Source organism: Amblyomma maculatum, chromosome 2 (assembly GCF_055883805.1).
Source record: "Amblyomma maculatum isolate TAMU_Amacu chromosome 2, ASM5588380v1, whole genome shotgun sequence".
Classification (NCBI taxonomy): Eukaryota; Metazoa; Arthropoda; class Arachnida; order Ixodida; family Ixodidae; genus Amblyomma; species Amblyomma maculatum.
In genome coordinates, this window is record NC_139345.1 from 18,807,937 (window position 1) to 19,384,652 (window position 576,716).

The following is a 576,716-nucleotide window of genomic DNA, read 5'->3' on the forward strand; positions in this document are numbered from 1 at the left end:
TTGCATGTCTACCACTTCTTATTGCCACTTCTGCTCCCGACAGCACTTCTATATGAACCAGCTACATCGATTAGCCACACGGTGGGCCAACCTTTAAGAAGGTCGACGTTCCTCAGATATCGAAATGGTGCGCCCAGTCTACCTCGCAGACGTGTCGCTGGACCCAAGCATCCACCGTTCCTCTGCCGTTATCAAGAACATTGAATTGTCTCCGGTGGTCTACAGTCGGATACCACTTGTTACGCTGTTGTTTGCACCGGTATGCAGAAGACAGACTGGTTTGTACACATTGGTAGAAATAGTATCTATGGGTGACTACATATAACCACAGTTTCTTGCCGCTTCCACGAACCACATTATTTGTTTGTGCAGTGGAATGAGGGCGATAAATGACGATGTATTCTCCCTTCCTCCCGCTCCCTTATTCCTACAGCGGTCGGCATTACAATCACTGTGGACCATAAAGCGTGCCATACGGAGTATGATGACTTTCTCGCTTGTTCCACATTTACGCACTGCTATGCTCAGTGCGGTATTGTGCATTTCTCTGAAAGCAGCATGACTTATTTCGGGGGATATCGGAAACGCTTCAGCTTTAGCTTTCTATTACTTAGCGCTCCGATGTTTTGAGAAACATTCAGTGTGCAATTAGATGATCCATTATTTTTAAATAGTACTTGAATTCTAATCCCCCCCCCCCTCCCACGAAAAAAAATAAAATACAACAAAAGAAAGAAAGCCCTCTGACATTCTTAATATTTGATCTCCATTTCTAAGAAGCATTCATTGCACGTAGAGAACAATTTATACTTCGCTGAGAACCTCTTCACAAGCTTACATCTAAACTTGTGCCACATGAACTCAATTATTGCGATATAGGTTCACGTAGAGCAGGTGCACGAACGATCGAGATCGGCTCAGTTTCAGATTCAGACAAAGCGACGAAGAAAAGAACTCAACGGACACCGCGCCATCCTGCAGGTGAAGTCCAGTCTACTTTCTTAACCGGCGAACCTTTTGATGATCTCTGCAATGGCGAAGCTGACTGCGAGCAGAACGGCACTAAAGGCGAAACGGACGACAAGCCGCGGAGGGCGCTCCTTAATCGGGGCGGCAAGCTGCTGGCGCGTCCTGGATTTCCGCATCCACACCGAGGTCGCCGAAGAGTTCTTCATGGTCGATCGTTGATGGCAGCTCAAGGAGAAATCGTTCCACAAGGCGCGAACGAAACAGCAACAAGACATAGCATTATTCTTCGTTCTCATTCGTGATGCGACCGGCCATATAGCGTTGTCTTTCCATACCTCAGGTAAATAGAAAAACAGATCGTAGAAAGCTCCCCATTGTCTTCTTTTGAGGACTATTTTATAAAAAAGAATAACTGAGTTTACCTAAGCGCACTTCAAATCTAAGCGGTTGGATGCTTAATATACAGGGTGTCCCAGCTAACATGGACCGAGATTTTTTTTTTTTTTTTAATGAAGAGCCTAAGCGTTCCTCCCAAGTGAAATTAAATCGGTGTAGTTAGGAGTCATAAGAAGTGTATAGTGGTATTTTTTCCCCACCTTTTGGAATAACTAGGCGACATTATCCAAACACATATTAAATATCGCTCTAAACGCTCATGTGTGGATTGAAAAGCTGTCGGGCGCCAAGAACATAGTACAACCCACGTGTTTTCGATGAGACAGCCTTAGTGCAAAATGTTTAAAATGGAATAGTTTTCGATATTTTATTTTCGAAATTTAATATGTGTAGCCTTCTCTCGGCAAAAATGAAAGCCCTCGCAGTTTAAAAAATACCACGCGACAGCGCGCTCTGCGCACTCTTATACGCTGCAATTACAGCGCTCCCATACGCGACTGCCAGATTTGCGCCTTCTGTGATGGCCAAAACAGAGCTCTGCGTTGCCATTTGTTCCGAGATTAGCGCCAGAGGAACAAGCCAACGCGCCGGAAAAGCGTGCTGTCAAAATGTCTTGACACTTATCTCGCAACCAGAGGCAAACTGGTTCATCGCTGCCCTCCTAACTTTATCAGAGACATTAATTACAAAAGTTCAAGGCCTGCCCTCTATTCGTTCCGGCCTCCGCTGTTCACGTCGACAATGCCACCGATCGGCATCTCGTTCGACGACGACCATGACGCCGGCCTTACCCCGCATCACCCACATCACCTCAGGATGGAAGCGCCAATGGCATCCGTGTGAGTTTTTTTTTTTTTTTTTTTTTTTTTTTGTGCTGTTTCATTTTCCCGACTGCAGACAGACAGAATCATGGCTAAGCTCACTTTCGCCGAAGTCTTTTCCAACCAATTTGCATGGCTGGCGAATGGTTGAAGACCCAAAGCTAGCGACGTGGCAGCAAGGACCAAGGGCAATCAGCGTATGGTGGTGCTCTTGTTAGTGATAAACTCGTCGCAAGCCCGACACAGCACGATGGTCGAGGGTGATAAAGAAGAAGCCGCTGCGCTCGGGTTTTCTTTTTTTTTTTTTAATCGATATTTATTGCCTTAGGGCATCAGTAGGGTATGAGATGAAGGATGAATAAATGATTAAATGAATGGAAAAAAGTTGGCTGATTTTATGAAGTCCAGGAGTGAGCGATGATGAGGTCCCTGCGTCCAAGCGATATATGAGGCAGGATTGGTTGCTGAAAGGCCAGCTATCGTCAGGTGCCGGATTCGTGTTGGTTTCAGTGCTGGGCGGTCCCACAACAAGTGGTGATTGTCGGCTTCAACATTTTTGGTTTTACAGATCGGGCACCCTGGGCGGGGATATAGGTGTCGGTAGTGAGACCACGTCCTAGTGACAGCTGGCGTGAGGGCAACACCGTCCCGGATCCTCCTAAGTGCAACCTCCTCTGCACGGGTGAGACCGCGGGGAAGGGATACCGCACACGGAGGGATAAGTGCACGTGTGCGGCGCCAGAGGTGTTCCTTTCTTGATAAAATGAGAGTAGCGTCGTCCACTTCAAGGAGCCGTGGCATTGATGCGTCTTGGTTCAAGACGCTAAATCTGCTTGACTTTGGGAAGGCAGTAGGTCCCGTGGGACCCACTCAATGCGTACTGACTGCGGGATGCGCGCCGCAAGCTGGTGGATTTCTTGGCATATTTTAGGGCAGCGGCTGACACGTCGGAGCAAACGTACTGCTTGGAGTGCATCAGTGCGGATGACAACGTGGGCTGCAGGGAGCATGGTTACGGAAGCCACGGAGCAGAGTGCCTCCTGAACTGCCACGAGCTCAGCGCAGAAAGATGTAAGTGGTTCTGAAAGCTGAAACGTAGAGGTCTGATTCAGGCTAGGTCTGCATGGACAGTAGATTGCTGCATGGGCAGTAGATTGGCTTCACAGCCTTAATGCAGGAGTATTACTACCCACATTTTTGGACTTCGCCGAGGTGGCTGTGAAGCCTCGAAACCGTTCGAGCAACCGTTCGAAAAAAGAAAAATTAGCCGCCAGAGGATCGCGAGCCCATGCCGAGGCAGAGCGGCCAACTTTGTTAAAGGTACTATGTAGGCTATACAGTAACTCAAAACTTCGTTAGACCACGACGCCATCTCGGTAAAAAGGAATAACATCAGTAACCGGTTTCTTCCCGTGCACGCGTGCTAAGCTGCCAGTCTTCCGCACTGCCCTTCGGATGTTATCGTTTCCATTTCTTCTGAAAATGTTGTGAGGGGAGTAAAAGAAGTTGAAAGAAGCAAAATTTCGCTAAACGTCGCAAGACGTGGCATAGTAAAACTAACCAATGTAAAACATGGCTAGACGAGTGCTAAACGTTGCTTCTGCATATAACAGTGTTTAATTAAATTAAACAGCCGCCTAATTTTTTTTTTCATTAAGGCGGAAACTGGGCGAGTTGAAAAGCATTCAAAATCAAATTTCCTAGCTTTCTTCCTTGTGTCTAAATAAGCGCGAGTAAATACGATTTCGTAATTTTGTCTCCTTCCAGTACACCTGTCGGTGGCAGCGTCCCTTCGTTTTCTACCCCTACTTCTTCCTTTTTTTTTCTATTATGGTCGCTCATGTCCCCACCCTTTTCTTACATGGCTGCGTCGATTACTGGCCTTGAACAGACTTCATTGACGCAACGGCTCAGGATGGACTTCGTATAGCGGCTCATGCCGCGAAATTCGACCGGTGATTTAGTATGGTTAGGCCAAATACGAATTGCTTAACATTTCCGTTTCCGCTCGGTTTTAGGTTACGGGTTGCACACACAGTCTAGCACATTATGTGCAAGATCACCCGAATATACGCATAAAGCCCCACTTTGACCAACCAGTGGATGGGGGAGCTTGTTCGGAATATCACGGTGGGTGCTCGACGACAGCAGGGAGGCCCGGATTCGATTCCAGCCGCTACGCCCGCATTACGATCGGGCGAGACGCAAGCTGTCTGTGAGATATAGGATTTCAGTGCACGTTAAATAATCATATGTCCACGAAATTATTCGGAGCCGTATACTGCGACGTCCCCCATAGCCTGAACAGCTTTGGGGTGTTAAACTCCACAAAAACCTGAAAAGCAATAAGAATTACTCTCTAGTCTTTCGTCGAGGCACCCTGCTGTGGTTTTCAAACAAAAAAAAAAAAAAACTAAACATTAACAGGTTAATACAACCACAAAGGCCGAATCACCTCTAACGACTTTTTAACTAATGCAGTTATATACCCGTAGTAAGGCAGGAGCTCCACAAGACAGTGCCGCTCTGCATCAAATAAAAATAAAAGCAGCCACAGTTGGAAACTGCCTATAGAAGACTTCAACTTAGCCCATACGTTTTCAATTAGCCTTTTCCCCGATATCCAGCATGGTAATACGAAAACGCATACACGCCGATACGCGTGTAGTGCGACCTGTCGTATCACTGAGTGGTGCCTATATAGCTCTCCCATCTGTCCCTTTGACCCTTCTATTTGGTTCTTTCCTCAAACTTTACTCGAGTGCGCAGTCTTTAGGAATTGGGCCATATTTTAAGGCGCTGGTGTTAAGGACCTCGTTCTGCAGAAAATCCGGCGTCGGGCATTGTGAGCAAACACTCACGTGCATGCCACTGGCAGGTGTTGTCGTCGGCAGATGACATATCTGGGCGCGCTCTACTCAGTGGTTTGTGTGACGTCACAAAATCACATGACATGGTCGAGTTGAAACTCCTGCTCACTCGGGCAGCTCCTTTGGTGTGGGTGGGTGATACGGAAATTGAACACGGGTCCCTTGGACGCTACTCAAGGGACGCTACTCACAGGCCATACACGCACGTTCGTACGTTTTGTTGGCTTGCTTAAAGTGGTACTTTATATCAGCTGGTCCTTCACGTAATGTGATAGCTTACGACTGCATGTTAGTGAGTATGCGCGATATAATAGCGGCGAAAATTAAGGGATTAGTAATTAAGCGATTAGCAAAGTGCTTGTATGCGGACAAGGATCAGCAGACGAGAGTCATCAACGATGCCGCATTGTACCCACCCCGCCTCCCGCCTGTAAAGGGTGCTTTACCGTTAACGCGCTTGTATTGCGGCAAAGCTAGCAGGAAAAGCCAGCGATATGGACAGTGACGAGAAATGCTATCATATGCACAACAGCAACTTGAAGCCGAATAGATCCGCCTCCAGAATTGCCACTAATGTATTAATAAAATAACGTGTCAGTGAGCGGAGATAGAGATGAGAAAGGGAAGGCACTGCTACTAGCCGGTACCAGGTGCCTGTAAGCTCGTCTTTTTCTTCGCCACTGCTCTTATGAGAGGAAGGTGTGCCCGTTTTTCGGGTTCAGGTGCAGGACCCTCTTCGTATTAAGCATGAAATGCTTTCAGCTACCATTCTAGGCGACCTTGAGGTGACCTCCAAACAACACCGAAAGCGAACATCCGGGCACCGATTTCACTCCATCCTAGCACGGGAACGTAGACATCTAGATACCGAACGAGATTTCGGAACGAGAAATCGGAGTCCTCCGATTTCTAATGCTTCCGCACCCTCCCCAAGGCTGACGCCACCGATGCCACATTTTGATCGCTGTTTGGGTTCTTTGAGGCAAAACAGTCTGAGGACCCCTTCAATACATTACCAGTGCTTAACTGAAAAATTAATTCACATCGCCAGAATACGTACACCGGACCCAAGCTCAAAATCTTTTTAGCAGCTTTATACGTTAAAAACTGCCTGGAAAGTTATGTTTGCGTGGGATCGAACTGCTAACTTTCGCGGTGTGGGAGGTGAAACTATGCAACTTGTTGGTATGTGCCTCGTGTCAGTCGTTATTGCAGGCGAAAAGATTCGGGCAAAGTCGTCGTATTACTCCACGCATCCCACGTTGTCATATTAGGTATTTGGGGCTACACGTGACCGCGGTGCTGGCGAAATTCCTCTTCGCCGCAATATGCTTGCTGCCTTTGTGGACGATTCAACCGACCACCACGGCGGAGCATTCAGTGTCACCCAGGATGTGCTGTTACCAGCCAGAGCCGCAATGTTTGCTCCTGTTCGCTCTTCAGGCAATCACGTGAGCACTTCCTATTTGCTGGTTGAGCCAGACTTCCAAAACGCCGCAAAGAAGAATGTTCTGGTGCCAAGGGCTCTTGTTCCAGCAGCTGAGGGAACGGCACACGTGTGGACAGTAAACGCATTAAATGAACCTGTTTTACTCCCACTTGAAACTTGCTCGCTTTGATGCGTATGACGCTCTAACATCCGGTCCCTATCCACGGGCACGCCTGCCCAGGCAGCCACTCACTTCTCGGCCTATATCGACGGCATGATCAACAAACCGCTACCGTCATCCGAGCGTCTTGCATTGTAGCATATAGATCTCGCCCAGCATGTGTCGGTGTTTGACTTCGTTCATCCAGCCACTTCCCCTTCACTGCCAGTTTCTCGTCTGAAACATCAGATTAACACAGGCACTACACCGCCCATTCGACAGAAACCTTACGATGTGATCCCAGCAGAGCATAATCACCGAACAGGTGCGCGACATTCGGGAGTCATCAAGTCCGTGGGCTGCCCCTGTTATATTGGTGCGCAAGAAGGATAATTCGCGGCGTTTTTACGTCAGTTACCATCGACTAAATGCCGTCACGAAGATGTCTACCCTCTTCCACGTATAAACGACGCCGTGGATTGTCTTCAGTCTGCGTCGTAGTTCTCGTCAGTTCACCCACGGTCAGGGTATTGGCAAATACCCATGCACCCGTCGGACTGGGAGAAGACAGCATTTGATACACCGGACAGGCTGAACGAATTTAATGGGATGCCTTTTGGGTTATACAATGCCCCAGCTACATATGAGCGGTTCATGGACACTATCTTGCGTGGCCTTAAGTGGGAGCTTGACGACGTCATCATTTGAGGCAAGACATTTCATAAGCATAAAGAACAATTGAGTGTTTCGCTCGCCTGCATTGCACGAGCTTGGCGGTATTGAACTCCAAGAAATGTCATTTTGGTGAACGGCAAACCCTTCTTCCCGGATTTCTCGTCGATCAAGACGGCATACGGCCCGGTCGACTCACAGAAGATAGCTGCCGTGCGTGAGTTCCCACAACCCCGTACTCTGAAACACCTGCGAAGCTTTTTGGGCCTGTGTTCTTACTTCCGTAGGTTCGTTAAAGGATTCCCTCAGTTCGCCCATCCCTTGACTTCTCTGCTTCACAAGGACACTCCATTTATATGGTCGTCTGCGTGTGAGTCTGCCTTCCAGCAGCTGAAGTATTTGTTAACATCTAGGCCTGTTCTGCGCCACTTTGACCCAGCGGCGCCTGCTGAAGTTCATACGGATGCCATCGGCGTCGACGTCGCTGCGGTCCTTGTCCAACTTCCGAACGGCCTCCAGCAAGTTCCTGCGTATGTAAGCCGTACTTTGACCAGAGCGGAAGGGAACTACACAGTAACGGAGTTGAAGTGCCTGGCGGTCTTCTCTGTGGTCCAGAAGTTTCGGCCATATCTGGATGGGCGTCATTTCATTATCGTCCCTGATCGCCACTCTGTGTTGGCTTGTTGACCTGCGCGATCCATCCAGTCGACTTGCTCGCTGGGCCTCGCGCCTCCAGGAATATGACTTTATTATCTCATATAAAAGTGGACGCCGCCACGCTTACGCGGACTGTTTGTCACGCTTCCCTCTACTAGATGCAGCAAGAAGCGACGACGATCTCGATGACTGCTTATTTCCACTCTCCGTGGAGTTTCCCAGTATGGATACAATTGAGCAAGAGAAGCGGAGAGACCCTGCTCTTCAACGATTCTTCGACCAAGCCCGCACTCTGAACCTGGGAATTCGTTCGTCATACACGAAGGCTTGCTTTTTAAGAACTCTTCAGTTGAGGGTGTCCGCCTGCTTCTGCTTGTCCTTGCAAGCCTTCATGGCGCTGTCCTCCACGCCATGCACGACGATATTGCATCCGGCCGTTTGGGCTTTGCCCGTACATACTACCGAACACGGCAAAGATTCCACTGGCTCGAATTGCACAAGGCAGCGCAGCAATACGTTGCAAGCTGCGTCCAGTGCCAACAGTTCAAGCATTGCAATACTCCACCCGTTGGACTGATGCAACCGATCAGCCCGCCGCATACCCCATTTGAGAAAATTGACATCGACTTGCTTGGTCCGCTCCCCAAGCCAGCAACCGCCCCCCGCTGGATTATTGTATGCGTCAACTACTGCACACGATATGTAGAGACCGCTGCTCTCATTTCTGCCAGAGCAGGAGACGTTTCCACCTTTTTGCTGCACTCCGTCATTCTTCGCCACGGCGCCCCTCGAGATATCATGGTCGTCAAAATTAACTGCTGATGTCGTCGAAGAGTTGCTCCGCTATGTCACTGTGATTATCGACACTCTACACCTTATCTACAGAAGAATGGCCTAACAGAGCGCACAAATTGAACCTTGACGAACATGTTAACGATGTATACGTTGACACTAACCATAAGAGCTGGGACACAGTGCTGCCTTTTATCACCTACGCGTACAGCACTGCATGCCCAGCACGAGGCCACCGGGTACGCTATTCACCGTTCTTTTTACTTCCATCCATCTTGATATATGTTTCGGAGACTCTATGCTATGCAGAGAAAACGTGCCGACTTGCTCGCTGAGAACTCAGCCTACAAGATCGCACTAAGGCACGCTATGATGACGGTCGCATCGCAGTCACGTATGCTCCCGGTGACTACGTTTGGTTCTGGACCCCTCTGGGCCGGCGAGGCCACTACCACAAATGTGCACGCATCCCGTTCCCTTCGTCATTTTCGAGCGCCTCAGTGACGTCAATTACGTTATTGCTAAACTTACTTCGTCATCGCCGGTGCCGTAAGACACAGGTCAACCACATCGCCCGCCTAAAACCTGCAGTCGGCGTGCTGATTAACGTATTTGCTCGAGGACGAGCTTTGATAAACGGGGGGAAGTGATACGTGGCGCTCACAAGCAGTGGGATGAAGATGAAGAGGTGGAAGAGCGGAGGCATGCGGGCTGAGAGGCTGACCGTTCCGCGACGTCTCATACCCTGTAAATAAATTAGTTTTGCCAACCACTACTTCGTAACAATATCATAAAGACTGTCATGCAATGAATAATGCTTTTATTCAATTATTTATACCAGCAATATAATTCCATGCTCATATAGATTTTACTGCACAAAATAAGTCTGGGTACTTTCTCACCTGAACGCCCATTTTGCGCGTAAAAAGCAGCCCTTTACCACATGGTATGGGCTTGCTAAGAAAACCAAACCATACCTCGCAAAGAAAACCCAACGTGGGCGGATTGGGAGGTGGCCCTGTACAGCTCCGACCTTGCGGCACAATGGACCTTGCTAGTGAGAGCTCGAGCAGCGGTACCAGCCAGCGGAGTCCCGGACTGAGGACCCGACCAACCCCGCCCTTAACCCTTAACTCATGTAACCTAAATAAATGTTTTATACTACTACTACTACTACTATTGGAGATCTAAGCAGGCCAGGCCTAAAGAATGGATTCGATTCTAAAGTCCGATGAGGCGAAAGCATCTGTTACGCGATGGTCCGAAGCCCGACACCTCTTTCTCCTTTTTGTTACGGCTTGGTTAAGGTGTCCGCGAAGAATTGTGACAGATACTGCGCCTTTCTTTCCTGTAAACCAATTTTAAACGCCGCTGATGCTTGCTGTACAGCGTCTGCTTCGTCTTGAATAATAAACCAGCCAGAGGACGAGGACGAAGAAAGACGAGGCACACACGGCAGCTAGTCTTTCTTCGTCCTCTGGCCAATATATTATTATTCAAGACAGTGTACCAACTGACCAACGTTTCAACTCTCCTGCAATGCTTTTCTTCTTCTCTGGGTAACTTTTTAAGTCTGCTTCGTGTGGTGCGGCGTTCGAGGAAGCGCCACATGAACCAACCTGAACAGAACACGCCGATAATGCAAAGGCCGTCCCGACATACTCGTAGCTGTCGATTTACACAAGGCATCCGACACCATCACTCATCAAGCCATTGCCGACGCGCTCATCCACATTGGAGTTGGAGTCCGCGACATCAACTCTGTGAAATCCTTCCTGAATAACCGAACCTATGAAATTCAAATCGATACCAATCACACGGCGCAACATTTCACAAACCGCAAGGGTGTGTCTCAAGACTCAAGTCATTTCCTCCACCTTATTTAACATCGTCATGGCGAAAATCACATGGCAACTAGACAAAATCAATGGCATATTGTTCACAATATACGCGGACGACATCACGCTTTGGACCACGTATTAGAGCACTGCACGGGCCGTTATCGGCCCGAACCCGGCCCGAGCCCTGTTGCCTTTTACGTAACCCGCCCGAGACCGGCCCGTCCTTCTCCGATATAAACCGAGGTCCGGTCCGAGCCCGTGGAAACTATGACCTACCCAGACCGGCCCGGCACGTGAGCAGGCCCAGTCAAGGCCCGAAAAAGGAATTTATGCGCTAAACGAGGTTCGGATGCAGATATTCTTGTTATTTCCTATTTCCATAAAAAAGATGCCCTCGTCTATATAAGCGTGGCGTGAGACTCTTAGTTCTGGTGGCATTGGTTATGATGTTTCTGTGTCCGAAGAAAGCACAGAACTATCTAAAGCAATTAACTTTAAATTTGCAGCGACTTATACGAGAAATTCATTAACTGTTGAATCAATTGCACAGTGCGCGTCAGGTCGGTGTGGCTTGGATTCCATGGATGCGAATTTACCGAACTTAATGACATCATAAGATGGTTTTAGTTCTGGTACTGCTAGGTACAAATTTTAAAAGGATATGCAAAACAACTGAGTTCAAAATCGGTTCGCTGCTAGATGTCACGCGATCACGTGATCAAAGTAGCCTGCGAAGCCGGTCCTCAGTCAAACGTCTGCACGGTGGATTTTAGTGAGCATATTTGGGGGAAGGGGGCGGGGCTCTGCTAGAAGTCCTCGTTTACTTACTGAAAAACAAAGACATTACTAAGGGCAAAAGCGCACCGAGTGCATCCAACATTCCAGTCACAGCCTTAGTTGGGGTTTGGTAAAAATTCTAACAATATAATGTATTCCTCACTTCTACGTGCCTATATATAGTCGCTGCGTATAAGTCCTCTGTTATTGTGATGTGGGCTTCAATTAGTCTGTGAGTCAGCAACAATTATCAAAAATCGCAACCTCGCTGATTTCAGCTGTAAATACGGTCTCCAGCTGCGAAAATATTAAATATGAAGCAGCGCAGTGTCACGCGATGAGCGTGAACACGTACCAATTCTCATAAAATTTATTTACATATCTCCGCATGATCAACAACTAAGGAGCAGCACCTAAGAATACTCTGTTCAAAGGGCAGTTATTCAACTGTGGTAACTTGAAGTGTAGAGGTTTTGTGCTCTGCGCATTCTTATGACGCAGTTCTTTAAAGCCTCCTGTACACGTATATTCCTAAGAAGATTTGTGTCTGTCACGGTGTCGTCTTCGCAGGTGATATTTGTTGCGCTCAGAAAATTTGATAGCCTATCAGATATTCAATTGTCGATTAATGCAGATTTTTCTTCAAATCGCTTGCGGATGAACCGCTGAATGTCGTGCAGTCTCTTGCAGAGCTATATTGAACTGGCACTGCCTTCACCTGTTAACCACGCAAAAGAAAATCAGTGGGCATTCGGTTAAACTAGCCGGTCATTGGCAGGCCCGAGCCCGGACCAGGCCCATCATTTCACAGGCCCGCGCCCGGCTCGGGCCCGCGGCTGCAAAGCCCGTGCCTGGCCCAGGCCCACCAATAAAGTGATCTACCCGGCCCGGCCCGGCCCGGGCCGAGCTGGACCGGGCTTTCGGAAGCCCGAGCCCGTGCAGTGCTCTACCACGTATACCGTAAAGGGCGCCAACCATACATGGAGCGAACTTTCTCTGCGAACTTCATGCGGCGCGGTGGAACGCGCCGACGCACCGTCGCCGTGCCGAACCACATACAGCGAAAAACTGGCGGCGTCGGCAGCGTTGGCGCCCGGGTGAAAAAAACCTGGTTCTCTTTCAACAACTCCCTTTTCACACTAAATGACATTTCAAGAGCAGCACTTAAAATAGGCAGCGTCTCAAATTGCTCCCGACAGCCTTCGAGTATACGTCCGACGCGCCGCAGCAACAGCGTACTGCAGGCGCGTTGTTCTGAAGCAAGGTTTGAGCCAGTGTTGAGCGGAACGTAGAAAAAGGTCCCGCTTCAGCTGTATCATCAGGGTAGGCAAAATCGCAACGCTTACAGCACCTTATGGCGTGACCTTACCAAAGCACGGCAGGTCTCGAGGGATAGCGCGCGAAGCCCTCGAGACCAGCCGTGACCAAAGCGGTGCCGCCCGCTGGAACGGCGGAAGACAGTGCTCTGCCATGCGCTACTCCCTAGTCGTCGCTAGGCCTATTTTGTTTCGCATCAATGGTACATGAAACGACGCTATGAAATTCCTTCGTGCTATAGTAAATGGTCTACTCATTGAACTGCCTAACTCTCAACCCCATTCTCTAACAATAACATCGAAATATGATTAATTTCGGCTCGAACCTTGCTTGCATCGCAGCTGTCGCTTCTATATCGGCCACTCGGAACGGCTCAGCGATCCTCAAGAAGGATTCAGTATTGACATTTAGCTTATTATTTACGGGAGCAACAAACTTTAGCAGCACTTTTCTGAAGTTTTTCGTATCGTCGGCGCGCACGACTCGGAGCTAAAGTGAGCTAGAATTGGGTAGTGGGCTCACTCCTCAGCCGGCACCATACATTGCGATGACGCCGCCTATGTAAGCAGATTCTGGTTCTGGGCGCCTCCGCAGGGGGCCGCCACCGCCGCCTTCAATGTAGCAGCGCGCGGCACCGCGCGCTGCGCGCCGTTTGCCTTTGTCTGCCTTCCCCTTCGCTGCTGTATTCTCGCCATTGCGGAGGTTTTGTTTTGCAGTGGGCAATGTGACCCAACGAATTGTGACTTCTGATACGAAGATGCCACCCCGATGACAAAACCATTGTGCTAGGCTGCCGGACACAATTATGGGAAAGACGCCACGCACGAATCGAAAGATATGTGGCTCTTGGGAAAATAATGGGAGCAAATATAAATCCTCCCTAACGGATATAAATACACGATGACCTGATCACATCAATTATACGTATACCAGCCTAGTTTTTCAGTTGTATTTTATTCTATGGCCTTGTGGAAACAATAAGCCAGGGGAATTCGTGCAAGCGGGGCCAACTAGCCGGATTGTCGACATGCTGCATCAAGGATAAGCACAAAGCCAAATACGAATGTGAACAAAAAGGAGGACCAGTAGTTAGGAAATAACTTTATTCAACGCATTACTAAGCGTCAAGAATGCGCTGGTATATTTGTTGACCACAGCCAGCATATTATAGCTGAAGTGATTAGAGGTTAATATTTCACAGTACTGGGTATGTTGCTAAATAGAGTCTAATGAAATTGAACTGAGAAGCTGGTACAAGCCTGCTAACACGGCGTCGCCGGGAACAGCTTACTCGGCACAAACTTCCGCGACAATGGGAACTCAACTATCGTCAGTTCAGCTTTACTGCTTCTTGAGCAAACTCGAAAATATGACGGCCTGTGGGGCGATCATTCATGACTTGAAAACCACTGTACACGGCGCAAAAATGACAACACAAGAAAACAAAAAATGGACACGACACATGTGTCCTTTTCTTTTTTGTGTTCGTAATGCAGTTCATGTCACGAAAGAAAAACACTACGTGAACATATTTTCGAGAAACACTGTATACGGCGCAAAAAGACAACACAAGAAATAAAAGGATACCATGTGAGCCTGTGCTGTCCTTTTCTTTCTTGTGTCGTCTTAAATTTGCGTGGTTCTCGAAAATAAATGTTCACTGAGGTTTTTTTTTCGTGCCATGAACTGTATTCGGGCAGCAAATAATCTGATGCACTCGGAGTAGTAAAAGACACGCTCCAGCGAGAAATCGGATGCTTAAAACGTATATACTCCTCGCCTCTCTCAGTTAAGATTAACACGGGTGCATTTTTTGTCAATGAAGCAGGGGAGCCGCCGTTCATCAACCCGAGATGCCTATTAAATGCTTGTTTTCACACTCCGAGAGCTCCTGTCAGGTCCTTCTCTATCGATCAGAACACTGACTACACGAATACAGCTAATTCGCAATCGTGCAGTTATCTGAAAATTTTCAGATATTAAACTGCTGATAATGGACTGAGGATGCGCAACTGCAAGCTTTTAAGATGTGTTCAATAATGACTTGTGGCAATTTTTATGCACCTTTCTTCCATAAACAGCGTCGACAGTAAATTCACGATCCAGAAGGCATGCGCGACAAAAAGATGCTGACAGTTGCGGCCTATTAGGAATGCGAATACAGCTTTACACGTTACCCGCGCAAACCAATGTATCTCTGTACTCTTTATTATCGCGGCCGTGAATCACAAACCTCAGAAAATGGGGCTATCGAGCGCCGCAGTCATTTTCATACAAGCGCCTTAATTCACTTTTCGCCAAGGACGCCGGAGAGAAATCGGACATGCGTTTGCAGTTAGAAACCTCTTAGCTGATCGTATAGCACCAGTAGTAGCACAACTTGCTAATATATCCAACCTATGCACAGCTTCCACATGCAAATCTAAAAAGTGTGGATGAAGACGGTGCATTTTTCTAAAGCGAGAAGGCCGCGGTCACAAGAACGCAACCCCTCAACCAGCAGAGCGCTACATTGAAGTCTCCGGTGGCGCCACCTAGTGCATGTGACACATACTGCGTCAGGGAAGGAGCCCCAGTGAGCCCACTACCCCATTCTAGCTCACTTTATCGGAGCTGCAGCCGGCACGGAGCGGCGGCAAGTGCCGCCATCTCACAGTGGTCACGCCAAGGAGCGGCCGTTCGTCCGGCCGCCGGCGAAAATATCTGGCCCGGTTTGATAGCCAGCGAACAGCCGCCGGCAGCCGCGAACGGCCGCCGGGCCGGGCGGCAGTTCGCAAGGTTTGACGCGGGAAAATCGCTCCACGTGGGTCGACCTTAATACGGCTCGAGAACGGAGACACTGCAACTGGCGCTAGATACAATCGACAACGAGCTTCATTCTACAGGCATGTGTCCATCCCATGAAAAAAAAAAAAAAAAAAAAAAAACAACAGTCGTACATGCACCGCCTGACGGCGTGGACGTCAATCTTCACTTCGACGGTCAAAGCATCCCAGAAAGTCATCTCTGCATACTTGGCGTTCCCATCAATCAACATGGTACTGCTAATTGGGATTGGATCCAACAGCTAAAATCTCAATGGAAGCCAACGCTCCAGTAAGAAAAGTGCCAGTAACAAGAGTGGCGGCGCAGGGACGGAGGCTGTGCTACGCCTTACTGTCGCTATTCTGCTTGCTAAGCACCGCTACGGTGCCCCTTACTTTGACTTGACCGCAGCCAATTACAAGACACTTGGCATACTTTATAACTCGGCCTTGAGGGTTATAACCGGTCTAACCGTACACACGCGCACCACAGACCTTCAGATTCGTCCAGCTCCCACCAGTGAATGCACTTCTTGCTACGCATCGACCCAATCATGAAACTCGCCTGCGACACACATCCAACGGGCACCGCCTCCTTAGTTGAATCTTTGACAAAGCAAATCTGCATTTGCCCATATTAGACCACCTTACAGCACCATGAACAGAAACATTGGTAACGGATCTAAAACCCTTTCCAGCCAACACCAAAGGGACAGGAAGATATCACTGGCAACGCCAGGTAATTGATATACAAGACCAGCACACCGGTCTCCGCATATACCGACACCACCCTATACCTTGATAATGGCACCGGCATCCCGTTTGCAACTACCGCCTAATACCAGGAGGGTTTCACAACTGCACGTCAATAGCCACAGTGGTCGCAGGTACTGGTCTGCAAATGAACTCGAGTTAACAGCCATCGACGAGGCCCTTCAACACTGCACCAAAGAAGCAGATCGTATCATCCACATCTACACCGACGGTCCAGAGGCTACAAATACTGAAAGCCCATTCTTACTAGACCTCAGTGCAACACCGCATCAAGCAGCACTGCCGCTACCTGCAAGAGACCTCACAAGTGTCCGTACGGGTTCACTGGATACCTGGAAATCACACACACGGAATCGGGAACAGAACTGCTCACGAGGCCGCTGGCGTGCAGTTAGAGGAAAACCGCTGGCATAGCCTTGATGTGAGCCCGTCCAACTCGGACCACCCTTACTGTTCTCCAATCTCCCTCATCATACTGGACTCTGTCATCACAAGGCTTAAACATGAGCGGAGGGGTTTGTTGCGAGACCTTGTCCTCGACATTACTACTCCGATTCCTTCCGGCCTTTCTCGCCCTGCCCAAGTTCTCTCACAAGGCGCGAGCTGGTGTAGCGTACACACAGGACATACTGAGTCGATGGTGCCGAACCAAGATCAGCTGCCCCAACTGCCCTACTGACTGATTCATTGACCTGCAGCACTTGGTCTGGACCTGTCCTGGCACAGTGAGACTCCGCACCCGCTACACATCTGTTCACCACATTCAGACTTGCGAAGAGTGGACAGCCCCTAATACCGACACCAAGCGCAAGTTTAATGCCCTGCTAGACTTCATGTCTAGTCTGGCGCCCTCCATCTCACCTAATTAACCCCCTTCCCCTCCAGGCCTCAGGTCATCCTTATAGGTTTATGAATGAACGCCTGGAGCGTGAATTGCCTGGTGACGTCATCACTAGTTGTGGCGTTATGATCGAAGAGTATGTCATTATGATGTCACTTCGTTATTAAACCGGATGTGAAGCAATGATGACTTCAATCACTCATTTCAAGGCACGATATACTGCACCACTGACGACGTCATCATTTATTTCAAGGTACGACATACTACACTATAGATGGCATCATCATTCATTTGACGGTACGACATACATCACTGATGGCATCGTCATTAATTTCAAGATACGACATACTACACCACTGATGATGTCATTAATTTCACTATACGACTTACGCCATTGATGAGGTCATCAAATTAGTGTTACAGACGGACGGATACGATCGTGGCCGCGAGCACGAGCCATTAAAGGCTTTTGCCTTAAAACCCCCATGTTGCATAAGGCACACCTCACCAGCATGTAGTGCGGCATCGGCGTAGGCCGTCCGACGACATGAGCCATTATATGGATCCCAGCCATCACGATAAAAGATCTGCCCAAGGCCACTGACCGGTGCAGTCAGGAAAAAGGAGAATGAAAATAAAATGGAGAATTGGGGCTAGTTGGTGCAACATTTCTTAAACGCAGCGCAATGGATGAAGGACAAGCGAGTAGACAGAAACAGTGCTATCAACTGCTTGATTTATTGAAGCAAAACGTATACTATGTGCAAAAATGCTCAGACGACCAAGTGCATGTTCGCATATAAAAACAATTCACCTCAACCAGTTTCATCAAGATATGTATGAGATTTCGCGGGGATGAACGATAACCGATAGGATGCTTCCGCACGTGTCAGAATTCTTGAAAATGAGGTAGGCCTCTTGTAATTCTCTTGTTTAAGTGCTTGTACAACACTTGTTTCTTTGAACAGGGGAGTGCACGGAGGGTGCAAGGGGGGTTTCCGACTACACTCCTTGTGATGTAGTGCCAGATTCAATGATGAGGCTTTGTCTTGGGAGTTTTCATGTTCTCATAGCCTTACGGTGAGGCAAACTTCCTGATTGACCAATGTAATTTTGCCGCATGTAAAAGGTACCCTGTACACCGCTCCTTCTGTGCACAGAAGAAAAGCTATACCATGTTTTACCTGGCATCCACCACAGCCTGCACGTCGTTTCATCATTTATTATTTGGTCTACTTTAGCGCAAATATAGACCCCCACGAAATCTCATATCTTGACGAAACTGGTTGAAGTAAATTTTTATCTGCGAACATGTGCAGTTGGTTGTCTGAGTATTTTTGTACATATACGAGTTACGTCAATAAATCAAACAGTTGATAGCCAGTGCTGTTCCCAATTACTCGCTTGTCCTTCGTCTGTTGCACTGTGTTTAAGAAATGAAAATAAGCGGTGATTAGAGAAAGGAAAGCAGGGGAGAGAATGGAAAGGCGTAGAAAATAAAACTGGTGGAGCTACTTACCCTCTCATGACTTCGCTGTCGATGTTGCGTGGGTCTCTAATGATATTGCCGACACGAGTGACACCAGATGTTTATTGCCTCCACGATTCTCAACCTCGCTCATGTGTGCTTTACGGTTGTAGCTCGGAAGCGAAAGTTCCCAGGGGGAGGGAGGAATCTTGGCTGAGCACCCTGTATGGAAGTGTCGGTATGTGCAATCTTTTGCAAGGCTGTAAACAACAAACAGAAAAATACAAGACAAGGAACCATTTGTGTGAGTTTGGAGAAAGGGTTCAAGTCGCTGGAAGTAGCAGTAATAGGAGAGGGAGAGAAATTAATACACCATTGGCTCTCATTTTAAATAAGGTTAAAAAATGGAGCACTATAGCACCCTCTCACCCTTTATTAAACAACAATCAGCATCCTCTTGGCCATCCAAGCGATATTCCTGTGTCAGCGTGCAAGACACCTTCAAAACCTGTCACAAACATTTATCCATCCCCTCCACTAACCACATTTCAGTGTAGCTTATATTCATACAAATGCACATAAGTGGGACTGTGTGCATTGATTCCCAAGCTGTGCATTGCAGAAGTGGTTTATCGGAACTAGCCTTTTTGCATAAACAGCCAATATGGTTTCATGCGGAAGATAGCGTTGATGCCAGACTTGCCAGTTTTGTGTAAGGTTTCTGCAACACACGCAAAATACTGGATGGTCACAGTTAAATACTGGAAGTTTCCTTTGGGTTCTACCCGTCTTCAAGGTCTGCATGAGTTGCCTCAGGAGTACTAGAAATGAAAAAAGTTTGATTGCCTTAATTCCTCCAGTCAGTCCACCTGAAAGCTATATAGTAGGTGAAGCTTCCTTGTATATGATAGGAATAGGATCAGACTACAGAGTTTTTTACTGAAGCCACGGGGCTAAATGCAAGCTTCGTTTCCCCATTTTTTTTATGACCGGAAGAAAAATGATCTTAATTATTTTCTTCCACGACGTGCTCTCCTCTTGAAAACACTGTTTGGATGTACAGAGAGAATAATATTCATTAAAGGGATCTCACTTCTACAAAGATTTTGGTATTTAGCGAAATCCCGGACACCTGAGTACTTTGCTACGTCTTCAAGCACAGAACTAGCCTTTTTGAAGACAATTAGACAATTATACATATACCTACATACAGAAACGCATGATCAAGCTGCCCAAGTGCACTGTAATGCACAACCCAACTTTCAGCTGTCATTTTCTCGGTATGACAAAAACGATGGTGCGAAAACAAAAAATGAAGCATGCGGTTTCTGAACATGCAACCACGACAGGACATGTCAATATTTCAAGGGAGTGTCCGAGCAAAACAGAAGCAGGCAAACAGTTCTGGCCAATTATGCTTTTGTTCAGAAGACTCAAAAAAGGAGGATAGGTCTGAGTGGGTACGAAGATGCACGCTAACCCTTACACATACGCGTGCTTTTAAAGCACAGACGGCGACTATGACCTAGTGGTTTCAGCTCGATTTCATGCCTGATGCTTCCGCCAACTCCAAGAACATGGATGCGCACGGACATTAGTTTATTAGTTCCTATTTTGTTCATGTGCATCTCTTCCTGCATTTACCACATACTGTGTTCTCATGCCTTATATCTTCATCCTCGTATCCTTCCACTCCTTCGACGGGGATGAGTGACAGTATCATGGATGCGCACAGACATTGGTTTATTAGTTCCTATTTTGTTCATGTGCATCTCTTCCTGCGTTTACCACATACTGTGTTCTCATGCCTTATACCTTCATCCTAGTATCCTTGCGCTCCTTCGACGGGAATAAGTGACAGCATGGGCCATAGGAACGCAAAGCACTGCGGTGTAACCATGTAATCGAAGTGCATAGCCAAGAAACCACAGAAACTCGAGTGAAGCACACGCATGAAACACGCAAGCATGGAAACTAGAGAGTCACCGGCCCAATGTGTCTCACTGCCAAGAAGCGCGCCACCTTTCAGTGTCATGAAAAGGTGGGACACCGCTGTGAATGGCGCAGCCCAGTCAATTTGCACACCTCCCGTCTGTAGCCACCATTGCGATAGCTCTGGCTGTTGAGGATTGCTGACAATGTACTCACAGTCACGCACAAGTCCTTTGCCACACGACACTCTTTGATTGGTCATCGAAAATAGTCTGGCAGTTTCATTTTCACTGCTGTGACTAGCCCTGGCTTTAGAAAACTGGCGAAAAATTGATAGCATCAAACACATCCAATGGATTGCCAAACCGTCAAACCATGCAACACCACGAAAATGGGTATTGCAGAAGGCACCCTAGAAGCACAGGCGCTCGCAGCGGGCAGTATGCAGCAAGGAGGTTAGAACACATGGGCTTTTATGATCTTGGCAACTCTCGAGGTGCTTAATAGTGCAGCAGGCCATGTGTAAAGCTCTGCACGACACCGTTCAGTGGGCCACCTGCATATTTTGTTGAAGGTGCTTGCGCTGACATCAAAACTTTGTTGCATGGAAGCCAACTAATTACGAAGAAACATCATGCATGTCCCGCTACAGGCAGGAAGGTTCGACTGATGGTTTGGCCACACCTCACTCAAGGCACATCACATAGCTCATGCTCAATTCCTTTGTCACAACGACTACAGTTGAATTAAAAGTTACACTTCTACGACTGCTTGGTATGCATCAAAAAAGCTAAGTATCTCTTTAGACATTCGCTACTTTGCAGCACTAGAAGAAAAAAAGATCGGACAGGTTGCAGTATGAATAACAAAGTTTATTTGGCGCCATCAGTTCTTATCTCCCCCATGAGCTGGGAGAGCAAGAAAAACAAAGAAGATGATAGCAAATGTTGGATGCAAATATGTCTACATTCTACGCTCAAGTTTCCTCTTTGGCCACATAAAACAGCCACAGTGCTAAAGAAGATAAATACAACACATGATGAGATGTCCAGATAATGTATGAAAAATTGCATCAAAAAAATTTTTTTTCCCGTCATCTGCAACAGCCACCATCTGTGAGCTAAACAAGGCTGACGACTTCTACAGAGCTGCTTTCATGCACAAGGGCAAAGAGTGCAGGCAAGCAAATGCATCGAGCCACTCATTGCTAACGAACACTTTGCATTGTCAGTCTGTTTGCTAGTTTGATGCCGCAAATGAGTGCTCCACCATTTCTTCGTGCAAGCGCCAGGTAGTGATCTTCTGCACATGGTGCTTTTGTTGCAGAAGCATCCCGCAATACTGAAAATCAAGAAATTGCATTTTAAAGCCATGAACACAATAGGCTGTGTTTTTTTCTTTTCACTTTCGGCAATGCCGAGTTGAAAATTGCTGATGATTGTGTAATTTACCACCCAATTTCTAACAAAATTGGCACCCTCATCCTACAAAATGATGTCATAAAAATTGGTTAATATCGCTTAATATTACTAAAACATGTTTGATGACTTCTTATCACAAACATTTCCACATCCCTCATCAATATGTTATTTTTTATAGCACTGAGTCTTCAGTCTCTATCTGTAGGTATATTTAGATGTTACCCTTACTCATGCCCTAACATGGTCATCACATATAACGAACATCGCTAATCACGCTAATCGCACCCTTGGCTTCTTCGCCAAAATCTTCATTTTGCTACCCCTTCTTTTCATTTGTTAGCACACTTCACTTTTGTCCAACCTAAGTTCGAATTCGCTTCAGCTGCGTGGGGCCCTCATCTGTCAAACTTTTCTCTAATCTTAGAAAAATTTAAGAATTGCACTGCACGCTTTATTTATTCTAGTGTGACTGTCCTAAAATCATGAGCATCCTTAACTTATCTTGAATCATGACAGAAAGTGCTACACCTCTTAAAAATTTTATAATTTGTTTTTAAGAGCATCAACCATGTCACCAGCCCATCGTCTTTCTAGCAGGATTGATCACCAGAAGACCATCTGCCCACCCTTGCTAGAAACTCTGCCCATCTCTGATCATTTTTTGTCGAATCACCTAGGGACTGAAACGATCTTTCGCCAAAAGCTGTGCATCTTATGAACCTCATCCAATTCATGAAAAAGATCAAAACCATCATTTTCTAACTGCCGTGCCCATCCCTCAAATAATGCGCCCTACCAGTGACCTTTGAGGTAAAATAAAATCACAGCTGTGCAAAGAAAACCAACGACAATTATGAAATTTCACTAGTACGCTTATAAGAGGAACAATAAAAAAAAAACAGGTGTGAATATTCGAAAATTTGAATACAAATAGAATATGTTGGTTATAGGCTTATAGGTCATTCCATGCGAAATGTCCCAGGCCCCAAAAGCGACCACTGCCAATTGTTATGAAGAAAACATAATTGGGCATGTTGGCAAATGTGCAGAAGTTCTTTGGTCAAAGTAGTTTTGTCGAGAAAAATGTTTTGCTGACGTAAGCGCTATTTGAATTTTCCGTGAAGAAGCAAAAGCTGGTCTAAGGAAACGATTTTTAAATCACTGGTAAATCAAAATACGATGACATATAATTTTAAAGTATTTCGCTTGCATTATTCTTTCATGTGAGTTCATGAAGGATTATAACGATTTTTCGCATTTTCTTGGGTCACTAAAGGTACAAGAAATGCAGTGCTACAAGAAAATTTTTACTCACTTTTGTGATAGGGCTTCATAAAATTAAATGACAAAAAAATAACTCCTTGAACCGTTGCTATTATGAGAACCATAAGCTGTCTGTGGCAACCAGAGCAAGCTTGTAAAGGTACTATCGTGACAGGAGTAAATCATAAGAGGGTGTAGTTTCCTAAGCCAGAATAACACAGAAATAAAGACATCTTGCTGTCAAGCTCAGAAGGAGAAGTACAAAAGAGACTGCCTTCAAAATTCAGCTTGGTAATTACAGTCATAGTTCATCACTGTTCATTCATTTTGGACAGGCTACGATTTCAACACTTCATGCTGAAATCTTATAGTACTCAAACACTCAGGAAATTGAAGTACAGAAATGGACATGATAACTTAGGTGACCTTACAGGCACGGCCATAATAATACTGCCACGTGTAAAGAGCACACCTCGGCGATAAAATATTGTCTCGCGCGTAACCTAGCAAATATAAAGAAGTACCTCACAGATACATAAGCACATGCCACTGGTACACTCGCGTAAAGATCTAAGTACCCATCGTATCTTCCCTACGGAAGGCGTGAGAATTTTTCGAATATCAGAAGCATGCTCCATAATATTATGCCCGCACCTGTTACTTTGTCTGACATTAACAATTCAAGCATTGAAAATTTGAATATAGTATGTTAACTGGAAAATGGAAAGCGAAAGAGATATGTGTAATAAAAATCTAAGTTCGCAGGCAGTAAATTGATTACCGCCTGTTGTGAGGGACCGTAAAACCTTTATTACACCCTTTTAGTCATGAAACGACGGGCTATAGCTTTTCCTTCAGTGCGCCCATCCACCACACTACACCCTCGACAACATCCTGCCGTTTTCAGTAAGTGATAATCCCTGCATCGCCAAGACCCTGTGTCTTGCAGAAGCTCAGCGAATGACAAACCTGCGGACCACTGCTTCGCAAGAGTGCTTCAATGAACGTTACGAACGCTGTCTAGCATGTTATATAAGCTGCGGGTGACGTTGTCGGGCTTTGATGATTGCTACGATAACATGGCTTTCACCAGAAACTGTTGGCTCGCTATGATGAATCTTACATTATTATTAACCGCATAAGGGATGTGACCTATGAGATTGCACACCTCAAAGACAGAACTATCCCATGTTGCGTGCTTGAACCCTGCCACTCTCGTGAGACCACGTAACTCACCCTGCGGGCTGTGGCTACGCACGGGAAATGTAACGGCTGCAAAGACGATGAGGCGTTATGCGCGCGCACAGAGCCAGCGATGACTGACTGCTGACACGGTGCCTCTGATATCTCGGTTTTCACTAAGGCCTTCGGAGTACCAATATTATTTCTGCTGTGAAAAGGGAGGTAAACTGATCAGCCTCCACATCAGACAGAATTATAGAAAGGTGGCCACTGACTGCCACTGCAAAATGCTTCCCCTGATGCTGTTTGAGCCGACTTCAGTGTGAGTGCACCGAGCATTCAAAATAAGATGTGGTCATTCGCGATGTACTATTTACATGGATTTGAAGCAACATTAAACGATTGTTTCGTAAGGAGCACGAGTGCATACACAAACCATGTTATTAATATTATTAGGCGGTGACACTCTGCTCTGTTCTGCTCTGATGTCAGTCTGGCAGTGCCAGCCGCTATTGCTCATTACAGACTTCAAAAATAATTTCTCCCCTCAAACAAAATTTATTTGCATAATATTTTTTAGATTAAAACCCAAAATATGAATGTGTATAATGAGTCATTGAGTGTTTTTACCTCAATGGCCTTGATTATCAATATACAGGCCCAAATTATATAAATAAAAAAAAAAAGATCACTTTTTTCAATGTTGCATCAAACTACTTAAAAAATTGTTGTATTCAAAATGTTCCAATTATTAACACTAGCATTAACTGCAGCAACCAGGGAAAGCCTGTAAAAAATTGTTTCGGCTTATACTATGTAAGGTTAATGTAAAAAATTTGCTAATACGCAATATTCTTTTACATCTTTAATGACCCAAGAAAATATGAAAAATTCTTATATTGCTCCATTCATGAACTTGAAAGAACAATGCAAGTGAAATATAAAGTACATCTGTTGTACCTTGTTCGCCAAATGGTTACAACATTTCTGACTTAGACCAGCTTTTGCTTCCTCGCAAAAAATTGAAATTGTGCTTACATCACCAAAAAATTTAAGAAAAATACTTTAATAAAAGCCCTTTCGCACAACTGTCAACAAGCACAATTTTTTTCAGAATTGGCACAGGTCGCTTTTGGGACATGGGACATTTTGCCTGGGATGACCCTTATATTAGAATTGAGAGCTCCTGAATATTTGATAGCTTCAGAATACCATTCCCAATTCATAAATATAACCAAGGCAAAACCACGATGTATAGGCACATTATCCAGAGATGAAGTTTAAAGTGTAAGGAAAATAGTACACACATTTGTAGCTACTATGTTTGACCATATGCAAAATTTTACGCGCAGGCTTTCCCACATATCGCACATAAGAACAAGCTGGCCAATCACCAACTTTGAAGAAGCACTAAGTGGAAGCAGTTTGATCAAACTGTATTAATAGTTGAAAATTAGAATCCCTGAGTCAGAAAAAACTATCCAATGACCGGTGTTCTCAGAAGCCTTCAAGAACTACCTGCCATGATAGGCAGGCGGAAAAGTAGAGACGCAGAGGGAGAGGCTTGGGTTGTGGCCGCCACAGGAAGAATTCAGAGGGTGACTACCACAGATGGAGGAGGTTCTGACACGGGCAGAGGAATGCACAACTCAAGGGTGGTACACATGTGAGCAACCTCACGTAAAAATGCCACTTACTGCAAAGTGCACTGCAATCCATGCACCTGTGACTGCTGCATGACTATGCTAAGAGGGCCCATATATAACTAGGCCCCACATACCAAGGCCGCATAGTTTCGGTTTCTGTTCTTCATCGCCAGCCCATGGAGATGGCAGCTATCAATGGCACAGCTTTCGTCACCAATTGGAACGGTGTCAGTCATTATCTTAGCTTTTTAGAAGTAGTGCCATCGCTCTGACAGCAATGTGACGTTCATTCACGTCTGCTTTGGTCTTCCAGCATGCCTGAACTGTGTGCTGGTCACAGGCTTTTGCTGTTTATGCCATGAAGCCTCCTCACAAGGCTTAACCGCATTATTAGCTTTTTTTCTTTCTTCCAGGAGGTAGAGAAGGGGGGGATGAGTTGTTTTATGTTGCTGTTGTAGTGGCTATTTTATTATATATATAAAAAAGGAAGGAAAAGATGTTTGCCAGCCCCAGTATCTGCTATCTGAAGCTCCTGAACTGGGGCGGCAGTAATTTTATGAACAATCACAGATTTCAGTAGCGCAAAGGCAGCTAAGCCAAAGAGCACGATGCATGGTATTTTTCCTCTCCACATAAGACCAAAGACCCATTTCCCAAGCTTCCCATTCCAATGATGCTGACCACCAGGCAAAGGAAAAGCTTGCGCCCATTTTGTCAGGTGTGAGTAAACGGCTGCATAAGGAATCGAACTTTGCAGCTTCCCCGTACAGGGCAGATGCTCGAACTAATAATCCACCGCTGTGTTATGGGCATTATATGCCTTGACCATTTGATACAATCTGAGGATTTCTTCTGCTCCCTTAAGGGGGGACACGGGTCTTTGGGACCAAAAAATGACCAAAAAAACGATTTTCTGAAAATGGCATTTTTGGAATCTGTGGCTATTAATCTACAAGTTCACCAATTTTCTTCTTCCAGAAGTCGGTATTTTCAGCATAATAACGAATTGAAATCATCGCACGGGCTGAATTTGCGCAGCAGCAGACGATAAAACGGCACATTTTTCGTTGCGCGCAACTGCCGTTCCGCCGGACCGATCTCGGCCATGTTAGGCTCGTTTGAAAGAGCGCTTTCTGGGTTTCAATTTCCCGCCGCTAGCGCTTGTCTGCCCTCAATGGCCACTGAGAAAAATAACCACAAAGAAAAACGAAAACGCGGCGTCTGATTCGCTGCTGAGCGCACGTGACTGCAACTGAGCCATCCGATTGGCTGATTCTATCGCACGTCGTCTGCATGCGGCGGGCCAGCAGCCGTTGAAAGCGTCCGAGACGCCATTTTGTTCTGAGTCGAGACCGAGGCGAGACGATGCCCCTCAGTAAATTCCGCTCGCGCCACAAATTCGGCAAAAAGAAGAAGAGTGCGCGCGGCGACAACTTTCGGAACCGTCTTGCGGCACCCGAAAGCTCCGAGGATGTGCAGGAGCCAGCGGCAAGTCAAGAAGTCCCCGCGGACGAAATAGGCCTAGCGAGCTCGGCGGCGCCTACGCCCAGCGGACACGTCCGCCACGACACGACGATGCTGCAGCCTTCGGACTTGATTGAAAAGAAAAGAAAAGCCGAAGGAATGCTGCAGGAGCTGGGTTCAACCGCAGCGACGAAGAGGAAAGCGGATTTCATCGCCACTTCTGACGCCAGTCTTCTTGACGCGACCGGCGGTTGCCGTGCGGACGATACGACGTTCACTGTTGTGAGTTTGGAGTCGCTGAACGAACTGTTGTCTGCTGTGAAATGCAAAGTGTGTGGCGGGGATGTCCATATTTCAAAAGGAAATCGTGAATATGGTCTAGCCGTTAAACTCTCTCTCGCGTGCGTGATTTGCGGGGACATTTCATTGGCATGGAGTTCGCCGTGCGTGCAAGGCAGCCAGAAGATAAATCCGTTTGCCGTGAATATCCTTGCTGCACGCGCGATGCAAAGTACCGGACATAGGCAAACGGCGCTGAATGATGTGTTTGCGGCGATGAACATATCTCATCGTGGCCTGCACACGAAAACGTGGCAGGACTAAGTAAAGAGTAAGCTGACGCCCGCAGCAACACGCGCAGCCGAAGGAGTGTTGAAAGACAGCGCCCGTTCTGTTCGGCAACTCTATAACGAGTTGAACCTTGACAACCCCGGGAACATTTCTGTCTCTTTCAATGGTTCATGGATGACCCGGGGTCATTCATCCCACATTGGTGTCGGCGCCGTAGTAGAACTTTTTACTGGACTGGTACTTGACTATGTAGTTTTCAGTAACTTTTGTGCTGGGTGTGAGCGTGGGCCCAAAGAAGGTAACCCGTCCTATGAGGCGTGGAAAGAAAGCCACTTGTGCCAAAAGAACACGGACAAAAAGTCCGGTGAAATGGAAGTTCAGGCCGGACTTGTTTTGTTTGAAAGGTCACTGGAGAAACATGGCCTTAGGTACACGACCATGCTCTCAGACGGCGACAGCCGCACATTTCTTGCATTGCAAGAATCAGCTGTGTACGGCTACATCGAAATCAGCAAAGAAGATTGCACAAACCATGTGCAGAAGCGGATGGGAACGGCCCTACGCAATGCAATTGCCAAGCATAAAGGTGATGCAAAAGAGAGCTTGAGTGGCAAAGGAAAGCTGACAGGCGACCTTGTCACCAAGTTGACATCGTATTACAGCTGGGCCCTGAAGTCCCATGCTGGAGATGTTGGGGCAATGCATAAGGCAGTGATGGCTACCTATCATCACGTAACCTCCAATGATACCGTGTCAAATCACACCCTCTGCCCGACAGGCGCAAACTCGTGGTGCCGCCAGAATGCTGCTGCAGCCAAGGGAGAGCCTGCTCCCAAGCACAGATACAGTTTGCCACCACATGTGTGCAAAGCACTTTTGCCTATTTATGAGCGTTTGGCAGACCCAAAGCTGCTGGAGCGGTGCCAGCAGGGAAAAACCCAGAACAGTAATGAAAGCTTGCACTCCCTAATATGGTTACTCGCACCAAAGGAGCGCCATGCGTCACTGTTCTCCGTTCAAGCAGCTGTTGCGGAGGCTGTTGTCCGCTTCAATGCAGGAAACCTACAAGCATGCTCAAAAATACTGAGTGAGCTAAATATGAACCCTGGCGTCCAGAATATCAGGAGGATGGCTGAGAAGGACAGGCGCCGAACAGCCGAATCAGTATGCAAGCGTGCCTCTGCGGAAAACATGCATCGGGCACTGAAAAAGCGGCATTCTAGTCAGCCCAAGCAGTCAGATTACATGCCTGGTGCATATTAGCTGTCTGCAAGTGTAAATATGTATATATCTTTTTGAAATTTTGAATAAATTGTGCCTAGTTTGTTTTTTCTCATTTTCTCAAAACTCAAATTTTGGACACTTGGCTGGTTTAGTTCGTCGATATCTCTGCATCTAGGACAGATAGAGATGTAATTCCTTTTTCTAAATAAAGCTGAAGGTGCAGTGAATGCAATGATCGAAGCAGAATTCTTTATTCAAGCTTCAAAAATTTTTTATTTTGCCAAGTTAATTGAAGCATGATAGGCACGTCTTGAAGGACAACTTTCAAAGTGCAGCAAAATTGCTAATAAGGGTAAAATGGAAAAACTGCTTTGATCATTGCACTCTTTGGTCATTGTACTGTACTGCCATGCATTAAAAATGATGTTTTATAGAGGCGTTTTTTTTGCGCGGAAGTACTAATTAAATGAATAATTAATACTATTATCTCGGGAATTAACTGACATAGAGAAAAACAAGTTACATTTTTGAAATCAGCATAAAAATCTGAACAAGAGGGTATAATTTTATCAGGATTGGCTTTAAAATAATGAAAATAACTCAAAGACCAGTGTCCCCCCTTAAGAAAGAATAGACAAGGTTTTATTACCCATCATGTTATTTCAAGCTACCAGTCATGTGCCAGGTAAATTTCACTTTGTCACTCATCTTGCATGACCACATTAAAGGCTACATACTGTTATGATAATATGATGTCTAACTGAGAAGCATACATTTCTGTACCCATCATAACTTCATTTTTCCTATCATACTAATTCAGTACAACTTTATTTCAGTTGCAAGGACCCTATAGTACTTTAAAAAAGAGGGGACAACATTTCCACATCTATTTTTTGTCACAGAACAGGTGTTCATATTCAAGGGCATTTTCCCTTTATATATATATATTCATATTCATTTGCACATGATTACCATAAGGAAATTTCAGCATTAATACAGCACTAAGTAAAGGCTTTGAATTGTCTGTAACTGCAACACCAAGCTAAATCTTACCTAAAGTTGTCAAACAGCAATTCGAAACAATATAAAGTTTTTGAGTGGTTCATAGTTCTCAGATCCTCACCCTTACCTCATGCTCAAAAGTAAAACTGCTGTAATTTTTGTACTGCAATGATAACGATAGCAAGGCTAATCGGTTACTAAGTTATGCACAAGAGACAATCTTAGCACCAGGAAGCCTACAGTAAGTCGAACTAAGGAAAGCATATGGAATTTTCTCCATTTTTTTATTTGTGGTGTTGCTGAGTGGTAAATTTGCAGTGTAATATTTTTCTTTCTTATACTTTCTGATCAATTATCTTTTGGACACAAAATGATTGCACAATTAATTTCCCATTCAACACCATACAAAAGAAAAAACATTCACCTCTGGTTTCCTTAGTTTTATCGACTGTTGGCTTCCTTAATCTGCATGTCATAATGAGCTCCTCATTTTCTAACCTGGTCAGCTCAATAAAACATCGCTGTGCAAAAAATGTACCATTCCACAGCTTACAAAATGAAGCTTGCTTCAATGGTCTGGTTCTGCATCTTCGAACTGTCCCATGTCCATTGGCTCATCAGCATCTCCAGCCTCCCATTCGTTGTCACCATTACCTAGCAAGGTGCAACAGATGCTTTTGTAGCCTGGATACTGCATGCACTGGTAAAGCTGCCTCTAACAAGAATGTCACAGATAATACCATTTTACAAAATGCTTAAATACAATGAGGAACACTTAGAAAAATTCTGATACAGGGATTTGTGCCCAAAAGCCATGTACTTCATGATATTTCTATGATCCATGATATTTCAACACCCTAAAGATCCAGGTAGAACGAAAGGAAGATGGTTTGCACGGTATGAAAAAGAAATGAACAAGGGTAAATGGGGTGCGCCTCAGTTCGCAGTTGAGCCAACGTTTCGACAAGTGGACTTGTCTTCGTCTAGGCTCTGGGGTGAGCCATGTTTGGAGGCCACAAAAAAGGATTTCATCACTATGGTGCACAGAAAGTGTGTCACCTACAATGTGTGTTCTCTCTTTATAGTGTTCTCTCTTTGTGCTGCCTTTGTTGACATGCTGTTCTTGGGTATCATGCACAATCTAGCCCCCAACTCTGTTATTCTGTGTTCTCAAATATGTGTTGTAACCAGTATGTACACAATTTCTACCCTGGGATCAAATCCACTGAACTGACCAGACAGATGTACATCTCATAACTTTTAAAATGAAATCAGTAAATTAAAAAAAAAATTATAATAATTAAATATCGCCCAGTATATACCGTACCACAACACAGTCAATTCCTAGGTATATCGAACTCTAAGGGGATCGCAAATTACAACATGTTGGAAATCTGACACATAAACCATGGCAATGAATAAGATAACCTGTAATCCACAAGTAAAAGTATGGTGCACCAACGCTAGGGACACGTCGTCTGCAGTGATATGCCACCTGTTGGCCTCAATGGCAGCGCGCCACTAGCATGGCTACTGCTACGTCTAGTCTGCCTCGGATCAAAGCCACCGCAGACTGTGTGCTTTGCAACCAGCCACCACCTAGCATAAAAGGTCTAAACACATTTTCGTCTCATTGTGAGCACAACAATCTTTCATAAGCATTACGGTACAGTTGGTTTTTGCAATGCTCACAGCAATAAGGTGAGCAAAGCAAGCCTAGTGAGAGCCACCAGTAGCCTTTGATCATTTAGATTAGCTTCATAGCATGGTCAAAATTGCACTGAATGCTGGACTCCCCACAAGAAAGCAGAATGAAGGCTGCTACCAATCCTGTCTCACATTCCTCACAACCCGCAGCTTCATGGTATTTTCACGAGGGCTAGCACAGCCAGTAGGTGCCCAAATACTACAGCCAACACTGCTTAAGTGCAAACAGTGATCATGTACTAGAAGTGCCTCCACTGCACTAGTTTCATTAATGGGAGTTCGATAAACCTGTTAAGTAGTGCTACACATTTGCACTGGAGTTACAAGGGGATTTTTTGTTTGATATAACTAGTAATTTGATATATCTGTGATCAACTGCACAACAGTTCAATTCAGTCGTTCAGTCGTGTCCGACTATTCGTGACCCTATGGACCATGTCAAGCCACGCTTTCCGGTCTCTCACTATCTTCCTAACATCACATAACTTCATCTGCAGTGCCTCGAGGATGCCATCTAACCATCGCGTTCGCTGCCTACCCCTTCTCCGGCGACCCTCAACCTTTTCCAACATCAAATCTTTCTCCAGCGACTCCTCTCTTCTCATCAGATGACCAACGTAGCTGAGCTTTAACTTTAGAATTTGACCTTCCAATGAGCAGTCAGGGCTTACGGTCGACAATATCGACTGATCTGATCATCTGGCAGTCCAAGAACTCTCAAGAGTCTCCGCCAGCACCACAATTCGAACACGTGGCGGTCAGCCTTCTTCACAGTCCAACTCTCGCATCCATACATCACAACTGGAAAGACCATAACACGAGTTATACGGATCTTGGTTGGCAGACTAATGTCTCTGCTCTTTACTAGGCGGTCAAGGCTAACCATGGCTCTCTTTCCCAGAAGCAGGCGTCTCCTAATTTTATGGCTGCAGTCTCCTTCCGGGGTAATCTTGGAGCCCAAGAAGAGAAAACCTGTCACAGCTTCCACTTCTTGTCCCTTGATGCTCCAGGACTTGATAGGGCAAAATGCCATGATCTTTGTCTTTTTAATTCAGTTTAAGCCCAAACTTCTCACTCTCTTCTCGTACGCGCATCAGAAGTCTCTCGAGTTCCACTTCACTTTCTGCCATTAAAGTGATATCATCCGCATATCTAAGGTTGTTGATACGTTTTCCAGCAATCTTCCCTCCAGCTTAAGACTTGTCCAGACCGGCCTTCCTCACGATGCACTCTGCATATAAGTTAAATAGGCAGGGCGACAGTATGCAGCCTTGTCTCACTACTTTCTCATTTGGAAACCAATCAGTAAGACTATGCCCAGTTATGACTGTGGCCTCTTGCCCTTCATACAGGTTCCTGAGGAGACAGATGAGATGAATTGGAACTCCCATCTCTTGGAGAGCTTGCCACAATCTGCTGTGATCTACGCAGTCAAACGCTTTCGCATAATCAATAAAGCAGAAGTAGATGGGTTTCTGGAACTCCCTTGCTTTTTCCATGATCTAGCGAAGGTTGGCAATTTGGTCTCTAGTTCCTCTGCCCTTGCAAAACCCAGCTTGCACGTCCGGAAGCTCCCGATCCACTTACTGCTGCAGCCTACCTTGGAGGATTTTCAACATCACCTTGCTAGCATGCGAAATAAGCGCGATCGTGTGGTAGTTCCCCTCCGCCACGACAAGGCAATGATCCATGAAGGGGAACTGCACAACAACAGAGATTAAATGTTCTTGAGCCCCTGCACGACAAACATGCATATGAACCCTGTGCTGGTTTCTAATCCACTGCTGTAAGACTACGCTGCTTTGGCAAATAAATTTAAACAACAGCACCAACACAGGTCACTGAAAATAACTACAGTACACAGAATAGGTGGCTTCGATTGTGTTTTTTGATATAGTAGAGGGCTAGAGGATACAAAAATATTTAATGCTATTTCTTTGCCTTATTTGTTTTTGTTGTTTTTTCTGCTCGCCAGATTGCAAGTTTACCAGCTAGTAAGACTGCATATTTTCTCACACAAGTTTGATATAAGTTGAGTAAAAATCTCATCCAATTTAAAGCCACTGCAAGTGTGGTTTTTATAGGCTTAGTCAAAGAAGAATGGCTTGAATAAACACATAATGTTCCACTATGCTGCTTGTGAAAATGAAAATGCAACCTGTCAGAGATCAGCACGAGTTAGTATTTATAGAATGCTTGTTTCAAAAGAAGCACTTTCAGGAAGACTGAAGATGATTAGTTATTGCCGCTGCACTTCAGCCACAGGTTCCAGTCCTTATTATTAACCGCTTAAGGCCCCTATTAATAAACATATTTTCTAAAATTGCCATTTTTTTTATGGTGCATGATGCTTTGCTAACATGTTTAAAATAAAAAAATAATTACAAAAAGTTTCATGTTGAATAATAATATATAATTGGTCATTCCTTACTACCTTGTGTAAAACCCCATACATGGCTCCTGTTAACTGCAGTATAAAAAAAATAATAATAAACACCCACACTGCAGTAAAAAAGAACAATGTATTCTTTGAAAAGCTAGTTGAGATAGTTGAGTTCTTAGCTGGAAATGCCATCTGGGTGACAGTGCTCAAAGCATGGCACTGCACTGAAGGTGTTGCCACACCCTCTACATGGATGCTGGTTTCCTTCCAGACATTTCTGCCATTTGTCTCTTGCTCCACGTAACAGACCACGCAGCGGAGTATAGAAACAATTTTTGGAAACTGAGAATGCTTGTCCAACTGAATCGAATTCAACAACTGAGAGGTGTACCAGTTGCTCTCTACTCGATATCTTCCAGTAGTTCATCATGGAAGTAAGCCTCAAAGGGCTGTATCATTTGTGGGGAGGGTGTGGGGGATGGGGTGGTAGCTTGGTGTGTGTGTCAGTCCTGGAGCAGCCTTGAACTCAGAGTAGTAGTAAAAATGTCTATCTGACACCCTTCGTGGGAACTGGCCCTTGTCTCCTCTTTGCTCCCTTCCACTTCAGACAGTAAAAACATCACTATGTTCTTCACTTGAAGAATAGAACAATGGTATACGTTGTAGCCTACGCTGTCATCATCTGGCAGATAATGTTCTCTCGCTCCGGAATGCTGCACAGATGATGCCAAGTTTGTTTGAAAGTGCAGGAAAATGTAGGAAACACAAACTATGCCTCCTGCCATCTTGGTGCACAAACTTTAATAAAAGCATAATTTGTGAAGCATGAGCTAAAATCTACGTTTTAGATAAGAAAGCCTTATTTTACCAGTTGGACTCGTCAAAAGTTGCCTGTAACTTTGCAGAGCTTTGACAGGCTCACCTCATCATGGGTGATCGCTTTTTTGCTAAAGGTTAATGCTGCTGGCTATGTGCCATGTGCTGAGGATTTGCACGTGTTTGCAAGCAGAACAAGGTAGAGGAAGACGAAGATTTGGGACTGGGGCATGAAAGAAACTGAGTATCATATTGACAACCGGGGATTGGGCATTAAACGCAGTTAGAGGCGGCCTGGTGTCTGCCCACACAAGCACAATGGATTAAAATAGACGTAGCATTCAAACACAGTGAAAAAAAAACTGCTGTATAGTGTTGATAATAATGCGGCTTCTTTTTTTCCCTGAGAAATCACTTTCCGAAACTAGGGGTTAACGTAATCACAGGCAACCTATGTGCAAAGCCATAAAGTCAATCTATATGCAAGGTCAAAAGTAGCTTCAGCCGAATGTAGGTAATATCAAGCATGCTCTTGCATAATTTCACAATAGTCAGATGTGGCATGAAAGCAGGCTGCTTAAAAAATCTGGAATTGCTCTAAATATACGCACAAAATTTTTGTTTTTGTATGACAGAAAGCTTTTACTGACTAGCCAAGGGCATTTTATGTAAAAACTGGCAATGTGGCACCTCAGATTCAATCAAATTCAATCCCGAACTATGTGAACAGTCACACGCTCTCGCACATTCTTTTCATTCCTACTTGCCATTTTAGCATTTTGCTTCGTTGGCATCGGATTGGTGCAAGTTTTTTGTTTGCCTGACGAACACTAACATGACACCGCAACCCCAGCACCAGTACAGCGTGGCTCGTTGTTGCCGTGGCCACATCACAACCGAGTAAAGAAAGCGGTAGTGGGTGTTACATGCGACTTGGTCATAATTTTAGGCAGACTGACACTTATCCTTCAACCACGAGGTGTAGCACTGAACAAGCTATTCAAAGAACGCATCGGCGTGCTCTACAATGAATGGCTCCAGGAGGAAAACCTGGCGGAAGCGTGCTTCTTTAGATGAAATGGCACAATGGGTCAGCACTGCCTGGCACAGACTGCCAATCGACACGGTATTTAGGGCAGCTTCCATGTGTGGCATCCTGGCACCGCTTCCAATGGCTAGCAGCAGCAGTGACTCACAAGAAGTTGATGACCGAGACAGCGTCCTTCTCACGAGTGACAACAAATCACAAGTGTGTTGTATACGAACAAATGTCTTCCTGGATGACTCTGACATAGAAAAACTTGATGGTGAGCTTAGCCACAGTGCAAGTCTGTCGACCTACTTTTGGGGTCAAACTTCTCCTTTTTCTTTTTGCAAAAGCAGTTTCAACAGGTAGGGAGGGGCAACTTATAATTGAAGTAGACTTACAACTCAAAGCAGAATTACGTTAATAAACTAAAAAAGGTACCTTCATTAGCTTCAAGCCTGTGGCAGCCACGCTGCTGCTCAGCTGCTCGAACATCATATTCAGCACCTTCATCTTCCTCATCGGCATCATCATAGCAGCCGTCATCTGTGGAAAAAATGGCAGCTCAGCATAGTGAACTGGCAGCTGAAAATGAGGACTCACCGTCAGAGTCGCCTGCTTGTGCAGGGTCAGGGTGCAGGGCTTGGCACTCAGTCATTGCCTGGTACATGGCCTCTACTGCAGTGAACAACAAAGAAGAACCTTAGTGCTGCTTCATCACCTACAGAATGGCTGCCCTGTTTATTTACACAAGTTTTGTGATGCCCCCCCCCCCCCCCCCCCCTGCAATAAACATGCCAACAGCGGAGTGTGTTCAGTGAACAGAGCTTGTTTTTAGCAAACGCAGGTTTAACACAAAATGTCACAGCTAAGCAATCAAAGGACAACAGACAAAGACAACAATCGTAGATGGAATACTATGGCATAGTGAAAAGGACTTGTCACGGCCGCAATAGTGACACTTAAATTAAATTTATGGGGGATACTTGAGCTCTGCTTTTGAGGGTACAATGCAATAGCATAGGTTACGAGCTCACCAAGGAAGCGTATCAGGTCCCCTCGTTGTTGAATACATATAAAAACAATATTGTAAAAATAGATTCTTCTGTTCGTTTTGGTTATAATATGCAGACGATAGTACACTGCTCATGTCTGGTTCAAATATAGATCAGCTATTGGTGAAATGTAATGAAGTACTGCAGACGCTGTCATCTCGGTCAAAAATAAACCGCATAAAAATAAATTCTGCGAAGACAAAAGCAATGCTATTCAGAGCTGGAAATAAAGAAATGCAAATGACTGGTACTCTGAGCTTGGGATGCGACCAGATACAAATCGTTATTAAAGATAAGATACTTGGGGTGTACTTTTCTTCTCACTCAAATTGGGACACTCCCGTTCATTACCTGTGTAAAAAGCTTTCATCAGTAATTGGCACTTTCTCCTGGTGCAGGTGTTTTTTACCCAAGAAAGCGAAATAGTAAATTTATGTTGCATTGTAGATTTCTCAATTAACACATTGCAACCTAGTCTGGGCAACTACCACAAAGCACAACATACACAGCATTCTTGACTTGCAGAAGATAATTGTACGATATATTGCTAATCTTGAACACATGTCAACAACAAGGAAGTGTTTGTGTCTTATGGTATCATTCGAGCTGAGCGTCTTTACGAGTTTCGTCTATAGCATACATTATATTTTCCATGCCCTGAAATACGTAGATTTTTAAAATCTCTTGCGCCAATGGAACAGCCCAGTAGCAATGTGCAGACACAAAACACCAATATTTGGCCAATAATACGCTTTTGCACAAACTACAAGCTACAGTCTTTAACCCATAATGTCCCCGCCACTTTGAATAAATATAAAAGCACTGTCGGTTATAATTCAAAAGAATGTGCAATCATTTTGTGAAGTTACGACCTTCCTATGGCCTGCATTTCAACCTGCTGCTTTAACAATGTTTTCTTCGTATCTTTAATATGTACGTCTTGTATTTTAATGCGTGATTTCATTACATGCTTGTATGCTCATAGATATATGTTCTGTACATTCTTTTTATCACGTCATGTCTACTCTGTTCTATTGTTTTTGCCACATGCTTTGCCAGTTTCTGCCTGCTGCCATGTAAATGGTGCCATGTGGCTCCTGGGCCTTTGTCAAGCCATATCTCTGGCTTGTAGCCCAGGAATCCATCCAGTGTGTGACTACTAGAAAATAAAACCTGATTCTGATATAAAGCCCCGCTTTAACCAAGCCGCATGAATGTGCCTGTGTGGCCAAGACGTAATGTGATTGCCAAGGTCCTAGCACGCTGATTCTCATGTCACCCTCCCTTGTGAAAGGAGAGGCCAGAGTTGGCTGCTCCTGCCAGATGTAATGTCAGGCAATCCTACATTCAGTCCAGGTAGTGCTCAGCCATGTCAGCTGTCAGCTACTGCCTGCCACTGCCAGCCCCATGCTCTTGATTTTTTCCCTCACAATGCCAATGCCGACGGACAACAGCTAATGCTGGATTTTTGGTCAACAGGGCCTTTAACACTATCGAATAAAAAGCACTGTGGCAGCAGGAATATGACAATGACCAATTCCATATAACAACACAGTCATGCCTGGATGAGCATCTTTGCTATTAGCAAGCAAACTATGACACATTATTTAAATGCCATCAGCTATTTATACTTAAGAAAACACAGCCCTTGTTATTATAAGTCAGAATGTACTACAATTAATTGAAAGCACGTCAAACCTCCAGTTAGGATCTCATGAGGAACAGTGTGAACATAGAAACAAATATACAAAATGCCACAAGCCTCTGTTGAACTACACTGCCTTTTGGAGGGGCTTAAAGGATTAGCAACATATGCTTTCAGAACAATCTCCTCTTAAAGAATTATTTCAAAATGATACTTTCTCCTTGATGCAGATAACAATAAAAATATGCATGGATGCTGTGAAGGGAATACAAAAATAGCGTGTGTAAGGGCAATGCAACTGAACAGTTTATTCTGGACATACACGACACTGGTTATAAATTGGCAGATCGAATTAACCCCCACAATGATGCTGCAGCTAACTACACCATTCTCCAAGTTTCAAAAAGACTCATCAACAAATGCTCCATTACTGGCCCCAACTCACCATATTTCAACGTATGTGAGTGGTTTAAATATGACGAATACCTGACACCAAATTAAATAAAATATGTTCAATACTAGGTATTTCCACCCCAAAGAATGCCATGCATGTGGTGCTAAGATAACACTACAAAGCTCATGGCTAAAATAAAATAAAACAGAAAAGGTGCTTTCATCATCTGTAACAAAAAACAGGAACTCCCTCCAGCTGCACTGGTAAAATAATAGAGAGATTCGCCTTGTCGGAGACGTACAAACGTAGCCAGATACTAATTTACCCGACCTCTCCTACACAGGCACAGTGGCTATGAAGAACCCACCGTCAATGCACATGCGCAGCAGGGGTCCAGGAAACAGGTATACGTCTATGCTAGCACAACTCTGTTCTGTTAAATCTCTCTATAGGCTGTCACATATCTCAAAACTATAGAATAGCCCCTAATTCCATTGCCAGCCACAGTCCTGAGTTCAGGCTCGACCTGTATTAAAACACCGAGTTAATAAATATCCCTCCAGTTTAAAAATAGTACCAACACTTGATTTCCTTACGTGCATGTGTATGCATCTGCTTACAAGATTGCTACAATGACCTCACTCACAAGGCAGACTACTACTTATGGGTATATGGGGCCTCAGATATACAGTTAGGGCAGCAAGAATATTTCGAACAGAATGCTCCTCTTTTGAGAATATTAAATCGTCAGAAATGCATTGTGTAGCTTAGAACCTGTCATCCACTGACAGCACATGGCGCTCACAAGAGAGCTCCCTCCATCAGCCTCTCAGCGTGTTTTAGGGTCCATATTAGCCCAGGATGGTTAGTATATTCAGCATGGCCAGCCCCTGAAGTGCCAGCATGAGTAGAGTGTTCCATGCTACCAACCAGGTGCCACCTCTTTCTTCATGTGTTGTGTTTTGTGTTGTCAAAGGCGTCATAAAGCTTTTACAAAGAAAAACTGAGAGCAAAATGACAAACTTTTTGGAACAAACGAAATAAACAACAAACTAAACCTTGTGAAACCAATCATCAAAGAATCAGTTGACTAAGAACGCTTCATCAAAGTAGTGCTATGTTGCACTAGCATCGGACACACACATCTAACAAATCCTCCCTTTTTTTTTTCTTTCTTAACTCAATTTTCCCAACAACATCATTAAAAAAAGGACAATACTCCTAAGCAAGCTAGGATATCCTAATGTTTTAATCCTCCAGCAAGAAAACACAATACACCTTGTGCTTGACACATGATTGACTAAGTTGCTTATGCGCCATAAAACCCAACAAAACATGAAAAACATGTTACCCACTTGTGTTTCATTTTTTTAATAATGAGAAACTTTCCCCTACAGCTTAATTATTTTGGTCTCTGCACACTTCAGATGCACGCACTTTGCACTAGGTTGCACGACCAAGGCCCACTTACAATGTGACTTGTCCTCTGGCACAAAGCGTATCTCTGAGGCTGGCTGCTCATCGTCCTCTCCATTTTCGTTGGGCTCTGGACAGCAGTGGGAAGGGTAAGCGGCAGCCCCAGGCACAGGAGGGTGAGGCTCACCTTCTTCACCGAGGTCGCCATCGATCATCAGGTAGAGGCACTCCTCCGGAAACGCACGCAGGTCCCGGGAAAGAGCATGCAGTGCCACTGAAGGGTACTCCAGAGAGAACCCTGCACTGTCTTGGCCAACCCACGAGACACGGCTGCACGCACGTAATTAGTGCAACAAAATATAGATACACAACATTTATTCCACAAATATACAATAGGCTGACCTGAATGAACCAACGTATGGAGAATGAGGCTTTCTTTAGCTCACAATAAGGCAAATAACCAGGCCAGCCCAACACGTCGCTTTAATGTAAAATGTGGTCACTGGGGATTTCGTTCTGTTTGGCGTGGGGAAAAGATGCTGCTTGTGATAATGAGGCCTCCTTAGGTATCCACGGTATCCACAGTCTGTAGCCACAGCCTCTAAATCTATGATAATCCTGATACCACAACATTTAATGCTTGCAGCTGCTTATCAGCACTAACTTGAGGCCAATGGTGTCAATATGCAGTTGTGATCCTCAGCAGTAGGTATGGGACAGAAAACGTTATTGGCTGCTACTGCCTTAGTGATTAATGTTATTCATCCCATTTCCACTTTGTTCATGTAGACTCAACAAACCCAAATAATCAATGCCTGTTGGTTTCATTTGTAACCCATATAAAAAAAAACATATAACCCATATATGGGAGAGGCCTTCGCCCTGCAGTGGGTATAATCAGGCTGATGATGATGATGATAAAAAAAAAAGGAAGACAAAATTAAGGAGATGAAGGGGAAAGAAAAAGCTCTCCAACAATATGTGTACCTAAGGAATGATGGTGACTCAGCATGCGAGTGTCTGGATGATGTCATGAAAAACCATGGCGGTGGCAAGGCTGCATGCTGAACTGGTAAAGGATATCATTTATTGTTTTAAAACTGCACATGCAGTTTTTAGCTTCTAAGAGACTAGCTTTCTACATACATTGTGTGACAAAACTCAATAAAGTATGCAACTTTGAAATAACAAAAATTGGCCGAAAATATTTTTTTCTTAAATTTATTGCATTCCCTTGTATGCCTTGTTTCCAATGCTGTTTCGACTGCTGAAATGCACAGGAAAACACTAAAAAAATTGCCTGATGAGTAGCAATGGCTCTGCATATGAAGGAAATGATTTAGCAATCAGTTTATTTCTACATTCTGGTCTTCTGTTTTCATGCTCATCTTGTGGGATTGTTTTGTTTCTTTTTTATACATTTTGCTTTATTGCACTCCTACAATCATACCGCAAGTGAAGACATTATTTTACACGGTGGTGATCAACAAATTCAATCTATCAAATTATTGATATCAAAAGTTCAAAACTGAAAATTATGCCTTGACCTTTAACACATCTTGTAAATTCTGCAGGCGTTTCACAAAACGGGAGAAATAAATCGTAGAAAAAATTCGACATACATGATTCAAAATTTTGTGAGGATATCTATATCACGTCTAATATGGTCAAAACACTTGGCATAGCCCTAATGAGAAAACTGCGGAAGGCCGCGTCCACACTTATGGGTTGAGCCACACACCTTTCGGCGATGTAGAGGGTTCCCTTTCCCAGGCCTCTGCTTTGGATGAAAGCGGCCGTCGCCTCCTCACGGTGACGAATGCCTTCGTCTGGTGGCGGGAAGCTGGTCAAGATTACCATGTTGAAGCACGCAGGGCTGCGAAAACAAAACAACACGCGCTCTACAATTCTCCATGAAGAGACCACTCGACCGCGCCCGAGTCGATGAGTGACGGCCCGGGCCTATTTTCACGTCCTTCTAATAAAGGACACCTCACTATTTACGTCAATAAGTTGGTTAGTAGCTGATACTTACGCCGATTATACCGCGCAAAAACACACTACTCCAAGGCAGTTGCGCGAAACAGCGAGCAAGGCCTTCCGCGGTTGTATTAGACAACTAAGCTGTCACGCAGCATCACACCACCAAAACACAGACAATGCTGTCACGCACGTAGTACCGCTACGGCTGTTACGTACACGCCGCAGCAGAAACTCGAACGCGTCTGCGGAGTCAGGTGCACGAAGAAAGCGCTCGCTTCTCTGAAACGTCCAGAATCGTGCGATCGTGCCGCGTGCGTGCAGCCTTTCGCGGTTTCCAGTGTTGCTAGTTGAAGCGCACGCGTTCACGGCGTTTGACGAAAGGACGAAAGAAGCGACTGGACGGTTACCTGACGGCGCGCCGTTAAAGCGCCGTCAAACTAAATATATATTCGATTGGGCGCGGGAAGGGTAGAGGTATGGTGGCTTGTCACCGTGCTTGCTAACATGAGCAAGTCTCAACGCCTGCTTCACACCGCGCGAGAGCAACAAGAGAAGAGACAACTTTAAAAAAAACTTCGCATGCGCTTGTCTGTTGGTATTAGCGTTATGGCACGCGCAAACCGCGTTTAGCCAGTTTAAAATTGCCTAGATCGTGAGTTAAATATCATAGAAGCGTTTGGTAGATACAAAATGTATGTGAAAATGTCCTAATTGGGTTTGATCCCAGTCCGAATAGTTCACTGGCTCAATTTTTATATGTAATGCATCAATACCATTTTATAGAACACCATATACTTTCGTTATTTTTTTTTTTTCTTATATATCCGAGTTCTCTCTGATCTACCTCATAAACACAAAGGGAGAGACGACACCTTAACATTGTGTGCGTTATGGCTTTTCCTTTTTTTTTTTTTTTTTCATCTACTTCACAAAGGAGGCGATGGCTTCACCTTTTCGTTTCTTTTCCTCTAACCCTCTAAACACTTATTTCTTTTGAGACATGTAGTACATGCATCTTAAACCTTTTCTGTTGCCTATCAGTTGGCCGACCTTCTTATGTGCCATGTGCTACTTGGTAAACAACAATTTGCCACGCGAGCTTTTCGCCTGCAGCAATGATCAGCGAAGGCGGATCTGAATTCGCGCGTCGCCTCGATCGGGTTCAAAATTCATTCGCGACCCCTTACTTCAGGCAAGACGTTTTTCGCTATCGCACCAAAATGAAATGGTGGATACTCAAGCTGCTAAATACGAATCACTTGATGGCTACCTTTTAGTGAAAGGTGTACAAGTAAGCAATACAAAATTGAAGCAATAAAAGCTCATAAGCAAGCACGTACGTTAAAATCCATGTAGATGGATTTTGATGTCACCTTGAAGGGTGGAGGCATTCTTTGAAATGGTCCGCTTCAGTGCTTCAGTCAGCTGCACGTGCGGCGTCGAGTTTCGAGTCGACTTCAATTTTTCTCGGCCGCAAGATAAGGAAGACATGACGGAGCGTTGCGTGTCTGCGTGCACTAATCACTCCCGAAATGGGTGCACAGTGTTCGCGTTTTCTAGAGATAGAAAAAGGAGGCGCTTTTGTGGACTATAAATGTGAAACAATGCAAGTGGCAACCGGCTAACGATTACGCTGTGTAAGGTACTATATATAATATTCCCTATTTAATTTCCTTTCGGTCTGTACGTTACTATTTTGTATGCGTTTATTTTCATTTCACACATGATACGGCCGGGGTACTATCGTTTATCGTAGTTTGTTGCGCTGGAAATGCTTTCCTAAAGGTACACTTCAGGACGCATATAGATATGGGCATATATGGGAGCATAAATCGCATATATTAAGCGATACCTACAACTGGTTCAGTCGAAAAGGCGATAGTAGTCTATTATTATTATTATTATTATTATTATTATTATTATTATTATTATTATTATTATTATTATTATTATTATTATTATTATTATTATTATTATTATTATTATTATTATTATTACGCAAGCTTGCTTTAAGGCATATTATAAAAACCCATGTAAATTATTTTTCGTAAGGAACCGGAGAAGGCTCCTGCTCTTATCGTTGTCGGTGCGCCATTTTTCCCTTGCTGCGGTTAGTCTCACTACCTGCAGAACCTGTGTCCTTGTTGCCGTTGTCCATGCACAAGTCCACAGCAGGTGGCGAACACTCACTTCTGCAGCTGCCAGCTGGTGTGGAACACTTCGGGCACGTGGTGGGTACGATGTCTTCTTGAGATATTCCATTCGGCATGTTACCGACGGGGTAAGGGCCGCCCCAGCTCTTATCCTTCTAAGGGAAACCTCCTCCAATCTCGTTCAGTTATTAGGGAGGGAAAATTACACAGGGGAATGGGGGCAGACGTACTTTTCCTTAAAGAGGATGCTAAGATGGGATCAGCGGAGCGGGCATCAAAAGGGGAAAAAATACCGGAAGCATACAAAAGGAACTTACACAGCATTTAAAAACGAAGCTTCCTTTTTCAAAAGAACAACCGACATTTCACTTACGCACTTATCAGTTCCTATAATCTATGGATAAATGACACCTCAAGAAACTCTCTTGCTAATTGCACTTTAGACCGACCAAGAACTTTTGTTTTCCCGAAGAGTGGACGGCATTTAATTGCAACTTAAACAATGTCTAGGCAGGTTGTTAGATTGGGACGATTTAAATGATGCAGCATGTTTAAGCGTTCATTAAGACATCGGCCAGTCTGCCTAATATAAACATTTTCAAAATTGGCCAAAGGGCGCTGCCATATTGGGGACTGGGCTGTGCTCATAGCACAGGAAAAAGCTGTGGATTCTCCCCCCGCCTGCTTCACAGCCCAGTCAAACCGGTTTCTCCCAGGGTCGTGAAAAAGTCTATACACGCGGCCACATCTCAGAGGGACTTTATACACACCTACTGTGGCCGCGTCTATATTGGTCAGACTGGCCGATGTCCTAATGAACGCTTAAGGGAACATGCTGCATCGTTTAAATCGTCGCAATCTAACAATCTGCCTAGACATTGTTTAAGTCGCAAATTCCGTCCACTGTTCGGGAAATTCTGTGGAATACTGCGCTACTTCATATACAGAGACAAATGGAAGACGACACACGAATGAAGCGCAGTTGGTTGATCATTCCACAGAATGATCAACCAACTGGCCCCCGTGTTTGCATTATTGTTCGGGAAAACAAAAGTTCTTGGTCGGTATAAAGTGCAATTAGCAAGAAAGCTTCTTGAGGCGTCATTTATCCATAGATTATGAACCGATAAGTGCGTAAGTGAAATGTCGGTTGTTCTTTTGAAAAAGGAAGCTTCGTTTTTAAATGCTGTGCAAGTTTCTTCCTATGCTTCCGGTATTTTTTCTTTATTTTTTTTGTTTTATCTGCCCTTGGGTGGCCCTAGATTATCGTGGTTCAGTTTGGATTATCTTTCCAGTCATGAAAATTAAGCGCTTTATAGAGCATGCGCACAAAGTTTTCCTCAAGTTAGTACATTATCCCCTTCCAATTTCAGTTGTAAGTTAGCGCTCGTCCTGTGTGCCTCTCTTGTCCTCGTCTGTTCCGCGCTAAGCCTCCAAGTAATCATGCCAACTAGCCCAGAACTTTACTTTGCCCTGGATGCGTATATTTGATTTTTTTTTTTTCCTTTTCTTATTGAGTGCGTGGATTTCCTGGCTTACACATAGTGTCTTTGTCACTTTATTCAGTTGTTTTATGACGGTTAAGGAGTCTGTATAGATGAGGGCTTCTGTTATGGAATCCATTTTATTTATGGCCTCCATAGCATCGCGGATTGCAGAGAGTTCCATCACAGGCGGGTGCGGATATTCTGAAACATATTCATTATGTATCTTTAGTTCACTGTGTGTTGGGCTATAGTAGTTGCTGTTCTACCGCCATTTTCTATAATTGATGAGTAGTAGTAGTCGGCACCGCATGTCGTAAATAATCGGGGGCTGCGTAATTAAAAGAATCGTATTATGGCAACTGTAGTGACTGATGATTGATTGGTGTGTGATAGGCCATGAAGAGTTAATGAAATCATCGTAATTAATAGATTAATTGATGAAATAAATAAACACAAAACGAATTTGGGGTTCAAAGTTGGCAAAATGCTCAGAACGAAAAGCGAGTGCTTTATGATGCTAATTAAAAAATAGTGCGCCAATTTATTGATAAAAAAAAGTGCCAAACTGCTCAGAATGGAAAGCCGATATTTCTTCAGTGATGCGTATCTGTGTACAAAAAAAAAAAAAAAAATTAAAGAAATATAAAAAAGTGAAAAAAAAAAATCGCGTATGAGATGCTATCGCGCCATTAAAAGCAGCGCCTATGTGTACCCCTGTTTCTTTAATGCGAATAGGTTTAAGTTGAACGACCTTGCTCTGAACAGAATACATGAAATACAAGCGTGCGTTGCAGTGCGCCGGGACCTTTATGCTCTAGCTCACTTGTAATATGTACCTATAAAGCAACAAATGTATCTGTTAATGAATAAATTGAATACGAAACCGAATCCTCATGGATCGTTATTACTCTGAAACATTTAGCCAAGTTCTAGAAAATAGGTTAGCGCCAAAGCTGCTCGACAAATTAATCAAGTTTAAGAATGCATTGGTTGGACACCAATATATGGCAGCGAAATACTTCGGCTGCTGAATTTCACTGCTGCTGGGGAAGAGGGGGGGGGGGGGGGGGGAGGATTTGTAGTTTTATGATTAGAGTGGCGGAATATGCAGTAGGTCGTGTTTTATACTGCTCGCAAAATTCCGGAGGCCAGAGCGCCTTACTACACCTTTACAGCAAATGCCCCTCCAGTTGGGTGCAGCTCTTAATGCTAATATTTCAAGCCTCATACTTTGCTCGCACGTGGCGAACAATTTGGCATGGCTGCTTCCCACTCTCCCTCAACAAAAGCCCTGACTTGGTCGAAATGCATCAATTACTTTATCGCGGCAAGGGGAAGACAGGAGACGTGACAATGTTCAGGCCGTATGTACCTCTTCTGTAGCTCCCTATTCTTGACCCTACAATCAGTCTGGCGGCCGTCGGGAAAGGTTTCAGCTATGCAAAGGAGCTAATTGGCAAATGTCCACGTTTGGAGTGCCACGTATGAGAGTAATTTCAAGACTCCATAAAACTCCGACTTTACATGAAAGAGCTTCGCAGAATAGGGTATAGTATTGAATATCATAAATATATTCGACATACCTCACTCTAGCGTCATTTGCGTGCGTGCTCTCAAAGAATAAACGCGATAGAATTCAGCCAGAGGCCCTTGGCTTCACAAAAATATATTTTGTAATTTGCATCATCTGCACTTAATTTATATTTATACGTGGCACTCCGTGTGCAATGCAGCTTAGTTTCGAGGAAGCGCGTGCAGCATCAGTAGTCTCAGTTCGGACTCCCTAAGCGCAATGAGAAAAGCGGGCAAAAATATTGGAGGCGCCCGTAGCAGACGACGCGGTTGTGTTTAGAGGGCGCGCGCATCTAGGCACCCTACAGCGGGTGATGCTACATTCACACCAAATCGGTCTAGGGGCGGGGCCTCTGCTTTTCACGTGACCAAAAACGTCATGGAGTCGTCAAAAAAAACACACACACACAAAAAAAAAGCTTTGCTCCGGCGCGGCGGCTGCGTGGAAAGCGTCGCCCGCCTGCTTCAACTTTTGAGCCATGACGGCCGCTTGTGTACCCTGCACTCGTTGTGGCAAGCCAGCAGCGGGCTAAAATTCCTTATGCTAGCATAAGCAGTCTTTCCAGCTATTTATTCACTTTTTTTTTTGCAAATCTTCGCCTAAAGAGCGCACGAATCTCGTTGAGTTTCACACTATAATATAGCTGCGGCAACAGGAATGTGAGTGATGATTAAACAAACTTACTATGTGCACTCGATGTGAGCTTAGAGATATTGTTCTTGAACGATACCTTTAATTGTGATCATTCGAACCGTGCATTTGCGGAGCTACGTCGATCATCAAAATTATAGGCTTATCGATCTATACGTACATATTACGCAACTTAATTATATGCTGCTAATAAAATGGCACATCCATTTTACTCTCGGGATCTTAATTTATTTCATTTTATACATATGTATATACGGTCCTATACCTAATACCCCTTGTCCGTTCTTATGCTGTGCTCATCATATTTTCTTCTAGCTGCAGCTCAGGTGTTTCATGCAGTCTTCAATACCATATCCTGGGGCGAGAAAAATGTTTTGCTTCCACTTAATTAACAATAATAATTAAACCGGTAAGAAAAAGAAATAAAGAAAATAAGCTAATTATAACAGTAATGTTTCCATGTCTCTCACAGCAGCATTCATGAAAGCTGCATTTTTATTATGCCTGCTCTCATTCGATCATACCGTTGTAATTTTAAAAAATTCAATTTTTTTAACTGGACAAAAATCTTTAACAGCTAGTTAAGCTCTTGAGGCTATTCTAGACCTAACTGGCTCTAGCTGGAACCAGCTGACTATTTTTCCATAAACTATACCCTAAATGGTGAAGATTTCTGCTTGATATAGTTAAAAAAAAAAAATCTCAGAACTGAAAGCATAACCCCATGCCCTTCATAAATTTAGCAGAACATACAGTACCTGTAGCTTTCACACCATGCATCAACTTTTATATGCAAGTAAAAGCAATCGATACATTCATTTTCTCGAAGACGGCATGATATGCAGGGAAGACTTCGAAGTGATTGAAAATTCAATTAAGTTTATTTATTATGCACATTATTTACATTGGAATGAACGCAATTTCATTACAAAGAAGAACAAAAAAACGAAGCCATGTGCAGGAATTAAAAGACAAACAGAGATGCACTATGCATGCAATAAAAAATACATGAGAAACATGCTTTTATTTCCAGATATATAGTCTGCACTGTCTGTACAAACCAGCTAAAGAAAGGATAATCTGCACACGACATACAGTGGGTGTGACTCAGATGTATGCATAGCAATAATGGCATAACATGGTAAACACTCTTTTTTTTTTTTTGAATTATTATGAGTGCTTTTCAATGCACACCATTGCCATCAGGTTGACCGTACCCACGGCAGGGCAAAGGCCTCTGCCATATACATCAGCTAATTAACCGTGTCTTGAGCCAGCTGCACCCGCCTAGTCCTCACAAACTTCCTGATCTCATTCACCCACCTTTCTGCCTCCCTCTGTGACGTTTGCCTGCTCTTGAAATGCAGTCAATTACCCTATAGCAACCATCGGCTAGCTTGCCTGAATATTAAATGCCCTGCCATGTCCATTTCTTCTTGGTTTCAACTAGAATATTAATAACTCACGTTTATTCCTGACCACTCTCTCTGCTCACTTACTGTCTCTTAGTGTTAAATGTATCGTTTTCTGTCTGCATTGTCTAAAAGTTATGTTGAAACCATTTTATTAGCCTTCTCATTGCTGCCCAATAGGCAGTACCAAAAAGATATAGCTGTCGGATATACTATTTACTTTTTGAGATATACTACTGGGCAGCTGCCATTCATGATCTGAGAGCTAGTACCTGCCAAATGTACTCCCAGTCAATTTTATTCTTCTAGTTATTTGACTGCCATCGAAGAGACAGGCTGTTGCTATACCTGTATTTATGACATATTTCCTAACCACTTCGAGGTCCTTGCTACCTATCGTAAACTCCTATTTGCTATCCTAGCCTGTTAAGTGTTACTTTCGTTTTCTCCATATAAAATTTTAGTCCTATTGCTCTTCCTTACCTGTCTAAATTCGTCCCCTGAGTTACTTTGCACCATTATCAATGAATCGCAGGTTACTGAGGCATCGTCCTATATCCGTCATTAAAAATTAAACAAAAATACCTGCTGAATTATTTGGTGCATGCGTCTCGTCCTCCCCTTTTGTCCGTGTGTAGATTGCGCTGTTCCCCCTTGCAATGAACCAACTAGCCCGCAACGTCTTGTTCAAGTTTATTTGGTGAAATGAGAAATAGGGCAAAACTTTGCCTTTCTAAGCCAATGATTGTAATGGTGTCATTTGTCGTGCAGGTGCCTTCGTTTAGGGAGAGGCTTCAGAGATTAACATTCCTTTACTGGTGAACTTTGTAAATGCAAGCCAGAACTCTCTGGCACAGAACTGGCTAGCCTTCTGAAAGCATAGTAAAAAAATAATTCATTTCGGAGTTAACTTCTTCGTCATGACAATGATAAAGAATTGAACTGCACTTTTCCTAACCTTCCACAATTTTTCTATGCATTTCTGAAGGCCCTGTAGGAACTGCTGGCTCAGACACTGCAACCTCAGAGGTTTCTGTTTATTCTTTCTTAACTGTTTATGGTCATGGAATGTTGACGCGGTCGATGCCCTCGCATCAAGCTCTGTTCGTTGTACTAACGGGGACGAAACTTTTCAGGGCGCGTCATGGAATCGAAGACGAATGTATATAACTGGTGTCAAACACATAAAAGTTGGACCCGCAAATATGTCACAACATATATGCGGCACTTTACAGAAAACAAAATATTTTCTAGTGTCCTGCAAATTTTTGCCGCCGATGAATATATGCATAACACCGCTTTTACAACATATATATTGTAACAAAATTCAATTAACATCATTAAGCTGCCGTCAACACCATTTTTAATATTTTCTCCGCGCGCGCTTCAACAAAGAAATACCGAGTACTTCCGAACTACCGCGAAATACCGAGTGTATATGCACGCGCGCGCGCACACACACACACACACACACACACACACACACACACACACACACACACACACACACACACACACACACACACACACACACACACACACACACACACACACACACACACACACACACACACACACACACATATATATATATATATATATATATATATATATATATATATATATATATATATATATATATATATATATATATATATATATATATATATATATAGGGCCCCTGATATCATTCTTGAATCTATATATATGCATGTGCATGCAGATTAGTATATGTAGTTAGTTACAGGCGGTTACAGTTGAAAGGCTAAATTCCTAACGCTAGTTGAATGGAAAAAAAAAAAGAAAATCAGCTAGGTATAACCATCATCAATTTCAGTGTGTTGCACATACCGCGTTGTCACTCTTCCAGTATTCTTCGCCGAGGATGCAGATTTTTACAACTTCTTTCTCTACCCGGAAAGGCACGTCCATAAGGATTTTTCGGTCATATGATGAATTATGGAGAACATATGTAAAGAGGCACTCATTTATCAGGACTCCCGCGCGCGCATACAAACAAACACACACGCGCGCACACACTCTCTCTCTCTCTCTCTTTCGCGCGCACGCAAATAAATTTTGCGCAATCCTTGCTACAAACGAAAACTGAAATTATTGCTCTTAGTTACTGTATAATGTTCACATTACAGCATTGCACAGTTCTCCTTATAATGCTGCCGTGCTGCAGCTAAATGGCACAAGAAAAATCGAGTGATGCTTGCATGCGTATACACATACATATATTACTGGCTACAAGCGCCGACACTGTGAAAGGAACTTACCTTTGGGTGACGCATCGAACTCTCATGAAATCCGCACAGCTACTTCACGTTGTCAGCCGAGATCTCTCCAACTTTTTACAATCTTCTTCGCATTTCAAGAATCAATCTCAGTAGCCTCCTTCCTCATGTATGTTGCTGAGGTAGCGTCGCAAAATGAGCTTGTGACGTTCAGGAGCGTCACTCATGGTCGCTAGGAAACAGTGGAATGGATAGAGATCTAGAAGCGCGCGCGCGGATCGACGGCCGAAAAGAACACGGGGAGCGCGCTTTTTTATTGTATGTATTTTTTGCCAATGCCATGACGTCATTGATCACGTGAAAAGCGGAGGCCCCGCTCCTAGACCGATTTGGTGTGAATGTAGCATCACCCCCCTACAGCGGAGTAGATTAAGTGACTCTACCAGAGTTACTAGTGAAAATCTGCTAAGGCCACTTGCAGCGCTGTTTCAGTTAATCTGATTAATAACGAGAAGAGGAACAGTATTCGCCCCTTCAACACCAAACCAACCAAACTCCGTGCAATGAAGACTCTACTGCAGAGTAGGGCAACATTAAAACGTTGAGTAGGGTGCCTCGATGCGCGCCCGCTCAGCCACTCAGCGGAGAGCGGGCGCGCATCGAGGCACCCTATTGCGGAGTGTTAAACAGCGCCGCCTGGCCTTGTGCAGTTTAGGTAATGCGTTTAAAAATTAACTTCGAATCATACGCACCAGAGAAAACCTGACCTGGTAAAGAAATCGCAAGCAATTTAAATAGCTTCAGTCGCTTCTCGTCGACTGAACCAGCGCCCTCTCAATACTTTTTTTATACAAAGGTCCATCATCATCATCACTTCAATTCTCCTCCAACGTGTATTCGACTCGCACTCGACGGCACCTTTCACCCGTTTGGTTTTAAATTGATTTATTGCGCCTCCTCAAGCCGACCGATGTCAGGAGATGTTCATCAGGATCGAGTCATCATCAGCGTGCGTGTTATACGTTCATTCGAGCACAGAAACATATGGCACATAGTGATGCGAGACGTGTGCTCCGCTACAACAGTTGGAGAGTTCAAGAAGTCGGTGCTGTCAGCGATAAGTGCCAGCACTAGCATGCCAACTACAGTGAAGACCTATCCGTATGATACAGTGAAGATCGAGCACTTGCCTCACAAAGCCAAGTCCAGTGACCCCGTAATAAACACTGCCGATGACGGTAAACTGATATTGCCCGACAACACGACGTTGTCAGACGGGGGTGTGGTGAACGAAACTGTACTGTCGTTCTTCAAGATGGACGATTACTTACAATACAAATCTACCAAGTTGCTGTTATAGCAACTGTCACGTGCGAATAAAGAGCAGCACGCTTTGCCTTTTTACCATAAGCGTCTTTTCCTTCAAGTATATACACGCATCTGCAGCCAAATAAGTGGCCAATGCTATTGCAGTCGGAAGTGAATTAAAAACCGCGACAGTTACACGCATAACTTATTTACGTACACATTTCACAAAAATGGATGTATATACAATCTACGGAGTAGTCATTATTCACTGTGTCAACCTGCACAACCAATGCCAGCAGCTATGATTGCCGCTCCGCGTGTACAATGTCCAGATGCATGACGACGCTCATGTTGGTGGCAGCCAGGAAATACGGATGCATGCAGTTTGACGGCACCTGCAAATTATGCTGCGTTGTTAGAACGCGAGGCTGCTTAGCAGGCTTTGGACACCTATAAATAAAGCTATAGGCTCACTTCCCGAGTCCTACGATCGCTTCGTCCATTAGCTCGTCGTCAATGACGCACGGTGACGGTCTCGAAAGCGAGCTCGACACCGAGTGGTTGGAGGGCGGACTACCCGCTTGCGGAGACTTGAGTGACGGGGACGGCACGAAATACGGCGACTTGGCACTGAGACTGAGCGCCGGGGACGCCCTGGCCGGGAGATCGGGAACCACCGGCTCGGGGGGAGGCCGTGGGGAGCTATGACACATGGGCGCGGCCTTCTTACTGCTGTCCAGTGCAAAATCGATGACCAGGCCGTCCTCAGGACTGCTGTCGACATCGTCAGCGGTGGGCGGGGGTACTGCTGCCTTCGTCAAGGCAACTGGTTGGGCTGCTGCACTGGTCCCCTTGTCCTCCGGAACTCGCAGTTCGGCGGAAGACGAAGAGGCGCGCGGTACCGTTAAGGCCACTGGTCCTATTTCCGGCCCATTTTCGACCTTAGACGTGAGGTCCTCGCCGCTGGTTTCACTCTTCAGCGCGCGCCAATGGTCGTCGTCTCCTTCCCCTGGACCCAGCAGCATTCGCAAGGCGGCCTCGTCAGCGGGTGACGGTACTCCGGCTTCGACGCTCTTAGGTGTAGTCCTTGACTGGGGCGGTGGTGGCATCAGACTGGCTTCCTTCTCGGAGACAGGTTTAGGCTCGCTGACCTTCTTTTCGGGCCGCACGCCGGATTTGCTAGGCGCTGTAAGTTTGGACGCGTTCTTTAGCGAACTAGCGTTGTTGTGGGCGACCCGCGGAGCGAGCGACGGGAGCGCACTCGGCGCGTTGTCGCACAGGAAGCCCTGGCTTGGGCTGAGCTTCGCGGAGGGCACCTTGTGGGGAATTTTCTTGGCCGATGCCGCTGCGGCCAGGTTGCTGGGTTTCTGAGAGCTTTTGACCTTTGCTCCACTTGAGAGTGCTCCCTTGGACGACGACGTGCCGATTTTAGCCTTTCCAGAGGAGCATTTGTAAATGCCTGACGTTTTCGTGACAGTGAGCTTGATGCCGGCACCCTCCTTTAATGTGCCACCTTCTGTCGCCGATGTTCTTCCTTCTTTCGCTTCCTTGCCCAGCGTAGGACTCTCCCTCTTCTCACCCGATTTTAGTGCCACGTCTGGCCTGGTGCCCGGGAGATCCGGTGCTGCTGGCCCGACCAACGGCGATGCCATTGTGTTGGTCAGCTTGGCAATCACTGCATTTAGACAACCTTTGCGTGACTTTGGGGGCTTGTTCAGATTGTTGGAACCACCAGCTACTGAGGTAGTGGGCACTATAGTGATGCTTGGAGCTGCTGTTGATGTCGGTGATGGCAAGGAAGGCTTGGCCACCACTGGCGTGATTGTGGTGGATGAAGGCAAATTGAGGTGTTTCAGCTTCAGTGTCCCAGTAGGAGATGATGGAGGTTGCTTAGTTACAGGACTGCTACTGGGAGTGTAAGCACCACCTGTGACAGATGAAACTGGTTTGCTGGGGCTGCTCTTTTGGGGGGACTTGGCAGCAGGTCGGCTGTCAGCCTCTACACTGCACTTGGTGCCACTCGAAGATGCTGGCTGCTGTGGCCTTGCAAGTTTTTTTCCGTTGCTAACCAATGAACTGGCTGACTTTTTTACTTGAGGACGGGTTGCCGAAGGGCTTGCGGACCCATGTGGTTTTGTGCTCAGGTTGAATGCTTGCTGAGACAGTTCACTCGGCTCTGGGGAAGCAGCCACGGCAGGTTCATGGCAGCCCGAGTCTACACTCTCAGCTCTTTTTCTCTTGCGTTCTTTTTTGTTGTCCAGCTTCTTACGCAGCTCTGATGAATCACGCGGTTTGGATCCTGACTTGCTTTCAGTCTTGGAAATCTTTAAACTGTCCCCTGATTTTTCAATTTTGAAGCTGACCGGTGGTGACGCCGAGCGGGACAGCTTATCGGAGTCCCCACCGGGAAACAAGTTTTTTGGACCGCTGTCCTGGGATCGAGAGCCTTCTCTCTCAAGCTTGATGTCCTCCCTAGCCTCCTCGCTACGTACGCGCTTGACTTTGCGGCCAGGGGGAGGTCGATTCACCTCCCCTGGGTCGGTGCCTTCGTCGGGAAAGAGTGCGGCTCCTCCCCTCAGGAAGCTGGCCGTGTCATCGGAGGCTGATTCCGTGGTGGCGCCAGCCGGCTCAGCGGGGTTCAGAAGCGCCGCCTTGTTCTGCCCCGCTTCAGACTCTAAAAAAGGCTCCTCCTCTGGGTCGGTGCCACCGCCATCATCATCTCTGCGTTTCGGGCTTCGGCCATCAGATGAGGTTGTCGCTTTTCTCTTGCGTTTGTTCCGAGGCTTGGCCTGGCCTAAAAAAGGAAACCCCGGAGCAGCAGGAGAGTTGCTTGCTGAGGGCACGTCACTCAGCATACTCATCAACATCATATTCGGGCTCTGTGACGGCAGCGGTCCACCCAGAATTGAGCCCAATGTGCCAGGCTCCTCTTCAGCCTCTCTGTAGCTGTCAGCCTTTCCAGCTGGTGTGAAGTCTCCAAAGGAACCGGTGGCTGGGCCAGGACCGTAGCCGGGCAGGCCTGTCAGGTACGCATTTCCTCCACTATTGAGGGCATTGCTATATGAGTCCTCTTGGCTGGACATGCGTGCTCGCTGACCTTGCGCCTTTCTTATCACTGCTCGCATGGTAACTGGTATGGACAAGCACCTGCACAAAGCACAGAAAATCCTTAATTCACCTAGGTTTGGCCCAGAAACGCACAGTGTGGGGCTATGTCTGTCTACATATTGCACATTAACTTCCACCAAACTTCATTACAGTCACAGCACCAAGTGCTCCCAAGGAGTGCTCCAAGTCTACCATCTTCCCTTTTAGTTCAGCTTGCCATGTGGAAAATACAGATACAAATGGTAGGGATTCTTCATTTATGAAGAATCTGAAGTGTTGCTTCTTCACTTAATGTGGGACAGTTTTCACTATACATTGCATAATGTTTTTTTTTTTTTTTTTTTTTACTGGTCAATGGTCAACAATCTATGAGGGTAATCCTAAAATTAAGGTTTCCGAAGTACAAGAGCTGCAAGGAAACTTTGCGCAACCTTCAGCCATGCTATTCTGTTCACTGCTTCCTCTTCTTCCAAAAAATACATTGCTCAGCCCACTGGGCCAGTCAATCATGGCTTGGTAGCCATTTGTAACTGAGCTCCTGCTTTTCGCTACCGCCAAGCGTGAAGTTTTCACAGTTGTTAGATCTTTGAATGCAAGAGGCCCATAATCTATCGAAATTCATCAACTGACAGGAGTTTATGGAGCTGTGCACGGATGCCAAAAATATTTGCAAGTGGTGTAGAATGCTAACAGCTGCTCGCACTCAAATTCATGATGATGAAATAATTTGGGGTCACTTAAGTTTCCTTATGTGAAATGAATAAAGCCTGTTTCCGATTTATTTTGCGTCTTTTCCCGTTAAGCAAGCCCAACGTGGAACTTTCTCGCTGCGCTTCTGGCACTCTGTTTTCAAGTGAACACTGCATGCAGGTGAAACAAGCACCACCCTTCCCCTCACATAATAGTGGTAACCACTTTGTATTGATATGGCCATTCTCTGATATTATCAGTTCTTAGAACACTTCTTATTCTCCGCATGGCATCATCGCAATTTTGATGACTAAGCTGTAACATTAACGTTCATCAGTGCACGTTGCCAGCAGCTTGAGGCCGCTCATTCACCAATTGCTAACCAGATGTCACTACATAGTGCTGTACTACCGAAGGGCTGTTTGCTGTGGCTTCGGCATGCTCAGGTCACATCAGACATCACAAATCACTGGTCTGGTTCTAGTTACTATTCATTTGATTACATAAGGGGCATTTTTAAAAAAAGATTTTGGTCATTTTATTCACTAAATATTAATCAGGCATAACAAGTTACTTCAATGATGTCTACAAGTCAAGTGCTATCCATTTCATTACATTTAGTGAATTTTCTGCTGTTTTATTCACCAAATATGCTGCACTAATTAGGGGTCACTAACAGTTCCTACTTACCCCATTAATACCTTCAGTTTGAATACCTTTGATTTCACTATGTTTAATGTATTTTCCCCCACTTTTATTCACTAACTGCATCTCACTAATTAAGGTGACTAATTATTACTCAACTAATTCCTCATGCATTCACTGCCCATGCATTGATAATCATTATTTCTCTTATGCTTCCCTCCCATGCATCACATCCCCATACCTTCTCATGGTAGCACTACACTCAACAAATGTCATCGGATGTTTGCTACCGGTGTTCCACTCAAAGGTCCATACAATGCTCTCACATTAAAAGAAGCGGGAGACCTTCAGTTTCCAACGTGACAGTTGTGAAGTATGAAGAAATGATGCGACAAGATCGGAGGATTCCTCTAGATGATCCCTGAATTTTAGTTCCTGAGGTGTCTCGAAGTGCCACTCATAACAGGAAGGATTTTGTCGGAAAAATTTAAATACTGGAAAGTGTGCACAAGATGGGTACGGAAAATTCTCACACCGAACTACCAACAGCAATACACTGACTCTTTACATAAATTTATTTGGTGCAATGCAGACAAAAAGGACAACCGTTTGAACTCCAATATTACAGTTAGCAAAAATCGGATATTCAATTTCTCAGCTGAGAAATAACAGCAATCATGCGTGCCATGACGTTCAATTTCGACTAAGCCACAGAAATTCAAGTGAACAGTCTGTTGGCAAAATCATGAAAACTGCGTTTTGGGACCAAAAGGCTGTATTACTAGCCAGCTTCACAGTTCCTGGGACCCCAATAAATGTTTAGAGGTACTGCGAAACATTGAAACAACTCAGATGGTTGATCCGGAATTACAGAAGAGGACTGCTGAGCAAGGACATGAGGTTTCTCCACGACAACATTCGCGCCCATGCGTCCTTTCAAACCGTTGCTCTCCTGCATCAGTTTGATGGGATGTCATCAACCACCCACCCTATAGTCTAGATTTTACAACCAATGACTACCACTTGTTTCCAAAGTTAAAGTATGGATCAAAGGAGCCTCTAGCGATGACAAGTAGGAGTTCAGGTCCAACTGTTCTTCAACTACATGGTGGCGAACTTATATACGGGTTATATGAAAACCATTCCAATGCTTGCAAAAGTGCGTCGACTGAAGTGGTGGTTATATGGAGACACAGAAGAGTGCTCGAACCTTCAAACAATGCCTCACTTGTTGAAAATATATGCTTCTTTTCATTTTTAAAAGATTTACAGACTTTACTTTTGGGATGACCCTCGCATGTAAGAGTTTAGCCCTAAAGACAGGGCTAATGTGTTCTTATTCAACACACTGACATGCACTACACCAAATGGCAATGTATTAACTTTGAATGCTAGCATGTCAACCAATTTTAAAATAAAATTAAAAGATATAAAGTAAAAGAAAAAAAGAATGGCATACTGAAATGGTAAAATTAGATATGTCCCAAGACATGCTTTCCCCAGTCCCCCAAAGTGCTATCAATACTCACCGCTGCATCACCTTGCTAGCATATTCATCAGTGCAGATGCTAATGTCGCTGTTGAGTGTGTAGATACGGCACTTAACGCTGGTTATTTCACTAAGGTTCAGGTCAACTGTGTGAAGAAGAAAAAAGGCAAATTAGTCACATGCAAAGATGGTGGTGACACCATAGCAGCGACTCATACCTGTTGCCAGAGATTCATCCAGGGGATGCTCAAAGGAGATGCTGATGTTCGATATGGATGAGGTGTTCACTTCAAACATGTGTGACATCTCAGCATCTGCAGAGGTAAAGAGGTCAGAGGCAGAAAGGTCTAGCTGTAAGTGGCTTATTCATACAGAACAAAATAAACTTTCTGGATGTCAGCACTGAACTGTCCAATGTGTTTTCTGCGTGGCTGAATTTCTTTTGGGCGGCTATTACTTTATTGTGCACCACCATAAGGTTAGTAGCTCCTTTGGTAAACATCTGCTCACAAATAAGTTGTATCTCACACTAACTTTGTTTTTCTGAACAACAGTGTTACAAATGTCACATCCTTTTTAGTTGGTTATATTGAGTATTACGGTGCAAAAGCGACTAAGGATATGATGTGCCAAACACTGAACTGTCCAATACCTACAGTTTCTTTAGAATACCAGCTTCTTTGAGAAACTTAAAAATGTGCAAATCAATCAATGCTTGTGCACCTAAAAGCAACATAGGGTGTAAAGGGACGAGTTCAAAATTATGTAAAATAATTTTGTTCTTAGTTAGTGTTGATTCTTTTTGTTTGTTTGTTTCATCTTTGCGTGTGTGTGTGTGTGTGTGTGTGTGCGCGCGCGCGCGCTCATTACGGCTGCCTGATCAAGTTTATTCTGTACTGGACCGTCTACTAGCCCCACGGCTATCGGTCCAAATATTCTATGTATTTTGTTGCATACAAATAAAGATCCTTTGGTTTGTCATGTTTTTTTTTTTTTTTTTCAGTAAGAAGTTATGTGTAAGGTGGGCGGGTGACATAAAATTACTTCAGTAAAATGTTCCTCATGTTTATACGTTTCTCATTCTCCTATGATGGATTTTACAGAATGCAATTTGTGGTTTACCTGGTACAATCATGTGGCCTGCCATTTATTTTTCAGTTTAGCGTGTATTAACTTACTTAGCAGAGTTCTCAAGCACTCTTTTTGACTGACCTTAATGTTTAAGGAATATAGACACCAAATTTTAGTTGCATGTTTTCTCCTCAATAATGATGCGTAAGAGATTATTGTACATGAATTCCTCCACAGCGATTGCCTACGACTGCTAAATAATTTATAATTTAATTTTTTGCTCCGAGCGCTCTCGTATGATTGTGAGGTCAAGCTGCATATAGACCACATGAGGGATGAAAAAACAAAACTGCAATATAATGCTCCTTCGTCATTTTGGCTCCTTGCAATGTTCAAGCTAGCCTGCCCCAAGAACCGGAATTAAAAGTGAAGAAGCAGCAATTATGTCGCTGCTATATGAAACTTATGTGAAACTTTGATGTCATAGCTATCACTCTGCTGTTGAAACCAAAACCGAAACAGGTATGAGGTGAAATTCAATCAGGCTGTAAATTATTTAGTGGTCACAGGCAAATACCATGTGGTAATCTGTGTACAGCAATGCATTACACATCATTACAAAGATCAAAACATTCACCAAGAGCAGCCCAGCACTGCTCTGTCTCACAGATGAGCTCATGTCAAGCCTGCCTGAGTTAGGTGGGAAACTCACAGGAAGAATGTGGAGTGGAGCAAGATGTCAACAATGCTGCCTGTCCTTACTCTCCCTTTTTCCCTGCCCCAAGACGAAGATACGTGCCGTAATTGTGAGCAAGAAAGAAAAAAGATTTCATTGTGTCTCGTCCAAACCACGGGAAGCAATATGACCCCGTGTCAGAGTGAATTTGTTATAAGTCATAACCCAAGCTGCAAGGCCAGCACGAATTTCTTCGAAGTGAAATGAAATGTTACATTGCAGAAAAAGCTGTCTTCCAAACCTACTCAACTGCACGGCTGCTAGCTTGCAGTTGAACAGGCAAGACTGATCCCGCCAAGCAGCTGTTTCCGCCGTCAGCCACTCTGGCTGCGAGATTTTCTATGTCCCTGCGAATGTTTTTGATCCAGAAAATTCACGAGCACTGTGTGGAACGTTCCGATTGTGTTGCCCATGTATTCGTGCGCTGCAATGACATTAGCTTTTCTTCCAAGCTGTTGCTTGTCATTAGACCATGTTTTGGCAGGTGTGATGTTTCCACACACAAAATTCAGTGTATAAACTGTGAAAAAAATATTGGTACCATAATTAAAAGCAGATATCAGTTGCTTAACTCATGCTAGGCCTAACTGATTGGCACGTTGGAATTATGGTGACGAAAAGTAGATTCTACGAACTAGCAAAAGTCCGTTGACTGCAGTTCTATATCGATGCATGTGCCATTCGTAAGGCTCTCTCACCACGGGAGAGACGGGCAACAACTCAAAAACACGTGCCAACACCTTGCCGGACTAACAGTGAATCACCATATGGCATAAAAAGTGCACACTGGAAATCTGCGTCTTGACATTCGTTTTCATTAGCCCATTTACGAAAACCTTCAGGGTTTGTTTGTCACAAGTAAGCTCCAACAGACACATGCATTTCATATCAGTGACAAACGCTCCCTGCCCAAACAGCCAACACATGGTGCCACCTATTTTCAGAACAGTTAATATGGAGCAATTTGGCACAATTTTCAAAATTAATTAAAACCCATCTACAATGAATTCACTCAGACTGGCAAAAACCTTTACTATATCAGCTGGTGATGACATGGCTCTCAAGTTGCTGTTTTGTAATTAAATGAACACTTACTAAACCTGTCTTGTTGGTTAGAAGGAAGAGGAGGAGGAGAAGAAGAAGAAAAACACTCGGTCACCAGCAGCTAATGCTTTCGCTCTACATTTAGTTCAGCAGCATTGAACACTTCTCATTCAGTAGCCTACACTCTCACGTCATACTCTTAAAGGATGAGCTTAAGTGTCCCCAGTAATGTAGCACCTTACACTGATAGAGCGTGATGGAATAATGTAGCAGGCAAAAGAAGCTTCCGTCGTCACTATCGCAATTCAACTAGGGTTAACCAGAGTTAAACCACAACTAATTTTTTTTTGTTTCTCCTACACATGACATGCTTTGCTTCAAAGCTCCAAGGCTGCCATAAAGCTGGCTTTTCCTCAAGTCCGGTGAGCCTGATGGTAAAGCTTATTCATATATATATATATATATATATATATATATATATATATATATATATATATATATATATATATATACATATATATATATATAAAAAAATATTTCATTGCTTCCTTAATTTCTTTTCCTAAAAAAAAAAAAAGAAAAAAAAAACACACATTTGACTTGCGATCTTAGGTTGCGCACATGCAACGATGTCACTGCGTGGCAAGTATGCCGCCGTAGCCAGGCACTTTTTATTATGATCGGTTTTTATTCAAGATACCTTTACTATACGAAAAAAAAAAAGAAATGTACAGTCATCTATGGAAGATTAACTCTGGCTTCAGCCTCACTTTGCTCTATCTGAATTTTCACTATATCCAATACTATAGCAGGGTTCTGCTGTATTATCAGGACAGCACACTTGTCTGGCTCAACAAATGTTAGCCCATTTGTGCAAGGGTAGTGTCACTGTACTATGCAGCGTACCATATGTGATGAACTACATAGTTTTGCCCCATGGCTTTAGAATGACGCTGAGAACAACTCTATCCTTTCACTGTTTTCTGCAAAAACTGGTTTGCTGGCTCTCTAAAGGTTTGTTAACATTAGTCTGGCAGCAAAAGAAATGATTTATGGCTAGAAAACTTAATTTCAAAAATTTTCCCATGAAAATTTTCAATTCGAGCTCATGAGATCCGCATCTAGAAGACCTGGTTGCAGCCATTTCAAAGTGAATTGTGGAGCAGCACAGCCTCCAAGATCCGCACTAAAGGTTTAGTGTCAATGTCCGCCAGTTTACTTGTGGGAATTGGATGGTGATGGCAGCATCTGCATCTTGTTTTTTGGTCTTTGCTAGCTTAAAAAAGCCCTGTTTTGTTTGACAGTAGTCATTCTCCCACTGGGAGGCCATAGTGTACTGACACAGGCCAACCTAAATCTGTACTTGGCATATCAAAGTTTGTACTGTATCTAGTTTTCAATGACTCCGGCTTCATGCCCCAATGTCTCGTGTCAGGCTGCTTATCACTGTATTAAAGCAGGGGTTATGCAGGTTGCTTGCCCACTTCACCAGGTTTCTTTTGTTTCTTTATTTTCATGTTCAGAAAGGAATGAAACCAGGAGTAAGTGAGGTGTTGCAAACAGAATGAGAGAAAAGGAAGCTCACTCTGTCGGCTGGATGGCCGGACGCAGCTGGCGACTAAGGTGTTGAAGAGCAGCTGTTGCCTGAGAAACACCAGGATCTGTGGCACGTGAGTCGGGTGTGTGAAGGGCACGCCCGAGACCAGCACTCCTGTCAGCTCGGGGCTCCCAGACAGCAGGTAGTAGCAGTGCTGCTGATCTGGCAGGGTCTGCACAATGGGGCAGTGTGGCCACAGCACAGCGCTCATTGTGCTTGGTTGAGACCAGATGACATGCATCAAGCATGACATTAAGAGCAAAAAAACTGAGAAGTGGTACAGAGTGCCAGTACACAACACGCCAAGGAGGGCAGTAAGCTTTTTAGTGTGCAAGACCAGCGGTATGTCTCAAAGGCTTCCACCTCACACCAATAAAAAAAAATGTAGGCATTTTGCTACATTGTGCTGTACGCAAACTGTAGGAGCCAGTAAAAAGAAGAACACACACACACACACGCACACACACACACACACACACGCACATATCGAAAAGAGCACAGAGTACAAAAAAAAAAAATGATCAGTAATGTTGGCCATTTAGCAGCATGCTCCAATTTCAGAATGCAACATGACAAAATGATAGTAAAGAACTGGCCACAGCACTCAGTTTGGCAAGAATTACACAAGTGCATTAAGTGGGTATTGCAGAGATGCCCATCTCACCACATTCAGGCCCCGGTCACTGGACGGTGTAAGCTTCCCTTCGGATGCTTGGCTGATGATCAGGGACAGCAGAGGCTGTGCAGTGCTGGTGTCAGCACATTCGATTGCTGAAAAGTGAAAAGTAACTCATATCTTGTCTTTAATTCTAGATAAATTGGCTGATCAGTGAGGAATTGAAAAGAGTGCTGAAACCACTACTTAATACCATCATAAAAAAATGAAGAAAGAAGTAACACCATTTCCACAGAGTATTTTTGAGAAAATAGAACAGACAGTCTATGAAGCTACCTTGTATTTAATAAACTGACATACACGTCTCCTTACTGATTAGCCAATTTCTCTAGAATTAAAGACAAAGTGAAAAGTAACTCATATTTTGTCTTTAATTCTAGAGAAATTGGCTGATCAGTAAGGAGCCGTGTATGTCAGTTTATTAAACACAAGATAGCTTGATAGATTGTGTGTTCTATTCTCTCAAAAATACTCTGTGGGAATGGTGTTATTTCTTTCTTCATTTTTTTTATAGTGTTACTAATTTGTGGCTTCAGCACTCTTTTTAATTCATGTACTATCTTCTTTTTCAACTATTTCTTTTATCAATGCCGTTTTGTATATGCAGTGACTTGGTACTGCCCAGCTCCATTCACAAGCATGTATGTGTAAACAGACTGGTTACTATGTTGCATATTTTCTGCAAATAAATTGTTGTTGTTGTTATTATTATTATTATTATTGCCACCATCAAACAGAAGCTTATTAGGTGCAGCTGTTTTCTCTGCCTAGTGGCTTGCAGACCCCTAGCAAGTAAGTGAACAAATGCAGTCTTGAGTAGGGATTTGGAAACAGTAGAACCCCGTATAGTAAACTCTGATACAGTAAAGTGAAACTGAAGTTCCAGTTCATCTTCCGTAGACAACTGTACATTTTCCCCCCTTTATAGTAAAGACAATTCCGATAAAAATTGGCTATAGTAAACTGTGCCTCGCCGCCCGCACACTACCTAGAATCGCAAGGAAAAGAGTTTTTGTATTTGAAAACCGAAAAATAACATCGAGTGTCCTTTTCAGTGGCTTTACCACCAGGTTTAGCAGCATTCAGGAGAAGCCTACTTTACGGAAGCCTTGGAGCAGTGAGGGAAAGCACCAGCGCGTAGGGGGAAAAAAAAAGTAAAACTGTCTATAAACATGAAAAGTAGGCGGCGCGGTTCGTTCAGAAAGTAAGGGAGAGTAAAAGTGCAGCAAGAAATAGAGAAATGGAAGAAACGGGAGAACATTCACAGCACTGTGCAGCACGAAGCATGAGGCGGCCGAGGCAAGAAGTGGAGGTGCAGCGTGTGCGGTTTTGCAGAACTTGACTGCCATGTGAATTTATCATTTATTGCCTTTTATAAAAGACGGAAATGGCAAAAAGTAAAACTGTGTTCATGTAAGGCTTTGGTTTTCACATGAAATCAAACTTGGTTGTAATTGTAGCCATTGTCCTCATGCTTAAGAGGTACTTCCACAAGATGTAAAAAATTTTTATGACTGAAAAACATTGCAGAAAGAGATGACAAGAGAGAGATAGAAGGTATTTCAAAGTTCTTTTTTTTTATTAAACAACAAGGCATGTTCAGTAAGTAAGCATTTAATTACCAGACAGCATCTTCAGGACCATGTCATCACCAACAACTGATATAGTGAAGATACCTGATATAGTAAAGATTTTTGCTGGTCCCAATGACTTCACTATAAAGGGGTTCTACAGTAGATGCCAATTGTGATGCCTGGCCTAATTCACTGCTAAACAGCATCCCCGTTTCCACAGATTACAGTAGCTCAGTAGCAAACGAATTTCGTCATGCCGTGACCACTGTATGCAATGCATTTTCATGATAAATATCCAGCACAGTCACAACACAGAACAGGAGGGTAAAGTTTTCGGTTTCGCTGCTCTACCACAGTATGGCCATACACTGCACTAGGAGGGATGAGAACTTTATATCAACGCATATTAAAGACTTAGTACGTCATCAGCTGTGTCACCAAAGCTAACTGGTCCAAGATTAGCCAGGCCCGCCGCACTGGTGGAGAAGGGTTTTGAAAAGAAAAAGATGAGGGGACTGACTGGCAGCGGGGTAGGAGAAAAAACAATGCAGTTGGATGCTGCTGTCATATGCATGTGGTTCATCAGTGATTTGGGAAGCTGATATAGCAGCACCGCGCTGCTTCTGTTAACTGTTATAGGTTTCTAAAATTGCATAATGTTAACTGCTCAGTCATGCGAGATGTATTACTCTCGATAGAAGTTTTGGTCATTTCTTCAGGCGCTGCGTGCACTGGCTAGCTTGGTATGGTTGATGAGGTGTTGAAAGAGACAAAATGGGCATACAAGAACACAGAACCAGCCACATAGCCGCATCTACCTTATCGGCCCAGGTATGTCAAAAATTAGCTTCACCAGCTACTTGCCAGTGGGTCCACCAGGTGACCCAGCTGGCACAAAAGCAACGAACATTGCTAAACACTTTTTGGGAAAGTGGATCAGCCACAAGCAATCTCAGTGAGCAAGTCGTGCAGCAAAAGCAAAAGCCTTGACAGGACTTACATGTAACGTTACGTATTTGGCGCACCAGTGCCAATGCCATAGGAATGGGCTTGGGCAGCTTCAGCACAAAACTTGCTGGCAGCATCGTGCTGTTCAAGTTGCTCAGGGCAGCAAATGATGGCAGGCTGCATGTTGGAAGTAGTGTCAAACAAGGAAACACTCATCTTCTCCAAGAGAAACTGCTTACTTCTTGCCCTCGGGTGTGTTGGTTACGCTGATGAGTGAAGTTGTCTGCAGCTTGTGTGATCCTGAACTCTCGATGCACACAGACACCGAGTGACCCAGACCCTTCTCCAGAATAGCTGCACAGTAGGAATGCAGCAACCCGATGAGGGAAATAAAATAAGATTCAAAAAATTAAAAAAAGGCACAACATGCACTCGCACTTTTTTCAGTGTGTCGTTGTAACCACTCAGAAAATAGACAACTGCTATTTATTTGTTTAGAAAGCCTTTTAATTTTTAATACCTCTTAGAGAAACACAAATTACTTGCAGAAATGAAACCGGGATGGAAGCCATTAATCAGAGAAAGAAGTAAGCACAAATGCCAATTAAGTTAGCATTATTGTGATGCTTCAATCTCAAAGTAAGCGACAGATGTTTCAAAGTGTATCCAATGCATCACTACATTGAAGCTGACCATCATGCAGAATAGGGTTATGAAAAAGAAAAAGCACTTGCCTTCGACAGTGAGTGGGATAGATGACTTGCTCTCTACATCAAGTAAGTCATAAGGTGAAATGAAGAATGTTAGCTTCATCGGGTGGCCTGAAATAAAGAAGCACAAATAAAAAAAATATTCCCAATGGCATAGGTTTTGACATGGTGCCACTTAGCTGTGGCACCATGTAAAACTGTCTAAAAAATGCAGTAGTGGCAGAAATTATAATTAGCAAGGCCACAGAATGTTTCCAATCAGTGCTCTTATGTGATGAGGTCTCAGTGTACAATGCAGCCCATTGTTATAAATGCACTTTTCTGCTTTCAAGTGTAAGCCTTGCTTATAAGGCCTCAGTTTCACTGATACTTTGACACCACTTCTTTTGTGTCACAATGTACGCATTACCACCAGGCTTGGCACGCTTGTGTGAAACATCACTCTCACATTTTGCTGCTTATGCATATATAGAGCAGCCAGCTAAACACAAATATTGAACAATTATACTAAGGTAGCTGGTTCACTTTTGGAAATAATGTGTTCAACAGCAGGTTTTTTGATGCATCTTGACTCGTGTTGAGATCATTCTTACCTCCCTTGCGTGGCTGCAAGATGCCAACGGGAGACTTGTGCACAAGGTTGCTAGGCTCATTCATGAAACTGAAAAATAAAACAGAAGGCATTTAGTACAGCTGCACCACTGGTGTAAGAGTGCCAAAAAATCTAATACATAAAAAAAAAAGATAATAAAAACAATGCAGAATTTGGATGTTATCGAAATTAGTTGGAGAGGGAGTTGTCATGAGTAAAACATTCACACACCTCTGCAGTTGAGAAAGGATACTCAAGTCAGTCTCGAGGGCTTGCAGAGCCAGGTAAGCCTTGGTCTTCTGCTTTCTGCAGTAGAAAATGATTTAGTAGAGGTCAACCAGTAACACCATCACACCATTTTCATGCGAGAACAGCTGTTTTGTGAGCTTGGTTCCTGCTCAGTAGGAACAATCTGTAGCCTTCACAACACTATACATATGGCTCATTATGACTAGGCTAGCCACATGTCACAAGACCGGAACGTCTTGTTTTCGCCATCATGCTTTTTTGTACCTTTTGGTCAATTATATTCACATCTCATTCTGAAGGTAAACAAGTGCATAAAACCAAAAGTAATGTGTGTTTAGCAGTCCCGAAATTCTGTAATGCACTACCACTAAAAGACCCCAATCCTTAATTTCACCTATCCCTGCCTGAAGCATAACCTTGAACCAAAAGGCAAAGTGAAATGCGACATGTTAGCATGCATGCTTCGCATTTAGCCAACTTGAATAAATCAGCTGCATATTTTCTTAAGCGAAAAATCCCGCTTCTAGTTGCAACACAATGATATTAGAATGCTTCAAGAATTTCAAGATAAAAAATAGCTTGCGATCCCAGTATTGCACAAGCACAACTTTATGAGCAGAATCCCCTGTCATAATACTATACGCTCACAAGCACACCAAGCCAAAGAAAACACCTAAAACTCCAAAGCAAACCCATATGCTTACTTGTCAGCATTCAGCTGATAGATGGATGCCAGCCCTTCAAGGTGCTTGGTGAACTCGGCGAAGTCTCCCCTCCTGTGTTCAATATATAAGAACTTGTATCAAAAGAATAGATGGGGAAAAAAAAAAAAATGGACAAAGGTGACTTCACTCACAAGAGAACCTGCGTCAGCTCGGGACAACTCTGTAAACAAAAAAGAAGGGAGGGAAGACAACATTCCTTCAGTCAGTCACCGCTGAAAGCTATAGGAATATGTCACTAGTACACAAATCATAAAATCACTGCCTGGTGTACTGTTTGCTGCGGCAGCAATTTGCATAGTCTGCTTTTATTTCAGCATTAACCTACTTTTCCTATAAACTTGGCTACAGGCGATGTCTCAGCAGATGCCACCACATTTTGTACAGAGGAAATAGGCTGTTATTTATTACCTTTTGTTATTATTTATTACAGCAAGACCCAATGTTTCAGTTTGGAAAACAATTTTGTGTTATGCCAACCTGAAACTGCTAAACCCAACTTACTCAAATTACCTTGTCAAAACTGGTAAGGCATCAACAAATACATTATGTTTACATGTAACACTTTATTTATTTGAAATACCTTACAGGCCCATTAGGCATTGTGTAAGGGGGACGGAAAAATCTATACAGTGATATATATATATATATATATATATATATATATATATATATATATATATATATATATATATATATATATATATATATATAAAATGTAAGGAAAGTTAGAAACAGGCAAAAATACAAAGCACGGTAATTAATATATGAAAGAACAAAATAGCCCAGAAGAGCACATATAACGATGCGGAAATAATTATATCACTAAGAAAAAGAAATATGCGACACTGATTAAAGCACAACAGTACACACACGCGAGGCACACAGTGCCCCGTATAGCGCTTAAAAAAAAAAAAAAAAAAGAATGGTAAGGGGGAAAATAAACGGAAAGAGTACATAGGCAAACACAAGTAAATAAAACCCATCAGGACACTTAACAGCTGTAACAAATTTAATAAAAATGTATATATAAGGGCAAATAATGCATACTGCATATAGTACTAGATCAGCATCTTGGCATGCCGGAGTGAAATATTTCAAATGACATTCCCATAAGTAACACGCACTGCCAAGCACTCAGCAGATGGAAGTTAACAGACAAAAGTGTTTTTTTTTTTCTTTTTTAGGAAAAGAAAGCATACTTTTAATCTGAGCAAATTTTGAACTCACTGGTGATTGCTGCACCAAATCTCTTGAAAGGGATTGGTGCTGAGCTTTGAGAGGCACTGGTGCAGCACTTCTTAATTGTGGGAATACCTTAGAGGAAACCTGAGTTCAATGCTAAATCTGCTCTTGCAAAAACATTAAATGTGTATGATGTACCTACTGATCACTTTCCTACTCTGCACCTTTCCTTAGTTTAACCTCTAATCAAGCTTCTCCCTAGCAATGCTCAAGATTTGAGTAATAAAGCACTTATTCATGTTCACAATGGGTGTTCCGGTTTGTGTGTTCCGGCTAGTGTACACAAAAAATTCAGACTTGCACTCCTTGATAGTGGGGGTACGAATACAGAACTTCATTCTTGCTCACTGCTCCCCTAGCTTGCACAGCTTAGGTAGGCTAGTGATTGCACATAGGTGCATGCCTTCCCCCCTCCCCCTCACTCTCTCTCTAAAGCTAAAAAAAAAAAATCTAATACCGTTTTTTTTTTTTTCTCTTGGGGTATGGATGGAGGAATGATGACAAGGAATAGTAGACTAGTATGCTAGAAAGAAGAATGCCAGGCAAATAGAGTCATAAATGAATATTAGTGTATGGCAAGGCAATGCCCAACCTGGATAGCACGAGGATTTCACAGGCGATGCCTAACAGCACCTAACTAAAATGAGCGTTTGTCTACCATGCCACATAGTGCCCGGTGAGACTGCAGATTCCACTCAGGAGCTGTGGTGAGCTCATTCTCTGCTGTTGTCGGTTCCTGCAAAGGACCTGACTTTGCTTCTATTGCACATCCGAATGCTTCAGACAGCTGCACACTGATGCGAGAGAACACTCTTTCCACATGTGGTGCCACACATCACCAACTGGAGTGGGAGGTGAAGCAGCAGCGCAAGGGGCCGACTGTTCACACGTGGAACATTTGGCTGCAGCTATGTCATAGTGGTCTGAAGCACCGGCCAGCAGAACAAATCGGTTTGCATTAGCATGGATTCCTCCTAGTTGTAAAGTTTTTCATTGTTTCTTCCGCTGGGTGTGCAAGGTGGATGAGCTTTTTATCCTACTGCATATGAAGCTCAATAACAACATTCTGGCAACTGGACCTAACGCTTCAGCACATGCAGTGAGGAAACAGTGGTATTCACCAAAGGGTCTCCATGGTGAGATATCTTGACATCGCTAACAGTTCCACTTGGCTCCAGCAGTACCTCCACATAGAACATGTCTGAGCTGATGAAGCACTCCTGGCCTCCAGGACCCGTGGTGAACATCAGGCTGAAAACATGATGCGACAAATTCAGAGACTGCCTGGTTATAAGAGGCACAACCTACCCTTGCTGCCGTGTGATGGTGTCCAGCCTTTCTATCATCGACTGCATTGATGTCACTGGAAACCAAGCAAAAAATAAATAAAGCCAGCACACCGCTGACATTCTATCTGGAATGTGCATCAGCCTCTGCCCAATGATAGAAATGAATATGTCCACCTTGCTACATAGGTGACAGACACATCACAATGTTTTATACTGCAATTTGCATTTCACTGCTTTTGAGTGCAAGTGGATTTGTGTCACAGGCTGGAAATATGTGATGCAACCAGTCAAAAAAGGGACCGATTCACAACATAATAACAGAGGCTGTTGAAACGGCTAAACTAGGAACCACTTGTGTAAGCATGCCATGAACAGCGTTTTCGAGAAAGGAAGCTGTGTTCCTCGACCTAGGGACATTTACCTGTCAGTAAGGTAGTGTGAACACCTGTTCAGCTTTTCAATTTTCTTTTTCAGACACAAGATGCAACTGGTTATACGTTATTTTGCTTTTGTAATGCAAACATTTATAATGCCAGAGCAGTCTAGGAACTGCAGTTGCAAGCTCAAGGCTGCATTTGTATTATTGTATCTTAGCTTGCAGTTATTTCCCGCGACAATATAAATGCATGCATCTGAGCATTCTTTACGAACTGCATTTTTTTTTTTTTCATGTGTAGAGCTCACGTGATTACCTGCAGAAATTATTGTAAGTCGCAGGCCTAATGCAAAAGAGTAAGATTTCCCACTGGAATAAAAACCCAGCATGGCTGTAAAGGTGGCATCCAACTTTAATGCCACAAGTCACTGATGAATAACCAATCATTAACTAACTGCAATTAAATACATAAATGTATAATAGTGATAGTCAGTGATAGTGAGTGCAATAACAAATAATTTTGCAATACCAGTGCGTAAGTCCTTTAAGTATCCCTAGTATTGTTTTCAATTTTGTTTCATTAAACATCGTTCCTCAACTACAACATCTGATTTTTGAGTTGTGATAATTGCAAAGTGCACCTAAAGTAGCATTCTAAGAGCCTAATGCATCAAAACAAATGCCCATTAATGCCCAAATTCAAATGCAAATCATGCATGCCTTTTGTCATGTCTGTATATCTCAGCATGCATTCCACACACTTGACCACAAATGCATGCAAAATGCTCAAGCCACCTTTGTGGTATCATGGCCTACCTCTGATGGATTTCTGTATCATGTCAAGGCACTTCTGCAGTTGGCTACGATCGGCGCTATCCACCAAATGGTGTTTTTCCTGCGAGAAAAAGAAATTAGGTACCGAACAGCACCCCTGCACACTCACTTTAAGTTATATAGTATGTGTATCTATTGCACATCAACTTAACAATATATTTACCAAATACACAACACCATGTTTCTGGAACTGATCACCTTTCAGGTCTATGCCTTCAGTCCAAGGGTTGAATATAACAAACCAAAGAAATGTTAACTGCGAGGGTGGTTTATGGGGTTTAATGTCCCAAAGTGACTCAAACTGTGAGAGACGGCGTAGTGGAGGGCTCTGGAAATTTTGATCACCTGGGGTTCTTTAACGTGCACAGACATCGCACAGCACATGGGCGGGCGCCTGGCTTTTCGCTTCTATGGTGTTTCACCTGTCCCCACTAGCCATGTGACAGTTTTTTAGAACAGGTACTGCAGCAGCCAAATCGTTACTTTGTTCAGTCCTTTCTTAATTAAATCACACATGGCTACGTGTATCACTAGCCATCGGTTTTTATACAAGAAGCTAATTAATGACCAATTCATTTTTACAGAAAAGGATATATTTCAATACAGGCCGATGCCATAATTGATCACGATGCCCCAACAAAAACTTATTGCATCTTACAAGTGAAAGATATAAAGCACTACTGTGCAGTCACTATGACTACGATCTGTGAGGAAACAACACTGTGCTAACTTTTACAACCGAAATAGCCCCAGCTTTGGCAGGAACCTCCATTTCTTGCTCCACAGTGCTATAAAGTGTGCCTATAGCAACATATGATGAAATGAGTTGCTAGTGTGAGTAATATAGACCTCTTAGTTTAGGCGATGATGCCACACTGGCACAGCAGCATTGTTATAAGCATAGCACTCACAAGACGCTGCTTACTCAAAGATGACATTTACTTTAATTAACAATCTGTAGACAAAAGTGGCGCCACGTTTACAACAAAACTAAATGCCTTTACTAACTGCTGTGCTAATTCTTTTTAATGACAGCAGTAATACTGATGCACCAGCTAGTAATGTTACAGCTGTTATGAAAAAGCAATGAATGTGGAAAGCCAGGTCGATGTGCATTTTATGAGCTTGCAGTGACAAATGAAACCGAAACGCGTTCGCGCATGAGTCGCGGTGTTAGGCAACCAACACTATTGTGTGCTTGCATACAGGGGACGGAACACTTTACATGCATCGCACACAAGTCAAGGGTTCGCAGGCAGCTGTCAATGACCGGAATGAAGCGCATGCGCTTTTGCACGCGCTGTCATATTTCGACCCACGTGTGAACGATTTGTTTTGTTTACATACACATCAACATGTAACATTTGACATCAGGAGGCAGTTCTTGTAACCTCCGTCTATGCTAAAATATGTACAACAGATACCGAACGCAAACTGACCATAATAGCCATGCGAAGCGCTTTGGCCATGTCTCCCCAGGGCTTGTACTGTTTGGCCTTGGCACGGAGCTTCTCCAGGAGGTTCTCCCTGGGGTTTTCGTTCGAGTTTTCTTTCCCATTCTGCGAAGCTGTTCCAGAAGCAATCCACAATCGGCGACACAGTGCACCAACAAAACATCACAGCATCACGATCGAAACCATAAACGCAGGACCCCCATGCACTGCGGACGATGCACTGGCACCTGTCACCAAGGGGTGCTTCACTCGGGACCTGAGGATCAGCGACCTCGAAAACCTAATTTTCTGCACTTGAGCTCACGGATCGCCGCCGGCACACCGGACGATAGCGAGAAACAGAAACAAAAAAGCAACTGAAATCATAAAGCTGGTTTGCAGCGACGCTTATGCGAGATGCTGCTTGTTTAGGACCATTGAGTAAGAAGGAACATCGGAGCGAATAAGTGCCACTACGAGCTGTGCGAAGAAACAAAACTTTATATAACTTACAGCCAACCTACTAAGCTGAACTTACTCTCTATAACGTCTTTTGTGCCAATTTGTGAGCTTGGAGCAACCACTGCTGGCTTTTCAACAGCCGCCATGCTTGAAAAGCATCGTATTCAGCTGTTTGTTGGTACTTGCTTCTTTTGATATAGCAAGTTGTTTCAGTGAGCATCTATGAAAGAGAAAAACAAACAAAAACATAATTTATTACCAATTGTTTTAAGATCTGAGTTCTATAACTGTGAGAATATAATTAGTAACACTTAATTTTTGTTGTTGGCGCTGCAGATGAGAGATGTTTAGGCATAGCTATGTGCGGAAAGTATAAAAAAAAAGGGCACCATTTATCGTACATGCATTAAGTCAATTAAGCCAAGATTAAGCCCTGTAGCACATGAAAAAGTACAACGTAATAGATGTGCTGGTTGCCTTGATTTTGCAATTTTACTGTGCTCTTCACGCACTTTTTGTCATAACGCTCGTAAGCTTTCGGTTTCGATTTCTTGCAGATGCTTTCACCACGCTTTCACTGCTGTCTCTGGCGCTTCTTTTGACATAGAAAGGCAACTGTGTTGAACTTGTTCCAAGTCTGGACTTGTTGATCCACTTGCTCCGTTTGTTCAGAAACTGATCGGCGAAACATGGCTCTTTCGGTGGCCACGAAGGTGCTATTAAACAATGGAGCCCATCTACCTGCTTTCGGATGTAAGTTCACATAGACATAGGCTTTGAAAATCAAATCAGTCACGCGCGATATTTGCTTCGTTGTGTTCGAGCGTGATGCATCGACTCAAAACCGAAACCGTTGACTACAGTGCACAAGCTTGTTTGTGGTGTTTACACTGTTTACACGTCAATATCGACAGCGTGGAAATCTTGATAGCTGCTGCATCTTTGTGCACGTGCGTCTTGGGTACTCGCCAGTATAAAGACTGCGCGTACAGTATGAGACAGTGGTAGCGTATTTCGAGTTCATGTGTGTACAGCTTGCAGATGCGATTACGATCGAGGCCGCCTTTGCGCATTTCGCATAGTCTGTCAGCTTTGAGCAGGCGGCTTGGTGCCTCCGCTTTATGCGTGTGCAGTGCGGTGGCTCCTTTTCACTTCTTATAATGAAAAGCCGCAGTGAGAGCTGCAGCGTGTTCTTAGCGTTTAGAGGTCATACTGCGTGTCCTCGAGAATAGCTCATCATTATGAAAAAAAAAAAAAAAAAAAAAAAATTGCTTTAGATCTTGCAAATATTTTAGCCTAACGTATTGAAGTAAATGTAAGATCTGAAACGGGGTTCAATATTTACTGTTTTAGAGAGTGTGTAACGATCTGAATGGCTGTTTTGATTCACTAGCTGTGGTGTTGATGGAGGGGGTACATACGTATTTTTCTTTTTCCTGTGCACATACGTATACATATGACCCATACAGTACCCACATTTGTTTTACAATATTTTTTCGGGGCAACCCTGTGATATGTGCAAGCTAAAGAAACTTTTCTATTTTAAGAACCGTAAAGTCACAATCATGTAGTACATCCGATATAGACGAATTAAAATGGCAAATTACACATGCTAAAATATGCGTATGAGGAATTAAGCCATTATATCCTGGGACGCCGGGACCTGGAAGGTCAGAGGCCCCCATTCCCCTAAATCATTTTTATGTGGCTCACTCCCTTCCTCCATCTAATTCATTGCTTCAGTTCAGTTCAGTTCAGGCGTTCAGTCGTGTCCGACTCTTCGTGACCCTATGGACCATGTCACGCCACGCTTTCCGGTCTCTCACTATCTTCTTAACATCACATAGCTTCATCTGCAATGCCTCGAGAATGCCATCTAACCATCGCGTTCGCTGCCTACCCCTTCTCCGGCGACCCTCAACCTTTCCCAACATCAAATCTTTCTCCAGCGACTCCTCTCTTCTCATCAGATGACCAAAGTAGCTGAGCTTTAACTTTAGAATTTGACCCTCCAATGAGCAGTCAGGGTTTATGGTCGACAATATCGACTGATTTGATCTTCTGGCAGTCCAAGGAACTCTTAAGAGTCTTTGCCAGCACCACAATTCAAACGCGTCGATTCTTCGGCGGTCAGCCTTTTTCACAGTCCAACTCTCGCATCCATACATCACAACTGGAAAGACCATAGCACGGGTTATACGGATCTTGGTTGGCAGACTAATGTCTCTGCTCTTTACTAGGCGGTCAAGGCTAACCATTGCTCTCTTTCCCAGAAGCAGGCGTCTCCTAATTTCATGGCTGCAGTCTCCTTCCGAGGTAATCTTGGCGCCCAAGAACAGAAAATCTGTCACAGCTTCCACTTCTTGTCCATTGATGCTCCAGGACTTGATAGGGCAAGACGCCATGATCTTCGTCTTTTTAATGTTCAGTTTAAGCCCAAACTTCTCACTCTCTTCTTGTACGCGCATCAGAAGTCTCTTGAGATCCACTTCACTTTCTGCCATTAAAGTGGTATCATCCGCATATCTAAGGTTGTTGATGCGTTTTCCAGCGATCTTCACTCCAGCTGAAGACTCGTCCAGACCGGCCTTCCTCATGATGCACTCTGCATATAGGTTAAATAGGCAGGGCGACAGTATGCAGCCTTGCCTCACCCCTTTCTCAATCGGAAACCAATCAGTAAGACCATGCCCAGTTCTGACTGTGGCCTCTTGCCCTTCATAAAGGTTCCTGAGGAGACAGATGAGGTGAATTGGAACTCCCATCTCTTGGAGAGCTTGCCACAATCTGCTGTGATCTACGCAGTCAAACGCTTTCGCATAATCAATAAAGCAGAAGTAAATGGGTTTCTGGAACTCTCTTGCTTTTTCCATGATCCAGCGAAGGTTGGCAATTTGGTCTCTAGTTCCTCTGCTTTTGCGAAACCCAGCTTGCACGTCCGGAAGCTCCCGATCCACATACTGCTGCAGCTTACCTTGCAGGATTTTTAACATCACCTTGCTAGCATGTGAAATAAGCGCGATCGTGCGGTAGTTGGAACAATCTTTGGCACTGCCTTTCTTTGGAATGGGGATGTAAACTGACCTCCTCCAATCCTGTGGCCACTGCAGGGTTGTCCAAATCTTTTGACATAATGTATGCAGTGTGTTAACAGCGTCGTGGTTGAGGTTTTGAAGCAACTCAGCTGGAATACCATCAATTCCGCTAGCTTTGTTCTTAGCAAGGCTGGCTAAGGCCCATTCAACTTCACTCTTCAGGATGCCCGGCTCGAGATCAGTAATCACAACCGTCCTATGTTGGGTTTGCACATCCGGGTCCTTCTTGTACAGTTCTTCTGTGTATTCCTGCCACCTCTTCTTTATCTCTGAGGCTTCAGTGAGGTCCTTGCCTCGTTTGTCCTTTAATTCATTGCTTACATTTTTATTTTTTTTGCTGTAGTCCGGACCTCTGTGTTTTCATAAAATTTTACGTTATTGGCCCTCACAAAGTACTAAAATAGGCAAGGATTAGAGAAACTATAGGCATCATTTTGTGCCTTGGGTAAAACAGCGATTTTAAAGATACTAACAGGCTGGCGTAGGTGCCAAGCTGAGTGAACCTCACTGGCTGGTTTCGCTCTGCGCACAAATGGGAGGAAACGCATAGAATGGCCGATATAGTGAACTAGAATAGTGGCCGAGGGGGGATATCGTGCTAGAAAAAATGGCCACCTGGCATACGCAGTGCCTGGTGTCATCGACGATACCAGAACCATGAAAGAGCGCAAACATTATCCTTATTCATAAGAAAGCGGATGCCAAGGACCTTAAAAATTACATACCAATCAGCTTACTGTCTATTACGTATAAGGTATTTACTAAGATAATGGCTAATAGAATCGGGACAACCTTAGACTGCAATCAAGCAAATGATCAAACAGGTTTTCGGAAACGGTGCTCTACTATCGATCATATCCATACCATCAGCCAGGTGACAGAAAAATGCTCGGAATATAACCAGCCCTTATACATAGCAATTATTGATTACGAAAAAGCATTTGACTCAGTAGAAACCTTGGCGGTGATGCAGGCATTGCGAAATCAGGTGGTAGACGAGCCGTACGTGAAAGTGCTGGAAGATATATATAGTGGCTGCACAGCAACCATAGTTCTGCGTAAGGGAAGTAACAAATTTCCCATAAAGAAAGGTGTTCGGCAAGGAGACACGATTTCCCCAGTACTATTCACAGCTTGCTTAGAGGAAGTATTCAGAGACCTGAAATGGGAGCAGTTAGGGATAAGGGTGGATGGAGAATACCTCAGTAATCTGCGATTTGCTGATGACATTGCCTTGCTAAGTAACTCGGGGCATGAACTGCAAAGAATGATTGGTGACCTAGACAGGAAAAATAGAAAAGTAGGGTTGAAAATCAATATGCAGAAGACTAAGGTAATGTTCAACAGCCTCGGGAAGGAACAGCAGTTTACGTTAGGTAGCAAAGCACTGGAAGTAGTAAGCGAATATGTCTACTTAGGAAAGGTAGTAACCGCAAATCCGGACCATAAAAAAGAAATAACAAGAAGAATAAGATTGGGATGGTGCGCATTTGGCAAGCTCTCGCAGATTATGACTAGCAGCTTACCGGTATCGCTCAAGAGGAAAGTATACAACAGTTGCATCTTACATGTACTCACTCACCTATGGGGCTGAAACGTGGAAGCTAACAAAGAGGGTTCTACTTAAGTTGAGGACAACGTAGAGGGCTATGGAACGAAAAATGGTAGGGGTAACTTTAAGAGATAGGAAGCGTGCAGAGTGGCTCAGAGAAATAACTCAAGTTACTGAAATTCTAGTGGAAATCAAGAAGAAGAAATGGGCATGGGCAGGACATGTAGTGCAAAGAGAGGATAACGATGGTCGCTTGGGGTAAAAAACTGGATTCCTAGGGAAGGAAAGCGTAGCAGGGGGCGGCAGAAAGTTAGGTGGGCAGATGAGGTTAAGAAGTTCACAGGGGTCAAGTGGATGCAGCTAGCACAGAACCGGGTTAATTGGAGAAACATGGGAGAGGCCTTGGCCTTCAGTGGGTATAGTCAGGCTGATGATTAGGATGATGATGATGACTTTTGAACTATTTCAACAATATAAAAAACAAATACAAGCAAAATTTTGTCCAGCCCTCTCCCAATTGAATATATACTTCCTGCATCACTGACTGATTATTTTATTGCTTCCTTCAAGTGTCGTAAAAAACAGAGCTCAGACATAGTTTGGGCTATGTCCCTCACATAGCTGAACAATATATACATCGTTTACGACATCCATTTGCTCGAGTGTCTGTCCGTGGTTGCAAAAGTTTTTTTAGTGTTAAGGGTGCCATTCGGCAAGAAACTCGCCAATGGCGTAACTGGAAAATCATTATTGGTCAAAACATTTATAAGGCAACAATATAAAGTTGTAATGCAGTCATCAAAGTCTGATATCAATAGGATATTGGTTCATGTTCCAGAGCAGAGTTTAGACGTTGCACTTGAAATGAGGAAATAATTGTGTTGAAGGGCTGAAAAGCAGTTAGATTGCAAAGTCACCTTAATGATCTTTGCTGCATTTCCTCTTTGACTACAATGTTGTGCTATTGAATACAAAATAACAGGTTTTATGCTGGCCATGATAGATGCATTTTGATGGTGGTGATATAGAAAAGAAATATGTCCATGTGTAAAGGGCCCCAGGCAGCTGAAATAGATGTGAAGCTCATCAGGACAGTGTTTCATGGGAGCATAGCAATTTAGTATAGATTAGTCACCTTTTTAATTGAGAAAATCTTGTATGTGAGCCTCGAATGCAGCTAGAATTTGGTCGAAGTGAAACTATGCAGTGTTCTTTGTGCCCGGCAACTCAGCGGAATGTGTGTGGCTGTTATGAAAGTGTAGTCTTCTTTTCATATATAAGACGAATTTTATGATCTGCCTTGTTGTTGGACCCAGTTGGAACATATCGTATCTCGGAAGCTGCACTGAAGTCCCTTCTGCCAACGGTGCTGCAGAAAGGTTACCGCCTGATCGGTATGTGGCAGCCCTGCCCTGCTGGATTGCTGACAGTTTCTTACGTCAGGAAAAGCTTACCTGAACAGTTTTTTCCAGTAGACCAGTGTAACCATAAACGAGTACGTAGTTTAGCTATAATCATGAAATGTTGGACAAAGCATTGCATGGAGAGAGTATGACTGTTCACTTTTGGACTGTTTGCTTCAGCTTTTCATTATACAGTACCAGATTTTTTTTTTATTGTTGTAATTGCTTTCTTCACTCTATGACACAAATCTTGCTCATTTTGTTTCATTTTTTTACTTGGCTAGTCTGGAATTTATTGTCTTCTGAAGGTAAAATGTAAACATAAGGAAATAAGGAGTAGACTAGACACTGCTACTTGTGGCACATAGAAAGTTTATGAACACGAAGAAGGAAGGAAGAGAAAGAAAGATGAAGCAAAGCGATGGAAACTTGCTGCTCACTGTGCACTATGGCTTTCAAGTTGTGAAAACTCAGAACTAAACGGGAAAGAAATTCTGATGTATTTTGTCCTCTCTCAAGTTGAAGAAGCGACAGCATGGCTGTGCCATCTTGCATTGAGCACCCTCAAAGGGATGCAAAAGCTTTGAGGTTGTGTCTCGGTCATGAACAAAAAGAGCAGAACTATCAGCATGCTTGTTTTCATCATTAGCAGTCTGCTGCATTCATGGCTGATAGGTGTTATTTTATTAAACAGACCTTACAAGCAGTTATGCGTGGGTTGTAACACGTAATGAATACAATGGAGATATAATAGTCAGAAATCTAAACTAAATGTACAGCAATTAAAAAAAAAGTGAGCCTAAGAGAGTATTATACCATATACCAACTGAAAAAAAAAAAGAAAAAGAAAAAAGAAAAAAAAAACGCCGAAGATAATGGCAATGCACGCTGTGATTCATCACTGTCTTGAAAAATGCAAAACTGTGCCACCAGTTTTGTTAACAGTATTTACCATTTTCTCAGTTGTGTCATGACGGTGACACATGACTTATGCTGGGGGAGGATTGGAAAAACAATATATATTGAACAAAAGTTTTCTTATATTTATTATGTCGGAACTTAGATATAAGAGCCTGTATCTACAACTGCAGCATTAGCTTGCCATAACCATGGAGTGAATGTGCAAGAAATTTGATGGCTTACCAGTGTCTTCAAAAGCCTTTCTTTCTTCTTGTTATTTTGTTATGAAACATACTTCTGCAAACAGTTGGGGAATGTAAACCAGAGCGGTGTTCTTAGTTTTTCCTCTAGGTTTATGTAACATTTTGTTATAGATATGCACATTCCTTGGTGCAAGATATGTTTTACCTCCATTTTTCTTCCCTCTTTGTATTTACTGTGATCTGTACAAGTCCATGCACATGCCCCATAAGTGGTTTCAATGGCTGCATGCACAAGTATTCAGTACCGTCAGAAGGAAAACATCAGGTGTACAGGTACAAAAGCAGTGGGTACACATGAAATTGCACTTCATGAATAATTGTAACTATACTAGCTGTTGATAGCTGATTTATTTTGGATTACGTTTTCTAGATTTTTGTTGAATGCCTTATGTGCTCTAAAGGCTTTGTGTTTAAGTGAAAAAGCATTTGAGCTTTTCGTGTGTTTCTGAATTAGATAATTGTTGATGTATATTCATCCCTCATTGTGGACTTCCTTGTGCATAACATTGCCCTGTTAGAAGTGAAGCTCATCAGCAGCTTGCTTGTAATCTTGAAAAAAAAAAAAACTGAGATAAAGCAGATTTCCAAGCGGTGTTGTCCTGACCAACTTTGGCGCCAGACTCGGCGCCCTTGTACAGGAATGAAGCAGCAGTCGTTGCCATACTGCAGTCACTGCCGCAGTATGGACTGCAGAGGTCCGACATCTGGGTGGCTAGCAAGATTCCACCTGTGGCCCAAGGCACCGAGAAGTGCCGTGAATCAGTTCTCGGAACACTTCAGAGACTCGGTGGAAGGCTGGACCTGATGCTGTTGCACTGGCCTGGTGTGCATGGCCGCAAACCTGCAGACCCCGAGCAAGCTGCTCTGCGCAAGGAAAGCTGGCTCGAACTGGAGAACCTCTACAACCAAGGTGTGACCAGCAGAGGAAAATGCTTCTCTGCTAATTGCCTGCAAATTTTTCATGTCGCAGCCATAATGAATGTTTGTTTTGTGTTTGAAGTGCTGTGTACTCGTCCGTTCTGTGACTAGAGCCGTGTGCATTAATGGACAGACCCTGGCACCCCTGTCCGCGCCCAGTGGGAAGCAAGTCCCATCTGTGGACGTGCGTTCCCTCCGTTCTTCGACCAGCCAGTTCGACTTTCACCTTGGCCGACACTGGTCGCATCCTCTTGTCTGATTAATAAACAAAGTTAACAGTACCGCATACGTCTTTTCTACATTGACGATGTGCGAACATGACAGTTTGCAATCTAGCTTCTTTCTTCTTGTTTTGCTGTGAGAAATGCTGAATCTTCTGCAACTAAACTACTGGACTTGTATGGCCCCATTTAATATAATAGCATTAAGGGGGATGGGGTATCAGAGTCTATATCAGCGTCGGAGTTGTGAGCAAAAAATCACAGGCATGGCACTGGCAGCTGACATGGCAGAGCACTGATTCTTCGATGGTTTATGTTTCTCAACAAGATCACATGACATAAGGAAGTTGGGAAGAGCTGCCAATGGCTTGCTCATTTGAGATGGGAAGGTGAAATAAGAATTAACCTTCCAGTGCTCCTGGATGCAGAGTCAGGCACACTACTCCTAGGCCATGCAGGCACGTTCATACAGCTTTTCCTTGCATTCACATGAGTTTACTCCTCCTGTAGAGTTGTCAAAATGTTTATTTTTATTGCGAAAGCAATACTATATGACAGCCAAAGCGAGAGCTCGGGTGGCCGCAGCTACGTCGTGAAGAGGCGTAGCTATGGTCTCCTCATAACAGGCGTAGCATGGTCTCCTCCTCATGGTCTCCTCCTCAGCTATGACATTTGAATTCACGTTGCCCTTGTGCCATGGGCAGGAGCTGCCAACTCGGGTTGCTCCTTTCATATGAGAGGGTGATATCAGAATTAGCCTGCCAGAACAGCTTGCATTCTTGTTACACCTATGACACGCAGGCACGTCCATATGGCTTGGATAAAGCATGACTTTATATGTGGGCTGGTAGCTTACACTCTCTTGTCATACCCTTAAAGGATGAGCTTAAGTGTCCCCAATAATGTAGCACCTTACACTGATAGGGCGTGATAGGGAAATAATGTACCAGGCAAAAGAAGCTTCTGCCATTGCTTTCACAATTAAACTAGGGTTAACCAGAGCTAAACCACAACTAATTTTTCCTTAAACCCTAACTATTAATACAGAGTCAGATAAGGCAGTATATTTTGTTTATTTCTATAGTATCGATATTTGTTTTCTACGTTTTCTTTTCCCTATCATAGTGTATAAATACATAATGTGAAGCTTGAGTGTTGCATACTTGGACTGTGGAATCTTTGCAGCTCCTCAGAATCTTTTCAGCCTTGAGTTTGATAGATGAGCACTAACTGAAAATTCAGCTGTGCAGCATTACGCTGCGATGTTTGTGTCAGTTGCATCTCAAATTGACTAAAGGACTCGTTAAAGGTGCCAGAAAAGTTCTAACCAAATGAGAGAAAATAAGAAAGAGTTAACTGTGGTTTACTTCATTCCTCCAGTTCAGTATAATTAGTAATTGAAAATGAAATGTTAAAGCGCACATGGTCCAATACTTCATTGTATTTTCTACCAGGAAAGTTATTGTCAATTTCAGTGTGCAGCTAATGCATTCTTTTTCAACTCATCGCAGGGCATTTGTATTTTACTGTGATATTCTCTTTATGGACTTGAAAATGGATCTCCAGAGGTTTTAATAAGTACTCCCATTCATAGACACTGGTTACAGCAGAGGTACTACCTGCAGTCCTGTCAGTACACTGCTTCAATATTGAGCTTTTCATAGTAAAGGTTCTGTGTTACACTAGGCTGTCGCATAAATGGTAAGGTTGAATTGTTGGGTCAGAAACCCAAATAGTCAGTATCCAGTGCACCGCATTTGATCTTTCGAGACTTTCATTGTCGGATGACGTCATATAGGACATCTTTGCATGCAGGAAAAGTAGGCACCATTGGTGTCTCCAACTACACTGTCAGGCACCTGCAGGAACTGCTCACATACTGCAGTGTGCCGCCTGCTGTAAACCAGGTGAGCGTTCGTTGTCCAGGGGCTGGCGAGACGTGGGCGAGATATAGCTTTCTTTTGCAGGTGGAGTTTCATCCACACCTGGTGCAGACTGACCTACTGCAATTTTGCAAGGAGCACCAGATTGTTCTGCAGGCCTACTCGTCTCTCGGTGCAGCGGACGGAGTTAAAGCTGTGAGCACTTTCTACACTGCCATTTTCGCAAAATTATTATGCTTAGCATACAGTAAAGTTTCAAATGAGAGGGAACACACAAATTCATTACTATCACTGTGAGTAGCATGATCTCTTATCTTCATGAAGCTGACGGCAGAAAACACATTGAGATATTGGCTCTTGTGCTTCTCTACTTGCAGAGTATACTTCTCAACCTTGTTTGTTCATATTAAAGGCATATGCCCTAGCGAAGCCCTACATGTATTTTTGTGCACAAATATGTGAAGTACTTGAATTCAGCCTGTAGATAAGGTTGTTGAGTGCGTAATAGAACACAGTGTACATACAAAGATGAAGGTCTTGCACACTTGCTTATTCATTGCCCCCTGTACACACACTTTCTAGTTCAATGATGTTGTGAACTGCTGTGTAAAAAAAAAGAAAAATAAAGATAAGAAAGAAAGAATGCTAAATACAGACACAGCACCCATATAATATAGGTTTGCTTTAGGAATAAGTGAAAAGATTTTTGCTCCTAAGTGCTGTGTACTGAATAAAGTTATAATTTCTTTGACTGCAATAGAGGAAAATCTTGCATAGAAACAAAAACTATGCATCTAGGCTGACATTTTGCAGTCACAGCGCATGCCTGTCCTGGTGGTTTTGTTTCTTCGGCAGTTAGTAGTTAGGCTTACCCATTTCCCTAATTAGACCGACGTAACACAGAATCACTTGCTTTACAGGCAGGAAAACTCTGCTGTGGTGAAGCAGCCAGAGAGTGTCATTTTTAAACGTTGTGAAAAAACGGTGATTTGTAACACACGATGGAGTGAGCATTTGTAACCTGAAAAACAAGGCGATAACCACCTGTTCTTCACTGTCTTCAATTATGCAACACTTCAGCCGGAAGCCTTTCTAACATGAAAATAGCTAGCAAGAGACAAAAACACCTTTTTAGTGGGGCAGTTTGGCCGATAGTGGGCTGCTCAAGACACAAGTTAACTCATGCTCTTTGCCAATAATGCGCAGAACTTTCAAATCCTGTGTTCAATCCATCTTTGGTTCGCTTTTTTGTTTTGTGCCTCCACCAATCCTTTCTCCAAGTCAATTTGGCATTGGACAGAAAAATTGGCACAATACGCTCCCCCAATGTGCAAAAACAGTTACACTGCAACAAGAAGGCCCTAAGCAAGCAGTATGCGGTGCCCTGATGCTGCTCAAATGCTTTTACTGGGTGCCTCATTACTCCGTTCATGAGCCGTGTAAGCTGGTACAAAGGCAAAGTCACACTCTGAACTATTAGAGCCACACGTGTGGCTGATAACATTCCTTGCTGAGCTTTTTTCAACGTAGCCTACTCAGCTGTTGATTCTGAGACACCCCAAATGCTCTTGCTGATAAGTGAACGCAGATGACGTGGAAAAGCACTGTGGGTGACCAAAAAAACTCCTTGCTATTCTCGCTGGGCTGTGAGATCCAGGGCGTGGTGATCAGCAAAGCAAACTTTACTGCAGGTTGCCTTATATCGTCAGTGTAGCACAAATGGCGGTCAATAATTGCCAACGTATATATTGACACATTCAGTCAGGTTATCTGTCTCCAATAGCAGTCTCAAAACTGTTGAAAATTGCCTCCAAAACCCAGTAAGAATATGTGTGTGCCAAACTCAAGATGTAAGTTTAAAAACAGTGTCTCCGCATTACAGCTTCTGCGGTGGCCCAAGCACAGGTAAAACAACGAAAAATATCAAATATTCCTTTTATTGCGAAAGCAATACTGCTCGCAGTTTGAGCCTTCAATGTGGAACAGCGGTGACCACCATTGACCTTTGACCTTTAGACGACCCCCGTAGACGACCCCAAGCTAGCAGGAGCTGCCAACTTGGGTCTCACGTTTCACATGGGATGGTTATGTCAGAATCAGCTTGCCAGGACCCTGGCATTCACGTTACTCCTAGAGCCCAATAAGGCACGGTCATACGGCTTGGTTAAAGAGGGGCTTTATATGTGGGCTGGCAGGAGCTGCCAACTTGGGTCTCTCGTTTCACATGGGACGCATATGTTAGAATCAGCCTGCCAGGACCTTAGCATTTCGTTATCCCTCTAGGCCACTAAGGCACATTAATACAGCTTGGTTAAAGCGGGGCTTTATGTGTGGGCTGGGGAAGAAGAAGAAGAATTAGAAGAATGCTCGGTCACCCGCAGCTATTGCTTTCGCTCAATATTCGGTTCAGCAGCGTTGAACTCTTCTAATTTTTTCACTGTCCTCAGCTACATGATGCTGCTTAAGAAACTCTTTTTGAAATGCAGAGCAAAGGGTAACAGAAAAGAAAAACAACTTGTTTAATAATTTTGGCTGGCTGAAGGCTGCTAAGAATAAGTGCATACTTATGCTCTTTGCTGTTAGTGCTTAGGACATGCTTTTCCTTATGCTTTGTGGTGAATCCTTTGTTTAGTTCGTTTTTGTTTTGTTCCACCTCTGTTCCATTACCCATAATGTGCACCAAGTGAAGAAACTCACGTAGAGCTCCCCTGATACTCAAGAATGGTTGCGCTGCCACAAGCGACCAGCTAACAGTATTAGGTTGTTTCCTCACTTTGGAAGCCTTCCCAACACATACAACAAGAAGTAAAAAACGAAAACGCTTTCTTTGTTGATAATTGGCCATTTACAGGCTGCTAAGGGTAGTGGTTTTCTTAGGTTGTTCACCTATTACAGTTAAAATAGGCTTTTTTTTAACTCTGTTGTAAATCTTTCAATGGTTGTTTTGTTCAACCCTCTTTCACCCCTACTTATATTTTGCAGCTAGTGCAAAAACTCGCCCACTACTCCCCTGATGTGCAAGAATGGTTCTGTTGTCTCAAGTGCAAGTTGGCATTATCGTCAGTTACTGTGCAGGCAGCATCGCAAATCGGAATGAGCTTTAATAACGTGTTCACAAGGACAATATGTTTTTCCAGTAGTTGTCTCACACCTGCTGCAAGGCGTCCCCCAGTGCACAAATATAATTTGGTTACTCCAAACGCTAGTTTCAGTTCAGCACAGCATTGCACCTTAACATCACGAGCAGCATCTTGCAGGCCAATAAAAGCTGTGAACTTGTTGGAAGAGAACCTCACAATTTGAAAAGATTTGGTGGAAGAAGTAGTAGAGGAACAAAATAGAGAATAAAATTAAGATTGGATTAAACACAAACATTGAATAAGAAAGATCGAACTCCGCACATTATTTAAAGAGTGTGAGCTAACATGTCTTGTCAGCAGCCTGAAATTGGCCAAATTATCAAGATAACATAAATGTATTTGACGCTTAGTTCATCTTTTACCGTTAGAAAGGCTTCCTTTGGAAGAGTTCTGTAGGTGAAAACAGTGTGGGAACCAATCTTTAACACCTTGTTTTTGTTTACCTTTTTCCCCGCTATGAAATACAAATGACCATCTTTTTGCAGTGTTTGAGAATGACGCACCTCGGGATGTAATTTACCACACAACAGTGTTGGTGTCAACACAGCTCAATTTTGCTGCCTGTAAAGTTGTCTTTTTGCATTATGGCTGTGTAATTAGGAGAATTGGTAAGCCTAACTACCACTTCTTGCATTACAGTAAACCACGTGTTGATGTAATTGTGCTTCTGGAATACAGTTAGCTGTTCTTTTTCAGGAGCATGAGTTCTCAGTTTCATTATGTGCTGAAAACTCGGGATAACTTGAGAACACTGAATTCTGCAAGATATTGACGGTCATATCTTCTGCTCTACAGCTGGCCTCAAACAACATAGCTAGTGTGTCTGCATCTTAGCCAGCTGCTTGGAAAGCTAACAGCCAACCAACTCAGTATAAAGGTTATGTTTAGGGTCGCCACAATACACAGTTCTGGTCACTGGTTTGGCACATTTCTATAGGGAAGCATGTGGACAACTCAGGCTTTGGTAAGGTGAACTTGCAAGCTAGAGCAGTGCAGCTTGAGAATATTGAGGTGTGTGTGGCTCGAGAATTGTTGTTGTTTAGATGTGTATAATGAAAACTGTTGTCATAAGGGACAATAGAGGTAAGAGGAATAGACATTCAGAGTAAAACATGAGTGGAGCTGGGGTGAAAGAAAGGAGAGAAAAAAGTTGCCCTAGTTCAGGTCTCAGGATTAATTTTAGCCACGAGTAGTTCTTAGACATATTCTGACATTGCACGGCATGCGGGTATGCCGTCCTGGTCAAAACATGGTCTCCCAGCCAGCCATGTGCCGAGCAACTTAACACCACACACCATACATGGAAAGCTTCCAGTGCGTCCTTTAATGGACTTGCACTATCATGAAAGGAAGCACACTAGTTATATATTTAAAGTTTCATTTGTGTACGCACACAAATGGCTTGCCATTTGCAAAAACTCAAGTGCAGCTGTATTTTTGTTAAAGCTTGTGTTTCTGTGTGGTGGTAATGGCATTTATTTTTGCACTTCAAAGCAAGCACATTTGAGACAGAACAGACTGCAGTGGTCATATTTCAGTAAGAGCAATGTCCTGGACCGCTTCTGTGTCAAGATTGTGAAAGCTGTTCAGGCTATTTATTCTATTGCTATTCCATAATATCACCTACTGCATTGATAGAGATGTTGCATTGTATCTTGAAAGGCTACATTTCACTTTTTTATAAAGTAGTTCACAAAAGAACTTTATGCACATAAGAGCTTTCCAGAAGTTTTTTTTTTTTGAACATATGAATATCCTAGTAAAAATATTCTCATAATTTGTTCCCATTGGTATGAAGCTGTAATGTTATTGAATGCCAACTTGCCATCATATAACTTGAAAACAGGTCAGTTCTGCCACTTTTTTTTTTTGTCACTGTGAGAACAAACAGGATCACTCGCATAGTGAAATATTTCCTCTATAATTCGCTTGGCACTTACTTTTGCCGTCATACAAACTGCACTTGTGTGTTGTGACAGTAGTTGCAATGCATGTGAGTGCAATGCGAAGAGTATTTGGACTGGGAAAGCTACTGAAGTCATCGTTAAGCTCTCAGATGTTTTTGAGGAAATAAGTTAGGGCAGTCCAGCCTTGCGTTGAGCTCCTACACTGTCGCCTCTCCACAGGTACTTCAAGAGCCAACTATTGTGGAAATTGCTGGCCGGCACCAAAAAACGCCAGCACAGGTCGTTCTACGGTGGGCCCTTCAACTTGGCATAGGTACAGTAGCATGGCATTGACTGGCAGTTAGCGCTCCTCCACTAAACACAAATTCAGAAAACAGCACTGTGGAATAAAGCTTGGTTGCTGCTTCTCATGATTTCCTCTTCTTTTCAGCCATCATTCCAAAGTCGAGTAACGCACAGCGAATTGAGGAGAATGCGCAGATCTTTGACTTCTCACTCACTCAAGATGATATTGCTGCAATCAGCAGCCTGAACAAGAACAAGCATTACTGCTGGGACCCTACACACATTGCCTGAAGAGGGTGAGAAGTGGCGTGAAATGTACTTACAATGTACGAAAATAAAGTCTACTTAGTCTTAGCAATGCTTATGTGAAAGCGTTTTTCTTAACTGCAAAAAGCGAAGTGCCAGCTTATGGAACCACATAAGTGTTTCATTCGTAATGCTAGAACAAGAAAGCTGCTATTAACTGCCATTTGTGCAACAATTATTTGGAAGCACATTGATAAGTTCCATTGCATTCTCCAGCTTCCTAGGCTGATTTAAGGGGAAGCACTCCAGTCTGAACAAATCAACTGCAGTAGCTTGTATCTGCTGGCATGCTTGGTTTTTGGTGTCATCACGTGTGGATGTAGTGCTATTAAACTGCTATTAACTGCCATTTGTGCAACAATTATTTGGAAGCACATTGATAAGTTCCATTGCATTCTCCAGCTTCCTAGGCTGATTTAAGGGGAAGCACTCCAGTCTGAACAAATCAACTGCAGTAGCTTGTATCTGCTGGCATGCTTGGTTTTTGGTGTCATCACGTGTGGATGTAGTCCAGAGATTTGCTTTCTGGATGAAGACACCCTGAGCAAACATTGGGAGAGATGCATGCTATATGCCTCCAAGTATTACTTGCGCGAATCATCTAGGACTGTTCCAATTAACATGCTGAATGCATATGACTTGAAGAATTATACAACCTTTTCACATTTGTAATGCATTTGAAAAATCAACATGCATAATTTATTCATGCAAAGCAACATACTTAGAATTAGCCCTTGGCAAGGAATGCAGTGAAGCAGTCGGTAAACACAGTAGAATTATGAGCATTTATGTGTGGATATTGCATAGATTGGTACAAGCTCATGTCTTTTCTCTATTGCTTAACAGTATTTAGTTTCCAGTGACTCAGCAGGTGACAGGTCACCATCACTGCCTTTCTCATCAGGACCAGTTGCAACAACATATTGACCATCCCTCACACTTCAACTTCTTCAAGATACGTTTTTCAGTAACCCATCAGCCTTGTTTTATCAACATGAGATAATGGTATGGCCTCTTTGCATATCAGATCTGTGGACCAATTTTATATACTATTTGTCCTCAGTTCCTAGTGGGCTCTTCACTGCTGTCATGACTGAGCATAAATGTAGGAGGTGAGAACCTCGTTTTTACATCAGCCATATCCGAGTGTGTATTCATAGGGGCGTAGGTTAAGTAGCCTGCACGATGATATCGATGGCACTGGTGTATACATTTGCTATGTCACAATATTGCAGTCATGGAAGAGTGGCTGCCATACTGTTAGGCACACCTTTGAATAATACGCATTTGAATCAGGAATTGATGCAGATGAGGCTCTCCCAGAGTGAGAAAAGCATTAAGCTAGTTACACTCCGTACTCCCCTATGAAAATTTTGCAGCGTACCACTTCATTTCAGAATCTCGCCGCCTTGACGACCTGAGCAATGACATTATAACTAAAAACCAGATTTTGCAAAAAGCAAGTAAACATGTAGGCTTGGCAGCTCTTTGAGCTGTGCTCACTGCTTGCTTGCTCGCGCTGATCTAGTATATATATGTACATATGGTCGCACAATATGAATAGAGCGATCAGTTCGCTCGAAAAGATGATTCATTCTTTTTTTTTCCGTATTAAAGTCGAAAACTAGTTTTGTACATTATGCATCTAAAGAAATTCTACTCAGCAAACAGAAAAAACGATCTTTGGTACATGCTGAGCAACCATTTATCGAATGCTAAAACTTTCTTCTTTATCATGTTGAGTGGCTCTGCGCACGTTAAAGTTAACTGGTCCACATTTGTGCAATGTTAAACAGGGCAAGATAGCAGATGAGCTAGAGAAAAATGTGTGTAGTAGCAACAGGTAAGAATTAAGGTGGTGAAATGAAAACAAAAGACGGAACATATAGAAATCAGACTGAAAGTTGGCATATTTGAGTATTTTAGCGCAGAGAATCTGAATGTCAAGTAGGCATATGATGCCTCTAGTTGTAGCACTGCTTCTTGTGAAGGTAAATTAAATATGAGAAGCGGATTATGGTGGTGAGAGTTGCACAGTCTCTCTTACCAGCAAGAGAGTATTTCAGCATGCGCACAGCACCACCTAACCCCCTTCCCCAGTAAACATACAAAAAGGCGAAGAAATACATTTGAACAACAAATGCAGAGCCTTCGCGTACGCTTCCTCTGTGTATGCCGGGCACTTCTGTTTCACTGCCCATTTACATCATCCCACCGTCAGAGAAATGGAGAAAAGGTTTAAAAATAAAACCCGCACAGAAGGCGTGGAGGACCAGGATGATTCTATATATATATGTAGCCGCCAGTCGTGGGCAGTATTGAAGATACATGTATCTTCGATACTATCTTTAGATACATTTTGTGTATCGGTATTAGGTATCGTGTGCTGAGAAGGAAAGTATCGGAGTATTGGTATTGAAAATACATTTTTAAAGTATCATGTATTTTGAAGATACTCAATACTAAAGAAAACTTTAAATATTGAAACCTCTGTCAGACTTTGAATTGATGGCGCTCGCTCAGGCGGTAGTACAGGCCCTGAGACAGCTCGGCTTGTAGTATCGCCTGAGTTCCCTACAAATGCCCCGGCCCCTCAGCGTCAACCACATTTCCAGATTCCCTTTCTTTAAAACTGAAGGAGGCAATGGTAAGCAGGTGCTCACGAGGTGCTTTACTTTTGAGCACCGAGTGCGTACCACAAAGCTGCTAAGCCTTTAACAGACACACAGAGAGATATGAACAAAGCGAAACGCAAGGCGAACACGCAGTAGGAATTTCACACATTGCTGTACCTGCTCTTCCCATCCTTTGCCATCTGTCCCCCCTCTCTGCGGCGTTTGATTCTCGCCAAGCAGTGTTCTCAGTGTGCTGTCAGACGCAGTAACTTGTGCACAGCCCAAAACCCCTAGGCTCCGTGTGCCGGCTCTGCTTGGCGGAAAGATTACAAGCTTCTAAGGCCTCAGTCCACCACGATGCAGTCGGCTAACCACGTTCTTGTAGTTACGACGTTTGATGGAAAACAAATTCATCCTCTGTAACAGCACAGGAAACAGGCTTCCACTAGACTTTATTTCTGGAAAAACTATTACGTTCAAAATTTTATGAAATGCACGACATAAAAGTTATGAATGCTATTTTCCAGGTCAGTTCGAATAACAAATTATGCATTGTCAAACCATTTCTTTTGCGAAAAACATTTGAGCAAACCTTCAATGAAACTTGTAAAGATACCTGTATCTTAAAAAAGAAACAAAAACTTTAATTTTTGAAATATGCAAATTGATTGACACCATATTAGCCACTTTCTATTAAAAAAAGAGATACTTCTTTTATCTACAACCAGTTGTAGTTCTCCAGGGATGCTAGTGAACCTCAAGTTTCCTAACTACCTCCAGGATGTTTGAGTCAACGCGGCTATTGTTCATTCTTACACGCTGATAAAAGGCATCTTCATCTAATACAACACTGCAGTGTGCTCGTGTACGTATGTAGAGAAGCTCTTCTCATTTGCGTCACTTTTAGCACGCCTACATCACACTCTTTCCAGACTAAATACCGTTGAGCCATTTTATTTTGTTTTCCTTTGAGCTTTTAACAATATGCAGAGCTTCAAAAATTTGTTATTGCACTAATGGCAATATAAATTCAGTTCTCCAAACGCACGCAGGTTGCACCTTTGTATTTGTATGTATAGCTAGGTGCTCACAGGTCGGTTCGCATGAAGAGTGTTAGTTTAAAGAAATATTTCACTAGGCTGCTTGTGGAAGCAATCGCTTAGCTGTAATTCAATGTGAAGTTCTAATAAGGACAGCTGCCCAAACAATAACTCCCTGCTGGCGTATTCGTTAAGCTCATTCAGAAAAACTATGCTATAGGAAGGCTCTAATGATTCCAGAAAGCATGGTAAAATTTCCTAATTCTGCTAATCGTATTACCACCTTTATTATGTTAGGATTTCAGTGATGTATCGAGGTATTGACAATACAGTACCGAGTATCTGTATCGAAACTCAATTTCGATCCTGTATCTTGTATCAGCATCGGAAATACAATTTTTCAGGGTATCGAGTATTAATATCGAAGATACTTTTTTGAAGTATCTTGCCCAACACTGGTAGCCACGACGTCGGTTCTACATCGTCATTTTTGTCACGTGATTCTATGTGCTTGATATGCAAAAAGCGAGTCCCACGCTTGGATATCTAGATTTAACGTGGATAAACCTCCGCAGTGTTTTGAAAGTGTCTGCTGAAACATCCTATAAGGCGAGGTTACACGCCCAATACACAATAAGTGAGTCCCATGCTTGGATAACTAGATATAACCGGGATAAATGAAAAAGTGTGCTGAAACCCCATATAAACCCTGTATTCTAGAGATATGTTGTTGTTGCGACTGTAGGAAGAAGGAAAAGAAAATGCACAGGCCTGCTACTGGCTCTGTAGCTGAGCCATCTCCACTGCCTCGTACGGACAGAGCAGAAAACAAAGAAAGCAGAAGAGAGAAAGACGCGCGTCGCAACTGCCGTCGTGTGCGGTGACCGCCTACAACGGGTGCAGCTGCTGGTGGCAGGTGGGCCCTAGCCGCAAACAGCGGAGGCCTACCGTCCCCAGTCCCGTAGGGCCAGAAGCAGCCACCCCCTCTCCCCCATTTATAGATATACTCTTTGGGTTTATATATACTCCATTTACGAGACCTCAATGCCGGAGCCAGTGGTGCTTGCCCATTAAGCTTAGTTATTCAGGGTGGTGCAGTGGTAAAACGCCCGACTACTGTGCCGGAGTACCCGGGTTCGAACCTGGCCTCGGCAGCTGCGTTTCGATGGAGGCGAAACGGAGTGGCGTTCGTGTGCTGTACGATGTCAGTGCACGTTAAAGAACCCCAGGTGGTCGAAATTTCCGGAGTCCTCCACTACGGCGTCTCTCATAGCCTTAGTCGCTTTGGGACGTTAAACCCCACAAACCAAACCAAACCAAACCAAACCATCATTTTGACAGGACTGATCGTGCAAGTGGTGACTATGCAGTTTAACTGGTCAGCCTACTGACATCATTTATTTATTTATTTTTTTGACAGTAGACAAATACAATGCCTGATGCAGGAATAGAAGCTGACAGCAATTGGTGCATGACCAGGCCTCTGTCCCTATGCAGTTCAGACTGATATGCTGCAACATATATTTAAATAAAAATCTTTTCCCTAACAAGACCAGATATATAATGCGACGCTGTTCTGCAATTACAAAAACTTTTCACACGTACAATAGCAAAAAACAACACACCACAGCTTAATTTCAATCAACACATGACAAATGCAACTGTTGTGTAATAGCACAAACTAAGACACATTGAATTTTTAGATTGTGAAAAAATTTACACAATGTAAACACAAAAACAAGGTCACAACAAAATTCATAGTAAAATTTCTGTATTACTCAAGGATTATTTTAGAAAAGGAAGGAAGTTAATTTCTGTGTCTATTTTTTACCAGAAGGCAACAATGCATCAATAACATGGCGTTTAGACACACATGCTGTACATTCAAAGTTTAACATTCCTTGAAATTTATTTAGGGTGGCAGGTATTTGATAGGCCATTGTTTGCTTTCCATAATTTGTCCTTGCTTTTGGTGTGCAGAGTTTTCGGTTCTTCAAAAAATATTAAAAATTTTCGGTCTATTTTCGTGAAATTTCTTCTGGTGTATTATTTGCAATAGTTGTAAATAATATAATTGATCGGCCCTTAGCATGCTGTGTTTTTTGAACAGAGCAGCTGTTGTTAATTCCTGTACACTTCCATGAAAAGATTCAAAGCATTGCAATACTTTCTTTTGTAATGTAGTGGGTTTAGTATAATTGTATTGTGCAGTGCTTCACCAAACAGTCAGACCATATGTTAATCTGGAGTAGAAAAGGGCAAAATAAATATTCTTCTTTAGCCAGAGAGGCATCAAATGAAATATTTTGTTTCGACATGCAACTGTACAGGCTAATTCCGTACTTAAGTTTTTTATGTGAGTAGACCAGCTCAGATCTTTATGAAACCAAGCCCCGACAAATGTTTGCTCCTGTACTTGATCCGTGTGCTGAGCAATGTCAGCGCTACTGTTGTTGCAATTGTAGGGAGGAAGAAAAGAAAATGCATGGGCCTGCCATGTTGTTCTTGCGACTGTAGGAAGAAAGAAAAGAAACTGCACGGGCCTGCTACTGGCTCTAGCTGAGCCACCTCCGCTGCCTCGTGCAGACAAAAAAGAAAAAGAGAATAAAGAAAGAAAAACACTCGCGTCGCAACAGCCGTCGTCCGCCACCGAAGCGGTGGCGGCGGAAATGGCGGCCTACACAGGTAAAATAGCCGGTGGCAGGCGAGGCCCCGCCGCAAACAGCGGGGGCCTACATTCCTAGCCCCTTAGGGCCAGGAGCAGCCACCACCCCCTGGGCCTCCCACCTGGCTCTAGTTGAGCCATCACCGCTGCCTTCCCAGTCAAAAAAAGACCATTGGAACCAATTGGAAATTTCCAATTGGAACCATTTGGCTTTCCAACTGGAACCAATTGTGTTTTCGGACACTTAGCCCATTGCAGCCAATGGATGAGACCAAGTGCATATAATTGGATCTAATGGGTCACACCAACTGTGTGCAATGGTTCCAACAGGATATACCAATGGGATCCAATGGGCCTAACCCATTGCATACAATGGGTCTAATTGGACATACCAATTGGGACAGAAGGAAGACTGACTGACGGTTTGCATGCTTACTAGGCATGTGGAAAATGAAACTGATAATTATATGCTTGATGGAAATGAAGGAGTACAGGCAAGCAAGCATCCCACACAAGAACAATATACAGTGACACAGTAACATATATATATAACATGAGATCACTACATACACCCAGAAAACACACTTCTACACTCATCCTACTCTCATGCTGGGGCCAGAGACTCTTGTCATTTGAGTGCAGTTATTTTATTTAATTTTGTTTGTAGCAATAGCACAGATGATGAATTTAGTTTAACAGGTTAAGCTGCTCATAGTTGTTATTATGAATAGAATATTGTGTTTATTTTCGTTGTGAAATATGCGAATGTTCCCATGGATGCACTCAGTGCACTTGGACAGAACAATTGGACTCAATTGGTAATACCCATTGGATGCAATTTGTTTGACCAATTGGGGCTATGCAGTTGTCAAAGAATCGTCGAACTGAGTTTTCAATTGGAACTTGAACTTATAATACTATAGTTAAGTACAAATGGCACCCTATAGAGTTTGCACAAGTAGCAGATCCTATTGGCATATCCAACTGCAACCAATGGAGTGCTAGAATTCCAAATGGAACCAACTAAACTATCCATTTGGAATGTGACTGCCAAATGAATTTTTTAATGGGTTCCAGATGGAATGGTAATTCCAACTGGAACCTATTGGAGAGTCCAATTGGACTGCCCATTTGGAAAGGAAATTCCAACAGGAGCCCACCGAGTCCAATTGATACCCATTGAGATTCCAGTTGGTTCCAATAGTTTTTTTTTCTTTTTTTTTTTACTGTGTTGTGCGGACAGAGAATTGAAATGATACAAGGGATGAAACACGCGCATCGCAACAGCCGTAATACGCCACCGAAGCGGTGGCAAGTGCAATGACAACGTGCACAACAGATACACCGCTGGCAAGGAGCCTCCACCGCAGAGGGCAAAGACCCCTATGTTCCCAGCCCCGGACGGCCGGGAGCAGCACCCCGCTCACCGACACCCTCAGTACTGCATGTTAAAGATCCCCAGGTGGTCGAAATTCTTTCAGAGCCTTTCACTACGGCATCTCTTTTCTTTCAATCCCACCTTCCTCCCTTCCCTTACAGTGCGGTTCAGACGTGTCCACTGAGATGTGGGACAATTGTGCTTTTCCTTTTCTGTGAACCAGTAAAATAATATATATAACCAGTTGGAATCGTATTCCATTCGAATGGTTTTGAAACCAATTTTGGAAGACCATTTCTACATGACGGCAGCATCATTCTGTTTATACCAGCTCCTCGCTCTGATAGTTGTAAATAGTTTTGAAGCGAAAGTTTCACTACGCCAGGTTTTCAAGCTGTCAACATGGAAGCAAAAAACATTTGCCATGCAGTGCCGGCTCAGGTGTCCACAGAACTTAAAAATAGTACATGTAACAAGGACACAGATAGAAAAAGACAGGATGAGCATGTTCTGTCTTTTTCTATGTGTCCTTGTTACATGCGCTAGTCTTTTTAACTAATGATGACACACTAACTAGCCCAGCTTTCTGCCTTGAGTCCACAGAACAAGTGTGACAAATACTACCTTTCCTTTCATGTGAACCAATTATAAGAAAAGGTCAAAAACCAGTTCCCATGCAGTGCCGGTTAAGGTGTCCACAGAACAAGTGTGACATATATACTGCGCTTTTCCTGTTCACCAGTTATAAGAAAAATTATGAAAAGACCGCATATTGAAAAGGTAGTTTACAGAGGCTACGCTGCAACACTCGCAGCTTTTGCCCTATCGCTTAAACCCTCACAGTTTTGAAGTGATAGCTTCACTAATTGAAATAGTGTACTTCCGATGACCTTCAAACATCTAGGTCAAGTTGCAACTTAAGCCACAAACACTTTTGGTAGTTATGTTCTCGCCAAAGGTCAAGGTCAACTGATGTGGGAAGTAGCAATTGATGCGTGAGCAGCTGCAAGGCGAGACATGATCGCTGACATCAATATGGAGTGCGCAGCCATGCTACGGACTCAGAGTGCGCCAAGTTCAAACCAAGACGAACTTCTTTACGGATCACCGGAGTTTCTTCCTAGCCATAGCCAAAGGAAAACCTTCTGCTGAATACAGTTTACCAGAGCTTTCGCTTCACACTAGGTTTAACCGAAGCTAAACCACAGTCATATTTCTTCAAGAGCGATTAATGCGTGGATTTCCTTTCCAGACACTGCTGTAAAATGCGTCTGTAGAAGAATTTCATCGCAAGCATCACAGATCAACGGTCGTGTTTTTTTCACCCAATTAGGTTCTTTCATTTGCAATTATCGAGCTTTGTATATATGCCTCCTATATCCCAACTTGCTCCCTTTCCTTACAACGCAGTTCAGGTGTCCATGCAGGTGGGACAGATACTGTGTCTTTCTTTTTCTATAAACCAAATAAAGATAACCAATTGGAATCATATTCCATTGGGATCATTTTCAAAACAGTTGGAAGATTATTTCTTCGACGAAGTTCAACTGGTCTAAGCATTTGAAATCGCAGTTCCAATTGGAACCAATGGAACTAGTTGTGCACAATTTGAATCCAACTGGAATCTGTTGGAAAGCCAATTCATTGTTTTTCGATTGGGTTGCAACCGTCGAATTCAGACCAACAAAGCTTCGGAAGCACAGCTTCTTTGCAACAATGCTGCTGTGGTCTGCATGCAGGCGCGCGCAGAGTGCTTGTGGAAGAAGGACCTTCTGATTATGCAGCCACGCCGCGTACGTATATCGATGGCTCTCCTGTGATAGGCTTTGAGGTTATTGCCCTTCAAATTACTTACGCTGCCGTCGGCCACGGCAGCTGGCTTACTTGGCTGGGCGACCAAGGGTTGTGTACGCGAGCTGTGTTCATGCACGGGTAGACAAGAGGCTAGAGTACGCGTGCCCTATCCCGCAACCGGACAAGGAACCGACCCGGCATATGGAATGCGCTCACCTCATCTCCGTTCCACTGAGAGCGCCGTTTCCTCTTTGTTCTTTCCTGCCTCCGCCGCTGACCCCTATCGAAAGGGGGGATGTTCCTTTAGATATTACCGTCCAGCGGCAGCAAATTTATGTTATGTCGTCGAGTGGCGTTTTTTGTGTGTCCGCAAGCGCTTTATTGTAGGGCGTATCATTACTAGCCACAATCACGGATTTCACCAATGTCTGTCTGTAGCCGCTCTCTCTCCGTGAATAGGGTGGCTTCGTGAACTTGAAGTGCGACTTAGCCAATGAGGAGGCATAGCGGCCGCACAGCTGCAGCCAGTGTGAGTGTGGCATGTCCGGGCATTGTTGTACACGCGTGTTACAGGAGGTGTTGGTGTTACTTGGATTCAGATTATACAGCACGGGCTTATTGCGGGCTCGGGTCGGGATTGGACCCGTAAAAAAAAAAAAAAGGTTGATGCCCGGCTTTTGAATCACTATTGCAGAGCGAAGTACACTTGAGGCGATACGGCAGCGACAAGGATGATATCTATCACGTCGTGCGCCGGGAAAAAAGTTAAGATTTGTTTAGTTATTTATTTACTTGTTACTCAGTCTTGGTGGCTCAGCGCTTTTTCTTCATTTTTATTTTCTTCGAGCGTTACTCCAATCTCGCTTCTAATTGTCGGCCAGTCCTGTGTTCGGGTAATAAGAGTGTGCTTGATCACGTGAGCCATTATTTTATGCATTAATGTGAGAATGGGCCCGGGCCGAGCTCAGTAGAGCGGAGGTTTAGCGAGCCCAGGCTGGGTCCGGGCTTGAAGCCTGGGCCGGGCTCGGGCCTCAGAAACAAGCCCGTGTAGTGCTCTGAGCTTCGAACTGAACAGTCGCGTGTCGCTCGCGGCCCTAAATTTCGGCTCTCTCCCCCTCGCATCAGTGACCCCTCAGCCGTCACGGACAGACAAGTCGTGCAGTGCTCCCTAGACCTCGGCTCCGCACCGCGTCATGAAACATCTTGTGCTCGCCTTCAAGAGTACATACTTGCTCTTCTGTTACCTTCGTTCGCCACTTTGTCACTTTTCTATATGCGGTGATACCGAAACTCCAGAGCACGTGCTTCGGCTGTTATTTTTTTAAAGCCAATCATGGACATAAAAAGTGCCGACGAGGAAGGAGATTAGAGCCCAGCGCGTTAAGATACTCGACCACGAGCTCGCGCTTCCCGGACGGATACTAGAATTCAAGGGTTTTTCCTGGGCTCCTTGGTTCTGATGCCTTCAATTCTACCGAGAGAGCCCACTTGCTCTCGCTGTGCGGAAAGAAAACGTACGACACCACCTGCGCCCTGGTCCAGCCAAGCACACCAGCCGCCGTAGCGGCCTACAATGAGATCGTAGCTGCACTGCAAAACTTATTCTGGGTAATCTGTGGAAGTCCGCCATTTTCCTGCACAGTGCAGCAATCGCTCGTAGAGCGGGCCGCGCAAATAGTGTCAAAGCGATGGTTTACTGTGCGGTCGTGGGCTGTAACAGTCGAACGCAGACTTAAGCGCAAAAGGTGAAGTCCGGACAAGATGACTGCGGGTTTTTCAGGATACCTATGCTTGCACGAATGTGACAAGAGGAACGACCGGAACATTGCAGACGAGAGGGGCTTGCAGCATCAACAGACGTGGCATTCACAGCAGTCCGGACAAAAACCAAGGGCGTGCACGTCATTTCGTGTCAGGCACGTAAACGATTACCGATGTGCACAGCAGCCCGTATATCGGACTGATCAATTTATTTACTTTTTCGCCGCTGCGCGTCTTGCGGTTGAAGTCGGGAGCGGCTCCGCGGTTGCTTTGCTTTTATTGTGCACCTCGAATGTTGTACATATGAGGCACGAATTACTTCAGGAGCCCACCATTCTAGCTTCACGTGTTCATTTTGCAGGCCGGCCTTCTAAACTGTTCGATGGCTGCAATCCTGATTGGGCCGCATCGTTGCACCTCTGGTGCACGCATACAAACAAAGCAACCGCGAGGCAGCTACCGACTTAAACCGCAAGACGTACGGCTGCGAAAAAGTAAATTGATCAGTCCGATTTACGGGCCGCTGTATATTGATAATCGTTTACGTATCTGACACGAAATGACGTGCGCACACTTGGTTTTTACCCGGACTGCTGTGAATGCCACGTCTGTTGATACGTGCAAGCCACTCTCGTCTGTGACGTTCCGATCGCTCCTGGTCTGGCCACTAAGTTTCAAGCGTTCAATAAGTTGCCAATACGTTTCAAGCGTTAAATGTTTCTAGGTTCAGTTTCCAATGGCGGCCTGTCCGGAACTTCAGATTCTCAGCCCCATTTGCTGTCTCAAAGGTTTGACCGCCTCTTCGGTTAATTGCCCACCATCCTCTGCGGACTACATGCTGAGGGTGATTCAGTGTATCTATACTGATATTGCCTTGAGCATGGAGACATGAGAAGATGACGTGTGGTGCTGGCGTGTGGTCGACGAGGAAGACAAAAAGCTGTTCGAATGCTGGACACGTTACCATCTCGTACAGTTCACCGCCTATGTCTTGGTCATTCTCCCATAGCCAAGGGCGTTGCTGGCGGCTTCGACAACGGGGTCCTGGAATAAGGACTCCGGGTTTCGGATTGAAATGGTAACCAGCCGTATATCTGTCGCCAAGTGGAAAAGTAGCAAGTCTGATCACTACACGCTGACTACAGAAGGCGGAGAGTACGAACAGAAATAGTACATGACGACTTTTAGCCATGTCTATTGTTAAACTGAGAAATATAATGACCTCAGTGCATCATAAAACCGGGCGCGAGACGCGCGCCTTTACTCACTTCCAAATTGTCTTTTCGCAGCTAAATATATCCGAGAGTTTTAGAATAGGGGGACCCTATCGGTTAAGGGAATAGGGTAATATAGGGGCGCGAGTGCGCATACCCAAAGTGATTACCACACCCCTCCCCTGTTCATGGCAGCACTCTGCGCGAGCGCATTGTGGCCCCGCTATTACCCTATCCCCCTAACTGGTTGGGTCCCCCTATTCTAAATCTCCCCATTATCTTGATATGGCAACTTTTCAGTCTGGGTGCCAATAAAGCTTCCACCATGTCGGTGGAATGGCCATGTCCGAAGAATAATGTAGAGGATGCAAATAAAAAGATTTCACCTGTGTGTGTCTGTTACAGTTTGTTGCTGGGGAAAGGCTCTGCAGGGAACTAATAGATTGATTGAAAGCATCTGAACGGGCTATGGGACTGAGTCGACTGAAGGGGTGTTTCCCTCTGAGATCCCATTATGAGACCGCGCTTACCACACACAGTATATGTCTGGCTCACTCGCACGGAGGTGCCAAGCTTTGCATAGAGGAGCTGTCTCTGGATCACACATATAGAAAGAGCACTTATGGTTCTTGAAATATGCCGGGAGCGAGAAAGTTAGGTTCTCTTCGAACGTATGACTCAGCACACGTAAGGGGTATGTTGCATGCATAATTACCTACAGAAGTTATCACTGAGAGGGCAAAAAATAACGTCAGAACTTCTGCAGGCGCGCTCGCGTAACGCCAGACGAACTCAAGAGGCCTAAATTTAGCTCGACTAGAATTGTACTGTCTTGTGGCGATATAATACCTAGGAATTCACAATAAATATTGTCGTGTAGTCCATGGGCCAGATCTCCTCCCTACCATTTTGACTAGTCTTTATTTTAATCTGCTCCCCCTAAGCTCACTTCGACTTTACGGTTGACCAATTCTGTGGCATACATGGCCACGACAAACGAAATATCATGCACGCTTAAAAATATGCTATTTATAACTCAGCAAGCGTTCTTGTTACCAATGTGAGTTGCAAGGCATGGCAGATCCCTCGCGCAAGCCCAAGAAAGTAAGTCTGTCCAAAAAAGACTTACACAAATACACGAAACTTAGTCAAGAGCCTGGCGAAGCAGAGCTGAACCATTTCACCGTCTCAATATATCCGATACTCGGGAACTTAATGACTTGCACAGACAACCCCAGGTCTTATTTGAGACTATGCGGCGTTCTCTCGACCAGATTTCGGTATTGGACACTCGAGAATCGTACTGTCGGATAATTTGGTTTGGGAGCCTGAGCCTCAAAGGTATCCGAGACCACTGAAATTTGCGCACACCGAGCCGCACGCAACACACAATCGCGTTATCATCACGGTGAAGCGCGAGCACTTCGTGGAAGACGTGGCGCAGTGATTGCATACTTGCATCGTAGTAGAACGCAGTTCCGCGAATTGCTGCTCCCAGTGCAACGCAAGATCATCCTAAGATCGCAGGGATCCTCAACGGAAAGCGTCAGCTCCATAAAATGACGAGGTAAGGCGAAGAGCGGGGCCTTGATTGTAGAGCGAGAATTATCTCGGAGAGGCTGGGCGGAAAAGAATATGGACAGAAAAAATTAGTGACAGGTTCAAATATTAACGAATTTCCGTAGCTCGCAATGATTGAATAGGGAACATGAATGCGTTACGCCTTTTCCTGCGTTTTTTTTTACGCATAATTCTTGTTCTCTAGGACAGGAAGGTAAACATTTTGAATTAATATTATTGATGGGGGCTCAGTCATACTGCAGTGGGAGGAGAGCATAAGCCGAAATTGTGAAGTGTGGCTTAGCAGCGGAAAGCAAGAGGCAAAATGGAAGGCAATCGAAAAAAAAAAAAAAAAAAAAACGGGCTGAAGTTATAATTCATTATGTGAAAACTTTCTTGAGGCACTTAAGACTCCTTAAGATAGATAAGCGAAAGCCTTTAGGTCTAGTTCTACTGTAGTGTTTATTTGACGGACCCCGTTGATCGCACAGTACAGGACAGCGACTTCTTCCGTGCCGTACTCGAGGTGAATGAGTAACTCCACTCGGAGGTGATGGCGCGCGCTCGTTGAGGAGCTTGGTCTTCATCGCTAGCGGCAGATGGCGCGCGCCAGGCTCCCTCCTAGAAACCGGGGTGAAGGCGTCGTCGTCGCGCCCCTTACGTTATGAGACGACAGGAATTCCAGACAAGACGAACTAAGGTATTGTAGCGGAGGAAATTGTTTTAATGCAGGTGAAAGTTTGACGAATGAAGGCTAGTCGCAAACGGCTCAAAGCCCAGAGTATGCGCGCATCTCTCCCTTTTTCTAACTCCTCAGTAAGCCGCTCCGCGCCGTAACAATTCGTCCCAGGCAGGCGATTCTTGTCCTCGAGAAAATTAGGCAGATGGACGATGGTAGTGATTCAGGCGAACCATATGAACAACTTGTGTCTTACGGGATCGGCGGTTATCCGTGGTCACTTTGGCGACGACGTAATTCACGTCACTCAGTCGGTCAAACAAGACGAAGGAAATGAGAAGATGGTGTCGAGAAAAACGTGGGGAGTTCTGGAGCAAATAGAACGAAGAATACCTGATAACCTCATGGTTTGCAGTGTTATAAGCGTACATCACGTACAGTAGCACCGCGTCCCAGTTGCGATGGCCAGACGAGACGTATATGGACAGCATGGTTGTCAAGGTGCGGCTGGCCGCGCTTGACATTTCTTTGACGACATCAGCAGCAAATTGCCGACTACGATCAGTTATTATAGCACGGGGTGCGCCATAGCGAAGAATAACGGAGTGTAGAAGAAACGACGAAACATGAGCAGTCTTTGCGGTAACGAGAGCAGCGGTCTCCGCTTGTCTGGTAAGATAGTCAACGCAGCTGCAATAACCCAGCGGCGGCCCTCTAAAGTCTCTGGAGGTCAATTCCAGTCTTTTCAAAATGTGAGGTATAGGTGGCTTGACGGGCTGCAAACGACCAGTCAGTGTGGTGGTGCGTGCCTTAAGTCGTTGGCATTGTTCACATGTCGCAACGTATTGCTTGGTCGTCTTATAAACTTGCGGGCAATAAAAACGCTGGCGAATTCGGTGCAGGGCACCACAGAAGCCTAGATGTGCAGAGGTAATATCATCATGCATGCCATGCAAAACGTGTGCTCGGAGACTTTTCGGGACGACCAAAAGCAAGGCAGCACCGTCGAGTGAGTAGTTCTTCTTGAACAATATACCATCTTTGATAGTAAATGGCTTTTCCTTCGGCCTCTTCTATAAGCGGTTGCAGTGACCGGTCGTTGCGTTGCTCTCGCCTAAGGTCGCTGTACTAGAAAACGTCGGCACGAGCGAGGCTAAACACCCTTCGAAACCGTCTTCACAGTCGACTGTCTTCACAGTCGATTGAAGTCGGCAATGCGTGGCGTGAAAAGCAGTCTGCATCACTATGATGCCGCCCACTTTTGTGCGCGATACCAAAGTTATAGATTCTCGGATGATTCCTTTCTGTAGCATTTTGTAAACGTTTTCTTGAATTAACTTGCGCTCTGCCGGGGAGACTAACATTTTTTGGCGAATAGGGAGTGTGTTTCCTGCGTTAATTTTGTGCTGTAGTCGAGAGGCTGGGAAATGGCTACCCTATTCGTTGGAGGCAAAGTCGCACACTTGAGCATGAATGGTCAAAATGTCTTGTAGAGTACGACGGCCACTAAACGGAAGCGATTTGTTGACCATGCGCTCAAGCTTAGCACAATATTCAGACTTTCCTTTCGCGGCTCCTCTGCAATCGGAAATAGTTCCAACGGTGCGAGTCACATAGCTCTCAAATCTCGCGAATGCCAAACCAGAATGAAGACGAACAGGCTTTTCTGACACGTTCACAGTCCAGAGGTATGCGCGACCATCACCGCTCCGTTCGAAACATCTGGCTCGACGATTATATTGAGTGTTTGGCCATGAAATGTTCAGATGATTTTACGGGGAGAAACGTTGCTGACATCGCAGGTAGCAGCACATCTTCCTTCAGGACGAGAACTCTTTCACGATCCTGGGACATGTTATCTACTAGTGCGGGGATAATGTTCGGCTTCAAAGAAATTTCACCGGCATTGAAGTCTAGATTCGCAATACATGCACAAAACGTCAACACCCAAGATCACGTCATGCGTGGCACGTCTCAATACAACGAATCCTGTCATGCGTGGCACGTCTCAATACAACGAATTCTGTTCCGGCCAACCGGAACTGAAGTTTCACCCCCAACTCCACAAAACGTGCTGTTTTTGTCCCACACAAACGTAACTTTCTGTCTAATGCTGTTGTTAAATAAAATGCTCATAACTGACACAGCAGCACCAGTGTCAACCAAAACATCCGTTTTAACATTGTCTACACACACTGACACTTTGTTCTTTAGCATAACGATAGGCAGATATATGCGTGAAATTGGCCGTCCGGCGACCTTACCTCCATCGGTCGCACCACATAGTTTCCCAACGGTGGAGAAACGAAGCGGCGATGTGGGGATGGCGAACGGCCTTGTCGCCATCGATATGTCGCCACCGATATATAGTGATCACCGGTACAAGCACTGCAGCCGCTGGTTTTCGAAGCCAGACCTCTACGAATTCGAGCTCGGCAAGTTACGGTTATCGTGTTTTTTTTTTTCTTAGCATGGTATTTATAACTTATAACACGCGTGTATGTATGTACTAGAACCACCTATATGCAGTGATTATTCACAAACCAGTGAGCCATGTGGCTGAGCAGCAGAAACTTATGAATAAAACAGTAAACACAAACACACAACACGACACATCTAAAAGCGCGAAAATTCCGCGGAAAGTCAATGTCATTCTGGATCATCACCCGTCCGAAATGTGCTTTGGGGACACAGCAGGCTCAGCATTCCGATTCGACATCGCGTTTTCCAGGTTGTGCAGAGCAAGTAGAAAAATAATTTTGTAGGGTTCGTGGTCATGTTGAGTGGATATAATGCGCCGTACGTTGTAGGAATTCAAAAAAAGTATTCGTTCGCTGTAAACTCCCAAAAATGAAATCGCATCTTTGCGGCCACCGCAGCAATGTTCTGTAGTTTCCCGTGCATCACACAGACGACAATTGCTGTAAGCGCGAAAACGTTTTTCTTACGAAGGCAGATTAATTTAATAGAGTTGCAGCGGGCATTTTAAAGATGGGCGTTTTAGTGACGGCGGAATTCTGTGCATTTGCATTAGACCACTTGCCCCTTAAAACCAAAGTAGACGGAGCGATAAAGTGGCCTACACAGGGATCGAGAGGCAGATTCTGCATCCACTTCACGCACTTCGGAACTCCTCACGTGGAAGTTTCATGGCGCATCTGAGGGCTGGACAGTGCTGAGCGCACTCAGCTATATCCATTACGCCACACGCTACTACGCCAGCCCACGTGGCGCGCGACACGGCACTGAGATTCGGCCACCCGATACTTGAATGTAAAACTTCAGAGAGACAAAAATTCAATGAGGAAAAAAAAAAAAAAAAAGCCAGGTCCTTGCTGCATTCCAGGTCAAATTACAACCCTGGCAGCGCGAGATAAAGGAGAACAAGCTCGACCATTTTTCAACTTTCGAGTCACTAGGGCATGTTGCTCAAGGTTCTTGCGCTGTTTTGGCAGATTCACTGTGCAATCTCGAGTAGGAATTTGAAATGCGATTTCAAAACATTCGCATCCTTTCCAAATAGTCCGTAACTTTCTCTTTACCCTTTTCTGTGCGGGTCAACGATGTCGAGCCCGAAGTTACAAGTGGAGCTTATTGAAACTTGAAAAAAAAAAAAAAAAAAAAAAGCAGCACTTTACGACATAAGTTTGAGGATGAAGGTGGCCCGAAGATTTATAGTTTTTTTTTTTTTTATTAGACAATTTTTCAACTCTGGGGCAGTAAGCCTCAGAGTAAAAAATAGAACTGCGTCGAATAACTTCCGGCCACTGCAACGTAAGTGATATGGAGTTCAAAGGCGTTGTACTAAGGTAACATACATTCTCTTTCCCAGAGCAAACAACATAAAGATCTATAATCGCTACCTACGGCAATGCATTGAAAAAGAGGCCCGAGGTTGGTGCGTATGCGCTAAGAAACGCGACGGTAGAAAGGAACACGGACACGTGCGCTGCACTCCACTGCCCCGTTCGGTGCACTCTCCTCTGTCTGCCGTCGTATTAGGTCGTATGAAGCACACCGAAAGCATGAGTGGTAACGCGACAACGTTAAATGTCCCGTTCCCCAGAAAATGCGACATCGCCGATTTCGTGGGCGAAAAATCACGAGCATAGCTCTGACAATGGCAGGGAATTGCCACGCACTGATTGGTTGGCAGGTTGTGCGACGTCATACGACCACATGACATGGCCGAGCTGGCAAGAGCTGACAACTCGCTGAGGTGGGAGGGTAAGATAGGAACTGAGACCTCTGGGGTCCTTGTCAGACCCGCTGGTCCTGAGCCGCCAGGCTCAGATGTTAAGGGTTGGTTAAATCAAGGTTTCATTTCTATGTCGTGTTGTCTTCACATAATGTGGTAGCTTACAACGGTGTGCTAATGAGTATGTGTGAGATAGTTGATGAAAAAAATTGAGGAATAGTGACTAAGCGATAGCAAAGTGCATGCACGCGAAACAGGACCCGCAAGGGAGCCGGCAAACGAGAGAGAGAGAGAGAAAAAAAAAGTGTCGCGTCATAGCATTGCAGGCGGAGCTTAGGCTCAATACTTTCTTAAAATAGAGAGGCTTAGGCGTGTACCAAAATTTTATTTCTTACGCACGAAGGACGTACAGGCATGGACAAAAGTTTGCGAGGTGCGGTTTCACAACGTTTTTTCTGCGTCGCTTCACTTGCAATCGAGTCATCCGTTCTTTGTTGTTATTGCAGGGCAAGGATGTCTCCTTATTATTCTACGTTGTTTTACTAATCTGCTTTGACCGACTACATAGAAACAATATCACTTTTTTTTTCTCGCTCTCTCAGACCGCATCCCGCAGTATTTCGACCTCTTCAGACCACCCTTCGTGTTGGATCATACCCATAAATTTTGGACATTTTTTTTTTGTAAGGGTTTCTCACATAGTTTTTCACATATTATGTAATTGCAGGATAACAATAAATATATCCGCAGGTCCTCTTTCCGCAAGCTCGTAGTTTATTGGCATTTATTTTCAACAATAAATCTAATCACGGTTTACTATGGCAGTCTTAAGTGGTCGTTGTGAGCGAAAGGCAGATCAACGAAGCAACATTTTGATATGCATCGGAAGCTAAGACCAGTTCTATTAATATGCGTATAAGGTATCTTGCAATACTTCACAGCTGCCTCAGGATTATATAATAACGCACCGCATTGATTTTCTATGGAAAGCTAATTACCCATTGTGAGCATAGGGCATAGGGCAACCGTACGGTTCAAAATATATTCATAAGAAGTAACTTTAGCAATTTATAAATATTGGAAGCATGACGCGATAGCGGCCTATGGCTGTCTAGTGAAACGTTAGTCTGGTGGGCTTCCGCATTTAGAAACCGGAGTATACACGCGCACTTTACACCATGCTTTACACTCAGGAAGCCGCACTCAGGAACAGAGAATGCGGAGGCGCCACCTGTCTTGACAACGACGCATTAGGTCTCAATCAGTTCCAGTGGCCGCTGCAGGCCAGCGCCAATTTTTCTGACATGATTCCGAGTTGTCCTTGAAACTTTCCTCTCAAACAATATGGTTCGGCGACGGCTTTTCGGCCGAACTATAGCCCTGTATACGATATCTCGTAGTATTGTACGACTGCGTCACAAATTTTTTCAAAAACAGTCTAGTGGTTTTCTATGGAAGTTCTAAATACTCGTTGCCAACACTGGAAAATGTTTAAAAGCAAATTTTCACCAATAATCGGAAACGTAGACCAACTCCATCAACATGTGCATAACAGCATCTTACAATATCCCACTTACAGTGCCTCAAAATTAAAATGTGTCTAAAAATCCTGGACCTGAACGGTAAAAAGCCCGGTGGTGCCAGGCCCAGACGAAAGAGTAATGGGTGTCCTAATTCATGACCCTGACACATTTTAGATCACATAACAATTACGCCCCGGGATGCAGGCAACATTCAAAGGAGAAAAAAAAAAGGGTAGTTTCTCTTCAGTTCAGTTCAGTTCAGTCGTTCAGTCGTGTCCGACTCTTCGTGACCCTATTGACCATGTCACGCCACGCTTTCCGGTCTCTCACTATCTTCCTAACATCACATAATTTCATCTGCAGTGCCTCGAGGATGCCATCTAACCATCGCGTTCGCTGCCTACCCCGGCCTTCTCCGGCGACCCTCAACCTTTCCCAACATCAAATCTTTCTCCAGCGACTCCTCTCTTCTCATCAGATGACCAAAGTAGCTGAGCATTAACTTTAGAATTTGACCCTCCAATGAGCAGTCAGGGTATATGGTCGACAATATTGACTGATTTGATCTTCTGGCAGTCCAAGGAACTCTCAAGAGTCTTCGCCAGCACCACAATTCAAACGCGTCAATTCTTCGGCGGTCAGCCTTTTTCACAGTCCAACTCTCGCATCCATACATCACAACTGGAAAGACCATAGCACGAGTTATACGGATCTTGGTTGGCAGACTAATGTCTCTGCTCTTTACTAGGCGGTCAAGGCTAACCATTGCTCTCTTTCCCAGAAGCAGGCGTCTCCTAATTTCATGGCTGCAGTCTCCTTCCGAGGTAATCTTGGAGCCCAAGAAGAGAAAATCTGTCACAGCTTCCACTTATTGTCCCTTGATGCTCCAGGACTTGATAGGGCAAGACGCCATGATCTTTGTCTTTTTAATGTTCAGTTTAAGCCCAAACTTCTCACTCTCTTCTTGTACGCGCATCAGAAGTCTCTTGAGTTCCGCTTCACTTTCTGCCATTAAAGTGGTATCATCCGCATATCTAAGGTTGTTGATACGTTTTCCAGCAATCTTCACTCCAGCTGAAGACTCGTCCAGACCAGCCTTCCTCATGATGCACTCTGCATATAGGTTAAATAGGCAGGGCGACAGTATGCAGCCTTGCCTCACTCCTTTCTCAATCGGAAACCAATCAGTAAGACCATGCCCAGTTCTGACTGTGGCCTCTTGCCCTTCATATCATTAAAATTACTGAGCACATTTCTAAGCTGCAGGTGTGACCTATTGATTTGAGCACCCGCCTCGTGTGCAGGACGTGCTAGTATCGATTCCTACAGCACCTATCAGTTTTCCAATCAGTACAAGCTTTCACTCTGCTGATCCAATGCTCAACTTACTCTGATGTGAATGCTTGGGATAGGGTTTTAAGGCGAAAGCCTGTCTAGGCTCATGGAGCGAAAATCTGTGCGCGGGAGCTGTGTGCTCTTGTGTCCTTCGCAAATAGCGAATGTGTGAGGAGGGAGATTAAGAATTGAAAACAATTGATGGTGGTAAGTAGTGGATAAAAGTTTTATACAGACATCGTAGAGTTCATGACTAATGCTAATAACTAATAATGATTGCTTTTGGTTATAGGCGGTTTCACGTCCCAAAGCAACTCAGGCTATGAGAGACGCCGCAGTGGAGGGCTCTGGAAAATTGGACTACCAGGGATTCTTTAACGTGCACCGACATCGCACAGCACACGGGCGCGTTACGTTTCGCCTCCATCGAAAATCGGCCGCCTTGGCCGGGATGCTGTGGCATTAAGCAATATTTTGCACGCCTTTTTTTTCATACACTGAGATCAATAAGAAGCAAACGTTTCAATTGAAAGCTGCACTCAAAACATTAAAAAGCCCCTGCCAGCCTCCCTATCCAAACATCTGCCTCCCTTCTGTATTGAACATGCCATTTAGTGTCACGAAATTTCTTCCAAAGCACAGAGATAGGAAAACCGTGTGTCTGCCAAGCTAAAAAAAATCAAAAATCCAGGTGAGGCATTTAGGACTGCCTACGTGTATGAAAGCAAAAGCTAGCTAGCGAACTATGCTTTTGCGACACACACACACACACACACACACACACACACACACACACACACACACACACACACACACACACACACACACACACACACACACACACACACACACACACACACACACACACACACACACACACACACACACACACACACACACACACACACACACACACACACACACACACACACACACACACACACACACACACACACACACACACACACACACACACACACGCACACACGCACACACGCACGCACGCACGCACGCACGCACGCACGCACGCACGCACGCACACACACACACACACACACACACACACACACACACACACACACACACACACACACACACACACACACACACACACACACACACACACACACACAGAAGAGAGAGAGAGAGAGGGGGTTCCCGCGCTTCATCCTGCGACGCGCGCTACCAAACGACTCGTAGCCTCCGCTGGCCATCGAGGCACCCTATTTCTGCTTTTCTGACAGCGCCAGCTCCTTCCCTTCCTCTGACGGAGCCCACTCTCCTCCCCTGATAACACCCGCTGCGCTAGTTGACGTGGTGAAGTGACGTGATTAAGGCATGCATGCACAATTGAAGGCACATATACCAAGGTTCTAATACATATCGCAGAATAGAGCAGCGGATGCATACCAGTTAGGCAGCGAAATGGTATGACACCACCTGCAACGCTGAAAGAAGGGCGGCTGCGTCACAATTTTTATAAGCAAGGGAAGGGAAGAGCGCTGCCACGGGGGTATATTATTCCGTCATCTCACTCGCCGCTTCGTTGGATCAATGGCTAGCAACTGGGATGCAAACAACTCGCGACGGAAGTTTTCGGCCTCTTGCTGCGGACACGCCTTGTCAACACTACTCATGAGGCAAGCAAGACTTTCGCCTTAAAATAGGGCTGATGGGCACCCAACAAACCGGAAACACTTGCATGGACTTACCTTCTATTTCAGGTGACCTTTACACAAATACAGATTTTCGCATAGCCCCCTATCACGTAACGTATGGCGTATCAGACGTGAGGACTGACGCTAAGAAGCTTCTCATCAGCCCTCTCAGAACAGCCGCTCGCACCATGGGTGCCCGCAGCTAATACAATCGTAACTCCTTTCCAAACCATCCTCTCACAAATGTTTTCTCGCCCGTCAACCTCCACTCCATCAATACTCCCAAATATATCGAGAGCACTCCACGATCTGCCCCTGTGTGGGGCACCTAAAGCTGAGTTTGAACACATCATGATCAAATGCTCGGAAGTCCACCCTCCAGTGCACTTGGCAACTCTCCGACCTCGAGCGATGGGAGGCTGCGGTGTCCAGCTCTGACCCGGCCGTTCAAAAGCGGCTGACGGACTGTGCTTTGGGTGTCGCTGGGAAGCACCAGCTTCCGGCCACAACACGCAGCGAAGAGCCGACCTGTCATTAGGATGTAATCACTTAAAACTCCCAACATTGCATAAAGTTTTTCACCACCACCACGATGTGCAGTGGAGAAATTCGAAAGCCGGAGCGTTGCTGCTGCGCACGGTACATCGCGCGCCCCTTGTCTTGAACGCATCAAAGTTCACCGGCATTCTATAGTTGGTTTACAGGGGAGGAAAATCGCAATATCTGTCACTCGCGGAATCCCGATACTATCATCCTCACGGCAGACAGGAAAATGATGATGTACGTTTCACGATCCCGGGCGTGGCACAGTTGGTTAAAGCGCTCGGCTGGGGATCCGATGAATGGAGGTTCGATTAGAGGTGAGAGAGGATATTTATTTTTCTGATGACGTCATCAAGATGACTGAAAAGTGGAATTTCGCGGTATCTCGCGGAATCTTGAGAAGAAGGGGGACACTTCTCGCGGGCGCACGGACGGACACGCTGGCGAGTCATGAGCTAATAAATGTTTTCGCCTTCATAGTCGCTGGTCTGCATGTTGCCATGAAGCTATCGAAAACACGTGGATGCACCGTGTACTCTGATTCTCAAGCAGCTGTCAGAGCCATTCAAGCACGTTACCTTCTCTGTCACTTTCGCGCAGAACTATGAACGGTGACTGAACAGTCCCTCATTCCTGTTTGGATTAGATGGACTCTTTTGGTCATGCTACGACTGCAAGTAACAAGCCAACAGTTGAGGTCTAGGCACTGTAACTTTACAGCCTTTGCCATACGCGAGGTCCGGACTGGTGGCCTTTCGGTATCGAAAGCGAATAGACGCACTTTCACAACTTCGAGAAAATAAACGGATCATTCGGTCGCCCCTTTGCGAACTTTCCATGTAATCCATTCGCCTCCTTCAAAAAATTCAGCTTAACATTATATGCCCCAGTGTTTCAGGTACATTTAAAAATGTTAATTTTAAAGATATGCTTTTTGATGTGATGGGATGACCTTGGTGGCATAATAATGCCAGTAATAAAAAAACAGGCGATAAAGGTTAACTAGGCAGCTAATAAATTCAAATAGTTAAACTTCATCCATTATTTGCACTGGTCTATATTAATAGTCATATAAATCCTATGTATAGAATTCCGAAGGCGCACATTCTCTTCGCACAGCGGCTCAGCCAGTTTGGGCGCGCCCTGCGTGCGAAAGAAGTGTGCTATAGCCGCTTCCTTGAGGCGTTTAGACAAGAGGTCTCTGTCGGAGGAACTGCTGCTGGGCACTTGGCAGGACAAGGGGAGGGGTGTCAAGGTAGTGCATGCTGTTTGCCGCTTTTTGTGCGCCAGCGGACTTGATTAGCGCTCGTAAAGCAAGATACTGTACCTGTATATGTATTTCATATGCCTTCTTCCACATCGTCACCCATCATGATCTTTCTTCTCTCCTTCCTCTTCCCCAGTGCAGAGTAGCAGGCCAGATTTGAATGATTCCGGCCAACCTCTCTGCCTTTTCCTTTCAATAAATCCATCTATCTGTTGGGCGCGCCCGACCAAGTAGCCTGTTGACGGTCGTCGCCGCTCGTGACTTTGCAACTTGGTCTGAAATGACTCGAATTGAATGAGCCGCAGTACGAAGGGTAACTGCGTTTTAGAAATTCTGAAAACTGATATGGCTATTATTATTTATCAGCTGCCAGCTCTGTTTGCAAACCACGCTAGTATCTTTATTAGTTAGACAGTTAAATATAAGATTTTTTTTTATAGCTAGCTGCCTAGTTAAAATTATTCGTCTTTTTTTCATGTCCGCCAGCACTCTTACTGCAATACCGCAAATGTCGTCTAATTACATAAATAATGCATTTTAAGAAAATTAATGGGAGACTTCTCTGAAGCCCATATGTACCGTCATCGGCTCGTAACCTTTATGTCCCAGCTGAGTGATTCAGTTACACCCAGTTTACCTCCTAGACCAATGACTGCTTGGCTCATCTCGGACTGCATGCAGGACCAGCTGGCCCTCGTGCGGTAAACCTGTTACCAACATGATTATAAGTGTATTCTCTCTCCCTTCGAGTCAGCAGCTGTTATTTCTTCTCGAGCGTGGAAGCAAGGAAATTAAATATTGCAAAGTTTACCTCTCGCCATTTCCTTGAGCCCTCCTATGCAATAATCCGACTAGCACCTTGAGCAGCATCGCGCCTCTATCGCCCGTTGCAGCCCGGTTCCACCACTCACTATGATTTGCCTCCCCTCCTCCCCCCTATCTATCTTCCGGCATGGGTTAGCGCGAGCACTGGCCTCTTCAATACTGCCCCATTACACATATCCCTCTTTGTAAAGGGTGGGTCGGCGCTCTAAAAGAAAAGCGGCTTAGTCCTTTTCTGTCCAGTACCCTTCTTTGCGGAGCGTCGTGTCGCACTCGGACGATGGGCAGTTTCTGCCTCAAATTTTGCGTTAGCTATATTTAGATCAATCGCAAGTAAGCGGTCCTGCTGAGCACACGTACACATTAGCGATTCTGACTTGGAAAAATTCTCACGTGTTTGCAAACGTACATTTCGGTGATATATTTTTGTGTTCTTTTAACAGACGTGGCCCTTAGGAGGCCTTGAAATGCTATCAAACGTTTGAGACTCATGGGATCTACGCACGTTGGGAGTGCGGCCATTGCAGACCTAGACATCGGGTATTTTGATTCAAAAAGTCATTCCCCAAAGTGATTGCCGAGTCCCACGAAGCATGGGCTCGGTGGCGTGAGCGAAGAAAGACGTACGCGCTAGCTCCGTGTTTGCCTGAGCGATTTCTTATCCACAGACATTTTTACTTTTTGTAGTTTAATTTACATTCGGCCTAACAAACACAAGATGTTATGTTGCTAGCATACAGAAGTTGAGTTTGAGGGGAAAATTATACGATTCCGTCTGAGAATGCGTCTAATCATGCTGCTGGCATGCATGCCCTTGGAAGCCGTGTAGTGAGAGTGCCAACTTCTTGAGCAGGGGCTGCAGGACTGGAATAAACTAAATGCCGAACAAGAAATCTTTGGAGCACTTACAGAAATCGCATGCTATCAGGGTCTTGAGCTCACGATCATTGAGCATTCCAGTACTATTCTTTGGAAGGACAATAAAGCAAACTTTGTCCATCTGCGCGTACACCCAAAAAGTACGTGAATTATGAATATATGCATAAAACTCTACTGACGGTCAAATACAATACCAGGTCCATGCCAGCATGTCTGTCGATTTGTTCTTGGCACGCCTGAAAAACACATTTTGCGGTGCTTTCGGAGCGGAAGAAGCACGTGATGTTGGTCTTTTTCGATCGATTACGAAGCAACAACTCGGTGGCATTGAGAAAAAATTCCCGCATCTCCCATTATAAAGAGTAGATGTAAGCATGAAATGATTACGGGCTGGATATGAATGAATCAGCGGACTTCTTTCTTTCACGGAGGAATTTAGTGTGGATGTTACTGCAGTCTTGAGGTGTATACTATAGGGTCCTTACCCACCCTTCTCCTCGATGTCGATTTTTCTTTCTCTCTGAAGCCTTTGTTAACTTGGGCAGCACTTTTGGGATGAGAGCCGAATCCACCCAGACAGCTCGCATTTGAAACAATTTCGTCGATGCCTGCCTGCTATTCTTGCCAGTCATCACAACTAGCGCACAACTCCTGGTTACGACGCGGCTAAATCCAAGATTTAGCCGCGACCGTCACACATTAAGCTGCGAGTAACAAGGAGTTATCTGTCTGCAGGCAACAGAACTGGACATTGCTACCACCGAGCGCACCTGGCAGATGTTGCCATAAGCCACGCAGCGCGATGTCGACGACGTCGCAATGTTACCCTGCCCTACTCTGGTGTGGCACCAGCGGCTTGCAACTGGCTTCTCCGGTCTCCTCTCCGCCGTAACTGCTAGCTGGGCAAGGGTGTGGAGAGCAGGCCGTAATGGGGCCATCTCCTCTCGCCGAGCAGACCGGGCCGGTGTTGCGTGCCGGGGACCCCCACGGCAGTAGAGAGAGGGACCAGCCCCTCCGCAGCCAAGTCAGTCGGGAACTGTCGAGCGGACTACCCTACACGGGCCCTCTTTCGCGGGCGTGATGGTTTCGGCGTGCGTGCACCGACCGGCACGAGTCGACCGCCGGATCTTTTGCTGAAGCTCTCTGATCTGTCGCGCCAGGGCGTCGGTGTTCACGCGTCCGAGTCTCGTTAAGGGCGACCTTTGGACCTGTTCGTGTCGTTGGCTGGCCGCCGCAGATCGGCCCCCACGGCTGAGTTCGTCGCTCCGAAAGAGAGGGGTCGGCGTGCCCGCCTGGACCGACAACGCCGCCACGATATACACCTTGGATCAAGGATAGGATAAATTCGGAGGCCGGTGAGGAGCTCGTGCCTTCGAAGGAAAAAACAAGTGCTGTGCGCAACGTTAACGGTTGCTTGGTTCTTTGGTCCACTGCACCTGGTTCCGGTAGCCCGCTGCCTATTTCGGAATACAACACACTTCGACGAGTCAAGGGTGAGTGCATGTTCCGCCTCTTTTAGGTGTGCAAACCGCTGCTCTGTCATAGTGAAGATCTGTGGCGGCGGCAGAGTAACCTGTGCGGAATCAACTTATCTGCCTTTTTTCAACTGACTGAACATGCAGTTTTTAATTAGAGCTGATAAAAATTTGCTGTCGCTTCGCGAGGACATTTGAAATGATCTACAATATTTCAGTACCCAGATTGGATGCAAACACGCCACACAGAAGTATGAACCCAGAAATACCCTTCAACTGCGTGTGCTATCATAAAAATGTCTCTGTCTAACTATTTCAACCCTTGCTAATATTTACATTCTTGCTGTGCGATTAGTTCAGGACGTTGACTGATACTGTATGGAATTATTTTGTCATCAGTGTACAATAAGTGCTTTTAATTATATCGAAGCCAAGTTTCTGAGTCAACCCCCAGCCTTATTTCAGTCCAAAGAACTGCAATTCTCTTACTACCCAAAACGTTAGATTGGTGGTGAAGCACCCACAAGTGGATATATTTTATGACTACCGTCCTCGCAGAGTCGTGCGCGCAGCCTCGCGGAGTCCCTTGTTGATGGTTAGGCTTCCAAGGCGCGCGCTTTCGTCCGATGCGCTTGAGCTGCGCGGAAACAAGCCAGCGTGAGCGCGCTTCGAATTCTCAGCCCTGTTTTTGCAGAATGGGAGGAACCACATACCGAGCCGAAAACGACCCGCGGATGAGCGCGCACTGGCTTGTTAGTTAATTTCCGCCGGGCAGTGACTGCCCTCTCGAGGATTCTCGTGGAAGTGCTTCTTTCGGGAAGTGGATCTTTTGCACTTGCGATGTCTATACCGCTTGACCTGCATATGTCATGGTCCCGTATCGCGCGCCAGTTATATGTGAAGGGATAGGCATGTACAGATGCGCTGTCTTTTCTGGCGCAATAGAGGAATTTCTGTTCCATCCTGATATACCTACTCATCCCGAGCCAAAATTTTCACATAACACTTGTCATTGCTTAATTAGCTTACAATTTTTTTCGCTCATTTGACAGACATAGACAGCACGAATGTACATCGTATATGGGAAAACCACGTTTTATTGCGACCAATAGGGCATCAAGGTTGTTCGCTTTTATTTGAAACAGTGCTCAAAAGGATAGTGAAAGCATGTGAATCTAAAGCTCTTTTTGCGTTATTCATCAAATAATTTCGCTCGCTGTTGAGATGACGTTGCCTAAAGACAAACAGAGCCTGGTAATTGCCCAGTGATGATGTTGGCTCTTTTTTGCTTAGTCCTCCCTGTCCTGTCCTTTCGAACTTCCAACATAACGAAGCTCGTCATCGTGTACGACCAACGCAGGTTACATAAAGCCGTTCACTTCTTTAGTGCGCCGTGGAGATATTCCTCAAAAGCTTTTCTTCAAGAGAAGGCTGCCAATATGAAGCTCTCGGGATACTTGTTTGTTCAGTGTTACAGCGCTTGCTGATATATGTTCTTGAGCAGCGTGAACTCGTGAGCGTAGCCTCACTGAATCGCGGTCAAAAGAAAGGGTCTAAATGCTTGCACGCAAGCAAAAAATAGGAAACATCAGCCGCTCATTAACTCTATCGTTAAGTCGGAAGATGTTCCACACACCGAACCTTTACAACTCTAACGACCCAAAACATGCACGCGCTTCGTCTTTTTGTATCGAGTACTATGTACTATGGCCGTATATATACAATTAAAAAAAAAAAAAGGCACGTGCCCGTTAAATAAAGCTCTTCATTTAGTGGCGTCGACAGATTATCATGACGTTGTCGATATCCCCGTATACCTGATAACGTGACAATGCATGGTGTGGCATATGAAAGCGGGTTCAGCACGGCATGAACCGCGACGTCATGAAAATTGGCTGCAGAGGGATCCTTTTAGGAGCAAGAACTGCTTCCTTATTAAGCTGTATGCGAATGTAGCTCTGTAAAATTTTACAAATTTTCTGAACGGCACTACTAGGCTGCTAGACAAAAGAACGCCATCAAGGTGACCGATTAGGACCAGATCAAAGGTATGTGGACGATATGAGCAGATGACTGGAGTAGAACAGAAGCAGAGTTCATAATTAGGGAGACCTGCTGGGATGGCACAGAGGTTAGAGTGCTCTGCTACTGCAGCAGAAGTGACCGAGTTCGAACCCGGCCGCGGCGGCCGTTTCGATGCAGGCGAAATGTAAGACTCCATTGTGCTGTACGATGTCGGCGCACATTAAACATCCGCAGGTGGTCAAAATTATTGTTGCTGTTGTGCCCTTAGTTTATTCCGGAACCCTTCACTACATCTACTTCTTCCTTGTCTCCCATTTTCTTCCCTTCACTTACGGCACGGTTCAGGTGCGCACCGAGATGCGAGAGGGTTTCTTTCATTCCCTAAAAAATTACCAATTTTGAAGTGTGAGCTGCATCTCTTAGGCTTTGACTCCTGGAGAAATCAGCGAAACACTGAGGCTCTGAAGCGCCCATAACGTTCACCGGCGCACGATCTCTTATTCTACGCATGCGCGACGTTATAGTGCAACAAGCTATACTACTCGCCTCCACGATTTTCTGCAGTTCTGGCTCGAAACGATTTGTTGAACGAAACCTGAAACGGGGCTACAGAAACGGAGTCTTTTTTTTTTTTTTTTCGCCGTGCTCTTATCCATTCACACAAATATTCTTGTATTTTCGCTCACGCGTAGACCGAAAAATCGCGTGGCGGCGAATATATGGTATGAGCCCTTCAGGCACTGATGTTACTCTGCCATCGTAACAGTGTAGAGGCACGCACCAAGTGATGGTTCGAGTTGCCGTTATTCTTTCTAAAAGAATGGAAGCCAAGGCAATAGACGGCAAGCCTGACTGAACCTTGACTCCCAAAGACAGATAACAGCATAATAAATAAATAAATAAATAAATAAATAAATAAATAAATAAATAAATAAATAAATAAATAAATAAATAAATAAATAAATAAATAAATAAATAAATAAATAAATAAATAAATAAATAAATCAGGATACAGAAAAATAAAAACCGGCTAGAACAGGATTCGACCCCATGGCGGAGCACGCTGGTTAGAATCCTTGGCTGCAGCATTAGACATATAGACCATCGACGGAATTCTTGTTTATTGCCGGTCAACAAACACATACGTGCATAAAAATCGCTGGCCTACCTTTGGCTGAAACGATATATTAAAACGTTTTCAAGTTGATCAATCCGTCGACCACATACATCCACCGAAGTTGCTCAGGCCGACTACGGAGACCATCTCTGAGAAATGTTACGCTGGATCTGCCGTCTACACCCCCGGCCTGGATCCGCAGCATTCTACTAATAGATGCATTTCGGTGGCAAACGCCAATCAGCTCACGCACCTGATTGATGCGCTAAGCCGCTAATCTTATCTCTACCACTTTATATATATATATATATATATATATATATATATATATATATATATATATATATATATATATATATATATATATATATATATATATATATATATATATATATATATATATATATATATATATATATATATATATATATATATATTTTTTTTTTTTTTTTTTTTTTTTTTTGAGCGCAGATATCGATCCAGGCGCTCGCAAAAACATATAGTCTATTTTTTCAGTTACGAAGAAGTGCAGCTGACAGATACGGGTAGTCTTGCGTAAGAATGGGAGGAAGATGCATTCCCAGCTAGTGTCCAAAATGAACTCAGAGAGGGTGGATCGCGCCATTTAACAGTATCGTATATTTAAAGGTCTCAGGTTAGCGAAAGGTTCGGCGGCTGACTTGAAGGATACAGACCTCAGACGTCTAGACCCTTCCTCCAAGTAGCGACAATTATTGCCGCGCCGGCGGGCGTTGCTGTGAAAGGCGAAGAGCAAACGCCTCGGCGCAACGCGGCTCGTTTGATATTGTGTGTCACTGGAACGCAGCGACTCCGCGCAGGCAAGCGAATGGATTGCCCTCGTTGCGTGCATCAATCGCTTTCGCGTTCAATTGTCCGCAAGGTGCTTGCCAGTATTCGTGGTGAAAGAAGGCGCAGTTTCGCCAGTCCAGTTCACACATACTTCGGACCAGGAAGGGGAGCCACCTGACTTTCGATCCTACTCAGTATCTACGAATGCTTCAGCAAAGTTCATCATCATTTTGTAAACAAGAAAATATGACGTAACCTCATTTTTAAAGTCATTCCGACAGTTCTAAACGATGACAAGCGTACGCTAATCAATCTTGGCGTGGCCTAGTTTTCCTCTCATGGTTCGCATATTTGTCAAGATTCCCAGGGCGATAAAGCGTACCTGCATTGTAGCCCGCGGTAAAGCAAAGGCATAATGAAAGGCTGCACGCAAGTTCGTTCCCAGGCTGTGCATTCTATATATTCACCATGTTCTCCCGAGAGCAACCACATTCAGCGATGAAGCACGTGGAGGACGTTTCTGCTCCCGATGTCTATAGGCTACTTTTTTACGAGTAAATGTACACTTGCGCCTATTTATACTTGCCCGGATGTGTGACGGAAAATATGTGCTTCTGAAGTTAGCGTATATTACTAGCTAGGAGCACGGACTGCGAAATGGGCGATAAGTAGTGCAGGGCACAGGGGGTGCGCCAACGCTGTGAGGTAAGAAAGGTCTTCCATTTCCCAGAACAAAACACCCAAGCCCGAACTATCAACCGACCCTAACAGTGAGAGGTTAGACGACCATAAGGCGGACACGTAACAACGGCCGTGCCAGTCGTGCCAGCGTGCTTCGCACGGTCTACCGCTTGGTTCTCGGACACTCGACCATGCTGTCCAAACGTTAATGGTCGTTCCGCCATCATTTAGCGGGGTCGTTGGCGTTTTGTCTTTCCGTCGCGAATCGCAATCTGTCTCCGTTTGCTTATGTCGCCTGGACACGGTCGTTCCGTGCCTCTCCGGGGCTCTCGTGAAAATGGCTGCACGGTTCGATGACTACCTTCTTTTCCGGTTTCTCAGCATCTTTTGTACTTATTTCGACTCCCCTCCCCCTGTATTTTCTCTTCGTATAGATATAAACGATCTCTGCTTTCACTGCCTTGTTTGTTCTGGCAGTTTCGGGTTGAAAAATGAAACGGGGCGGGCGAAATCCTTTTGACAGTATCGATGATGTGAGTTGGGGAAAAGAAAAACACACAATAAATAAGCGCGAAATTCGCCCCGCTATAGTATAGCAGAAAAGCAGGAGATATATGCAGAGTTTCCGCGAGTCCAGCTCTATGTTATGCGCCTAGACCGGAGCCTGAAAACGTAGGCGCCTCAACACAACAGGACGTCATATTCATGCTCATCCGCCATTATTATAAAAGCGGCGTCCACATAAAGCCAGGAAATGTATTTCAGGCTCTCACCTCGACCTTATTTCCTTACGCTTCCAATTGCGGCTGTCATGCACCGTGCACATGTCATCCGTTGGTCGCAATTGTTCCGCCTAACACTGTATGTGACTTTCTTTTGTGCGTGTAATGGCTTGATTTCAGCTCCGCTTTCGTGTTTGCTAGTACATGCAGTCACATCTACACTTCTCGTTAGTCAGCTAGCCATAACAACCGTTATTACGCAGTTCATGCGAAGCACGTGGGCGATTAAAGAAGTCTGGAGTACCCGTATTTCTAGAGTATCTGCAACAATGGGAAGTATATATAAAAAGAAAAAATAAACGAGATAAAACCGTCCAAGGAAAAGTTTTAAATAATAAGCCCCGTAGTCCCCGCACAAGAGGACTCAGCTGGGAGCGCTGCTCCTTTTGTAGGCAAATGAGCAGCCGGCACGCCCCTCCGCGAACAGCGGATCGACGGCGAGCAGAGATAGCAAAGCGTGCGTCTTGCGGACGAGCTGAGCAGCTCCTCGCCTGCTCTCGCTCAGGCAACAAGCAGCGGGGTGTTTTGTTTGAACAATGGTTCCCAGTGACGGAGTTCAAAATATAGCGGCAGTATGCGCGCCACGGTATCGAGAACCTGGCGCAGAGTTACACGATGCCAGCGCAGCACGCTAAGAAGCTTTCCGGTTCGCGCAATTAGAAACTGAGCTGAATGCGCACGCACCTGCTTGGCGCCAGTGGCTACGATCACTACGCCCCAGACCGCCATCTTCGGTGTCTCTGTTGAGCGAGAGGCGCGATACGACGAATAAAGCTATGTCTCTTCTACTCATTTTTGTTCAAGTTTTGTCTTTCGACGATTCTTGTTGCGCGAAGCATCACTTTCTTTCAGAAAGAAAGAATGAAGGAAGGAGGGGAGGAAAGAAAGAACGAAAAATAAAGAAAGGAGCCTGGTAACTAATGCGTAGGCAGGACCGCCGTAATCAGGGGAGCAAAATTTGGCCCAGTGTATTATACGAGTAAGTCATTCAATGATAAACGATATCACTGCCGAATAAATTTGTGTCTACTATATCGCGCTGCACACATGAATTTATATTTATTTCCTTGTCATGCCGCGGTGGCTCAGTGGTTAGGGCACTCGAATGCTGACCTCCAGGGAAGCGGGATCGAATTCCGGCCGCGGCGGCTGCTTTTCGACAGAGGCGAAAGCAAGGCGCCCGTGTACTGTGCGATGTCAATGCACGCTAAGGAATCCCAGGTGGTCGATATTTCTGGAGCCCTGCATACGGCGTCTCAGCCAGAGTCACTTGGGACGTTGAACCTCACAAACCAAACGAAAGCAATCATTTTTCAGTCCTAATTCGAAACTGCTAGCACGATGAGAATGACTGAAGTCTATACAGCAAAATGTACTGTATAAAGTATTATAGTTTACCTGAATTGAGATTTTGTGCCTCGGACGCTATAAACTGTGTAAGTTGTTCATTATCTTTCACGCGCAGTACTTCAGTCAGTGCAAGTGGCACGTGTGCTGGAAAAAACGACCCGGCTTAAGGTACAATTAACTACTACTACTACTACTACTGCTACTACTACTACTACTACTACTACTACTACTACGTCCACTACCTGATGCACACAAGCTCGGATTCACTAAGTGCCTGGACGATGCCATTCGGTCGCAAGGCCTGTCCGGCGTCGTATATATTTCACCACCAACGACACTCGCGAGGCGAAGGCTGTGCAGGAAGACTAAACAAAAGCGCGCACGTAATGAGCAGAGCAGTCGAGCAAGGAGGGCGAGGCAAGGCGCACTCTCCCACGTGGCGCAGAGGCCACGGCTGCGACTCGCGTATGATGCCTCGGCATGCACGGCCAAGCGTGAAGATTGACAACTCGCTGCGCGCGGCCTACCTCTACTCTCTCGCGTTGCCCCCGGGCCCATTCGTTTCTTTGTTTCTCACTAGCGAGAATGCGGCGCGGCCCCAGCACTGCGATTTTGGAAAAAAAAAAAAAAAGTAAAATGGAACGCAGGGAGAAAGAAAGCGGCAAACGACCTTCTCCGCGTGCCCTTCGCTTGTCAGGAGTGTTTCATGGCTTCGGCACGGAGTGTCGTGCGTCACGCCAGTAGATCTCCCGTCGCACCATAAAGGGGTTGCGGGATCCAAACGCGCGAGGTGTTTCCAGCAGTACTTGAAGCACTTCTTTTACTCCTCCTTTTTTTCTAATTTCAAACTGCTATTGTTGTCTCGCTCGCTTCTATCACTTTCCAGTTGTTCCTGGAGAGAGCATGTGTCGCGTTCACAACTCGCGAGCCGTGTGCCCTGCGCTCGATCGGCGTACTACACTGCCCTGCTTTCAGTTTTTCTCCGCACGCGTCCTCGAGACGTTCCTCGGCTTCACTTTCGTCTCGTCTCTTCCTGCTAGCCCGTGTGCTGCCATTGTGATGCGCGTCCTAGCGCGCCTGGCCTTTGTGTCAGCTGCCCGAAAACGGGGCACAGCCGCGTCCTGGGTGGCCTGCCCGGTGATACGTCTTTACACGTCGCGCCACGGGGCAACCTGTTCGCCCTGAAGCGCCGAACTCAGGCGGCCGCGCGCGACCAGCAAGATTCCCGGCGTGCAATGAATAGAAGTAAAAATGAATGTCGCAGAGCCTGGGTCAGATGTGGAGATGATTGCGTGGAGTTGGCCGGTCCAGATGTCATAAATTCATCTTGCTATTCTGCATATGATGAGGATTTATTTTAATTGGTTCACGGAAAAGGAAAGGCGCAGTATCTGCCACTTTTTCCCGTGGACACCTGAACCACGCCGTAAGAGAAGGGAGGAAGCTGGGACTGAAAGCGGAAAGAGAGAAAGATGTGACGGTAGTGGAGGGCTGCGTGGTAATTTCGACCACCTGGGGATCTTTAACGTGCACTGATTCAGCAATGAAATTGTCTGGGTACCAGCACACTCTGGGAATCCTGGGAACGAGACGGCTCACATGAATGCTCGAGGTTTCGTCAGCCGAGTAGGTGAGCCGGACGTTCCGGGAAGGTCCACGAGAGATGGGCTGGTATCCTTTCATGACATTAATAATCATTTCAAACTTGAGCGGAGGATTTACCCACCCCCGGACAAGCAATTGGTGAAGGCGCAGGAATGCGTGTGGCGACGATTGCAGACTAGATGTTTCTTCAACCCATACGTGTTGAGCAAAATATACCCGGACATTCAGCCGGAGTGCAAATGGTGTCAGGAATTGGCAACCTATGACCACATATTATGGAGCTGTAGCATAGCACCGTCACCGGCGGATATTATGCGTGATCCTTCCCTCGAGCAGTGGGAGGCCGTGTTGGCCAGCTCAGACCCGGTCGTCCAGACCAGGGCCGTGGTGTGGGCCACCCAGGTCGCCGTCAGCCATGGGTTGATGGCCATCTAACACGGAATCGTCCACACATGCTCTCTGACGAAAATAAAGTTTTTCCATCCATCCATCCATTAACGTGCACTGAAATCGCACAACGCACGGACGCCTTTTCGGTTCGCCTCCATCGAAAGGCATGCCGCCGGTGGTCGGGATCGAGCCCGGGTGCTCCGGCGCAGTAGTCGGGCATCTTAACCACTGTACCACCGCGATGGCCCGGCCGTAACTATTAGTGGTGTATTTTTTTCCTGGTGCATACGCGTGTATGATAGAATAGCCATTGGATCTTGCTAGTTTTAAAACATGTCAGGTAAACGCGTACGATCACTTCCCGGAAATGAAATTACTTCCAGTGCGTAGAAACCAGAGGGGTATTGAAATAGCCTATGGGGAGTTGTGCCCCGAGGTTTCAAATAGACGGGCAACAGCTGGTCATATACTTCTCCACGTGTTGAGCGCATTACACATCCGCCAGAGTCTCCGCCTCCTGCTGCAAAAACGATGGCGTACTGTCAGAGAGGGAGGCACAATATAAGCGAACCGCAGTGGTGCGAAAAACCTCATTTTACTTGAAGTAGGATCATCCAGTCCGGGCTTGTTACATGCACTGTCCGCTTTCCTGAACGGCTGATCGTGGTGCACGTGTGAGTTTCACTTCCCTTTTCTGCCCTACGCCGAGCAGATAGCTGAACATTTGCTGCCGTTAACATCACCATGACTTCAATGGTTAAACGTCCTAGTCACGGCTTAGAGCACTCGCATAGAGCAGTTAATTACTGTCCGAATAAGCGAAATATTCACTTATTCATGTGCTGGCGGCCTCCGACTTTATTTTCTTGGCAAGCTCCTCGAACCTTCTCTGAAGAAGCCCGCGGCTCTTTTCTAAATATGCTCGACAGAGAAGCGACCAATAAAGGCGTTTGGCGGTGGTACGTAGAACTGGCTCAAGACGTATACGGTAAGCGTACACCGAAAAGGGGCGGAGGCTGGACTAGACTTCGAAATAGGGGTAAGAAGAAGGTGAGATAAGAGGCCGAATGTTACGCTGCGTGGATACCTATGGCGTTGCTTGCGCACTTTCTGGGAACGGTAAGAAAGACGGCCGGTTTCGCGACATGACTGGCGAACCGCGTGAGCTCCTTTCGGTCTGTACTACGCCGCATGGTGCTTCGAAAACAGCAGGCTTGTGTGATCGATTGAAATAAACCGCTCGAAATCAGAGTTCTTTCGTTTGACCTCGTTATGGCAGAATCACTGCCGCGACTTAAACAGCAGAATTTACATTCTCTGAGTGTGCCCGAGGTTGTAAGAGACGATAAGTAAATGTGTACCGCGTTCGCACTTAATGATAACGTGCCAAGCACGGCACAAAACAAAAGTAGAGAGGAAAAGAGCTCAAACTAAGGCATACTATAATGTACGAAGCGTGTGAAGGTGATTAATGCCAAGGACATGCCATGCTTGCGCAACAAGCGAATTCATATATATTTTTGCTATGTGTCAAAGGAACACGGTGGGCTACGAGGAAGACAGTAGGGCAAGGGCTTGGATTAATTTATATCACTAGGTAATCCGTAGCGCGCGCCCCGTGGAAACATCCAGTTGCGTATATTCTCAAATTGGTGCTCACCTCGTTTCTGGTTTGAGAAGTATACCTCAGACAGAGCATATATACTTCTTGCTTTTCATCGAAAGAGTTGAGCTGCTGAAAACTTCAATTAAGTTGTCTTTATGTGCCTCCGCGAGCCCTAAGAACGAAACACGCAGGAGCAGCTTAACGCAGTTTTGCCGGGCATGGGACTCAACAAGCGCTGACCAACTAGCCACGCTGCCAGGGGCTCACGGTGTGATGAAACAGATATAGACAGAAAGAAAGAAAGAAAGAAAGAAAGAAAGAAAGAAAGAAAGAAAGAAAGAAAGAAAGAAAGAAAGAAAGAAAGAAAGAAAGAAAGAAAAGCGGAAACCATTTTTTCCCACGCTATCACCCCCCCCCCCACACACACACACACACTTTTTTCTATATGCTTTTGCTGGCACTGATATGCAAATCATTATACTGCTATCTTTCTTTTTCAAAAGGTGAGCCAATGCTCGCAGTTAACATGTGTTGCGCGTAGCCAAGAGCAAGCCTGTTCGCTTAACCTTGCTCGGAGTTCTACTCTCGCGCCTTTGTTCAGCTCTTTCCCGCAATGCGAATTATCACACATCCTTTTACCGCACACGTCTTATCTGAGCAACCTGCTTTCGTTCACGCTGCATGAAGAAATTGCTTCGGGAAAGCACGAGGTGCAGTAAATTATGCAAGATTCCTCTTGAAAGCGAAGAAGAAATAAGCTGTATACAGGTAGTACATATCTTGCTGAGTGTGCGTGCGTGACGTGAGTAAAAATAAAAAATAAAAGGCATGTGCCATTAGCCGTACTGTGCGTTAAGTGTCTTGAAGTCATTTATTCGGCTTTATATAAATAATTTTGATCGCATTGGTAGGCTTACTTTAGCGGCTGCATTGACATTTAGTACAATGAGGCTTGCAATCCAACAGACAGATAATGTTAAAGCTCTTATAAGTTGCACACTGAGATGGAGTCAAAGAAGACCGGACAAAAGTTGAGCGCGAGCCTTAGTTCGCACGCCGGGGTTTGTATTACCCCGCCTGGGACGACCGCGCTGCCCAGACAAAGACAATTCCGAAACGTTGGCTTGCGTACTCAGGCTCCCCATCAACCTTTGTTCAGTTTTCTCTGATTGCTTGCAGACACTTTTATCACCCTGTTCTAACTTGAATTTTCAATGAAACTGACAGTTATACTTGTCCCCAAGTAGAGGTGCGGACATAAATAGACGGAGCACAATTTTCCGTTAAAATTTAAATCACACGTTCTGTATAGGAGATAAGAAAATGTTATTTGTCCTAGTGAAAGCGCACTGATGTCTACCATCGGTATCCGCACGCAATAACTGTCAGTTTCAAATAGAGAAAGTGCGAAAAATTTTAGAAGAAAATAGCGTGCTCCGTTTACTTTCGTCTGCACCGGTGCAGACTATAGCACGTACCGGTCGGTACGTGCTATAGACAAATGCAGTATAGCTCAGCGTAAGTTGTTATGTCATATAAAGTACAGTCTTTTTAAAAAATATGTAGTCCAAGGGGTTTGCTTCTAAGCCATGTGACGTTCTCGTGGAAGCACTCCTGCAAAAACTAAGCTCGAGAGGGGCGATTACGAGATTTGTCGTCACCTACGCAAAGGGCACGTTACAGGCTTAGTAGCAAACCCACTGGGAAGTACATTTTTGACAAAGAATGCACATGACTTCATAAAATTACATATATGGTCACTGTATAAGTTGTCGCGCACTGCGAGGGAATTCCTTCAATCCTTGTGCTATTCCACCAATTATACGAAATGTACATCCATGAGGCCAGAAACTTTTTTGTTACGGATTTTATCGTTCCGAAACGACTCAGGATATAAAGGGCGCCGTAATGGGGGGCTAGAAATAACGTTGACCACCTGGGGTTCCAACAGTCGAGCGGCCTAACCACTGAGACACAGCGGCGAGGCTGAAACCTTAATAATTCACAGCGCAAACTCAAAAAATCTGATCGGCTGACCTGAAAGGAGCTTTCACTCGAAAGAGGTCGTAAATTAGTATGACAGGTTATGCTGCCTTCGAAAGCCAGAAGAGAATTTTACTGTGTGTCCAATTTCAAGAATTAACCACAGAAAAACCTCACCTCACAGCTTCCCAAACAACTTTTTAAACTCTTAAACATCTCCATATAAAATTAAAATGCATGACGCACCCAGGTAACGTTAAGTAAAAGAAAAAAGATCCGTAGCGGAATAGGTTAAATTGATGTTCTACATGCCCAAAGCTATATGTAATTTACCACCACGTCGACGCGAAAGTTTGCTTCTGATGGCATTAATATCCTCATATTCGAGCTAGCAGCCACTGCTTTCCGCGTTGATGCTTGTCACCTGGGATCACATGGATGGGATCAGTGATGATAGCTGCTATTCTGATGAAAAAATGAGTATTCTTAGGGGTTCATGACGTCTTGTTTGGTCGCTGCCCTCAGCTAAGAGCACCGTCGGCGTCCCCTTGCTATCGCCTTTTGTATTAGCCAAAGCTTTTTCTTCGTGTCCACGCTGGTCACCGCGGCCTCCCAATTGGCCTGGGTTGGGTTGTGGCCCGGCCACAGTGGGAACTTCTCATGCTGTGGGCTTGAGTTTTTACAGTTAAGACGTGCGTCCAAAGGAGTATATATTGCACAACACGTAACATATACTGTACATAAATGCAATAATAGTCTGTACACCAATATAAAATATGCTTGTGGCGTAATTTGTGAAATGCATGAGGTTGGTGCTGTCGATGCCGACTTGCGCATCAGTTTGGGCGGGAAATGGGTGTGGGTGTAGGTACAGCATTATGTTTCCTACATATTGCTCTATCTCAGTGTAGGTGTGGCTCTCCCTAGGTATATTGCAGTTATTTGGGGGTGGCAAGTTCGCTAAGTCCCTTGGAAAACTGACGTTCCGGAATATCATAGCAAACTCCTGCTGTGATGGGGTATTTTAATTCATGTAGAGAGTCCGCGGATCCGCGACATATTAATGCCCTACAATCATCACAGAGGCAACAAACATTCAAGCTGCAGGCGACGGTAACTTCTGACACTAGAAGCAATATCCTTTTGACGGAGCACTCCTTTGAAGAGAATGTCACTGGCCTCGAGCTACACAATAAGCTATGTCAAATACCCGCATCATACGAAGCATCCGCACCGCGCGGAAACAAACGAAGCATTGCACACGTATGGTGCAGCTGGTCGCCACTCGTACGGCCCCCGATAGATGGCCCCAAGAGCTCTAAGAGTAAACAAACGGTGCATCAGCACCAGTCGCCAGGTCTGGCCAACCTCTCCACTGTACTGTGGATATTTCTGGCCGGCCAGGCCCATTCGCCATCCTTGATAGCTCATTGTTAGACAGGGCCCTTCTCTCTGGCGTCTCCTTTACGTCATTTCAAAAACGTGCCCTCGAAGCACGCGTCTAGGCAAGAAATGCGTCTGCGTAACGCCGTACGAAGGCGGGTCCGGAGGCAGTCCGTACCAGAAGCAGGAACTTGCCGCGGGGTGTGTTCTCAAGGTCATATAGAAGCCACCAAGCAGCGGACCTCCAACGACATTCCAAGCTGTGTCCACGACGCCGTCTCGAAGAACGCACGAACGCGGGACAACAAGAGAGGATAACAAGAACAAGCGATGAAGAGAAACAGAGGAGGAGGATCTTCGTGTGGCGAGGGACGAGCTGCGGCGGTCGTTTATTAAAGCGATGAACCGTGAAGACGAAGTAGCCGAACGGGCGCAGAAGCGGCGACGAGATCGCCAAGGCGCGCTCGTAGGGCGCCTTTTTATCCGCGCGCGCCGACAATGCGAATTCCACGTCTGCATTCTCATCCGAATACTTGTCGTTCCTTCTTTGCTGGGTGGCTCTCCCCTTCGTCCCTCCGTTGGCGCGGGTCCGATCGCGACTGCTTCATTCTTCGAATCGAGTTTACCAAGTCATTACGTCCGTTGTATTATTATTAGCTGCCTCGGGCGGCTTCGGAGGAGGAGGGAGGCAGCGATCGGTGGCTGACCGCGGCCTTCACGCGCTGTCGCTCCGGAGAGGACCTGCCTGCACTCTCCCTCCGCCTCACCCTCCTTCCCACCTAAGCCCACTACTTCGCAGCCGGCGACCTCCACGTGTTCCGACAAAGAATGCCGTTCCACTTTCTTCGCCATCGTGCGAAGAAACGAATAAAGAGACCAAGGAAAGAAAATTAAGGAAGAAACGTGTGCCCGGAGCGTGGTTGAACTGACTCGAAATGGGAAATTCGCAGCAGAAACAGAATTCAGCGGCCAGTACCGCAGTAAACACTCTTTGTAAGAATGACTGAAAGTGACGAGTGAGGAAAGACAGGAGAATGGGGGGATTAAAGAAGCCTTTGCTGTTCTCTGTGCGCTTGTTGACGCTGAAAAGGATCAAAGAGAAACCGATGAAAACGAATGCGGAGCGCACAGAGAGCTCAACGCGTCTTGAGCGCGGCGTGCTTCTCGCTTGTTTGGCCGCGAGCGCACCTTTTGTGGCTTCGGTGAGCGGCGGCGTGGAGGAGGGCAGGTTTGGAGGGACAGGTTTGTCCGAGCGGCGAGCATCTTATGGGGCCCAGAGCGGCCGCGCGTGCGCTCATTTTCGCACGGACGCTCCACTTTTGGATATTGAGTGGCGCCTCTGAACCTGAACTGGGCTTTGGAAAGAATACATGCTGCGGTGTTACCCTCCAACCGCAGACTTTCTCCCTTTGGCGGTCGTCTAGGAAGCAACAAAAATAGGTGACAATGCCAGGAAAGAAACGATAGCTCGAAGCAGACGAGCGAGATTGCGCAGTGACATAAAGAAAGAGGGCGGAGGAGTTTCGCTATGGGCAGAAGCAGAGATTGGATGAACTGACTAACAGTAACACTGCAATAGCGTGAAGAGTGCTCGAGGCTGGAATGAAAGTCAGCGAGGCACGGTGCATGAATGAGTGCCGCCTGGACTTACGTGACGTGGAGATATCCAAACCAAAATCGAAGAAAAAACGATTCACTAGCTGCGTTATATAACGGCATGGCCATTTCTCTAGCTGACCAGATACGAGTCTATGAACGTAAACCCTTCGCAGTGTTCTACGTGCTTACCGGGACAGGACACCAAAAATGGGCGGCTAACACTTTTGTATGTGCAAGGTATTTTATGGCGTAGAACGGTTGCAGCGCGTATCGAGAGACATAGACGAAGAGAATTCACAGATAGACACAGTTTACTCCGAGCAGGCAAAATGATTTTACTCATCAGCCTCAAAGAAAAAAAAAAAAAAAAGAGGAGCGTCTTTTGTGTGACCGAGCAAGAGCGCGTGATCGCAAACACGCCAAAACGTGTTGAAGAACTCAACAAGGCATTAGAAAGCGGCCCTGCACGAGAGGCATTTGTAAGAGTTGCGAAACGAGGAGACGAAAGGCGAGCAGTAAGTAAGGAAGAAAAGACCGGACACTGCGACACGGCACAGTCGCGTCGTCTCTGACAGCCCGCCACGCTCCAGCCGCCGCGTATTACAAGACGCACGCAGCGAAATCGTGGCCTGGCGTGCGCGCGTCTCTTGCGGTCTCGTCTCTTGCGCCTCGAAGCACTTCGTGAGTCTTCCACGAGTCACGCGCGTTGTTTTCCGAGAGATCGGTCGCGCTCGGGACAGGCTGCTGCGATAAGTAGTGCGTGACGGCCGACTGGCTCTCATTGAGTTCTTACGGGGCTAACTGCCCTTACGTCAGTCAGTCGCCCTCATCTGCTTCGGTCGTGCCTCCTATTTCAGCATGGCCCTGTCTTTTACGGTCCACCAGAAACGGCCGCTGGTGCCGTTAGTGAGTCAGCTGTGCGGTTCCGCGCAGGGATATGGCACGAGCTGTGAAAGACTGTCGGCGAAGGTCTCGCTGCTAAAAAAGAGAGGCGCAGCCACACTCTTAAGCGGGTTTCTCAACAAGGACCAGCAAGTGAAGCGTTTTGGAGGTTTGCTGGAGCGAGTCGGCCTTGTTACCCGGACTGAAACGCTTGGCAGATCGGGCGTCAAGTCGTTTCCAGGACCAAAGGTCGTGAGCCATAACACACAGAGGAAGCGAGAAAAAAAAATAGAGAAAAGAAGCAAGGAACGGAAGAAGCCGTTGCCCAGCCTGCCATTCCATATGGGACAAATTTCTCAGTAAGGTTGCGAGGTTTGCAAAATAAACTTGAGATAGCGGTTCTATTCCTTCATATTTTCTTCAGGAATGGAACTCTAAAATGCAAGGCACACAAGTGTGCGACTCCGCTATTTACGCCATAATTACGCGGGCGAGTTCATAATTACATGCTGTGACCTGAAACTTGCATGCAGTCCACTACATAATTTGTTCACATATTATTAGGCTGATCCCATCTTAATTTATTTCACGGCTGATTCATCGCCACACCCTTAAGTCGCAAGAAGCTACAACTCAGAGGCATATGCTCAGTCAATAAGTTATGACCCACAGTATAAGTGAAGAAACAACTTTCAAGACGGAAGGAAGTGGCAAAACATAAACGCTGAATTTAATAATTTTCTCTGCGTCGACTGCAAGGAATGCCATATGAGGTCAACGATATAAAGTTGGGCAGGGCAAACAATGGCGGGACAGGAGGTTCTTCATTCGTGCCATCCATGTTTGCGGAGTCCAACCATGAGTACTGAGTACGTCTACGCGCCAAGCATTCCTCCTCGAAATATCACGCGACAACGGTGGATCGCGTATATGGACCCACAAATAAGTAGTAATTCAATCTTTTTTTTTTCTTTTTGCGCAGAACACCACCTGCAGATGGTGCAGAGAAAACAGCGCCTCTCAGAAAGGCGGTCATTAAGTGCTTACATATATTCCCAATATGTGCACAGAAATTTCAGTTCATCACTTCCTCCCTTATTTCTTTCAACGGTCCTGCAGCAAGTGCACATTGCGACTATAACGCATTGCAATCACAGTGCAAGTTCGCACAGTAGATACATCGGCTACATTGAATTCTTCGCTCATCCATTTGTCTTCACATTACCTGCCGAGAGGACCGGAAACGACGAGTGCCGACTGCCAGCATTTCCTCGCTGAAATGTACACACAGTCCAACTGGCACTGTATCACGTTGTTGTCGCAACGCGTGCTGCATCCATTATTGCCAAAAGGGCAAACGCCGAACGCTCGAACTCGGTTTCATTCGGAGTGTTTCGACCTCATCCATTATTGAAGTCCGTATTTTTCTGTGGTATGCGGCCCGCGAGCGAGAGGGCATGAGCACGGCAACCTGTTTGATTTCCAGGAAGGAAGTGCGTCCCGCGTTATCTATGTAAATAGTCGGACGTATGCTTTGCAAATTGCACCGGACAGGTATGCGGTCCGGCCAAACAGGTGCGAGAGAAGAAAAAATGATGAAGTAAGCCAGGCGCCGCGAGCGCGACGCTGGATTCAAATTACCCGAGACCTCGTAGATGGCGAGATAGTGTATACATCTCGTGAACGTGAGGAGGCTGGCAGCTACGTAGTGAACGCATTCATTCACCGCCTGCTTAGGCGGTGAAAGAGGTTTAAGTCATGCAGGACTAAACGTGTTACCTCCTATCGTTTATCTCTACTTTTTTCCTTCTCTTGTGAGCGTGTTCTCTTGAATGAGCTATGTTTACATAATTTTGAAGCATAACAGCAGAAAAATGCACGCAAGCCTTTGAGTAAACAATTTTCCGCAGTTGTGCGCAACAATATTGCTTAAAGCGCACGAAGTAGCGAAGGGCGGATGGGAACTTTATTGGCAAGCGGAAAAAAAAAAATGCAAACGATCCTGAGATTTGTGCGGAATGTACGCGAGACCGTTATTTTCCAACATCATGCTGTACGTTATTATTTAATGCTTGCTATGTAAAGAAATTACATAGACATTAATACTCGTTTCTGAATCATTTATTTTGCAGTGGCGATTTCCTTTTAGATGATCTTGTCATAGATGGGACACTCTGTTGCCATCGTTGTTTCTTCCGTATGAAAGTTTCGAGCTCAGTGGTATGATATCATAGCTGCCCTTATGCTCAGAGAAGTGGACATTCCCACTTCACCTGCCACAGACATGCTGGTGACTTCTAGAGGCTGCAAGGCTTCATACGGGGATGAAAAGGTCCTGTGCGGTCGAATACCATCTCATCCTTCCACATGGAAGGAGCTGTCCAAGATTGCATCTCCTTCCAACTCGACCATTCCATCTGGTCTCGTGACGTCACACAACCGGCTGACCAATCACATTTTCGGCAACTTCCATGAGTGACATAAAAGAGATCGCCGGCTCGCCACTGTACTCATCACTGTACCCACACATCAGGGCCTGTCGCCTGCAAGACGCATGCCGTAACTTTTCGAGGCTGTGAGGCTTCAAATATTTTTTTTTTCGACACGGAAGTACTAACGCTCTTGCGTTAAAAAGGAAATCTGGTATAAAACACGAATGTAGCTGAATTGGAAGATCAACTGCTGATGATCCCACTGGTAATGGACGAAGACACGCCCACCAAGATTTTGACTAGTGAACCATTCAACTCGTATATGCTCCCGCGGGCATCAAGGCTGCTCTGTCCGGGTGCCTTGCCTTAGCCATCCGCACTGTAAGTGCGTGCAACGATGCGTAAAAAATTTATGCCGACAGTGGTTTCTGATCTTTAAGGGAGTCATCGCACTCTGGGAAAATGCCTTCGTGCGACAAAAAAAGAACAATTTATGAGCGCTCTACAGGGGAATCCAGTGCGGTGTTAGGGTTTTATTCCTTTTCACACACACACACACACACACACACACACACACACACACACACACACACACACACACACACACACACACACACACACACACACACACACACACACACACACACACACACGCACGCACGCACGCACGCACGCACGCGCACGCACACACACACACACACACACACACACACACACACACACACACACACACACACACACACACACACACACACACACACACACACACACATATATATATATATATATATATATATTAAATTCCACCTTTAGGCTTGTTAATTGATGCTAGCATGTGACCGCGACGCCTGAGTTCAAACATAAAAGACAGAAAGCAAGAGAGAGAGAGATGGTATCGTTGCTGCTGATGTTCTCGTTTTACGTTTATGTATTGTAATTCGCTCTCTCACTCCCACCATGATTCCATAACGTTAGCAATCATACGGTATTGCATTTCTTGCGTGCGCTTACTTTCTGAGACGAGTTTAACGCTTGCTTCGGTTTTCTACAGATGGTTGATCTTTATGACGCCTGATCAACTTTTTGGTAAGTCCCCCATCGGTAGGTCTTACCAGTCTGTCTCTTCGCTCCATTGTTTTCTCGGTCATCTATGTTTCATGACAGCTATACTGACAAAAATGAAAATACAATTAATAATTACCGATTCCGACATGGGATGTGGTTGAAGTGTTCTTAAGTAAAGAGCAACGGATTTCGCTGTACACTTATACTTGGACATTAGTACTATACTTAAGGCCAGGGTCATGAGTGGTACTGGGGCTTGGTGTGGTTAAAACGGTAAAGCAACACGGAGGTACGTACAAGGATTACCCACTTGCTTTGCAGTGTTTCAGTGCTATACAATCATGCCATTGGAGAGAATTAATCGCACTGGTCAAATATTTAATAAAGAAATTTTACTTGATAAATTTTAGCAAAAAATGAAAGAGAAAGAAGGGCGGTCAGCTGGACGAACTTCGCGTAGTCCCTGCCAGCGCTTAGTGGGACGAGTGCCACGTCTATGCGAGGTCGCCGGTGGTGGGCCGCATTCACGTGCTGAGCGCAAACAGAGCCGAAAGTTGGTTTTCGCTTTTCACGAGATTTTCTACGCCCTGACCCGCCACGTAGAAGCACACGCAACGTAGGGGAGGGACACAAAGGGCGACCCCGCCGCACGACTGTCTCACCGTTGCCGAGTATAAAGAAAACAACGCGAGGGAAAAGTAGGGAAATCGGGGTCACACACGTCGCGCCCTCGTCTCGTCGCGTGTTTCCCTGCCACTCGCGCTCGCGCGTTTAACAAGCAACTGCGCGTGCTGCTGCAGCAACTGCTCTGACGCGGAGAAGCACTTAGACGCCGACGGGGAGGCGCCATTGTCTTACGGGCGTCGCGGAGCGCGGAGACAATGCAATTTCTCCGTTACGCTGTCAGGTCAGGAGCAGGGGTGTAACCAAATGAGAGGGACAACTGCTCATTCGCAATTACGCAACCTCGGAACTCGACCCCGCCACACAGCGTTCGCTTCAGCGCCACTCGATACCCAGGCTTGACAGCGCAGGACAAACGAAATCATTGGGGCCGCGAGTGTGTACTCAAGAGTCGCCAGAGGGCACATTTTCGCTCCCGGCGTTAGGGCTTGGGTGCCGCTGCTAATGTGCACGGCTTCCCAGCCAGGAGAGCGCCCTATCACGCGCGTCCGCTCAGGTGTGGCCATGGCTTGATTGCAGACAACGACAGCCTCTCTATAAGGACGGCGCACGGCTGACAAGTGCCGCTCGAACTCGTTGTGAAGGACGCGTCCTACAAAAAGGAAAGAGCTGCCCTTCTTGCTTTCTCCTTATTTGCATGTATCCGTGCTCGAGCGCCGAGGATACCCGTTGTTGCCTGCCGGCGTTGGTATGCGAACGGCGTTCTTGTGGTGGGAGCCGCCGAAGAGTAAGGCTTGCTATCCAAGCACAGTGTATACTGTCAAGAACCTCTTATCGAGTCAAAGCTCTTGCAACCTACTTTATTTTACCTCGAGGTTATCTGTTTCACGAAGACCAAAGTGTCGTCTTTGGCGGCAGTATCAAACTGGGTTTTGCATTGCAAATCAGGGATTGCGACTTTCTTGCATTTCTCGCCCTTTCCTACTGTTATGTGGCTTGCTGTAGCCGCAACCTAGAGATATCATTGTGGCAGAGCACCCGCTTAGTGAGCGAGAAGTCCTGGATTCGAACTCCAGTAGTGATCGAGACCCACAAATGTTATGCGGTGAATACAAATGCCACCCACTTAGGTGCCCGCGGACTCCTCTGGGATGTTATTCTTTCATCCATTCGCTGAAATTAGCTCGCGCACTTGAAATATATACAACTCCATAACATGAAACGCGGTGTAATAATGCGCCGCTCACTGCCTCAGCAGTTGGAGAGTGTGGTACTTTTTTGAAGCCTTCAGTATTTAGCAAGGCGACCACCTGGCCAGAAAATCCCAACAGGAAAGCCACGGGACGCCGCCTGGCTGGAACTCGAACTTAATGCATCTCGTTCCCGATGCGGAATCCGTACTTTTTGATCTAAGAGCACTTTGAACTACTGGTTCTTCTGCAGATGCTGCGCCGCTGAATTCTCCACGTACCCTTCAGTGCGGCACTTCCACTCGACATTTTCGTTAACGAGCTCAGATTTTCAAATTTCTCTTTTCGATAAGAATCAAGAGAACAGCACGGCATGAATAGGCATCCCATGCCTAGCACCCAGAAAGAGTAGCAAACTGGCACTGTTTCTTGATTCCGTCATAGTGATCATGCATGACTTGTTAACCGTATTGCTCTGCGCCTACCGCGGATATTTCGTTGGGTTTGCCTTCGCCGTTGCTAAATCCGAGTCTTCCGCCTAAGATGCTACCAAGATGGCGAAAGGCTTGAGTGACTTAGCAGCCGATTGATAAAATACGATAAACATCCTAAAACGCGTATGTAATGTTAGCGTACTGGATATGTATAGAATAGGATATGAATAGAATAGAAAAGAAAAGTTCTTCGGTCGAATGAACAAATTACGGGGGTATTGAGTATACAGCCAGTATATACTCAATCCCAACGCCCCTGAATCTATGCCAAAATGCTGTCCTTACAGCGCCGTAACATCTTGGTTCGGCATGGCTTCCAGCAACATTGAATTGCATGGACGCGCATTTCCGGTCGCTGCTGCTCACTGCACGTAACGAGGCTGTATCCAGTGCATATTATCTCCATTTCGCGTCGAATGATTGTACCCTATACTTAACAGGCCCTTGCACATCACGGCAAGCAAGTTTCAGTTGATGCCAGGTGTGCCTACTGGATACAAGTGACTTTTGCTGCTTACTGCCTCCAAAATGCTTGCTTTAAATGCCGCGCTTATCAGCGTATACGCTGCAAGTCGGGCAAAAACATTTAATAACATCGGTACAGGAACGATGATAAGGAGTGACTTCCACAATTTGTTATACTTAACTGGGCGGACAGTAGGAACATTGGCTTGAGTCCTGTACTGCTGCAGAAGCAATAAAGTTTTTACCACAGACGTTAGCCAGCCCTCAATCTCTCGTAGAGGACTGTAGGCACTCGTAATACCAGCTGAATATTGTCCATATTCCGTAATTGGTAATTGGATCCCATGCAGAGCTGAGAAAATTACAATGAGGTGAGTTGTTTTTTTCAAGCAGTATAGTGTGCGTTTATGCGTTTAAAAAAAGGAAAAAAAAGGAAGAAAGTTTAACTTGGGTTGATCTGTATTTATTGTGCACTGCTGGTTATCCACAGTTTATCTTCTTTCACATTCACTTTATTAGTTTGAGCCGTCGTGGTTCGTTTCATCGAGCCCAGCACTCCTCATCGGCAAGCTCAGTGGGACTCGCCTCGTCCATGGCGCATGGCCGAAGAACCGCAACACAACTTTTTCTGACACTTTGCTAAACCATTTTCACTGTGAGCGGAGTTCACTCTAGCACTTCCCGGTGTGGCGGGTCAAAACCAGCTGAACAGCCTCCCTTTGGCTGTTGCTGGACCTACGGGGCTGGGACTGGTAGGCCATCGTCGCTTGCGGCGGGGGCTAGCCCTCCACCGATTTTGCATCTGCATGTTGTAGGCCGTCACTGCACCCGCCACCGCTTCGGTGGTGGACGACGGCTGTTGCGGCGCGCGTCTTTCTCTGCCTCTTCTTTTTCTTTCTTCTCTACTTTCTCTCCTTTGTCCGCACGAGGCAGTGGAGGTGGCTCAGCTACAGAACCAGTAGCAGGCCCGTCCATTTTCTTTTCCTTCTTCCTACAGCCACGACAACAACGGCGAACTTCCAAGAGTAGTTCTGCGAAGCATGTATTCAACAAATAAATTTCTAAGCTCCGCCACCTTGTGAAATTTCATCAGAAAAGATGTTCCGGCCAAGAAAATGATGATAATAAGAACAAAACAAAAACAAAATCTGAGCGGTTGCGAACCTCTCAAACGCTCGTGGCCATGCGTCGCTCATGATCGATCGTTCATGCGTAATGGAGCGAACTTCGAGCAGATAGGATCAGTATACGAGAAGCCCAATCTCGCAAATGAGTCGGTTAAATAAGAAAACAATAACGGCTACAGGTATCATCGAGTGCTGCTACTGCAGTCGCTTTAAAACTGAGGAAGGGTGCGGAAGTATAAGCTGCGATTTTTTTTATGTATATTGAACGTTTACGTCTAATCGCACCCGCCTGCTTCACCAGATATGAATAAACCCTAATGGCAGCTTAAGTGGGTGATGTCAATCTTTACACTTCACGTGATAAATCATTTAGTCCATCAGTATGAAACAGGAATGAGTAGAACGCACTACTTTACTCCTTTCAACGAATGATGGAACAAAATGGTAGATTTGTCCCTTTATAACTCATCCTGAAATCGTTTTTTAGTCTCCGCCCCAAAGAAATCCCAAATAGAGTAATTCAAACTCTATTTTTCTTATTTTTTCTCCGCCGGCACTGCCAGCTAACCTTTCGTTTGTCGCTGCTGAGTAGAATACTGAAGTCGCTTACCATTGTTGCTCTCTCATCGAATGCTCGCCGCTCATCTCCAGTGCTCCACGGGCACCTGCCATGATGCAATAGTTTGATCTGTGACCGTTACACGAAATAATAAGCTATATTTTACCACAGCTATATAAACGCGATAGTTAAAGGTCCCATTCTCCAGAAATACCGACGTCGCCGATGTCACCATTGTCGGCGTTTTTAGAGAAAAAAAAAAAATCATGGGTAGGCCATAGAAAGGTGATAGTTGGCAGTTGATATGCCTGGCACTGATCGGTATTCTGGTGTGTGACGTCATAAGAGCACGTTACATGTCCCAGTTTGCAGAAGCTGCCAAATCAGGTAGCTTCTTTTGAGATGGAAAAGGGAGACGAGAGGCGAGCCTTACGGAACCCTTGGTCCTCGAGCCAGACACGCTACACCTGTAGGACACGCAGGTACAGGGGTAGTCAAAAGTTCCCAGACCATAGGGTCTGCTTCTGAGAAGCATAGCAGACAGTTACAATGCCCCCAAATCTCAAAATATCTGCGAAGGATAGAAGAGGCATTATTCTAATCCCAGAGATAATTAATAGCTTTAACAGGATCTCAAATGTCATAATATGCTAACCAGAAGTAGAATCTGCGGCCTGGGAATATTCGTACGGCTTGGTTAAAGCAGCACCTAATATATATGGTATGGTATGGTTTACAGGGTTTAACGTCCCAAAGTGAGTCAGGCTATTAGGGACGCCGAAATGGAGGGCTCCAGAAATTTAGACCACCTGGGGTTCTTTAACGTTCACTGACATCGCGCAGCATACGGACGCCTTGCTTTTCGCCTCCATCGAAAAGCGGACGCCGCGGCCGGGATTCGATCCCGCCTCCTGAGGCACAGAAGTCGAGCACTCTAACCACTTTTCAATATAATATAGTAGCTTAATACTGCGTGCTAAAGAGTGTGCGCGAGATAACAAAGTCACAGATTAAGAGATCAGTGAATAAGCGAGTACAGAATAAAATAATACCGCTATTTTTGTTAATCAATAATTTTGCTTTATAATGCATTCGGTTCGAGTTTCCTTCCAAATTCAAGCTGTTCCTTTGTGGAATTGTTTATTGTAAGAAGTAGGCAATGTCTTGAATTTGTTGTCATGTTTTTATATGCATTTATACTTTTTCACGAACTAGCCTGGTTTCTTTCATTTATCTTGATGTATGCTAAATCTATTTTTTTTATAGATATTCTTTATGAGCAATCGCTTACTGCCTTGTTTGTGGTCTTTCAGTCACTGCATAGCTATCGGGAATGACTTCTTTTCTTGATAACAGGCACAAATAAATCTGGTAAACATATGTATTGAAATGAATTGAATCCTCTGTGCATTCTGCTTGTGCATTGCCAGCTCGTTTGGCTGCCTATTACCGTCAATGACGCAACAAGGCATTACAAGCTCAATTGAGTATTCGTAGCTGAAATTGAATTTATATGCAGTTTTCCCACGCTGCTTTTGACTTAATAACATTCCAGAACAAACTGGGACAGACATCGTCACTACACGTAATGCGCCATAGCAGAGTTCGTCAGTGTGTTCAAATACTGCTGTTTTCAAATGCAAATCGAATACAAATAATCTAGCTTTAGTATTGTGTCGAGTAACAAAATTGGTGGGTAGTATAGGCCTCTTCCTTTGAGGATATGACGCGTCAACGGTAATGGTTCTCGTCTGCGGCCCCCGTGCGGATTCTAGTTTACGCATATGCAGTGCCTGAAAAACCACCAACAAGGCAGTAGGCGACTGTTCATGAAGAATAGCAATAAAAAAATAGATTTAGCATACATCAAAATAAATGAAAGAAACCAGGCTAGTTCATGACAAAGTATACATGTGTGCAAAAACATGACAATAAATTCAAGACATCGCATGCTTCTTACAATAAACAATTCCACAAAGAAACAATTGGAATTTAAAAGGAAACTCAAACTGAATGCATTAAAAAGCAAAATATCATGACATATCAGAAAACAATAAAAACAATAATAGGCATTGTGTAAATTATTGATCAACAAATATAGCGGCAATTTTTTTAAAAAGAAACGGCAATATTGAGCGCAGAACGTCTCAAAACCTAGTGATAGCTACACTGCTGCAGACGAGAAGTCGCTCTTAAACAGAGCTGTGGCTATATGGAGAAGAGCATCTCAAATAATTACTTCGATGCAGACTCCGATTTAAGGAGGATTGTGAAGTTGCGCTGAAGTGATTTTAATTTATAGTTAGTTTGGAAACGAGCTATGCAACCATGTATCAGCGTTGCACGTCCAGATAGTATGGCTGCGTTTTAAAGAAGCGAACGACGTAAAGAATTGCCGGAAAGGTACGATGACCGCAGGTCACGGAACAGGGCCCGAAAGCGCATCTTATATTGATTATACCGTGGCAATAAAAGACAATTTGCTACTGAAGAGAAATAATCTATAATAGCGACGCTGGAAATGTTTTTTTTTTTTTTTCATCATTATGTATATCCTCTGCATGTTTCTGTGTGATGCGAATGGTATAGTGCACGAGATGAACAACGTTTATTGTGTTTTAGTTCGGTTTTTGACGGTGCAAACTAGCGGCAGCGCGACAGTCACCTTGTAATTGCCGAGTATTTTTCTTTTCCTTTTCTTTTCAGAGATTCTCTACGTAAGAGTAGCACGTAAGATCGCATGTAAATATTACGCCAATTGTTTTTAGTCATCAGCGATCTCAATTGCTGGTCATAATGGATGGCGCCCCGTTTAAAAGCAATTGATTTATACTTGGATAGAAAATTGAATAGCTTTGGTTCTGCGGTGTTGATTCTGAGCATATTTGATTGAACTCAAAATACCAACTTATTAAGCATATAGAATTTTTATACGAGTTCGTTTATGTCCTTCCCTGATTGCAGAATGATACCGTCACTCGCATAAATGAATAAATAAATAAAACATTGGCGGGCACGTTAATGTTGGCAATATAATTTATATTATAATAAATAGTAACAGGTTCAGAATGCTGCCCTGTGGTGCACCAGTAAATATAGGCTCAGCAGTTTCCGTTTTTTCTACAGCTTCCTGAGGTCAGCAAATTTAGCCGTGTTGTTAAGATATGAACGAACTGCCATGATATGAAAGCGTACGTATAAAAATGACATGATAAAGTTAACGGAGAGTTAAAGAAGAATATAAGTGTAACCGATATTTAGTCAATATTTGGCAACACGCGTTCTTTAAGATGTAATACCGCAAATTTGGCCACATAATCTAAGCCCTAGCAATTTTTCCAAAAAATTACTCAGCAGAATACATATTTTTTCCTGCGCCTTTTAAAAACAAGTATTGCATATATTGGCACATAGTTCCTCGCATCATTCTTCTTAACTATTTTATTTATAACGAACACTCTATAGATCTCCATTGTACATGCAATATGCTTTTTTTATTACAAAGTTTATTAAGTACATGAATACTGGGACAACGTACATAGAGCGCGTATTTTACATGCTCAATCCATATGTTGTGTATATCCAGGGCTTTTTCTTTAGATTCATAAGTATTGGTAGGCACGTAGAAGTGAAAGGCCTAAAACTGGAGGCCTCGCTCGTACCACTAAGCTATCACGGCTGGGAAGGAAGCCAATAGTAAATAAAACAATACGGCATAGCGCTGGAGAGAGACTTACAGAGGAAAAGAAAAGAAAGCTGAAAGGGGATAGATGTTCGTAGCTGAAATGTAAAGATCATGTTCGGGGTGAAGCTTTTTTCAGGACAATGGATTGAGGCATAACAGCTGGACGGCGCCTGCGTTTTGCAACAGCGTCAGCAAATACTTCATTGAAGTGATCAGCTAGTCTTGACCAACAAGTTCAAGGTTATTATGTATTATGCGCGATTTTCCTGGAAGTTCGTTCTCATGTCATAAAATATTATCTATCGCTTTCCACGGCGCTCTTGGTTATTTGGCGCGACGTAAAGAAGCAGGGGTCAATAAAACGCATTTGTTGTCCGCTTTAGTTCTCCGTTCAGCTTATTTCTTTAGGACGAATTATTTTAATGCTTCTTTTTTCTTCAAGAGGATCTGCTGCTACTTGTTCTCCAATCTAATAATTAAAACGCTAAAATAATCAGCGCTTATTAAAGAACGAATTTTGGAGTCCGGAAGAGTACTGGGACTATATATAGGCAGCTCTACTTTCAAAAGCGTTCAGTCGATTGCAATGGGGTATAGATACACAAGGATTTTTAAAAAGCTTGGAGCATTTAGCTGGGCATATAAATGATCAATCTGCGCGCTATCATGTTGAAAGGAAATCAGCTGTTTTATGGATTTAACTGTAAATACATCTCGTTTGTAGGGTATGTCCATGCAGGCTGGTTACAGAGAACGTAAAGATTAGGCAACGTGTGCTAATACCTAACGCGATTGCTCCGGCATGAGAAATAGTGGTGTCGATCTGTTTTATGGATTTAACTGTAAATACATCTCGTTTGTAAGGTATGCCCATGCAGGCCGGTTACAGAGAACGTAAAGATTAGGCAACGTGTGCTAATACCTACGCGATTGCTCCGGCATGAGAAATAGTGGTGTCAATATTGCTGATGAAGACGCGATATTTTTGACAGTCGGAGCTGTTACTCGTGAGGATGACGTAATTATATGCTAATAAAGTAGCTCAATAAACAGTCTTGTTAAGGTCTTTTTGCGATCGAGTTGTCAGCGCAAATACTGCGTTGAAATGGCCGCTGCCGTCGCGTTTGCTGAGGGCAAAAGAGAGCCATGTGATGCAGTGTCACATAAAAGAAAGGCAGTCGCCAAAGCTGGTCCGTCGGTTCCCCGCGCTGCTTCATGTCCGTTCCCGTTAACAAAAAACCACGGGAATTATCCAAGAACGAAAAGAAGGTGCCATATTCTTGCTCCATTTCCGTGGGGAGGAAGACATCGACTACCTTGAACTCTTAAACGTAAACACATTTTTGTTATTTTTTTTAAGTAGTAAACGAGGCACTCCATACATAAGTTATAAGTTTATACAGACCACCACAAGGGCGTGCGGTGGAGTACAAGTTATTTACTCCCACTTGGACTTGTTTTTACGAACACGGCAGTATATTTCGACAAATTAAGTTACGTCACCATCGGAATCAGTAAACCAATAGCCCAGACCGTAGATGGCAGGGCTTCTGCACGTGTTCAGCATGATTTCACGCATGTGAGTCGCACATCTGTTCGCATGCTCACCTCCTTCCATTTCTTTCCGCGACTAACAGGGCTCCCCAGCTCGGCGCCTGTGGCGGCGCGACGACCGTCATGTCCGATCTGGAAAAGATCAAGAAGAGTCTGCTAAAGTGCACTAACGGCGAGGGACCAGCGCTATTCGAGGACCCGGATTTCCCGGCCAGCCAGAGCTCCGTCTTCTACCACCAGACTCCGCCCTTCAAGTTCACCTGGCTCAGGCCTAAGGCAAGCCGGCTTCTCCTTTACACTCGCTCTAATTGTTTGACCACATTCGTTCAGGTGAACCCTTTTTATGCGTGTGTTGTTTTATACTCATGCTTGTTGTAGCCATGCACTTATCAGCATACGAATACATTAGTAGCAGTGTAAATTTCATATTTATTTGTTTATCTTTTCATCCTTTTTCTCCTTCATTGTACTATTGGTCTCATAGCACTGTAGTTTTCGGGCATAATGGGATATTTGCAAGCCAATTTTTTTTTTTCTTCGGTCAGTAAACAACGACAAATTCTGCATGAAGCAGGTTTGCATCTTTCGGTGTGCGTCGTTTTCGCCATCGTGTGGTAAGTTCCTCAAATATTAAAAATTTGATGCCCGCTAGTAGGCTGTCATCATACGGAAAGTATGAAATGAACATTTGTTGGTGAGGTTCCATCTAAAGTTGTTTTTCTTTTGTATAAAGCACGTTCTGTTCTGTAATTTCGTTATCAATGTATGCTTTACAACAGCACGTGACCAGACGTCAGGCAAACGTCTCGTGCAGGCTACGGGTCTGTTAGTTATTTTAAATTGGTAGCCATCAGTTGGAACAATGATTACTTAGATTAAAATACGAACTACATGCGTCACAATGCATAATAACCCCTTATTTACATGAATGTAAAGTAAACAATACGTCTAGACATTGCACTGGAGTATTAATTGTTGTGTTCATGTCCTTTCAATAGACTTTAAGGCTACAATGTATCGATATGCCTTAAATCCCAAGCAGTATTCGATATCTGCCCTCTGCAACCGCCTAGTGCTGAGCTAGTGGTGACTTGCACGAAAATAAACGGAATTCTGCATTTCATAGCGGATCAAACAGAACGTTTTGAACTTGGCCGTATTTTGAAATATCTATTTTTGTGAAACCAGCACCACCTACACAGGAAGGAGCAGAAGTAGGGATACAACATGACTACATACGGGCAGAACGGCATCGTGTTGTGTTCCTGTTTCTGGTCCGTCGTACGTAGGTGCTGTTTTCACAAGAAAAGATTATGAACCGACCAACCCTTTCTGTTTACACACTCAGAAACATGTGATTTACGTTGATAGTCTCTGCAACGTCTGGCTGGCATTTTATTGTTTCAAATAGCTCCTAAAGGGGGTTTTGTGCTGGGTAATTACGATGAAGCCCTGTCTTCACTTCGAATTATACTTTGGTCTCTTGCAGTTTGTTGCTGAGATACATGATTATCTTCGTATGTACAAAAACGTTTGAATTGATTTCGATTACTCGACCAGGAGACCCGGTTTCTATCCCAGCCCTTGCAGCCGCATTTCGATGGAGGCGAATTGCAAAGCGCCGTGTGTATCACAGCGCGACACCAGTGCACGTTAAAGAACTTCAGGGGATCGAAATTATCCAAGGCGGCGGAGCCCTCTACTTCGGCTTCCCTAACAGCCTGAGTCGTTTTAGGATATTAAATATAATAAAACAATCAACCAATCATTTGCATTTATAGCTATATATTTTATGAATACATATCTCTCGAAGTCACATGTGTGGTTTCTATGGAGAGCGAAACCAATGGCTTGTGTCTGATGTTTTCTTAACATAGCATTTACTGGAGAGAAAAAATTTGCATATAGAAAAATATCTCGAAAGTGCTGTCATCATGACCATGGGCGTCCTTCTACCACATTTCTGCAGGAAATTTGCTCTAGTCCGCAGTTTATCTCCGAGGGCCCATCGCAGTTCGACATCACTGCCGGCAAACTAGGTGAGCTGCCATGTTTATTTTTTCTCGGGAACTAATAAACTTGCTTTTCTGACGAGTCTGCGCCCAAATTGTACTTTATGCTGATCGAGGATTTCGCTTATTGTGTTCAGCAGCGCAGTGCCACAATGTCTGAACCACTCTGTTGCGTTGTGTGTGTGTGATCCCCACTCTGTCTTCTTAATTTCCTTTCGTTAGCCTTCCTCTTTTTTTTCACTAGAACTGATCGCTTCTGACGTCATAGCTGATAACCTCGGGAAGCAGGAGTCGCTTGCCGGTTCTCTTATCAAAGCCGTCCCTCAAGAGTGGCAAGAAAACTCAATAAAAGAAAGAAAATGGAAAAGAAAGCTCGCAAAATATCGCCCCCGTTGTCATGAAATGCAGGGTTATGCCACCGTGCAGGTCAACGGGCATGCCAAAGAAGGAAAGTTCTGTTACCCAGTCTTCCCGCTCTCTGTACCTTGACTAGGAGGCAGCGAAAAAAAAAAAAAATTCTCTCCGGGTTAATCTTCGCGCTGTCCTATTTTCCTTTCCTTTTCGTTTAGTCTGCTTTGACGTGCATGAGATTGCGATGCCGCAAAAACAAACGCCGATATCTGTGCGCGATCATCGTTCCTGGGCGTCGTTTTCTCATTTCGGTTTCTTCCTCCGCGCGACGCTGGCGACGCCGAGCATCTTATCCACGATGCCGCATCTCGGAGAACTTTCTCGTTGCCGAGATCGCGCGATCGGGTCATGAGCCTACACGACGCCGATAAAGCCGCTCGCACGTGCCTCCGTGCACGCAAAAATGCCGGCTGCCTGTCGTAACATCGCATTTTTTATTTTATTTTCTTAATTTCACCTTGTTTGCTTTCCTTGTGCAGCACGCGCATAAGAATTGACATTTCTAGGTCTGCAAGAAAAGCTGCGCCGTTCGATTCGAGGAAGTGGCGTTGGGAAATATGCTGCGAGACGGTAGACGGCAATAAGCGCTGCGCAGAAGCACAAGCTGGGCGGCAAAAGAAGCCGCAGCGGAGCCGAACGAGAACGAAGCCAGAAAAGCGAAGGATCGTGGGTTCGATCTCGCTGCTGACTGTGCGCCGAGTCTCTGCTAAGTGGAGGGCATAGACACGTGGGATCGCCGCAGGCCGAGCTGTCCACGAAGTGGGCGAAGCTTAAGACGAGCTCGCGCTGCGCTGAACTCTACTGCGCGTTGGAGTGGCGGCGAGATGAGAGAAGAGAGTTGCTATCTCGTAAGGGAGACTTTCTGGATCCCACTCGTGCGATCGTTAACGGCGACTCTCAGAGCGGTCGCGTGTTAGTGAATCTGCCAGATAGGGGAGAACGATGAAAGCAAAACAAACGCAGAAACCGTAACGGTTGAAGCGAGCTGCTTGAGCGGCTATGAGAGTCAGTACGGCCCTTCCCGGAGCCGCATGCGGTGGTCAGCGCTGGCATTTTTCCACTGGTCAATACTTCCGCGTAGCGCTGTGTGAAAATCACACGCAGTGGCAAGACTTCCGCGTATCTACTTCCCGATATATATATTTTTTTCTACCTCTTCCTTCACACGTTTCCTCTCCGTATGTTTTGTATTCTAATGAAGCAAGACAGAACCCTTTCAGAGGTATATCATCTTCGTTTGGTGCACTCGTTTAGCGCTCTAGTGACCACCTCTTGGTGTTCGTTGACTCCATTTTGTGCTTCACCGACATCCGCATTCTCTTCCTCCCATTTCGCAGTGAAGATAGGAATGGATGGAAAACTTTTATTTCAGTGCTTTTTGCGGCTTCAGATGGAGCCTTCCATCTTCTCTTCAGGGTCGGTTCCTCTAGTCCAGGGCTCCGCTGAGGGTAGCTGCCCTGCGTGCACGCCTTACTAGTCCTTGTTGGACTTTCAGGATGTCGCTGGATAGCATCCTCTCCTACTGTTCCACACTCGGGCTTCCTATTATGGCCAGCTCGTCTATTTTCTGGCAAGCCCATGTGGTATGGTACAGAGTTGGCTTGTCTCCACACCACGGGCACTCGCTCTCGAACTGCGTGGGGTAGGCAAGAAGAACCGTCCTGTCCCCGAGGAAGAAAACCTGAGGCTAAAAGTCCAACTCGAGGGGCAATTAATCCCGAAAAAAAAAAAAAACACTCATCAGGAATCTAGGAATGTGGTTACAATCGAACCAAAGATGCACCCACACCCTAACAATACTTGAAACAGCAACCAACCAAGTGACCCGCATGATAACAAGGGTCTCGAGGAAAAGACACAGCATGAAAGAGGCAGACTCGCTAAAACTGGCCAGAAGCCTGGTGGTCAGCAGAGTAACTACAGCCTCCTATACTACCACTGCACAAAATGCAAAACGCAACAAGCGGACGCAATCCTTTTGAAAGCCCTCAAGACGGCGCTTCACCTACCACAATCAACATCAACCGACAGACTATTGGTGGCTCTGGGGCTACATAACAGTCTCTAAGAACTCCAAGAAGCGCAAATAATAGCGCAAATCCAAAGACTAGAACTATCGGTAACGGACAGAAGACCCCTGAGCAGAGATATATACGGCGATGAAGCTACTATAAAGGAGACACAAAGCACAGAGACAATACCGTATACGAATACAGAAACACCATCCAAGTAGCACCGATACCCAGGAGAACGGACCCAGATCTACACATGGTGAGAAGAGAAGCAAGAGCAGAGTATGTACAAAGAACACTGGCAACTAGAAACGACACAGTGTACATATACGCCGCTACATACACCGATGACAGAAACCACAAGAAAAGCAAACTCGGATCTAAAAGAAATCACCAGCGCGTCAATCCGGAACTGTACGGTAGTCGAGGCCGAAGAGGCAGCCGTGACTCTAGCGGCAGCGGAGGACTACCGATCCAACAGGTCCTTAACCATACTCACAGACTCATAAGCTGCATGTCGCAACTACCTAAACGGGAGAATCAGCCACAGCGCGCCCCGCATCCTCCGCTCAAGTGGCAAAACCGAAAACAACCAGGCCAAACACACGACAGTTTTGGTGCCGGGACATACCGGCATTACGGGAAATCAGGAGGCGGTTAGGATAGCTCGAGGGTACGCAACGAACCGACCATTCAACAATCCCGATTCCGCTAATGAAGATACGGAGAAGTGTGCCCAGGAATGGATAGCGTAAAAGGCGGGACACAAACGCAGGCGAAAGAGAGAAGTGTAGTGTTTAATTCTTTCGGGTCCAATCACTTGAACTGTCTATTCTGTACTCTCAGTGAAAAAACAACTTATCCAAAGACAAGTTTTGCTGGCACATTTACTGTACGCGGGAGGTCACTTCGCTAACTATAGCATAAGTATATAAGTGCTATTCACCACCACCTGATAATCAACACTTTTTTTTTTTTTGCTCTTGTATTGGGTTAATTTAGCTTTCTCTGCTTCTTACAAAGACTAATTTTTGAAAATTATACAACAAATGTGATTATTTCATTAGTAACTTGGATTAATATTACACACCTCTGTTTTGATACCTATGCATGCTATACGGTAATACGGCCATGTTTTACCAGTTCAAAGGAGCCACTATAAACTGAACTTCTTTAAAGTGAGAAGGCGCCGGCCATCGTAAAATACTTTAAAACCGACGCTATGTATGGTGCAAGTGTTCAGCTAGTGCTTTGCACACGAACTTCGTTGTACCAAATACCGTCGATCGTGCGCACCTGTTCTCTTATCTTTTTCCCCCCGCTCGCTACAGACCCAAAGAAAAGCAGGAGATAACCACAAAGAGTCGCCTTATTTCCAGTTTTACAGTGTTGAAAACGCATGTCGAATTAATATATCTTCAATGATTTCCTCGAGCTTGTGCCCCACGGGCTTCATCAGTCTGCAACGCTACGGTGGAACTACAATGGGCGTATCGCACGACGCTTTGGGTCACATTCGCTTTCACCGTGGGGTGCGAGAGCTGGAAGCCGAGTAAATGCGGCAGCGACAGGAATACTCTTCTGACAGGCCCCGAAGCTTCTTCCGACTTCCATTCGGGGAGCCGTGCAAGCGGGCCACGTCCCTTGAGTGATGCTGACAGAGGTCGAGTTCCGCTCATCACAACGGAAAAAGCAGAAAATGGAAAGGGGGGGTCTGCCTGGCAACATCGTGCCACCGACGCAGACTTATCATCGTCTCTACAGTCTAACCGCCCACAAACCTGTCATTCATCGGCGTGTGGCTTCTGTACGCACCTTTTCTAGCGCGCGAAACGCCGGAATACTGGTTTTTGATGCTGTTTATAGCCTGCACTGCGGGCTAGCGTTCAGACATTTGCAAGCGACACTACCGCTACTGCCGGGAGATATTTCGAAAGGCGACCCGACGAGCGTCGTCTGCCGAGCGGGGCATGAAGATAACACGGCGACCCCGAAATCCCGTTTCTGTATATACGGCGGTTCTTCCTCCGCCGACAAACGCCCGAAAGCCGCCTCGCTCGAACTCGGCGAGAACGCGGAAGGAGCCGTAAGAGCAAAGTCAAAGCAACGCAAAAACATAGACGCAAAATACCCCCCCCCCCCCCCCCCCCCCCCCCCCCCCCCCCCCTGTCCCCTAGTGAACTGCCGTCGTGCAAACATTGGCTGTTGATTTCGCCTGCGGGTCCATGCAGATACCACAAGATTCGCGTCGGTCTTCGAAACCTGCGCAAAACGAATGCGCTCCTCGGCAGAGAACACGTCGCATGGGCCGAACTTGAACGCGAGGAGTCTCTTCTAAATGCCGACGATCAGTATCGTTTGAGGAAGTCATTAATATTATTACCCGCTCCTGAAAGCGCACACGTAGAACGCTTCTTACGGCGGCCCGTGGCTTGTCGAACAGCGCTGAAACACTCTTTACGTTCAGAGTTCTGAAGAGGAACCGTTACAAACAGTGTTCTGACAGGCTCAATTATCTGAGCGTTTTGTGCGCATGAAGCACGGAAAGGAGACGAAATTGCGCCCAAAGTGCCCAGAATTTTGTTTGTTGTGCCCAACTCTAATCCAAGCACGATATGAAAGAAAAATGCGTTCGACAAGGAAGGATTACTTCTGCACTTCTTTCCTTTCAATTATTCCGCTCGAAAGTGCTGCGCATGTGTTTACGTATTTCGATAGCGGTGATCAAGATGGCGCAAACTCGGAAAAAAATTACAATTGAAAACTACTGCTACGAAATTGTACTTCCTCATCCTTCTCCAGCAACTAAACTAACGCAGATGTATAAAGCATTCGACCTCAGTAAATCGGCTGTACAGTTAAAACAAAATCCTCCATTGCACGTCCTCCTTGTCCTCTCCTCATGTTTCCGTGGGGCCAGCGCAAGAAAAGAGCAACCCAACCGCTTCCGAAGGTGTGCATATCGTATAAAATATAGAAACAAGGGAGGCTCGCGCGCACGCGTACAAAAGTAGGAAATAACTTCGAATACGCTGGGAGGCGCCGCAGGCCGTCTTGTGTTCCGGATCGGCTGACGCGAAGTTCTGTAATGAGTACTCAACACTTGTATGGCGGGAATGCGACACGGGACTTGGCTCCAGGCCGGGAAAGTTTCTGATCTGCAGAGCATCAGACACAGGAGACGGCAGTGGTAGACTTGGCTGTCGCGTAGAGCTTTAATTGGGCTCGAGCAGAAGGAAATGAGACCGCAAACAAGCGCGACGTTGCTCGAGAGACGCGGAGAGCCTTCGGGACAAAGCGTTTTCCCCAAGTGTGTGCAACAAGCCTGACTAGCCAGGCCTCGCGAACCGACCCATTTAGCGAAGTGCCGGCCTGCGCGAGAGGCAGGTCGAACGAGCTTCCGCGGATTCCAGCCCGAGAGAGCCAGGGCGTTCATTATAGACGTCTTCGGGTGCGCACGCGCCGACGTTGCTCACGCACGCATGATCGAGGCACGCAGGTAGCCAGGGCGTGTCCTGAGAAATCGATTTCTTAAAAGCAGCCCAAGGAATGGCGCGAGTGCATCGAGCACTATATGCGCTTAGCCGACAGATCGGGATCTGATACTCGGATGCCAGCGCTGTGAGATTCGAGACCGGCTGTACGCAAGCGGCAGCCACGCCGCAGGGTGGGGCTCCCCGACTCTACTACCCGGAGGGCATGCGGCGACATTGCTGACGAAGAGGAAAAATAAAATGAAGTGAGAAAACGAAAGGGACCGCTGCCAAAAGGGGCCCGCCGCTGCGCTAATTCCCGAGGCACGAACGAGCGCCTGTTCCAAGCGAAGGCTGCGCGGAGAAGGGTGTGATCCAGAACGTCGCGCTGGCCGTTCTGGATCACGCCCTTCGTGGGTAGCCACTGCTGCTGCTGCTTGTAGTTACTCCGGACAGCTTCCATTATTTTCGACGTAAAAAAAGAAGAAAAAAGAAGACTTGAAGGGCTTCACGGCAAGTGACTGCGCAAAGTGCGCAGACTCGGCATCCGTGCACGTCCGCAAGCCCTCAGTGAAATACACGCATTTGCAACTTGTCTTTGCATATGCATACAATATCTAATATTAAATCGCAGAACCAGTGGACGATGGTTTGACATCTGTAGCGACGAGCAGTAAAACCAAGCAGGGCTATCACGCAGAAATTCTGGGATGCCGTTTTGATAGATTTTTTTGGTTAAGGATGCAGGAAGCAAACATAATGCTGGCTTGGTGATAAACTGGAAACTGCGTTCGTTACGATGAGCGTTTTCCAATAAGATTTCACGTCTTTCTTTACTGTGTTATATCGCAAGTATCGCCAGGATAAAGGATCTCGCTGTTGCAAACAAGTGGCTGTGAGGGGTCAGATTTATTTGTAAATTTACTCTGTTCCAAGCGCAACCTTGTAATCAAACGGCGGGCTCATCTGTGCTATCAAATCTCTGCAGGATATAGGTACAGCCTTTGACAAATAAGGTGAGAACACGAGAATAAACTAGTTGAATTTCCTCTATTTGGGCTGACAGCAACGAAGCGAGATTGCCGTACTCAAGCATAAACGATTTCACACGTCGCTCAGGCACGCTCAGGGTCTCATATACAATCATGTCTGGTCAGTACCCCCCCCCCCCCTCACACACACACACACACACACACACCCACACGCCTCCCTGTTTATATAAAAAGCTAGAATTATGGGTAATTTTTCTGGGGACCAAATTTTTTCCAGCGTTCTTGCTCCTCGTTAACATAAAGACTCGCTGTTCGGACAGTAGACGTGAGGAAAATGCTGGGGGCCATTAAGACCTATATGTAATATTGTCGCGCTGATATGGACCGTGATCTCTAGTGCCGCAACCAGATCATCTTCCTCATTTTGGAACATCAGAGGGATGCATTGGAAAAAAGCCAATAGCAGATTCACGGTTGATTTCTTTAGTGGTTTCAAGCTTAGCAGCTCACAGCTCCCCAGCTCTATAGCCCCTGAGTACCATTTACGGTATTGCCTTTTCCAGGGCAGACGCAGCGGGCAGGCTTCGCGCATTTACGGGATTACCTTTTCTAGGGCAGACGCAGCGGGCAGGCTTCGCGCACTTGCGCGGGAACACACACTCTTCTTGTGGAATTCTGGCCAGTTTGCGAACTGCCGCTTAAAGTCCCTAGACCCTGACCTGAAGCTCCGGCTTCCACCTGGCCTACCCCGACGCGAAGAAACTTTGCTGTGCCGCCTGTGGGTTGGTGTTGCATTCACAAACTTGTATTCTTTTATGATAGGCATGGCAAACAGCCCTGCATGTACAAACTGTGGATGCTACGAGTCTATAGGCCACATTCTTTGTGAGTGCCCTATATACAGTGAGGAAAGACAGTGTCTGTGCCGTACGCTGGAGCATCTAGATGGACGCCCATTGACTGAAATTAAGATTTTAGGTCCCTAGCCACGGCGATCATCTGCGGTGAAAGCCTCCCAGGCACTGCTCCGCTTTATGAAAAGCACAGGCCTAATCGAAAGACTATGAGTTAGCTTTTATGTTAAGTGATATGACTGTGACGTGATGCGATGTGGCATGTCTGTGATGTGACTTTACTAACTTCAACCATCCCTCTCTCGCAACTTTTATATCCACTCACCCCCTTCCCTCTGTGCAGAGTAGCAAACCAGTTGCTGTTACGGGTTAACCTCCCTGCCTTTCCTCCTCCTCCTCCTCCTCCTCCTCCTCCTCCTCCTCCTCCTCCTCCTCCTCCTCCTCCTCCTCCTCCTCCTCCTCCTCCTCCTCCTCCTCCTCCTCCTCCTCCACTGAACAGAAACCTCCCTCTGCAGCCGGTGTCGCGTGAAAAAGCCGAATTCAACAGATAACTGAGCGCTAATATCTAGTACAGGCTCGTCAGAAGGTAACACTGGCAGTAGTAGTTAAGCTATGAAGCGCCATCAAGCTGCACCACGTTTTTTTTTGTTTTTCCTTTTGTTTTTCAAGTATAACGCAGAGCTGGATAATGCGCTTGTAGCCCCAGAAATTATGTCTAATTTCAACTTCACTTCTACCATGTACAGAAGCAGACCTTAACCATAGCGCCTTTCTTTATTATTATTTTTTTTTCGCGAATCTTTGTTATGGACGACTTGCATTATGGACGTTTTTGCTCTGGTACCAGAGGGCCCATATAAATGAGGCACTGATGAACACTCAAGAGCAACCCAACAACTAACTAATACCTTTAATATTCCTCATTCATGGGCCCTACAAGTAAGGATAAGCTTCGGTTCTTCCGCCCGCTGCACCGCCGTTCATAGGTTTATTTAAGCAACTCAACCCTTGTGTTCTTCGATTGCGCTCATTATATTGTGCCCAACCAGTGTGTTTATGAAGTTACGCACCCAGAATATTTCGTCATCAGATGCCATTCTTTTCCGGTAACCATTAGACATGTCAGATGCTGGCGATACTTACAGCACGCCAGTATGTGGCCCCGAATAAGACGTCGTTGGTCACGACATCCAGAGGAAACATGCTTGAAGAGGGGCTCTCGTTGTCATGGGTCGCTGACATTGAAAGCTCAGTCCAGATGTTATCGTCCACTCTCACGGAAAAGAAAAAAGAAGCAGAGAAGCGGGGTTTCTTCTTTGAACGTAACGGGTACATATATAAGTTAGCTTTTCAGATGTAACATGATCAGCGTTCTCGTAAATTTTGATTCTTGGAACACATCATACAGAAGTCACTACGCACCGTCAATTCTGTGTCCACAAATGTCGAATATACTGCATTCGCTTGACTTCATTTGAAATAATTACTAAAACATTTGCCCAGTTCGTCCACATCAAAACACGTACTGCAGTACAGCTCTTAAACTTTGTAACACCAGACTTTTCGAGCAGCTCATCCTTTGAAAACTTCGCCTACATCCGTTTTTCGCGAGCTGTAACCGGAGTTCTTGGAAACAACTGAGGGAAAACTCGACGCATCGAGGATTGACCAAAGAAAGCATCCGGGGATAACGTTAGCAAGACCAATCTTATCAGCAGTGAGAGAACTGTGACCTCGCATCATTTCAGTAGTTAAGTTCCCCGAAATGCTGAGTTGCTCGCACCACAATTGATCCCACGCAGCTTAAAGGCTATATGGAAGGCACGTAAATACATCTTAGAGGAAGAACACTGCACGAGGTTCTCACGGGAAATTGAAGGCTTGACCATCAATCTATTCTGGCAGTGCACTCAGTCCTAGCACCCCGATCGACTTCGGTAGACTCTTTTCGTTGCGGAGAACAAAACAAAAACGAAGACCACCTATGCGGTCACGCGTCCGCACATTTTTCAAGAGCACGTTGCGAGATACGGACTAACCGAGCGATACGTGGCCCTGCGCCGACCGTCACGTACGGGGGCCGCCAAGCAACGTGCCAAACGAGTGGGCCAGATAGCGGCGCGGAGCTTCGCCGAACCGTTCGCGCTCGATCCGGGCAAATGGAAGATGCCGGCCCGAACTGGGACGGCAGCTCGTTGAGGGCCAGCCGCCTCCCTGGCGGTGCGGTGCGAGTGTCGACCGGCCCTGTGTACACAGCGCAGAGTGGCACCTCTTCCTGCATGGCAGCACGCAGCGTGCCAGTCCGCGCTGCGACACGTGCAGGCGCGCGGCGACACGGGCGGTGATGGAGCGGTGGAGCGAAGCTGTGGCAACGATTACTGGCGCGATCTCTGCACTGCTGTGAGAGGGAAAGTCGGGTCGGCTATGGAGACCTTGTTTCTGCCTGTCAAAACGAAATTGCCTCCGGTAATGCGGAATACGCGATGCACGCAAACACTTGGACGTTATAGCGTCTTAAAATCGTACGATCGACACCAAGAACTGTGCTTGCCTGGAGCCCAGTCACAAAATTCAGAAGTGCGATTATCAGTTTGAATAGCTTTGCGCGCTTTCTTTCTGCTAACCGTAGCGCTATAGAGTACACAAGGCTGCAGAGCATGGACACTTCAACGCGATATCGTTAAGGGCTCCGATCAGCCACGGCCGGTCTCGAGGGAACCCCTCGATCAGCAGAGAACCATGGCGCCGTTGGCTTGTCGAGAAAATCCGGATTGGTCGAGGGGGACATGACGTCACACTGAATTGAAAGTGATGAAAACATCGTATAAATTGGCATAATATGCCGCAACATGACCCAAACATATTTACGGCATGTTAAAATGTAAATTGATTGCGAAGAAAAGAGAACTGGGATAATTAATTAGGTGGGGCACGAACATATGTGGTCCTTGGGCCGCGAATCATACACGCTGCGCTTAAACCACCGATTAAGTTCTTTCGACTTGGTTGCAGACTGACCTAGTGTGTCTCGGGGTAAATAAAAATGAAATTAAATAAACAAATAAAAAAAGAAACAGTGCCAAAGAGTGATATGCAAGGAGGACACCAGGACACTGAAGGGATAATGCAGTTAACACTATCTTGACATTAGCTTCGAGTAGCACTAGCTTAAGTGTCCCCCGAAGTTTCATGCTCAAAGGATGCAAACTGGCCTTTGTGGAAAAGGAATGCTTCTCACTGAAGAATGTTTCTACTTCTTGTGAGCTATCCTGATTGAAAAAGTGTGTCGCGGAGAAAAGCTCTTCACAAGTGGAGGGCAGGACATAGCCACAGTTCCAAGTTCTTCGTACTTAGTTTTCAGTAGAAATGCAGTTTCCTGCACAGCAGCAACGTATAATATGGAAACCTTATCCTCCTGAGGCTGAAATACGTTTTTACTCCTGGTTGATAAGCTTCTTTCGCAGGAGTAAGAGTTCGACCTCGTTGAGGAAGAGCAACTCTACAATGAGATCGGCTAATAGTGAGCTTCTGGCTACGTGCTGCAGTGTGTGCAAAGCCACAGCGCCGAGCCACACGTGTTATGTCGGACACAACTCAATGACTGCCACACCGTCTTCTAAAACGTGGGACGAGATAAGGCGTGAGCCAAGAACCGCTCAGATAACCCAGTCATTTTCACGCGATGGCCTGCAACGGCAGCTCGTGAGAACTTCCTTGAAAAACTGAATACGTTTGTTCTCAACCCGTTAGCCAGAACGAAACCGAAGCTGGAGAAACAGAAGACAATGCTTAGTATCTGGTGGGAAAAAACAGCGCGTTATCTATGCTGATATAAAAAAAAAATTATCCGAGATTTAACCTGGTTAGACCGATATACCGTGTGAAAGCATTGTTTCAATTACCCGCGCCAGCACACGTGGACTGTGACGTCACGATATGGAGGGCCAATCAGGAGTCAGGTACAAGGAAGTTTGTTGTTCTGCTGTCACGATTGTATGAATGCTTTCCCACTAGAACTTCCAGCCAATAACTGCACATCAGAATCCAAGGTGATTTAAACTGATGTTAGTTCGCCATTCTCCCTAATTCGATGTGAACGCAGACATGCAGAATCTCGAATCGTAGAGAATTAACTTGAATGAAGTAATAAAATGCTGCTATAAGTTACGAAGCTCGTACACCATGAAAATGTTTATCGGCGATAGGTTGGATCTCTAAGGCAAAAATTACCTAGTTTTATGCGAGTTTCGAGTCAGAAGGCCAATAAGACGGCGGTATCTGGCGAAGATGTACCACTGATGTTTGTACATTCGATGACGTGTTGGCCTGAAACGTTAACAACTAACTACAGTTGGGAATGCTTACAGGCGCGGATGCTAAGTACGATGATAGTCTATAGACAAGAAAAACATTTTTTTTTCGTTCTACCTCAAGGCAAGTGGATTTCAGTGTAGTTCCGATCGTCTTGTCCCATCGGATAGACTATAGGTTCGTCTGGCTGCCGCCAAAACGTCATCAGCCAGCGCACTTCCATTTTTTTTTTTTCGCAAGAAGATAACCGTGCGTAGTCTGCAGTGGCAATGTTTTTTTTCTTCTTTCAATAAAAAGGATTGGGCGTGTAGCCATATACTTTCCTGGTGGCGGTCAAAAGAACGCTCGCAGGCCTCGCAAGGAGGCAAAAACCCGACGAAAGGAACAAAAAAGGGAGCCCGTTGAGGGGTATCGAGGCCGCATACAGCAGTAGAGGAGCATGCTGCAGCAGCCCCATAATCATTGCGGTTGCGAAACGTTTGGGGGCGGCGGAGTTGTAAGGGCGGGGAATGGTGGATTACCAGCCTCTATTTTCTCATCACTTTGTTGTTGTTTTTTCTCCGTTCGTAGACCAGCAATCCGTGCGAGCGCCTTTCGCCGGGCTCGATGCTTTCAGATGCTGCTTCTGTACGGTTCCTAGTTCTCGCTTTTTTTTTTTCCTTTTTTTTTTTTTCCTTTCCACTGAAAGACGGCACACTTAAGCCAAATGCAGAGAGCGTGGATTCTCGTTGTGCGCTACGCCCATGAATCGAGTCAGTGAGGCACGGGAGCGAGGAGCTGCGGGCGGTATCCGTGGTTCGCCGTGTTGCGTATGCTATTTGTTTGACCCCCACAAGTCTATTCGCCATTACTACTAAAGAACCCATTCGTTAGTTGCACAGCTTACTACTTCAAATTACGTATTTATAAAGCTCTTCTTCTTCTTTTTTTTTTTTAAAGAAACAATGAAGCACTGAACGCGCTTGCGAAAATATACAGTTGCATGCGATGCCATCACTGTATTCACATTGATTCTTTTCATGTGACAACGCACAACAGTTCTGCATGTATTGCGTCGACACGTGGATATACAGGGAAGCTTAGTTTAATATTTTCAAACTGGAAATAAAGCGCCTACTTGAACTATATGGCAGTCAACGTGATCGCTCATTTTGTCTCTCTCTCTTTTAAGTCGTAACCTAGGCGGAGGTCTGTGGAGGTCCATGAAATATAAATAAATATGTTGCTTTGTCACGAGTGGCTCGCCATGCAGTTTACGCGCAATGTCGACCTTAGTCGTCTTTGGCGGTTAGCACTTACTTCGAGATGTGTCCGCAAGCGCCGTCAAGAAGTGCATTAGTCGGTATAAGGCAACGATAATTTCAGTTGCTAACGAAGAGACAAAACACGATTTATTATCAGACATCTAATGTAACAATTTTCCTAAAGCACTTGAATTTACCTTCGATGATTACTTTGGTATTTTACTCTAAGCCGAGTCTCCGCACTCGCGACATAACTTTTCCGGAGGGTGAAGATGAGCGGAGGTACTGGGTGGCGCTTCGGAAGGGGGGATGTGGGACTATGGTGTCAGCCCCCTGTAGTTAACAAGGTGGAGTGGGGAGACGGCTGGTAGTTGCTGCTTTTGGAGGGCAATTGGCTTTCTCATTGAGTCTTTGAATTAGATTTCGCCGTCGCTTGTTCGTTGCGATGCTGCATGGGCATCTAGTGGGTGTAGGAGACCTTGTGGAGGGTGGAAGTAGGTGGATTGGTGTTGGGCGGCTCTTACGGGAGGTAGAGCTATAGGGTGCATAGGTGGCGAATGGCTCCTCTGAAAGGCGAAGGTGGGCGGGGGTTGGGTCGGGGTTGAGATGACTGGTGACTGGTGAGTAGCATTTCTGAATGGTGGAAGTTTCACTCACCGAGGCTATAGGCAGGCAGATGGCGCCATCTGACACTGACATTGTACGACTGCTTGCAAAGTAAAACGAATTGGCCCACTAAATGCGCTCAGAATATCTACTGGTCTGGCTCAATCGGAGGGGGGTCTCTAGTGATCAGAGCACAGGTGGAAAATAAAATAAATAAATAGACATACAGAGAGAGAGAGAGAGAGAGAGAGAGAGAGAGAGAGAGAGAGAGTGAAAGCGTTTGGCAGCCCGCTTCACACATCATTTTGTACAAAGGGGAGAAATTATTGTTCTCTGTTTTGGGTTTCAGAGCTAATGGCTTTGATAATTAAAAAACTCACTGCGAAATTGTGGAAACAAGAAGAAATAATCTGAAAACCACTGAGAAAAATTAAAAAAATGGCTGCCTGCTTCGTATTCCTGCAGTCTTTATACATTTCAGTGTGGGGGGTCTCAGACGCGTGATTCCGTTCCCTCAACGGTAGGGTCCTCTGAGCAGCGTCACCTGGCGACAGATAGCGTAAATATTGTAAAAAGAAATATTAGCGGGTTTAAAGCGTGCCGTACACGTTGCTTCTGTTGCGCAATTCATTCACACTACTTACCTCAGCAATTAGCGATTAAAACATCGGTTCGAATCCTGTAATATGAACTTTTTATTTTTTTTTTAACACAACATTACACTAAGCTACCAAGCTTATTCCTCGGAAGTGTTCCAATTTAGGTTACAATATGTACTGTTTTTATTTCTTAATAGCCGCAAAACCAGCCTTGAACAGAGCCACGAGGGGATGGCATGACAATGAACACTAATCAATTACCTTCACTGCAATCATTTCCTGCCTTCAGTGAGTGTATGTTACCTTAAGGCTGCGTTCAGAGACCCCTTTCGGTAACTATCGCCGTTTAACCCGCTGAGAGGTAACCAGTGAGGAGAAAGAAGTTGCGGGACCCAACCGTTGAGGAGAGGGAATTACGCGTCTCAGACCCCTCTTAAATACTGGTGGTGGGTTTCAGACCCCCCGAGACCCCTCTGATTTTATGCCTTGGGTGTATGTATGACTTGAGCTCACATGACCCGCAAACAGCCGAAAAACATCCAGCGCACAGGCACAGGCAAGCACAGCTATCCGCTGCTACTGTTTCAGCTAAAGCTCCGTTGCGGCAAGGTAGACCGTGTCGATGAGGGATAAACGACACACTTTCTCGCACGCGAAACAAAGAGCGTGCTGTGCGTCGCTCCATTCGCGCTGCGAGAGATTAGACATTGCAATGCGGGGCGCGTGTAAACAAAGAGGAGGATGTTCTATCTTAGGTTAGCTTCCGCAGTTTTGAAGTCGGCCTGACGAGGATATAGCCGGGGATCGTAGCACCACGCTGAGCTCAGGCGACCGTATCAACTCCCCACGCAGTACAGGAACACGGAAGGGACTCGTTACGGCAAGATTCAAGGCTTCAACCAGCCATGCGTGTAAACGTTCACCAAGTGCGGCTCGGCGGCAGCGTGCCAGAAAGAGGAATCAGTCCATCCAGGTCAGGATCTGAGGCGTGCGCGCGTCCCACTCTTGAGGTGCGTTGCCCAGAGGGAGGCAGTGCTCCCAAATTAGGCTTCAATTACCGCCGGCCCGAATGACGCGGCCAACAGATCTTCGAGGCAGTTGAGTCAATTAAGGGACGCGGCCGCACCTTGCTGCGCCGGCAGCCGCCGCTCCGCCTGCTGTGCGCTGCACCAGCAGTTCGGTGCAGCGCAGAGCGGGTGACCGACCTTCCAAAGGGGATGGCGGGATCTGCATACGCGCAGGAATTTATTTCGCTATATAGGCGAACATTCTCCCACGTGTTCATGGTGGAGGCTGAGGTTCGCGCAATGCGAAGAGTAGGAAACTTGGTTAAGAGGTTTGTCCTTCAACGCCATACATGTAGCTAGGATAAGATTTCGCTACAACTGAGAAAAAAAAAAAAAAAAAAAAGAAACAAAAGAAGAAGACATAGTTGAACAGGAGAAATGGAAGATCACTAAACTAACGAAGCTGCAGTAATTTCAAGACATGCACTCCGAGTTTCGTTTTGTGGCAGACGAAGTAGTTTCCGTTCAAACAAATGCAGGTGCACGTAACAGTGACTGCCTTTCCCAACGTCTTCTCGTTACTGAAACCGCGAAAACAGATCACGCTTCCGCGTCCTATTTCGGTTTTGTTTAGGCCTTTATTTCTTAAATTCGGTCAAAATTTCACTATGAACTGAAGTTTTATGCCGCAGGGTAGTGGCGTTTGAACTTGAGATCATTGGCAACTTACTTCATTGCGAGGTTTCCTGCAAGGATAGGTGGAAGTAGAAATAAAAAGTTGAATCAAACACCCCACGACTTCACGTTAGATGCTTGTTCGTTGTTTGTTTTTGAATACCATTACTCCACGATGCACCTTACAATGAATTTAATGGCCGTATTTTATCTCCCCCTTCATTTATTTTAATCTCCTCACAATTCTTTTTCAATATTTTCCTCCTCAATTCCCTTTCCTACGCAGAGTAGCATGTCAATGAAATTTAAACGCCGGCTAAAATCTCCGTTCTTAATTAAAGGATCTCTCTCTCTCTCTCTCATGTTCATTTTCTTCAAAAACAAAAAAAAAATGCTGTCGGTTTTAATAAAATTATTGCACCTGCACTTACAGCTCACGCATGTCTGGACCATATCACATTTCGCGAGAACTCACAGGAGCTTGAACTCCAATCACAGTTAATGTAATCCAAGGTTTGACGGTGCGCCGTCTGGTCAGGTAGTAGCATGGTTGAAAATATCTAGGGTCACTGACCACTTGTCAAAAATAGTTGACGTTTCGGAGCCCCTACGGGTTACACCTACGGGTTGTGAACAAGGAACCCGAAGAGGTTCCGAAACGTCAACTATTTTTTGAAAAGTGGTCAGTGACCCTATATTTTTTCAAACACAATTAAATAACAGAAAAGGGAGTTAACACGTAAGTATGGCATTAGTGAGCTCAGCAAACCGACTTCCTTATCTTTGTCTCCTCGCCATCGTGGCCAGTGACACACATTCCTCGCACACGACCTATTCTGTCTGCGCTTCCCAGCGTTGCACACAAACTCGCCGAGACAGTGGACGGACGAGCGCGGCCAGACAGGCTGTGTTGCCGCGGCCGCCACGGCCGCCGCAGCTACCGCGCTGCCCGAGACTGAGCCGACCTCCCGCTCCGATCGGCCGAGAGTGGCTTACCGAGAAGCCGATCTAGGTTGGCCCCTCCCTGATAGACGAGCCGGGCAGCCGACAGAAGAGCGGCGTGATAGCGGTCGCCGATAAGCGTTTCTCTCCACCAGATGAGCCCGATATTGTGCGCGCTCGAATACGGAGACGGCGGGTACGCGGAGCCTCTGACACCGGGGTTCTGCACCCCTTGCACCTGCGCGTGACGAAGCTGTCGGATCGCGGAATCCGCAAACGTTTATATTCGCCTACCCAAGTGAACCCCACTTGTTCATATGTACACCCTTTGATCGTGTACATGGTGCATCACTCATCGTAGCATACGAGACGTCCATCCATTTCCCACGTTGTGTATACTCTCAGCCGTCAAACAGCAGAACAATGAATCATTGAAGGGAGCCTCTGGTAAAAACGCTGTCTCGCTATTTTTGTATTTACAGATGGCGAGTCTAGTTACGCGGGCGTCGTTCTATATGCTTCCACTAAACAAAGACGGATGAAAAGCTAAACGTTGGGAAGAACGTGACGCGGATGCGTGTCTTCGCGAAGAAAGTACGCGGTTGAAAAGCCATTATTTGGTTAACAACGCTGCATCGCCAGTGCAGTGTGGAGCGCACGCCTCGCGCGAAGTCTTTTAGATCGCGTTTTTGATGGGGCAGTCTAGGAGGTGGTATCCAAAGAAGGCAGAGCTGTGGTGCATAGTACTTCAGTTTCTTTGTTGCCTGTTCAATGCTTCGTCTTTTGTCAGTTGTGCCGGGAATAACTAAAGTACGCGTATCCAAAGAGTTACAGACGTTCCGGATGGCCCTGCGGATGTTTTTATGGAAGTTGTGCACATTCCCCCAGGAGATAAATGCCTTCAAATATAATCAGGTCTAGTTTTGTCCGTCCACACGCCCACTGCTCTCGCTCATTAGGGTATACAGTGAGGACTGTAAACACTTGCAGAACCATTGAGCACATTTCGCAGCACAAACCCGTCTACCAGCGCTGACGCCACACATAGGCTGAACAAAATCTATTTTTAATATTTAGAGAAGTATTAAGTTGTTTGTATTCGCCTCCTTCAAACAATTCACTGCCTGTAAGGTGTGAGAAATTTGTTGTGCTGTAGTTGATTACCTACATTTTATTCACAATATTGTGCTTCTAAAGTGATACTTTGACCTCCGCAGCGAACGCCGCTACAACGCGCCGCTTAAGATAAGTGCCCTCGGGTCCCCCAAGCAGGAAGTTGTATATTGAAGTGGCAGTCTACAAGACAGTGGCGTTTAAAAGAAAAGTGCGTTCTGGCCTTCTTACATTGCTTCACGGATTCAAGACGGGGCCATCAACGTTCTGCACTTTCCCCGGAAGTCATTTTGTCGAACGCTTGCTTCCTTGAGGAAAATACTGTAACAGTCGTTTAAGAACTTGCTCCCCTGATGACTCGGGCTTTCGCCGAAAGAACGTTCTTTCTTTTATCGATTCTTCCTCCCTTTAAGTAAAGTCAACGGAACAAAAAGGCTTTGGGATTACATAATAGCTCTTTGGCTCTTTTCATTCCAGAGAAATTTGTAGGCATTCCGAGTATAGTGCCTTCCTTGATTTTGCGCTTTCTTTTCTCACCTCCGTGCCTATATAGCGCGTATTTTTCCCTTTGATACTCAGTAGGGTAGTGTGTGCGTGTGTGTACAGTTTTTCTCGCCAGTGAATAACCACCCACTGAATTTCGTGATGCCGGTGCGCAGGTGACCGCTGGTTCGTGTCTTGTCTCGGGGTGCTGGCCACATGCCGCGGCCTCTTCTACCGCGTGGTTCCGGCCGACCAGGGCTTTAGCGATGCGGACGAGTACGCGGGCTTGTTCCGCTTCCGGCTCTGGTGGTGCGGCGATTGGAAGGAGGTAATCATCGACGACCGGCTACCCACTGTCAACGGCAAACTCGTCTTCGTCCAGTCTAGCCACGGTTCCCTCTTCTGGGCGGCACTACTCGAGAAGGCGTACGCCAAGTGAGTTGTCCCCTTTTACTCGCCAACCCTAGCTACGGCATTCACCTTGTAGGCGTGTGTGTGTATACCAGCGCCACATGCTGCCACACAGAATCAGCCCACGGGTAACTGAATACAGCCTCGCATTTGATAAGTTGCTCAACAAAATCCTTGGACGGCTTAGGATTTAATTATTTTGGTGTCCAACTGCAAGGACGGGACACATTAATTATTCCCATAAGGCTCGAAAACTAATATTTGCATCGCCATTGTAACGGTGAAGTTTCTGCTTTCAAATTCCGATTAATCGCTCAAACGTACTTCTAACTTCTCGTAGATCAACAATAGCCACCTCGACAAATGAATTCCACTGGACCTAGAGATTCTGTAAGTTCTCAGTTATACGAACGCTTAATGGGCCTCGGGCTAGTAAATTTTCCGACTTCATTCAGTGCTGCGGTAGACATGCCGCGTGCCTAGATCAGGGTATAGGGATGGGGCACAACCCTAGAAACGGTGACACCTTCGAGGTTAGCGATTAGCTCCTTTTCGTGATTTAGTTGTATTCATTATGAGGAAACGCTCACCTCTCGTACACGTTATTAAACATTCGGCTATAGCGTCAGAATAGCCATGCCGCGAGGGCGAGCGAATGTGCTATACGCTTCAAAGAGACGTATCTATACCGTTGTTGACGCCCCCCTGATTTCAATCTGGCAACCAGGGTCACGCAACTTTCTCTTCAAAGTAGCGCTGCAATGGGTGAAAGTCCTCGTGATAGAAGCTTACATTGTGGAAGCTTGCGATCAGCCGGGCAACGATGGAGCAGAGCACTGAGATGGCAGGGACCTCAGTAATTGGTAGGCAAACTCGTATAGAGGTTGAGATAGCGGCTTCTTTCGCTGCCCTCTTAGTGGACCCGCCAAGAGCAGGGTTAGTACATTTAAGCCACTGCGATGAGTAAACGATTTACTTGGTTGAAAGCGTGTAGAATTTTGATTGAGAGCGGCTTGTTCGGTCGAAAAGCCGTCTCCTTATAGCAGTCGGCACCGCGTGTCGGAAATAAGCGGGGGCGGCGCAAATAATATCGTATCATGATTATTTGGGGTTCTAGTGATTGACTGGATTGTGATATGTGATGACGAATTAATGAAATTGTTGTAATTAATTCATTAAATAATTAATTAAGAAATGAAAACTGAACATAAAAAAGGAGGTTGAAAGGTGCCAGAAGGCTCAGAATAAGAAGTCATTGCTTTGTGATGCTAATTATGAAAATGTAAACGGTGTAATTAATAGGTCAATTAATTAATATAAATAATTAAAAAAGAATGAAAACATATGTTCAAGGGTGTGAAACTGCTCAAAACAGAAGACCAGTGTTTGCTGATGCTAAGTACCGGTGTATATAGTTGTCCTATTTAAAAAGTCGTGTAAAATATCAGTACATGACGAGTCAAAGAACCTAATTAAAGAGTATCATCAGCTGCAGTATAAGCGCCAATCGGCGTACACTATCGCGTCATAGCGCAGCATAGGAGTCCTCCAACGTTTTTCGCTGCTCTCTGTGGGCACCTCATATAATATTCGCGGGATGGAAAACCTTAGGCGAGTGGTTGCGGCTACCGGCACAACGACCGAACGTGCGCTTTGTCCACGGCAGGTTGTCATGCTCGACAACTGCACATGAAAAGTTGCCACGGTTACAAGCAGCAGCAGTGAAACAAAACAAAAAATATATAGCTTAGAAGTATGAACAGTGCGGCTGCGTAGCCTGGCATAGACGACATCAGCTTAAAACACTCGCTTTTACACCGGACATTGCCGGAAAAGTGACCGCACACCGTGCTGTGCTAACACAAGCCTGCACATTGCATAAGCTTTTATAACCGGAAATGTAACGCTCCCGCATCCGCAGCCTAAAAATACTCCTCAACTTTCCTTGGCGATGCCACTACACGAGAAGACGTGCTCAACGAAACGAGCACGGGGACTGAACCTCTTGTTTCCTGAAAGACGCTGCCGCGTTGGCGCAGTACAATTTCCGAGCCTGACGAGGGAGGCCCAAAGAAAGCGGACGGCCAGGAAGCAAGGGTGCGCGCAGCCGAGCGTGCACACAAAGCAGGGTCCGCAGAGGCGCTCGTCAAAGGACTGCTGCCGGGCACGCGACGTGCGCAGCCCCGCCACGCCCACGCACGCATTCTGCTCGCGCAGCAAAAGAGAAAGCACTACGTTGTATTATACGAAGTGCATGCGAAGCGTGAACGCTCGCCCAGCGAAAGTCGACGCGCGCGACTTGATGCGAGGGCGCGTCCGCGAGGCGTGCGCGCTTGTTCAAAGAAGGCCTCGGCGGCGTCATTCCGGCCGCCACCCCGGCTGCGACGCTCGAGTACAGATGCTCGCCTCGACTCGTCACAAGAAAATCTCTGCACGGAGAAGGAGACCTCGTCCGCGCGGTACGACAAGGAGGGCTGAGTGTCACATCACAGAGAGCCCACGCGCTTCTCCAGCTGCGAGGGGAGCGACCAGGTTGTCCGTATCTAGTGCACAAGGACGCCGGTGCTCGATGCGCGACGATACGCACTGAACAAAGGGCCGAATAGGACGGCTTCCGTAATTTGACAACGGCTTAGGCACGGGATCGCTTTGTAGAAATCTGGAGGTCAACTACCCTGCACGAAAACTCCTCCACTCGGCCTGTTTTAGTAGCAAAAATTAGGTCCAGTGCAGGAGACCTCTGGAGTCCAAGGAGTGTTCTCGCTATTCTCCTGCGCGTTCCGGCTACGTCTCAGGATAAAGGTAGTAATGTCTGTCAAGACACTGCTTGGTAATTTTCCGAAACACTTGCCGCGCGTGACAGTGGTGATGAGAAGTGAAGCGTAGTTGTGTCAAGATCTTGCTTGCCGTGCACGTTGATGAGGGCATAAAGCTTGGAATAGGAGTCTGGAATAGGAGTTGGAATAGGAGTACGATGAGCCGAGGGCCGTGGTGGGGGAGTGTTTGCCGAGATACCTCACTTCGAGATTTTTGCAAGCCATGAAGCGCTGATGCTTTAACGCGAGTCACCAAAACGAAAACTCGAACTGCTTTGACCGATTAAAAGAAACTGCGACACTTCTCCATTGAATCCTCACTGTTAGCAGCGCGGGCCATGAACGCATTGTCCCTCTATATATAGTTCTTCGGCGAATACGCGTTCAACTGGGGCGTATCCTACAGTGCGCTAGCAGTAAGTGTTGTGCACACCATTTTTATTGCGATGAAGCAGCGGTATTTGAACCTGAACTTAAATTATTACAATACATTAGGCTGAATGTGTGTTGCCGATCTTTGTGGATGGTTAAATCACGTGGTCAGATGCGTGCATTGGTCGCACGCATCTCTCCATGGCCATTGTTCAACCCTCGCCGAAGAAAAGAGAACCTGAACGACGATGGTTCGAAATAGGAGGAAAACCTATTTCGAAAGAGGCATGGACGAATTTTACCGTGATAATCACTGAACACGCACTGTACGTATTATACCTACGCGCTCAAAAGTGTTTATTTTATGCAAAATATTCTCACTTCTGTTGTACTTTCTGTATCGGTTGTAGCAACTGCTTTATCTTTTTGGAAGCTATTCTTTCGGTATATTTCCGCTCCCGCTAGGTAGTGAGAGACCGACAGAAGACAGTATTTTCTCTACGAAGTCTCCTTCTGCGTAGTCATCCGGATTTATTGTATTGACATGCCGGCAATAGAACGAACTGGTCTGCACGTTGAAATTTCGAACACACGGCCAGCGGCGAACCGAGACCTTGCAGCCACGACACGTCCCTACAGCGCAAGCTTGTGTGACCGGAGCTGGGCATCGAGCAGCTTCGAAAGCGAAGCCCGAGGGTGGACGACGCCTTCAGGCGTCATTGCACTGCGGTTGTTAGCCGGCCGTGAAGAGGCGGACGCCGCATGCGTGTCGTCGCCTCCGCTCCCTGATGAAGAGGAAGCGGAGGACCTGGCGCCCGCCGAGGGTACCAAAGCGCGCTCGACCGTGCACCGCCGTCGCCGTCGCAGCCTGCCCGCCGCCCCGGAACGCGGCCGAGGAAGCGCGCCTTCGGTGCGATCCGTCTGGAAGGCGTCTCTGGCACGCGCGGCTTCGGCTGGTGTACCGCCACTATAACGACCGCAGTGCGGCGGTCCGGCTGTAACTTCGGGAGTTGGACAACACAATTAAGGCGAGAGCCTTTATTGCCTCATCGTTGTCATCATCAAAAGTGTTACGCTTTTGCGGCGGCTCTGATTGGTCGATTCGGGATGACGTCATGCATGGAGGTCTCGACCAATCACAGAGCACCACCACAGTATGCGCGAATGCGTGGCTTTATAGTCATATGCCAATCAATAATCAATTACTAATTAATGATCGATTAACTAATTATGTAATTACTAACTAATGAATGAATAAATAATAGTTACTAATCAGTGCAGTTACGTAATTAATTATTGATTAATAATAATGTCGCCTTATTTGGTCATATGCCAATCAATCCTCAATGAAAACTAATCACAAATTATATAATAATGACTATTTAGATAATTACTAAATAATGTCTAATTACTTAATAATTACTGATTAGTGACAGTTGCGTCGCGCACTCGGTAAAATCGCGTAGCAGAATGCCGCATTCGGGCTTTCGCCTTTCATATTTTAACCGCCAAAATGTCCGCAAATTTTTTTTAGTTTATATGGGAAGTCTTGAACCACTACATGGGCTATTAGTGGAGGGCTCCAGACTGGTTTCGATCAACTGAGGATCTTGAACTTGCACTTTGTTGCACAGGCCATGGTTTCAGTCGAAATGCGGCCACTGAGGCAGGGATTCAACGTCGCGACGTTGAGTTGAGCAGCCGATCGTAGCGGCCTCTGAGCTACCGCGGCGGGCTTTTCTCGTAATTATGTAATCTGAAATTACAGGGACCCTCGGCGGCTACAGCTGAGCGCATTCACTTTTTCCTTTTGCAAACTACCTGCTCTTCCTAGGTACTCTGCACCAAACTTATTCTTTCCGATGCAATTAATAAATAACTCGAACAATGAGCTTATATGTATAGCCGCGTTATTATACCATCCAATGTGAAAACGTCGAAGCAGTTCACTCGATCACTACTCATCGACTATGCTTTCTTTGCTTGCTCAAGAGCTACTTCCTCCTCGCCTTAGGCCCAACCTAGTAGTTTACTGCATCATTTAAAATACCGCACTGCTTTTGCTTTCACAAATTCAATGGGATATCTGTGCTGATTTTAAGTTCTAAAGCACCACTTCACGAGGTCTAACCAGCTCACCATTCCCTCAGTCGTCGAACTGTCAGGCGTTGCCAATTCGAGCTTCGCCATTGACAAGGGAGGGTCATAGCGTAAACCAACCTTCCAGAACATCTGGATTTCGAGTTAGACACGATATCCATAGGCCACGCAGGCACGTTCGTCGTACGGGGCTTTATATATCTATGTCGCTCCTGGCAACTTGGGCAGCGTGCCTGATTGCGAGAAGAGAGCGACAAAGTCATTCGCATCTACCATCTATCAGGATAAACTACGTCAAGCTATAGTGATTTCGCTCGTTATACAGGTCTCGCCGCGTCACGCTTCTGCATTCTTTTTTTACCTGATTTCCTATCAGCAGTACACCCTTTCCGTGCCCGATTCCCACGAACGGGCAACTCCCTTTTGAAGTCTGTTCTTTCTTGCTGCGAGACTGGTCTTTTCTATCCCCCCCTTCTTTCCAATTAATGCCTTGTAATTAAATTTTCTTGGTGCAGTCCCATTGATGCTTTCGTGTGGTGTTTTAGCCAATGCATGATTCCCTCCTTTCTCAGTGACATCGTGCGATGCTGATGTAGGTTCCCAGGTCGTCTTAAATTCTGGAGCACTCCGCTACGGCGTCTCTCATAGTCTGAATAGTTTTGGGACGTTGAACCCTATACAGCCAACCAAATTATTCCCAGGCGCAAGGAAGCCTGCATGGTCAGTGCTTCATCGCAACCAGAATCACCCGCGTTCACTAGCTATATATTTCTCAATGACCATATGACACAGGCAGACATTGAGGTGGGCGCATATGTTAAGCTCGCACATGTTTAGGTTTGGCTTCATGCTGGTTAGGTTAGAGGGCTTAGCCACTGTAGTCTGTGTGGGACCTGGGCTATGTTCGAACGAAACTCGATTTAACAAAGTTGTGGCGATCCGTGAATTATTTCATTAAATCGGGAATTTCGTTAAATCGAGTGAGGTACTTTTCGGTCCTATAAATTGGTACATTCGATTATAAGGTGCGGCGACACCCAAAAAGCTACTACGGCATCATACTTGCGAAGCCTTAATGCTCCCAAAATGAAATGCGGCCAGAAAAAAATGACCGACACCATTAGAGCGCAAAAACAAAAATTGTTACTCATCAAGGAGAGCCCGAGAGGAGTACAAATTTATTTTCCACCAATGAAGTCAATGACCTTTTCCTGTGCGCGCTTTGTGAGCAGTGACCGCACCAATTTCTCATAGGTCTGAAGTGCTACGTATAGCACTGTATAGGCCTAACAATTAAGCTGATCTTGAGAGAAGAATGCACTCAAAGGCACGGGGAAATATCCGCAGAAGCACAATAGTGAACGAACCACACGAAGCACGCCACACACACACACACACACACACACACACACACACACACACACACACACACACACACACACACACACACACACACACACACACACACACACACACACACACACACACACACACACACACACACACACACACACACACACACACACACACACACACACACACACACACACACACACACACACACACACACACACACACACACACACACACACACACACACACACACACACACACACACACACACACACACACACACACACACACACACACACACACACACACACACACACACACACACACACACACACACACACACACACACACACACACACACACACACACACACACACACACACACACACACACACACACACACACACACACACACACACACACACACACACACACACACACACACACACACACACACACACACACACACACACACACACACACACACACACACACACACACACACACACACACACACACACACACACACACACACACACACACACACACACACACACACACACACACACACACACACACACACACACACACACACACACACACACACACACACACACACACACACACACACACACACACACACACACACACACACACACACACACACACACACACACACACACACACACACACACACACACACACACACACACACACACACACACACACACACACACACACACACACACACACACACACACACACACACACACACACACACACACACACACACACACACACACACACACACACACACACACACACACACACACACACACACACACACACACACACACACACACACACACACACACACACACACACACACACACACACACACACACACACACACACACACACACACACACACACACACACACACACACACACACACACACACACACACACACACACACACACACACACACACACACACACACACACACACACACACACACACACACACACACACACACACACACACACACACACACACACACACACACACACACACACACACACACACACACACACACACACACACACACACACACACACACACACACACACACACACACACACACACACACACACACACACACACACACACACACACACACACACACACACACACACACACACACACACACACACACACACACACACACACACACACACACACACACACACACACACACACACACACACACACACACACACACACACACACACACACACGCACGCACGCACGCACGCACGCACGCACACACACACACACACACACACACACACACACACACACACACGCACGCACGCACGCACGCACGCACGCAAGAGAAAATAAAATAAAAAGCACGAAACAGCAATACTGTCCCTTGAAATGCGACACGAGACTTATTTACCGCTGTCGACACACCATCTGCTGACTGAACTGAACACTACACCTCTTATTTTGCGCTGCGCAGTTTGAAAAAAAAGAAAAAAAAAGGCAGGACGAAGGTGCCCCGAGCTGTTACCGTGGGCTCGCTATCAATAAATTTAGAAAGTGCTCTCTTCAAAATAGACCGGAAATAGCTCTTTCCACCTTCATTTTTCGAAGAAAAAAAAAAGGGGGGGGGGGGGGGGGGTCGTTAAATCGAGACAGATGACGGAATTGATTGCGTTATTTCGAGTTGTTCAAAGCATTGGATCCTATGGGCGTCTGAGGAGGAATTACAATATTTTCGTTAAATCGAGTTTTTACTGTATTCAAATGGGCGATTTCAGTAGGTGGAAAGGGGGATGAAGACGGTGTCACTTTGACGTTTACATCCCGGACGATGGTCGAAAAATTCCACTTGTTCTAAAGACAGTCGTCACACGCATGCACAGCTCAGAGTCATTAGTAAAAAGGGCCGCGAAGTACCGCCGGTATGGCATGCGGTCCTATCACCTTAGTGACCTCCTCACACCTCTCCCGACTAATGGCCATCAGCACCGCCACTTCTCCTTTCCTGGGTTTTAAATTTAACACCTGTGCGGCCCTCACGCCGCTTCCGAAGCGACTTCCTGTCTTTTGTTTTGTCGCCCCGACCACCTGGGAGACTGCTATCTTTTCCGCTGAACGCTCTGCAGTGTGACCACGCTCCACACCTGTGACCCTCGCACTGACTGCACAGTCTAGTTTGCCACTCGTCTTCCATTTCACCGAGTGACAGCGTCTTTGGCATACAAGTCCGCTAGCAGCTCGGTTCTTAACGCGAGGCGTCGCAATGCTGAGCAAGACAACGCGAAGAAAGTTGTAATCCCTCGGCACAATGTGCGACGACACGCGACCGCCTTTTCAACGCGGCTCCGCGACTCAACAAAACCATGTCACCATGTGCTGTATGCCTGCGTTAGGTTTTGCACGCCGTCAAAATGCGTCATGACGATGAGAGGTTTAGGGAACGGAACTATGTGTAAGCATATTGCCGCGAAACTTTGAAAACTGTATTTGTTGTTTTTTAACAGCCGCCGGCTTGCGGACTTATTACTCGGATTCTGGATCGCGTATCAGTTCTGTATTCTTTGTTAATGCTCGATGTCGCGAGACGCACCTTTATCAGTTTCATTGTAGCGCAACATTCACCGAGATCTGTCTCGAAGATTCTGGCCACTCGTGTGTCTTTCTACAATGTTCCAGCTTGTGCTGGTAGCAGTTGCGACGTTATCTAGATTGTTCTGAGCAGCCTTTAAATTGAGCGTTGACGAGAGCGACGGGCATTCTTTGTTAGACGATCGGCGAGCACATTCGGTGCTATCGCCGCCGCCGAGTTGCTTAGTTCTTTTGCGGGCGCAGGTCAGCCCAATAAAGAGTTTCAGTACCATCAGTTTTTGTTTGTTTTTCTTTTTTTGACTGACTGTGTACTACTATCAGCGTTATTATATTGAATGCATACCGCTGTGACTGCCGTTGCCCGCCCACAAGCGCTTGCGCTTCTGCGGGCACCCGCTATTTTTTTGCATGTATATTTCTCGCAATAAAGTTCATGTATGTATGTATGTATGTATGTATGTATGTATGTATGTATGTATGTATGTATGTATGTATGTATGTATGTATGTATGTATGTATGTATGTATGTATGTATGTATGTATGTATGTATGTATGTATGTATGTATGTATGTATGTATGTATGTATGTATGTATGTATGTATGTATGTATGTATGTATGTATGTATGTATGTATGTATGTATGTATGTATGTATGTATGTATGTATGTATGTATGTATGTATGTATGTATGTATGTATGTATGTATGTATGTATGTATGTATGTATGTATGTATGTATGTATGTATGTATGTATGTATGTATGTATCAAGCCCTTTTGGTGTCTACGGCCTTGTCACCACTACGTGACAATATGGAGTGTGTAAGCTCGCAATGTCCAGTGAGAGCTTGCCTGTTCAAAGGATAATGAACCTTACACGTAGTGAAAGCAATGTATGTCTAGTTCAACCTTTGAACAAGTCACGCTGTTTTCCTCTTTTTTTTTTCTCCATTGTTTCGTCATATAAGACTGCAAGGAACTGAACTAAGGCACAAGTTTCGAGCCTGGCATAGCCATGCCTTTTCCGCTGTTCCACTGAGAAACATTAAGGTGCGATAAAATGGTTCGATAAGAAGGAACCGCGGTTTACTTTTTTTTTTCTTTTTTCACTCTGAAATCGGTTACTATGCAAGCTTTATTCTAATTGCGATTTTCTCCCACTCAGCAATCTATTCCAAATCTGATCATATTAAAATTTCAATTAAATCACATTGCTCTCTATTCGAGCTTGTATTTTATTCCTGATGTCATTTATAAATCATTTATTTTACTCATTTTGCTGAGTCATTCACTTTCATTTTTATTTCTGCGGAGTCATGCCTATTTTGAGCTCTGCTTCCCCTCCTTCCACAAGTGGAAAGAAGATTGGTGAAAGGGTTGCCAGACGGAGAGAGCAATATTTCTCTAAACGATACTTGCCGCTGCTGCGGGTGAAGGATTCAAGCAGACGCCCATGCCGCACACTTTTTGTCTTTACGGCATTCATAACTCTGTCGCAGTAATATAAATTAAGGGAAGTCCAAGCAAGTAGCGGAAGCAAGAAATGTATCTAGACGCGCACGAAATTTTAATTCTGAAATGCGATCCCTGTTTATTTTCGTTCGCTGTGGCTCTTTCCTTTTTTTTTTTTTTCTTCTGGGGTGAAACCGATGTCTAACTTCTGTCAGCTCTTTTCTGGAATTCAGAGCGCTCTTTGTCTTAATTATAGCGTTGACTACATTTCGTGTAGCTATCAATGTTAACAAGATTCCGTATTGTTCGCTTTAATGTGGTTGCGTTAGGATTTCATGAATTCGAAAACTCATTTCGAGTGCTGTGAATTCGAAACCCCACCTGCTAACAACGGCAGGTGGAAAGACGGCAATACCACTCTTCACTTGAAAGCGAGAAAAGAGAGACGCCGGGCTAGGAACGACTTAGCAAAACGAACGAAAGAAGCGAATACTAGCAGAAGAGTAATTTGAAGTCTCAGTCGATATTGTCGACCATAAACCCTTACTGCTCATTGGAGGGTCAAATTTTAAAGATAAAGCTCAGCTACTTTGGTCATCTGATGAGAAGAGAGGAGTCGCTGGAGAAAGATTTGATGTTGGGAAAGGTTGAGGGTCGCCGGAGAAGGGGTAGGCAGCGAACGCGATGGTTAGATGGCATCCTCGAGGCACTGCAGATGAAGTTATGTGATGTTAAGAAGATAGTGAGAGACCGGAAAGCGTGGCGTGACATGGTCCATAGGGTCACGAAGAGTCGGACACGACTGAACGCCTGAACTGAACTGAATTTGAAGTCACAAATGATATATATTGGCGAGTAAAAAAAAAAAAGAAAAACAAAACCGTCTATCGCATATTTTCCGTATCTGTCCGACTGACCATCCCAAATTTTGTAGAAAAAAAAAAATAATAGCGTGCTTGATAAACACTATTTTATAACTCGTATTTCGTGCAGAATATAATGAAAAGATTACATATGATTAACATGGTTACACCGGCAAATCGAGCAAAAGCACAGTCCACTAAGCACATTTATGTTGGTCAATTTTCAGGTTACCTTGTCCAGATTAGGGAGCGGCCATCGAACTGGACGTGGCCTATGATATTTAGCTATCAGTTATAGTCAAATTTGGCCGAGGTCAATTTTCGCGTGTTCCGGGCTAAATTTTGGTGGTGGCTTGGACTAAAATCGTATTAGTCATGCCCACCTATTTTTTGGTAGAAACAGTGCTAAAACACAATAGACAGACATGAGGACTGTAAGGGCGCTTTCCCATGCAGGGTTATCAATGGCAATCAGCAAACCGACACGGAGATCGACTTTTGCATCAGCAGAGTTGTCGCTCTAAAAACATAATTCTCAGCGTATTCTGTACGTAAGCGCCACCGCTTGGCATTGTTATTGTTGCGCACCGATTGTGCCTGCAATGTGTCTTTGTACCCCAAGTGCCGAAATGTGTTTTATGCATGCCATCAGCTATACATTACGATTGATTCCACTCATAATGCTGCTGAAGACACTAGCACGTACAGTCCTTGTCAAAAGTGTAGAGCCCAGGGGCTCTGCTTCTGAGCCACTTCTTGCGATTTGCAATGTATTTCCAGTATTCCAAATCTCTTGATGGCAAGGAGATTTTTTGTCCTACCCTCTCCAATGGGAAGGACCTCTATGGATGGATGGATGGATGGAATATAGGAGCGTCCTCTTTGAAACGGGGTGGTCCACTTTTGCTAAATCAGCGCCACTACACGGCTGAGAAGCAGACCCCTTGGGCTGTACAGTTTTGACAAAGGCTATACCTTCGTTGCAATTTGAAGCGATACGAATGACAATAAACTGGAATAAAGATAAGGTTCAATGTATAACACTTCAGTTCCCGGTGGATATTGGAACGGAATGGGAATTTCCGAGACAGCTGCGCGGTGACGGCACGACATTTCTCGGAGCTGTCAAGGCTGCACGAAACCGCGAACTATCTTCGCGGCAGCACTGCGCACCCCTTTGTCCACAGGGAGCCGTGCACGGTCAGACCACGCGCGGGAACGATGCATGCAGCGAAGAAGGGGTCCCGTTTCAAGAATCAGGGTCAGCTCGTTGGCCGCGCGGCGTTTTATAGTGGAGCACCCTCGCCGCGTGGAGCCATAGATCTATATGAGCACGCCCGAAGCGTCGGAGGAGCTTCGCGGCTGACCTCGTTCGGTCTGCGAGGAAAAGCCGCGATATACGAGCGCGCGCACCTGCTGCTGCCTCTCCGGCGAACTGCTCTTTCCGAAGCGCCCGAGTTCGTGGGAAGGGCCGGGCACGCTAGCCACCTCGTCCTTGTTTTGCTACGCCTTCCCTGCGCCGTCTTCGCCTCACCTTGACCTTCGAGCACGCGCGATCTTCGGCTGCTTCTAATTAGATCCGATCTCTCGGCTTTTTTTTTTCTCCCTTCGAACGCGCTCGCTTCTCTTCGGGTGCGTGGAAATCGTTCTAACGGTGGTGCAGCCGCTGTTTGTTACATTCCGCCCTATTTCACTCGATGCGAGGGCCTTCTTCTGGCGGTCGAAAGTTCGAACAGCCAGCGGCGCGGAGTGCCGCCGAGATGGGGTCAAAAGGGAAAACGTCTCCGGATAAGCACAACGCAGAACGCTGGCCAACGTGTTTGCCGACGAAACGGCGACACACCTTCCCAGGCGCCCTCAGCGGCCCAACTTCCATTTTCCTTCTTCTGTAGCGACCATGTCGTTCTTCTTATTTCTTCGTACCATCTTGGAACGATTGTGTCCAGAAGACCCGTTGTTGGATGAAGGAGTTTTGCATTCGCGTGCCCGCTGTTCCACGAAGCGAAGATGCCTGTGCGAGAAAAAGTAAAAAATAAAGAGGGAACGGAACGTGATCCTTTCGCGCAGTAAACACCAGCTTCGAGCTACACGTTCGCAGTCGGCGGGCGTGTGAATGCGTGGTAGAGCAGCGCAGCACGCGCTCTTATCGCTTGCTTGGCATTCAATCTCACCATCAGCGGTACGGCTTCCACTTTTGGCGCAAGTATCGGCTTGCCGTCGCCGAGAACAACGACCTTTCGCGCATTTGGCAGAGACGCAGTTGTTGGACTGCTTTCTGTAGTTTCTTGAATGGCAGCACTGGGTAAAAGTTACGTGTTGTCTCGAATTTTATCTCCTCTTGCGCTTTCTCTCTTCACGCGAGCAAATGCATTAGCCGACTGGGAACAGTGCCGTACGGTTTAACCCCAGATGTCTTACGTTGAAGGCAAGCCGCTTGGCCATACTTGAGGTAGTGCGTGTTGCGACATTTACCGACTCTCTCGTGAATACTAAGAAGTCTAAAGATAAAGCAGCATGGTGGAGCGTGTCTCTTCTCGCAAGTACGAGGTCTAGAAAAAACTGTACCGTTTCTTACACTATAAAAAGTTAGCGACCAAGGGCGGTAATGCCTCAGGATCCTTTCAAAGCAATCGCGTTTATCTGTGTTCTAACACACGTTTTACCCAGTGCTCTTCACTCTTTTCGGGGCCATAGTCAGAAGGCCATCTGAAAGATGGCCTACAGCTGCTGTATACTGTTTACAACGTTTTTTTTTCTCCTTTCAAGTAAGGCTTAAGCTTTATGAATGGTTAGAAGCCAGGCGGATAAATATCCGGGCCGCAGAAATCTTGCACATCTGGCGGTAGTGAATCGTCGGCAAGACATCTTGCACGAGACGCGACAATGCGCGTTCCTGGCTACCCTGCTAGCCTCCGCACTTCTTTAACCTCAGTCATTTTCACTGTTGTGAGGCACTGAAGAAGCACAGCATCTTATAAAGGTTGTTTGGCCCGAGAAAGTGCATATATAACGAATAACGCGTTCCCGTACGGAAGAAGATCCACGCGTACAACTAATTACCGTATGTTTACTGAAATATTTACTACAGGTTTTGTGTTATTATTTCATGTTTATGTTTGCGGACCTTTTTTTCGTGCTCCGTGTCATCTAGCTGGCGGTCAGATGTTTCCCCGAAGGTATTTAAACATCGCGACATGGACAGTCTTGTGGCGTCACTTCCCCCACGCCAATAGGATTTATTCATCCTTGACGTTACTTCCCTCTAGCAAATCGCAAAATTTTAAGATCGCTGAGAAATTCTTTTCCCGATATCAGGCTTTTGATATGATATCGCAGTAAATAAAAATCCGCTCACTTCACTTCACCGTCATGTTCCCACTCACGGTTCCTTTCTCTCAGGTAAAGACATAACGTCTCTTACGGCAGGCCTCCGCTTTTATATCTGAACCGTAGCCACAAAGCTAGGTCTTATCTCCAACAGGCTTCCTGTGGGAGATATAGCTCAATATTGACAGCATTCAGCAAGCCATGAGCGATTTGAATTTAAAATTCTCCCGGTCTAAATAATGTGCTCGCTTAGGAATTATTTTCGTTTCAAAATTTCAGAATCTTTACTGAATTGAATGAATTTTTCTCGGCTGTTCCACCATTCCGGAAGGTCTAAAGGTATAATGCCCTCTACAACTCGCATCGCTTTCCTCACCTCTTCACCTGCAGCAGAAGGGCCCGAACATTACTGGATTTTCAGTCATCGGATCTTCCCTGAAGCTGTATTCATATAACTTGAACTGTTTCCTAGAACAAGATCAAAATAGAGTTTGCACAAAGGCATGCACTAATAAATAAGACACTTAGCAGTTCAGACATTTTCAGTGCGACACTTACACGTTGTGGCATCCAGCTTAAGGGTTCGAATTACCGACTAAGTAGACGGGAGGCTGCGGATGGTGGCTCAGCAATGCTAGATGTGGTCTTTTCTGCTAGCCTCCCGAATGACGTTCAGTCCGAGCTTCAGATTTTAGAGATATGTTCGATGCAACAAACTGAAAATTTTGATGCAACTTTACTTCGTAGGATAATTTTTATGTGCTCAGAGGACCACAGAGGAGAGTATTTTATTACATTATTTATTTATTTATTTATTTATTTATTTATTTATTTATTTATTTATTTATTTATTTATTTATTTATTTATTTATTTATTTATTTATTTATTTATTTATTTATTTATTTATTTATTTATTTATTTATTTATTTATTTATACTGCAATCCCAGTGCTGGGATTTTAGCAGGGTGGGAATACTAACCAAGCAGTTTAATAAAACAGGCAACAATTACAGTGCAAGTTGAAGCTCTTCCGCACAATTATGAATAAAACCAAACATATACAACACAGCAGTGAAATAACAAATGCAATAAAAAGAAACTAGGTGATATGTTTCGAGAACAACGTCAGTGATGGCTACTTCATTGTTAGTGAGGTTATTTCAATCGGAAATAGTTCGCGGAAGGAACGAGTATTTAAAGCAGTTATTTCGAACGCGAAAAGGAGTTAAAGTTAGCTGGTGTCGTTGTCGGGTTGCGTATCCGGACAAAAAAACAAGCAAATCGGTGAGTTCTGATCTGTAGTGTCTTTTAATTAATTTGTACAGAAATTTAAGTCGTGCACAATTATTTCGCTCAGTTATTGTCGGAAGGCCAGCTTGAATTAAAAGGTGTGTTACTGATGTACGCCGGTAATTGTCATATATGTATCGTGCGGCCCTCTTTTGAACTTTCTCTAATTTATTCATGATAGTTTGCGTTAACGGATCCAAATACATGGCGTGTAATGATAGCATCAACATTGTTGCTGTCATTTACGATGATGACGACCAATATAAATAAAAACTTTCTTTTCCTCGTCGTAGAATGTCTATTACTGAATTAAACTGAATTAATAGCTTTGCAGTAGAGTTGTAGAGACGATGCTTACAAAACATGACAGAAAAACTACATGTAGAGCTCGACAGAAAAACAAAAATCAATAATAGGCATTCGCAGTAGCCAAAAGAAAAATTTTCTAGACTGCTGCTTACGGCTACCTAAAATACGAGCTCACGCGCACTCCGAGCCCGCGAAGATCGTGTGCACGCGTGCTGCGTCAACTGCCAGCTAGCTTGAGAAACGCAACGTTTCAACGGCATTACCGGGCCTCATTCGTGGGCAGGAGCGAAGGCAGCGCATCGGATGCAACCGACCCGAGTCGTGGTGCGTCCGCCTCGCAGCAACTACTATTGCTCATGGGTGCACTGCCTGTCCTGCTTGTGCGGCTTCGTCGTCTTCGTGGCGCTTATTGTGGTAGCGGCGCAGTTCATTTACGTGTACCCTTCGTGCGAGGACCCTTCGTGCTGGGACTTCACAGCCAGCCTGTACAGGTCGCTCAATTACACTGCGAGTCCGTGTGACAACTTCTACAACTTCGTCTGCGACGGCTGGAAGTCCGACCACGGCCCTAACGAGTTCGTTTTCTCTGAGTTGCAAGCCATGGTAGCTCATGCTGCTGTCAACAGCTTGCTACGCGTGGGTCACGCGCCATTGCTGCGGCAGACAGCCGTGCAGAAGGCCGCGGTCATGTTCAAGACCTGCGTCCAAGTATTCATGAACCGCGCGGATAATACGGAGAGCCTTAAGAGCTTCCTTCGGTCACTCGACCTTCTCGAGCCCAGGCCGGAGACAGTGGACGTGTTCGACGTCATCGTGGGCCTCGCGCTTGACTGGAACGTTCCCGTCTTCCTCCAGATGTCGGTCGAGCACGACTCCAGCGTGGACGGGAAGCAAACGTTGCAGTTCGCCAGGAGTCGCCACCTCATGGAATGGTTTCTCCGCAGGAGCCGCATGGATGGCTGGGCCTTGTACAAGTACATAGTTTCATGCTCGCAAGTCTTTGGATATCATTTAGAACCAGAACAGCTCATCTTTTACGAGAACTACATCATGACGTCACTGGGAGCGCTGACAGACACCACGAACGTCATTCACACGGTCAAGATCATGGACATGGAGAACCACACCCCGGGAATCCTTTCCTCCGACTGGTTGGAAGTCATCAACAGGCACCTACCCGAAGCCGCCTTACTTAAGAATTCGGACACGATTCGCGTATCAGACATCAGCTATCTGCGAAGCGTCAGTGAGGTCATCCTAGATGATCGACGCCGACGCAATGGACACCTATTGGCCTACACGGCCTGGTTCACAATACAGTTTCTAGGACCTTTTGTTTCTTTGTCACTGGTTGCGCCGACTTTCGCGACTGTCAAAGACGCAAAAAACTATATTCTCTTCCGCTGCTTCGAGGAGCTCAACCTGTTGATGCCGTACGCCTTTGGGGCTCCCTTTGCAGTGGAGAGTGTACCCGTTAAAGCTCGTGACGACGTGCTCAACATGGTGATGCTGGTCAAGAACGCGCTCAGTGACTCCTTCGTCAAGAGCAAGTGGATGGACAACGAGACACGAAAGATCGCACTCCTCAAGCTACATACCATGCGAACCATCGTTGCTTACCCTGACATGGTTGTCAGCTCTCTCGACGACTACTATGCTTACACGCCTGACGCGAGCGCTGTGTTTCTCGACTCGCGCATGCGCGCCTGGTATGTGACCATGCGGACCCGGAAAGACAAGCTGTGGAAGCCGCGTGCGTTCGACTACGATTTTCGACTTACTGACGTGAACGCCTTCTACCAGCCGTTAACCAACACAATGATCATTCCAGCGGGCATTATCAACAGTCCCTTTTACAGCTCCAAGTACCCAGTGAGCGTCAACTTCGGCGGCCTGGGTCATGTGATTGCGCACGAGATTGTTCACGGCTTCGACGACGACAGCATGCGGCAGCCAAAGGATGGCGAGTCGCGAGACTGGTGGACCATGGACACCCGCGCGCAGTACGAGCAGCGAGTCAGATGCCTCAAGCGCATGTACATTCCGTTCGGGCTCAGCTCGTACGACCGTAACGCCATTATGTCAGAAGACATCGCGGATTCCGTGGGCCTGGCGCAGGCCCAAAAGGCGTACCGTTCGGTGCGCCAGAGGACGAACGGCGTCGTCGCCCGTAGCGCACCCCTCATGAGCCGCTTCACGCAAGACCAAGCCTTCTACGTGATGAGCTGCTACAAGTGGTGTTCCAACCGCAGGGACACGGGCCGTGGCTACTCGGCCGACGAATTGCGCTGTAATGTGCCCCTGAAGAACATCCCGGACTTTGCTAGGGCGTTCAGCTGCCGCCGCAATGACCCCATGAACCCGGCGCACAAGTGCAAGTTCTGGTGATGTCTGCCATGGCAGGCTTCGCCTCGTAATGTTAGCTATGGACTAAAAACTTGGGCCTTCGCATTTGAACGCATTACGGATCGCATAGATTCTATATCCCATCTTAGATATTAACGTACAGAGTTGTCCGTGAGAACAAGCAACTCATTGGCAAGTGGGCTGAACTAAAATCCCCAATTTTATTCCTACACCAAATTTTTGCATATGAACTATTTATTCTTATTACGCCCATATCTAAATATATGAGCCCATAACTATTGCACAGGCGACAGAATTCATCTCAAAGCACATACATACATAAAACAAAGCTTTAATTTGCTGCTGTCAATAGCCAACCCTTGGCTTGATTAAAAGGCAGCTGTGCAGCCTCTGTGCCACGACTGCAGCTGAGTGCTTGAGCGTGAGTTGTGGCGTAAGGTCTCCGCATTGGCTGCACGGTCCGCGGTTACGCTTAATTACTGACGTCCCTGTCATGGACATGAAGAGTCTGCCACTGGCTGTGCCTTTACGCCCTTTGTGACCGTGGTAAGACCCGTGTAATACACCGGAAGAATGTCTTATCTTTAAGACATTGCTTGAAGTACTGTTTTTCAATGCTCTTGTTGATGATGTTTCTTATTAAATATAGCATTTCGTAGCGCGATGTTTTTTCTTTTTTTTGGGCGTGTGTGTGTGTGGATGGCATACTTTATTATTTTCACCGTGGGAAATGTTATCTGATTCACTCACTTGGGGTGAAGTCAAGCCACTGCCTCGATGACACGATTAGGTAAATTAAAGGTTTAATACTGTCGCACATTACAGAACAAACGAACGCACAATGTTCCGCAATCATCTCCTACCACACTCGCACGCTACATCACACCACACGCACTCTGACTCAACCGTCGCTTTGTCCTTTGCACACACGCACATGATCCATGATGATGATAGTTCTCTTGACGCGCCACCACACAGAATCTGTACCCTCTAACGCTGGAGAGGGACGGGAGGTCACTCGTACGGAAGTAAATAAAAAAATAGTTAACAGAAAAATTTCTAGATCACCGAAGAATCTGCACTGGAGAAATGCGTAAGCCCGAGCTACTCTTACGCCGTGGCCCGAGCATTTTGTCCGCGAGATGCATCAGCGGGATTCCGCGAGTGATAGATACTGCGCCTTTCCTTTCATATAAACCAATTATAGAACGCCACTTAACTTTGACGAGTTCAATGGAACACTGGTTGCGTTCGACAAGGGGCGCGCAATGCACCGTGTGCAGCAGCAACGCTCAGGATTTCGCATTTCTGCACTGCAGATTCTGCAGTGCTCTCAGAGTTTTTTCAGATTGCAATTGGTTGATTACCTCTCTCTACATACTTTCTAACCATTCCCACCCGTTTGTGCACGCAAATTACGCCATTTCCAGCTCGTTCACGTTTAAACATTTCAAATTTCCCGCCACCGGAAGTTACGTCTACGTCCTTTAGACGTCGATATCACTCCTCCCGGCTATTTCGACGTCTGATTAACTTAATTGACTCTAATTAGTTAAATAAATGACTCACATAGACATCCCTATTTTCATACGAGATTTTTTGATGCTCTATCTGATGCAATTATTATTTTTCTTATAAACTCATTCGTTCGATTGCAATCGTGCAGACAAGCTTGTGATGCCACGAAACCGCATACATGCAATGCTTACGCATTAATAAAGCGTGGACAAGTTTTTGCGTCTCTATTTATGTAGAATGGTAAAAATTAGTCCGAATTAAGCCTTCCTCTCCACACTGTCTTAATGCCCAGAGGTTTTCTTTGGCATTTGAATGTTAGCGTAAAAGTGCGTTTAGTTGAAATAGGTTGCGATGTAATTTCTGTGTGGAGCACAACAGGTAACCGCAGCTGTGCAGCAAAACTAGCACTGAACACTGTTGACAAATTAGCCATCCGTCATTTGTTCTCAGGTCAACCGTTCGAAGGGAATCGGGTAATATTAGCGCACTCAGGAAAGTAGCGTTTCGCTCCGAATGATGACGCTCCGAACGAAACGAATCAACGTGTATGCACTAATAACCCCTGTTTTAGAACCCTGTCTAGACCTAACTCGAAAAAATAAATAGCCAGTAAAACAAAGGACTATAGCGTCGACGATGCTCATTATCGTGGACAGTGCAGGGTGCGTGTAATCAGTCTGGACACTTGCCTGTTGCTAGTGGGTAAAAGCAACGCGGCCAAATAAAATTTCATGGGCTTTCTTTTTTGAGGTATGCTTCCATAGCATGAAGATGATCACGGTCATTGCCTAGCTCTAGCAAGCCCAACTTTGACCTGAACACAGGCCAATCTGTGCTATTTGTGGGGCTGCGAAATGTCATCTCTCAAGCGTCTACATGGGGTTTGTGTAGTTTTGTGCGGTCAGGGTTTGTGGCGCCGTTAGTGCTTGAACGGCGAGCGCAACTACTGTTCATCAAGTGACGGTCATGGCGTTACGGTTTGTGGCTCTCCGGCGCAGGCTGTATGGATCATACGAGGCACTCAAGTACGGCTCCAGCCTTGACGGGTTGGCAGACCTGACTGGCGGTGTCACAGAGACGCTCAACATTCGTGAGGACCCAAGTGGCTGCGCACGGACGCTGGCCGGCTCGTTACTCGGCCGCACTACTCTCGTGACCGCAGTCGTTCAGCAGCAGCACACGCAGGTGAGTGCTTTACAGATGCCGGTATGCGCCAGGTCGCCACGGTTATATCCAATTAACGCTCAACGAAGAACACGGTACTGCGGCTTGACGGCCGCAAACGCTATAGTATTTGTTACCAACTCATATACCTGCATTACATCAGCTGCCTTTCGGACCCTTCACCTCCATAAGTTTCAAGCAGTATACTCACAACTGTAAGCTTGTGCTACACCCACTGCAGGAATCTATGCTGTAGATTTCAACTGTAGATACCGAGAAAATCGTGAAAATCATAAATCCGCACTATCCTTGACTACGCGTCGTCTATATGGAACCCCTACAAAATAACCGATATAGATAAAATTGAAGCCATCCAAAATAAATAAATTCGTTTCGTATGTCATAAATATGGTCGCGGCTTTTCACCCACTTCTGTCCTTGAATCATTGCAACTAATCCACTCGCCACCCGCAGTCATTTCGAATCAACGAAATTTGTGCACTCCGTCGTCCATTCGCGTTATCGTGTCTCAAGCGACTGCTACCCATCATGCATGCCAAACCAACGCTAACAAGAAGCTATCACGACCTTAATCTCGCACCTTATTTTGCTCGCACCGGTACCTTAAAAAAGTTTATTTCCACGTACCATTGAACATTGGAATTCATTGCCTGGCTCAGTTCGTTCGTTACCAGTAGATAAATTTATGCTTGCTACTGACAACACTTCTTAGCTGTTGTTGCATACCCTAACATGATTTCGATTTATATGCTTTAACGTGTACTGCTATGCCTTTCATTTTTTTTTTGTATTTTCGTTTTCTTTATGTACCACTCCTGCAATAGCCCTTCGTAGGGCTGCAGTATGAATAAATAAAATAAATAAATAAATAGATAAATAAATAAATAAAATGGCGGGCGACCTATGAACCCCATCACTGTTATACTGCAGCAGGCCTGGAAAAAGAACAAAAAAAAAAAAACAAAAAAAATTAATATTTTTTTTTTTTTTGCCGTTCTGTTGGAAATGTCGCCGTGTGGATGGCTAATATGATAGCTTCGACAGGGTGTCAACATCGCCAAGCAGATGTACTGAGAGGCTAATTTATATGTCCCAATAACTTTCCACTGCCGCTGTCCAGCGTTAAACACAGGCCAATAATATTACCGCGAAGTTATTAGCTTCATTGCATTACGCCGTTCTATACCATGTGACACGTTCAATGCTTTAGCATCCCCCCCCCCCCCTCCCCCTTCTCGTAACTGCAATAGGCAACTATGTGTTCAGCACACAGCAAAAAGTTTACAAGAATATAAAGTATTTGCTAAAAAGTAACTTCGCTGCATGGTGGTTCTCAGTAGTGCCATTTTCATCATCATCAGCCGGACTATAGCCACTGTAGGGCGAAGGCATTTCCCATATTCTTCCGATTAACCCGGTCCCGTAGCTGCATCAACTTGACCCCTCATTCGCTTAGTGGAGGGCTTATAGTGGACTTTACTTACAGTGGAGCACTTAAATGCATGTATGGTAAAGAGGACCCTTGTTCTTACCTTTAAGACCTTTTGATCTCCAGGGAAACTGCAACTATACAATTAGGAATCTAACCATGCAGCCTAATTACTTTCGGCAAAGACGCTACCTTATTTTGTGAAGCATAAAAATTATTAGCCCAACTGACCGCGCGCGGTGACCAGAGCGGCGGAATCGCGCCACTTGGCTTGGCTCTGCAGTTCGTGAAAAGGCGCATAGGTAGGGTGCCGGATCGCACCCATGGGGAAGGCCTGCAGGAAACACCCGATGTGCCGCTGTGCTGACTAAGAATATGACCGGCTGTGCGTGTGCTGACCTCATCTGAAAGTAGGAGCTGCCTGGCTGGCTTGTTATCTCCATATTCGATAACCGCAGCGCCTCATGTGGGCCTTATACGCCTCTGCGATGATTGATCGTTTGTGTTAATTTACTCACCACTGTACAACCACAAGAAAATAAAGGCTGGCACTTCCTCCAATGTTACACAATGCGCAGCTCGAGCGCTTGCCTTTCTTTCTTCGCAGCAACCTGAAACTGTTTCGCTCCGTTTCGTGCATCGGCTGATGCTGAGAGTAAGTTAAGATACGCACTTGCGTTCTCGACACGCACGCGCGCGCAACCACGCAGTAGATAGAAAACATGCTGTGCACCGTCATGGTGGCTGTAACACCCGAATGGATTGTACGCAGGTAGAGTGCACGCATATTGAAGGACAGGTTTTGCAACGCGTATCAAAATTTGACGTTACTTCTGCTAGCGTGGACTGCGTGTCACGGACGTCGCTTAGAGCTTAACTTCCGCGAACATCAATCTTCCTCACTTCACCACCGTTCACCTAGTTTCGACTCTGTCGTGGCTTTCAGCACTCACAGTCGAGCACAAGCTGTAAGCCTCCCAAACGGAATCACGATTGGAATGCGCGCGCTAATCCATTCAGGACGCACAGCCAGCGGGTCCGGACGCGAGATTCCGCGGGGCGGAACGTCTCACCTTACATAACCCTGCCGCGAAGAAGATTTAGAGGGAGAGGGCTAGAAAAGAAAGAGGTCCGCCGTCCGGTCTGACGAACACAAGTTGTCTCACCTGCTGGCGGCTGCATTCGGAGCACGCTCCCTTCGCGCGCACGAGGAAGCGGCCGATCAGCCGCACTCGGGAAGGAAGGGGTCGGCACGTGAGGTGCACCGGCCAACATGGCGGATCGAGTGGTTTCACGTACTGGCTGGCCCGTGCCTCCAGGTCGCATGTTTTAATCATGATTCCGCGAACGGAAGCAATCCGAGGCTGAGGCGCACGCGCGTCAGTGCACACAGCGTCACAGGCACGCAGAAAAGAGGGTACCGAAGAAAGCTTGGCGCCAAAGAAGTAATTTGCGGGGGCGTGCGGCTCTCTCTACGTCTCCTATCAGAGTGCGAAACTTGTTTCTTTCTCCCGCTCGATAAATTCCTATCAGCACGACTTGCATTTGTGTATTTTTATGGATCACAACAGGCGCTTCATCTGAAGCACTGTCAACGCTTCGAAACATGATTTTGGAAGGGGGGAAGTATGTACAATATGGCGTTTGTTTGTGAATTGGATAACATTACATTTGAAAATATTCAATGTCATATTCCCCGTTCTACATCAGAGTATAGTATAGAATCAAGGTCACTTTGTAACCGAACACTGTCATGCATTTCATTAGTATCACGGTAAAGACAACAGTCTGCAGCATACAATCTGAGGGGACTTGATACCTGGTCATATAGGTCCTTAATGAATATCAAAAGGAAAAGGGGTCCCATGACAGGCATCTGGGGACACCAAACATCACTCTTCCATGCAATGAGCTCACTCTGTTAAGCACTTTCGTCACAAAGATAAGCCTCAATCCACAACAAAAGAACATCGGGAATATTGAGTGTAGACATTTTGCTACTAGCAAGTTATATGCTATGGATCAAATGCCTTCTGGAAATCTAAAAAGATGTAATCAGCTTTTTTACAGTTATTAACTGACGTAATTATATCATGATTGAATTCAGCTAATTGGATGTCACAGGAAAACACATTTCAGAAGCCATGCCGTATTGGGCAGAAAAAAATGTTTTCTTGAAAATGAGCAATCAAACTGGAACATATTCCAGTGGCTTACATGAAGAACTGGTATCTGTAGTTTTTAGTTTTGTCGCCACTTTTGAAAACAGATATTGCATTAGCAGTTTTCTAGTCCCCGGGTAAGGCGACGACGTCGAATGATTTCTGAAACCGGATCATCAGAAAGGGGGCGATGGACACGGCACAGTTTCTTAGTATATAATTAGAGATGTAATCGAGACCAGGAGCCAAATTTACCTTCAATTCTTGGAGTAGAGCTGCTATTCCGTGCTGTGATAATGATATTTTATTAATTTGTAAAAAATTATTCACCGCCCGTATGCCATTAGCCTGAGGGTTGGACTGCGAGAATACAGATACGAAGTAGTTATTGAAATGTTCAGCTTTCCCTTCCAGGGCCTCGCCATAATTAATGTCATTGAGAACTTGTGTAATAGTATCTTTTATGCTCTGCTTGCTTCGGACGTACTTCCATACTTCTTTTGGATTAGGTTTTCATTTTTATACCAGAACACCCAGATAGGCACGTTTTGAATTGCGTATTCGTTTTGCTATCTCGTTGATAATTGCTTTCATCTTGCAACGCAGCTCAGGTTTCGGTGATGTACAGTACTGGCGATCAAAATGGTGTCTTCTATTGATCAATGCACTCAGTGTTTTGCTGATTGCACGGCTTATCGGTTCGACGCTTGGAAGACAGGACACGGGAACGAACGTAAGGCTGCGCTAGTGATAAACGTTTGGTTTTCAGTAGATGACATGCAGAAGCCACGTCAAGGGCAGGGGTATACTGTCTGAAGTCAGAAAACAACGCGGCAATCTCGCGTGAAATTGAAGCGTAATTAGTATACTACGTTATGTGGTGGTGGATTGGTGCGACGTGTTGCAGTGAGCGGTATTTGGGCAAACTCAATACGCAAATCAACGGAAGAAATGCGCGTGCGCTCAGAACAGAACGATAAACCTAACACATTTGCGCTATTGGGAGTGATTCTAGTGGGGCTGTCTACAAACTGAAAAGGGAATGTTCATTTATCATTTCGCAAAGGGCAGAGTAAATGAGTGGCGAAGTATCGACTTTAGGCAGAAGACCAATCCAGTTTACGTTTGGTAGATTAAAGTCTAGGTCGGTTACTCTTTGTTCGATTGCCCGCTGGTCAGACCGAAGTGACAGAATTTCTTCAAGAATGTCTGACTCTGTTTTCACCAGTGATGGTATCCGCACGATAGCCTGGCTAAAACATTTTTCATTTCATTTATTCCACCTTAAGGGCCAGAAGGCATTACATAAAAAAAAAAAGGGGGGGGGGGGGGCGGATCCATATTTTAACGTTTCATGAACATTATATAAAAAAAAGAAGAGATAAAGCAAAATACAACGCATACAAATACAAGTACAAGAAAAACAGAACAAGCAGGGGAAAACAATAAGAAAATATAAAAGGCTGAAAATGAGGCAGAGCGTCGTTCGTTCAGCTGGAATGGCGTATTAGCTTATGTGGATTTTTAGTTTATCGCGTAACTGTGTTCTATCTGTGCAGGTGACTATGTTTTCGGGCAGGGAATTCCATAAAACTATTACGTGGGGGAAGAACGAGCTATTCATTGCTAGGGTGTGGGTAAGAATGTGTATTAAAGACTGGCAGTGGTTTAGACGGGAATATCTGTTCTGCGGACAGAGGCCCGGGATCTTCCTATCACCAGAGCAAAGCATTAGCGTTTGGCAACGACAGCTGAGCACTCAAAACAATAGCAAATACAGGTGGTTAAGTCGTAAACAAACATATTCAGCCAGTGAGTGGGATCATGATCTTGCGCATCTTTTCCTTAGCTTGCTTCCTTAAGGCTCTCTGTTGTCTTCTTTTCCAGACAAGAACATCTCCGGAAAAAATGGCGAACGGGATTTGGCTTGGAAACAACTACAGGATACTCTCTTTCCAGAAGGTAAGCAGTACAAGCCCGAAACGTTCGTGATGTTCACCTCAGTGCACATAATGCTTGGCATATTTGATACTGTCCTCACTTGTAACGACCCCTGGTTTATTGCAAAACAGCTGTGCTTGCATATGAATCGCGGTTGTCAGGTTTTGAAGGATGCGCATATAGTGCGCTTCTCTTCATTCAGTGAGTGACTGGGTGTGTATAATTGTTTTTCTGCGAAGGTGACCACGGCTGGAGGTGAACAAGTGCAGCTTCTAAAGCTGAGGAATCCCGTTGGATTAGGAACAGACTACATCGGCAGCTGGTCATTCGAGTGAGTCAATAGATGACCTGTTACATGAGATACAATGAACAACTCTCCTGTGCAGAAGTTTCTGGCGTGAGATTTCATGTGCATAAGGCCTTCACGCAGCAATGTTTCAGTCCCTTTGTTCAATTTTGCTTTGTTGGCTCGAAGGAAGAAAAAGAGAGATCCGAGATGCGACGCCGGTAATTTGCCTGGCGTTTCTTAGAAACGGATTTGCTCACTGTACTGCAAAGATTTTACCTTATATAATCTGCTTTACGGTCGAATACAAATAACGTGCCGAAATAATTAAAGGGTTAATTGAGTTGAGGGTCAAGAAGGAATACATTGGCGAAGCTGAAACCTAAAGTGAACGGTCATCAGAGGTCTGGTACTCTGGAGATGGGTTTGCTAGTTACATACTTCAGCCACGGTCGTCGCCTTTTGATGCGGGGAATAACTATTAGAGGGAAAGGTCAGTCTTCAAAAAGGTATGACGCAGAGCATTAATGGCTCTCGTCCGTGACTGCCCTCGCTGATTCACGTTCGCGCATATATGCATTTTGCTGCTCGCTTAATCACTAATTCCTTAGTATACCGCTTTTATTGCGGCAGTAGGCGAGCTCCTAAGACCATATTTGTTCCTTGACGCCGTGCACATGAAGGTGCTTTCTTGTTATGTTGCACAAGGTCAAAAAGGACTCGACTCATCAGAGCGACAGGGTTTAGGCAACAAAGAGAGGGGTATTAGTATTTGAAATTAATTGATAAATGATATACTGATATCAGACACCACAGGCCGTTTGAAATCAGCACTTTGTCATGTTTTATTTATTTATTAAATTTTTTTTCCGTCTGACCAGCTCTCTGGAATGGGACAAGGTTCCGCCAGAAGAGCAAGAAAGGCTGAACTACAAGAGCACAACGGAAGGAGAATTTTGGTAAGCCGAGAGACAAACGCCGTAACAGTGTACTTGACGGCTGACTGGAGTGATACTGGACAGATTTGGATGTAGCAGAGCACGCATAAGCGTCTTGCCAGCTAGAGGCCTTGCTTAGGCGGAGCGATCTACGCCGGACACGCTCGCTGCCTCTGTGTTACAATGTGAAGCCGCTTATGATAGGCTGACATCTGTGGGCCTTGTAACTTGCACTACGATGTTTTAAGATTATGCTATAACGTTTGAAGGATAAACTCAAATTCTGCAAATACAACATGCCCCCTTAAGTAAAAATCAAATAACGCATTATAGTTAATTACCAAACTAATTGAAGCATTCTGCTTCTTACATGATGTCCGCTGTAGCCGGCCATACAACACCAGGGAGAAAATAAATCTGAAGCAAGTACTTTTACTAGAAAAAATTTTGGCCATCTAAAGAAAAACACCCTTTATATCAGATGAGGACAAATTTAGTAATTTTTTTCGGAGGCCCTGTAATCACGATCGTGTAATCACGACCAATCATGTGATGTCATATATATGTCGTGAGGTACAAAAATAAAGGTAGAAAATGGTTTTTACAGCGTGATGTGAGTTATATGTAACTTCATACTAATCAACATGAGGTTCCATAGCGCATAACACAGAACGCACACAACACGAGTGCTATGCTGTGCGCTCGTGTTTACCACTAGCCCGAATCCTCACCCTTCTAATTCATACTAATCACGTGACATCGTAAATAAGTCACGATAAGAACTACCACGCGATTCAGGATGTCAAAGGAGTGTCACGTGATTCAGTACGCTTTGCAAAAAAGTTACGCGCTCACTCCTAGCCATGTACAAGCAAGTACACCGTGATTCAGCATTCCTCGCAAAAAGGGATACCATCACACCGGGGTCATGTGACAAAGAAGTGTCACATAATTCAGAATGGCTTGTGCAAATAATGATGACCTCCTAACGGAGCGACGTGACAGAGAAGTGTCCCATGATTCAGGATGATTTGCAAAAAGTGATAACTTCACACCGGATCCACGTGATAAGGAAGTGTCATCAGTATAACAAATTGGCCCGTCATTCAGGATCATCAGTAGCAACAAACGCTAATGCTTTCGCATTTCTACGCTAAAGCATGCAGACTTCAGTGCCTTCGAAATTTTCCGTTCATGACCGTGTTGCTGTCGCACCGGCAGGATGTCGTACCAGGACTTCATGAAGACATTTACGTCACTCGAGGTGGTGCACCTGGACAGCGAGACAAGCCGCGACGAGCTCAGCCTGCGAGACAAAACACCCTGGCAGATGAAGGTCTGGAAGGGCCACTGGCAGAAGGGCGTCACCGCGGGTGGTTGCCGTAACCACACTGGTGAGCCGAGTCGCCCCTACGGCAGATGTTGCTAAAATGACTTGGCTTTTCTTTGCTCCTGAATGCGGATCGTCGCGGCCACATTGAATCTTAACGACGTTTTAGCCGCTCTATAAAATACAGCTCTATATGTCGCCGTATTCTTTCGTCGAATGTACCTGCGCCCACTTGCTATAGCGATATGGAAAGCTTATAGAGCAAGAACAGCGCCTTGTGACTACAGCAAAAAAGGATAAGCCAGAGCATGTCAACGTTCTCTCTTTAGGCTTCCTTCGTAGGGGCGAACGCACACGCACACGCACACGCACACGCACACGCACACGCACACACACACACACACAAAGCACGCACGCACGCACACACACACACACACACACACACACACACACACACACACACACACACACACACACACACACACACACACACACACACACACACACACACACACACACACACACACACACACACACACACACACACACACACACACACACACACACACACACACACACACACACACACACACACACACACACACACACACACACACACACACACACACACACACACACACACACACACACACACACACACACACACACACACACACACACACACACACACACACACACACACACACACACACACACACACACACACACACACACACACACACACACACACACACACACACACACACACACACACACACACACACACACACACACACACGCGCGCGCGCGCGCGCGCGCGCGCACACACACACACACACGCACGCAAAAGCGCAATCGTGAGCAAACATAGTATACAACACGCAACCGGTGGTGGAGCAGGGGAAAACTGCATCTGAACGGCATAAAAGAAGCAGATGAGAAAATAAAGCTATCTCAATAACAGTCATCAACGTACCAACAAGTACACAGTGAAAACAAACGGAAGAAGCTAACAATAATGAATAGTTGAAAATACTAATTTATAAGTTTGAATAATTGAATGCTGTATTCGTTTACTTTTATTTGTTCCCGGTCTGGTGGCTGCAGCCTTTTTTCGAGTACTTACATATGCAGTAAAAGATGCGGGCATCAAATGGTGCGAGCTGCTTGCCATTTGAGGCCTGTAATCCAACGGAGAAAAGCGGCAGCAGCGTTCTTTTTGTTGGGGTGCATTACGTTGCATGCCGGCATCCGGCCTGCCAGTGTTTGTCATTGATGTTGCCATTGTCACCTCTGGCGTGCTATTCGCTCGTACGGCATCCCTAATGGACCTTCACGTGGCGCCAGTTTTACCTCCTTTCATATCGAAATTGCGAATCAATCGTTCCTCATGCAGCATTATATGTCATACCACTTCACTTCCTAATTGGTGTGCATCTAGTAGTCTAGTCTTTTCTAGGGATTCTAACCGATGACGTATGTACCTCCAATTTTATGTCCTAATCATCCCACTACATCAAGTGATCTAGCGCAGCGGGCGTTGCCAAAAGAGGAGGAGTGTAGAAGGCTGCGTAAGAGAAGCAGAAAGCGTACAGAGGACATCGCGCTACCAGTCACGTGGAGGCTGGCGCCACGTGAGGAAGCGTGGAAATCGGGTATCGCGCGAAGGGGGCTTTCGCCTTCATACACGTAGGCAGTCTTTAGTGCCACTGCTGAAGTTTTTAAACAAAAAAGAAAGCGCCCGCAAATTAAAACATTTAGAGATATCAGCCGATTAATTGTGTAACATCTGTGCTTTATGTTTTTCAAACTGGGCCTTTGTTAGGGCTTTTTTTTTTCTATCAACATATCGGCCATTTTGCTTTGATCGAAGACTTATCTACGTCGTTCTTTTTCGTTTTCGGCGTTTGTTCAGACACCTTCCACATCAATCCTCAGTTCCAGTTGATCCTGTCGGAATCGGAAGAAGTAGTCATATCCTTAAGTCAAGACGCTGTCATTGAGCCCAAAGTCATGGGCTTCACCCTCTACCAGGTTTGTACGCACCACTCCCATACTGTTATGAAAGGTTTGCCTTTTGCTTGCTTATTTTTTTTTTTCGCGCAAGCAGCCTTTCGCATACAGGCAATGTTTTGTGAGCGCATGATAGCTACACGGTTATGCACACCCGGAATGCTAAAAGAAAGCTGCTAACGGAAGGGACTTTGCCTTGAAGCTTTTCGACAGAGGCCAGAAAGCCGCGGAAATTTTAACAGCTGTCATGTTAAAGGAAACTTCTATAGCTGTGAATGCAAATAAACCTTTAAAATCACAGTTTCAAGTAAGCAATGGTTCCAAACAATTTGTGTTCATTTTTATAAACAAGAAAAACTTAATATTATTTAAGTATCGGTGGTTTTGAAAGAGATATATTCTTTGTCTGAAGACAAAAGGAGCAGGCAATAATTTTCTTTTTATTATAATCGAAATACGCATACTTCTAACTTTTTCTTTTTTCTTTTTTTTCATTGCTTTGCTCTTCATTCTGCAATACTCGTAGTATTTGCTGGCGTGCCTGTAACACATAGCGCCTGCATTTCAACGACCATTTTGCCACTGTTCGGCATTTTGGGGATCTGCACTGACAAAGCTGTAAAGAAATTATTCGTACACAATGTGCAGACAAAATTGTTCTCGATTATTTCAGCATATAATGCGGTACTTTTCATGCTTCTTGCGAAAATCACTTTTTTTATTTCTCCGCAAAGACCCCGAAGCCACCCAATGAGGCCCTGGACAAAGCCTTCTTCAAGAAGAATAAGTCACTGCTCAGTTCCCAGTACAGTAATTGTAAGCAGGTGAGTTGGTTCCATCATCACTTCACTTCATGTCTTCTTCAGATATTAGCTGGTCATAAGCGTTTCTCCAATAGTATACCCCTAGCATCTGCAAAGGGAAGGACGAGATATATATATATATATATATATATATATATATATATATATATATATATATATATATATATATATATATATATATATATATATATATATATATATATATATATATATATATATATATATATATATATATATATATATATATATATATATATATATATATATATATATATATATATATTTTGCACAAATTATGTATTGAACACTTAACTAGGCAGACTTATCTGCTGCTGGTGTTGCAATAGCTAACAGCTTTAAATGTCGGTAGACAAATAGATGCAATGAGTTCAGGTCGTTTGCTAGTTAATAATATTTATGTTCTTAAATTGCATTCTTGCATAAGATATTATATTATGCTAATAATAATGGACATAAGGTTGCATTAAGTAACCTGAGCTCATTTAACACAAAGCACTTTTTTTTTTTTTTTGTGCATGATTTCACAAAAATGTGATGAACTACTCATTGAGCCAATAACTGGTTGAATGCTTGACTCATTCTGCAAATACCGTAACTGCTACACGGAGAATATGGCCCCTGCTGTGAGCACAGTGGAAGTACTGACTATTCCACGCGCGTGACGCGACTGTAATTATTCGGACCTGACGCAGGTGTCCGTAAGGGGCGTCCTGGAACAAGGAGGCTACGTTTTGCTCCCCACCACTTTCGAGCTTGGCCAGGAGGCATCTTTCACGCTACGGGTCTTCTCGGGAAAGCCGACGAAGCTGAAGTAAGTGCATGCGGCAGTTCTGAATTCACTGGTCAGCACGAATCACTGGCCTTTACTGAATTTTTCATTGAGCGCTGCGCAAGGAGTGGGAAATAAAGGAGATCTAGGCGCAGTACTTGGTTTTGTTCATATTCGCTGCATATGCCGCTCTTTTCGAAACATCTTTTAACTTCCGCTTGTTGCATCTCGCAGGCTTATCGACAGTCAACCGAGCACAGTGAAGCCGGCGATAATGAAGGTGAGGAGCCCCATCACATCCGGCTTGGTCGGACGTTGTGTGGTGACAACCCTGTGTATTTGCGGTGTTACAGGCGCCGCCCTCATTCGACAGCAAAATCAGTTCGTATGAGGCCGTCTTCCTTCAAGTGGCAGACGAGCACTCCTCGGTGAACTGCTTCGAGCTTCAGGAGCTCCTCGAAGCTTGCCTACCGAATGGTATGCCCGTCAACTTAACCTACGCAATGAAAGGATTTTAATGCGGAATCATTTCTTGCCTCTTGAGTGGCGTGTAGAGGACCTGTGGACGAAGAGTGCCGCCACCAGCTCTCAATAATTAATAAACCGTGTCCACGCCAAGACTCGAGCCACTATTCTTTCGTGTCGCAGCCGAGCACGCCAACCGCTACCATAAACGCCAACCTCCTGCGAATGTGTCCATAATTCTCCTTGTATAGCGTAAGGACGCTGGAGGCCGTTGAGGGAAATAAATAAAAAATCACTGAAAATAAAACTAAAGTGAGTACATATGTAAAATAAATAAAAAGAAAAAAGAACAAAATACACACTAACTAAAAATAAATAACGAAAAATAAAAATAATCAAAAAGAAAAAAAACTGAACAAAAAGAATTAAAAACGCTGATAGAAGACGAAAATAAGCAAAGCAAACGTAAAGTTGTAAACGTCGGAAAAGCAGCGAAACGCAGATAGTGTTCATAACGAAACTAGCTGTCCCGGAAGTCGCAATGATTTCGCATCTCTGCACGCAATGAGACTTGAACGCACCCATGTGATTTTTATTTTCATATCTTACTTCCACTGAGACCTCGCTGACGACGCACAGATATCTTTCTCCAATCTCCTTTCTTTATACCTTTAGGTCAGTCAGAGCGACCTTTGGGGGAAATTTTATTGGATGTGTCAATCTCTATTTAGCTAACCAACCCTTGCACTTGCATACTTGCACTTTTAAAACGCGTCAGTTTAATTCTGCCAGCACTATCAAAGAAGAACATGACAAATAACATGATTTCATTGAACCCAACACCGTTGGTCGCTATGCTTCTGGAGACTGTAAAAACACGGTTTTGTACTGTGTTCTTTATTACCAATATTGTAAGCAGTATTAAAACAATACTTCGCGATACATTTAAGCCATTCATTCAGCGGAAAATCCGAAGTGGTCGCGTCGGCGTCAGGCACGATGTTGCTAATATCTTGATTGGTTGGCAGTTCAGGACATCACAGACGCATGGCCTCGCGCGGCAATTTCAAACACCTTACAAATCTCACAAACGTGACGTCATGCGTGAAAAGAAAGTGATTAAAGTAAAGGTAAAGAGAATTAAAAGTCACCGCACTTATCATTAAAATAATCTACCTTTATAAAGAACTTTATTCATTGCAAGGTAAATTTCGAGTTTATTTCTGGACCGACGGGTTTCGAACCAGCGACTGTGTGGCTTCGAACCAGACACTAGGCTCGCGCATACGGCTCAAGAGCAAGCTGGGATTGATATATATATATATATGTATTGTGGTCTTTATAACGTAAAGTGATATCTTGCTGATGTATGCTAATGATTATGCGTGTAATTATCGCGTCGTACCTTTAAGAAGGAGCTTAAGTCTCTCCGTAAGTTTTAATTCTGGTGACTTTTCTCTGCAACCGTTAACGATCAAGCCCTACATGACCGAAAGCAAGGAGTATATTTAGGTGTGCGTATCTTTTCTGCATCCCCGTCTCTCTCTTCAATTACCCTCTTTATATTTGTTAATTTTAATTATTTTTCTTCTAGATTACGTTAAAAGCTGCGCAACGCTGGAAGTTTGCCGGCAAGTCGTCATGGCGCTGGATGTATCCTTTGCGATTTTGTTTGTATTTATGCCGCTAAAGCTGTCAGTGATGCGTCATTGTCTCCTCAATGTATGCCATGTTGCATAAGCAGGAAACTGTATAGATAAGCAAATAAAACTGTAATTGTTTACAAGCACGCGCGAGAAAACATAGAATAGGTTATTTGTAACGAGGGGTAATACTGCTTGCGACTTAGTCCAGAAAGCCACCTGTGTGTAAATTTTGGGGTTTAAGTAAAACGTTATGCGTAATGATAGAAACATCGGGCCTTAAACTGACAGCAATAACAAATGCTAGTAACTAGAAATCTACATATCAAATCCGAGAAATTTCTCCGAGGATTTGACCTTTCTGCACCCAGAACCGGCCGCACGTTAGCGTTCTGCGAGGTGCATGCAATTAAGTCGGCGTAATGACCAGCAGTACAAGATTTCTCTCTGTGGGACGTATGGAAGTATTATAATATTTCTGTGGCTTTTAAATGACATCAAACTTCTATTTTTCACAGAAAATTGAATACAGGTATGTTAGTATATAGACGAGGGTCCCAAAGGCACAGACTGCATAGGGTTTTTGGTCCTTCGATTGGCACACCACCTTAATCGCTCAGTGTAACCCTTGGCCGCTTTGTGAACCCGCGTGGTTGTGCAACGAACCAGCCCCGCAAAGTATGACTATATAGAAGTAATATGGCACAAACCAGAGAATTGGAATCCTAAAAAGTCCGTGATGTCGCGCAGTTGTCCTTGACGTTTCTTGTGTCCAACCAGCCGACGGGTCTAGGCCGACTGCGGTACCAGGAATACAAGAACTTCATGTGCAGCCTCAAGTACTGGCAGAGCACCTTCAAGAAACACACGCGCGGCACGGCGGGCATCCTGAGGGCCGAGAAGCTTCGCGATGCCATTCTCGACGTCGGTCAGTGTTGCTGCTTTTTTCTCGCTGCTTTGCGCTGCCCTTTGCCCCTGCACGTGTGTGTGTGTGTGCGTGTGTGTGTGTGTGTGTGTGTGTGTGTGTGTGTGTGTGTGTGTGTGTGTGTGTGTGTGCGTGTGTGTGTGTGTGTGTGTGTGTGTGTGCGTGCGTGTGTGTGTGTGTGTGTGTGTGCGTGTGTGTGTGTGTGTGTGTGTGTGTGTGTGTGTGTGTGTGTGTGTGTGTGTGTGTGTGTGTGTGTGTGTGTGTGTGTGTGTGTGTGTGTGTGTGTGTGTGTGTGTGTGTGTGTGTGTGTGTGTGTGTGTGCGTGTGCGTGCGCGCGCGCGTGGGCGCGCGTGGGCGCGTGCTTGCGGGGGGGGGGGTGGGGGTGTCGATAAATTTATTTACTTACCACCATTACTCCTCAAGCCTCAGTTTCTAGCAGGTCTATTTAATACTTCGTTAATGATGCCGTGTACTGCGAACGAATGCAGTCTTTCATTCAGAATACTTCTCCCATGATCTCAAATTTGACCGCATATCGAGAGAAAGCTGAGAACTCTGGTCTTTCGTGGTAAGTTGCAGGCATCTATGTAGGTGTGGATTCACGCACTTGCAATGCAAAGAGGAGAAGACGAACCACGGCGCGCACGTTGTAGAGCCTTCGCAGCATCATTCAATAAATATATCAGAGCATCGACAGCCGAATCACGTAACTTAAACAAAGTCGATATTTATTGTGTTGAATATTTTTAACGCCGAGTAATTTGCAAAGTGATGCTTTTTCTTCGGACTGTGCTGAAGGCCTGTCAGTATATGTGCAGTTCTTGATATTGCATTTGTTTTTAACTTACGTCACAGAAAAAAATAACGCTGGTATTTGACGACAACAAGCTATTCACTTCCCTTGACTGTATTGTTGCATTTGTGTACAGCAGAAATGCTGCATGCCTTTACCGTGCCCTGTTTTATGTGCACATTGTTCCAGCAGTGTCTGATAACTAAGCAAGTGTAGGCAGTTCCGTATGTGCTTGCCACCCGTACGCTAGTTGGCGTTTACGGGCAGTCACTGGTTTTAATGCCTCTTGGTCTGTCTTTGAATACTTTCTTTGAAAGACAGTGCTTAAGAGGTCTAACAAGATATGCTTTTCGTGCAGGTTTTCAGCTCAACACAGATATTTTGGCGATGCTGATGCTGAGGTACATGAGGAAAGACGGTACGCTGCGATTCGGGGACTTCGTCTCGTGCATCCTCCACCTCTCTGTGGCTTTTGGTAAGTAAAGAGGACACATCGACGCCTGTTGAATATAATTAAGCCCGGCCCTGCGCCCCCAGGCGGCGGTCAAACCCGTGATGCAGCGGAGAGTGCTAAGAATTACTGTATGCGGACAGGCCGCCATTTGAAAACTAACCTGGCAATGTTTAACGCAAGAATCTTAGCAAGTAGTGAGGCAAGCCTATATGTTGTTCGTGGAGCCATTGGGCACAAAATGGGACGCCATAGGGCTTAATGAGAGTAAGAGCACAAATCAAGCATATGTGCAGTGTACGTATTATGCTGTCCTGATTCACCTGGGAGGCAAGTTCTAGGTGTAAATTCTAGGTGTAGGGTTAGAATCAGTATAGTGATGCAGCCATTGACGAATTTATAACATTAACTGGAGTGGCTGTTATCATAATTAAGCCCATCAGGAAATGCGAGTTGAAGAAGGGATGGGCTAAGCAACTACATGAAGGGCGTCTTTTTATGTCATTTGGAGAACATAGTATATAAAATTTTGCAATGCAAAGCGGGGCAGCAAGTCGTCGGCCATTTTTTGCGCACACCTATTGTGTCATCAGACTAATATCTTCCTTCTCTATGCAGTTTCAAGAGTATTGTGCGCATTCTACGATCCATGATCCTTTGAGTGTTTTTTTTAGCAATCCGTGTCATTTCGATGTTACTATTTGCATGCATCAATTATGACACTTTGCAAGACCTTTTGCACATCGGTGAAAACATTTAACCACTTTTATTTAGTGCCGGAAACCTGACAAACTGTCTGTTCTAAAATATGAATACACTAATTAGACGGCAAAATATTTATTTCGACAGAAACAAATTGTCCTGTCACAGGGTTATTAGCACAAGTATACTTATTTCTATACTGTCAACTCTCTCGCAGCAACGTTCGAGAAGAAGGATCCTCTTCAAAACGGCTTTATCAAGATGACACTGGCCGAGGTAAGTGTGTGCAGACCTGTGTGATAGACCTGATATACAGACCTGATACCTGAGAAGCATGGAACAGTAACTTCCGATTCCTCCGTCTTGCTAGCAGAAATATACCTTAAAAAAAAAAAAAAAGATTACAACTGAGAAGCTTCCTGAACTTTGAAGTTCTAAGAAAAATTGATCTCAAGAGTAGTCCATTTAATGGTCTCACAGGGACGCTATTGCATTTGAATGAGAAAGTATGCGATGCCATAAACATCATAAAATAAACAGGATCCAGATGTTATTTTAAGTCACACACACTGTCAAGGTAAAAGTACCTAAAAAGGGCCATATGTAGCCGAGGCGTATGGAGGCTTCTGGCTTCAACATTTTCATTTGAAGCGCGTGCAGTATGCAGCGGGATACATATGAGACCGTCCAACCTAATATGCGGCGGCGTTGTTGTGCTCTGTTTGAAAGGATAACTCACGCGGGATAACGCGAAGTGCACTGACGATCAGCTGTTGCCAAAACGCCCACAACGCCTACCTGCTCCGAAATAGAGAGGGAGATATAATATATGTAAGAAAAAAAAAAAGGGCATCCCACCGCAACGGCGCTCTCAGCACGAAACACACACGAAAACAAGGCACTCTCGTAATAGCAAACTGAACCAATATGGGCACTAATAGAAAGAACAGAACATGACTTTAGGGTGAAAAGACCTAAAGTAATGAAAATAACAAAAAAAAAAAAACCACATGCGGCATAGTTGTACTGTCTTCAGAAGAAACGGTGCGCTAATGAAAAACAAGACCAAAAAAATTAACAGTAATGGCATTCTCAACAGTGTAGAGCACGTAATGTGATAAATGCAAGAGCGCGTACTTGGTATAAGGCACACGTCCATGAGAAAAAGGGTGTTTTCTAGGCTCTAGCACGACGCACGACAAGTAAGGCTGTTGGTACTTTGAATAAAACAGTCTGTTGCATCCCAAAATGCGACACCGTTCGAAATGAGTTAAGCAGGCGCATAAAAAGATCCCTCTGCAGGAGGAGGTAGTCCTGGTGGTATTTGCTTGCGGGCTAGTTCACACTTTGCAAGTGATGGAGTTTAGCTTGGTATAAGATGACACCTGAACGCGAGAAGCTGCAGGACAGCCATTGACCCCCTTCCGTCCGCTCATCTTTCGTTGTGGGCAAAAAGTCAGTCCAAGAACAAAACAATTCTATGTTGTGTGATTACCCTTATCGCGAAAGCGTTAAAGGTCCTGTTCCTCAGAAAAGCCAGCATCGACATCGGCACTGTGAGCGAAAGATGACGTGTATGGCGCTGGCAGGTGGCAGGATCAGCCTGCTAGGACCCTAGCATTCACGTTACCCCTATAGGCCACTAAGGCACGTTCATACGGCGTGGTTAAAGTGGGGCTTTAACGAAAAAGAGAAGAAGAACACTGGGTCACCCGCAGCTAATGCTTTCACTCAATATTTGGTTCAGCAGCGTTGAACCCTTGTAATTTTATTTTTCTTTTCTCAGTGGCTCAAGACGTCTTTGCAGTGCTGATCAAGAAAGGCTATCTACTTCTTCAAAAGACGCCGCTCAAGTTCGAAGTGAGCAAAGAGCCCAAGGAGTCAGCAACGAGGTCAATATTGCATCTGGATTGAATCCTCAATGTCCGGCTCCAGCACATAAAATACGACGTACCGCATCTGAGGCTGAGTGCGCAATATACCGGTGCGGTTACATGACGCTACATCGAAGACGGACTTACCAATCGCGCTCTCCAATGTTATGTTTTTTTTTTCTAATCTGAGAAACCTTTTAATATAGGTTGCTAATTTTTGTCCCATGCTGGCCTGGATTATCGAACGTGACAAGTTTCAAACATCCAGTTCCTCGATCTAATGGTTCCAGCCAGCTTAGGTGGCTCCAAGTTTTTCAGAAGGATTTTTACGCATGAGGATGCAAGCTTTCTTAATAGACTTCCAAATGCTGCAAAATATTTTAGTATGCACTGCTTAAGATTTCTGAGTGTCATTTGAGCGTTCATGGTTGCTGGATGCTTTGTTCTGTAAACATTATCTGACTTTCTTTTTGGACTCTGTACATAACTGTTCAACTCGATACTGCTGCAATTTTGTTAATAACGGTTAGTGTTTGAACCAAGAGTGAACTGTCTAACAAATCAACGTCTTTTGTTTTGCAGAATTTGTTTCTAATAGATTCAAGCCGTTAGACATGCTTCATTTGCGCAACATATTATACAAAGAAAAATATGTTTTGTTGATTATTTCTTTTTTTGCGTTGGTAGAGACGGTGACCACTAAGAAAGGTGAAAGAAAATTGATATTACCGCACTGAAATGGAATCTTTATTTTGTGAGGATGAGTCCGGTCCACAACTCTCGTGACTCCTTAACTTCCGTTTTAAATAAGAAGGGGCTAGAATTATTTTGTGTTGTTTTTGGCAATTATTTGTTGTCTGGATAGCGCTACCTGGAAGCTGCGAACTTTAACACTTGAAACATACAGCTTGCACAAATCGAGGAATGACATTATTGTCCCTTGTCACGCCCTGGTTCCTGCATCTTAGTCATTTAAACTCCAGGCAACTTTGAAGTCACACAGCGTACAATCACCTCAGACGCACCGAAAAAAAAAAAAAAAGCTTAATCAAGAGGACCTGTGCCGATGCATTATCTTAAATTACGTTTTTAAATGAGAAATGAATAGCAGAGCGGTTTTTTCTAAGGACTTTTGCACAAATGTTTCACAGGGTGTTTGCACTTTTATTTCTTGTCCTGTGTAATGTGTAAGATTAAAAAATGGCTGCTTCGTTCACTGAATGTTACTGCGATAAATAAAGGGCGTTTGTGCCACAATTCGCGGCAGGCCGGAACACACTTGAGTCAACATTGTCTTCAGTGCTGAAGGGTGGCTACAGCTTTTAACTGCGGTTCAGTCGCTGCCGAGGAAGCATTTTCTCAGTGCAGGACTTCTTATGATTTTGGTAGATAGATATATGTGCATGTTAAATTGCGCTCTGAATCTTCCGCAGAATGTTTTTGAAGGACGTTTCAGTTAAGGTGCTGCTGTCATACTTTGTCGAATTGGCGCCTCTAATGGACATAAGTTGGAAATGTGTACAGGATGTCATGTAGGATTGGAAGTTGACAGTGCCTCCTCTGCACTTATCATGTGCCCTTACGTCTGCGAACTATCTGGCAGCATGTGCGCAGTATGTGCGCAGTGTTTCCACGTATTGTAAGGCAACTCCGCAAGGACGGCCTGCGCACAACTGTTTTCATGTACAAAATAGGTGGAACGAATCGTTATATTGTGTAAAATGTAGAGTACGTTTCCTCGTCTTGAAGTGTACATGAAAACTGCAGGTGAAAAGAAACTACCTTCATCTATGTACAATAAACCACAGTCATTACTAATCATGTTTTGTTGTGACCTTTCTTTTTCAAATGCGCCTTACTTTAGCGCTGTGTAGCACCAACACGATTCAAGGGCGCATGAACGTCATGCTATATATAGTAAAAAATAAAATTCATGCCGAGTCGCTGTACGCATTATTTAGCTAAGCGAGGTTGGTGACCTGTAGAGTCGGAACAAAACAATCGTCATAAAAGAAGTGCATTGCGGAATGTTTGCGACTGGAATGCATAAGGACTAATCCGAAATACAGACATCACTCTCCCGGCTTGGCTTTTCGTATTACTTTGTCCTATATCTGCGTGCACTAGTGTCACACCGTGAGGCTCGAATGGTAGTGTGTGTTCTTTTGTTTATTTAATTAACGAAAAGATTTCTGACAAAAGTTTTGCACATTCTATATTTCATTTCAATTTTTGCTTCATCATCGAAGGCACTGTGGTAGACGCGAACAAAAATATTCGACAGACACATGTATATGAACGCGAAAACATTATAGTCCCGCGGAGGAAATGTTTTGGACTGGTGTTTTCGGCATGCAGCAAAGTTCTTTCGGCTAGCATTTTATTCTGAGTGCGTGCGACGCGCACTCGGCCGCGCATTCCTTCGCATAGATCTTCGGACTGCTATCACGTGAGCGCTGAGCCGTGCGGCTGATGACCTGATGTGGACGCCTGTTTCCTCCCACGCTCCAACCATTCACGGAGCAAGGGGTGAAGCGTCAGAGCTTGCCAGTAACTTTCAGTTCTGCTTGAAGTTAAGTAGGCCGCTCCCAATCGCGTTGGCCAATGACCCCAACAACCCCTAACTTTGACCTAGGACCTCGATCTTGGCTTTCATTGCACTGACCAATTACCCCAACGACCTTACATTTGACATTTGACACTGAGCATATATGAAGCTGCGAGCTCGCTCTGTATCAACTTAGAAGAATTATACCTCCATAATGTTTTGCAGGGAAAAGGGCAAGTTTGTGTTCATCGTCTCCATTAACATAAGGCGAAATCGCAAACTACCGCCTACTTAGTCGCATGAAATACGCAGCTCCCACATAGACTTCACTCGTCAGGAACCCACTATGACGAAACATGCAAGCCTATGCACTACCAAACCTAGCTCGACACAATAAGATTTGGCCCGCACAATACCCCACAAATACATGTCCAGCCTAAGGAGAGACTTCCGACATCCTCCCCAAGGTTTGAAACCACCCCGAACAACACAGTTACAGGAACTTAGTCATGACCAGTAGGAGGCGAAGCCGGCTCGTACAGAGCTCCTTCATCAGCTCCACCTAATCGGTCAGGCTTGGATGGCAATATTTTAAAATAGTTTCCCGGATTTGGGTGAACAACCCCACACAATTACTTTATATAACTAAAGTTTTTCTCTCCCTCTCATCATCTGTGACACATTTCCAGGCTGTATGCTGTCATCGCTGCATTAAATTCGTGACCCAAAGATGCAAGCGAACCAGACCGTGTCTTCTTTCTAGAGGCAGGTCAGCGCGAAAAGAACATGCGTGTTTACGTGGGCTTAGAAGATGCCAACACTGCGCCCAATAAATCATCCTGTAGTTTGTCACGTGTTTTCGCAATCAAATACCTGTCGTAAAGACAGATGCAGCGGCTTCGCTTTACAAAAGCCGAGGAAGCAAAGCAGTTGTTGAAAAAGAAACACATCCTGAATGACAATTTCCTTCCTAAAGTACCATCTTCCGGCCACAATACTTCACGAAGCACCCAATGCAAGTGGCGTTAAACTTGCCTGTCTGACACTGTGTCACTTTCTGCTGGAAAAGGCAGCGGCGCGATAAACAGTGAAGAGGTGAATATAATACACAGCTACCATTACCTAATACACAGCAATAAACATATTAGGCCCGCGAGCGTTATGCACGTCCGACGCATGCATGCAAAACCTCGAAAGCTATAATCACAAAAGAGGGTCTGTATGGTTGCCTTTCCGCCCGTTTTTCTCGTTTTCCTTCAATCGGATACCAAGCCAGCACACCCTCACCGATCCCTCCTGCACCCTTAGCAACCACCCCACAGTCACCCTCGCCCACATCCTTTTCCAATGCCCGTCGGATTCTCCCCGCCGGTGTCTGGAGCACCTCCTCACATGGGAGGACTGGGAGACCCAGCTACATTATGAGGACCCGGTCCTGCAGAAGTTCGCCATCGACGTCATGAACCGCGGGACATGAACGTTTGAGTGTAGTGGAACATGCTTGCTCCAAACTCCACGGTTCTAATTAAGTTTCTACTACTGCTATACTTAAATCGGGGCTACTATATATATATATATATATATATATATATATATATATATATATATTGGCAAACGCTACGTGGAAGTAGCCCCGATTTAAGTATAGCAGTGGACACGTTTCTTCGGCAGAAATCCTGCCGTAAACCTGGAAGCGAACTGCTGCCACATGCGTTTCTGCTGGCGATGCACAGTAGCGGAGCGATGGCATAGCCAGTCGATCTGACGGCGAATACAAGAGGCGAAATGCAAAAGGCATCCGTGTACTGTGCGATTTGAGTGCACGTTAGAAATCCCTATGTAGTCAAAATTATTCCGCAGCCCCCTACTACTGACACATCTTTCTCTCTCTTGTCTTTAACCCGCACCCAGAGACAGCGTCCAACGAGGAGTGAGGCAGACACTGGGCCTTTTCTTTCCTGAAAAACCAATCCAATTCACATATTTAATAGACTACAGCTACCTCGTATCTACAACCTTAGATATGCGGATGATACCACTTTAATGGCAGAAAGTGAAGCGGAACTCAAGAGACTTCTGATGCGCGTACAAGAAGAGAGTGAGAAGTTTGGGCTTAAACTGAACATTAAAAAGACAAAGATCATGGCGTCTTGCCTTATCAAGTCCTGGAGCATCAAGGGACAAGAAGTGGAAGCTGTGACAGATTTTCTCTTCTTGGGCTCCAAGATTACCTCGGAAGGAGACTGCAGCCATGAAATTAGGAGACGCCTGCTTCTGGGAAAGAGAGCAATGGTTAGCCTTGGCCGCCTAGTAAAGAGCAGAGACATTAGTCTGCCAACCAAGATCCGTATAACTCGTGCTATGGTCTTTCCAGTTGTGATGTATGGATGCGAGAGTTGGACTGTGAAAAAGGCTGACCGCCGAAGAATTGACGCGTTTGAATTGTGGTGCTGGTGAAGACTCCTGAGAGTTCCTTGGACTGCCAGAAGATCAAATCAGTCAATATTGTCGACCATAAACCCTGACTGCTCATTGGAGGGTCAAATTCTAAAGTTAAAGCTCAGCTACTTTTGTCATCTGATGAGAAGAGAGGAGTCGCTGGAGAAAGATTTGATGTTGGGAAAGGTTGAGGGTCGCCGGAGAAGGGGTAGGCAGCGAACGCGATGGTTAGATGGCATCCTCGAGGCACTGCAGATGAAATTATGTGATGTTAGGAAGATAGTGAGAGACCGGAAAGCGTGGCGTGACATGGTCAATAGGGTCACGCAGAGTCGGACACGACTGAACGACTAAACTGAACTGAACTGAACCCCGTAATAGTCCCGATGACGTCAAGTCGAGTTTTAGGGGCCACTAAATGTAGAACACCTGGTCCTGGCACTAATGAAACCGGTAAGACTTCCGCCTTAAGAAACATCGAAAAGCAACTAAATTATGCAACGCGGCAAAACACTAGTCTACCGTTTTTTGCCAAAATGTCCAAAAACGTGTCGAAATCGTCGTTTCTGGTTGCCGGTGTGATCGATTAGGGCATTGAGGAGGAGGAGGAGGAAACAACTTTATTTAACGCATTGCATTAAGCGTTAAGAATGTCTTGGGCCAGGGTCACCAAGGCCAACTGATCTTGCAGCTGGTCAGAGGCTAACCAAGCCCGCCACGTTGGAGGAGGAGGGTGTGGAAAGTGAGGAGATTGGAGGGCGACAGGGCATGAAAAGATGCAATGCTCCAAGTTTGCATAGTGTTCTGGGCAATTTGGGCATGCAGGGGAATGTATGATTCTGTATAGAAAAGATCGGGCAGGAGTAAGCAGTGTATTTAGTTGTATGCGTCTAAGAATGCGGATTTGCGTGGTAGTGAGAGATTTATCAGGAAGAGGAAGTGTACGGAGTGTTTCTCTAATGTTGTCGTAGTGAACGTTGATTTCTTTTTTGTAGTGAAGAGTAGTGTCCCACGTTGGTGGATAAGGCCAGGGAATTCCAGGCGCCCGGTCTTGAAGTTCGCGGGCGAGGCGATGCACTACCTCATTGCCTGGGATTCCAGCGTGACCTGGAATCCACCTCAGTGTCACAGTGTGGGGACGTAGTTTGGTAAGAGCTCTGTGTAAATCATCGTGTAGTTCTTCAGGAATGCGACCCGTGTGAATGGCGCGTATAGCTTGTATTGAATCAGTGTATATGGTATATCCTGAAGGGTTAGGGGGTGCTTGTGCGAGGTCTTGAATACTGGTAACTATTGGTAGGGTCTCGAGAGTCGCTGTAGGAGGAGGATCTATATAAGGACCGAGGGTATGCGTCACTACATCGCTACAGCTCTGAATTGAGTAAGCAGCCGCTCCGACGTTAGTTCGTGATGCATCTGTGTAGATGATCGTGGAATCTGTCGGGTGAACATGGTTGGAAACGCGAGCGGAACGTCTGCCTGTGTTAGTGTCGGGTGCAACGTTTTTTGGAATGGGAATTATTCTGAGGTTATCCGGAAGCGAGGAAGGAAGGGTAATTATAGGGAGGTCTATAGGTTTGAGTGCAACCTGCTGTAATATCCAATGTCCTTGTTTGGTGCTAGAAAGACGTGCCATTTGCCGGTAGCGATGTTGTATGAGGTCTCCCAGGGGCAAGAACAGCCCCGTAGAGTATAGGCGCTCCGTGGACGTATGTACAGGGACGTTAAGGGCGGCCTTGTACAATATGTGAAGCGCAACCTCAATCTGATGTCTTTGGCGACAAGTTAGTGTAAGGTAAGGAATCGTATATAAAATTTTGCTAAGTGCTAATGCATGGACAAGCTGCCTGACTTGACCCTCTCGTAGCCCGGCGTGCTTATTGACTATGCGGCGAACTAGATGCGTAAGCTGATTGCAAACTTTAACGGTTGTAGATACATTGGCCTGATTGGTTGACTCATGGATATGAAGTCCGAGGATCCGGCAGGATGATACACGAGGGATGGGGTGACCTGCCATTGTGAGATTGATCAGCTGGTTGGCGTTGATAGCGAGTTTTTGAAATCAGCAGCAATTCGGATTTTTCAGGTGCGGGAGATAGCCCTACTTTATCAAGGTAACTAACGACTGCATCGATACCTTGCTGTAGGGTCTCCTCTACTGCTCCAGGAGACCCAGAAGTGCACCAAAGAGTAAGGTCGTCTGCATAGAATGTGTGTTTTAGGTTTGGGATAGACGCTAAAGTACGAGATAGGGGAGCAAAATGGAGCCCTAGCTCACCTTGAAAGCGGGGCACCTTGATCCCTTGATTTAAAAGCAGAATTCACAACGGAGGACATCAATACATCGTCCGATACTACTGCATCGGTGGGACGCATTAATAGCTGTGACGTATCGGCATTGTAAGCTGCCTCTAGAAGTCAGAGAAGCAACTATGGCGCGGGAAGATTCAGCTGAAAAAACAAGCGTTCAATTCAAGATGAGCTTCATGCTCCCAGATACTGTGGCGATAATCAGATGTTTTATAGGTGTTCATATCAGTGCAATTGAGAATCGCGGAGTACCTGTCGCTGCAGTGCTATAGGAAAGCAAGCCGGACAAAGAGCGCGACACCTTTACTTCTCCCTCTGGTATCATCAGGAAGAGATCTCGTTAAGAACGCAAGCTACGCTTGCATCGGCGTTATCACGGTGCAAGAATATACTCTTACACCGTGGCGTTAGTTGCGTTCAATCTAGGCATGATGGACGCCTCGTTGTCGTAGGTCGGCAGTCCTCCAACCTCAGTGAAGATGGCCCTCACCAATGGATTCGTGAGCCCGCAGCGTCCCGAGTAGTCGTCATTTCCCACGTCCCATATGATGACTCCTCCCAGGAGCATATGGCCCACGAGCGAAGTTGTCTTGCGCACACTGACCTCATCTTCGTACCCTATCCAAAGGTTGTTTCGCCGGGCTTGGGGCTTCTCGCTCTTGCGGTCCAAGGACAAGGCCCAGTCCGCTTGTTGCATCAGGTGGCATGCTTCTCCGTAGGACACCGCGTGAACTACCCGCGCATCCTTCCAGGTGGGAACCTCGTTCTTCTCGGGAAGACTTGATACGGTGCACAAGTAGCCTGACAGAGAGACGACGACCAGCAGTCTGCTACGGGGCACGCCGCTAGAGATGGCGCGCTCGATGACATCCTCGACGCTTTTGCCGCGTTTGAGGCCACGCTGACGATATAAAGGCACGAGGATGCGGTCGGAAGAATTCTTTACGCGGCGCATACCATGTGTCACGACGCCTACGTAGTCCAGGAATTTGCTTAGTCGGCCAAGCGTGGCGCCTGAGTTAAATATACCGTCGTCCGACGTCGCAGTCACGACAAAGAGGAGACCGTGCTTGTGCATGACTTTTTTGAGGTGCGACAGGAAGGCCATCGTACGCCATCTGTAGTCGCTCCCGGCGAAGAACTTGCGGCTGAGCACGAGACCATGGACGCGGATCTGCAGTAGCCATCGGATCATTTCTGCCAGGAATGTTTTGAGCACCGTCGAGTTAGGCGCCTCGTGAAAGCCCAGTCGGCCTCCGTCGTAATCGTCGCCTGCGCCGACCAGGTACCTCAAGTACGGGAAGCTTTTGCTCACCTCATCGCACAACGCAATCAAGCGCGACTGCACCAGGCTGAAGGTGCTATATGACTTTTTACTTCCGCTGCTGATGAAACCGTGGAGGGGAAGCACCAGGTGCGAGCAGTAATTACCTGGAAGGTGGGTAACCTTATAGGGAACGTCACGATCGTTCAACCTGCCTACGTTCACGTGGCACAGGATGGGCACGGGTCTACGCATCTGGGAGAGGAAGTTAACTGGAAGGACGGCTGCAGTACTGCTGTCCTTGCGGAAGTTGAAGACGGCTGCCAAGATGAATGCGCCAACGAGCAGCATTGTGAAGCTGCAGCACGCGGTGCCAAAATACGCGATGCATGTCTTTGTAAAGGGGTCCCGACGCGAGCACTGGCATCGTTTTTGCAGCTTTGAAAGTAGCATCTCGTCGTCTCAGACGCACTGCGGCATCTTCAACCCCACTCAAGAATTCTTCCTCTTCTTCTAGCCTCAGAGGACATCTGTCAGTATCTGTCACACTTGCTATGTGGACACCTGAACCGCGCCGTAAGGCAAGGGATGAAGGTGGGAGAGAAGTGGAAAGGGAGAAAGGGGAGCCGTAGTGGAGGGCTACGGAGTAATTTCGACCCCCTGAGGATCTTTAACATGCGCTGACATCTCACAGCACACGGACGCCACTTCGTTTAGCTTCCATCGAAACGCAGCCGCCGTAGTCGGGTTCGAAACCGGGAACTCCGGACAGTAGTCGGGTGTCTTACCAGTACCACTGCCCCACCCCTGCGGGGCGAACGCACAGGACGCAAGTGACTAAATTTGTGCCAGACACGCTCTGCGAGCCTGGCCGCTCTGTGTAATAATAATGATAATTGGTTCACAGGAAGGGAAAGGCGCAGTATCTGTCACACATGCTCCGTGGACACCTGAACCGCGCCGTAAGGGAAGGGAGGAAGGTGGGAATGAAAGTGGAAAGCGAGAAAGAGGAGCCGTAGTGGAGGGCTGCGGAGTAATTTCGACCACCTGGGGATCTTTAACGTGCGCTGACATCGCACAGCACACGGACGCCACTTTGTTTCGATGGAGGCGAAACGAAGTGAATGGAGAAGGCCGCTCTCTTTTGTTCTGAAATGAGGGCGACTCTGTGTACATTTTGTCTATGATCCAAGGTTATCGCGTGGTCGCTCCTATATATATATATATATATATATATATATATATATATATATATATATATATATATATATATATATATATATATATAATATGCTCAATAGTTACAAATTATTCCTTCATTGCACAAAATTGTGCCCATTGAAATTTAGTAAAAAAAATTAGAGCACTGCAGAATCTACATTGGAGTAATGCGAAAGCACGGATGCTGCTGTTGGTTGCTTCTAGTAGCTTAATTCACTTCTTGTTTGTCCATTTAAATGGGCCTTATACGCCTTATACGCATCATCCGACATGCCGTAAGGCCGCGCTCCGACTATTGCGAGGAGCCGAAACACAGCCCCATTTATGATGATGATGATAACTTTATTTTTCCACCAGATAAGGGGGCCTTCAATTCCCGCCCCCGGCACGCAGGCCTAAGGGACAGGAGCAGAGACCTCCGCGATCAGAAGCAGGCAAAGAGGTCTTGGCTCTTCGCGGCTTCTTCCGCCAGGTGGATGGCTTGCAGCTGTGGAGCAGGGACCTAGCTCCGCAGCAGGGCTTCCCAGGCTTCTCTACAATTTATATTTGTTTTAGCCCCTGGGGAGCTAGTACATTCCCAGATTATATGGTCGAGGGTCCCTCTCTCCCCACAATGCTTGCATTTATCGTTTCTCGATCCTATCGTCCATTTGGACATAATATGCCCAGACCGGGTTTACGAAGTTCCCAGCTTGCAGGCGCTGCCATATGCGACTGCCTCCCTATTGTTTAGACTTTTATCCTGTGGTGGCACCAGTCTTCTGCTTAACCTGTAATTTTGAAGAATCTCCGTATAATTTTGCAGACGCTCGTCCATGTTCCGGCAATCGGGCGGCTCCATAGTTACCCGGAAGTAGAGAGCTCGGGCTAGCTCGTGGGCCGCTTCGTTGCCAGGAACGGACGTGTGCAGGGTGTGTGCAGGGGACGGTGTGTGCAGGGGTCCAAATTAGGCGAATTTTACTGTTTAGTCGTCTACAGGCCAGAATCCTTGCCGCTTCCGGCGAGACCCTACCCTTCCCAAAATTCCAAATAGCCGTTTTGCTATCGCTGATTATGAAATTGGCTTGCGTTCTGACGAAAGCGAGCGCTATTGCAACTTCTTCAGCCGTTTCGGCATTGCGGCTTCTAATGGTGGCGGCTGATACCGGGGCACCTCGGACATGCATATATGTGCATGTCTTCAAACACGAAATGAACGCGACCGCAAGCTATATAGTGCATCCTACAGGCATATACAGCGCCCGCGCCGTCGGCGCGTCCGCCATGCACCCATGCTTATGACAATTAGAGCTCATTCGTCGAGTACTATGGCTTCCGTACTAATTGCTTCGAAACGAACTTCAGCGGCTAAGGCTTTCGCGAATGCTGCCGTCAGAATCGAACTAGACTTGCTTCAATAACGCATGCGTTTATTTAAACAACACAGTATGTCTGCTCACGCTCAGCCTGTACAGAGCCCGCGACCGGCACGGGGTGGCATCCACCATTTGCTGTGTCCGGCATGATGTAGCATTCCATTTTTGCCAGTGCTTGATGCGCATCGCCGCGCCGTGCAAATGATGAGCATGCACGTACGTGATGGGATGCAACCTGCCTTGCATATGGCCGAGTTTACTTCAGGTTTCTAAAAAAATAGCCCTGCTGTGTTTTCCTTTCTCCATACTCAGGACCAAAAATGAAGCCAAACGCGGCAAAAGCGTGCCATAATCTATTGCAAGCAACGTCAACTTAAATGGTTTGCTCAAAAGGACACCTACAATAGTTGTAAATACTAGAACTAGAGTAAAAAGAAATCAAAATAACATGGTTATGCATAACTTAGGAGGGCGTATATGTAGGCCAGTTGGCGACATATTTGGAAACTGCCCTGTGTTTTTGCCTCTGTCTGCTGCAGTTTTAGTTCCCAAATGGTTATGCACTTAAATGAGGTCGTTTTTCTTCATGAAGAGAGGGTGTGGCATGCAATAATTTGATGACAGAAGACATGGTGTTTGGCAATGTCTTTATTTACAAACTGCCGTAAAGGATTTTTTTCGTGGTTCGTATTTATACATTACACTGCGCGCATATATGTATATGTAATATATACATATAAGCGATTTCCTCGCAAGAGCCTCCATTATGAAAACGCTTTGTTCAAGAAAAAAAAGAGCAAAGCACATTTCCTGACAAAGCACGCTCAGAACTTGTGTGCAAGCTAGGAGCATACGCCCTCATCCACACACATTTCGATTAGCTTCAGCACTTGCCTGTATGTATATATTTATATATGCATGTATACCTGCCTTTTTCGTTTCATCGAAAGAGAGGATAGAGTAGAAAACCTCAAATGTTGCACATTTTACAAGAGGGTAGGGAAGGGAGAGTCTCTTAGTAGCTCAAACACTGCCAGGGAAAAGAAAACCGTAGAGAAAGAGCGCCAGAGCTAAAGATAGAATGAGAGAGAGAGAGCAATAGAGCTTTGAGAGACTCAGTTCTGGCGTACATGTATGTACAAATCACCCACACAGTCGTGCCGCACGCAGACGACACACAACTCCCATTGTAACTGGGAAAAGAAAAGATAATGACAAAGGCTAAAAGAAATGCAAGCACAATGCTTCTACTATTCATGGAAGATGGGGACGCCGTAGAGCATACATAAACGCTGCACTCAGAAAGGAGGGCGACTATAATAAAGCTACATATGCGATGTAACTTACATCACAACCATCTTTTTTTTTCTCACTTTAAAAAATTGACAGGAATGGGAAAGAGCCCCCATTACACTTGCCAGGAACAAAATTACACCACAGTATTCACTTCTCATTCATTCTAATTACGGCAATCTCTGTCAACAGCGGCGCAGGTGCATACACCCATCTTCAGCTGCAGTCACAGAGACCACATACCATTATGGCTACTCAGCACGACAAAAACCACTGGCTCTGTAGTTTCATGATCGACCCTACTCACCTGGAAAAGAGAGGAAATGCTCCCTTTTCAACACTTGGAAACTTAGCAATTAGTTTTCAGATTAAAAGAACTGAGCATTTCTGCCACGTAATTCATGCTCCTTATGGTGGCGCTGTGCATATGTCATGCCTGTCTGGTCACACGAAGTGCCTCTCATATCAGCATGTCACTATATGTCTGTGATGACGGCCACGTGTACAGATGCACAACACCGACCATGAGGCATAACTGGATGAATGAGCAGAGTGGCAATGTACCAAATTAGGCTACAATGCGCCATCAATACCATGAGCGACAACACATATCTGTCTTCTCTCATGAACCATTCGTGTAAGTGCAAGTGATGCACACGATACAAGCAGGCACTCGAGCCATCTCAATCCACACATTGCACTCAGCATATTCAATTCAAAACACACTAATGAACAAGCGCAGAAATTAGCAATGAATAAGAAGAAAAGGACTAATTTGCACACAAGAAAACACGCAAAGCGACGCACTGAAGGGTTAAGCCTAACGCACACACACACACACACTAACTGACCCACACCTGCCATAGTGACAGCCACTACCGCACTTAACAAGGAAGGGGAGAGCATAGGAGACAAAAACATTCGAGGCTGGTTGTTCGATGAACGGTCAGGGTCCCACTGCCGCAAAGGGCCACCGCGTGTGTACAGATAGAGTCCCCAGGAGAAGAAGAAAGTCACTGAGGTCAGCAGGTACAGTTCTAGCAGCTAGCTCAGCATGAGTGCATACCGGAGATGACCACGGTGGTCAGTGCTTGCATTTGCTAGCGTGCCTGGGTGAGAGGGAAGAGTGGGAGAGTACATGAAAAAGCAAGAGGCTTGCACTTGCTTTCCAGTGCAGTGTATGAAGCAAGTCAAGCTCCAAATGAAGATAAAAAAGAAAATAAGAAAAACAAATGTAAAACATGTTGACATGCATCCTTGCATCTATATATGGTGTACTCTGTGAGAATGCAAACAAAATGCCACGTATAAACATTAGTCAAAGACAATGGAAGGACTCTACTGGTATGCTAAAGGCTGTTATAGTCATGTATGCACTACACGGTGTAGGTCGATGTTTCATTCATGCCACATCTCTGCATCCTTAGAAAAGCTTTTTAACAGGGTAAGAAAATTTTGGTTGTGCTCATGATACTAGAAGAGAGTGATTGGTTATGCTAGAACTTTGCCCCTGTCGTTTACTCATTAGCACTCACACTGCTACACTTATGTCTGAAGCACTTGCTTTAGACAACAACTGCTTGTTTAAGCAGGCATGATAATGTCATAAGTGTAATTAAAAATTAAAAAGTTAGAAAGTGGCTCTGCCAATATCACAATAAAATTAGTTACCACACAAAGCAAACAAACTGCACCAGGATAAGAGAAGCAAGGATAATGTGTCAAGGCATCCTATTACTTTATGCATTGTGTTCACCTTTGTAGCAAAGACAAGATGCACTAGAATGTGGACTTGCCAAATGGTATGAACACACAAAGAGGCAACTCATTTGGGGCATGTGGCATGTACACCAATCACCACTGATTAAGAACAAAAGCAATAAAGGTGCATTTCTGCATCAACACTCTGACCACATCAAAATGATGCAAAGACATTTGGTGCATGCAGTACCTGGTACGTACGCAAGTGCTGCTATGTTTGCCAGTATAAAGGAGTCGAGATCAGGTCAAGTTACCAATCTGCATTTTCCAATACATTTTTAACCATGTGTACAAAACTCTGGGTAGGAATATCAACCAACTTAGAACTACAGACATTCCTTCAAAGATCTGCTGAACACTTTGCTAATGGCAAGCCCCTGCATGCTACAAATTTTCATTCTTAAACTGCAGGCCTTAATATATAAATGTAATATCCGGTAGCTTAAAAAAAGAAATAACCTGCCAACCTGAAATAGTGAATGTCTGATACTAGAAAAAATATGATGCATAAGAGGAAATAAAGGTCACAACATGTAGGCATGAAAAATATTTTCAAAATGAATTTCATTTCATGACTCAGACAGGGCACCATAACCTATAGTCCTGTTGACCTCTAAATTTTTGTCCCTAAGTGGAGTTGGCTTCATGACTTAGTCATACACATAATCTTCATCAGTTCCCCACCCCATTAAATTGTGTCAAATATAACCAAAGCCATGGGGCCACAGTATTATGTTTCATTCAATCTCAAGGCATATCTGTCATTTAAAAGATATCAAGATAACATGCAGGATGCTAGCCAAACTTTCAGAAGAAAAAATACTGGCATGCCATGCATCTCGTGGGAACTTCCTCCAAGGTAAGTATTAATGTTACCAGCTAGATCTCTGCAACATTTCACAGCTTTTCTTCCAAACTCCTTCAGAGAAGTTTCTCTGCTACAATTGTCTACAGCATGACAAGTGTTTCACTTTACTTGGAGAGCAAAAATGAAGGCTTAGTGGGCGGAGCTAAAACCTTGTTAAGCAGGTGTGCAGACACTGTGACCATCCTGCAATGAGTTCCAATAATGGGGTGCAGAGGCAAGGATAGCAGAGCCCTTTTTATCAAAAAAGACATCACACTGCTCTCAGTTTGGCTCTCCTTGCGCCCAACTCACATGAGCATTCAGTTACCGTCACAAGAGTCTCCGTTGTAAGGCAGCTTCAATGGAGAGAGAGAGAGAGTAGCCATAGGGCAACCCTGGTCACGTCTCTCCAGCTACAGTTGGTAATATACATATTTATATATATGGTGCACTAATTTCATGAACGCACTGGGTGTCTATCTGTGTGTGTGTCCCAGGAAGTGGTACATCTGTGTGTGTGTCTGTGTGCAAAACTATGGTCAGTAGCAATAATGTTTGCATTGTGCATGCATATGTGGCTGCACCAACACTGACTAAGCACCCCTGCTTACAGAAAAACTGAGGAATTTTCACACACCACTCTCCAAATTAGGTCATGACTCATTGTACCACTGCAATGAAACAAAAGCTCCCAAAGTGCAGCACTTAAAAATGATTAAGAAAAAAATTGTGTCGGCAATGTGTCCCATCTAAAGGATCATTAGGTCACTAAGGTCATCCAGCATACTAACATGACTGTGAAAATACGGAATTCTGACAACTCAGAATAAATACTAATGAACAAGCAGGAGAAAAAAATAATGGTCTCAGAGATATAAACTGACCTTCCCTTAGCTTGTAGGGTGATGACTAAATGGTAGTCAGAAAGGAACAAAGTATCCCTTTTCCCTGCAAACCAATGGCTCACTCATGAGAGCATTAAGGATTGAGTGCTAACCCAAATTAGCTCCAAACGTATGCGCACACTTTGCAGAAAACGTGAAAAACTAGCTTTGCAGTTTATCCCTGCATGCAGAATGCCACTGCCAAGCTTGTCATCATTCATCAAGAACCGCTGTTCTCCCTACGACTAGGCATTTGCCAAAATGACTTGCATGACTCCAACCAGTGCGAAAAGACTAAGTTAAGGAGCTAGCTGTAGTATGTTTCTCACTCTGTAGTTTCTAAAACAAGAAGCTTATGGCCACAATATTTCTCCTGTCATTTCCATAAGAACGTAAATCGAGCCAGTTCATGGCCATGAAAATGACTAGACGCACGTAAACACCTGAACATCTGATGCGTATAATACTTCCTTCGGCCAGAAAATCTAATGAACTCGCTATATTATCTTAGTTCTTTGAATCTGATTGAAACACTAATTCAAGAAACTTAAGTTCAAGGCTATATTGAAAAAAGTCTAGCCTTTTTGTTGCAGAAACAGCACTGACTGGCAATCCAGACTACAGGTGTGGATGCCAGATACTACAACATATACTAAACAATAGCCAAGAAAAAGCAGCATTTGCACGATCAAAACCTCCCTTGATATCATAAATCAGCATGCATAATGTTATGACAATAACATTAGCAGAATTCCAAACAAGGCAGTTGCACAGGGAAGTGGAACTGAGACTTTATAGCTGCCGTGATGCTGCTAGAAAAGTAAAATGAATAAAAGGCTAAACCTAATGTATAAATACAGTCACCGAATATACACTGAAAAGAACAGTGCTAAATTTAAAAAAAAAGAGCAGAGGGATATGTACCTAACACACAAATAAGGTCTAGTGAAAAAGTACTCATGACATTATATGGATTTCAAGTTCAAGCAATCACTGCTGAATGAACTTACCCCTAGCTGATCAAGTAGAGATAAAAGTTGATCTGATACGTAAAACAACTAAGGTGACCTGAAAAAAACTAGCTACTGTCTACGAAAATCTTTTTGTAACAAACCTAAGCTGACTAGCAAATAAAAAATGCAGCAAGAAGTGCCTTTCGGCAAAAAGTGTACACAAATTACAACAAAAACAAAAACTCCCTGAAGGCTTAGGAATTACTTGGAATCTACAAGGTCACTGAGCTCAAGTACTGACAGCAGAAGCTGAAGTCCCAAGGAATAGAAGTCAACATAAAACTAAAAAATATATGTATACAAAAGCTTCAAGTATGGCAATAGCCAGACACAGCGATTTCCAACATATATATATTCACTGCTTCCACGGCGGGGTACTACAGGAATCTAGAAAACGGAAAGGTGCAAAAACCCAAGCTAAGCTGAAAGTCTACATCCTTCTCAATAGTAAGAACTGTCCGCCCTCAGGCATGGAACTAGTGCCATTCGTGGCCAGTGAAAAATTGCACAACAGCTTCAAAAGCACACGCAAGGAACGTCCTAGTATCCTGAAGGTGCACACGACAATCCTTGCAGTGGACAGTGTCGCTGCAAGACGCTTGAAAAACGCATTTTGCATTGAGCAGCAGACTGGTGGTTGTGGACGCGTAAGGCGAGCTTGCTGAAAAGTGTTGCACAGAAGAGCATCCCTCTCCATTTTTTGATTACAAATGCAGGGGTGTCGTGTACATGTCGGATGGGAGGGGGAAAGGAGCCCAAGGAGAGGGTAATAGAAGGACCACGCTGTGGTCCTGTGGCACAACCACGCGGTTTCTTTTTGCTCAAGAAAGACGTCAACCGCTTACTGTCGAAGGCAGGATGTTGGGGGAAGTGGGGCCTCAGATAGGCTGCACAGGTGCATAGGCTGCACAGGTGCATAAGCTGCTACCCCGAGGAAGAACCATCGAGGCAATGGCAGCCAAGCCCGCGACCTGCCATTGGGGCTAGCCTTCTCAGAGAATGCGACCGTCGGCCACAGACTGTGCTTTAGAGAGGAGACACAGCGAGCAAGAAAGGTGTCAGCCCTGCCAGTGGCTGCCAAGCCACAGCAGGTGCCCAGACGCCCGTCTGGAAACAATGCAACACCCCCAAGAGAGAAACACCACTGCAGTGGCAAGCGAGTCTCTGCTAGAGCACATTGACGGGGTACTTCTGTCCTCTGTGGAGATCCCCACTTCCGCCACCCCGGTAGTTGCGGTCATCGTCACACTCGTCGTGGTCGTACTCGGACGGGCGGCGGCCCTGATGCCGCCGCCGCTGTGTTGCTGTCGTGTGTGGGTGATGGTGGTGGTGGCGAACGTGAGAAGGCGGTGGTGACAGGTCACCAAACTTGTCTTCAAGGTATGGGTCTGGAGCGTCGTCCCAGTCATCAAAGTTGCTGCCCCCGGCCCCACGGTAGGAGGTGGCCATGACGGGCGGCGGCGGATGCACTCGTGCATCGCCATAGTAGTCAGGATCGTCTTCATCATCGTGCACCTGGTACATGTCGTCCCCACGACAGCTCGCCGCAAACAGGTCCCCTTCCGGAGAAGAAACCTGCAGCACAAAGCAACAAGAAAGTTGAAAGCTGGCTGCAACGCTTCCTCAGGCATGCTGGCAAAATACTACAAGCAAACAAAGTGGAATTTCTTCGATGAGGTTAATATTGAGTGCCTGTCTATATTTAGTACTTCTATACAACCATGTTTGAAGAAAAATGGCTATGATATGAAACAGTATAAAAAGTGCAAACGGTTCCACAAGTACATGTTGCTTGTGGCATGCTTTTCCTTTCCAAGCCACATTCTACAGTCACTAAATGTTCCCATACATTTACAAATGACAATAGTACTTGAATTTACAACCAATTTACAGCACCACAGCAGCTGTATAAATTAATATGAAGCTAACGATAACTGCAATAAGTGGGCATCACTCAAGATTGTTTTTAGTGGCAATATCATCATAAATAATCCTGCCGAAGCTGTCTTGCCATTATCAGCAAAACCTTAAAAAAAAAAAAAAAAAAAAAACAAAAACAAAACACACACACAAGGTGCATGCATGCACCCAGGAGAGGAAAAATGTAGCAAGTGTGGATTATAGTGTGTGAAAAAACATTACATAGTGTGCACAGGTGCAGGTCAAAAAGGAGGTTCATTACTTGTACGTGTATGTGTGCCATCGTCATAGCTCCCAGAATCCCTGAAAAGCAGGCAGGGGGAAAAGAAACACAGACAAGAACACTCGCGATAAGAAAATGAACATGAGCCAGCCTGCACACCACTGTTTATTTCTTACTGCACATCACACAATGAAGAGAACACACACAGACGGCACCACTGCCGATCACACAAGGCACAGAAGGCAACATGCGTCTTGATTATTGGTATATATTATTTGCACATCAGGAAACAAACTACCTGGAATGGCAGCCCAAAAATTTCTGCGTTGGCACGTATAGAAAGTAACGTCCATATATGTATCATCAAAATTGAACATGTACATCATAAATATTGAATCAAAGATGATGTAGCGATCCTCATCCTTGCCGATTAAAAACATAATGGCATGACAAAGCATAGAGTCAATGCTCCTTTTAATATTGATGCTCAAGCCAACAATGTGATCGTGTAGCATGATTCAGTTTCTTTCTCTTTTTTATCTTTTTTTTTCTAAACAAACAATTCATAGCTCGCAAATGCTTTACCATATTCACTGGGTGTATGTTACCTGACAGATCGAATTCTGGGATGCTTTTGATTCGAAACAGCCATTAAGAATGCGAGACAAGCCACGAGGTGATGCCAAATACGTTGAAATATTGTACCAATGAGAGAAGTAATAGCATTAAAAAAAGAATTTATTTTCCCTGGGTGTATGCTATGTTTTAGGAGCCATTTAAAGAAACTTTTGAGCCAAGATCACCCTTTACAATGCTATCATATATTGACACTTCAGGTACCATACCCTTGAGAGATCAGAATTACACGAAAATGTGCCATCTGATCAGGCAGAATAACTATTCACTAACTTAGCCACAGGACAGAAAAGTGGCATTTCATGTGAGCAAAGGAGCTGTACAACACCCTGACATGTTTTTCTATTTACAACTTAGTGAACTATAGTGCTCATTACTGGCCAGAAAGAAGAGAATAAAGTTAGTGCAATATCAAGCGAAGTTTGTTCTTGTTATTAAATACATCACCAACAGCCTTAAGTGCATAGAGTTACTGGCTATGTTATAGCCAGTAACTGCAATACAAGTGTGCACACAACATATTAGTGCTTCAGGCATTATGGGAAGTAAACTGCAATCGGGCATGAAGTTAAGGGAAAATGGCGAGTAAAATACCTGAAATAACAGCAAATGCACATAAAGCACTATGAAAAATTCTCTTCCATTTCATCAAGCTAAATGTCACTGAGTTCAAGGCTGCTGCGAAATATAGTACCGAGTGTTAGTATTATATATTAGTATTATATATTGTGCCTCACCCTGATGATTTTAAATACCACTGTAGAGGTGAGTGCTACTAGGCAGGTAGAGTGGTGCAGCAGTGGCATAAGCAAGTGAACACTTGGCACGCTATAAAATTACCAAAAAGTTCTGCACGAACATTCTCTTGCAAAGTTTGGTGCTGAAGTGAGCCCTAGAAAGGCTGGCACGTTGCACACCTGTACAATAAATGAGGTGCAGTGGTGTGGCAGTATGTGTGGAAGTATAGCTGAGACAGACCTGGAAGTGTACTTGTTTCGGCTTAGGTCTCAACACTCTCTGAAAAAGGTGGCATGAAAAATGGGAAAAAGATGATGCACCAGTTGCAAAGTATGCAAGCACTAGGACAAAAAAGGCGCAATGTGAAGCTAGCAAAAAAAGAAGAAAAAACAATGGGTTGCTGACCTATTCCCGCAACCAGAGAAGAAAGCTTCAGAAATGCAAGAGAACTATGAGTCAGCCAAGGTTCTTGTTGCGTTGCGACTGCAGAATACACCAGACTGCCTAGTCCTGAGCGTATGTCATTTTTCAGGCTGTACTTGATATATGAGACGGGATAGAGAAACTTGGAGCACAGATAATCCTCTACTGATATTATAAAGGGTTGCGAGAAAACACCATCCTGATCAAATGTGAAGCAGGACTAAAATATAGTAGTTAAATACAAGAATATTAATCGAGGTATTCATTTATGCATATTATGAAAGCAATGAATTGAACAAATAGTAGGCATGATAGTCATAGATAGTAATGCTGCCAGATAGAAAAAAATTGACAAGCATGACAAAATGCATCACAAACCATTTCATCAGCTTGGCAGGCCATATCTTAGGTTACATATACTATTTAAAACAAATTTGTGACAGGAGCTTAGATATACCATGTCGTGATGTGCAAAGATGATAATAGTGTTTGAGGTTAACTGCAAAAATATTACAGTAAAGCTTACAAATAATTTTAATGGTACAAACATGAAGCAAAAAAAGAGCAATGGCCTCAATGGCTTGATTTGGTTTGTGGGGTTTAACGACCCAAAGCAACTCAGGCTATGAGAGACACCGGAGTGGAGAGCTCCGGAAATTTCGATCACCTGAAGTTCTTTAACGTGCACTGACATCACACAGCACACGGGTGCCTTGCTTTTCACCTTGACCTCAATGGTAATTCCCTTTAATCTCTGTAGGCATACAGCAGGTTAAGAGGGGAAAGAGATCTTGGGAAGTTTTCTTATATTCAAAGTCACAACTGTTAAATTTTCAGGGAAGATCGGCTTTTGCGTGCTGATTCCAAATATGCCATTTAATGTTGTGTAACACATGTCCTTGTAGCTTCTTCACAGTAGTTCTTTAATGGTAATGTAAACTTATACCCCTGTCAAGCACACAGGTTAGGTTGCACTTATGAGGAATGTCACAAATTATAAGTGCACTCTGTCAATGCTAAGTGCTGCAAATGGACTGCACTGTGGTTAATAAAATGCAGCCATAGAAAACATTTCAGTGGCCCAAGTCTTGCCAGCATTGACTTCAAAGGCACAAAACGTAGTGAATATAAAAGTGCTTCAAAGTTTATTTTACTTGTTATAATACTACACTAAAGATCCTTTGTTAAAACAAAGATCAAGACAACACAAAACAGATATGAAATTAAATTTGCAGTTTCTTTCTATGCCGTATCATGTTGATTGTCATTGAAATTCTAGGAAGGCTAAGAACTCACCTTCACTGATAGTAGCTTGCAATATAAATAATGCGAAAACTTTTATTTTTCATAGAATTAAGAGAATATGAAGTTCTTTTCATTTGTGGTACTAGAGAAGAAAATTAACTCTTTCTGCTCTCTCACCTACTTTCAAAATCTGCCGTGTTGTCTGCCATCACTTTTTCTTACTCCTTAGCAGTACAGTGACCTAAACATTACTCAAAATCTACAAGTGCACTTAAATTTCAAGCCTGACAGGTGAATTACGCTGTTTTGCACAATGTTTTGTGGGGCTTAAACGACATCGTTGTTTGTGCTGATCCAATTTTGCCATGCATCTTCACTGCACAGCAAGATTACCACTAATACTACGAACCAGCAAATAAAACCCAAAACATAACTATGCAAAACTATCCTTCACTGCTCTGACAGGAGCAGAAAATCATGCTAATGTTTAGTTTCGAGCTGTCTCCAGAGATGTCCAGGTTACTTTTCCTATGCAGTGCTATCCACTGTGCTATCAACCCTAAGTTGGATGAAATTAATTATAATAAAGTATCAAGAAAACCTGCAAAAATAATTTTACTAGATGTTTCCCCAAAGGCACTCACCAAACACGAACCTAAGTGAAAATATTAATAAGTTAGAATGGTTTTTACTAATACCCTAAGTCTGTCACAATTGAAATGGAACAGAAAGTACTGCCATAAGCCACTAGGAAACAGTTGGTTCCAAAGAGAATGTGCTCTAGTACTGTCATGGTGCATGTCTTATATAAAAATCCGCCCTTCAGCAGTATATGAATGTGATGACAGGCTGCTTAATTAAAACGCTATCGGAAGGCCATTCTTCCTAATTGTTGCTGGTGCGCTCCTAGGATATGTAAATGGTGCCGCCTTAATGTGGAATTAAATTTCAAACCTTAAAGAAAACAAAGAAAACCAAAGAAGAGAAGAACGAGCATCGAGGATTAGATAGAGCGCTGTGGTTCATCCTTCCTGCTCGTTGTTCTCTTCTTTAGCTGTGTGTTACGTTATGTTCTCAAATCTACAGCATCAACTAGCCCAACAATTAACTCTTCTAAAATGACCGAGTCCTTGGTGCAAATAAAGTTAAAATAGACAATTTCTCGCTTTTTCTAGCACAATGCCAAGAGGAAATATATGGTTTAGATTGTTTTATGGGATATACTAGTGAAGCAAAATAATGCTGCAAAATACATGGAACCAGCATAATGCACACCTCATAATGATAGCATGGCCCAGATGATTTCTTGCAGATCAAGGTAGTCTTGTCTATCCTGCAGTATCACAATAATCTAAACAAAGCTTTCTCACATTCCATCATTGGGATCGGTGACCAACATGTTCACTGCGGCTTTGTGTAACAGACTTCTCACAAACAGCAAATTTGAGGGTACTAATATTGCAACACAAGAGTGCACTCATGTGAAAATTTTAGAAATGCTGCTTTATTTTAGGCCCTAAAAAAAGACCTACACTAATGTACATTAAAGAAGGCATTGAAATTAGCTTTTCTGAGAAAAGACTTGCCTTTTTTTTTATTGAAAACTTTGCATTAGACGTCACAATAGAAAGTTATCCAAATTAGCTTTGTTAATTAGCAAATCAGGCAAGTTTAAAAATATGCTGACCTAGTCAAGTCAGCTGCTTGAAACTAGGGGAAACAAGGCACTAGTTAAATACAGCATGCATATCATTCATAAAGTTTGGCACGCATTCATAAACTTAGCTGAAACACCTTGCACCTAGCATTGAGAAGTTTATGGGATGCAAGTGTACGAAAAAGAACTTGTCATGATGAAGTCACCCCCATAATCTGTCACCTGAAATGTCACAAGGTACGAGGGGACATATATCCTCAGCTTGATACCCCATGACTGGGTCATGCAGCAAAACTGCACAGTAAACCTTTTTTTTTCACATAATATGCACCTTGTTAACTTTCACTGCTGACAGTACATAGGGGTTTTCGAAGTTATATCAGCAGAATGAAGCAGCGGTCCTGTAGTGGCATAGCACCTATTCCAAATCTTCTATAGTAGATAGCAGTGTAGGCTGTCACCATCTTTGCATGTCCAATTTTAATTCCCCCAGAGTAAACATCAGAGAGAGTGCAGAAAGACTACACACACAGCTTGCACTGCTGCAAGATTTTCAGACCAAAATGGTGCTGGCATAAAGTTTATTCTTCAGTGCCACAAAAGCAAGAAGTTTATTCAAGACAATAGTAGCAAGAAAATATACTTTACTGCAGTCTTTCTGTATACCCTGGAATCAGTATAAGCAGCCCAGCCAATTGTAACAGTGCAAATTATATGATGCACTTTTAAATCTAAAGTAATGCACTTTGGATGTGAAGGAAGCTTATTTTTGACAGAGCCACCTCCATAGGCTTATACTTTTGATAGCTGTTGTGCTTTGATAGCTGTTGTGCTTTGATAGCTGTTGTGCTGTTGTGCTAACACCGGCAGAGCACGAGGTTTGATTTATTATACCTAAGTTCGTAATCACTTCCTTTGAAAGTTGGCATGCAACAACGATAATGTTATGGAACGAGGGCTTTGATGACTGCCATAAGTTTGCCCTGCTACATGTTCTTGATGAAGGGCTTCACCATGTTTGCAATGCTGGAATTAAGTGGAACACAGCGACACTGAAAAGCTGATTAGAAATGAAACTGCCACCACACTGCAGCGATGCCCACCTCGCCTGGCTGTCTCGGTAGTCGTCTCTCGGAGTAAGACATGTGGTGGTGTGACCGCGGTCTTGAATGCAACTGCGCTGTTGTGGACACGGGTGCAGCTGTCGCACCCGCTGGATGGCGGTTCGATGCGCCCCCTAGTGAGGAACTACTGTGCGGCATGGCCTCGTGGTGCCCCGCTGACTGCTGCTGCTGTGGGTAGTGGTGGCCATGGTGGTGCGACAGTGACTCCAGCTCTTCGTCCGTCTCACGACCATGCTCCTTAGAAACCTGCGAGGTACACAGTAATCAAGGCACTGCACAAAACAGCCTCAGTGTAAACCTGGACATATATATAGAGGCACAATTCATCAATCAAGGAGAGAAACTGACCGCTCTTCTCTAGAAGAATCAATACTGCCCATCTGATGTGTCACGAAATCAAAAGACAAGATCACATTAATAATTCCTGCTACCTTGCTGAACAACAGCTACCACAACTACAGATGTGCAGGATCCACTGGCAAAAAAACCAGCTAAATTAAAAAGTCCATCAAAAGCAGATTGAGAGGTACCCCTTTGTTTACTACTTTATTACTTAATGCTTATGCAATACCCCAAAAGGGGCCTTTAAGGTTAATAAATAAAATGTAATGCTATCACTGTGATTCTTCTTGCCCAGTTGAAGTTGCCCTATAAGCACATGGTGCTTGCTTAATTAGCATGGCCCTGACCTCCGTACGTCATGAATTATCCCACTGCTACAAACACCCAGCCGCGCTCCTGCCTCCAGAGACTTAGAGCTAAAAGGTGCACAGTAATTGCACAGCTGCCACAAGATCTCCCCGGACTGCTTTTTGTCACTGACAGGTGACACGACAAGTTTATCACGCAGCAAAACAACTTCATTACAGATGTTTTAAAGAACAATGCCAACAAATATAATTACACTACTTATATCAGATTTGAAAGAGACATAGAATAGACGAGATCCTCAATACATTACCACTATGACGACATTTTTACTATGGGAAAGAAACAGATGCAAACAGCAGCATATCAATGATGCCCACTGGACATAACCTGTGAAATTGCATGCAGACCTTGACACTTTCTGTAAGGCTGCCTGCTGACAATCGCTATATACTACTCTCACTCTTGCGTCCTCACCGGTCGATATACCAGTTAGCACAGGAGCTTCTGCAGATTGCAACATAAATCTTCAAAAAGTCCTTGCATTTTTGTTTTGGTAGAATTCCATCAACCAAGGAAAGACTTTTCGCCTTTTTAAACCAAAATACCACGAATTCACACATTTCTCAATTGAATATATTATAAAGACATCTATTTCCCAGCTTCTCAGCCATGAAACTAAATCAGACCACTTAACATTCTTGTGTGTTCTTGTAACAGTCATATAACCGATGATTCTAAGCAAAGTGCTTTGAGCAGTGGTTTCCTTTGTTTTTGTTTGTTGACCACATAGTTCAGCCTCACATGGCATTTGTGTCTGCTAGCTTGTCAACAGTGTCAGAGGCTAAGCAAAGTTCCACAAGAAGTGTATGAAAAATCGACAATCCAGTATGAAATATAACACACAAAAAGAAAGCTGTTTGAATCTGTGTGTTCAGCCATGTGATTTACGAGGTTTAATCAAAAATGACTCCATCTTTACATCAAGCTTTGAGCCACGGATACATAGCTCTTACTACACTTTACGTTCAAAAGTGGTGACAGTTTCCATGATGCACAAAAGGCAGGCAGGAGTTCGGACAAAAAAGCGGCATTGCAAACACTTTTGCCTTGTTACTCAATAAAGAGCTTAATTCAAAGTTAGCCAATTCTCCCATGCTTTCTAAAATTATGTCTGAATTAAGCAATACACACTTTGCTTGTTTTCTTATTATTCTGTGTTATAGCAGAATTTCATTATGCAAGTTAAGGACCAACTAGTCATTTTTGTCCAAATTCAGCTTGTTGCTGAAGCAGTTTCCACAGTCTAGCTACCTTGATTGCTAAAATCAAAGCATGCGTGTAAGGAGCAGGGTAACTGCCTTATATTTTTCCCATAGACGGTGTCTCTAGCAGATACGTACTGCATTGCATTTGTAAACACCTGTATAATTTGGCTCAGCCTATTTGATGGCGACTCAGACATGAACCTGCATTATAACCTGATGATCAATGCAAGATATGATCTATGGTGGTCTCAATAATCTAGAAATAGCAATAATGGCATTATCACAGTTTCATCAGAGTAAACTACGAACATACTAAAACATGCTAGTGTTAAACAGGCATAAGCTCAAGTGCAAGTTCTTAATTACTAGAATTTCAAGTTAATGAACGACAGCTGCACAAAAGAACTTTCAAATCAAGTGGTGTATACAGGCCACAAATTTCAATTTTCAGATTTGAGAGCAATGAGCCTTAGCACTTTAGTAAAGAGCAAGACCAAGGGTACTACTACTGTCAGATGATACGTGTCGAAACTATTTTAGGCCAAACCCACGCAACACAACGTATAATAAACCTCTGTAAACCAAATCAAAAGTTTAAAAACAGCTAGCTCTGGATGAAAAACGTCTCACAGACATTGGAAAAAAGGGGTTTCCTCAACAACTTTTTAAAACATCTCTAGTATGACGCTTCTTCAGAAACGTTTGAAAAGGGTTTAATCAGAAATGTCTGAAGAGCATTTGATAAGAAGCTTCTCAAAGAAGTTTCATTAGAAGTTTTTCAAGAAACCTCTTCATGTCTCTTTGAAAATGACCCATCTTCACACTTTGCTGTTTGAAATGTCGAATCACAGCAAGCGTTTTTGACCACATAGTTGATTCCAGTCACCAGTACAGACAACAGGTATGGCTTATAAATAGTTACAGTTCTCCATTACTCCGATGTTCGCATTTAAACATTTAATCAGCAGAGCGCAGGTGCAAAATTCACTCAAACTCTGAAAGCGCTGCCCCTAAATCACAGCAATCACGGTCCATATCGAGACCAGCTAACCTACCGTTCGTAAGACAGCACATGCACCAGATGCTGGTCCTGACGGACAAGGGCAGTTACGTGCATGATGACATTTTTATGGTGCGAACGTTGTTCTTGCTTGCCCAGGTGACTTCGGTGCCGACACGCTGATGCTGAGAATGTTGCAGCGCCAAGATAACATTTACCCTAGTTGGCCCAGTTTGCTCGCATGTGCTTGCTTCGCAGTTCGCGATTTGCCCCTGCTTACTGCGTGATATTGCATGGTTCGGAGGCGATACAGTGTACAGTTCATGTTAACATTTTCAGCAGTTTCATAAAAGAACGAAGCCTTCTTATATGCTGTAAAAGATTAATTTAAACAGCTATAAAAACTGTAGGTTGCTATGTGTTTTATTTATTTTCATTTTTAAACTTTTGTACAGTTGCATGATGATACTTCTATCGTTAGCGATTTCTTGTTACGTGCTCCCACAAAGTTCCAACTAACCTTCTAGACTCGTTTTGTTTCAACAGTTCAGCGCCACATTCTTTCGACCTGAGCTCCTCGCCGTAGCATGCCGCTGCAGCGCTATCACGAGTGCGATCATTTACAGCCGCTGCTGTGCGAACCTCAGTTTCAGCAAAAGTAAGTCACTTCTGGGTTCTTTTGTTTCTTGAAAGCAACATCCTGCGAATGAGCAGTAAATGTACCGGACTGAACCGTAAGCATTTGGTAAGCACTCTTTGTAGCTGAGGCTTACTCATTTCATGATTTCTATACAGGTGCAGGCTGTTAGCTAATATGTATTTCACAAGGTTCGTTGTTTGTTTGACCTTCAGGACTACTACTGTTGACCAAGGAAGCAAGGACTTCATGACAGCACCTTTTGTGGGCTTGCTTAGAGAGCAATGAGAATGCCATCTTAGCAGCCTGGCCTTCTTGTGCCCTTGTCTGGTTGTCAAGGTAAGTTACAACTAATCTGCCTCTAGTAAGTGTTGAAGTGATGCAAGTATTACCAAGACAGGAGCTCGTGTAGAATGTATCTAGCTGTGACTTCACAGGAAATCAGCCATCGTGCAGTATGCATATAGTGCAGGTAAATAAAGTGTACAAAACACAGCTAAGGAAGCACTGTGAGTACACATTCTTCATTGGTTCAATTTAACTGAAGACTCTTGATGGAGGAAAATGTCTTTTTTGAAGGTAAGCCACAAAAGGTAAATGTCAACTTCCGTTTATAATACAGCTGTCAACACTGCTGGCATTAACTGCATAGCTCCGTGTCGATGCTGGCTGTTTCATTTGCTTTTGTTGAGGATTTCCTCTTTTAGGTGGCTGCTAGAGTTTTGGATGAGTGAGTGCATTGTGCACAAATGATGCTGACAATGGCATTCCATGCATCTGTTTTTGGTTCCCTAATTTTTTGCCTGTACACGCATGTCAAGCACGGCCTCGTCTTGCTTCCAACTCCTGATAAGCTATTCAGGTAAAATTTTGATTTTTCTGACTTTATTTTTCACTGAACCAAATGGTCAACTGAGTTTTCGCTCCTCGTGTTACCTCCTGGTCGGCGCCTTCCTTGCGAAGGTGATTTGGGGCCGTAGTGGCTGTACTGATTTCCTTGCTCCTGTTTTTGTTTATGGCAATTGGAATCAATAACCAGTAGCAGTTTTTCATCCCTGTATTTTATGCTCATTGTCCTTGCTGCATGCATATAGGTATTTTTAAAATATTCGGTAAAGGCAACCACTTGGTTTTTGTTAGGTATACAGGGCACAGCACAAAAGCCGGGAATTTGCCTCGAATACAATCTGCATATAAGTGCCTAGCTTTAAAAATGCGTGCCCTTAACCTAATGCAGTACACTATGGTTGATTCCATAGGATTCTAAAGTATGCAATTAAACTTCTTTCAAAGCATGAAATTAATACCAGGTGTGATTTCTAAGAAATAAGAAAACGTCTAAAACTGTTCTTAAAAAGCTCTCGCCAAGAAGTATTTTACACCTGTTTTGAAAGAGAATTAGCAGGCATATAGGCAAGCGTCATGTTTGTAAACAAAGGTGGCGCTGCGATCGGCAGCGACAGGGGTGTAGGCAAAAACGCAGCGTGCCTACACTGTGCCAAGCGACGCCGCCTTCGAAACCAGTTCGCGCGTGCGAATATTCTAAAGCGTAAGCTTTGCTTGTGCGTAGTTTGGTCTATGCTTGGAGAGTAGTTCAGCACTTTACTAGCCGATTAATGATGGAATTACTTGGAGAAGAGTGCTGCATTGGCTTCCTTCTCCGTGGCATCTACAGCGCGCGGCTACGGTGGGCGATTGTAGCAACGATGGACTGTAGTGGCTGATTAAATTAAATGAAAACGAGCAATCGCAATGTATAAAAGAAACTAATACATAGTCAACACTGTCCAACTTCCGAGCCTATTGTTAGCGCATGCAAGGACGATAATATGTATGATTGGAAGTGCGTTTTTCATATGACGACTAATTTGATGGGTACCTTTTCTGCTGCTCCGAGCACCTTCACTCTAAAGAACAATATTCCCGGCAACTATACTGAACTAAAAATCATATTTTTAGCTCACTGTACCAGCAACTTAAGTCATATAATTTCACTGAATAAGAACTCTTCTAGTTCCTTGTAACATTCGCCTAGTGGGCGCGCTGCCAACTTGTTTTATCCTGCTCGATAAAAAGACGTTCGACGTCTGTTTAATCGCACAGACGCAGTCAGGGGCATTCACAGGTTAATATATAAATAAAAAGCTCGTAATAATGCTGCTCGTTTTTTTTTTCTATGAGCGCAAATGCAATGTTCTCCACGATGTCCACGATCACTTGCAGCGCAATTTGCGCGATCTGCTGAGCACTTTTAATATATTTGGAAAATTTTTATTCAAATGCGCGTCATATCATTCTGCTAATTTTTCATCTCCCATAGCCAATTCTACTTAGGGACAATAAACGTAATGTACCGTATATACCACAATTCAATATCTTGCTCAGAGCTGGTTGTATGGTTAATTCGTTCATTATAATCTTAATGACCTTCAAAAATAAAATTTAATACTTTGAGAAATAGCGCTGCTTGACTTTGTCCGGATCCTAAAGATGTTTACTCGATTTCTAGGACCGTTGATGAAGAGTGCGTCACTCGTTGAAATTCGGGAAAGTGAAAACAGAGAAAAACTACTTCACTATTCTCTTGGCCTGTTTCGGCAATGATAGCGCTGAAGTGACCGCTAATTGCAGTTTCCTTTGCAGCAGCTTTTGTGTACCTTTCTGTACGAAAATGTGCACGGGTAGTACCGCAGATGAATGGAACTCAGAGCGCAGTTTCCTAGCTGCGTTCGATTAAAATCATATGCGCACGGAATATCAAGCCTAAACTTCTTATGGCCTGGTAGTATATACACCAAAACGTGAACGAGCTGCAGGCGTTTGTTATTGCGCTATTCGTCGTGTGGCCGAAAAACAATCACGGCAATTAAGAGTTTCAAACGAACTGGTCAAGTTTCAGTGCAGAAGTGCAACGCACGTTAGCTGCCAAGGCAATCCGTCGCTGAAGGGTCTACAATTGTCGCGCTCAATGCCTCTGTCATTCGCTCTTATCTTCATCCGACCACGAGAAACAAGTGAAAACAGGTACCACTTTCTTTTTTGTGCCTTGTGGCGCAACCAACCGCACCACACATTGCAGGAATATCGGGAATAATGCTCGAAAACGCAGCAAGCGCCGCGCATCCATTGCAGACGGCCTATGCTTTTGCCTACACCACGAAAGTCACTGCTGTCGCCAGCGCCGCCGCATCTCCACTGACGTCACGGGCTGACGCTTGTCTATAGCACCCCTTTTTGCCTCATTGTCTACAAAACACTTGAAAATAGACTTCTTGTAGACTTTAGCATATACCTGTGTAGAAGTTTGTTAGACGTTGCATAGCCCTTTTTGTGTTTCGTGGGAAATGCACCAAGACAGTTCAGTCACAAAAATCATCTTTGATTAGGGATGTACAAATAATTAAATTTTCCCATATGAATCAAATACGAATACAGTTAAAACTCGATTTAACGAAGTTGAGGGGAGCCGTGAATTATTTCGTTAAATCGAGAACTTCGTTAAATTGAATGAGGCATTTCTTGGGCACATAATTCAGTACATTCGATTACAGTAAAACCTCGTTAAAACGTACCCGCTTAAACAGTACTTTAGTTTTAAAAGTGTTAAAGTCAAGTCCGTGACTGAGCACCCATTGAACATAACGCATTTTGCATCCGCATAAACCGTACCAGCTTATCGCGGTCGTATCGGTTAGCACGTACCATTTTCACTTTTCGTCGCACTTGCGCGTGACGAATTCACGCCGGTAGCACCGACCCAAAGGACGGTTCGGCTAGGGGCGCAACAATATTCCCTAAATACCGCCGACGGGACGGCAAGCCACACAGCTAATGACAAATTGGCACCAAAGTTGGTAATCATACAACTAGCGCAATCTTTGGGGGTCCGTATGGTCATCGTCATGACCCCCCGCGCTACTTTCGAGTGGGTAGCGCCAACACCACGACCGGCGCCGCTAGCGCGTATGAAAAGAAACAACAAAAATTCTTACTCGACAAGAAAGGCCCGAGGGGACTACAAATTTATTTTCTGCCAAAGTCGGTGAACTTTGTAAATTTTGGGGTGCTGTCTACAAAATAGACCAAAAATTAACACTTTTTCACCTTTATTTCTCGAAAAAAGGTTCGTTAAATCGGGACAGATCACGGAATCGGTTTCGTTATTTCGGGTTAGTCAAAGCATTGAACCCTATGGGCGTCTGAGGGGGAATTAGGATACCTTCGTTAAATCGAGATTTTCGTTAAATCGGGTTTCGTTAAATCGAGTTTTGACTGTATGGGAAAAAGATGCCCCCAAATATCGAATATCTGACCAGTGAAGAAAAAAATAAAAAATTCAGAAAAGCAAACATTGTTCATAATGTTTATTTAAGAATTAACATGGTATTTACAAATAAAGTTGAACTAGAATTGCACAGAACTGTACACCCTACTATAAAATCCAGACAAATATTATACATGATTCTGTATTCCGGTTTTCTGCAAGAAACTGAATGGAGCTATCATATAGCTGCTGAATACAGTAAACTGTCTTCAATTGGGCCTTCAAATGGCCAGAAAAAAAATGTTCGACCTATCCAAAACCCAGAATTATTAAAAGAATCCGAAGAAACTGCCCGAAACCATTTGCATCAGAGTAATTTTATCTCATGAACACATGTGCGCTGGATGTCTGCATTTGTGATGAAACCGAAGTGAGAACGACCTTTTTTCTGGTTTCGTTACACGCTTTGCTTTGTGCCTTGTCGGGAATGCCCTCTTAGCAAAAGGCAGGGTCCGTCTTTACAAAACGGCCTCGTTGCGTTTTGAGGATGCTTCAATGCACAGATGACAATCAAAAATTGTGGTGAAGCATGCAGTGCGGGGGGGAGAATGCGGCAAATTCGAAAATTTTCAGTGTATTCGATTGTATTCAAATATTCGAAAATTCCAAATATCAATTTTTTGAATACGAATACAAACCAAATAACAAACATATTTGATTTGTGTCGAAATTTTTATTATTTGCACACCCCTACTTTTGACACTAGCCTTCAGTGTTCTGTCATGTTTTCGTCTAAAAGAGCTAATATATATATATATATATATATACACATACATATATATACAACACCATTTTAAAGGTGCATATTTCCGAAATTGTGCCAGTGTTAGAGCTACTGACAAGAATTCAACAAGGGATGCAAGTTGTTGATAAATCCAATCTTGCAAATAATGTAAACTTAGCGCTCCAATTTTTCTTGTATTTCCTTAAAATGCTCCAGCAGTGCAAGGTTCCAATTTGAAAGTATAACCAGAGGCTCCCCTTAGAATGCTACCGTAGATACAGAAGAAGCAGTTCTTTAGACACAGCACAAAGTAAACAAGCATAATAATAAAAAGCAAGAATTGCCTGTCTTGGCTGGCATTCAAAGAGAACTATTATGTGGGCCAATACAGTAAGGTATTTTGATGCAGTGAATACAAGGGACGGCTGAGGTACAGCATTACTCTTTTCACTTTATCACTGCTTTCAGTTCCAAGAAACCACCACAACCCAGGAGTCCAAATAAGCATGCTGCAAACTGTGAAGTGCACCTTCTCTGCTTCGATGGCCTTTGGATGGGTGCGGTGGCTGGCGAGCGACTCCTGGTTGAGGTCTGGCAGCATGCCCGCACACGGGGTGTTGAGGATGAGCTGGGCATAGTTCTCGGGCAGGTTGTCATGGGCAGCCCGCCAGTAGGTCTCCAGAAACTCGGCCAGATGCTCACACGCCTCCTCCAGCTGGTTTTCATCCAGAATCACATCAAACATTTCCTGCGTGGGCACAGAGACCACTGAGGGTGTCAGCACCCCTCCCCTTCCCAGCCACTTCCTGTATTATTGCTCCACCATGGGCAGAACATATATGCCACATACTGGGAAGCAAAAAAACTGCAACTATGTGTAACTATTTCAACATTACATTCAAGGTGTATGTCAAGCTGACCTTTCCAAATTTCCCCAGTTTTCCTGGTTTTCCAGAACTTTTTAAAAATTCCCTGAGGGACACAGAAGTTCGTTCTATGTTTTTTTTTTCCAGCACAATATACCAAACTACCTTGTATACAGAAAACTTCTTAAAGAGACATTGAGAACAAATTCGATAGCAGTGCCAATGCAATTTTGAAGACAAGGGCCATAGAAAGAATAAAATCACTGCATTCTTTTTGTGATCCCAGTCATTGCACTCTTTTCAACTTTTCATAGCTGCAAACTGATTGCTGATTAGCCCTACCAGCCAAGCTTGTCACTAATTCAAGTTGTTCTGGAGATTATTGTTTTATAGTAACAATGACACTACGTTCACTGATAATGAATCCTTTACAAACTAGAACAAGCGATGAAATGAAACACACCACTAGGTACCAGCCGTTCTCACGAGCAAACTGCACAGCACCAACACAGTTTTCTTTATGTGCATCTTTGAGGCTATGCTGCTGCTCCCTTTCTATCAACTCAATGTTGCGGGTAGCATGAACAAATATGAGGTGTCGGCTGCACGCACAAGCCTGTTTCACATGCAGCTGGCACACTCTATTCCTTTGCACTACACTGATTATGACAGTGTCCACATAGGTATTGGACACAACACTTCCAAGTAGTGATTACGAAGTTGTCAGTGGTCTTGAGATCACAAGTTTGAATCAAACAGTGGGAAGATTTTTAAATGCAATTTGGACGGCAATAGAAGAGTTTTGGAGAAAAAACAAACACCAACATAGCCAGAAACTATTTTTACAAAGACTAAAAGTTAGATGCAGTTACGCTAAATGGCCCTTTAAGAAAGAGCCAGGCCAAGCACTATTTGTATATTGCTGCTATATTTGACGAAGGCAATGTTAAAGACATGTGGAGTAAGGCTATGAACAAACTTTCTTCACTGTCTACATTGGCCTGCTACTTCACTGAAACTTTTGTTCTGTTTTTTTTTTTTTTTTAATACTGTTATTTGATTGCCAGAAAAGCTAATAGCTCCCAAAGCTCTTATCATCAAGAGGTATACCTACAGAGATGACCGGCCTGCACAATGATACAACCACGGTGTTGAGCAAACATGAAAGGCAGATAAAAGCACTGGGCAGCAAAATTAACTGCAACTCGCAAGCAATAACCGCTGCTAATAAAAGAAGGAAGAACCTCACCGGTGGACACTGTGCCAATTTTTCTGCGGCCACCATCTGCACGTTGAGATTCCGACTCTGAGATTTACCCCTAGATTTGATGAGACGTTGAAGAACCTGCACAAGAGAGATACAATCAGGACACGAACACTTACAATTACCTAGTGTGTTCAGCTAATTTGTTACCCTCACACTGCTTAGTTAAAACAATTTAGTTAATGCGGCAACAAAAAACCACTAATAGCCCTTGCAGTGAAGCAAAACCTTTGCAAATTTTTTTCATGCGAGGCTGTCAAAATTCCAAACCCAAGTTAATAATACAAAACATCATTAGGTAACCATCATCAAGTGCGTACTAAAAAGAAATGAGGATCCACTTTATTTGCTAGGCAGGAAGAAAAAGTGTTTGGTGACTGACCTTTGGTGAGGATATTTTGACATACACAATGATGGGTGCTAGTGACGTTTTGGCCAACTGGGAGGGGTGGTTGATGGTATCACAATCAAGGACAACCAGTTGCAGGGTCCGTGCCAGCTCGAATATTCGTTCGATCTCTTGTTGCACCTCCGCTAAAGAGGATCACGCAAGGGTTACAAATTATCACCTGAAAAGCCACTGCAAATGCATGCTTACTTATGTGACACGAAAACCGTTAATATTGTATCCCTTCCAGCCCTAATATACAGACAGGCCATTGTTAAGAAAACAAATTGCACTGTGCCTCAGAATATAGTCAGGCACTTATAATATCTCTCTGCAGAGCCAGACCAACTCAGCATGGCAACTAACACTAGAGTACAATTTAAAAGAACCCTGAAGACAAACACCACAACTGTATCTCTGCATTATATCGTGTATAGTCCATCTCGAAGTAGGATAAAAAACCAAAAGCTCACCTAGGCAGCTTGTTCGGCTGTTTGAGCGTTCCATAAGTGCGCGCTTGCCGGCGTTGTTGACAGCAGAGCGCTTTGCCAGTGATATGTCAGCAGTCACTCGAGTTATAATAATTCTGCAGGAGAGAAATGTGAACCTTTGCTGTTACTGCACAACACAATGGTAGCCTCAAACAAAAGATTCACACCATGCCTATACATAACCTGAAAGTAAAATTGCATGACCGATCTTTCACTATAGCACTAATTGCCCTGCAACACTGTTGCGAGTATGGGGAACACTTTTACTTTCCAGAGAGGGTGTGCTAACCTGCCGTAAAATGAGCTGCAATACTGTGCCTATTTTTAACCAGACTTTTTACATACTGTACACGACTAGATAGCACAGCGTAACTGCCAATCAGTGCAACGGTGCTTTTATACTATGCAGTTTTATCATTTCAGAGCTGTATGGCAAGAAATGATGCACTATAAATGCGAAGATGCCTTACACATAGTTGTCACAGCAAAATACAGAAATGACTGCACAATGGTTCCCACTGAAGTTGACTGGCATTAATCGAAAAAACACAATGAAAACAGAAAAGGTGTTTGACTGACCTGCCTTCAAAGCGGTGCTTAAGAAAATCGAACAATGCCTTCTGCATCATATCTGTCACCTCGTAGCCCTTGAGAGAGGGCCCAACCAGAACCACTGGTCGCACTGAAGGCACTACATCATACGGACTCAGGCTTTCCGTCTGGAAGAAGGAAAATAATGTTAGTCACCGACTTTTTCTTTCCTGTATGTATGCTATTTCAGGATCACATGATGCAGAAAGCAGTGGCGTATCAATTGACAGTACGAACATGAAATATGCTACAGGATACTGAATTCCCACACAGCCATGAACGAGCCGCGTTTTCTCCTTCACTGTGGTGCCTGCGTTCCCACTAACACTTTGTTAAACCAAACTGTCCAGGAAGCAAGTCTTTCTGGGCCATCGCATGAAATATAAATTACATTGTTAATGGACAAATGAGAACATCATTGTATGCTTGAGTGCAAACTATTCTGTAGGTATACACACCTTTCTACAGTGACACACGGACACTTGAGGTATCTTGCACTACTAGAATTTGTGTCCACTTCACTTGTATATCAAAGAAGAGAATTTGCAGACACATGACAGTTATTTACACTGCCTTACAATACCTTGTAACAGTTCAGCAATTGCAAAGTCTATATATGGCGTTGTAAAAGCTATCCCACAGGAAAACCTTCATTCAAATTGCATTTTAACTTAAACCACATTTCATATTTTGTGCAAATTGCAGCCATCACCCTATAATACATGACATTATATATCAGCAAATTGGTAGTAGTAGTAATAAGTGGTTCTTTATTATAATAGAATAAAATAAAAATAATAAAGGAAGGAAAAGATTTTTGCCTGCCTTGGTATCTGCCATCGAAATAAGCTGAAGCACCTGAACTGGGGCGGCGGAAATAAAGGGATAGTAAGGAGAAAGGTAGGAAAAATCAAAGAGGTGAGCAACAGGGAGAAAGGACTGTTTAGGTTAAAAAAATAAAAGAATATAATACAATATTGTACATTCCACAGAAAATTAAAACAAAAACACTTCTTTGATAGCACACAAAAAAACAAAATCTAAAAGAACTCAAACTGATGTCACTGATTTAATAACTGTCGTAACAGTAAAGTACAGTGTTATGATGAGATAAAATGCACACTTATTTGATAGGGCATTTGCGCTAACTGCTTAGTTAACATTATCTTTTAAAAATAAGCTAAAACAAGCTCAGGAATGGACACAGAACTGGTGCAGTGCTAAGTGAGGCTTTTGCATAACCCACAACAGCGTGGAAAACAGTATGATAAGTGGTATGTTACGTTTGGTTTGATGTCCCAATGTGACTCAGGCTATGAGGAATGCCGTATAGTGTAGTGTTCAAGATTACTTTTCGACCACCTGGGACCTTTACTGTGTGCTGACATACTGCATGTGGGTGGGTGCCTTTTAACATTTCGCTTCCATCGAAATGCAACCAAACACTCTGACGAGACCACTTGTCCAAATTAAATGATACTAGACAGGAATGAGGCACCTGTTCAGCAGGTTACCTATTCTCACCCAACCCTGAAATGTGTGGAGACATCATACAGTACAACAAAACGGCCGTTACGTGGCAGCAAGTTAGCTTTCATCATGCTTGACGAACCCTAGTATAACTCTTGCCTTGCTTTTGGACTACAGGAGCAAACGTTTTGTCACAGCTTAGTCTGCTCGAGGCATGCACAGCAGCCCACTACCTGGAATCGGACAATTGCAGCGGTACTCCGTTTTATCGACATGCATGTGTCACTATCCTTGTCGCTCGATCGCATTTAGATGCAATTTTCCCGAGCTCTGTCACAGCTGCGTGTTGTATACCTTTTGCTCATGACTGTCATAGCTGCAACTTAGATTTGATCTTCAAACATACTTCATGGCATACTGGATTCTCTGTAAAGACAGTGCTCAATATTGTAATAGTAGCAGTGAATTTATAGATATAAAGACTTTCTGTAAGATGTTTAAAGTAATAATATATTGCAGTAGTATAGTAGTAATAACAAGTATAGTAACTGATAATACAGGAATGTGGCAAAGTGAAAACTTCGCCATGACTGCATTAGGCACCTTGACTGCATTAGTGGCAAGGTGCTTATATGCTATGTAAATGGATGTGTGCTGCCTTGTGGTTATGTGATGGTGCAGTGAGTGTTCTAGCCCAATCTGCACCAAACTTATTCAAGCCACAAATGCATACTATGTCAATGTGCAAATGTGTTAGTGAAAAAAGAAAAACAATGTCTAACAAGCTGGCACATTGTTTCATCCAACACAGCTAAAAACAGACATTGTGAAAATAAAGCCCGCAGAATTGAAGGGCAAAGTACAGTGCCTTCTGCTAAATGACAGGACTGCAGCTTAATGTTTAAGTAAAGAAAAATCAATGTGCAGACTTCTTGAAGGAATGATACGGAGAAAATTTTCACCAAAGCCATTAATAGAGTGTATCCTGTGTTCTTGTTCATAAACATTTTGCAGCATGTTAAAATGCAAACATGTATCTTGAACAGCAATAACGCCGAAACTGCACAGCTGTGTGTTTAAGTGCTGTAAAAGTGAAAGTGAGATTCCACAGCTCTACAGTTTGATTTAAAAAAAGAAAATTTCAGTACTGAGTCATTTCACATAAACATATGAAGATGCTCGTGTTCAGATATTTCGATTCTGTCCCATACTGTCATATAATGTCCTTCTTTTGAAAAGGACAATGAATGGAGAAACAGCTCACCTTTTTAAAGAATGGTTTTCGCTTCTCCTTGGCAGGAAGGGTGGTAATAACACCCCGACCAAGCTTCGTGTTGCCAGGGCTGTCACTCTCTTCAACATTGCTCTCCAAACCATTCTGGTCTGCAAGAGCATAACAGGGCTTCAGCACAGTACACAACAGCAATATGAGATGTAATAGCATAACCGTTATCATTACTTCATTTTCTGCAAGTGCACGTGTACAATACAAACAACTTATCACACTGACAGAGCGACATTATCAGACCTATACTCCAACTATTGCAAGTGTCAGAGAAACAAAGGGCTGAATGTTAATCCTTTGCTTTTCAAAATACTAAAACAAATTCAGATACATCATGATACTCATTTCATATTAAAGAATGTGGTAAGAGCTTTAAGTTTGAAGTGCAGTTGACTTTCATTGACCCAGTCTAGTCGACACATGCAAGATATTTATATTGCCCAAAAATCGAACTGAAGGGTGAAATACTATAAATTTCCAGCAAACTAAATCTACATTTTCTATGTATAGTCTATGATCTGCAATTGCCTCTTTCTGCACAAGGCTGCAATATCAAAATGTGCTGCTGTAATTGACCCTGTCATCAGAATCAGATGTGTGAAACCATTTTTCAATAAGCTGCAGTTAACACTAAAAATGACTAAAACATTTCCAAAGTTTTAGAGCTTGTAACAGTGTCAGCCAATTAGTCACTTCACAAACATTTCTTTATGCAAAAAGCTTTCATGGCTGGTCAGGATCAGTGTGTTGGTAAATAAGATGGCACATAAACCTTCAATCAATGATAAATTATTCATAAATGTCAGCATGTGTGCAAATTAAACTGCTGGTTACCGAACATGTGGCATGGCTTAGATGTTGTTCATAGTTTTAGTGAGACAGTATAATATGGGCATGCTCGTAAATCCAGTTGGTTTTAACATTTACATTCCAAAGTGACTAAGGCTGACTTAGACCTAAGCTGTTTGAAAATTCAGTGTAAAGAAGACAGGAACGATTCAACATTAAACACTTGAGCACTAGTCTTAATTTTTTTTATCCCCCCAACCCTTTTTTTTTTATGCAGTAAATTCTTAAAAATGCATCCATTCCAACTCACCACATTCAGCATCCTAGAATATTATGTGCATTTTTGACCATGGGGCAAAAGCCTCATAAGGTCAGCAGGATTATTCTAATAGCACCTTTCACATGACCAGTAGGACTTCACTTTACCAATATTCTGTCTGCTTTGAATTAATATTCAGCATCACTGCTTGTAATAACAAGGTTATTGCTTTGAAGAAAGGCATTGGAGCTGTCGGAACCTTTCAATGCAGGTGAATTACTTAAGTAAAAAGTTAATTAGCCAAAGCACTGTAAACTAAATATTTATGCTTCCACCAACCTATTTTACTTTTCTCATATAGAGCATTATTTTGTTCATGTTCAATTTTTACATAGAGGCATTTTATGATCTGCCTTCTTTAATATTACTATACTAAATTCATGTCAAACATTATTTGCCATTAGTAGGTACAAAAAATGGCATTAATCCAATAGCATCGATACCATTAAGCGCTGGTGCTTTCCTGGTTCATGCAGTAAATGCAGGACACCATTACCGTTCACAGTGGCAATCCTAAAACAAGCCTCACTACAAAGCAACCGCACAAAAAAATTGGCTCGACAAAAGTGAGAGCTAAATCTCTTTCCATGTGCCTGTTTTTATTAAAGCTGCATGAAATACTCTCGATTTCAATTAGGGCAAAACTTTCCAGAAGCCCTGGCATGGTAGATCTGTGGTGATGCTTCTCTAGTGAGCCTCTACGTTGCAGAAGGTGAAACCAATCCTCCCAAATCCTGAAGCTCTTTTTTACAAGCAAGCTCGCAGTAACTATGTTTTTATTTCCTAATGCATGTACTAGGCAAGCATAAAAAAAATACCAAGTGCCAGCAGAACCAAAAAGGGAATGCTATGCAAAATCCGAGCATAAACCAGAAGCCTAAAAGAAAAAAAAATATGAATAAAGGATTCACTGTACTCAGAAAAGTAATCTGAGGCAGAACAAGTGATGGGACTGCAAACCATTAAATAAGATGCGTAAGCCAATGCAGCAGCCATTGGCATTGCCCAGAATTTGATCCTCTCTTATACTGTACCTTATGTATTTTAATGTGTTGCTTATTTCTGTACTTCTGCTAACATCAGCTTTTGTCATGACGTTCAAGTCATTCCTTCTACTGTTCCTCCAGTTAGGACCATAAAACAGTGTGCAGTATATTTGCAAATAAATAAACCACTTTAAAAATGAGCTATCACAAACTCGACAAGAAACAAACACTAAATACTTTTCCAAACTCACCAGGAGTAGGCGGTGTAGAGCCCCTGTAATTTCAAGAGAGGAAAAAGGACAATGAAAACATTTTCTTTAGCACAGCGTTGTACTAAAAGAACAGAAAATAAAAACTTGTGCAAAAATGGCAGCACCATTATAAAAAACTACTCTGAACTTGCATCAACAAGGTGGTGCAAATGGTAACCAAAGTCATTGTGCAACAATAGGAGCAGAGAAAAATAGTGCCTACCTTGAATGCAATTTACTGCTGCGTGTCTGAGTCTGCTGCAAGATTAGGTTTTCCAATTTGGCTGGACTAGGAATGAAGCCCATGTCACAGCCTTCTTTCATGAGGCGGCCCACCCACCAATCATTGTTGAACTTCTGCACATTCAAAATGAGCAAACAACCACGTCACCATATAACACAGCATCAGTTTCAAAGGTGTCAAATGCAGTGCTGCTAAGTTTGCTGTTTTCATGCTAAATTTAGCAGCTGCTAGATTACCGCTAAGAACCAGCCGTACGAGTGGACACTAGCCCGCAAAGTGCTCGGCAAACTAAGATGAAGCAGATGATATCGTTTTGCGATTGAAATTGCTGGAAGGCACCATTCTGTAGCCAGGAAAAAAAGACGCACTTTTGCATTTTGAATCTAAGCCTAAAAAAAGCAGGTGGGATATTCCTTAGAACTGAGTATTCAATGCCTGAAGTTTCAAGTCACAACATAAAAGTTCTTTGTAATATATCTGAAACATTCATTCATTCATGACAGGCTAAATAACAAAATAATATGTACAGAAATTAGAATTTTGATGCAAATATTGAATTTAGAAGTTTTAGTGGGTTTCGGGGCTGCCTGTTGTGGTATTTGCATATTTTAACTGACACTGATTATATTTAGTGGTAGACACCAGCATTTCACTGCTTCTTTACATACGAGTCGAGAGAAATATTAATTTTATTCAAACTCATGTCGTCCAAAACCAACAAGCACCATATGCGGGAGCGAAATGCGGGATTCGCCTCCAGTGCTCAAGGGTGAGATCACCGCTTGAGCTTTTGTGACACCCATTGCGACATGGGTAGCGTTTGTAACATCCAAAAGTTTGTGCATTGTACATAATGGGTACAATGCACTCTGGTCAGGGAACCCTAAAAATTTGTATCATTCAGAAAATCATATAGATCATGATCTTATCACCAACATTGTTCAGGGTGTGATCAAGATCAATGTTACCTGAAATACCACACAACTTTTAATTATTGTACATTTACACTAACTGGTACTCCCTGCTAATAGAAAGCAACAACAAAAGCACACAAAGAAATTTTTCTAGAATGCCTGTCATAGTGAAAAAGCTGAAGGTGTCAGGTTCACAGTCAACCGCTTGGGTTGTCTAAATGTGCGTGTCTAGAGGTAAATGCTGCTTCTTTTCTTGGCCTTGTGGGATTTCCCTTCCTATGCACTCGCATTTGATTTCCTATGCTATATTATATATATATATATATATATATATATATATATATATTATGCAGTAGGTTTTGTTAACTTCCGTATTACATAGTAGAGGAGAGTAGACATTTTTTAGAGGCACATTTATTGTCGATGTTTTACTTTTAAGACCTTTATCAGCCTTGATAAATGTGTCTCAAGAATTCAGTGTGTCTCAAAGAATATATATATATATATGCAGATCTCCTGGTCTGGATGGAGTGTCTGTTGAGTTGCTCTGCAGAAACTTTGGTTTCTTAAAGGGTGTTCTGTTATGTATTATAAATACTACGATTACTACCCAAGTTGTCCGTAAAGGATTGAGAGCAGCACTTGTTATTTCGTTGTATAAAAACAGTGTTAAAAACAATGTGGAAAACTATCGAGGTATATCCATCCTTCCAACTGTTATTCTTATTCTAGAAAAACATGTTTATAATTTAGTGTATACTTTCTTTGAGACCAACAACATTTTCTCTAGGCGTCAGTTCGGCTTTATTAGAGGCAGAGGAACTCAGCTTGCTCTCGATAAAGTCTACGATGCTCTTTACTCCGCATTCAAAAACAATGAATTTGCATACTCTGTTTTTAGATGTCTCTAAAGCATTTGACAATGTTAACCATAGCATATTACACCAGAAGCTTTAGATTGTATTCTTGGTCCATTCCTGTCTCTTTTATTGAATTGCCTCACAAACTGTACACATATATAAGCAGTAGGAGAAATTCGAAGTGAGTCAATAACCATTACAAAAGAAGTTTTGCAGTTATGTAAATGGTCTTAGCACTACCACACACCACAGTAGAATTTTTCAATATGCAGATGACACCTTCCTAATTACTCACCATCATAAACATGAACACAACATGTCGAATCTCCAACACGACATACATCAAATCATGAAATGGATTTATGATAATTTAATTAATGTTTAAAGCACGAAAACTAAGCTTGCATGTTTTCATAGTCCTTATAAGCAAAGCATTGTTGTTAAACCTGTTTTTGTACACTTACCAAACTGTGATAATTACACTTATTCCCCTATGGAATGTGTGTAATCTATTAATACCTCGGGATTCATCTGGATGCTGATATGTCTTGGAATACACATTTAGCACGTGTATGCACCAAGCTACATAAGGTAGCATGATTGATATATTCTATAAAATTTCTTTGCCCTCTACAAATTCGTAAAAATGTCAATTACTAGCTTACAGTGTATTGCGATATAGTACAACCTGTTTCCACCACTGTGCAAATATCTGGCATGATAAAATTAACAGTATTTTGAAAAGTTTGTTGAAATCTGTCTGTTACAATATGTCTTTGCCTTTGAATACGAATTTGTTCACACACCTGCACATCCCTGATTTTGACCAACTGTACAAACAGTTGTACTAAAACGCTTGGAATAGAGAATTCTGAAATGTGTACATACCAATAAGAGAACTTCCTCCAAGGGAATGATTTAGCTTTGCTTCGCGTGCGGTCGAATACGGAGAATGTGTGCGGCCATATTATGTACCTCGCATATTAAATAGCTTGCCTGATGAGGCTTTTTTTTTAGCAAGCCAGAAACTCATCAAACAATGTTTTTTGGGGGCAACTGCCTTCCGTTTCTGCCTATTCCCCCTTTTTTTGTTGCTAGTTTTTTTGCTTTTTCGAAGCTTCTGTGCTTTCTTATTTTTCTCTCTTACTGCACTTTTCTTATTCGGGACTGTGCATTTTTTCTTTCTTTCTGGAAAGTGTGGTGACTTTCGACAACTGCCAGGAACTGCCCTTCAAGCTTTTTTTGGCTTTGGCAGGCCTGAATGTGTATCTTGTTTTGCATCGAAAAAATAAAGATCACAAACCTGTTGAAGGGTTAACTCTACAACTCAGCAGCTTGTGGCCGCCACACATGCAGCTGCAGCCTGTGAGAAACCTGTAATAAGCTGCTTCAAAATGTACTCACAGAGAAGTGTCAGGCAAATGTTATGCCAACAATTTGAGCATTAAAATTGCATGGGATCATGGTAACACTGTGGGCTCTTGAAAACTGCCCTCTTTTGTTAGGTATTGAAATGAACAAACATGGATTTAAAAAGGCACATAAAAAAGGAACTGGTGAATGGTCTCACCTCCAGAATCTGAAGATAGTCCTTGACTCCAAATGAGATAGCATAACCGTGCACAGGAGAATCGTCGTCCAAGCTTCCATCATATGCCATGTTAGTACGCACCGTAAATGCTACCACTTTCTCCTGCAAATAGAGCCAGCAGTAAAGGCAACTCTGTGAGCAGTCAGATTTGAAAACTGTCCCTACACAAGCCTGCCAACATGCAGTCCCCTAGAATTGAGCCGATACGAGGATTTTTTTTGTTTGGCACATGCAGAGATGACAACCACGAAGGCTGGATGGCATGAAAAGAACCTGTTTGTCTAAGTTTAGCAAAATGCACTATTCAGCCGATAATGTACCCTAAGACTGCTTTACTGAGAAGCTATAGGTATGCACAGGTTTCTCCATTTGGGAAGGGGGTTAGTTCATGGTATCTGCCTGTCCATGTCTCCTGGGCAGAAGAAAAAAATTTTGGAGAAAATGTGCACCACTACCACCTACCATATGCCAGCTAAGGGGGAGGGGGGGCATTGTATCTAATTTCTCCCAATGCATGCTTACCTGCATGCATTTTCAGACTTTATAGCCTTTTTTTTTTTTTTTGCATGCACTACAAGATAAATTCCCCTTCTTGTGTTAAACAAGTCCTATACAATCCCCCATAGTGTGATAGCTAAAATTTGTCACTAATAACGTCTTTGAATATGATTAATAGGTATTTACAAACAATATGTGGTCCCGACAGAGGCAACAAAATTTGCATAGTATATGCACATTTTATTAGCAGACTTTCAACTGGAAAGCGCAAACAAAGGCTTTATTTCTGTCAGCAAACGCAGCCCATGAACAAAAGGAAGGAAACAAGCAATGTGAAGCAATCCTAACAACCCCGCTTCCCCAGATAGCCTGCCATCGGCTCACACGTAAGTACCCCCTCTTTTTCGAAAGCAGAAGAGGAAAGGCATGGCAGCACGAAGAAAACAAACACGGGCACGGCACGCGCACTGCTGAGCAACCGCACAGACGTTCTCGGGCCACACTCCCAACCCCTAAGCTTGCTCACAGCTATGGACGCGCACAGAATTCTAGGCTCGCTAAGAATTTGGCCTTGGGCGAGCTGGCGATCGTCATTACTCCTCCGGTTCTTTGTTTTCCTACATGGTTTTCTCTCGTCGCCACGCGAGTACTCGGCGCGCGACGACCCGCTTCCCAAATGGGGAAGGCGCGCCAGTGAGTCGGAATCGTACCACTTTTGCGATGCAATAGCTGCGCTATCGGGGGGGAAAAAAAAAAGAGGAGATTAAAAACAAAGTGTTACGGATTCTGCTAAGCATGCAGTGCTACGAGTCGAACTGAATGCGCGTAGTCGCGTGACATCCGCTCACTAATTTGGTGACGGTGCCGATGGCTGCAGGTGACTTTAAGCTGGCAAAATAACAGGTGTCACTCGGGAATAGTCGAAAACGAAACAATAACTACATTACTTTTCTCTTCACCGATCAGGTTTCTTTCCTCCGTTAAAAATTGCAGGGGTGTGTGTGTGTGAGGGGGGCACTCAAACTTTGAATTAAGGGTATGGTTTGATAGCTGCCTGTGATCCTCTGGAATGCCTCCGTACTGATAAATCGAATGAAGACGCACAGTTCACACTGCGAATTACGTCTCCAAGCCACAGAAGCCGAAGCCACAAAGGAACGGCTACCCAGATTCAGTCTCCGCAGAGTTTCCACAGAGTAAAATTTTCTTTAAGCAAAATCAATAACTTTAATCAAGTGAAATCATTTGAGACACGCGACGACTTTTAATACGCATCCGCATTACCATGCTTTAATCACTTTCATTCCGCGCGTGACATCAGGCTTCAAGTGAGCATAATGGGGTGTTTGAAATTCCCGCGCGAGGGTTGTAGCTGTGACGTCACGACCCTTTCGACCAATCAGGATTTTCGCGACACGGTAGCGACGTTCACCACGACGCCGACGCCGGGTTTTCTGTGACACGGGACCAGAACGCTATCGCGTAAAACTTAACGGAGCAAAAAATACTTTATCGAGGGCTGTAATGCTGCCAACAAGGCTGCGCTTCAACCACATTGCGTGTGTCGCGATATCAATGAAGGCCCCAGATAAACTATACACCGCTCTGCACCGCGTTTGCATGCGCGTCATAAAACGCAGTCCATACAGGGAGATAAATGAAGAGCAAATGAGGGTACTCGATATAATACACGAAGGAAAGAAGCCAACAGTCGGCGAGGCCAAGGAAAGCATTGGGGATTGTAGTTTTTTTTTTTTCTTTTTTTAAACTTCGGTAATCACATAAACTAGTAATGTAATCTGTTTAGGGGAAAGATAAACACAAAGTAGAAGGAAAACCAAACGTGCCGATGGTGGGAACCGAACCCACGACCTGGTGTTTCTCATAACGGTATCCCGGATTTATAAATAAAACGAGAACCACAGCTGGCTGAAATTAACGGCACGTGCCTGTCGTCAAGTGGAGTTCTCAGAGTATCTTTTATTTTTTATTGTTTGCAATATATTACATAACCTTAGAAGAGCCCTAACAGGACGGACAATAACAGTATTTCCAAACAGTTATAATGCTGGAAAAGATGAACTATACGTGGGAGACACGTAGGCAGAAAAATGAACTGATTGCTTACCTTAACCCCGTCTACTACTTAATGAAGCTCACTAGACGCTAAACTGAATTATTAAAAATATTTCATAATTAATCTTAGTAATTAATTAAGCGGGACGCACTCAATTATCCCAAGAGTCCGACACGGTGGGAAACAATATGCCGTTGGTTTCATCCAGCACCCCGATAATTTTAATTATCGAAAGCCAATGTCGGGACCACCACCCTTTTTCTAAACAGGTGTCATCCATGAAGAAGCAAACACGTGCAACTCACCCTTGCCGCCCGGAGCTGTGCCAATGCCTTGTTCTCTCTGTCAGCACGTTGCTTTTCGCGAGTTTCGTCGAGCGAAAGGTCGGACGACGGCTGGCTGTAGTTGGAGTCGGCAGATCCCTGAGTAGCAAAGCATACGTCGTCAGCGGGTGAACCGACATCAGTCAAAAGAACAAGCAAACAAAACAACTTATCGCCCGAAAACGGGGTTACAACTGTGGCGATCTGCCTGATACGTTAGCGAATCATATCTACATCGAAAATAAACAGCACTAAAATGAAAACGCGTGCACTTCGTTCGAACTAAGATTATTTTCTTCGCGTTTAGAAATATAAAAATAAGATTCGCTTTGATAGGGGTAAACTATTCTTTAAAGATACGTACACTGCCTCTGAAGAAACCAGAAAAGTCTATTTTGTTGCTAGTCGCAGGCTTTTGAAATCAAGTTTAGGTGTACAAAGTAAACTATTAGTTTCGCAATGCTTCTACAAGAGCGATATGACGCGGCCTACGGAGAAAAGATGCGAGACAAGCGGCGAACAATTAAGCCTGTTTTGCAGCGGCATGTATGCGACCAGGATACGCCGCTACTACGCATGTAGTCCGCAACTTCCAGCAAGAAGCCCACCGTCAAGCACGTGGAGCGGATACGGCGAGAGCAAGCTTGCGCCCTACAGGACGCTACCGGTTCTATTGCCTACCGGTAAAACTACAAAAGCGCTACACATCTACCTACGCTGTGCTACACTATGCGACTACAGAGCACGCCATTGCCCAGAAAGGAACCAAGCTGCACACGGAAGCTCAGAAGCCTCCGTACAACTGTCCAGAATGCAGTCAAAACTATTAGCAACGCCATATGCAAATACACACACCTAGAACGACAAAATGCACGCCTTGTTCAACCTCTGAAGGTATACATTAAGTTTGTTTAACCAATTAAGGGGCGACAATTGTCTGCCGTTTGCAACAAAGGTAATCTTGTTACATTGCTGTTCCTGAAGGAATAATCCGCAATCGTATCCCACAAGGCAAACTCACAATAACGATAGACTAAACTCACGCAGTTGCGAGTAGTAATTACTGCACGTGCATTATGAACAGTTGCATCGAGTACACCTCTACAAAATAAACCAAAGTTAGCATAAACTCGCACCAGTCACATTCAGCAGGCAGAGACACAACCAGACACTAGAGAAACTGCGTTGAACAGCACTCGGTTTTCTTGAACGTCGCTAGCACGCCGCGCACCACACTGTTTCGAATGTATACTCTACCCATTTGTACGGCAGACGACCCTTGCTTTTGCAATGACCGCCGATCAGGGCGAATAAGTTAGGCCGAATATATAGCTAAGCTTCACCTTCCCGGGTGTTGCACCCCTACCGCCAATGTAAATCTGGAAATCCACGCGCTGCGAGTTCTCTACTTTCTACTCACCCCGGACAAAACGTCGCCGCCGTGTTTTAACCACGGGGCACACGTGCTGTGCACAACGCAGTTCGCAAAGGAGAGCTGCGCCGGTACACAGCGAAGCTATCCCGCAGAGGAGGCCTGTAGCGCTCCTCCTAATCGCCTTTGAAGCCTGAGGAAAGGTTCGACTACAAACAACACGTGCTTTGTTTCCTGTATACTCGACAACAGCAGTCAACACGTCGCTTTATAATAACCTACAGAGCACCTGCACGGCCGTGCAGGAATGGCTACCGCAGCACGCGTCAATACACACACACATACACACGCACACATACGCACCGAGACACAAACCGACACGTCACACAAGTGCACAGTACAGATATATCGGTCACACGAGGAGCAATGCGCCAGAGCTCGTGCGGCACACCCAGTGCCACAGTGTTCATTATACATGCCAGTACGTGACGACGCTGGAAGCGTGCGTGCAGACTCCGAGGCATGCGAAGCGAGTCAAAGCGGGCAAACTAAAAGACCGGGCATGCGCCATGCTCACGCAGAACACCACGCCGCACATAGCGATGCTTCAGTGGGAGCAAGATGTGCCGGGGTATGCGGACTTCCGGGAAGCACCTTTGGCGACGGAATAGCTATAACGCTCCAATGGTTACACGACTGCAAAAGGCGCATACTGTGCCGTGGACTAGACACATGAACGTCTGGAAAAGTAAAAGCTGCGTATTTGTAACTAAAAAAAAAAAAAAAAAAACTGACAAAGGCACTATACTGTTCGGTTACGATGCGGTTACGATACCGCTCATGCTTCCCAAGCACTAAACCACAAGAACGAAAGAGAAACGCGCCAAGTTTTTCACTGGTGCCTTGATTATGTATGCACGCAAACATTCTCCACACGCAGAAAAAGAAAAAAGAAGAAACACCAAATCCCCATACATTGCGCAGTGGGCAAAACACGAAGGACAAAAAAGGCTCCTGCCTCACAGAAGGCTAGATGCGGCTATCGACAGGCACAAAGAGAACACTACATGACGGAACCGGGTCAAAAAAAAAGGTTGGTCCATGAAAATGGGAGACTGAAATTAGCCATCAGAATTTATCTTGCACAACAGCAGAATGTAAGCTAAAAGTGTAAGAGCAGGAAAACTATCGCTATCTAAATAGCGCACGGAGCTGATTCACAGTGCCTTCGAAACATTCAGCTCCGCTTCTCTTGAGTACCCGCTTGGTGTAGCTTAGCACAAGCTTCATCCTCATTGAGATCTTTGCATATTAAGACAATCACTAAAGTTTAAAAAATATACATAAAAGGGACAGCGCAAGAGCGCTTAACACACAGTATATTGCCATGGGTGGTTCCCGTGAGCCAGACAAAATTGTCACTATCATCGCGACCGGCCTCACCCTTGCCAGCTGCGAGGGTCCCACCGCTGTTCAACAACCCCCAAATGCACGTGGGCTGCAACGCTGACCCTACCCAACGTGAACGCTTCCAGAAAGCTTCAATTCGCCTTGTTGATGCGGCGGGGTGCGAAGAAACAGCCCTGCCGTGGCCAGCTTTTTATTTATTTTTTTTTGCCTGTCATTAGGCAGCTGATTCCATTGTCAGTTTGTACTGCACTGCACAGAAGTGTTCCGCTGGCGTGAATACGAACCATCTCAAGCACAGCCAGTTAAAAACCGACCTGCAAACATCTTGTTTATAGCACTGCAAAGTGTAGGTGCGCGATTTGTGAGTTGCAGCGCAGACTTAGCTTCCCCCGCACCCCCCCCCCCCCCCCCCGATAACTCTGGCAAAGTTTCGTGCAGTGACATCGAAGGTTTACTTCCTCGAAATAATCACATATTCCACGTGTGTTGGGGAGTGTGTGCATCTGAGGAAGGCAGGCCAGCTATAATGGCGAGGCGCTACACGGAATCCTAGGGACGCCCAAACTGCGAGCTGCGAAGCCACAGCGGCAGTGCTTGAAATGCCTCGCTAAACACATCCTCGCAGCTGGCAAACAGGCTGGGCTCCTCCTGCATAAGGGGGAGGCAGACCGATGAGGTAACAGGGAAAAAAGGAAGCAGAGCAGGGATCCGTGGTGACTCGATGATGACGATGACGGCTTACCAGAGGCGTATACTTGGGCATTACAGAACGGCTGCGCCAACCAACGTGAAGGCATGCAAAGAAAAGTTTTGGGAGGCCCCGAGTCAAGAAACGATGATTGAGGTCAAATAGGGATAACAGGGAAGAGTTGGGAAATGGGACGGTAGAGAAATAAAAAAAAAAGAGAAAAATAATCGTTCAAGCAATCGCCGCGCATGCCGCAGTGGTGAGATGCGTTCAAGTGGTCCTGTTAAGGTAAACAAAAACAAAAAGGAAAGGGTAGATTAGGTTAACAGAGCAGAGAGGGGAAGGAATTATGTGACATCCTCTGCCCCCCAAGCATGTGCTTACAGAGAGAAAGGCAAAAGCCTAGCGCCTTTTTTAACACCTGCAAGCGAGAGGAGTGTGGTTTAGCACTGAAATCAAAACGAAGTAACAACTGTTTTTCTCTTCAGGGGGGAAAGTAAATTTAGCGGCGCCACAAGCAAAGCATACTAAAATAAATTTGACGCATAAAAGTTCAATTTAGTCTGTATTACAGCGAGCACTGATTCCGTTTCTCAATTAGCCATTTTAACGACATGAAATGCGAAATGGTTCTTGGAGTTGCCTCAACAGGCATGTCTTCTGGAGGCATTTCGGTTGTTTAGACAAAGAAAGGAAAAGAGCCGAAAAATAAGAAGGCGGCTCTCCTTAAAGTGAAAAAGTTTGCAAGAAAAACATCTTCGTGACCTAATTTAAAAAAAAAAAAAAAAAAAAACTGCCCTTACAGGGGTATGCGCTCAAACGGTGCACAGGAAAGAATCCGCTCAGGCAGAGGCAACTCCAAGACTCGAACACACGCTTGTAGGTGAAGAACAAACAAAAACTGCAGTCAGGTACTGGGACGTTCTGAAGGTGTAAAACTTATACCAATCCTTTCCATTATGACTGCGGGACATACAGAGCGGCCCCTCTTTCTGACATGGATTTGCAAGAATTACCTGATTACAGTTTCCATTTGCTCCAGCCCGTTGATGACAGTGCGAGAAAATAAGGTCAGGGAAAACAGTGCAAAAGAGCAGAGGCTATGCAGAAACATAAAACGCCAACATGCACAATGTTGACCGGCACAGCGCATTACCACGCACACAGCTGTCAGTGCAAAGGTACAACCACTGCTTGTCAGACGCGCACACTCAAAGCAGTACAAAATTTTTAAGATTGGAAAAAAAAAAATTATACATGTAACGAAAAAAAATTAACCCGCTCTTCACGTTGTTCCAAGTTTCTCCATGCAAGAAATTTGACAGAGATGTGGACAAACCAGGCACTCCAAAGCATGCATAAAATAAAATGCATAAAACAAGGTGATACCGAGAACTTCAGCAGATACAAAGCGTGAAAATGCAAATAAAAGTATGGAAAGAACCGTACGCTATGCAACATCCTCTGATGCACTGCTAACACAAAATCGTATTCTTCATACTATGTACATAGTACTACGATTACTTTCAGTACGTAATCCACTCCAGTTTCGGTGCTTAAGAATACCGCGCGGTATTCTTCGTGGGCGGAGTTCTGAGCAGGCAGGCCGTGTTTGCACCATAAAAGAAAGATTCTGCGCGCTAAGCTGACGTCATTTCCTTGCGTGATTTTACTGGGGAAAGTGCATGAAAGTACGCCGACGGCGGCGTGTGCCACATGACGGGCAGGCAATTAATGTCTCAACGTTCTACCGATATCGAGAAATTTCACGCTGACTCTACGAAAAAAAAAAAAAAAAAAAGAACACTTAATATTCAATAGCCTTGCGCGTGCCATATGTGAAGCAAAACTATTTTCTGCCTGTACAATCTGTCAGCGCGTGCACTTTTATTGCCTGATTGGTTGGTCGCTTTATGGGGTTTAACGTCCCAAAGCGACTCAGGTTTTGAGAGACGCCGTAGTGGAGGTCTCCGGAAATTTCGACCACCTGGGGTCCTTCAACGTGCACTGACATCGCACAGCACACGGGCGCCTTGCTTTCCGTCTCCATCAAAAAGCGGCCACTGCGGCCGGGATTCCAGCCCGCATACTTAGACACAGTTTTCCAGCGCACTAGCACTGTACCACGGCGGCGCACGACTTTTATGGTCTGGTTAATATATTCGATGATGATATGACGATAACTTAGCTTTCTTCTACGGATTGCAGTAAGGAGTAAGCGCACAAAAAATGTATGACAAAGACGATTGACTCTATGGATACAGAATACTGAGCGGTAAGCAAAACAAACAGGGCAATAATACTCCTGACAGGCGTTTTCCTGCAGCTAAACGTCCGATAGCTGTGTTAAGCATCTCATCATCATCATCATCCTCCACAGCCTGACTATACCCACTGCAGGGCGAAGGCCTGTCCCATATTCCTCCAATTAACTCGGTCCTGTGCGAGCTGCATCACTTGACCCATGCGAACTTAACCTCATCCGCCCACCTAATTTTCTGCCACTCCCTGCTACGCTTTCCTTCCCTTGGAATCCAGTTTGTTCCAAGGGAAGGAAGGTGCATGCAAAAGCCTACATCCTGAAAATTTCCGAATTATATCCGACAATTCGTTTCAGTTTCTGCAATTGCACTTCACTGGTTCACCGACAGCAAAGCAGGCACGCCACTAAGTGACCTTCCCCTCAGTACACAACTGCATCTCAGGCAAAGCACGCTTCTCAGGGGATGGTACAATGATTCTAGCTTATGCTACCAACAAACCTTGCAAAAGCGTACATCCTGAAAATTTCCGAATTATATAATTCGTTTCAGTTTCTGGAATTGCACTTCACTGGTTCATCGACAGCAAAGCAGGCACGCCACAAAGTGACCTTCCCCTCAGTACACAACTGCATCTCAGGCAAAGCACGCTTCTCAGGGGATGATACAATGGTTCTAGCTTATGCTACCAACAAACCTCTCTGGTCTTTATGTATAACTGCACGAACATTTGTGATGGTTGCTTGTTCGTGCTCAGAGCCAACAGAACGCGGCTTTATCATTTTGTTTGCGATGCAAGTTGCAACCAGATTTATATCGAAGGATCTAGGCCACGCGCAGCTGTTTTGAAGCGAAAAGTTCACTACGTGGTGCAGTGGTAAGACGCCCGACCACTGTGCCGGAGTTCCCGGGATCGAATCCCGGCCTCGGCGGCTGCGTTTCGATGGAGGCGAAACGAAGTGGCGTCCGTGTGCTGTGCGATGTCAGCGCACGTTAAAGATCCCCAGGTGGTCGAAATTACTCTGTAGCCCTCCACTACGGCCCCCTTTCTCTCTATCCACTTTCACTCCCACCTTCATCCCTTCCCTTACGGCGCGGTTCAGGTGTCCACAGAGCAAGTGTGACAGATACTGCGCCTTTCCCTTCCTATGAACCAACCAACCATCACTACGAGAGTCGGAGCCGAGCTTCGCGTATGCCGTATGCCATGACGTTACAGCCAAGGCCAGCTGCGCAGCCCCATCGCCAAGCTCTGCCGGCATTGCCTAGCAACGCCTAAGAGGTGTGCGACTCCTTCTCATAAAAAAAAATAAATAGTCTCCATCCGGGAATCGAACCTCCATCCCTTGGGTCCCCAGCCGAGCCGGATCGTGAAACGCTCTTAATTTTTTCTTTTTTAATTGGTTCACAGGAAGGGAAAGGCGCCGTAACTGTCACACTTGCTCTGTGGACACCCGAACCGCGCCGTAAAGGAAGGGAGGAAGGTGGGAATGAAAGTGGAATGAGAGAAAGAGGAGCCGTAGTGGAGGGCTACGGAGTAATTTCGACCACCTGGGGATCTTTAACGTGTGCTGACATCGTATTGCTCTTAATTCCTCTTGTTTACCGTGAGCAAATAGCAGGATTCCGCGAGTGGCAGATACTGCGATTGGCGCGCATTTTGAAAGTACCAAAGACTAAAATGGTTAATTCACTCAATTAGGGTGACGTCATGGATTTGACGTCACCCATCTGCCGTCAGCTATGAGGACCAAGCGGGAACGAGTACGCTCCAATGCCGCCGGCCGACGCTTCTTGCCTTCTGCAAGCGACAGATGCTGCGCCTTTCCTTTCCTGTAAACGAATTATAGAACGCCGGTGAACTTACACGCGCTCGACATGGAAGCCAAGGAAAGTTTAGCTGCTGGCGAACGGCGCAGAAGACTGGAGAAATTAACTTCTCATCCCGAGGTAGTCACTGCTTTTCGCTACGTATATTCAGGCATAGCAGAGCTAAGCCAGCTTTCATTTTTCCTTTGTTTGAGATTGATGTGATTATTGCTATTCATGAGCTTTAAACTGACCGCGGCACAGAGCGACAAGCATTTTGTTCCCAGAAGACATCCAATCAGTTCAGCTCTTTTCGGGCGCAAATCAGTCCAATGAAGAGTTTATTTAGTTTGGAAGCATTCCGCTGCATTCCGTCACCACGCGGTGAGGATATCATCACGACCTTTTTCACGTAACTAACGGTATTTGGATCCCCTTATGGAGTCACCTAGAACACAGACGCGCAACAGAAGCTAAACCTAGTTCATGAACGGGTTGCTGTTTACTGTTACAATTATGCTCATGCTGGGCATATAAAAATTAAAAGGCACAGTATTGATGAAAACACATTCCAAGAACGAAATGGTTTACATTCCGCTCACCATCCCACACACGAAGCATCAAATGTATACACATGTGTACCCCGTTAGGCGCAACGCGATTTCTTACAATTTCCGACCACTTAACCGAAAACGATAAAGCTCCCCTGGGCAAGGTTGCAATAAGAGCCCTATAGGTCTACAGCAATATGCTTAAAGGAGGAGCCATTATTTACCCGCTAGTCCAGTCACAGATCCAGTAATTGCGGACATCAGCGGTGCTATGCCGGCAACGTTAATGTCAGCGCACACTACGAGCTCGGGGCATGTCATGGGTCACAAACCTACACTCTTTGCCAAACGCTTAGCGGCGATGGGTTTTGCACCTGAACCACACCGTGTGGCTCGTAGTCTTCCACATATGCTGCGGTCAGGAGTTTTGGTCCTGCCATCTTCAACAGAATGACTTCTACGCATTCTAAAAGCGCTCCACCAGACGACTTTGGAGTTAGCCCCTTGGATTCAAAACTATTGACAAAAGGTTATACAGCCTTCCGGACATTTAACAATATTGCGCGGGCGTCAATGCCTCGGTGCAGCGGTGCCAAAGCGAAGCAGAGAGTAAATTGGAAGAGGGAACGAGCACGCGCATTGGCGATGTTGCCGAAAAGAGCGCAGAGTGTTCCGACCTGTGCGAAGCTATTTCCACGAAGCAAGTGTCATCATAGAGTTCTGGCAGCGGTGCCTTTGTGATCTATCTTCCGAATATCTACGGCTCTCGATTGTTGTCTAAGGCGTAACGCTGCAAGCACGACGATAGACTCCGGTTGCGTTCGCGGGCAGAGCTACCAGAGCGCATGTCCGGTGACGTCACGGTCACATAACTCTGGCGTCACAGCACTGACTGGTCATGCACAGTTACGCGATTTACTACACCAACGATAGCGCCCCTCACACCACAAGTAAGCCTTTAGCAGCTTCGAGTTATAAGCATCACGACGGACAAATATTACGCGGACGATAGCACAGAGAGAGAGATGGAAACGAATTCCCACGTTTTCCCACGTTTTCGGAAACTGCGGAGGACATCAGCATCTTCACGAAAGTACTTCGTCGAAATGAATGCAAGCTTTGTCATGAAGTGCGACCGCAAAAATTGGGCTCTGCTCATAAGCGTTACGATGCGACGCAGCGGCAACTTCGAAAAAAAAAAAAGGAATAAAAGAAAAAACAGCAGCGTAGACACCAACTCCAATAAAAACAAAACAGAAAGGACTTCAATGTCTGGCAAGAAGGGACAATGCGGCGGGAGAGGCATGCCAGCGGGTCGAAAGGGAATCGCCAAGCCACGACAGAGCAGTTGTCTCGTAAGAGGGCAAGGAGGTGCGGGTAAAGGGAGAAAAAGCGCAGAAAGGGCCGGCAATGAAGCACTGAAGAACCCAGCCGGCGGGAAGAGGGGGGCGAGCATCATAAAAGGGCTCGGCTTGTTTCTTCTCCCCGCGCGTGCATTGAACAGCACGTTCACCGGAAACGCGCCGACGAGAGCAGGAGCCGTGCCCGTTAGACGAAAACCATCGCAGACGCTGCGGGATGGGGGCACTCATGGGACACTGCTGCTACACGCTGCACGAAAAACGATTCCGCGTTTAAACGGGCCCGACGGAACCGATCGTCAATAAACAGGGTCGCCCACGCTGCCCTCACGCCATGGTCGCTTTGCGGCGCTGTTACTCGCGATCACGAAACCGTCTCGACGAGGAGAGAGCGAAGATAAATGAGAAAAAAAAAAAAAAAGAAAGAGAAAAGCTGACATCAGGAATTCGCAAAAAGGAGGCCAGAATGCGGAAGCTAGAAGAGTCTCCCGACGAGACAGGGCAATCGTAGCGGCGGAGGCGAAATAGAGTGAAGAAGAAAAAGAACTTCGCATTTTAGAATTGACTTTGGGAGGCGCGCCACAATCGATCTGCCCTCGCTTGCGGCGCTGAATGCACAGTGATTGCAACTAACGACTTAAGAGAATCTCTTGAGATATGCGGTCAACCTTTATACGCAGCCATCTTATTGATCGAATTCAAATGGTCAAGTCGGCCGACATTTTTTCACAGTCTATGGCCGTCAACCATGGTGCACCACTAAGTTTCACCTTGGGTACCCTTATTGTCTTACTATATATTGATATAGCTGCCTAACCGTGCCTAGTTGTATTTTTTACGCGCTAATGATCCTACAGTATGCGCTAGTTACACAAACATTACTGGCTCAGACATGTTTGTAATAAATGCGAACTGGCGCGACGAAGCGCGGACGAAACGCACAAGACTAGGCTGGCGCCAGTTCTCGCACCCGTTCGCATTTACAACCAGAGTAGCTCAAACTAAAGTATTAAATGCTTAACACTTAAGCCATACGTATATGGCGTTAAAGGAACCACCTTTGAATCAATAAGAAAAAGATCGCTTTTTAAGACTCATCCCAGACAAGCTATACTAATACCACAACACTTTATTTGGACAACCATACCATACCCACTTTCTAAACGTGCTAGGTTTCTTGGCATAATACTAACGAACCTTTAAAATCTAATACGCACACTGAATCCCTTTGCAAAAAGTGCTATTCAACATCCGAACACTTCTTAGCCCATGCAATTAATTAACTGTTCTCTACAATCGAACTTTGTTTCACTTTATTTTGCATTCATTCAAGACAACAAATGCTGCCTATCTTCGTCAAGAATATTCTGTTGTTTAAAGACTTCGTGTGGCAATACCTATCGTACTGATATCTCACAGCATCAGCCATCTACAAAATCGTGAAGTCCAAACGGTTACATTTTCCCACTCCCAAGCTCAGCTCTGCGAACTTGTGCCGAAAAAGGAAAGTCTTTCCTAGGTTATGTTTACCCCAGTTAATATTAGCTTCGCTCGTTTTCAGTGCTTGTAATGAAGACAAATGCTTCCCTATCTTGCCTCAAGAACAGTAACCCGACTGGGGTTCCGGAGAATGATAACTTTCTGCTCAAAAATGAAAACACTAAAGGCAAGCGAACAGTTCCGTTCCCGGCAATGTAATTATGGGACGACAGTATTCCATGCGTTAAAACAACTATATCACCCGAACTTAGCAATTTGTTAAAAATTTTATAACTGCACTGTTTTACTATGATTTTTCATTTCTGAAGAACAAGTTTTATTCGCTGTGTCAAATGCTATTTGCTGTTTATGAATTGTGACATAGTAACGTCGTATTTCTGCCAACTGTTTATACTTTTATTACTGATTTTTTTAACGGGGTTCTCCTGATACCCTTACTTTCGGACCCCTTAGTCTAAAATTAACTAAAACTAATTTTGTGTAACAAATTCCTCTTAACAAAACCTAAAAGAAACAAGTGATCCCGAGAGCTTTCTCGAGGACATGAGTTCGGATGCTGAGACGAAGGTAAGGAGTTCGATCCAAGCCACTGCATTTCGGTACAGACAAAACGAAAAACGTCCATATACCGAGGCTTCCCTGTCTGTTAAAGATGTATGCAGCATGGTATCGCCCATAAAGCTATCGATGACAGTAATACCTTTTGCTACGAACTGCATCAGCTGAAAGTTGTTAGGCACGTTAAGAAACCATCAAACGAACATCAAGTTCATTAGTATCCAGTTGCCACAATAATTCCAGAATGTTTAGCCAAGTAACCTCCTACAGCAACAAAAACTGCTTCGGAGACGCGGCAGTGTCTCGTAAAATATTTTTTTTTTCCCTCATTAAACAGAATAAAAACCAGCAGGTTCCAATGAAGAACTTGGCCAAGTGATGTATCGGGCTGGGCTTCACCGTTGGTGACCTTTAGATGCGATATTATAAAGCAGTACAAATGAAATAAAACTGAGAAAAGCAAGAAACTGGAGTGGTCAACCCCTGACGAAAAAGCCGGTTATATTAAAGTTCAATAGACCTGTTTGAAGGCACAATGACAAAGCTTCCAACCTGGCGTAGGCACCATCTCTAAGCATGCAGATCTAACAGCGGGTAAGAGAGGGGAAAACAATATTGAACGAAAAGTTGCAGGATATCTAAAATGTCAAAGCAGGACGCTAGAGTAAGTTTAGTTCCTGCAAAAGTGGCATAGTCGCCCTTCACACATCACGATAGTGAAATGCCCAGTAGTAGCACACGTGGTGTCAAGCACACGCTGCCAAAAATTGTCAGTTTAGCGAAGGACCGACAAGGCCAGTCAGTCATACTGTCAGGCATCGTGATCTGTATCCGGCAAGGCCTCCCGCTTTTTCATTAAAGCATCTGAAGCGTATAGCAGTTCGAAATGACTATGTCAGCATTAAAGCACGAGCGCTGCACTCCAATCTGCAAGTCGAATCAAGGTTCAGAGTAGTGTTACATACAGTTAAGAATATCGTAGCTGAGTGGCACAGACACGCAAGAAAATTGTATTGAGGAAGCAAATGAAAAAAACAAAATCGAAAGGGCTTCGATCTATACCTTCGTACGTCGCGACGCCTGCTTTCGTCAACATTACAGGCACTAACTAAAGTAAATAGGGTGACCGTTAGTTTTTGTATCAGCGGTGGCGTTAATACTAAACGGGGCATTAGCTCGAAAAATGCAGCTGAGCGACGGCTGCAAAGGTACGGTATTTTCAGCGAAATAGAACGGCAGCCTAGTCGTTTCTGCAGGACATTTAGATCAACACCACCGCGACTAGCCCTGAAGACGAGGGATCAGACTTGTCTGACTCGTGGAATGATATACAAGTCGCCCGCATGGTTTACACAACTTCTGAGGTTTCATGGTCCGAATCTCAAGCAAATGGCGAATGCGCTGACCAGGCCGGTCCCCCCTTCGCCATGACGAACGCTATGCTGACAGTGCGCGTAAATGGCATGGATTTGCGGTATGAGCGGTTAGGGGCACATTAAAGCTCGTCAGATAAATTCAATTTGGATGTCGCGTTCGCGTATAAACCTCGATAAGAATGCCGCGTTCGATTCTCGCAACATGGTGAACTGAACAAGATCGCGCTTCTCCTTCGCACGCAATAGTAGTGTATGTCCCCCTACCTTAGCCGTGCATAGGGAGCAGCTCTGAAAACCCGCGCACCGAAACGCTCTACGGTGAGCGTCTGCGTCCACCACATCTACTGCATGCGATGCTCGGAGCCTACAAGATTCACCCTGCCTACAACGAAAAGAAGAGAAACTTGCGTTGCTGCGCGTGACGCGCAACTCGGCGGCTTGCTAACATCGCAATGGCGACGACCAGCGTGTGAGCCGAACGACGCTGCAATAAAGATCGAGCGCTCTGCGCGCAGGTGACAGACAAGGGGAGAAGAAAGAAGTAAAGATGACGACCATTCCCCGACTCCCCCAAGTCCCACACCGCGACAAAGGGACTTGAAAGTTCGACGTGCGCACGGTGAAAAGAGCGCTCCGCTGTGCACCCACTTGCTTCTTTCTTTTTCAATCTGTCTAAGGGTGCAGGCGAGCGCATTTGGACCGCCAGACACCTGAAGCAGCTAAATGCAGCCCAAGGCAAGAACAACTAAATCGCTGACGAATAAAGTTTTTTTTTTCTCTCCATCTCTCTCGGCAACACGGCTCAAACAAAATACAACGTACAGTGAAAGCACGCGTAACAATCTAGAACAACGCACACGCGGTCTGCACAGATGTCCAAATGGTTGGTTGGTTGGTTTGTGGGGTTTAACGTCCCAAAGCAACTCAGGCTATGAGAGACGCCGTAGTGGAGGACTCCGGAAATTTCGACCACCTGGGGTTCTTTAACGTGCACTGACATCGTACAGCACACCGGCGCCTTGCTTTTCGCCTCCATCGAAAAGCGGCCGCCAAGGCCGGGATTCGATCCCGCGTCTTTGGGAACAGTAGTCGAGCGCCGTAACCACTGCGCCACACCGGCGGGGTACAGATATCCAAATGAGTAGCAAACCGAGTACGGTGGGCAGTCAGCGAAGTGTAATACCGCGTGCTCAAGTAGCTGGATTCATGCATGCACTGCAGGTGCCTACGAAGAAAACATCGTTATGCGTCTGCGACATATAATTCCTTTCAGAGAGTCCTTACATCTTTTAGGCTTCTTTCTAATGCCATGTTTCCAGGAAGTGGGTTCACTAACAATGCATCTAGTCCGACGCCGTTTTCCGCTGGATACCATGACGACTTCGATTTGTAGCTTGAAGCTTTTATGATTTGCAAGCACTGCAGCCAGAAGTCAGATAGAGGAATAAAACGCGTCGTTACTATTTCGCGTAAAGTTTGGGAAAGGGCAAAGTAGGGAGCACGCTGACATCGCCGCAAAAGCGACCCAGTCATCATGGCATCCACAGAAGCGGCCAGGCTAACGAAGGTGGAACACCTGACGAAATAGAAAATGCGGACATGGACGTCGAGATCTTTCAGTGAGGCACAAGCGTCACAAAATAATTTCTGCGAATGTCAGAAGCGAGCCCGATGTCGTGTGTTGGAGGAAGTGTCACTTCGCTCGGGCCATAGGCAAGGCAAAGACGAAAAACGAAAAGAAACTCACTGACGATTGCCATACTCGATAATGGAAATTAGAGCGTATCTCTCCTGGCATTTCAGTTTTGCGATATGCTGAAGAAACGAATTCGAGGGAGACACGTACGTGCAGTTAGACCGACTTGATTTAAGGTACTAAGGCGAAAGCCTTTAATGGCTTATACTGTCGTGGACAAAAAGTGTCCCGCTTTTACGGCGGCTGTCACGTGGCGTTCCTTGAAGCGCGTTCAAGTGTGGGATTGCAGATGGCAGGGACGCTAGACAAGATGAGACTTCTCAGGCTTTCGCCTTTCGCTACTTTAGTCGCTTATAAGTCCCTCGTAATTTTTTTTTTAACGTTTCTACCAAGGACGCCGTCGGGGAGGGCTCCAGATATTTCAACACTTGGACTTATTGGAGGATACCTGAACTGACAACGCACAGAGCCTTGCTTTTCGCCACCATCGAAAAGCGGGCGACGTGGCCGGGACAAAGCCCTCGTCGTTCAGCAGTCGAGCTTCCTAACCACTGAGCCATCGCAGCGGGGCAAACCTACACTATATTTTTTTCATATAACCAGATTTCGGCTAGCGCCCAATTCCTTCGCAGTTCTTGATTGTGTAAAGGAGGCGCCGGAATTGCACCAGCTGGCGCCGCCGCCGTGTTCCGTCAACCTCGCCTCGAGCGGTGCGTGGGCGCGCCTGATTTCTTCTGCGCGAACATGATCCACCGCAGGCAATTTGAATACCCAATGACTTAACAGGTATGCCACGGCCGCGTTGAAGGCTCCCATTCAAGGATTCCCTTTCAGGTCATGCTCATTGCTGCTCGATTAATCAGTACTGCCTTAGCGCCGCCGGGATACGGCGCTGCGGTTACGGCGCTCGACTGCTGCTCCCAAGGAGGCGGGATCGAATCCCGGCCTCGGCGGCCGCTTTTCGATGGAGGCGAAAAACAAGGTGCCCGTGTGCTGTGCAATGTCAGTGCATGTTAAAGAACCCCAGGTGGTCGAAATTTCCGGAGGCCTCCACTACGGCGTCTCGCATAGCCTGAGTCGCTTTGGGACGTTAAACCCCACAAACCAACCAATCAGTACTAGCTTAAATGTGTCTCTATTACCTGGCAGATACTCATCTCAAGCATACATATCGTATATGCATAGGATGACAACATAACATGCATAACATTTAAGCTGCCACAGTATGTGAGAGATTATAGATATAAAACCGTCCGCGTGCTCCTGCGTTGTCCAAGGGCTGCAAGACTGACTCCGAATCCAAGGGTCCGGGGTTCGATTCCCGTCTTACCACCGCATTTGGCAGCTGTCAACTTGGGTATCATTGCCCGCAATCCATGCGCACGTCATCTGCCAGCGACAAAGCCGCGTGCTCGTGATTTTTGTTCACAACGCCCACCGCCGTGTCCTCCTCCACTTCCCTTATTTTGCTGCTGCTGCCATCCTCCCACTCTAGACTAATCCCTATCCTTTCATTCTCGCCCTCCTGTGCATTCCAGCGCTCTCACCATATCCATCTGCTTGTAGCTTCAACCTAAGGTTGCGCACTCGCCAGACTGCGCATCCATGCATTCAGCGCGATTCACGATTGAGGCACTCGGCCCGCAGCACAACGTACACCCTTTGTCAAAAGTTTAGAGCCCAGGAGGTCTACTTCTCAGCCATATTATGTGGCTCCTAATGCATTCCCGGGTTTCCAAACTTGCTGAAGGCAAGAATATTTTTCATCCTATCCTCTCCAATGGCTAGGAATTCCACAGTTGTCAAAGAAGTCATAATATACGACTTAAAAGCAAACCTTCTTGACTCTAAACTTTTAGCGAAGGCTGTACATGTCCCGAAAAAAACAAGAACCTCGCAAGAGTCCGCTGCGTACGTCCTTTGCGGATCCATTTGTATTTGCCCCTGCCCGGATTACTACCACGCGGTACGTCTCACAACTTGTTCCCATCTGCAAACCCGAGCAGCTAGGTCATGCGACACCTGTGAAAGCATCCAAGTCGCCATTTCTACGCAACTGGGACACGCACGGAGTCAAAACATTAACGCAGAACATTCGATGAAATGAATTACGACAGTAGAATGTTCACTTTTGTGCTCGAGTTTTTAAAGTATAGCCCAATAAAGATGACACAGTTTTTTTAGGTGGACATCCGCAAAAATAGAACGACGCCAAACTGCAGCCGGCTCACTTAGCAACGGGAGCCACAAACCGTCACGCGCAGCATGCCGACCGCATACCCTGCAGCACTGCTGGAAAAACTGCAGCTTCCGAGGAACGGCGACAACCTTGGTTGAAGATAGCAGACGCAGAGCTGTGTTTCTCATGTGAAACACAGCTCGTAGAATTCACCATGACATTGCCGTTTCCTTAAACTCTGCGGGCCAGGTAGATTGTATATTTTTAGATTTTCGAAAAGCGTTCGATTTAGTTGCCCATAACCTGATTACTACTGAAGCTTTCGAAATTAAATATTCCTTCTACAAACTTCTGTTCTGGATTGGAGCATATGTTACGGATAGGAAACAGTGTGTGGTTATCGATAATATCTGCTCAGAAAGTGTGAATGTGACATCAGGTGTTTCCCAGGGGCCAATTTGGGCCATTTACTTTTTCTAATTTTTATAAATTATCTTACTAGCAGAATTTCAAGTATAATCAGACTTTATGCTGATGACTGCTGTATTTACCGCAACATTTCTTCTGAAGCAGATGCTATTGCACTACAGCATGACCTTAACTGTGTAATCTCTTGGTGCGAAAACTGGAACACGATGCTAAATATCGCAAAATGTAATCTGGTCCGGTTTAAAAAAAGAAAAAAACTCTTACAAACAGATTATTTCCTTGGTAGCACTGAATTATCTGCAGTTTCAACTTATAAGTACTTGGGAGTCTTTTTCTATATGGACTTTCATGGAATAAACATGTAAACTATATATCTGCTAAAGCCAGCCGCGCATTAAACTTCTTCAGACGCGACTTTAAGGATGCCCCCCTTATACTGAAAGAGACGTTATACGTGTCCAGTGTACGTCCGATACTTGAGCATGCTTCGCAGCTTGGGACCCGCACACAAAACTGAATGTTGAGGATCTGGAGCGTGTGTCCAGAAACGGGTTGCTAGATTTGTGTCTGCCGACAAAATTTCCAAAAAAGCTCTCCAGGTTTGCGCGAGAAGTTGGGATGGCCGTTACTTGAAGACAGGCGCAATTTTTTGAGACTATTCATTTTATAATACACTTAATAACAAAGAAACAACAACAAACAAACAAACTACATTAATGAATCCAGCTACATTTCCGCCCGCACTGACCACCCACTCAAGGTACGCGAGTACAACTGCCGCATAAACGTATTCAAATATAGTTTTTTTTTTTTTTTCCTCACGAATCGTGCATGAATAGAACTGACTCCCTGCGCGGGTCGCTACCGTTCCTCCTACGTTCTTTCTGACCGCTTTGCAAAACCACATGTCGATATGAGCGCAATAATTGTTGTATTAGTTTTTTTTTTCTTGTAGTTATATTGAAATTTTCCCTAAGTTAATTATTCTCAAAGCTTTATTGTTAAAGCAGGGCTGTACGTAAAATGTTCTTATTTTGTATGTGTGTTTTGGCCATGTTTATCTGCCTAAAATGGTTGTTTTCATTTTTGTTTTTTTCTTCTGTTTGCCATAGTGCATGGGTCTTTTCGGTTTTGTGTGTATATTGTAAATCGCATCATTTACCTAACTTATTCTGTACTTTATGACTGTTTCTATTTATGTTGTTTCCCCTCTACAATAATGCACCAGTGAGGGCGCTGTATGTAAGCTGTATAAATAAATAAAAAAAAAAACTCCCCTTTCCTTCCCCGAGACACAAGCTCCGTTATTCAGAGCGCGTTCGAACGGTCTGTTGCGACTATCGATTGCTGGCCTATACTGTCACGTGAATCGCTACAAGACAAAGAACTTGGTTTTACTTTTACGAAACTGCTTGGGGCGTCACTTACACAACCCTGTAGAAGGTCAGTCATGGTTGACTACTTATCAGCTTAAGTCTAGGAAACCGCGTTTAGCGAGAAAAAAAAAAAAAAAAAAGTACCATTCCGACACCTACTTCGCGAAAATCTACACAATTCCACTTCCCAGCCCGACTTGGGAAATGCTCGTGGGCAGCATATAGGGCTACGCTGAATGATAGATAACGAAGCCGAAAAGTGTTCCGCTGTGTAATCGGGCTCTTCTTTTCCGAACGTCGTGACTCACATAAGATCAAATCGACGTTGCCTGGAAAATTCCGAACAGAAGCTGGCCTTTATTCTACGAATCCATTTCGCGCAAAGGTATGAGGAATATGGGACGGGACAGTAATATTGCACTGAAGCTAAACTCATAATTCTGCGTCGAACTTTGAAAACTGTAAAGATAATTCATTCATAAGCAGCATAAAGAAACAAAAAGTTAAAAGTACGCGTCTCGTTCATGCTTGAAGAGTAATGGTGAGCTTGAAATTTGAATTCAGCAATTTCACACTCTATTTTAATACCCCTGCACCTTTACAATAGTTGCACCGGGCGGCAAAATGCTCGCAGATGCAGGGCTGAATACGGACACCAAAACATCTACTGTAAAGACAAGCGATTCCGTTCTTTTAAAGATGTATCGGGACTACACTGAAATAATTACCGAAATATTCATAGTGAACCCAAACTGCCCTGGATCGAAATCATACGACTGCACACACTGTCTAGCTAGCACGGCAGCCGTTACGTTCACATCTTTAGAATGCATAGGAAATGCCGACCATAACTGCCCGTGACGTTTCAGAATAAGGCACAAGCGTCAATGGATAAAGCTTCGTCAGTGGGAGTACCTGCAGCCACTCACCCACGACGGCTACTACGAGTATAGACCTCATCGCGACGGAGGACGAGTTACCTGCAGTCCTGGCCGGGCGCGTCTTCGTTTGAAGAGACCCTTGAGCATGTCTGGGAAGAAGACCGCAGTCGATCCGGGCACACATCGCACACGGCGGCGGCCACTGGCGAAGAAGAGAGCTGCTCGGCAGCGTTGGAAAGGCGCGACGCGGTCTGCACCTGATCGTCTTGAAAAGCCGAGGCGCGACCGAACAATGCGCTCTCAGTCGTACAAGTCAACTCGCTATACGACGACGACTCGTCGTAAGCTGCGCAAATCACAATGAACCGACGCAAGGCCTTGGTCTAACATGGTTTCATCACATGAGGTGAGCGTCCTCCAGGTCCTTTGATGAGGTAAACGCTCCGAATCACTGTAGCATAGCGCGTATAGTTCGCATGTAGTCGTTACACGTGGTACCCTCGAAACCAGGGAACGCCAGAACAATGGCATGCAGTTCAGGTAAAGCAGAAACCATCGAAGGAGCCATGACCAGCGCCGGGTATCCAGCTTCGGAGAAACCGAGCGTTAGCTGTAGTCTTTCGTGTCGACGTAGTCACTCCATTATGACCAAGCACCGCTTTTCGGAAGACGTCAGAAGGCACACCGCACTTGCTTTTCTTTTTCCCTTTCCCCTTCTCTCCCTCTTCACAGGCACAACCAATACGCGTCACCACGTTGGATAAGAACAGGCGCTGCACCACACTCCAAAGCAAACACGGCGAGCATTAAAATGTGGCCGACGGAGAAAGCGCACGCGCATTAGCGATAGTCCCCAAATTCCACACAACAGCGACAGAAGCGCTCTCCACTGTGCCTTACCGGGCGACAATCCTCCGTGGCTGCGCAGGCACTAAGACGAACGAAGGAAAGCGACGAAACGGGCGCAGCGACAAATCCTTTGGGCTAGACGCATCGCGGGCGGCGAGCAATCACGCACGAGCACCACACGTATCGCCGCTGAGCGCACAGAGTGAAACGGCAGCACGCGCCCCGGTGAGGCCTCAGGAACGCGGCCGCAGCGCGCCGTCGTCAATGGCGAGCCTCGACGCGGCGGCGATGGCACGGCGGCGCGTAGCAGTCCGAGGTAGCAGCGGCGGCCTGCGGCCCGGCCGTTGCGGGCAGCGCCGCAGTCTCGGCGGTCGCATGGCGCTCGCTACCGCGCCGTGGTTCGGCGGAGGCCTCGCCACTGCGGGACTTCGAAAGGACGGAGAAGACCGGGCACCTCGTTGTCGTCGTCGTCCGAGGGCTCTCTAGCGACCGCGTGTCGCGCCAGCGGCCCGCTGACGCCTACGAATCGATTACCGTTCAGCGGCAGAGGGCCGCGCGCTCGCCCTCGCGGAGGATGGAAGAGCGCGCCTCCTCCTATGCGCGCCGGAGGAAGTGGCAAGCGGAGGTGCCGCCAAGGCGGAGAGCGGCCGAAAAAGCACGACATACGAATGGTGACGAAGGGGGAGGGCGAACTTCGACGAGGCAACTTGGCACCCACTATCTATCGCCCGCGCACTATTTTGAACAGCCGGACAGAACCAGAAACGACGCTCTACGACAAGCGAGAACACAAGAAAATAACGGTGTGAGCTGCGCTCTTGCGAGGCTCGGAAGTTCCTTCTTTTTCTGGCGCACGAAAAAAAGAAAACAAACAAACAAAACTCGTTAAAATGCGTCTCTGGCGTTAACCCACACACCAAGAATTAAGCAATTACACTAGATATAATTACTGCAAGCTTTTTAGATGGGTATCATTGGTGAGTGGTGGCACTATGCGCCCCACGAAGGCCTTGTGCGTGCAGCGAAGAAACTCCGAGCGAGCCTATATTAGCACTCACATCCACTAACCTGAAACGACGTGGCGCATTAAAAAAGTCGTCGTGAACAGCTCAGCCCGTACTTCGACAGAGATTCGTTGAAAGTTCCGATTCTGGCAACGGCCACGATGCCACGGCGTTTCAATGCAGCGAAGCACCAGGAAAATATAGAGCATGTAATGAAGAACGTGATGCCGAGGTATACGCTGCGAAGCACTGGCCGTATAGCGCTGAAACAAGGAACGGTGAAAGCGCGAAAGCTAACGAGAGCACCACGAAGTAGGGAAGGTACGGCCGCAGGCAAACGTCCGAGAACTGAGCTCAGCGCCTGGCGTTCCTTCAGTCGTCTTTCACTCGCGGAACCGGACAAAAAAAAAAAAATTAAAAAAAAAGGTGGCGGAAGCATTTGGTTGCGTTCCTGTCGGGCTCTATACAAGCTGTGAACACTGGAGCTTAAAGTGAGAGGAGGACCGACAAAAAAGGAAATAATAAAAAAATAAAAAAGGGGGGGGGGGGTGTCAAAAATGTGAGTTGAGTGATGACTTCCACGTTTCGCACACACTGCTCAAACAGAGTGGGTAATACTAATAGCAGTGTCTTCGTGGCAGTGTCCCAATAGAAGACACAACCTTCCTCACAGGGAATAAGGGCGACAGACAAACAAGCAACTGTCATAGTAATTATGCGGAGCGCGATGTTACGCCACTAAAAGCACAGTGTTAGAGCCCAAATCGGGGAAAGAACAGACAACACGAGGAATTCTATATTCCGCGCCACTCTTGTCGCTTTCCAGCACCCTATTTATGCGCGCTTATCTGGTGATCGCAGCCACATAAGCGGCCGCCGGTGGACCGGTTGCTACTGCACGCTCTGCGCAGGCAGCCTCAACGTAGCGCTAGCACACACGTTCGCGCGCGCTATGCACCGAAGCGCGGCGCACAGCTATCGACGACACGCAGACAGCACGCACAGTTGACGCAGCGCAACCTCTATGGCAGAACCGCCGACGTGTGCCACTCAAAAAAAAAAAAAAAGCGGGGGGGGGGGGGGGGGGGGGACGCGATCACGGCGATGGCGTAGCGGCGGCGGCTGCAGCAACGTCTTTGCTTCGATTGACACGCGGGCCACCTTTCTCCTCCTCCCGCGTCGCTGGCGCAGCAGCCGGCAGAGATGCCTATGCTTCCAAGCGCACGCCAGCGGCCGAGGGCGGAGAACATTGTAGCAGCGCAACCGCCAACCAGGCCACGCGCAGGCCGCAGCGGCAGTTCGCTTCGACATGAATAAACAAACGGGCGGTGGCCCGCGGACTAAGTGCGCGCGAGACGTGCCTCGGCCAGAAAACGTCGACGAACAGCACTGTCCAATGAGAAAATGTACAAACGGGGAGCCGTGTCCAAACAGACATGGGCCCGATTCACATCGATGGGAGAGAGAAAGAGAATGGGAGAACGTAGAAAGGCAGAATTGGAGACGAGAAAGTGAACAGAGAAAGCGATCCCCAAAAGCACGACGGCGGACCGAAACTGCGCTGCATTCGTAGACTGCGCTGTTCCGTTTCGAGATGCTCGGAAGCGATAAGCGACCTGCAGAAGGTTATAAAACGCTGTCATCGCTATGCACGACGAAGGTCGTGATCCGCGGTTCCTCTCAGTTGTAGTTTCCTACTCGGTGCACCAACCACACCGGCCGGCCGCCATCACACGCACACTGGGTCACTGCGACTGTACACTCAACCACCGGAGGAAGGAGAGCCGAAAAAAAAAAAAAAAGCAGGACCTCTTTTTTTCGTAAAGGAGAGGGGGATTCTCGAATCCTCATACAGTGCAACCCCTGTATTATGTCATTATGTCAAAAGATTTGGACAACCCTGCAGTGGCCACAGGATTGGAGGAGGTCAGTTTACATCCCCATTCCAAAGAAAGGCAGTGCCAAAGATTGTTCCAACTACCGCACGATCGCGCTTATTTCGCATGCTAGCAAGGTGATGTTAAAAATCCTGCAAGGTAGGCTGCAGCAGTATGTGGATCGGGAGCTTCCGGACGTGCAAGCTGGGTTTCGCAAGGGCAGAGGAACTAGAGACCAAATTGCCAACCTTCGCTGGATCATGGAAAAAGCAAGAGAGTTCCAGAAACCCATTTACTTCTGCTTTATTGATTATGCGAAAGCGTTTGACTGCGTAGATCACAGCAGATTGTGGCAAGCTCTCCAAGAGATGGGAGTTCCAATTCACCTCATCTGTCTCCTCAGGAACCTTTATGAAGGGCAAGAGGCCACAGTCAGAACTGGGCATGGTCTTACTGATTGGTTTCCGATTGAGAAAGGGGTGAGGCAAGGCTGCATACTGTCGCCCTGCCTATTTAACCTATATGCAGAGTGCATCATGAGGAAGGCCGGTCTGGACGAGTCTTCAGCTGGAGTGAAGATCGCTGGAAAACGCATCAACTGCCTTAGATATGCGGATGATACCACTTTAATGGCAGAAAGTGAATTGGATCTCAAGAGACTTCTGATGCGCGTACAAGAAGAGAGTGAGAAGTTTGGGCTTAAACTGAACATTAAAAAGACGAAGATCATGGCGTCTTGCCCTATCAAGTCCTGGAGCATCAATGGACAAGAAGTGGAAGCTGTGACAGATTTTCTGTTCTTGGGTGCCAAGATTACCTCGGAAGGAGACTGCAGCCATGAAATTAGGAGACGCCTGCTTCTGGGAAAGAGAGCAATGGTTAGCCTTGACCGCCTAGTAAAGAGCAGAGACATTAGTCTGCCAACCAAGATCCGTATAACCCGTGCTATGGTCTTTCCAGTTGTGATGTATGGATGCGAGAGTTGGACTGTGAAAAAGGCTGACCGCCGAAGAATTGACGCGTTTGAATTGTGGTGCTGGCGAAGACTCTTAAGAGTTCCTTGGACTGCCAGATCAAATCAGTCGATATTGTCGACCATAAACCCTGACTGCTCATTGGAGGGTCAAATTCTAAAGTTAAAGCTCAGCTACTTTGGTCATCTGATGAGAAGAGAGGAGTCGCTGGAGAAAGATTTGATGTTGGGAAAAGTTGAGGGTCGCCGGAGAAGGGGTAGGCAGCGAACGCGATGGTTAGATGGCATTCTCGAGGCATTGCAGATGAAGCTATGTGATGTTAAGAAGATAGTGAGAGACCGGAAAGCGTGGCGTGACATGGTCCATAGGGTCACGAAGAGTCGGACACGACTGAACGCCTGAACTGAACTGAACTGATTTACCCATTAGCGTATGTCGTGAGGCGCAACGAACTTTTACGGGCAATGATGGCGGAAGCCATGAACGACAACGTACCAACGGAGAGAGAATACTAGATCTTTTTTTTTTTTTTTTTCAGAACAGGCGGTACGGCACTGTATGGCACTGTACGGTATACGGTACATTGTGGTGTGGTGTGGTAAGCTATGTTACGTTATGATCTGGCCTGGTTTGGCTCACCAGGTTTAAAGTTTCAAAACGACTCTGATTATGAGGGACGCCGAAGTGCAGGGCTCCGGATAACGTCGCCCACTCGTCTTTAACGCGCCCTAACAATGCACAATACGTGGTGCCTTGCGTGTTGCCTCCACGGAAAACTAAACTTACTTCAGTGAATATCACAAGCCATTGATTCGGTCTCAGTCTTAGACGTATCTGAGTAAGTTCACATCTCAATTTCGTGTAATGAGGGAAAGCCTCGCGATATACAGCACAACGCCACGGAGAGCTGCAATAACCTGCACAAAGGATGAATGACAGAATTACAGACGCATTTTTTTTTTTTCGTATTCAGCGCTGCAGGTAAGCGAGACTTGGTGACTGTGATGCGACGCGTATGACCATCTAGAAACGTTTTTACTGCCGCGCGAGCTTCAAGATTTAAAGCCGCCCCCGTTTTGAACTTTAATTGTTTGTGTGTGTGCGCTCGTAAATTTTAATCATGACGTGCTGCTTTAGTTACCGATATGGATTCGTGGGCATTATTCTCTCGAAGCAAACCCGCCTTGCGCTCCCTGTTTGTTCGCATCAGTGCATGGAAAACATGAATGTGAGGCTTCTGTGGTACAATCTCAATCAATCAACACAAGTTTTATTTTCACTGAAGAAGGAACACATAACGAAAAAAAGGGGACGAGAAAAAGCAGCAAAACGGCAGCTTGACAGCGCTCCGGCCACCCAGGCAACAGTGACACGGTGTACGTTTATTCTTTCTAAGGTGCACATTACACTTCGATCTGCAAAATGTATAGTATAGATATGACTTAATTGTACTGAAAATGCACATTACACATCATACAATGAGTAAGATAACTATTACACGCTGGTTCGCATTAAAAGAAACAGCAACAAAAGACAGGATAGGAACACTATGTTGCAATCTTAAAGGCAAGCTGTTTACAGAGATACTTCTAAGGTGTCCTTTTTGCTTAGTTTCATTACAGTTATGCATCGTTTTGTAAAGTCATTTAATGTGCCCGGGGGTGCGCCATCAATTCGTTGACGGCCGCAGAGCGCGAGAAAGGAATTTTCCATGGTGCTTGATGCTGATGAGGGCTGACATAGTCCTGTTTGTACAGATTAGCGAGCGCGAGAAAAGGATCTATAGCTTCCCGTGTACCGCTCCAGAGCCATTTTTTATGAGTTTGTACTTGCACATTTTATTTTCACGAAAAAGAATCTTGGAGAGTTCTTAAAACGGCACATTTTCTATTGCTTGAACTGTTTGCTTTTGCAGCAATATCAGTCTGTTCAAATTTTGTGGAGTTGTCCTCCCCATACCAGGGTGCAGATGCGGAAGCTAAGTTGGAAGTGAAACAAGGCTTTATACAAGAGATTTTTTTTCTTTTTTGCTGGAAATAAATTACAAGTTCTATTTAGGATACCTAGCAGTTTTGTATATTGGAACAAATGTAGTCAACGTGTGCATTCTAAAGCATGTTTTCGGAAAAAATAACGCCAAGTGTGTTCACACATTTCACTATATACTAATGACATACGGACCAGTGATAAAGCTATCAGAGACTTCAGCCCATTTGCCTGATGCACGAAACAGAGAGCATTTCGTTCTCGACTCATTTAATAGGAGGTCATTATTTTGGACCAATTCTCGCACTTGAAAGCAGACTGAGCTTGCATGGGGTACAATACTTCCCAAATCTCTTAAGGCAAAAAACGTATTACAGCCACAAATCTCTTTGTCCCATTATAATCGATTCTTGCCATCCGCCTCTAATTGCGTGGCTACCTTCACGGCGAAAACACGGAACAATAAAGAAGCGCCGAAAGAATTATAACCAAAATTTACGTTCGATCCAATCGTTATATATCACACACACCCTTTCAATAGCAAGCAAATCACCATATACACATAACCTTAAAGAGTCCCGCCATTACAGGAACATTAGCACACAAAACTCATTGCGCTTTTCCTAGCTATATGCGTTCAGCTAGGGTTGTTTACAAATAGCGGCCGGTTTTTACATAGGTCCAATAAGCATCTCGTCTTTTCAGAACTCGGGGCTCGGTGCCTGGCAAAATCTTCGATGTAGTGCTCGTGCTAGCGCTCCACAGTGTGAAATTCCTATCCCTTCTGTAATGCTGGTACTAGAAAGCTCGTGCAATTCTATTTACTGCCTAGACAATACCTCGCTAGCGAGCAAAAATCCACGCAACAGCTATCATAATATATAGTTCTACAGCTAATTAAACCGCTCACGCAGAGAAAACGGCGTGGTTTTCGACGTCAAATACAACAGAGTGACTGCATTTCGTTATGCATGGTATCAAAAGATCTCAAAGTAATCCTTAGAAAATGAGAGTCTAAATAATATTAAAGTAATTCTTAGAAACCAGTGCAAGTTGCGAGAGTCTAAACCAAGAATGAGCTGCAGGTTGTACAACTGTCAGTCACAAGCTTTTGACTTTTTTTTTTTTTAACTTAGCGCAGTCATACTCAGTGGATTAAACTGCTGGGCTAAATGGATCATATTGTGTAGAAAGGAAACCAGAGAAAACAGGCGCAGGACAAGAGAAAAGAAGGCACACACCACAACACAGCTGTAAGTCTAGCGTTGTGGTGTGTGCCTTCTCTGCTCTTGTCCTGCGTCTGTTTTCGCTGGTTTCCTTTATACTCATAGTCAACTCGCACAGCTTTTGTCGAACAAGAGGACTGCCTCAAAGTACAGATGTAAGTAATGTTTCCTTCTTAAGTAGCCGCATGACGTCCGGAACACTCTACAAAGGAAGCTCCGATTTAACTCAACATATCATTGAAAGGTTCCGCAAGTCTCCGAACGCTGCTCGTTGAATCACTGGAATTTCATGGGTAGTAAGTAAAGCTCGTATCCGGCTGAAGTCATTGACCTTTGGCAGCTCAGTAAAATATTTTGCATTCAATACTCATGCCTTGCACCACTCGCTCGGACTGGCGCCTCATAGTTCTTGCAGGCGCTAATTAGCCGCGCTGGAAGACATAAGCCAGAGACACAATAGAGAGAGAGAGAGAGAGAGAGAGAGAGAGAGAGAGAGAGAGAGAGGGGGGGGGAGGGAGGGAGGGGGGGGGGGGGGGCTCAATCGCATCATGATCTCACGAACTAACCTATAGCTTCTTTGAAAGACACCTTCACAACAAGAGCGCAGAGTCAAATCCGCTATACTTGCCCCCATTCGTCGTCCGTACTTCGAGTTCGCAAGCTGCTACATCTGCCATCAGCCGTTCTCACACCTCTCGTTCGCGCAGCGAACGGCAGTAAAAGTATTCCAACAGCGGAACGCATCGATCAAACATGCATTTACAGCCTACATACGCATCGGAAAACGCGTAGATCCAGCCGATATAAAGACAGCGGCGCATAAGCAAATACATTTTGCATCGAACAACAACAACAACAAAGGAAAGGCACCGCAAGGTACGATAGCGTATCATGAATGTGCCCCCCCCCCCTTTTTTTTTTTTTTTGAAAAACACTGACTCGCAAACAGAAAGAAGCCGGAGCACCGCGGCGCGAGTGACGGGTTCGGCGCGACTTCGCGCTCCGGCGGGGCGACCCCGAAGCGCAGCCTCAACTTTTGCGCCTGGAGCGCGGAAAAAATATAGGGCTGGAACAAGCCAACGCCCCAAGTGTAACAGCCTATACAAGCCGAATTCATGAAATAATAGGTAAAGAAGAATACTAAACTCTATTTTCTTTTTTTTTTTTTTCTTCAGCATTTTAGGTCTAAAATGGGATAGGGGGGGGGGGGGGGGGAAGGAAATCTTCACACGAGTTCTCAGGGAATTTAGCAGAGAGCACAAGTATTCGGGAATTAGCTCCGGCTAAAAATATTACAAACTATCTTGTTCAGTCACTTGCGAAGATTCAGTATGACAGCGGCGACATTGCTATTCCATGAGGTCACCTGCCGAACATTAGCATCGCAAAAAGAAGGCGATTCCATCCCCTCTCCCGCCCTACTATAAAGTGTTTACGCTGACATTTTCATTCGGCTCAAGTACAGGGCTGTCTCTGGTCAGTATACCGGTCACTTTAATCTCATACTGGCGGCTAGGAGCTCTCGTTCGGCGACCAATACGACCTTAAAATATAAAATTTTCTTTTATTTCCTGTTCTCGAAGTGTCAGTAACGGATCGTGCAGTTTTGGAGTAAATATGTCAGCAGGCTTGATCTGACATTAGTCTGAGTTGTATGAGCCCAGTACAAGATACAAAGTTGGTGCCAGTCACTCACGTGCTCACAGAACCGGTTTAAGTGGAGAAATATGGGAGAGGCCTTCGCCCTGCAGTGGGTATAGTCAGGCTGATGATGATGATGACTCACGTGCTTGTTTCCGCTGCTTCCAATAAGAAGTCCAATCGGAATAAATAAAAATCAGAAATGGATTCTTAACAGCTGTTTCATTTATTAGGCAGCCTTAGCTGGTAGTAGCGGCAACTTTAAACGAGAGGTCCCCCTGATAGTCTCCCTTCGAGACCTCATTTTTTATACTTTCTTAATAATGTAACTTGAAGCGCACTTCAATAAACCTTCAAGTTTAAACTTATTTCATGGTTTTCTCAAGCTTCAAATACGTGGTGGACTGAAGAAAAGAAGAGAACACGCAGCGAGAGCAACGAGCAGAGCTTGAAAAGAGCGTACACTAATAAAAAAAAAATGATTCGCAATAATACCGGGAAAATTTAAAGCATCTTGCGAACTACTCGATAGAAAAAGTGCCCCAAATAGCCAGTTTTGGGTCTTCGTTAACTAGGCCATTAGACTTCAGTCAGGCGCAAAACAAGATAGCGGACGACACGTTAGGTGCAGTCCCGGAAAAGTGTGTTAAGCCAAACAAATCTATCAATCGCATAACCGATTTGCAAACGATTCCGCGCACAGCACAACGAAGTGAGTCAGTAACGAATCATACGGGAGAGAGTTGTCGCAGGGCTGCCTGAGAAACTACTCAAGTTCCTCAAGCAGTTTAATGATGTCAATATATTAGTATCATGTATGACGACATAGGCCGATGTAGTGAATTACTGCACTAGTGTAATAATTCACCAATTCACGTTTAGAATCTGACGGATAGTATAACAAGCATCTGTTTGTTTTGTGAAATCTTTCAATGTACGGTATATTTCTGCTGGAAACGGCACATTTAACCCTGCATTCAGCGCATGCCCTGAGGCTACGCGTAATGAGCGGTGTCAATCTTTGCTGACTAGGGCAAAACGTTTCGAGAAGAAGCTGTGATAAGCTTGCACAAGAACCCACCGAGGCTTCTTTTTTCTTTTTTTTTTTTCTTATACGCGAGGAAGGAGATGACTGTGTAAGCGATCCATCTATCAATTTGAAATGGAAAGGAAGCAGGCTTTTGGAATCCATGATTTGGCACGTATGAAGTTACAAAATATGCACACTTGCGAATAAAATAAGTCGCGAGCCTGCGCCAGTCCTGCTCCCCTTATCGTTCACTTTTGTTTCGCGTATTAGTGCAGTTATTTCCTTGAAGCCGTGCGACTGAATCGCTCAACAGCCGGTGTTTATAATAACCCGCGCATTTTCAAATTACGTCAACACCCCCTTCTCAAACTCCTGAACGCGTACGAGCAGTTTTCACCAGCAAAATACATTACAAGAAAATGGTTCTCCCATGCAGGTGCCCAAAAGCCATTAACGCGTTAGGAAAGTAAATTATAGGTATGGGCCAAACAAAAAAAAAAAAAAAAAAGTAGCTGCGTCATTTTCTAGGTGTCTACTGCTAATATGTTTCCGTCAATTAAAAAAGATGCCCTAACTGTAAAACAGTGTAAATTCATTGTTTTAACCACAGATTGAAAAATGTCAAGAGAGGATGACCGAAAGTGCTTTGCAAAATGGAACGTCCTCCATCTCTCCGTGCGTCGCGGTTGAAAGCTCTGCCACTATGCACCATAGTAAAGCAGGCAGAGCACGCTTTACAGAAACACCTGAACGCCTAAGCCGAAAACCGGAAAATCAACGTAGATAGATACTCGGCACCTATCAGATATGAGTGTTTTTCTTGACATACAGCCTAACGGTTTGGTTGCCCCAAAGCGACTCAGTCTATGAGGGATGCCATAGTGGAGGTCTCCGGAAATTTATACAACCTGGTTTCTTTAACATGCGCTGATATCGCACAGCCTTGTCTTTCGCCTCCATCTAGAAGCGGCCGCCGCTTCTGGAGTTGAAGCAAACAGTCGAGCAACCCAGCCACTGAGCCACCGCAGCGGGATACATATAGGATGAGCGTGTGACGTTAGATACAATATATGATATATTTCACAAGTGACGGAAAGCACAAAGACAGCGCTTGGCCTACAGTGGTGGACAGAGCTGTTTAAATGTTACTGATATCTGCCAAGATGGAGCCGTGCATCACTACCTTATTAGCGCATGTTGCAGTGAGGATGCCCTCCGAGCCTAGCGACCGGCCCATTGTTTGCGGGGCGACAAACGGCTACACGTATTAGATTTCGGCGACGCATGCACTAACGAGGCGTTCAGCCCACAACGGACAAGCAGCGACGAAGCACGTTCAACCGATACGCACGGGAAGGTTCACGGGGAGGCTTCTGTTTTTTTTTTTTTTCCGCCTGAGGCTTCTCCGCTAAGCATACAATAATCACGCACCTGCTCGGCTACAAGTCTTACTATCCTACACACAGTCGCGAACGTGCTACGGACCACGGGCAAGGACTTCGGCCTAGCGATGCGCTCGCTGGCCGGCGGCTGCTACCGATTCGTTGGTCGCAATGAAGAAAATAAGCTGCGCAAAAAGCAGTGAAGACAAGTATGATGCAGACATTCCCTGCAACAACTCCCCGAGGGCACAGCGGTTCCTGAAGCAGATTGCGAGGTCCAACGAGTGGCTTCTCGGCCGCGTGACGCCATCTGTTGCGAAGTTAGTACACTGCCACGGCGGAAGCAGCGCCGGGAGGAGGTTAGACGAGCAACCTGCACTCTAAAGGCTCGAACCTAACACTCCTCTAGGAGTGACGTTAAACGCTACAATGTGGCGAGCAGTGACAAAGGAAAACATAACAGAAATCAAAAACAAAAACATGAAGCTATGCCCCGCCGTTGGAGAGTGAAATTCGAGCGTCAAAAACGGAAGGCGCAAACGGGCGATTAAAATAAGTGCCGCAGAGCGTGAAGCCATGTACAAACAGAACAGTAACGGAGTGTGGGCCGCGAGTGTCTACGCGTAATAAGTTTAGCGCCAGAGTTTTTAGTCCCCCCCCCCCCCTCCCTTTTTTTTTATTTTTATTTTTGTTTTTAATATCCAGCCGAAGAAACCGGAAACAGGGCATTTCGTGCGGCGTCTTTTTGTGGGTTCAGTGTGCGTTACTGTTAAGCTGATGCAACTCCACAAAGACAAGAAAAAAAAAATCAAACTCGTTCGCCGCTAGTTATCTCCTTCTTGGCTTGTTCCAACCCTGTCAGGTCAGGATAGTTTTTTTTTCTTCGCTTCTTTTTTTCTATACTTCTGTTATGACAACTCCGAATTTCAAACGTCGCGGCTAAAAACACATTCTTTGCCTCTCTACAAAAAATATTGCTGCGTTTTCAACTCATAAAATGAAACAATAAAGTCGCTCCTCGTGAGGAAAAATGAAAAGTTTACGTGAGAAGATTTTCTGGTTGCCGTATATCAGGGCGACAAACCAAACTTGCTGCGTCGAAGAAACTGCGAGAAAGTACCGCAAACACTGACAGCCCGAAAGCATTGCGGTGTGGCCTGGCGCCAGAAAAAGAGAAGGAAAAAGGAAGAAGGTAATTAAGCTTGTAAAATCAGCAACGGTAAAGAATGGCTCTCTCGCGCCGGCATGAGTAAGCAGAGAAACAGCAAAGAGAAAACAATAGGCCGTACGAAAAAAAAAAATTCAAATGAATACACACTTTCATACACCAGATGCTCAGAACAAGTTAGTACAGCGAGAAAAAAAAAAAAAGAGAGGATTAAAAAACGTAAAATATAGAACGGAAGTGACGCAGCCGGGCGAGACAGCGTTACCCGCAAACGAGAGGCAGGGGGGAGGGGGGGGGTTCCACTGCGGGGGAAAGAGACGAGAACAAAAGGTGCAGCATGAGTGTAAGAGCGATGAAAAAAGAAAACAAGCAAGCAAAACTGAGCGGGCCCTTTTTCCGAGAGCTACCCTATCGATTCTGGGAACTCGGCCTAGGCTTCACGCCGCCTTTCCAAAAGCCTGCGCCTCGTTTTCTTCTTTCATCCGCAATGCGTGCGCTGGCCGCTGTTTTCTACTTCTGTCTTCGTTCACTCATCGCTGCCTTGTTCGCTACGCGCACGACTGCCCTTGTCGCCGAAAGCGCGCACATAAATAAGCGACGGCGCACGACTACTAGGCACACCAGCTCTTCCGACGGTATCACCGCCAGTAGCCAAAGGGAGATGCTAAGTGCGTCGAAGAGCACACAGATAGAACTAGCACATTTTTTTTTTCTTTTTCAACAAATGAGCGACGTACGCGCACACACACTCAACGAGCTCAGAAAGAAAGCATCGGACGACGTCTGCACCACGAGGACAATGTCTGCTCTACGAACAGAGCAGTGCACTATTTGAAAGGACAATATCGCAAAAACACCACGTGGAAAAATAAAGTATAAAACTCGAAGCATTTTTTTTTTCTATTACCGTGAATCCCTAAAATTCAATGTCAGCGCATGATGAGCACTATGTAGTCGCATTGAATTGGCATCCATTTCGCAGGCGTAAAATTTTGATCGTGCCAGTCACGGCCTCGTGTTTTTTGCGCAGGTACTCTGCCTAGTGATAAAACAAGTGCGACAGCGACACAGACACACAAAAAAATATAAGAATCGATGGAAGGACGGAACAAACAGACAGACACGGCGCCGCATCCATAAGCAAAAGTTTCATGAACACCTTACATATGTGCATCCGATCGTCCTGTGCGCCTCAGCCGTGCGAGAACTAAACGAACACGGTGCGAGAGAGAGAGAGAGAGAGAGAGAGAGAGAGAGAGAGAGAGAGAGAGAGAGAGAGAGAGAGAGAGTAAGGAAAAACAATGCAGCGTGGCTAAGCCAAATGAGGCTCAGGTGAGCTAGCGCTTCGGCTACTTCAGATTTGGTTCCGGTTTTCAAGGTGAAGCCGGCTTTAGACAAAGATCTGCGAAATAAGTGAGTGGTGGCACTAGCATAGCGGCAGCGCACTGTGGTCTTTCAGGCCGTTTAACGCACATTAATGGGTGGATAAGCAACAATTTTCTACGCATAATGATGTTTTCGAACGGTGCGCGTAAACCACCAAATGGAATCCGCCAGCATTCAATAAAGTTTTGTAAATTATATTTTTCTTTCTTTTTTTTTTCTTTTTTTTTACGCTCAAGTTTGAGTTTTGGTTTCAGGTTACCCAACTGACAAGTGCTAGGTCGCATGACGTGTACAAACGCTGCAATTGATGAGAAATTGCCAAAAGATGAGGGAAGACCATACGTAATGGCGGAGCCGGTCTGCTGAGATTATTTGAATTGAGTATCTTTGCACAGGCTTCGCGCTCCGGCCAAAGGGCACAAAAGCCAGCAGCGCCGATGAGAATTCCCACCAACTGCTTCGAGAGCGGGGAAACAGACTGGACGTCGACAGCTTCCTTCACTCCATGCATCGGCGTTGTCTGGCCGTGACCGACAAAAAAGCGTGCAATCTCTGAAATCGGGGCCCCGTTTTGTAAACCATAAACAAACGACAATATCATCGATGCCATCACGCAGTGCACAGAGCAGCTCTTGAGTAAATTTGCTGAGCGAAAACAATTGTCGCCTAATATGACCATAAATTTCGTTTGCTATTGTGTTAAAACTGACATTGTGACACTGAGCTCATGGACATGTGATGGCGCGGCAAAAAAAAAAAAAAAGAAGAATTAAAGGGGGAAAATTTAATTCATAGTTTTGATGACTACTGCAAAGCCGCGCTTCAGCCAAGTCATATGAATGTGTCTGCGTGGCCTGCACGCACGCACGCACGCGCGCACGCACGCATTTTCTCTCTGTGCTGCGTTGTCATTTGTATACAAAAAAGAAAAAAGGAAAAATATAGAATCCTTAAAATGTCGCAGGGAACTAAATATTCATCAGTCGCCTAGCGATCTTGTGCACTCCTTTCCGAGCGTACTACGCTCATTTTTTGTTGGCATATTTGGCTCCCTCCAGATCGGCCATATCATCTGGTCTCGTGACGTGACACAATCCGCAGACCAATCAGTTCTCGGAGATGTCACCAGCTGCCCGCTATCAATTGCAAGAGGCAGATTTTTCGCTCACTACACACCGACAATATATATATATATATATATATATATATATATATATATATATATATATATATATATATATATATATATATATATATATTGTCGGTGTGTAGTGAGCGAAAAATCTGCCTCTTGCAATTGATAGCGGGCAGCTGGTGACATCTCCGAGAACTGATTGGTCTGCGGATTGTGTCACGTCACGAGACCAGATGATATGGCCGATCTGGAGGGAGCCAAATATGCCAACAAAAAATGAGCGTAGTACGCTCGGAAAGGAGTGCACAAGATCGCTAGGCGACTGATGAATATTTAGTTCCCTGCGACATTTTAAGGATTCTATATTTTTTCTTTTTTTCTTTTTGTATAGAAATGACAACGCAGCACAGACAGAAAATGCGTGAAATACATTTTTTTTTCTGCAATCTAATGGTTAGATATGTGAGTGCTAGTTATTTTTAACTCTGTCAGTGGTTTTAAATCAGCTTGCGCGGGCAAAAATTAAAAATCTCAAGACTTTCTAGACAGGCCCAGTAGAACAGCTCAATACTGCTAGGCGAACACCTCTTGGAATCGGCCCCGGCCGAGTGTTCAGGAGCCCGACAACTCCTTTCTTCAACCTGTTCAACCGCCGTCTGCTACCGTCAAAAGCGCGCATCATAGCAAAATATGCAAGAAGACAGTCAATCCAAGCGATTATCCAGCTTGCGGCGTCGATTAGGCTGGCGAGTAACACAATTTTTTCCAAAATTCCTCGCCTAATTACGGTCGCGTTTAGAGGAGGCGCTGGTGGCCGTAATTCCCAAGCTCCGGATTTCTAGAACGGACTTTCACTTTATTGCAACAGAGAGACAAAAGAAGCCCACACGCGCCGATGCTAAGTCTGGACCGGATATGCCAACTTGGCACTGCCGCCTGCCAGGCGCGTGACAATAGCGGCTTCGAAAAATGACAGAGTAGGCGCGGACCCTTGCGTTCTTCGCGTCCTCGTAATTGCCACAGCGCGAACCGTTCGCGGCCCAGCGCCAAACACAACCGCGGCCAAGAGAGGTCATGCTGCGAATCCACGCGAAGGATCGGGCTCCTCAGAATCGACGTTTCAGGAGGACAGTGGGCCAACACAGCGGCCTCGAACTTGGGAGTGGTCTTCACATATCGCTGCTCCGGGACAGGTGTGTGAGCGTGCGCGCCCAAGCGATGAGGGAAGCGAGTGTCGCAACGACGCCACGCGCCCACACGGAGTCCAGGGTCGGAGCCCAGGACCCGAGGTCGCCGAGCAATGAGACAGCACGTCAGAGAGCAGAGTGCACGCGGCGCGACGACGACGCAATCCCGGTGCTCGATTCTTCTTCGTGCCACATGTCCGCAATTGCGTAGCCTTCCATGTACCCTTCCCCACCGAACAGCCGAGGGGGAAGGCGGAGGGGAGAGAAAGGAATAAGCGGGCGGAGGTTCCATCGGAGCGTGAAGGTCTCCGGCGCCAAGTGCGTTATTTTCGGGCATCCAGCGAACGCTGCCGCCGCAGAAGAGCGCAGTGTCCCCGCTGGTGGGGAAACGCTACGGCGCCGCGAAAGGCGACGCTATACGGTGTTATCGGGGAGCTGCGGCAATTTGGAAGAACCGCCTTTTCTCCCGGCGGGCCAGATTGTAATCGCTCCATACTCAGTGAGCTAGTTAATGCATTCGCTTTGGCACAGCTGCGAGAAAACCATCACAGGCGCATCGTATAAGCGATGACTCAGCGGCCTCGCTCATGCGCTATTCAGCGGTACCTTTTGAAAAACATTCTTGTGAAGTGCAACTGCTGACAACGCCAGAAAATGAAAAAGCTAGTAATGATAAAACCTTTGAATTCAGCGTATGACAAAGCCAAACTTACTACGACGAAAGCCTGTTAACAGAAAATTCGTCATTAGTCGGCGTGGTGAACACTCGATGGCTCCGTCCTTCCCACCCTCCACCGAAGCGGCGAGTTAGCCGATGTACGGAATGCACAATAGACACTCCCCAGTGGGAGGGCCCCCTCAGCGCCTCTAACGCGCCATTTGCTCAAGCGGTGTCACAAACGGACCTCCATGTGAAATAATATTTCCCCTCTTTCGTTTCAAAATTGCGATGCAACCGTCCTTCACGCAGCGTGTCGCTGCATTTCGCTTCCCACAACTAACAAGCATCTGATAGTAGAGTATTCGAATTGACGACTTATTTACCTCCAATGGTAAGCCCTAATAACCTCAATACAGTTGACCTATAGTGTAGCCGGCGTTTTCTGAGAAGGAGGGGGCGCCATCAGAGAAGCAGAGAGAGCACAGGGGGACATCGCGCTACCGTTCGCATGGTGGCACGCGCCACAGTAGGAAGCGTGGGAATCGGACGTCCCTGTGCGAGCAGGCTTTCGCCTTCATACAAGTAGGCGGTCCTAGGCGCCTGTACTGAATTTGTGTTAAAATTATTATTCCCCCCCATTACTGAAAATTCGATATAACAGGAGTTAAGACAAAAAACTGCGCATAATATCTTTACTTGCGCCCTACACTGTAAAAAAGATCGCCGCCGCCATGAGAAAGCACCTCGAACCGTGGGGAAACGCACACCACGTGCCTCAAGAACTGGAAGGAGGAGGAGGAGAAGCGGCCATTCAAGGTCAGCGGACCGATATTCGCCCTGAAACTTGCTCAGAATCGGAACGACGACCCGCGCATGTTTTGGAAAACATCACAACCACCCCGGACCGGCGAGCACCAGGTGAGCGGACAACGGTCGCAAAACGCGAAAAGGAAGAGGGATTTAAGTTACGTAGGCAGGCGGAGGCAAAGGCAGCAGGAGCTAAAAGCAGAGATTCGCGAAGGCCGAAACATTGCATAAAAGAGAGCGGGGAGCGGAGAGAGAGGCAGACGGAAAAGCGCGACTGGGCATCCACGCCAGCACTCCTGGTTAAAGAAGCGGACGCGCCGATGCTGCAACCTCTCCGGGAGACGGTAATGAAAGGAGGAAGGGGAGCATCCAGCGGTGTGATGTGCCTCCAAGGAGATAAGCCGACAACCAGCGACGGTTCACCGGACGAGACAAACAACATCAGATGACCGCGAGATGAAACAGACCGCAGACACGCCGGACAAAGCAAAGCGCGTCCTAATCTTTCATTCTCGTTCGCCTGCCAAGCAAATTACGAGCACTCAGGAGCCCCGCAGCGCGGCGCGCTCGACGCGAAGCCAAAAGAGCGGCAGAGGCGACTGCGGAGGAACTGAAAGAGCGCAGCGGCGAGGACGAAGGTTAAAAGCAGAGAACACCAACAAGAGGACCTCCCGCCGAGCGGCGCGCACTAAAATTAGAAGGCTACTAAGAGACACGGCGCTGCCAGTCTCGACTGCAGCACGGGCACCGCCACTCGGGCGTCCCGACCAGATAGACAGGCGCCGCGAAACACTGCATGGTTCACCGCCAGGTAGAAAACGCGCGCACCTGCCACGACAGGGTTCAAATGCTGTAAGTTGTTACCCAAGGGCGACACTGGACAAACGGCGACATCATGACCGCCGTTCCGGGGACGGTGCCGTGCACTCTGCGCTAGCGGAGCTTGCAGAACTGTCCGAGAAGCTGCATGAGCTACGCATTTCCGCGATGGCAGTGGCACTGTGCCAGTCAATGCGGTAGCGTTTACTGCGCATGCGTAGACTCTACACGCGCGTTCGCGACAAGAAAACTGTTTTCGACGACCTCTCTAAGCTCTCTTAAGATAGTCCGGCGCAAACGCTGCTTTGCCCACGCTTAAACGGCAGCAAAAAGCGCTCGAGGAACCTTAAACCATATCTGTACATACACAGTACTCGCCTGTAACGGCCGCTTCATCACCAACACTGTTGGTATGTCCTCAGGTTAAAAATCCGCCGAACGTGGGCGGCTCTTGCCTTACGTCCAGAAGCGTATGCAGAAGAAGAAAACGTCGTGTGCCTTTGTGATTGCCCCTAACGAACCTGGAAACGCAACGAGACTGCACACCTTGGGCATGGCTAGTATGGTACTAAAATCAGAACGGAAATGACTAAAGAAGAAAAAACGATAAACGAGGCAGCGCTGAACTCATAGAGAGAGAAAAAAAAAAGGGGGGGTGGGGGGGCTGAATTTACCATCAACAGTGCAACTCGACGCAGTAGCAGAGGACCGCTCAAAAGGATCCAAACGTGATTAGTGTGACTGCTTTTATGAATAAAATTATGCTTCTCTTCGCCTCCTCAACACGAGGCAGCTTTAAATAAATATGATTATTATACTTTTTTACGTTTTCAGTTGCAAGCCCAGCGCTGCGTTGTGCACCTTGATCGCCTTCGTTCCGTTCCCTCCACCCTACTTTTTTTTAATAGAAATATCTGGCGTGACCACTCGCCTAGACCCAGTTAACATATGCTTATTGCTACGCATGTCTTGCAAGCGCCACTTCTTGTCCTCTACATTTATTTCTATCTCCCTTAATTTATTTCACAGGAAGACTACGCCCAGAAGAGAAGGCGAACAAGGACAGCAGTGAGCGCAAGGTGTCGTGGCAGGCCTTTTAAGCCACTGGTGACTATTATTAACATCAAGCTATGTACGTCTCCGCCAGCCCGCCGCAATGTTACGAAACAGGAAAGAGCACAGGCGAACTGCCAGGGTATAGGCGCCAGTCACGACCTCTTCCCCCGTGCATGAAAAGCCAGTTACGCACTCTTATATACACCTCCTACGTAAACGTCAAGTTCCAAGTTCCGCTATGGAGACAACGGAGCAGAGCATCTCGTATCGATGGAGGTCGCCAAGCTTTTCCGTCGTCAAATAGTTCACGGTCAGTACTCAATTTCACTCAGGTACACAAGGCCCTTTATGCAACACCCTGCAAATATTTCTCACTTTCTTCATTAATTTACGCCGAACAAACAGACTATGCTGCGCTTTTTGCTCCGAATTATGTGCCCCGTGGTGCAGTGGTTAGGATGCTCGACTACTGTGCCCAAGGATGCGGGATGGAATCTCGGAAGAACCCCAGGTGGTGCAAACTTCCGGAGCCCTCCATTACGGTGTCTCTCATAGCCTGAATAGTTTTGGGACATTAAACCTCATAAACTAAAATAAACTAAATTGCTTCTAATTATACAATACTCCACCTATAATAGGGGCTTCTGTGGATTTATCAATGATGATTATGAATTGTAAGCAACATTTCCTCGATAACTTTTTTTATTTCGTAAACAATGCGTCACAAAAAGAACCAGACTCACCCGGCACTGCTTCCAAGCCGCGATTTTATTATTTATTTATTTATTTTTTTTTTTTTGCTTTCAGACCAGTCGGATCACAGAGGTAGTGTATTCCCTGGAGTCCAGTCACTCGATAAAGTAAATGACACTGAAGAAAACCTTTCAATCTCCAAACTCTCAATAAGGTTGATAAGAAAAACAGCACATTGCTCAGTGGTAGCGGACTGCAGTCGAACGAGAGCGAAATCCCAATGGAACTGCAGAGGATGAATATTCACAAGGAAGAAATGCACCTCACGTGCTACATTTGCGCCCAAATTTAGATTTGCTGGACAATGAAAAATCGCGGTTGAAACTACCAAGGCACGCATCAGACGCCAAGAGTTTGTCTCCAGCTCCTAAACGCATCCAGTGCGTCCAACCGGAGCGGACCGCATTCCATGACGTCACCCACTATGAAAACAGCAAGAATTGGGGGGGCAGCTGTGAGGTTCTTCAGATCTACTGGCCAACTTGTTCTGTGGCTTATTCAAGTACACCAATCAAAATATATGACCAGACCGACCCCTTTAGCAACGAATAACTTTACCTGCGTACATGGACGGGACGAGAATATGACGAAGACTAAACACAAAAATTGACAAGAGTCACCAGTTCGTTGGGTAGGTAGAAAAGTCAAGACGGTGTAGATGCTCCGGTTGCCTTATAGGGTCGCTGACATAGGGCCTCGGCAGGCCTAGCGAAAGGCTAGGCCACCGGAAGGGGCCCAGTGGAAGCACGAGGCCTCCGGTTGCCGTACCACGGCCGATGAGTCCGGTCTCCCCGATGTGCGTAGGTCCAGCACGGCGCCGAACGCTTGTGCCGATGATGGACTTTCGTTACAGCAGCGCCAATGAGTTGAAGTTGTGGTACTCCCGGGTCCGATCACCTGGGACAGCAGGAGGAACAGGACAGGATACGGCCGGCAGGCCCCAGGCCTGGATCCTCGGGTCAGGCCTGACAGAAGACGCACCGCTCCGAGCTCCGTGGACAACGGATAGGCTCGTCGCCTGTTCTCCTCTCGTGCTTCGCGCTCCTCAAACCAACCTCCACGTTTTCCTCTTCTTCTTTTTCCGAACGTGTTTTCCTTCTTCGTCTTTTCTCAGAGAAAAGACGGTTGGTTTTTCCCCACTCACACACATGTTCTTCACACCAGCCAAGGAGACTAGCTGTGACGCACCAAGTGGCTGCGCTATTGATGTGCAACCGGGGCAAAGACCGCTGTACAGAAGCTAGCGCCGTGTAATCAGCGTACGAACAGTTCCAAACCACGAGAGTGGAGGAAAAATCGCATAACCTGAGTGCGCGTGAAACTTAAAGCTTCTTAGGTGTGGCAAGACTGCTGTGTCTGCTACAATGTGCGCGCCTACGTACGCAACGACATTGTTTTATTTATTTATTTACTGGCAGCCGTTGTCCAGAACTGACCAAATACTTTTTTTTTATTATTTATTTACCGGCAGCTGTAGTCCAGGACTGGCCGAATCCGGCAGCGAGTATCAACGTTTTTGAGAGGAGCGCAGGTAACAGTTCACTGCGCGAAGAGAGGAGTCGCAGTGCAATTTGAAGAAATGCCAATTCGCACCGCATAGGAGTCAGTACTTCAACCACGCTGGTCAGCCCGGTGGCCAGATCCGGCCGACTGCTCGGGTCAGAGAAAATTCACCACGGACAGCTGAATACCAACAGAAATGGCGACTGCTAGCGTGACGTTGATCACTCGACAGCTCGTAGCTCTGCATGCAAGGACCGCGCCGGAAGGTGATAGATGCATGCCGCGTTTTGAGTGCAGCGCACACGCACCGAGCACCTGGCAGCCTGAAAGCGATCGACGAAGTAAATGAGCCGACAGTCGGAGAGGCCACGGAATGCGTGGGAGATTTCCTGTATTGTTTTTATTTTTACTGTGTTATTGACATAAATTAGAACTGTAATCAGTTTAAGGTGCAAGATAAATACAAAGTACAAGGGCAAACAACGCGCCGAAGGTGGCAGTCGCTCTACAAATTGGGCTAACCAGGACGGCAAGCAGATCAGATGGCGATGGCTGCGCTTCGGTGAATGTGATTGAGTAATTATTGCCTTATCAAAACTCTCTACACCACCTTGAGCGATTCCCTTATCAATTCTGAATTGTTGCAGGTAAGCAATTCTTTGCGAGGTCATAACATGGCGCTGAAAGCTAAGACGGTTCGCTATGGTTTCGCTTTCGGCAGTAGTCTGCTGGATTGCATTTCAGGAAGCCGAACGCCAGACCCATAATTACATGTGGCCATTACTCGAGTCGAGCAAACAACGGCTGTAGTGCAGCACCCTCAGTTTTCCCTCTAGTTAAGAGTGTCAGCAACTCTATGAAAGAGTATACGCATCATTTTTGCGCTCCTGTTTTATCTTCTCCAATGACACGTAAGACATTATTGCACACTGATCACTTAGTAATATTCGCCTACGGCCGCTGAATAATTTATAATCGAATTTCTTTTCTCGCTAGGTCCGGTTTCAGTGTCAACAGCCGAACGATGGCTGCGACGTCAGAGTGGAGTCTAGGTCACGTGAGGGATTACTAAAACAGCGACATAATCGTTCCAGTGCCGTTTTAAGTCACCAGGACACTCAAGACAGCCTGCTTCAAGGAGACGAATTACAAAAAGTGAAAAGTCAGCGATCACATCGCTGTTTTGGCATGCCGCGAGTGGCCTAGACTTGACTGTACAGCACAGTCATCTCTCGGCGGTTGAAACCGAAACTGGCGAGTAAAGAAAATTCAATTAAAAATTACTTACCGCGGTCGTAGGCAAAAACCGCGTGGTGATCCATATACAGGAATATCTTACGCATCATTAACAATAAGAAGAAAAATACACCGAAATTTGGTGTCTATACTTTTCTCAGAAAACGTTTGTTGAAGTGAAAGTTCGCTTAAATGAAATAAAACTGTGGAAGCTTGCCTCCATTAGCTCACAGACATATCAGGTGTTCAGATCATATCTCAACCCATTTCTTTGTCATTGCCCTCATTTGCAAGCGAAGAATGCAGTAACTTTTTGCACCACTTAGGACTGCAGTGACCAAAGCGCATGTAAGCGAACGAGGATCCGCAAAGGATGGTTGGTTGGTTTGTGGGGTTTAACGTCCCAAAGCAACTCAGGCTATGAGAGACGCCGTAGTGGAGGACTCCGGAAATTTCGACCACCTGGGGTTCTTTAACGTGCACTGACATCGCACAGCACACGGACGCCTTGCTTTTCGCCTCCACCGAAAAGCTGCCGCCGAGGCCGGGATTCGATCCCGCGTCCTTGGGAACAGTAGTCGAGCGTCGTAACCACTGCGCCACCCCGGCGGGGTGGATCCGCAAAGGAAGCTGGCAAACTGAGTCACTGACTCTATATCACATCACACCATTAAATGCGAATCAATGCTCGGCTGCGCTAACACCACAATTCCTTTTGGTTCTGTTTATGAAGGCGCTATTTTTCCTCGCTATTGGACGGCCATGGTGGTGCAGTGGTGAAGACGCTCGAATGCTGTGCCCAAGGATGCGGAATCGAATCCCGGCCGCGGCGGCCGCTTTTCGATGGAGGCGAAAAGCAAGGTGGCCGAGTGCTCGATTCGAGCCAAACCTCGCCATTGGAAGAAGTGCGGTTGCTACATTCTGTTCGTTAATCTTAGCATTCTTGGCAGAGGCACTGAGACACAGAAGAAAGCGAAAGTCTGGAGGCATAGTTCACCAGTCAGTACGGCGATAACTGTATCAGTATCGCTTAAGTTGCGCATGTTGGAAGAATTTGTTTTCTTAGATCGCCAGCGACAGGTCCATAGGCTGTTAACAAGCTTCCAATTGTTATTTTCAGATTGTGTCGGCTGCGCATGCCCTGTTAGCTTTGCTGAGAGGTTGCTGTTTTCATTAAGTCGTCGTTGTGTACGTATCTCTAGTCTCGTTCTTATTCTTTTTTTTTTTTTATTCATTTTCCTCTTCTTCGTACACCAACTTGCCCACACCTCCATCCTTCTGCGAAGCTCGAGTGTCCGCCAATTTTTTTCCTACCGTCCTCTCACATTCTGGAGACATCAATGATGGCGCGAGCCTCAGGCCATTAGCCATGCCGATAACAAATTCATTTTCAATGCTCATACGCTTCTCCAAGCTTCCTCTCCTTCCTTCCAATCACGCTACATCAGAGCGCCATGAGTGAAAATACTAAAACCAGAAACAACCGGTGCACCTCCGCTTTGTGCATTTCCGTTCCGCCCGATGTTTCCCCTTTTCTCCGTCGCGCGCAGCGGGCACGATACGACGCGTCGTCTGCGATGGCGATCGATCGATGAAGAAAAGCCCCGCCGGTCGCCGCTTCCTGTTGCCGGAGAGATGGCCGGTGCGCCGCCTGGCCAGGTGTGTCGACAAGCGGCGGGCTGCTGCTCCCCCCCCCCCCCCCCCCTCCTCTGAATCGGAGCTGTCAATGGAGGCCGTGTTTCCCCTCCCTCACCGGCTCCATTAGGTGCCGTGCACGAATCACGGAAGTGCTATAGTGGGCACAACTACGTTTCCGAGCAGATATGAGAAAGTAGCAGCACCCAGGCGCTCGCAGTGTTGGGCAACAGAAATTGCACTAATATCTCTGCGTCTGCAAGGACGCGCTTTGACGGCAAAAGAATAAGAAAATATACCAGCTGCACGGACCCACGTGTCAAACCATGAGTGCACGAATGCAATGGCTGCGCAAGTTATTATATTCCCGGAAGGGCTGATGGCAACGTGGCAAGGACAGGTACAGGTACCAGTATAAAACAAATTGAGCCGAGGTAGTTAAGGTAGAAAACAACAGCTGTATCTCATGTCCACCTCCTTCGCTTCTTCGCAGCTTATCAACTCATCCCAAACCGCGTGCTTTGCTAGGCTGTAGGAAGAGCTAGCGCGCAAAATGTGTTTGCTATCATTTTAGAGCTTTATAGCTCTTCTTAGCTCTTTCCTCAATTTCTCACCGTCGGCGTCAGCGTCTGCAGCCCATCTTCCTATCAAAAGTACTCCAGGGGTATGCTCTGGGGCCACCTTCGATTCTTAGTTCTATAAATGATGTTTGTTTGTTTTGTTTTTTTGTTTTTTTTTTCCCATTTCGATACGCGCCAGAGCGACTCGGGCTATGACGGACGCCGTAGTGGACGGCAATTGTCCCGTCGTCTGTCCGTCTTCTCGCGTCCTTATTTCTTTTGTGCTGCCCCTTGTATGCGGTCCCACAAATTTCGGCCACTTGGTGCTCTTTCACTGACATCGCACAGCCAACGGGCGACCAAACCGATTCTACATAGCTCATGAATGACCTCATGTATTGAGAGCTACTCTCTCTCTTTCAAACACACACATACATTATAAATATTTGGGCATTATATATTTCAGAGAATAGGAGATTGTCGGCCCATATTCAGTTTCAGTTTAGTCGTTCAGTCGTGTCCGACTCTTCGTGACCCTATGGACCATGTCACGCCACGCTTTCCGGTCGCTCACTATCTTCCTAACATCACATAACTTCATCTGCAGTGCCTCGAGGATGCATCTAACCAACGCGTTCGCTGCCTACCCCTTCTCCGGCGACCCTCAACCATTCCCAACATCAAATCTTTCTCCAGCGACTCCTCTCTTCTCATCAGATGACCAAAGTAGCTGAGCTTTAACTTTAAAATTTGAACCTCCAATGAGCAGTCAGGGTTTATGGTCGACAATATCGACTGATTTGATCTTCTGGCAGTTCAAGGAACTCTCAAGAGTCTTCGCCAGCACCACAATCCAAACGCGTCAATTCTTCGGCGGTCAGCCTTTTTCACAGTCCAACTCTCGCATCCATACATCACAACTGGAAAGACCATAGCACGAGTTATACGGATCTTGGTTGGCAGACTAATGTCTCTGCTCTTTACTAGGCGGTCAAGGCTCACCATTGCTCTCTTTCCCAGAAGCAGGCGTCTCCTAATTTCATGGCTGCAGTCTCCTTCCGAGGTAATCTTGGAGCCCAAGAACAGAAAATCTGTCACAGCTTCCACTTCTTGTCCATTGATGCTCCAGGACTTGATAGGGCAAGACGCCATGATCTTTGTCTTTTTAATGTTCAGTTTAAGCCCAAACTTCTCACTCTCTTCTTGTACGCGGATCAGAAGTCTCTTGAGTTCCACTTCACCTTCTGCCATTAAAGTGGTATCATCCGCATATCTAAGGTTGTTGATACGTTTTCCAGCAATCTTCACTCCAGCTGAAGACTCGTCCAGACCGGCCTTCCTCATGATGCACTCTGCATATAGGTTAAATAGGCAGGGCGACAGTATGCAGCCTTGCCTCACTCCTTTCTCGATCGGAAACCAACCAGTAAGACCATGCCCAGTTCTGACTGTGGCCTCTTGCCCTTCATATAGGTTCCTGAGGAGACAGATGAGGTGAATTGGAACTCCCATCTCTTGGAGAGCTTGCCACAATCTGCTGTGATCTACGCAGTCAAACGCTTTCGCATAATCAATAAAGCAGAAGTAGATGGGTTTCTGGAACTCTCTTGCTTTTCCCATGATCCAGCGAAGGCTAGCAATTTCGTCTCTAGTTCCTCTGCCCTTGCGAAACCCAGCTTGCACGTCCGGAAGCTCCCGATCCACATACTGCTGCAGCCTACCTTGGAGGATTTTCAACATCACCTTGCTAGCATGCGAAATAAGCGCGATCGTGCGGTAGTTGGGACAATCTTTGGCACTGCCTTTCTTTGGAATGGGGATATAAACTGACCTCCTCCAATCCTGTGGCCACTGCAGGGTTGTCCAAATCTTCTGACATAATGTATGCAGAATGTTAACAGCGTCATGGTTGAGGTTTTGAAGCAACTCAGCTGGAATGCCATCAATTCCGCTAGCTTTGTTCTTAGCAAGGCTGGCTAAGGCCCATTCAACTTCACTCTTCAGGATGCCCGGCTCGAGATCAGTAATCACAACCGTCTTATGTTGGGTTTGCACATTCGGGTCCTTCTTGTACAGTTCTTCTGTGTATTCCTGCCACCTCTTCTTTATCTCTGAGGCTTCAGTGAGGTCCTTGCCTTGTTTGTCCTTTATCACACCCAGCTTAGCACAGAAGCTTCCTTTGATATCTTTGATTGTTTTATACAGAGCTCCAGTGTTCCTTAATTGGCTGTTGTCCTCAACAGCTTGGCACTGTATGTTCAAGAAGGCATTCTTATCTCTCCTTGCTATTTTCTGAACATCCGCATTGAGAAGCTTGTATCTTTCTCTTTCCCCCATAACTTTTGCCATCCTCCTTTCCTCAGCTATTTGCAAAGCCTCTTCAGATAACCAGTTTGCTTTCTTGCATTTCTTTTGCTTTGAAACTATACCTTAGTAGCAACTTCTTGTATTATATCACGAACATCAGTCCACATCTCTTCGGGCTCTCTGTCTTCCAGATCTAATTCTTGAAATCGATTCCTCACTTCCACAGCATATTCTAAACCATATTAGCCAGATCCATTAAATTTATTTACCTAATTGAAGGCATATTAGCAAAGAAGTTGGAGAAACGGATTACAAAGAATACATCAAACAACTTTTCGAATATGCTCCGCCACTGTGGCTCATTAGTTATGCCGAACAATTGTACTGAGCCGACGAAGACTCTGGTCGCGCACGTGCACTTGGCTATGTACAACCAACTAGCTCAACCCCGAATGTAGACACGTTTATTGATAACTTGAGAGCCTCACGCATGTGAAACCTTGTTTTTTTTGTTTTTTTTTTAATCATCTGTTTTCCCTTTCATGAAGCTCGTGTAACTTTGTTGTACCTTTTTTGTTTGTATCTTTGCTCACCCCTGCTTGGAGTCAAACGACTCCGCAGTATTACTAAATAAAAACCCACTTTATTAAAAAATATATATCGCCATCGAGTCATGAACTCATCCTTTCATCACGTCACTGTATTCCTATTCTTACCGCCACGTAAAAAAATAAATCCCCGCTTCAACCAAGCGCACAAACGTGCCTGCGTGGCCTAGGGGTAACGTGTCTCACTCGGGGTTCAAGGGTCCCAGGTTCAGTTCTAATATCCCCGGATATATCTGAGCTGGCAGCTATTGCGAACTCGGTCATGTAACGTGACGTCCCACAACCCGACGAGCAAGCAGAGCACGGCCATATCAGCTGTCAATTATACCAACTGTAGGGTATTTTCGTGATTTTTCTCCCACAACGCCGATGCCGAACTTTCTGGAGAACGGTGCCTCAAACGTGTTCAAATGTTATTCGGTCACGTCTGCTGAGCCAGACAACTTGTGTACAGTGCAGAGTTTCAACGTGCATCGCCGATGTCGCACAGCGATGCAGTTCTCAAGCTGGGCAAGAAAAGGCCATGCGAACTAGCCACCAGTGACCGCGGACACCGCATACACAGCGCAGTTTCCCACACACACCGCGTTCGTGCCTTCTGACGCCAACATTCCCCTGAGAGCGCGAAGCGTGTCACGTACACGAGCGAGCGCGGCCGAGTTGCACATTCGGCGCGGACGCCCAGTTGAAGCAGACCGCAATGGATCGCGGCCTCGTCGCAATCACCCCCCCCCCCCCCCCCCCCCCTTCTTCCAGGGTAAGAAAAAACCGCCATCGAACAATTTGGACATCCGAAGAGAAAGCTATTCGGGACTTCCATATTCCACCGCCGCCGAGCTTCTCGCAATCGTCCTCGCCAGTGCCTACAGCCATCCCTTCTCTGGAGGCCCACAACAAAAGGACGACGCCGCGCGAATGACGTCATCGCTGCCAGTCAAACAAAGCGCGTCGGAAGCAGCAAGAAGCGGAAGACCGAGAGAGAGACGGCGAAGACGGGGCGACGAAGAAAAAGAAGACCAGCAGCGCGGCACGGATACCGCAGCGTGCATGGAGATGTGCGCCGTTCTAAATGCAAATCCCGCTGGTCCCCACCCACGGCACGTCGCCGCGGCCGTGACGCTTGGTCAACGACTGGCGCCGCCGAACGCACGAGGCGCAATGCTTAGGACGACTGGGAGCGAGACTAGTGGAAAGAATAAAATCTCAGCAAAGCCAGGGAAGTTGGTTCCAACCGGGGCCGTGTCAGCCGTACTAACGCACCACTGGGAAATGTAGTACGTAGCTATAAGAACAACGAATTCCTTAGTTGCAAACGAACTAATCCTGTTGAGAGTAAGAAGCCCGCATGACCCCATGGATGATTATGAGACAGAATGAGGAAAGGAGAAAAACGGTTCTGCAAATCGAAACAAGACTTCGCTGCCCCCCCCCCCCTCGCGTATGATTCAGCAAATAAACTCTTCATACTAAAAGTTTTAAAGAGGCAGTGCGAGAAAGAAGCACAGAGAGAAAGAGGAACAATTTCGTGCCCGTACGTTGCGTGTTCTCTGTAGAAATTGCGAAAGCAACCTTTAGATCATATTCGGAAAGGAGCCATGTTATTAGCGCTTCATACCCTGATTGTCGCACTCTGCCCTGAAACACTAGCTCTAGGGAAGAACTCTGTGGCCCCGTTTCGTTTTAAATACCAGTAAATAAAGCGTGCAAAGCCCAGAAGCTCGTGGGGTGAATAAAAATAATACACAAAGCAGACAGGTCAAACACAACACGGGTAAAAAATGTGACAACTCTAAACATAACAGAACTTATTTTCAACAAACACTCGAAAATTCTGAACTCCGCGCAAACCTCACCCTTTTTTCGACCCACAAGGGTTCGTTCTATTAATGACTGGCCATCAGCAATCAATGATGAAGATATTGAGAAATATCAATATTGAGAAAGGAAACCACGAAGCCTACCCGTCTCCGGTACAGAGGCATGCGGTATCCATGATCCCGGCGGCTTCTCAAGGATGCCATCAGACCGAAGGATTGTGCCCTCACCCACTCGCACAGACACTAGGTATATTCCGCACAGAGGGTCGCGTCAGCTTCCCGGTATCCGAACGACGCCGTTAAAAATGACACAGGTGAGGCACACAAGCCGGCCTCGCTGTGAGCCTCGGGCGGTCAGGGCAGCACTCAACGGCACAGCGCAGTGACGACGGACGGCACAAAAACGCTCACGGCGCCCTTCGTGACGTCCTCGGCGTTTTTTCCACAGGCTACGCGGTTCTCCAAGCGCTGACCGCGAGAGCCCGCCCTCAGACGACGATCAGCGTTCAGATGTAGATGCCAGGAGTGTGCGGTGCGCAGTGCTCCAAGGTGACTCAGCAAGTTGATGCCATAATACTGCTCGAGCATGTGTTCAGACTTGAGTCCAGGAATGGCTAGGGCTTTCCGGCTAGTTCCTATGCGCTTCACAGGAATCAACTTTCGGCCAGCGAGGCGGAAAAGAAGAGAACCTGCACCCCGCCACCAATTCTGCTGATGCACGGATTAAAGAGCTGCGAGCCCGACATGGTTGCGTGCTACAACCGGTGAAGCAATCTTACGAGATTAGACGGCAAGACAGCGGGCTGCGCAGACGCGTAGCTTGAAGACCGCGGGTATCCGAGATAGCATGCGACCAAGCTGGCAGCGAGCAATTCCAGTTCAAGGTCAGCACCCCGTTCCGCAGTATCCAAGAATAGGCGAGGTATCCCCGCACAACACAGGGGCGATGCGCGATAGCACACCGGCTGCCTTTGCCCAATGTCGTTGCTGAAGGGAACGAAGCCGCACTGTGGAAAGCACGACCGGGACAGGACACAGAGGCACTTTGCAGTTCCTGCACGTGCAAGAGGCAGGTCAATGGGCAATGGTGATTCCTCACAGGATCCTCCTTCAGGCTTCGGCCGCGAGCGGTGCCCGCTTGAAGAGTCGCAGACACGACACACCGACGTGCGCACACGGGACGACGGCTAGCAACAGTACTGCGTACGTGAGGCGCGCGACAGAGGCTGCTATCCCTGCTCGAGAAGGGGAGGCGTCGAAGCCGTTCTTTTCACTCCGGTACAACGCGCGAAAGAAGAAGCGTGTGCGCTCGCTGTTGCAGCGAACCGAACAGCGAGGGGCTGCCGTCAGGCGACACTGGCGCTCGACGGCGTCACACGACAAAGAAGACGTCGGGCGTAACGCAAACGCTCGCGCTCGGCGCAGCTCCTCCTCGGGTCGGCTTTAAAAAGCGGTGAAAGAAAAGGGTGGCGTGATATAGAAAGAGCACACAGACACACGAGCAGATGGGAGATGCGTGGAAGAGGAGAGGAAAGGGGGGGTTGCAGGGACGACAAGACCCGAATTAGAGGGCCCATTAGTCACGAGACCGCGGTCCTCTCGAGTGCCGTGGCGTCAGGCGGGCGGCGTCAGATCGCAAGCAAAAACCCGAAACGAGCGTAGCCGACGCCGAAACATCGGCGAGAAACAAGCAAAACGCGACGGCTCGGTGCTGCGGCGGCGGCATACGAAAAGAGAACGGGGCCCCCAAGAATGGGACGTGAGGACCCGGCGAGGAAAGCGACGCGAGGCCGAAGCGACCGCGGCAGCGCGTAGCTGTCACTCCAGATCCCGCTCTCGGGCGTCGCTGCCAAGTTCTGGCACCGAGTCGTCGTCGCCGTCTTTAAGGAGGCAAGAGTACTGCCGCTACCACAATCTAGTAACGTTGGCTACCACCACCGTCCTGGGTTTTCCAAACCCGTGCTGAGGAGAGGAGGCAGAAAGAAAGAAATGGTAAAAGCCCATAGTACAGGCTGCAAAAGCGAGCCATAAAATAGACGAACGGGAGGAGAGCACTCTGCCATGCGTGTCACATTTTACCGTGAGACGGCTGCGAAGAGCTTCTCGCCAAGCTTCGCAGGTTAGGATGGAAGCGCTCGCGCTCAGTTTCGACACCACGTTACGGATGCGTGCGCACAACCGAATGTAACGCCATATTCGTTGTCCATTGCCGAGCACGAGAAGCTTTTTTAACAGACTCTATCCGCCACAGTGACTCAGTATGGCTACGTCGTTTAGTAACGTTGGTTTAGACCTCGCCGGGGTGGCGCAGTGGTTACGGCGCTCGACTACTGTTCCCAAGGATGCGGGATCGAATCCCGGCCTCGGCGGTCGCTTTTCGGTGGAAGCGAAAAGCAAGGCGCCCGTGTGCTGTGCGATGTCAGTGCACGTCAAAGAACCCCAGCTGGTCGGAATTTCCGGATTCCTCCACTACGGCGTCTCTCATAGGCTGAACCCTGCAAACCAAACCAACCAACCTACGTCGTTTAACTGCAGAACCCAAGGTGACGAATTTAAATCCGGCCCAGAAACCTCCATTTCATTAGAACAGCATTTCAACGAAAGCAAAAGTTCGAAATGGTCGTGTCTTGTTTCTCCGCACTCGTCGCATTAACTACTCTCCTCATAGATGATATTTATTCCGGGCCCTTAACAACGCCATGCCCGACAACCGCGCTGAATTCCCTTAGCATGTAACGATTCATCAATAACTAATATTAGTAGATTCCATGAAGCAAGGACACGCTCGATCACTAAAAAAGCCCTCAAGCGGGGTGGCGGGGTTGATCGATGTAAACCGCAAGAAGCGCTTATCATGCAGTCATGGGCAGTATCGAAGATACATGTATCTTCGATACTATATTTAGATACATTTTGTGTATCAGTATTAGGTATCGTGTACTGAAAATGAAAGTAGCGGAGTATCGGTATCGAAAATACACTTTTAAAGTATCGTTTATTTTTAAGATACTCGATAATAAATAAAACTTCAAATGTTGAAACCGCTGTGAGACTTTGGGTTGGCGGCGCTCGCTCAAACGGTAGCACAGGCCCTGAGACATCTCGGCTTGTAGTACCACCTGAGTTACCTACAAATGCCCCGGCCCCTCAGCGTGAACTACATTTCCGGATCCCCTTTCTTTAAAACTGAAAAAGGCAATGGTAGGTGCTCACGAGATGCTTTACTTTTGAGCACCGAGTGCATACCACGAAGCTGCTAAGCATTTAAGAGACACACAAAGAGATATGAACAAAGCGGAAACGCAAGTCGAACACGCCGTAGGGATCTCACACACTGCATGCTTACCCGCTCTTCCCACCCTTTGCCATCCGCCCCCCGTCTCTGCGGCGTTTGATGCTAGTCAAGCAGTGCCCTCAGAGTGCTGTCGGTCTCAGTAACTTAAGCACCACCCAAAATCCCTGGGCTCCGCGTGCCGGCTCTGCTTGGCGGCAAGAACACAAGCTTCTAAGGCCTCAGTCCAACACGATGCAGTCGGCTAACCACGTTCCTGTAGTTACGCCGTTTGATGGAAAACAAATCCATCCTTTGTAACTGCACAGGGAACAGGCTTTCACTAGACTTTTTTTTCTGAAAAATCTATTACGTCCAAAATTTTATGAAATGCACGACATGAAAGTATGAATGCAATTTTCCAGCACAGTTCGAACAACAAATTATGCGTTGTCAATTTTTTTTTAAATATTTGAACAAACCTTGAATAAAACTTGTAAAGATATCTCTATCTTAAAAAAGAAACAAAAACTTTAATTTTTAAAATATTCGAATTTATTGACGCCATATTAGCCAGTTTCTGTTAAAAAAAAAAAAAAAGATACTTCTTTTATCTATACAACCAGCCGTAGTTCTCCAACGAAGCTAGATAACGATCGAGTTTCCTAATTACCTCCAGGATTTTTGAGTCAACGCGGCTATGGTTCACTCTTACACGCTGATAAAAGGCATCTTCATCTAATACAACACTGTAGTGTGCTCGAGTGCGTATGTAGATAGGCTTTCTTCATTTGTTTCACTTTTAGCACGCCCCAATCGTGCTCTTTCCGGACTAGATAACGTTGAGCCCCCCCCCCCCCCCCCCCCCTTTTCTTTTTTCCTTCTAGCTTTGAGCAATATGCAGAGCTTCAAAAATTTGTTATCGCACTAATGGCAAGGTAACTTCAGTTCTCCAAACGCACGCAGGTTGCACCTTTGTATTTGTATATGTACAGCCAAGTGCTCACAGGTCGGTTGGCATGAAGAGCATTAGTTTAAAGAAATATTTCGCTAGGCAGCTTGTGGAAGCAATCGTTTAACTGTAACCATGGCTTCGATTCGGTGAAGTTCTGACAAGGACAGCTGGCCAAACAATAACTCCGTGCTGGCGTATTCGTTAAGCCCTTTCAGAAAAACTGCGCTATAAGGATGCTCTAGATATTTCAGAAGGCGTGCACGGTAAAATTTCCTATAATGCCGCTAATCGTATTACAGCCTTTATTGTGTTAGGATTTCAGTGATGTATCGAAGTATCGACGATACAGTACCGAGTATCTCAACCGAAACTCGATTTCGATCCTGTATCTTGTATCGGTATCGGAAATACAATTTTTCAGGGTATCGAGTATCCGTATCGATACTCGATACGCCTATACGCCTAAACTATTCGAATATTACGATTGCCAAAAGGTGATCTTAGGGATCAGCGAGAAACATGAAAAAAAAAAAGAAAAAAAAAGAAAACAAAAGAAAACGTGACATCGGCATCGCGGCACGTGGATGCAGCCGGCGCCGCGATCTCTCGCATTGCCAGAAATAACGCAGCCCAATGGTGCATAGTAGAGCTCCGCTTATTCCCTTCAAAAAACAAACAAACGAAAGTAATAGCATTACCAACAGGGTGAAGCGGCTGCTTCAACCGTTTCGTCCTGTGATAACCAACGAAAGCTGAACGTATGGTACGTGCAGATTAGGAATTGTAACATGCATTCACGTTTTTCCTATAGAAGTAATGAAACTTAATTTGTCGTTGAGAAAGCGTATTAGCGTCGCCTACCCCCCAGCAGATACCACACCTGCCACTTACTTTTATTATTTATGTTTACTTCCGTTTACTCTTGTCGGCACCTGTACAGTCACGGACAGAAGAATAGTGACCTTTAACAAGCGAAAACAGCGCCTCTCTGATGCGCATGGAAGTAACATGTACTCTTGCCCTTGCATATAAATGCTGAAAATATTTGTAGCGTTTCGTTCAGCAGCGCGACAGAAGAGTTTGAACGATAAAGCCTGGTCCATATTATTGTGTACGACTGTGCACGACAAAGCGGCGATTACAAACTGTGCGCGCAATTTTCTTCCTTGTAACAAAAACCAGCTTCAGCAGACCAATGTTCCTACTGGCTCCGAGAGAGGAGATTCGAGATGCAGCTTAGCCGGTAATGACTGCCGCAGACTTTTCTAGTAGTATTACAAAAGGGTATGCAAAATAAGATACAAAATATCGACGACGCCGAAGATCAAAGGCGCAAGCACCAGTGAGCATCCGAATCTTCGAATTTCAGCGGCGTCGCAGGGATGTCTTTCTTCCGCGGTGACAGGTCATTCCAAACGGGGCCCGAATCGGACTGGCATAGACCGGCTGCTGACGTCAGTGGTGACGCCATCGATGCGCCGTACCCGCGGCCCCGTTTTGGACCCAAGCCAATTTGCCAAATCCCTGGCGATTATCGGACGCCGCTTCCCTCTCTCCCCGATTCACTAGCGCCATCTGGGCACCAGCGCGCGAAACTTTCTGCTCACGTCATCGGATTCCGCTCCGCTTCCGCAAGAGGAGGAGCTGGAGTCTAATATCGCTCTCGTAAACTTTGCGGTACGCAATATACACAAGGAAGGCAAGCGCCCACAAGAAACGGCTCTACAAAAAGCGACGGTTCACTGACTATGGAGTTTTGGTGCTGGACTCGAGGTTAGAAACCCTTGCTGTAAACACACAGCCGATCTGTGCCGATCATGCTAAAGGCAAATGCCACCTCCAACAATATTGTTTACCCTATGCGCATGGTAGCCTTAGTACGCACCATGTGCGCCACAAAACACTACACACTTTTCGGCAAACGAAAATCGTTTTTTTTTTTTTTTTTTAGTAGTATAGATACTCCTTGTGATAACATTTCTAAAGAAATGAATAACTGAGGAAGGACTAGCGAAACTCATGGTTTTTCAAACAAACTCTAAAAAAAAATGGCGGCGGTTAACAAAAGTCAAAAATGATGTAAAATCGGAAAATTTTGCAATCACTCGGCCCGTAGTAATGGCGTCCCAACGACTCGCTGTTTCCCGTGGCAACTACGACGAGAAGGCACGCTTAAGCGGCGTGTACTGTGAGAAAAGCGAACGCCGACTGCATAAAGCTACAGCATCGCGAACGAACGCCAGCGAAGAGTAACCACTTTTTGTTCCCCAGCGTCTACCTTTCGGTCTACCTTCCACTGAAGGAAAATAAAGCTGCTGGTATAGACGTTTGCAAAAACTCATTTTTTTGTTTTCTTTTCGGCTCGAATCGGCTTGGCGCATATTGACGTAAATTTCCGGTTTTTTCTGACCAAACTGGGTAACGACACCGCCAAAAAGACATGTGAATAAAAACAGATCGCCATATGCCTCTAGCGCTGTGTGTGTTCGTTTCTGTCACCATCCAGGCGTCCTTTCGAGCACTTCAAATTTGACACTCACACAATGGCCCTGAAACTCGGTTTCCCGCCGCTAACTCAAATCCGGTAAATAGCCTAATTATGCGACACACCGCCAGGTCCATGTGTAGTCTGCTACGAAGCATTTTAAACGCTTGTAAGAACGCCACAGATACTCTAAAATGTCTAGAAACTTGTCACAATTTTATGCCATATCCAGCTTCAGCAAGATGAATTCCAGCCGAAGTAAAATTTCATTGCAGTTAACCTTAAAATGGTAAGCAGCGCAACAATTAAGTTACGCGACAGTAGAACAAAAAGAAAATGACGGATGATTTAGCATGGTTATAGGTCAGATACGAATTAGGGGGGCTACCCATAGAGTTCCTTACACTAACTAGAGGGAAAGCTGAGGGCGCTGCACTTCAGCCACCATGGGCGCGCTAAGAATCATGGGCCGGTGTGCTACTTGTTGCGGGACAGTCGGTTTTTCTCGGGTACGTGGAGTGGCGTTGCTGCAATGTTTCTTTTTTTGTCATCATCATCATCTGAAGGTGCGTACATAGACCGCGAAAGCCATAGTAGCGAAGGCGCAAAAGCAGACGTCGCCAATAAATGGTTTCTGTTTCCCGAAATGCCGCTAAAAACTTCCTTAAATGATTGCACAACGATAAATATTTTCATAACATTTTTTTTGTTTCAAAGTGTGCCTATTAAGTGCGAAATATTGGTATTGGTGCTGCTCAAAACTAAGCCAATAGGAGAAAGAGTCATCGCTTATATTGGATAAATCTCACACTGGCATGCTTTTTCTCTCTCTTTTTGTAATTTACAGTCACAATATTCAATCTTAGGACATTATTTATGGTAGAACAACGTTTATCTTTGCATTAGTTTTGGCCAAAAGTTGTAGTTCTGCACTCGGTAGCTCACCGGCCCATGATGCTTTGAGCGCCCATGGTGGCTGAACTGGCCGTCTGGAAACTCCATGTAAACGCCCATAGACGGCAGCACAGCTTTCCCTCTAGGTAAGAGTAAGAAACTCTATGGGGCTACCACTTCGATTTCCACTTCGGGTTGGGTTTTGGGTTGCGCATACTCATAGGCACACAATCGCAGGCTTAAGCAAGACGTACGGACGTGATATATAGATCTACGGACGATTCCCACCCGAAAGCTGCTGCCTAGGCTGGCACTTCTTGACAATTCGGTCATAACATGTCGCCTCGCGATGTCCCAAAAAACGCCGAGTGGCAAGGCGTGTAAACCAACACCGGTGAAATGCGAAAGTGGGAGTCTTAGTGGTACCTCATCAAAAAAGTATGGGAGATACGCTCTGCATTTAAGTGTACGACGCGATAGCGTAGGCTACCAGCCCACATATAAAGCCCGGCTTTAACCAAACCGCCTGCGTGGTATAGGGGTAACGTGAATGCAAGGGCTGAGGACTCTGATATCAGACTACCATGTGAAATGAGAAACCCCAGTTGGCAGCTCCTGCCAAATGGTATAATGTCAGACAACCCTACGGTCACTTAATGTTCGGCCATGTCAGCTGCCAGCTACCGCTACGGTCAGGTAAAACGGAAGAATGCCGCGGAGAGTGGCCCTCAAAAGGGGTTCACCTTTAGTGATGTCGCGGGCGACATCCTATAGCGTGAAATGACAAGTGAATAGCAGAAGCGTGCGGGATATGTGATTAACCTCGACGTCATGGCAATCAGTCGACGCCACTGGCTGAAGAACCTCCTTTTAGGGGTATCTGCCACTGCGTTCTTGAGTTTGTCCGGATGGAATTGTAAACTAGCATACATACAGTCGCAAGATACCGCTTGTTCCCAAGCCGTACAATTGTGCCTTGTGTGGCCTATTCTGTAGCGTGTCCAAAGGGTCATATGTTCGAATCACGCCTATAACGTAAATGACCACGCTGGCTTTTCTGCGGCATGGGAGCCTTAAGCTATCGCGTAAAAAAAAGAAAGAAAAAGGAAGCATCCCGCGTGCTTCCAGGGTCGGCGACGGGCCTGCTGCCTAAAGCGAAAGCTAGCCTTTACCTCAACCTCATCGATATGAGGTGCAGCAAATTGCAGAATGCAGTGTCTAATATGTACTGAAACCGAAAGGAGAGAAAAACAAAAAACAAAAACAAACAAGCAAGATCGCTGCGGCTAAGAATCGAACTCGGAATTGCAAGTAGTTATACCGTTGATATCCTTTCTCGTCGATCACATTCTCTCTAACTGCCTCTCACGCATCCGTCTGTCATTACTGCATACAAGCCGCAACATTATCAACAATGACAGGCCAAGTCAAGCAGCTGGCCTGTGCGCAGACGCCCTGACGTACTGGGTTCGCGTATTTCTCACGGCTTAAATAGCGAGCCCATAGTAAGGTCGCTGTCGGCTTCTCTCGGTAAACTCGCGATGCTGACGTCAGTTCCACTGTGACCCAAAACAATTCAAGCCGCGGACCACCAAAGGCCGCCAGAATAAAAATGTCAAGCGCTAGACTTTCCCGAGACTGTATATTTTGACTCCAGCCATTTAAACTCTGACGTCAAGAGGAGACGGATGTTCTCAGGTGTTTACACGCGCCAATACTTTCAGTACGTCTCGTGAAAACGAAAGCTCTGATGTCACCCCCCACCCCCGGGTTTTTTTTTTTTTTTCGAGGACAGACCTTTTCTCCATCCAGGCTATGCCTTCCGAAAACTCTCGGCTGTAGCTATCTTCAAAGGTAACTGCCAAAAATACGTAGTGGGAAAAGGTACGCAGCTAGCTATCAGGAGAGAGCAAAATTTCTTAAGTGCTACGGTCGCGCAATGAAATTAAATATGCAGGTTGAAGCTGCAAATGTATTAGCTGAATTATCATGAGTTAGACAACGACTAACGATGAAGTCTGTTCGTGCATGAGGGCCCCCCAGTACACCGCGGAGTGCTCCCTAACCTTAACCGGCATGCGCGCGTAGGCGCACGTAGACGTTGTATATTAAGACATAACCCGGAATGTTTCGTTTGTTTTAACTTGTTTCACGTCTGACTCAGTCGGCAGAACTCTTCGAATAGGAATTCTTGCCCACTGTCGCTTTCACCTGTCGGGCACGCAGGAAAATCAGGCTGCAACCGAGACTATGATTCTACAACATTGATGTACTCGGCGCGATTCACCAAGACAGAACGCTATGCTTTCTTTTTGTGTACATTCCTTTTAATAGTTGCACGTGAAAATTAAACTTTACTACTATTAGCATCTCGTGCCAGTTATCTCACTAACCAAGACTACCCGCCGATGTGCGTCAGTGAACCGGACGAAGTGTTTTGAACATTCGGCTCTTGTTCGACTGGCAGATGGCAGTCGTATACTTTGCGCTCCGGTGCAAACACTATACGTAGGGCCCAGTACAGCACATGCATGCTGTATTAAACAAAACTGATGACGTCCCCGCACATGTAAAGAAAGCATGTGAAGTGCGTTTATAAATTCTAGCCCGCAACTGTCGATCGTTATTACTTTAGGGAGCCTGTTGGAAGTTGATTACGGGACGCCACAATAGAAAAAAGTTCGTCAGTGGCCGAGCACGAGCCATCAAACTGCCGATGAGAGGGTGGCCTGACGCCGTCGGCGTTCAAGCAACTATACAGGAGAAGGGAAGTGAGGGGCGGTGTAAACGGCACCCCACAGATGCGAAGAAATAAACAGAATGAGAAAAAATTAAGGATCGATTTAGCGCGCTTACCCGAAATGTGAATTATGTGTGCTAGAATTTCAGTTTTCGCTTTGGTTCCGGGTCGCACATAGTCATAAGCACATAGTCATAATCTACCACATTATGTGAAGGAGCATCTGCCATATAAAGCCCCGCTGTAACCAAGCCGCACGAAAGTGTCTGTACGGCCTAACAGTACCGTGTCCGACTCAGGATCCAAGAGCACCACCGGTGGGTTCGATTAATCATTTCTAAAATGTGCTGCCCAAGTCGAATGTCTTGACAATTCTTCCATGACACGTGGTCTCGTAACATTGTAGAAACCGCCTACGCAAACACGAACATATGTCGCTCGAGCGTGCTTCACACATCGCACAACGGCTAAAAATAGTGTAGTAAGCCATTTAGTGCTAACGCACTAAGTAAGGAGCTACATGAATGGAATTCATCGACGCCGCGAGGAAGGGATCTCGACCACTCAGCGGGCGACGCGGCCCAAATTGGGTAACGAGGCAGCCGAGGCCGCTTCATGCCCTCCACCCGCAATGAATCACCTGTTTACAGAGCGGCCACGCAATGCGCGGAACATAGTCCAGGAAACGGAAGCCTGCCCCATGCGTAATCCGCGCTGCTCGCAGAAAAGAGCGGCTGAAAACAAAGCGGGCGCCGGCAGCAGCAAGCCCTCCGGAGAGCCTTGATGGGAAGCCCCTCACAGCGCACTCTATCGAAAGGATAACCAAGAAAAGCGCCAGATCCGCGCCAGCAAAGGCGAAACCGGAGCAGCAAGGAGGTCGGTCGCTCCGGAAGCGCATCTCTGGATGGAAGAGGTCGCGAGAAGAAGCCGGCCAGCAGCTGCCACAACCAGCAGCGGCGCGGACAAGATGTGTCCGACGGCAGCCGTCTCCGCCGCGCGCTGCCCCTGTCGGCTCCCGGGGCACGACGCCGGCGCCAGCACTGCGGCTCGCCCGCCTTTCCCCGCCCACCCGTGGAGGAAGGCGGCGGCGAAATGAGCTTGTTATAAGGACAGACCGCCGCCCAGGATGAACACACAAACATCAGAGCCCTCGCTTTTCCTTAGATTTTTTTCTTTGGGAGCCGTCGGCGAGAAACGAAATTCGCTCAGCAGCGCTGTACCAGACCACTGGCTCGCTCGGCGCTCTTAAAATTTACGGCTACACTGCAAGCACGAAGAAACAGCGTGGAATGCGAACCAACGGTAAGCAGCAAAGGAGGCAGGGGCGCCATTATTGTGCCGTCATCGCGGTCGCTCATCTATAGCCCTCGATGGAGGGAAATACAACTGCCTCTCGAAAAATGACACTCGTTATCGAGGCCAGCTCGTCACAAAAGGAAAACGAATAAACTGGGAAGCAAGAAAAATATGCATTCGCTTCAGGCTCCGTGCCGTATATACCTATATATACCTATATACACACACACGAGAAAGACAGACAACAGGAGCAACGTCGTCGGATTAATCTCGTAGTTACATCACACTCCCGCTTGGCATTTCTAGCCGTCGTTGCCTTTCAACGCGACGGAGGCCCCAGCGTGGGCGCTGTCTGTGTCCGCTCTGCGAGGGGTGGTAGATGGCAGGCGACATGGCCAGGCACTGAACAGTGAACAGCAACAGTAAATAGTCTGCGGGTTGTGTGACGTCACGATACCATATTACGTGAACGTATTCTGGCAAAAGCTGCTGCAAAACTCGAGTAACTCCTCTAATGGGCTTATATTTATGCCAGGTGGTCCCATCATGCGGCAGCCTATGACTGCAAGAGCGAGGTAACAGGGGCACAAATTAAGGGATGAGTGATGCAGCGAGTAGAAAAGTGCATGTATACGAGGATCCTCAAAGGGAGCCGAAAAACGGGAGCCATTAACGCTGTCACGTCCCACACGTAAAGGCGGAGCTTACGTGTGTCTCAGTTCGGTTTCTCTTTTTTTTATTTTTTCTGGACTGCATTCACCAGAAAAATCCTGTCAATGCGACGCCAGTGCAACCTTTTCCGAGCGCTCTAACGGTCGTGGGCAAATATTTTGGCAGCTACACAAATGTACTACATTGCATATGCGCTTTTTAAGTGGACGCTCCATTCTGGTGGTGCCCGAAGCGCGGGAGAGAGAAATCAAGTGATTTATTCTTTGGGCGCATTATTAAGTGCTCAGCGAGTCGTTGGCTTGCCATATTAACGCCAGCTGATCGTGCCACTGGTTGACGCACGCCAGGACCATAGGGAGGGATAAGGAGACCGTGGGAAATTGAACCGCAACAAGGGGTGAGAGGGTGCTTAGGGAGATCAGCGAGGCCGGTACAGCCTAAACAGCTTGTAATTGTTCCCGATTGTGCATTGCCTCAGCACTCCTAGGTGGGCTGACCCAGACGATCCCAGCACCCGATATTGAACGTCGTGGGCTAACTGATGAGCCAGGACAAAGCATAGCGCCCGAGCGTCTTCCTTTTAAACTTTGGCGAAAAGTGGCAGTGCGCTCGCTCCTGCGAGCGTCACAAAAGCGATGTGCCCGCCACACGTCGGGGGCATTTTCCTCTGCACTGCGCATAGAGGTGCAGATGAAAATAATTAAAACGCGACATCTGCTACAAAAGCACCGAAGCATGAACACCAGGAGCATATGCGGAGAGCTCCTTTTGGGTCTGATCTCTGTTGTGCCTCATCTTCCTCGCCACCAAGACAAAATTGAAGACAGTGTTGAGTCGTCGCGAGATATCTGCATACTCACGGTCCATGCCTATGGTTACTGAAATCACTCGAAGTAGTCAGCCATCACGCATACGTGCACAGTGCGTTGAACAGATGTAACAAAGCTGTGAGAGCCTGCGGAAAAATTCTGAGTTGCTGCGGATCGTCCATATTTCGTGAAACAGTCACAAACGAGCGTGTGCTGCCACACGCAAACTCATACCTCCATTAGATATTATCAAACTGAGAGAACTCAAGCCAACACGAGATAGCACAACGACAAATAAATGTATAGTCGCGCGCTCAAATTGTCGCGTTTGATTTGTAGAGCTTCAAACGTGTACGTCGCGCCGGTCTCCTAGCGGGCCCATCTTCCGCACCGTTGCGCAAGAGAAGCAAAGCCTGGTCTACCACGGTATGCGGCGGCTCCCCGAGCAAGCGTGGCCAGCGACACTTCTCTCCTTCCGTGATCGTTGCCGGGGCAACGAGTCCCTCAGCCCCGAGTCAACGTGGGATGCCAATAAAATTATCCCTCGGCTCGTGTCATGCCCACTTGCGGACAGCAGCAGCAGCAGCGTTCGTCTGTTTACAGCTGCCTGCCCGGCGGGAGTCCGGAGACCGCCAGAGCGGCGACCGGCCAGTCGTTATACGCGCAGAAGGACATGCACAGGACACCATCCGCCGAGAGAGGCCAGATGAAGCTGTACACGCCGCAAAAAGTAACGAGCGTATGCGTTCCAGCAGTCCCGCTATAAAAAGCGGCACTGACCTGGCGTCATCTTGTATCGAAGATCCTAACCAGTTGGTCCGATTGAACTACACAGGCGCAGTCCGAAATAGCGAGCCACGTCGGCAAGCATGATAATTATCCGCAAGCATAATAATTATCCGCAAGCATGATAATTATCCAGGCTCTTCGTTAGTCGCATGATTCCGAGCACAGCAGAGCAACGAACCACTTAGACACACCATCCACGGTAGACAAATCGGAGTGCATTACACAGGTAGGTACAGTACAGAAATGATTTAACACGGGCCGAACGTACTGGCTGAAACTATAGGACGAACTACCTTAAAAGCTGGAAGGGAAACTTACAAACATTATAGAAGGAGATTAATTGCACCGAATTTTGCCCTCAAATAGGAATGATTTAGGGTACATGTAGATTCTTTGAACATCACATTATATGCATCAGAGGAGTCAGCATCGAAGAAGAAACAATAAAGCGAGAAGAAAAAAATAAGATAGACAAACTAATCAAAGCCATGTTATCGAATAAAACAAAACCAAACACAACAAGGTAAAGCAAACTCGGGAAGGAAACAGCAATAGCCAAAGCAAACGTATCAAAGGCAAAGCATCGATGCCTCATGCGCGGTCAGGTAATCCACCGCGACAGCAAGGTCAGACAATAAAGTAAGAAGAAGCGCCAAAGTACCCAATGAACAAGAAAATAAATCAGAAGAGCCCATTTTGTTCGGGTCAGTGACATGCACCACTCAGGCTCGCGTGTGCCCGAGGGGACGTGAGAAAAAAGAAAGAGATAGACAGATGTGACAAAGAAGGGCGTGTCACCGCGCCCGTACTTACCTGCCTGGCGAAGCTGTTCGAACTGTCTGAGAAGTTCCCGTCGGGGTGCCGGATGCGTTCGCGTCTCTTGTTGACAGATGCCTGCCAATGGAAAAAGAAATACAAAACAGTGAGCACAACGAACGCACGAGATTCACAGTAAGCAAAAAAAAAAAAAAAGCAAAACGTATAGACAACGAATGCTGAGAGCTGACAACACTCCAACAGGACCAAATATAACGAAGCACGCTAGACTCGCCGAGCCAGTGACGCTCGCCTGGGTCGGCGTCGGCAAGCAAACTGCGCTTCACTTCGACATCGACGTCGTGGGTGGCAACTGGCACGCTGGTGTTTTTAAGCTGCAGCTCTGCCCTTCTAACCATTCAACTCCACCACTAAAAGGTATTGGTTAAGGTACAGGGCGACGTGTCAAAGATCCTCTCCCTACGCCCATTTGTTGTTGTTGTTTTTTTTCTTATTTCGCGCACCGCCAGGACAAATGGCTTACTTTGCATGCTTTAAAGTGTGTACTACCGCGAAGCATTTTTTTTTAATCACAATAACAGCCTACAGCAGCAGCCGAAGTAAAAATCGCAGAGATGCACTTAAGCACCCAATTAGGTGCGGCATTGCGATTCTATTTAGGGGTCTGTCCCAAATTCGGAAATCGACCACATGTTAAGAGGTATGGGTCCCGTTCGAACGTCAGTGAACACACAATGCACAATACATGCGTGATGGATATACATAGAGACAAACTGTCTTTAGGTCTACTTGTCTGTATCTGAGCGTAGAGAATTGATACCTTGATCTATGCAGATTGGTCCCAAGGTACGACATCACATCCTCTTATGGGGCAAGAAAAGCTTTCGCCTTAACGCTACAAAGCGAAGCCATTTCCCAACAATCCCCACAGGTACCCATTAGCACGTTGCTTTAGCTAGCGAACACTTCTACACCGAGTAAATCAACACTCCATCTGAGCTACGGGCTTGTTCGGCAGAAAGAAAGGCGGGGAAACACACTCTCTGACGACTCACGCGCACGCTGCAGAGAGCTACAACAAAACGCCGGCAACAACAACGCCGGATTTTCTGAAAAAAAAAAAAAAAAAAAAATGGTGCATTTGACGTCACCGCGTTAATATACGTTAATATATGAACTTTTCGAACAATTGACCCGAGGGTCGAATAAGGTCCGCCGCAGTATTTTTCTCCGCTGACTGCTCGAATGTCGTGACCCACACTGATGCCGCACACCATCCTGCAACGATCCGTATGCGCAGGATAAAGGGCTAGTGCCGCTACGCGGCGCATGCGCTAGTGTGGCAGCGTTCACAATGATGATACATGGCCCCTTATACTGAAGGCGGCAAGGCACAAGCAAGTTTAGCAACCTTGCCTTGATTTCTAGTCTCGGAGGCAATGGCTCATCTGGCTCTATTCACTCTTTTTCGTGGCCAAGAAAAAAAGGCAACTCTTCTCAAGTACAGCTTAACTCTCGTAGAGTTCACACACTGAATTCGTGTTGCGTCCCCTTGGCGGAGATTAGCGTTGCGTCTGATAACAGCTATCGTTTTAACACCACAAGTTAGCACCACCGCTGTCGCTTTACTACTACTCATTTTGTACGATTACTCACAATAGTATACAGTAATGTTAGTTCAAATATTCGATTCGGTAGTGACAATGTGATATTCGCACACCCCTGCAAACAGGTAAGCATAACAGCAGGATCAACGCTTGCAATGCGCGTCGTGCGCGATAAAAGGCCACCAGCTGATATCGCGTGTGTGTGTAATATTTATATATATGTGAAGGTACAAGGCCCCGCTTTAACTCGGGATCCAAGGGTCGTGGAAGGCTGTATTCCGATCTCACCCTCCCATCTCGGCCACCCACATCACGTGATCTTGTGACGTCACACAACCCGACGACCAGTCAGTGCACGGTTATCTGTCCCCGGCGAACTAGCACCTGCTATAGCTTGACCAACATTTTTTGCTCACAATGCTAACAACGCCTATGCCAGACTTTTGGGGGGCGGTACCTCCACTTCCGGATGGCCGGAGTTTTCTGTTCAAGTCCGGCCTTTCTGGGACAGCTTTGTTGTGAGGCAATTGTGGGACATTGTAGGACTTTTATGCATACGTTCATGGGAATGGTTTAAGCTTCGGACGAGCGGCTTAGGTTTTTCCTGCAATTGCACCGAGTAGCTACAACTTGACATTGTAGGACTTTTATGCATACGTTCATGGGAATGGTTTAAGCTTCGGACGAGCGGCTTAGGTTTTTCCTGCAATTGCACCGAGTAGTTACAACTGCCACACAAAACCAATTCGAGGCGCTTTTTAGAACAGTTGCGAAGCAGTTCCGGAATATGGCAATGTACTTTTATTAACATACTGACAAATGATTCAAGCTACGGATGCGTAGCAAAATTTTGTTTCTGAAGTTCACCCTGGGCAACGAGAAATTAGGCTGACGGGTGCATTTTTGCAAAAAAGAAAAAAAAAGCGGAAAAAAACATCAAAGCTGCCTTTCTAGGTGCAGATATACTGACCTCTATGGTGCAGTTTTACAGTTTGTAGAGTCCGACAGAGACGGACTCCTCATTACGCACAGGTACCGCTATACAATATGCGGAAAAAAAAAAAAAGAAAAAGAAAACGTTCATGAACTTTTTCAAAGAATTTGCCCAAAAATCACTGGTATGTTTATCGTGGTTCCGGACACCTCTGGGTAATCAGCGGCCTTTTTTTCACATCACTGCTGAAAGGGCGTCGCCAGATCGCGTAGAGGAGGAGGAGGAGGAAACAACTTTATTTAACGCATTACATTAAGCGTTAAGAATGTCCTGGGCCAGGGTCACCAAGGCCAACTGATCTTGCAGCTGGTCAGAGGCTAACCAAGCCCGCCACGTTGGGGGAGGAGGGTGTGGAAAGTGAGGAGATTGGAGGGCGACAGGACATGAAAAGATGCAATGCTCCAAGTTCGCATAGTGTTCTGGGCAATTTGGGCATGCAGGGGAATGCATGATTCTGTATAGAAAAGATCGGGCAGGAGTAAGCAGTGTATTTAGTTGTATGCGTCTAAGAATGCTTATTTGCGTGGTAGTGAGAGATTTATCAGGAAGAGGAAGTGTACGGAGAGTTTCTCTAATGTTGTCGTAGTGAACGTTGATTTCTTTTTTGTAGTGAAGAGTAGTGTCCCACGTTGGTGGATAAGGCCAGGGAATCCCAGGCGCCCGGTGTTGAAGTTCGCGGGCGAGGCGATGCACTACCTCATTGCCTGGGATTCTAGCGTGACCAGGAATCCACCTCAGTGTTACAGTGTGGGGACGTAGTTTGGTAAGAGCTCTGTGTAGATCATCGTGTAGTTCTTCAGGAATGCGACCCGTGTGAATGGCGCGTATAGCTTGTATTGAATCAGTGTATGCGGTATATCCTGAAGGGTTAGGGGGTGCTTGTGCGAGGTCTTGAATACTGGTAACTATTGGTAGGGTCTCGAGAGTCGCTGTAGGAGGAGGATCTATATAAGGACCGAGGGTATGCGTCACTACATCGCTACAGCTCTGAATTGAGTAAGCAGCCGCTCCGACGTTAGTTCGTGATGCATCTGTGTAGATGATCGTGGAATATGTTGGGTGAACATGGTTGGAAACGCGAGCGGAACGTCTGCCTGTGTTAGTGTCAGGTGCAACGTTTTTTGGAATGGGGATTATTCTGAGGTTATCCGGGAGCGAAGAAGGAAGGGTAATTATAGGGAGGTCTATAGGTTTGAGTGCAACCTGCTGTAGTATCCAATGTCCTTGTTTGGTGCTAGAAAGACGTGCCATTTGCCGGTCGCGATGTTGTTGTATGAGGTCTCCCAGGGGCAAGAACAGCCCCGTAGAGTATAGGCGCTCCGTGGACATATGTACAGGGACGTTAAGGGCGGCCTTTGCACAATATGTGAAGCGCAACCTCAATCTGATGTCTTTGGCGACAAGTTAGTGTAAGGTAAGGAATCGTATATAAAATTTTGCTAAGTGCTAATGCGTGGACAAGCTGCCTGACTTGAGCCTCGCGTAGCCCGGCGTGCTCATTGACTATGCGGCGAACTAGATGCGTAAGCTGACTGCAAACTTTAACGGTTGTAGATACATTGGCCTGATTGGTTGACTCATGGATATGAAGTCTGAGGATCCGGCAGGATGATACACGAGGGATGGGGTGACCTGCCATTGTGAAATTGATCAGCTGGTTATGTTGGCGTTGATAGCGAGTTTTTGCAATCAGCAGCAATTCGGATTTTTCAGGTGCGGGAGATAGCCTTACTTTATCAAGGTAACTAACGACTGCGTCGATACCTTGCTGTAGGGTCTCCTCTACTGCTCCAGGAGACCCAGAAGTGCACCAAAGAGTAAGATCGTCTGCATAGAATGTGTGCTTTAGGTTTGGGATAGACGCTAAAGTACGAGATAGGGGAGCCATTGCAAGGTTAAAAAGGGTGGGTGACAGAATAGCGCCCTGAGGAGTACCACATGTGAGGGGGAAAGGTTCAGATATCGAATCGGGGAGACGGAACTTGGCCGTACGGTCGCGGAGAAATGCTGTGAGGTAGCCATACATCTTTGGACCACATCCATGTACGCCTCCCTGTGGTTAATTCTTTTAGTTGCTGGGACGCAGCAACAGCATGACGAAACGTGCGTGCTCTACCAGATATTTATGACAGACCGTTTCCTAAACAGCCGCACTAACGGCGGAAAATCACTACCTATATGCATGCGTCCATGAGACTGAGCGACCATGTCATACAAATAAGTATAAATGCATGCGCGCGCGTTTATTCATTCAAATGTTGATTCGTTCGGTGTCTGTCTGAATCAATGTGGAGCGCATTCGACGCCTTGTCAACATACGCACCTTTATGTCGGCGAAATGAAATTTAGTGTGTGCATTCTTTCACAGCTGTCTCTACATTAAACGAGAAATCTAGGCCTGAACTCCCTCGTACTCCCCTCGTACTGGGATTAGTGAGTCGGCGCAGTGGATGACAACAATAGAACGGAATTGGAGCGATGATATTAGATACATCGCAGAATTGCATCAACTCTTGACCCCAACTACAGACCCAGAGATGAAAACTTGTACAACAGCACAACCACCTTGACGCCCTTCCTCCTACGACGACATGGAGCAATGTCACTTCTCTAGCCCCGTCGCTCTCGGCTCCTGTCCCTACCCGAATTCCTCTCTTCCAATCTTGGCCACCTGGTTTGCGGACCTCAAGGGGACCACAGCCAGTTGCGGTCCGGCTGCAGATTAATGAATTCGGAATCTAGATCAAGGCGTCAAAAAAATACGTTGTACGCGAAGCGTACACAGCTCGGTCGGTCGTAAGGGCATCACCCTCGCCGTTGTCGTAATCCAAAAATGAGAAAGATGTGTCGAAAAAAAAAAATACATACGGAATTTCGGATCGAAATTGTAACGCAAACGTTCGTTGCGTTCAGGGTGATGTTATATCATTTCGCTTTCCTCTTAGCGTTCATATGTTAATCAAGTTAGCGGTTATACTTCGCAATAGGGATCCCAGGCGAAAGCATACGCACCTCCAATTTTATGCCCTTCATTGTAAGTGTTAACGCTCATCGAGGAGTGAGACAGACACTGCGTCTTCCTTTCCCCAAAACCCTACCCACCCAGGACGTTTATTTACCATGCTCGATGCCAGCCTCTCAAAGCCAGAAAATTCGCGGTATGAAAGAGTAGTTTTAAAGGGGCTATATCGCGTCCGTTCTTAAGCCGAAGATCAAGGGTCTTCCGTATTTTCCCTAAATAATAACGGCGTATCGAGCTTCGTCGCCAGTTACGCCGTCGGTTTGTTACGCGCCGAGACTCCGTTCGACTGAATCAGTGCACTCCCTCCACCCAGATTGTTTTTTTTTTTTTTTTTTACTTCTGTCAAATTATGTGGCACCGAGTGACTCCAAACTTTTGCGAAAATGGCAATGAATAATTGCGGACACACTCTTTAAAGCAAGCTTCAGAGACGCCTCGATGTCGCTTCTCAAGCGATGGCCCTCTTTTCAGTCATTAAGTGAGCGTTTTCTTCAACCGCACAGCGAGCTTTTCGCCTTACCAGGAATCGCGGCGACGATTCAGTTCTCCAAATTGAAGCAGATGGATGCACCTATGCTACTGGTGAAATCATGTAGCACCATAGCCCGGAAACGGCCAACGTGGAAGTGATCGGCGAAATCGTAAACGAGACAGCGTCTCGCAACATGACCGAGGCCACGGCCTGCACGCGGAGGGGCCTGGAAACGTGCAATTCGGTACGCTAGAACGCTGTGAAGCTTGGTCGCTATACAGCTGAACCCTTGTTTCCTGCACTGCCACATTCCTTTACACGAATAAAACAAAGCCAGTCTCCGGGGGTGCTGGATACGGGGAAATTCTTTGGAAACCGTCGGACTGGAGCCTTCGTGAAAACGATAAACCCTCCCCCGACGACTGTGACGGGCCACTTTTGTTGCTACCTGTCAGCCGATGGCTGCAGAAGCGGTGCCTCCGGAAGGAGAATGGGGCGTGGGCTGACTCTCCGGGGTCCGGTTACGTATGGCTCGCGCGTTCGACTCGAAAGAGCTCCGAGTAAGCTGCGCAACTTTGCTTCTCCAAACCGCAAAGGCGGCTGTGATCGGATCCCTCATTCGCTGATTGTCGCCAGTGTTGGGACACCGTAATTAAGCACGCACGCACTCTTAGGTGAAGGGCAATGCATGTGAGTGCAACGCGAAGAATAAGAATGCGAGCCTTAGCGCGCTTAGAAAATTCCAGATAAGAACAGCTGGACGTCGGCGGGACCTCCGGCGGTGCAGAGAAAGGAGAATGCCATGCCCAGAAGCAGCTACTCATGGCCACCTGTGCAGTCGGTCATTTTACAACGGTTGCGAAATTCAGAAAGAATGTGCAACTTATCCTCGGCGATTTCCATCGCGTGACGACCAGAAGGCGCTTGGTTCGGCCTTCTGTGTTTAGTGCTGTCTCGAAGAAGCGAAAAAAGTGACAAGACTAATTAAGAGCCGTTGGATTCCGCCCACAAAGTGCACACCGGTGCACAACAGCAAGCGCACCGCAGTGTTTTGCCGCGCTTCATTTCGGCTATCCGAATAGCGTGGACCGAAAGCTACACGAAAGCAAGAGAGGATAAAAAAAAAAAAAAAAAAAAACAAAGTGTAGGAAATTAGGGAAAATCTTTTTTTTCTTTTTAGGTGAGAATAGTGAAGGTAAAAACAAAAACCCACATAAAAGCAGCTAAGAAGGCCCAGGAATATTCACGCGTCCCAACAACGCGAGAAGACCGCGTAATGGTAATCGCGGTCATACCAACACACGGTCAAAGGCTCCTTACAGTTGTCCCTTCCATATTTGGGCGTTACACAAGCGCAGTAACTGCGGTAAAGCCCGACTACAGTTTGCCGGGCTCTGCCTTAGCCAAGGAGGCACAGAGAACACCGCAAAATCGCTGCTGAAGCGTGGTATTCTGGCTCTTTCGGGATGCGCTCACATTTTTCTGGAAGCGAAAAGACGCATTCATGGGTGAGAAAATTTATTTTTAGAAATTTCTCGCCCCTTAATACAAGCTCGAGTTGGTTACACCGTAAGGGACTGGTCGCCACTGCGTCAAGTGCACGGCGACACAGCGGAGTCTCCGAAATGTATGCGAAAAGTGGACGTTTAACTCTTCTAGATCTCTCTGCGAGACTCTGTTTGGCTTGGTTACTTGCTGTTTAGTTACCACGTCAAAGGTCAAGGTCAAAGGTCGTTGGAGTAATTGGTCAACGCAATGTTAAGTGACCTACTTAAATTTAGACCAAACTGAAGGTTCCAGGCTTCGAAGCCAAATTGTCCCACTGGATGGCCTTGGCGAAACTTGGCGTAAGAGCTCTCGCTCTAAAATAATAATACAGCGTCGACGCACGCATTTTACTTACGAAATCGACTGCACGCGACGATATCTGCACTTCATTTAAATATGCGAACATAGAGGACTGCAGGCCGCGGAGAACATACTGCGATGAGTACGCGCTAGGTGAATACACACAATAACGCCGCCTTAGCTAACAGGGCAACAACGCACCAGGCCTCGCTGGCAGAGAAATGAGGTGCACGTATATATGTACTACTATATGAAACCAATAGGCGTGCCTCTGTCACGCGGCAGCTGGCAGGTGACATAGTCGGACACTGAGAGGACGGCAAATTGTGTGACGTCTCGGGATCGCGTGACATGGGCGAGAGGGGGGATCGAACCCTCCGGAACACTTGGATCCTGAGTCGGGCAGGCCAATGCAGGGCACATTCCTTGCACACAATGGGCTAGGTTACGGCGGCATGTTATTGAGTATTTGTGAGATAACAGGACCACAAATGAAGAGATTAGTAATAAGGCAAATGGCAATGTATATACGCGGACGCGTCATACCTTTAGAGACCAACTCAAACTTTTCTCAAAATGCAAAACGGTATTGACTGCACGCTGCTACAATTACAAATGACCCTGAATAAAACCGTTCAGTCTGTGCGTAACCAAGATAAACGAAGTGAAAGCAAAGTAAATAATGTAAACCAAGGCAAACAAACAAAAATCATCATCATCAGCCTGGCTATACCCACTGCATGGCGAAGGCCTCTCCCATATTTCACCAATTAACCCGGTTCTGTGCTAGCTGCATCCACTCAACCCCTGCTAACTTCTTAACCTCATCCGCCCATGCATCCTAACTTTCTGCCGCCCTCTGCTACGCTTTCCTTCTCTTGGAATCGTTTGTTACCCTCAGCGACCATCGGTTATCCTCTCTTCGCACTACATGTCCTACACATGCCCATTTTTTCTTGATTTCCACTAGAATGTCAGTAACTTGTTATTTCTCTGACCCACTCTGCACGCTTCCTATCTCTTAATGTTACCAATACAGTTTTTCGTTCCATACCCTCTGGGTTGTCCTCAACTTAAGTAGAACCCTCTTGGTTAGCCTCCACGTTTCAGCCCCATAGGTGAGTACAGGTAAGATGCAACTGTTATATACTTTCCTCTTGAGCGATGCCGGTAAGCTGCTAGCCATAATCTGCGAGTAGTTGCCAAATGCGCTCCATCCCAATCTTATTCTTGTTATTTCCTTTTCATGGTCCGGATGTGCGGTTACTCACTACCTGTCCTAAGTAGACGTATTCGCCTACTACTTCCAGTGCTTCGCTACCTAACGTAAACTGCTGTTCCTTCCCTAGGCTGTTGAACATTACCTTAGTCTTCTGCATATTGATTTTCAAGCCTACCTTCCTACTTTGCAGTTCATCCCCCGAGTTGTTAGCAAGGCAATGTCATCAGCAAATCGCAGATTACTGAGGTATTCTCGCTCTGCCCTTATCCCTAACTGCTCCCATTCCAAGTCTCTGAATACTTCCTCTAAGCAAGCTGTGAATAGTACTGGGGAGATTGTGTCTCCTTGCCTAACACCTTTCTTTATGGGAATTTTGTTACTTTCTTTATGCAGAACTATGGTTGCTGTGCAGCCACTATATACATCTTCCAGCACTTTCACGTACGGCTCGTCTACCCCCTGAATTCGCAATGCCTGCATCACCGCCGAGGTTTCAACTGAGTCAAATGCTTTTTCGTAATCAATGAATGCTATGTATAAGGGCTAGTTATATTCTGAGCATTTTTCCATCACCTGACTGATGGTATGGATATGATCGATAGTATATAGAGTACCGTTTCCGAAAACCTGCTTGATCCTTTGCTTGATTGCAGTCTAAGGTTGTCCTGATTCTATTAGCGATTATCTTAGTAAATACCTTATACGTAACAGACAGTAAGCTGATTGGTCTGTAATTTTTAAGGTCCTTAGAGTTCCCTTTCTTATGAATGAGGATAATGTTTGCATTCTTCCATGGTTCCGGTACCGTCGATGACACCAGGCAGTGCGTATACAGGGTGGCCAATTTTTCTAGCACGATATCCCCTCCGTCCTTCAACAAATTTGTAGTTATCTGATTTTATCCAGCTGATTTCCCCCTTTTCATTGTTTCTAATGCTTTCTTGACTTCGTCCTTCGTCACTGGTGGAACGTCTGACTGTTTTTCCCTGAAGCCAATCTCATTACGGTCCTGACTACTTTGGCTACTGTAGAGATCTGTATAGAACTCCTCGGCTACTTTGACTATCTTCTCCATATTGGTGATGACGTTGCCCGCCCTGTCCCTTATCGCATACATCTGGTTTTTTCCTATGCCCAATTTCTTTACCGCTTTAAGGCTTCCCCCGTTCTTTACAGCATGCTCAATTTTCTCCATATTATACTTCCTTATATCGGCCCCCTTGCGCTTATTGATTAGCTTTGATATCTCGGTCAATTCTATCTGGTCTGTTGGATTGGAAGCTTTCATACTCTGGCGTTTCTTAATCAAATCTTTCGTCTCCTTAGACATCTTACCGGTATTCTCTCTAACTATCCTACCGCCTACTTCTACCGCGCAATCAGTAATGATATCTCTGATATTGTTCCCTGCTTCTAGGGTAATATCGCCATCCTCGGTTAGAGCTGAATATCTATTCTGTAGCGAGATCCTGAACTCTTCTGCCCTCCCCCTCACCGCTAATTCGTTGATGGGTTTCTTTCTTACTAACCTGTTGCGTTCCTTCTTCAGATTTAGGCTAATACGTTTCATAGTACGCAAAACCCGCTTATCCCTGTGCAAAGCATAACTGATTTGCACTGACTACACCATCTCGTTAACGGCTGAGCAATGGCTACACGCAAAGCCTTAGGGCACAAAGTTATCAGAAGGACTAAGCGGTATGTCGTAGCAGAGACTGCATAGCCACCACCGTCGCTTCCCCTCCTCGGCGAAAGCATCATAATGTTTTCGTAATCTCTTGTGCAAACCATTATTTAGTTTCGTGCCTCATAAAAAAAAAAAAACAAAAAAAAAAAAGGAAAGCGTGACCTAACTGCATTCTTCTAAGAAACGCGAGCGTTCTGGCGTGGAGAAGAGAGAGGACGTCCGCTGCTTATTCTCTAAGGCACATTCTCTAAGGAGCATTCAGGGCTCGCGCGCTTGCCCCTCGGAGACGACGCATACACGCAGATCTCCCTGACAATGTCTAAACAAAGGGAGAAAAGAACTAAAGAGCTAGAGAGAAAAGGAAGGCGAGATGCGGAGACAGCTGCTCGCCCAAAGACGCGCACCTGCACTACGGATCCGATCCGCGGTTATACCAAAGCTAGCTAGGGGTGCATAAGGCTACGATATACAATGCGAAGTGACCCGCTTTATCCTCTTCCTCTGCCCGGCGGACCATCCCTGCGTGGCCTGGAGCACCTTACCGCTTGGGAGGCTTGAAAGACCCTGTTACGTGCCGGGGACAAGCAAGCGATCGCAACATATCGGGCTGCCAGCGTCATGGACTTCCGGAACTCGAGCGTGCAGTGGAGCCGTGCGGGGGCCCGTGCACGGACTTGGATGTCCCAAACAACTCGTGTGTGCAATAAAAAAAGTTTTCACCCGCGCACGACAAAGCGCTGAAGCGAAGCTGCGTGTTTCCAATTGGATGACCAACAAAAACCAAATTAAAACATCGGGTGCGCTATCCATACGAAGCATATTGCACTAGCGTCTGCATTTAGGCACCGCAAGAAATACTTCCTATGATTGGTATCGCTTGGTCAATTGGCTTATAGGTATAGCGATATTGTAGCGAAAAACAAACAAGACACACGAGAAGACTCGTGTGTCTTGTCTGTTTTGCGCTACAATATCGCTATGTTCATGCACCAACAAGCCCAAAAAGCTACGCTTTCGGTTTATAGGGTTTAACGTCCGAAAGCGACTCGGGCTATGAGAGACGCCGTAGTGCAGCCCTCCGGAAATTGCGACCACCTGGGGTTGTCTAACGTGCGCTGACATCGCACAGCATACGGGCGCCTAGCTTTTCGTCTCCATCGGAAGGCGCCCGCCGCGGTCGGTATTCGATACCGCATCCTTGGACAATGGAGTCGGGCGCCCCGATCACTACATCACCGCGGGAAGATTTAAACAAAGAAATGAAGTTAGCACTAACTGAAGAACGTATACTGCCTTAGTACGACCTGACGATTTTAAATGCATTCAGACGGGTTTAATGACAGCTGAAAGGGAGGCCACGAACCTAGAGAAACGTGCACGAGGTTGCACATACACACACGTAGAGAAAAAGGAAGTGATGGCCCTTTCGTAAAGCTTAACAGCTTGGCGCCCGATCTATTCTCGGCATTCCGCTCGGTTATAATCGACGCGTCGATCCGGTATTCCGCTTTCTGCTTGCAGTGGTAAACGGTGAGTCGCATTATCTAACGCTGGCAGTTCAGCAGGCTATATGCTAACACAAATTTAATTCGACGTAATTTTTTTTACTAAATGCAGTGCTATGTTATGCCTGCGAATGTACGAACACAAGGCTGCCCCACGTCTTCGGCTGTCTGAGGTGACGCGGCTAAACGAGATGATACTGCCCTAACGAGCTGGCTGGATTGGTAAATCGCTCGCAGCATATGGCACCACATCGGTGACGGCCGCCTGCGGTGTGGAGGGACTCGCATTTCGACACTTTTATTTCGTTCTGCGCGTCAGAACGAAGACAGCATGCAAAAATAAGAGTAAAATCCCTCAAGAACGCATCGCTAACCCCACGAGGGCTCGCTCTGCATGCATGTTCCGCATCGTAGTCCCATCAGTTTCGACACCGCGGCCCCCAAGGCAGCGGAAACTCCAGCTACGCTCGCTGACGAGAAAATCGAAGTTCAGCGCGGAACGGCGAATGGAATGCGTGCGCGAATAAATTTATGCGAAATGCTTGAGCAAAAGAACCGTCATAGTTAGGCGGTAAAGAAAAAGGAAGCGCGAGATTCTGCAGAATGCCCGAACTTACCGTTGTGCGCTCGTTAGCAACGACCACACCGTGCAGCGAATGCAGCCTGGATCGGCCTCGTGGAAGCTTCGGCGCACGCGCTAGGCACTGCGCACGAATGCGCTGCCCTGTGTGAGACAGTGCGCACAGCCACACGTAGCCTCCCCCTGCGCAGCCTCTTGGGGGAATCTTGTACAGAGGATGAAGCCGCTCGCACGTAATGGGAAGCCCACTCGCAGCAGGGCGCTTTTTCTCGAAACCAGAGATGCCAGGGACGAAATACATAGACGAAATACACAGACCTCATATACGAGCGCTGTCCAGCGGCAGCCGTGTTTGTACGGAGCGGTAGCGGCGCGTTTCCGGTTGATGCGAGCCGCTTCCGCGATGCAAATCGTTACTGCGTCGTACACGAGACGCCTTGATGGGCCGCGCCACAAGTACCGGCGCGGACAAAAGTAAACGGAGCACGCTACTTCCTTCTAAATATTTTCACGCTTAGCATAATTGAAACTGACAGTAATGGTATATGCGAACCCGCAGTAGACACCAGTGCCCTTTCACTTGGACAAATATTGTTTTCTTATCTCCAGTGCAGAAGGCGCGATTTTAATTTGAACGGAAAAGCGTGCTCCGTTTACTTATGTCCGCATCTGTACACTGCGTGCCTCTATGTCGGGAGAATCAAGTTACCCCACGGGTTCCGGAGGCACTTGCACTGTTGGCGATTTTCACACGTACTGAAAGGGCCGCCACAGCTGTATTCAATTAGGTGGTGCTATATGTGGAGGATTAATCCTGGGCGCGGCCTAGGTAAAGACGTGTTTGTTTAAAGGTTTCACGATAATCACAAGCTTGCTTGTAGATGGTGGCTACCTCGGGTGAATATAAGTCCTTCGTCGCTCTCCAAAGTAAAATGAATAAATCGGAGACAAGCAAAATTAAACGTCGCCGCCTATAGCGTGTGAAAACGGCTTGCCGTGAATGCAGAGCGCTGGACACTGGGTGCGCACTTTGAGGAGAACTTGAAATCAATTATCGACGCTGGAAACTTGTACAACGAATAAACTATAGAATTAGAAAAGATCTGTTTTGTTTTGTTTATTTTTAGCACTTAAACGCTACAGGTAAGCAAGGCGCAGCGACTGCCACGAGGCGTCGTACCGTTGATCCCGTTCTGTTGTGCTCATAAGTATCGATTACCGTGTTGTACTTTAGATATAAATACGCACTGACTTTTAATCGTGCGCACAGGTGGAAAGCGAAATCAACAAGTTATCGCCTTTCGAACGCATTATATTTGCGAGCCACTACGCCTTGTGCTGTTTATTCCTGCTCAATGGACATGAGACTCATAACGAAGACCGCCACGATGCAATGTTTTCGTCCCACTTCATAAATAACAGCTCGGTTCTTACCATCCGCCTGTCGGGGTGTATGTGTCCAGTCACAGCAAAGCGATGAGAAAATAATGAAGTGCGAAATGGAACAAACGAAATTAATTTCGAGTAAAATGTTATAGTCGCGTGAACTCAGCGATGATTGCTAAGCGTACTCTTATTTGTATGAGTCCCGGCAGATAACCTCTGTAGAAATACAGCCTCGACCAGTAACTACGTTGTCAAGGTACTACAATAGTTCCACTGCAGTGTGAAAACTTCCTGTCCGCCCGCCCACCACGTATTTAAAGGCATCGGAAAATCGTGCAGTGGCATTTTACGCTTCTACTATCTCGTAATGCAGCGTGCGCACCTCCAGGTAACGGGGCTCCTGTGATGCATTTTTATAACGTAACGAAACTCCGACAACGAAGTCTGAGTGCGCCAGCGAGAAACCTTACGCAACGGACCAAATGGTATGGTTCCGCGAGCCAGTCCTTGTATACACTGCAGTTCAGGTGCGTCGCTGCTGAAAGGCATCTATACTGTGAAAATAGCCCATAGCTTCCACAGTCATGGAGAAGGCCAGGACCGCACGCTGGCAGTGACTTTGGAAGCGACGCACCTTAAACCTCCGGACGCCAGTACTCCCCTAAGCAGTAAAACGGCTGACATCACGCCATCAGAAAGGCTCGGATTTAGCGTCGTAGACTGGCGCCAATCGCGAAATCCGCGCGATGGTCGATTAACTGCCTCACTTTTCAGTAAGCGCCTCAACCGATATGTCATGTAAAGGGAAGAAGCTTGAATCAACCGCCAAGAAAAATGTGAAATGCAATTCCCTCAGCTATATATATATATATATATATATATATATTTTTTCATCAATATGAAGCTACCATGTTCAAAAAGAGGCAACCAATCAATTTTTACAGAGAATAATACCTATGTCTGGCTGCTGTCCTCAGTGGCAATCCTGTTCACACTGCTGAGTGGCAGAGATTGTGTGACGTAGAAAAGCGACTGCCGCAAATGACCGCATTGGTCGAACAGCGACAGTCGCAGGCCGTTCGAGCACTGCTCGGTTTTTCAGCTGTGGGACTGCTACGGTCGCACACCGGTAACCAATCAGCTGCTCCGCTGATGTGACCGGAATTTAGCTATACTCCATGCTGTGACCAATCGAGAATGAAAAGTCTCGTTCCGGACGAGACCAATTCGAGAAAGCGACCACAGGGTCGCATTTGCAAGCGTGAACATCGGTCGAGCCGAATCCAGCTACCCTAAGTCAGTGGTACCCGGAACAATTCTCAGGTGCAAACTATGTCATGTTAAGGCGGATGTGGTACAGACTCCACCGTTGAGCTCGCACCCTGAGACTCAGCTAGGTGTAATCCGACTGGCCGAACCCGCCGGCCGCGTTCAAGGGCTCCATGCTGTCATATAGGCCAATAGGTTGACGCCTATCCTGTATCTGTTGGAGATTAAATTTTTACCACAACCACCACGACCGAGCGGCTCCCTGGTCGCGTGCGACAGCCGGTCTCATGCCCTTCGCGACTCGCAAGTGTAAATGGGCCTTAACAGCTAATGCTGTAAGATAAAAGGCCAGTGTACTGGAGGCTCCGTTAACATGAAACAACCACGGAGGTTGACTTCATCTGAAGCCCTAATGTTTCTTCAGGCTGTCTATATATATATATATATATATGTATAACCACCGGACTCTTCGTGACAGTAGACTGACTCGACAACGAGGGACGCCGGAGTGGAGGACTACACAAAATTTAAACCACCACCGAAGCGCGGTCAGGGTCGAAGCCGCTTCCTCGGCATCGCAAATAATGCCCTTCACCTGTGCGTTGACGAAGAACTACCGAGCGCCGCGAAAAGTGCAAATGCAGCTACGGTCGCGGCTGTGCCTAAGAATATTTATAGCAAACGGACGTCCTCAATCTACCCGCAGTGATGGGAGCCCATTGAGTTCACTTGTGCTGCGAACTATTCCTCGAGGCGCGTCAGACCCATCCACGCCCGAGGCACGCGTCAAGTGACTTTGTTAGCAAGGCAAACAATGTGACATTAGGTTAATCATATTTTGCGAAGCTAACCTTTGTTGCTACCCCTTTTATGTTTCTGTGTTGTTCTAATTATTTCGTGTGATTTAGTTTAGTTTAGTTTAGTTTAGTGGCTTTATGTGATTTAGTTACCTAATGATTTCATTGTTGATAACCCTCTTATGCGCCTCTTTCTGTTACGCACTACTACTGACATAACTCTTGTTTAAAACTTGGGTTCGTTTGGTTTGACGAGTAAAATGTCCCAAAGCGACTCAGGCTATGAAAGAGGCCGTATTGGAGGGTTCTGGAAATTGCGACCACCCGGGGTACTTAAAAGTGCACTGGCCTCGCGGAGCATACGAGCGCGCTGCTTTCGCCTGCATAGAAAAGCGGCAGCGGCAGGGATTCGATTCCGCGCCCTTGGATTGAGCAATCGAAAGCCCTAACAACAGAGCCACCACAGCGAGGTTGTTTAAAATTTGCATTCCTGTGATTCTTTTTGTTGTATGCTACTGATATACCTATACACGATGTTTAAAATTTGGATGCCTACTTCAGTATTGTTCTCGAATTCTGTCATTTGCTGCGTATACTGATGTCATATGCAATGGTTTATCGGGCCTTCGTCAAACCGGCTGTGCAGCTTTTAGGCCGGATGACAATCAAGGTTTGATACTTCCGTACAATTCGCATTTTGTTTTTAATCTCTCCACGCGGTCATTAGCTTTCTTTTTTTTTTTTCAGTCACCGTTGGCGTTTTTATTTTCCGCCCTTGGACCAACTGTACAAAAGTAAAACGCGTCATATGTCGTTCATCTTCCCTCGAATGGTCATTTATACCAACCACTAGCAAAGAGTGCAAGAATTTATAACCACATTTTACAACAAACGCAACAAAAGTTCACAATATGCAGTAACGTACGCTGGCCTTTATTGCTATATATTTTTTATTACTTGTTCATTTCTCACTTATAGGTGTATATTTTTCGATAGGCTGCGCTATTTGCAGGCAACTTTTTTTTTTTTTCAGCGTTTTTCAGGAAACGAGCTCCGAACAATTATCTCATGCTTAAATTACTCAAATAGTTGTGCCTTCCAGACTGCTCTGTTTATTTAAAACAATCGCATTCTATTTTACCATCTAAGATTAGTGTCATCGAATTAGTTTGCATATGTTATAACTGACCTGTTGATTGTGCCTTGTTATATTCATAATTTGGTAAGGGCAGTGTTGCACGCAACTTCTCCCCCTTCATTACATTGCCATCGAAAGAGTGTTTTTAGGGATATGTTGAATGAACGAATGAATGAATTTCACCATCACGACACGGCCCAATACCTGCCCGCAAGACGAAGGTGCTGCAAGCCACCCACACACTGGAGAAGCGTTCATAGAGCTGACTATCAAACTCACTGCTAACAAATCCCTTCGCATGCTATGACTTCCGCCCGCTCCGTCACGTCAGCCAAATTTTAACTACAGAAATGGGGTCAAAAGTATACACATTGTTTACGTCGCGTTATTTATTCTTCAGCCTAACCTCGGCGCTGAAAGCCTCTCGGAACAGGCTGCTGGATACTATCATGCCTCAGCCCCTCTACACCGACGGCAAGTGGTGCCCAGGCCTTTCGATAAAGCACGACTGACAAAAAAAAAAAAAAAAAAAAAAAAAAAAAAGAAGCCTTAACATTCAGTAACGCTACCAATTCCTACAAAGTATGCATCGTCTACAATAACTTAAACGCTCCGGTAACTCGAATATCAGCAGCTACTAGAGTCCAATGACACCTAGCGAAAAAAAAAAAACACCGAAATGTGCAGAGGCTCGCCCTTTTTTTTTTTTTTCTTCTTCTTTCTTTCGTTTTTCTTTTTCAAGGAACAGCTATGCCCGCGCTTTCGACGTCGCTGATCGCGCTTGCGACCCATAATCCACTGGCGAATTTAGACGGAGAATAAAAAAGACCAACAGCACAGGAGCAGTGGCGTTCGGTCACTGCCGTCGTGCTCAAAAGAACGAGCTTGCCCGAGGAATCGGGGCGCGGCATGTGAAACGCAGAGTGAAATTGTGCCGTGCAGCCGTTCACTGCCGCATTCTGCTCACAAAGAAAACAAGTGCGCAGATGCTCTCTTAACCAATGCATACACCCGATCATACATCAAGCGATAAAGACATCGGCTGCATGCCACAAATTCCATACAAGGTTTGCCACGCGCCGGATTCGCGCTTCTTCCTTTTTTCTTCAGGACTAGTTCAATACGAAAGTATGAATTACATACCGTGATGCGATTTTATTTACTTTTGGCATTTCAGGCGTGACGTGTCGCCAGCTCCTCAAAAGCCTGCACTTGTGTTTCATATCACAGGGCGATAATTGTCGCAACTGTTCCGCGCTTCAGTCCTTGCGTCAGCAGTGTCCTCGCACGCACGGAAACCGGAAACCAGCAACCAGAAACGCAGAAAAACTGAGCCTTCCTAAAATACCTTGTGCATATTACCAGAGTCCTTCAATGCTTTTTATATTACAAATTGCAGTCAGCTGCAGTTGAGCAGTTGAGTTGAAAATTCTGAGAGAGAGAGAGAGAGAGGGGGGGGGGGGGGGGGGGTGTACTGCACAGAATTGGTTTATTACAACGCACGTTCACATTTTCTTAGACCTCAAACCGGGAATTCATTATGCGGCAAAAAGTTCCGGCAACTTCGTCTTCTCAGCTATTCGACGCTGAACACAGAGATTCAATTCGATGTGTATTGATAAATCGAGACTCCGCCATCACATTGTGGTGCCTCAAGATTTCTCGTCATAGGCGATGAAATGTTATTGCTACGTTCAGAAATTCGCCAATAGGCGATACACCCGCGCGAGCGCACTGCTGAAGACAGAACGAACAGAGAGTTCCGATGAAAAAAAAAAAATCAATAACGAATACTGAATTAATAACGTACAACTACCTATCTTGTTAGGTCAGCTATCAGTGAGATAAAGCTGGACGACGAGCAATTCGAAATGTAACATCATCCATAAAATATCAACCGCTTCACACTGTCCGCCCACTTAAAATATCCCTGCTGCTGTTTTTCGCAGACCGATCGCACGAAAGTAGAGTCAATACGTAAATGACACCACTCGTGTGCGTAGGCAAGCACGCATCTAAATATGCAGCAGAGATCAGCGTAAAAGAAACAAAGAAAAAATCCTCCGGCCCAGTTCGACGACCTCTGACAGGCAGGTATGCAGTGATGCGCCGGTCGCGCGATTTCGGTACTTCAGACATGACATCGCAGCAACTCACTTTCGTCATGTCTTCAGCTGCTGGGGCGGGTATAGTTCTATGAAACGGCCAAAGACGACAAATCATCTAGAGGCTGAACCTGTCAGGAACGTCTGAAGATCCATACTGATGTGCGAAACCATATGCGGATGCACCAAACTTGTTCGTGGCCAATGCCGTTTGTGTTGACGCGCTCTACAGCCATCGCCCAGACGATTAGTTCCCTGTTGATGCATTTTCTAGTCACGACAAAACGTGTATCCTCAGTACGCTGAGTGCGCAGCGCTCTTAATTATTCCGCCTCACTATCGATTTACGCCAGGGCGTGCATTATTCGGTCGGGCGTCGCAAGACGCATTACCGCAAATTGCGGTCTCGCCGCTGTGGCACCGGCGCATCTCGCGACGCCCCGGCATCGTAAGGTCACGTAAAGAAAAAAGGACCTGCCCTCAGCACTTTTCCAACCACTTCAGGCACGCCGATGCGCCCTCAGCAAGCGAAAGTAACGAGCCCGTCCCTCAGAGCATGGGGAGAGCATTCCCTACAGGAGCATATCAAAAGGCTTAGCACGAGTACGGGCACGGGGCCAAAAGCGAGTATTGTTTAATGCACCGGCGGGAGAGCACCTGTGTGACGGCTTGACAAATGGGATACGCCTTCGCGCGGCCTCACCTGTGAGCGTTTTGATCGGATGGCGACCGTGGGTAGTTCTTCCAAGGCGAAAGACTGCTGCGGTAATGGTGGGGTCGCCATTGCGGGGAAGCTACCTCACAGTGGCGTACGGCGGGCGCAGCAGCCTCGGCATGGTGCGTCGCTGGTGCGCCCCAGGCCGGCCCTCAGAGCCGCTCAGCCGTCGCCGGCGTCTCCGGGGCGTCGGCGAGCCACGACGGAACCGAACACACGCACACTCACGGTAGCCACTGCACGAAGAAACGGCGCCGCACCCGCGGCGTTCACCATCGGGCGAAACACACGGCCAGCACTCCTATGCGTCGCTTTCTCATTCCCCCTTTTATTTTTTTTTTTTTGCGTCTAACGGCGTCTTGCTTTATTTTGCTTGTTTATCATCTGCTACTAGCAGCTCGTCTTGGATTGCTGCGCGACTCAGTCCAGTACTTCGTCTGGCTACGACTCGAACGGGCTTAACATTGACAGTCAGTTAGTGCGGCGCATAGAGTTAATACAAAGACTTTGTATTAACTCTATGGTGCGGCGTAGCCACCGTATTTCCTACCCGAAATCCCCAACGTATGGGAGTTCATGCTTGTATAACAGATGGCAGCACACACTCAACACTAACTTGTCAGTGCAGGAGGCATTGGTTTTTGTGGTTCTGTACGATTACTTTCGTTGTGTATTTTGCACACGCAATGAGACAACCGCTGTGTGACGCTCTGAAATGCACTGAATATATTCGATGCCACGACCGCGTTAAACCACCGCTTTCGCACATACAGCGCTTGGTTTTGTTTAAGTAACTGCACTAACCGAGCGATGGCGCCACCAATTCTGCCAGCGCTAGACTGCCTGCAGACTGCAAGAGCGGCAAAAGCGTAAAACGCGATCAGAGCCAGACCACGGCCGCTCATTGGAGGCGCACTTGGGTTGAGCGGACGTGGCCAGACTGTCACAGCAGTATGATACAAGCGTTGTAATGAGCCTACTGAATTGTATGAATTAGCTACGTTGTTAACATCCATTCCTCCATGTTAACATCTGAGCACATCCGGTCAGAAGACAGGCGGCTGCTTTCCAAATCTCTCCAGCCGTGCTCTCGACTGGCGAAGATGCCTTGGAGGCCTTGGGTCACGTTTGAGGGAAAATAAGCGTCTACCCGGAAAAGGCACTGGGTCCAATCGAGTGGATCACTGAAGCAAATGCACGCCTCTCTTATTAAAGCGAAAGCCTTTAATGGCTCGTTTTGTCGTGGAAAAAATGTGTCCCGCTTTTGCGGCATTCTGAATGGCCGAGGTGGGAGGACGTCATGGAGGTATTGACGAATCATAGAGCAGCACCACAGTATGCGCGAATGCGTGCCTTATAAGGCCATATGTCAATCAAAGATCAGTTACTAATTATTTCATTAAACAATTACCAATGTATGGCTAATTAAGTAATTATGAATAAATAATTGATTAAGTAATAAACAATTATTCATTAGTTCATTACTTGTACATAATTAATTATTTACTCCTTAGTATGTTGCGTAATGCGGCACTCAGACGTTCGCCTTTCACCACTTTAGTCGCTAAAGTCCCTCGTAATTGCTTTGAAACGATTCTTGATAGAAGTCGAGATAGCGTAAGCCTTCTTTATAAAAAGAAAGGGCTCAGAGTGTGTGAATCACCGTGGTGTGATTGAATATATAATTCATTCATCGTCGACGACAGATGACGCGATGTTTCTGTCAAATTCCGGCAGACCGGCGGGCTCAGCCCGCAGCGCGTGCTGTGCTGGCGGCGCGTGGTAGCGGCCGACGGCCGCGGTAAGCGGCAGCGGTAAACAAGTCTCTATTACTTCATCTAGATCAACGTACTTTACCACTCTTTCTAGTTGCCCATATCACCCTGTTTTGGTTTTTATCGCTGTTATTGGCCTTTACGCATGTGACATTAATTGCATCTCATGATTTTCCTGCCACTGCTTTCGTATGTATGGTGCACGTTTTGCTCAGTTAAGGTTAGTTGCCAGTCAGCGCTCTTTTCTGACGCTTCTTCGTTACGTCTTCGGGCAACTGGGACTCAATTTTTGCGAGTCGTACGCGAAGGATCACTTGACAACAAAGGCGACGTAGAACTACAGTGCTCTGTAGTTGACTTTGGTATATTTACAGGGGGAGGGGATACAAGGGCACAGCTTATGAGTCATGGCGGCTTCATACTGGCGGCGTCACTCTCTGTGCATAGGGGAAACGGGGAATGGGAGGGTGAGGAGGCGAGAGGGAAGGAGGAAGATGGTTTTAATATGGCCAGCACCAAGCATACATCGCGAAAGAGACCGACAGGGACCGTACCACTGCTATGTGTTGCCGTCCTGGTCCTCCTTGCCTGTATGCACGCTTTTTTTTTTTTTTTTTCGAATTTCCCCCGCCTTTCGCTACCAGGTGGTGTGGATGGGGGAGTGGAGCAGGGTCCGTATTCAGAGTTTGGGTCGTTATAAAAGTGTCGCTATCTCACGTGACCTCGAGTCATCTGATTGGTAGAAACGCCGGAATATGATAATGCAACCTCTTCCGGTTCAGTAGTGGCAACACCCGGATCCGGCGTTTCGACCAATCAGATGACTCGAGGTCACGTGAGATAGCGATACTTCGATAATGACGCAAACTCGGAATACGGGTCCAGGAGTGGCACCAGGCGTACGGAGGTACAGCATGGGCCACTCGGAAGCTGGCTACCGGGCTCGGGCCGAGCCCGGGCCAAAATATATTTTTGTCGGGCGGACCAGGCTGGTCCAGATAACCCGATTCCGAGCACCGCCTTGCCGGCGCCGTGAATAGCACACGTGAAGTAGTGAAAGGAACCATGGTGAGCCCGACGAGCACACCGAGTACTTGGCCAAGGTATCAACCCCTTGTTTAGAGTTAGAAGATTTAGAGCTAACGCACCTTTGGTGCAGCAAAAAATCCGCTTACCTAAAACTTGCTTTCCTTGCTAAGAGCGTGCTAGATATTCCAGTCACAAGTTAGAGCACCAAAAGAAACTTCACCGCTTTCGGATTCATGCTTCAGGGCCGCCGCAAATGCCTCAAACTTTGAACAATGCATAACTTATTTTAGTATTATTCGTTAGAATGATGATTCTATGCACGTGGTGTGCTTCTATATATTCTACATACTCGTCATCTCGAACGTGGCAGCTCAACATTTCAATAGCTTAGATAAACTCATCATCCCAACATTATTTCTTTCTGTAGCATCACCGGGCCGGGCTGATGCCTTTTAAGTGCTGTGCCGAGCCAGGCTCGGGTCTGTAGTATAGCGCCCGTGCCGAGCTAAGGGCTCAAGATTTCGGCTTGTGCACACCTCTACCCGGAAGAAGCGCGTATGGGATGGCTGCGCACTCATTACACACATGTATTTATTTATTCGTTTCTTTTTGATGCGTATAGTCAGCGGGAATGAGGGTTGGAGGTGCCGTACGAGCGCTGAAAAGCTCACTGCCTGTTATCGTTGTTGGTTGCACCTTCTTGTTTCACTGACTTTACGCGCGGAAGCAGAGAGCTGCGATCTGTTGGTCCCCTCATCTTTATGAGTGTGGTTCAGCACGTACCCGTTGAAAGTTCGAACACGTTCATATTAAGCAAGTTAAAACGGCTCAAAGACGTGGAAGAACAGGAGGCAACTACCTTCACTAAGCAATTGAGGTTTTCCCGCATGCCCGAGATGGGAAGCTAGTCGGCAAAGAGAAAAAGCACGGGAGAGCTAAATGCGCAAGCATTATTACGCTCCTTATCTCCTCTGGTTTTCTTGCATGTTTTCATACATTGTACGTATTTCTCATAAAAGGTTCATTGCGCCTGCGCACGCATCGCTAAGCGCTTTGACTCATTTGTTTTCATTGGGAATTATCGCTCTCCGCGCGCCTCTTCCAAGCTCCTCAGACGGATCGCTTCCTTTCTGTATACATGTGTGCGCGTCCCATTCGGAGGGGCTGAGCTGTGTGCGCGCGGATATAAAATATTACATTATGTGCTTTTCAGGGTACGGTGCGGAGAGGAGTGTGTTGTTCACTTCCCTCAAGAAAACAGGAGAAGGTCCCATCTCAATTTAGTTTTCCTACAGGACTCAAATCTGGACTCTAGAAGGTGACTATTACATGCAATAGTGTGTATGTACCTGACTTGTAGAAATTAATTAATATTTAAGTGGTGTTACGGTGGAGAAATTGCAGGCAGAACTCGCAATAAAGCCCACCTGCAGCCAGCAGCAGCCTCCACGTCAACCTTCTCCGCACAAAGCGAGGAATATATACGCTTTGGGTCTGTCGTCCGTGTTCCTTTTGCTCTTCGACAATTGCTCGTTTATGTATCCTTATGTGACTGGCGCCGCCAATTAAGGGAAGGCGAGAGCTGGCGAGTATTTGAGGAGCGCTAATTAATTAAATATCCTATGATAGGCCGTTTTCTGTAATACGCACCTCAGCTTAGTCGCTCGCTTGCTGGGGTAAGCGAACTTGAGAAACTCTCGCAGTCGTACTTCGTCTGTCTTATTAGTTATATCTTTGCCAGAAGCAATGCTGCCTTAGAGGCGTCATGCATATATGCCTATCTGAAATTCACATTCCCCCTTCCCCGCTTCAATCTCTGTACTACCATACCGCGTATATTCTTTTAATTTCATTTCTAAATGTTCGGGAGTTCTATTTTTTTTTTTTTTCATTTCACCACTTTCCTACATGTTTCTATAACGCACTTGTCTTCTTTTTTTTTTTTTTTTTTTTTTATCCACAACCTTGGCCTGTTGAGCAAATCTAGAAACGTTAACCTCCATGGCCTGCACAGAGTCATTCAATTGACAGGAAACGAAATTTTAGCATTTAAATTAAATTAATCGGTATATTCCGTCACAGCATATGTACCAAGCATACTTTTTTCTGTTTGCTCACTATAGCTTCCTCCGAAAAAAAAAAAAAAAACGTATATCGTTGGAGATAGAAAAGGCCGCCGCCATTTAAAAAAGTTGCAAGTTTGGAGCCCTGCTGTTTGCGCAATAAAAATTCGTCATGCATTACTTTTTGCTCAATAAATATATGCAACTTTTACTTTTAGGACAGTTATTAAAAAAATTTTCCTTGCTGCAAATTTTCTTTTTGTATAAAGATCACGAAAACCGCAAAAAAGAAACCACTCTGTTCCCATCACAAAAAAAGAAAGACCTTTAATTTTTATAATCTCCTTCAAGAACCCTCCATACCTCAGAATTATTATTGACTTAAATGGTGTTGTATTATTATGTCTAAAATATAAAAAATAATACAAACCTTAGAACTTGCGCTAAATATCCTCAATATTTATCCCTGCATTCTTGCACGATCCAATTAGTTGCCGTTGAAACTTTTTCTCGGCATCATGTAGGCCTTGTTTTTACTTCCGGTGAGAATGTGTAGGCCTAGAGTTGTCCGTTTTTTGTTTCTTGTTTTTTTTTTTTTTTTTCTCTACTGTATTTTGCGTTTGCTTTGTTTATTCAGTCAATGCTACCTCATCCGAATGGTTGCCCATCACTTCTACTGTATGTACAATTACAACGTACAGCCTTCCGGATATTTAATACACCGCGCGAGCGTCGATTTCTGGGTGCTGTGGCGCCGAAGCGAAGCATAGCGGAAATCGGGAGAGGGAACGAGCATGCGCATAGGTCATGTTGGTGTCGAAAAGGTCATGTGACGGGCTGTAAGTGCGACACAGTTAAATTCTCTTGAAGCAAGCGCTATCGCCGAGTTCCGGCAGCGCTGCTTTTGTGTTCCATCTGCGTGATCTGCTAGCCTTCCGGCTTAGCTTTGGTAGAGCGACTGCACTGCTCTGCGCCCCCGAGTTCGAACTATGAATCAGGAAAAATTTATATTGAGCTACGAAGTTTCCTTGACAGCAGTAAAGCTTTGCTTTGCAGCCGGAATGCGTGCTTGAAATAATTCGTATTTACTGCCTTAAATAAATTAATTTTCCGATGCCGAGGATTTTCTCATTATTCGATAACGATTCCAGGTGATTTCATGTGCATGCTAGGCTGTTTGCCGCAAATGTATGCTCTTTTCCGAACCACCCGCGTATGAAAGAAAAATATTACATCTGGTCCTCGGGCTCCGATTCGTGACAGCCGATTACCGGCAGTGCTTGCTTCACAAAACCCTACCAGATGATGCTACGACCAGCCGCGGGAGCAGGTACTGAAGTAGAACTTCTTTTTGGGCTATTTGGTCAATTCTGACATGAGTAAAGCAGCACGAATAACTTGCCCGGGGACTCAATTTTTACATGTCAGATGGGGAGGACCACGTGACAACAAGGGCGACGTAGAGCTTACGCTCATGGTGGAAACAGCGCTAACACAAGCCAGAGCAAGGACACAGCATCAGACGCTGCTCCGTCCTGTGTTAGCGCTGTTTCCACCATGATCGTAAACCAACAAGCCCAACTCTCCAGTCTTCTGAACCTACGCCACGGTGGTGAAGTTTCGTATTGCTGTCTAGGGCCCGTATTCCGAGTTTGTGTCGTTATCGTGAGTGTCGCTATCGTCCCGACCTCGAGTCACCTGATTAGTGGAAACGCTGGAAAACGATGTTGTCACCTCTTCCGGTTCTGCAGTGGCAACACCAAGTTCTGGCGTTTCGACCAATCAGATGACTCGAGATCACGTGAGATAGCGACACTTCGATAACGACGCAAACTCGGAATACGGGTCCTAGCCCTTCTGGCCCTCCCAGCACGCTTTATTTTTAATTATTTTTGCTCGTCTCTCACTGTCGATACTGTGTTCTTTACCGTAGCTATTAGTTTTTCTTTACGTTTGCCCTTCTTTTCTAGCTGCGGAAGATGGCGCAGCTTCCAGAGGCGGCAAAGATTTTAGGCGAATTGTGAAACGGGAGCACAGTGCTATACCCACTTGTAGCACCGTGCACCGCTTCGTTTAAGAACCTCGGTTTGACGACCTGAACAATGAAAATCTTGGATAAAGCAAGTATAACCACGTAGGTGCGTCACCTCCTCGAGCTGCACTCGCTGCTCGATTGTTCCCCTGCTCTCCGCGCTTCGGCTTTTGCCAAAAGGAATTCTATATTGCGTAACTTGCAAAACTAATATTCATTTCTTTGTGTAGAGACATTTGCCCACCACATATAAACATTTCATTGAAAACAAAAAATGGTCATGGGGCCTCGATTACCGCTCTCATCTAACACACCCACATATTGGGCGCGAGCGCCACCACTGGAGCGAATGGCGCTAGTGTCGACCTAGAGGAGAAAGTGGGATCACGTGACTCCTTTCACTGCTGCTGAAGCAGACGCTGGATAGAATTTGTGCGTTTTAAAAGCTAATGTCGTGTTGATTTATGTAGTTTTGGTTGATAAAGAGCGCCAGCCTTACACGTTTTGATCTTGAATCGTTACTGAGGCTGCTGAAGTTTATTTAAGCTGTTGCTACGGTGCGTTACTGCTCTGTACCCGGGGGTAAGCGAGAAAACCCGGCGCAAGTTCCCATTGCTACCCGAAACATAAGCTCACAGAACCTTACTTAATCAAAATTTGAATGGGCAAAGAAGCGAGTGATCGTTCTCATGGTTTGCGCAGCGGACATTTCAGTGAGCAAGATTTCGTCCATGGAGTTGGCGCTAAACAGTTCGGTGAGCGGCAGAAAAAACGTTGCGCGCGTTTTAATTTAAGCTTGTCACTTGTGAAGTTAACGATGTTATTGCTGGAAGGATGGAAGAAGATGGTGGCTACTTCATGAAGCAGCACGCTCCCAAAGAAAGGAAGGATTATGCGAAAGCCAGAAGGTCTCAAATTATTCTAATTGAACGCGTTGACACTGAAGTTTCACTGACGTGAACTAGAAGATTCTGCCACCTCGGGCAGCAGCATGAATGGTGAGTTGTCTCAGGCATCGTTTTCAGTACTGTAATAATTTCAAATTACACAGTTGGTGAACAAATGCAAATAGAGCATTGCATGCATGTTGTGATGTGCTGATCGAGTCGAGGTGTGCGTATTGAAAAAAAAAAAAAAAAAAAAAAAAAGCTACTGCGCGCAGGGAAAACAAATATCGCTCTAATCAAGAGAACCAATGATGGTATTCTCTGCGCAAGAATTCGCTGCGTGGAATGCACGTCTTCACACGTGTTAAAAAATTTATCCATTACAGCTCACTACCCGTTACATAAGGTAATCGCTAACAGAATCTGGGCTACCTTAGACTGCAATCAAGCAAAGGGTCAAGCAGGTTTTCGGGAACGGTACTCTACTATCGATCATATCCATACCATCAACCAATTGATAGAAAAATGCTTTATACATGACATTTATTGATCACTAAAAAGTATTTGGCTCAGTCGAAACCACTGCAGTCATGCAGGCATTTCGAAATCAGGGTGTAGATGAGCCGTACGAGAAAGTGCTAGAATTAATACATCTATAGTGTTTACACAGCAACCATAAAGAAAATAATAAATTCCCATAAGGTAAGGAGTTGGGCAAGGAGACACGATCTCCTTAGTACCCTTCACAGCTTGCTTAGAGGAAGTATTCAGAGACTTGGAATGACAGCCGATAGGGATAAGGGCTGATGGAGAACACCTCACGAATATGCTATTCGCTGATGACATTGCCTTGCTAAGTAACTCAGGGGGTGAATTGAAAAGAATGACTGATGACCAAGACAGGAAAGCTGGGCCTAGAAATGAATATGCAGAATAATATAAGGTAATGTTCAACAGCCTCGGGAAGAAACAGCAGTTTACGCTAGCGAAGCACTGGAAGTAGTAGGCGGATATGTCTACTTAGGACAGGTAGTAACCGCAGATCAGGGCCATGAAAGGGAAATAACAAGGAGAATAAGACTGAGATGGAGCGCATTTGGCAAGCATTCCCAGATTATGACTAGCAGCTTACCGGTATCGCTCAAAAGGAAAGTATACAACAATTGCATCTTACCTGCACTTCCCTATGGGGCTGAAACGTGGAGGCGAACGAAAAGGGTACCGCTAAAGCTAAGAACAACGCTGAGAGCTATGGAACGGAAAACGGTATGGGTGTAACAGAGTGAGTCAGAGAAATAACTCGAGTTAATGACATTCTAGTGGATGTAGTGGAATGCAGCGCGAAGAGAGGATAACCGATCGTCTCTAAGGGTAGAAACTGGATTCCAAGTGAAGGAAAGCGTAGCAGGGGGGGGGGGGGGGGGGGGGGGGCAGAAAGTTAGCTGGGCGGATGAGGTTAAGTTTACAGAAGTCAATTGCATGCAGCTAGCACAAGGTCGGGTTAGTTGGAGGAATGTGGGAGCCGAGAGGCATTCGACCTGCAGTTGGTATAATCCTGCTGATGATGATGACGATGATGAGAATAAAGAAAAGAGGGGAACGAATGAGTCCGTGTTATTAAAGCAGTTCCTAACCACATATTGCTAAGGCGAACTTGAACTGACAGGGGTTTTTGATGACACCCATGCAGTGGAGATGAAACAGATCGGCATTTTTCCGCAGAATGGCAGAAGTAAGTAAAGAGCTGTTATTGCAACATAATCTTTTTAGTCGACCTAGCTGAGAAGAAAAATCCTGAGGCAAAGCTTTCACAAAGTCACCCGTCGTCCCATGCTCAATTCAGATTTCATTTCGGCACACATATACTTACGTTTCAACGTGGTGGGGTAATGTTCCGAAAGTTGTATTGCCTGAATGCTACGCAAACACACGTTTCAATTATTTCGTAGTGTGTACCGTGTGCGACTGGAGCGGCCATCCTGCTTAGACTACAACTATAAAACACGTCGGTGCATTTCTTGCTTTGCATACTACCCAAACTGTGAACAGTTCACTTTCTAGCGGCAACAGTTACCACTGCGCATCTCTGAACGTGTCTTTCACGTCTAATTCTATGTATTTAAACCCTCCTCACCCGTGTAATAATTCACCACCTCTGAGAGTATTCATGAATGAGGATGAGATTAAAAACTCGTCGCGGAAGTTGCGATGCTGCAATATCGCAAGAAAAATTTCTGAAGGTGGTTATTTGCAACACCCCGTAGAGGTGAAAAGTGCTTGCTATTTTTTTTTAAGTTGCGGCAAGAGATACGCTCCATTCAGAAAGAACGACAACAAAAGTGTTTTGAACTATTTTGACAAACATTTAGGGTTAATTTGCTTTGCTTCCAACGACTAGGCTGCAAATTAGGAGAGTACGGCACCTACCTTGAGGGTAGCATGTTTCAACGAATCGTGCTCATTTTGTAGATATAGTGTCATGGGTTTTTGGCTCCAACAACTAGCATCGCGCATGGACTGACCCCAGTCTGGGCTACGCAACGTGGCAGTAGCAGATCTTGGACGAGAGCTTCATAGGATATCATATTCTGTCATTAGATGTGTTAGCATATATATTTCTTTTGTATGTATCATCCATTCCCTCCATGCCCCGCGCTTAGTAAGGGTTAACAGTATATCTTCAAAGGTGGGCTACCTGCGCGTAGTCGTTCTCATAAACTAGTGTGGCAACAAATTGAAGCAGGTTAATGCTGAATGTGTTTGGGAGAAGGTATAGGATGCCGAGCAGCGTATCTTTGGATTACCTGTAGCGAACTGCAGTCACCACAGAGCCTGCATTTAAATTTGAAACGAATTACGGGTTCCTGCGGTAAATGAAAATAATCAAGGCAAGCGCCAACTTTAGAGCCTATAAGTTAACTCGTCATATAACCCAAGCTTTGGCTGTCTGGGGCTATCTTTGGAAATATAGACGATGCTGGGTCCAATCATATTATTCATAAATGTAGCAGACACGTGTTCGTGCAGCCTTTACTGCAACACCACCCTGTGAAGCTGCGGCACAGGCCTTCGGAAATAATAAACAGCTTTTATTGTCACCTTTCAGAAGCTCTTACAAACAATGAAAACAAAAATTCAACATCTGTAAAAACGGTGACAAAACTTTATTCAGTCATTACCAAGCACCTTAATAGCAACAACTATGCAGCAGGCAGACAGATGTCTTCGATGTCAGCATCTTAACCCTAAAAAATAAAAATTTAACATCAATAACCAGTTAAACTCTCAGACAAAACTAACCTGGGTGCTGGAGCATCAAATGCTCCAACTCCATGTGCCTATAAAAGCATTCTCTTGGACTAGTGACTACGCTTGTAGTAACGCTATATCGACTCGCACACGATGATTGAGAAAGCACCAAACATGCTCAGTGGCATGCTCCGTTGCACAAATGCACTTTTTCGTAGTTGCTATAAGTTGCTTGGTTGGGGTTTCCCTAGCTAGCCCTACCGTCACAGTTGAGGTAAACGAAAGCGCACTCTTCAAAGAGCTCGCAACAAACACACAATGAAACCAAGTTTCTAGGCACTGTTGGCACGTTTTGCTCATTTTTCGTCCCATCAAGGAGTAGTGACAGCGCAATTACGTCTCGCTGGTCTCATGCACCTGCTGAATGTGCTAACGTTTCGTTAACTCAAGCGCTGATGAACAACCTCCGATGCAGGGTAGAAAGGTTGTTGTTACCAGACTTCTAACTGCATCCATAAATAAGCTTCTGCCACATCATCGCTGATGTGGACAGCCGACTCCGTGTGAACAACTTCGTGAATAGTGGACACAACGTCGGCGCGTTTGTTCGGAAGACGAGTACGCATAAATAACGTCAAATCTCGGCAAGCTGCCAGAACGAGTCTGTCGTTCGTGGTAGTGCGAACCCTACGAACCACACAGTGAGGGAAAGCAAATATACTCCGATATTTTGGCTGCCAGTTCTCCGTTTAGCGATATTCAGTAAGGCAAAATTCACAGCGCGGTACAAGCACAAGAAAAGCAAGAACTTGGAGAACACTTGGCATTGGTATACAATCACTGGCAGCCTTGAGTAAGAAAGCTCGCGGATAATCTCAATTACAGCTCGTGTGGCAAACCTTGATTATGTAGAAGTACAAATATTCAAGCGATAGCAGAAACTAATTAGCATGAGACTTTTCATGCTGCAAACGTGTTGCTATCAGGGTACAGTGGACAAATAAGGGATCTTGCTAGGGTTCGCTCTCTATCTATGACTATGACACTTATCTTGAAATGAACTAGCCTCAAATCTCCTGGAATTCTTGCTAGAAACCGTTTTCCGATTGTGACATTCAGCAGCTTTTTATTATCTTTTTTAAGTGCCCCTCGCTAAATAGGCGCAGAAAAAAGAAAAGAGAAAATAATAACTAAACCAGGGCCTCTTGATTAATGACATACGCCTCGGTAGCCCGGTTTCTTTCTTTTCTTGATTTTCCTTTGCATGGGCTTTATCACGATGATGACTTCAAGCTATTTTCATCCGCACCTCAGTAAGCTTTTGATGAAATTTTCTCCGTGAAGGTGCGCCACTAAGGTTCTATGTGGATCGAGCGCTTATAGAAGATGTGAAGAAGAAATAGAGAGGAAAGAACAATTAGAGGGATTCAGTCCACAACTCGGTGTCTGAAGTCGAGCTCTTGGTTGTGTATGACACGAGGGCGTAAACATCCGCATATGCTGGCGTGTGTTCTTGTCACGAGAACAACAGAAAGAAAGAACATTAGTCCGACGCGCACTTTAGTCTGGAGTATAACGTTGAACGTCCACTTTACGCAGTGTGAAGACTTTCGCAGGAAGCGGCGCCCCTCCCGAAGTACACGCACGCACGCACACACATATGGGAACGAACACTTCGTCCGTCTTCTTCTTGAGCCCTCGGCGCGTTGATTCAGGTTGCCGGTAGCCCCATTGTGGTGTGGCTTCGGATGTTGTGCCTTGTGGTATGTCTTGGCAAGATTGTCCTTTTCCATTACGTATTTTCGTCGGCGAAACACTTCGCAGAGGACACAGCTTGCGTCGCGGTATTCTTCGATGACCTCAATGAGTCGTAGCTGCATCGAAGACGCGACTCATGACAGGTTAAGGCAACATTCCGTACGGAAAGTCTCTGCTCGTCACCTAGTGGGGAAGCTGTAACACGAGATACTATGGCCAGTGTTTTGACCTTTATTAAGCAATTAATAGCAACGAGCCCATTATGAGTGGCTGAAACAATTATAGCAATAATTCTGAACTACCGTTCCAGTAACGATTAGTGGTATGACGCTTAGCCGCCGAATACACTGCAGGAACGCGGTGCACCTCGCAATGGCTTGATACTTTGAACGGCGGTGTGCTCAAGAGCTCGGATCATGTTCAGGGTGCAAGATGTTCAAACCTGAACATTTTGTTTACGGTATTATGAAAGTGAAAAGAAGCAGACAAAATCCATGCATCTACTCCTTTTTCTTTTAGACACGATTGACGTTTATGAGTGAAAGCGTACCGCTTTCGCTTCCAAGACAATTATTAATCCTAAAAAGCACCTTGAGTAACAGGAATAAGGGAAATTTTCTGCGCAGGGAGCCGTGTTGATGCAAAAATCTCCCGCTAAATTTGATGAGTATGGTTTTCCGAGGTTTTGCTCATAATATTTTTAGTATCCACTCAAATGAAGGCAGAATTGCATATGTGGCCATCGCCTCCACCTAAAACACTACCACTTCTTCGCTTAGCAATATTTTCGAAAGCCTAGCAAAGCGGAAGACTGGCTGAAAAATTTCGCGCACAATCCAAGTGTCATAGCTACCTAACGAAAACGCTAGCAAAACACTTTGCGGATTAGGCCCCAGGGCCAGCATCGTGTGGCAGAATGGCGGTACACCCCTGTTGACGAGTCATCGTGGTGATGGTTTAGAACTTCCTGCGTAGGTAGGCCAGTCCTAGAGAGACTGAGATGCCGACGAACAGTATGATAGACAGCGCGATGACGCCCATGCAGAGCGCCCTCTTGCGGCGTGAGCGGAGGTTCTTCTCGCGCATGTAGCGCCTCCACTCCTCCCAGGCATAAGGAGGACCCTGCTGCTTCTCCAGCAAGCCGTTCTCAGCCTGAAAACGCCGAGAGGAAATTCGCTATTAGTCCAGTTTGTGACCAGGATCCATGACATGCGCATTGTTACACAGATCGAAAAACTGCCGGCACAGAATATGTGAAATACAGGACAAGACATACAAGGTAAAGAGGACCCGTAATCCGCATAAGTCTCTTAAGTCATCTATTTGTTTAACGTTTTGCTTCCAGCCTGATTTTTTTTCTTGTTGCTGTAATGACGCTAGTTCGAAAGCAATCTTCATCCCAGAAGAAACAAATTTTACAAAAACCAGGACGGTTCCGATTTTATTGAGAAAGCAATACTACTCGCACGCAAGTTGGCAGGAGCTGCCAACTTGGGTCTCTCGTTTCACATGGGACGGTTATGTCAGAATCAGCTTACTAGGACCCTGGCATTCACGTTACTCCTATAGGCCACTAAGGCACATTCATATGAGTTGGTTAAAGCGGGGCTTTATATGTGGGCTGAGGAAGAAGAAAGAGAAAAGAAGAAGAACGCTCGGTCACCCGCAGCTAATGCTTTCGCTCAATATTTGGTTCAGCAGCATTGAACCCTTGTAATGTTTTCTACACTTTTCTATTTTTTTTTTTTTAAACAGAATCACTGTCTCCACTGTCCTTCCTACGAGTTGTTCTTAAATCCACATCTGTTCTGCAATGAATGCTGGTTTTTGGCCTCCTCATTGAGAAATATTGAAAAAAAAAAAAAAAGAAATCTAAACGTTCGCTCACAAATAAACAATTGTGCGAAGTTTCCGATCACACTTTCAGACAGTAATACTTTGTCAGAACGCCTCTGGATGCAAGGGGAAAATAAAAAGCTCAAGATTATGTCTAGGACACATATATTGAATGTTTATGGTTTATGGGGTTTAACGTCCCAAAGCGACTCAGGCTAGAGAGACGCCGTAGTGGAGGACTCCGAACATTTCGCCCATCTGGGGTTCTTTAACGCGCACTGACATCGCACAGCGCACGAGCGCCTTGCTTTTCTCCTCAAATGAAAAGCGGGCGCCGCGGCCGAGATTCGATCCCGCATGCCACAGCAGTTTCACCTTTCGAGTCCTGGAATCCTTTTCTATCACTATTACATGTGCTGCTATAGCGTTTTGTGCTAATGACATTTCATGTCTAAGCAGTTCGCAAGCGTACAACTCGTCCTGGCCCTATGTGTGTTCACCGAGCGTACGGTTGGCAGCGTGAACAGCACAAAGCATGCTGAAACAGTGATTGCGAATAACGCTCTCCGGAGTTTGGCGTGCAAGGAAGCACTCTTAATGTCATCTAGTAGTGCTTAATGATGACAATTTACAACAAACTGCACAGCGCGAGAGCTGATAAGGCACTGCACGAACCAGGATGTGGCCGTTCGACGGGGCCTCCTTGGAGGGCACTTCGCCGAAGCTCCCCTGGTCGGACTTGGTGGCGGGCTCGTGGTTGCACTCCGCCGACGCTTCCTCAGCGGCGTCCTCCTCGTCCTCGTTCAGCTCAGTCCTGAAAACACCACGTTGCCACTTACACGAATAATAACGCTTCCACATTATGGCACTTTCCCAGTGTGCGCCTTGTTCGCAGAATTTCTTGGCTGCACCTCAAGTTCTCTTTGCAGCGATGGACCTGCGCTGTTCTGCGGCTGTAGATGCCCCGCCCCGTCCCTGATCCATATCTGTGGATGTGCCGAATACTGAGGCGTAGATGCCGCATCGTGTAAAGTTCTTTAGTTCAGCATCGACGCAGAGATGACGTCACTATACCAACACTGTGCATTTCGGATCCCTTTATTGCAATCTTTGAATATGACAAAATGTTTGAAGCAGTTCGTTAAGCGAGTGAACTGAAAAGAATAGCAGGCCAGCGTCTTGCGACTGCAAGTCGTAATATCTGATAGGAAATATGAAATTATAATTAGCAGATTAGTTCGAAAGAAGAAAATACAGCAAGCCATTAGTAGGAAGGGAACCAACCGGCGGCTTGCAAACTGTCGCTTGCGACGCTCCGCCATTTATATAAATAACGGCAGTGGCTGTCCTTCACGACACTATTCATAGGAATTTATAACCTAACTTTGACAGTGTTAGCTATACTGCCATTTAGGACCGCTGCAGTAGTTTCGTTGGAGGACGGTGCACATCAAAGCGCGCATGCTGCACAGATCATTGCCGGTGTAATGATGCTACCAGGCCGTTACGCGGAAGGACCGATGCACCCCTTTATGTCGCAGTTTTTCATCGAACCAGAAAAGCAGTTTTAGGCTTCACATTAGACGGCCTCACTTTTATGCAAACCACGCGAGAGAGAACATAACGTTCGTGACATTTGGCAATCCGCCTACCATGCTGCATCGTGTTTTTTCTATAGTAATTTGACGTTGCTCTCTCGCGCGCTTTTCTGCACAGTGGTCGCATCCGGGCAAATTACGCCGCACTTTGGACTAACTGAGGGCGCGAGCATACGAGAACATTGGCACGAAAAGCAAACGAAATAATTACTCGTGTCAATTGTGTTGTCCAATTGTGTTGGTACCACACCAGAATAGCGCGAAAAAGCTGATTATAGTGGATTTTTTTTACAACGTAAAAAACCCGAGAAAAACAAGAGAAGACAGACGTAACGAGGTGCGGCATGAAGTTTGGTGGGCGGATGGGACTGGCAAGTTTGTGAGGATTAGACGAGTGCAGCTGGCGCAGGACCGGATTAAATTAGAGGGATATGGAAGACGCCTTTGCACTACACTTTGTGTAGTGAAGCTGGTGATGATGATCATTAATTAATGTTGGCGAACAAAAAAATACTACAGACAGGCCAGGTGACTCTAAATAGCCTTCAACTGGGTTCATTATAGCTAGAATACGCCGCCTTATTTAAAACCTCGGTTACATTCAGCTGAGACACCTGGCATATGTATGAGTTCAGAATATATACGAATATAATATTTTCGAATTTAAGTTGTTTTGGAGGAATAGTGCTCGAGAAAAAAAAAAAAAAAGAAACTGGGAGCATTACTTTTTGAACACCCCTCATAGTTGACTCACTACAATTCGCGACATGTATGTTTTCTGTACCTCACATTTCTTTTTGCAGATATTATTGAAACCACTTCGACGCTTCTAAAGCAAGGTGATAATACTCTGTCTCGAGCGTTTATATATGTTTTCGCTTCACTTTTTTCTCCTGTGTGCTCGCGCTGCATGTCTCAAAGGGCCTCCAAGCAATAACAGCCTTAATCCAGCGCCGCAGTGTTCAAGGCTCGCGAGGTGGCCAAGTGGAGGCGCATACCTCTGTGCAGCAGGATCCTTGTTCTTGTGAGCGAACTTGACTTTCCTCCGGGACGAGAACATGGGGTGCGCCCTGCGGCAGAGGCAGAGCGGGTGTCCTCCGGCCGCAGCCACGGCGGCCGCTTCGCTGCCGTTCCAGGAGTAGCGACTGCGTGGTACATCGCCCCAGCGGGTGCAGCACTCGGGGAACGGACCCCGGATGCAGCTGCACCCTTCGCATCCCACGTGGCCCGCTGGGTACCTGCACCGCGTACCAGAGAGGAGGAAAACATGTCACAAGGTCTCAAGAGACTTGGGCTGTTTACTCCAGCAGTTCGTTATTTCAGGGAAAAAACAACAACAAAAAAAAAAAAAAACACACGAAAACTACGCGTACAAATATAGAAGCATCTGTCTGCTTCTCACTTCTGCTAATCATTAAACAATATGTATAAACAGCGTCTACCTGCTTCTGAGCTAAATTGTCACTCACGTTTGAGTATTACGTTTGTGTGTGGTCGCTACATATTTGATACATTTTTTGGACGGGAAAGAGCTTGCATTCGAGCTTTGCCAAAATCCAACCAAATTAAACTTTATGACGTCCAGAATTATTACGAAATGTGAAGTATGCAGATGGAGGTCCCTGGCATATCGTTAAAAGATTCCAACGCACTATGCACCATTAGCTCGTACATCCCCAAAATACAGCAATTTAAAAAAAAAAAAAAAAGAGCAACGCTTTTACATAAAACCTTCGATAAACGTATCTGATATTGGCACGATTTCCATCCTCCTAAAATGTGCTTTACAGAATGCAGCTTGTTTGCTTTATTATCCCCTAGCAGCCTGTCACCAAGCTTTTAGTTTACTGCGCTCTAACTTTACACACACCTTGTGTGCCAAGCTCGCATGTTTTATTTTTATTATTTTTTTCTTGTGCAGCACGCATATCTGCTCTCTTATTACCCATAATTCTAATATGACTGAGAACCCAACAAAATTTTATACTATGATTTTGTGATGTGACCTTTACTATGTTGTGTATTACACTTCCTATCAGAGGTTCAACTGCATTTTTAAAGCGGAAAAGCTTTAAAAATCAGCCATTTCTCGTCCCGCATAGTACGCAGCGTCATCACGATAGTGAGCCAATCTTGCTTGCTTTTCCTGCAGAATCAGAGTCGAGACGACGCGGAAGAATTTGCTCACTACTTGCAAATAAGACTGTTGGGTCTTTCTGAACGCACATGACTGAATGCCCTCACCGAAACGCTTTAACGGGAAAATTTCAGAGCCATCTTGAACGCGCACGCTAACAGGCGATAAAGATTTAGAGTTATTGGACAAAAAAAAAAAAGAAAAAAAAAAAAAAAAAAAAAAAAAAAAAAAAAAAAAAAAGCCGTGTCTTAAATGTAGTACACTATGTATATATAAGGTGTAATAAGCGAAAGAAGCCTAGCATTGCTGGTTAAGCCGGCAATCCCACCTTTAACCTTGGGCTTCTAAATCTGGAGCTGCGCCGGCTGAGCCGGTTAGACCGTTGATGCAGGGCGCTCGGAGCACTTGAAGCTGCTCGAGGAAAGGGGCGATGCACGCAGGAACGACGACGAAATTAAGTGCTCTGGCGTCACAGATGAACGACGATAATGGCACTACAGATCAGCACGCAGTGGGTGAGCTCAGTGGTTGGCCTCCCGTGCTTTAATTTGTAAACATTTCATACTGCTGTTTGGTGTTATTTCCAACTGCTGACTTTCGATTGCGGATTGCACTCGGTGCATTGGAGGGGCCATTTCTTTAATGCCAAGCTCGGTCCATCTATAAATCTAACTCCATTCTCCCATAAACCATCACGCGCAGAATAACAAGATTTAGCGATTTCAATACACTCACTGCCGGTATGACTGCGTGTAGAACATAGCGGCTTCGGTTGCCTCATGCATGGCACCTTCGAAACGCCTTAATTTCTGAAAGGAACTGACATAGCCGAGAGTCGTTCTAATAATAAATGGTGAAAGAAAGCATGCAATGACATAGGTTTGCTGCAGAACTTAGCACAGGCGCATTGCTGCCACGTGGCTGCTGTTGCTGACGCGCTAACGTGACTTCTCATAAGCAGTTTTTTTTTCTTTTTGCTCAGATTAAAAGCGTTTTATAACAACGACATACAAGCTACCGTCTGCCGCCGGGTGTGTGTATTGCGAGCAGCTCAACATCAAAGGTGATTTCGGAGTGCCTCGTGTAAGCAGAGTGGCAACCCGTTTACGGACTGCAAAATTCGACAAACGCAGTCTGTGATGATTATGTGTAAATCTGTAGAAGTTTTGTTGTTTTTTCGGATGGGGGGGAGAAACTATGCCCTTGAAATGTTAGCAAAATCAGTGACACATCTCTTTGAGAGGGCCTTAACATAAGCGCGGCGCCTGAACCCAAGGAAATTGGTAAGCTACACTTATATTCGCAGTGCGTCCCATTTTTTTCGAATACCCATCACCGCGGCTATACTGTCGCACTAATGTTGACAAATATAGCGCGCACGTGGGCTAGTTTCACGATCGAGGATCCAAACGGCACGAAAAACAGATCTAATGAATAGTATGACAGCACTAGTTTAGCTTAAACGTAACAACTTGCATATTATATATGCGCTGTTTAGATCTCTATCTAACAATGGTGAAACGTGCATAAATAGAGGACTTCATCAACGCTACACTTTAATAGTTGCCGCAGTCGTGGCCAGCTCGGGCGCCCGTCTAGGCTGCGGGAAGCGGTTGGTTCGTAACCCGCCGCCAGAAATCCACCGGTAAAAGTGGGCGCAAGCGTCCCAGGCCCTGCGCCCGGATTTTGCAGGGGTTTGGGCTTAGAAGAGGTTCAGCAAAACCCCGCTCAGCCCTTTCGGAGGCAAAACGAGTTAGAAACAATGCATCCATGGAAAGGTGGTTCTTTCTTTTTAAGCTTCCTGTAGGATAACTGTGTAACCAGGGTGTCGGCCAGACACAAAGGCTCACTACTTAGTAACAATAATTAGTTTACCGGAAAGGAAAGGCGAAGTATCTGTCACACTTGTTCTGTGGACACCTGGTCCGCGCCGTGAGGGAAGAGAGGAAAGTGGGAGTGAAAGCGGAAAAAGAAAAAGAATGGTCGTAGTGGAGGGCTCCGGAGTAATTTCGACCACCTGGGGATTTTTGGTTGGTTGGTTGGTTGGTTCATAGGAAGGGAAAGGCGCAGTATCTGTCACACTTGCTCTGTGGACACCTGAACCGCGCCGTAAGGGAAGGGATGAAAGTGGCAGTGAAAGTGGATAGAGAGAAAGGGGAGCCGTAGTGGAGGGCTACAGAGTAATTTCGACCACCTGGGGATCTTTAACGTTTCGCCGTTTCGCCTCCATCGAAACGCAGCCGTCGGCGATCTCGAAGCCGGGAACTTCGGCTTTTATTTTCCTGGCTAATAAACGTTTTCTACTACTACTTCTACTACAGTTGTTGGGCATCTTAACCACTGCACCACCGCGGCGGGGCGCCCACTACTTAATTTAGTTTTTAAGCTCGCTACTTAAAAAAAGAAAATGGTGGTGGGGCACATATGCGATTCTATCGCACGAGGCGGACGTATGGTTGTCCGCTGGCGGAACGAATAACTGACCTATCTGCGCAAATATTAGGTTCTCGTTTCCCAAGCATTTCTCATCAGAAGAGCCGAGAACCAGGACTTTCAACTAACGAATTGTCATTTCATTCTGGATGTAACTTGAAGGTGCTGTCCAAAAGCAAGACCGTATTTCACTTCAAATTAGGTACTTAGCTTTTTAATTATTCTTCGAGCCTAGGTATATTTTTTTATATCAGACATGAAAACTGTCTTTGACCCGGGCAAATCTATTCTGGTATAGGATCCGTATCTATTTCAACTATTTTTTTTTTTTTCATCCTCTACAGTGTAATGAATACGAGTTTTGGGGACAAAAGAGAGACAGGAAGAACGCCCACCTGTAGACGGCATTGTGGAAGTCCTCGCACGGATAGTCCCTGCAACTCTCCATGCAGGTGATGGAGGAACGCTTCTGGCGGCAGTGGGCGGTGCAGCTGTCACTCAGCCACGGGTGCTCGAAGGCCAGGTCAGAAAGCGAGCCAGAGCCCGACACGAGTCCAGACTCTGCCGTCGCCATGCTGCGGCGCTTGTGCTTATGTCCGCTCCTGTGGTAGGACTTCTTGGCGGCCTTACTGCAAAAGCTGCAGCGCGACTTGTACGCCGACTTCTGACGCTTCCTCGTGCTGTCCCGAGATGAGTCCTTCTTTATCCTGCGGTGTCGCTTTCCCCTGCTAGCCTCACTGCTGCTCTGATCCGAAGAGTCGGACTTCGTCGAAACCTTGCGACGACCAGAGTCCGAGTAGACCTGGTCTCCTCGAGTGATTCCACTATCCTCCGACGTAGAGGGACCGGAAGACTTGACTTCCTTGCGACCTTCCTTCTTGCTATTCGAGGAATCAGTCATCGAGTCCGAGTGCGCGTCCTCGATTTTAGGCATGCTTACCGTCTCTGAGCTCTCGTCCTTTGGTGCAGACGCCGACGCTCCTGAGGAACCCGCTTCAGAAGGCGCTTCCGGAGGAGTCTTGCTTGCTTCTACCTGCACGCTTCCGTCTACGACGGACGCTGTCTCTTCAGTCGCAGCTGGCTGCGGATGTACCACAGATGGAGGAGGTGTTACAGACGGTGCAGGCGTCACAGATTGCGCAGGTGTCACGGACAGGGCAGGACTTTCCTGCTTTTCACTACCGCTAGGCGCGGGTTGTTCTGGAGGTGGTGCAGTTTGAGAAGACTGCTCTTTTTGAGGGACCACCTTTACCAGTTCTCTCTTGGAAGCAGGATGAAGCGTGCTCTGAGGGGATGTCGGCGTCGACTCGTTCCTGAGGAGCTCGATTGTCTTCCGAATTCCTGGCTCTGGAACTCTTTTGCCAAGCCTCTCAGCGATTACTTTTTCTACAAGGTTGAGTTTTTCTTTCGTGATGAGTGACGCCCTCCCTGAACTCCTCAAGCGGTTCAGTACCCTATCCTCGGGTTTGTTATCCTGCCACTCGCGAAGCTCCACCAGGGGCTTCGGTGAGGAAGACCTGTCTGCCTCCAGCGAGTCCTTCGGCGAGTCGCCTTCCAAAGACTGCGACTCGCTCGATTTGTGATCCGTGCTAGCTGTCACTACAGTTTCCACTTCTGTCGCGGCACCTTGGGAAGAAGTGCTGGCTTCGGTGATCGAGATTGTGGCCGACTCGGCTGTCGTGGAAGCTGTTCCAGCGGGCCCTTTAGGGGGATCGGGAGGCTTTGGTGGTTCCTTGGACGTTGATGGAACTTCCTTATCTCCGTCCTGCGAATTGTGGACGTCAGCGGTTGTCTCAGAGGACGTCGACGGCTTCTTGATGGTGCTGCTTGGCGAACCCTCGGTGCTCGAATCTACGAAGAGCGGATTGACTCGGGACACGAGGAATTCTTCGTTAGGTCGCGTTTTGGCGAGGTCCGTGCAAAGCAGCGGGTCCTCGCTGGTAACCCTGGTGGGAGTCTTGTGATACGACTCTTGCCAGTGATTGAGCAGCAGTTTCAGCATGGCTTTGTCCAGGAACACCACGGTCTGTGCGAATGAAACAATAAAGAAGAAAAGTGTTTAGCACGTGTAGCCATGTCACTGGAATGAGTAATGCCGCTTGGAGATGGGGTAAACAAAACTGAGTTATAGCTCAAACATGCAGCCACCTGTCGAGAGTAGCTTCAGGCATGAACAAGCGATGCCAGTAATGTCATGGTCATCTCAATAAACTGGCTATGGCTCCGTGGAGCCTAAGGGCAACTGAAGCGGTTTTAGTATTCAACTTTTAAAGGAGTCGAATGTGGAAAGGCTCATGGTAAATCATGAAAACTCGTTTTGCTCTGGCATTTAAATTAGTCACATAATCGCTGACTACAAATTCGGGCGTTCAGACTTTCCCGCAACGCATGGTGGCCAGAGAGGGGATGCATTTACAACGCATAAAAGCTTGCAATGGGAAAGTCGAAAATACATGCCGCGAGGTGTTGTTTGGCGGCATTGGGTGACTGCCAGAAGGGATTGAACGAAAGCAGTTGTTGTAAGGCCTTCGATAATGACGTCATCGTCTATAGTTAATCTGCATTCCTGTTGTGCTTTCAGGAGAAGCGTGAAGATCGTCGCGACTATAAAGCGGATTTCTTGGTATCATTAATTGGCAACAAGAAACCAGTTGGTGACCTCAATTTACAATTTTCATATATCCGAATGCCCGCATCTACTGAAATTCTCAAAACATGATTTCATCTTCCTTTTAAGCATGACAGCTTTTACTAGCTTGCCAGACTCTTCTCTTTAGTGTACATAAACTGAATAAGTACACACCATACATGTCTACCTATTGGACTTTCTATCTAATTTGATTATGTGAGCTGTAAACCTCAACTTCTGAATATTTGAGTTTCCAAGCTAGCAAAGCAGCAAAAAGACGCTTCTACTCGTTTCAGAAACTTAACAGTTAAGAGGCGACAGCTGTTATGTAACAAAGGCGTCAACTTTTCTTCCTTTTTTTTTTCCCCCTACGTGTCAGCACATTGTGTCAGCATGTCGGCCTACTGCGTGCGAAGCAGCCATTGCGAGCGGTCGTGGCGCGGTGTACACGAGGCGCGTCACGACGGTAACGACAATCGGCCGTTGACTCGCTTCCGCTCTCATGCAGCGGGGACACAGGTGCCGCACTTCCCGGTTGGGAGAGCGGGGCAAGGACTCCAAGTGGCCAGAATCAGTCTTGCGGCATTTCAGAAAAACCGCGTGGCGATCCAGTTTGTGAAAATAAGGAGGTCGCTAGCGCACTTACAAACGCCAACTGAGTCATAAAAGCAATTTACACATCGAAGATTCGAGGTTCTTTCATTCCCTCGCTTCGCCGACAAGCCTGCGCGATTTGCAGCAGTCTTCCTCGTGCCTTCTGTCGCTCGGCCTAGCCTATGTGCTCTCAATTTCTTTGTCTTAGCTTCTTTTATCGCACGCTCAGCAGCAAGTCATTGCAGGCGTGAAGCTGTAATGCTCACACGCGAGTTAAGTGTCGATAAGCAATGGATTACGAATGCGGAAGCGATTAGTGCGTGCATAATGATAGAGAGGCAACGGAAAGCAGCTTGCAGGGAAAATACTGTCATCACTTAGATATAGTCACCTAACCTAGACCTGGTGCACGCTTCAGCAGCATTTGCATGAATTTTACTGGCCGATAGGTCATAGAAGAACTGATAATTGGGCGAGTTGGATATAGTTCATTTTGGAAATACTCAGCGCACACGGACGATGATATAGACGAGCAGACACATGAGCGCTGTCTCGCAACTAATCCTTATTGTGAAAGAAAGCAAGGATATACTCAGAGGACCGGCGCATGTGCAGAAAAACACGCAATTCACACAGGGCGAAGCCAGGAGATACAAAAGAAAAACCCGGAAAACGTTTAGCCATACAAACACCGCTATCTGAAACCCTGCTGAATCACGAACAGTCTAAAAAACCAATCTACTTGTCGTACAGAGCTTTTTATGCACATGCGTCGATCCCCTGTATATATATGTATTTTCCTTTACAATAAAAGTTAGTTGCGAGACAGCGCTCGTGTGTCCTTCGTTTGTATTTGTTCTCGTCCGTGTGCGCTGAGTATTTTCAGAATGAACAATATGTCATAACATTTAGCTGCGCTTAAATGTGTAAACTGGCCATGTACAAAAAATAAATGAACATAGAGGCAGAAGAAAAGGAAACCACCAGGAAGAAAGTGTCAATTAAGTGACTCACAAAGTTGCCAGGAGGATTCAGACTCGCCAAGCCAAGAAGACTAACCCTTAACGTAAGCAAACCATGATTACAGAAATGCGTATCAAATCCAAGGCAAAAAAGCAAGGTACTTCAAATCAGAAAAGAAAGCACATTATTGTAAATTTGGCTCGCAATACAATGCCAGTGTCTACCCTTCAAGGCAGCAGGAAGTTTACGAAAACAAATAAACACATGCACCTCTTTAGTGTACATTGATAGTAGCGTCACGACCTTGTGTTATGATTTCCTGGTACTTGTTGGACAGCACGGCTGTCTTTAATATACAGTGCTCTTGGTGCGGCGTGTGGAGAGAGCATGCCGCAGTCCGTCATTACGTACATGTGCTCGTGCCTGCGTGAACGCATCATTGCAACCTTTAAGAACAAGGTTTTCAGTGCCAGGAAGCTGAAGCGACCTTTCCTGCTCCGTCTTAATGACTTTTGAAGGCTGCATGGGCCGACTGCATGCATGAGATATGCATTTGTACTGTCGAAATATTGAATGGACTTTTTCGCTAAACGGCATTTTTCTGTTGCACCAACTTGTCGTATTTGTAAACTGTCTAAACAGGACGCCCATTGTTCCAAACGCTTTCATGCGTCATCTTCCATCGCGACCTGGTCTAGTTCCAGCTAATGTCGCATGAGGGCGGCGGCCATTAGATGGCGCTTTCGCCAGCTTATGCGTTGTCGCTTCTACGCATCATGGCGTTACGTGCCCCACCTGCACTGATATACCCATTCAGTGAGCGGCGCCAACTGGTGAAGCCCGGGAGCGCGCTAAGCAATCTCGGCGGCAGGCGCGGCGTACGTAAGGACCTCTTCACAACGAATCGCATACAATTAGGCGACGACGCAATGGCGTCACAAATGAGCGACGATCAGCTGAGGGCATCCCGCAGGTGTACCGCAGCACTCACATCAAAACCAAATACTGCTCTGTTCTCTACCATTTGCGCTAAAATTCCTGGGTGGCCAGTTGTCGGTGTTGCACAACTTTACGTGGGAAGGGACCTCATGATTACTTTTGCTTCTCGGGAAATGGGGAGAGGGCGATACTGCGCAAGGTATATGCGGTTGCTGGAGCCTACAAGCATATATACTGTGCGCCACATTCTCAGGCCTCCCTGCGTCGCTGTATGCATTAAACAAGCCGTAGCTTTTGGACAGCTGTCCTGTGTTCCTTCTCCCGGGGCGAGACTCTACGGTGCCAACGACCGCCGCGTCCGCGTGTGTCTGAACAGACGCCATCGTAAGCGTCGACACCCAAACCGCAACGATGGCTCACAGCGACGGTGCCGATCACTTCCTCGTTGAAAACGGCGGTTTTTCCCAAACGCGGCTATTAGCGCAACGTCGTGCACCGGAAGGCGGTCCGCTAAACGCGCAATAGTCATCGTCCGAGATTTTTTTTTTTTTTCTCCTCCTTTTTTCCGGTTCCTGGCGCAGTTCTAAGGAAGCCAACGTTGAAGGAAAGAATGAGTGGGCCAGTCCTTGTATATAGGCGACGAGTACTGGCTCACGCTGAGAACTCGCAATGCTGCGGAGGTTTAACCCCTTCAAGCTACCTGCCCGTTGAGTGCGCAATTCAAAGTGAATTTCGCAGACTGCGGGACCAGTTTCTGTTGACGATGCAGTACAGGGCTACACAGCTCAGAGTTTGCCCTAGAGGTCCTAGAGGTCCTGGTATGTGTAATGTGAGGTTTAACATTCCGAAGCCGCATGTGGTTATGAGGAACAACGCCGTAGTACAGGGCTCCTTGTTAATTTACGTCGCGGGTTTTTAACGTGCACTGATATCGTACAAAACACAGGCATTGTTTACGTTTCTCCTCCATCAAAATGCATCCTCCGCGGCCTAGGCTTGACACCGCGACCTTGGGATCAGCATCCGGAGGTCGTATAATGTTACCTACCGCCTTCGGTCTGTCTTGTTATAAACGCTACCACTGGAGCTAGAGTAAGATTGATTATTTAGAAATATAGAATGCAGGCAGTCTTGGAGTATCCGCGTTTAACCTTTTTGCTTACCACTGCTTGCTTGCATTTTTGCAGCTTATTTAGTCATCATTTACACAGCGCTCTCACTAGAAAGACTAAAAGCTTTTCTAGACTCACGGTGACAACCTCGCAGTCGCGATATGTATCCGCGAGACGTCGCAGTAGGTTCGGATGTCGACATAACTTCCCCTTTCGGGTTGTTAGGCCTTCATTCTCGCATGTCGAGGAGAGGAGTTCTGAGATCTCGATGTCGGCGACGACGAAGCAAAAGAAAAGAAAAAAAGGAATGAAATGAAATTATAGTAAGTACGCAAGCATGCAAGATAGAGGTGTAGAAGATAAGAGGTAGACCGAAGAGTTACAGGGAAGAAGTAGAAGAGAAGGAGGAGGAAATGCTTTCACCATTAAGCACTTAAGCGAAGCTGAGTGTAATCCTGCAACTTTTTGCTTGTTTTGAATACTTGCAACCGAATCGAATAACGCGTGGTGGCGAACGAAACCAACTGCTGCTTATTCAAATGGATCGCAAGGTCCCATAGTAAGCAAGAAGTCTGCGAGCAATATTTAATCCAATCTCTTGGATTTTGTGTGGGTACGAAACAAATGCACAGTCACGTTGTCGGAAACGCGTATTCTTTATTCGCACACCACGGCTTATTGCCTCCAGTGTCCATTGCTTTGCTTTTTATTTTGTTTTAGTACACTGCACCTCGTTGTTTTCACTGTACGCAATCACAGCCATGTATACTATCGTCTGCGCGCCTTCGTCGCCTTCAGTTGGCCGGGCGTTTCCGAATAAAACGCTCGGTCAGCCTTTGTCTGAGAACAAATCTAACTTCCGTACTCAGCCCCCGTCTGCCAACTTGCTGCAGTTTGGGCGGACGACGTTTTTGGTCTCCAGATTTGGCCGTTGTTCCTAGTTTTACAAGAGGATACGAAGGGTATAAGAGGGACGTCTTTGTCGTGCAATTCTATATAGGTTATATATCTGCACGCTCTCCAAAGCGAATAGTTAATGAATGCAAATAAAAATGGAACCGTTTTCCTGGTAGCGGCACTGGGCGGCCTGCATCGAGCGAGGAAAATTGAGACGCTGCTCTCGAGATGTCAGCCGCGCCAATTACTCGCCCTCGGCAAAGCGCAGTCGCATCTGTCCAGGCACATTTATCGACGCTCCTGGCCGCGTACGACAACAGGAATCGCCGCGCTAACAGCGCCGCCTTAATTGTCCGCCCCTTTCCTCGTCTGTTTGAGCAGCTGGACGGACGGGAGTGCGACACGATTTTGATCGCGCCTCCAGTGCTGCAGGGTTCGCGTCGCTGCGGACGTCGGTGCCGTGTTCCTCGCTTTTCTTCCTGGATCTATCGGATGGCGCCACGCGACGCTCCCGGCTGTCTTTTAAAATCGAGGCCGGCCGTTTCAGTTCCACCGCCGAGCACCAGCGCGCAGCCGCCGCAGACACCAGTCACGCAATCGGTCCTCGCCGTAAAATTTCATTTCCGGCCAAGAGGGTGTGCGTGAGAGTGTCGCACTGGGCATGCGTGCGCGATATCACAGCGGAAAAAAGAAAAATGCATATTTACTCGCCATCCAGTCCTCGGCAGTATAAAAAGAAGGGGGCATCTTGTGAGCGAAAGGAGGAAAGAAGAGATGGAGAGGCACCCTGTTTATTTTTTGTTAAAGGAAGAGGAAACGGGCAAGGAAGAAAAACTGCCATTTCGCCACTTGGTGCTGTTCGCTCAGTGGCGCCTTTATTTGTATTCCGCGAGGTACTGAATCGTATAAATACATATTGTCTCGAACAAGAATTCGGAAAGAATTAAAAAAAAAATAAAACAGAGAAGCGATCGAGAGCTCTCTGCGCGAGCGCTGCAGTGAATACCGATGGGTTCATGTCTGGTATTCGCTCCATGCTACAACGGCCCCCTGCAGCAATTCAGCACAGAATCACGTACTCTTATATTCCACTTGAACACTCTGATGCAGTCCGTATTAAAGCAGCTAATCAGGGAGGATGTGGAATGATTGTGCTCCTCCTGAAGGTAGATGATGTCCTATCTCGATACGACGGACAGCGAAGATATTTGATTTCTTTCCTTGCAGAATCTCTAGCTTCAGATGTGAGTAGCGCAGCAGCTGATCTTGCGAATAACAATGCTGGTAATGAGGAGTCTAGAAGGCATTTTCCCAAAATAGAATAAATATTTACTTAATGACCCGAGTTTATCTCGTGGTATGTGCAGGCAAAAAAAAAAAGGGGGAAAGGAACACGGAGGACATGCATTGCGAACTGGAATTTATGCAGACACTTGCAGATTACGCGGTTGCTGATTAGTTGCTACTATTACCCCGAATACAAAGAGCCTAATGTCAGTGAGTTGTGCACGGAGGCCTCACTCAAATTTGGAATCGAAGAAGGGCTAGAAGATTTTGATTATGCTGAGAGTGTTCGAAGCAAATATACAGACAAGCGATTAAATAATATATAAAACTAGGAGAAAGCACAGTTGCTATTAGACCACCTTAAGCGTTCACTATAGCACGTCGCAAGTAGTGGAAAGTTGAAGCAAGGTTTAGAGAATGTGCGACATAATACACGTTTACATGTTGTGCTTGTTGCATAAACAATTGGTGCTCGTATACTATCAGCAGCTAAGGCTTATAAGCACACCTTCGGCAGGCCTCATAACAAGACAGTGACACCATGGCAGATGCACTGTTCCTCTCGCCGATAGTGCGACTTGCATCAACCCAGTCCAAGCGAAAAAAAAAAAAAACATCATTCGCGATAATTCCCACTCAATACAAAACGACCAATAGGTGCCCAGCCAGATGTCTCTACCAATGAATATAAAGAGTCCGTTTAGACTCAGTTACGCACTTTTGGGGTATCAGTTGTGCTTTATTAATACACGTGGCTAATTTCCGAATTCAATGGAACGGCGCTTTATCAAAGTACCCTTCCTCTGCAGTGTACGTCTAGACAAGTCGACTGCTGAGAGTTTCGTGAACCTAAGCATGAACCACCTATAGAAACTACCAACTGCTTCACTATCAAAAGTTGGTTGGTTGGTTTGTGGGGTTTAACGTCCCAAAGCGACTCAGGCTATGAGAGACGCCGCAGTGGAGGACTCCAGAACTTTCGACCACCTGGGGTTCTTTAACGTGCACTGACATCGCACAGCACACGGGCGCCTTGCTTTTCGCCTCCATCGAAAAGCGGCCGCCGAGGCCGGGATTCGATCCCGCATCCTTGGGAACAGTAGTCGAGCGCCGTAACCACTGCGCCACCCCGGCGGGGTTCACTGTCAAAAGTGGACCCACTGTCAAAAGTGGACCCAGTGCCGCAATAAAATGTCGGCGCATCAGAAATCGACGTGGCCGTCACCAGCATGCATGTGCACTGAAACAGCTGCAAGTCACCTTTGCCTCTTGGCGCACAACGAAAATTATAAGGGGGCATAATAAAGCGCACCTATCCGCTATAGTGGCTTGGCATGCAAAGGAGATGTGCCCCGCGGTGTGGGCGATAGCCAGCTAGAGAGTAACAGGTGGGGAACGAGAGAGGAAGACGGAAAAAGGTGGAGAATGGCTCTGCAGACTAAACAGGCAGTGGTGGCTGCCCTCAAGGACCAGCGGGCGCCATGTTTATGCCGTGTAGGGTCAAGAGTGTCATCGCGTTGACCCACACAATGCATGTTCGCCATCAGCCGCCCACAAACAGTCCGCAACACAGGCCCTCGCTGCAGCGCAGTGCAAATGCATCCCACTGCGGAGGAATGCACAAGGACGGTGAGAGTGATTGCGCTGCAACGGGTCGCACTCGAGCACGAGCAAACAATTTTCCGGTCTACAAAAGAGAACAAGGGATTAAAATTACGCAAGCGTCTAACCGCTGTGCACTGAAGGTGCGGTATATGGGTCGCCCGGCGCGCCAGCGGCACACTAAATTACGGTGCAAACTACGCGGAAGGTAAGCATGAAGCCGCTGCTGAGATTGCGCAGCCTCCACGTTAGCTGACGGTCTGGCGTATAGTGCGGCAGGCTTATAGAATGGCAATAGCAGCCGCCTTCACCAAAAGGGGCCCTGGCCTTCATCACGGCCGCCGAGGGGACCCCTCTTTCCGAACAGAGCCTTCTCCAGCGGGGGCTGGAGTGCTTCTCGGCCGAGAGCACCAGAAAACGACAGTGTGTATCGGAGGCGGTCAGCGAGCTTTCTGCGAATAGCGGGAGAAGAGTGTGCTAATCAATCTGCGCAGCACACACAAAAAAAAAAATCTCAAATTCCGGCCGGGAGAGGGGGGGGGGGGGGGGGGGTGCCTTCCCTTTGCCACCCTTCCAGACGGCCATGATTATGGTTTTTATTGCAAGATTGGGATGAAAGTACTCGAAGGATGTCTCCCAGGTGTCTGTCAGTCAATGCTTTTAGCATGCGATAAACGATCATTAAATTGATGAAATACCCGGTACTTGACAATCGCAAGAAATGAAAAAGTCACAGACATAAGTAAGAAAGAAATGCTCCTTCTCACGCTCTGTGAAAATTATTTTCGAGCGCTTTGGGCATTACCAGTGCATTTTTGCTTCGCCATCCTTGCATTCAGTGAGTGAAATACATAGGCATATGGGCGTTTATGTTATAGGAGACTACATTTAAGCCGCCTAAAACATTAGAAAAGATATATGACGTGGTGGTTATTACATCACAAAATATGTTCGTCAGCTCAAGTTTCTTAAAATCCGTGACGACAAAAGTGACTTTAAGAAAGGCTGTCTTGCTATTTTGCTTGAAAACATAACGCCAGCTCTGCATGGAAACAAATGTTAATGCGGTAAAAGATAAAGTAAGAATAACAAAAAATTGAGCCAGCTTAATATACCAACACCAGGCTGTGGAGACAGCTTAGGGCGCCAAGTTTTTTATTTATTTTTTGTGTCACCTGGGCCACGGCGCAATTCAGAGCTCATTTCACTTTTCGGTTACACGCCTAAGCAACGAAAAAAACATATTCTCGCCTTTACCGTTCCGGTTGCTCTTCTCTAGTCTAGAGCGTAACAACTGCGAGAAGAATGACACATAGCGAGCACGCAACAGTCCGATTGCAAAATGCTGCCTCGTTCACTGTATTACGACTAAGCTCTGGCAGCGCGACATTCAGTTCCGCTTTATCGACAGAAATCCCGTCCATTTCTTCTGGCGGCGATCGTTCTCAAAGCGTCCATAGACACCGCGAGTCCCGCGTCTCCTGCACTGTGACAGCGAGACATGTCACGAAGTCGCGGGGCAGGCCAGGCGGTGACTGCGGCGCCCACTGCTGCAGTCTCGTGGCGGGTCTGCGTCGTCGTGCGCGCCACGCTCTGACAGCTTACTCTGCAAGGAGGACACCGTGCTGTCACTGTGGTGTCGTTTGTTTCCGCGTGGGCCCCGATACTCTCGCTTGGCCGGCTCAACAGTCGCATACACTGCGCTGTCATCGGAGAAGGCCCGTATGTATGCCGCCCGAGTACACGCGCATGCAAGCCATGGGAATCGACTTCGTGAGCGCCTCCGCGCGCAGCGCGAATGGAGTTTTATGCGCGCGCCCAAGATACGGCGGCACCATGCGTAATACCTGTGGAAGACAAAAGCAGCCAGTGTTTAACACAAACTATCTGCGCGGGTTGACGCTCTTACGTGGTGGAACTCAGTACCTCGAAAAAACTGTTGAGGCTATTTGATATTCCTACGGTAACAGATCAGCGCAAACACAAGACGATCTACGAAAAAGAAACAGATAAGCGATGTTATATCATGCACCAACTAGCCTCAACCGAAACTGAATTGAAGCTCCTCTTATCTCAGTGACCCCTTCATTTTGTCTGTCTTCGCCATTTTCTTCTTCCGCCAGCAACGCATTACTCAGCAAGTATAGCGCCTGTCCTTGTACTTGTCTTCTTCGTGGAAAGTCGTGTGCTTGTGTTCATCTGTTACCATAAGAACTCAGTAGCTTAGGCAGATATTTTTTTTTTTTTTTTTTTTTTTTTTTGCCAGAAAGACGTGACGACAAGCAGGAAGGTAAGCGGGTGAAGACAGTGGCATAAGATTGTCTGCATGGTGCACTTGTGCACTCCAGTAAAATAAGACAAATCTGCGTCAAGTGGTGGTGATCATGCCAAAGACAACAGGCGAAGAGACTGGCGTGACACTGAAAAAGAACTCTTTATTAGGCTGACTTGCGCCCACAAAAGAGCTAAGCAATTCAGTGGCGGCAATAGCAAGAAGATGTGATCAGCGGTATCGAACTACGAATGCCCATTGCACTACAGACAGTGGTTAGTTTATAGACGGCGACGAAACATCTAGATAAGCCGACCAAATGAAACCAGTACAGTCTGAAACAATGTGTCCCAGTCGCGTTTTACTGCAATCATTCGAGACTGACGCAACTTGCCCCACGAAGAAAATGGCAAAGCAGCGTCTCAGCGGTACTGAGCGTAAACAAAGAGCGCAAGATACTTCCGAGCGCTACAAGCAAAATGATTAGGCTTCATACCAGCGGTTGCCAGCCGCAACAAAAAAACGATACAATACAATTGTTCGCGGCAATATAAACACGGGCAAATAGCGGTCGTCGTGATCACACGGTGTTGTTTTGCTGACGCTGTCAAAAACCAATAGCTTTCTGATTTTATGGTTGAGGGCCAAGAGAAGTCCTAGAAATAAAATTGCGCACATTTCTTTAAAAAAAAAAAAATTATTGAAGGTTAACCGGTTAAAATAGCCGAATCTTCAACGGTGTATACCTTCGCAAACAGAGCCGAAATCGGCAAAATCACAAGTGTTACTGCGATTCCGCGAACAATCGAGTGGGGTCTATAACGGGCCCACTCACAGCAACTCGCCTCGTGCTACGAACAGGAATAAGGCCCTGTATTTGCAACAACAAACTCAGAACGCTGTTGAAAACGGAACAGTTATAATATAGCACCATTGCATAATTATATATTTCATACGGGTGCACCCCCAAACGTGAGTACTATACATAATGTATTTACGATTTCAGACGGCCTGCCCCGCAGCTTGGAGGCCCAGCAAGTAGGGTGCCGCACCTATACGGGTGCCTAAAGTAGCGAGAAAAAACAGGAGTAAACTGCTGCGCTGCTGTTTGTTGACGAAGAAAGATTTTTTTTTTCTTGTTTTTCTTCTTTCTTTCTTTCTTTCTTTCTCTTTTCTCTTTTTTTTTTTTTTTTTTTTTCGTAGGTTAGGTCGTGACCGAGTGAAGGGAGCGCCAGCTATGCTTGAAAAAGATTTGGCAGCGTCTGAAAGGCGAGTGATTTTGTGGACCCGGGGTTAAAAATAAGCGCCTATATAAGGTATACGACGCACCGGTCGTCGCTGATGTTCACAGATTACCAAGCGCCTGGAGTACTTTCAAAGTGCTGCTCTTCTTTAATAAGTACAGATGGCACGATACGAAAGAGCAACAGGCAGGTTCGCAAATATCCTAACGTAACCTTTACCTCCTTACCGACGTGCGGTCCCTGTCACTGCTTCCGCGAGTTACCATCGAACGCGCATGGAGAATCGGCGGAAGCCGTGCAGCCGAATGCGCCACCCGTCACTCAAGCGCATGAAGGTTCACAAACCCAGGTATTAGCAACTTTCACATCTTGCTGCTCGAAATTGCGGGCGCTCCAAACCGTGTAAGCCCTGCATTTCGCTGTTTTCGTCCCTGTTCTGGCCTTCTCAAAACTATAAGCAAGACCCTCTACCCTGTGATTTCTCGCGAGTGGCTGTCCGCGAACGCCCGTCGGGCGCGCACGTGTAATTTTCAGCCTCCACGGCAGCCCGTGAACATTGAAAACCATATGCCTCTGCGGATGCCTCGACCTCTGCTGTAGAGCTCTTTAATCATGCTGTATAGCTGTCAGTATCTATAGCATACGAAACATAGCCCTGCGAGCCCCATTCAGTCGTCTGCCAGGTTTTCTTCTCTCTCTCTCTCTCTCTCTCTCTCTCTCTCTCTCTCTCTCTCTCTCTCTCTCTCTCTCTCTCTCTCTCTCTCTCTCTCTCTCTCTCTCTCTCTCTCTCTTTTTTTTTTTTTTTTTTTTTCACATGCAGCATCTCTATGGGGTTCCGCGAATGTAGTCGAATGGTTAAAGAGCCTGAACTTTGGTAGGTAGTTCGGGACCTTGTCGTGAAAAGAACAAATTTCCGTGTGACCCCCTCTGTGGTGTTCGGCCCTCACGTGACTCTATATATGATATCGCATTGCATGCCCGTGCAGGTACTTTTAAAAACTCTGCCTGAATTTTAAAACAAACACAAAAAATGTTTGGTTTGGTTTCAAGAGGGCTTAACTTCCCATAGCGACTCAGGCAGTGAGATACGCCGTACTCGAGGGCTTCGGAAATTTCGGCCACCTGAAGCTCTTTAGCATGCGCTGGCATCGCACAGTACATGGGTAGGAAAGGTAAGAAAAAGAAAGTAACAGAACGTATTAATCCTACCCACCGCGCTCTTGCTTCCTCTACCCATGACTGTGCAAGTCGACAGAGTTGTCATATAGCTCATGTAAATAATAAACACGATTGAAAACAACATGCGTTATCTACGCGATTGTTCCTTCCCATTTAAAGAATGCTAACGTAGTCGAGAATCATCATCATCATCAGCCTGACTATACCCACTGCAGGGCGAAGGCCTCTCCCTTATTTCTCCAATTAGACGAGAATAGTTTGCACTTATTCGTATATTCTTCAACTATGAAATTTCTCGAGTGCCAACATTTTGCGATCTAAGACAGCGGTGCGGCAGAAACTACGCTTACCGCTTCTGCAATACAAACGCGAGCACGAGTTACTTATTTTGCCTCAAGTGATTCTAAGGAGAGCTCAGCAACAATTTCATGGAGCTGACTTTATCGGTCGAAGGTATTGAGTTTACCACTCGTGTTTTCACATGAAGCACATTAAAAGTCCAAAACAAAAAACGCGCTTGAATTTGCGCTCTTCAGGTTCAATGAGCGAACGTAAGCCTTTTTTTCTTCTTCTAATGCGACGAGGTATTTTTGGTCGGTTATTAGCAAGCCAGCACGTCAAAAGGAAATGATGGAACATTTTATTTGTACGTATTGAAGTGTTATAAGCTATCAAAGTGCTTCATTAAAGGAAGTGCTTCTTCACGTGCATCGAACGTACAGAGCAGTACGTGGGTCTGACAAAATTGACCACGGACGTTAAATGGCAGGGAACATTCAGCGAGGCCGCAAGCAGTGTTGGACTTGTCGATGCGTAATTTGTTGCAGTGCAGTACTGCGAAAACAAATTGAGGAAATATGTAAGGAAGACTGCTTCCCCGAGGCATGCAAAGTATCCTCGCGCAAAAAAACATTCGCTACACGGGATAATTCTGCGGTAGAGCATTATTCAAGCTATATATGTGATTGACAGGCATTATTTTACGAAACTGACTTGGATCACGGGCGCTTCCTGCGGTTTCTAACGCGACATTAGAGCCTGAGGCGCAGTGGCTGTCAACACAAAGTGTTGCCTCTTAAGCGCTTCCTACTCATACAGAGTTGCGTTCGATAACACGTCACAAGCGAATGCTGCTGACGCTGTATTCGCGTAGAGTACGCTAGCCACTCAATCGCGTTATTGCGCACATTGTGAGATAAGCTGCACTCAGGAAAGAATATATATATTACACATCTCTGCATGCTCACACTGGTTTTTTTTTTTTTTTTTAGATTAACACACATGCTTGACAGGCTATGGCAACTACCGGCTTTGTCCTCGGCATGGTCAAAATTTGCCTGAAGCATCTCTATACACAGGCGAAGAATGGGCGTCCAAACGCTTTCGCCATCTCGTAGCTGCCCAGCTTCGGAAGCAATGCACAGAAGCAGAATAGCCGACCTGGAGGCGGCGCAGTATGGGCCGCTCTCCAGCACTGCAGGTGCGAGCAGCACGAGCGCAGGAGGTAGCCGCTCCCACGGCCGCCTTCTGTTCTGTGCTGCTACGCTCACGCTTGCCGCCCGCTCGTCGCGTGCGGCGCGCGCTGCCGCCGCCGTCGTATCGCTCCACTTTGGACGGCGCCAGCGGCGCCAGATTAATGCAAACAACAACAAAACGAGCGCGCAATGGGACGCGCGCCCCGCCTGGCTTAACGAGGGGAGCAAATGAGCGCTGCTCGATCTGCAGCAGCAGTGCCCGCAGTGTAGCAGCCGATCGCTGCACGAAACAACTGAGGGAGATGGAAAGGAGGAAATCGCTGCAAGTGGGGCCTCTAGTCGCCCGGAGGAAAACAAAGTGACGAGGCTGTAGTAAGTCTTGTGACGTGTGCGTTCTCAAAAGTATCGAGCTGTACATGGGTTCTAACTTCTACAGGAGAGGCCGGACTTCCGCATGGTATAGCATTCAAAGTGCATTTGCATGTAGTTATATAACCGCGTCTACCTGGTTCGTACGGTCTTTCTGAGAGCACGTGATCAAAGGCGCTTTGATTCTTACCATGCAGTGTGCCTCAGACATCTTAACTACGATTCGCGGCTGTTCTGCAAGGGTGCGTACAGTGTGTGCGGTGAGAATGCTGATACAGCAGCCAGCCCAGTTCTATGTACCCGTACGCTGTGGGGGCAGATAACTCTGTACCATCTTGTGTGGACCTTATATCATAAAGACGATGCCCGTTTCTTTAAGTTTCATGCTGTTTATTGAAAAACGGCCTTACCCATCGAAAACAGCTCTCCACTACAGTAACACCTACGGAAGCCGTTTGTAAATCCGTCTTGCTCACTGCTGATAACCGGCCACATTATGCACCCATTAAGTGCCTAGACAGCGTCTCTTCGCGTGAGTGATGGCCTGTGATGTGCCTTTTTCCTCGCTTAATGATGTATGTGTGCCATCTTTGCAGCTATAATTCTGTTCGCCCTGAAACAATAAAGGGTCTGACAGGTTTCTGCTTGAGCGCGTTCGCACTGTAGGTGCAACTTGCAAGTGGGTGAGGGAACAGGAGAGGCGACGTTTTATCATTACGGTGTCTCATGTGCGACAGCAGGCGCTGATTACTGGACAGAGAGTTGAGGGACGTTTTGAAGCCAGGTAAAAAGCGCGAGCTGTCAGGCGGGCTCCTCTAACCACAGCGGTATAGGTGCGAGAGGTTGGTCTCTGGAAACGGTGGCATGCAGCGTCATATGTTTACAAGCCTGTAGTTCGGCACAGGCAGCTATTAGAGAACAGATACCGGTGATTGCGTGCTGCCTTGCTTTGTAACCTTATGAGAAGTATGTATTTCTCGTCGTGGCCAAATCGGATAGCGTTACGCTTCGGGCACAGTGGCGGGTACCTCGATCTCGTACAGTAAGTTTTGACCTTGAATTATGTTTACTTCCTATACGACGACACATTGACGCTGTTTCTCATCTTTCACTCAAAACTTATTACGTAATGTTAAATTCGGACATTTCCATTGTGTGTCTGATACGTCTCGTCAGCTGATAAGGTGCTTAAAGGCAAAAGTTATGCGCCATGCACGAGTTATACATGTTCATGCTCGCCTTACAGTGCGAGAGAAAAAAGCCTGCCTAAGTCTCGCAGTGGCTGAACTTCTGTGTGCGCCCTTCGATATATATTGTTATATTGTTAAAGCTGCTCCCACAGCCTCGCTTTTCCTTTCAATCTTTTCCTATGGTCACTTAATTACCTTTCGCTCTTCGCCCGTACATCTGCCGCTCAAAAAAAAAAAAAAAAAAAAAAAAAAAGGAGGGAAGTTATATAGCTTCGGTAAAAGAAGCGGGAGGCAAATAAGCACGAACCTTTTTCTATTCATTTATTCATCCTTCATCTCATACCCTACTGATGCCCTGAGGCAGTAAATATCGATTAAAAAAAAAGCACGAACATCGCCGAAGTATAGCAGCCGCTAAGCGTGTGCACGTGAGTTGATCGACCAGCGTTGGCGGCCTCATGCTGTGCGTTCTAAATGGCACCGTGAATTGTTCGCGGGGTGATCTGCAGCACAGAGAAGCATGCCTATATTATTAAAATTGAATTTTCCCTTTTTGTCAGAAGAAAAAAAAACACATAACAGTTCGCGGTGAACCTTAGTGCTCCTTAGGAAAACGAGAAAAAATGTAGACAGATTAAGGAAGAGAGGGGACACTTGAACCGAAAACTGGGCGAGTTGGTGAACGTTTATTATGTACAGCGCGAAAAACGAAGACAAGGGAAGAAACACGCAAAACAAACAAGCGCTTGTTTGTTTGCGTGTTTCTTTCCCTGTCCTCGTTTTTCGCGCTGTACATAATGTTGAAGGAGGCACCTGGCCGAAAGTTATAAAGCGAAACTGAGCGCACACAATGTAGAAAGCTGAATGCACCGTAGAAAGCCAAGAATATTAGTTTAAAGAAAAAAAAAAAAGAACTCGCTCATATGTGCATGTGCAGTCTTTCCACCCCATACAAAATTGACCACGATGTTTGGTTCCGTTCCTTCAGTCCCTTTCAATGTCAGTCCACATTTATACGCGAGACGGCGATAACTCCTCGAAGTACTGCCGCATTCTTTTTGCAGCCGTCAAGCAAAAAGAAAGCATTTACACGTCTAAGACGAATTTACAGTAACCTGAAGTTAGGTTCCAGTATAACGTTCATACAAAATGCTAAAATTATATCGAACTTCCGCCTCGTTATCTGTACGCGGTGAAATCACAAAGGAGCACATTTCACTTCAATACGAATGCCAACAAAGCGCGTTCAACTGTGTGCGATAACAGCGTGACACTCTACACGGGCAGATCGTTGTAGTGGAATAAACTATAACACGGTGCGGAGACCGAGTAGAAGGTGTCTTAAACCTAAGTGATTGAAGAAACTGTAAATAGAAAAAATTACCAGCATGGTATTTTTTAAGCATCTGCAGTGAGACAATAAAAGTACGTAGTAAACAACCTACAGTTTATTTTGTTTCATGGTAAAAGAAAAGAAGGCTGATCTATCTGAGCCGTTCAACTTAAAGCGTACACAGACTGCACGAGAGAGTAATTGTTTAGGAATGCCACTGGATTTCAAGGCGGCTTTGACGCTGGACAGTCGCTTTCATTAAAGGACGTTTCAGAGAGCGTAAACACAACAGCGGCATCAACAAAGCACATTGTTCAACATGCAGCAATCAAGTTTCCGTACCTGCTTGTTTCACAACAGTTTGTCACACTGCACAAACAGCATGGGTACAGAAAGCCGTGCTCAGTGTTGCTTCAATGGGACAACTTTCGTAAACGAGAACAAGCGACGAATAGCGTGGCCTATTCGCTTGTAGTGAGAGTTTTCTGACAACATATTGCAGCTGACGTGCGTACTCTGCGGCAAGCGAAAGCTTTCGTTCTTGCAAGCATTGCAAAGTTTTGCTTCGTCGCATTGATGATTAATGCTCTGGTGCGATGCCTCCAAATGACTATGCTTGCCGTTCTTGTAGGAATGATTAGAGTCGAAAGGCCAACGGCGTGAGCTTAAGAGTAAATATGAAGAGATCGCTACAAAGTTCGGACCTAATTTAACCAGCGAGCATGAGTTGACTCTTACTTGACATCAACTATAAAGTATTACGCCCTGCCGTGGTGGTGCAATCAGGGCATTCGACTGCTGCGCCCAAGGATGCGGGATCGAATCCCGGCCGCGGCAACCGCTTTTTGATGGCGGCGAAAAGCAAGGCGCCCGTGCGCTATGCGATGTCAGTGCATGTTAAGAATCCCAGATGGTCGAAATTTTCGGAGTCCTCCAATATACGGTGTCTCTCGTAGCTTGAGTCGCTTTGGGACGTTTAACCCCATAAACCAAACCAAACCAAACCAAACCGAAGTCGTACTACATTTTTGCTTGAGGCGTTTTTGGCGGGGCCCGTCATGTAAGCGCGTACTATTTATATCACACTCATAAAGCTCGTTTCGCCGGTGACAATGTAGAATGTACAGGAAAATTACCGCTTATGTGCATGTGTCATGGATGCCGGAATTGACAGCGCTAAACAGAAAAGCTGCTACTGCAGCAGCCGCTCAAGACAACTCTTTGTACAACATATTCTCCGAAAAACACACAAGCAGCTGCAGTAGCGCAGGGTGTCCGGATTCTGCGACTGGGCCACACTCTTCAACGACGTGCACAGGAACGTGCGAGCGGCAAACGAAGAGAGAGGACGGTGAAGCGACGCCGAAATTGCCTTCTCGTTGAGAAAAATTCACGAACCTTTGGCGCGTAAATTACTGACACCTGTTGCAGGCAAAAACGGCATGTCTCTCAATAATTAGTATTGTTACGGTATGACATAGTAGCCGACATACCGTTGGCACCTTTTGACCGAAGTAGTTGGCCAACTCTGTACGTGGGATCAAATACCACCCATGGAGGCTGTATTTCGATGCAGGCGAGATGCAAAAGACGCCCGTGCACTGGGCAAGCCTGGGCACGATAAAGAACCCTTGGAAGTCCAGACCAGTCACGAGCCCTCTACTACAGCGCGTCTTCCGCCTTTCGCTCTCTCCTTTGCGAGTTCCGTCAGTGTGCGTTTGTGTCCATCTAGTTACTGCCCCCTTCCTTTCCTCATAAGCAATCACTATCCGTCCGCTGCACTGCACCGGCGTCGAAGGACCACCATTCTGAACTGGTCTGAACTAAGACCACAGCAACGTCTCGGACAAGGTCCTCGGATCAGAAAAAGCAGCGAACACCGCGACGGAGCGTCGATCGCCGATCAGTGCTGGCGCAGCAGGTGCCCATAATTCTCGCCGCCTGACCGCGCTCGGCGCGCGCTGCAGAAGGTCGGCTGACCCTGGTGAACGGCAGCCGTCTCAGGCGAGAAGGCGCGGCCCTGTTCTCCGCGCTCCGTCGCGCGCCTTTTGTTTCCGCGAGACAAAGACACCGTGCTCGCGCGCAGCCGGCTCCGCTGCAGGCGTGACGCAATTAAAGGCGACCGCACGCGCCTCGAGCGTCAACTCGAGCGCGTGCAGGCACGTGCGCCGCCGGAGCTTCGGCATACTTTGGCGCAGCAAGGCGAAAGCTCAAAGCGGACTGAACGCGGTTGTCCTTTCCGCGCGACGATGTATAGGTTTCCTGTTGAAAGTGCTCGTAACGGCGACTTCTCTGAACTGTGCGGACAGAGAGAGACGTCCACTTTGAAACGCAAACAATGGAGCCTCTTTGACGCTACGCAGATGCCGACTACAAGACAAATGCGAGATAGAGGTGATAAGTTGTTCTGTGTGTTGTACTACCTGTTGAATAGACGGCCGTTCATAATGTTCTCGTACCAGCTGCACTCAATTAGAGAAGAGAAACGTAATGACAAGCGCCACGTTGATTGCTTGTCCTTCGGCCTTTTGATGAATGGGCGGGGCGCGAATGTTCCTCCCAAGTAGATAGAAATCTATTTGTGGAGTACGCTTTCACGGGGTCTGTAGGGCCATTCATTAATCTGCATTGGGGAACAGCAGGTCCACAAAGTTGCTATGTTAAATTGCCCCATACGTCGCGGTGATTTCGAATTAAAAAAAAAAAAATGTTTGGTTTAGTTTGTGGGTTTTAACGTCCCAAAGCAACTCAGGAATCGTCAATATGACATCCATATTTTCAGAAATGGCCAAGACGAAATATTACCGCTAATAAGGTCCTCCTTTATCAAAAGTTTGGACTTCTTATATCTGGAATCTCTTGAACGCAAATGGAGCTCTATTCCTTCTCTCACCTGCAAAGGCTAAAACTTCCACGGACGCTACAATAGCGCCACTGTACACGGCTCACGAGCATACATTATTGAGACCTAAATTTTTGACAACAGCTGTGGGTGATAGCTACAAGTTTATAAAACTCAGTCAAGCACCATGAAAGGTGAGTGCTGGCAGTTTCATCTGTCGTCCAGCGTCACACTTGGTTTGAATTAGTTTTAGTTTTATAGCCAAGTGGCAGTGTGAGCCAAACACACTTCTGCATATTGCTGTCAGTCACGAAAATTTTATTGGGATTAATAGCGCATCAATAAAACTTCGGTCGGTCCTAAATGATTCATGATTTTCCTAAGGTAAGTGATGAGCGACTCAGGGAGCATGTGCTAAAATGCCTAGAACGTAGATGACAAAGGTGTTCATCTCATGCTACACATTATTGCTTGCAAATGTGCCCCTTGATTTGATAAAACGTCCATCCTTAGCAGAAGCAAAAATTAACACGCGCGGTTGGCACTTTGCCTATCATATCAAGAAAAGAAAAAAAAAATAGCTGGAGACTGCATTAGTGGCACTTTCATTTTTCTGTACGAAGCCTGTGCTCTCGAGGTGGTTAACTTGGACCGCATGACATGTTTTTCTTGTTTACTTGCACAAGGGCGGTCTCAGGTCTATATCTGCGTTGTTTCCAAGAAGAATAAAGCAGTTGTTAGTATGGCACCTGTTCTGGCATGTCACTTCTCTGTGGGTCGTCTAGTGCTTGCGCTTATCGGTTACCCTAGAAAAATGCCGAAAAGCAAGTAAAATGAAGCGGTTCCGCCTGCTAAGATATGAGTCCAGCATGAAAACACTAACCATGCTCTTGTGTGTACTAACAGCAGTTTAACGATCACTAGTTATTAGATATGCCTATAGGCATGCGATATAGTACGACAACAAAGTGATTTTTTGAAAACACAACGTCATTTCGAAGTAGGTCCTTACTTTTGTATTTCACCCCGCTTCTGCACCCTTCAGGTGTAGCTGTACTTGCTAAAAAGGAGAGCAGGTACACAATCGTCCAGTGCCAAGAACAGCAGAGAACGGAGTCATTAATTACATACGTTTCCATGTTTTGTTGTATCAGCACTTTGGACAAAACACAGTTATGTACAACTTACGCACGGTGCGGATTTCCTGGGCGACCCCCAGAATGCCCGCCTACTCGGCGTCGAGCCCGACTAAGGAACCCGCACCAAGGCGGACGCTCACGACATCAGGCCAGCTGCGTATATAGGGCAGGTGTAAGCAAGCACCGCGACCGTAATCTGAGACAGTGAAAGCCCATGGGATTCATCATCTTTCGCGAGCTCTGGACACGCCCGGATGATAGCGAACGTTCAAGTATATATAATAATTTACCGCGCATCCTCGTCTCCGGTGGCCGCAGTGGTGCGGGCACACGCAGAGCGGGCAATTTCACGATCGAGATTCACCATCCGCGTGCTCCGGACCGCTGCGGCAACGGGTTGCTTCACGCCGCAAGCCCGCGCCTGGGCATTAAGAGCTAAGCCGACTGTTGGTGCACGACGTGAACGTCGTGAACGGTGATCCTGGTGCCGGCACCGCTTTTCCTGGGGCGGCCGGCCTCTTCCGCCCATCCAAACTCTGGCTATTCGTCGCTATCACACGGGAGCCCGGGGCTAATGACCGACAATTAAGGCAAATTACGGCGCTGTCCGATCGATGGACCCCTTTCGCTCATAAAGTCACGCTACACTGCTGCGGGCACGAAGACCGCGGCGGCGACAAGGATGAGGCCGTCCCAAACACTTCCGCCCGAGATACGCCCGCGAGGAAGAAACGACGCGCTGTCGAGTGGACCTCCGTCACTTTGTAAAGCGGAGTTTCCAGATCGTGATAACCAACCCTGGAAAACACTCGATGAGATTTTTTTTTTTTTTTTTTTTGTAAGTGGGAAACAAAAGCTGGGCTTGCGCGCATACTTCCTACTGTGGTACCTGTTCACAGTGAGGTGAATTAGAACTGTCCCGGTTCCTTGGTTTTATAGTTCAGGTATTTACGGCAGTCACAGGCATTGTCATCTAGATACCAGTATTTGGTAAAATATCCGACGCAACTCGAATCGTCAGCATAACGTTTGTGAGAAAGAACATCTGGCATATAGGTGCGTTAAACAGTAAAACACGTTGTTGGGCTAGTTGGTGCATTGCATGAAGTAAGATTAACCTGCCAAGAAGACGCACACATTCAGCCTCTTTCTTTCTGTGTCGATTTTTCCTGTGTGCGTCTTCTTGGCCGGTTAATCTTACTTCATGAGGTGCGTTAAAGCTTGCCGACTGCACAATACGTGAACATATGCAGGACATGAAGCGACCTATATTATTGCCGCAAACCATTCAAATATTGGTTCTTTTTTCGACAGCCGTCGGGATGTGGCCTTATCACTCTAAATCTGGCACGCGGGTCAGTTCTGTATTTTTTGTTTGTTCATGCTCGTTGTCGCGAGACGTTGCCTATCAGTCTCTTTGTCCCGCAAGATGCACCGAGGTGTGTCTCGAAGATTCCGGCCACTCGCGTATGTTTCTTCAAGGTAGATAGTGCTAGTCACTGTTTGCAGCTTTATCAAGATGTTTCTTTGTCGCCTTTAAATTGGACGTTGACGAGTGCGACGGGCATTCTTTATTTGACGACAATCGAGCAGAATTATTTCTGTCGCCGCCGCCGATAGCTTAGTTCTTTTGCGGGCGCAAGTCAGCCCAATAAAATGTTTATTCAAGTGAAGTTAAAGCCTCCTCATTTGTCGTCAGCGGCATTGTCCCTATCATGTGACACTATTGTAATGTTTAGCACACTTGTATGTTAATATGTACAACCACCTAGCCCCTTTTAAAATGTTATTGACATAGCACAGCACTGACAGCGACTAGCAACAGAAATGCTGTGAGCTAAAAATCATGCCGCTTGTCCCTATAGTTCCTCTTGTGTTTTTGAGTTGTTGGAGTCCTCGTTGTCCTTTGTCTGATCACTTCGCCACGCTTCACCCCGAAGAGAGCTTTTTCACTGATCAGGGTCCCCTCAGTGTTGTGGCCATCCTCAGTCACAAAACGACGATAAGATGGTCGGAGAGCATAGCAACCTTTGATGGTCGCATACGTCAGGCAGCATTACGACGGCACTCGACACAGTACATAGAAACGTTTTCTATTTAACGCTGGAGGACGGAAACGGCCGTAACGCTTTGTACAACCAGCCTCCTACGCTTGCTCTTAACTTCTACATTCACGATGCCGGCATTTTCTCGAATTCATTGCACCAGTCTTCACTCACAGCAGCTGCAAATTGACGGCAGTGTCCGTCTTTCATTGCTGTTGTACGATCTGTTCTACATGTAAGAAATGAACGGCCCGATGACATCACAAAACAGGTTCACAACGAATTACTTATTTGATATGAATTTTTATCGGCTGCAACAAGTGAGCGCACATTGACACAAATGTGAATAAGTAAGGATGATGACCCTTCTCCTGCTTGATTAGAGTGTGTTTTTTATTAAGTCTGAGAGGAATGGATCTTACGTCATCATTTGCAGTCATGACGAACATAGGTCAGCTTTATCGTATCCGGTGCAAGCGCAATATCCACATGAAAATACGCAAGTGTGCTGTACATTTCGAAATTCAAAAAAAAAAAAAAAAAAGGTATACTAAAATGAAGGCGTGCGATAAGCCGAGCGAAGAGGCGTATTACGGCACCTGATGATAAGGAATGGTGCCGAAATTACACGGAGCTGGATGATTGCACGGCTGAGTGGTTCCGAAATACGCCACGGCTGACCAAACACAAAGGGGATCTCTGCAGCTTCGTGCTCTCCCTTGGACCAGATTAACGCGCAACCAGGAAGCAGCGCTGAGAGCACTCTCTCCGCGCTGGCTTTTCTCACGCCAAACCGGACCCACCGATCGAACGCCAATCGCTGCACCAGCCCTATAATATTTATCCTTTCCATTTATAAGATAACCTCTTCACATGAGGCGCTACAATGGAGCCATTTCACCGCCGTAAAGAAAAGTGCCAAGTAACCGATGCGAAAGCAAAGCCTTCCTGGAGCGTGCAGCCTATTTTAAATAGCCAGCGAACACCTTCAAACATCGTTACAAGGATTAAGTGCGCATTGTTTCTCGCAGCTTCCGCCCAATACAGCCTATGGCGTACAAAGTGTCAGCCTCGTTACCATTGTTTGGGAAAGAGCGAGTTCCCATGCACCGTTTTCAGGCGCGTGCCTGCAGGTTTCCTTAGGCGCGTTTATTGTTTTGGTCGTCAACAGACCAGAATCCGGTACAAGGAATCGTTCCCTGCTTCGGCTTATGCTATAGAGAAAGCCTGCAATCCCATGCAATAGCCAGACGGCGTCTCTTCTCTATTATCTACCTTGTAAATATGTAAGTTGTTCAAAAAGAACTGAAGACAGCACCATAATATTTATACTACTGCTTATTTATACTGTTTCCGTCTTTCTTTTTTTTTTTTTTTTTGACATTATAACAATCCACAGCGTCTTGGACTTCTGCTGTTGCATTGTATATTGGAGCTAGTAGCGGTTTCTTTTCTCAGCCATTGGCACTGAGAAATTTCACTATTCTAGAAGACGTAAATCATCTAATTTATTCAATGTGTTTCAAAAACACATCGGTCTGTAACGGTGAGACACGCAGGCCTAACGCAAGAAGGAAGAGTGGTGCACTCGAATTTAATGTCACTCTTACAACCAGCAACTATCTTACGGAGCATTGGTTTCTTATAGTGCAGCCTTGTCGCGGGTATTCTTCACGTGGGTTGAGTGAGCAATAGCATGATACTGGACATCGACACTGCTAGCAGTTGCCGCCGTTGAATCTCGCCGAATCGTGGCGCGCAGATACAGTTCGGACAGTTAATATCGAAATGAGTACGAGCCAGCCTTCACACCCGGATGAACTGCTTTCACTGACGAAAACTTCGTACGTAATCATTATTCAATTGTGTTGCAATCGTGCTACCTATGGATCATAAAAGTCGTCTGAGAAAGTTTCTGTCAGGTGCGGCGAGAGAGTATGTGGGCTAAGCAGCCATCAGGAAACGCGCGCGGCGCGCTAGGCGTATGGATCTGGCGATTAAAGTGGGAGCGCATTAACTCCGCCCAGCGAAGCTTTCTGCCTGCGCACTGCGCGTGCGTGAAGCCAGTGATGTGACAGCCGTCAGTGAAGGCGGCCGGACAGCATTGATCCCCTGCGCAACCTGATTTCGCGTTCTACAGTAATACATGTCAACGCCGGCTGGGGCATGATGAATGCGCCTCACGAAAACGGTTAATTGTTTTCTGCGGTGTAGCCTGTGTGAATCGAGACTCCGTCGCTGTTTCGTTCTAGTTCACTAGACGGAACGAGAAATGAGAGCTCTACGCCCTGATGCGAAAGTACGCTTGCCATCGTCGCGGTTGCCGAAGTTGAGAAAACTCAAGTTGAAAACTTTCTTTGCTTACGCCGAATTTGAATTTTCGTAAGGCAGGTGGGCAGGTCTGTAACTGCCGATACTGTGGTCGGCGAAGGTCGTTTTTTGTTCAGTTCATACACTCACGTATGCTCGTTGATGCACCCACTAACTTGCCACTCACAGACTCACTCGTGCACTCACATATTCACTTACATCGTCCCTGCGTGCACTCACAAAAGCGCGCTCACACACATCACACAGTGATTTGCTTACTCTGAAGAAAACACTAAACAGACGGATCACAAATGGAGAAAGGTCATAGAATGGGCGCCATCTTTCACCGTGCATTTCTGTTCACCATATATAGCCCGAGCTGTTGGGTTACTTCGTTAACTGATTCGCTCTATCAGTGAACCATTTACAGTTCACTCAGTGGTCAACGCAGCGGAGTATTTCATACGTCGGTCATGATATCTATACACCTAACCATAATCATTGCCTGACTGCAGCCTTAGAGTTCTTTTTCTTTATGTAATTACGAATACTGAGAGATATTCTGAAATGTTTGCAATGAGTCCTTCGCTTGTCGTGGCGAAACATGGCACGGAAAGTACCATCGACGGCATGCCATTACGAGTGCGATTTGATTAGCGTGATAATGGTTCTTACCGCGCCTTACATTACTCAAGACGTGGGAGCCTACGCTTGTTTCCAGAACCGCTGCTGCCCGGGATCTCCCGAGGCGAGGAGACCATTGCGGCAAAAACTAAGTCAAACGCATCAAACCGCTTGCATCACTGCAACGTCGTCGTTAGGCGCGCTCTTTGCTCCTGGGCGAAACGTTACAGGCAGAAGTTTGCATACGCCTTTACTGAGCCAAATAACTGGCGACGTCGCATGGGTAAACAGGGCCTCTTCGCTCGAGGCGTCAAAAGAATTACAAATTAACGAACACAAATTTGCTCGCTCGACTCCGTTTGTTGCGAAATGAGGCCGAGGAAAGCGGGCGTGTTTCGTGTATTGATTTTCGTTTTCAGCTTCCACTGCCTCGCAAGAAGATACCCATTTTTCTCTCAACTTTACAATCCGCTGATGGCGCGAGTAGCCTCGAGGGGATGCAAATACGCAGATCTCTGTATCAGGCCAGGAGGAAACGGCGTGGCTAACAACCAGGAGAGGACGGCGGCGCCGCAGCGAGCGAAAAAAAAAAAAAAAGCACAGAGACTGCGGTTGACGGCTTGCAGTCACGCGAGGTTTGATGCATGCGATGCCGTTCGCTTTCTGCCAGCTTCCCCCTTCTCTCTCTCCCTCACTGGCTTTCGTTTATATTCAGCGTTATTGGTGCCACCGTCCATCTTTATTTTTCTCTACGTACGCACGGTTTATCTCTCTCCGTTCATCTTCCTCAGCCTCAAACGCCGTCGCGAGATAAACAGACTTTACGCACGAGACAACTAACACGCAGTGAGTCCGATTATGCTTGGTTTGGGGGCACAGAGTTAACCTTCCTTGTTGCTGATATCGTCCGTCTCTCGCGCCGGCTTCACGAGGAGAGTTCCTCCGAATAAAACGTCATTGTTGAGCGGGGCAACAAAGACGTTCGCGGACGACGTCCAGCGGCACTGCTCCAAGCTCAAGAAAAAGACGGGCCGGAGACACAATGCCACGAGGCGGGGTTGCGCCAACAAAAATCGGCGCCCTCGTGGGAGGAAAGCGTTCATGCAGTGTTACCACAGTGTCGCGGCACGAGAGAGTTGCAGGGAGATAAACCTACGCCGACCTTACAAAAAGGGGTTAGGCGCGTTCTTTTCCAGAGGTGAAACTGCTCAAGAGCTCAGTGCGACGTATGCGGGCTCGTTAGAGCGCACAGCAAAAGTTATAATGGTGGAAAACGAAAGCAGTTTGTATAATCATTGTTTTATTCTTTCTTGGTGGCATAGATACAATAAATGTAGACGTTTCTGGAATCTAAACTGGCATCGCAGCAGCTGCTCAGTGAAGGTTGAGTTCTCGCCGAACTGAAATGCCTTACGTATATAGGGTAGTCTATGTAACAAGAAGCAAAAGAAAGATGCGCGACACGTGTCTTCTTACGTGTCACGATTCGGCCACGACAGCTTCCGTAACCAAAACCCGGACGAACGCGAGGCTAGTTAATCTCTCATTACGCACAGACGAACTTCGTGAGTCCCAGCTTGAAAGGGGGCGTGCCGATGCAGCAGACAACGCCAGGTTCCAATAAAAGCCCAAATAAAATTGTCATGTGCACAGTTAGCATAGGTCATAAAGCAAATGATCACTTGCTTTTTTCTTTGCGTTCCAATGAGGCAGCATTCCAGCTGCAGTTATGTGGCAGGAGTATGCACTTTCGAAGGCTAACGTGAGCAAACATACAATTTTTAGTTTTGATCAGAACACTCCTTAATATCCTCAGCAACTATGATGCAATCCTCGTAGTACTTCACACTATGCTGACTGGAGCTTCATCTTCGACACGTCAAGCCTGTACACAACGGAGTTACGTCATTCGTGTATTTCATTACGTTACGTCATTCGTGTCATTCAGCACAGAATATCATCGTCATCACTGAGATCATTAAATCGTACTCTGTAGTGATCCGGCCAAGACAAATGAACGAAGGCAAAAACGAAGCCTGAAACTCTGTCGAAGAGAAATGGAAGGCGAAGGCGCGACCTTGACAAGGCCGCCTCGCTCTAACCTCATTTGGCAGCGGTACAGTGCTCTCGTGCGGGCGCACAGACATGCACGCACATACGACGTGATAGGGAGCGCCACACAAACGCATTCAAGCCGCAAAACGACCACACGCTGCTTACTAGAACACGCCGGACGGTATCCGCGATTACAGGTTGCACTGAGAACCCGCCATCCTCTCGCTCACGGTGCACTTCGAGGCCGAAAAACAGCACGTTCGCTGTATGCCGCTGCCGTTACTTTCTTTCTTCCACAACACGCAATGTGCGATAAGTGTGAGCGGCAAAGTTCCGAAATACTGCGTGTTCTTAACAGTCCGAGACAGCTCCGACATAGCACAATGATATTCTGCCAGTACCACATTTGCATGATTCTAACGCATGCCTTTCTTTTTTCTTTCTAAATTTATAGGCGTTCAAATTTACATGCACGTTGGAATTTTATCCAAAAACAAGGTTCTGATTTGTGGAGGCAAATACAGCTCCATGTTAAAATCGGAAGCGTGTTATAGAAACGAGAAAACAAATTGTAATAAAGTGTCCTGGAGCCCATAAAAAATGCAAAGTATAGAAATGCTCAAAGACGAGGCTTGAAAGAAAATCATTACAACAAAGAGATATATTTGATACTATGCGGTTTTCAATGAAGCAATTCTCCTAAAAAAAAATGCATCCAAAAATGCACAACCTTCTAGCAGTGATAACGACGCCGTAGCAGTTGATGTCTCTTTTACAGCACAACTGCTAATGGCTTGTTTACGGTTGCACGGAAACGGAGGTGTGATTAATGCACATGACCGCTCTCAGATCATGCGACTCATTAAATGCTTCTGATTGGTTTTCAGGATCACGGCATTACTACTGACGTGATCGCTCAGAGGTTTCTGAATATAATTATGGCGTGATCACTTAGTTTATATACTTAATTCCTCCGGCATCCTACTGTTTGCTGACTTTGACATCATTATTAGTCAAAACTTCGGCACTGTCAGCGCAATGCACGCTAACAGCTTGGAAGATGCTGACTCCAGAAAATGAAATCACTGCCTCGAGGCAGAAATTTCGTGTTGCAGAATATGGATATGGTACGACAGCGTCTATTTCACTGACCACTCGACAACTTTGTCAGTTCTGAGAAAAAAGTTATTTTTCCTGGACACTTTAATTAGCATAACAATACCTGCATTAAATCTCACAATCGGCAATAAAAGCTGGACTGCAGTAACGCAATCACTCTGCGAGTCTCCTTGTTTATGCCTGACGGGGTTTACGGTGACTGTTGCGGGAAACATTGTGCTGATATTTTCTTGCTAAGCAAGCAGGAAGTAAAACAAATGCTGACACATATCTGCTAGTGTCGTGCGTCCTCGCAAAGAACGCAACAATCGGGGCAGCAAGCAATAGCGAATGGACACTGACACAACACTGACACACGCCGCTAAATTCCCGTCACGCTTTAGACTCGACCACGCGCATACTCGGTGTGCCGTGGAGAGACCACCCCGCTTTCATTCTGTCATTCCTCGCGCAGCGGCGGCGAAAACGCGAGCAGGGCTACATTAGCCGGGTGTGAAACAATTCGGCCACGTATACCGCCGTAGCCCGAGGGCAGGCACGTCCATTAAATGCGGTACCGGACGGCGACGGCCGCTTTCCACGTACCGGGACTGGGGTTGTTTGTCTTCGGCGCCGGCCCGAGGGCTGTGGGTATACTCGAGTATATGAACATGGATGCCGGCATTTTTCCCCTTAACGGTTCTCCCCGCCCACCAGCCGCACTTTCTAGCCTGGATGCCAGCCTAGACATTCCTTCGTGAAGCGGGGGGAGGGGGTGGGGGTGCAGCGATATGGCTGCCGTGTTGATTCGTGATGGGCCCAACGGCCATAGTTTACCTAACCGGGCAACAATCGTCTAATGTCCCAGGCGCACGTAGCAGGAACTTTCAACTCAATGTTGCAAACAACAACAACAAAAGACTTCAGACATTGTACACTTGTGGCGTTTACTAGGGGATTCACGTTCTTCCTTGCGCGCATGTTAACGTTAAGAACATGTTGATAAGACCAGTCACAAGTCTAAGAATACTATTACCAGGATTAACGTATAGTGAAACATAAGAAACGCCTCTAATTATTGATCGAGAGATCGGACACAGGTTCCAACCTGCTTCTTATATATACGTACCGTATACTGATAACATGACGTTTTTTCGAGGTAATAACGCCGCACATGTATGTGCAGGCACGTAGTTATAACTACGCGATTGCAGCGACTGTTTTGCAATCACTTATCAGCCACGTTATAGTCCACTAATACAAAGGGTTTCTCCAGATGACCTCCAGTTACAGTTGTCTTGATCAAAACTTGGAACCCATATAACCTGGTGGCGCTTGAAGGAAGGATGCAACAGTGCGGCTGTCACCACACAACACGTTTTCAAGCTTCAAGTTACTGGGAAATATTTTAACTCCATCACTTCATTACAGCCTCTGTGTCCCTTAAGCAGTACGTTTTCCTTGTCGTGGTGCCCACCTGTCAACAGAACAGCGGTTTAGAAATCGGTCGACTTCAAGCTCATACCACGGGAAGTGATTTGCAGCACTTGGAGCGTGACGCAGCTGACTGCGTTGCCGGCTCGATCGAAGGCGCCAGCCTGTATACAGTGAGCAGGTATCGAGGCATAGCATGACTTGGAATCGGGAACGTGCTAGTGATTGCGCGAAGGTGGGCCAGGTGGCCTCGCTGGGTGGAATGAAACGGAAACGGTTTATCGAGCGCCGGGATTTCCCACGCTTCCGCGTAACGGCCACGCCATGCATGCGCGCTGCTCACGGGAGCCAAGATGCTGGCGGGAGTAATTGCGGCGCCTCGGCCACTGCAAGGCACAGAGCGCCCAGTGACGGGTTACGGACAAATTCCTAATTGCGGCCTGACACTCACGTGAGAGAGATGAAAAAAAAAAAAAAAAAAAAAAACAATACAGTGAGTGAGATGCCGTCGCGAATGAATTCCTAACGAGATTTTGCGACACATCCGCATTCCGCTATAAAGGGTGGAGCCGCTAAAGTGGAAATGTTTACGATCACTGTGTGACTGGCGAACTCTGTAGCAGCCTACATATCGGCGGTTGTCACTGCAAAGATGGGTATCATCCGGCAACAAGAGTTTCCTTCGTAATTTTCGAAGAAAAGTGCTATCGCGCCGAGGATCAGGCGACAGTGGCGCGAAATTACAAAGAGGAATCTGGAAACAATATGCGTCAGCGCTGGACTTTTTTTTTTTTCTTTTTTTTTTTGTTACTCCGCCATCATTCTCTGCTAATGTGCATGGACTTCGATGATATTTTTTTTTTCTTCATGGTCTAATACAATCGCTCGGGTGAAATTGAGGCTGCATTACAACGTCTCATGACTGTCTCTGACATTGTGCGTAGAAAGGTTCCGAGTCTGAATGCAAGACAACCACTCACCAATACAAGAAAATGAACATAAATAAAAATTGCAAATGCCTGTCTGCCTTGAAGTACGCCACATGTGCCCAAGTTTCAGCCGATCTCGTGTGTATTTTCTTCAGAGAAGTCACTGTCTGTTTCATTTGGCAATTCTTTGTTTTCAGTTTTGTTTGGTACACCGCATAAGCAGCTTTCAAACCTCGCTTTCCCTGCCTGTATGAACCGCTTCGCCGTCTACTTTACGCACGAACATTCAGCACAGCTCTTCTAGCTTTTCTGTACCGTACACGGCCACTAAAATGTAGGTCTGGCGATCAGGTGCAGTGTGCCCATATTATCATACACGAATCGTGATGAATTCACGCATGCGTGCGAGCTACCAGTCCCCCGCAAGGACTTGGGTCGTAGTTCTTTACGGTCGTTCCGGCGCTTAATGAGGGCCGCCGCATCTTGGCAAGGATCACCACGCCTCGTCTCGGAAATCGCGCCACCGTAGCCCTAGATCATGAGCCCGTGTAATGTCGCTCAGTGAGCGATAGGCGCAACGCGCGTACAGCGCTACCTCCCGAATAGGCGAGGCAGTCGTTAAAACAGCTTCTGCGCGGCCTGCCAGCGATCGACCGTCAGCCGCGGCAACCCAAATGAAAAACCCGCCACAGCGTCCCGCCGATCACCTCCCGCCGATCACCTCACCAGGAGGCGGCGGCGGATTCGTGTCCTGAGAGGAGGCAAACCGCAATTTGCACGACGCCATACCGACGCTAGAGTGCTAAACGGCACCCCAGCTTTTGAGTGTTCTGCTGAGTGTTTCATTCACTCGGCTTCGAAAGCATATTGGAAACTCCTGTATAAGTCTAATAGGAAACAAATTGTGCTCAAATGACGCACGAAAGAGTGGCGTAATCCTTGCCAGTTTAGAATGATAAAATGTGCCACACCCCTCTTTTATATAATTTTTTTTCTATTTTATTTTTTTTTTTATTTTTTGTGACGAGTGCCGAAGATACTTCTCTTTTATTAACAGGAAAGGGAGAAGTGGAGGAAGGCCGGGGGGGGGGGGGGGGGGGGGTGAAATTAAGCTGGCCTTTCATACCTCATTCACGCAAGGTTGCCGACCAACCATTGAGAAAACGTTGCAGACAACTATTTCGAACAGGAGAGAAGATATAGGTTTGTCCATTTCCTTTTAATTAGTCTACAGTTTCGCTGCACACACCAATTACAGGAGAAGAACATTACCACAGCAAAAATAGGAAAGATTTTATTTATTATGCTCAGTTTCACGCAAAGTTTATTACTTCTTCTGTCAGGTTGACTGCCAAAAAGCACGCCTCAAAGGCAAAGTCTAAGCCATAGGCGCAATCGACTAGGCTAAACAGCTGCATTTAGGTTGAAAATAGAGGGAGGGGGGGGGGGGGGGGGGGGGGAGGGGGATGATTACTGCTTTTCGTGAGCTGAAAGCTGCAATTGTTGCGAAACACTGCAAATAAATGTCTTCTTGTGCGTAACGGGGAAAAGGCTTGTTTGCATATGCACGAGGTCTCACAGATGCCCTCATTTTTGCTAGATATATAGATACTGAATAGTGACTATACAACTGCTAGAAAACATTAATCTATTTCTATTGTAGATGCTTCGCTAAAGCATTGGTTATTCTTTGTGTAACTCATCAAACAGTACATTTTATCTCGCAATTTATATTTGCAATGAAGTCAAAATTATTGCGGATTAACAGCTTCCTGGCGTGCGTGTATGCCATGCAAGATCTCGACAAGTCGAGAACCACACTCCTATTAAAGCTGCAAAAGTTAATATCGTTGGGCTAGTTGGTTCATGATTTAGAACAAAGCAGCGCGGAACCACGGGACGACAGGAAGGAAGCACAGACACGAGCGCTGACTTACAAGTTACAATTGAGTGTATTTCGTGCAAGAACGCAAATAAGAAGGCAAGCAGAATAATATCACAAAATCACAAAACAAAAAACTATTAAGGCTGTCGCTTGAGCTCATATTTTCTTCTTCAGTGTAAATGAATTGTGAAGCAGAGCATAACGAGAACATTTTTTTTTTTACATGCTCCACTAGGCTCAGGCTCGAAGCTGTAATGCTTAAGGACGCACTCTGCATACCGGAAGAAAAGCGCTATTTCTGAAAACGAACTTGACCGTGTGGTTAACCAGTGGAATTTGCATAGACGTACAGCAGACATGCTCAAAGACATGCTCAAAGCCACGCTCAAAGATGGTCTCTAGTACACAGTAGCAGTATTCACTGCTAACTCTGAGCGATATGAGGGAGCCTCATGTATAATTGCGAAGCGTTATAACAATGCACAACAGGACTTTTCAACAAATGGAATGAATTGTTTGCGATGTATAGCCCTGGAATGCTTTTCCTTCTTCTCTTCGTTTTCTTTAGTACGCAACAATTAATAATTCCTATGTCAGGATCGCAGTAAACGTTAAACTGCGTCTATCTGCGGTATGCCAAGGCTGCACTCGTATACTTTTCGCATTCGTAACACGTCATATAATACTTCGGAATCATTACGAGCCCTATTACGTGAAAATCTGTCTGGCACTGTCGCTGACGTTGTTTTAGTTGGCGTTGTCATCCCTCAATGGCGCCCATAGAAATGGCGGCGAGTGGGAAGCCAGAAAATAGAAGTATAAATTTAATCAAATAAGTTGGTCGGGACTGGGTTCAAAGCAAGGCCTTCTGCGCGCCAGGGCGGGCACACAACGCGTAGGCCACGAAGGGTGACTTGTTCGAGTCTGCTAGAGGGGCAACTAGTGAACGCGCTGTAGTGCATATAACTTACAATAGTGTGTTTGGAACGGATACTGATGTTTCAGTAACAATAATAATCGTCAAAGGCGACCGGTCTTGTTACCATGCCATGCAGTCTAAACTCTCACCGCGTTGCACGGCCGAATATCGCCGGTCTGGTGTGCAACAAACACACATTAGAACTTCAATGAATTTAAAATCATTTGCTACGAAAATGAGGCCGCACAGGGTGATACTTTCGAATTCTCATGCGTAAGAAGTCTCTAATGTCTCTATCGATTTTTCCTTCTGTTTACTTTTTAAAAATTAAAATTCTGTGACCCAGTTAATCCCGCCAAGCAAGTCAGCTGCGTACTGCCAATCGACGACAGATTCTACAGCAACAGGATATTGATTCGTTAACATTCACAGAAGATTAAATGAAGTGTCACTTCTGGCACTGAACGAAATTTCGCTTCATGACCCTTGACATTCCGCATCGAAATTAGCGAGGGGAGTAATATGTGAATTGGCCTCTATAGATCACTTATATACTGCTCTTAGAAGGCACTAAAACCACAGGCCGTGACGAATTATTCGATTAAAGCCGGTGCATAAACATCGATGTCACGAAGTGAAAACCGATCACTTCACCTTAGGCCAGGCCGCGACCTTTTAAGCAAGGCGGTGAAGAATCACCCTCGAGCCGCGTTCGGGAACGGCACCATACAAGTCGACGTGAAGAAGGCGCGCGTCGCGAATAGCCAAACACGGGCTCCGGTGCTCGCTGTGCCCTAACAACGAGCTTGGAATCACCCAAGCGTAAGGAATGCCGAAGGACACGCGCTTTGGCAGTAGTGAACTGGCCTCAGACGGCCTCGGGGCAAGCTTAACAGCGGTCTTGCTTCTTCGTAACATGGATCATACAGTTGCTCACCTATGGCCTTGTGAGGTTGCATGCGCATATTTGTCTACGCAAGATGAAGCTCCACGTGTTCTCAGAAGAATACATGAGCACGCATTGCAAATAGGTAGAGTGGGACAATGCAGACCTTCGAACAAACTCTTTCGTGGCATGCGTGCCGCAATAAAGCTAGCGTAATGACATCGTAGCCTGAGCGAGGAAGTCTGAAGTAATGTATACGAAGTCTGAAATTCGACGAAACGAAATATGGACGCGTAAACTGCATAGAGAAGCTGCGCGGAGACAAGGGCTAACACGAAAAGAGCTGACAAGGCAGCCGCTGCTACTATACCAGCAAATTTATTAGGAGCAAGGAGAAGCATTTTTACGCCATTCGTGACTCAGATTACAAAAGGAACCAAGAGAGAGCAGTTAAGAACAAGCTAGAGAAAGTTTCCCGAACTTCGATGTTCAAATATTGAGGCACGCCACCTACCAGGAGACAGAGACGAGGTCCTTCTCTTTGGCTGCAGACGGTGTGCTCCTCAAGCTTTAATTCCTGAGAGTCAGTCTTTTGCCGACCAGTTAATGCAAAATGGCATCCGATAATTTCCGAACGCACAGGCGATGCTTTGGTGGCCGTATGGATGACCAGTGGCATAATGTTTGTTTCCTCCATTCATACCGCTTCCAAGTAAGAAATTTACTCCTGGGAAATAACGGCCGCCATGTATAGTTCTTTGGATTAGCCTCAAACATTTGAGGCCCGTTAACGTGCACAAAAACATCAGCACCGGAGTGGTTTTGCGCGTCCACTTCGTTGAAATACGGCTACCGCGAGCTCGATCAAACCTGAGGTATTTTATTCAATAAATGAACACCATATAGGCACTTCAGGTGTAGCGATACTGAAACCTATCATTTCACAGCATTTTATATTTTCATAACATATAACCCTGAACAGTCACGCGAACTTTGCGCGTACCTGCTTCTAAGTGCGTCGACTGAAGGGAGTCATCCTAAGGAGCCACGTCCTTAGGATGACTTATGCTGGCTGCAGCAGCAAGAAACGGAAACATAACCATGGCACGTGTTATAAGGTGTGTGGGATTTAGGATCCTAAGATTTAACGTCCCAAAAGCGACTCCGGCTATTACAGACGCTGTAGGCTTAGGAAATATCAGCCATCTGATATTTTTCGGCGAGCACTGACGCCGCCCTGTGGATGAGCGGCTAGCTTTCCGCCTCCACCAAAAAGCGGACGGCCCTACAGGGATCAAACTCGCGTGACTGGAGTCATCAGTAGAGCGCGCTAACCACTGAAACTCCGCGGTGGGGGCGTGAAGTGTGTGAGGCTACAAAATAAAGTATTGCTGTGGATACTTCCTCGCTTCAGTCGCATCGTACCGTTACTCACATGTTACTGCATAATTCAGATGCCGCAGTGGTGACCCTAACGCTGTCCTGCATTCCACTAACCTCAACTGACTAGCAGAGATAAAGCCCAACGACGGCGCCACAATTTTCCCAATGGAGGACATATACATTGCGGTTGTTCACAATAACCGCCTGGAGCGTCGCTAACGTGCCCCGCTTGCAAACAAATTCGCATCCTTCATCGAAGCGTCCGCCCTCATCAGGACCTAATGTGCGGCCAGAATGCGCAATGGGATGCGAAGACTGGAACGACCAGTCCTTGAGTGGTGAGGCTGGCCGGATTGCAGGCCCACTCGTGCTAGTGAGCGCAAGGCATCGCCGGAAGGATGTTCATTCCTTACCCCGAGATCACCGCGTACGTTGGGGACATGCAGAGGTAGCAATAGAAGGCCCCTTATGAGAAACGAGGGCAAAAGCATAAAAAGAAATATGGACGACACTTAAACTCCGCTTTTAATGGTATGACGCGATAGCGTATGTAACCATGCGACATATAAAGCCCCGCTTTAACCAATTCGTATGAATTTGCCTGCGTACCTATAGGTGCATATGCCTGACTGGGCATCCAAGAGCACTGGAAGGTTGATTCTTATTCCATTCTGCCCGAGTTTACAAGCCCTCCCATTTCTTTTTATGTCATGTGGTCTTCTTAAGCCGCACAAATTATCGAATAGACAGTGCCCGGACACGCTAGCTGCCACCTGCCATCGCCACGCACGTGATGTTTCGCTCGCAACACCGACGTAGGTATTTCTGTGTAACGTGACCTTTAAAGCTATCGTGTTAAAAAGTCACCGTGAACTCGACAAAACTACTGAAAATAATCGCTATGGAATAAAATTCCTTCCATCTCTATTCTCTAAGTTGAACGAGAGTGAGCTAGAAAGCGGAAATCGTTGCTGGGGATGCGAAAAAAGCCACTAGGATAACTCTCGTAAGAAAAAAAAAAAAAAAAAAAAAAAAAAAAAAACCTGTACTATTCGGAATTGTGTACCAAAGCAAACAAGTTGTGTCAAATCTCCTCAGCTATGTCCATTCGGAACTGAAATAATTTAAAAGCAGCTGCGGGAAAAGCGCTATACTTTAAGATCAAATGTTATTTCAACGCTTGTTGCACTAAACGAACTCGTATTAAAAATATGAGGTGAGCGTCCAAGTTCGTCAAGAATGGAAATTTTAAAGCGGACGCGAAGTACTGGGAGGGCAGAGAAAGTTTGCTGTAGAAGTTACGTTGTATCCTGCAGCAGAGGAGTTGCTCAAATGACAAACGTACGCAGTGTATAGACGTGCCCGTTCGTTGCTATTGGTCGATCAGAATACTTGGTTTACATTTACGCTTGAGGTACTACACAAGTGAGGCGTGCTTCCCAACAAGAACTCGGAGCGTTTTTACCTATACCTGCTTTGCGAGTAACGAGTCGGAAAAAAAAAAAAAGGAACGAGCGACAACTATCCTTCCCAAATCCAGGAAATCATAAGCCACATACGTAAATGAAGTCAAGAAAAGAGATATACCAGAAATACCAGAGCAATGTGAAAAGTACTTGCCTCACAGGTGCAAAAACAATCTGCCCGTCTCCAAGAACATGTGCGAGATATGGTCGAAATTTATGCTTCTGCATGGGGGCAAATACACTGGATATATAGAGTGCGCATAGTGCGATTATGATCAGCCTTTATCTGGGAATGAAAAAGTTAGAAAGGCAAGTCGCTGGGCCAGAATTTCCAATTTTGTATGCCTGACTCCGATTTTTTCTTTTTTCCTTTTTTACAAAACTGTACTAAATGCGAGGCCGTCATAACGGAAAACCGATATCGAACAAGAGCCGAAAACTTATCCGCTTATATTTGTGAAAAAAGGCGAAGCTGCATCGCGTGACATTTACATGTGCCTTACAATATAGTTTGCCATGTAACCTTCCTTCACCCTTCACCAGGGGAGAGCCAGGTGTAAAGACTACAAGAAGTGATTATTCTCTAAGTAAAAACATGTGGATAGTCAAAGCATAGCAGTGCACTAAAACCGGCGCAATAATTATGAAGCCGCATTGCATATAGGTGAGGCGGATTGGTCGAATCGAATAAATAAAATCAAAGACAAGAGCGAAGGCTGAAGGTGAAGGATGTCCTGATGATCGAGGCAGCGAGATAAGGCACGGCGTAACACACGCAGAAAATGAAATACGTAATGCTTCGGCACACTGTCGGAACAGCAGCACGAGTGTGGTCACTACCGATGACGACAGCCTATAGCATCGTCAAGTCTTCTCCGATCGAGGTCCGCGCACCACGTCGAGCACCCTCGTCAGTTCCAATCGAACGGTTCTGATGAAGGCGATAAAAGGCATTAACCCAATTACGAGAGTCCTGCGATTGCAATCGGGTCGCCAGCGACTCAGTCCAGCGTTCGCATGCAAATGCTCCATTGTCATGTCGCCGCAGCCCCGGAGCAACGAACTCGATTCCCACGAGGAAATATCAGTCAAGCGTGCAGTGGTACACACACAGCGCTCACGAATGTGCTCTCACGAAGGCTACAGACAAAATGTGGACAGAGAGAAAGATTGATGTCAACCGCGTCCCGAGTGTAAAGTTAGGCTAGGTTCAGTGTCGTCGTTATCATCGTATCAGAGCAAACAAGGCCTCTACCGCGGTCTGAACTGTGACAAGAGAACGCAGTTCGCCTTAGTACAAGGGTAACTTAATCAAACCTCGCTTTTCTCTCCTTAAATGGAAGCATTTCAGCTTCATTTGGCTCGGCGTCGAGTTGTTCAGTCGTATAAATACGCGTACACAGATGTGCGCGAGCTCAAACCGATGTCAACGCATCACTGTAAATTTTTGTTTCAAATCAAGTTTTATGAAAAGTACATATAATCTCTATTGCTCATTATGTATAGATATTCAAACTGCGTAAGCGTCTATCAAAGTCACTGCATATTATAAATATTATTACGCCGCGTAGCGGCTTACTGAGAAGCAGCAGAAGCAGAAGAAGAAGAAGCAGGGAAAGCGAGGCGCGCGCAGACTGATCCGTGTTTCTGGGCCGTGTGCGTCCGTCCTTCATTCGACGTTCACCTGTACTGAAACCATTTCATTCGTTTCAATATATTTGTCCCTTGCTTATATGTTGAAAGTGCATCAGGGAAAATCGTTCTCTATCTTCAGACAAATAGCATGCATCCATTGTCCTCGAAGTGTCAAACTATCGCGAATGGAGCACGAAGAAAATAAAAACGCCTAGCCGAAATATCACTGTACGAGAAGCAATAAATAAAATGAGCACTGGATGTCTCACAAGGAAGCCAAGGTGCCGCGAACAAAGGCCGGCTGAGTAGACAAACATTTCCGCTTCTCTACGCATTGCACGCTAGTCCCGTCCACAGGCTTTGCAGCGCCGTTGCAAAAGAAGCGCAAAGACGGGGCGACAGGGCTTTCTCTCGGGTCACCTAGTCGGCCACGATTGGAGAGCACACTGTCGCTTGCTAACCATTGTCCTCGGGCTGCAGATACAGAGTGCCGCTTTCAAACCTGTTCATGTCGTTTATCCAGAGGTCGCAGCGCCCATGGACGCATACCGCGCCGCGTCAGTCAGGATACGTTAGGTTCGTCAGGCCTAGCCCGCGAGCGCTACCGAACGTTTCTGGTCAAGGATGGCCGGCACGTTGTTTTGACACGAACGCGCAGCTAGCGGTTTCGGTTTGAGACGCGCGCTCTGTGTTCAAGGCTTCGGCGAATCTAGAATGCGACTATAGAAGCATAGCACCTTGGATGTCACTTGTATTCACAGCTTTTACTGTGTTTGATTTTACGTGACATTTGTATTGCATTTTTGAGATTTCTTCCATGCGCATTGGATGCAGAAAGATTTGTCCGCAAGCTCCTAACAATCCTCAAGTAGCCAGTTGTGCGTTACTTTCAATGCTTTTCAGGAGCAATAGTGTTAAGGTCGTCTTTTTTCGTTACTTACATACAGTTCCAGTTGCCCGCCTAGGTCACTGCTGCATTGCACAGCGGACCAGATGTATATATATATACAAATGCCTTCCGTCTAGCCTGAGTGGGGGTTGCACTGGGCTACAAGGAATGCAGAGATAGAAAAAGTGCGAGTATGAGACGTGAGGCTTCTTTAGTTGTCTTATCTTTAGTTGTTGTCTTAAAAAAAATAAAACAAGAATAAACCAGGACTGAATAAGAGGTGAAGCGAAAGCAAGAAGAGCGGATGAAGGCAAATTTGACTTTCAAATTTGGCCCGGGCCACCCCAAATTTGATTTCGGCTGATTTGGATTAAAAGTGCACTACATTGCGTCAAAACAAAAACCAAAAATTAAGAAACAGCAATCCTTTCCACATTGCTAGGTAACTCAGACCTAACCCCGATATTCAGACGGCAGCGTGTAACTACTCCTCATTTTCTTTTTTAGTCGCTACAAAGTATTTGCAGCTCACATATTCAAAAATTATCCAGGCTGTTGGGGTAAACGAGTTCTATAATTTCTATGTCGAGAAAAGGCTCATCTTGAGTGTCTTCAACGCTCCTAATATGTTTTTTTTTCTTTCTTTTTTTTTAAGGACATCCGTCTCACTGACTTCACAATCTCCTCTCACGCCATGCATGCCTTATAAGCGTGATGCCTTATAAATAAATAAGGCGCCGATGATCACCATGGGTTTTTTTTTATCAAATATGGTTTATCCCCATTTTTACAATAGCTGTTGCTGCCAGTAATTACGCGTAGAACGAATAGACTGCGCGACGGAAATAAACCGAAACATATGCAAGTATAACCGTAAAAAACCTTATGACCACGAAAAATACGTTGGGCCTGGCAGTAGACGACTTCGAGAGCAAATAAGAATACCGCATAGTCCGCCCTGAGTAAAATATGCATCTACAATTCGTGAACTGAATGCTGGGAATTACAGCACTTACTCTCTTTTTTTTTTTTTTTTTTTTGCCAAGAATGGGCTTCAATAAGTGAAACAACGTGCAACGATACAGGGCAGCACTGCGCAGTAGGCACAGTTGGATGACGGAGTCCAACGCATATATCCCCATCTACGTAAATGCATTTTTCAACCCTATGACGCCGCGCACCTGGAATCATCAATCTGCGAAGAAAGCGCCAGGCGCAGACTGGCCGAAGAACCTCGAAGGTCGCGCTGTGTGCCCACTTATACTCGAAGCTCGTAGGCGCGCAGTGAATCGGGATCCGCAGCAGTGCAACACCGTCGCCTCTCTTCAGAGAGCCGCGCAAACACTTCAAGGCGCCTACGTTGTTTCCAAAGGGCGAAACGCCTGACTCGCCCGTTGGTCAATGTAACCACGCGATACGTTTCGGATCGCCGAAAGTGTGCATCGCGAACGCAGCGTAGAACAAAGACACGAAGCGAGAAAAGGCGGAGAAGGCGGCTGTCACAACACGCGTCGCCTTCGGTGCAGCTTCTCGTCGCGGCCCTGCTTGTCGGGGGTGTCGTGTTTGCCCAGCGGTTCACAACGAGGTCAGCAGAGTAGGATGTAGTGGGCGGTAGAGACGCCCCTGGCCCTCCCCTCCCCGTCAGGCGCCGCAGCCGGAGAAAGCGGGCTCCCGTGCAGACTTCTCCAGAAGGGCTTTCTCTCCCTCCTCGCTTTTAACCCAGCTTCCAGGCCATCCCCGTGACATCCTGAGGCTCCGTCGCAAGCAAACTGATTATTCCTTTCATTTAGTCTGGTTTTCAAATTCCGCGAATCCCATTCGCCGAGGATGATAGCTGTGCTTTGGCCTTACCAGAGTTTAGGAATGCATGGTCACCCTCAAAAGCACGCACCGTAATAAACCGCCCGGTCCTTTTTACTTATGAACGGTATAGACTACCGTCGACCGTGCATTGATGTTCCTGATGTTCTTGCTGGAGTTGGCGTTAATTACCGTTGCTGAAAGTTTGCTCTAAAAACTAAATCATTTTGAGCAACGCCGCTTGGTTACCGAAAGTGTCGCCTCGTCTGTCTGTATGCTATTCCGTCTTTCTTCTTTCCGTGAACGCACACAAGGCTTCGGAGAGAAACTGCAGTTCAAGGACTCAAAAGTTGGTAAATCTGTTCCTTCTTTAAGCGAAGTGACTATAGTGCGAGTGGGGAAACATTAGACCACATCTGTCGCTTTACCGGGATAGAAATCAGGTCCATGTGACACACGACCCTCTGTAGTACAAGCTAATTGGCCGGCCGAAAAATGAGGGAGCTTGCTGCTACGACATATTACTCAAATGACGTCTCAGAGAAAGTCCCTGAAACACTAATTTTGCACAAGGTGCTGTCATATATCATTCGGTGTACATGGTCGGCGTCTTCGTCCTGTCCCGAAAAACTATAAAGTATCCTATACCATCCAGATGCGTAAGTTTCCTTAATAGTCAGATTGACAGCGCACTGCCCGTCTCATCACGTCGGCTTTTCGCGAAGCTTATACGCAAGCTACTTGTATCAAGGTCAACGTTCGTTCTCTATGACCCGACATATGACTGTGTCGCATCGTCAGAGAGGCGATCAAAGCAGTTCGCTGTCACTCCTGTCGGCCACACGCGTGTATTCGTAGCACGTATGATGAACAGGAGGAGGTTTAACACGGAGACGGATTGCTTTCGCCGCATGTCGCAGCATTCTTGTTGACAGCGATGCCTTTTCTATTTATTTTTTATTTTAAGTGTTCAAAGGGTCTGCGCTCTCGAGTTTTTCGTTTTTATACTTTCCGTTTGTTGAGCCGTGACACACGGTTTTATGAGACAGATAGTGAGCATTTTTATTGCCGCCCAATCTAAGAAATCCCTGGTCGCAAAGGGGCAATTAAAAAATAATTTTCTTTTTAAGTCCTGAAGTAGCTACATGCTAGTCGTAACATACCGTCATTTACTTAGCACGCAGCAGAGACCTCGCATTCCGCGGACAGGAAAACACTTCCTCACGCGTTCCGAATCAGCGGATGGTCATCATCAAGGCAGCGTTTTCATTGCAGGTAGTCAGCGCCCTGCTGCGCCACGCCCACTGCTCATTTCCTGCTTCTCCTTGTCGCTGCTTGAGGAAAGGATAAAAAGGCTGGACGAAGCCCATCCGTACAGTTTCAAAGCAAAAGTGTCAGTGTGGCAGACCATCCCCGCAAAGAAAAGAAAATGAAGAGGAAACAGAAAGGGACACAGAACAAAAAAAAAAAAAAAATACGTGGTCGAGTATAGCGTATACACAGTGGCTCAACGCCAAGCTTTGCATTACCACCAGCGAGACATCACGTCGAGCCGCTGCGTCGTATTAAACCGGCAGCAGCAGCTGGCCATGCCTATCTGCAGCCCATAATGTCTGCCTTTCTCAGCCGAGCTGCCAAATTGCCGAAGCGAAAGTACCTCAAAATAACCGCTTCCGAAAGGAGGTCGCGGCGTGGCGCTGGGAGACTGACAGCTCATCCGCGAAAGAAAAGGAAATAACTACTCGCGAAGAACGCGTGTCTCTACAGGTCTAATGGTACGACGAACTTTGATGACCGTTTCAAATGGCGCGTGTGAGGCCTCCCGTTCAGCGCGCAACCGCATGAAAAACGCTTCTTATATACCGCTGAGCGACCAAGTGTATGCAGTCAGCCCTTGCTTTCTTCGACATTTAGTTGCGCTGTACCACATTCCAACTGAAATCAAATTGTCTTCTCAGGCTCACCCAATCGGACGTGTCAAGTCTTCCGAGAAAAAACACGCGTACAATAAAAAGCCCTACCGTTGGAATTCCTGGTCCGTGCCAAGAGCGCGCGATTAAGATGTTTCCGGCCCCTTGGCGTGTTTTCCTATATGAGTATACGGGAAGCCATTATCACACAGCGATTATAACCGCTAAGCGCATGGTCGAACAAGGCGTGCCTCTTCGGATGGGAAGACCGCGCTTCTGCGTTAAACAGCGGACACCGGCCGGCACTTCGCGCTAATTAGCTGCCTCCTCACGTGCGACCGCGTTCAATGTCGGCCATTATACCGCTGCGGAGAGGGAAACAAACAAATGCGTTTTTGGGCAGTCCACGCATGTGCATCAAGCGGCCCGCATGCACTCTCACGTCCTTGCAATTTGCAGTATTGCGGAGGATTTAGTCGAACCTTGCGCAGAGAGGCCGGAAATTAAATGATAAGATTAAGTGGCGCACATAAGATGCTTTTGGCAGTGAGTTGCCGCTGACCCTCTCCGACAAGGCGAGCAATGAGCAGAGCCTTCATCTGTATGTCCTTAAAAAGGGACGCTGAAAGCGATTCTGTCCGACTTTAGTTTCTCAAAGCCAAGAAGATTGCATGTAACAACTGCTCCGGCACTCGATTCAAATTTATGATGTCCCAGAAGAATTCCTTGATCAGCATTTTGGTGTGAATGATGGTGTGTCGACGAGTTTACGTGCGAAATCTGCCGGTGGTATGGCAGCGCCGACAGCTCTTTTTATTTTTCTGGCTTATGAAACCGTCTGTTCCCGGCTAGAGTTTAACGTTTTTCCATCAGAACGTGTTAATTATCGACCACAAGTTAACTCCATTTGTTCTCAGTGAGCCTTTAATTTCGACGTCCTTAAATCTGCACGCATCATAGTGATATATATAGAAGTGGAATCTTCTCTCCTCGCTTTATCTACAGTGTGCGCAGCTTTCTTTTTTATTTACTTCTATTAGCCGAAGTTCTTGTGCAGCGTCAACTTCCTTAACCAATTAATCTCCGAGGCTGAATACACAGCACAGGTGCACACGACGTTTTCTAAGAACATACCTAGAAGGCCTTGGACTGCGTACGTGTAACTGCAAGCTCTGTAAAGAGGCCGAAAATACGTAGAAAGTTCGTTAACAGAAACCTGGACTGTGTTGGAGAGATAAGGTAGAGTTGAACAAACCACTGACGTCGTTAAAAAGGGAAAAATAACTAAAACAGAAGAGGAATAAGTTCGTCTGAGGCCCACGAAAAGTAATCTTATTCAAGGAATGTCGTGCGCCATAACGTCGTCAAAAAAAAACCGTCACAACGACGGTGGTCTGGCAGTCATTCTGCAAGCGTTCCAAATGTTTCTAGTCAGCAGATTCGTATGCATTCCTGGGAGGAGCGAACTCTTGCGCTTGCGAAAGCGAGCACCACAGGCGCGAAGCCATTTCGCACTTCAGCCAATGGGCCTTCCTTTACGATGAGAACTGCCTTAAACGGAGCTGCTTTCCTCGCGTCGCTCTCTGACGCGCAGGAATGTGATGGGGTTTGCTTTCCTTATGGTGACCGGAAGCCTGTTTGCAGATGTGTCTGAGACGGCGGCAGAAATAGGTCCACGGCCACACGTAGGCGTCCGCCCCGAGAACGTGGACGATAAACGTATCCACCTCAGTGCACTCGAGAAACAAAAGCAAGCGCAGACAACTGGAGGCGAACGCGGGCACGCCCCGCTTCACCTTCGAGGCGGCAGCTGAAGGCTGCTTCAGCCGGGCCACGCTGTGACCTGAATCAACAAAGCGACGTCGTCGCCCGCGGCACAGCCACAGCAACACGCGTCAGTAGCAGCACGCGTTCGCAGGCAGATCTGCCAAACGGCACGGGCGATCCCTTTCAATTATGTAACACGGTACACAGCTGGCAAGCAGCGAGCTTTAGCAGTGCAGTGCCTAGCTCTGCAGGAGTCAAACCGCGAGTTGTTAACGGCTATAGCGAAGGACCACGATTAGCATTTCGATATATGAACTAGAATGAAACGCCCGCTGGTGGGCGGTCTGGATCGATGATAAATGCAAACGGCAACGAAGAGGACAAACGGACAGCGCTGTAGCGTCGATATCGGCCAAATGAGTATTACCTATGTAATCTCTTCACGAACTGCAAGTGCATGCACAGCAGCCAGATTGACGCGATATATATACAGCATCCGAAGCTGAAGTCGAAATCGATTCATTGAAGCAACATCCGATCATTCTGTCGCGGCGCAATTATAGAAGGTTGGCGTCTGACGCTTGAGAAGGACGAAAGGGAAGAAGGGACTCGAGAGCGAGTGTTTCGAGCGGCGGCGCGAATGTCATGTATATCATCATCATCATCATCATCATCATCATCATCATCATCATCATCAGTCTGACTATACCCACTGCAGGGTGAAGGCCTCTCCCATATTTCTCCACTTAACCCAGTTCTGTGCTAGCTGCATCCACATGACCCCTGCGAACTTCTTAACCTCATCCGCCCACCTAACTTTCTGCCGCCCCCTGCTACGCTTTCCTTCCTTTGATATCCAGTTTGTTACCCTAAGCGACCATCGGTTATCCTCTCTTCGCACTACATGCCCTGCCTATGCCCTGTCGTGACGCTGGGGCTAAGTCGACCCGGCCTTCACTTGGTAGCGTGCAGAGACTCGGGGTTGAAGAAGGACTGAATCTTCGAGGTTGGTAAAATATATACAAGCAGGTTTAATGGCACTTTGAGAAAACTTATTTACATGATTATTTACACGAAAAAGAAGGGTACATCAGCAAAATGACAAGCGTTAAGAGTTCATAGCGAGAAGCGACTGGATGAGCCGTTTACCCAGGGCTCAGAGCGACATTTCGTGCTCTGCAGCGTCCTTAAAACCCCCTATGTCCAGCCCCTCTCTGAAGATGCTGACCAACCAAATCCAGGGCACGCCCCTCAGATATCGGCATCCAATCGAACACATCACTGCACTGATGGTCTGAAGCACTGACTGGCCCGGCATTGTTTCGTTGAGCCTGGTCACTTGTTGGCGGGAAAAGCTTGGGAACGGCGAGGAGGTACATTTCTATTCTTCAGCCAAGAATCGATAGGCTGGTTCCGGCAAGTGGATTTACTTCTCAGAAACCCAAGTGCACGTGCGCGCCGCATACGCTTCCAGTATTGTCCCTTTCCGGCAATTGCAAATCTTTCCTGCATTCCCGGGAAATCATCTAATGGCCGTATGCGTCATGCTCCTTTCTTGTCCTGCAAGTCAGCGGACATGTCACTCTGTCGTCTCCTTTAGATAGTAGGCATTCCTCACTGGACGATGGCGCTTCTCGACGGGAAGGGTGAACAATTGAACGAAAGCACTTCCGGCTATTTCCCGCAGGGGGACATTTCTTTGTGTTTTTCTAGACGTTCTCAGGGTCAATTTGGCATTTGCAGGGTGTCCACAAAGCAAAACAGGCTTACAAAACAGGATTCCTGGAAACAGGCTCACTTAGAGCCATTGTACCGACACCACATATCCACAGCACTTATCCATGCCCACAGGCGAACAATAGAGCGCGCAAGTGCGGATGATGCACGGTCGTAACAGTCCATTTCTTCTTCTTAATTTCCACTAGAATGTCGGTAACTTCAGTTACTGCTCTGACCCACTCTGCACGCTTACTATCTCTTAATGTTGACGACTCTACCACTTTTCGTTCCATAGTCCTCCGCGTTGTCCGCAACTTAAGTAGAACCCTCTTGGTTAGCCTCCACGTTTCAGCCCCATAGGTGAGCACAGGTAAGATATATATTTTATCCTTATATCAGGCAACATATATATACACATTTCTGATGGATACACGTGTGGCCAATCCCCCTAGTGGGTGGGTGCCATTACTTGAGGACGGTATTAAAGAGCAGCCTAAAATCGGCTGGTTTGCCTTCCTTCCTTTATAGCAATTAGCAGCCGATGTCCCACAAATACAGAAATTCCTGCATCTAAACACTCTCTCCTGATTGACAAATAATTATTTACTGGAACGGCGATGGTTTGAGCATCCAAATCGTTTGCAGAAGGTGCGGGTTTCGCTTGCCCCTTGTAGCCGTGTACTTATGCGTTTCCAACCGGTAAAATCTTTACCATGGAGAAAAACTTCATATCCCCGGGCCCATGGCCTGGTGTTCGGTTCCACAGCATGTGGGGCGAAATGCATTGAATAATGAGTATTTGTCATTACCTGGTGTAGGCGAAAATGTCTTGCGCCAGGAGCCCTTTTGCCAATTATGTCCTTGCTCCATTAAAATTAACCTCTATATTAATTTATTTGTATTATTCATTGTTGTAAACAACCGCTTAGACTGCACTGTGGAAAAAATATAGACCAGCGGTAATGCATGAAGAACGCCGACTGAATGCAGACATGTTGCAAACAGCGTGGCATACCGACTTCGCGAGCCTCCCCGGGATCACTTTACAGTCTACCCCGAGCAGTTCTGACGATGCGGAAAATGCAACGCGCTGAGAAGTGCTCCTGCAGTCGACTAAGGTATACTCTTATTTTGAACAGCAACGAATGGCCTGATTATATCACAACTAAGCTCGTTACGTGATCAGCATGTGATGCGCGATGCCATTTAAGGTATCTATACGCACATGCCAGGGTGCTACACCCATCTTCCTGCTTATCCACTTGGATCTTTCACAAAATAAAAAATATATATATATTCACGAGTCGCACGGCCTTCAGTAAGCGGAGATATAAATAATCCGGAGCACGTCAAGGGACCAGAACTGAGAGCACCGAAGGCCGAAACACGGGTTTGTGTTCGCTGTAGGCGGTAAATTTTATTTTTGATTACCTTAGAAACGCATGGAGCAGTTGATCAAACATACAACTCGCTTTTAGAGCCTCACTATCTGTGTATGAAGGAACAGCGATCCCAGGGGATTCGTTGTACCTGTGTCAGCGTCGACATAAAGAACAAGAATTCACCATTCGAGTCTCTAACGATCCCTTTTAGTATTCGATCCCACCTATGCAGAAATAAAGGGAAAAGAAAGGCAGGTGTGTATACATGCAAAGGAAATTATGGGTTCGAACGATGCAGAGCGAAACAGTGCCTCATTTGCCTACCTGTCTTAACAGAGTAACAGAGTGCGAATGTTTACAGTGGGCGTAAAGAAATGCGCGCAACTCGTTCCTGGTTGTTGCTTAAATTCTGCAGGCGTCTTAGTGCACTGCAATGCCGACTCCAACGTGCGATACGCCTCGAAGGCCCACATGCCACTTTGGCGGATGCAACGGTATAAGCGTCGATGTCTATCTTGGTCGAGTCCCGTCCCTTCGATGGCATTGGCGACCGATAGGCAGAGTGTTCAGCGCTCTAAACGTGCCCAGATTCGACAATGCGAATCGATGAGATCTCTCCTCGGGATGCGAGCAAACCCGCTTTCGACAGGACGTCCGCGAAGGAGTTGTGTGCACCGCGGTATACACATACAAACGCCGCATACCCGTGTTTTCCCTCATCACTCGAAAAGAAACCGACGAGATTGTAAGCATATGGCACGCCGAACGCCAAGCCATTCTTCATCTTTGGATGCGTATAACTCTTCCGAAGGCCGGCGGGCCGCTTATTGATGCGTCGGTGGTGCGGGTACGGCTGCGGCCCCCGATGCAACTGTTGATGCGATGTCCATGATTGCGGGAGCACGAGGCACCCCCCTGCCCCCTTAAGGCAGCGCTACTTGTGACACCCTGCATCGGTTGACACATTTGCACAACAGCCGCGACGTTCGGCCAGCTCGTTCTGGCCAGCCTCCGGAGGTGATACGTTTTGTGGAGCAAGGAGAGCGACGCGCGCGCGCCTCGATCGCTCTCCTTTTCGCGTGCGATGGTCGCGTCTTGCCAATACACCTTGAGGCGCTGTAATATGGAGCAGCAACGCGATACCTCTGCTCCAGCACCGCACGGCATGTGCTATGCCCGCTGCATTTCCTAGGAAGGACGTGTTTTCGCGCAATGACACGCGTGTCTGCTCTGTATGATGGAACGTCCGTGAAAGCAAAGCTGGGCAGTTTTAAATGAGCCGTGCCCGTCTGCTTGACACTTCTGGCTAGTTTCGCAAGCGTCTAGCAAGTACTCAGGAAGAATGCAGGCTGTTTGACAATATTATACAGTGTATAGTACATTGAGGCAAGGCCACAATACAACACACATGGAGTCCCCGCAGTACGTCTGTAGATGTGGCGAATGCATTTACTGTTCAACTGCGCAGAAGCCTATCTCCAACCGAAAGCCATTCGAAAATAAACGATAAAAACAAAAATCTTTTGTGTAGATATTCCCCTTAGTCAAAGTCGCAACGCAAGTATTAGACGCTAAGCTTCTGTTGTTGTCGCCGATATTAACAGTTATTTCTCGCGTAAAGTACTTCAATTACCACCAGCCTAAAGGCTGCCTTATCCCGCGTCCGGGTGGCAGAGGTATAAATAATCCTGGCTCATGGCAACAATGCGCGAGAGCCCCACACTCGCGGGGGCCCCCTCCAATCTTATCCACTGCGGATACGCAACAACGTGATGTTTTGATGTGCTAGGGACATTAAATAAAAAAAACATTTCTCCATGCCCGACATTCGGGCGTATTTCGAGTGCTAATTGTAATCATCATCGTCATCAGCATCGCCGTCTTCATTATGATCAACAACAAATACAGCAGCTAAACCACGCCAATTGTACAACTAAGATATCTACGAATGATTAACATTAACACTGTCTTGCCCCATGTGCAACCACGCTGTCGCCCAAGTGACCTAATCTCTGAATAGCCGACTATCTGCACCATGCCTCCACCGACTACAATTACTTTCTCTACGAATCCATGCCGCCACCCTGAAAGATGATGCCGTTATCGGCTGTTACAAACATGGTCTGCTCGTGCACTGCACATTTCATATCATTTAGCACACAATAACTCTTTTCTTCCCTATAACGCATCCTGCCCTCTCCTTTAATATCAACCCTATCGTTTTCAATTCCATAGCTCACTCCGTCGTTCGCAATTCAATCTCAACCTTTTTTGTTATCCTTTCATATCCCTCTATATAGGTGAGTGGTGGTAAGATGCAAATATTTCTTTTCCTACTTTCCTTTCCCTCTGTTCACATGTTTTCCTGCCGCTGCTATTTCAACTTGTAGAACGTACAGTCGCGAGCAAAAGTGGTATACAACGCTGAGCCAGTGACAGAGCTCGGGAAAACTGCATTAAATGCCGTCTAGCGACAGCGTAAGGGACAGTGACGTCGGCACATGCATGTGGATAAAATGGGGCACTGCCGCTATTGCCTCGATCATAGATATCTATTGCTAGATAAACATGGCATGCAGTTTTCTCGAGCTGCACCACCCGTTGAGTGTTGTATACCACTTTTGCTCACGACTGTACAAGCTACAACAGTACAGAGGATTAAGCGATAGTTGGGAAGGATGGGCTAAATGTTGCCTCCCCCCCCCCCCCCCCCGTTCCTAAAAAAATAAATAAAAAATATCCCCGCTAACTCCAGAATAGCAGTAAAGCGATGTTCTCCGTGAGGAATAGGGACACCGTGGATCGAATGAGCCCGATACCGGTCTATTCAAGGCGCTCCCACGCCCATTCTCGAGTCAGGTAGCCGTACAACCCTGAAAGCAGCTCTTCTCAATCGCATATCCTGTCGTAGGAAGCACTGCAGAGGTGCGAGAAGCGGAGAGCCGCGTTGTCAGAGCGCTGCGACCTCGACGACATCGCAATGTATAGCGCGTGCAAAGGGCACACGCTACTGATTCCGCGAGGAAAACAGCTGCGCTCGCACAAAGCAGCGCGCACACGTATACGGGAAGAAACAGAAAGACGACCGACGTATCCTCCATGTGAAACGATAACACTCCGCCTTTTACTTTGTATACTTATTCGTTTCTTTTTTTGTGTGTTTTTTTTTTTTTTTTTTTTTTTCGAGGATAAGGACCTAGGTGGGCGGCGAGCACACAGACGCCGCCATCCGTGTCGAGGTGAATCCGAGTCGAACTGGGAGGCGCGCGCGTTCTCCTTTTGTCTGCGTTTCCTTCATGCTCGCAGCCCGACAATCTTGATATCTCTTTCACTTCCTTTCGATTCTCTCTCTCTCTCTCTTCCTTTTTTTTTTTATGTGTTACCCCGTATTCATGAGTATTCCGGCTCCGAATGTTTCCTTCCTTTCGTCAAGGACCCTCAGGCACCGCTGGTATGGGAAGGATACTTGCGCTTCTCTAATCCTGGCTGCATGAGAATGCGCTTCGTTTCAAATCTCGAAAAGGTTCGCAGTCGCAGATTGGAGGCTTCGCCACCCGCAGGGACGATGGGGGTTGCCGCGTAACGCGTCGTTATATGGAGTCGATGGGGCGCAGATGAAACTCCGGAGGCGGGCTGGTGCCCTCGCACCATTCTTGATTTGCGTGTGTACACCCGCTCACGATAGCTATTGACCTCCAAAGCGAGGATAGTTTGTTACGGACTCGACGCTGCCTGCAGCGCTTTGTAACGCTGAATCGTACTTTCGTGCTTTCATTTTAGCGGCACTAAAAGCAGACTGCAGTCATTGTTGTGCGACAGGTATATTGTCTCCAGTGCAACGTTAACAATATCCGCGTTAGAAACACCAGGTTCGACAAATCGACGAAGTAGTAACAAGTGGCTGCAGGAGATAGACTGCTGTGTTTCGTTTCCTAAGCCACGTGTGGTTCCACCTGCGAGTACCAAAACACGCCGCGTGAGTTAAAAGCTATTTGTTACGAAGCTGACGCGTGCGCAGCAGACAGAAAATGTTTGCTCAACAGAAAAGCTGCAGCGCGCGCGCGCGCGTGTGTGTGTGTGTGTGTGTGTGTGTGTGTGTGTGTGTGTGTGTGTGTGTGTGTGTGTGTGTGTGTGTGTGTGTGTGTGTGTGTGTGTGTGTGTGTGTGTGTGTGTGTGTGTGTGTGTGTGTGTGTGTGTGTGTGTGTGTGTGTGTGTGTGTGTGTGTGTGTGTGTGTGTGTGTGTGTGTGCGTGTGTGTGTGTGTGTGTGCGCGCGTGCGTGCGTGCGTGTGTTTGTGTGTGTGGGGGGGGGGGGGGTATTGTTTCCTGCAAAGACCCTCTCTGTAATAGAGAAAAGAGCTGAATAGTGTGACTGACCGACCAGAATAGTATGGCGACAGAAACCCACTCGAACACTTTCCACGGCAGCCAAAGAGTACATGATATGTAAAAGGTTGTCATGAAAACAGTATGGAGCATGCAGCGGTTTTTTTTTTTTTTTTTTCAAAGCGGTCAACATGTCTCTCAAGACAGTGCTCCTTATAAAGCCAAATAACAGATACATTGTTACATATATAGCTTCTCCAGATATGTAATATGCGAACAATAAAGCGTGTAAAGGGGAGTACATATATCTTAACACTAATAACTTCAAACATGTCGTAGCTAGCCTAGTGTTTTCAGATGTCCGATTCATACTGGTTTAATTATGGAACAAAATATGCGCATTTCACATATTGCTGATTACGCGAAGGATCTGCATACACCTTAGTACTGTCATAAAAATTAGTTTTTTTTTTTCTTTTTTTTCCTGGGCGCCGTGCATACGCACGAAAGTAGAAGGCAGAACGAGTCGATGAAAAAAAAAAAAAAAAAAAAAGAGCAAGAGCGGAACGAGGCGGCGGGTGCGAAACACGGGGAATTAAGGCCGGAAAACACGCTCGCAGTAAAAAAAGAAAAGAAAAAGGAACAAAAAATAAGAAAGCGAGTCATTGGAAGCGGCCGGACTCGAGGGACTCTCGTAACGGTTTGGCGCTATTGTATACGCCGTCCCCCGCAGTCGCGGTGGCGAGAGTGCTATCACGAGGAAACGCTTAGGGGACCGAACACTGCGGTGCGGCACGCGAGCTATACGGGTGAGTTGAGGCTGTTGTTCCGGTTTACAGCGCCCATCGGCTTACGTAAATACTCGGGAGAAAATTCGGGTCACTCGCGCCGCGTGCAGCATTTCGTCAGAGCGCCTCCTACACGGTGGCTGGATGGGAAGGGAGGAGCTTTCTTCTCTTGTCTCCGCACAGGAAAGGCGCTCGCCGGAGTCCCTTCGATCGCCGCTGCCGATTGCAGAAGTCGCCAGTTCAAGGGACTCGGCAACCTAGTGCGCGGGGCTGCTTGTCGCGAGGCCATCGGAGATGTGCCGGGCATCAGAAGACATCGGGCGGGAGACAATACACCGGCGTGTACGTACAGATGGGAACGCCACCAGGGGATATCGGTGGAGAAAACCTTGTACGTACGTTATCGCGGAGCCAAGGCCCACTGGGAAAAGAGGCGTACTTGAGAAATGGATGTGTGTACAGATTTCGATTTCTGTACCAAGAATGTGATACTAAAAATGGGGCCAACTTGCCAAATCGCAGTGAGTGAGTGAGTGAGTGAGTGAGTGAGTGAGTGAGTGAGTGAGTGAGTGAGTGAGTGAGTGAGTGAGTGAGTGAGTGAGTGAGTGAGGATGCTTATTTGAATGAGCGAGCGAGTGATGACTATGTGAGAGTGAGTGAGTGAGGATGCTTATTTGAATGAGCGAGCGAGTGATGACTATGTGAGAGTGAGTGAGTGAGTGAGTGAGTGCGTGAGTGAGTGAGTGAGTGAGTGAGTGAGTGAGTGAGTGAGTGAGTGAGTGAGTGAGTGAGTGAGTGAGTGAGTGAGTGCGTGAGTGAGTGAGTGAGTGAGTGAGTGAGTGAGTGAGTGAGTGAGTGAGTGAGTGAGTGAGTGAGTGAGTGAGTGAGTGAGTGAGTGAGTGAGTGAGTGAGTACACCGAGTTCCCTTTTCTTGGTTTCATTCACTACGAGTATATTTTTGTGGCAATATAGCAAGCCATAAGCATCGTCACCTGCACTCTGAATTGATTTCTCGATTTTCTGGCCGCTACTTCCACCTTACTGATCTGTAGAGGACGCCTGGAAGCCTTTGCGCGCCCTAATTTATATGACATTCACCTTTCTTATGCAACTAGAAGATTGAATGGAGCGAGTCAGCTGCCGAAAAAAGGAGCACTTTCATTCGTACAGTTACGCAAAGCGTATACAGCAGCTCTTTCGTTCGAAAAGGCGTCGCCGTCGCCGTAACCCCAAATTGAGAAAAATGTGTCATTAATAATACGCGCGTTATTTTAGATTGAAATTTTTGTCGTAATCGTTCGTAGTGCAGCGTTCACAGTAATGTCATAACATTTATTTCGTTTCCCCCTTAGCAACCATCTGCAACTCAAATTGTGGGGTGGCGGCGAAAAACGTTTAATGAATCAAAAGAGGTGGAGGTATGCATGAGCAGGGTCTTTGAAGACCCGGCCCTTACAAATACTAGGTAGGGTCCCCAGTGGCGTCGGCCACTGTCAGGGAGCGTTCGACCAAGGCCTTTTGGGCCTGCAGGTCATAGCAACCAAGCAGGGTCGCCTCTCACTCCTCCCGAGTAGAGTTGGGGTGAGCAGGAATTGCTGGGTTGGATGGGTTGGATGGGCAAGCCCACATCATATGGTAGATGTCCGAAGACTTCTCCGAACAACGCGGACAACTGCCCGCGAAGGAAGGATTAGAATGTTTGAGTGCTGCCGGTCACAGCAGTGTTGGTATAGAGACGGAGTAGAAGCCGCTCCTCCGTCTTAGATAGACCTTTACTCGGGCGAGGGTAAATGCTATGGCAAGATTGATAATAAAGAACAGTGTCTTTAAAAGAATACGCGGGTTCGAATTCGAGATCCTGCCTGATCTAGGGGGTCAAGCCCGGAAAGAGAGAGCGCGGGCGGCGGCGTCGGCTGCCTCATTGCCCTCGAGACCCATATGAGCAGGAGCGCATGTATACTATGTTCCGGTGAGCGGAGTCCCCAGTATAGGTGGAATTTTTAAGTAGTCGGTAGGCTAGCCTTGCTCGACGTTACGACAGGCCCCTCGCGAGTCGGAGATAATTATTTTGGAATCAGTGTGGGTAGCTGCCAGCGCAATGGCGACCTCCTCCGCGTGAGTTATATCGCGGGCGCTCTCAAGTTGGAGGCCACTTTGCGGTTGGGATTTTAACCAAGTACGTACTTAAAATTGTATTCTTTTTGGCCGTTCATTGTAACTGCATGTAGGTGATCGCCGCCAAATAGTAAATACGGCGTCTTCTTTTCCCCGAATGTCAGGCTAACCAAAAGCGTTCGGTGATGCAGTGGTAAGACGCCCGATTAATGTGCCTGAGTACCCGGGTTCGATCCCGACCGCCGTCGGCTGCGTTTCGATGGAGGCGAAACAAAGTGGCGTCCGTGTGCTGTGCGATGTCAGTGCACAATAAAGATCCCCCGGTGGTCCAAATTACTCCAGAGCCCTCTACTACGACGCTCCTTTCTCCCTTTCCGCTTTCACTCCCACACTGCTCCCTTCTCTTACGGCGCGGTTCAGGTGTCCACAGAAGAAGTGTGACAGATACAGCGCCTTTCCTTTCCTGTGAGCCAATTGTTATTAACTGAAAGCGTTTCTTTTCCAAACTTTGTACAGTCCCTCAATGCCAAAAATTCAAATCGCAACTCAAATCGCAAGAATGCTTGAAAATATTGCCATTAAGCAAACACAAAAAAATCATGATAAGGCGGGTTCACCCGCTTGGATTTTAGAACCGTGATCCTGTCTGCGGATAACTTTGAAATTGCGAGAGGCAAAGAGCGATGCATACACACGCACTAAAATTCGACTTGCGTTTATTCTATGATAATAAACTGCTTTTTACGGTTCAGAATGTCTAATTAATAACGTTCTGGAAGCCATAGCATTTTTTTTTTTTTTTTACTCAGCACGATTACGCGGATTCAATTCATGGCTACATTGTCTCGATTTTTCTTCTCTTTTTTTTTTCGGAGACAAATAGTAAAAGCGCTTGTTTATTCGTTTCTTAAACCGATACGCTCTTCTTCAATGGCACGTACAAATGAAGCCAACAACCATTAACGCCCCGCCGGGGTGGCGCAGTGGTTACGGCGCTCGACTACTGTTCCCAAGGACGCGGGATCGAATCCCGGCCTCGGCGGCAGCTTTTCAATGGAGGCGAAAAGCAAGGCGCCCGTGTGCTGTGCGATGTCAGTGCACGTTAAAGAACCCTTGGATGGTCGAAATTTCCGGAGTCCTCCACTACGGCGTGTCTCATAGTCTGAGTTGCTTTGGGACGTTAAACCCCACAAACCAAACCAAACCAAAAATTCGCCAGCACAGCAAGTTATACTCGGCCATACTAGAAAACTATAGAGGCAGAAGAACGCGATATCCCCCATCGCACTCTCTCAACACAGCGTAAGCTGTCATTTGGAGGCAATTACAGACAAGTTCATACCCAAACCTACACATATTAAACAAAATGCACCCTAGAATATACGCGGACATATGTCCGTGCTGCGACGAAAAACCCACACTATATAACATCACATGGACCTGTCAAAATATAGACGTGGTCCCCAAAATTCAAAACCCGAGTACTGAGCAATGGGAGACTGCAGCGACCACTGCGACGACCAGCAAGGTCTTGTACAGCGAGCTCAACGGGCGGCAGTGGCCAGCGGAACCCTGGACTGAGGGCAACCGACCATTGAATAGAAGTGGACGAGGTCGACGGAGAAGACTCCTGTGGCTGCAGCAAGGAGACACCTCTAAAGACGCCCCAAAAACAACCAAAATAATATAAGGCTAAATAAATCTTTTCTTCCTTCCATGAAAAGGCGTTCGCTCTTAAGACGAGGCTTAAGCGTTCTCCTTTTTTTTCCCCAGTAACTTTAGCCGTATACGTATCTCCCCTATTCCCCTCCCTTTACCTATAGAACACCATCCGGATGTCCTAATTGGCGTGTGGTCTCGCCAACAATGCTTGCATAGATGCACCGTACCCATAAACGTCCACCGCGGGGACATAAAATGAACAGGAAGTATAGGCGGAAATTATTTACGACAAAATAACTACGTAGCGCACAGTGATCAGCAAATCCTAGGTTTTCTGGGACAGCAGTACATTTTATCCTCCCTAGGATCCCAATTAAAAGAAAAAGAAAAGGACCGGAAATTCGTACAACCTCCCCGATTGCAGGTTCGACCAAAAACGCTCAACGAGCAATGGCTTAATCCCGTTCTGCGGGGAGTGCATATGTCAGTACCATGTCAGCGTTACCGTACGAAACGCACCCCGTCATCGCATGACGGGAAGAAAACCCTGCACTCCGAGATATCGCCGTCCACCTGCCGCACGTGCCGTCGACTTAGTTTTCTGCCATCTCACTGAACAATGAACCGCACACAACAAAGCCCACTGCAGAAACCGCCGGCAGGAAGGCAAATCAGACAGGCCTGCCACGTGCCGACACGTTCCCTCCAACGCGCGCACGTGCGGTCAGGTAACATGGCACCGCGGTGGAAATTGCTGGGTCGTCTCCGGCGAAAGCGCTGCCGCCCACGTAGACGTCATGGTGGCGCCCATTTCCGAGTCCGTAGCGAAGCGGCCCTTGTTAGAGGAGGCGTTGCGACGAGGATCTCTCGGTCAAACAGTGCTCGACGCTGCGCGGGTTGCAGTTTGTTCGAACACCGCCGCAGCTCGATACCGAAATCAAAGTGGTTGTGGCTGCCCTACTTTCGCGAAGCTCTTGAACGGTACTAAGCGCAGGAGATGAGTGGGGCCGGGTTGCTCCTCTCGAAGGAGCGCGTTGAATGACGACAGCTGGCACGTGACAAGAAGAGAAAAGGAAATATGGAAACGGAGGCGAGGGTGTGCTTGAATCTGGGGGCAGCGCAAGTTGCATAGCGAGACGCGCGCGCATTCGTTTAGAGGCTGGTTCGTTAGAGCAGGTCGAATGCCACACGGTACCCGTCTGTAAAAGGGGCAGAAGCTGCTTCCGCGTTGTTATGCGGCTTTAAAGTCACGAGAGTGACCCTGCTCGCACGATTCGCCCGGAGAATGCGAAAACTGACGTGGGGTTCCATAACAAATAGCAACCAAGCGCTGATGTGGGTGGGCAATATTGGAGCAAAAAAATATAAATATGCGTAAAATGGACTTGCTCTTTTTCTCCTTGGACATGATAAGAAATGTGTCTCCGACTCTTGAAAAAGTTGAGTTGTGTTCAGTTCTTTGGCACATAGGCAACTAAGGCGCCAAATGCAAGGTTGCTGAGCTTCTTCGAGCGAAATTGAAAAGTGTTTAGAAAATTACAGCTTATTCAGGATTCCTAATTCCTTAAGAAACAAAAAAAAAACGGGTGAAATTTCAACAAGTGGGTTGTTTCCTAACAGTAAGCAGGGGTGGAATGATATGTGTTCATTTTACAATGGAGTAAAATATATATATTTTTTCTTAGCTGTTCAAGTTTTGTGCACGAGATCAAAATGTGGTTCACAGTGAGCTCACCTGCACATTTTTTCCAAAGAGGTTTTTGCTCTTTTCTCAGTAAAAAATTGCGTGTCAAGTGCGTATGTCCAATTCTAAGACGGCACAAAATCACCTCACTGACACGCTCCTTTTGTGTACATGACTTCCATTCTGCTATTATGTGTTTTATTGTGTGTAGCTTATTTTGCTCTTCATTATTCCATTTATTCTGCCATTTATATCTCAAGCTTCTTCGTACTAACCTAATGCAATCCTTGTAGGGGATGAGTATTTTCTTTATTTTCCTGTTTTGAGCTCCTGCAGCACACGAGTCAGCTCTATCGCTACCATCTATCCCGACATGGCTAGGAACCCAGCAAACTATTATGGTTTTGCCTTGTGTTGATTCTTTCTATGCCGTGACTGATGTTTCTTAATGTAGGCTCAACTGCATTTTTACAATGTAACGCTGTAAGCAGACTAGAATCGGTATATATTATGCTCTTTTCGCAGTTCTGTTTCACAATTTTGTTTACACCTACAAGACCGCATAACATTCTGCAGTAAATATTGATGCACTGTTAGGTAGCCTTATTACTTTTTTTCCTGTTGCCTTGCACATCATGACATCCAACATAATTAGCTGTTTTTGAGCCATCTGTAAAAATTTCGATGTAATCTTGATACTTCTCCTGCAGCGATAGATATACTTGCAATGTGTGTTCATATGGTGTTTTTTTTTTCTTTTTGGAAAGAGAGAGAAAACCTTATTTCAAAAAAAAAAAGGAAAAGAAAAAAAGAAAGACTGTCAGTGTGAGGTCACATGTAGAGAGAGGGAAGGCTGTACCAGGGCGGCAATGGATATAGTGTCTCTGGGACGTTTGGAAGTGCATCCAGTATTTCTAAACCTTGGAATATTTCTTCAAAGCGGAGTAGTAAGTGCCTGATTGAATGGGGTTTGTTTATGAACTGTGTTCTAGAAGAGCACTTTGTAACTAAGGGGTAACCGAGATGTTTTGGCAGAGATCTTATTTTGAGTATGTATGCACATGTAAGCATCATCATTCTGTCTGCAAGGTGTGGTTCGTTTAATTTTACGTAGATGCTTTTAATGGGGTGTTCTATATGCGTTATTAAAAGACGAAAACCAAGTTTATGTATTGGGTCTAATCGCTTCAGATATGATTGTCGCGCAGAACCATTTACAGTACAACTATAGTCTAAACTGGCGCGTACAACAGAGCGGTAGATGTGTAACAGGCATGTTCGATCAGATCCCCAATGCTGCCTTGAGATAACTTTAAGTATGTTGAGGGATTTAGAAGCTTTCTTTTTAAGCGTACTTATATGAGGATGAAACGTTAGCTTTTTTTTTTTTTAATCAAAAGTTGTACCTAAAATTTTATGTTCATTTTTTAAAGCCAAAATATTTTTTTAGGTATAAAGTGGGGTCGGTCTGTATGCCTCGTTTCAGTGAGGACATCACTGCCACTGTTTTCTGAGAGAAAAACTGAAATCAATTTTTATTAGCCCATGTTGTTAGCTTGTTTACAGTTAACTGTATTTGTCTCTGACATGCTAAATGTTGGAGGTTGTACAAGCTATCTGAATATCATTAAAGTAAACTGATTACATAATAAATTTTGGAATTATTTTGCTAATTTAATTCATTTTCACGTTCTCTTGAACAAAGCACCTCGACAGTGTTGCGCCCAGGCGCACCTGAAAAGAGCGGTTAACGACATGAAATCTTTCAGGCAGTTCAACATTCTACCACGTACACCTATAGATCTGTCAAGTCGCGAAGAATTCCGTACTTCCAAGTGGTGACGTATAACCTTGTCAAGGTCGAAAATGACAGCAAGACAGTGTTGTCTGTGTACAAATGCCTACCGGACAGTGTTTTCGAGGCGAACTAAATGGTCAACTGTCGAGCAAAATGTTTTGAACTCACATTGATGAACGTCGAGCAGTTCGCGCAATTCTAGCACGAAATTTCATCCAATATTTAAAATACTTTCTTTGCAAAAATGTCTTTGCAAGTCAACTATAGGCCGATAACTGCTGGGAGAGGTTGGCGGTTTAGCAGGTTTAAGCAATGGGACAATAATAGATTTTTTTCTATGCTTCTGGCAGTTTTCCTAATACCCATATCTTATTAAAAAGTTTAAGGAGTGCCATATTAGCATTTTCAGAGAGGTGCGCTAGCATTTCGTGACCTTCATCAGCCCCCGGTGGAGTATGTTTTCTGGTAGAGAGTATACTGTACGTATTTCTTGAGGCGCAATTAAACTATTATGCTGTTCATTTACCCTGTCACTTGTGGGAAGTCTGTCTTTGAGCCACATTTTTCTACTTTAAAAAAGTGTCAGTGTAATGTCAGGAGCTAGATACTGCGGGAAAATGTCTTCCTAATACGTGTGCCTGTTCTTCTAGACTTGACTGAGTACTGGGGACTGTCAACAAAACAATAGCATAAATGAAGAGTAGCTTCCATCTAGTTTTCGAACTTTCTGCCACGTTTTTTTTTTAGACTTCACTGGGCTATTTATTGAAGCCATATACCTCTTCCAAGATTATTTTTCAGCATTTAGACTAATAAATCTTGCTTCTTCTCTTGCATTCTTAAATGATATGAGGTTTTCTTGTGTAGGGTACCAGCGGAAGGTTCCCCAGGAATTGTTTTGTTTCTTATTTGCATCCAGGCATGCTCGTGTTTACCAATCTCTGTGATTTCGATCCACAACTCCCGAAGATTGTGGAATAGCTAAGCGTGCCACATTTATTATACAATCTGAATATCTTTATTTCATCCACAGTCAGGTCCTCCGAAAAAACTTTTTCTAGGCTGGCTTCAGACTGGGAAAGCGGCCAGTCGGCTAAATGGAGCTTCCAGTGCCGCGAATTGCTTGGGATGATTTTTTGTGATGATGACAAGCTAATTAGTACCGGTATAGGTGATCACTCCCATGTGGATTATCTAAAACTTAACACTTAAAATCGTTAAACATAGAAGGTGAACAAAAAGATAAGCCTAAAACACCCATCTTTCCCGTGCTCGGAGAGCAGTATGAAGGACTATGTGCCTGGTCGGTATTTCCCCGTTTTCTCGTCTGAGTTTGATTCTGAAGATATTTATGACATTTGGTTGTTTAATTCCATCAAAAAGTTTTTTTTTTATTTTTTTTATTTATTTTTTTTTATTTTTTATTTTTTTAGTAAGGTACTTCAGGTCGTCGCCTAAAATTACTCCCTTTAGCATGTTTCGAGAGCGGTGCTTGGTGATGATAAATGGCCATTCCCCAAAGCTAGTCACTGCTGGGAGTTTTTCGTGGTGGCGATTACACAAAATTTTTGAGAGAAAATCACCATTCGGAAGTTTTTTGACATTGTATCCCTGGCCTATTTCTTCAGTCAATGTCTTGGTCACAACGAAAGGAGAGATTTGCCTAGCTGTTTTGTGAGGGTCTTCACTGTGCACCATGTGGAAGTGTGGGAATCGGTTTGCATTCTTCAAAAATAACTTTGCAGTTTCATCGGTCCGGCCCCTTTTTCGGGAGCGATCATTTGAAAGTAGAGAAGGAGTCATTAATTGTTCTCTTCGGCCAGGGTGGCGGCTTCCCCTCACGGAGCCCAACAAGGGGTCGGGGCAGGGGCCTGTCAGGAAGTCCTGCCCACGTTAGGCGTACACCCTAGTTATAACCAGATATGGCGTAACGCAAGGGGGTTAGCCACACAAGGTTAACCTTTGCTACCGGAAAAAGAAAAAAGAAAAAGTCAAGAAGGGAAGACAGGACAGGATAGTTTTGAGAAAGATGATAGGAAAGTATACAAGCTAAAGGGGAGGATAGGAAGAGGAGATTGCCAATTTCCTCCGGGTGGGTCAGCCCGGAGGTGCCATATATTGGAAACGTGGACAAAAGTGGTTTGTTGCCTCTGCCGAAGGGCCTTAAAGGTCCAAACACTCGGAGTTGGCTCAACTACCAGGATCCTCTTTTCCTCAGACATGGCGATGCCACGCACGGCTAAGCTTGGGTGCTCGGGGTCCGTGGTGTCGCACAATACGTATAAACATCTGCTGTTGCATGATGCCCCTGCGGTGGCTTGAAAAAGTGAGTTTTAGTGCACACGCGGGCAAACACTTCCTGCAGAAGATGTGTGCAGACATGAATAATTACATTGATTTAGAAGTAAAACTGAACCTGCACAGCTTTTTTTTTTTTTTTTTTTTTTTTTTTTTTGTCGAGCGCTCGTTGCTGTGTTTCATTACTTCTTATTCATTGAGCAGAATATATGGGGACAACCAATCCTAACGGCCTTTTCACTCAATAAAAAAAAATATTGGTTTCCTTCTTAAAATTCCTTGAGCAGACAAAGAATCTTAATGAAGTCCAGTCGCGACTCGCGGGAGCAAAACACGCTCACAAAATGGGCGACCCCATAGGACGCTTGCGCTCCTCACACTACTAAAATTATGGAAGATAAAAAATAAAGAAACAACTAAGGAACAGGCTAAGCTCCTTAAGGAAGAGTAAAAAGATATGCGTTCGTTTCCGCTTCGCATCGATGAAAAGGAGTCCAGTGAAAGCATGTGGATGTGTGCACATAAGAATTCGGGCAAACTCGGAAGCAGATCGCAGCGTCAAAAAATAACGGTTATTATAATATCAAACTGGATCCGCAACTGCAGCCGGCGTTCGCTTGGTCGAGGAAGCGCAATCGGAACGCAGGGCAGCACGCGACTGAGGACGCAAATTAATGACGCGCGCGCGGCACGGAAGCCCGGCACAGGTCACCACTATAATCCGGAATAAAATTTGCATACCCACGAATCGAAAGGTACGACAGAAAAAGGAAAGCGCGCGCTCGCTGGCCAATTCGCTGCTGGGGTCGCGTGGCAGGTCGCGCTGTATACGCCGAGTCGAATTGAGCCCCGGGCAGGTCGCGAGCTACGCAGCTGACATCGGCAGAGCCGCGGGAACAGATCCTGCGACGTTCGATGCATCTACCGGTCCACATCGCGAATACGTGTCCCGCGTGGCCCACTTGAACCCGCTGTCCAGCTCTTCGCCCTGATAGATGCAACTAGCCCTCGAGCATTAGTTGGCGTCCCGTGGATATTTCCCCGAGAAAATCGCTGCGACCTGTGGCACACGACGCGCCACGTAAGTGAGGGTGGTCTTCACGTTGCCGCGTCGCTGTAACGACACCTTCGCGGAGCTGGAGGAGAAAGTTGCCTCCGATCGATTGCCTCGTTTCCCGACCCTCCGGAAGGTGATACCGCGACCTGATACTACGTGTAGTTCGCCAGGTGGCCTCATTTATTTATATTTATTTTTTCAAGGATTCCGGTGACCTAGTAAACTTTGTCCCCGTCTGCGAAATAAAAGGGACAATACGACCACACATCGCATATTGTCCAGAAAACACGTATGCACGCTCACTGTTTAGTCTGAAGGCGTCCCTGAACCTGTACCCATCTTTCATTTATTCGTCTCTCACTTTTCATTATATTCGCAGTGAGGGATGTCAGTGAATTGGTGCGATATATCGATCGCGCGTCATCTTCTGAGGGCAGAGTACAGCATCGTATACGGAGCCATAACCTGTTAAATATGCTGGTGGACAAAAGCAGGGTCCTGAGCCTTTGAAGAGGACACCGAACTGCATGAGCACCAGTATAGTCCACTGCTGCCAATCGCCAGCAGCTTCCCTACTCTTTTCCGTGAACGGAGGAATGATCGGCAGAACATCTGCGAAGTTTGCCCATTTCAAGGCTTCTACTAGCGAAGATATTCTCATATTTAGTTAGAGTGAATATGTAAACAGTGCAGCTAAGGCGAAGGAAACGTTTTATGCCATTCATTTTACACTTTTTTTCCAGCAGCAGCGGCGACAATTTAATTATTTTTGGCAAGTTGAGTTCTCCCCATGTTCCAACTTATACTTAATTCTCCAGTGAGCCAAGACGCGTAGATGTATACGCTTCAGCGCTTTCAGGGCGCGTTTACGTTAACTACCTCGTTCTCATTATCCAGCGCGCGTTCGTATTGGAACACTTCCGGCGTATATTTTTATATTCCTCAAAATCAAAAAATCGCACTTCCAGACTACCGACTACCTTCGGTGGCATTAGGGCCTTCGTTATAAGCGCTGGTATTGAGCGACTGAATTGAAAAATTTGCTTCTTGCAAGAAATATTGACCAGGAACATGCCCTTCTGTTCAGCCACGAACGGCAGCAGAGTGCTCGTCTGGTGACACCACGCAGCAAGCCATGCACTTCAGTGCCGGAATTAGATAACAAATCCCATCGCCTTGTAACAGATTGAACTGCCGCTGCCCCTACAGTCCGGCACGTATAGGTCTAAGATATATTCGCTGACAATAAGGCCGAAATCGTGGGCGTGCGCAATGACTCTCTCCAAAGATAGCGGAAAGCACATGACTGGAAATAGTTCCACAATGACTTGCGTAAACCATCTCACGAGCCATACTTATTATAAATTCATTAGAGCGTGGAGCTCTGTAACGCTGCCCGCGAGAAAGCTTTTTCCTGCGCTCCCAGTGCCACGCACACAGTATGTGATGCGAAAAAAAAATATTTCGTTCATATATCAAAAGCAAATGTAACTGCCGTTAAGTTCGAAAGACAAGTCGTTCCTCTCTCGCATCTTCATGAAAAATGAAGATGCGAGAGAGGAGGATACGGATTGTATAGTGCTTGAAACAGCTGCTCTTACAGTGCAATATACAATATTATCCACCTCGCGCCACTTAATGTGGGAGGTCTGCATTACAGCCAGTGACGTCTTTAAGTTTTTCTGAAGTCAAGCTAGCTCCGCCTGGCGCGTGCAGAACTCAACGGACTAATACGCAGCTGCACTTAGCACCTTCAATTGGGTGCGCGCGCACTTCAATCTCTCGGTAGCAGATGTCAAGCGCTGAATGAGCAGCTAACAACTTCGTGAATAAATGTCAGGTCACATAAGCGTAGCCGCGGACCTCCACCAGCAGGTGCAGCTCGCGCAGTCTCGTTGAAAACCGCTGGTGCATGACCTCTCTGCATAATCACGAACAGTTGCCACGATATAACTTCGCTGTAGAAGAGGTATAGCTGGGTGAGCCAAACCGACAAATAGGCCAAGATGAGCCGATAAGGTTCCCACTTATCGTGATCCCTATACCGCGTATGTCACCGCCCCACCAGCAGATCCAAGGCCTGAAAAGCCTCTCTGCGGGCGCTAATCCCCGCGCACTGAACGCATCCGCGTATTTATTCGGGCATACACATTAAGAGGGTCGCAGCGGTAGGCAGACCCGCCAAAGATAAGACGCGCGCCGACGTCGCTACCCGTCGTCCTTGGCTGGCATTTAATCCAGCTGCACCAGCGGTGGCAATGGCTAGCAGTGCACCAGCATCGCCTCCGTTGAGCGCCGACCGCCCTAATGGAAGCTACAGTGCTCATTAGGGCGTGCGCGCTCGTGCTGCCGGACGGAGATTCGGGCGCGCTGGTTCGATCTCGCATGCAGAACATGGGGACCAGATCAAAGCGAAGCGCGCAGAAAACAGAAACGCGGACATACGACTAGATTACTAGAGCCTGTCTCATTCCATGCGCGCTTGTATGCACCCAGTCCTATTAGAATCGTGCAAAGTTGTGGAGCGCAGGAGTGTCGTAAGATAATTAAATACCGCATGCGCGAAGCTGTTTGGGTGTAATAGCGCTTCTTTGCTTCTCAGACTTGCACTCGGATTAACGACGAGAGCCGACGATATAACAAGAGCCAAGGTTACGACCGTTTATGAACATTTATTAAGCGTGAGCAGTTTCGTTAATCGGACCATGCTGCAAGCTGACGGCAGCTGCAGCTTGCACTGCAGAGCACGGTTTTAGTGACTACGGCGCGCGGTGTAAGCGATGCAGTTCGCATCGAACACACATAGATATATCCTAATAAGCAGCCGAGACCCCGTTGCGAGCAAGCAATATCGAGATGCCGGGAACAGGTTTGGTGGAAGCGAAGAAAGAAATGGAGACGGCGGCTGGAGTGGAGACAGGATGAGGAGGAGGAGGAGGATGTGGACGGCCGCCTCTAACCCACATCGAAGCTGCAGCACACAGCGAAGAACGCGTTCGTGCGCGTCGCTATATAAAAACAGACCGCGCGAGGCACAGGCGCGCTCATCCCTTGCGGAGTATATGTATGCGCGCGCGCACTGTTCGTGTCCGGCGCACTTCCGATGCTGCGACCCAGCCCTCCTCGCTCAGCGACCACTTCCGAGTGAGGGAACGGTGAAGAAAGGAAAAAATATCCAAACAATTGAGAGAACGAAGGGGACGAAGACGACACTGCTCTCACTTTCTTATCAGTTTTTTTTTTTTTTTTCATTTTCTCCCGTGCAAACCTTTCGCCGTCGCGGACGGACGTGCTCGAACAACCGGGCCGCGCGCACAAGCGAACCGGACGCTCACTCATTACGCTACTCACGGAAGAAATACTGGGTTCTCGACGGGGGGATGAAAAGAGTAACAGAGTGATTGAAAGGCCGCAAAGCGAGTTGTAATGCGCTCGCGACCCACCCGCAGCACAGCGGAAAGTTATCGCTCAAGTATTTCACGTGATGCCTAAGTAGCTCGAATAGCCGGCTCAACAGTACCACAGAGTGCAGCCTAGATAGCCGTTATAGAACGGTGTGGCCCACACTACTGAGTTTGTGAGCTGCTGCCATCAGTTTCCAATGTAATTTCTGAAATAAACGACGCAAATCACCGTTCATAAAGGACGGCAAGTGAATCGGGAGGTGCTTCCAGCTTTGCAGCATCCGATAAATTGTCACTGTCCTTCGTATACAAAGCATCGCTCGCGCGCTCACAAGTGCGCTGAGCGCTGCGTACGGATGGGAAGGCTTTAGTTTGTTCTACTTCTGCACAGAGCAAGTTGAAGCATGACACGGCGACGCCAATGCATGAGATTCTACGATTTGTCCACAGAACTACGGCACAATGCACACAAACACGTGAATAGGAGGTGCACACAACACTCAACTCATTTATTCGCCCCTCAAGAATAATTTTCAGTTCACTCTCCGCAAAAACCAGGTATAAGAGCATGGCGTAAAGAGTGGCGTATCAACAAATCCTTTACCATCAAGCCGAATCAAGCATGACTTATTCTTAAGTTACAAGTCGGAGCAATATTTGATCGCATCGTGGTAATAATAGGCTTATGCCAGCGGCGGCCTCTACAAAGTATAGGCGCTCACGAGGCTGCTTGCTTAAGCATAAATAGGTACAGTGCAACATTCGCTGACACACACACTCTCTCTCAGATACAGCATAGCCTCGTTATTTTTTCTGCCTCGAGCTCCCCCCCCCCCCCCCCCCCCCCCCCACCAAAAAAAAAAGGAAAAAAAAGAAAAATTGCTGGCTTCCACTCTAGTGATTCTGACCTCAAGCGGGCATTTGCATTCCTTTCTTTTGCCCGCGTAAAACGAGTTTTCTGCGGCGATTCAGCGCGCCATGTTCTGTTTCCGTCACGCCGTATTCTAACCTTGCGTAACCCCGACTCGCTAGCGAAAGGCCGGAGAGGACCGCACTTTCTGCCCAGTCACTTCGCGATGACTGCGGCTACGGTGCCGGCCGGCCACAAACAGGAAACAAAAACAACTCACGGTGCGGCGAAAACGCAGCCGTAGAAATAACCATTACGCGTATATTTTTTTCCTGGTTAGGTTACCGAGGCGCAAGAGCGGCTTCGCTCGTTGGGGCGTAAGGGGTAGTGCCCGCCCTCCTTCAGACCCCAGTGCGTGCGCGCGCGCGTCGACCTCAGCGCACGCTTCGGCAACCTTCTCTACGCGATGTGTTTTTCCCGCGCGTGTAGCGCGCCCGCGGAGAATCTAAAACGAGGAGAGGAAATCGAAGTCAATGCGACGGCGGCGTTGCCTGTCGTGACTGCGCTTAGGCACGCCGCAGGTGGCGGTGATCCCCGAGGGAACAGGGGGCATGACTGAACCGTCGGGTCACACGCGGTCCGGCGTTAACTAACGATTCCGGCCGCCGAGCGGGTCCGTGATGGGAATCCCTTTACAAGACACGTTTAGGACCCCGCGTGCGGCGCTAGGAGCGCGCGGATCGCTGCTGTCACTTCCGGTGTTACTTCCGCACCCCTGTCAACGCTGTCAAATCGTAGGATGTGCGCGCGATCGGACCATTGCGGCACGTACAGTGATTCTTTCCTTAGCTTCGAGCACGACATGTGTTACGCAAGGCAGCCACGTAGCGAAGGCATGCGACCTGCAGCACCACGCAGCCAAATCGGAAGCCGTATTCTTACGACTAGCAATGTTCCTTTATTTGGCTAACCATGCAATTAATATATATAACATACTGAGGCCTAAACCTTCGGTGTGAGAGGGGGAGGGGAGGGGGGAGAGGGGAGGGGGTCAGCAACTCATTTATAGGGGCATAAGAACAATATGTAGTAGAATATGTTTGCGGGCGAGTTGGTTCATTTTTATCTGCAACATGATGTAGTTAATAGAACCAAAGAAAGATCCGCAGCCCTCTTCTAGTTTCCAAGATGTCTCTCCACTATGGCATGCAACGGCATTGTTACCATGTCCAAGCAAACCACTTGCACATGCGGCAGGAGATTTCACTCCAAAAATGAGAATGGGGGCGCCGCTTTACGCGGTGTGATGGTTTTGAAATCAAACACTGCAAGAGCCAAGTCACCCCATATCTCGCCGGCACAAACTAACGTCTCACAATCTCTTTTTCTTTCTTTTTTAAATATGCGTGCAAGATATTGCCCCGGACTCAGCCGCGGCCTCGTGTTCCTTTTGCGACAAAGAGCAGCGTGTATAGGATGGGAACACAGCGGCTCACGGGTCTCCACTGGTGGATCATGCGAAATGCAGAAACTATAGATTCAGTCCCCACGTGAGGAGTGTTATGTATCTTGTTTTACTTTATCTCAGGTTACCTTACGGTGAAAACCATGCATAAGTAACCATGCCTTAGTGCACCTTAAAAATGCCATGCTTGATCTGCGTATCCATCAAAGCGACTGTTGGCTTCCTTCGTATACACCGTGAAAAAAACTTTCGCTGCAGAAGTGATTGCACAGACGTCCGACCGAGGAATGAGATAGTACTTTATTTCATGTACCTTATTTTCTTGTGGCTACTTACAATAAACCTGACGACCCATCCATATAGGCTTCATGATTAATAAGGGAGCGCTAAAGGTTTCGGACCTGACAAGTGGATGACTTCCCACCACCCGTTTGGCATACAATGACTTCCTTCAACCATTTCCAAGCTACTTCTAATAATTCCCCCGTTTCCTACGCACCAAGGATGCAGTATAGTGCATTAAATTAAATGAACAGTGCTGTGCAGTGAGCAAATTGCTTCAATGTGCGGAAACTGGCATAGAGTCGCGCTATGTCCCGAGCTTCCCAGAACAGAAAGAAAAACCTCCCAGTATTGTTTTACGATGTCTCCGTATAATCCTGGCACTGTTCCCCAAGGAGAGGCTGGGTCTGGATAAAGCAGCTCAGCTATTGATTGTCTCTCTGCAATAGAATATCCTTGAAGTGCTGCCAAGAACCCAACCCAAGAAATTCGGCATTCCTTCGCTATCGCTTCCCTGCTGCTTCTTACATCATTTGGCGTTACGACCGGAAAAAAAAAAAAAAAAAAAACAGAAAAATAAAAATAAAAAATTTTAAAAATCAGGCCTTGTATTGTGTCACCGTGACGACATGCAGCAGCGATTTTGAAGCAACTATGGCATGCAAATCAGGCCTCTAAGAAATATTTTGCTTCGGAGTACTCCGAGATACCGCCTGTACGGGAAGAAAGTGAAACCCTCGAAAGTACATATAACACAAGAAATCGCAGTCGTGATAGGATCAGGCATAAAAAAAGTCGTTTCAAACTTTATCACGAATGCCGTGAGGCTGGAAGCAAACGCGCGTAATATATATATATATATATATATATATATATATATATTGTGAGCCTTCCGTGGATGTTCTTTAATTTGTTGTTCATTCCACGATCTTCCTCTTTCATTAGTACATACCATCATCATCGTCCCGTGGCGCCGGCGCCGGCGCCGGCACGCGCCTGGGTTTTTGTCATCGGATTAAAACGCTACAAGGCATCGCTGGCCTTGCTGTCACGACCTTGCCGTCTCAACCTAGCCTTCTTTCACAATATATATATATATATATATATATATATATATATATATATATATATATATATATACCAGTAAGGCTCACTATATCTACCTGGACTTGCAGCTACTTATGGAAGCCTTGCCATTCATATTGCATAGTTTGTTCCAAGGTGGAATTATATAATAAGCCTACGAAGGATATGGACCTCCATGCAGTCCTCGATGCCCGGGCCGCAAACCACGACTTGGAAAATGCCACCTTTCTTAACTTAGCTAAGTCTTTCATTTATAAGGTGCAGAAATAACTGGTGCGCTCTGGAGGTGACGTGGCATCAGTGGCGAAAAGAAAAAGCACAGTCAGCTGTTAGATATCGTCGAAACGCCTGATTTGTTCCAGCGGCTGCACGTCAACGTGAGTGACTACCCAGGAAAGTCAGTGAGGGTCATTGCAAAGGAGCTCCAAGTCGCAGAGTCGACTGTAAAGCTCGCTGTGTACTAGGACTAAAAGTGTCATTGTTATGTCATGCGGAGGGCGCAAATAATGTCTGATAAAACTGGGCAGAATCGTCTGATCTGGTCGAAGCGTGACTTAAGGAGCCTGAGGAGCCTCAAATGCTGTTTTTTTTTTTTTTTTGTTACATGAAAAGTACTTTGACTAAGACCACATAGTTAACCACCGTAACGACAGGTGGCTTTCCACAAGCGTTGATGGTGCGCCTACAGCAATGCACACAAAATGTTCGTCATTTGTAATGAGCCGTCGTCAGCAACGAGGATGAGATCATGTTGCCACACTTCTTTTCAGAAGTATACTTAGCGTTAAAGCTGCCACGTACGTGGGGGTGTGCCACCGTTGGTAAGAATGTATCGAAAGGAAGACGTTATATATTTGAGTAAGATTCGACTCCAGTCTCACCACCACCGTCCCCCCAGGATCGGCTGGCTGACAGCTTTCACGACCACGTCAGTCCCGACTTGCGGCTTCATAGTTCGTCTCGTCGGATTTAAATCAGCTCGACAACTATGTCCGGGGTGTCATTGCGATAAATGGCAACAAAGAGCTACATAAAACGAAACAGTCGCTAAGGAGGGCCGCCATTGCTGACTCAATGGTTAACATTACCTAGGAAAAGCTGATTCGAGTATTTAGCCGTTTCAGAAGTCGAATTGAATACGTTATTGCTGCGAATGGCGGATTCATTGAGCTTTTGTGGAAACAAACAGTAAGGGAAGTAGGTCCCAAGGTTTGGTGAAGATGTATCTATTCTTGCTGGAGATATTCTTCTCTGCCTGAAGTCGACCTCATGCTTTCAAATAAAAACAGAGAGAGAGAGGGGGGGGGGGGTACATTCTGAACATTGCTGCGCAGGACCGAGGCAAATATAGTACTAAGTCCGTGTTCCGCGCCATGATATCATCTCGGGCACAAAACTCTGACGACGCCCTAACCGTCATTCAGCCCGTTATACCTAGTTCTACGGACTAAGATAGCTCATTTTTATTTCCTTACCTTGTCCCACCACGGCTTTTGATCACAGCTGCCTGATAGTAGGCTTTTTATGCTGCTCGGTAACCGTCGACGCATCTCACTGTACGACAGAAATCAGCTTAGAGCAGTGAATATAATCGTGCACTCAAACGAAACTTCTGATGACATAAGCACGTTTGGTGCTGCTTTCTCATTTCCCTCTCCATTACGCTGGTTTTTTTTTTTTTTTTTTTTTTTTTTGCTCTACTGTTGCGTTCACGCCTTAAGTACATCCGTCAGTGAGGACAGAAACCACGGTAATACAGTCTACAGTGTGATGCGTTGTGCAAAGGGAATGAGGCCGCAAGTACCGCTAAACGCTGACTGCATAGTGCTCTGGACGGGGCGCAGTAAATCGTCTTCTTTATTTTCGTGGGCGACTAAGATATATACAGGAAACCAATCGTTGCGAGCATGGCTCTTTGGAGCAGTAGAACATGTAAGTGCACGTCGTCACTTGTGCCCTGGCGCTGACGACCGAAGACAGATCTCTCCATCCACCAGACTGCCTGCAACCACGAGCTGAGAGACGCAAACTCATCTGTCATCGACCATCCGTGGTGCCTCGAAAGGTCTGGCCATTCGTCAAAGCCATCGAATGAATAGGACAACGCACTCCATCAATCGACTTGTGTGGCGCCACGCGCCATGTGTACGGTGGAAACTGATTTCTCTTTCTCTACATTTTTTTTTTTTTTTCAGAGTTCGTCAAAGCTGCTGCATGTCGAGGCATAGACAGGGCCAATCGGACGGAAAACGTGAAGCCCGGGGAGCTCATGCAAGATGATTGATGCCAACCTTGATATTTTCCGAGTCCCGTTCCGCCCCGCTGCGCAGCCATTCTCTTATTTTTCCCGTCGTGCATAGCGATCCCTGTTGGTGTATGGCATTCCACGTGCGTGCGCAATGCGGGCCCTGCTCGGTTACTGCGAGCGATAACTAGTAGGTAGCGCGGACGAGGCGCCAGTTAGCTCATCGCGCAAGCCCAAGGCCTTGGCTTCTGCCACAACTGCCGACCTTCGCTATTCCTCTTTATGCGCCTGGCTGTAATGCGATAGCAGGCGCCGGCTTGCCGACATTTTGATTAGCGTTTCAATGGCATGGCAAGTGAGCCTTGTTACGTCACTATGTCCCCGCGTAAAAGCGCGCGTCACAGCTCCGTGCCGGGGAGTGATACGTTTTTCTCAATTTCATTTTCTTTTTCCCTGCCATGGATGGCGAAATAATGCTCCGTGGCCTCTGTAGCCGCATCTATTACTTTCGGCAAATGGAAACCAGCTCTCGGGGTTGATGCAATTATTGACAAAAAGACTATCCAGATATTTAGAAATACCGAGGAAAAGCCGGTTCTACAGATTATAAAGTCTTAAGTGAAATAAGAGTGTTACTTGGCATTCATTTAATATTGAGTCTGTTTTCAGCACAGTGTTAGTAAGAACCACCAAGAGTCGCAACTTACACTCGTAAAGTCGATCTAAATTTAATCGGATAGGTTTTATGCGCACAAAAAGACGACACAAAAAGACAAGGGAGACAGGACGGAGCGCATCCTGTCTCCTTCGAGACAGGATGCGCTCCGTCCTGTCTCCCTTTTCTTTTTGTGTCGCCTTTTTGTGCGCATAAAACCTATCTGAGTATGAACCAACTAGCCCCACAACGCATATTACTAAATTTAATCGTAAGCACTGATTTGCGTTGACGAAAATTTGTTCGTGCCACCATGCTTCAATCGTAAACCGCTAGCGAGGATAACAACTTACAACAAGTGCTAGATGAATGACAAAAATGGCCAGGGATTTAGTCTACTTTTATGCGCTTCTAGAAAGGCGGCGTTACACGCTCCTCGATACATCAATCAACAACTCACTTCCCACAACTCGCTTCCCCGGTAAAGGAAGGGGACAAAAAAAAAAAAAAAAGCGCCTTCTCCTTGAAGTTATTTAGCGCAACGCGAAGAGCAGCGCCCAAAGCGTTCTCGCTTTGATTCTGACGCGCTGGCAAGGTCGCGGGCGCGGCGTATCAATTCCCTCGGCCGCTTTCTCTTTTTCTGTTTCTCGGAGCCTACACGCGCGCAGCAAAGCGAGGCTTCTCATGTGCACGCCTTCCTTTCCTCTGCTTCCATTTCGTTCCCCTCGGCATTTTCTCCTCCTTTTCCTGCTCTCTGCGGGCGAAATTGTCTCTTGACCGGCCGAGCTTGCAACGACCTACACCTAGATCCGTCGACGCCTCAAGGTTTCCCCTTAACGCTGCCCGGGACGATCGCTTTTACTTCCATTCCTTTCACGAGCTCGGCCGGCGAAGACAGCGCGCGGACTGGCGCGTGTCTGTGACGGCACGCGAATTTGAACACATGAAAGAAACGTGATATGCTCGAATTCGCGTGCCGTAACGTGACTTTCACCTTTGCACGCTTGACCCGCTCATTCCCGAAGAAACTGTAAAGTAAGGCGCAACGTACACCTTCAGTGAATGGTGGTCGTTAATGGAGCGTCTGCAAACATGGAAAATACGACAGAGACAGTTAAGACAGCTGTCGAAGTGGCCGCGTACACGGAAGAACAAAGCGCAAGTAGGGTTCCCGATGCTGCGCGTTGAAGGAACTGAATCGTGTAAAAATACGGTAATTTACAGACGATTATCGTGACTTGTTGCAAAGCACATCTCACATCCTGTTATACCGCTCCTAGTTCGAAAAACTGACAGACAGCGAGCATATAATTAACTTCAAGAGCCAGGCATTGCAAACACGTGCTCTGTAGGTGTTGTCATTACAGCAGGTCGAAGGGACACAAAATATCCCACTGTAGCGTGAAAGGCATGACAAGCGTACGACAAGAACCCTACATCTGCGCACCCCCGTTGCGCAGATCCCATCGCATCAGTCACCCTCTTCAAGTTTTGCGCCCACGTGCCCGTACCCATTCATTTTTTTGCCGAGTAGCAGCTGACTGGAACGGCCTTCCCCCCGATATCGCTGCCATCACCTGCCCAGGAACATTCATGACTGCATTGAACACCTGTACTTCATAACCCCCCCCCCCCCCCCCCCCTTATGTAACACCCCGCAAGGGGTCTTTAAGGAAAATAAAGTGATGTGATGTGATGTGATGTGATGTGATGTGATGTGATGTCACTTCAGCCCTCGCTTCCGCACAAGTTTTCCTTAAAGGAACGCAATGCGCTGTTCATGTTGCCTTAATTATACATTTCTTTTTGTCAAAGCAGCGAACAACGTGCAGATTTCGCATAAACACGCGTTTAGCGTGGAGAAGGTTCTTTCCTTTCATCGCAACCATAACGCAGGAGGACATGTCCCATACGAAAAAGAAAAGGAGAAACTCTGCAGGCGCCTGAATCGAGGCGCGCCGAATTCGTCGCGTTGTTGCGACCAGCAGATGATACAATATGCGAAGTGTGGCAACGTTGCAACAGCAGAAGCATCGCAACAGAACGCAGTTATGATGGTGCGTGCCATAGTGCATCGGTTGCAGTGCTTCAGTCGAACACTGAAGCGAAGCCTCCATGGCGTCCTGTACACCTTGAACTAGTCCCACACTGTATGAAATTGCTTCACTTTTGCCCCGCCGGGGTGGTGCAGTGGTAAGACGCCCGACTACTGTCCGGAGTGCCCGGGTTCGAACCCGACCTCGGCGGCTGCGTTTCGATGGAGGCGAAACGAAGTGGCGTCCGTGTGCTGTACGATGTCAGCGTACGTTAAATATCCCCAGGTGGTCGAAATTACTCCGCAGCCCTCCACTGCGGCTCCCCTTTCTCTCTTTCCACTTTCACTCCCACCTTCCTCCCTTCCCCTACGGCGCGGTTCAGGTGTCCACAGAAAAAAGTGACAGATACTGCGCATTTCCCTTCCTGTGAACCAACTATTTTTTATTATTATTATTCGGCAGCTGAAATATGAGACATCTGCCATGAATGACGAAAAATGCTATAAATATGGATTAGATTAGCTGTGCTGTTTATATGCTTTATTGAAACAGAAGTTTCTTCTAGTTCAGGTAAGAGGAGCTTACACAGCATGCTGAGGGGTTGTAAAGGAAAATCCAAGCAGATAATATTTTCGAACTAACTTTTCGGCTTAAACTCTTTCAGTCCTAATTTATATATTGTTTTAAATCCCGGAATGTTAAGGCTTATTTAGCTTTTTTACTACCCGAGCAGCCCAAAAAGTATAAACCTATAACGCATACGGCTGGACGCTTATAACATAATAGCCCTATGGTTAAATGGTTAAATGTCATAGGCCTCTGCTTGGCACATATGACTTTTTATCATTGCCTCTCGACGCGCAAACGTTTTCACGTGTCAAAACCGACGTCTTGACGAACACCTGAAACTTAGGGGAATAATAAGTGCTCATAAAGAACTTCGCGACAGCCTTTAGTGCGGTTCTGAATATACCACACTCCATTTGGTCCTCCTGGTGTTTCGCTAAACACTCTTTTAAGGTGAAAAAGGTGAGCCTAGTTAATATAACACCCTAGTTATGTGACATCCTTGCCTTGTGGCTGCTGATTGCCAGCAGCCGATTCCTTGTACCAAACAATCTCCTGCGCGGACTGCCGAGAAAAGCTTCGGGCTCCTTGTGGATGCATTGGAGGACATACGTACAGAAGAAGAGAAGATCACTTGTCGAAATGTTAGCTCAGCTTGCGAACTGAGGCTCCACCTAAACCCTTGTCCAGATGCCATTTCACATTGTGCAGCCATCTTTTTCTCGTTCTACCCTTGGTGGTCGGTTTCGAACACTGATAGACTGATAGGTATGATTTTCTGCGTGCATCCACTACACTCGCATTGAATGCAAACCAGCCAGTCCAGTTTTAAACGCTTCTTATTTTATTACTACCACGACAGGATCTGGTCTTATCGTGCAGGTAAAAATATTTTATTTAGTTTATCGTTTCCAATAAACCTGTAAAACAATGGTTACAAAAATGTCAGCACGCATAATCAAGCAGATAAAAATAAATAGTCAAAGCGTGTATCCTTCATGGTGTTTTCAACATACGTCGTGCGTCATTCCTCATCGTGTTCAACAGCTATAAGCACGAAAACACACACACACAAAAAAAAATAACGAGCCTATGTTAATGAAGCCGCATTTTTGCGCCTATTACACATTGGTTCCTTGCGACTTGCATAAATATAATGATTCGGAAGATACTGTTTGTTCCAATACGAAGGCATCTATCTCAAACGCACTTCTACTATTATTTATTGTTGCTGTTGTTATTTCTCTTGCAGATTCTAACATTTCACAGCACGCGAACGCCGTGTATAATGTGCTACCCATGCCCTGATTTAGAGGCTACGGTTCACCGCGAGCATTTCGGTCACTTTGATGGTCCCATAGCAGTATCGTGTGCAAAACCCCGCTATATACGCTGTCACATTAACGGACATACAATGCTTACCGAGAGTGACTGTTTTCCTTTCCTCGAGCTGCACCTCTCCCGCTACATCTACCTGCACGGTTTCTCACTAGATGCGTAAAGGTAATAATAATTAAAAAAAAAACGCGTCAAACAATGGTCTGCGCGCCGTACAGCTCTCACTCCACGGAGCGCACCGTAACGAAAGCGCGTGGAAATAAACATAGAACATTCCACGACCACATCGAGACACTGTTTCTTCCTGTGTTACGTAGGTCCTTATTTGAGCGCCATACACATGTACTTCGCATATCAATGCACGCACTTTGCATGCATCTTCAGTCACTCTCGATTTCCCGAGAAGCGCTTCATGAACCAGGAACAACCAGGAAGTCCGGCCGCATTTCAAGCGAGCAGCAGGCACACTAGCGGTGGCAGCGATATCGAATCGCAAGGTGGCAGCAACGCCTGCCAGGACAGACTCCACAACAGCGCTTTCGGCGAGCGAGAGACCCGTTAGTTCCTTGGCGCCACTGCGTGCCTGGGGCGCTACTGCGCACGCTTGCCGGCCGGCAGGGAAACGAAACGCGCGCGAGATTGCTCTGTATTCAGGGCGCACAGTTCTCCGGCCGGCCGGCCAGCGCAGCCCCGCCGCTGGCCATCGTCCAGACACTCGTCGCCAAGGTCAGAGGCGAGAATGCACCCCCCCTTACTTGTCCCGCAAGTCCGGAGGGACGGCTACAGACGCGCGCCGTGGCAGTGCCCCAAGTGGCAGTTCGATCTTTGGCTATATTTGGTCGCTTTCGAAGCATACGTTTGGAGGGAGCAGTCGAGAATTTCTGTCTAATGTCCCAATCTGAGAAAGGCATCTCCCGCCATTCGCAGTGAACACTTTTTATTAGTGCACGCCCGACTGCTGCCCTTGAAAGCCGTTTGCTTCGCTCCTCGGGTTGTTTTGATTAATCACGCATCCATCTGCCGCTCTCTATCATGCGGCTGTACTGTGTCTTTCAGTATTTCATTCGACTTTGTGACGCTAGCCTGAGCACCTCCTAGCGGAACATAAAACATGAACAGAAAAGCTATAACTCAAGGAAAGGAATTTCATTACTGCCCTCCGGGTATGTACTTTCCAGCCACTTCAGTACCAAATAAATTGCTACGACAGCACGCTGAAAACACTCAGCTGCTAAATACATGTTTAACCATTCCTCTAAATTACAGGATGCAGATACAGGATGCAGTATACTGCTTACATCCCAGGGTGCCGCAATACTCATTAGGGTTCGGCTTTTTGTGAACAAGAAATATATAAATCACCAAGGCTAGCTTCCCGTTAAGAACCAGAGCAGCTATAAGATGGATTTGTTCTCGAGCAGCTGTTCGTTGAAGTGGAGGAAATCGACTGACTTCTTTGTATTAATTCGACTGACTACGAGCATCTGACGCATTCGATGGAGAACGATCAATTCCACACAGAAAGACTATAATTAATTCCCGTCCTTGCGAAGGTCTCAGGAAGTGAGGACCAAGCAAAGCGACTATAGAGAAGCCACACCAGCGGCGAGCGTACATCCGCAAAAGACGCCTCAGGGGCAGGTAAACAGAGACGCAAATCCTTCCCTGCAGTAGCCTATATCGAGGCAGGAAACGAACGACCTTGCCTAATGCCAGCTACAATCGCGCATGGTTCGGAGAACAGACGCGGCAATCACTGCATTCACTTTACGCCGACGGCGCGAGGCTGTTGGCAAGAAGCAATCGTCCACGTCCGGAACATCAACTACGAAACTGTGCCAACTGAAAATTGCCTCAACTTTGCATTCAGGCAACCCTTGACAGGGGCGTCTCGCTCGTTTGACGCTCAATTGAGCGCTGCGAAGTAGACGCCGCAATGGTCGGACACTGCCTCGACACGTCTGCTTAACATGCGCACAAACGGGATGGAGCGATCTGGCGGGCACCATGCACGAAGAAGACCACGCTGAATGACATGGCCGCTCCTTTATGGACAGTCCCGAGTAAGCAAAAAGGCGTGCCCCTGGTGACTGGTATCCCAATTTGCACTTTCCGAGCTTGACAGTTGTGCTTCCGCTGTGCGCAACCGTGCATTCCTTGTAAGATCTGTAGGACTGAATATTTGTCCAGCTATGAATATATACGACACGTAATATGTCAAACGGATCCAGCAAAGTCCGAGTGGAAGTTCTGAGATGTCTTATGAGACGTTCGGGGGACATGGACTTCCATTTCTTTGATGCTGCGGCGTGTACATAAAAAGTGAATTGCAAAGTAGCTGCTGCATTTCTAGTTTCGTCTGCATTAAACTGCTCAAAGAGAGCACATTACGATGAGAAATAAGTACCGTGCCATCCAACTTTTTGAGTTAATAGCAAGGCTTTCTTTTAATTCCCCCCGTTTGGATAAGTGTTTATGAAAATTAAACTGATGTTTGTTTGTTTGTTTGTTTGTTTGTTTGTTTTAGGCATCGAAATAAATTACGCTACGTTATGCTAAGAACTTAGCCTTCGGCAAGGCAATCAGCGCGTTGGCCCGAGGCAAACACATACAATCGAGTGGGACAACATCAATGAATAACGAAGAATTGCTGCACAGCGCAACGCACAGTCCATAAATGTAGACGGAACAAGCATAACATGAGTTAACTAGCACTAAAGCAAACACTGCTGAAACAATGTACTTATGTTGCGGATGATACCGACAGAAAACTGCTGCACTAATGCCGCTATAGTAACCAGCAACTACCTCATATTCAACCTGCAGGTTTGTGAAGTTCAGGTACAAGGGGCGTCGACCACGCAGTAAGACACACAACTATAGCCACCTGAGTCTCTACAACCTCGACTGCAGCTCGCAACCCATATATTCTGTCCGCAGCGGTAAGAACAGTTACCGAGACTGTAACGTGTGCAAACTTCGTCTTCTCTTGTTCGTAATCCTTCACTAATCTTGGATATAACGGTGTACCCCTCACCTTCAGAAACGCTTGCATACATTCGCGTACGACGGATGTTGAAAGGAGCAACCTATATATAGATGCGGGAGTTTATTGAGTCTGCAATGTGCTCGAGTTTCACTGACTTAAAGTGAAAAGTTGTGGTGCAGACATAAATCTGGTCGGAATTGTGCTAGACAATCGTGGAATTTGCTGGCGGAAACTGAAAACGTATACAGTAGGTTTAAATAAAACACCAAACTGAGTACCGTAGCATAAAACGGGGAAGTTATCCCCATGAATTTGCAAAGCTAATCTAACTTCGTTGCATCTTGAAATAGCGAAAATATGCTTCTTGCTCTGGTGTGAAAATCTTGTTAAGAAGACGATAATACAGCTCCATCGGGCATACGCTGTCGTATGTCTCGTATGTCGCCACACTGCGTTCCTGTTTCTTCTGTCCGAAGTCTTCCGTCGATGTGGAAGCCTAAAAGGGAACCGGGCAGCCCCTACGAGTAAGCTCACAGCGAGGCAAGCCAATACGCACTTGAACTTAAAAAAAAAAAAAAAAAAAAAAAAAAAAAGACGCGCGCAGTGAAGTGAATGCTATAACATTTGTTTGCGAAACGAACCGTCTCGCTGAAGGGCCGTTTGCTACGACCTTCAGAAAATCCAAGAAATAATAGCAAGATTACCGGTTAGTTGGTTCGCCCTTGGCCAGTACATCCCTGTCTAAAGATGCACAGTAAAGGACATCATTTCTCTGGCCTGTTTGGTGAATAAATTTTCCACTGCGCTGGGCCTCGACGCTGGATTAGGTCAACACTTTCACGCTCGCTCATTGAAGCGAAGAAAGCTCTGCCCGACGGTTATTTCTAATATCCGAAAGCGCGACGCAGTGTCTAAGCAATCTTTGCTGAGAAGGCAATGCGTAATCACATGGTGAGCATGATGGTTTGGTTTGTGGTGTTTAACTTCCCAAAGTGACGCAAGCTACGGGTGACGCCGTAGTGGAGGGCTTAATGTCAACCATCTTCATGGGTTTCTGTAACGTGCACTGACAGCGCACAGCACATGGGCGTCTTGCTTTTCGCCTCCATTGAAAAGCGGCCACCGTAGCGGGCTTTGATCTCTCATCCTTGGGTACAGTATACAGTCGAGCGCCCTAACCACTGCACCACCACGGCGAGGTACATGCCGAGCATGACTGTCATTTGTGACTTGATTATTGTGCCAACTAACGATCATCATGCGGCAGTGTGTTCAATCGACAAGCAAACGTGCGCTTAGAGTAGTGCCGAATGTGCCGTCTTGCACTGCTTGCGGCCTCAAAGCCAAGCAGCCACGTCCGGACGTCAGCACAGGGCAGAATTTATTGACTGTGTCCACGTGTAAATACAATGCAGAGCTAAGAAAGTCCAAAGGCTTGCTTTCCATATACTCGTTCATTTAAACATTTTTTTCGTTCCACTTCCATCCCGCGCTGTAAGGTAGGCCACGTCCGGTGTACACACAGCCCCCACTGGCATATTTACGCCTCGCTACTCTCGCGTCAGCTGCGCGGCGGCGTTTCAGATGCCGCGCCGTGTTCAGCGGTGCGGGACGCTCTCCTTCCACGCAAAACGCTCCATCGGGCGCGGATGGCGGAACCGACGCGGCAGTAGAGAGATGCGAGCGTGTGAATCCGTGCGGTGGACATCTTCCAGGGGCGACCTTGCTTCCTGGTCCGAGCCCGAGAACAATGCAACGCCGCGCGAGCGGCGCTGACCACTTCCTCCTCCACATGCATCCCTTTCATATTCGTCGCGGGCAAATTTAACAAACAGCGACCGACTGCGCGGCAGACCGCCATCATCGCGGGCTACTGAAAATAGGATGCGGCACCCGAGCACTCTCGGGCGTCGGAGTGTTCGGGGAAGAGAAGAAGAGTGGGTGCCTATGTGTATATGTTTACGTGCGAGTAAAGGAAGGGCAAGGGGGTATGGAGGCTGTTTCCTTCCACAGGGACCGAAGTGGCACTCGCGGACCGGACACACGAAAGTCCTCGGATTCTGTTCGCCGTTTCCGTACCCAATGTGCGTGCCGCGGTCGCGCTTCATTGAAGTTCCCTGCGGTCCCTGCCTGCTGTTTTTACCGCCGCTACCAGGCCCTTCGATTTCCGTCGGGCTTTTCCGAAGCGCTTCGGTCAGTGCGTGTGTGTGCCTGCACGCGGAGGAACAAACGATGGGGGCCCCCGTTCACTGAGCGCTTTAGTTTTCCGTATTTATGGCGTTGGCCTGGCCTTTATGCTCTAGACATTGGCCTCGCTCCAGTCGTTGCCCAACATAACGGCCACCATCTTTTTCCTTTCCTTCTTGAAGGCGACGGGAAGAAACCGCGTTGTCGTTTCTCGTTCCGTTTGCTACACCCGCGGCTTGCACAGCGTCGTTTAGTGACTCTTCCGTTGCTTTCACATGCGGCTAGATTCTGCGTATTGTCTCTACTGGATGAAAGAAGAAGAGGAGGGCATATTGCCTACAGTCCCGACATAGCGAGCTACACATATCGCTGGCATGAACTGGCCATTCAGTGGTCATGCTGTGATCTGTTTTATGAACGTGGCGATTCGGTCCTTCGGTCGGCGAAAATCATAAAGTGAATGAGTCTCACATATCAACACGAGATCGGAGACTCGCCATCAGCAGCGTTCCTTGACAAATGCAGGTTACACGCGCATCGCCTATATGCATGTTCCTCAACACAAGCCGTTGAACCGATCGCACCACAGATGTTCTATTGGCGCAAATTGTTATTCCTTACGTAGCTTTGCAGAGTTGTAGAGAATCGCGCGTCCTTACAAAGTACGGAACGATCGAACTACCGCGTTATTACTGATGCATATTATTTTGAGAAAACAAGGCATCTACGACACGAGAATAGCGTTGCGAGAACTCGCGTTTGCGCAGTTTCTCTCCCTCTCTTGTTTTAAATTCCACATTTGCGTAGTTTTCTCAACACATGCTGCGTCAGTAGCAAGACAAGGTCGAAACTACCACTGTATATAGTTCATTCGAGCCTTTTCAATGCACAGTAATGAATGATTTTTGATCTTTCTTGTGCATAAGTGAGCGGAATTGTTTCCGTACCGCGGCAGTAGCGTTTGTACCAAATGCGAGGCAGCTTTCATTGGTTGGCAGCAATGCGCCAAAAATGGACACGTAAATAGTCGCCTGAATACCTACAACTGTCTTTTCAACAGTCGATATATGCTGTGAACGTGAGAATACACACTTTACACAAGTTCGAGGTGCATTAACGTAATAACAGCACAAAATAAAAGTAGTATAGTCAGTCATGCGCAATGTCAATGCTGACAGTAAGCAACTGCTTAAACTCAATTTAAAATTACGAAAATAAGCAGAGAAAAAGATTTAAAAAAAAAAATAAAAAATAACCTCATTTATTGTTCCCACGAGCAAACATGCCAGACATTACTCGTACAGGGGTGTACAAACATATGCACTGCCACTCGACATTCAATGGACACAGAATCTTACTAATGTTCAGCGAATAAAATGAAATTCTGATTTTGACTGCCGAAGCCATGGATAACTCTGTCGCCTCACAACATCATCCCCCCCCCCCCAAAAAAAAAAAAAAAAAAAAGAACTGAATGGCAAAAATAAACAAGGCCTTAACGACATACTGTACTTAAAAAAAAAAAAAGTGTCGCCGATGAACTAACGTGGTTCTGAGCGTATATACTCCTTGCTTTTCACTTACGCCTGCGCCATATTACTGGATATCTGCACCCACGCGTGATACACAGCGCCAAACTATACGGCAATCATGGCTCCAGCAAAACAAGAAAAAAAAAAAAAAAAAAAAAAAACGAATCAAGTGAGCGAAGCCAGTTCACCGTGCAGAATATTCGGACTAAGATACACGTCACGCTTCGCGATCACCTCATGATACAAATCAAGCTAGTGCACTTTCCCACGCAAATTTTTCGGAATGAAAGAACGACCCTTCCGATTGCCGCAGCTAGATATTACACTTTGTTTATTTTGACAGAAAGGTAGCCACCCCGCATTGACTGGCGAGGATGACCGAGATCGAACTCTTGACCAGACGCGGTGCTTTACGCAACCAATAAAAAAATAATAATAATAATAATAATAAAGCTTTGCTTCTGGGGGCGATGTCTTCAGAATGCACGCACGTTGACATAAAATCTTGCGTGTACGCATATGGGACACGCACTGACTGCATTTCAAGTGAACAGCACGCTGACGAAATAAGCTGATCAGAATCGCGGAGCAAAAATAAATACCGGTGAAAGGAACGCGTACAAAGGAGGAAAACGACAGACTCATATTCAGCCGGTCAAAGGCAGAACCATCGTGGTTACGCCATTACGCGCGCTACGAAAATTACCCACCGCTCACCTCAAAAGAAGGAAGAAACGGTATCGGACGCCTGGGAAGGAGTCGCTGGCGAAATCCAATTTCTCACGCAACCACAAGAGGCGACCGAACCGACACGACGACACGAATGTCGCTGCCGCGGTGGCGAACAATCCACGCACAGCCGGCAGCCGCGATCACACATGCGACGACAGCAGACACGACACAGCTACTGGCCGCAGTGCTGCTCGAGCGACACAGCGATGCAACGAGTCACGAAACATAGTACGAGCCGACAAATCGCCACGCCGGCGTTGGTTCACGCACACACTGCAACACTGCGGCGGCGACGGACGAAACGCGAACACAGTTCTTCGGCTCAGGTTGACGCCGCGCGCACGCCTTCCTAAACAAGCACGCACCAGCATCCGCTCCAGCGGTACTGCAAACTCCGCACTGCTCAGCTCGCCTCCTAATTGTGTCGGAACAGGGGGGATTAGGTAAGAGGAGAGGTGCGGGAAGAAGGAGCCGGCGGAGTAAAACAAAATTCGAACGGTTCTATCCGATCCGGTCGGTCGCACGGCGAGCATACTTTCTCCCAGAGCACCACTTTCTCTCGGTTTCTTCTGCTTCGCACTCTCTCCCCTTGCGTCACTGGGCGCGCTCTCTGAACTTGGGGCTCCCCCTTCCAACCCATTTCTTCTCCTACGCCGCTCTTTCTCCAAGTCTCGCTCGCTCGGCCCCATGCTGTTTCTGGCCTCTCGCTTACGTCCTCCTCTTCCTCTATTCAGCGCGCCCTCCTCTCCTGTTCAGATCGCAAGCATCTACTGTTGGCCAACTGGCAGTTCCTTCGCTCATCGGATACCCTGCAGCGCGGGCGACGCTTCCACGCGAATATCGCTCGTGTGATCTTTTTTTCCTTTTTTTTTTTTTAATCACCCTTTACGTGACCGGACAGACAGAACGATGGAGGTTAACTCACAAATGAACGCGATGATGAGGCTGAAGGATGAACTGTGGAGGACGCCCAACGTGAAGGAGAGCAGCAAGCCAGCAACAGATGCCATCGTGGCATGTGCCAGACAAAGGATTGCGATCCACAAGGCAAGGCGATAGATAACCCAAGAATGACGGGTGAATGTGCAGAATTCGAAGAAAAAAAAAAACGCAGATTTGTGCTACCGAACAGGAGCACATCGCGGAGACCGGAATGGTACTGGATGTCTCTTTTTGTCTTAATTATTCATTTGGGTGATTTTATTCACAGAGCGCATGCGTCTGTCTACTACGGGGAAGCGACTGCATAAAGGGGCCCGCGAAAATGAGCACTGAAATATCAGCAGTGTGCCATGACAAGCACAGAGGCGGTGTAAGCCGCTGTTAAAAGTCAGCTCGCAAGCACAGCGAGCTGACTTTTAACAGCGGCTTGCACCGCCTCTAAAAGCTCGACCAGCTACACAGTTGCTAGCATATCACTGTGTCAGCAACTTGTGAAATACTCTGTAAAAAAAAAAAAAAAAAAAAAAAAAAAAAAAAAAAATCGCACGGCGAGCGCTGAAGTGGCGTTACCTTTAATATTGCATATTCGCAAAGTAATCCGCAGTTTTCGGTAAAAGGTGCAGAAATTGCAAAAAGAAAAAAGTGTAGCGAACCTTGATTGCGTAGAGCGTCCGCATTTGGGTGGTACCAGCCTTCGACATACACACGCAATGACTAGCGCACTTGCTAAAAGAGGTGTGAGTTGTACGCATCGCGCTTATCGTGCAAGACTAACAGTAAACGGCCGGCATTTGCGTCACATTCACCAAAATAACTAAACTACAGCAGCCAGACTAAGGATACTTGTAAAAACTCACACACATGCATTTTCTGTTCGCTTCATTAAATAGAATCCGGTCGCCTAGAACAAATGTGACGACATTTCCGTAGACGGAACAAACATGCACAACACAAAAGCAAAGTAGTGAACTGATGACGCACATTGACGAAGACCAGTATCTGAATGAAACAACAACAAAAAAGGAAGACTTGGGGGAAACAACTGTGCCAAACGCTCTACACCCTGCCACTGACAGCAACCGCGCACGAGAATTCTTCACGCGCTTTCTTTTTTGTTTTCTCTCTCTCTGTTCATTGCTTGCTTGAAAACCTCGGTCGCGGGGCACATGACTTTCAAACACATTGGTTTCCGGGCCATGGTCACAAAGTTTATCACCCCACTAGTGTTTCGAAATAATTACCGCACTAAATCTTGAATTCTGAATGCGAGCATCGCTTTTCCAGTTGTAATTTATCGCACTGTGAACGAAGAAACGTAATTTGCACGCTCGCCCTTTCACGGTGGCCGGATAAGTCCGAGTGAACTCGCCTTTCTTTCCTGCTGCTGCGTGCAAGTAGCGATGCACAAATGCCTTCCGCTGAAATAACAAATGGAACAGTCCGACGACATGGCGGGCTTTCCCCGCGAAACCGCGCGGGGGAAAGCGTGAAAATATGACTAAGCACACGCGGTCGACCTCGCTTGGGCTATGTGCTCACTTCAGAATCAAGAAAAAGAGAGAGAGAGAAACAAAAAGGCAGTGAGGTCTTCAATAAACGACATGTAAATATTCAGACTACAGAAGCGGGGATACGGCGGGCGGTCGTGGTGTCACGTTCCGAAGCAGCGACAATAATTTTAAAGGAATTTTTCCGTCCAGCCGCTGAATGTCTTTTCGCACCGGAGCGCGCAGCTTGTACCAAGGAAAAAAAAAAAGAGGAAGCACGAGAACTTCGCCTTAGAGTGCTGACGAATTCAACCACCATCGTGACCTGAAATTTAATTAATCAATGGGCAGGTTTCATTGGTCAGACACTCACTTTGTGCGAATAAGATTTTTTTTTTTCACAGCAGTTGGGGAAAGGGGCGGTAAAGTAAGCCAGCAAGCTCAAAATAACTGACTGATAGCAGCAGTGTTAGTGCAAGAAAAACAAACATTATGCGTGTCGTTACACTTTCCTATGTTAACTCGAAAAAAAGAAAAAAACTAGCAGCACGCATTCAAATAAACAACGAGCATACATCCCGTATTCTCGGTTGTGCCTTTCTGTCGTGGATAAGCAATGATGCGATATACATCAACTCCCACCACTAAACCTAACCCGGCGTACATACAAGGGCCTGAAACAGGGAGCACAACAAACAGCAGGTGTTAAAGCAGCGTGCCGATTAGAGGTCTCTCTATAGGGGCCCGTGGTGGGGCTGGACGTAATGAACACTCTTGCTGTCATTACTATGGAGCAGATATGCACCACGGGTGTCCGTAATTGCGGCCTCATGTACCGCGCTTTGCAATTCCGAGAGCACTTGCAATTTCCATGCCTTCTTAGCGCCACCTCCCATTCAATCCATTCGCGTTGACATTACGGCCAAGTGAATTTTCACGGCATCCCTGGCAGCAAGAGCAGCTATCAGAGAGAATGTGTTCATCTCGTCCTCGCAAAGGGAATCCAGTTAGTTCTTTCTCCTTGAGTGAATAATCGTTTTCAAGAACCATAGAAGACGTGAGGTTAAAAACTTTGAGAGCACTGCAAGATCTGCAATAGAGAAATACGCGAACATGTGCTTTGGCTGCTTTTTAGTAGCTCCTAGATTCATGATTAAGCACTTTCTAGTGTCATGACAAAGATCACATTTCAGTACCGTGACTCAGCACATTTCAGTGCCATAACTAGACACTAGTCAAGGTCATGAGTTTGACCTTCACAAGTAATGGACTCCATAGTCATGCATACTGGATCTCTGATCTGACTGAATCATGGCATTTATATACCAATTGTATTTACATACACATTCGTGACTACCAATCTCATCTTAATGTGACGCCATATCAGATGTTACATTTTGCTTCTACGTTTTCGCAAACATAGCCAAGTAAGGCTGGCGCCATAATAAAGAAATTCTGACACAAGCGGGCTACCGAGTGTAACTGCTGTAACAATGCATCCCATCGAATCTCTTCATAGAATCCGAAGTACTGCGTCGAGTCTTTTGTTTCTATTTATTTGTCAACCACCTTTAAATTCACTGCATAACATAGATAACCAACCTTCTGACGAAAAGGTGGTGTGCGCAGGTGTGCCCTGCACGCTATAAGTAGCCCCGCCCCGTACAGATAGATAGATGGCTCGCATGTGATGTCACAGGCACCATAACCGTAAAGCAAGCGTAGATTCTACACTGCCCGTCAGAGCAGGTGACGATCAAACGACTAAATCAGCATAGACTCACAGCGGCTGCGTACACCAGCATAGCTTCCAGATATGACGCCTTTTGCAAGCTGCCTTTACGGTGCCATCTTATGAAGTAATGGTGCTCGTTTGGTTGTCCAAGTGATTTTGGGTGGAAATAGCTATAGGTGAGTTCGATTGTGTTGGTGCAGTGGGTCAACAAAAACCTGGAAGTACTAGACAAGCCATATCACGCATTTCCCCATTCAGAAAAGAACGGCGTGAGAGACGAAAGGAAAGTTTAACAATGCAGCCTTTAGAGCTAATGCGCATGTCATAATAAGTGGACGACCTTGGGAAAGTTCACAGAATTTATTGTTAAAGGGATGATCAGGTTTTTGTGGCTGGTCGGCTATCAACTTTATCAACTTCTTAGGGCATGAAAATAGCGGTTTCATTACAATGGAGTTTAGCAACAACTGTTCCGGGGCTAGTAAGTTCGCGTTTTCAAGGCAGAATCCTTTTTAGCGCAACACATAAGGAACCATACAGTGCCTGTGCTGCCCGTTATGTGTTGCGCTATAAAGGACTGCGCCTTGAAAACATTGCAATGGAGATCGTTTTTTTTTTTTTTTTTTTTTTTTTTTTTGACCCCTAAAACGTCCATGCAAAGAGGTTAGGCAACATAGAAACAATGTTTCTGTCAGCTGGTCTCCGCGCTGGCGCATTGGCGAGTGCGGCAGTGTCGACAGACAGCGCCTTTCAACGGCTGCTTCAAGTAGGGAGAAGTTAAACAAAAAATAAAATAACGCTGAAAGCCGACGTTCACGGGCATAAACAGCGGCGCGGAAGCAGAGACAGGAGGCGGCAGTGCCACACTTTGTTGGCGGCGCGCAGTGGGCAAGGATAATCAGCGGGCAATTTTGTGGGAAGGAGGCGAGAAGGCGGACAAACATTAAAAGGCGCTTACCCGTTCTGCCGGAGGTTATGCTTGGAGGCCGACCGCATTACGGTTGCTTTGAATTTGGACGCAATCAGACCTCGATCCTGTCCGGGAGAGTCGAAAAGGGGGCGAGAGCGAACCGCTTTTGGTTCAACTCCAAATCCAGTCGGTGTCCAGGAAAGCGACCCGCCGTCGCGCCGGGGCAAAAGACGCCGGCTGCCGCCGCCGCTCGGGAACAGTGCCAGCGGTACGTCAAAACCGCAACAGATGCCGGAGCACGTGCTGCGTGTACTACGCTCTTCGCTGTGTTTGTCGGTAGTGCTTCGATCACAAGAAACAGACACTGACGCAAGGCTGTCAATCAGTCACTGGTTCGGACCACGAGGGTCGCCGGGTGCATATATAAGCGGTCAGATCTACACTTCGACAGGGATTAAACGATGTTGTTGAATTTAGAGCTTCGTAGCGGCACTCGATGTCAACAGACGAAGGCCTCGACTCCTGGTTTGTACTGCACAAAACTTCGATTCCAGCCGTCCAAAGTCCGTGAACAAAAACGCGCGAAGAGGCTGGCAGCGGCTTCTGTACGAACGGGTGCGATCACAAGCTGTCAGAGCGGGCAGCGGAATGGACACGTTCTTGAAACAGATCACCGTTGGTCGCTTCCTCCAGAGAGTCGAGGTCGTTGGCTTCTGCGGCGGGTTGGCCGCGGACTGTGCGTTCCCCGGCTCGCTGAACGTGTGTGTTGCTTTCTTACAGAATCAAGACTCGACCTTTTGTCGAATTAAGTCCTCCAGAGCAGGACGGTGGTGCGAGCGAGTAGATCTCTGTTGCCGAGTGGCCGTGTGGCGATCATGAAACGCGCCCCCAAGTCACTGGAGTAAACACACACGCACAGAAAGGAGGTCCGAGAGTGGTTGCAAGGTAAGCCGTTCCCGCCGCTTCTAACGGCCAGGCACAGTTGCCCCACTGCAGCACGATCCTCTTGCGTCGACGCAGGCCGCTGTCGGGGCCGCGCACGAAGTCTGCGGGCGACCGGTCCGGCTGCGAGGCGTCAGCGTGGCCGGCGGCGCGTGCACGACCGGCAATGACGGGACTTTCTTTCGACGCCCGAGACGGAATGGAAAAACGCACCGGCAAGAAAGGAAGGGAAGAGAAAGGGGGGGGGGGGGTCACTTTTCCCCTCCCCGCTCTTTCGCTCTCACAGGGTAGCGCTGTCGCCGTGGGCTCGACGGTGGTGAGGAGGAGTAGGACCGACTTTCTCGAGTTCACCTATTTTCGCTGGTCGTTCCCCCGTAGCCCGCGTGAATGTGTGTGTACGCGCGGCCCGGCTGGCCGCGTCTCTTTTTTTCCACGTGAACGGCATCTTTTCGTGCACGGTCCCCCGACGTTCGGATTCGCGGCTCGAAAATGCGTTTGCTGGGAGTTGAAAAGATAAGTGGAGACCAGCAGCCATCATCATAACTGCTGGATGCTCTGATGATCCCCTTCCCCGTCCTCCGTGATTTCTCTTCTGGCAAATTCATTGCCCGCTTCCGGAGGTCAGAGCTGCATCCTGGTCATTTGTGATTCTTTTGTATACAGAGCCACCTCGTCAAGCGTGTAGCGTGAATAAACTGACCTATGAATATTACGTGTTTGGGAGGGGGGGGGGGGGGGGGGGGGGGGGGGCTTAGAAGATTTGGGAATTCCGCGCTTCTCTGCTTTTGATAATTTAATAATCACAGCTAGAAATCAAAGGTGGTTGCACTGCATGTCCGCCCCATCGTCGCAGTTGTCAGCGGCTTCCCACAGTGTCATCGCGCTGCACACGTTATTAAGAGCGCGCATACCATAAATCCCAGACAAGCGCATTTTAAGGCGAACGCCGTAAAGGCCCCGCTCAACAGCAAACCCAGCGTCGACGTAGTGAGCGAAAATTTTCGAGCATGACGCTGACATAAACGCGCACTATAATTGGATGTAGATCACGCAGACATGTTCATAGGGCTTGGAGAAATCTATTCTATAGACCAACACTGATCTGTGACGTAAGCACGATGGGGCGGCGCTTCTGTCGCCAGGCTGGACAGACTGGGGGTGAAAGTTAGGGTTAGCGGCCATAGGAATACATGGAACCGAAAGATTTCAAAGCAGTTTTCTCATTTCACTGGGCACCTATGATGTCGTTATTCCGCACAGAGCAACCATGAACATCCCAGAACAGATAGCGAAAGTATGAAATCTCATTACCGAGGCGAAGTATTTTTAGATGACCGCGAAACGTAGGTGGGTGCGAGTTGACAGGGCGACCCATAGAAACACATGTAAACACAACTTACCGCAATATTTTTCTCGTTTCCCAAAGCATCAGAAGTGGTAGCCGGTCGTTGAACGTTGTCCGGCGCTTTAAAGAAGTTTGTGACAAAGTATGCTGCATAATTGCGGTGGCAGTCTACTTTTAAAACATCTCGTTGTCTAGAATCCGAGTTAGAAATGCATTGCGGTAGCGCGGCCCATACAAAATATGTAAAGAACGGTTCGCAAAGAAGCTAACTTTTGCGGCTACGAAAGCAGTCGTTTGTTAAGAGCTGGTGCATTATTTTAAGGCCATGAATATACGCATGAAACAACATTTCGCGTCTGACATTTCTGTAAAGCATATTTATCAATAAGTATATGCGTTGCGTTTCCAGACGAACCACCACGTCTCGAAGACGAGTCGCCCAAGCGGCTTTTCTATCACTGTTTTTTTTTTTTTTTTTTTTTTTTTTGTGGTACCACGCCCCGAGACCATGTTGTATGGCGGAAGTAAAAAAAAAAAAAAAAAAAAAAAAAACGTTGCAAGGGCTGGCGGTTTGCACGAGCCGCGTAAGGCAGTCGAGACATGGTTAAAAGTTAAATTGGTTCACAGGAAGGGAAAGGCGCAGTAACTGTCACACTTGCTCTGTGGACACCCGAACCGCGCCGTAAGGGAAGGGAGGAAGGTGGGAATGAAAGTGGACAGAGAGAAAGAGGAGCCGTAGTGGAGGGCTGCGGAGTAATTTCGACCACCTGGGGATCTTTAACGTGCGCTGACATCGCACAGCACACGACGCCTCTTCGTTTCGCCTCCATCGAAACGCAGCCGCCGAGGTCGGGTTCGAACCCGGGTACTCCGGCACAGTAGTCGGGCGTCTTACCACTGCACCACCCCGGCGGGGCAGAATTTTGTAAATTGAGAGGAAAAAAACGCAAAATAACGGGAACGACGTCTTTGCGTACTGAAAACATCGATCGTGGCTAAGTAGACGGTAAGTATTAAAATGAATGAATATGTAGTTGCGTCGCGATACATTCATGCGGTGAGCAAGTCGTAAGCAAACATTTTGACAGGCTCTATATTCCGACGTCCGTGCACGCGCTGCATGGTCTGCACTGTATGGAAAAAAAAAAAAAGGACCAAGACACCGCACAGAAAGCGCGGACCGATATACGACAGCCATAGCAATATCACGGGGGAAAATAAAAATAAACTAAAAATATTTAGCTAGCATATATGCCCGTTGATGAACTTGCGCGCACCCACCTGATTCAAAATAATTGTATGCCTCCAGGTACTTGTATGAGCGACTCGGAGCGACTCGGAGAAAAAATCCCATACACTACAATGTTTGCCATGCCCAATAATGTAAGAGCACCCGCGTCAGCCTGGGGAACTTCCCAGTGTGTTTTAGACGTAGCAAATGGGTCCGGGTGCACAACGCCGTCAGTGTACAGCCTTTCATTGCAGCGCTGTTTATCCGATTCCAACAAGCTTTTCACGTAGTCCGACATTGCTGCATCACACACTACGTCCCCTTACAAGCACCGAAAGTCTGACGATTTACAGGCCTCTTCACAGCACGATAAACTGACCGCGGTCAGTTGCAAACGACCATGCACCACTGGCGCCGTCGCTAGCAGACGCCCGCCCCGGAGCTGGAGGCGGCTGCGCCGTCGTCTGCTGCAATGCGCGATTCTCGCTCGGTTCATATTGTGGTATGGCGTTTTACAGCTGCTTTTTAAATGTAATTCTGTCTAGGCTGTATCACTTGAGCAACAGTATTATCAAGCTAACTTACCCGTGCGGAGGCAGATCAGACTATAAACAAAACTGCGATTCGCTACACCCAGCTCTCTTTTTGGGGGTGTCCGGAATCACAACACAGATTATTCGGGAAGTTTTAAAAGTAGATTGCCTCAGAAATGACGCAGAATAATTTGTCACACACTTCTTTAAAGCGCTGGAAAACGTTTCACAACCGGCTACCACTTCTGGTGCTCTGCGAAATGAGAAATATGTTGCGGTAAGTTGTCTTTACATGCGTTTATGCGGGACGCCCTCCCAACTCGCATCCCAATATGTTTCGCTGTATTTTAAAAATACTTCGCCACAGTAATGAGATTTCATACTTTCATGATCTGTTATACGATGTTCATAGTTGCTTTGTACCGAATAACCACATCATAGGTGGCCCGTGAAATGAGAAAACTGCTTTGGAGCCTGTCGGTTTCATGTATTCCTATGGGCGCTAGCCCTACTTTTCACCCCCAGACGGCTGCGGCGCAGCGAGCGCCTCCTTTGTTTGTAAACACGGTGTTGGTCTATATATATGTGGTGTGTTAGCCTACTATATCACGTCACACCCTCAAAGGTGAAGCTGAACTATTCCGCTGCTTTTTTTTTTCTTTTTTTTTTTTTACAGCGGAATTTGTTGAGTGCATTTTTTTTTTTCCGCACCATAACAACTAATACCTGCGCAGATCTTCCCGACGCTTGTATACAGTTTTCTATTATTTGCTATCATAAACTCACCTCATTTGTTTTCCATGTCAGTCTTAAGTACAATTGGTACGAGTGCAGGACAAACTTTATAAGCAATATTTCGCACTTGCATCACAATTAAAAGTGATGTCCAATAACGTTGGATGTGTTCTACAGGAAACGAGATCACTGTTGTCCAGTGTCGGGGTTCTCTTTTGAGCCGTATAGACTGTGAGAGTTCAAAGGGATGAGAGAGATGGCAGTCGTCAATCAGAAAATTATCCGGGAAAAAGAAAATTCTGCAACTGCATAGCTCAGATAGTGAACCTCTTAAACAAGGCTCACCATATAGTCACTTCTTTTCGTTTTGATGAGTGGAAGCGTCGCAGAGACCACCCATATTTTAAGCTTCCTCACTCCTCTCCTACTGTTCTGCGTCACCTTAATCTCGTGGCACCGTCCATGCGTATAGTGCAGTCCTTACGGCGTTTCAAAAACGACGCAAAAGGCCTCGACAGTTGTGGACAAGGGCAACTCTGACGTTTTACAGTTTTTACGCCTAGGGCGGAATGCAAGGCTCCCGTTCTGCACGTTAAAAACCCCAGGTTTAAAATCCCAGGGATCTCCACTGAGTCGCCCCTCATATACCCTGAATTGCTTTGGGACGCTGAATCAAATCATTCCTGTCAGAATCTGCTGAGCGCTGCACATGGGTCCTGCAGATGATGGATAACTGCTGCGAAGATACGACAAGCGCCGGTTTGGCCAGCGTGTTAGGTTATGAGTTTTATATGCTGAACAAAAGCGTTAAAAATTTGACGAAGCTCTACTGTATACGATATAACCTTCCACAGCGATGGCATTGACCTTTTGCGTATCAAAATTCACTTCACATGACGCCCGTCAACAAGTGAAATTGCTGCTTCTATCTGAAGATAAACCTTAGTCGCTGTCGAATACCCGGAGAAAGGAACGTGCGAAATTAGCAAGCTTAGTTTCGCGATTGTGTTCTCCTCTCTCATCATTACTTTCACTGGGAAATTAGCGCTGCTCTAGACCTCCCCGAGTCTAACGTCACCACTTCCTTCAGAAGCACTCACGTGCCCGCCCAGTACATCACGAGACCGCATGATATAACCAAACTGGCAAGAGCTGTCACCTCGGGCGATTCCTTTCAGATGAGAGGATGAGGGGGGAATCGAGCCCGGGACATCTGGGTCCCAGGCCAGACACACTACCCGTAAACAACGCAGGCATGTTTGTACGGCGTGGTTAAAGCGGGGCTTCGTATCTATGTCGGGTGATTTTTCAGACAATGTGGTAGCTTATGACTGTATGCGTGAAATAAGAAATCAATGATTAAGCGAGCAGTCAAGCGCATGTACAAAGATTTGCAGCGGCTTTGCTACCAATAATGGCACAGCCGATGAAGAGGCTGATGTAGGGAACGAGCTGGAACGCTCGCGTAAAAGAGAACCACGGTCGGTCTCGAGGGAGAGCGCGCGCTCTTTGCTCTCCCTCGAGACCAGCCGTGAAAAGAACAAACGTTGAAGAGAACAGCCAAGAGATCGACTAGAACATCAGCATCGTCGGTCCGCTTCGCGGGCTGACCAACCGCGGCTACCGGGTCTCCCCCAATAAACAGGGGCAGCCTGCAAACATCGGGTCGCCTTTCTCGTCAAGCACCGGGTGTAAACGCTGTCACGGAGTCCCCTAAAGGAGGAGGTGAAGTGTAACCATAGCTTTGTTCGTTTTCGTTGTCATAACTTCTGGCGCTTAATTTCGGCACGAGTACTTGCCCGCTTCAAGTCCTCATGCGCAATCTTGTAGGAAGGCACTGAGCACGACTACTGCAGACGACTGAAGCCGCCACCCCTCAACCACATCTGGCTATCAGAGCGTGCTCCAGAGAAAAGGCGCGTAAATCATGCACTCGTTGGCTCCGTTTGACATATCCCTATTGCCTCGCACCGACCTTCTGTTTTTTTTTCTCCTCGCCCCTGCCGCCGCGCGTGTGGCATGCGATCGAAGCCGTGGCCAGCGAGGTCGCTCCTGCACAGCCAGGACGAACAATGAACGCGCAGCGAAAAAAGAAAAAAAAAAAAAAAAACCGCAAACAAGTACAAAAGCGAAGAGGGAGAGAAGGGCTTGTCTACGCTTAAACCCGGCAAGTCTAGAAAGTGAAAGGACGTTGCTACGGTTTTGTTGTTGGTGCCCACCGCTTGAGCTGCGTGCGGTCCGTTCTGGCTGCCGCCGCAATTACAGCTGCTTTCCCTTTAAGACAGCGCCGGGACGAAAGAGCAGGAGCTGTTCTGCCATGGCGGCAGCCAGCTCTGGTGTCATGCTCTAAGGAAAAGATGGGCCGGGAGAATGAGGGCGTTTTATACACCGTGTTTTACCTCGCGTATGCAGCGCGTTTGTGGACGAAACCAACGCTGTAGGAATGAAACTCGTGAAAGTCAGGCAGAAGAAAAGCTAACCGCCACCGCCTCGCAGCGATTCCTGTACGAAAACTGAAACAAATGCAGGATTCGGCAATTAAGATACGAAGTTCGGTTGTGGTCGACTTGTGCAAGATTTAGCTACTGATGCGACCACAGCCAGAAGCAGTGACTTGGCAGAGCGAGATAATTGAAGACAGTCGGAAAATGCGAAAACGTTACGGTATTAAAAACGAGTGCTGAAATACCACCCTGCCCATTCCCCTTTTTATATTTTTCCTAGGTCATTTTAAGAGAAATTGTATCTTCACAACTGCAAACACATACCCGAACACGCCTCGCTGGAGTGCAACACATGCAAAGAACACACGCAATCTACAATCGTTGGTGCACGGTGCTATTTAGCACGGCCATCGTTCTCCCGCTGATTGAAGTGATCGCGTACTGAATTAGCGGACTGTAGTTTGCCTAGAAATTGCAGCGCAGTGCTTAGAAAGACGGATGCGTGACCACGCAGAAAGCTTTGTCAGAATGTAATTACATAGACAAATGATGGAACGCGACGTAGCAGTCAGGTATACGGCATCGTCCGGGTCATTCATACGCAAGCGTGCAAACGACAATGAAGAAGAGGCGCGCACAGGGCTATCCTCGGCTGCTGTCTCTTGGCATGTCCGCTCGATGCCTTGCCGCGATGCTTCACGACAGGTAGCTCTGCGCGGCACCTTCGAATCGCCGCGCTATCTGGTCGTGGGTGAAGCAGACGAAGGTGTCGTACTGCTCCTTGAGCTTAGCGCTGAGCACCTGGTTGTAACTTTCTCGGATGCCGGCTTCCCGCTCGTTCAGCATCCTTTGGCAAATCGTTCGCACCTGGTGCATAGTGAACAGCGGCTGGTCCAACCCCGTGGGCCTGGGAACGCCATCGGGAGCCTGGACGCAGAGCTGCTTGCGTCGCTGCAACCGACGCATTTCGCCGTAGATGTTGGCGGCAATCTCCTCCGACGTCATCTTGGGTGCCGCATCGAGGAAGGGCGACGGGTGCTGCCTGATCGAAGGAGGGGAAGCCGGCTCGCTGTACTTGCGTCGCTTGTGCGGTGGCTTCGCATTCGAGTCCGTTACGTCGCTGGTGCGCTTCAATGTCGCAGAGGCCATGTCCTCGGACGTCAGGCGTCGAAGAAGGCCGCCGCTGGCCGCCGGGATGCGATTTTTGCCGACGAATTTCTCGGTGGAAGGAACCGCACCCAGCTCGCGCACCTGTTCGAGCAATGATGCTGCAGTCACGCGCTGCTTGTCGCCTTCTTCATCTTCACTTCAGTCGTTCAGAGCGTCATCTTTCTCACCGCGTAGTAAAAAGCTGGTATCACAATGATCAACCTTCGATAATGCAGGTCGCTTGAAAACCTTACGGACAATCAGAAAATAGCGCAGTGGCAAAACAGCGCATGAAGACACATGGGTCAGAATAGCTCAATTAGAGGCAATGCAATGTGATAAAAAAACCGACTCGGCTTTTTTCTTTTAGCTCAGTGCAACAACAGAACTGTGCGGCGGCAAAATAGCTCGTCGTCAGCGTAGTACGGCAAAGAAGAGAGGTAAGCAGGGACAAGGGTAAAGATTTAAAAACTGTGCGACAAACGCGTGTATTTCCCAAGCTTAGAAAGTTCAGATAATGGCCGCAGTATACGCAGATCATTTTCGAATGCACTGGTCTGGTGGCGAAGTTCTAAGTCAGCTTGTTTCTGAGCAAGATGCATGGTGGAGCGCCAGTGGGGACACATTTATGGGTCACTGGTGGAAGGGCGGTGGAATTTAAACCTCGTGTTCACTGTAATTACTTCGTCAAAAAGAGAGAGAGAGAGATTAACATTATCTTTCCGTGAAATATCTCGCTTGAGAGAGGGGGGGGGGGGGGGAGTAAAATCGCTCGTGAACAATAGTAGCAAGGTGTGGCTTGTCGCCGTTCACGCTGCAAGAACTCAAGATATTTTGATAACATCAGACATATATATATATATATATATATATATATAATTGAGCTGCGAGCTGAGTGTTCAACGTCACCCCAGATGGTGTACTCTAACGCATACACCTCCATTCTGCAAAGCTAGGTTTTGTCCACTTAATTCGGTTGAAAACTGCACTTTATATCTGGTTAAAACAATGTTAATTCGGAATAAGCGTGTTGCAAAGCGTTTGAATAAGAAATTACCAAATTCAGCCTTCGCTTCCTTTCCACACGAGGCCTCGTTCTTACAAGGGTTATCTACACTTGAGAGAGAGAGAAAACTTTATTTCAAAAAGAAAAAGAAAAGATAAAGGAAAAAAAGGAAAGGCATTATAAGAGCTGTTCTAATCATGGAAGCCAACACAAATTACTGACTAATCCGAAACCATTACGAGGGTCAAAGAGGTCAAAAAAGTAAAAGTAATGCCCCTCATTTTTTTTTTTTTTAACCCCGTTCATTCAAAATTTATGCAATCGACCATTTGCGGAAAAGCGAGCGCCACCTTTCGTCCAAAATGGGAAGCTTCGCCGGCACTTTTGGTTGGAAAGAGCTTCTCGAACTGGCATGCGCAAGGCAGCGTTCGGCGTTTCGCGTGCGCTTAAATCGTTGTTTTAGCGTTGCTCTTTTGCTGAAAACGTGCATATGCTGAATAAAGAGGATGACATAGAAGGAGAACGATGTAGAGCGCCGACGTTCTGGGTTTTAGCCAGAATAATGACCAGTGCAGTTTGCGTCCTAAACTGTTCGCCAGGCGCATTGTGGCCGATGCTTAAAGGAGGAAGGCCATGTCAGGAACTTGAATCTTCATACCACTAATCAGTTTTGATGAGAGTGAGCACAATCCATGAAGACCGCAGTGTTTATGCGACAATGCCATGGTTCGCTGTTGATTCGGGTCACATCGTTTGAACTCACTGCGATTGCGTTGTGGGGTGAGATATTTTGCTTAGAAAGATGTGTATCTCTTTTGTGCAGAATGCTGATACACAAAATTAACGTGTATTGCATGGGCACTAATGGGCCGACGAGTGTTACAGTGACTTGGGATGCACTGTTTTGTAACACGCGCAAAAGTTTGTCTAGGTTTTCTGACGTAGGGCAAGAGTTCCTGCTGACTTCGTCCCTGCAGCTTCTGATGTAGGCCAGGCTTTACTGATTTGTAAACGACTCATATTTTCTCAACTACGCTCGCGCTCATACGCGAGAGCTTCGCTTACTGACGGACCGCTTCCTGCGTATACGCTGCACTCTGCCGTGCTCCCGCTGTTCAGATATAGCGCACCTTGCTATTGTATTTTTGGATTTACGGTGGATGTTTATACAAGTATATAAAATTCATTTCCCACCGAATCTGTCGATGCAAGAACTCTTATAAAACCAATATGTGTTCATTTGGCAGCAAGCACCAAATACAGCAAGAACGCCCAGCTACTACTGAACGGGTCGGTTGTGCCCAAACCGACCCCACGGCTTCGTCTTTCGCGCCTTGTATGTCGTCGTGGTCCTCGTTATATATACGTACCAGTGTCGCTGTTGCATGGCACATGCTTAGCTTAGATAGAAGGCATTCCAGTCAAATGACTATTTAGACTGCATGCAATAGTGAACAATGCTGCGTATCTTTACTCCTTATTCAAGGCTCAGCGAAACCTGTCAGCATGTAGAAGGGCTGCTGTTGAGTGTTTCTGTGAGGGCACTAGGATGCTTCTTCTTGCACGGGCGTACTCTGCAAGTCGATAGTTCTTGGTAAGGTATAGAACTCACTCCAGCAAAGCTCTACACTACCTTTTCTCAAGGCAGAGATGGCCCCTTTTCCGTAAATGGTGTGGCTGTAGCAGGAAACAAAACTCATAACAATAGATTATGGCACCGACATAAAAAAAAAAAAAAAAAACGGGGGAGAACAAAAGCGGCTCCGCAAGGAAGCAGCGGAAGAGGACACCGAGCACACTGCTTCGTTAGCAGACGACGCGCGCTCAGGGACCAGTCATGAAATATCGAGACAGCCTTTTTTCACGTGTCCGACTTTTTTTTAAATGCGTGATAAGTTTTCCCGAGCCGCGGGCACACACATACGGCGAAAGCGAGACAAGCAACTCAAATCATCCACCGCTGTACAGCGCGAGAATGCACAGCTAGGCAGCGCTGGAGCGTCATGTTTTCCAACCAAAACCAAATCGCCCACAGAGGGCGCTAGTTGCGCCTTTGTCGCGCATGCGCAGGAGCTTTTCCGCAAATGGTCCATTCATACGTATTACTTCGACATATCTTCTCGACCTTTTTACTTTTCAATGTAATATTTGTGCAATGTAATCTTTGTTTTGTTTTTTTTCCTTCACTGCACCAACACGTGCGACAACGCCCGCGCTCCCGCCAGCCTGACACAAAAGAAGCGAATGCTAGATTTGTTTGGACCGTATTTCCCTATCCTCTTTACAGACCTGACTTAGTACCGTCTCATTTCGTCCATTCACCTCGCGGACCAAGATTTGAAAATAGCGATAACATCATTCACGCTTTCAGGGGAGGGCTGCACCAGAAAAGAAATAAAATATTACACAATAAAAGGACACTTAAGCTTCGCCTTTAATGGTTTGGTTTGGTTTGGTTTGTGGGGTTTAACGTCCCAAAGCGACTCAGGCTATGAGAGACGCCGTAGTGGAGGACTCCGGAAATTTCGACCACCTGGGGTTCTTTAACGTGCACTGACATCGCACAGCACACGGGCGCCTTGCTTTTCGCCTCCATAGAAAAGCGGCCGCCGAGGCCGGGATTCGATGGAGGCGACGTGATGGCGTGGCGTGATAGCGATCCCGTTCACGTACATTTCATCGTAATCCGGGAGCGCTGGGAGGTTGGTTCTTATTCCACCTTCCCACCTCAAATCACCAACCCGAGTTGGCAGCTCCTGTTATATTTCTGATATCGTGTGGTCTCGTTTAGTCGCACAAACTCTCGTAGAATCAGTGCTCAGCCATGTCAGGTGCCAGCCACCACCTGATAGAGCCATGCCCGATACGATTTCTCTCCGTAGAAAACGACGAGGAAGTGTCATATGATAATGCTTATTGGCCTCCATGTATGGCCATGGGTATGTGCCATTTTGTCTCAGGTCATCATCATCATCATCATTGGCCTCCACAGTATTTGGCGTTCGAGAATGGCTGGGATACCATTGGGAACCTGGTGCAAGGCCATCCCGAATCTACTTCCACAGAAGTATGCACTGGTTTATGGAAATACAGAAAAGATCTGATCAAGTTCCTGAACGGTTCTTGAAGGTAGAGCCTCTGTTGTCCCTGGGGGACTTTTAATATGACGAAGCCAGATGTGACTGCTTGATTATAAAATCCCCACATGCAAGGGATCATTGTAAATGTTTTGTGTTATGTGTTTTATGTCGGAAACACAACGCTGACGCTGACGTGATTTTCTGAGTAACGAAGCCTTTAAAGCTGTCGTGTTTAAACAAACTTGCATGACACGTTTTATTATCACGAGATAGCGTTAAAGGATCCCTGCGGTCGCCTACAGGTTCACTGAGGCACTCTATTGCAGACATCGACATCTTGCATGGCCACGGCCGGTCTCGAGAAAGAGCGCACTCTCCGGCCGTGGCATGACGTACAGATTTTTAACCCAGTCGTACAAGCGGGACTTGTTGACGCAAATTTGTTGGTGTGAAGGCAACGTGTCTGACTCGTGACTGGGCGTTTGGAAGTCTGAGTCCACCACTCCATCTTTTTTTTTTTTTTTCTAAGTGATCTCATAACATGTAACGTTATCACTACATCACGATCCCCAGGATTTTTTGAGTCACGCTGACGCCGATTATTCCTACGAACAAGACTTCTACTGCTATCGAACTCTTCTGAAAAGCTGAAGAGCTCTTCGACCCGCGCATGTACTGTTCGCCAAAAGAAAGCGTTCCTTCTCTCCCTGCCATCTTGACTACGCAATTTTATTCCTGTTCTACCACGACGAACACCACGCACCGGCGCTTATCCGTTTCCCCCTTCTCCAAAGGACTAGGGAAGGAAAAGAACCCGGCAGCGCTTCGCTTCTAGTGAGAGGCTGCACTAAATAAACAAAGATAGAACTGGGACCTGGAGCGTCCGTCGTCCGCGATCAAAGAACTATCGGGAAGAAGGATCTTTGATAAAGGATCGGGCTCGTCCTCTAGAGGAAGGGTTCATTCTTCCTGGCTGGATGCGACTCGGGCTTCGACCACCAGTGCACACCTGCTGGCTTCGTATTCACAGATCAGTATACAATACATGCCACCGCCTTCCGCAAGTGTTGAGTGTTGAAAACTCGCTTGCTTGGTTTCAGGCTGTCGGACAGGCACGTAGCCAGAGTTCTCTTTTTTTTTTTCGTTGGGGGAAGTAGAGCGCCTAATGAGCTCGATGAACCTCTAAAGGCAGGGCACACGGTCCTGCCTTGGATGCATGAGCGACTGCCATCAGAACAGGTCGGGATAAACCAGCTCGCATGCTATCGTACCGTTAAATACTGCCGCTGAATATCGTTGATATGGGTGGTTCTCAGACGCAAAAACTATACCATTATCTAAGGGCACAACAACAGCAACGACACTAAAGTTTGGCACCTATTTTATGGCCCCGGAGCTGTATAGTTTCCTTGGTACCACCAGCACACGTAGTAACAGGAAATGAGAGTTGTGGCTGCGCCCATCGCTCTGTTCTTTAGAAACAGGCTGTCCCGCATGATGTGAATGGCCTGAACGTGTCCACGACAGGTAACGCGTTGGCAGCAGCAAGCGTGACACTTGAGCGGGGAAGCGACTCCCGATGCATTGTGACAGCGAGCACGCTTGGCTAGCTTCGGCGTCGCCGCCAGCTCTGGGAAACATCGATTACTCAACGCCGCGTCGATGCTCCCCGTGCGATGGCATTACTTACGCGGGCGAGGCATGCTCGTTTGACGCAAGGAGCGCAACGCGGTATGCGAATGTACCCGTTTATCCGCCTTCGAGAACCCTCGTTCCCAGCGGGTCGGGAGACGAAGAAATGCGGAAGCAGTGAAAAAGAAGAAAGTATAAAAAAGCGAGAACAACGACTAGCAATTTGTATGCCTCCGTTTCAATCAGACGCGTCGAGCGCATTACTGAACAGACAGTGCGCACGTTCAGCTCGTGAGCGTCGAAGCCGTCATAGCACCAATACAATGAGAGTCCCTTTCCGTTTCGTTTTCCTTTCGTGTGGTGAAATAAGCGTGGGGGCGACGTCTGTTGCTGCACAGGGCACTTTCCAAAGACACTAAGGAAGGAAAACACATGTAAGCGTTTCATACTGGCAACTTCCCACCGGTAAACATGCGTCTGGACAATGCAGCGCAAAAGGGTATACACACCCATAAAACAGACAGGCTCGAACGAAAGCCTTTCGGTCACTGATGCGTATTGCGGCGCAAAAGCTTGGTAATATCAGGCAGTTTTCGGGGCCCATTTCTCTGGCCTAATAACAGCATAGTGTGTGGGAACACCACAAGGTGGTTTGCGTAAGTTGTCATATGCTTTATTTATATCCATGGATTGTGCGTAGACGAAACAGGCGTGGTGTATTTGCGATATACTCTCAGACACAAATCGCGTTTTGTTTTTCCTTTTTCAGCTTGCGGGGTGGCAGATTTGGATAGAGTGATTTAAATCGCATGTTAATCGCTTTACAGATGGTTTATATACATTTTTAATAGAAACCTATGCGGGGTCACTTTATGTAACTGATGCCATCGTCTCTAATTATTGTTGAAAATCTTACAGCACACATTTCTTTAGCATTAAATAATGCGCGTTATATAGAAATGTCGCAAGTGCTAATGAATGCTTAGTGTGAGCTTCGGTAAGAGCTAAAAACAATGAAGCGTCCGCGTACCGTGCCTACAGTCCATTAAAGCTGATAAAAGATATAGGGAATAAAAGGAGAAAATGTAAACGCCCGGTATATATGTGCGCCGGGTCCCGGTAAAAACGACCCCGGGAAAAAGGTCCCCGAGTATATGTCCCTAGAAAAAATGGCCCCGGTATAAATGCCCCCGGATGAAAAGTTCCCATTTACGAAGCAGGAAAAAACGTAAAGCTACTGCGAAGTAAAGGTTTCGCCCTGCCTGGTTCCCGGCTCATCAAGGGTGAATCATGTATCTTTTTTGCAATTTTTTTTCTTATGTCTTCCTTTATCGATTTAGCTTGAACCATATTTGTATTTTTGAACCCTGTCGTTTTTTTCCCCACGTTCTGTAGTTCTGTGTACTGCAAAGCGTAGACAGTTTCCCTGTGTTAAGCAGCAATGATGTATATCATAGCGCTTCTACCCGTCGACTTGGAAGTTAAAAAACGTTGAGCTGATGCCACGCGCTCGTAACAACAACAACAAACAAAAAATAGTGGCAACGAAAGTAGTGGTGTCGATGACAAGTGCGTCTACATCGTTCTGCGCATCAAGGACATCACATGATCGAAGCGTTGGATTGATTGGGTTTTCTAGGCAGGATCTGTGCTGCTACTCCAACAGCTGACCCGTTAACATCGGAATTTCTTTCGCTTTGGTCGCAGAAGAAAGAGACTTGGAAACATGTACTGCATAATACTTGCCGGATGTTACGCAGGGCTGGGGTTTTTCACCATGCTTTCTCGCCAAGCATTTCTGCAAACATGCGAGGACGTCAGGGACCCGGGTCCCAAGCAATGGTTTCATCTGCTCTAAAAGAAAAAAAAAAAAATAAGATGTGCAATTTTGGGCGAAGTGAGTTCCTGAAAGATTTATTCTTTGAGTTACTTTCAGCCCTGGGAATGTTTTTTTCTAGGCACCGCTATACCTGGGGCTTCTTTTCTTCCGGGACGTTTCTTCCGGGGCCGTATACATCCCGGGCCCCTTTTTTGCGGGGACGTTTTTACCTACACCCATGTGCGCCATGTCCTCACAAGTGAGGCGGGAGGTTCTTAGCGTTGGCATGGGCCATTAGATCTGTAAATGAACACGCCTTCACTGCAAGAACAGACATCAATATAATAGTAACATCTGCGTACTGTTTACTTGTGTCTTCGACTGCATGGGTGAGAGAGGCTGCTTGCTCTTGTTGTCTTTATTTTTTTTTTTTTTTTTACAGTGAGAACATGATACACACGGTACACCTACACCAATACTGAGAGTAGTGTTAATAGTCCTTAGATACCGTTCGTGGCATGCTATTTTGCACTGCACTTCTTAGTTAATTCTCTACACTGCTGAAATTCATCCACCGGCCACGCAGGAAGCAGCTACTTTGCGAGCAATGCTAACGCACAACGGCATAAGATAAGCCTTTCGAACCTATTTGGGTGTTAAAGACCACTCCATGCAAGCCCGTTGACAACGACCACAACTCATTGCGTGTGAATGGCTCAAGGTGCGAAACAAGTATACCAGCGGAGCACGCGGCCCATGCAAATGAGCGGCGACCCATTCTACTTGTCTCTGCCCGCCCATCCTCGCGCTTCGCTGGTCCCTTTGAGGCGCGTCTTGCTCCCCGCTCAGAGGCCGTGCCGGAGTGGACAGGGCGCGTCCACCGCAGCCGTGGCTCAGTGCGCACGATGGCGCTGATGGAGAGCGACGTGCACGCGGCCAGCGTTTGCGGCCGGCGTGCGCGTCATTTTGCATCTTGCGCACGCAAGAGGAGGACGTCGGGCAGAGGGGACGTCTACATGGCGCAACGCTCTAGTGTTATGCAGGCTCCTGGGGTTTAGCAATCGTTTCGCCATAGAAAATATGCCGAGAACGCGATCGAGGCGAAGAGCGCCATTTCTGACTGGGTATGCACGTGAGCGCAGAGAGGCTGAAATGCTCCTGTGAGACGCTTGTGTAGAGCCAAAATAGGACGGCCACTCCAGACCTCTCAGCCACTGATGCCAATGAGCTTTCGGTGATTAATGCACTGAGCCAGCAACCTTGCGCTATTAATTTTTTCTCGTACATCTAAAGGCGAAATTATCCGTTTTCGACCATTGATCTTTGAAAATTACAACGATGGCTTTTTGTTAACGATATACGGTTAATTCAGCAAATTTCCGGAACATGGTAAATATGTATTATACCAGTATATCTCGCGCGGGAAATATTCCCGCCTGTTTCCATGCACCAGTACAGTCGTAAATATGAAATAACGGGCATATGGGCCGAGTTTGTGTTCGTCCTGAGACAATTTGAGAAGGGAGCGGGCGTGGAGGTGGCGGGATACTGGGGAGAAAGTATGAAAGGATTAATCGAAATCAAGAGGAGCATAACTGATTAGTGCGCGCGCGCGCGCGTGTGTGTGTGTGTGTGTGTGTGTGTGTGTGTGTGTGCGTGCGTGTGTGTGTGTGTGTGTGTGTGTGTGTGTGTGTGTGTGTGTGTGTGTGTGTGTGTGTGTGTGTGTGTGTGTGTGTGTGTGTGTGTGTGTGTGTGTGTGTGTGTGTGTGTGTGTGTGTGTGTGTGTGTGTGTGTGTGTGTGTGTCGACGAATGAAAAATTATTAGTGCACTTCTGTTTGCAAGGTTAGGAAGCTTGTGTACACCCTTAAGGTGGTTAGGCTACATGTAACACAAATAAACGCTAAAGTCCAGTTAATCCAGCACCATATGTGGCATTTGGAGAACGGCGGTTTGGATCCCACTGCAGAAATGTGTTCGTCTTCATTTACACTTGTTATTTCTCAGGTAACTTGAGCGCGCTACTAATTCTCCCTTGACGAACACCACAAAAATAACATGTTTTCCTAATTTTTATTGACTTGCCTTGCTTCAAATGTATGTCATAACGAGCCCATGATTCTCCCACCCTATGGTCTGCTCAGGAACAAAAACGTAGGCGTTTTTAAAGCTTAAATATTCACAACAAATTTCTGACTCTTTGTCAGCTTTTTAGTCAGTAGCGCGGAGCAGAACTGACGCAGCTTCTCAGTGTATAGAGCAGCAATAATGGAGGCAGACACACGCCAGCAGACAGCATGCATTCTCCAACACTGAGAACCAGGCGCATGTTTCAGCTAATGTGCGTTGAGCTGGCGTAAGGCCACAGAAATGAACGCTTACTGTCTGCTGTTTGTTGCCCAGTATTTTAGCTGTATACATGCTGGGACGTACACGCAGGAACCAGAGCTTCGTCGGAAATGATTCTTAATTGGGTGGCTCCTCGTGGATGTTGTGCTTTGGAGAGCCGGCGTAAGAAATCACCGTAAACGTTTTCTCAGGGTTGTTTTTCGAGTACGTTTAGCCGCGAATGGTTCTTTATGACACGTCTTCATTAACGGCGATGTCATTCAGGCGTATGTGCGTACTTTGACCTGTCATTAGGACATAGCCTCCACTGGGATGACGGTAGCATGAGAACTCACAATGCTCACCTCCAGCTAAACTTGCCTCTTTAGGCTTTCTCTTCGTAGTCATTTGCATTTAAAGTAACCTTAGTAAATAGAATAATAATAATAATAGGCAAGTGGCATATCTTTACAAAACACCTTGGATATCATACCCGTTCTTCATTCAAGAGGTCAGCTTGTCTATTTTATTACGTTACAAATTTATCATAACTTTCGCAGTTACAATCTTGCCGCCGAGAGGTGTTTAGTGACGGTTAATGCATTTCTTATTTTGCTCTTGTTTCATTACTCATGATGCAACAGCAGTCATTAGTCATCCGCAGTATAACCCCATATAAGTGACTATCTAGCCAACGGCCGTGTACATATGTGCTCTCCTCGAGTAGGGAATAAAAGACAACGAAGCAGGCAGACGTATGTCGGCTTTCCTAATGAGCAAACTTCGTGACGTGCGCCTTGTGTTCGCCGCATCTGGAGTGGCGTTAAGCACCGCCCCAAGGCCGTTGGAGGCGGTCGTGGTATACCTGGATCTTAGATTAGGAGCCGCTGGGAGGATTCGTCCTAGACCCGATGGAGTCCAGACCAGCTTCTGACTGTGCAGCCGCCGGAAGAAAGAAAGCAGCAGCCCGGTGTAGCGCTGCGCCAGAATCACCGGTGGTGTACGGGCGCTGGTGCCGAACGAGCGCTGCCACTTACTCTGATATGCGGTCACGCAGCCGGAGCACAGAAAACGCGCCCAGTTGTATTCTTAAAACCGTTTCTTGATCTTGGCTCCAGAATCTACAGCAATATCAGTAAAGCGAAACTGGGATGGGCCAGTTGGTTTCTCAGATAAAAACACGGGCCATACACAAAGCAAAATGGTAGCGGGTAATTGGGGAAGAGGGGGGGGGGGGGGGGGGTGCACTTAATCTTTGTATTTAAAGTTATGACTAACGGGTTCTCATTCGCTTGCATGCCTTTTGATACTCGCTCAATTCGGAATTTCTGAATTTGTGCCTCTCCGACCCCGCACATACAGTCGTACGCTGCCATAACACAACAGATCACCAGACATAGAAGGTCCCTATAATTTCATGGATGATAGTCACTGTAGTTTTCTCAAATGCAATCTTTTGTGTGTAAATACTTTTTGCTATGAAATTTATGTTATTGAGTGCGTGGTCTGTTGATTTGAATATCTAATGAATACTGCATGTATTAATATCTTTTATATATAGTATGTAAGTGTTGCATAATGTTTTTTTTTTATATTTTATATATACTAGAGGTGTGCGCTGTTGTCTGCTGTTGTCTGTTTTGGGAGTCAAGGCCTAGTCAGGCTTGTCGCCTTTTGCCTTGGCTTCCCCTTTCTTGTAAAAAGAAAAATAAACTCCAACTCCAACCAAACCGTTTTGACGAGCATGCGTGGCCCAGTACCAGCGTGTCTCTAGCTCGGAGTCCAAAGGTCCCGGAAGGGTGAATTCGCCTCTCACCCTCCCATCTCAAAGGCGAAGTCTGAGTTTGCAATTTCTGCCAATTCGACTATGACACGTGGTCTCGTGACGTCACACAATCCGGCGGTCAGTCAGTGCATAGCCATGTCACCACCAGAGGCATACCGCGGATTTTTCGCTCACAACGACAACACCGCGACGCCGAATTTTCTCAAGAACAAGGTCTTTAAAGCTGCATTGTTAAAACGCGGCAACGGCTCCTTATCATACGAGAAAAAGCAAAACTTTCGGTTTGTTTAATGTTCGAAAGAGCGGGGCACAATTTGACGATAGAAGCTGATTCAGCAGACTAACCCCTGATCCTCTTCATTGTGCTCTTCTTTCATGCGGTATATATATATATATATATATATATATATATATATATATATATATATATATATATATATATATATATATATATATATATATATATATATATATATATATATATATCGATTGAGCATAAGTGGTATAATCCAATTCGTGTCTCAAACACAGGAAACTTAACCGCGCACTCGCCGCCGAACAGCCACTTGTGACAATAACATGTTAGAAAAGGCGAGGGAGCAGTACAAAAAGTAACCGGAACAAGTCGCGGGGTGTTCGGGCAGATACAAACAGCGTCGATCCTTTAGAAAGGCGTGCGCGCTCAGCGTTTGTCTGAAAAAATAAAAGCATGCAACGCCCCGGTTCTGGAACGCTCGCAGCGCCCGCGAACATTCAGATACGCGCTGAGGAAGGCGTGAGAGCAGAAAAACAATTGAGGAAACCGAAGTCTGCGCGCGCGAAGAATGGAAAGAACCGCCCTACACGTGAGAAACCCAAACTACCTGCACGCCCGCATTTATGTTCACCGGGAAACAATGGACTTCGCCTGCTGTTTCGCATGTACACATATAAACGTGCCCCCCCCCCCCCCCCCCTCTATCTCTTCTTCCCGTTATTATTGTATTATTTCCTTTTAAGCTCTCACTTCGTGGGACCTATGCAGAGGCTTATGCCACGTTTTGAAGCTTGACGGCTTAAATCGCAGGCGAGCACGCACGCGAACGCTATGGGTATCGCCCGGGGAACAGGCCGGGTTTTGGCGCGAAGCCGTAGACTGAAGGCTTCGGGCGTTGTCAAGCTTCGTTACAGCCTCCTATTGGGGGGCTGTCGAGTTTTACAAAGCGGTGCGCAAGGGGCGGGCGTTGATGTATCGCACAGCACAGCATGTGGGAGTCGTCAAATCGCTACCACGGAGAAAGAATGGCCTTGAGAAAAATGTAAAAAATAAAATAGGGATTGTGCGAGGTTTCCACCTAATACCTGTCTATCAACCATATTGCCCGGCAGCCTTGCGAGCCGATTGCATGGATGAACGGTGATATCAATCCTCAAGAAAGACAAGGTCAAGACAACTTCGTTTCTCGGTGCTTCATGTCAAACCGTGTTTAAACAACCTGGCTGCTTTTTTTACTCGCCCGATCGAGGTGTCGCCAGGTATAAATTAAAGAAAAAAAGAAAAGACTGTAAATCTGCTCTGTATAACAACCCCAGCAGTGGAATTTGTGACTAACTGAACATTTGTTGTTTTTGGACGTTTGCGTTGACATGTGATTATTTCTGCAGTGCCTGCATTTTTGGAAGAGAGCTTTTGTTCCTTCTTTACATACCTGACGTCCTCTTGTTGAAGCGTCGGTTTGTGCACTGAGACTTCCCTCAACCCTTGTTAATTTGAATCCGTGTTCTTAAAGAATTCAATCTTCTGCATGCCTTTTGTCCACCTTGAATATATATGGACGTATACGGTAGCTTGTTACAAAAGTGAGAAAACGGAGGCATCCAAACCGGAAGATGTGATTGCTGGAATTTGGGGATTATAATATAATTATATTATATTATGTTTATAATAATAATAATAATAATAATAATAATAATAATAATAATAATAATAATAATAATAATAATAATAATAATAATAATAATAATAATAATAATAATAATAATAATAATAATAATAATAATAATAATAATAATCAATCAATCAATCAATCAATCAATCAATCTTTATTTAATGTGCGCAGGAACAACCATGTGGTCTTTGTGCTGCAGCACAAAAAAAAATGAAAAAGCACAAACATGTTTACACACACAGAGAGAACACAAAAAAAAGAAATAAATAATACATGAAATGAAACTGAGACGAAAAGTATCACGGAAATTAAGCAAACAATGAGTATCATCACTTATATACACAGTGAGAGAATTTTTTAGCACACCAGGAAATAAAGAAAAAAAAAAAAGAACGGTAGGTAGAAGAGAAAAAAAAAACAGATGACTGACATTGATTATAGTAATATAGAAATATACATAAAATAAACAACCATTCCAGGCGCAACAAGTGCATGGTACTTAAAACACAGGCTAGAAATACAGAATAATACAATAAAGAAGTAAAATTGAACAAGGGACAGTAAGATTCGAATATAAATTTTAAAGTTGAAATATAAGCAAGAAGCGGATAAAAAGTAGTTCAAGATACAGACAGCATTGAACAGAAGAAAAAGCAAAAAGTGAAGTAAATACAATTTAAGGCTAGAAAGTGGGAGTTATATGTGATAAAGTACTATTTAGAATACAACGCTACGAACATCCAATGTAAATGAACAGAGCGAGTTTTGGAAGATGTCAAGGTGTGGACAAAAAGAGTTAAATAACCACTGCATCCTGTCCAGAGGGGAGTGGGAATGAAGAGGAGAAACCTGAAATGGTCTGAATTCCCTCATGCTCTTTCGCGGAACGCGCAGTAGGATGTACTCTAAGAGCTGAGGGCACATAATGTGGCCATGAAGGAGTTTGTACAGAAATATGATATCAAGTCTGATACGACGGCAGTGAAGGGAAGGAAGATTCAGTTGGGCGCTCCTGGTGGAGCGAGAGGGGGAAGTTGCGAAAGGAAAGCGATAATGAAATATCCGTAAAAATTTTTTTTGTACTCTGTCAACCTTGTCCAAGTTCGATTTGCAAGTGCCATTCCAAACAACCGACGCATACTCCAAGACCGGGAGGCATATGGACAGGTACAGTTTTAGGAACGGAAGTGGAGTATGGAACTCTCTCGAAAGTCTGCAAACGAATCCGAGTGTGCGCATAGCCCGCTGAGCAATGCGTTTAGTGTGAGAGGAGAAGCTGAGGGTGCGGTCAAAAAGTACACCAAGGTCATTAATTTCATCAACCCTATCCAACAGCACAGAATTGACAGAATAATGGTAGAGAAAGCTATGTGTTTTACGAGTAAAGGACACAACCCAAGTTTTGGAAGAATTGAGGGTAAGTCGATTCATCGCACACCAATCAGAAAAAGCAGATATGTCCGATTGCAACAACACGCAATCTTGAAAAGAATGTATTACCTTGAATATTTTTATATCATCAGCATAAAGAAGAAACGAGGAGTTCTTTATCGCCGAGGAAACATCATTAATAAAAACGGAGAAGAGAAGCGGGCCTAGTACTGAACCTTGAGGAACTCCACTCGTTGCAGGGTAAACGAAAGAAGTCTGTCCATTGACACTGACAAAGCAGAAGCGATCAAGGAGATAGTTGCGTAGGAGGGCTACGAGAGAGACTTCAACGCCAGAGAGTAGAAGTTTTTCAAGAAGTAGTGAGTGAGTAACAACGTCGAAAGCTTTGCTCATATCACAGTACACAGTGTCAACCTGACCCCTCTGAAGGACTGCTGCAGAGGCATACGTCATAAACGTGACTAGGTTGGTGGAAGTAGAGCGACCCGACATGAAGCCATGTTGATTCGGTACTATGATATGTTTGAGATGGAAGGAAAGTACGCTGTGCAAAGCTAATTCGAAAAGCTTAGAGGTTGCACATAGAAGAGAAATCGGACGATAATTGGAAACATCAGTTTTGTTTCCAGACTTGAAGACAGGAAACACGCGTGCCATTTTCCACACGCGAGGAAAGGCAGCATTTTTTAAACAGTTATTAAATATGGCAGTCAGTACTGGTACGAAGATATAACTGAAGGCTTTTATTATGGCAGCTGGAATGCCATCAGGTCCAGGAGACAAAGATGGTCTCAGACGCTTAAGACTCTCAGTTATCAACTCCTCGTCAAAGAGAATGGAATTAGATAGTGCACCAGATGGGAGGCAAACGGAATCACAATGTGGATGTTTGTAAACGGAGGAAAAATGTTGTGCAAAACTGTCGGCAACATCCCGAATTTCCGAACCCTGAGAGTCAACTAAGCTGATACTTAAATCTGATTTAATGGAACGCTTGCGAACGTAACGCCAGAACTGACTAGGACGATTTGAGGCATACCTCTCTAAAGACTCAAGATAGGAGTCGTAGTCCCGCTTGTATAAGCGTTTGCAAAGAGAACGCACACGGCGAAACTCATCTGCCCAATTGTGAAACCCAGGGCGTTTCGCTTTACGATGGGCCCGTTCCTTGAGCTTTAACGCCGTTATTAGTTCCCTTGAAAACCAGGAAGGGAACTTCCTACGCGTAGGAGTATGCAAAGGTATGTACCGACGCATACCATCAAGAACTATTTCTGTAAAGCGACTGACTTGTCCATCTGAATCATTAATGTCATTTAAAAGGGACCAGTCGACGGAAGAGAAGAAATTGAAAAGACCGACATAATCACCACGTGCATACGCGAAACGGGGCGAATTCCCCACCCGATCTGAGTTAGTAGAAGGTGAGGCAGAGACAGCAGTAGTAACTAGAAGCGGAGGGTGAAATTTGTCACAGCGAGTCAGCGGTATGTCCGAACTCGAGACTCGAACACTTTCAAAATTCGATAGACAGATGTCAAGAATATTACCGCAACAGTTTTCAATGAAATTGTGTTGCTGCAAAGAGTTAAAGGCTATGAAATCAAGTAGAGCGTTACACTTACTTAATATGTAATGATTGTTGTGAGAAGAAATAAGTGAGTTCCAGTTGATACCAGGAGTATTAAAATCACCTAAAATAAGAAGTTTGTGTTTGCTATGACGGGTTATAACATGTTCGATTGAGAGCAGAACATCATCATAGGCTGAAGGAGGTAGATTCGGAGGAATGTAGAAAGCTGCAAGTAAAAGTTTTTCATGTCGATTTAAAGTGAGCTCGAGCCACACACATTCTTCAACAATAATAATAATAATAATAATAATAATAATAATAATAATAATAATAATAATAATAATAATAATAATAATAATAATAATAATAATAATAATAATAATAATAATAATAATAATAATAATAATAATAATATATTAATAATAATAATAATAATAATAATAATAATAATAATAATAATAATAATAATAATAATAATAATAATAATAATAATAATAATAATAATAATAATAATAATAATAATAATAATAATAATAATAATAATAATAATAATATAGTTATGGTGTTCTTGTGCCAAGAACAAAATATTTCACCTGGTAACAAAGCTTATTACAAAGCAAGTACATGTTAGAAAATATCCGAAACGTCATACACTCGAAAATATTTTAATGTGAACCCGTCGCTACTTGTGGGGAAGCCGAGACGCTATACCTCAACTTTTTTTTTTTTTTCCTATCCACCAATTTTCGCATTTTGGGCTCCCTGGGGGCTGCAAGATTGTTCACTGGACAGTCGTGTGCACTTCGCGCCAGCACTGTGGAAGCTGCAGCAAAACCGGTTTCCGACTGTCCAGAGAGGAAAAAGTTCAACACCTCCCTCGCCTGATGCAAATGTCTATAAAACAAATAAACTTTCAAATGATGCATAAAACTGGAAATTATTCTCGCGAAGCAATAATAAGAAGTTTATCTATGTATATGATCAAATACTTGAGTGGTCTCCAAGAAATTTGAAATAACTAATTTCTAAGCCGCCGACATCGTGTGTTCGTTCAGTTCTTTTTCAAAGACGTGTTTGTTCAGTTCTTTTTCAAAGACCTCCACTAAACTTACTCCCGTGGGAGGGGGCAAAGCTAATTGGCGCAGAAAAAGAACAGCTTGCGAGCAGTGCATGAACATCGAAAACAAATGAACATTGTGCGTACACATATACCAATGAATATGATCTCAAGTATAGAGCCAACTTGCTCCCTGTATAGCGCACTTTCTTCGTCTAATTTACTGCACAAGCATCCTGCCCCCATACTATGCAAATGATTACCCAAATAACGCACGAAGTATGTAAAAGTGTGCCAGTTGCTTTCCCGCTACTTTTCCGGATGCAGACGCTAATCCTCTTTCATATAAGTGTCTCGAGCAGGCGCATTAATCTTCCGGTGCTGTTTCCATGGCATAAATTCATGACGCGGCCTTGCTGTCTGATTCTCCACCGTGTCCTCCACTTAATCGTTTTCCGTCTAGATCATCCTCTTCCTACCTCAATAGGCTTCAATGAGAACGCGATGATGAAAAGGGGAAATCAATGTTACACAAAGTGGAACCTGAGGTCTCTACGCGATTGCGCTGAGTAAAGAAACCGAAGTGAGATAGGCAGGGGGGGGGGGGGGGGGGGGGAAGTGCATAGCCAAGTAACGCTCGCATGAGGAATAAAAATTAGGGAAATTATTGCGAAATACAAGTTGCTTGCGTGAGAAAAACCAAGGACGATTGAAGAGATGCCCGCTAATGGAAACAGCCGTTATACCCAGACTGCCCAGTAATGATGTCAGTGAGATAAAGAGGGCTATCGTGGAGTACAGGAACTGCAGCTTAAGGTGTACAGTCACGCCTGCTCTGTAGTTAAAATGCAGTGCAAACTCAGTAATCTTTTTTTTTTTTTTTTTGCTACTCGAAAATAAGAAGTATGACTTTTATTTTCTCTCGAAAGCGCCAGGAAATCCCGATCATTTGCACCCAAGGTGTTCCATCAAATGAGAATTGGCGCCTTAGCTCTTTGTCAAATTTGTCTCCGGACATAAAGGAGTGCTGAGAAATATTCTTCATATATAATTCAGACTCTCATGTGGCAAGAGGTCCAAACGAATTACTTTGTTCTTACTTTTTCTATTCATCAACATCCTTCACCACTGCGGAACGTATGGAATATTCAAAATCCGGAGCCGATACTGCCTTAGTTCAAAATTAGGGAAACGAATGGCCCATAAGCTTCTTCCATAAAATTCTTTAAAACTGCTGCGGCAAACGCTTTCACATCATTTATTTATTTATTTATTTATTTATTTATTTATTTATTTATTTATTTATTTATTTATTTATTTATTTATTTATTTATTTATTTATTTATTTATTTATTTATTTATTTATTTATTTATTTATTTATTTATTTATTTATTTATTTTATACAAATACCTACAGCACACGTTGGCCCAGCGCCCAGCGCTCTACAGCGCCATCGTAATGATCATACGAACTTATAGTAGCCATTCATGCGATTGCCGATCTGTCATGGCTTGCAAAAAGAGCGCCTGTACCACGGTATGGTATATGGTATTTCACACCCCAAAGCGACATTGGCTATGGTGGGATTACCGTCCAGTAATTTCGAACACCTGAGCTTTTTTAACATGCACTGACATCGCACAGTTCACGAGCGCCTTATACCCTTGGGTTCTATCAAGATGCGGCTGCTGGGGCCAGGATCGAACCCAACTCCTAGGAATCAGTTGTCGAGCGCCCAGTCTTGACACCGCGTCTTATAAGCGATAAACAGAACACCGACACCTAGTGCGCCTCTCTTTTTGTTGCGGATTCGGATATTCTTTCCTCCTATCACGCTTATTCCCCAACAGAGCGTGCAAAGCAAGCCCTAGTGAAGCCCCCTTCGACTTCTCCGTGAATAAGGAATGTCCTTAGTTGAATTCTAGTTGGGTTCGGTCCGCGCACACTTCAGTTTTGTAAAGGAGTCTAAATTAAGAGGGATACGCTTTCTTACTTTTTCACTTTATGAAATTCTCTTTTACGCCTCCTGCTCGTCCCGCCTTTGCTTATATATACCCCTTTTCGTTACCACGCCCATTTTCCTTGTCCAAATGAAGATGCACTCACGGTTTTCTACACCCATCATTTCGTCTGCGTGGAATTACCTTCTTTTTTCGTCTCTCACGGAGCAGGTGAAACTTGCCGTTTTCGGCCGTGAATGAAATAATGATCCCAACAAGGTTGCGAAAACAAAGGCCAGACTGCAAAATAAATGCCACTGGGAAAACGGTCGCTCGCATGCACATTATTTTCCTGGCGGGGAACTGGGAGCGAACTATCTGTGCTCGCGGGCGTGTGCGTGCGGAGGAGGGGCATGCGATTTCAAACCTGCACTGTCTTGCTCGCGCCGAGTTTTTCCGCGACTATGATGGCTCAGCGCAAACGAAGACTCTCCGATTCAGCGAGATTTGCGGCCTACTCGCGTTAATTACTGCGCAGCCAGATACGGGGGAAGGAAAACTGAAATAATACAACACTTAGAAAGACGGAGAAGGGTGCGCCAGCAAATTGTGGGTTTCAGGTTCGCTGGTGGAGATAACCACGTAGTAGGGAGGCAAAAAAAAAAAAAAAAATATGTATAAGATAAGTGAAGCACCTTCTTTATTTATTTTTTTTTTTTTTTGCAATCCGGAATAAACATTACAGTATTTGACGGAGGAAGTAAGCGTCATTAGATCTGAAGCTCAGTTTGGAAATTTTTATGCGTATTCTAAATCATTCTAGACTTAGCCAAATTAATGCCTCCAGCGACCTACTGTATACTACTTGTGTTCTCTTTTTCTCTAGTGTACTAGATATAATTCTAGCTGTCGCGTGTTGCAAATATGTCTGGATTCGTATACTGATTAAGACATAATCGATGACTAATATGACTGATTACTGTTATACTATGATAAAGATGACTAGAGAAGAACAGTCGCAGAAAAACGCTTGTCTACGACCCTTCCTCTGCACTCACTGTGTTCTTCCGGTGGTTTGCTCGGCTCATCATGGCCAACTCGACTAGTCCTAATTTTTGCATTACTTTTTCTTTAGAAAACATTTTCTGTATTATTTGCTGCCGTGATATTATTGAGTTTTACATTCTGAGCTGTTCGCCGTTTTGTGTTCTTTCTGCGTTTTAGCGATGCCATATCATCATCATCATCATCAGCCTGATTACACCCACTACAGGGTGAAGGCCTCTCCCATATTTCTCCACTTAGCCCCTAGCTGCATCCACTTGACCCCTGCGAACTTCTTAATCTCATCCGCCCACCTAACTTTCTGCCGCCCCCTGCTACGCTTTCCTTCTCTTGGAATCCAGTTTGTTACTCTCAGCGACCATCGGTTATCCTCTCTTCGCACTACATGTCCTGCCCATGTCCATTTCTTCTTCTTAATTTCTACTAGAATGTCGGTAACTTGAGTTATTTCTCTGACCCACTCTGCACGCTTTCTATCTCTTAATGTTACCCCTACCATTTTTCGTTCCATAGCCCTCTGGGTTGTCCTCAACTTAAGTAGAACTCTCTTGGTTAGCCTCCACGTTTCAGCCCCATAGGTGAGTACAGGCAAGATGCAACTGTTGTATACTTTCCTCTTGAGCGATACCGGTAAGCTTCTAGTCATAATCTACAAGTACTTGCCAAATGCGCTCCATCCCAATCTTATTCTTCTTGTTATTTCCTTTTCATGGTCCGGATCTATGGTTACTACCTGTCCTAAGTAGACATATTCGCCTACAATTTCCAGTATTTCGCTTCCTAATGTAAACTGCTATTCCTTCCCGAGGCTGTTGAACATTACCTTAGTCTTCTGCATATTGATTTTCAAGCCTACCTTTCTAATTTTCCTGTCTAGGTCATCAATCATTATTTGCAGTTCATCCCCCGAATTGCTTAGCAAGGCAATGTCATCAGCAAATCGCAGATTACTGAGGTATTCTTCATCTACCCTTATCCCTAACTGCTTCCATTCCAAGTCTCTGAATACTTCTTCTAAACAAGCTGTGAATAGTACTGGGGAGATTGTGTCTCCTTGCCTAACACCTTTCTTTATGGAAATTTTGTTACTTTCCTTATGCAGAGCTATGATTGCTGTGCAGCCACTATATATATCTTCCAGCACTTTCACGTACGGCTCGTCTACCCCCTGATTTCGCAATGCCTGCATCACCGCCGAGGTTTCAACTGAGTCAAATGCTTTTTCGTAATCAATGAATGCTGTGCCATATGTTTGCTTTTGAATATGTGGATCGCATATATATATATATATATATATATATATATATATATATATATATATATATATATATATATATATATATATATATATATATATATATATATATATATATATATATATATATATATATATATATATATATATATATATATATATTATTTTGTTTTGTAACTGCAGCCACCCCTCCACACAATGCTCCCAGTAGCCTCCAATATGGTTCAGTGAGTGAATGAGAAGGTAAATTAAGTTGCTGAGTTAAGTTACAGCCTCTTGTTTCCTTCTTTTGCGCGCATTTCTCTCCCTTTTGCTGATCGATCCGACCCCCATCCGCCTCTTTTAGACACTCCCCTTCGTCTCTTAGGCCGACGTGAGAAGAAAATGTTCATTACTGGCCTACGGAACTCTCACTACCGCTGACTTTTTAAATTTTGAACGCGAATGCCCTGGTGATAAGGATAAATAAATGTAACGTTCTTTTGACGCTTAAATGTAAAGGGACTGATACTGATTGAGGCTGAAGACCGCTGCGACATTTATAACATGTTTCACAGAGTATATCGGAACGGCAGAGCTGCATTACACACACAAGCAGTGCCGTGGGTGAGTCAGCTTGTTCCCTTAAGTTTATAATCGGTCGTAGTAAAAATTCCTGCGTATGATGGTGATGAAACACTCTTTCCTGATGCCTCCTTTCCCCTTGAGTCACTCACGCTACCACGCATTCAAGGCCTTGTACCTTGTTCCAGCCAGCCAAATCGTATCGCTGTATGGCACCCTATAATGCCTCCGTGCACAAAGCGCACATCACAAGTATTGTACACAACTGGCACAGGCAACCATTAGTTCGTTTCCATTAATTTTTGTCGTTAGCATGCACACTGAGACGCAGCGATGGTGGCTGAGAGTGGTGCATGGATTGGAACAGCGCCAGCGATTTCTTTTGCGCAGTTACCATGCTAATAGTAAAGAACCGAGTGCCAGATATCGGCCTACAGCGGATGTCCGACCTGCTTCAGAAAAAGCGTTTAATAAGTCATGCATAAACAAAGAAAATAATACAGAGTGCCTACAAAAGTGTCTGAAAGAAATTTGAAAGTTCGTTCTCTCTCTCACACTTTGTACCACGCCCATATCCTCTCCTTCTTTGCGACAAGTTTCCCACCGCCAGTGAACGAGAAGCGTGCTAACTAGTAGTCTAAAATGCGTACTGTCAAAACAGAGCTGTTTGGTCCGGCCTTGTGTTTCTCAAAAAGCATAGAACGCTAAAAAGTATTGTCTGTTGGAACCCATGCGTTCAGTTGAAGCAAAAATTTAGCTTCGCTGTTTCAATGGTTTTGTGTCAGATGCATCTGCAGCTGACCTTAGTGAAATTATCTCAAGGCGAGGACACGTTAAAAAAAATTAGCACGAATGATTGGGTCTCAAGAAGGTGCTGAATTAAGGATGCACCGGGCGTATGGTCTTTCATCCTGCAGGCAAATAGTGCGAGAGCCGCTCTGAACACGTAGCAGGTAAATCACTTCAGCTTTCGCTGGGCGGAAACCGTCTCACTGGCCACGAACACACGTTCTTCGCGCCCCTGCGACGGGGACACGCCCCTGCGGAGAGCTTGTTCACTTCGCACGCCCTGCGCGCTGAGAGAAGAGATTCTTGTATTGGGCGCTATTAATCGGGCGGCCATAAAGAGCTGGCAGTATACGAGCTTCTCAAAGCTGTTCCCACATTCCCATTGTTGTCTTCTTGTTTCCACGAAGCTTTTTGGTTCCTCTGCGTAATAAAAGGACGAAACGCCCAGGCCGCCGGGGAGGCCACTTAACCGAGATCGAGTATAGAAAATGGCTGGCCTCCGTGGCATGCGCAGATGTTTCACCGTGCTGATTCAACGGTTATTCGTCTCAATAGTTTTTTTAACAAAACTGTCGCTTGCAAGCCGCAATGGTGCTGGAGACGGCGATATGGCCAAAAATTCTGCAGCGAGTGATCACGTATATAACAAAAAATGGCAACCGGTTTTGCAAAGTTGGCCAGATCCGAAATATGTGCTCTAGCATATCGCATTTCCTTTGGCTTCCGGTTCGAGGCTACGGGTTGAAGGTCGGGATTCAGACAAGGACTGCGAAGTCGGCAAATAGGGGCCTTAACGGTAGCGCAACGTAAACTTTTGTGATCGCTTAACGCACCTTAAGAGGGCAATACGATGACATTGTGAATCCATTACGCACGGATGGATGTTGGTGAAGACGAACGCAATGCACAATGCGAAAGTGCGGTAGATAAACTAGCGGGGTGATCAGCTGCGGTGGTTGAATAACAATAATAATTTTAAAAACTTCAGCTTTAAGACTCCGTGCTCCCTTCCCACGAGGTATTTCTTGGGTTTGAATCTGCATGCTTCAACGAATATTTCTTTTTTTTTTTTTCTAGAACGATCAAATGTCCAGGCTTCCGGCGTGTCTCATGATTTTACGATTTAGCCACTGAAACAGTGCGTTCATAAACACCAGCCGTGACAGACTGCGTATTTCAGTGTTTCCTGCCGTAGCTGCGCAGTGGCTGTAATGTTTTGCTGCTGTGCGCGTGTTGGTGCATTCAGTTCCCAGTCATGTTGTCCGCATTTGGACTGCTGCTGCGGAATGCAAAAATCCCTTGACTTCGATGGAAACAAAACTTTATAAGAAATGTTATTGTATGGAGATTCTAGTGTGCGCTGAACGACTCCATGTTGCAGAAAAAAAAAAAAAAAATGTCTATCCCTTCACTATGGTTCGTATCCTAGCCAACAAGCTGCTTTGGGACATAAGTGCTCCTAAAATAATGCTATTACAAGAATGAAGTGCGCTGAGAATACAGGTCGAGTTTGCTTACCTTCCACGACACTGAAAACCAGGCCGAGCTCGCATGAATATCTCACGATTTATTAAAGCGACAGTATGGATAAGTGAATAGGAAATATGATATGATGCATACACCATACCTGAAGTAGGACATAACTTATTAGCAATCTCACTCAAGACAGAACTAATTAGAGGTTAATGGGAGGAGCCTTCGGCTTGCAGTACATAACCATGCAGTATGATGATTAATTTGGCATTGAATATGAGCTAAGAAAGAAAAAGATCAACTAATGTCGCGATGTTCGCCGCCTGCTCCGAAACTCCATCGTTATATAGGTAGATGCAGACATCAAGGCTTAGTTGAAAAACAAAATTTGCAAGCCTGCTCCTAATAAATGCACGGGAACTCGATCCTTCCTCTTTCCGTGCGGAGCTAGCTGCTGCCAAAATGGCGTTTTTTCTTATGCCCGCCATTACTGTGCTTTCTACAGCCAGAGTCATTCTATACCGTATTGAAGAAATTTACTATAGCCATCCGTACCGACGCCATTAAGCAACACGTCTCCCCTGACCCACCAGTCACAGCCCAGAAATATGCCAAACGATTCATCGCCGCCAGGCGGCATGCAGTCTCGGACAACTCGTACAGAGGTGTTCTCTCGTGACGTCCAGAGTTTCAAAGCTGCCCTGATTGCGCGGCCCGCCAGGAGGCTAGAGACCGCCCGCTCGTCATTGCCTCGTCTTCTAAATAAGGATGATGCCAACCTCCTTTTAGGAAGAGAGGAGCACCTCCGGAGCCGTAAATGCGTTCTCGTCCCTCTCTGTGCGCGGAAGCTCTGCCCCGCGGTTTTGGCTCGTGCAGGGAAGGTTTGGTTTCGAAGTATCCGGGTCGAGGTTGATCTCACGCCCTCAAATTCGGTACTTATATTCCTGACTAGCGCACCCTAGTTGTCTGTGATTTACGAAATACTGAGGCCGATATCCATCACTTGCTGTAGGTCAGCCTGGCATTGTATATAACAAACGAGAACCGGTGCCTGGCAATAGTAATCTCCCTTCAAGTTTTCTGTTGGGCGAGAATTACCGCTCACTTCTCGAACTTCATTAGATCGGCCCTTTTTTTTTTATTCTTGTAATCATATTTTTTTATTATTTCATTATAGCATTCACTTTTATTCCCGAGGTAATAAACATCGCTTAAAAATAGACAAAAAAAAAATAAATAAAACGTCATCGGCCCCGAGAAATTGTTACGGTGAGCTTTATACAAAATATCTACAAACTCGATTTCCTAACGAAGAGCGAAATACACATAAAGCTCGCATGTTTGCGCGACCTGTCTTCAATTTCTTCGCTCCAGTCGAAAACTGTATCACTCGCTACTGACAAACGACTAGGCTTTCATCATTATTCCTCTTGCGCAAGCATCGTATCAGGTATGGAGTTGTTGGCGTCAGCACTTCTTAAATAATAGGACGAAGCAAAAAAAAAAATAAATAAACAACTCGTGCTCTCGCGTTCCGCCCCGGTTCCGTACCGGTTTCTGCGAGATCACTCACGACGCACGGAAACCGCGCACGAATGTGTGTTTCCGCGTTAATGAGTGCGTGTGCGCGCATTTCGTGAGGAGCTCGGCGGCGCTGGCGGCGATTGACAACAAGGTCGGCCCAGCAACAATGGCCCCCGAGCCGCGCCCTTGCGTGCAAGGAGATCGGCACCGCTCAGCGTGCAAGCAAATGAGAGCAGCCACCCAAGCCGCAAGGTCACCCAAGGTCGTTCGCCTCACCCTTCCCTGTGACACCGCCCTCGTTTTAGAGGTGTCGATAAGCTACTGGCTACAGTCCGGTTGGGTTAGTTTAATCGAAGCTATATGTGAGGCGAAAACCGGTCTGTTCGCCGCGGTAACGACGCCGCCTAATACGCCGCCGGATGAAAATTAATGTGGAGTACGTGAAATAGATTTCAGTAAAGCTAGTTTCCCGGCGGGTCGACTCAGCAAACTCAAGTGTATTAGGTTATACACTTGTCATACTGGTGCGATGATTCCCTATTTAATCAGTGCTCACGACGACCACATAAAAGCAAAGATCGATCCAGCCCAAGCCTGCTTGCCTCGAACACGATTCGCTAAGGGCGATTGAGTTCTGCAAGTACACAATCGAAAGCTGGCGTTGACACCTCTCGTGAGCTTTAAAAAGAAAAGCAAAGTAATCAAATAAAAGCGCACATGAAAAAGATATAAATATTAATCATGATTTGTAGGTTATGGGCTCAACGTCCCAAAGCGACTCAGTGCTGCTTGTACGAGGGCATATTTTTGTTCCGAAAGAAACACTACGAGAGCCAGCTCGTCTCGTCGCGCATATGCTCGTATGCCACAGCCACAAATGGGAGGAGCAATGAAACCGTGGCAGGAGCTGCCAACTTGGGTCTCTCGTCTCACTTGGGACGGTTATGTCACAATCAGCCTGCTGGGACCCTGGCATTCACGTTACCCCTATAGGCCACTAAGGCACGTTTATACGGCTTGGTTAAAGAGGGGCTTAAGTGTCCCCCATATTTAGATACAATAAACGCCTTTACCAAGACCAACTAAAACGCCGGTGAACTTCGATGCGTTCACGGAACGCGCTCCAACAGGTAGTGCCGGCGTCGACGCGCTGCCGTCGCTGTGTAAAACTGTGCGAGGGTCGCAGTAACCAGGGTGTATATATATCCCCAGGCCAGCGTTGAAACTGCGTTTGACGTTCTGGCTACCGGAATGCCTAGACGAGCTGAAAAGGAACTGTGTTGTCTTGACGGGGGACTTTAATGAAGACAAGAACACAGCCTTCGTTCAAGCTACAGAGGGGCGGTTTCTACTCGAGTTGAGCCAGCACCAACCTCAAACCATCACAAATTGGCGAGACAGTTTAGACTAGCTTTTACACAGAGCACGTTATCAGCAGAGTGGAAACCAGGTCCCACTACTTCACTGATCATGGCAGCGCCATCATTGGTATAAAGAATAAAAGCCTAGTCGTTGCCTGAACAGTTTCTCTTGTCTATATGTAGAGCTAAATCAAACGCTTAACCACAAGCTACAACAACGAACGTAGCCATGCAGCCGTTGCTTTCGCAATTCAACAAGGGTTACCCAGTTCTTTTTTTACGATTGACTTCATGTATATTGTTAGATGAGAAATGAACTTTGATTTGATTTGGTCTGATTTGATCACCACGGTACATGGCAGGTTCGAGCAAAGATGACATATATGTCCATGCTCAACGGTTGAGCCGTCCACGCGTTCCCAACGTCTTCTGACAAATGTTCGCTGGCGAGTAAAAGGATGCACAGTGATTAGCAACCCTCAGCGACACGCGAACGCTTGAGTGGGAGCGGCGCTTCTGTTCTCTACAGGCAGGACAGGCCTTGCACGGCGCTGGAAATGTAATGCCGCGCATAGTGCACTGTGAGATGCAGAAGAATTGCGCGCACTAGACTTCAGGGCGCAACCATCTGTATTTGATGCCATCAAATGCAATTGATGGAAAGTGCCCAATGAGCATCGCCCGTGTAACACAGGAGGCTTCGATTCGAGCGCAAGAACTTCGATGCATATCGAGTAAAATATAGATCGAAAGCATACCCGCGTGAAAGGCGCTGAAACGGTGATTGGTTTCTCTGTTCTTTAGGTATATTTGTTTGCTTAGCACCCCCGTATCATTTCGTTGGGCCTTTGATTGGACAATAAATTTTTATATAATGATTGTAATCACGCACAATGCTGCTCGGAAATCAGCGGTAAATATAAATGGAGCACTGACGTTAGCGCCAGGCTTTATTATGATTTTCGCCAAGCGCATGTCACTATATACGCTGAGCTGTTTGCTGTTCGCGGACATTAGTTCACACAAAATAACAGTCAGTTCCGCATCACCCACGTTGCGTCTCTTCCGTTATATATGACCGGAACTCCGAGATCCGGTCATGTCGAATAACGCGCTTGAAAGCAGCACCTGTGAACTTTCCTTAGCCTTTTTACACTGTTCCTGGCGGGCTAATATCTTTCACGCATGTGAAAAAGTTTTGGCTTCTTTTCGCAAATTTTACAGAAGCACTTCTGTACTTTTCACTCGCACAACTTTTTCACAGTTATTTCCCCCACGGTCGCAACCGGAGGCTTGTCCACCATCTCGATATCACACGAATCGTGCTGTCTTGCGACGATGTCGTGACAGAAAGTTCGTTTTTATGCGGAGGAGGAAAAGAACTGCGTGTGTTGGAGCCTCTGCGTTTACAAAAAATGCAAACGATTCTATTTTCTCTTGTACTTAGGCACCAGCTTTTCAGACGCATACAAGTAAGATCTATGTGCTTGAAGACTTACATTTGTGACTGTTTCGCGAGCCGTCCAATCGGCATTGACTTGAACCGTGGGGCCGGCATCTTGTAACCTTATCTGGGCAAAAGAGAACGGTCTTAGCTTGGCGAAATAGTTTGAGCATTACCGTGAAGTCAGAAAACCGAGAGTGTGGACAAAAGCGCTAGTTTTCATCTTAATTGTGAGGAGCATTGGCAGCCTGCAAGACCGCTCGCTGTTCGTACTTTCTCTCTGCCTACATAGGTTTCTGTTTAAAAATGGCCACACTTTTCTCTGTGGTCGTCTTAGAAGGATAGGCAGCGTTCACATATTTGATTCACCCCATTCAACCCGCCTTCTACCGAGCCTTCATGGTGTTTCTGCTTAGGCATGCTTGAATAATATACTTACCGGCCTGCGCAGCTGGACACGGAAGCTTCCAATATCCATGATATACGATGCCCTTATCCCGAAAAACATCTCGCATACAGCCATAGCTATGAAAATACTTTATGCTTTATATCGTTTTGAATTCGTTCATATTGCTCCGTGACCTTCCATTAAGCATTTTGCTGTCATTACTAAGGGCACCTTGATATTCGGACTTTAAAAATTCTCCTTCTCCTCACATACGGTGATCAAATTGATGCAGATAGGGGTATTATAGAGGATCACGTTTGCCGAAGGCCTTCGGGGAAAGTCTAAGAGCTTCCGTACAGGACCGTCAGCGAGGAAAGTCCACAGTAGCCGCAAAATAATTGAATCGCGCTATATACCATCCCTCATGCAGGATATTAAAATACGGCTTCTAAGCAGTAGCTTAGCAAAGAGACCTACAAACGAGAATTTTCGTATATAATATATAGCCTTGAATGGAACACATACAAGCCACGCAGCGTGCAATACGCAGACAGAGCAGGTCATTCATATCGCTCATGTTTTAATAATGGGCGGTGACTGGAAACCCATTCAAGGTTGCATCGCACAGTTTCGCATTTTATTTACGCAAAGTGGATGTATAAAGAAAATGTCCCTCAAAATCAGAGGAGCCGCTGGTACTTATAGGGCTCGTGCGACTCGCGTCTTCTTTAATTCTCAAGTTCCCAGCTGTAATAGAAGCTTGGCGATCCTATCAGAAACAACATTTGCAATATCGTTGCCGAGATGAATGGACTCGGTGTTTTGTTGGAAAACGCCGCAAGGACGGCGAAGAGATTAACAAGAAGTGCTATATACTGTGACTAAAGTATGCGGATTTGTTATTTGGGCCGATAAGGCTAAAGAAAAGAAAATGCTCGTTGAAATCCCCAACCACCGAAGGTTTTGAAACATTAGCTTTCAGATGTATCACATCTCTAAGTACAGCGAACGAATAAAAACGTAAATTAAAATATGTAGTCCGAACTCTTACAGCAGTAGAAATATATTCATTTTTACAGTGCACGATGAGTCATTTCGTGCGTTCACTTATGAAGTTGTAAATTTAAGCCGTTTTTTTTTTTTTTTAACATCAGCATTAGTTAGCGTGACAAACAGTCGTGAGCTCAACAATAACACAACACCATTTTCGGTCTTGATATTTGGGAGGGTCAGCAGCCTATTCTGCAAATAGAAAACTGTGGTCTTTGTTCTCGCAGCCTCCTTTTCTTTCTTTATATTTTTCGGTGCGAGCGGAATCTGGAAGTACGCGCTACTGATAAAGTCGAGCCCGTGAATATTGAACCCGGATAAAATGAAAACTTATTTCATCGAACAGTCGGAGATCCCTTTGAATATTATATGAAAATGTATAGCACCAGCACTACTCGCATTTATCAATCTCACGTTCAGCGAAATATTTGGTATGTCGAAAGGCATGCAGAATATTTGCAAGGGACGTTCCTCCTAATGGGCTCTCTTCAATCACTTTTGAAGTGCGGAGAAGCGTCGACTCCAACACTTTGAACAAATGCTGGTATCGTTATAGCATGGACTCTAGAACAGGAAGGAAAATTGAGGGGGAAGGGGGGGGGGGGGGGGGATCCTCAAGCTATATATATATATATATATAGCTCAAGCTATATATATATGCATCGAGGATGCTTTGACTATAGGTGTTATAGGCCTCGCTAACGCCGTAGCTACGTCGAGGCCATGAGGAACAGAAATGCGAGATATGACAGCATGGCGCGAACTTTGAAACGGATAAGAAATAAAGCGTCTTTGCCAACGGCGAGGGCGCATGCTGGACAGACGGATCAACTTCGGACGAGAACTAATACGCTGTTGCATTGGGAGTGCGCAGGAAATCACTTAGTTTGTGGATTCGAGACGCCTCGCGCACCACGGCAAGACCATATTCGCGCTTTCGCAAGAGCTGCGTGTACTCGGGATCAGTTTGTCCCGACCCGGTCCGGAAACAAATGTACCGGTCCCTGGCCCGGGCCCGACCCGAGCCTGAGGTGGAGGGCTTCAGGTCGGCTCGAGCCCAGCCCGGAGGTGTGCACCGGATCGGCCCGGCCCAAAAGCACGTACACAACTCTACTCCAACCCCAATTCATATAGATTCCAGTAAACGCTTCAATCTTATAGGAAGTCGTTCGTTTAAAGCACAGTGAGGCTGAGCTAGTTGGATTTTCAGCCAGTCGCGAATCATTTCGTTTGGGTGACGAATCATGTCCCAACGGAAGGCACTGACCGAATGACAGTTGACAGGATGAGTAAATCCCTTTAGTGCAGTCAGTCGGCCATTCATGTGCACAGCTTTACAAACCTGCTCATTTAAATTCAGGTTTCATATGCATTAACAAATACACATCTGTGCAGCTCAAAATAAGAAAAATATTAACGATAACTATAAATGCTTGAGTCAGACAGACCCGAGACCTCATCCCAAACTTTCAAACAGTTTGGAAATGCAAGCGCCGTGGAGCGGCGTAACCAAGCCAATGTGAGTAGGTGGTCGTCGGCACACTGTACTTATTTTCCACACCTCCTCGCTGTGATACGGTGAAGTCAAGATAACAAAACGGCAGCCCTCGCCCAGCGTGCTTCGCTCTTTTCAGCCCGGAAGCCTTCAGAGGAATCAACTGTACCTTAATTTTAACGAGGTGTTATTCTGTATGTACAGCGCATGCTGGTAACAGCATTAGTCATCACCTGTATAGACGGTTTTACGGAAGGGTGAGGGTGCTGCCATATTGGACGCTGGGCTGCTTCCGTAGCAAAGGAAATAGCTGACGACACCCCCACTTAACAGCTCAGTCAAACCGGTTTCTCCGACGGTCGTAAAATGGTCTATAGGCCGAGGTAATTAAAAGCCTGGTTTGCTAGCTTCGAAACAGATAACGTCTATCAACGTCTAAAGGGCGATGTGCTGCCAGCATGCCGATGGGAGGTATTTCACTGTGAGAAGCGAGTTTAATGAGGTGGGTGCAATGTTACAGTTAAGCTTAAAGGTTAGAGGCACGCTTATCTGCTGATATTTCGAATTGTCTATATACAGAACTATTTTGCGATTCCTTCCGAGTTTTATATACCCTGCTTCAACTGCACTACCTCTGGCAGCTCCACAAAAACATGCCTCGCATGCTTTGTGTCAGAATTCGTTCACAGCAATCCACCCGTCTTTATTGGTGTATCACGCAAAAATCACACACACACACACACACACACACACACACACACACACACACACACACACACACACACACACACACACACACACACACACACACACACACACACACACACACACACACACACACACACACACACACACACACACACACACACACACACACACACACACACACACACACACACACACACACACACACACACACACACACACACACACACACACACACACACACACACACATGTATATATATATATATATATATATATATATATATATATATATATATATATATATATATATATATATATATATATATATATATATATATATATATATATATATATTGTCGCTCACAAACGCAAAGCGTATATCGCCGTGGACGGAGGTTGGATCAGCGTATAACCTGTCAAAGCTACTACAGAAACAAGGAAAGGTTTGCCGCATTAACGAACATGAAAAAGAATGCAGAATGAACTCGGGCTACAATACAGGATCACGGAATCGAGCAGTCAGGCGAGTTAACTGGGTCAAAAATACTGAAAGCTTGCAAAAACATATAATGCCCTGTCTGCACTTCTGTATTGCTCCCTTTGGTTGAGCATGACTGATTTCCTTTATGTTATCACATAAAATTTGATCGCACACAAACACGTGAGCTTACTTGCGAGCGAGTGAGCGAGCCTCCTTCCCTCCCTCCCTCCCTCCCTCCCTCCCTCCCTCCCTCCCTCCCTCACTCACTCACTCACTCACTCACTCACTCACTCACTCACTCACTCACTCACTCACTCACTCACTCACTCACTCACTCACTCACTCACTCACTCACTCACTCACTCACTCACTCACTCACTCACTCACTCACTCACTGTTAGCCCTTGATGTCTACAAAATTATGTAGCTGCGCGCGATGGCACCGATGAACGGCTTTTTTCTCGTCTTGTCAGACGCTGCATAGCAAGTTTTCATCCGGCTTTCAATCTCTGCGAGCCACTTGACCTTTCCAGACATCCGCCCTCAGTCATAAAGACTGAGTCGACCATTGTTCACTCTGAGACGTGATCCTCGACAAGCATGACAGCCGTTCTTGTTCCACAGATCCGAGGGTCTGAGGCGCGTCAGGCCTTGCACGGGGCTCTCGGTAGCGCCGACACAGAGATATTGATTTCGAAACCGCCTGTCCTCTGCTCTGAGGCGTACATTCCGCCGCGGACAGCAGACTCATCTCCAGGCCGAGTGTAGCAGGCTTCCCTGCGCGCGAGAGAAGCGTGACTTTCGTGAGCGTGACGAGAGAAGTCATTGTCGTCACGACAGAGTCGCAGGTTCGTCTCAGTGCGCCTGTCTCTGTCCGAGGACGGCGACTTTCATTTCGTCTTTTTTCTCAAGTTCGCCGCAGTTCACCCTCGTGCTGCATTGTTTTCCCTGTTACCTTTGATGTCTCGTTTTCCATTTCTCCTTTTGTTATTGTACATTAAAGGAGCGCCTCGCCAGGAAACAGCTGCTGGCGGGGTCATTGAGCGTTTCGCGTGTGCTTACAAGCCATATAAACCTGCAAGTCTAATCGTGCGGAGCGCTGCTTGCTGTTTGGGGACACGTTGGGTTAGAGTTTCGGGTCGTCTTAGTTGCTCGTGAGCGCGTTCTGTCTGGTGGGCCCGAAATGCAGCCGTATTCTTTATGCGGATGTCACTGAGGCAGCCCAGAATAGCACGAGCTTACCGCGACTCAACTATATATTTCTCGAGTTGGTTCACTTTTGCGAAACAATACTTTCCAAACCACAGTTCACGGTTTTAGATGGGCTACACCCTTTACACTTATTGGCCCTGACTTTTGAGACGCATTTCTGTCCTCTATAACAAACAGATATGGAAATCTTTCTAGATCTCTATTTTTTTTAATTATCGCTGTTTTATATGCAAATTTCGGGCTTGAGACCTTGTCAATTTGTTTTTAATTTCCCGAGATATATTTCTCTTTCTGTCTGTTGGACGCATACATTTTTACATAATCATTCGAATAAAATTCACAAAGTTCGTCTCAGCAGCTCCGTGGTTGAGGCGCGCGGCTGCTGCACCCAAGGACATGAGTTCGATCCCGACCGCGGTGGCCGATTTTCGTTGGAGACGAGAAGTAAGGAGCCCGTTTTTCCGATTCAATGTTACGTTACTCAGCCCAAGACGGTCGTTAGGATCGAACCTTTTATTTGAACCAGCAGATGAAGGAGCTCCGGCTCTCCTAATTTCGTCAAGATAAATCTCAAGGCTAAATTGCTGTAAGTAAACTTGACTTTACGAAGTGAGTACATACTCTTTGTGAGGGTAAGGGGTGCCTCGCTACCTGCTTCAGCTGTGCGGCAGTGGCGTGAGCCAACACATCGTGCGGAGGAAGTGTCGTGAGGGCGGAGAAAGCGAAGCGGTGCCCTGTGCGCCCCGGTGCGATGTTGACCTCGGGAGGCCGAAAGAGTCGTCGACCGAGCGCCGTGGCTGTGTTCGCGCTCTGCCTCTTTCGTTTCCTTTCTTCGTTTATTTTTTCTTCTGCAACCGCAGAGTGGGTCGCTGCTCCCGTGACTGAATAAAATGCACGGAGTAAACAATAAGTGCACGCTAGCTAGCGCCAAAGTGCAACTCAGCAACGCCCAACAGCTTGCGGATCCACTTTGCAACTTGACCGACCTCAGTAGGACAGTATGCTCAAGAGAAAATTTCAGAGACATTTGTTAGAGGCTAGAAGAGCAACCCGCATGACGGAAGCAAGCCCTCGACCTCCACCATGCACTCGCACCGCTGCTCATCTCTGGTCCCTCGCGCAGCAGATAGCGGGATATGAATGGGGCTCTATCTCCTTGACAAGTTTAAGAAAACCGGTGACCACTTGTAAACACGACACGTCCCAGTTTAGTTTTCCTGCCCAACAATTTTAATCGTGAGGTAAATGTGGAATACTGTAAGACACTTTTATGCACATGTTGATGGGTGGCATGACTGGGCGCGGCATAATAGATGTGCGGATGAAATTCAAGAACTTTGTGGGGCCCAAATGGATGCATATGGCACAAGAAAATGTTATGGAGGGATGTGGAAATGGGAGGGGCCCTTGCTTTGCAGTGATTGTAGTCCGGCTGGTGATAATGATGACTATACATGCTAAATGGAAATAGTCGAATCTCCTGACGCGCATCTAAATCCCGCTTTTAAAGTTTCTCTTTCGCTTGTACCGAATTATCATGAACTACTAGCAAAAACCAATTGAGGGCTTTTTTTTGAAAATGAACAGCAGCAAACTACAAACATCCCGAGGGAAACCTGTAGGTACACTTGATTGCCATTGTGGAATCTTACGATATGTAAAAAAAAGAAAGAAAGAAAGAAGTGACTTCCTTTAACCGGCTTCCCTGTGCGCCCCCTCATTCTCGTATATGCACTTGGCGGTCTGCTTAATCAGTATAGTTTTAAATAAAAGCTTTTCTTGGCTTTCATGTGCTATGGGAATGTCCGCAGGAAGTGATCGCACGAACGAAAATTTGTCTCCATCGCAAAGTCGAAACACTATACCTCCGACCCCCAGCTGAGCACTCAAGTCACTATTCCACGCTGGACTCTTGACATACCGATCGTAATCGCGAGAATCACAGTAGCGATAGCAATGACGATGCAGTTATGGTGATAATGATGATAGTAACGATAACGATAATGCTGCAGTTAGTGATAACGATAATGACGTTAGTAGCGATGAGAATGACGGTGCATTTAGTGGATAATGATAATAGCAGCAATGGTAATGATGATGATAGAAGGAATATAAATAACAATGCAGTCAATGAAGACGGTCCTGTAAAGTGGCTTTCACCATTTTCACTTTTAAGCAGACTTACCGTAGCCCTGTAGTATTTTTTTTTTTTTGTCTCTGAATTGTTATCCACATATACAGATTCGTGAAAGATCATCTGCATCATCTACCTATATTATGTGAAAGACATTCGGACGTAAATACATAAATCCCCCCTTTAACCAAGCCGTACGAACGTGCCTGTTTGGTATAGGGGCAGCATGCATAACTCAAGATTCAAGGAAGGATGGATCCTGATAGTTCGCCCTCTCATCTGAACTGAGGCGGATCCTTAGATGGCAGCCCCTGGTAATTCGGCCATGCCATGTCGTGTCGTGAAGTCACATAATCTGACAAACAGTCCGTGCACGACCATATCACCAGCCAACTACCAACTGCCAGATATATGCCCGTGGTTTTCGGTCGCGCCTCCGACCCTTCCGTCGACAACTCCGAATTTTACGGAGAAAGGGGTCTTTCCCTCTACCCCGTTAAAATGCACTTGTTCAGAATTCCCGGGAATTGAAGCAGTATTACTGCCGTCTTACGAGCCCGAGTAGTGACGGCAGAAACGACGTCGTTGAACGATGGGAAAATAATTTGCGCAACATTTCGTTTCAACACATTCGTCTTTTCGTTCTTGAGTTGTGCATTTATTTATCTGCTATTATTTCAGCGCCTAGGATTTATGAGGCTCTCAAATGGGGCAACTTTCTTGTATTGTTTTTTTTTTTTTTTTTTTTGTATAACCATGCAGCGCCGGATGTCTCGCAAGTACTACTGAATATCTGTTCAAATTGGGAGGAATTCGAAAGATGCAAGTGGGATCTATTCGGTATAGTGGTCGGTATTGCTGGCTCTGGTCACACCACAGAGAGTGCTGCAATCACCATGATTCAGTGGCTACAAGTCTTGCTGCGTCTCTTCGTGAGAATGGAATTGGAATTGTCTTTGAGGAGTCTTCGGGCTGTACTTTTGCAGCGGCGTCGACGTAGTCATTGTCCGCAATGTCGCAGTGAGCAGGGTGTTGTCGAGATTGTGGTGTGCATTGATGGTATATCCACACGCCGATGGATGAAGAAACAGCTGTAACAGAGCCATAAGTATAGTTGTGGCAATGCATACACAGATGTGCTGGGCGAAGTATTTAAGTGCGGGTCCTGGGATGTGGGCCTTACTTTTTATGCCAGGTATAGTCGTCCAAGTCCAAATTTGCCATGAATCAAACCTCCATGGTTGGAAACATGACGGGACTGCGCGTTGATATTGCGCAGGCAGTAGATGGGAGAGTGCTGTCATATCTTTGCTCTGAAAATGGATGGGTAGTTTCCCGTGCAAAGCGTAGCTGGGCACGAATCAGCTCCTTTGGTGTCAGCACGGTTACAGATAGACGTCTGCTCTCCGCCAGAGTATACCCACTGTGGAGACGTTCTTTAGAAGACCAAGGCACACTCTCAAAGCTTTGGCCTGCATGGCTTCAAGTACGTAGTTTTATGCTTGCCTGCGAGAGTCTTTGAAGAACAGGGATGTTATAACGCAGAAGGCCTTCCCAACGCGCTCCATAAAGTCGTATTAAGGAATCTGTAGAGCAGCCTCTTTTGGTTGTTGAGAGCATACGAAATATGGATACGTATGAGGAGAGTTTGATCTTAAATTGTTGAACGTGTGGTGACCATGAAATAGACTTGTCAAAGGTCACACCTAGAAATTTTTGGTGGCTGACATATGGTATAGGATTGCTAGCAACTTTCAGCACGTAACGGGAGAGATCACGTCATGAAAATGAAATTGAAATAGTGAAAGGTAAATAGCTAGAATAATGAGATTGGGATGGAACTCACTTGGCAGGTACTCTTAAGATAATGAATGGAACTTTACCAGTATCCCTCAAGATTAAAGTGTATAACAGCTGTATCTCACCGGCACTAACTTGTGCCCTGTGGGGCGAAAACGCGGAGGCTAGCAAAAAGGGTTCAACCAAAATTAAGCACGCCGAAAATTTCTATGAAACTGAAAATGGTAGGTGTAACGTTGAGAGACATTAAGCGTGCAGTGTGGCTTAATTAAGACACAAGCGCGAGTTAATGACACAGTCTAGTCGATATCAAGAAGAAATGCGCAAAGCCTGCAGGGCCCGATGGTCGCTTAACGGTGACAGACGACATTCCAAGGGAACGTGCAATTTAGTTTAGCATGGGTGGCAGAAAGTTAGGTAGGCGGATGAGATTAGGAAATTTGAGGGGATTAAGTCGATGCAGTTGACACGGGACAGGGTTAATTGGAGGAACACTGGAGACCTTTGGCCTGCAGTGGGTGAAGTAAGGCTGATGATGTGGAAGCAACGACGGTGGTGGTGGGGAAACTGAAAATTTTTCTTCTTATTAAACGTATCCCAAAAATATATATATATATATTTTTTAGCTGTCAAGCTCCCATTCCTCTTTTTCTCCAAACGCCACTGAATTGAAGGGTCGGCAGGAAACTGCTTAAAACTCATCCTCAGACGCAGATCATTTCGTAGGGGTTATGTGGGTGGCGGGGAATTTGTTTTTGCGAAGCATGGTCTCCTCAACTGATCAGGCCAAACGAAGTTACATCAAGCTGAGCCCACTTCCCTGTTATGATCTTCTCATTCATGCAATTTAGTCACTCGAAGTTTCTTTACCTCTGGTTCCATACAGAATATAGGGCATCCCTTCCTGTGTTATCGCAGATGAGGCACCGGGCTGCAGAGCGCACCTCCCCTCTCCTAATTATAGTGTACTACCTTAATCCAGTGCTGAGTTGGGCTAGTGGCACCCTGTAAAAGCGTAGGACAGGTGCAGATACCGTAAAGTTTCCCCCGCTTCGCACGAAACGAACCAGAATGTGCTACTAGGGGCCATAGTGCTACTGTAATCCGCGCACGTCTAGCCGCCTACGCACAGTGCTTTTGTCACGCTTTTGTTTTCATGGAGCACGCGATCCTCCGATGTAGACATATCACCCCAATTCCAAGTGCGGCGTCGCTGTCAGAGGCACTGGGCTTCTCCGTTGGTCGATCTTCCAATAGAGCGAAGAAGTGACAGGGAGAGCTTTGCTTTCCGGATCACGTATCCGACGACTGTTTATCGCCGGGCCAGCTGTGCTTTTCGCGGCGTGTAGGGGTATGAGCTTTTAAAAACCCGCCCGAGGTCAGCCGGTCTCAAATCCTGAACCATCATGAACATAGTCGGCACGTAAAAGAAGACACCTACTTAGTGAGCATCAGGAATGCAGATATTTTTATTTCCGATCACCCATGATGAGCGTCGTTTTTCATTGCGACCAGCCGGAATTCTGGCTGTTTTATATTACGATCGACCTGAATAACGGTAATTTCGGTTAGTTGATACCAATACAGTGTTTTTTCTGCAGAATTTTTTTTTTTATTACAGGCAATCCTATGCAATGGCCACAGGATTGGAGGAGGTCAGTTTACATCCCCATTCTAAAGAAAGGCAGTGCCAAAGATTGTTCCAACTACCGCACGATCGCGCTTATTTCGCATGCTAGCAAGGTGATGTTGAAAATCGTCCAAGGTAGGCTGCAGCAGTATGTGGATCGGGAGTTTCCGGACGTGCAAGCTGGGTTTCGCAGGGGCAGATGAACTAGAGACCAAATTGCCAACCTTCGCTGGATCATGGAAAAAGCAAGAGAGTTCCAGAAACCCATCTACTTCTGCTTTAATGATTCCATATGCGAAAGAGCTTGACTGCGTAGATCACAGCAGATTGTGGAAAGCTCTCCAAGAGATGGGAGTTTCAATTCACCTCATATGTCTCCTCAGGAACCTGTATTAAGGGCAAGAGGCCACAGTCAGAACTGGGCGTGGTCTTACTGATTGGTTTCCGATTGAGAAAGGAGTGAGACAAGGCTGCATACTGCCGCCCTGCCTATTTAACCAATATGCTGAGTGCATCATGAGGAAGGCCGGTCTGGACGAGTTTTCAGCTGGAGTGAAGATTGCAGGGAAAGGTATCAACAACCTTAGATATGCGGATGATACCACTTGAATGGCAGAAAGTGAAGTGGAACTCAAAAGACTTCTGATGCGCGTGCAAGAAGAGAGTGAGATGTTTGAGCTTAAACTGAACATTAAAAAGACAAAGATCATGGCGACTTGCCCTGTCAAGTCCTGGAGCATCAAGGGACAAGAAGTGGAAGCTGTGACAGATTTTCTCTTCTTGGGCTCCAAGATTGCCCCGGAAGGTGGCTGCAGCCATGAAATTAGGAGACGCCTGCTTCTGGGAGAGAGCCATGGATAGCCTTGACCGCCTAGTAAAGAGAGAGACATTAGACTGCCAACCAAGATCCGTATAACTCGTGCCATGGTCTTTCTAGTTTTGATGTATGGATGGTATGGATGCGAGAGTTGGATTGGGAAGAAGGCTGACCGCCGAAGAATTGACGCGTTTGAATTGTGGTGCTGGCGGAAACTCTTGAGAGTTCCTTGGATGGCCAGATCAAATCAGTCAATATTGTCGACCATAAACCCTGACTGCTCATCGGAGGGTCAAATTCTAAAGTTAAAGCTCAGCTACTTTGGTGATCTGGTGAGAAGAGAGGAGTCACCGGAGAAAGATTTGATGTTGAGAAAGGTTGAGGGTCACCGGAGAAGGCGTAGGCAGCGAACGCGATAGTTAGATGGCATCCTCGAGGCGCTGCAGATGAAATCATGTGATGTTAAGAAGATAGTGAGAGACCGGAAAGCGTGGCGTGATATGGTCCATAGCAAGGTGGTCCATAGGGTCACGAAGAGTTGGATACGAGTGAATGACTAAACTGAACTAAGCGAATAAGAAACATTTCGCTAATACTCCTTAGCGACTTTTTTTGGCGATTAAATGGAATGTTTGTCCCAGTTGGCGACTTTTTTGCCGATTTTTGGGAGATTTTTGGCAGTTTTCTTCCACGAGGACCTGGCAACCCTGCCACCCCGCCGTTTAAGAACGTGTCAGATGTGTGCTGCAACTTGCGCATTGATTTCCGTGCGTGCCTACAATGAAGCGAAAAGGCTCAATGAACAAGGCTAAACAACTTGCGGAGGCTGCCCGAGGCTCGAGGGAAGCTGAGGCAAATGCCAGCAGCGACGAGTATACCGAAAACAGCAACGAAGGCGCATCGGCACCGTCCCCGGAGCAGCAGGGAGCGGGCGAGGAGGAAACCCACGCTGCGTCCAGTGGTGCCGCTGACGGCGGCAACGCGAACGCCTGCGAGGCGTCCGAGACAGCCAAGATGGCGACGCCCATGGCTATTGCTCGAGTCTTCGACATTGACAAAGATGATCCCGATTCTTGGTGTTCCGTGGGTCTGCTCACGAATACCGAGTGCCACCAGACGATGCTTACAGACGAAGCTGGCATCAAGAGCTTTTGCGACCTCCCGCCTGACGAGCAGGCTGCTTTGGTGGCTCACCTTGGCAGTGACGATGTGCAGACCGTCTGCTTTCACCATCGGAGGTTTTACCAGTATGTAGAGAGGCACAAGCAAGGATGCCTCGACCGACTTTATTTACACGAAGACAAACCGCCGTCAGCTGTACAGGTTAAGGTGACTAGTCAGTTGGCGGAATCTTGCCGCGACGTTGTCGAAATGGAGGAAGGGGAGCGATTGTGTCAGATGTGCATCGATGAAATCAAAAGGAAGCAGGAATCTTCCAACGACGCACCATCGAAGCGCAACTCCTTCTCCTTTGTTCTTTCATCTAAAAAATACCTGGATAGAGCCAAGAGGATTGATGTGAGTTGACAGTGCGCGTTTTCCCGCCAATTCATGCTCTAAGAACAACTCCTTTGCACACTCGCATGCTGTCGTTTTAGAATACTGTTCTGAAGCATGATTTTTCTATATAATAAATATCTTTCAGTTACATCACACTGTATTCACTGCAGTCGTGCAGCCTTTAGCTGTGCACTTCATGCACTTAAAAATATATTTCGAAATTATCTACGTTTTAACGCGACAGCGTTAATCGAAAATCGGTTGTGAGTGAAAAATCACAAGCATGGCGCTGGTAGGCCGTAGCTGGCAGGTAACGTAGCCGCGCATGAGTTAACGTGCGGTTGCTTGACGTTGCGTTTGGCAGGAGCTGCCAACTCGGGCCTCTCCTTTCATATGGGAGGGTGATGTCAGGATCAGCTTTTCAGGATCTTTGCATTCCCATTACCCCTTGGCCTCGCCGGCAAGTTCATGCGGATTAATTAAAGCGGGTCATACCTTTAAAGCGATGTCAGTGCACGTTAAAAAAAAAGAATCCCAGGCGGCCGAAATTTCTGGAGTCCTCCACTACGGCGCCTCTCATAGCCTAAGTCGCTTTGGGACGTTAAACCCCACAAACCAAACCAAATCATACCTTTAAAGGTGGAAGTTAAGTTTCCTTCATAATTTTTGTGCAGCATGCATAATTGAGCAAATGTGACATGCTGACTTTGTGTTCAGAAATAGCTACTTTTAGCCAAAGCAGTCTAAGGTGTAATGCTTGAAGCGGTACAGGGTCGTTTTTTGAGGGATGGCGGTTTCAGGTCTCTGTCACTACTTTCTCTTGTTTTTCAGGAGATGGTGACTCGCTGTTCTGTAGGCCTGATGACACGTTCTTTGTGTCGCATGAATATGGACACATTTGAGAAATCTCTCAAGCCTTTCAGTACACTGTCTTATGAAACTGCAGAGACTTTGGTTTTTCGTCTCGGCCAAACATTTGACAACATCTGTGTGCATCATGAGCGTCTCTACCTCGAGGGATATGGCGCACCCTGTTTTGACCCTGAGAGCAAGCATCTTAGTCAGTCGTCTTCAGTGTGAGTATTCTTGCAGTTTTGGCATTCACGGTGTATGTGGTCTGGATATTTTAAAGTTTTACAATCGATTCTTTTAGATAAAATGTTGCACAGCACAGTATATTTATTAGAATGTAGATATACTTTTTCTTTCTAATAATGTATATTTTGAGTGAACTGTATTTTTATGCACATTGAGTCTTGCTTGTCTGTGCCTGTGTGTCTGCATAATTTTACTTTGTGTAATGCTAGTAGCGGTCCTTCTCTCTTCTATTCTCTATAAAACATCTCTCGCCTTTTCTCTTATCTCTCGATTCTCCTTACTGCTGTTTCCGCTTCGTTCCTCTGGCCAATTTAACTCATTGAAGTGAATGAGACAAGTGTGACCAACATCATCACTTTCCTTTTTAATTTTTGCTTGGGTAAACACATTCAGTATTATGTCTACTGCTCCTGTTATTTGCAAACTATGATGGTTACATCTTAGCTGATCTTTCCTACCACAAACACATCAATCAATATGGTGTTAAAATGAAGGGTGCTCAGCATGGCGTGTACTTTTTGACAGTCATCAGGCATTACATTTTAATTTCTGCATTATAAGCATTTACATGCTGGATGGTCTCTGAAGTTCATCATTACCTCGAGTGCTTGATGTATTGATATTATATTTCAGCAGTTGCTTACCATGTTGTACAGTCATGCCTCTTTGATACAACAGCAGTTGCTTACCATGTTGTACAGTCATGCCTCTTTGATACAAACACTTTGGTAGGAAAAATGCTCATAAAGTCAGCCATCTGTAATAATTAGTCATAAGAAGAAATTGTGCTCTAATCCATGCTGAGCCTAGATTACCCCACTGCAGGAACGCATGGTTACGGGAAGTAGTGATGTGCACAGGCCGAAAATTCTGAGCCTGACGCTACAGGCCCGAGCCCGGCCCTGCCCTACACTGAAAGGGACTTAGCCCGGCCCGGCCCTGTGCTTAGATTTAAGGCTTGACCTGGCCTGACCTGATTCCGAATCATAAATCCGGTAGTGCAGAAGTTTCTTCCCCTGCTCTCACTTGTGCTTGGAATTAATACTATGTTCTCATGCAAGAACAAGGTTTCTGTACATAACTTCCTTGCTTCACTAAAAGTGCAAGCTCTAACTATGAGCAAAGGGTAAATTTTTTGTGGCAGGCTACTCGGTGAGCTCATCTCGCTCACTGTATAACATTTACAGCGCCAGCAAGGCGCACTGCAACTGCATTGTCTGGGCTGATCGATTACAAGGCGACCTTGGCAAGATGGATGCTTGGACTATAGGAGTTATGCCCCACTTCCAACGAAGCTATGCTGAGATCAGGAGCAAGCCTCAAAACAGACACAAGAGGTGGCAGCATGGCGCGAATCTTGAAACTGATACTGAAACTTCTGTAAATGGCAGGGGCACGTGGTGGACAGGCAGATCGACGTTGGGTGAGAACTCGACACTCTCGGGTTGGCAGGATGCAGGAAAATTTTTTTTTGCATTCGAGGCACCTAGTGCACCATGACCATATTTGTGCTTTCAAAAAAGTTGCGCTACTCGGGATCTTTGTGTCCACCTGCTGTAGACAAATATAGCCTGGCCCGGGTCCGAGCCTGAGGCAGAGGGCTTTAGAGCGGCTCAAGCCCTGCCATGGGCCGGCCTGAGCCCGTACAAACCTCTAACAGGAAAAACTAGTGAAAAAAATTAGCTGGGGTTTAGTTTTAGTTAAACCTGGTAGGTTGCGTAAATAATACTGCATGGATACGCTCAGATTCAGCATGTAGTGTAGCCAAGTGGGGTGCGATATATTTAGGCTGCAGCGTGGCGTGGCTACCGACCGGGCTTATCCGACGGCTGGAAGAGGGGTCCCATCTGCGGTCGCTCTAAAGGTCAAATGTGGCTACCGGCCGGGTTTACGCGACGGGCGGAAACCTGGCATAGTATTGCTTACGCAATAAAAGATGCATGCACAACGAGAAGGAGTACGCAGTATGATGCAGGAACGCATACATGCTGTTCACTGCTTTGATCCCATCCATATACAATGAACCACTAGAGGGTTAATTGGAGAAATATGGGAGAAGCTTTTGTCCTGAAGTGCATATAGACTGACTGATGATGGTGACAGAAAGAGGGAGGTTGCCACTAAAGGAACTTCTGTGCTCTCTTTTCTTTATAGAACGAGAGGAAGAAGATGGTTTACACGCTATGAAGGAGCACTAAACAAGAGTAAAAGGGGGACGCCTTAGTTCGCAGGTCGAGCCAACGTTTCAGCAAGTGGACTTGTCTTCGTCCCAGACGAAAACAAGTCCACTTATCGAAACGTTGGCTCGACCCGTGAACTGAGGCGTCCCCCCCTTTACCCTTGTTCAGTGCTCCTTCATACTCTTTTCTTTATGTAACTTTATGAAACTTGTAAGCACTTACATGACAGCAGCGATGATGTAGCAGATACCACATGACTACTCAAAATCCTCGTCTATTCTTGATGCATTGGAGCATGTTTACGTGTTATTGCTGTGATTGCTGTGCTCCCTGTCAGTTGTTTCGACTCCCGCCTATGCACCTCGTTCTGACAAAGATGCTCGGCCTTCACTGTGTTTGTGGGCACTGTCCTCGGGGCGTTGGTCTCAGTTGTTCTAAAGTACCTCCAGAATTCACTTTAAAGCTTGAGGCAGGTATAAGATGCATTCATTCATCAATCACTTGTAGCCTACTGCCTGCTATGCCATTGGTGACCATTCCTTTGCCATTTGGTAGGACGTACTTTTGTAGGATGCTGCGAAATTCTTCGAAAGCTGCAACATTTTCAAGGAATCTGTATTTTGTTATCATATGAAGATTTGGGCATTCATAATCATAAGGTTTAAGAATGGTAATGCTTGTGAAAAATCGCTCAATGCAAGCTGTGTTTAATGTAGTTTAACTTGATTTTACTTTATTTAACTTGATTTAGATTGGCAGTATTCATTTGTACGATAAGTTGTAATTCATGCACAAAGTGTGCAGGGGCATAGGAAGCCATTATGAAAGATTCAGCTTTTCGCTGACAGTAGGACACTTCTGCCAGTCTTGCCTGTCACGCTTCAGGTAGTTTATCGTGTCAGATAGTAGATGTAGGCAAAATTGTCACTATCTTCTCGCCTGCTGTTCATGCCGCTTGGCGCCACGTATCTCAGTCCCCGACTACTTTCACGAAGGACATCATTGCTGACATCATAAAACAAATTCGATGCGCTTTGGTGACATCACAGAAGCCTCCAATCAGTCAGTTTCCCTCCATATCACCTGCCAGAGGAACGCTTGTGAGGAGGGGCTATGCTGTATGCTGCCCAAGTTGCCATGAATGGCATAGGCTAGATTCTCAGCTCACCCTCTCAGCTCAATGACGAAGCCGGAATTGGCATTGCCTGCTATTTGGCCATTACATGTAGTTTTGTGACTTCACAGACATCGTTGACTAGTCATTGCTTGGCTATGTCGCCTGCTAACTACCACCTGACAGAGACTTCACATCCCACTTGGTTAGAGCAGTTTTGGTCGCGAAGTAGAGTTTCTTTCTAAAATTTTCTCCTGGTGTTTTTTTATAACTGTTTGCTTTTATCATTGTGCTTTGCTTTTCTCCTGGTGTTTTTTTTATAACTGTTTGCTTTTATTATTGTGCTTTGCTGTGCACGAATTTTTTGCTAGTTTTAGGACACAGCTCCTAGACGTCCATTTCTGGATTGCACATCATTGTTGTTGGCTTAGCTGTCAATGTGGATAGCCACCTGCCAGCTGCATCAAGTAGTAGCAGGGTGAACCACCTCCTGCCACGGCTAGCAGGAGGTGGAATGGAGAGATGGTGTTCCCCTCATTGCATTTAGGGGAGGGTGAGAGCCAACTGGTGGGTTATTGGCTTGTGGAATTGGAGAAAGAAGAGGAATAATGCTCAACCGGAAGGTCACTGCCACGAAAAGAAAGAAAAGGGTGGCTTCTATGCAAGGAGGGGTTATGACGACGGCTGAGGAACATGCTATCTGAAGGTGGGGCTACGAGAAAAAACCCGAGTGTGACTACCGTGAAACAGAAGGTTATGGCAAAAGTGCAGGAATGGCACTCCACAGGAGGGCGATAATGAAAGGCAGAGGAAGGGGATGTGGCTGAAGAGTGAAGAAGGGAACGGCAGAAGGGAGATAGCTAGAAGCGTAAAGTGGAAAGTGGAGCAAAAGGGTACACTGGTGGCGGTGGAGAAAGGTCAAGCCCAGTTTGCACCAGCTGATTCACAGTATTAATTCAGGAGAGTTAAGGCTCCTGTTCAGCAGAAAACTGAGAGTTAGTATTGGAGTCTGGACTGTAAGTGTGAAGTATGAGCGTGCCTCTGTCACGTGGGAGTTGGTAGGTCATATGGACTACAGGTATGGAAGGTCGTATAATTTTGGAGTCTGCACTGTAAGTGTGAAATATGAGCGTGTCTCTGTCACGTGGGAGTTGGTAGGTCATATGGACTACAGGTATGGAAGGTCGTATAATTTTTGGGTTTGTGTTTTATCCTTTGTAATGATGCCTCAGACATTACTGTACATGGATCACCATGTCATATTTGCCTGCGACTGCTGAATAATTCATAATTGAATTTCTTTTCTCGCCTGTTTCGGTTTCAGCAGCCAAGAGATGGCTGGGATGTCACGGTTAAGCCTAGGCCATGCGAGGGATGAATATACAGCATAATCATTCCTGTGTCATTTGAATTCACTACAATAATAAAGCCAGTCTGCCTCAAGTACAGGAATCACTGCAAGTGACGAATCAGCGATTATATCGCTGTTTTTTCATGCCACGCGTCAAGACTTGATTGTGACGTCACGGCCATCTCTCAACTGCTGAAACCAAAACTAATGAGGAAAGAAAATTCAAATATAAATTATTTAGTGGTTGTAGACAAAAACTGCATGCAGATCAATATACAGGAATGAATATACATTTGCTTGTTATATGCTAAGAAGTTAGTAGGTTCTTTTTTTTTTTTTTTCTTTAATCTCTGGAGTACTCGAATGGTTTTGTACACCCTGCTTTGGAGCTAGAATGCCTTCGTTGTTCATTGTGTCCATCTTCTTGAGCTAGTGCTAGCATGCATGCCTACAAGCTTTTTTGGACATTTACACATAGTATGGGTGGATATTTCAAAGCCTTCAGGGTTGGAAGTCTGTACTCTTCAATAGTTGCATTATTGTGTCGTTTTTGAGCAGGGCTCTTAAGACAACCTTTATTTAAGCTAAATCTTATTTTCTTACTGATCAGAAGTTGTTGCTAAAATGCTACACCTTGTTTGTACCCGTTGGTCAGCTGTGTCAGTTCTGAGCTGCACATTAAACCGTAGGTGCATTAAAAAATGGCAATGTACAGTTGCCATGGTATACACATGAAAACAGTTTTCAAAGTGTATAACTGCTTTTGCAAGTCGGTGAGAGCATAAAGCTTTCATTGAAGGAGGGTTTCTTTTGAGGTGGTCGGCTGCAAGTCTTGTGATAAAAATGCAGCCAAACACAGAATGACTCTGAAGATATGTAGGCAATGTGGCAAAGCTGGACTAAACTGATGGCAAGAGCCAGTTACATGTAACATGTTGGAATTCTCTGTTGTAATGAAGCCCGGAAGTCGATGACAGGTGCGGTCATTTATCTTTTATACTAGAACTTGTCAACTTTCTTGGCAGAGCTGGTTCGTTATAAGAACTGGTTTTCCTTCTCACATGGTGCTTTCGAAAGTTTGCTGATGTACGTATCAATGTTGCTGATGCCAGAGACGCCTAAAGGTTCTGGTGTAATTTTTGTTTGTATTGTGAGTGGGAAAAAAAAAAAATTTAGACAGAGAGGATTCGAACAGAGTCTTTGATGCTGCTACAGAAGAAGAAATTGCATAAGATGCTGTGGACGAGAATTTCAGTGAGGTAGATACAAGACCATCGACGAGAAATTTTGCAGGTCATCCGGCATGTGAATCTAGGATGGGCGTGTCTCTTATGTTGAGGGAGCGAAGCAATATTCTTGGCAGTTTTCTTGTACGCAAAGGTGCACTAATATGGCATTCTTTTATGACTGATATTGTTTGAAAAGGTGGACTTGGTAAGGACAAGGTTCCTGTAGGATCGAAAAATTTATAATTTGTCTTATCATTGATAGTAGGTCTGCGCATGAAATACATTGCAGGAAAAGAGTAGCACTTTCTGGGATGCCCGCCGCAGTGGTGAAGTGGTTAGGGCAACTGCTGTGCCCAAGGATGCGAGATTGATCCCAGCCATGACAGCCACTTTTCGATCGAGGCAATGGAGTTAGTGTACAGGATATGCTTTACTGAATCTTGGAAACAAGACCTTGCTTGCAATTTAGTGGCTGTTTAAAAACAAACAAACAGGGCATTGTTTGTTTCCACAATTGATCTTGAGGGCCCTTGGACAATTCTTTGACATTGGTGATTATTTCAGCAAGGGTACCGTAAGCTCCTCATCCAGAGGAGTGGAATTCATATCAGGTCAAAGTCCCTAGCCCCTCTTCGAAGTCTGCTTGGCTGAACAAGAAATCATGTGAACAATAGAACGATCCCACTGGCCGGTTTCCCGACGCCGCTGCTGCCGCTTTGCATGTTGGTAAACGTAGTCATCCGGCCACGCTAGCCATCTGGAGTGCCTGCGCGCCATGCCTCTGAACGATTTTTAGCTTGTGTGTATGCAAGAGTTCATTGGGAAAATTCCCCTGTTATGATGTTGGATGCCATAACATCAGCACAAAGCACCAATGACTGAGCCTTTGTGCATAATCCATAGCTCATAAAGCTCGTTGAGTGGGAAAGCTGTCGGCGTCTTCATCCAGTAGTATTAGTACCTGGCACCGCGTATAGGAATAGTTGGGAGATGGGTAAAAAACTTGTATCAGGGTAATTTGTTATTCGTTATTGATGATTGATTAATGTGTGATAAGCAATGACAATTTAAAGAAATCCTTGCAAATGATTGTTTAATTGATGAATTAAAATTAAATAGAACGGAAAAGGGGGTGCAAATCAGTGAAAATGCCCAGAAATAAAAGGCAATGCTTGATGTTAATTACGAAAATTTAGTGTGCAATTTATCAGTTATTTAATTGAAACTGAAATAATGAAAATTTGCAAAACGGGCTTCAAAGGTGTCAAATGCTTAGAATGAAAAGACAATGCTTAAGACGTTAATTAGTGAAATTCGGAGTCATTGATCATTTAAAAATTATTAATTAGACAAATATTTTAAAAATGTAAAATGTTCACAATGAAAAGCCAATGCTTGAATAGGCTAATTAAATAAATTTAGAGTCTGTGATTGATCATTTTGACACCTTTGAATCCTCCTTTTCCGCTTCTTTTTATTTTTAAATATTTCAATTTTTCATAGATAAATTACACGCTACATTTTCCTAATCAGCATCATCAAGCATTGGCTTTTCATTCTGAGCATTCTGACATCTTTGAAACATTCGTTTTTTCAATTTCTCATTTTTTCATTATTGGAATAATAATTGATCGATTACACTCTGATTTTTCACAGTATCATCAAGCATTAGCTTTTCATTTGAGTGTTTTGACTTTTTTGAACCCCCTTTTTGAACTATTGTTCTTTTATAAATTTTGTGCACATTTAATTACAATGATTTCTTTAACTCATCATCACCAATCAATTATCAATCAATAGGACAACAAATTACCATGATACAACTTTTTCAGTAGCCTTTGATTATTTCCGACACGCGGTGACGACTGCGCCGCCTGATTTTCGACCGAATGACGTCACCGCTTAAAAGTTTTTAAGTACCTTTCAAATATTTGCCTTACATGTAACAGGCAGTGTAATTTTGTGAAGTAATGATGTGACGAAATTTTCTTGGTGGTGGAGTATGAGAAATGTGCGGAGAGCAGGTTGCAGCAGTGCAGGCGCATGTGCGCGCGCTGACCAGCTGACTACAACTTACATGGTGGCAGTGCACTTCATAAAACTGGCGCATGCGCAGATCGGTCGGTGGGATCGGTCTATTCCATAGTTCTGCATGGCAGAGATGTTTAAAAAAAGTTATGCTGTTCAGAAAAAAGAAGAAAGAAATGTTACACCAACTTTCGGAAACAGCTGCATTTAACTGTTTTTGACATACAGGCTACCTCAGAGTGAGAGCATCAGGTTTCTACTACACTGTCTTTGAAATTTGGTTCAAACCTGCTTGTCAGAGGCATGGAACATGGTAAAACAAGCAGTTGCTGCCTTTGACTCCAGACATTTTAAGTGTGTAAGAGGTCAGCTGGCACCAAAGCCTTAATTTTTGTGGCCAAGAAATCACATTCATCAAGTTTGTATGATCTTTTAGAGGGGCGTGATCATCTTAAAGAAGCTGGCTGCTCAGTCACGTTCCTCTTTACAGATTATTCTATAAGAATCGTGCATACATTTTTTTCATATTTCTAGCTGCATGCTGTGCTTGTGCAAGCTATTGTTATTTACTTTTTTTTTTTTGAGTGTGGCCTATTTGAATTGCGCTTATTTTCTTCTTGTGTCATTACTTTGGGCAGGCAAAAATGGCTTGTTCCACGGAGCTTCTCCCTTGCCTGCCGTGGAAGGTATCCACTTCGACCTGGCCGTACCATTTGCATCAAGTGTCTGAAAAGCATCTGCAACAAATACCCTGAGATTGCTGCCTTTTACAAGGAAGAAGAAAAGGAAATGAGAGAGAAGCTGGCACAGTTAGCTGATGTTGTTTCAGATGATGAGAAGCCTGATATGGAAGCGACTTCCAAGAAGGTGGATAGCAAGAAAGAGAAGCTGGACAGTAGCAAAGAAAAATGGAAATACGACAGTAGAGGAAGGAGGCGCCGAAACATCGTGAGTGCTTCAAGATTGTTGTTGAATTATTTTTACTTTTTCAGTACTCTGTGCATGCTGATAAAGTCCAGTTATATATATAAAGAATGAAAGAAAATTTAGGTACAGCTTGCCTTTAAGCTTTTCAGGACTGCCACATAGAAAATCGACCAATAGCTTTCATTGTGCTGCCAAATGCAAATTTCCGTGTGATGACATACGTAGCCATATTGGGCAAATATTATGACAACTTTACTTTTGGTTTTCGCATATTTCACTCTTCTTTTTTTTTTGCTAGTAAGCGACATTGAAGAAATAATTATTTGAAGCGGACTGGTCTCTTATGTTGACAAAAATGGTGTCGAGCTCTCGTCGGGATGTGCTATCAGTTTAGAGTTTAGCTCCTTTTGTGCGATAGTGCTGCTTCTACTGCTGATTTTTTATATGACAGCAGTAGCAGAGGGTCTGTAGTTGACTTTGCGTGCTTTAATTTCAGCTTGTATGATAAATCAAGCAAGTATCAGATTGGAACTTTATCTAGGTGCCCACTGAAAGCGTACTCTCAAACTTAGCTCACTTTTCAGAAGTTCCGCGTCCTCGCTGTGTGCATCAGGTGCGTTATTTCTATTTGCTAGAGTGCTAGCAGCCTGTACTAGGATTTTAGCAACAAGGAAAGTTCAAGCATGTGTGGTGGCCGCCGCCAACGCCTATGTTGGCGGACAGGGAGGAGCGTTTTCAGCGTTGTTTTGTTACCGCCACCTTGTCTTTCGGTCAGGGGGAGTACAGTTAAGCTATATCCCATTTCTAGCACTAAACAGCATGAAGGACACAACAACATTGATGAAATATATGTAATGCCCCGCATTTAAAAAAAGCAAAAAGGTCACAGCGCAGCCATGCACTACTACGATGCAGATTTGCATTGCGAGCAGTGACTTCTTTCTGCTCCTTTTGAAAAATTAGCAATATCTAGCCACACTAGCCTTTTTGTTTTTCCTTTACTACTCTACCAAGCTTTTACTGAATTGTCTCGATGCACTCATATGTGCACAGATCAGACGAAGTGAACGCCTGCAGTTTCTTCGCTCAAACCGGATTAGGAAAACAAACTTCGCCCGCAAAAAAAAAAACGAAAGCCAGAACGGGAGTTGAGTACCCCAAAGCCTTCTGCGATTGGCTGCTTCGTGATCTGCTTCTGAGCGACACGTGAAATTTTCTAAAAACCAAGAACCTGAGCGACAGCTACGAGCGGCAATGCTTTGGCGGCCCTCAGCCCACCGTGTGCCGGAATTGTCACCTCATGCTGTTAGCGCTTTAGAGAACCGCTCCTAGAACAGATTTTCAATTTTGATGGCAGGCTAGATTACGCCCCACCGCTCTCTGTAAAATGTGTCAGCCACAAACCAGCAAATGTTTCAAAACGCAAAATCTGAAAGGTATGCTATAACCAGAGGAAGTCTGAGATGAAAACAATATTTATCTAATCAGTATTGCTTTAATGAAAACAGCACACCTTCAAAATGGACTTTTTTGATAATTTGGTTTCATTTAATGCAGTTGGGAGAACATATAGTGAGACTCCTAATAACTGCCACGTGAGGTGAATGGTGACCACAACACTAAAAAAAAAATCTGCTGATAGGCATGCCAATTACAACTGCAGTGTAGCATTTCTTGTATATCCTGAAATATATTTATTGGGATATTTTGATATTCGAGCCTTTTTCCTTTTGTGAGGTTTTCTTCAGCAAGTTCTTAGAGTGAGATTTTTTTGTAGGTCATTTATAAAGGTAAAAAAACATTCTCTCAATATTCGAAAGACTATCTCAGAACTGGATTTTGGTATATTTTCCAGCAGAATTTTGCAAATATTTCATTTAATAATGTTTTATTTGCAAGAGTTCAGTGTCAGTGCAGGAAAACAGGAACGGGCTCTTCTAAGCTGTGTACTTCAGTCACCTGTTTTACTCCATGGTCCTGAGAGACTTAACATAAAAAAGTAAGATTGCAGGAAGATTAAAAGAAACGAACGGGTAAACTGAAAGGATTCCATAATAGATGGGCCGCGTAGAATCCTACCAGCCTGAGAGAGAAATTCTTGCTGCTGAAACTATTGTTTCATCAATTAGGAAAACGATTGAGGCGACGAGCAGGCGTCAAGAAAAGCGTGTCACCCATTTCCCGGAATGTTAGTGAAGGTTGCTACGTTGTCAAGAGGGAACATGCGCGAGTAGTTGGTTTGAGTTTATACTGTACTTCGTGGTTAAGAGATAGAATTAAGAGATAGAAAGCGTGTAGAGTGGGTCAGAGAAATAACTCAAGTTACCGACATTCTAGTGGAAATTAAGAAGAAGACGTGGACATGGGCGGGACATGTAGTGCGAAGAGAGGATAACCGATGGTTGCTGAGGGTAACAAACTGGATTCCAAGGGAAGGAAAGCGTAACAGGGGGCAGCAGAAAGTTAGGTGGGCGGATGAGATTAAGAAGTTTGCAGGGGTCAAGTGGATGCAGCTAGCACAGAACCGTGTTAAGTGGAGAAATATGGGAGAGGCCTTCGCCCTGCAGTGGGTATAATCAGGCTGATGATGATGATGATGATGTACTTCGTGGAGCGCATGCCTCTTATATTTTGAAGGACAAGCACAGGCACTCTTAGATATATACACCACTTATTGGTTCGCAGCTGTCTGATGTGGTGACGAATAATGACATAAGATGACCAGCACTGAATGTTTAGTTCAGATAGCTGCAACCAGACAAAAGCGAGCTGTATTCATATTAGAGCACTGCACGGGCTCGGGCTTACCCAAAAGCCTGGGTTGGGCAGGGTAAAGCACTTTATTGGTAGGCCTGGACCGGATTCAGGCCTGTGAATGAACGGCTAGTTTAACCAAATGCCCACTGCTTATGTTTTGTGTGGTTAACAGGTGAAGGCAGTGCCAGGTGAATATAATGCCAATTCAGGACTATTTACAGATTGCAAATTGTTTAATACACGGTAATGTTTATGACATGTTGGGGATGTAAAGGCAAGATTAAAACAATGTGAAAAGGAAACAAATATATATGCCTAGAATTCACAAATCCGGCAAAGGAACACAATGGCTTCATAAGGTGAAAAAGTAGCTGCGACTTCCTTAAACTTGATAAAACACATTTCGTCTAGGGGAGGAGGAGCTCGAGCGGACATGGCAAGACGTCTTGTACAATCAGTGTTACAGCCGAGGATACTATACCAGGCCCAATTCCAAAGACTCACGAGGCGGCAATGGGCGAAATTGGAAACAATAAATAGAAACGCAATGCGCACTATCACGGCCTTACCAAAACTTACCCCTATCCCTATTCTCCAAGAGTTTGCACAGATAAATACGTTGACAGAATTAATTGAACAACGAGAGGCAACAAAGGATATGAAGCGAAAGTATGTTACGCCCATAGCATCCTTGTACAACGAAGTGGCAGTTCGAACACCACCAATGGCTGACCCCCCTCCGTGGGAATTCACTACTATCACGAGAAACAAGATCACTCGGCTTCGTCGCAAAGAAAAGCTGGCATCTCGACCTCTGGTTGATGCACTTCCAGGTACCTTAATTGCATATACGGACGCATCAATTATAGAAAATGGTGGTAGAACAGCAGCTACTAGTCCAACACACAGCGAACTAAAGGTACATAAAGAATATCTTTTAGAATACCCGGACCCGCTTGTGATGGAACTCTATGCAATCCGCAATGCTATGGAGGCCACAAATAAAATAGATTCGATAACAGAAGCCCACATCTATACAGACTTCTTAGCCACCATAAAACAACTGAAGAAAGTGACGAAGACACTATGTGTTACCCAAGAAATCCACGCACTCAAAAAAAAAGCAAAGATAAGCATCCAGATACATTGGACACAAGACAATGCTGAGAACGCTGAGCAGAGAAAAGTTGACTACCTCACACACGAAGTTCCATACACTAATGCGCCCCCCACCAGGCTCCCTTTCGATGCCCGCTCCGCTGTTTCCATTTTAGCATCCTCTTTAAGGAAAAGTACACGTGCCCTCATTCCCCCGTGTACATTCCCACTCCCTTGTAACTTAACGAGATTGGAGGAGGTTTCCCTTAGAAGGATAAGAGCTGGGGCGGCCCTTACCCCGTCGGTAAAATGCCGATAGGAATCGCAAGCTGATATCGGACCAACCACATGCCCAAAGTGTTCCACACCAGCTGCAGAAGTGGATGTTCGCCACCTGCTATGGACTTGTGCAGGGACAAGGGAATCAAGGACACAGATTCTGCGCGAAGTGGGTCTAACCACAACAAGGGAAGAGGACTTTTCTAAATGGCTCACCGACAACGCTAAGAGCGGGAGCCTGCTCCGGTTCCTCACGGAAAACCATTTACATGAGTTTATATAATATGCCTTATGGCAAGTTTGCGTACAAAAAAAAAAAAAATATATATATATATATATATATATATATATATATATATATGTATATATATATATATGCAAATAAAACAGCAAATGTATCAGCATGTGGGAAGTTTGTTCAGCTTTTCGGGTGCCATTCAGTCCTCTGTATAGACACATGACATGGGCCGTCTGTTTTGAGATTTTAGTCCTGTTGTCCCTGTTCATGGCCATCACTGACCTTGTGGAGGCATTTATCGTCAAGGGCCGCTCTATGGAGGTTCGGCGACGGCTTTATTGTTGGTGGTGCCGCCACCAAATGACCTATTTTCATCCTTTTTCCTCTTCCTGCCTTGATGCCTTCTGGGCGCAGCTTTCTGCAGTAGCCGCATTGTTAGAAAGCGCATGACATGCGTTTGTTGCCTATTTTAGAGAAACCAATCTGTGGTGGACAACTTGTGTTTCACGCAGACGGGTGGATGTTCGTTTTTCATGTGAGGCAGCGGTAGAAGCTGAGGAAAGTCTGCTTTCCAACAGCGCCAGTGCATTGGAATGGACCATTCTACAACCGCTTTTGTGTCTTTTGCCGCACACATACATGCACCATGTGTGCGTTGCAAAGAAAAGCTGGAAAGAAGCCAAAGAAATCCACCACTCATTCTGGGAGCACGTTTCGACTTTGGGGCCCGCCCCATGCTTCATGCGCAAGTGCTTTGTTTCAAGAGTTTGACTTGGCACACGAACTTAAGACTGTAAGCAAAACACAAAACAGGAAAGAGTGTGCTTGGCTTTGCTTCCAGTGGCAATGCACCATTAACAGCTATCAAGACTCCCTCAATTGTGGATTGCAGTAAGTGGGAATGCGTTTGAAAAAAAAAAAAGAAGAAAGAAAAAAAAAAAGAAACGTCCGTGCAGCAGGCAGCCCATATACTCCAGCAACACTGCTCATATCGGATCTGCCCTTGGGCACTGAGCACCAGACATATGGGTGCAAGTGCTAGCACTGCCCTGAGAGTTTTGTGAGAATCTGGCAGAAGGGTCCGTCACCACTGTCACTTTTCTTTTCCGCTTCCTCTGTCCAACTGAGGAGTTATGATTCACCACATTCGTCAGACATATGGCTGGGCAAACTCTTCAATGCGGGCTGTTAGGTGGCTTTCTGACCATTGAAAAAAGTTGACGCATATTTCAAAAACAAAGTTTGTGGCATGCTCTTAAATTGTATACATCAAGCTCGTGTGCAGTAGGCGCGAATAAGTTCATTGCTGCAACTCTCTTGGATATCTTAGGGAAATTCGCAGTCCAAGTGGAAAATGTTGTGTACGCTAGGTCTGAGGTGAATTTCAATCTTTCTCTACAGTGTGAGTAATTAGGCTTCAAGCACTGCATAAGCGCATTCCACGTTTGCATGCCTGTCCGGACTGCAGCAGTTCGTGAGATGTGAAAATACAGGCGAAATGGTGCGGGTAGGCAATTACAGTTTGTGTTTTCCTCCCTGTCCCTTTCCATTGCGTCGCTTTCATGCCATATGAACACACAGAAGGTGAAGAAAGAGCAATCAAGCCTTATACATGAAATGTTGTCTCGTTCTTGCATGCCATACTGGCTGCTCTGGGCCAGAACTTTATAGTTTTGCTCTCGCATGAGTTCCACGTACAAGAATCGAAAAATCTTTATTTTCGGCTGCTTTCCGGCTGTATCTCGGTCGCTGTTATGACAACCTGGAACTCAATAGCAAATTTAATTTCGCGCTTTACTGCAGGTTTTCTGATTGTTCCTGCGGATAGTCGCAATGGGAGTACAGCATTGGCAATATTGGTGGCGTCGGATCCAAACATCCGCTTTTTTCTGCCGTGGCTTCCCCATGGCGCAGAATGCAAGGCTGAAACTGCAGCACTCCAGGCCGGCTGTTAAGCGCTAGCTAGCTTTCTATTTTCAGTTGGTCGAAGGAATTGCAAATAATAGCTATCTTTTCCCCCGATTGTTGGTTACTTGATGTCCTTTCCTTAAGCATTGATTAACTGGCAGAAGAATTTTTTCCTTTACCTAACCATTAATTGGTGAGGAGTGTAGACTTATCATGTTGATTACTGGTTCCGCTATGGGTGTAGACTGAGAATTTAAAAGTAAGTGTTCGTGTTTGAACCAAGGCTAAATTTGCCTGGTCAAAGGTTTAGTCATGGTGTAAATACTTTTCTCTTAGTTGTTGTTTCTTTTATTTATTGTCATAAATAGATAGTTATTATAAGTCCTCGACGAACTTGAACGTTAGAACCACCAAGGCATCACAAACTCCGATTCCATCACCAAGAAGGTATTTCCTCGCATTGCCCCCTGGAGAGGAAACTCAATTGCATACAATTCCAGTTTCCTGAAGCTCGTTTGGTTCCTTTCATTTGCAGTCATCTCACATTTTGAAGTGCTGAATATGTTACAGGCACCCAGGGAACAATGTAAAGATGGGGAGCAAGATGGCTCTCACAATTTTAACCTCTATTTTTTAAACGAAAGTGTTCATGAATATCATGGTTCAAACTGGACACCCATATCCATCTCCAAGAGAGACCTAAAATCTACTGCTGCAGACAACCTACTTTTACTTTCTGCTGTGCAAGAGATGGGCACGACAGTGACTGTAGAGTTCATATGCAGGCGAGTTGAAGAGAAATCTGCATCAATCAATCGACCATAGAACATCTGATAGGCTATCAAATTTCCTGAGGGCAAGAAGTAGCACCTACGGAGACGACACCATGACAGATACAGATCTTCATATGGAGTGCATGTGCACAGTAGTCTTTAAAAAACAACTGCGCCATAAAAAGGTACACTGCACGAAACGTCTACACTTATAAGTTACCACAGTTGAATAGCTGTCTTTTTGGCAATTCTATCCTCAGGTGCTGCTGCTTAGTTGTTGATCAGTGGAGATGTCTAGATAACTATTATGGCAGTTGGTGTTCATATTCATGGCGTGACACTGAGCTACTTTATACTTAGTATTTTCACAATAGAAGACTGCATTAAGAGCACAAATAATCAAAGAAGTTGTGCTTTTTGATAGTTGTTGCTGACTCACAGCTCATATCACAATAACAGGGGACTTATATCCCTGTCACACGGCCGACTCGGAACTACCTTGAACTTCCTTGGTCTAAAGGAGCACAAGGGAGTCGCAGGGAGTTTCGCCTTAAAGGAGTTGTCCCCGTGTCACACGGCTTGCAACGAGCTTCTCAGAGCAGCCAACAGGGGGCCATTAGGCGCTGTTTATTTTGCACAAAGATATAAAAAATAATGTCCAAAACAAACTTAAATATTTTTTATACTACTATTTTCCTCGCAAAATGCAATTAGCTTTAGTCATATCAATATAAAAGAACACACATTTGCTGAAAACAACGACCATGCTCTAAACATAGCCATTTTTTCCGCTCTGCTGGACACCATGCGCGGCGTTGTGCAATACGTGGTGCAGTCGCGACAATTAAACGCAACTAACCGAGTTAGAATACAATTTTATGCAATAAAAACTAATATATTTAGGAGTAAAAATTACATTATTGAAGAAATATGTTATTTAATGACTCGGAAGCAAAGCACATTGGAAACGAGAGTACTCCCTTCGCCCATCAATGGAGATCGTCGATCTCCTTTGCTTCAAAACTCCATTTAACTTCCTTCCATAATGGACTGCCGTGTGACACGGCACGTATCTCCCTCGAGGTAATGGCTACCTTGGTTGAAGGGAGTTGAAAGGAGTTCAGCCGTGTCCGTGTGACAGAGGTATTACACAGCAGCTATAGGCGCTTATTAGTCAGGGATACATTATAATATTAGAATTTTTACCAGATGCCAACTGAGGATGTGATTGGAATGTTGGATGCACTTGGTTTCAGCATGCGTTTTTTTTACCTTTGTAATTTTTGTTTTTCAGTAAGTTAAACAGTAAAAATGAGTACTTCCAGCAGAGCCCCGCCCCCTCCCCCAAACAGATACACACCGGAATGCACCGAGCAGACGTCTGACTGAGGAGCGGCTTTGCAGGTTTCTTTGATCACGTGACTCTAGAAGCGCACTGATTTTGAAGTCAGTTGTTTTACATATTCTTTAAAACATTGTAGCCAACAATATCAGAATTAAAACCATCTTATTTGATAGCATTGATTTCGAGAAATTCGTAACCGTGGAATCCAAAACACTTGTGTTTCTTCGGACATAGAAACAATGACCAACGCAACCAGAACCAAGAATTAGAGTTTCATACTAAGGTTCTAAAAATGAGGACCTCTTTTCATGAAAAATAGAATTAACAAGAACATCTGCATTAGTGAGCCGTGCTTAGCCCATAAATTTCCCGTCCCAGGATTGTGTCGGAGAGGCTGGGTCAGGTTAGAGCGGGTAAAGGCAGTCGGGGCCGGGCCGATAATTACGGCCTGTGCAGTGATCTAACATGACCTTGAAAAAAACTGAACGGAACAGTTCCTGATTAGGCTGATTCCGCACAGGCACTATGTGGTCTTGAATGCGATAGTTCTGGATAGACAACAAGGGGAGGCCTAGGGAGAAGAACCCCTTTCTGCACAGTTAGTTAAAATTGCTCTTAAAGGTTTTTTGTTTGTTTTTTTGCACGCTGTGTAGACCTCGTAATGCATTTAGTTCTTGCGGGGCGGGGAACCAGGCTTTCGCGATCAGCATGACGCCATTATACATGACCTCAAGCCACACGTAAAAAACATGATTCGGCAACAATGGCAAGAGGAATAGCAACAGAAAGTAAACTGCACACAATAAAGCCAAGGATAGGCAGGTACACCACAGAAAAACGAGATGGCTTTAAAGAAGTAGCTCTGTGCAGGCTGAGAATTGGTCACACATACACAACACATACATATCTTTTAACACTCTCTTGCACCACACTGTTTGAGATGTGGTGATTGGCTTACTGTAATTTATGTCTTAATTATAGGAGACATCATTTTCCCTCCTTGTACACTTATCAAATATCTGCCACCCATCCATTTTTATTGGTGACAACCCAATGTTTCCTTTAAAATGTGCTCAAATTCTTATCAAAAGTAGGCTTTTTACATGAAATTTCCTATCGATGTGGGTCTCAGCCCGTTCTTCCTTGAAAATACAGATGAGATCTTTTAGAGCATCTACATATCTTCTTTTTTTTTTCACAGCTCATCATACATCGCGAATGAATTTTAGGCCCTATACACCACTGTTTTTATCCCTTCATGAAACATCACAACTTAGCACATTACATCAACTTGAGTACACCGTTCACCTTCTGTTTGGCGATCTTTGGCTCGAGACGCCCTTGCGCCATTGAAATCCATCATCATCATCATGACGCCATTATAGCGTCTGTATCCGATTGAAGTTGCCCAGGGCGGGCATCTTGGACCCCGGTTGACATACACCCTCGAGAAGAAAATTGTGCAGGCATACATAAAGCTGCATCTTCACACCCTCCGCATCCCGGATTGTATACCGCTTTCCTTCTTGACCGCACGCTGTGCTCGTCGTGACATCGTGGTCGTCTCCGTGCTTCCGTCTACCGCCGGTGCAGGGCTAACAAGCTGACATCAATAAAAGAGAAAAGGTGGGGGCGATGGGCCGATGGCCAGCCGCCGACGACAGAAAGGGTGGACGCCGACAGCAACCAGCATACGGTGAAACCAGTTTTACCGACCGGAAGTGGGGTTCTGCCGGTGTTGACGTAGGCCGGACTTCTTGGGCTCCCGTTTCTTTTATTTTTTTCTTTTGAATTCGCGAAGTGCGCGCACGATTTCATGGCGGGAGGCCCGTTATTCCTTTGTTTTTATTTGTCCTTTGGTGTCTGCGCATCTTCTGTAAAGAAGCGCATGTGCGGTGGTGACGCAGGAGAGTCGATCGGGCACCTGGAAGGCTTCCCCTTGCTGTCCCGCCGGCGGCAGTTTGTTCACATAGCGCGACGAAACGGTCGCCCTGTATTTCGTACCTTCCTGTTGTTTGTTTTTTTTTTTTTGCTTCTCGGTAGGCCTCCGAGTTTTCTCGCGCAGGAGTTGCTTTTGTTTTCTGCTTCGCCGTCGACTGAAAGCTGTCTTCTGGCTATTCGACCGTGCTTCCTATGCCATGACAGGTACACATTCAGCTCCAGTATTAAAGAGAGCAGTCGCTTCGCGCCCAAAAACCCCTTCTGTGCTTATAACTTCACGAGTTGGAAATGTCTTCTGATTATTGTACCTCCAGAAGAAGCCTACCTGTTCAGTGGAAAAAGTGTGCTTGTCACACGTTTGTGTTATAACCATTGGTTGCATTACTTGCATTGGCATTGCATTGCAACGAATTGCATTGGTCGGGGAAAGGCGCCGCCAGAACGGAACGCGAAAGTCGTTATCGACAGCCCTGGTGCCGTGTATATTTGAACAATTTTATGGGCTTCTTCCCTTGTTTCGGGCCTGCACAAAAACACGTGTGCGCCGAATTCCCTGTTGGCTACAGAGCGCACTGCTACGTCAAACTTTATGCCTGAGTGGCACGAATCATTTCCTCCTTAAGTCAGCAGCTCCTGTCAAAGAAGTATTGCTGTTTTGTTTGCGAAGTAATGTCAATTGCTTCTGAATTATCTGTGATTTCAGATATTTATTTTGCATATTGACGTGTCTACAACAGCGGCTGCCGCTAGTTGGTTGCTCTTCGCGAGCCTCGTGCATCGAGGTGTGGAAGAAGCGGAAGATCTAACAGAAAAAAAAAAAAATGCTATGAAGAAAACGGAAGTGTCGGCGTATACCTAAATGGCACACCAGTAAAAATACGACCTTTTTTTTTTTTTTTTATCGAGACAAGTTTTAGAAAGTTGTATTTTACTTCAGCGCGTGTCAGTGTTGTGAGCAAAGAAAGATTCCTCTTAGCTTTTGAACGGTATCGGGTCAAATATCGGAGAGGCTACTTCGCATCTTTAGTCTTCTGTTATCAGCCACTTCACGGTTTGTGTTCTGTAAAAGGCAACAGTGATGAAGCGCGCGCGCTACTTCGAAGTTAGTCTTGTTGCCGGTATCAGGCCACACCGGAGTGGGTTGTCTCATTTGTTGCGCCGCTTGTAGGTGGTCCCCGACTACGCTTGTGGTTTTCTTGGAACCGCCGTGTCAGCAAGGCGCGCGCCCGCCGGCTAGCGTTTTAATTTCACCTAACCAAATTCGCTCTCCAAGTACGAGAAGGAGCGACGCGCCTCTCCCGGCAGCCGCCGGTGCTACCACACCGGTGCTCCGCGCGAGCGTGAGTAGAGGCTATGGTAGAGGCTTCCGAGAAATCGGCCCGAACTGGGTCTAGGATACGCGGCGGCGCGGGGAAATGCGGTGGGCGAGATTCCATCTCGGAGCGAGCTGCCGGTGTAGAGGCGATAACAACCCGACGCCTCCCTAGTCGATGAGGAACCGAGCACGATTGCAGCGAGGCGTGCAGTTTATAAGAGCGTACGTGCAAACCAAGGAGAAACATCCCGCGAGCGACTCGGTGGCTGTGGAAAGTATGTGGGTCACTCTGTTCTCTTCCGAGTCACGCCCAAATAATGCTTATGATAAAAGTAAATGGCTACGTTTTGGGAGATGTGCAATAATCGTCGTGCTGCTCGAATTGCCAGGCAGTAACGAAGCCGTCAGATTTAAATTGTCGGGAAGACGCGTACGTGAATTTCTTATTGGGGTTCGCCAATGCCCGCTTCCATTTCCATAACAGTACTCATTGCTGTGCTGGTTTCCCGCTTAGCTGTATGGCTTGACTAGCGATCATTTGATACCGCCTGAACTTCGGAGTGGTGTGTTGAGGTAAGCGGACTTTGAGCACGGTGCGATTGCGCGAGAGAAAGATGGCTGGCGCTGCTCGCAGCGGCTCGACGTCGAAACGCAGCAAACTGTTGGAACAGTTCGCGGATGCATTGTTGAAACAAGCGAAGTGAACCGAGCATGTACTGCCCAAAGGAAGCCGCGGCAGTCGCTCCGGTGTGGAACGGACCGCGTGCCCGGGAACGGGTTGGAGCGTTGCGTTACAAGTGATAGCATAACGCATATGGAAGCATAAAACGCCGGGCACTCGGGCTTGACAGGCTTCACTTAGCCCAGGCAATGACACACTGCAACTCTATTCTTGGAGCGTTCGCTCCTTATCTTTTGTTATTTAGCTCCTTTTCCAGGTTCGCGCCGCGTTTAAACTGGGGTTCAATTATACTTTCGTTCGCTCGAAACAGACGGACAGGAGCGATTGTCAGTGCTGTAATTAGCGTTATGAAAGAACACTTCAGGACCACTGCAGTCCTGGGCAAGCCTGGATTCACCTTCTGCTGTCTAACTTTGCGAGGCAAAACAAAAAGAATATGATTGTAAAACATTCTGCTGTCACACCAGAGCTCACGCTCATACATTTGCGTTACTCGTTGGCGCAACAGGCTTAACGATCCACCTGCCAGCCAGCAGAGCGAATCGCCACCTGCCATGGCTAGCAGGTTGTAGACTGGCAAGGGGAACAACCCCAATTTGGGGGAAAGAGTGAGAGGCTTAGAGAGTCGCTTATCGGCCTGTGCTGCGTGGCGAGAGCGGAGGAATACGCAACCGGAATTGGGCTGCCACGGAAGAACTCGGAGGGTGTCCACGATTGAAGGACGAGGTGATGACGAGGGCTGAAAAAAGCTCAACTAGAAATTACCTGATGGTGACAACCGTGAAAGCAGCAGGTTATGGCGACAGCAAAGGAATGACACTCCACAGGAGGGCGATAATGGAAGGCAGAGGAGGGGGATGCGGCTGGAGAGTTATGAGGCCAGAAGAGTAAAAGTGGAGGATACAGCAGTGGCAGGGGTGAGCGGTCGCGCTCATTTCGCGCCAGTCGGTGCGCAATATTAACGCTAAACTTGGCTAAAGATCCGGTTCTAGCTGCACATAAATGGAAACTTCGCTCTTTGAAATTGTCTGCCACACACCCCACTTAGTGAAGTTCCGAGGACGCGGGTTCAATCCCGTCCTCGAAACGCAAGATGGCCGTGCGGTATCAGTGCATATTAAACGAACCTTAAATGGTCGAAGCCCTCCACTACGACGTAGCAGACGTCGCTTTGAAACTGTAAACTCGATAAACCAAACCAATTGATTAAGGCCGGCGACGCACCTTTCGCAGAGGTGCGCGCGTTACCCTGTTTGGTCGTCTTGTAGTCTAGATACCGTTTTTTTTTTTTTTTTTTTTTCTCTGTGGGGGGGGGGTGGGGGGTGGTAGGGGGTGCGTCTTTTCAGCTGCTTTTAGTTGTGTAGTCATCCCCTCCCCAGTGCGATTGCCTGCTGTGCTCCTTTACTTCTTCCTTTTTTATTTCTTACGTTCTTCAGCTTTCTTTTCTTCGTTCTCACGGCAAAATGCGGTTGTTAGAGAAGCCGGTGTGAGCATCCGCGCATCGCGCGACTCGCCGCCTCGTGGCGCGTCGACCTTGATTGAGGCGCGGGCATCGAGGCACCCTAGATTGGCGCGACTCGCCGTCCCGTGCAGCAGTGGCGGTGGTGGCCGTGCGGTGCGTGTTGCGTTGCGTGCTTTGGTCGTGTTTTCACGGTTGTCACCATCGGCGGCATCGCTTGGAATGCACTCCGGTCTTGCCGGATGTTGGTGGCTACGCCTGGTCTTTACGCCGGCTTTGCTCATCCCCTTCTTGTGATTCTCTGGCACTGCGTTTTTTTCATCTTTCGCCAAGTTCTAACCAGGTTCTAGCCAGTTGGGATAACGAGAATGTCTCGCTGCTCCTACTCCACCCCACACCACACCCTTTTATTTTCGTTATTTTATTTATTTTACGGGCTGTGATCATCGCCTGTCAAAGGAAGGAAGATGATTGCGGAGATGAGCGTAGCGAGCTGCTTGTTGTGCGCATTTGAAATTGACTGTCCTGTGGGCCGCGGCTTTTTGCTCACTTTGAACAGCCCGACATTTTTCGGTGGACGCAGTCGTACGCCCGAAGGCGTGGGCGATTCGCGGGCGCAGGCCCTCGCTGCAGCCGTCTTCAGGAAATCCTTTCACCAGGGCAACTTCAGCGTTTGGTAGAAATTAGACGGGGCGCGCGTATCGCGCGCTCGCTATCAAGTTTTTCCCACGCGGCGATGTTGAGCTCAGGCAGTAAGCAGCCCATGCCTTGTCACTGCATAGTTAGCGTTCTCTACCTCGTGATTCCGGTCGACGTGGGGATATGGACGGGTTTGATTCAGGCCTGCGCGGCTTCTGTCGTTTTCTGCTTTCCAGGCGTTGCTCATTTCCTGCGCAGGTAACCGTGTCCGACTTGAAGGAATCAATGAATCATCTTTTTATTTTTTTTTTCGCATTTGTCGGTGACGGCAATTTGCCTGAGCGAAGCAGATAAGTGCTGTTCGCGTGGAACAGTGCAACGCAGGAAGCTCCCTTTATTTCACTTTCCTCGTTATTGCGGCGGGAGGCACTTCTTCAATGCTCCGTCGGTCCTGGCTGGCCAATTTTGCATGCATATTCCATTTGGTTGGTTGGTTTGTGGGGTTTAACGTCCCAAAGCGACTCAGGCTATGAGAGACGCCGTAGTGGAGGACTCCGGAAATTTCGACCACCTGGGGCTCTTTAACGTGCACTGACATCGCACAGCACAGGGGCGCCTTGCTTTTCGCCTCCATCGAAAAGCGGCCGCCGAGGCCGGGATTCGATCCCGCGTCCTCGGGCGCAGTAGTCGAGCGCCGTAACCTGTGCGCCACCCCCGCGGGGTGCATATTCCATTTGTCGTGACGCGTGCTTGTATTATGCCTGCCATTAAAGTCTAAAGTTGTGGCACCTGTGATTTCAATCCTGTAAAGGTGTATCCACACGACGGACTACGGACCTGTTTTGGTCCGCGGACCAAGCGTCACGTGACGTCCCACCTCCGTTTTATGAGGTCCGCGCCAGGTCCGCGGACCGGATCGGTTGAAAATGGCTGGGTATTTTTCCCAGACCGCGGACCACGGACCTGGCAGCGCTTGTGAACAGAGGCTTCCGATGGCTTCCGATGAAAGCGCATGAGATAGCCCATATCAACAACGTAAACTTCGCGCACTCTTTGAAGAGCACGAAATAACATAGGCAGTATCTAGAGTTGCGTCCGACGGCATATTAGAGAGATTTAGCATACCGTGATCCGCGATCCGCCACCGTGACCCTCTACCGCTCGTGGGCGGGGCGTGCAAGCTGATTGGTTCCAATGCGGCAGGTCTATGTGCCGACATCCAGTATGTGGCGCCATCTATCGACATCAAATTGATCTGGGCATGGGCAGTGAAACGCGCGGTGGCGAATCACGGTAGCGGATTGCGGATCACGGTTTGCTAATTCTTTCTATTTACACAGCCTTCGAGTACCGTGCACCACGGTACGTGCAGCACTACGTACTGCTGCCCCGTCACGTCCCGGACGAGTCTTTTACAGCGGCGTGCTTAGTAAAAAGTGTAAAAAAACGTCGGGTCCCAGCAACATCATGAAAGATAAGTTCCCAAATGAACACGTGCAACACCGAATGTCACGACTTTGGCGGAGCGGTGCCGCTGCAAGCGCGGTGGACGACGGCGCACGGACTACGCTTTACTCCCTAGTCGTCACTAGGCCTAGATCGTTTCGCATCGATTCGAAGCCACAGCGAGCGGTGCTTTCGATTTGACCAGTGCTGTTGTAAATGGCCTGCCTATTGAAAAAAAAAAAAGGTCTACCGACTGTCTTGTTCAAAAAAAAAAATAATATGGCCATATATGGGCGAGGCCTTAGCAGCGGAGATAGCGTACGAGAAGGTCGCTTGTTATCACACTATACCAGCCTTTATCCGCACTAAGTAGTCAGTTCGGATACGCCTTTATGTGAGGCTTATTCTAGTAAAGACTATTTCACTACGCACGCTGGCGCAAGGTATAGACCAACACCGATCTGTGACGTAAGCGCGATGCGGTGGCGTTTCTGTCGCCAGGCCGGGCCGGTTGGGGGTGAAAACTAGGCTTAGCGTCCATAGAAATACATGGACCTGAAAAATTTCAAAGCAATTTTCTAATTTCACGGCGCACCTAAGATCTCGTTATTCGGTATAAAGCAACCATGAACATCCTAGAATAGATCACGAAAGTATGAAATCTCATTAGCGAGGCGAAGTATTTTTTAAAATACCGCGAAACGTATGCGGGTGCGAGTTGGGAGGGCGACCCATAGAAACACACGTAAACACAGCTTACCGCAACATTTTACTCGGTTCAGCAGCGTTGAACCCTTCTCATTTTTTGCCGAACGTCTTGTATCACGCCCCGACATCATGTTTCTTGGCACACTACATTCCCTTGCATGTACTGCAAGTCTGACGACTTGCGTTACCGTTCAGAGCGCGATAAACTGACCGCGCACGCAGACGGCAATGCACTACCGGAGCTGTCGCTAGCAGACGCTCCGGAGCTGGAGGCGGCCGCGGTGGGTATCGCCAGCTGCGCTGTCGTCTGCTGCAATGCGCGACTCTCGTTCAGTCCGTATTGTCGTACGGCGTTTGACAACTGCCTTTTAAATGTAATTCTCTCTAGGATGTATCACTTGAGGGACAGTATTATCAAGCTAATTTACTCCATGCGGCAGCATATCAGACTGTAAACAAAAGTACGTGATTCGCTACATGTGCATTTTAGGGGTGTCTGGATTCGCAATATAGGTTATTCGGGGATTTTTAAAAGTAGACCGAGTCCGCAATGATGCAGCATACTTCTTCAAAACGCTGGCCAGTGTTTAACGACCGGCCAACACTTCTGGTGCTCTGCGAAACGAGAAAAATGTTGCGGTAAGTTGCGTTTACTTGTGTTTTTATGGGTCGCCCTCCCAATTCGCACCCCCATACGTTTCGCGGTGTTTTAAAAATACTTCGCCTCGGTCATGAGATTTCATACTTGCACGATCTGCTCTAGGATGGTTACTCTGCACCGAATAATGACATCATAGGTGTTTCATGAAATTAAAAAAAAAAAAAACTGCTTACAAATATTTCGGTTCCATGTACCTATGGGCGCTAGCCCTATTTTTACCCCTCAGTCGGCTGCGACGCCGCAAGCGCCCCCTTTGTTTGTAAACACGGTGTTGGTCTATACCCGCCGCTTATTCGCCGCTGCCGTAGCGCGCCTCGACGCGGCGGTAGGGACAGCGTATAGGACGATGCTTGAGCGCGCTATTGCCGCCCTAGTTGGAAGCAGCTCCACGCACGGTGTTATAAATAATTAGGGTATTTGTAACCGCAGCTTCGTTAATATGCTGATCGCCTAGGGGCAACGGTTGCGAGCTGTGCAGCAGTGGTGAACTGCTATTCGCGTTAACTGCGGTTAAGGTTGATCCACAGTTTCCGCGTATGATGTGACCTTTATCACCTTGATCTTTGCGTTTGGAATTAAACGGATTAATTAGAACGCTGTCAACTTAGGTACGTTGTTAGCGCCGCACTTCGTCTAGGTGCGCCCATGTTTATATGAAGCCAGCCTTAAACGAAGGCCAATATACTACCTGAATATTGCCCAAATGCACGCCAAATTCGGCACTGTGAAATGACGTACAAAAAAAAAAAAAATCGGAGACAGTGTGCAACGAGCGCAAAGCGAAACGGCGAGGTAAATAGTGAATCCCTTCGGTCGGCCCCGTGGTCCGGCTTGTCGGCTGCTATTTTGGCCCGCCGTGTGGATACTGTCGCGGGCCGGACCTAGCCGGACTTGAGAAAAGTAGAGTTCTGGGCTAGTTGGTAATACATGATAAGTGGGAGGCTTAGCGCGGGACAGACAAGGACAAGAGAGGCACACGACGACCGTCGACACCACGTGAACGGTCCGAGGCCCAGTCCGTGGTCCGTCGCGTTGACGGGCTTGGCTGCTGTGACTGTGGATGAAGTTCTTGGCGTTCTCCAGTGGAATTTCACTTCGATTCTTTTGTACAGCACACGGAACACCCGTGCGTGCAAAGAGGATGACGCCGCGTTCTCACGGAGATTGTGGAGTAAAAGCGTTCCGCGCACGGAAGGTTGGTATTGCGAAGCCTGAAAGCATGATCTGCGAGCGGCGTGTACAGAAAGTACTGAATAGCTTCTTTTGAGCAGCGGAATGAGTCGTATCCAGGATTTAGTGAAACGCCTCTTGGTAATTAAACCGGTCACTCTGAGTGCGCATGTTAGTCAACTGAACAGAGTATTAGCGGGGACAAGACCTCTAGCCGTTAACGCAGGGTTAGGCACAGGGGACGAGCGCTGCTGCCCCAGGTACGAACTAAGAAGATGTGGTTAGTGTGAATAATGCAATGCATTAGTTTTGCAGCACACACAACACAAGCACGGCCACTAACGCTCACACGAGGAGATAGCAATTGAGGGGTTCGTTCAGGACTCACTGTGACACGGCCTATTTTCCTCTCCCAAAGCGGGAGAAAGGTAGTGATGGAACTGTCTGGAAGATGTGGGGTGATGATGATGGCGGCGGTAGAAAAGGAATGTTTTTTTTTTTTTTTTCGTACCTCATCTAATCTTACTGGTATACATTTTTAAGATGCTACCCTTCCTCTCCTACCGCCACTAGATGGAGAGATTGACAGGGAACCATAAAAAGTTCTTCCCCAATCCCTAAGCAAATGCAGGTCCCCTCACAAGAAGGTGACCTATTCAGTGTAGCGGGAATTTGTTTTTGCAGCTCGGCAGGCGTCCGTGTGCTGTGCGATGTCAGCGCACGTTAAAGATCCCCAGGTGGTCGAAATTTCCGGAGTCCTCCACTGCGGCGTCTTTCATAGCCTCAGTCGCTTTGGGACGTTAAACCCCACAAACCAAACCAGACAGGCTATCAACAGCTGAACGAAGTCAGATTGCGCGGGGGCCCTAGCTGTAGCCTCGTTGTGGTTTTCTCGCTTAATACGTGACGCTAGAAGTTTCATTATTAAGTGATTAACAGCTCGTTTGATCGAAAAGCCGTCAGAAGAGTATTAGTAGTCAGCACCGCCTGTCGGAAATATTGGCGGCTGTTTAAAAAATCGTATCATGGTAATTTGTAGTTATAGTGATTGGTGATTGATTGGTGTGTGATAGGCGATGATAAGTTAATGAAATCATTGTAATCGCTGGATTAATTAAAAAATACAAAGTAAAATTTGAAAAAAAGGGGCTCAAATGCTAAGAATAAAAATAAAAAAGCTAGTGCTTGATAATGCTAAGTAAAAAAGTTAGCGTGTTTAATCAATCTAGTAATTAAATGAAATAATTGAAATACATGTTAGTGAAATAATTGAATTCCCAGGTGGTCGAAATCACTTTAGCCCTCCAGTATGGCACCGCTTTTTATCTTTCCGGTTTCACTCCACCCCCCCCCCCTCCTCCCCCCTTCCCTTACGGTGTGGATCAGGTATCTGGCGAGGAGTTTGGCAAATACGGCGGCTTTTCTTTCCTGTAAACCAATTTACATTTACAACGAAACGCGACCGCTTCAGTGCCGCGTTCATTGCACTTGCTTTCTCAACGTGTGAAATCTTAACGCAGTTTGCAAGAATCGGCTAGTATTTCACTCCGGGACGAACGCGCAGTGCGCACGTATTCCGGTCGCATAAGTTTAGTTTAGTTTAGTTTTAGTGGGGTTTAACGTCCCAAAGCAACTCAGGCTATGAGAGACGCCGTAGTGGAGGACTCCGGAAATTTCGACCACCTGGGGTTCTTTAACGTGCATCGACGCTGTTGCAAGAACATGGGGCGCGGAAAGTTCGTAAACTCACCTTCAGGAAACTGTAGAAAAGGGGGACTTGACTGGCGATGTCCTCGACTATAGAGTCCATAGCTAGCAGCATACGCTTTACGAAGTTTATGGGGAGGAGCGACCTTGCCATGTCGATTTTCTGTTCGTTGACCACGTAAGCTGCGTGCATGAAGCCCCGCGAGGATCTTAGATAAAAGTCAGCACTGTAGTGTAGCTTAAGGGCTAATCTCCGAGAGATCGCAGGAGATCGGCGTCATATCGTTCTGGTCTCGCTGTCCCTATTCACGAGTAAACTGCGCTCGGAAGCACCGATGTTAGGCAAACACCACAAATATCGTTAGGAAAAACGATGAAATTGTAAGGCAAAATAGCTGAAAAAGAAGCGCCGACCGCAAGAACAATGCGATTCAGCGACATGGCATATAGACAGTGTTATCATTTTATCTTTTTGGCATGCCTGTAATGGTTTCATCTATTATTTCTGCGTTTAATTGTGAGCAAAAGCGTAGGCCTGAGCTTAATGGTGGACCAGTTAGTACAGCATGTTTGAACTATATGTAGTAAACTATCTAAGCACGCGGAAGTGTGTTCGTCGTCGCTTCCAAGCTCGGAAATGTTTCGAAATTATTTGAACTTGCCGGGTCTCTCTCCTCGTTCCGTAGCCGGATCTGTACTGCGTTGAGATTCGATATTCAGGGAAGTCAAATAATTGTACAGCACTATATAGCAACGTAGCTATTAAACTCGCCGTGTAATTGCTCTTCGCATATACTTCGCACCGGTCGCATTCCCCCTTGAAGAATAAACATATACCATGAAACCGTGGTTTTTGTGATGAATTTGTGAAGTTATATCTTACCATCTTTAGAATTGTACAGGCCACACTGCTTGTGTTGTACGCTTGACTACGCGTCATTGACGATGAGGAGTTGATATGCTTGCTGTCGGGAGTCGTTTCTTATACGGGAGATCCACATACACGTCGTTTATGCCGTGACATGTTTTTTTACGCATAATGTATCCAAAAGGTCACATGTGTTTTTCTCAAAATCTTGAAGTTTGTGCAGCCTCGTCCTCTACGTGCCTCAGAAGGGATGCTGGGAAGACACCGTCATGAGAAAATGGAACGAAGTCGAGAGATGCGCGGGTGGCGACTGCAAATTGCGAGGAACGGCTCAGCTGTCGTGGCCGAAGGCTGAAGTCACTTTCACCAGGGTATACCGATGCACCCACCGATGCCTGAGTTTGGGTCCCCTGTTGATTACTGCGTGCCTGCACCTCTAGCGGCAGTGAATTGAGCAAAAGCATGGTGCTTCTACGCGTGCCTGCCGCTGAGCGAACAGCTTGCGTCTAGCGCCATTTGTGAAGGGTTCGGTGAACCGATGCGGGGACGTAATGGAGACAAGAGACCCGTGCGGCGATTAGGCGTGCGTTAACGCCGAGAGGAGCTCACGCGAACGGCGTCAGCGACGTGTTCCGCAACGAGTTTCGTAACGGCCAGGTGGCAGCGCCGATGCGCTTATGGTCGCAGAGGTTACGGACCGTTCGCTAAGAGTGGGGCGCCAACTTTCGCGTCGCTCTCGCGTGGCGCAACTGTGCACGTGCATGTACTGCTGCTCTTTCGTCGCGCTCCCCTTCTCTTGAGGGCGAAGCTTATCGAATCTCAGCTTTATTCAGGTAGTCGCATATATCGACGCCATCGGGCCGTAAAGGGAATGGAAAGGCGGTGCGCGCAGGTGATGTCATCATTCATCATACAGACACAAGAACGCTACGCCACGGGATGAAAGTGCCGTGCACTCAGGCCACAACCACCTTCCGTGCCCATATCTAACACGTCTGAAAAGGCCACAGCGAAACAGAATGCTGGAAATATATCTGCGTGCCACGGAGGTCACACCAGCTTCCGCATCAGATGATGTCCCTTCACGCCAACAAGTGCTCACGTCGTCGGCGGCCGGTTGGCGCTGCCTGCCGTACTCGCGCGCTCACTCACCGTGGGTTCCGTTGTGCTCGCGTGCTCCTGCGAGGTGGACGATGGCCGTCCAGCGCCGTGATGTGGCGGCGGCCACTGGTGCGTCTGGCGGCTGCGTCGTCCCGATTGCTGTGACGTCTCCTCTGACCACGCGGAGCTGCGGTCGCGGCGGTCGTCATGCGCCCGTCCGCAACCGTTGTCTATCGGCTGGGGACGCTGACCCGACGCCGCGTATTTGCTCCCGTCGACGACGTCGTCTCGGCGACGCCACCGCCGGCCCTCCACCTTTTCCTGCTGGAGCGCCAGCGCTGTTCCGTTTCTGCAAGTCATGCCGCGGCGGGAGCCGACCCGCAAAGGCCAGCCAGCCGGCAGGAAGCCCGAACTTATACACACGGGCGTGTGTGTGCACGACCGCAGCGATGCACGCTGGCGGCGGTGCGTCCCTCCAGGAGCACAATAACCGGACACCGGATGGCGGCCGACCATGCGCTGCGCCGCTTATAGTCGCTCGCGCACGCCGCCTAATCTCACACGGATGGCAATGCCGCTTTGACCGTCTCCGTAGCCGTGTTGACGCTCTTCTGGTGATTTGACGCGTACGATGCTTTCGGTTCATTATGTGACACTCGGTATTGAAGCAGTGCATTTCATGAGAGAGCAAATGCAGCAGTGGATGGCAGGTAGCTATGGAGATTAGGAAGCTTGCGGTATATATTGGCCGCAGCCGAGGCAGGCCAGGGATAATCGGAGATCAATGGGGAGGGCCTTTCTCTAGCAGTGAACGTGGATAGGGAGGCGGGGATGATGAAGGTATTTACTGGAGAGAGAAATCTTAGTCCGGTTTACTTAGACGAGCTGAAAGATGATGCAGACTACATACAGCCTCTCGTCCCCATTGTTTCCGCCTGGAATGCAGTGGGATACTTTGATTGCAAGCAGGAAAGTGCGGACCGACTCCACGCAGGATGGACTTCCCGCTTTATTCGGCATTGTCCAGTGGCGGTGCATGCGGACGGAGGGGAGAAACATCTGCTCCTTTCTTGCACTCCTTTTCGCGCCTTCGACGTGGCGTGCAGGGGTGCATGTTACATTAAGCGGCATCTGCGCTCAGCACGACGCGCCGCGCTGGGCGCGGATCTCGCGTGTTTGTCTGGTCCTCCTCATCAGCAACACAATGGACACCCGGCTGTGCGGCGGGAGACACGTGAAAAGCCAGCTTCTCCCAAGGCGGCGCGACAGCCGTACGTCGCGCGTGTACGCACCCGAGTCAGGTCAGAGGGTTACGCTTGCACGCTGAGCGCGGTGGCGTGCTGGTTGGAGCGCCTCCCTATCCGCTTTCTGTTTGCGTTTCCATCCTGTTTAATTAGCGTCGTGTTCCTCGGCCGTAAGAACGTTGCAGCTCTTCTTCTTGGGTGTGCTTTCCCGCTTTGTGTGCCCCGCGTGCTCTGTCGTTCCATGGCGGTGATCGACGTTGTGACTACTGGCCGGGTAGCTGCTACAACACACACGGTGAAGCAGTCACGCGGGGTGTTTGCACTCGGCGTAAAGGCGGGCTAGAAAACGACATTAGAAAAGAAGACTGATATTAGAAGTTCATCGCTATTGGTTTTAATAATCAAATCACGAGTGGCTTATGCTTTTCTGCGTGGCTGGCAGTTGCGCATCGAGGGAATAAATTTTCAAGGCACACGTGGAGTGCGGACGGATGCAACGGTGCGGAGCGATTGCGAAGCTTGTCAATACCGCACAAATCAAGGAATATTTACTTTGGTTGCGCCGGAACACTGCTGCCTACCGTGTGACGTGAATTCGTGTGACGTGGAGTCTTTGAAATTAAAGGCAGCCGCGGTGGTGCAGTAGTCAAGATGACCGACTACTGTACCCGGGTTTGAACCCGACCGCCGGCGGCTACATTTCGATGGAGGCCCATCGAACCAAGGACCTCCAACGCCTCGAGCGACACGATGGACATCACCTTCACCACGACTGGGGTGCAGGGACGACGGCACTCTCTTGAAAACAAAGGGGAAACCTAGAGTGAGCTGGCCAGAAAAGAAATAACTGTTGGTCACCAACGTACCATTATGGCTTACATAATACACTGGGAACTGCAGAGGCTTGCTGAGAAATTATACAGATATCACAGATATACTTAAGTCAATAGCTCCTATAGCTTTATGCCGTCAGGAAACAAACCTTGGTCCACAGAACACAGATATCCTCGAAAATACAAAAGCTTCAGACGAGACAGACAACAGGCCAGCCGACTCTCAGGAGGCGTTGCAATCATAACGCAAAACGGCGTCCCTGTAAGAGAAATACATTTGAACACACACCTAGAGGCAGTTGCAGTCAACATAGTCAGCCACAAAATAATCACATTATACTTACCGCCACACCTAAAAATTAGTCTGTGACTGAGAGAGGAAGAGGAGTCGTAGTAGAGGGCTACGGAGTAATTTCGACCATCTGGGGATCTTTAACGTGCGCTGACATCGCACAGCGCACAGACGCCTCTTCGTTCGCCTCCATCGAAACGCAGCCGCCGCGGTCGGGATCGAGCCCGGGTACTCCGGCACAGTAGTCGGGAGTCTTACCACTGCACAGTCGCGGCGGGGCGCGTCTTATTACGGTACTTTATATTTTAGGGAAAGGAAGGCGCAGTATACTTTGGGTGGACATCACGGAATCATGGACACCCACACTTCATTTAAGTCAGGGTCACTTATGTCAAATTTAGTTCCATGCGAAGACCGGCTCTACCTAACGTAGTGAACATTTAGCTGCAGTATAGTTTAAAAGAAAGGGAAGGCGCAGTATCTGTCAATGTCACTTGAAGGTGAAAACCTTCGTGACGCTGACTGCTTGAATAGCTGGCGTACGTTGTGAAGCATTCGCTTCAAAATCCTGTCTCCACCGGTAATCGAACCTTCATCGCTCGGGTCCCCAGCTTAGCGCTTAACTAACTGCGCCATGCCCGTGAGGATAGCGGGATTTCGCGAGTAACAAATATGCTGCGCCTTTGCTTTCCTGTAAACCAGTTTTAGAACGCCGCTGAACTTAGATGCGTTCAACGGAACGCTGGTTGCGTTCGACAAAGGGCGCGAGATATACCACGTGCAGCAGCAACGCTCAGACTTTAGCATTTCTTCACTTTAGATTCTGCAGCGCTCTCGGAATTTTTGTTCAAGAGGCAGCTGGGAGTGTTGCCACATGCGTTCTTTTTTTCTTTTCTTCGTTTTCATATTTCGTGACTCTGGCGGTACTCGCTGGGAAAAGAAATGTTTGATTTGATTCATGTGGCTTAACATCCCAACAGGCTATGAAAGACGACGTAGTGGAATGCTCCGGATAATTTCGACCACACGGGGTTTCTTTAATGTGCACAAGTTAAAGAACCCCAGTTGGTCTCCACTACGGCGCCTTTAATTGGATCGGTTGTTTCTGATTAAATTAACGAGCCTCACACTTGCACCTGAAGTGAATAATAAGATTTTGATTAATTCATCTAAGTTATTTATATATCAAAAACGTCACACGACAGCAAATAATATGCCGTTGGTTTCACCCAGCTGCTGTTTCCCGCTTTAATCCTTGCACTGTTAAGGTTGCGTGGAACACCTTGAACGTAGTTTCCGATGAAAAGAAAAAAGCGTTTTATTCTGGGTTTGTATTGGCCTATAGTGTCTGAGACTCGGCACTCTCAGCTTAACGAGTCTGCCATTCTCCTCCAGACTTGCAGATGCTTTGCGTGAGATAGGAAGGAACCGGTTTATTCAGGATTTATAGCTCAGCATCTGTAACGTCCATACTTGGAAGAGGAGTGTTGAGAGATGATGGTTAGAGTCTATCCAGGAGCCGTGTGGATGCAGGATCGGAATGCAGCGTTCGACCATCTTTATCGTAAAAAAAGGTTTACATTTTGTATAAATGTAATGCTACATAAACTTCTTGATCGTTCCAGATTATAGAGCAGATAGATATATTTGGGCCGTGACGCGTCCAGCGCTCGCTGTTTCGTAAATGAAATCTTATTCGAGCACCTTAATTTCTCGAGTGCAGGTTAGTGGACGATTTAGTAATTTAAAGAATGAAAACCCATCTTCTTTGCTTCTCTTCTCGAGCTGCGTTTTTACATGGACCCGACAGGAGCCGGTTGAGTTGAATTATCGGGTTGAAAACCAGTTACAGGGTTCATGTAAGCGCTTACAGGTTGGGTAGAGAAGTCGAGGGGCCGAGTCGAGTCAACTCCGGCGCAAGGGATAGGTTGATTGGGCTCGATCCCGCTGCAGGAAGGATGTAAACGCTGTCGGGTTGAGTCGAAGCCCTGTGAGAGAGGAGAACAGTGGGGAAAACGCTAGAGATGCGCGGGGGAAAAAAACCCGAATCGAGTGCTGTCTGCTAGTTCTTCGCCGGTGCCTCGATGTGCGCGTTTCCCCCCGCCGCCCTGCGACGCTCTGCCGGTTCTGCGCTCGTCAGGCCTGGTTCATGTAAAGGGTTGAGTCCACTCAACTCAACTCCTCAACTCGACCCCCGCTGTCGGGTCCATGTAAACAGGGCTTCTGTGTTGTCTTTTGGCTGGTTTTAAGATGAACCATTACCAACTCGTCCAGTCGTCAACCTTGTTGAATGAAAATGCGTCTCGCGGATTCTCAGCCTGAATGCACTCAGCACTCGAGCACCATTTGTTTTCAAATGACAGAGTCGGTGTGTGCGCAGAGAGAGCGCGGGCGAGTCAATGCGACACACGCTTCCATCGCAGACGACTGTGGAGCGGCAGCTGCGGAACCTGCGCGTCGATAACCCTGAGTTCAGCGACGTCTTGGGCTCCCTGGACACCGAGCCGAGACAGCGCCAGAAGCGAAAGGTCGCCGCCAAGGTCAAGACCTTCGACGCTGCCAACTACAAGTACGGCGCCCCCTCCTCCTCTCTTGTCGCTCTCTTCTTTTGAGATCGTTCTCTTAGCTCTTTCAAACAATCCTTGATTCACTTTACTGGTCTTGGAGGTGTTTTCTTCTTTGCCTTCGGATCACACTAGACAAAAAAAAAAAAAAAAAAAAAAAAACACCCATGCACCAGGAGGAATCGTTACATACGCGATCTGCCGAGATATCACTGCGTTGCGGCATAAGTCGCTAAATTGTCTCTCTGACAAGAAAAAAAAGTGTGTAGAATTTTCAGCAGGAGTGTTATGTGACTGATCTTGACTTTACGCATTTTGATATGTTCATTCTTCCTATTGTGTATATTTTGTGCGTATTGAATTCTGCCTATGCTTTTAGAGGCATGCTGCGGTAAAGATTCTGTCACTGGCGGCTTCCAGACCGTGCCGCTGGATTGGCGTTTAAAAAGGCTCCACATGGCCCTCCAGCGGTTACTTGGTCTCGAGCCGCCAGTGCAGCTTGCAAAGGGCTCTGGTTCTCGGCAGTTAAATCACACCATTTGTCTGCTTGTCATTTGACTTGCTCGGAGTGCTTTCTCTCTCTCTCTCTGCTGCTTCATCCAGTCCAGAGTTTTGCAGGTCCATGGGATCCTCAAGGACGCTGGGGACATCGCTGTGGAACGAAGCGACTTCCGCCCGTATACTCTACGACCGGACCAGCGTTGACGACGCCTTTAGGCGGGAGCCAAACACTGATACAGACTGTCAGTTGGTCATGTCAACGCGGTCGCAAAACGCACACATGCCCACACTGCCCGTTTGTGGTGGTGGTTCATCCTCCGCTCCTAAATCGTCTTCCATCTCGTCCGGTTACTCAAGTCGCAAAACGTCTGATGTTTGCCTTAGCACTCTACTTAGTTTAACATTAAGGTTTTGCTGCTGCCCCTATGAGGCTCGATGGCAGGGACTATGGTTGTAACGTCGTGTGCAATCCAGTCTTCACTGTCTTAGCAAAGCTGATTTGCGAAGTCCACTTCGTCGCGGCATTTGCCTTTTGTAGTCACTTTCAAAACTATCAAAGTATTTTCTTCGAAATCCATCTCGAGCACATTTGTGCACCCCAGCTCTTCGAGGCTAATCGCAAAACAGTCTCTGTGGTCGTTCAGCTGCTTTACTAGCTCCGACGTCTGTTCTGCGGTGGCACTCACCAAGTCAATTTCACGTTCCGGAATTGGCCGCTTTTCTGAAACAGAGCGCACCTCGTCGCTTTCTACTCTCTCTACGATTCATCCACCTCGCTCGTTGAATCTGTCTCTTCCTCTGCTGTATTAACAGTTACTGCACGCCCAAAACGGTGTGATTTTTTTTTATAACTGTTATTGGCACTGTTGGTGAGATAGATTGCCAGCGTTGCTTCACCGCCTATCATATCGCAAGCACGTCCAAAACGGCTTACAACCAGTCCCGTGAGGTCGCTGTCGGTAGGTAAAGTAATCCACAGTTGACGATTTATTTGACCCTCAAGCGGGGGGCGTCTTCCGAAGTCAGGAGCCGTTCTGTTGGAGCCGCCTCGAGGTGAGTGCATGGACATTGGTTCCTGTGCCAAAACCTAAAGCAACTATTCCTGCTTCCATACGTGACATGCGCAAGCTCTGTGAATTTTCTTCATGTGGCCGCATCAATCGAGCAAACACACCCATAATCAGAACACACACACACACGCACGCACACAGAAAGAGACAGAGGGAGACAGACAGACGCAGGGAAAAGCACACTGGCAAGAGCCTTCCTCTGCAAGGAACGTCGGGGAGGGAATCGTCCCGCGTCCGAGCCTCGGCCGCTTCTTCGGAATCTTGAGCACTGCTTCGGAGCCCAGCTCGGCTACTCTTCTCGCAGAGGGGAAAAGAACCCCACCGCCTTACTTAAAAAAAAAAAAAAAAAAAAAAGAAAGATGGTCGCATAGAAAACAAATCGACAAAATGAAACTAACGCTCGCCGACAGTTGCTTACACACGTCTTTCAAATTTTCGGTAGCGCGTTTTACGTGAACAAACGTATTCGTCTCTGGGACGAAAAGGCTGCAGCGGTTGTTCGGCGTCCCCCCGTAGCGATAAAGAATTTCAGTTTTTGGGAGGCCAGTTTGCACCTTTATCTCGGCGCTTGTTCGGTCCACGGAGTCGGCAATCGGCGCATGTCGATATCAGCTGCGTTATTCTGCCATTGCTGCTGGCGGGTCCGCTTTTCGCGGTTATATACGAAGGCGGTCACGTGGGCAATGTCTCGGTCATAAGCTGCGATACGTTGGTGCACTGCTTTATATATACACGGCCGTAGACCGGCGCCTTGTTGCGTGCAGAGGTTCTTCCAGGATGGCCATGGCGTGAGGATGACTGCCCCCGCTCTGGCTCCTCTGCACCCCCGGAACCCCCGGCGGTGCCTTCCATCCGTGTAGTGGGCTGACTGTGTCCTTATCATCTCTTCTGCACGGAGTAAGTTTTATTTTGATAGACTCTGCACGCACAACCACTTTCGCGCTCATTCGAGTCTTTTTGTTGCGCGGACCGGGGCTCTTCTTGTGTTGTCCACACTTAGTACGAATTTCTGCGTGATATGCGAATTTCTTAATGGATTGTTTGTTTGATTTAGAAACTTGCACGTGTCTCTCTTTCTGGCTGACTTAGCCAGCGACGACTACTTTTGTTCATTATATGTATACGGGTGGAAAACGTGCGTTTCGCGTATCTGCCTCCGTTCACTGGCTTGTACTGTATTCACTCTGTAATTTTTTTTTTTTTTTTTCGTTCGTTTGGGTGTTGATTAGATTCAGCAGCTAGGAACGATGTCGTGATCTCAAATGGCAATGCTACGACTTCCCGAGGTGTATATTCGATTAAAATTTTAAATACACGTTGGCATTTTCGTAAAGCCTCTCAACTTTTAAATGGGCGATGTTGCAGTCGGTGTAGGCACGACCCCTTGTTTAAGTGCTAGCTGCATTGTTGACTTCGTGGGGAGACTTCCGAAAATTGTTTATGTAATTTTTTCGCAGACTCTTTATCACCAGTGTATTAACACGTCCAGCTTTCTCGAGCATCTTTTAATTACAAAGCAATTATAGGATATCATAAAAGACTGCTATGGCTCGCACCGAGTAGTTAAAATTGCCATACCAGTACAGTGGGCGGTGTTTTTTTTCTTTGTTTTTGATAATAAATAGGAAAAAGGCTACAAGCCTACCGAGAGCGGATCTGCGGATATATTTGTTATAATGTGATTATACAATGAGTTCGAAATTACTTACAAAAACTCCATAATTTGTCCCATATTTCTGGGTATGCGGCGCTTCATTTGTTTTTTCCTCGTAGTCGTTCACGTGTACTGCAATCCGGACTCGCGCGTATATTGGCCACGTAGTTCGCTTTGTGATTGAAGTCCGTGTAGTCTCATTGGGAAAGCTGTGCAAGCTGCACCGTTTAAACGCAGGCCCAGTTAGCCCTTAGCACAGACAGGCGGACAAGTTGCCGACTGAATGCGGAATGTACTTTGCAAGAGGTCGCGAAGAAGTTGAATTGATGAGACAAGGCAAGGAAATCCCCCCCTCCCCCGCCCGTGTCGTGTGACATCGCTTGTGCAAAGCGCAGCCCGCAAACGCACTCTGGAAATATCATCGAGCCATTGCGCATTTGCCGCACCGTATAAGAGGAACCGCGATAAAAAAAAAAAAAAAAAAAAGGTCAATATAGTCAGAGACGTTCACATATAAGAACTTTACTACTACTAATTCATTTGCGGCAGATGTTGCAGTGGGATAAAAAGCGACGTCCAGTGTAGTGCATTGCATGTATTGCATGAAATTGACGCCGCGGATGGGCGTTTGCGCAGTGATGGCTGTTTTCAACCTGCCTCTGTTACGCGATGAGCGTCGGCATCGCGCTATCTGCTCGCTGGCTGCTTGTGCTGCGGAGCGTTGCGCTTCGAAGCCGTCGTTAAAGTCATCCAGTGTGCCGCCGCATATACGTCACGCATCGCGCATTATGTGGGCGCTCGTATAATCACATCGCCACGCGCTCCTTCGTCGTGCCTGTCCTCAACTGACGCGGCGACGTATTCAGTACGCAGACCCATTTCCAGCTTTCGCACCCCTAGAAGTGGTGATGTCGGCCTTTTCGCGTTGCGATGCATAAATCGGTCATTAATTCGAGTAATCTTGTATGCAGTAAACGTCGTCGTTTGCAATGCTGTAATCTTCTGAATGCATTAAAATAATAATAATAATAATAATAATAATAATAATAATAATAATAATAATAATAATAATAATAATTGGTTCACAGGAACGAAGAGGCGCAGTATCTATCACATTTGTTCCTCTGGACACCTGAATCGTGCCGTAAGGGAAGAGAGGAAGGTCGGAGCGAAAGTGGAAAGAGAGAAAACGAGCCTGACTAATTTCGACCATCTGGGGATTTTTAACGTGCGCTGACATCGCACAGCACACGGACGCCTCTCTGTTTCGCCTCCATCGAAAGCATTAAAAATCGCCGTTTTCAAATTTCTGGGCATGTGAACATTGCAATTATTTTTTTTACATTAAAAGTTTTTTCTTTTTTTTTTTTGCAATTATTTTCATTGAAATAATGTCAATGTCGAGAAGCCCCCGTCCTCTCGCTAAGATCTGCGGAAATGTTGGGCGCCAGCGTCCAATCGCGGGCAGAATAACCTGGTTCGGTCTCGTCTCATCGTTTCTCGGCGCGAATTAATCTTTCAGAACAATAACGTTTTTAATTCGTTTTGGGGAAGGAAGCGTCACATTTTTCGGAGGATGCCCCAACTGTGCCGCGAGGGAAAATATGAAGGAAAGAGCGCGAGATTGCATTGCACGAAATAATTTAGACCACGTGGCGTTTTTTTTTTAACGTCCGGCATCTCACAGCGCGCGGACGCCTTTCTGCGTATCGCCTCTTCCTAAACACATGCCTCCGCAGTCAGGGCCGAACCCACGTCCTCGCATTCAGTATAGTAAGGTGCCGTCACCACCGCGGCTGGTCATGTTCGTCTATACCTGTGCGTTGTCGCGGTTGGTGCGACTTGTGCACTCCCGAGACATCCTGTCCTGTTTCTTGCTAAGCATGCGCGTGGCGGCTTTGTTTGTGGCGTGGCTTAGTCGAGGGCATCGTATTCTTCTGTGAGAATTTGATTACGAAAGTGACTTCGTTAACGGGTACTTGTAGCTCGATATTTTCGGAAATAACTTCCCCTTCCGTTGTGGTTTCCGCAATGCGGTCGCCTCGGTGGTGCTCCTGGTCATCGGTCATTGTTAGCACCACGGGTTGGTCTTTGATTTTGATTTAAAACCTCGGGTGATTCTCATCCTTGTCGAAATGGGCGGCAGGTAACTTAAGAGATGCGAAGCTCGAAAAAAATAAAAAATAAAAAGAGAATTCCGGGGAAAAAAAAAAAAAAAACTAGCTTGTTGTTTGTGTTTTTTCGGCGTAGTTGGAAAAAATGGTCAGAATTTCCGCGAAAAAAAAAAATGTGCAGAAATTAAGCTTAGGCTACACGCTGTGCAGAATGTGGAACCTGTCGTACTCACGTCACTGCTCAGGCTTCGGTCCCGCGACTCCACTCAACGCCGTGCATCCGGTGCGAGCGGCCAGACGAACGCCGGTTCTTGGCGAGCGTAGGAAGAAGACTCGGGATACATAAGAATCACAGACAAAACAAATACTTAGCGGCACGCAGCACGCATGGTGAGACGAATATCAACTCTACCGCCAGTGAAGCTTCATCGCCTTGGTTGCCTCTTCGGTTTCTGATGTTTCGGTGCTTGTTATTGTTTTATTTTGACTACTTCCGTCGTACATCTGTGCATAACTGTTGCGAAAGTCCTCATTAAAAGGATCGTGGAAGCGGATTCTCTATAGAGGCAATTTCCGATTGTGGGTGCACTTCCCGGTCGGCGAAACCGTTGGCGGGGAACGGGGACCCGCAAGTTGTAAGTACGCGTTCTGCAGCATTTTCCCAATGCCACTCGCATTTCCAAGCACATTGTTCGATGTGTGGAATACCCAAGACAGGAAGTGGCCCCATGAAGCCGTTCTCGCAGCTCTTTTCACCACCTGGTCTATGAAGTAACGAAGAAAGGATTTTTCATAATCCGCAGAAATTAAATTCCAATTCCAATGTACGCCTGCTACCATGTAAAGAGGACGTGGAAAAAAAAAAAAAAAAAAACGTTGGCTTTTAAATTGATTTTCTATACAGCCAAATCTGGCGTTCCTAAAGACAGCAGCCGCAGGAGCGACATTTCAACATTTTGTGCTCTAACTGCCGTAACAATTTCAGGAAGCCACTCATACTTACAGAAGACTGATTACTGTACGCTTCCGTGGTGACGATTCTATAACGCCCCTGTTAAACTAATCTGTAAAACCCTGCATTTGTTCGTAAAAATCCAGAAAGCATTTAACGCCCGTTACGTTAAGAGTTATGGCTCTTGACATTTGACACTAAACTTTTGTCATACGCAAAGGAAAATTTATTATTTTCCATTTTTTTTTTCAAAACTTCTGGGAAAAAAAATTCTGGCCGTTCGAAATTATCGGAACTTTTGCGTGTCTAGTCGTGTTGTCTGGCGACGGACAATAGCTGAAGTAGGCGAGAAGGTAGTACAGTTACCAGCGTCTGCATCCCACCGCATGAACCGGGAGGAACATGGAAGGAGCATAGTTTCGCGAGAGCTGCCTCTTTTCCCTTCTGCAAATTTGTTATTGTTGATACTTGGGGATATTTTAAGGAGGATGTGGACACAGGTTGCGTTGGCCTCACGAAGCGGCATCACTCTGTGTCCGAGGGAAAAGGGAATGGGGAGGCTTGGAAGGGGATGAGGAAGTTAAATTGGCCGGCACCAGGAAAACAGCGCAGAAGAGAACGGAAGGGCGATGCGACGGATATAATTCATGGCTTGGGGTGGCCGTTGATTAATCTGGGAGGGCGGTCGACTCCACGACGCCGGTACAATATCGTTCCGGGCTCGCGGAAAGCGAGCAGCAGGCCGTCGAAGACCACGCGGAGCTGGGGCGACCTGGGAGGACTGGCAAAGCTTTGTTACTACGCCCGCGAGGTCTGCTGGGAGTCGGGGCTGTCCGCAAAAGGCCGCCGCGGTGTTGACCGCTGGTGCCTGCTGGGTTTGTTGTCCTGTAAATTGATGGCACATACCCACGCAGGGGGATCTGCAAAGAATTGCGGTGCAGAGATATTTGTATTTTAGATGTATAACCTCGCCAAAAATGATTGCTAGGGAAAAGATTAGAAAACGAAAGATGAAACACCGAAATAAAAAAAATTCATAACGCACGCAGGAGGTGAACACTGAGGTTTGTAGCCATGTTCATAAAAAAAAAAAAAAAAAAAAAACATTAGCAAGGCAGACGTTTAGATTCCATTAATAAGTTTTGAATGGCGGTAAAAACGGACCTGTGGCTGTACCCAAGTATGGTGGCACTAAACAATAAGGTCTGGCTGTCCAAATGAAGTCCAAGCTGTTGCAACGCTTTCTCCAAATACCGTCTTCTCGTTACGATGAAACGGCGGTAGAGCAGCAAGAAGTGTTCTATTGATTCCGGTTCCCCGCAGAATGCACAGACGGGAGTAAGTACCAAACCCGACTTGTGCACATAGAAATTTAGGGGCGGGATACGGCAGTACGGCGGTTGTTTTTATTTCTAATTCTCTCCTCCTCCACCCCATTTCTCTTTCTTTTGTCAGCACGCCGGCAGATGGTAGCGGTCTTTGTATGAAACACCGGGAAGCAAGCCCATGCTACTTTTCTTTTTCATTGGGCCACTTACTACTACTACTACTACTGCCGGTTCTGGATGAGGCTCCGACCACGGATGCAAAGAAAGCCGTGATAAGAGAGCAGTGCTGTGTAGCGCGCCAACTGCGTTTAGCTTTGCGCTAGAGTTTGCAGAAGTAGAGCCTCTCTATTTTGTAAATAGCTGCTGTACTTCGTGGTAAAGTTGTTGCGTCTGTTGCTGCGAGTTCGTCGTCCTTCGTCTGGCTGTGTGTCAGATACACGTCGCTCGCCAAATCGATGGGCACTTTGAAGAGTCCAGGTGTAGAAGTGAAGAAAGAAGAGAACACAAGGAACCTTATTTTACTCTCGAAGGTAGTGGGTTTTTCACGGGTTTATTTCGGTCCATCGTCGCTGCGCGTGGTTGCTTTCTGATTCCGTCGAGTGGGCTCTGTTCTTTCTCTTTCAGGAGTTTGCCTCAGACATGGCAGTAATTGAATTACAGTAATGAAATTGCTGTAATGTAATTACTTTTTTTTTTGTAATTTGTAATGTAATGAATTACTTTGTTAGTTTGGTAATTTAGTAATGTAGTTAATTACTTTTGGTAGTAATTTCGTAGCAAATTAATTCCACTCGAAATTACATTTACTAAAGTGCGCCATCACTCCTTCAATAGACAACAAAGTAGAGTGCGCGAAAACAGGAACGACGTGCTGCAATCCGAAGCCATGGCGTAACGGATTGGCAAAAAGAGACGGAATTGAGCAGAACTATAGTCAACTAGAATACTCTGGAGAACAAGTTGTTTTGTTTAATAGCTTTACTTAGTTTTTGCATTTATGGAAACTAGAAAGTAATTAAATTACTCAGTCGAAGCAATTGCAATGTAATTTCATTACTTTTGGGGAGCAGTAATGAGTAGTGTAATTTAATTACTTTTCTGCGATTTTCAGCAAAGTAATTAGTAATGTAATTTAATTCCTTTTCAAAAGTAATTTTGCCATGTATGGTTTGCCTCCAACTGATTGCTAGCCTTATAAAGTTTTTGTGTGCTCGTACGGCTGGGTTTATGACATGCTGATAGGGACTTTGGGGCCCTTGGATCATCTGACGCGTACAGGCCCGCGCAGGTACTGCTTGAAAAGTCGGTGACTGAACTAGTGAGAGCCACATGGTTGCGAAGAAAATTGCACGCAGTTTTATTTTCCTTATTGCGCATTTTCAGGAGTGATAAAAACACTTCAAAGGGGCACACCGCGGAGTCCGGCTCTTTAAATACAGGCTGTGATCCTTATTTCCCTGGCTGAGTAACTTGTCTACCTGATAAGTGTGCAATGAATAGCGGATTACTTTAAGCCCCGCCCACATGAAACGTCCCCCTTGCACTTCCGACAGAGAGGAGGAAAATCGCAGTAATGACAGGGCCGCCTTGAGCTGTGGTTGTCGACGTTCTGGGGTCATAGCGCCGTACGAGCGGATTACTTTCTTCCATCCGTCGCTGTCGCCGTTCAGCACTATGGGAAGACGGTGCGCGGCGCAATCAGGCCGATTTAGTCGCGCCTTATCCCCCCTCGCCGTAACTGCTTGTCAACGAAGTGGGAAATGCACCCTTCCTTCCCTCGAAAGGAGTACTTTGCCGCCATCGCATTCGGCTCATCTGCGCGGACTTCTCATTTATACAAAAAACAACTTAGTTGTTAGCGGCTCTTGTCGGAGGGGATTCAGACGCGAGTGGTTCTGATATTTTTATCTACATATCGGAACTATTAGTTGGTACTTTGCTTGATCTTGCATGTAAGAGCTAACTTGCAGGTAACTTGCAGCTGGTGTAACTCCCGCGGCGTCTGTTGTTCACTTCGCAGAGACCCCTTCGAGATTGTGCCCGGCCCGGGCCAGTTGTCAAATAACGCATGAAGTAAACAGCTCGGAGTAAAAATAAAATAAAAAAGACTCCTACTATTCAAAGAAAGAACTGCCGACAAAGAAGCTCAAATTGCAGTAGCCTGAAGATGTTTTTTTTTTCTTTTTTAGCACAAAAGGAAGTGGTGAGGTGCTTTCGCCCGGCCAGCTTTTTAAACAGTGATCATGTAGACGCGAGGAGATGACATACACGAACTCGCAAGTTTCAGGAAGTACACGAAAAGGATTGTATGCACACGCAATGAACTACTTCGCGTTCCCGCAAGATTTCGTCAGTCATACTTTACGGCTCGCGATGTTTAAGTGCTAAAGCGCCCTCTCGGCTATTGGAATGACCCTCTTTTAATGAACACATTTTCACAAGTCGAATTCATATGGCCGAACTGGGTCGCCTTGCTCTGTCGAGGATGTTTTAACGGGGACCGCCTTTGTGCCCAGTGCATGGGACGAAAGATGGCTAAAGACGAAGACACGCGCTAAAATCTCGAGGCTCCATGCGATCGCGCATGCAGCGTTCAGAACGAGCCACGTTCGCTGCATGGTGGCTCATACCTTGCGAGGTCCCGGTGGTGGTGGTTCGTGCCAGCCAACGTCGCGGGATCCGTCAGGGTTAAGTGCTTCGGCTGAGGCCCTGCTTTCCTGGACGGCTTTCGGCGCCCGAACTGTTTCTGTTGGAGCAAGGTTGCGGTTCCAGTCGTCTTACCGTGCAGCTGTTGACCGACACTTTTTCGTACGTGATCTTTCGTGCCTCCTCTACGAGCTTAAACAGCGAGCAGGCTTGACCTTTGAACTGCTGGGATCGCTACATTAGCGAGGCGGTACTCCATTGCGCTTTAAGCCTAGATCGCGCTCGGAACGGTAATATACCTTCCTCGCGAGCCTCGCGCTCGTCGCGTGCTGCACGTTCGAGCGCCTCGGGCGGGCGCCCGTCTCGAACACAGCGCTTTTCTGTTGGGTACATACAGCGAGATATTTAGGCACTATTTTAAGACGAAACCTTTTTAGGCTCATGGAACGTAAGGCCGTGCGCGAGAGTTATGCGCGAGATCTGTCATATTCCGCGAGGTGTGTTCTTGCATAGCCTCCTTTATAAAGGAGCTAGGTCACGCGACAGGAGCGATGGTGTACTCTCCAAACTCTCCCTTGCCGGAGAGAGAGAGTAAACTTTAATTGGTTAACGGAATAGCGTAGGTGGTTTCCTCAGTCCAGGATACCATTGGCTTGGGCTTCCCGGGCCCTGGTGAGCAGGCTGCGCTGCTCAGAAAGACCCGTGTGGGCCAGCTCTGCCTCCCACTCCGCTTGGCTGAGTGCTCAAGCTTTATATTTCTCTAATTGCTCTTTGCAGTTCCATATCATGTGAAGGATGTCCTAGACTTCACCACATGCAGAGCATATGTTATTTTTGAATTTTTCAGGGCAGATTTTGTGGTATTTTGCTAGGTTTGGGATGGTACTAGCCTGCATGTTCCTACAGGTTACTGCCTCCCGGAGAGTGTGTGACAGATACTGCGCCTTTCCTTTCCTGTGAACCAATTATAATTATATGTAGCGCTACAACGAACGCCGATGAGATGCAAATGATAGAAGGGTATGCTTTCGCCATTCCCCTTTTAACAGACGCTTAAGAGACCCTCTAATTTTTTCAATTCATTCCATGCTTCCATTTGCTGCTGACGGCGATGTCAGTGCACGTTAAAGAACACCAGGTGGTCGAAATTATTGGAGCCCTCCTCTACGGTGTCTCTCACAGCCTGATCCGCTTTGGAACGTTAAACTCTTCAAACCAACAAACCAAACTAAACATTAGCAATGCCGCAAAATTCCGCTTTGTCTCTTCACGCTCAATGAACTGGCACGCGGCTTTATCACTTTTTTTTCTTGTGTACCGCGAGATGCGCACGTACTTATCCTAAACGATTGCAGCCATTAGCGTCTGCTTCCACAGATTGTTAGATTTTTGTAGCTTCATTTCGGTCGTTATTTAAACTGCTTTAAACTGAGCGCGTCAAAGAGCATGATACATTCTTTAATTCGAAGAACGTCGCCGTTGCCACGGTTGCTGTGGCGCGGTGTTGTTGCGACTGAAGGAAGAAGGAAAAGAAAATGCACGGACCTGCTACTGGTTCTGTAGCTGTGCCACCTCCGCGGCCTCTTGCGGACAGAAGAAAGAAAGTAGAGAAGAAAAAGAAGAGGGAGAGAAAGACGCGCTCCGCAACCGCCGTCGTCCACCACCGAAGCGGTGGCGGGTGCAATGACGGCCTACAACATATCGAAATTCGGTGGCAGGCTAGCCCAAAAGTCTCCACGGCCTGCGGCACGCTAGCTGACTTCCCCTATTCCTCCTACTTATTGTGAATAAAGTTCTATCAGCCTCAGCCCCTCCGCAAGCGGCGTTGGCTTACCAGTCCCAGCCCTGAAGGGCCAGGAGCAGCCACCCGCTGTGGCGCGACCTCCGCGGCGCCTTTGCACATTGGCTGCACGTTTCACTTCACTGCGATTGGTCTCCCCGCCGTTGCTCATGGAAACGCGCGCAGCCTGTGTTTTTGCTTGTAATTTTATTTTCGTTTCGCGCCAATTTTCGCCGCGCCTGGGCCTAACGGTCGTTGCATGCTTTGCTTTGTGAATAGAAGAGACATCAGAGCTAGTTGGTATGGTGCTCATCCAGTTCGCTTCTTTGCTCTTCGTCCGCGTCATTAGTGCTGTTTATTCATTATGATGTTTTTAAATTTTTTTTTCCAGTACCGCCTATCGGCGGTAAGGAGCGTAAATGATGGAACCTTCCGATGAGTGTCCCCAAATCAAGACCGAGCCCGTGGAGCTGTCGGACGGAAGGTAAGCATCCGCCGAAGATCTGACTTGGCGCTAATAGTATGTACCGGTGCAGACAAAAGTAAACGGAGCACGCTTTTCCCTTGTACCATTTTTCACGCTGATGTGCGAACCGGTAGTAGAAGCCAGTGACCTGCCCTTTTAATTGGACAAATAGTTTCATATCTCCAGTGCAGAAGGCGTGGTTTTAATTTGAAGCATGCTTCGTTTACTTATGTCCGCCCCTGTTACGTACCGCGTTTGGGACAATTTTTTTTTTTTTTCAGTGTTCCGTGTAGATGTTTATGCCGTGGAACATATTAATTGGTAACTTGTTTATAGCTGAGCCTAGCAGGACGAAACTGCAGTTGATTTCAAGGCGGTTTGCGTGACGCGTTGTTCCATCCGCGGTGAGTCGGTGTGAATGTGATAAGCATTTTGTCTGAGTGCCCGCTTCCTCGGTGTCTGTGGTTGAGGTGCGCGGATACTGGGCCAGAGGACCCGGGTTCAATCCCGATCGCGGAGTCCGCTTTTCGAGTTGCAGGTACCATCCGACCGTTATCGTGCGTGTCCACTTGCAGGTATACAAGCGCTGTATTGCAACTTCAGCAGTTTTAAAATAAACGGAGGCGTTCGTTTTGAGTACATTCTGACTTTTTCTTATTCGCCGATTGGATAATTGCCGGGCGCGACATTCCTTAACTTGGCATTCATTACTGCAAACCATCATTTGCAGAAGCAATATAATGTTTGCTTGCAATCTGGTGCAGAATCGAACCCAATTGCTGCGTTAAATGTTCGATACCGCCTTCGTGGTGTTATCCTAACGCCATTCTGCGACCCCACTTCCGTGAGCGCGTGAAAGTATAGAATAGACCGATCCCACTGACCAGTTTCACGACTCCACCGCTGTCACGGTGCATGCTGATACATGTCATCCGGCCGCTCCAACCCCCCTGGAGAGCCTGCGAGCCGTTTTTCCGAATGATTTTCAGCTTTTGTGTATGTCAGAGTGCATTGGAAAAAGACCTTTCCAGTTAGAATGCCTCGATACCAGCGCCGAATTCCGCTGCGCCACCAAGCGGCCGCGCAAAGCCCCCTGGGAAAGCGGAGCGCCGACGCGCTCACGTCTCTCCGACTCTGCCGGTTCTCAGGCGAACTTTTTCCGGCCGTCACGGCGTCCTTGCTGCGCTGCTGCTTCCCGCTGTTTTCTTTTAATTACACTGTGCCCACCGTTCATTTGCATCGTGTTGTACAGTTAGGGGTTGCGTTCTAAACTCAGGGGTCATCAGCCGATACAAAATGTCCGGTGTTCGCCCACTGCAGCTCCCCATGGCCGCGCACGCATGCGCAGTGGGAAACAACCCTTCTCTCCGCTATCTCCGCGCCGACGCACGCATCTGGAGCCCAGCGGCACCCATGAGCACCACAGCGGTGACGGGAGCAGCTTGTTGCCATGGTAACGACGCGTCCGCTGTGGCGGCGTGTGCCACGCACGGCGACCTTGGCTTTACATGGTGTAGGAAAGCTTTCGTTTCAAAAGTCACGAAAAAATTGCATAAAGACTAGCAGTTAACCATTAAAGCAATCCGGGGCTTGTTGCATTTTGCAAGGAAGCACCAACAATGCGCGCGAGAAGACGCACGACGGCAGAAACCAGCGGCACAGCACACCAACACGTTTGCCAGCAGCCGACGCGGGTGGCGATCGCTCCGTTCTCCCATCATGCTTTGCGTAGATCCGCCAGGGGATGGCGCGGCGCTACGATTTGTGGACAGGTCTATTCACCTGTCTCGTTCCTGGGCGCTATAACAGCACATGGCACATATATTACTCTGGTTTGATGTATTTAGGCTATAGCTTATACAGCTCGTTCGGCCGAAAAGCCGTCGGCGTTGCTGTAGTCTTAGAATAGTTGTCTGAAATGCGGTGCGAAAGGATGCGTAAAAAACCGTATCATGGTAATTTATCCTTCTACTGATTTAGAATTGATTGAGGTTTGATAGGCGACGACGAGCTAATGGAATCAATGCGATTATAGATAGAAAAAGAATAGAAAATGAATGTTTCAATATCTCAAAGCGCTCAGAATGAAAAGCCAATTTGATGATGCTAACTTAGAAAATTTAATGTAATTTGCCACCTAATTAGCTGAAATAATTCAAAAATAAAAATTTGTGTGTTCTATAATCTAAATGAAAAGCCAATGCTGGATAGTGCCACTTATGAAAATTTAGTGGGTGTTATTAAAATGAAAAAAGTCAAATTAGAAAAATGGGGCCCCAAAGTTGTCAAAATTATTTCTCACAATGAAAAGCCAATGCCTGATTATGCGTATTAATAAATTTTACTGTGTAATTGAACAAATAATTTTTTAAGTTTTAACAATTGAGAAAGTGAATTATTGGAAAAAGCAGGGTTCAAAGGTGCTAAAATTCTGAGACCAGAAAGCCAGTGCTTGATGATTGTAAGGAACAAAAATTTAGATTGTGTAATTGATCAATTCAGTAATTGCAATATTTCAGAAATGAGTTATAAAAAGGGGGTTGAAAGTTAGCAAATTGCTCGGAATAAAAGGCCAACGCACGATGATACTAATTTAGAAACAAAATGTGTCATATGTTAATGTTAATTAACTGAAATAAATGAAGAAAGTAAAAATCCGAAAAAGGGGATTGAAAGGTGTCAAAATGTCCGGGATGAAAAGCTAGCCGGTGCTAAATAAGAAATTCAGTGTAATTAATCAAATTAATTGGAATAACTGAATATCTTGTGTTGCTAGAAAAGGCAGTTTAAAGGTGCCAAAATCTTTTTGACATTGTTAAATGTACATTTTTCATTTCATGCAATCAATGAAATTTTTAGTTGGTCACTTGTACAATAATTTTTTCATATCATCATCGGGCATTTACATTTCATTGTGTGTATTTGACCGCTCTTCATAATTTTTCAGTTTTTTCTTTAATTTGAATAAATTGTTTAGTTTCACCCTCTAAATTTTCTTGATTAGTATATCAAGCATTGACTTTTCGTTCTATGCGATTTAGCACTTTTAACCCCATTTTTCTTTTTTATTTTAATTATTTGATAGTTACTTTAAATTTTCTTTATTAGGTCATCGTCATGACTTTTCATTGTGAGCATTTTGACACCTTTGAAACCTTTTTTTCTAATTTCTCATTTTCAATTAATTCACTTCAATGATAGGTCAATTGCATAATTAAATTTTCTATTATCATTATGAATTGGCTTTTCATTCTGAGCATTTTTCTTTAATTTATCAATTACAATGAATTCTCTAACTCGCAATTACAATGATTTCTTTACCTCGCCATCACCTGTCACACACCAAACATCAATCACCAGAACCATAAATTGCCATGATACGAGTTTAGTTTTTGTACGCAGCCCTCGGTTATTTTTGACAAGCTCTTCACAACTGCATGAGGCTACTGGTAAAAGCACAAAAAAACAAATTTAAGGGCCTTAAAACGCCTGCTTTGCACGTAACAGTCTCTGTAAATTTGTGAAATAATGACAAAGAATTTTTCTTGGCAGTGAAGTATGGGAAATGTGCGTTGAGTTCCTGTGGAGCGGAGATTGCAATAGGGCAGTCACATGTGCGCGCGCTGACCAGCCGACTACAACAAACGGGGCAGTAGTGAAACTTCCGGAAAACCAGTGCATACGCAGATAGTTCGGTGGGATCGGTCTACTGACTCATGGAAGCTGTCCCCTCGCATTTGTAGCTTTCCTTCCTTCACTGCAAAACTTGCATATATAGGATACTTCGATCGTGTCTTCATTATGTTCGCTGCTGCCAGCGCAAGATTCAGTTGAAAATTACTGTTATGTTTATTAATACATTGGCTTTGCTAAACCACTTTCTATGCGAAATGTCTTCACGAACTTCTGTCTCACTTGTTTCTTTTTGTCACGTCATGTAATCATGTAGTAGCTTCAGCTATTTCTGTTAGTCCCTATGCCTTTGGAAAAGTACCGTAACTTAAGTTTTAACTAAAATGTGGACAGTTTAACTACACCTTAAGGGAATGGAAGAAGGTAGGCATGAAAGCGGAAAGAGAAAGAGGCGCCGTAGTGGAGGGCTGCGGAGTAATTTAGACCACCTTGAGATCGCTAAAGTGCACTGACATCGCACATGACACGGGCACCTCTGTTTCGTCTTAATCAAAACATAGCCACCAGCGGTTGGGTATGAACCTGGGCACTTCGGTTCACTCACTAGTCGAGCGCCTTAACCACTGCGCCACCTCAGTGGGGCAAATATCCTTTGATTAAATCCGGAGTTCATTATATGTTCGGTTCATCCTCCGTCCCACACGACGATGCTTAGGTATCCAGCGAGAAACGTGTCTCTGAACATTTTATGTTTGCTACGCGGTCTCCCAAGGTCATTCATTTCCTTCGTCGTGACCTTGAGCACGCTTCGAGCGCGAGCGCTCCTACTCAAGCCACAGCCCGCTTCCTCTTCGTCTCCTTGCCAGTAGCAATAAGTATGCTTGTATATCACCATGACCTTGAGCACGCTTGGAGTGCGAGCGCTGCTGTTCACGCCATGGCCCGCTTCGTTTTCCTTGCCCCCTGGCAATATTTTTGCTTGTATGTCGCCGTGACAAATGCGAGCGCTCCTGCTCACTTCACGGCCCGCTTCTTCTCGTCAGTAGCAATAAGTATGCTTATATGTCACCGTGACGATGGTGGCCGTGACCTTGAGCTCGCTCGAGCACAGTCTAGCAGGTGAGGGGCTTCAGGCCGCGCTGTCACGTGACTTGCTCGAGTCAGGGGGTTAACACCATCTTGGCGACGCTCACTCCTCAGTTCCGATAGGGAGCCTACATGTTGCACCGACAGGGCCCGTCTCTGCGCTTGCTCCATTCCAAGTATAGTGAAGTCCTTTCCCTCAAGGCACGGTCAAGGTGTTCGCAGAAAAGCGAGTTCTGCTACCATGCCTTCACTTTTTCGCTGCCATCTTCCACATTCGTCTCTAACTGAGGCCACATGGCTCAAGGGTTAAGGCACTCAGCTATCACCCTTGCTCGAATCGGCTGGTGAAGATCGCGTCTCGATGCTGTAAAACTGGTTTGCAGGAACTGAAAAGTGCAGTATGGTTCACTCTTCCCGGTGGACATCTGAACTGCGCCGTAAGGGAAAGGAAGTTGGGACTGAAAGAAGATAGTGTTGCACCCTCCTACGCTGTATACATGCGAAGGTTTTAAAGTGCTCAAGGTGGCGCCGTGTTGCTGACTGAAATAAAGCCACTTTGGGCTGAAAGAAAAAGTTGGGGCGCGCATGCTATGCACGCAAGCACGGCATGAGCAGTTCCTGCCACGTCATTCGCTTTTTGCTGTGCTTTTCTTCGATTCTAGAGTTTGTCACATCTGGGTCACCGTGTCGAGAATCACAGCGGAGCACCAAAAAAAAAAGTGACCAGCTCGGCAGGCTCTCAGAATGGGATTGCCCGTGCCGTGCTTGCGCGCATAGCACACACGGCCCAAGCGTTACCAAGCTTGTCATTTCTGAAAACCAGTATTTTTACATCACAGCGGACGGGCATTCTATTTTAGCAAATGCCAATACATTAAAAACAATGCCACTCCGCGTGGCTCGAGAAAGGCTTTGCGAAAAAGACTACATGCACCCCGCTATAACGCTTCTTTCTCTTTTTTCGCTCCTTAATTCATCTATTATGTGGGTGTATGCAGTAATAGGCGTATGCAGTAATTGACTTTCTAGTCTATTATCTCTGTTTATTTTAAGCTTCACGTTCGGGGGGTTGTTGGCTCCCTTGTATACGTAAATACGCAGGGTGAGATAGCTACTTGTTCCCAACCCTCAAAAAGCAATCTTATTCCCTATAGCGAAGTCAGCAAGGGCGCGCTTCTAAAGGTTGCTCAGATGAGAAGTCGGCTTCGTACATTACGCAGGCATTTCGCTTTTGTAATAAATCATAGTGCATATTAAAGGTGCGCAGGTGGTTGAAATTTATCTGCTTCCTTCTAGTACAGTGCCTCCCTGTTACAGCAAGAAGCTGCTTTTAGAAGATCACCATTGGCGAATAGTGTGTTTCTTCACTCGTGCAGCTGCAGCATATGCAAAGAGAAATATTTCTTTGCGCCAACCGGCGCCGCATGGGAGGGTATTTTACACTCTCGCATCAAATACCCTCGTGTATACAGCTCGTTCTGCTGAAAAGCTGCCACCGCTGACGTGGATGGCAGACAGCAGAAATAGGGTGGACACTTGGCTATGCCTTGTGAGTGTATGATGGGACAACATTAATGGCTTCGGTCGTTTGCTAGCTCCAGTTTTGGTTCCTCGTTTGCGTGCATGCACTTTCCTTTAAAATAAGACTGACACTTAAGCCACGCTATCGTGCCTTCTACTGGGCACATATTTTTATGACAGCTTTTCGTTCGAAATGGCATTACCAGTGCCGTAACATAGAATTGAGAAGAACGTGTCGGAAAAAAATATGCATTTGACCTCGGGGCGAAATTGACGAGGGTTGTGTGAATTTTCGAAATTTCGAAGACTAATCGAATATGTTTGTTATTCGATTCGTATTCGTTTTCAAAAAACTGATATTTAAAAATTTTGACTATTAATCAAATTACTGAATACACCGAAAATGTTCGAATTCACCGCAATTTTATCGCACTGCGCGCTTCACTGCAGTACTTGACCGCATCGACTTTGCAGTGCTGGTAAGACCCTGAAAGGGGAAGGTCCCGTTTCACAAAACGGCCCCGTCACCTTTTGGGGATGTTTCACCACAAAATGCGACGGGGCCGTTATGTGAAACGGGACCTTCCCTTTTTAGGAAGAGGGCCTTCCCGATAGTGAACGCAAAGCGAAGCACTTGATGAAACCAGCAAAGAAGTTGGTCCTCCCTTCGGTTTCATCTCATAGACTACTATTGTGCCGGCGTTCATCAGATAAAATTATTCTGATGCAAATGTTTTCTGGCAGTTTTTTCAGGCTCATTCGATGGACATTTTTTCTGGCCCCTTCAAGGCTGAATTAGGGAGAGTTTACTGTATTCAACAGGGATATGATAGCTCCACCCGCTTTTATGTACAGAAAACAAGTTTACTGAATTCTGTATAATATTTATACTTTGTTCATTTGTAGGGTTTAACATCCCAAAGCAACTCAGGCTATGAGAGACGCCGTAGTGGAGGACTCCGGAAATTTTGACTACCTGAGGTTCTTTAACGTGCACTGACATCGCACAGCACACAATAAAATTTATATTTATCAATATATAGTATATACTTCTATGCAACTCTAGTTCAATTTTATTTGGAAATGCATTTGAATTCTTAACTAAACAAGATGAATAGTATTTGCTATTTTTAATTTTATTTTTTTTTTTCACTGATTAGACATTTGATATTTGAAGGCATTTCTTTTGTTTCCCGTATTCATATTCGATTCCCATATTTGTGCTTTAGTGACTTCATTGGTTAGGCAAAACAAGGAAAATCTTTGATGCAGTACCATTGGACAGTCATCTTGTAACTCTGTATTGTGTTATATGCGAGGGTCGTACATGTAATCACAGGAAAGAGGGGTTACTGATCATTTACACTTTGCGTAGAAACAAAGGAAGTAAAGAAATATTCCAAGAGACCCAGTTCTGCTAGGGTCGCATCGTTTTTGGAAGTCAGACTCTACACCGAAGCAGCGTTTGCTGCTGGGCCCATTTTGTCCACTGCCACCTCTGCACTGGGTTTTGCTCACAAGCCAGACTCCCCACAAGCGAGGGCTGAGAATTGGTCAACATTGAGAAGTTGTTTGGTGCTCCTCAGGAGTACAGCAGGCAATACGCTCCCACCAATGCCTTGTCATGCACCAAGGGTGCAAGCCAGCTTCCAGCTGCATCATTCAACCCTCCTGCACATTGGGCTTTGAGATCGTTTACTGTGAAGCCAGTGCACATTCCAAGGGAAAGCAGAACAAAACAAAATAAAACCTGGCTAGGTATATAGGTAGGTATGCTGAGTCACCAGTAGATGTCACTTATTGTTGGCTTGTTCATGAGCTGCAAAAGTACCCTGCCATGCGACGCTTATGTGCGGAACCCTTTGTGCTCAGCAATCGTATGAGCCATTTGTCGCAAAAAAATCTGGCAATAGGTTTGGCCGGCCTTTCTTGGTGCCCTACTACGGCTTTCATCATACACTGGCAGGATTCATAACCTTGGAGTTGCTGGCACACCTTCGTGTCCGTGTTTTAAAGGCAACCCTGCACCTGCGCTGCAGCAGGCTCACATGTCTGTCTTCATTTTGGGGCACTGTGGTTTCCTTCCCGAGCCAGCATCCCTGCAAACTGGCGAGGACACAGTTTCTTTGCAACTGCTACTTGCCCATTAGTGGTTGTCTCGCTGACGCCGCTGCAGGCCAGCTTCAGAGGAGGTATTCCTATAACCTGCTGTAAGGGAGGTGTGCTTCTAGGACAGTTTTTCGATGGACTGCTTGTGCTGAGCATCAGCTTAGCCGACCTGATGCTTTCCTCATCCATGCACCCTTCTCTTCTCTGTGGGGTTCAGATATCTATTAAGAAATGACAGTTGCAGTGCGTTTGCCTTTCTTAAAACCAATTCTGCTGGGCAAGAAAGCAGAGCGCACTTTACAGGCAAAGATCACAGAATTATTCATTGTTTTGCAATTACTGGTTTAGCCCACAGCCAGATGTGCGAGACGGCACGCCTTTGTACATATTTTCTTTCCAGCCTGGAAAAGTTTTGCAACGCCACCTGCTTTCTCATGTTTCAGGTCACGAGTATTTGTCTTGTTGGTACAGAGAGTCTACTGCATGTTATCTTTGCCTTTGGATAACCAATCTTGACTAAGATGAGGATTCAATTAATTCTACCAGATGATAGGACCATATCACGTGAAGTTTTGTTAGTTACTACAGAATCGGAGCTATTGACAAACTATCGTGGCACTGGTGCAGTTGGTTCTGCTGATGTTGTGTGGAGGAGAAAGAGCTGGGAGTATGAGACGCCTTCCAGATCTGTGCATAGAACAGCATACTTGTGGAGTTTGTGCCCTCCATTTCATAGTTACAGAATGCTGTGTGCCTTTCCCTTTCTGTTGTATTTTGCTATAAAGCAGCATACATTTTATTGCAAAATCTACACTAACTGAAAGCCTGGCATACTCAGGTTCTACGGAAGTGGGGTGCACTGTAAGCTAGATGGTACATATTAGTTGTGAATCAAGGGACTATAGTTGCAACATTTGGTGTCATATTCTTTGATGTTGGAAGGCTTTGGGGGGCACTGAGAACATTATAGAAGTGAAATTCAGATTGGTATCATTCTGTTGGGGCTGACAGTACTGCACACTGTCCTACAGCATCTGTGTGCTTTATTATCTACCCATCTCTTCTGGCCTAAGGGTGCAGTCCTCATCCGCGTATGTGACTGAACAGTACCGATTACTGAATAAGCACTATATAAAAAAGTAAATTCTACACCCATGACAGGTGCACAGAGGAATGATTAAGTGACGGCCGTTGGTTTTCGCAAGCTTCATGCACTTTTCAGTTCACACGTGATAGAAATGGTTGCCATGCGGCAGCAAAATGTGGTCAAATCGGCAAATAGTGCGTATTGGCTTTTGTGCGTACCAAAGGGGCCAGGACATTGCCTTGGCATAAAGTGAGTGCAAAAGCCTAATCTATAACAAGTAGCGACGGGTGGTCATTAGGCGAGTCAGAGGAGTATAAAGGAAGATCTCTGGGAGGATAAGTTGGGGACCAAAATGTATGCAACATAGAAACATACATTGGGAGGGATGAGGCTATCATAATTGTGTGTGTGTCTTTCCTTTCTCGGGGTTGTTACAGGATAAATGAGTAGAAAGGAAGTCACGAAAATCTACCGTTTTAATATATTTTTTGTGTGCTACAACACGACAACTTGAGGTTTCCCTGGAATTTGAAAACAAACTCGTTTCTACTCACGCTCGATTCGGAAGCATACTTCCATAACACCGCCGCATAGAATCAAACCAGGTGCCCCCGTTAGGCCCCGAAAGCAGTTAGTATTGGCGGAAAAGCGCAGTAATTATTATTATGAGCTGTTCTTATATACCTATGTACAATCATTTGGTGAAATGTTCATTTGCCTGTCCATTTATAATGGAATGAAGTTTGTTCGCGATGGCCAATCGCTGTAAAAGGTAAGTTTTACGTACTCACTGACCAGATCAGCTGCATCCTAACAGAGTAAATTCGGCTAGGGTCTATAGCATCTGAGGAGGATAGTTGTTTGTGTGGTGGCGAAAAATTTCCCTTTTGCCTAGCATGCTTTTGCTTGTCACCACGTGGTTCATTTGCAGGAAAGGAGGGGAAAGTGAAGTTGCAGGAGCCAGTGAAGGTGCTTTTAACTATGTAAACACACGAAGTGGGCAAGCATAAAATGTCATTTTTCTTGCTACAAAACTTGAAATTTCTGCTACAAACTGGGCTTTCTTCTGCTACAAAAGCTGCTACAAGAAGCTAGTTGCCAGTTTCACCACTTCATATGTACTAGTAGTGGTTTGTGCTGACAGTACTGTGCACTGTCCTACAGCATCTGTGTGCTTTATTATCTAGCCATCTCTTCTGGCCTAAGGGTGCAGTCCTCATCAGCACCCTTTGACATAAATCCCAACATGGCCACCTTGTCAGGGGACATATGTTAAACATGAAGCCACCACCCGCCTGACCTGTCGCAGCTGTCACTTCAGGCATCTACCTTAACGCACAGCAGCTTTGTATCGCCTGTGGGGCCACATGACTTCAACTTAGATTCTGCCACATCCGATGCCGTGGTGGTGGTGCTTTGTAGCTGTGACGAATTTATACAGCAGCGTTGTAGGTTTTGACAGTTGACCCTGTTTGCAGCTGTTTTGAAATTTAAGCGTTTAGTTTTCTATTCTTCAAAGGCATATAGCAGTTTATAGGAAAAGTGCCATGTATCTTGATTATTCCTTCAAAGCCAGCTTGCAGATCTGAGTTCTCAAAGTAGTGGTTAAACTGAGATCACTGTACACACTCTGTCCATGCCTCTGCAATGCTGAAGTTGTGCTCTGAGCTTCTTTCTTGCTGACCGTATTCAAAACTTATTAAGGAAAAACTTAGAGAAAAATGGCAGGCTTCATGGAACAATGAAACAAACAATAAATTACACTATGCCAAACCAGTCTTCGAAGAACGGACATCTTGCAGCCATCCGAAACGCTTTGTTGAAGTCATTCTGTGTCTCCTGCGCACACACGCACCTAACACATGGCTTCATCCTAAAGAAAAAACACAAACCTCTATGTGAAAGGTGTGGAGGTGAACTAACAATAAATTTAATTTTGCTGTCATGCACTAAACTAGAGAAATTAATAAAAATATATTTTGCAATGTTTTACAATGAACAGATTCCTTTCCATCCCAGTCTGCTTTTAGGAGACAATGCACTCGTTGATATTTCTCACATTTTTGGATTCTTAGAAGAAGCAATGCTCCTTAATAAGAACTTGAAAAAAAAAAAAAAAAGATTAGTCCTTTTCAGAAAGTATAAACAAACCACCCTGTTCTTGGCGCATGATAGCCTTAGTTGCTTATATGTCAAAAACCTCAACACAACACAACACAAAAGTATTAGAACCTGTGGTCTTTGTGGCTTCTTTTTTTGTGAAGTATACAAAAGTTGAGGGGCTGAAGATAAGGGGGTAGCCAATATAACCTTAATCAGGGTAACTGATAAAAATTATCTACTGCTTTTGAAATTAATTCATAGCAATCATTATTTTTCCCCACTTTCCTCCAGTAGCAGCAGCAGTGATTCTGGGGATGACGAATGGAAGCCAAGTCGACGCCAGGCAGCCCGTCGTGTCAACCCTCTGCGTTCACAAGCTACTAAGCTAATGTGGAAGCGTAAGAAAGCTGCTGCGCTGCTCCTGCAGCAGCAGGACAATGAAGGTGGTGCAGGGCCATCGGCGGTGGCTGGATCCAGCAGTCACCTAGCGACCGTTCTGCCCCAGTCGTCATCCCTGGGAATGCACACATCGAGCAGGCTGCCTGCAAAGCAGTCTGTTGCAGCTCAGCAGGTTCAGCAGCCACAGCTGCCCCTGAGGAAGCGAAGTGTTCAGACCAGCACAAATAATGCTGGGTGCGTGGAATGTGTACCATTGTTCAACACAATGTATCGCTGTCAAAGTATTTTTGTGGGATGGTGTGGGGTTTTTGTTCTGTGACCAAAAGTTGGTCACAGAACACGGTTTGAACCACATTATGTGCATTGGGATGCTTTTAAACTTGCTTTTCTTCCCCTTGCTTTGGCTGGCAGCCTTCTGTAACAAGGGAAGTGTTTCTTGGCTGTGCAACAGACTGAATTATAATACCTTTTCCTACAATGGTTAATAATGTTTGACTTAAGGGGATATAGCAGGGTAAATTGACTGTAATATTGATTTTTTTTTCTTACTCAAAGTAGGTATTATAAGTTCTAATTGCAAATACCTCCCACCAGAAATGCTTTTGTAATGCATCACTTCCTACACGCGTTGTATCTCTTCAACTTCATTGTACCGAGTATTGTGCTCCAAAATAGCAAGGCTGTCTATTGGTTTCTCAAAAATGATGTGGTTGCGGCCTATGCCCTGAGGGAACATGATTAATCCTGAGGATACAACCGCATTAACAGCTTGCCATTTGCTGTTGCAGAAGCATTTGGGCCACCGTTTCAGGCGTTATCATCGCAAATAGAGAAGTTTATTGCTTGGAAAGGCAGAGGGGGCGGCTGGAAGGTTTAAGATCTGGCCTGCCACTCTGCACTGGTGAAGAGGGAGAATGAGGATTATGATGGGTGTTGATATGGGGAGATGTATGAAAATGTATCATGCACACACACACGGTAACTTGCATCACAAATGTGAGTCTGTCTCGTGTCGCTCAAAATGTAGCAAAAAGCCAACATGTTTCATTACAAAGCTTTCTGAGCAAGTGGCTGCACACAGAATAGTAATTTAATTAGCTGACATGGCATAATTGTCCTCGAACTTTTGCAGGGCTAACATGGCGACAATGCCACTTGTGAACTTGTGATGGCTACAAAGCGTGAATTGCTGTATCAAAAACATGTGCCATCCAATTAGATGGATTCGCTGAAGCCTTTTGCAAGCAGCTTTGCAAGGAATCTGCTGAATTGGCTTAGTTCTGAAGCTTCACAGAGAGCAAGAAACATTAAACAAAACAAAACAAGCATGGGCTTTTGAGGAATATATCAAGAAAACCAGCAGATTTGTGGATTCTGATCAATTGTGTTATAAGTGCGAACATAAAATTTAATTTTTCTTGGGGCCATGTTTTAAAAAATTTCGAACTTGATGCATAGTCGATCACTTCAAAAGTATTGCCAGGGCACAGACTACCCGGTGCAGCGGCGCCAAGGCGAAGCAGAGTGGAAGTTGAGAGAAGAAACGAGCATGCGCTGATTGTTTTGTGGCAGCCAGTGTTATCTGCTTGGCTGTTCTACTTCTTGTGAAGGAACCCTCGTGAAGCAAGTTTTACGACAGAGTTCTAGGCATGTTTTTGTCATGTCCTATTTGCTGCACTGAAAGAAACACTCAGCAAATACTTCTAAGCACAAAGCTGGACCACTGTTGTGTTAACTGGTGCGGTCTTGAAGGTGTCAATCAGTGCACTAATATTGAGATTTCTTTACAATTAGCTATTTGTAAGTAACAGCTGCAGCTGGGTTCTTGGACATGGTGCATTGTGTATTGGAAACAAGGGCTCTTTCAGGCCCTTGCATGCTGTAAAATGGATGCATGCATGCATGCTGGCATGCTGTGTATTAGAACAAGTGGTTACAGTTTCTTGGGGCTCACATCTCGTTACGCGTGGGGTGGCTTGACACAAATTGCAAGTCTACCAGACGACACTCACTCCAGCCGAAGGAATTTGCTCGCACCCCTCGCATGTTTTCTTTTTTCCTTTGGGTTCGGATGCAGCAGCGCTGAGCAGTCGACGCTCGCTCAATACATTTAAAAAAAGTGGTTCACAATATTTCTTGTATATAGTCTGAACGTGAAATATTTCAAAGATCTTAGAGTAATATTTTTGAGAATAAAAAATATAATCTGGGAAATATTTTATAGTGCATGGTAGAACAGTATTGCATTTCAGTTGAAGCTAATGCAGATATCTTTAAGTTCAGTTTGGTGCACTAAAATGTAGAATTAGTGTGCAAATTTTAATTGTGACGCTATGTTCAGTTTTTCCGGAAAAGGGAGCTTGAAATTTTTTGCCTTAATATAAAGTTAAGGTCTTCAGCACTAATGTGGTAAAAAGGGCTGCAGTGGAGACATATCAAACTAAAACAAAAAACATATTTAGGGTGCATAAATTTCACATTGAAGTACACAGAAGCTGAGATATAAAGTGGAAACCATGGTGATCCATGTATGCCTCCATATCCCTTAATGCAATGAGTACAAACTTGAAGTAGCTGGGTGACTTGAAGTGGTGTGATGGCCGGTGCTAGCTCAGAGGGCAAAAGTCCAGAGCTGGCATGACGCCAGATAGCTTTGAGAGTTGCAAGGCTGCGAGTATCACCGTTAACAATAAACGAGTGTTAATGACATTGAATCGGTATGATTGAAATGTTGTACTTTCATAGCGAGTGCTCATTATCCGCATTACCATGAACATAATTGCCATTTATTTTCTTATCTGCTTATATTTTACCTTCCATGTCTTGTAGGCGATTACATGCTCTAATCTTTTGTGCAAGTAACAGAGCTTGTAACGCCCTTTATTTACTTATAAAGCTTTCCCTCTCCACTGTGCACTGCTAATGTAGTGGAAACTAAGTAGGCACGCCCAGCAAAGCGCCTGATTTCTCACTGGGCAGCATCATGCAATTATATGCCACGCCAGGCCTTTTATCTTTTCACAACCTGCTCATAAATGCACTGCAGTTGGAGTTAGCATTTTAATTTGGTGATGCTGTTCATAGCAGGTTAATGCCATCATAGAAGCTTCACAGTAATGCGATAGAGCAGAGAGGGGTCTCAGGTGCCTCGTGTATGTGGTCTCTTATGTCAAATGTGTGCCATGCAAGCCACTTCCCTTTGTTTGGGAGTGCACTTGGCATTAGCAAGGGCTGCCTTTTCGTCGCAGCAGTGGCCAAAGTGGCAGGACTGGTAAGGGCTTGGGCAAGAGGAGCAAGCGTGTGCCCTCACTTAGCCTGAGCTGGATGCAGCGAAGGCTGGCCAAACTCCGCCTGGCGAAGTTCAGGGCTCACGACCCTCTCTCTCGGGCAATCCTGCGCCGAGATACTGCGTCAGTAGGCTGCATGCACTTCTCTCTCTTTCTGCATGACTCTTTCCTGTTTTTTTACCTTCCTGCTTCGTCCTGGCATGAATGTTTAGGCATTATCAATGCATGCCTGCTTTTGCTGCTGCTTTATGCTGTGCTCTTACATTAGCATGCCTTATAACATCCTCTACTAACGTATGTTGAGTACTTTTTGAGTGTTAACCTTGCAAATATTTTCTCTGCATGTTTCTGTTAACGACAGCTAAAAGAGTATTAAGAGGTTGCACGACCTTCATATCTTTAGACCGACCACTATCATCCATGCTGCATTCTAGTATCGACATCACTGGGAACCATCACAATCATGAGACATTCTTTTGGCATTTGCTTGTGAATGTAATTTTGTTTACCGTAACTACATTGGATTGGTATTAGACCTCCTTATATAACACTTTACAATCGTGGAACTGCTCCATAAAGTTAGTTGTACCACAGCTTGTTCCATCAAACTTTGTCCAGATCAGATATTGTGCCAGTATTATGATAGTGGTAGTAGTATGGTAAATCAAGATGCCTTGCAAATAAGTGCATTACTTGCTGAGGAAAGCAGTCAAAGTGCAGCTGATTACGTTTATAGCTAACCATTTTTATGCTTGCTGCTTACACATATAAAAGATATGTTAACGCAAAGTAGTAAACATGATAGCAATTTTGCAGAAAAAGTTCGTTTTTCAAATAAAAATTATCAAGGTACTGCTTTGATTTCTGAAAAGTGAAACATGCTTCCTTTATGGCAAATACGCTGTCACTTAGTAAATCCATTCTGCCTGTCGAATATTCACCTTTACACGAAAAAAGCTATCTGGTTGTCTAAATGTCTAGGCAGTGTTGCAAGTGAGCATTTATGAACTTCCTCGAAAAATGCCTTCATAAATCTTGCACTTTACCCTGAGGTAACCATTCAATAAATGTCTTTTTCCCCTTTTTTGGAAATCATTTTGTTTATGTTGGACATCTTTCCAATGTTTGCCAAAAACTGCTTGCAAACCCTCATGAGCCTGAAATCCAAGTCTGCATAATAGTGAAATACAAGGTTCTTAATCACATGCCGTATTTGAAATCCATTTTGCACAAACCGCTTAGTTGGGGTGTGCTGGGGATTACTAATTTATGTGGCACTATTAAACTTTTCATTGATCAGTGTGCATAATTTAAATGCTTCGCGATGTTTTTTGCACTTTGTGCAAAATTGAAGGCTCTTAAACAGGTTTGCATTGCCTTGCGAGTCTTCTTGCCATTAACATTAGCATAATGCTGAAATTCACATGCCCACAGCTTGTGTGCAAGCTTACTGTCAGACAAGGCATGTTCCTGTGTTGTCCTTCACTTTACATCTCTTCTCCTCTGCTGATGTAAAGTGAAGGACAACACGAACATGAGCATATACCAGCTTGCCCAAAATTGCATAAAAAATATGTAAGCACAGAGCAGGAAACATGGCGATAGATATATAAAAAATGTGCAACACATTTTGATGTGTGAATAGATGCTACAGGAAAATCTTCGCTGTGGTGATCCAGGCTGAGGTACAGTCAGGGACAAAAGTTTCCAGGACGTGAGTTTGTGGAAAAATATTAGTCTCAGCATGGTGTGATGTATGGTCTGGACTTGGCATTACTACTTAGCTTTCATTGTCAGTTTGGCTGTGAGGAGTTTCGGAACTTAGGTGGAGTGACCAACAGTGACCAGGACACTAGTATTTACATCTGTTAAACCCGATACCCAATTTTTATCTGCACGAAAGTGTTACAGAATGCCTGATGCATGTGCATTCAAGTGGGGCCACAGCTATTGCATTGCAGCTGCAAGATAAATGAGAAAGCTTTTATAAAAAAAGGCGTCAGTTTTTTGTTGACTACGACAGCTTTTAATACCTGAAACTTACCGTCATATGTTGTATTAAGCAGAAATGTTACTCTTGAAGGCTTTTGCTGCATTCTGCATTATTTAGTGGGCAGTGTTTAAATCTCCTGCTCAAATTGCCATATGACCTTCAGTTCTTCGTTACATATTGTAGGTGTTTAAAACTAAAAAAGTAATGGCCCAGTAGCGGAATTTGTAACTCTCCTTGTGATTTCATACCATAGGTGCTAGCACGTAGCATCGAACAGCTTCAGGGTCTAGTGTTTCTGTATTACAAGAGAAAAGTAAGTGAACTAAACTGCTTTCCTGAAGTATAGGGGAAAACTCTAGGCACTTTAGTCAGCTTCGGGCTAAAAATTTGTTCACTTGGCTACTTGAACAAAGTCTAATGTGTGATGGGTATTCCGTGTATAGGAGCAGCAGTTACTGATGCTAAGGTGATTAAGTATTCGGCTAGAAATCCGCATAGCACCTGAAAATTGGTTGTTGTCACGCTTGAAGTCGAAAGCATAAACAAAGCATGAAGACATGACTAGATGCTGCCTCAACTTTGGCGAGCATTGCAAGCAGCCACAGAATGCACATTGTCAGGTGCAGTGCTTTCTGAGCATGGAAGATGCCCAGAAGACCTTCTCATATGTAATTTTTCTTCGTTAGCTCCATCAAGCACCATCTGTGGTGCAATGCATACTTAATTGGTAACTAAAAATCATTTCAGCTGCATGGCAGGTGAATCGTCCGTTTCCTGGAAACATTAAAATACTGCGAGCATTGTTTGAATGTGTAGCGCTTTTTTGTTTCTCTTTAAAAGGGGGTGAATTGTAGATTCTAAAATGCTTTTCAGGAGGTTGTCCATGTGTTGGTCAGACACAACACTGGGATCGTCCCTTGCTGGCAGGTCATCTGTGAGGACCGAAATTGGCCATGCCAAAGTCTGCCAGCCAACTTCATTTGTTGGAGGCAAGGCTTATCATCACGTCGCCTCTCAGAGGTGAGCTCGGTATATGCGCAGCCCACCTTAAAAAGGATTGTACACAAAAGTATGAAGTTTTCACTTATTTTACAGTGCCTTTTACTTCAAGTAAAAACTGTTCTTGTATACAAGGTGTTCTTTTTATTTTTTCAGCTATTTGTCCCTATTTGCACTTATCTGATGGCATTTTCCTACAAACCAGAGTTCTCACTATTTTGCTGGCTATGCATTAAAAATCCTGTATTGCCAGTCCTCGTTGCACAAAGCTGTGCAGTACTGTCGGTAACATGAAAAATAACATCAGCAGTGGCCTGGCTAATCTGCAGTCATTGAGAAATTGTACTCAACTATTTGCTGAGAAGCAAGCGATGAATTTTAGATTGTGCGACCTGCTGGGCAAAGCAGCAACTGATACCGGGCATATGAACTGTGTG

At 46.0% G+C, this 576,716-nt stretch overlaps 9 protein-coding genes and 1 pseudogene across 18 annotated transcripts in view; 4 read left to right on the plus strand and 6 right to left on the minus strand.

Annotated features, from left to right (window-relative positions):
• Window positions 1-21,368: 21,368 nt before the first annotated feature.
• On the minus strand, window positions 21,369-43,127 carry icln (chloride nucleotide-sensitive channel icln). Of its 2 annotated transcripts, none has more exons than XM_084593409.1 (8): window positions 42,771-43,127; window positions 42,477-42,611; window positions 40,923-41,065; window positions 40,791-40,865; window positions 36,829-36,903; window positions 36,667-36,771; window positions 30,846-30,946; window positions 21,369-21,861 (listed from the first exon to the last, which is right to left on the minus strand). In XM_084593409.1, the coding sequence occupies exons 2-7, from the start codon at window positions 42,593-42,595 to the stop codon at window positions 30,861-30,863; spliced, it is 603 nt and encodes a 200-aa protein (XP_084449535.1). In that variant the 5' UTR covers window positions 42,596-42,611; window positions 42,771-43,127; the 3' UTR covers window positions 21,369-21,861; window positions 30,846-30,860. The 2 variants fall into 2 exon arrangements, with proteins under 2 accessions (XP_084449535.1, XP_084449536.1); XM_084593410.1 differs by having other exon boundaries at window positions 42,935-43,077.
• Window positions 43,128-53,059: 9,932 nt separating this feature from the next.
• MED1 (Mediator complex subunit 1) lies at window positions 53,060-75,262 on the minus strand. The gene is made up of 17 exons (XM_084593411.1): window positions 75,109-75,262; window positions 74,577-74,704; window positions 73,120-73,198; window positions 71,947-72,001; window positions 71,760-71,889; window positions 69,528-69,556; window positions 69,376-69,447; window positions 68,654-68,728; window positions 68,424-68,491; window positions 67,855-67,941; window positions 67,360-67,474; window positions 67,173-67,297; window positions 64,587-64,693; window positions 63,911-64,094; window positions 59,693-59,788; window positions 59,515-59,620; window positions 53,060-56,689 (listed from the first exon to the last, which is right to left on the minus strand). The coding sequence occupies exons 1-17, from the start codon at window positions 75,176-75,178 to the stop codon at window positions 54,013-54,015; spliced, it is 4,203 nt and encodes a 1,400-aa protein (XP_084449537.1). The 5' UTR covers window positions 75,179-75,262; the 3' UTR covers window positions 53,060-54,012.
• Window positions 75,263-75,592: 330 nt separating this feature from the next.
• LOC146198093 (uncharacterized) lies at window positions 75,593-90,957 on the plus strand. 3 transcript variants are annotated; one of them, XM_084593412.1, is made up of 7 exons: window positions 75,596-75,785; window positions 80,996-81,073; window positions 82,865-83,155; window positions 85,200-85,291; window positions 85,352-85,462; window positions 90,534-90,627; window positions 90,745-90,957. In XM_084593412.1, the coding sequence occupies exons 1-7, from the start codon at window positions 75,722-75,724 to the stop codon at window positions 90,888-90,890; spliced, it is 876 nt and encodes a 291-aa protein (XP_084449538.1). In that variant the 5' UTR covers window positions 75,596-75,721; the 3' UTR covers window positions 90,891-90,957. The 3 variants fall into 3 exon arrangements, with proteins under 3 accessions (XP_084449539.1, XP_084449538.1, XP_084449540.1); XM_084593413.1 differs by lacking the exon at window positions 80,996-81,073 and having other exon boundaries at window positions 75,593-75,785; XM_084593414.1 differs by lacking the exon at window positions 80,996-81,073 and having other exon boundaries at window positions 75,635-75,785; window positions 82,884-83,155.
• A 57,883-nt stretch (window positions 90,958-148,840) lies between these two features.
• On the plus strand, window positions 148,841-211,818 carry CalpC (calpain C). Its single transcript, XM_084592567.1, has 18 exons — window positions 148,841-148,995; window positions 150,689-150,758; window positions 169,630-169,888; window positions 191,268-191,454; window positions 196,933-197,007; window positions 197,226-197,317; window positions 198,154-198,231; window positions 199,432-199,604; window positions 201,456-201,574; window positions 202,288-202,377; window positions 203,091-203,209; window positions 203,402-203,447; window positions 203,521-203,644; window positions 205,227-205,285; window positions 206,056-206,203; window positions 207,352-207,468; window positions 208,364-208,422; window positions 209,933-211,818. The coding sequence occupies exons 1-18, from the start codon at window positions 148,843-148,845 to the stop codon at window positions 209,957-209,959; spliced, it is 1,995 nt and encodes a 664-aa protein (XP_084448693.1). The 5' UTR covers window positions 148,841-148,842; the 3' UTR covers window positions 209,960-211,818.
• On the plus strand, window positions 186,688-189,402 carry LOC146198095 (neprilysin-11-like). The gene has a single exon (XM_084592566.1). The coding sequence runs from the start codon at window positions 186,688-186,690 to the stop codon at window positions 188,770-188,772; it is 2,085 nt and encodes a 694-aa protein (XP_084448692.1). The 3' UTR covers window positions 188,773-189,402.
• Window positions 211,819-217,714: 5,896 nt separating the features above from the next.
• LOC146198096 (chitinase-like protein 4) lies at window positions 217,715-219,037 on the minus strand. The gene has a single exon (XM_084591852.1). The coding sequence runs from the start codon at window positions 219,035-219,037 to the stop codon at window positions 217,715-217,717; it is 1,323 nt and encodes a 440-aa protein (XP_084447978.1).
• Window positions 219,038-221,773: 2,736 nt separating this feature from the next.
• Window positions 221,774-344,141, minus strand: Ca-beta (Calcium channel protein beta subunit). 3 transcript variants are annotated; one of them, XM_084593415.1, is made up of 14 exons: window positions 343,810-344,141; window positions 323,511-323,591; window positions 258,715-258,831; window positions 255,814-255,936; window positions 252,449-252,582; window positions 252,226-252,248; window positions 249,860-249,978; window positions 247,114-247,253; window positions 246,517-246,629; window positions 246,038-246,189; window positions 245,641-245,736; window positions 244,055-244,273; window positions 234,904-235,170; window positions 221,774-228,533 (listed from the first exon to the last, which is right to left on the minus strand). In XM_084593415.1, exons 1-14 carry the CDS (start codon window positions 343,888-343,890, stop codon window positions 228,126-228,128), a joined length of 2,073 nt encoding a protein of 690 aa, XP_084449541.1. In that variant the 5' UTR covers window positions 343,891-344,141; the 3' UTR covers window positions 221,774-228,125. The 3 variants fall into 3 exon arrangements, with proteins under 3 accessions (XP_084449541.1, XP_084449543.1, XP_084449544.1); XM_084593417.1 differs by lacking the exons at window positions 323,511-323,591; window positions 343,810-344,141 and adding an exon at window positions 308,931-309,235; XM_084593418.1 differs by lacking the exons at window positions 323,511-323,591; window positions 343,810-344,141 and adding an exon at window positions 278,279-279,629.
• A 10,539-nt stretch (window positions 344,142-354,680) lies between these two features.
• LOC146198098 (uncharacterized) lies at window positions 354,681-459,136 on the minus strand. Of its 3 annotated transcripts, none has more exons than XM_084593420.1 (5): window positions 458,037-459,136; window positions 365,014-366,644; window positions 361,047-361,286; window positions 359,126-359,264; window positions 354,681-357,766 (listed from the first exon to the last, which is right to left on the minus strand). In XM_084593420.1, the coding sequence occupies exons 2-5, from the start codon at window positions 366,618-366,620 to the stop codon at window positions 357,572-357,574; spliced, it is 2,181 nt and encodes a 726-aa protein (XP_084449546.1). In that variant the 5' UTR covers window positions 366,621-366,644; window positions 458,037-459,136; the 3' UTR covers window positions 354,681-357,571. The 3 variants fall into 3 exon arrangements, with proteins under 3 accessions (XP_084449546.1, XP_084449545.1, XP_084449547.1); XM_084593419.1 differs by lacking the exon at window positions 458,037-459,136 and adding an exon at window positions 453,840-453,978; XM_084593421.1 differs by lacking the exon at window positions 458,037-459,136 and adding an exon at window positions 452,900-453,616.
• A 6,004-nt stretch (window positions 459,137-465,140) lies between these two features.
• On the minus strand, window positions 465,141-466,837 carry LOC146198099 (akirin-2 pseudogene; annotated as a pseudogene).
• A 79,024-nt stretch (window positions 466,838-545,861) lies between these two features.
• Window positions 545,862-576,716, plus strand: part of LOC146198100 (uncharacterized) — a 65,329-nt gene continuing 34,474 nt past the window's right edge. Inside the window, exons 1-4 of one of the 3 annotated variants that reach the window (XM_084593424.1) lie at window positions 545,862-548,019; window positions 557,988-558,080; window positions 569,893-570,234; window positions 576,154-576,300. In XM_084593424.1, the coding sequence (XP_084449550.1) occupies window positions 558,016-558,080; window positions 569,893-570,234; window positions 576,154-576,300 (554 nt within the window). In that variant the 5' untranslated portion in view covers window positions 545,862-548,019; window positions 557,988-558,015. The remainder of the gene's footprint in view (window positions 548,020-557,987; window positions 558,081-569,892; window positions 570,235-576,153; window positions 576,301-576,716) is intronic. The other 2 variants (XM_084593422.1, XM_084593423.1) reach the window with 2 other exon arrangements.

Coding starts and splice junctions, on each gene's coding strand:
- Ca-beta (XM_084593415.1), bottom strand. CDS start 343,890: ATGGCGACCCCACCATTACCGCAGCAGTCTTTCGCCTTGGAAGAACTA. Junction 323,592..343,809: donor TCCGATCAAAACGCTCACAG/GTGAGGCCGCGC, acceptor TTCCATTGGCAG/GCATCTGTCAACAAGAGACG. Junction 252,583..255,813: donor ACTATCTTCAGATTCTGGAG/GTGAGACCATTC, acceptor TTGAATGTGCAG/AAGTTCAACAATGATTGGTG.
- icln (XM_084593409.1), bottom strand. CDS start 42,595: ATGGTAATCTTGACCAGCTTCCCGCCACCAGACGAAGGCATTCGTCAC. Junction 41,066..42,476: donor ACCCTCTACATCGCCGAAAG/GTGTGTGGCTCA, acceptor ACGTGCGTGCAG/CCGTGTCTCGTGGGTTGGCC. Junction 30,947..36,666: donor CAGGCTTGAAGCTAATGAAG/GTACCTTTTTTA, acceptor GCACCTTGCTAG/GTAATGGTGACAACGAATGG.
- LOC146198095 (XM_084592566.1), top strand. CDS start 186,688: ATGCAACCGACCCGAGTCGTGGTGCGTCCGCCTCGCAGCAACTACTAT.
- MED1 (XM_084593411.1), bottom strand. CDS start 75,178: ATGGCGGCTGTTGAAAAGCCAGCAGTGGTTGCTCCAAGCTCACAAATT. Junction 68,492..68,653: donor ATCCTTTCTCAACTGCAGAG/GTGTGTGAATGT, acceptor TTTATTTTTCAG/TTTCATGAATGAGCCTAGCA. Junction 67,475..67,854: donor TATCCCACTCACTGTCGAAG/GCAAGTGCTTTT, acceptor CCTACTGTGCAG/CTATTCTGGAGAAGGGTCTG.
- LOC146198096 (XM_084591852.1), bottom strand. CDS start 219,037: ATGCTACTTTCAAAGCTGCAAAAACGATGCCAGTGCTCGCGTCGGGAC.
- LOC146198098 (XM_084593419.1), bottom strand. CDS start 453,932: ATGCCACGATGGCATCTGTTGCTGGCTTGCTGCTCTCCTTCACGTTGG. Junction 361,287..365,013: donor TTCCACAATGCCGTCTACAG/GTGGGCGTTCTT, acceptor TACGCGGTGCAG/GTACCCAGCGGGCCACGTGG. Junction 359,265..361,046: donor AAGGATCCTGCTGCACAGAG/GTATGCGCCTCC, acceptor TGGTGTTTTCAG/GACTGAGCTGAACGAGGACG.
- LOC146198093 (XM_084593412.1), top strand. CDS start 75,722: ATGGCTCTTTCGGTGGCCACGAAGGTGCTATTAAACAATGGAGCCCAT. Junction 83,156..85,199: donor GGAGAACCTCTACAACCAAG/GTGTGACCAGCA, acceptor CTTTGCATGCAG/GAAAAGTAGGCACCATTGGT. Junction 85,463..90,533: donor CAGCGGACGGAGTTAAAGCT/GTGAGCACTTTC, acceptor GCCTCTCCACAG/GTACTTCAAGAGCCAACTAT.
- CalpC (XM_084592567.1), top strand. CDS start 148,843: ATGTCCGATCTGGAAAAGATCAAGAAGAGTCTGCTAAAGTGCACTAAC. Junction 148,996..150,688: donor TCACCTGGCTCAGGCCTAAG/GCAAGCCGGCTT, acceptor ACATTTCTGCAG/GAAATTTGCTCTAGTCCGCA. Junction 150,759..169,629: donor CATCACTGCCGGCAAACTAG/GTGAGCTGCCAT, acceptor GCCGGTGCGCAG/GTGACCGCTGGTTCGTGTCT.